The following is a 502,204-nucleotide window of genomic DNA, read 5'->3' on the forward strand; positions in this document are numbered from 1 at the left end:
GTGCGAAAGGTAAATAAAAAGCTTTTAAACTGTCGAAGTGACACACAAAGACTGGAGAGGATAGACAACGCAGACTACCACAGCGCTCGCGGCCACACACGCTTGTTTGCTTGGCCTTTAGAGATAGCAAATTGGATTACATGTTTTATTTAGACTAACACATTTGGGCATCTATTTCTTTGGATACAGTTTGGAGATTTTGTTTTGAAGCTTAGGTCGCTTATTATTAAACTCTTGCAACACCAAACAATCCTCCATATTTCTGCAACTGATTACCATCACCCTGATAACAAAGGATTGTATTTGTAAAATTTAAAAAATAAGGAAGTGATTGTTAAAAACATGAGGATTAATTTCCCACAAGGCATTTCCAGTTCAAGTTGAGGCTTAGCTTGACGATGACACAATATGACAATGCAGTGAACTGGTTGCCAGTCAGTCACCATTCACACTCACTTTCTAAAGTAGTTCAACAATTAGAATAAACTACCGTATTTTCTCGCATATAAGCCGTATTTGTAACTTAAAAAAACTATGACTGAATCAAGGATACGGATTTGTGTGCACAAGAATCTTTTTCCCCAGCAGATGTCGGCAAAGTAACATTTACAATTTGTTGGTTATTTTCTGTTTTGCAGTAAGAAAACAACCATTACTGGATGAATTACTAACTTCCTTATGATATTGACACTAATCATGTGCTTTTGATTAATACAGTATCTCAGAAATACCACGTGACTTTGATGTTTTTTCTGAAGATTTTCCCTTCGAGATAACACATTTGTACTCCCTAATAAAACCATGAATAGGGAGGTGAAATATATCAATCAGGGGACGGCTTATACGCAAGAAATTGTAAAATTCAACAATTTTAAGGGTGCGGCTTACACGCGGGGGCGGCTTATATGCGAGTAAATACGGTATATTTCGTCTGAATGAAACTCCTCTACTCACTTTAGCCAATAATTGTGTACTATATTTACATATATAGGGAAGGTTTGGCTAAGGGTGACATTTTGTTAGGATTTGGATGATCTTACCTTATAAACCTTTAAATAACATTGTTTTTTTTAAATGAAAGCTCTTTACAAACTAAAGTTTTATTTGACATTGATTTAAGAGTTCCATTCACACTGTGACTTCACTCATAACACGCAAATCTGAAATGTAATCTTTCCCCAGTGACTCCCCCTCTCCAAAAACCCAGAAAACTGTTTAGTAAGTAAACCTCCATAATAATGTACCTTGTAAAAAAAGTGTAAAAGTTGAATTCAAGCATTCGTGTAGCGATAACATTTGCGTTTAATTCAATTTTACTAGTCTGGTTCTCACAAAAAAATGCATCTGTAGACAAAATTCTCTGCGGTGGACCCAATTTCAAAAAACAGGTTTGTTCAACTTGGGGTAACACGCTAACACACAGTCACACACACACACGCATAGTAAGAATGAGTTATGTTTACTACTAAAGGATCAAGCAGGAATGTTCAAGCGGGACCAGAGCAAGTTTGTTTTCAATAAACGTCATCAAGTTCCATGTAGTTGGGTTCGGAGAGCAAAGATGACATGTGCGGGTCACTTTGGCTGCCCGTGACAGTCAACACGAATCCTCGTCAAAGAGTGGCTGGGGCGATCTAATAAAAAGTGACGAGAACGCCATTTGCTTTTACGTGCCCCGGCTTGATTGACACATTCTCGAATCAAATCAAAGAAAAAGCAGCTGGGAGTGATTTCCCACAACTATTGTGGTTTAGGCACACAGAAGGAAGGAATGGGGAAGTTCCACGGAGATGCCGGCTCTGTCTTTAATGTCACCGCAGGACCTCACTTGAAGCTTATTTGCTTCATTTGTTGATTGCTCAGGAACATCCTAAACTGGAACACATGAGCGGCACCCCGAGTGAAACGGAGGCTACACGACTTGGCCAAACAGGGAGGATTTGGAGTTCAAAAACACTGAATCTGCCGCGGAGGCGGGAGCAGGTTTGGACCCCGAAGCAAACGGTTAAAGCCGAGGAGGCCTGTTACAATACACACGCTAACCCGAAAAGGAACAAAAAGAGTCCGTGATGAAAAGGTCAGATCTAAAAAACCAAAGGCTAACTGAAGCGATGGGCGGAGTGCCGCAAGAGAAGGCTAAAAGTACAAAACAAAGCTAGCCTCGCAATACCAACACAAGGCAGTGGATACAAAACAAATAAAGCAACAACTCAACCCAAAACAAAACAAGCGAAGAAGAAGCCGACTTTCACTTCAACCAGAGAAAAGCACGCGTGTCCAAGAATCTTAATACAAACGTAAAGTTGCTTTTAACATAATTATATCCCCCGGACTCGGGGAGCCCGCAGGCACGCTAGTGGGGATGATGCGCCGGGACGTATTCCAAACGAACAAACGTTGGGTCCCAATTGAAAGAAGATGTGAGAGTGCAGTTTAAAGTTATGCTTTCAAGGCCCGTTTCGACCTTGGAGGGACCGACTGATTAGCATCCCTACCAGTCATCCGCGCACAGCGTTTCGAGCACGGCACTAGCCGGGCCGCGGTCACGGGTTCGACTCCCGCTGCGGCTTCCTCAAAAATGAATCTGCATGCTGACGTGGTGGCAAAAGAGAGCCAAGATGGAAGTGCGTAAAGATTCGTCAAAACAGAAATGAATCAAAGCCCGACAATGACGGCTACGGCTAAATGCAATCAAAGACAGCCGGTTCAGGCGGTTGGGCCCGCTTGCTTGAATTATGAAATTGAGGCTCAAGAGTTGCCCGAGCCTCCGTAGGGAATCGCCAAAGCACATTTGGATAAATGAGAGATAATTACAAGACTGGGTGACAACCGGCGGCGACAGGACATGATGGATGAGGTGGGTAAAGACAAAGAAACCGCGCTAGCGCTGTAACACAAACTGGAGACGGAGGGATGGGAGTGCAAGGCCCAACAAAAGGCCACTGGAAAGAGGAGGGGAGCGCTACCAGGGTCTTCGATTGAGTTCTGGGGGAAAAATCTATTCTCACTTCTATTTCCAATGGACGTTTTGTCGAAAGACGTTTGGTCCCCGGACGTTTGGTCGACCAGACATTTGGTCGACCGGACGTTTGGTCGACCGGACGTTTGGTAGAACGGACGTTTGGTCGCCGGGTTGTTACTGTTGAAACCAGCCCTCAAAATTATAATCATGAGAGAGAGAGTGACTTTAATATCTAAATATCTAATATCAAAATATCAACAGTAAACTCTGTCATAATTTGACAGCGAGCGAACCCGGCGACCAAACATCCGTTCTACCAAACGTCCGTTCTACCAAACGTCCGTTCTACCAAACGTCCGTTCTACCAAACGTCCGTTCTACCAAACGTCCGGTCGACCAAACGTCCGGTCGACCAAACGTCCGGGGACCAAACGCCCGGGGACCAAACGTCTTTCGATGAAACGTCCGGTCACGGTTTCTGATAATTGTACGTTGAATTGAACGGTCATTTTCAGGCTCAGAGACATTTTATAGATGCAAAGCGGCCAGCAGATGGCACCCATGTAAGTTGCTGACATAGCAAGAATGCACAAACCTCAACAATATAATGAACAAATGTAAAGCAGGTATTCTTTTTGAAAGGTTGCTTAAAGTAGGAAAATAATCCATCGGAAAGCTTCAGTCAAAAACGGTCTTAAAGTAATTGTGGGAAAATACATATTGCATCTTTGGAAATAGTGTCTGTTAATTGTTCTTACTAACGTTCCATTTCTTGTGATTTAAACAGGTGATTACAGTATTTTTCATCTGCCTCGTGCGGATTGTGCGCTTTGCCCTCGCTCCTTCTTCTTTTTCTCCCTTTTAAGGCCTTGCATCACATCATGGAAGGAGGCGGCAGGAAAAGGTGAGCGTGGAAGACGATGGGATAAAGTGGAAAGGGAGATTAGGAGCAAAAACAAAAGAGAGAGAGAGAGACGAGATGCTAGATAAGATCAAGCATTAAGTTGAAAGCGTACTTTAATGAAACTGACCACAGATGGATTCTGCGCAGGTTAGGAAAATAGATCAGCAAGGAAAATACTAGATCCTGTCTATATAGTATATAAGCTCAGCCCTATTGTGTAGAAGTGAAGTATTTTCAAATGCCTAGCGCAAATTTAAAAAAGGAAATGAACGGTTTATCCTTAGCAAATTGCTTAGATATGTATTAAGACACTGAAGTGGGAATCCATGCCAACATTTGTCCATATACTGTCAAAAGTCAAGTTCACGGGCGGGATTTTACATGAAAGGGGCAAATGCATTTCACAGAGATGATGGATACCGTTCATCGATCACATGTTAGGTTTTAAACACGAGCTGGATTTGATTAAAAGTCAACCTTAACGTGGATGCAAAGGCCTCCAGCTGTAAGCGAGAATCCACACATGGGCTGATGGATGAGGCAAACTTCGCCTGTGTTTGTGAACTCGATGTTACTTACAAATGGACCACTTGTCACCACATTGTTGCAGGACAATTATAACAGTAAAGAAAAATGGCAACCACATGTCACTTGGTACTCGCTGTGAAAACAACGTGGCACCCGAGGGCTCGCTTCCTTGAAATTCTCTACGCAAAATCAAAGTATTTATCAACAAAGAACAATGCGATAGTACTGTGAAGAAAACCAGTTGGGCTATTTTCCTTCTTTGGCTTGTATTTGTTTCATCATGTAAATGAATTTAATATGCAGTTTAAAAAGTGAGAAAATAATTGATACAATGAGGAGAGAGCCAGTGAATCCCCCAAAATAAAAATAATTTCAACTGTTTAAATTGTCTTCCATTATGATTACTTCATTTAACTTTGTATTTGTGTCAACGGTAAAACTAATGTCTTAGCCTTCTGTAAATTACATCACTATGAGTATAGGGACTATATTTTTATTCCTTTTATAACTCTACACAATTGTAAGAAAACTGTCTTATTACAACATAGAAGAAAGAAGGAAAGACACAAAGCGTATGTTATAATTTTCCGACAAAAATCTTTTGTTTCTCACGAGACTTTGTTGAAAAGACTGTTCCAAGTGGACATAAAATTTAAGACAAGAGACGAGATAGAATTTCCTGACAATCAGAAACAAAAGGAAAAGAGTGAAAAGAGACAGACTTGCTTAGTGATCAAGGACATAAAGTCTGTACTCCAAATCTTTCCATGGGGTGAACCACACTAATGAAATCTGCTCTTTTTCAACTCAAACATCTGTCATCTAAAATATACCGGCCTCAAAAATTGTATCAACTTTTTTAGTTTCTTTTGCCATTTTTGACTTCCTATTTTCCAGCCCTCTGCTGCCCCGCTGTGGCGAGAAGCAGGAAATGTCAAGAATGACTTAACAGCGAACCACCTGTGTGTATTTTCCACAATGGAAAGAATGATGATGTGTATATTTCTCTTCTGAGATAGATAATGTATGTTTGTATTTTTCAGGTACCCCGAGATTTACCCAGGGGCCTGCCAAGCCACATAACGTCCTCGCATTAATGAAAATGAAGACCACATTGGCTTTGTGTTTATGTGCACGTTGGCTGATTGGATCTCATTTAAGTAGAAACAGATCCAAGAATGATAATTGCGCCTAATAGGATGGAATTTGTGCAACTGTGTCAAACGGCAGCATGGCGGGGCTGCTGCTCAAGGGCCATTCGGGTCAATTGAAAACACACACACACTGGCTACACTAGCCAGCGGGCGTAATTGAAGAGGCCTGGAACAACCAACATTAAACCAAAAAAATGCTCTTAAATGTACTTTGAAATGACTGGAAATGTACAAAACAAGCAGGAAATTTGCAAAACCACTGCGCTCTGGTCGCCAGCCAATCGCAGAGACAAACGACTATTCCCGCACACACTATAGACAATTAGAAATGTTAGCTATATCTATATTTACCGAATGTTTCTGAATTTAAGTCGCACCGGCCAAAGAAGAAACAATGAAGAAGAAAAATTTATATATAATTCGCACGGGAGTATATGTCGCATTTTCGGTAGGGCAATTTTTTGTTTGATCAAAAAACACTTAGAATAACATTAATGATGGGGACAACAACAGGCTAAATAAGCATCATCTGATAACATAACAGTTTATCAGATAAATATAGTATGAAAAAAAAACATTTGAGTATTAGCCAAACTATTTTTTAAAAATGTGACTTATAGTCCAGAAAATAGGGTATTTTTATTATTATTTTAAACCTGGGCTCAGTAGTGGCAAAGGTGATATTAATTTACATCTCTGCAATCACACTACAACTTCAGAAAATTCAAGTCTTTTTAAAGAAACATTTTTTTGTTAAGTTTCTAGGCCCAAATGCAAGATGACCACTAATCAACGAGACAGTCGGTGGAAATACCAAGATGAGAACATTGCACATGTGACTAGAAATGGGAGAGGCTGCCACCCATGCAGAAACAGAGTTTAACATTGTACGTTAGGATGTTCGTTAGCAGCCTATCGCTTTGATTGGGACCAGAACTCCCACGCCTGACAGAGATGGACCGTGCGTCATCTTCCGATCAATTCCCACACTTCCCCAGAGGGACGGCATTGCCGCCCATCAGTCTGGACGTCCAGCCAAGGTCGACCAGAAAGCGCGGAGGCTCCGTTCAAGCCTGTCCGTTTACATGTGTAAGAATTGAATCATGAGCGTACGGAATCCTCCAACAGAGCTTGAGTCGTGCCAAAATGATTCATGAGCAAAGTCTACAAATCTCAACAACGGTTTCATCAACTGGGGACGTGCAGACTTCAATCAAGACCATGAGGTCTCTATTAGGAAGACCGTGATGAAGAATGAGGCCTGTGGCAGCATCCCAACACAGCTCAGAAGATAGATGAAGATATTTTTGCTATTTATTTCGGCTGTTAAAATGCCTTACAATTCTACCGTACACAGCAAAGCCAACCGGGATGATTAACGTTACCTTAAAATATACCTCTCATCCTGGCCGACCCGTATATCGGAACAAAACCGTAGATAATGCTAGGCCACTAACAATCTCCTCACTCTATTAGCTGCAGGATGTTTGTGATGATAGGTAGCAGCCGAACGAAGAAAAACCTCTGGGCAATACACAAGTGTTTACAATCAAGCGGTTTTTAGAGAACAAGCACACCCACTGAGATCATGCTCAGAGAAGAATGAATGAACACACACAAACACACACACACACACGCTGCAAGCAAATGAACACCATAGTATGTGTAAATTCGATAAGTGCTTTTAGGAGGAACCATTTGGGTAAACGCCCTATTCTGTGAGTTGCACAATGCAATGATGCAAGTGCAATGTGTCTCCCTCTAGTGGCAATATGGCTAAAAACCGGTTGAGTGGCAGAATGACAACTTGTGTTAACCCCCCAAAAAGAAAAGCTTAAGACAGGGAAACAAATTTGTATATAGGCTTTGTGGGTAAATAATAAAGAGAAAATCTTAAATCTCTGGCAATGCAATCCATTTAAAACAATAATGATGAAAACATTTTGTTATCAAAAATGGAAGAAAGTTCAATGCCCAGGGGTTGGGGGGAAATGTTCTATGGATTGGAACACTGTACACTTGGAAATGACACAAATCAAGAAAACACCCATGGTGACTCATTAATATTTGAGATGTACATTTAGAAAGATGCTCTTCTCTTTTTGCCTATTGCATCAAAAGGAGATCAATGAACTCACCTTTATGCCATTCTTCTCAATTCCATGTCAACTCCGTCTCATTGCTGACAATTGGTCCTTATTTTTTGAGCATCTCATGCAGCTAGACCTGGAAAACACCAACTTGATATTAGAAATATCAAGAAATTTAAGAAATTTTAGGATATTGTTCATTTATGTTGCTGTCAGTTGTTGTTGTTTTTTTTTCTACGGCCATCAAATATGCCACCACTGACCTGAAGTTAAAGACAATGTTAAGACTACACTGCACTTTTAGTATCTTTACAACAGATGGCGATAGTGATAAACAGATCAGTGCTTGTAACGTGCTCCACTCCTAAAAAGTCATCAGCATGGCTAGATCCGATAAAACAGCCGGAAAATCAGTAAATTAATAATCTATTGTCAAAGACCCATCGTTTCAATTTATTGATTTATTTTTTTATCCGAACCCTATACAAAATTCAATTGCATTCTCGGTATAAAAATAAATCCTTAAAGGTTACGATATGTAGTAACTGTTCTAATTTCCATGATTAGCGCATTAAGAATGAGGAAGACAATCCTGTCAAATGGTAGCCAAGTTGGCTCAGCAGACCACATGTGCAGCCTTGGGGGGGCTTTTCTAAAAATAGCTCAGCAATGATGGGCAGGACTTGAAGTTAAGCGAGTCTCGATTGCCTGGAGGAATAAAAAAAATCATCATTCTCAATCGGGCAAGTCTATTTAAATAATGACGACAACGAGGAAATCTTGCTAGATGAAAGTTAAATTTCACGACAGTATTTTGGGGATTTTAAGTCACACCTGAGTAGAAGTCTTATTGCACTAGGCAAAGAATGCACAATAAAAGTTGGAGGAGGGGGGGTTAAAAATTATGTGAATATGTCACACTGACTGTAGTGTAAGTTGAATTTCTTAATTTATCCGAAACCAAAAACAAGTGCAGTGGGACAGTGAGCTTGAGTTTAAACAGAGCTGACTTGCCCTGACTCAATTGGGAATTCCAGCATGCAGGTAGGGTCAAATGGGACGTTTCCAGGTGTCCACAGCTGGAGAGGGCTCAGAAAAAATTCCAACAGGATTATTCTATTAACAGTTTGGGCCCCCTGAGTTCTCATGTCCACCCAGGAACCAGAACAAAAATGACATGAGTCTAACTTGGGCAAATTGCTATAGGTTGAAAAACTGCAAAGTGGACTTTTTCCCCCAGCAAAGCCCAGCAGAGCCCAGCAGGGTGCGGCGTTCCAGGGAAGGAATTGCTAAGACCTTTGCTTGCATCTCAGCAGTCACCTCGGGACAATAATAAAGTGTGATTAGTGGAACCGGTAGGTTATGGCGGATTTTTTTAAAAACGTGACCTCTCTGACACTTGGCTGTCGTCAGATGACTTGGTAGCTTTTAAATATCATATCAAGTCTGATGACTTGGAAGCTTTTAAACATCATAGATACCAGAGAAACTTACTCACGAGAGCAGAATTACGTGGATTTTGAACCATTGAAAACGCGCCTTGGCTCTGTTGGTCGTGACGATTGATGCGAAAAGGCTTTACTCACGAGGCAAATTATTTTGGAAACAGAACGAGAGCAGAGTAACGTGGGATGGGTGAAAATGTTGCGCAACTGGCCTTCTGCAGAATTTCTGACCGAACATATTGACTTTAGTTGACTGCAGGCTGTCATGTATTTCACAATATTATTCCCACGCAAGAGCGATAATCATAGGCTACTACGTTTGGTCGCATTTGGGCTGGAACACAAAGTAACCTCTTATGGACGTGGTTTTATATATTGAGTTACGAATTGTGGGGTTCTTTTGTTTCACAATATATGCGTTTTAATGACCCAACTGGATGTTTTTGGAATGTGAAAGGAAGCTGGAATACCTGCGGGAAAATATATTACTAAATAATGTGTCCATGTGTCATTACATTTGATTCCTCTTGTATACAATTAGTTTATGTAGTACATGTTGAGATTGACTGCAATAGGCGTCCAATCCATTTGATCGGGGAAGGTCTGGCAGTGATAATAATTGAGAATAGTTCATAACTTTAGCTAACGAGTTATTACTACTGAGTTGACCTACCCTTACTGTTGCTTTGGTGGATGGTTGCATGAATGGATGCTTTTCAGCTCACTTTGCTGACATGTCCGTCTCGAGGAGTGTACAAAACAGGGAGGGAATGAAGTTGGGGGGTTGAGGAAAGGAAAAAGTGAAGCGGTGGCTGCGATGGTGACTTTTCTCCACCCCTTTAACGACGGCAAAGCCTGCGAGGGAGGGGAAAAGGCACATTAGGCAAACGAAGGGGGTGCTTGACATGAAACCAACTAGACAAAAGAAGCGTGGACTCTCTCTGGAAGTAAACCAGGAAAGCAAGCAAGCAGAGGAGGGAGAAATGTGGTGTTGAAGTCACTTTTTTCACGACCTTCTGGCATACTTGACATCTTTTTTTGTTTGTTTGTTAAATCCTAAGCAAGACAAGCTTTTAAACAACCCAACTTTTCAAATATTTTCCTCAGGGAAATTCTACACAAGTACAGTAAGTCTTTCGGTGTGGAATTACCGCCTTGAACGCAACTAAACTAACCGGCTGCGTTTAACCACACGTGGCATTCATACTACTAACTTTAATCGTAACTTAAACCCTTTTAACAGTGGACCAACACAAATAGAAGTTGAACAAAGGGGTGGTTTAACTTTAAATTCGAGCAGTGGGTGGAAAACAAAATGTATCAGGTTGCTTGTTTAACAAGAGACCATGAGGGAGGGGGAAATGTCATTTTGCCATACATATTTCATAAATATCTATTCACTCGTATTATTAACTCATAACATTATCACCAAACACTTACCCAAACGTCCCGTTTAATTGTTTAAAAGCTTAAAGATAGGGTGGTTGTGGACAAAAATGTGGCCGCGGTCGCGTCTTCTGGATGGAAAGGAAAGTTGCCTTCAATGACCCCACGTGAAGCCAAGGAAACTAGCTAAACGTGAAACGTGAAATGTGCGTAATGTTGCTTGAGAAATTCCGTTCACTGTTAAATGACTCATGGTGTTTCGTTTCAAAGTTCCAATTCAGGTCATATTTGCAGAGTTTAGTTTTTTGTTGTTGCTTGAAGTGACGGAATAGCAGAGGTTCTCGCCTGTGAGTGTATTTTGGGGGTTTTATAGGAAGTGAATTCGTCCTAAGTGCATCATTATTATTAGGGTTGCTTCTCGTGTTGCCAAAATTACGAGCCCGCGGCCTGCACCTGAATGTGGCCGCGGGAATGGTCCGGGGTCCGTTCCCCCCAACCTCGGGCACCCAGAGAGGCAGCTGTCCCAGACTTTGTACGCCTGTTGGGACGAGTTTATTTTCTTGAAAACTAGCGAGTATAAAGAGTCGTCTCTGCTGTTTTGGGTGTCCTGCAGTGGTCCACAAACTCGAGTTGTCGAGGTCACAAACCTAGGAAGACAAACACCAACAAAAGGACTTTAAAAGCAGAATTACACGTGCCATTGAACTGAAAAGTTAAATATAACAGAGTTGTACTTGGCTAGCCATTACTTCTGCACTAATGGTTACTTCTAACTGCCAGATTGGTTGTTCCACATAAGCATTACAAATATATTACACAGCCTCTACAATTGGCTGGCAACCAATTCAGGGCTTCCTTCCCCTTTTTCATTATCAAATAAAAAAACATTTATGTTCTTGTTCTTAAAACAAAATATTGAGGGTTTTGGTGGCAAAAAATACTTTTCAAGTCAACCGGATTAAACAAACAGGAACATGCCACATTTATTGGTAACTATCTTTCTTTCCCGCTTCCCAGCATGAACACAATCCATTCATTTCCATTGAGTTGTGTAATGTTGCGTCATTCAGGTGACTACAGTGCAGGTATTTCAGGAAGTAGCTTCCTTATATGGCGTCTCTTCCTCCCGCTTCCACACTTCCACAATTTTCTCCGACATATATCCGCCAAACGTGACTTTATTGACCCTGAACATGTCACGTGAAGGCCCAGACAAACCATCTCCTTGTCTTTTTCTCTTCTCTAACTCCTAATTTAATTTTGCTAATTTTCTGCCTAGATGAAAGCCTCTGAGTGCACTTGGCACGTGAACACAACATTATCTTTTGGGCAGATTGCTTCTAAAAAAAAAGGAAAAGGTCACGTTTTACGACCATAGCGAAATGTTTGATCGTGTTACTATACGATCCAAATATTACGGACAGCAACGCAAAATTAGTTTGACCAGGTGGCGCTTTCATTCAGCGGTTATTACAGTAGCACGTGCGATAAGCATGTACAACGACGTTATACATTCCTTATGTAAAACACAGCGTGTGATGATGGAATTCCCCTCGAGGGCTAGCTTTTTCTGAATATAATATCTAAACAGTACTCATCTCATCACTACACAGGTAATTTATACAAACAGGCTCTATCTGGTTTTAGCGTGACGTTCAATTACAAAAATATGGTAGCTGCCATGCATTGATGAATTGTTTGAAAAAGATGTAACAGTTTAATAAAGGTACCAACCAACAGGTTGCTACCAGTATTTTCAACTAAAGCAAAATTCTCAATAGCCATGTCATTGGTTGCCCTTGACAGCAATACACAATGAGCTAATACTTACAAATCATATTGTATTGTACTGATATTTTCTCTTCCTTATACTTAGAACTTAAGCTCTTAACTATGAGTTACAGCAGATGAATTAATCATCCGAGTATATCAATTAATCATGAGTCTACCGTCGTCCTTCAAGTAATCTGTGACAAAGTCGGTGAGGCATAGGAATAAATTTACTTTGAATCTATTCTTAAATCTCACACATATTTAGCAAAAATGATTGACACAAGCCTCTTTATTTTTACTTTTCTACTTTTCGCCATAACCCCAAGCGAATCACTCAATCATTTTCCATTCTGCTTCACCTCACAAGGGGTGCTGGAGCCTATCCCAGCCAACTACGGGCCAATCGCAGGGCACGAGGACATAAAGGACAACCAATCATAACTGGGAGAAATTTTGAGTGTTAAACCAGCCCAGCGTAGATTTTTATAGGATGAGGGAGGAAACTGAAACACCCAGAGAAAAACCACACAGGCCCGGGGAGAACATGCATACTCCACGCGGGAATTGAACTCTCAAAACCAAAACTGTGAGGCGAGCGTGCTGCTAACCACTCCTCCAGCGGTTTAATCAACTTGATGTCTTAATGTCAGATGTGCTTGTGTAAGTTAGCAAGGGGTGTCATTTACAAAACGACCCCCCTCTCTTCCCTCTTTCCAAACGGTCTTTTCAGCACAATTGTAGCCCGCTGGACTGCGAATAATCCCATTACACACTCGCCTCATGATCACATACTGGATGTGTCCCTCGAGTGGCCGGGGGTGGGGAGCCGTTGGCCCGTGACCCCTACCACGCAGACCTAAAACCCTCCCATAAAAGCTCAAAAGGTGATTTCAGCTGATAAGAAAAGGTCCTTAACTCTAGCATCACTATTCCTCCCGCCATGTCTTCCTTTTTGAATGGCAAATGCAATATGCCAATGGCTATATTAAGATGATCATGCTTCCTCTCCAAATGTTTTCCAGCCTGGTGATTATGGCAGGGTGAGAGCGAGAGAATGTGTCAGGGTGGTCATGACTCCATCTGTGTTCGAGGTTGCAATGACCTGTCCCGTCCGTCCTCTGTGCAGAAATTTGCGCGTGTTCTCGTCTGCCACCTGATATTGTTTGCTCCGTCGCGTCATGTGTCCCAGTGTCTGTTTATATTTGCGCCCGTGCCGCCGACGCCTCTCCATTCCAGTCCTTCATTCGCCGGACGGACGTCAGTCTTTTTTTCACGGAGGGGCTTTCGCATGCAAATGTTTCCATTGTTGTCTTGCTTTGAAGACAGGACGCTGCAGGAGTCCATTTAATGCCATTCGAGATCCACAATGGCTCACCGTGGGGTGCCTCGTTAGGAAAAATGGAAAAAAATGTTAATTAATTTAGTTTTTTTGCAGTTGAAATGATACAAGACGGTTTGGTATACAGTAATCCCTCGAATATCGCGGTTAATGTAGACCAGACATGGATAATCGAAAAATCGCAAAGTAGGGTCACCCCCAGTGTTCCCTCTAAGCTGCGCGCGTGCGCAATTGCGCACTACTCTCGTCTTCTCTGCGCAGCAGCAATCATATGGCGCGCAGTAAAAAAAAAAAAAAATCGGATTTTTTTTTTTTTTTTTTTTTTTTTTTTTTTTTTTTTTTTTTTTTTTTTTTTACCCCTTTCCCCATGATGGCGCCGTTTAAGCGGCAGCCAGTGGCAGTAGCTCTGTCCACTTATGTTTTTCGTGTTTTACAGCATGTTTTACATGAAAAATTAGAGGGAACATTGACATGCACCTGCTTGTGGCAGGTGTGATACTGGTGTGCCCATAGCGAGCAATGATGATGTCGTGACCGGATGATTCGCCTAAAGACGTTTCGCCGACGGACGTTTGACAGACGGACAGGTCGCCGAATGGACGTTCCGCCGAACGTTCATTCGGCGACCTGCCCGTCTGTCAAACGTCCGTCGGCGAAACGTCTTTAGGCGAATCATCCGAGTACCGATGATGTCGCTCACACTGGTACTCGGTGCGCTCAGGGAGGTTGACTTTCTGCTCAGACCAACGAAAAATTAGAGGGAACATTGGTCACCCCTATTATAACTACCTTTTTCTTTTTTTTCTTTAGTGCTGAGTCCTACGAGCTTCCGCTTACGAGTTTCAGCGCGTGGATGTTCACTTTTTTTTTTAAATTAATAGCAGAAAAATTGTGAAGAAGTGAATTCGGGATAAGTGAAGTCGCGATAATTGAGGGAAGGTTGTAGTTAGCATTTAAAGACTTGAGAAATTTGCTTTAAAAGTGTTTACATAAGGTATATCGAATTGTGGAGGTGAAATTAACATTTTAAACACCGCACATTAACATGTCCATTTAAAAATGCATCCATGTTAGAAGGGGAATTTGAACATAGTGTATCCACATTGAAGTGTGGGATTTTAACAATTAGTTTTGTAGTTGCATTTATAATTCATGAATGTGGAAGCGGTAAGATTAGGGGGACAAAATGAAGGCAAGACAAACAAATTAATAACACAAAAAGCAAAACACGGACACGAGTGGCAATGGGAAGCTGATTGGTTAATGTGTGGGAACAGTTGATAAGAACAAATGAGAATGAAATTAAATTTGGCAAAGGTTAATAAAAAACAACAGGGAGAAAAATGAACTATTAATTGGTGACACCATTCCAAACTTTCTCCTCTGTTTCCAGAGAAAGGATGGCACCCACGCTCCTCCGGGCCTACAGGAGGCGCTGGTGGATGGCGGTGACTGCGGTATTGGAGAACCTGCTTTGCTCGGCCGTCCTCTTGGGCTGGGGTTCGCTCCTCATCATGCTGAAGCGAGAGGGCTTCTACTCGCACCTCTGCTCGGGTGGGCCTCGCCGACCAATTCGCGCTCGCCATGGGGATTGGCCGACGCGATCTAAATTGCCGCCGCCCACAGAGAACGACTCGGTGGTGGTGTCGTCCTTGGTCAACTCGTCCGCCGGCGGCGAGGCGGAGGAGTGGCTTAGCTGCGTGGACCAAGAGGAGATGTTGAACCTGGGTTTTACCATCGGTTCCTTCCTGCTCAGCGCCACCACCTTGCCGCTCGGGATCCTGATGGACAAGTTCGGGCCACGCCCCATTCGCCTCACGGGCAGGTAAGCACGTGGAGCTCGCCACAAACGGGACTGGGTGGGGCATGACAATTTACTTGGGATCCTGATGGCGTTTTTGGGCGGAGGTACTCATCCATGTACATTTTATGTTTTTAATCACTTTTAATCACGTGACTTTTTAATTGGCACATTTTTTCGATCCATTACTTATTGATTGGCATGGGAAAGAGTTCGTACGACTATTTGATTCTTTTCACCTCTGACCCGAGTAGTAAAAAGTAGACCGATGGCATTCTCATAGTGGGAGGGAGTTTTTTTCTTTCTTTTGTCTTGTTCATGTGAGTCAATGAGTTCTAATGAATTAGGCGTGAGTGTGTTTGGCTTAACCCATAAATTAACAAATTCCAACACACCCACAACATTGAAGATGAATGTTCACCTAGATATGCGAAAAATAAATTGCATTAATCTTCAACGTTAGCTTTTTATTCCAATTTCATTAGCTTAATAGTAAAGATATAGTCACGGGTGTGTAGGACAGCCATCACACACACACACACACACTTATGAAACTATGTCAGTGATGATATGATGTCACCTTTTTGACATTTTTTTTTCCCTTCCAGCTCGTGTTTTGGTTTGTCCTGCATTTTGATGGCCGTCTCTGCGTACGACCCTCCGAGTGAGTCTGCAAACAAACACACAAGCTGTGATAACCTTCAGCTCACACACACTTACACACACACTTCTCAACACTTTGCCGAGATTAAAAGCGGAAGGCGATGAGTGCGAACGTTTCAAAAGGAACATGGAGCGATCCCACGCCGCTTGCCAATGCGTCCCCTTGCCAAAAAAACATGAGCTCGAGACGGGGACGCGGTCAACAACATGACGCCGCCGCGAGCCGACCATACTTTTCAAATTACTGGGCTTGGAAATACAGCATGTTCCGTCCAATCAGATACGTTCATGAAATACTGTGACAACCAACCCTGGAATGCTAACCAGGCTAACACTTTCCAATAGGTCTTAAGACAATAGAGCTCATATATTGTTATTTTTATTTGTTTATTGCCCTGGTTTGATTTGAGTGTCGTGTTACGAGGCATTTGATGGACTGCTCACGTCACAAACACAACGAAACGAGACACCGCGGCTAGCCCAGAACCAGACGACAAACATGATGACGCATTTTTTTGTGCTTTAACTCTTTCCCGACAGCCCTGTCGGCCCTGATCTTTCTGGCCCTGTCCATGAACGGCTTCGGGGGCATCTGCCTGACCTTCACTTCGCTCACGGTGAGACACGTAACCGATAAAACAACAAGTAACAAAACACACTCGTTTTGAAATGTGCGCGTCCTTATGCAAAGCCCGCGTTTGAATGCAAACTCTAAAGTTCACGGCTCCAAAGGTCGTACGAGTCGGAAAAGAATGCCTCTGAAATCAGGAAATTGAATATATTTGTTACATTTTTGGGATGACCCAAAAATGTAGCTTGCAAAAAAAGAGTTTGCAACTTTTTTGGGGATGGTCAAACTCAGTCATGCTTTCCATCAGCTGGCCAACTAGAGATTTCATGTTGAATTGACAACCAACCAATTATCAGCAAAATCGACAATTAATTTGATGACAGGTGAAATGTTTAGAAACATTATTCACCTAAAAATGGCCCCAATCGTCTTTTTTGAGCATCAGTTTTCTTGTATATTTATATTTTTTCAAATGAATATTATTATTTTTTTAACTAACAAAAGTTGACACAAATGCGCCCTTTGTTAATTCTATTTTTCAACATTTTGGCATGCAATTAAAAAAGTACATATTCTTAAATATTACAGCTTTTGAACAAATTTATGCATATACCAGCAAAAAAATTGTTTTTTTAATATTTGGAGGCGGAGTTCTTTACAAGTCCCCTCCCACTCGACCAGCATTTTGGGTGCACTGCCTCCTTCATTTACCCTTCGGAATTTATTGGAAGGGTAAATGATAAGTAATACTTTTCCAGCAAATTTATTGACCCCTTTTTATAATATATTTGCTTTAACTCCTGCTTTGCACTCCAAATATTTAGTATTAAGTCAAACCGTCGCAAGGTATGTGACAAGGAAAGCCACCGATACACAAAAATCAAATGAATACAATTTCCATTTGGTGCTAAAACATCCCTTTTGTCATCGGTTCGCGCTTCAAGCGTCCGCATTGCATAATAGATGAAAGAAATCCAACCCGGCGCTCTTTTCTCAGGAAAGTTTTGGTAGCCGGCGTGGCCGAAGCCTCTGTTTGTCTCAGCTGAGGCAACAGTGTGTCATGTTTACATTGGCGTCGGACACGTGTCCCCGCGTGTGATGTGTCAGCTGCTCCGACCAGTCGCCAAGCGCCTTTTATCGTCGCTGCCCCCCTCGCCGGGTATTTTGGTCGACGGCGTTCCCGCGGGAGCGTTGCGTACATTTCGCTCCCCCCGCCGTCCGCCAATGGCGAGCCCGCTCGGGGCGCACACCCACCCTTTGCCGGCCGGCCCGCCTGCTCTCGGCCCACTCGCCTCTATTTCAAACATTAGAAGGCCAGACTATCTCGGCTCTGTGACGGCGGCGGCGACCCTTCCCCGTTTTCTCCGGTCTGAAGTCAATCAATTTTGTCTCGATACGGGTCACGAATCCACGTGTTTGGGTACACATGCGAAATGGAACGCTGTTCAGATAGAAAGAATTCCAGCGGGATATCGCCAGATGAAATTGAACGGAGGCCAGTGTCTGTCCGTGCAGTGTGGCGACCATTCACGTGACTCTGAATGTCGTTTTTACATGGTCGCTCTTCGGTGTGTTCCTTTTAAAAGGCTCTATTAAGATGTTTGCTTTCGACATTGAGACATTATTATACGACGCATAAAGGTCGAATAGTCTTGTGCTTGAGTCTTAAAGTCTCGCTATCACGAGTTTTAAACTCAATAAACGATTGAATCTTATTCAATCATTTGAGTGCCAAATTCTTTTTGTAAAATTCCCTTGGGACAGCCATTTTCATTTTCTTTTTTTCCCCCCCAACATGAAATCTCGTCTCTTTTATCGAAGCGATGATGACCTCGTTAATTTGTCCTACGAATCAGATCAATCATTGGTTATGGAGAACACGCTTTTAGTTTCAAGTTGGCGACTACGTCAGACAGAAGTGACGCTTTCCTTCCTAATTGTTACACTTTCCTTCACGACATCGTTTGTCTTCTTCGTGTGGACGACGCTCGCTTTTGAGTTTTGGCTCCATTGCTGGAATGAAGGCACGCCGCTTCGTAAAAGCCTCGGAATTTTTATCACAAGGCGAACGGGAACATAAAATGTTCTTTCAGCGCATGACGAGGGCGAGCTGTCAATGTTCCTCGTGCTCAGCAACAGAAAAAAAAATCCCCAGCAGGACGCACGGAGGAGCCTCTGTAGTCCCTCAGGGGTCAACTCCAAAGGAAGTTTAAAAGCCCTGCTGTTGTTTTTGGAAGGGGACTTCCAATCCAGCAACCATCGTCTCCGCTTTTTCTTTTTTTGAGCAGCTGGATGGGAGTAAAGTACTAATGCGAGGGATCGTCGGCACGAATCAGCTGTGGTTTAGTGTTTCCCGCTGGGCCGCAGCTGTCAAACGAAACAATTCCCACCAGAGTGCCATCGTTACCCTTTAAAAAAAAAAAAAAACGGAAAACGGCTCAAAAATGCAATCAAAAGCACATTTTCCATATTTGGGAATGACGTTCCCTGGCTTTTAGTAGTTTTAGAAATTCAGTGGTCCAACGGAGTGGCATCTTCATTCATGGATTGGCAGCCTTAAACTAGTCTACTGCATCCAGTGAGTGATTTAGAAGCTCTGGGTTCAATTCCCACTTCTTCCCCATTTCGTTTTGCATCCTTTTTGGCAAGATTCCGTCAAATCTGCAATAGTGGGACTTTGATCTCCGCCGTCTTGTTCCAATTTCCTTTCATTTTGAATTCTTACGACTGACTCGCCCCCGCCCCATGAATCCGGGTAACCTCTTTCCATCCAGTGTTGCATAATCAAAGGCCAAATTTGCCCTGCTTTCTGGAGCCATTAGCGGTGATTAAAGTCAGCGGTGGGGTCACACGAGCCTCAGGTGAGTGAGCCCACCGGGAGCCAGACCTGAGATAATGCTACGCGACAAGGCTCCGGTCCGGGTCGGCCTCGACCCCGCTCAACTTGGCTATGTCACTTAATGCGGGAAAGAAATGTGCAGACGGACTTAATCTGGCCGTTAGCGCACGTGGTTGGAATCAGTTTGCTTTGATATTTGTAAGAGAGCCAAACTGGGGGGCCTTCGAGCCCACCTAACAGAAATCCTCAAGGTCCATAAATCCACTGCTTGCCGTCTTCGAGTACAACGTTTACAAATCCGCACCCTGTCATGGTAGTTCCCAATGTTTCAAACATGGGGGAAATATTGGTAGAAAGTTCCATTTTGGAAAGTCATCGGAATCCGTTTAAGGCAAGGGTGTCAGACTCGGGTTGGTTCACGGGCTGCTTTAACGTCAATTTGATTTCACGTGGGCCGGACCATTTTAGATAAAATATTTAGATTTTTTTTTTTATAAATGGATTAAAAGAACTGGATTAAAAGCCCTGAATATTCAGTTTTTTTATAGATCTAAAACAATGTTTATTTTAGCTTTTTTTATATATATTTAGATTTTACAAAATTATTTTTGAACTAAAAAAACAGAAAAAAATGGATTAAAAAATGACAATTATTGATTTAAAAGGGGGAAAATCAGGAAATTTAATATATATCTATACTCTTCATTTGAATTTGATCCTAAAACAGAAAGTCGGCACTCATGATTTACTTTCCCGGGCCACACAAAATGATGCGGCGGGTCAGATTTGGCCCCCAGGCCGCCACTTTGACACGTGGTCTAAGGATTCAAATGTTTTCTCATTCTGGTGCACAATCATATTTGATGTTTTTTGGTTTTGGATTGGTGGAAAAAGGTCCACCAGCTCAAAATCGATTAGAAGAAAATTCCCAATGGTTAGACTAAGGATGGAGTTGGTGCAGACGGATGAACATTTGATATAGGGGAATAAAATAAGCAATATTTTCTGGCCCAAGTGGAATTAAATAGAGACAAATGGATAACATGGCGAAAAGGGACAAGCCAGACGCTGAGGTCGTTCTTCAGGCATACCGACAATCCATTACATGTGATCTTGTAATCGTCACCGGCCCACCGAAAACTTGTCGGGTTTGCCCGCACCACAATGGAGCTTTTGTGGCGCCGTCTAAGCGGCTTATTACTGTAAATAGGTCAACCTGGTGTATGATGTCTTAGGGCAGCAAGCCGCGTTTTATCCCGCCACACTCCTGAGAATGTGTGCCAACCAGAACATGAGGACCCCACTGGCTTAGCCTCTCCAGGTTATACGGGGTCAGCGAGCAGTGGGGTCAGAAGTCGGCCAGAAAAAAAAAAGACTGGCGTACTCGCTGTGGTGGCAATGTTACTGTAAGCCGTCAAAAAAAAGGCCTGCGCTGGCTCTACCGGTCGCGCAAGGTTGGAAAGGCCTGCCCCATGCTGGTCACATTTATATAGAGTAGATGCTAAAAATTAAGAAGAACGAAAAATAAATGTAAATATGGAAGAAAGCATTGGTGAAAATCCCAGTTAAATATTTATGAACAGAATTGGAAAGCCATATAATGGAGAGAAAGATGGCCGACAAAAAGAGATGCAGTCAATTATGGCAAAATCAACAAGACAAGTCAATTCCACTGAGATGAAAGTGAAAAGATACTTAGTGAAAATTGAGTAGGGACTAGATTGAAAAGAGATGAGTCAAATAATAATAATAATAATAAGTTGCTTTGTTTTGTCTTCCCAGTTGCCCAACATGTTCGGCGCCCTGAGCTCCACCGTCATGTCTCTGATGATCGGCTCGTACGCCTCCTCCGCCGTCACCTTCCCCGGCGTCAAGGTAAAATTTTGGATGGCGACTAGAAAATACGGGAATCCTCGTCAATCTATACTGTTTTTTTCTCGGTTTTTTTCCCAAATGTGATTTTGCATTCCTCCACCGTCCGTCCAGCTCATTTACGACGCCGGCGTCTCCTTCGAGGTGATCATGTGGTCCTGGGCCGGTCTGGCCGGGTTCGTTTTTGCCAACTGCTTCGTCAATTGGCCCACCGAAGGGTTTCCTACGCCAGACGAAGTTGATTATAGGTTGGTGTTTGGGCGTTCTGTCTTTTTTTAAACTACAAATAATGGTACTATTATAATAAGCATTGTTGGTGTGTGGGTGTGTCTCCATTATAACCATTATTGTTGTGTGTGTGGGTGACAGTAAAATCCTCACACTCCAAGGAGTGCCCTCATCAGACCAGAAGATTGTGAGAGAGCAATTAACGGAGAAAAATGGCGACGTCCAACATTCCACCGAGAAACTTCCCAACGGAGGCGATGTCGGAATCAAGAAGTCCAAAACAGGTACTCGCCGTCGCAGAATGCCCATATAATCATTGGACTTTTTTAAATTATATTTATATAATATTTTTTATTATAAATTATGAATTGATCTTTTTTGAGGTTATCTCTTCAAAAAGCGACTCATTTTGGTCATCAAAAAATATTAAATATTTCATTTTATATTATTAGAAATAATTGTCCGGGTGTTGGCATCCATAGTTATTGATACCGTATTTTCCGGACTATAAGTCGCCCCCCTTTTTTTTTAGGCCTGCAACTAATATCATTTTTTTTCTTACTTACTTTTGAAATAAAGGCATCATAGGATGAATTTTAAACAGCGACTTACTTTCCTTCTCTTTGTAGAGAGCGTTCCCTTCCGCCGCTCAGTCTTCTCGCCCATCTTCCTGTGGAGTCTGGTCACCATGGGAATGTCCCAGCTGAGGATCATCTTCTTCATGGGCGCCATGAACAAGATGCTGGAGTTCATGGTGACCCACGGCAAAGAACATCGTGAGTATCGTTCGACTCCGCCTCCGTCCCCGAAGAAGTCTCTCCACCGACACCCCCCCTCTCTCTCTCTCGCGTTCCAGCTTCGGAAGAGTTGATGATCGAAAGTGTCGAAAAAGGTGGGAGGTGAACCCAAAAAGCAAAAAAAAGCCCCTTTTTTTGGAGGCCCGGTTGACCCTGGACGCATGCGCTCTCTTTCAGTCAGCTTCTACTCGTCCATCTTCGGCACCCTGCAGTTGCTGTGCCTGCTCACGTGTCCGCTGATTGGTTACATCATGGACTGGAAAATGAAGGAGTGCGAAGACGAAAAGAGCTTCGCCACAGGAAGTGAAAAGAGGTCAATTCAAGGCTAGCAACTTGAAAAGTTGATTTTCAGAATAAAAGCGCGACGTTTGTCCATCGTAAAACCGCCGCTAATCTTTTGCGGTCTTGACGCGGTTGTCTTGTGGTTCTTCAGCCCGAGCAGCGAGAACAAGCGAGACCGCAAGATTCAGAAAGTGACCAACGCCATGAGGGCCTTCATTCTCACCAACCTGCTGCTCATCGCCTTCGGTTGCTGCTCCCTCGTCGATTTCCTGCCGCTACAGGTGGCGTGCACAAAGTTTTGCTTTTTGGGGGGGGGAGTGGCCCACCGTCATTGACACGTTTTGTCATCCGTTGGCTAGATTCTGACATTCATCCTTCACACCATGGTTCGAGGCTTCATCCACTCCTGCTGCGGAGGCCTCTACGCCGCCGTGTGAGTTTTTGTTCTCCGACCGGGATCCTTTTAGAGCGGGGCTGTCCGACTCCGGTCCTAGAAGGCCCTTTTATCTGCTCCGTTTTCCACCGAGACCCAAGAATCAAATCATGGGGATACAAGCTATATTGGTGAACATTCTGGAAAGCTTGCTGATGAGTTGATTATTGGATTCAGCTGTGTGGGCGGAGTTAGACATGGGGCCCTTCAGGACCAGAATTGGACTCGTTATAGCAAAATGCATTGAAAAAAAGAGGCAAACTGCATTGACTCCAATTTCAAATCTGAAAAAAGAGGCATTTTGCAGGAAATATTTGACATTCTTGGAAGAATTAAAGGCAATCCAAGATGTTTGGCTTGTCATTTTGCCCATCTTCAATCTGTGTTCTAACGTCCTTTTTTTTTAGCTAACTCTGCGGTTTCCGACTCCTCTTAGATACCCGTCCAACCACTTTGGCACCCTGACCGGCCTCCAGTCCATGATCAGCGCCGTGGTGGCTTTGCTCCAGCAGCCGCTCTTCATCGCCATGGTCGGCCCGCTCAAAGGCGACCCCCGCTGGGTGAGCGAGCGATAAACCTCCGGTGTAAATCGTGCCCAGGCGCAATAAAAAAAAGGCGAAAACCGGATGCAACTAAACACAAAGCTTTGTATTACGCGCAGATCAACGTGGGCCTGCTGATCCTGTCGTTTGCCGGCTTCCTGTTGCCCGGCTACCTGTTCCTCCACCGTAGATCGCTGATGAGGGAAAAAGAGGCCCGGGACAAGAGGGCGGCGGGCCAGGAGATGCAAGCGCTCAACGGCGCCGAGGCCAACGGTTTCAAGCACCACGGCAACGGGCAGGCGGCCGCCCAGGCTTAAAATCCGGGATTGAAACCACCGTGGGATTTAATAGGATCAAGCAGCAATATGTCCAATGTTCATCAGCTCGGCGGAAACCAGGGGTGTCAAACGTGCGGCCCGCCGGGGGGGTGCGGGGGAGGTCCCCGCGGAACTTTCTGACTGACTGACGCCCACTTTGTAGCTCATTCGTACCCGCAGAATGAAATGCTTTTTTTTTTTTTGAACGCGGGTGCCGTCAAACTAGAATTTGGTGAGTGGTGTGACTGACTGCGCTCTCCTCGATTTCATGTTTTTACACGCCACCATCAATGGCGGCCATTGAGTTAACGGGGAATGTTCAAATACGCCAAAACTAACAGGATACTCAACGGGAAGCAACTTGGATATTCCCAAAAATAAGAAATAATGCAAAATTTAGAGGAAGCGACCTCCAAATACTGGTGCAAAATTGACTCACTGCCTGCCATTGACAACAATAGATATCCAAATGGCTGTGGATGCTCATCTCTCGGCGCCATTGACGACGCCAGACGTCCAATCTGTTTTGACGGGGAAGGACGAATTAACATTTGTTCCTGTTAAAACGGATTGGACGTCCGGCGTGGTCAATGGCGGCCAGTAAGCCAACTTTTTGGGCCAAAAAAGCAACCAACCAAAGTGAGTTTGACACCCCTGGCATAAAGACGATAGAAGTCCACCTCCCATTCACCCATATTTTTGCATCCAAAGCCACGCACACGGGTTCAAAGTGGACAACGCACACAGACACAAAACGACGCGGCCTCGCCGTCACGGTACTTGAAACACTTGAACGGAGTTTTCCTAGACGAATCATCGCAATCCTGGCTAACACCAAAGAGCAGCTTGGACGCTAGTAGAAACCTTTTTTTTCCTCAGTATTCTTTGGAGAGCGTTTTGGTGCGTTATGAATACAAAAGTTAGAAACATGATCAAATAACATTTAATTGCCGCTAGTTTTGGTTGTAGAGAGGCCATATCTACCTCCTCCATTTCAATATCTTGTACTGTCTCTTTGCAGCCGACTCCATTTTTTTTTTTCTTGGAGACGACCCCCAAAAAAACAATATTAATAATCAATTCTTTATTTTTGCTTTCATGTTGGTCAAATCAATTTTTCCCAAAGGAACCCTAGACCGACTCTTCAATTCTGACGTGCCAACGAAACACTTTGTACTGCTTTATGCACCAAAATGTGTACAAAATACACATTAAAAGTGTATTTTTGTATATGACGGCTGCAGTAGAATTGAAAAGGGAAGCGTTTGTCGGAGCAGCAAATGTTTTGTAGCGTACCGCTTTCTCGTCTGGTCGTGTTGATTGGCCAGTAACAATCCTGCCAAAAATAATGGACTCACTTTCTGTACATAGCCGCGAGGCACGTGTTGTATTTTATTATATATTGGACTTGCTTTACTCTTATTTGCCGTGTTCCGTTTGCTGCAGTGTTTCCGAAGATACTACAGTCGTATCTCTACTTACGAATTTTTGTAACCTGAAACTTTTGTAGCTAGAGGCATTCGTAAGTAGAGGTACGACTGTACTTGCCGTGTTTTGTTTTTATTTTTTCGCGATCACTTTGTAAAGGACGATTTGTGCATTTCAGGGTCTGCACAGTTTGATTGTACGGTTTCCTTTAGATGGGATGCCTTTATTTACTCTTTTGGTCCCTCTTCTCGATGTATGCAAAAAGTACATTTGTGTGCCTTTTCCTGACATTTGGCTGCACGGCCATGTTTGAAATGGAAGAACAAAAAAACAAAACAAAAAGTGTCCAGATCTCAATCCAAGGTGGAGAAGGACCGCAACAGCATTAAGGCGGAAAGAAGAACCGCTTGGATTTGGAAAACTGGACAACACAGGCGTCATATCACCCCCGCGAGTGGATCTGGTATTGTTTAATCATTCCTGCAGTCTGTGAAGCTCATTTGGAACTTTAAATTGGATATGATGTGCAGTATTCACTTTGAAAAAAATGTGCCTGTTTTTTTGGTCTATGGTTTTGCACATGAACATCTTGGACCTTTGTATATTATCAATCACACACAGTTGTCGTTTTGTTGAAATGAATTAATCCTAGAAGCATTGCTTGTGCTTTTTTTTCTTTTTTTATAAATAAATACATGAATGAAACACAATTTTGTGTCAAAGAGGTTTCATTTACAATTGCTCCAAAACACAGCAAAGTGGCTCAGTGTGAGTCTGCACAGTTAAGACCAAAGTCATTCCTACTTGGTCAAATATGTATTCCTCTTGTTTAAAAAAATGTTTTCTTAAAAAAAGGTAGGGCTTATCTGTGTGTGTGCCTGGTCAAATTGTTGACTAAGCGAGCGAACATTGAAAACGGTAACAAAAGATTGCGTTGGGACATTTTTACAAAAAAAGTCAAAGAGGGAGGAGACAGAGTTGGACAGCTTTGTCCTTCAAAAGAGTCCAGAGCGCTTGAACGCATCACAAAGTTTCTTTCCAGTCCATCTGTTCTTCCACAAAATGGTCTTGATAGGACAGGAATCTGTGCAAGACTCCTATACACATACACAAGCCTACCTGAGGCTGTTGCTATTGGTCTGCGAGCCCACCAGGCCGGTGTGATCGGGGCTGTGGCGGTTCTGGAAGAAAGGGAAGGATATCAGGAATAACATCATCCAAGAGTTCCCATTTGGTCTTGCTTCTTACCTTCTTCTTTTTCTTGTCTTTCTTTTTCTTCTTGCGATCGGGATCGTCGTCCCTCTTTTTCTTCTTCTTCTTAGGATCGGTGTCTGAAGGCGTTTCCGCTGCGTTGCAGACGTTCCCGTGAAAAAGTGGTCTTAAAAACGCGCGGGTGCGAGTGTTGGGTGAATGCGCTAGCTACCTTGTGGCAACGGGTCCTGCGGGCGATGGTGTTTGTGCTTGTGTTTGCTCTTCTTCTTTGGCGGCTGGATGTGCATCAGTCGGTACTGTTCCGGGAGCTTCAAAAGACAAAAAATAAAAGACATTATCATGTGTGTGTATGTTTACACGGTCACTAATAGCTTTCATATCATTTTACTGGACAGTGGACCCCCAGGTTGCAGTCCCCACCTCAAGTTTTTTTTACAAGAATTTCTCCCGCGCGGCCAAAAAGTTCCAAAATAAAGAGTTTTATCTTTACCGGGCCCGTGTGTAGTCTGAAGCCTGTTAGCAACGCGCCGGTGAGCGGACTGAAGGAGTTTCCGGAGACGGGTGGTTTATCGATCAGAGATCGCAATGAGCTGCCGTCTTGATTCCCGGGACAGTCAATCATGCCTTGGAAAGAAAAAGGAATATTAGACAGATTTTGGGGGGGGGGAGCGGGTTATGAAATATCATCCCACCTGGTAACTCTGGGAGAAAGTTGCTGAGTTTCTCCTTCACTTTCTTGCCACAGAATTTGTTGTAGGCATGCTCCAGGTTGTAGTGCGTGATGAGGTTGGTATTGCCGGTTAACTCATTTCCAACTAAACACAACAATGGTTACATTAACTATTTGGCTGCCAATGACGGCGACACACGTCCAATTCATTTCTACCGAGAGGTCAAAAGATCGCTGCAAGATATCTAAACGTCTATTACTGTCAAAGAACGCCAGGAAAACATTGATGTCAATATGTTTATATCGAGGTCAACATTAGAGAATGAGTTCTAATGCAGTTTGTTGTACTTTTGGATTAACCGACACTGCTAGCTTCCAACTGGATGATAAATACAGGTCGCCTGTATGAGTAAATTCATTTTTAAGGTGAAAAGTCGCAGCGTTTATGCGTCGTTTAGTTTGAAGAAGCGAGAATATGCTTAGCTAACGTTAGCTGCCTTAGCATCAACTACTTTAGATTGCGCGTCGGTTTTTGAGCTTGCCTGGATAAACTCGTAGCACATTCAAATTAAAGAAATGAAGTCAAATAACACAATACCGGGTAGTTCTCGGAGTAAGTAGAAGGGTTCATTCATGGCTCCGGACTTCCTCAGAGGAGGAGGCCCCTCATCCCCGAGCTGTGGTGGCATCTGCCCCGCCACGGAGACTTGGTTTTGCGGCAGAGGCGGGTGCGGTTTCCCGGGCCCAAATCCCAGGGACGACGAACCGGGTGGTCCCTGAGTTTCATTCGGACCAAATAAAGTGGAGAATATTTCCGTCATAACACCTACTAATATAGAATCCCCTAGATGTAAACAACGGTTTCTACAGGTTTATACTGACGAGTGTTGTTCCTCCATTGAAATGCCTCTTTGCGACGTTTTCACGTAATACCTGGAGTAAGCGGGCAAAATACCGTAATGCCTGGTCAGTCTCAGCGAGAAATAGTAATAATCACAACCCACAAAAACGCTTGGATTTTATAGGGTTTATTTTATTGAGAATAACGACAAATAAACAATTATATACAATATATGTTAATTCATGCAAATAATTACACATCTAACACATCTGCAGGGCATAATGAAGATGTCCGGCTTTCTAAATCACTGGATAATGCCTGGAAAATATACAAAAAAAGAGATACACAAAGAAGAAAAAGAGAGAAAAACACATTTATTTGTTGTATCATATGAGAGAAAAAAATATAGTTTCATGTAAGGTACAAAAACATCTAGGAATGGAATCAAAACAATGTTTTTCAATATACAACTGTTGAACGTGAAATGTGACGCTTTTTTTCTTCTCTCTCTGTCTCTTACCTCCCACTCAGCAGTTGAAAGAAGAACGGCAAGCGCCGTCGAAATCCGCCGGTCCGTCTGAGCCGTCCTCTCCCTGCCGGCTTTCACCTTTTGTGCAAGGGTGGCATTCTCAGCTTTGATTTTTTGGAGCTTCCGTCGCCAGTAGGCGTCCTGTTTTTGATAAAGCGGTATAATAGAGCTGCTCAAGTCTTCTTCTGGATCCCCCGATGGACGCCTAAAAAAACAAGTGGATCGTGTTATTCTTTTGGCAGGATTGGATAGTTTGCTTTTTAAATACAAACGCTAATCATACTACTTTGGACCAAGAAAGAACACAATGATGCAAAAACAACAAAAAGCAGGTCATGAAATACGGAATCGTTGACGTTAGGTATGAAACGTTATTGGATGTATGCCGAATTATGCAGTATAGCAAACCAATATTTTCCACAAATTGAACATGAATCCTGTCTCTCCGAGAATTCTATGTATTTTGGATCATAAATCAATATAGGAATTGTCGTGATAAGCCTAATTGCAAGGACGGGTCAAAATGCCTTGCTTGGCTCTACTTTGTGTACCAACCATGCAGGATCTGGACTGGTTTTAGCAGCAGTCTCCAGTTCGTCCAGTTTATTTAGTTTGGCCTCGATTCCAGCTTCTTTGTTCAGTAAGTCGATCCCATCCTTAATTTAATACAGACACGAGTAAACGCGAGGAAAAACAATAGACATCAGTGACGGGTGCAAACCTTAAGAGATTTCTGAAACTCTTTAACAAACTCCTTGTTGACGATTTCCATCCTCGCAGGGTTTATCTTGTAGAGCTCATGGAACATGCTGGCAAACCTGTCGGTGCTGTTTTTATTTAAAAAATAATAAAAATAAAGATGAGTTCTTTTTTTTAGTATTCCTTTAGAATACAAAGGTCACAGAAATAAAGTAGAGTCCCTCACCTGGCGAAATCCGTAAACTTTGCCAAACTTCTCTCGATAACTTTATGATAAAACTTCAACCTGCAGCCTCGAGGTTGGACACAAGCTGCTTCTGATTTGACATGCTTTGATGATGAAGCCTCCACTGAGAAGTCATCACTTGGGGGTTTCTTTGACGAGTTTTCACTTGGCGTCGTCGTTGCGGCATTTTCCTCCATTTTCTTTTGTTTATATTTTTGCAATCCGCGCCCAAACTACGGCACCCGACGAAGCCCCAAATTAATTTGCGCGCATGCGCGGCGGAAATCCGGAAGAGACCCTGCGTCACTTCCTCCAGTTGACTTTCCACCATCAGCTGGCGAGCTCCCATAGGCGAAAATGGGCTTAATCACCGGGGTCTGCGCTTTCTTGTACCACCTGCCGCAGATTTACAAATGGCTGCTGAAGCCGTATTACATCACGTCCCTTTTCATGACCGTCGCGTTCCTGGTGATTCGAAAGGCTCCCGGTTTGTGCGAGCACCTGGCCACGCAACGCGAGGACGGCAACTCGTGCGACTTCGACTGGGTGGGTGCCCATCTCACGGCTAAAAAAATATATATAAATAAATCACTTGATGGTCTCACTTTTCATTCTCGTGCCTGTTTTGACAGAGAGAAGTGGAGATTCTCATGTTTCTCAGTGCCATCGTGATGATGAAAAACAGGAGAGCAAGTGAGTGGCAACATATTGCAACTGACTGTTTAAGGTCATTTAAAAAAATAAACATTTACATTTTTAATGTAGATCCTAGGTCCTAATTGTATTATATTTGTCCATGTGTATACAGACACTTCATTTAAATGACTTGTGTATATATTACAATTTTTTAACGCATATTTAGCGTACTTATTCTTTTTTTAATCTGGTTTGGAGAGTGGTATCTTGCCTTGTCTCGTGCAAAATAAAATGAAACTAACTTTTTTCATTTTTAATCATTGAATTTTTCCACATGGCTGTTTTAAAACCGTATGAATGAATTAAAAGAACATTCATAAATAATGAAACTGAAAAAAAAAACACTTCTAGCCTAAAATAATACTCCAAAATAATGTATTTCCTTTCAACCAATTGCTTAAAAAATATAATATGCAAAGCTGCATCCTGGCAGCAAAGATGGTGACCACCGTGATTTTTTTTTTGGGGTCAATGGACAGAAAAACTGATTGAAAATGAATAAATAAAACCATCATCATTATTACCTGACATTGAGATTTAGCAATTTCCTGCCGTGATCCCCAAAATTGACCTTTCAATAGAACAATTGCATTCTACCAAGCTATCGACTTTGCTCCCAAGCAATTGCGGCGGCCATTGTAACTGTTTAACCAAATTGCAAGCGTGTGTGTGTGTGTGTGTGAGACAATTTTACGAGCCCGCCGTCAAGCACTCCACTACAAACAAACGAGCCCACTGTTGTGTAAACATTACCCTGGAATGGCTTCTTCTGACCTTGTCGCCACCGGCTTTCTTTGTTTTTGTCACCCGCAGTCACATTGGAGCAGCACATCGGTAACTTGTTCCTGTTCAGCAAGGTGGCCAACGTCATCCTCTTTTTCCGACTGGACATCCGTCTCGGCATCCTCTACCTCGCCCTGTGTGTCGGTCGGTGGTCGTCGTGAAGAGTTAAAATAAAGAAATTAGGAGATATGAAATATTAAGGTGAATTGTTTTTGGGTCAACAGCTTTTGTCATGACGTGCAAGCCTCCTCTCTACATGGGCCCCGAGTACATCAAGTATTTCAGCGACAAGACCATCGACGTGAGTGGATTGGACTGTCATTGTTGAAATTCTGCCATCAACAAATGTCTGCTTTTCATTGGTCTAAACAGGAGGAGCTGCAGAAAGACAGTCGCGTCACCTGGATCGTGGAATTTTACGCCAACTGGTCGTCCGACTGCCAGTCTTTCGCGCCGGTCTACGCTGACCTGTCGCTCAAGTAAAAGCCAATTTTTTTGGTCTCAATTAGACGGAAAAACTCAAGTTTGATTCGTACTGTGCGCTAAAGGTACAACTGTGCCGGGCTGAGGTTCGGGAAGGTGGACATTGGTCGTTATGGAGAGGTCTCGCAGAGGTACGCCGCTTTCCGCAAATATGCTTGTTCGCTCTTGATTTCAAAAAAAAAAAAAGAATAATCATCTTTGGAATAGGTACAAAGTGAGCACGTCCCCCCTGTCCAAGCAGCTTCCCTCTCTGGTGTTATTCCAAGGCGGTCAGGAAGTGATGAGACGTCCAGCGGTGGACAGCAAAGGCAGAGCTATTTCGTGGACTTTCAATGAGGTTGCTTAGCGTCGCAACAAACTTCAGAATGCTGGAATTTCCACTCATTTTTGTTCCCCCTCGTTCTCAGGAGAACATCATCAGGGAGTTCGACCTCAACGAGCGCTTCCAGAAGTCCAAGAAGCTGAACAAGAATCGCGCTTTGAAGGAAGACGACCAGCAAAACTCCCGGCAAGAGGAGGCGGAGCCAAGTTCGGAGAGCAAGAAGGAAAAGTGAAGATGGAAAATGCTCCAATTTGGTTTTTCTGACGTGAACTTGCCTTCCAGTATTTTTTTGTTTTTGTTTCCCTACAGCAAATGTCCCTTAATCACGTAGAATGTAGACCGCTTTAAGATTTTTTTTCCCCAGTGGGAATAGTGGGTCGGGTCACTGGTCTGTTGTCAACAGAAACAAAAATAGGGACGTTTTATCCACTTATTTAAATAACTTGTGTTTTGTATGTCACATTTGTTCACTGTTTAACATGTTTACTAATGTCCCATTGTTCAAAGGCAAATAAAATGCACTTGAGAGTCAACACCTTTTTTTTTTAATCCCTTTGACCTTATTTTTATTCTGAGAAGACGTCTTCCAAAAATTCATGATAAGGCCATTTTTGAAAAGTCTTAAATGTGTTACAGATATGGGTGAAGCTCGTTCCAATTCCACGTGAGCCAAATTTCATTTCACCGTCGAGTTCCGTCCACGTACTCACACGGATTGGACGTCGTCCGAGGAAAGCAAAACGCCTTTTTCCATCTCTTCGTCCGCCGCTCGTGCCGTTGTCGATGATTTTCGCTTTCGGGGACAGAAAAGTCTCAAAAAAAAGCATCGGCATGAACGACAAGTGTGCAAGGTGGCAGAAAACAAAATGTCATCAAATGGAAAGCTTTCCTCAAGGCATGCTGAATCCATTTTTTTGTTTAAAAACGTGGCTGTGGGATTTCAAAAGTCACTTGTCCAGACAACATTTGAGCGTCATCAAAAAAGCAGAATTGTATAATATCAGCAAGGTGGAGGAACAACAGAAAAAAAGCCAAAAAAAAAAGTTCTTTAAAAGGAAGAAAAATAAAGTTTCCGCAAACGTACCCAAGCTTTGAAAACAAACAACGGGTTGGGCATGTGTTACAAAAGTTCCTTTGTTTTTTTTGGTCAGGTTAAAATAAATATAATCTCATTCCGCGCTTTTCTTAATCCACGGGCCCTGATTTCATCCCACGCAGGGCTCTAAAAAATAGTGGTATGTAATGGCAGATTATGAGTAGCGATGGTGAGTTGCAAAATAGAATAAGAAATAATGAACTTTTAATGAGCTCCCTTTGCTTTTGTTAGGTTTTTTTTCCTTCTTTAATAGTACCATCACCACACACAAGCTGTCATTCCACATGATTGTTCAAATCTAAAAAGGCCCAATCGTAACGGGCTGGAAATCCAAAACGTTTCGACGAGACGGACGATGATTTTAAAGCTAGGAATCGAATTTTTGCATAACGCCTCCAGCACATAAAAATGACATTTACATTCAAGCAAAACGCATTCCACTCCAAATGTTTGTGTGTCTTACAACAAAGCTCAATCATTTTTTTGGTTGCCGCGACAATTTCATGGAGCGTTCGCTGGTGGCTGATGCAGCCGTCAATTGGAAACTGGCAACACATTTATCATTGAAAAATAAAGAATTATACACGTGATACATTTGCCACCCTCATTGATAAGTCATCTTAAACACCTGACAACAGGACCCAATAATAATCTGTAAGATCCTATACATTGTTTTTTTTATAAAATATTTAAAAACGAGGCCTTATAAAACTAAATTGATACTGTGTTTTTTTTATAGGTTGGATTTCCTTGATGCTTTTCACTCGACAGCACGTGTGGTCCAGGAATCAATCAAAGTCGTCCTTCCTCCTGATTGGTCGACACGAGTTTGTTTTAAAGTCGCCTTTTAATTGGCCGGGCCACCCTCAAGTGTCCCAAATACTGCACACGACTAACGTACTGACGTCCTTTAAAGGAACGGCCTCCAAATGATCTGTGCGTCACAAAAGGAGTAATGTGGCGTCTAAGTCGAGATGGACGAGGCAGGTCGGCAGGCGCCTTCGGCTCTGCGGCGGCCAATAAAATCCAAAGGAGAGAATTAAAAGTTACCCAGTGACTTTCCTTTCTTTCCTCTTCCTCATCCGGTCACTCAAACGGAAATCTCGTACGTGGTCCCCCCGACGCCGGTCACCTTCTTGACTCCGCCCCCTGGTTTAGATGCGCTGTGGTTGGCCAAAATTGTGCGAGAGCTCGATCTGATAAGAGAGCAATCGGAAGAAGAGAGACGATCGTGACGTCGGCCGTGAAATGACTCGAAGGCTGCGTTCGGAATCTTTCGGTTATTCCCTATTCACTCTTCAGGAATAGCCAACAAAATAGTTCATATTGTTTCAAGATGAGTCAATTAGAAAAATATTTATAAAACAAATTCTATGAACTGTTAAGTGATCGCCTTCTCTGCTAGTTTTTGCTTCCTGCGCTTGTCGAGGGCCGATTGATTGTCTCGGTTTATAGTCCGGATGATACGGTCGTCATAAAACTTTTTGGAGGATACTCTGTGCATACCTGTCAACCTCTGCCGATAACTGCCCTTATAAATGATTATGATTCCCCTTACAAACCCCCCAAAAACCTTACAAACACTGTACTCGTACGGTGTTTGTAAGGTTTTGGGGGGGTTTGTAAGGGGAATCATAATCATTTATAAGGGCAGTTATCGGCAGAGGTTGACAGGTATGTCTGTGTGTAAAAAGAAATTCAAGCGCCAAAATACTTTTGGTTTTCCTAAACGAGAGCAATGGATTTGCAGTGTTTCTAACTTTAAAAGTACATTTTGCCTTCTTGTTAAACTTTTCAAAGTAGGCACAATTTTCCTCTAATATGCAAAATGTTGCAAGTGAATCATAAAGCGACCTTCTTCCGATATTGAAGCGCAGAGCTTGCAAAAAGGAACGATGCTCACCTGGGCCTAATTATTGTAACGATGGCCAGACCGGGGGAGGGGTACCAAAAAAAAAAAAAAAAAAGAACACACTTGGAGAAGCTCTCGGAGTGGATAGGGAGGGAGGGAGCGATTCCGAACACAGGTCGAGCTTTGTCTCCTCATTCGCTAGGACACGAGGACAAACTAAAAAGGCCTAGCGGACGGAAAACGGGCGGGCGCATGCCGGCATGCTTCTGCACACTAATTTTCGCCGTGGAAACGAGTGGAGCAAAAGGAAGACTCACAACGATCAGGGAGGAAGAGGGTGGCTGACACCAGTTAGGGAGGAAGAATAGGAAGGAAGATTAGGAAGAAAAGGCAAAGCGCCACCACGACGGACGGTTACTCACTGTGGCGCCGGGTGCCCTCCTCCGGCTCCTCCCCCTCGCTTGTGCTGGGGTCCCGCCTCTCCGGCGGAAGACTGGGACTTGGCCAGGGAGAGGCCGCGGGGCGGAGGGGCCACCGGAGGGGGCTCGCTCGGGGAGGACGACGACGGGGCGTTACGGGGCGCCCTGTAGGAGTCGTGGTTTTGCTGTAGCGGGTGCGGCGCGACGGGGGGGCCGGAGGGAGGGGGCGGACTGACGGCGCGCAGGTAAGCCCTTTGCGGGGAGGAGAAAGTGGCGGCGCCCTGGAGCAGATGCCCCTCCCTCTGCTGGCTGAGCTGAGCCGAGAGGAAGGGGGACGTGTAGCCCCGCAGCGGCGACGCGCCCGGGGGGTGGCCTCTCGCCGCCGCCGTCGTCGTCATCGGGGGGAAGGGTCCGCGGGGCTTCTGCGGCGACAGCTCGTGGGCGGCCGACTCGAACTCGGGGCTGTCGGACGGCGTGAGCAGGCTGTCGTAGGACAGGCTGCCGTTCCGCGGCGTCTGGTTAGCCAGGCTCTTGTAGCTGGTGTCCGTGGTGCCTTCCGACTGGAGGGTGGCCAGAGGATTGTGCCCCCCGTGCCCCCCATGCGGCGCGTACCCCGAGCGCAGGCTGGACGAGTGGGAGCCCCCGCCGGACAGGACCAGGGACGATGGGTACGACGTGTGGGAGCGCCCGGTCAGGGAGTAGCCCGAGATTCCGCCCGCCGTTCGCCCGGGACCCTCGGCCCTCTCCCCCGCCCCCCTGAACGCGCCCGCGCCTCCCCCCGCCGCCAGCGCGGCCCCGTCCAGGCTGCTCGGTTCCGAACGGTAACTGGGACGGCGGCTGGAGTGGAGGATAGAGGGAGACGGAGAGTCGAGGCTCTCCCCGCGGATCACCTGAAGGGGTGGGGGGGCAGAAAGGAGGAGGAGCAAAGACAGACAGGAGAGGGGGGGGGGGGCAGCGTGAGGAGCAGATGAAGAAAAAGACCCAGAGCCCCGATCCCAAGGTTACCAAGGGAAGAAAAAAAATGGCCGAGGCGGCACAGAAACACAGTTGGTCCCACAGATTGCAACAGGAATAAAAAAAAAAAAAGAGTGGTCGGTCGGTGGTGGACAAACGGGGGAGGGGCGGATGCTTGATCTGTGCTCTAATCCGTCATCACACTACTGCGTTCGGAAACATTGACCGCTTTGAACAGGCAACGCGTGGCGTTCAATGTCAAAGACAGACATGGAAATACTACACGCTATGTCCACGACACATTGCAGTCAATGCACTTGAGGGGAAGGCGGGGGTGGGGGGACGTGGTGGTGGTGGGATTGGGGGGTGATATATCCACTCCAAAACACAAATTGGAAAAGGGGAACACATGACACTTGCTCAGGACTTACTGATCAACCGATGGCCACTGAACGATCAATTTTGAGTCAAAACAAAACAAACAAACAAAAGAGGGTCCTGGCGTTAACCACAATTCACATCAGAAAGGAGGGACTCATCGTATTGGGGAAAACGTCCAAAATAGAAAGTGCAGGGGGGTGCTAGGTTTTTGCCGATGAAAAAATACGCAAGTTTGGATTGAACTAGTTGGCGTTAAATCGCAAGCTGCAGTATTTCCGACTATTTTTTGAAGTGAACTAAAACTTAGAGGATTAACATGCAACAAATGAGTACCTTGCCATGCGTGTGGTTCCTCGCCGGGCTGTTGAAGGCAGGTCGATACTTGCACATGGATGGCGTGGGCACGCCTTCTGTCAACAAGCTGCTTTCTAATAGACAAGACGTGAGAGCGTCAGAAAAAGGAAAGCCACTCCACTCGGATTTGACGCAGGTCTTACCCTCCGTTTCACCACGAGAAAGCCCGGGGTAACGAAGTTCCGGCTTCGGGGGTGGTGGGGCCTCCGTGTCTGCTGATTGGCTCTCCATTTGATCCAAACTGCTCTTTGACTAAAAAAAAGACAATTGGTCGGTACTCATCAAAATTCAAATTTGATTCATTCTGTTGTTATTCACTTTATGACATATTAGGAAATCTATCTATCTGAGTAGTAGTATTGTTGTTTCATGTTTAGTTTGACCGTAAACTTCCACTAAATGTCAGGATAAATGAAGAGCTGGAGGCAGGAAGCATGAGCCAAACTGTTGCCGTGTATCCTCAGGTGAAGTATCAGTATTCATATACTTTTTTTGTATTTTTTTAAATGGCGCATTTGTTTACTACTCTTACTCTGGTACTGTGCCGATCGTTCTGGATGCCATTGTCCAGGATCTTGGCTTCTAGCTGGGCCTCGGTAAGAGGCGGTCTGAGGAAGGGAGGCTGGATTTCTACCGTCTGAGGCTTCCGGGTCCGACCCGTATATCTAAAACAAAGAACAGACCATCATGCCTTGCGTCATCCCCCAAAAAAAACAATGTCATTCATTATTGACGCCATTTAACCTCGTTACAAAATAAAAAAGGAGGTTGAAAAAAGGAAGAGGGGAGTAGTGTACATATATGGAACACATGAGTCAAAGGCCTTTTAAAAGAGAATGTATCATGGAGGACTGACCTGGGAGCCAGTGAGCTGCAGAGCACGTGTGAAATATTCCTCACGCAGCCGTTGGTGAAGGGGTTAACGCCTCCGCGGAACTTTCCGGTCACCTGAAGCGTTCCGGAAAAGGGATGAGGGAAAAAAATGCATAGGAATTATTCAAATATTCAGTGCACGGCTTCAAATAGAAACAAAACATCGCGACGTGCGTTTACCTGCTCGTTTGTGGTGCGACCTCGAGCCACCAGCACCATATGGAAGCCGGTCAGGCCAGCCACTGGAACGAAAAACAGACCGGCGACGCACATCACCGCCATACTGGTAGGACGCGGGCTAAGGAAAGACGACAAAAGGCGAACGAGAGCCGTCGATCTCGTTTGCGAAGGATACGTGACGGCGGCGTGCGGCGTGTCCAGTTCCTGGCGGTGGTGAAGCACGTAAAGGAGGCCGAAGCTAAAAACGTCCACGATGTGGGTGGTGAGCGAGACCAGGAAGAGAAAGAAGTAGCGGTAGTTCCGGCGACCGATGCAGTTGTTCACCCAGGGACAGTGGTGGTCAAAGTCCTGGAACACCACAACATTTCATCATAGTAGGAGTAGGATTCATCCACAAGTTAGCATACAAAAATAAAGGCCAATGGCGCACATACCTCCACGCAGTTGTCGCAGACTGAGCAATGCGAGCAGCGGGGGGGTCGGTAGAAACGACAGGTGGAGCACCATTTCATGCGCACCTGGATGCCTTTGATTTCCACCGTTTTGTAGAGCGGCGCGCGGAAATCGTCCTCTTTGTCCTCGTCCTCCTCGGCTGCGAGCACAAGACAAGACGTCAAAAAAAAATACGTACGGGGACATCCCGGCCGGCGGGTTTCTACCTCGAGGGAAGACTCCGGGATCCATGAATGTGGCCATGCAGAAGTTGGCCAGTGTGAAGAGGAAGATGACGGCGATATAAATAGGAATGACGGGGGAGAAATACTCGTACAGCCATGGACAGCTACGAAAAAGAGCGAGAAAAATACACGGTTACTTTGCTTTGTTGAAAAATACACGGTCACTTTGCTTTGTTTTTTTAGCATGGTTGGGACCGTGTGCGGTCATTTGGTCGCCCGGACCCAAACAACGGGCGACCAAAAGACCGGCGACAAAACAAGGTAAAACAACACGGTCTACGCATCAATAAAAGCCAACAATGGCCATGAGCAGTTTCACTGAGCCGACGTGTGAGTGTAGAAGAGTTTGTATTTACATGCGTTGTCCCTTTAAGAAGCTATGTCCGTCAGGGTCTTAACAAGTTTTCCAACAAAAAACAATAAAAGTCCGGGAAATTTGGAGCTTTTCTTTAGCCTAATAATTAATAGGGCATTAAGTATGACTAGATAATAATTTGCAGTTTGTATTTAGGGAATTTGAGCAACGATTTAAATGGTAATTATCAATAACCTTCCGGGCGACCAAACGACCGAGTACCGGTTGGGACTTACGTGAAGCAGAAGAAGAGGGTGGTGGATCCGACGAGGAAGGTGGTCGCCGCGGACACCGGGACGTATCGGCTGGGTCGGAAAGGGCGGGGAGGAGCAGAAACCTGGCCACCCACTCCTCCCCCGACTCCCCCACCGATGAAGCCCGGCATCAGAGACGGAGCAAAGACGGGAAGAACGGCGGAGAGGTAGCTGAGGACCGTCGACCCAAAAACGCCGTTTGACCACTTACGATGACCCCAGTGTTTGTTTGGGAAAGGCCATGGGACGACAATAATCAATGGTCGCAATACTTTGATAAATATTCTTTAAAATCATATAGCAATACGCGGTTCTACTTGCATGTTTCTGTTGGTGCAAATCTCAAACTTTCTATGCCGAACTGCGGCATTTAAGCATCATAAAAGCAATGTGATAGAAAAATACGTATATAGGAAATGCATAACTATTTGGTATGGCTTCAATGGTACCGCGTTTGGCGCATTATGGTGAAGTGAGACTTTTTCGGGCTGGCCGAGGGCTACGGGGCGGGACGCCTCCACGCTCTTCAACCGTCAGTTCGAGTCCACGTTGGCCTTCTCCAATAATCAACTGAAACGGTGTCTTTGGGACTCCAACCTTATGAAAGGACGTCCGAGTCCATGCCGAATGAGCCCCAATTTCGGTCTGTATGCTAATGTAGCGACGGGAGGAGGGGGCGGGGATAAAAAGGAAGAAATCAACTCATTCCAAAAAGAACCGTGCAGGTCACTGCGCTGTGGCGGTGCTTGTCCAGGCCGGGATGGAGAAATCTTTCCCACCTCCACATTCTCTGCAGATAGACCTCTTCTTCCATTGCGCAGCTTTGAAACGGGGCCATCTGCAACATGCCGCTTACATAGTCTGAACTTCGGTAGTCCTTATTTTAGTTTTTTGGGGGTCCCAGTTGATGTTATTCCTCCACGGCTTGTGATGGCTGACAGTAGAAGCCTCTATTAGGGGAAAATCAGAGGGAACATAAAGGCTGGGTTATATTTACTCTTATCGTTCCAAAAAAGGTGCTCTTTTTAAACAAAATAGACATTTAAATCCGAAATCGGAATTTAAAAGACATTTGGATACAGATACAATTATGCCTCACAGCTGAATGGAAGCATCGATTTAAATAAATCTTTGCTACTATTTACGTTTTGAAATTATCACCGTGACAACATGCTCAGAAGATCATAATGTCCCGTAACCAGTGAGCTATTTCAGGATCAGGCTGGAGGGCTATTCATGTGGTCCACGAGAGGTTCCCTGGTAACACCTAAAATTGTATAAAATGTCTGTGTATAGACCAATAGGTACTTAGGATCTATTTACATGTTGTGTGAAACTCTTCATTGCTTTGATTACAATTATAAGCCATCCAATTTACTAATAGCCATAACTATGTTCCAAAGGCACGCCATGTCATCAAATCTATGTGAAGAATTTGGATAAATCCGAGCCTTAAAACTTCTCACACCGAGTCGAAACCCAATCCACAATATAAACGGTAAGAATGTGGCTTCACTACATATCAATTCAATCAAAGTCACTCAACAGAAAGAGAACTTCGACAGAGAGAATTTCACAGGAAGATTGACTAACTTTTGAAAAGGCGTATCTGAGTCAGTATTAGTTTCGACATCATCAGCCTGAAGGCTTAATAGAACGTTAGAGTTGGTGGAAAAAATAATAACAACATTGAACACACTCTTGACACTGTCAGTATGGCGAATGGGGTCACACCCATTTTCCATTCTGTCATGAATAACTACATTTCACAACTTTTGTGTACATATTTTCAAGGGGGAAAACGGAGCACTTTAATCCGCGTTCCGAAGACATTCAGTGTAACAATTTTGCCCCAAAAAAACTTGAGCTCTTCAACGTCATTGTGCACGCAAGCGAGTTGTCGTCAAGCAGCCCACGACTGTCGCAAATTGATGCAAAAGCTAACTTGAACTTGAGAGCCATTTGGGTGCACAATACAACATTCAGATAGTTTCCCTAGAAAATGCTAGACGTGACGTGACTTCCTGCGATTCCACCCATGATTGGATAAGGGTTATGGCAACGGAAAATTGACCATGATCACTAGTCGGTGCGGTATGAAAGCCAGTGCAAACAGATCTGGAGAAAGCAGCGTAATCTGATCGTTTGGTCACGCCCCTCTCCCAAACAACCGAGTTGGGACAAACAGGAGTTATCCTACTGACACTGTCTGTTGTTAATCATCTCATCTCCCCCGCACCAAATCCCCCCTCCAACCCCTGCACTATAAAGGATGTTAATCCTAAAATCTCCGCCCGTCGCCCGTCATGTTACCGCAACAATTCACTGCTGAAGATAACGGGCACGCCAATAAGTGACCGATCGAACCCAACTCGTTGTTAGTTTATCCCCGCCTGAGGTTTTAAGTCTGATACCAACACGGGCGAGTATTTGATAGATCATAGCGCCATGTTTCAATGATCTTTGCGAAGAGAGAACTGGCGTTGACCAGGCCAGGGCAGTGTTCCACAGCAACATTAAGCAGCACAATTGAACGTATGAAATTCATAAAAGAGTCGACGATGGCGAATGTGAGCCCAAATGAGCGAAACGGCAGCTTTAACACGCAGCGATCCGCACTTCAGAATTTGCCTCGAAAGTTTTTGCCACAGCCAAGGCTAACGGGGTTAGCCGACGAGCAATGGAACCTTCAGACTCTTGGCTACGCCTCTTGGGCCGCTCCACTTTTTTAAATAAAAATCCTCAATAGCAGTCATCACAAAGAATGGTCAGAGAAAGCAACGCGTACCTAAAAAGGCAGATCGTGACAGGTGTTTCTTCTGGCGAGGAGTAGTTTTTTTGTCCAGCCACGTTAGCCGATAGCAGTCAGCATAGCTCGCCTAGGCCGACGTCGGAATCCCGGAAAAGGAGCATTGGATGGTCGTCCTCCAGGTGGGGTGAGTAGCCAATCAGAGACGAGGGGCGTGGTCTAACAAGGAATCAGGATGACGTTCGACATTTTCTACATTCTACGTACTATGTACTTTAAAATTTTACTTAAAACACTTCTTTTAAAAAAAATAAAAGATGTGCAAGGCTAAAATATAACTTCATAAGGAATAGCAACAACAACAAAAGCATAATGATATTGCTAATAAACGGTTTCTGATGAAAATAATTCCCCCTATTCAGTTTATTTATTCGGTTGTCATTTGTTTTTGTTTGTGGTCAAGATAACCAAAAATGAATAAAATATATACCAAATACATACATATTTTAGGAAAGTGAGAAAGTTGCTGCCTCATTCCAAAGCTGTGTACTTTCCCCACATTCATATCCAGGTAAACATCAATTGTAAACACTTTATTTTTTTTAATTATTAGTCATTTTTAATAATACACTCTAATGAAGCTCATTAAGGATATATGAGAAAATAGTAGAGGAAACTATTAATGTTAGTTCTGAAGTTGTGTACTCAGCTTCATCCCACATTAGTAAAACATGGCGCTAAATTGTGAATCTGCACGTCAATACTTGTGCCATGACTGACTGGAAACCAGTCAAGCGCGTTCCTCTCCTCGCGTGAAGTCGTTTGCTCAGCTTTACTCGCAACTGGGTTGATGGGTATCAATCAGTAATGTAAAAACTGCAAAGAATTTATTTGAGAAAATAGGAATGAATGGGCATTCAGAAGAATACATGTTATAGCACAGAGGTGGTCAAACTATTCCAAAAAGGGCCACAGTGGGTGCAGGTTTTCAATCCAACTCATAAAGAGGACATTTTTTCACTTAATTGGTGTCCTACAAGTGCAATCAGTGGATTGCAGTCAGGCACTGCTCGTTTCAGCCCAACCCCCGTTGGTTCAACCCCCGTTGGTTCAACTGTCCGAGTTAGATCACTTGGAACAAAAAGCGGCACCCACAGTAGCCTTCGAGGACCGCTAAGCCCCAGCCCTTTTATAGCATGAAACACAAATTCAGTTTCAGAAAATGGCTTTCCAAAAGAGATAAGGGGAAAAAAACTTGAAAAACCTGATGCGTAAAAATAGGATTCCTCAAAAGTGACAACCTGCTTCTTAAAAAAAAGGAAACAAAGTGACAAGTCATTTAACCCATGTGTTGTCATTTTTACGAGATAGTCCCACCTCACTTGGTGTCCATGAAACGTATGTCCATGATGAGAAGAGTGTGTCTGGGCAGGGGTCTCGGTGACGGGGACAAGACTTTCATCACCTGCAATTGCGTGTCCACGTGGGTCACCACGATAAAGCCGCACACCGGAGTCTCCACGATTCCCTTTCTCGTGCCCTCCTCCCCGTCCTCGGCGCTGCTGACGCTCAGCACGTGATAGGTGAGGTCTCTTCCGGGGGTCACGGGAACCATCTTGAGTTGGGTGTCGTCTTGGGACATCCCCAGCGGCAGGCAGGAGTCCGGGATGGAGGGCGCCCCGATCTTATAGATGCGCACGTCCGAGAAACGCACCTCGAACGAGAAAGGGTAGAAGGAGACTCCCCGGAAGCCGTAAAAGTATTCCCGGATCTTCTCGTCCCGGACCTCGCGTCGGCACTCCTTGGAGCGCTCCACCACTCCCCCCGACTTGGGCAGGAGAACCACGCGGACGAAGTGAGGGAGATCTCGTTTGAGTTCGTTGTACAGCCTCTCGTGGTCCAGCACGAGGACCACGTCCACCTCGAAGGCGGAGGCGCAGTGGACCAGAGCTTGATAACCCGAGCCCTTGACCCAGCCGCACGTGTTGATGATGCACCCCCCGACGCTGGCCTTCCTGTTCACCTCGCAGCGCTGGGAAAATACCTCGGCCAGGCAAGAGGTCAGCTTGAGGGATATCAAAAAGATGAGTGTGAATACCTTGGAAGTTCGGCTTTCATTTTAATACCACCGCATTTGCTAACGGCCTTACCTTGTTATAAAGTTTGATGTTGGTCCCTGGAGATGTAGAGCCAAAGTGGTAGACGAGAGGAGCCTGCACGGAGAAGCCCTCCTCCACATCGGCAGGACGCTCAATGCACAGTGCTGACACTGTTCCCGGTACCGATACCTAAAAAAGGAAAAAATATTCATTAAATATGAGCAGTAGATAAAATAGGTCTAATCGGAGAATATTGCCATTTTTTTCATTTACACTTTTGAATAGTCTCTCAGAGCTGAGATGAACCACCATTTTACCATTACCGCAGATCTTTGGATTGGATTGGATTGGATAACTTTATTTATCCCAAATTCGGGAAATTTCATTGTGACAGTAGCAAGAAAATGCATAGTTATAAGTTAGACAGTACAGTCAAAGGCCGCTACATTTTAATATTTCTTAATACGTACATTCCTTTTTACTTTACTTTGTACTTTATACTTCTTACTTTAATGTTTTTACAACTTTCCTTGTTCTGCTTCTTTCGGCTACTTCTTTTTTGGAAGCAGCAACACCTCGGTGCCGCCGGAGTTTCGGAGCTGGACATCAGTGCCGGGATAAGAGGGACTTTGATTTTATCCTCAATACATTACATATTTATTCATGCTACTTTTAGGCCAGGGGGTGTCAAACCGGTCCTCAAAGGGCCGCAGTGGGTGCAGGTTTTCATTCCAACTCAACAAGAGGATTCCTTTTGCAAGTGTAATCAGTTAATTAAAGTCAGGTGCTACTTATTTTAGAAGACACCTGATTGGTTAAAATGTCGGCACTGGCTCGGTTGGCACAAAGGCCAGGACCCACTGCGGCCCTCGACGGAACCGGTTTGACACGTGTTTTAGGCTTTAGTGTAAATGGATAAACTTATTTATGTGCTTGCATGACAGTAAAGAACGTAAAAAGCCTAACAAATGAAGGCAACTTGCCTCCAGCAAACTCTTATGCTTATTTCCGTGTTAGATACACCCAAGTCGTGCCACCCTCAAAAAGTGAGTCATCTGCCTCATCATACTGCAGTTCACTTAATTCGACACTTGGGGGGGAAAAACCTTAAAACTTTATCCAAACATCGCATTGTTGAGTTAAAGCACATCTGGCGGCAACAGTTTGAGACCCATTTTAATATACGAATATCAAGTTTGAAAAATGGCAGTAATCTGTATGCCTTTCCAGCTCACCCCACTTTGGCCAACGTCCAGTTCCACCAGCGTGGGCCTCCTGCCCACTCGCACGGCGTAGCTGAGTAACAGCCGACACACTGTCGACTTGCCCACGTCTGTAGGACCCACCACCATCACCTAGGAAGAAAAGACAGCGTTACATAAAGCAAAATAGGCTAAACATCTGATTGAAAAAGTCATATTATATACACATACTACATCAATACGCCGCTGTATTCCATATTTTGAAATATGTCAGAGCTGTGTAAAATGAGATATTAAAAGGTACCCTTGGTCCTCGCTCATTGTCCCGCTCCGCCTGTTTTCTCATTTGTTCCAGCGCGGCGTGTGTGTTCAGGTAAAGAAGCATGGGAGTTTCTTTGGACACGTAAGCCACCTGAGGGATGGAAGTGGATGACTTAGCATGACAAAAGCCTTTAAGGGTCATGACAAGTAGAGTTTTGGAGCCCGTGCTGACCTCCGGCTTCCCGTACAGGTTGACGCTGCAGCCGTGCCAGGTGAATACTGCGATCTTGGCGCCCGGGCCAAAGTTGTACTTCTTGTTCTTGTTCAGCTCGGAGCCAAACACCTCTGCCATCCCCGTGAGGAGTTCCAATTCTACTTGCTCTGCAGACTCCCCAGCCTCCACCTCAAAGCGAAGTTCTGTCTCCTTCTCCAGGTCATATCTGGTACCGACTTTCCCAGGTTGCAAAGGATCCTCACTCGTCTTTTCTACACCTTCAGTGGCCATGGTAAAGCTAACAAAACATGGTCAGATGTTAACAACAAAATCCTATTGATCTCACACGTAAATATGCCAGTTTTACGAAATGGTACAAAATAATTTCTAATGTGCTATTATAAGATAATTCACTAGATACTAATTTTATCTCAGTGAGGAGCTATGAAAAGTGAATCTAAAGTAGTTATGAAATGAAACTTAACCGTGATAGAAGCTGACGTGACATATTGCCGACTATTTCAAGTTTAAGCTTCAAATTAAGTCAATGTATTAACTTCCAGTCATAAATGAAAGCGAAACGTATTTAGAAAAAAATCTGTATCGACGAAATAATTACCAGTTTTAGCGTCAATCACTTTCGTGGGGGTTTTGAGCATTGATATCACGTATAGATGTGTGTATGCGGAGCTAGATGCCTAATGCACACTGTAAAGCACAATGGACGGGCGTTATCATATGTCAGCCATTTTGTATAAGTGCCTGTTGGGTCTTATGGCCAGTCAATGGAGCTTTTATTGTTGATAGTCTGTATTTGTTATAACCAAACCGTTTTAAAATCTGTAAGACACTACGGAGTTCAGACTAGTCACTTTACTGAGGTTCGATGGGAAGGTTACTGTTTAAATATGGCCGTTGGTTACGAATTCAGCTTTCCACCTCTAACGCTGAAGGGGTGCTATCCATATTGTGGAAAAGCTTTGCGACGGTCGCGTGTTGGTGACGTACAAAATCGAGATTGATTCGACGCAAAAGTTTGACGTTATTGCTTACGTCAAAACTGGCAAAAAATATGGGCATCTGGGAAATGTTTCTGGGCCCCCAGGCTTTTACCGTTGTTATCTAAAGTGCCACTTAATCAGGAATCATGAAATAAAAACCAAGAAAATAAATACAAATTATTGTAAATATTTTTATTCATAAGAAATGTTAAAAAAAAACTATCCAGTGTCAAACTGTGAATACACAGAACGACAACAGGGTATAACGACTAGAAACAGAAGCTGTTGTTCTAAAATTGCCCAGTATGTGTCGCCACGTGTTCACAATGAGGGTCCGAGCTGGAAGACTGTTCATCAGAAGATAGACTGCAGGACTCCAGTTTAGTCACTCTTCGTCATTCTGCTTCCACAAGTTACACCCATGAACAATATTCTGCATAACAAAAAAACAAGATTAGTCTTTTTCAGTATTTACATGATCTCACAAACGAATTTGAGAGTTTTGTGGTCAAGCCAACAACCTGAGAAAGTGTAAATGCAAATTAATTAAGTGGAAATAAAAAGCCCAATTTTGAAAAGAAAAAAATATATCACTTTGGGTCTGTTTTCGTGGAGCTGGTCAAATTTTCTGTCAACGTCGAGCGCTTATATCTTGAATTTCTGCTTGCAAGTCAAAACAAATATTAGGCTTGCCATAAAAAAAGCACACCAGGGTGACAGGGCATCATTCAAAAGGACAAACCTCAACTTTTACTGGTCACCACCAGCAGCTTCTTTAAGAGCAGAAACTACGACATCAGGTTCAGGAAACTTGAGTCTAGCAGGTGGACCCTTCTTTATTCCGGTCCAAAGCAATATCTCTGTTGAAATTAAGGTGTAATTTAACATTCCCAATAATCATTGCAGTACTCTTTTGGCTCACCTTTGCCTCCATCTATCAGAGTGATCTCAAAGCTCTTCTTGCGGGGTTTGTCGGGGTTGAGAATCACAGTCAGCTCAGGGCGTGCAGCCAACAGGGCAGATTTCACCCCTTCAGCATTACGCCCATACACTCGTCAGCTCTTACTGCCCAAAATAACAGATTAACACGAGTATGTTACTGGTGATTAGCAAATTGCGATGGGGATGAGGATGAGGTTAAATACCGATTTAGTACTATTATTCACTCCAAGTGCAAGTATTCAAATAAATTACCCACATGCCGATACAATGTACCGACACTTGATGATACTGTGATATTTTGTAGTATAGTATACATGCCAAACCCTTGCGCTCCAGTGGTATTTATTGTGACAAATAATCTTACCAGTGTTCAATAACTACTTTGGGGCCTTCCAGTAGAGGCACCTCTTCTGCTTTCGCCTCCTTAGCTGGTTTGTCCTTCTCTTCGGCCACAATTTTGCGCTTTCGTCCACCACGGGCTAGAAATGTCGGCGTATAAAAGAAAAAATAACAGTTACTAATTCGATATTTGGAACGTTCCTTTTAATTATATGAAAACGTTGACATTGACTACATTTTTGACCAACAACGTAAACCCAAGTAACCTAGCATCTAAATACAACATTTATCATGGGATAAACTACAGTGGCATTTTGAAAACTAAAACATACTAGGTGAAGGCATGACAAACCTGCTGCAGACGCCATTGTTGTTATAAAAGTTTCGCGGGTAATGGACTGCACCAATGCACTGTTGGCTAAAGGTGATTCGGATCAAACCATTACAAAATATTTTCAAATGTTAATATTAGTGTTTGTCTTAGTTATTGTTTTAAAGTCTAATCTTGTTGTGAATTTCTATGTGTATTTGTACTATAACTAAATTAAACTTTACGACAATTTGTACACCCAAATTCCATGAGAATGTTTTGTAGGCTGCTTCAATATTTATCTCATTTGTTCTATCATTTTACAATTTACCATTTAGAAACGTGCGCCTTGAAGTAGCACAATCACGCGGGAAGGTACTTTGCTGAATTCGATAGCTGGTAAGTACTTCAGTCAGCCACAACAAAATACAGCAAAAAGCCCAATAAAACAACTTTAATCCAATTTTCTGTTCGAAAAATACCATATTATTATTATTAATAATACGCCACGAACGTATGACGTTCTCGCGCATTTCGTCCTCTTCCGAATTGAATAATTCGACACATACAAAGAGGTAGCCGGCGGTAAGTAGTCTATTCTGTTGTTTTAATCCGAATATTTTCATCAAAACTGTTATGACTACGTGACGAATGTCTTGCGAACAATTAACTGGGTTGTTTCTTTTGGCTAAACTGCAATAATATACACCGGTGTTAGGTGGTTAGCATTGGGGCTAGCTGAGCTAGCAAATGAAATGGCAAATTTCTCGTTAGGTAGTTAGCATTGGGGCTAGCTGAGCTAGCAAATGACATGGCAAATTTCTCGTTAGGTGGTTAGCATTGGGGCTAGCTGAGCTAGCAAATGACATGGCAAATTTCTCTTTCAATGTCTCGCCTTTAAAACCTCTATAACATAACAGTAGTCTTCCCAAACACTTAATTTTAATATCAACACTTAAAATGTATGAGTTTAATAAACCTGTGTTCATTAGACTATGAAATCAAATCAAATATTTTGTCTCTCATTTGAATATTATAGTACTTTGTTTAAGTTCATCATTTTCCCCCCACAGCTACCCATCTGCTACTTGGAACTGAAAATCTGTGTGTCAAAACTGGAGTACTACAGATGAAAGGGTTAGTGTCCTTCTGTTACTTTTATTAATCCATAAACATCTTCCTTGCATTGAGTAGCTGAAGTCTGACATCCAAAACACGCAAAAATGCATGAGAAAGTCTGCCAAGTACCAGATGGATGTGCTCAAATCCATCAAGTCCAAAAGCAAATACCATATGGAGTTACCAAAATAATACTGGATCGACACTTCTTACCCAGGATGTGGTGTTGACATTTATAGAAAAACTGTGCAAATGTAAATGTTTGACGACATCGTAGGGCGCGACTGTGCCAACAAACAAAGGCTGTCAAATCTCCCAGAGCGAGGCGGCGTCTGACTCATCCAAGCGCACAATCTCGGTCCTTTTTATCTTCTCACCAAACAACTCGTGTTTTAATTCCATGTAGTTTTGCATCATAGCTCTTGTGCACGTGAGATTAAATTACAAAGCTCACTTTTCGTCACCTCACCATACAATTGTCTTTTCAGGCCCAATGATGTTCAGCCAACCACCGTTCATCGTTGTGCCCTTCAAAAATGAATAAAGGACTTAAAGTTTTTGCCACACATTAATGCTTGTATTGCTTCCATATTGCATTCAACACTGTTTGTTTGTTGGCAGCAGCTCACATTTCCACGGGCAGGTCAATGTGGGTTGTAGTGAAGCAATTAGGCATGCTGTGGGTCCCTAGCTACTCGGTTACATTCTATTCCAATCTTCCTCGGCTTTGGCCATCTGTGTGCTTGTATGTCATTTTTGTCCTCTCCAAATTTGACATAAACAAGAATTAACGTCATCAAAATACGTACGTCAGTGACACACCAACTCACAGATGTGCAAGAGTGAATGAGTGACAACATCAAAAGAACGCACAAAAGAGAGATACTGAGGAAAAAAAGGCCAGAAGAAGAATAGAATTTTTGGAACGCAAGAGTGGGTGCCGTGTGCGCACGTCATTGTAGTCACTTCCTCTTCGCTAATGGCCTTAATGTCCACAGTTGTGCCGGAAAGGCGCACCATCTATAGCCAATTAGTAGCATACAGGAAGCTATGCAGTGACAGAACACAAACACCTACAGTTCTCGGACATTGTGGAAAAATATATGAAGTTTTAATCACAAATTCAAAGTTTTCAACCTCCTAGCGAAAATCCCCGCTCATGTATATGATTTTAGCTAAATCATACGAAAATAGATAGATAGCAAGTCAAGTCAAAGCACATTCAGAACATTAAAAAAATCAATGTGAAAGTGGACAGAAAGCCATTGAAAGGAAACTAATATTGGTGTGATATGGTCAAATTTGCTTTATACAAGTAAGCAGATGGGCAATTGCATTGGCAGTTAAAGTACAATTTTTTTCTACAAGTTCTTTGTGGCATTCAAGTTCAGTCGTACCGCTGTGCTTGTCTTTACAGTGAGAAAGTGGTCACTTATGTACAATTGTGTGGATTTGTGAGTGTATCACTATCACATTTGAATCATCATGATCACAGTTCGGACTCTGTTGAGTAGGTGTGTAAACTCTTGGAAGATGTCATATGCCCTTTTTGGCCTTGTACTTGAATCACCCCTCATTTCCGCCCACATGCCATCACCCTTTAACGTTTTTTTTCTCCCCACAGCTTATATACTCAATATACTGTAGTTTCCATTTGTTGAATGCGAAAAGCAAATAGTTTCATTGTCAATAAACTTTTCAAGTGTCAAAACACTTTTCTAATAGGTTGATTCAGTTTATGTGTTGTTTTTTGTAAATTGTATTGTGTTGTTTTTCAGGATGTCCTCCCTTCCATAATTGGCTCTTCCAGCACCGTCCACGACCCTAGTGAGGATAAGCGGTATGTAAAAATGATTTTATAATTTTACTGTTTATGAATTTTACACTATATTTATTCTTCATGTTTTTACCAAAAGTCCAGCTCTTAATTGGTACCTTTGAGCCAGACTCAGTAAGTCAGGGCAGCAAAACAAAGAAACTCCCACTCACATATGTCTGATTTTTTATTTATTTATTATTTGTTCTTTGTAAACAAAGCAGAGCAATGTTTCAACCAACTTTCAATTGAAAAACACAATTAGGTTAGTCATCAGGTCAAATGCAACATTTAATCCATGTTTACCAATGAAATCAAACGCTTTTGGTCTTAAAAATAAATTAATAGAATTTCTAAACTCTTTGACATAAAAATGTACACTTGCTGATAATCTAAATCTGTGGTCCCCCAACCTACCTAGTGCCAGTCTGTCAGAGTAAAAAATATTATTTTTTTCAATCTCGCCCTCCTACTTGAAATGAGAAAAGTAGTTATAATAATAATAATAAATAATTGCTATTATGTTTTAGGTTGGGGACCGCTGATCTAAATAAAAAACAAACACATGCATTTATATCTTTTATAACTTTATTCATCAACTAAGAGTGGCATCCATTCCTAAATGCTACTGAATTAGAGAAAGTCAAACCAGATAACAGCAGTACGGAGAAGTGCGAGACGTGTCACGTTTGTCGTGTGATGCGTGTTTCATGTTGCATGTCCGAGTGTGGGCGGCTGTGTTGCCGCACATCTCTGGGCTCACACATGACATCGAAATCTGACAGGAAAAAATCACACTTGGCTGACAACCCTGCACTCGATCCTTCATTTTTTTTTCCCGACTCTAATTTTCAAAAACATTTTTCATTTTCAAATATTTTGATCAAATCTCACTACGACCTTCAGAAACAGTTTTGCTACTGCTACTGTAACATGAGCAATCAGCAATAAGACAGTTTTTTTTTCTTTTAAATCAATCAGGTTTCAAATTTGTCCTTACTTGGCTCTCGTTGACGTCAGCATCCGACCTCTGACAGCTTGGTCGGAAAAAGTTCCATGTTCAAAACACATCTGCAACAATCTTTAGTGCAAATATGCATACATTTATTAACCAGCATCTCTGGTTTTCTGGCTCTTTCCAAAAAATGACTTAACTCTTCCAAATAAATATAGAAACGTCATTGCATCACATCATCTAATCATTCCTTAGTGTTTTCACACACAAAAAGCAGTAAACTAGAATCTTTAATGCCCGTAAAATCTATAATGCCTGTATAGATTGCTGCTGATAATCAAAACTAAATACTTTCTTTACTGTGTGTTGCAAGTCATTTGATAAAAGTCGCTGTTTGCTATCTTTCACTGTCAACAACTATTTTTGGTAAGACACAACTGGCATCTGTTTCTGAAAAACAGATACTGGCTTCCTTGCCTGTTTACTGTCACTGCGTGCTTTTATCTCCATTAGAGATTGCAGAGGTGACTAAAAGGGATCGCGCTCCCAGGTTTTTGTTTTGAGTTGTAAAAAGCAGGACTGAGGATGGAGAGAAGAAATAAACCTTGAAGAAAGGTTGCGTTCAGCCAAAAAGGAGATGTAGGGAGAAGGTGAGTATGCAGAAAGAGAAAGGATGGAGGAGGGCCGGGTGGGTGGCAAAGGACGAGAACGACGACGCATAATATGGATTGTCGTAACCCTGTGGGCAGTCGAGTTCAAGGCAGGGGATGGTGCCGTCTTCGTTGCCGTAGTTGGTCCAGTACTCTTCCTGGTCAAGCTTAGGAAGGGCTACTTCGTCATCTGATAGTTCGTACTTGGGAGGAAACGAGTCGAATTGGCTTTTGGGGAAATATTTTGGTTTCCCTTGAGGGAATGACTTCACTGACTCTGTGGTCTTATGGTTATTGACCTTGGAGGATGACGCGGGCTTGTGCTTGGAGAACCACCAGCGGGTCTTGGTGCTGAAGGTGGTCGTGGTGCTTCCGGCCAGGGAGCCGGGGTCGGGAACGGGGCAGAGGGCAAAGTCCAGCTCCCGGAGGAATCTGAGATCTTGCCCGCGACGTTGTGATGGCGACGAGCAGATCAGCTCAGAGGAGGAAATGCGGGCTTTGCGAAACCACTCCCATAACGAACGGGCCTCGCAGCCGCAGGACCAAGGATTACCGTTGAGACGGAGGAAGTTAATACCTTGGGTGTCTCGCATAGCCTGGCCGGGCAGCTCGGCGAGGGAGTTGTTGAACAAGTAAAGGATGGAGACCCGGCCAAGGTCGCGGAAAGCGCGACGGTTGACCTGCCGGATTCGATTTTCGTGGAGAAGTAGGCGGTCCAGATTGACCAGACCTCGGAACACGTTCTCAGTGAGGGCACGGATGCGGTTGCCGTGGAGGAATAGATGGGTGAGATTGACCAGATCTGCGAACAGGTCATCCTGCAGAAAGTGCAGTTGGTTCTCCTGCGACAATGTCAAAACAGTGAGAAGAAAAGTCAATGAGTCATTAGATTGCAATATTTACCAAAGGTCCACAATGAATGAAGTATACTAAGTATCTTCAAGTCTTGACGATGTGTACAGTCGCAAGATTCACCTGCAAGTAGAGGAACTGCAGACTGTACAACTTGTGGAAGAGATCGTGGGGTAACATGGCAAGTTTGCATCGGTGCATGTGCAGACTCTGCAACTTCTCCAGCCCCCGAAAAGCTCCGCCTTCTAAGCGCCTCAGTGCGGGGTTGTCTCCCAAGTCCAACTCCTCCAGCACCCTGAGGTTACTAAAGGCCCCGGCCTCAATCCACGTGATGTTATTGCCATAAAGCCAAAGCACCTTGAAGAGCAGCAAAAAATAAAAAATGGAGGTCATCTTCTAAGCATTGGACTTCAACTGTCGCACAGTCTTACCTGCGTTTCAAAGCCAAAAGAATCCGCACGGAGTTCTGTGATGCGATTGTTCTGCAGGAACACACGTTGCGAGTCGTACGGCACGCCAGCCGGAACGATGGTCAGGTTCTGGGACTGGCAGCTGACTGTCATGGGCGTAGGGTAACACACGCAGAGCCTGGGGCATGCGGCCACACTGCTGGGTTTTACTACCACCAGCCACAGGATCAGCCACAGTGACAGTCCACCTGAGAAAGACACAATCAAATTCTAATTTGGAAAATGTGGATGATAGATTGGGATGTTTAGACAAGCGTCCATTTCAATACTTGGTGTCATCCCTTTTGTTTTCTTTGATTTCTCTTCCCTCTGTTACCTAATGTCTTCTTCATAATTAAACATGGCTTCAACCATTCATATCTACCTGATCCTTTAACGTAGGCTACAACGTCAGTTACATAACTTTAAATAGGCACTTTATAGAGTCAGGGGACCAAAGGCATTTTTTCATAAAAATATAGAATATGTAGACTAACACTAAGTGCTTTTTTTCTGCAAAATCAAAATTTGGGTTATCATGGAAGAACTATTTGATTGAAATGTTTGCTAAGCAGAAGGAACAAAGAGCAGTAATTGGACCCAGATCAATTTCGCCCCCTGCTTCAATTAGTGCCTCGTTTCTCGGCACGGCTCGGATGGCGCCGCACAAAAGCGACTCTGGTGGTAAATGTAGACTCATGAAATGATGATGAACTTCCCATTCATCCGTTGTACGCAATATTTTCCAGTGGCTCACGCTGACCTCTCAACAAGTCGAACTCTTATCTACGCTGGGGCTTCGGAAGAACACGAGACTGGGATTTCAAGCGGAATAAGACACCGAGGTGAAATCTTGCTTCGTCTTAATTACTGCAAGGTGAGTTCAGGATCGCTCGTGCTTAACATTCAGTTTATGAAGGAAAGTGGAGGAAGAATTGGAGAAAATTGTTGTTGTTTTTTTAAACTCAATGTTAAGGGAATTAGATAAATTGTACAATGTAATAGAATCAATACAATAATTATAATCGTTCATTCATTTGTCTCCCGTACCACTCATTTTGAAGAGGGTCGCGGGGGTACTGGAGCTAATTACGGGCAGGAGTCAGAGTCCACCCCGAACTGGTTTCCAGCCAATCATAGGCAATACCGATCTGTTGAAGTCAACTATATAACACTAACATTCAAAAGATACAAACTTCCGAGTATTATTACATACACCATACACTGTTTTCACATTAAACTGTCCTGGTGAACTTTTTAAGTACCAATGAAAACATTGATGATGACATTTTTGGGTGCTCCTATATTAGAGTCATTGTATCGTGCAGATGCAACATGCAAGAAATTTTGATCATGAAATTAACGTTCAAAGAACACAAGGGAAAACTCTTCTGGAACGAAACACGAAAAGTTAAGCAGGCTAATTCCTGACAATGCATGAGTGATAAATAAAAAAAAATGTTGTTAGTGAAGTGCGCGCCAACTCACTCTTAAAGTTGTGGGCTGTTCTGGATCTCCTGGAAAGGCTGCGAGTCTCCATGACGAGTAAAACCGAAAGCGAGTTAGCCTGCGCGGCCAAGATGTGCCTGCGTGCTGCTATCTCTGCTGACGTTCCGCTCCGGTGACCGACCGACCGACCTGCTTTGGCTTCACGGGGGAGTGATCGGGAGTTCCCGCGTGCTCGTTTATATTTGGCGGAGGGCTCGTCGCCCACCAGGCGGCGTGGGCAGAGGGCTGGACGCTCTCTCTCATACGTCAGCCTTTTTCCTGGCAGGGGAGGAGGGGAAGCGAGGCAGGAAGAACCAAGAAAGGGAGGCTGCAGGGAGTCTTGGCTTCTTTCACATCTCAAACGACAGCATCAGGGAGGCAGCAACAGGAAACTTAAGACACGCATAGGCTACTTTCATTGCTCCTCCGAGCCATTTATCCTCACAAGGGTCCTAGAGTCTAGCTTAGCAATAGTCAGGGTACTAAATCCTTAATTGGTTGCAAACAAGCGGAGGTCCCAAGGAGAGAAATACCTGTGTAAAAAAATGTATCAAGAAATCTCGGAATAAATATATGCATACAAGTTTTCCTATTATTGTGTGTGTGGAGATTGTGACAAGTAGGCTGTTTCAAGATTTGACACGTCTTCCTTAATCTGTTGAAAAAACCTGCCTACTGTTGAGTCTTGTGCACTGGTTCCCATGCACCCATACAGATTTTTACTGGTATTTTTTTTACCAGGTTGACAATAGTGACGAAGCCGATTGTGTTTGACTTTAGTGTTCTGTTTGTATTTTTTTGTCCAGGATTGGAAAACAGCGCAGTCTGGATGTGGGTTTCAATGACAAGGCTGGGGCTACTCCGTTATTCAATAGCTCCTCCACCACATGCGTCAAGCAAGGTGAGTGCCACCATGACACACGCCATCTGCCTTTAGGCAATCACACCATCAAAAACTGAAATTCCAAGTTGCCTCAAACTGCAAAGTTTTTGGGCTATGGTGAGTGGAGGACACACGCAGACTGCCCTCTACATCTCACCATACAAACGTTAGCACGTAGATGTCGAGGGGTTGAGGGACAGCTTTGGAAGCATGAATGTGAGATTTTTTTTTCTTTCTTTTTTTTTTTCCCAATATTCTTGGCCCCTGGGTAAATAAAGCAGACTCCACGGAGATGGAGCAAGTGTGTCAGTATACACCATATCCATGTGTAATACATAATAGCCATGACACCTACACAGGCCACACCAGCAGGCCCTCCCTTTATGATGCATCCTCTCACTCGCCTTCTCGTGTCCCAGCTATTCACAGGCACACTGGCATTTGAACTGGTGTAAACACAGCATGTTGCAAGGATCTGTCATGATTCTCATCATGTGTTCTGAGTCTATGACCAACTAGCACATGTGAAAGCTGCAATTTCACATGTGGTCAGTAAGGAGGAACAAGAAACAGAAGTTGTCATTGAAATGTATTTATACATTCAGAACGGTTATGAAATTATGTCATCAGACAGGAATCACAAAGTGCTTTTTTTTTTGTCGTCAGCATTTTCACGCAACAACGCTCACGCTAATATCAAATTTGGACTTTAATCTCCTAATTATGTAATAATACAATGGATGACTTCATCAAGCAACTGACTTTTTATCAATTGTGTTGCACTCGTCAGATAAGAAGTTTTTCCTAAGACCAACTCAACGCTAACATTTTTCTGTGATATCGATTGCGTTATTAGTGTGTTCGTATTGGATATTTCACAAGGCTCGGCAAAGTTGAAATTTTTTACAGGTAAGTCCAATCAAGACTTAGTTTGGGTGATCGCTGAGGTGCTGAAACTTGTGAGCCCTGCTTTTTGGGGGTATTTGTACAGTATGATGTCAAATGACGTTGCGTCCATTTTTGTTATTCAGATTGAGGGGTCCTGCTCACATTCTTTGCCCCCCGTCTGGCTCTAAATTGTACTATAATTATTGTTCTTCCTTTAATGTGCCAAAGTTGCTGACTAAGCTAAAACTCAATGAATTGCTCAAGTCTGAAGACTGCTTATTTACTGTAGATAGACTACTTTGAGCAGTAGGTGGCATAGCTGTGTCGTGAACAGATCTGTTGAGTCTGCAAATGTGTTTCTTCCGCTTTGAACCTTGCGTCTTATTGATTTTTACAGGCTAAAGAACTACGTCTTTGGGTAAATATCCCATAATACAACCAGGGCACCTGCATCTTAATAGTCCAGTGTGGCTTACAATATGCAAAAAATACAGTTTGGTCGTCAATGCTTAAGGTCAAGTAATTAGAACAATGTGAATCATTTAAAAAAAAATGTAAAAAATTAAAAAACAATCTGAATTGATGTAACAGTCACAGTGTCTTTGATAATATTAATACAAGGTAATCACACGTGTCTTTTTACGGCTGTCACAGTCGGCCCAAGGCTCGTTGCGACGCAAGGCCTCGACAGTGCAAATAGACGGACAGGGGGTGGACGAAGGCGAGCAGGATTATTAGCGTCAGACCGATGTTCACCTGCGGACACATGGAAATGTAGGAATTGGCCCCGGTATCTAATAGCTCATTTACTATCGTTGCCTACAAATCAAAATGGATCAGCTTTCCTGTCAGTGGCGGGCAAGATTTGGAATCATCTACTCACATATAAAGGATCTCCATCCAGAACCGATTTAACCAAAGCAAAGCAGGCATATTGCAGCAAAGACACGATTGCCGAAAGAGCCATGATCAGGCCGTACAGTTTCCCAAAGTGGCACGATGGGAAACTACAAGAACCCAAAAAAAGAGGCCAAAATAAATGTATTTCAATGGACATTTTGAAGGCAATGAAAGAGATACACAGAGTTGAGATATCCAAAATGGTGGCGGTTTACTCACGCCACGCTGAGAAATGCCGCGTTGCCGCCATACAGGAAGGAGCGATTAAGAACTTGGATGATGAAAGTGAAGTACTGAAGGTGTAGAAGGGGTGTCGCAGCACAGATTGAGAATACTAACGCCATCAGTGACGTCAGGAAGAGAGACAGAACCGAGGAGTTGAGGTCCGACTCTCGTTCACTCATACCTGCGCACAATTACGTAACAAAATTCAGAATGAGAATTTGGATTTTTTTTTAATTTCCTGTCGGTGATCCTATAGTCAAAAGTTCTTGTGCTTCTTACCTTCCACTCGGGCTTTGCGCTTGTTTCTGTCCATGATCAGGCCATTCCAGGGTGCGCACAACACCCCACAGAGTTGGGTAAAGGCAAAAGCGTTAATGTACCGGCTCACTGGCGACACAGAAAATATGAGGTATTGACATCATGGTTAGATGAGATTACCACCAACTTCATTGAGCCATCTTGTGGAATCTGTCCTCTTGTGAGAATTAGCGAGAAAGACAGCTATTTCAAATGTATGTCAGCGCCATGTTTGAGAAAGATTATGAAGTATAAACTTACCAAGAGAAGGCTCCCCGTCAGTCAACTTGACAAGTGTGGGGTTGAGGGTTCCGATAAACAGATAATGTCTCAACTGGATTACGGATAGCCAGACCACGTGCCATATGAATAATCTAGACAGGACGCACTCACGTAGGGTTTTCTCTGGGAGACAAGAAATGACGGATTTACAAACTCATCCGTAGGTCACGACGAAAGACCAATGCGTCTGTCGTTTTGGTTCGTCGGAAGTGGAATCGGACCTGGTTTTACGGGAGCTTTCTTTGCAATTTGCTCCATCTCTGCCTTTCTTTGTGAGTCCTCAGTCATGGACTCCCTGGCAGCATTTGATTTGCCGCAGGATAACCTGAGGTCACAATGTCAATTAGCGTGAGTGGACTTTTTTGCCGCTGCTAAGAATAGGTAGCCATTTTGCATACGCGTCAGGTGTAAATAAGAGCTAGTCATTCACGTTCATACCCGTATGTAAAACCATCGGGTAGCGGGTATGGGATGAATGTTCTGGGAAAGAGGAATAAAGTCCTCAACACATGGATGACGCTGCAGGCGGACAGGAACAGGAAACAGGCAAATAGAGAGATGCCAGACTCGTATACCAACTGTACTGGACAAAGAGCAAAAGAGTTTTATAGCGTCTGTTCTTTTTTTATTGTTGTCAGATGAGCAAACCTGAGCACACCTTGATGATTAAGAAGAGTGCTGAAGAAGAGTCAAAGGCCCCGTTGTAAAGAGTGATGACGGTTGAACGATGACTTCCGAAAAGGTTCCCTACCTTAAAGGCCAAGAAGGTAAATCTGTTGTTAGTTGTTGTCCGCTTTGTGATACTCCACGAATGGCACGTGTTTTTGGGAGTTTTAAGTCCCACCGTCACCTCAGGGAGTAATTTAGATAAATTGGAATTCCTTGAGGCACATTCCATAGTCCTTTAGTTAAAACAAATTTTAAAAAAGCCCAAGACTGTTTTAAGGCGATTTTGCCGTTATGTAAACAAAGGCAGGCTTGAAGAAAGGATTTTCAAAGAGATGGACGGTGTTTTGTATGCATGAGTGTACGTACAGAGAAGTTAGTATTTTTACAGGAACAGTGAAAGTGAAGGTTTCGCAGATGTCCTTTTGTTGGTTACTGACAGTTGTACTTTTTTGGCTTACTTCAAACCACTGATTCCGAACCACCATGCTGTGAGAATGCCTCAGGTGTAGTGCTAAAAATAATCCAGTTTCACTTCCTTCATCTGAGTTAAACAGTTTGTGACTAAATGAAAGTTATTTTGTTTTATTAGATATAGTTGGGGTGAGATTTTTGACCGTCAAATATGTGCCCTGGCTCAGTTAAGCTTACCAGTTCTCCTCCCAGATATGACTTGGTGGGAGTTAAAATTGCCGGTGACTTACCTGCATGTTGGTGAGGAGCAACATGATGCCGCCCACGGCTATGAAGGAAAGAGCTGGGAAAAGCAGGACGGCTAGGCCTGATGGCAAACATAAAAATGAATGACAATCATCACCCACGTGCATTTAAAGCTAAAGGACAGACAAAATAGTACTATTGTTTTTTCACCTGAATTTGAGAAGGCCACCATCAATGTGCCCAATGTGTGAAAAGCTCTGAAATAAATCAACACATAAGGTCATGTTAGTATGTCGATTGGGCTCGCGACAAATCGGAAGTTTAAATGATTCCCAATTGCGATTCTTTTAGACTGCAGAAATGCAATAGTTTAAATCAATATATCCAGGCGATTGCCATTTTTTTGTGGACTTCTCTCCTGCAAATAAGCTTAAATCAATCTTTTTTCAGTGTGTATATAAACAAGCCTCTGGGTTCAACTTTATTTGCATGCCTCTTCCATGCCCTGACAACGCCCAACGTCTTTTGTTTGGTTTTAATTTCCTTGTTTTGCACCAGAGCTGGATCCTTTCAACTCCTTTAAGCGCTGGGAAAAAAACCATTTGCATTCCTCTTCCCAGTGAGTGAAAACACATGGGAATTTCTCCTGACAATTTATTTTTCGTCCATTTGGATTATTCGGGAGGATCAGTATTGTGTTTATGTTTCTGAAATAGTTGACAGCGTACGGTCAGCCAATTCTGGATTTTTCTGACGACTACTCCTCTTATCCTTTCAAAGTATTTCTCAATTTTTTCAGGTCAGGTATTTGCTCTTTTGCTGTGATTTATGAGCAAATTTACAGTTATCATTGGCGCTAGGCCAAAAAAGAAGACGTGCAGCATTCCTTGCGAGGTGTGTACGTTGGAAGACATTTCTTGTGAAAGCCCCTCTGGCTTGTTTTGGATTTGGCTTCCTGCTTTTCTTTACATACCGCACGTTTGCACAAAACTGTATAGCCAGTTTGCAATAAGTGACTAAATACTCACGGCAGCGTAGGGCATATTTGGAAGGTGTACGTACTCACATTCCCAAGAGTCGAGCCACGGTGGTGCCAAAGTGGTCGAAAATGAAACCGCTGGCCACCGTGATGAAATTGTTCATGAAGGACGCAATGGTGAAGACCAGGGAAAACTGCTCGTCCTGTCCACTGCAATCTAAAAGAGTCCCGGTTAAAGCTGACCACGTGTTGTTGATTTTTGTCTTTTCCGATCAAAAGGACTGACCTAAGACCTGTGAACCATTGATTGATGTGGCGTTGACGCACAGATAGTTGAAGTAACCATCGTTCTTGAGGATGAAAACCAATGAGGCCCACCCAAACACGATGCCGGCAAAACACAGGCATTCCAGCAAGCCCGTAACGAAGGTGAGGCCCCGTCGCAAATTATTTTGACAGTTCATTCTCCTGGCTGCTCTGTGTCAGTCTGTGGACATACAGACCAAAATAAGCAAAAAATACTGTACTTTGCATAAGTAAATATTGTAGGTTTTGCATTTTAATGATGTGTTTACAGTATTTTTATGACATTTGAAAAATACTACTTTAGTTTTTCAACTAAGACTACACTGTGAAGTTAAAAATTGGTTGAGAAGAACTAGGAACATCAGTAATTTTTCATCTCAGCCGTTTACAAAATCCAGCTAAAGTGATGTCAAGTCCTTTTTATTTTATTTTTCTTAACTCTTTAGCATTTTTTTGGGAGGTACATTGCATCCAACTTGGAGTCCATTCAGACTGGACTGACTTGTTGCAGGCTAATCTCAGCAAAGTAACTAAATATACACTAAGTCTTTTTTTAAATCAACGCACAGATACCATTGCTGCTAAGGGAAAAACATTTTTTTTTATAATTTTCAATTTTTCTCTAACATTTTAATCCATTTCCACAAAGTTGAGCCTACAGTTTTTCCAATTAAGTTAAATAAAGAAAAGAAATTAGACCGACCTTTGACACACTCTCACTTTTGTGCCTTTTGTAGATCTCACCATTCACATCTCCCTATGCGCTTACTCATTCTGTTCCTTTTAAATAGTGGTCCAACTCCTCCTTGCTCTTGCCTCAAGGTTTCCTCCCTCTCCTCCTTTCTCAATCCAACACTTCGGTGCAAAAAAAAAACTGCACCACCACCTTAGTTGGAAAGGAACTTTTAACCAAGCCCAAAACGCTGCACGGCTCTACTGCAGCAATGTTAAAAATAGTAGAATTGCTGCAACACTTGTTCTGTTCCGTCTAAAGGTCATGTGACTAGAACGAGGGGGAGAAATGCTGAGGATTGATTACAAACAGACACCAAAGCGTTCTTAACAAATAGAAGGACTTGACTTTTAAAATTGTTTTTCTTTAGAATTAAACAACATAAAGTAAGCTTCTCTTTCCAGCTATCATTTTTAATTTCACCTCAGTCAACAATAAAAAAAAAAGATTTAGAACAGAAACAAATGCAACTCTTGATTGTGGAGAGGAAAAAAACGTACAATGATAGCAATCAAAGTAGGGAGAAAAAAAATAGCAATCAAATAAATATTAGTCTGGATAGAGAGGAAAAAAAATTGTCTGATGTCCAACTAACTGCTTTTTTGTGATTTTTTTTTTTTAAAGGGCAAGTGTGATTGTGACATAGAGGAACCCCATTGCCGACATCAGCAAACATTTGTGGTAACTTGTGATCCACTGTTATTAAAATTTGAGATTGAACCCAAAATAGAGGCGAACACGGGATTCTGTTTCCCAATTTTGACTTCCTCTCAAGTAGAATTTGGTGGTGGAAATGATGACAGTACTATTGAAGGAAAGCAATGTTGTGTAACACCTAGTGCAACCTATACACATTTTATATTAATAGCAAGTGATTTGACAATTGAGCAAGTCAAGCACCACACCTCTCTCATAAATACATTTTATACCAGTTCAATGAATGTAAATTCCATTAATTAAATAAGACAAATCCCTAACAAATATATTTATGAACTTCCTCAAAAGTGAGACATGTGACAAATTGATGGATTGATTTCCCTACAACTATTTCAGTTAACAATAATCGTTTTCATTTCTTTACCCAGCCTATATCTACAAAGTTATGGCGTAATGGCACCTCCTTGTGGTCTTTTAGGGCTATTGCCTTTTTTTCTTTTTGCTTGCTTGCTTTTCTATTTGAAAACAAAAATGCAATAGAGTATTCAACGCTTATAAATATGATTTGGTATCACAGGTCAACCCACTTTTACAATTTTAAATTTTTGTGTACATTTTTTTTGTTTGCTTGATATGAGAACAACTCATTAGCAAGGTTTTTGGTGGGGGAAAAACAAGTTTAAAGAATGCTCAAGCCATTACGGTTTCTCAAATAACTGGTAATGTCTATTACATTAAAATTGTAGGGAACCTTAGCTAGTTAGTTAGGTATATTCAAATTTATTATTAACGGTAGTATGACAGCAAATAAGTTGGGCTACGACCTGATTCATTAAAATCTTTGTACTCAATAACATGTTGGTTAGCAGATGAATGAGTTAAATGTATTTGAATACAAAAAGAGAAGAAATATAATTATTTGGGTTAAAATCAACGTGGCATTTTAGGAATATATATTTAATATCTTTAGAGAACTTGGTAAAGAAAACCTGAGAGTATTTCAAAGGTGTTAATGGAGAAGAGCAACTGGTTTGGACTCACTTCTGAGAGACTATAGCCAAAGTATATAATGGGTTACAAGTTTGTGTGTGTACTGCCACCGTTTCCACAGCAGATGCAGCTGTCTGGCCACGTTGGACTGGGCTTCTGTCACTGAGATGCTATTTTGGGACTTGTGTTGTAGGAAAGGTCACGTAAAAAAGCAAAGGCATCCTCTCAAAAGGGGGAGGGAGCGTCGGCCCAATGGAGCTGGAAGACGACGGAACGCGGAGGACGGCGCACAACTGCATTCAACGGGCTTGTCGAGAAACCCCATTGTCGGAATGGATGGAGAATCCGTTAACCGGGAGACGCCGGCGTCTTCGGAGGAGACAAATCAGTCGAGTGTCAACAAACAGGTAGATGTGTTTCTGTATCATCAATCGTGATGCATTTCAAGTGTTGTTGCCCAGCGGACGTTTGAGATTGCTTTAAAGGTTCAGGTTCAAAAAGGTGAGGTTTGGTTAGAGAAAGAAAAAAAGATTGTTTGGATATTTAATATTGCATACGCTTTTAAATCTACAGAAGTTTTCCTGATAGAAGGATTAAAAAAAAGACAACAGAGAAGAGTGTTGTTAATAAGTACACCAAATTTTAATAAACAGTGCAAAGTCGCAAAATGTATCCAGCGAGATTTCAAATATGGGAAGAGTAGAGCATCTCCCAGCTGTTTTGTTCTTTAAAAGCATCTTTAGTGGTCGTCTCCACTAATTAAAGCCACTCTAGTAATCCATTATAATTTTTAAAAAGTACATTTAGGACATAACACATAAGAAGTACAGGATACCAGTATAGTTCATATGTTCTGAAAAATGACAGATGTGATTATGCAGAGTATAAAGTGACCAGATCACGAGTAAAAAAAACACACTTGCTTTCGTCAGACAACAACAACAAAAACAATCATGTACAACTGATGCACCTATTAGATGTACATTTTTAAGTCTCAATCATTTGAATTTAAATTGTCAGCGGTTTCTTTTTTTTTTACATTTTTTTAACAGACAGCCCTCGAGCGTGAACACTGACACTCCCGATGTAAAATATCTAAATGAAGATGCTGCCCAAATCCCAAAATGGCTTTTCCTATCTCACGTTTCCATATCGCCAGAGGAGAGAGTCCTGACTAATATTAGCAACTCTTACTTCTTTGAGTAGTAGCAGTCAAATATCTTCACCACTCTGGCTCACATTGTCATGCACCCAATGAAGATCCACTGCAACTGGGGGCCAAATTTTAATCTGGCAACGTTAATGCTCCCATTGGATGTCAAATGGGGTGTGAAATATTGTCCCGCGGGTCGCATTTGGCCCCGTGTCTGAGAAGAAAATTGGAATTCAAGCGTCAATGTGGACTTTGTCCTCAAGTGAGTTTTTTGATTGCCTTACAGACAGACGAACCGGCGCTTGTGCAGAGTAACGAGCCGAGAGAGGAGGAGGCCTCGGTGGAAGTTCAGGTGCTAAGTGAGGAGACGGGGGAGGATCCACTACCGCAAGCGAGGCAGGAGGAGGCTCCTCCGACAGAAAGTGTCACCAAAGCCACTTCAGAAGAAGACGTAGAGGGTGGTGAAAAGAGAGAGGAAGCAGACCCTAAGGACGAGGTCAAAAAAGAGGAGGAGGGCCAGACCGAAAAGAAAGATGAAGCAAACGGAAGCGATGACAAGATTGTCGAAAAACAGCCAGAAACGGTAAAGGATGAAAAACAGCCAGAAACGGTAAAGGATGAAAAACAGCCAGAAACGGTAAAGGATGAAAAACAGCCAGAAACGGTAAAGGATGAAAAACAGCCAGAAACGGTAAAGGATGAAAAACAAGTCAAGGAGAAAGAAAAGCTTAAAGAGGCTGAAAAGCAAGGAAAGGCCAAAAGAAACCCAAAAGTAACACCTGCTCCATCCCGTCCGAGACCCTCGGCTCGCTCCGGTCGAGCATCCAAAAAAAGCGACATCATCGCCAAATTTCAACAGGGGGCACCAGAGTGAGTCACTTAACGCAAAGCATACACTCGTCAGTCTGTCTGTCGGCTTCTTTCAATGAGGAAATTAAGCGCTTCTTTAATCCCTTCCGTTTGTCTAGGACACCCTTACCGCGCAACTTCAAAATTCAAAAGTCGTCCACGGCTGCGGCCACGGGGGCTTCTATCAAACAGAGGATGCTGCAGTGGTGTCGCAGCAAAACCCAACACTATAAGGTACCACCTTGGAGAATTCGTCATCGAGTCGACGCAAAAACAGCAGGTCCTTCTCAATCTTTCAGGGTGTCAACATAGAAAACTTCTCTTCATCTTGGAGTGACGGGATGGCGTTCTGCGCGCTGGTCCATCGCTTCTTCCCTGACGCTTTCGACTACAGTGCCTTGAAACCTACCGAAAGGGAGAAGAACTTTACGCTGGCTTTCCAGACTGCAGAGTAGGCAACCTGGAAAACCCATTTAAGAAAAAAACCCAAAACATATAATTGGTTTCTAATTGGGATTTCTTTGCCATAACTTTTTTCTTCTTCAGTGCTGAGTCCTAGTAGTGGCGTCCGCTTATGAGTTTCAGTGTGGATTTTCACATTTTTATTAAATTAAAAATAATAATTATTTAGTGCTGAGTCCTAGTAGCAAAAGTGGCTTCCGGTTATGAGTCTCAGTGTGGATTTTTACTTTTTTATTTTTTGTAATAATTAACAGCAGAAAAATATAGTGATAATCAAGGGATAATTATATTTATGTACTCCCCAGGTCGCTGGCTGACTGCTGGCCTCTGCTGGAAGTGCCTGACATGCTCATGATGGGGAACCACCCTGATCCCATGTGCGTGTTCACCTACGTCCAAGCCCTCTGTCACAGCCTCTCCAAACTGGAGAAGGAAAAGAAAGATAAAAAGGAGAAGGAAAAGAAAGATAAAGAGGAGAAGGAGAAAGAAGAGAAAGATAAAGAGGAGAAGGAGAAAGAAGAGAAAGATAAAGAGGAGAAGGAGAAAGAAGAGAAAGATAAAGAGGAGAAGGAGAAAGAAGAGAAAGATAAAGGGGAGAAAGATAAAGAGGAGAAGGAGAAAGAAGAGAAAGATAAAGGGGAGAAAGCTAAAGCGCAGGAGGAGAAGGTGGAAGATCCTGGCGAAGAGCCGTCAGTGGACAAGGAAGAGGCTGAGCATGCTGGGAATGGCTCACTGGTGAGTGGTCAAGAGGAGAATGCCAAAGAAGAGGCAGCAAAGGGAGAAGAGTTAGCGCAACCGGAGTCCTAGGAAAGAAATGACCACCAAAAATCGATTTTTGGGAGAATTGTCTTAGTTTGTTTGGTTTAACACGCTCACTTTTGTAAGTTGTCGTGCTTTTTTTCCTCTTGTGCACATAAAGTAGACACCTTTACGTTGAGTAGTTTTGTATTGTATTTTTCCTCAGTCTTCAGTGCTGAGTCTAGTAGCCAGAGTGGCTTGTAAGAGAGTCGCGAATTTCCGGTCTTAGGCTGAGCATTACGGTAATGCGCGTCACTGATCGGAAGTGTCATTACGCCGCTACGTCACTTGGGGGGCGTCAAGCTAACTATACTAGCGTCCTGCCGCGTTACACATTTTCTCTCCACCGGCACCCCGACTAATGGCCACAAACATGCCCACAGACAGTTTCACTCTCGAGCCGCAGCTTTTATCCATCATGGGTCTGCTAGTGAAAGCGGCTGTGGTGGAAATAAAGAAGGTGTTCTCGGAGAATTCGGCCTCCCTGCGCCTCCAACTCAACCAAAGCCTGAAGGCCAACGAAAACCTGAGAATGAAGATGAAAACAATGCGGAGCGAGATCTGCTACCTCCGCCTGCAGTCGAGGAGCAACCGGCCGGGGAGCTTGGCAGCCGCCTTCAGGGCAAACGTCAGCAAAATCCGGAGCAAAACGCCGCCGGGTAAGCGCATAAAGTTTTAATTCTAACCACCGCCATCCATCTTTTCAGGGTTCTTCCTTTACTCCATGTTCAAAGTCTATGAAACTCTTTGTTAACTCTTTCAGGGAGAGTGGACACCTATTCTAAAATTGACACTTAAAATTTCAGTCATTTTATACATTAATTTTGTAGAATGATATATATAAATCTACAAATTGACTCATTTTTTTTTTAACCTTTTCAGTTCCAGGCCTCTTTTAGGTGTTTTCGTTTCTATTTCAAAGAATTGTTCACACCCACCTGGTGCCCATAATTGGCTCCAGCACCCCCTGCGAAACTTGTGAGGATAATGAATGCATTTTTGTGTCTTTGTTTCAATTCTTAGCCCACGCATTTCCACGTTCTGCATTTCCAATCGTCTTAAAGCCTCCCATAATCCAAGAATCTCCTTCAGTTCCTCTGCACCTGGCAGCTGAGACATACTCTCCTTATTCTAAAGAGGTTTTTTTTTTTTCCTTTTACACGGCAACAACAAATGGGATGTTTTATTTTTTAACACGTGCATACTTTCTTTTCAGCGTCCAGTTGGAGAGAGCCCTGGTATCATCTTGATCAAAGAGGAAGAGGATATCGGACTAAAGAGCGAGCCGAGTGAAAGTGAGTCGAGTGTACATCCATAAAAATAATTGTATAGTGAAGAAGAGAGACACTGTATTTTCCGGGCTGTCCCTAAACACAACGCATGACTGACTGGTGTAAGAGGAAAGTTACTGATTTACCTTCCAAGTAGTCATGTTCAGTGCGTTCAATTGCAAATAAACACTTGGAAATTTTGGGTTACGTCGCTAGGATAGGCGTGTGTCTCATTCACTACTTGAGATCTCCCAACGTTCCAATGAATCCATGTAGTGGTCTGTTGGGGATGCGGGAGCATGGAGAGGGACAGGAGCAGGCTGAATAAGCTGGTCAGGAGGGCCAGCTCTGTTCTGGGCTGTCCTTTGGACTCTGTGGAGCAAGTGGGAGAGCGGAGGATACCGACCAGGATGATGTCCATCATGGACAGCACCTCCCACCCCCTGCATGAGTCTGTGGAGTCCCTCCGAAGCTCTTTCAGCAATCGACTGCTGCACCCTCATTGAAGGAAGGAGCACTTCCGCAGATCCTTCTTCCCATCAGCTGTCAGGCTCTTTAACAAAACAAATGGCTGAGTGTTAAGACCTACCGTATGCATGCATGTACATCTATGTGAATGTATGTATGTATATATGTGTGTGTGTGTGTGTGTGCTTATATGTATGTGTATGTATATATGTGTATGTACACGTATGTGTGTATATATATATTTCAGCAACATGCTTATTTATTTATATATTTATTCATGTATTTATTTATTAATGTCTAAAATGCCTTTCCTATTTCTGCATCCTCACCCTCTTGCTACTGTGACAATGAAATTTCCCGAATACAGGATGAATAAAGTTATCCAATCCAATCCAATGTATCAGCGGGCTTCTGAATTTCACACTGACATTGTATTTGTGTATTTACAGGTTGTGACGCCTTCACAAATCCCCCTGAACGGATGGAGACGGTAAAGTCGGAGCCAGCTGAGTGTTCTTCTCAAACGGCAAGCAATGGGGAGCTGAAAATCGTTAACGTTCACGGGCGAGCTCACGGGCCCCTCAAGGATGAGATGCAAACTCTATTTGCCACGACGGACCAGAAACTTTTCAACTCGCAGGACGTCAACCATGACGGTTTCTCGAGCGTCCTCCCGAGTGGCGACGACAAAGCCTCGCTGAGGAGCGACCAACTGGATGGAATTCCCTCCTCCCAAAGTAACACATCCAGTCACACGGTCCAGTACCCCCGGGAGTTAAATCCCTCCTTGCCGTCTCACCCCGTCGACACGGATTCCAATTCCTGCGGCCTGTACTTCTCCAACTGCGAGGAGCCGGCGGCGCACCGCGCCAGCCACGCGGGGGAGCCGCACATTTCCTGCTCGATGTGCGGGAAATCATTCGCCAGCAAGGCCACGCGGGCCATCCACATGCGCATCCACACCGGAGTGAAGCCGTACGTGTGCTCCATTTGCGGGAAGCGCTTCACCCAGAACGGCGGCCTCAAAATCCACCTGAGGACACACTCTGGGGAGAAACCCTACACTTGCGTCTTCTGCATGGCCAGTTTTAACAACCCGAGTAACCTCCGCAGGCATATGATCACCCACAGTGCAGACGGACCGTCCTTACAAATCAATTGAATGATGCCATATAGTGCTACCGCATCATTTATGATGAAAAAAAGAAGAAAACTGCAATCGTCGTTAGATTGCTTTTTTCGGCCAGTTTCTAATACATAAATCTCTCTCTATATATATATATACAGTACTGTACATATTCTCTCCATTTTATTAAATGTTTTTTTTTCAATACAAACCAATGCGTGTTACTTATACAAGCCTTAAACATACAAATGCACTTATATAAACCTTCAATATACTTATATAGACCTTAAACATAAATTATAATACAAAATATAGCACTGAATCAACTTACAAACAAATTCAACTTATGAACAATCGCTCGGAACCTAACTCGTTCGTAAGTAGGGGAGCGTCTGTATGGGTTTTCAATCCATTCTCACTAGTTTCATTGTTTTAGTAGACTGAAATTTCGGTTTTCACCGCTAGAGGGTAGCCTTCCTGTTTTATGATCTTCTTCACAATTTGGCCCAGGGAATTCAACTTTAAAATTCACCGAGCATTAGTAATACTTGGCTTTAATTCCCCTAAAAAAAGTCAAATACATTTCATTTGCTTTATTAAATGTTTTTAGGAGAAAAAATGCCTGTAGGGCGGACCTAGAACATATTAAAAGTGATTTAAGAAGTAACAGGTTGTTTCTTTTGACCAGAGTGTAGTAGAAGGCTGTTGTATAGTGATTCAGGTTTTTTTTTGTCATAGGGCTGTGGAATGTCGTGCGTGTATTTCCACAAGTAGCGCGCTTCCTCCCGGGCTATTGTTCTTGGGCAATCCCTGAAATGACATCAGTGAGTTCATGTGAACGAGAATAGGAGGCTGGCCACTTTGTCTTTCTGCTGCAAAAGCATTTCATTCCCAGATTACTCATTCATAACCTTAGAACAAAATCACGTGATTTATAAATTGTGATATTTTGGGGGGTGGACACAAAAAGCAACTACGTAAATGTGTTTGTTGGAAAATAATTTTATATATGTTGTGCCACGAACATACATCTCGAACATCTTGTACAATTTACATCGTGGCAATACAATGTGTGTTACGTTGTATTGTTAGGATGTGAATACGTGTGTTGCATTGTATTGATATAATGCTGAGTTATTTGTACAATTTAGAATTTATTTGCTTTGCAGATGAATTCTTAGCGTGAAACTATATCAACAATATATATTTCTAGGATACGCATTTTGTTGCGTACAAAGCGGGTATTCCGGTACACAGAAACAACTCTTACGCAAATCTGTAAATTAAAATAACTGTTCAAAGTGCGCAAGCATGGCCTGCCTGATTTTGTTGAAGATTACGGTAAAAGACTAAATAGGCTCCTCCTCCCTCTTTGATAGAAAACTCTGTGATGTTGCCTGGCTGCTGAAAAGCTTTTGACCCAGACATCAGAGAAGGAGAGAAACAGAAAGAAGAAAGAAGCCACGCCAAAAGGAATAACGCGAAGGAACCCGGCAACATTCCAGCGGTAAGGTAAGCGTGTTTATGATTAATATCATGACGGTGTTTTTGTCTTGGGAATAACGGGTGCATTGCAGCGTTGGTAAAAGGAGTGGTCGTGGTCACGTCCACCGAGCGACCCCCGTTACGACTGGCGGAGTAAACTAGCCTTCCAAAGTCTGTTTTCCCCCCCTTTTGCTCTCGCTCACGCTTTCAGACAATAAATTCCACAAAACAAACCTCTCAAAACAACGACTAAGCGTTCACATGCGCCACTAGGAGAGCGAAAACGACCGTTAAATCCTAGCGGTTGCTAGGCTAAAGTTAGCTCGATTCTACGTCGTGTGTTATTGTGATGCTAACGTTGGGCGACAGCCGAACCAGGTCACACGGCCACCAAAGAGCCGAGTGGGCCTGATTTCATGTCCGTCGTTGTCATTTATCACCATTTGCGTGCACCCAGTCTTTTTTGTATAATTATTATAATTCGGGAAACGCACTGCACCTAGCTTTCGATGAAATGGGAAATTGGAATCTCACATGACTCTTAGTGTAGCAGCTCAGCTGGGTTCTCTTCTCGTTCCCTATTGTAGTGCTGCGTGCGTGCATTGACCTAGATATCTTATATCGTGTGTTTGCAACGCTTGCTTATCGTTGTTGGACGCGGGCGATCGAATCACCACGACGCCGTCGGTAAAGGAGGACCGTCCGAGGTAAACTGAAACTTCTTGTTGCCCATTTTTGGGTGGTGGTCCTCCTGCGGGTTACTTTGTCCACCTGTTGGGTGGCTCCTTTGGCAAACTTGTCTTGATGGCGATGCGCGACTGAAGAGAAGTCAGTTCGATAGTTCGAATCAAATCATGCAAATCTGATTTGAATTCTTAACCAGTCCGTTTCAAACTGCACTTTTTGGAGAAGCGAAACAATATGTTTGATCCCTCTTCAAAGAGGTGACTACTAGTTCATCTTGAGTTGATGCTCTTTCATATCAGACGGTTTGGTTTGTCTTTCTATTTGCTTTCTTTTATTATATCTCCATCTTACCATTGCAACAATATTTTTCAGTTGTCTTATTCAACAAATTTATTCCTAAAATTGGCCTTTGGCATATTGTCCGTTGGTGGGGGTCTTTTAGCCACAGTCTGTTTGTTTGGGAACCTGTTGGGTTGGTTTCGCACAAACTTGTTTTGGAAGCAATCCAGGGGAGGATAACTGTCAGCCTTGCTGCAATATAACATGATCCCTTGTTTTGCTTGCTAGAAAGCACGTGTTTAGTGCGTGTTATGGACAATAGCAATTGCCTGGCTTTTATAAGCTACTTTACTTGGAACACATTATCTTCCCAAAGGCAGTTTCTGTCTCAAATTGTTGTTGAAACCAGCTGTAACTCTTTCACTCTTTGAAAATGTGATCTCAAAAATGTCTTTTCTGTCCTTCAAATACTCCGAAAGGCTTCAATCCATTTCTTGCGTGAGCATTACGGTAAGTTGACTATTTTGAACTCAGTTTTTTGTATGTGTCAAAGTTTGTAAAGTCAATATTTGCCATATTGTAACAGCAGTCGCGCCTTTTAGCGGATATTTATTAGGTGATTAACACGTGGAGGTTGTTTGCGCCACCCTGTTAGTTACAAGGAGTCGTAATTAGTCAGTTGGCAGTAAATTTGGGAAGTTGCCTTCTTTTGATTGTTGATGTAATTCTGTGCGTGGTCTTGAGGTGTGCAGGTTAATCCCAAGCGCCCTCGTGTCTCTACGTGTACATGGACATGTATGTTGTGAGTAGCTAAGTGGATTAGTGGGTTGAAACTTCAATCCCATTACAAAACACGCTTGTCTACAATTCTCTGCGGCGGCATCCGTCTGATGAGAAATGGCATACTTTAGTTTTCGACCGTGTGGTTTCTGCGGGTCTGTTGACAAATGCCACGTTGTTGTGGGTTCACGATCGGTCACAGATGTTTGCCTATTCTGTGCGAGTCATGCTGACGTTTCAGAATCGTGTCAAAATACGGGACTCGTGATCAGATGTTCGAATAGAATGTGTGTGCGCACAAGCTATTAAAAGTCCTTTCTTTGGAAATCCAACCACTCTTCCATGTTGTTTACTTTAGTTTTTTCATTTTTGAAGACGTTTTGGAGGGCTCTTTTGACATGGGGTGTTTTTCATACTTTATGTCTGATGACATGACGATAACCGTTTTTTTCTAGGATGCTTTTTGTGTGTATATTACACATTCTTGTAAAGAACAGTATGATTCTATTCAGTTTCTTTCAATCCGAATTTAATTCTCTATACAGTGCGATCTAGTTTTGATTTTGATGTAAACCAGGGGTGTCAAATTTGAACTGATATTTACACTAAAATTACTCGCTTGGAGAAAAACGGTGCAGATTATTTGAGATTTGTACATAAACAGTTTGTCTCAACCAAATAAACAGATCATTTCAGGGAGCATTTTTCACTACAGTGCAACAACATGACAGTTGAGGGCCAATTTGGATTTTTTTTGACCTCGGTTTATCAACAGAACGGAAGACAGATGCTTTGCTTGCTAACCACGGTAGCTCTCACATCTCTTGTACTCTCTTCTGAGGCCAAACCAACAACATCCTGTTTGTCAGGAAGTGGATTGAAGGGGAAAAGAAGCAGGGGGGAGTGGATTGGCCGTGGGGCTGAGGCGATTGTTTTCATTGTTCCGCGATAGTCGCCGCTGACCTCCGATGCCAAAAGAAACAGCTTAATGGGAGAGACGAGTGGAGGACACAAGGCAGATAAGCACAAAGCATTTACACTGCTTTGCTCTCCAATGTGTTAGAGCAGGGGTGTCAATCATGCACCCCGCGGGCCGCCAGTGGACCGCCAGGGGATTCACGTTTTTGTGAGTTGCGGGCACGACCACACTTTTCACCATTTCTAATCCGGTCATTCGCCCCCTGCCGTCAAAACAGCGCCTTCGTTGGCAGCCGACCAATTCATTAGGAACCTTAAAATGCCTCAAAATCAACAGGGAGCGCCCAAAAATCAGCAGGAACCGACAAACGAACTTAAGCATCCTGGAAAATAAACCAACTTTCATTCGCCCCGCCCAGTCAAATTGGATTAGACGTCTATCGCCGTCCGTGGTTTCAAGTAAGTGGACTTTTTAGGCCAGAAATAAACCGCCGAGATCTAGTTTGACACCCCCGCGTTAGAGTTCCGCCAGACCCTCCCAAACAGACGGCTGCAAATTCCCTCTTTTGCCACTTGATAAACAACCGCCAATCCGCTTGCCAAGAAATATCAGCGTGTATAATTCGTCTTGTATGAATGACAGCTACGCTCATTACAGGAGGAGATAGCGCGTCACCAGCTAATGAAGATGACGAAGTACGTTGCGATATGGAAGGAGCCGGCCGGACCAGAGCAAGTGCTCGAGACCACAAAATAACAAAGTGTTGTGCGGTCCCACCAAGGTCATTTGGAGTGGGTGGGCTGCTGTGCTCAATTGACACAAGACAATGCTTGGAATGCAAGATTAGCTTTTATCTTCAATCCACTTTGACTTATCTTACTTAGCCCTCCTCTTTTCCTTTTCTTTTGCTCCTTCTCATGAATTTTTTTTTCCACAGCCCGTCTCGCTTCTCCTTTGATTTTTTTTTTTCCGTCTCTCTTCGGGGTATAAAACAGCCCGGGTCTGGCTTTGACCATTTATGGGCATGCCTGGTATCGGATAGTGTGCCGAGGGCGAAGGCCCCCTTCCCCCCCAAACAGGTGGGAGGTCACCGCTCCAGGGCGTTTACGTGAATGTACCCTACGTGCGAATAGCGGGTTTTTTTTTTGTTCTGACAAATTTCCTTGTAGAGTTGTGAAATTCTCTCCAGCCACGCCACGCCTTGTTTTCTCATCAGGCCATCCTGCCTTCCCGGCTCGCCAGGCACCCACCCGGCACCCCCCGAGCGAGGCTGTCTGTGTGCGTTGAGTCATTTTGTCTGACAGGAACAGACACTCAGCTGACTTCTGCTTAAATCATAAGAAGCGACGTAACGGTTATGTTATTTATTTATCGCCTCTGGCATTTTAATGTGTCACCTGCCTCTTGTCTTTGTGGTCAGTAGAGAGGCCGCTTGAAAATATTTAACCCGTAACCCCCCCTACTCTCACGCTACCTCGAACAACCGGTCAGGCAGGTGTTTGCGGAGCGGTGGTTGAGTTTATTCACCTCGCGGGGGCCATCTGACCAGGCTCCTCAGGGTGTAGCCGCTCACTGATAAGGGGATCTGAGTCGCCACTTGCCGGGCCCGTATGACAGACAAAGTGTTTGTTTCGGGCTGGGCCCGGTAGAGATAACAGCAGAGCCAGGTGGATAGGTGTTTAAAAACAATAAATAAATGACTGCAACTTTGTCTTCTGTTTCTGTCGACAGGCCTCTGTTTCTGAGCTCGGGGATTCACTGAGCTTCTCCCGATGCACAACTAGAGAGAGCTTCAATTCTGGCCTTGGCGTGATCCCTTCACCTCTTCAGTCAAGCCACTCCCACAGTTGAAGGTGTGTTTTTTTAACTTTTGCTCCCTCTTTCCCGACAGCCTAAGATGTTGCAAAGAAGGTTTTTCCAGTGTAAGACATAGAGAGAGACATCAAGTGTTTACCCAATAGCGTGCTGTTGTTGCATGCTGTTTTCACTTGAGAGCATGTGGGTTTATTTTTTCGTTTCGCTACATTGGTGTTTTAAGGTTTGGCACGAGTGTAGCTTCAATATTTTTTATTATTTAAAAAAAAGTCATTTTTGCAATGATATTTTTCAACACAGAATGTTGTTATAATGGAGGTGAAAGGAGGTTAGGGAGGTTTTACATTTCAAAATTTAAAAAAAATAAAATTCACTGACCACAATAGTACACTTGATTTACTTTTGATATCAGATAATTTTGTGTCACCTATCGCTACTTGTTTGTAGGATATTTTAATGCCTCTGCAAGTGGTCGTGGTTTAACAAATGGACAAACGCATGGACATAATTAGCATTTATCAACACGGTTACTTAAAAGCAATAACTTAACAGTTCAAGTTGTGTTTAATCAATGTCTGCCTGCCCCCTCCAGTCTATTAAAATAGAAAATCAAGCCTCGATAAAATTTTTTCCAAGACTACGTGTAACGCCCCGCCCCCTCTTTCCCATGGGGACGGTGTAGTGTGTATGGAGCAGTGCGAGAGCGCAGCAGCTCTGCTGGAGTCGGTCAGGGAGCAAGAGGTGCAGTTTGAACAGCTGACCAGGGCGTTGGAAGAGGAGCGGCGGAGAGTGGGCCTCTCCGCCACCAGCCCTTCGACGCTGGGTCGTCCCCTCCCTCACGCACAGGTAACCCCAGCAACGACAACAACAAAAAAGTCTAGTAGCCCAGAGGCTCCACGCTAATACCCTCATTCCCATCTATATCATCGCCTAAATAATGCATCAGTTCATCCTACCGACCTCAGTCCGGTAGTTTTAAATGTTTTAGCATTCATCACCTGCCATTTTGCATTTAAAATGCCGCGTTCAAGTCCCATCCTTGTTAAAATGCTACGACTAATGTTAACGCGTCATTGGTTGTCGTCATTGTCTTTGCCATCGCATGCCTTCGCTGTCACTCGCCAAAAACGCACGTTTTGTCATCGCCGTTATTTTCTCCTTCCTGTTCCAACACGTTATGGAATGCGAAAATGCGTCGCCGTCGCATGCGCTCCAATTTTTCTGTGTTTAAATCGCCTTCTCGTGCATGAATTTACTGATCAAACAAAAATGTGGAAATACTAAATTGATACTTTTTTGTGTATAGTTTGTTAGCCACCAGCATGTGGACTTTTTTGCTTAAGTGGCAGAATATGATCAACAGAACTCAGTATTATAGTTTAAAAACAAATTGTAACAGCTTTTATGGAGCCCCAGACATAACCCTAACGCGGTCACGTCGTGCTCGCTTTAGATAGGCGGTTCAAACATCTACATTGGCGAGGGGCGTAAAAAGTTCCAAATCCATTTGTAAATATTATTCTTCCTTTTGGCCTCGGTGACATTCAAATGACTGTTTTGACTGTGGGAATCCTTGGAATCACTTGATTGGAGGACAGCCCAAAGATAAGTGGCAATGGCAGTGTCGCTTCAATTCCCAAAGAGAATAACAACGCCGCTACGTATTCATAACAGCCTCCATCTTATGGGAAAGACTCGATTTGACAGAAATTGGCCACTTCCCATTTTCAAAGGAAGTGACAGCGAACTGTCTTTGAACTGTTATCTACAATGACATTACGTGCGCCTCAAAAAAGATTCAACTTGCAAATACCGTGGCTTAGTGACTTTATTGCATTCTGTCAAGTGTTTTTGTGGGGTCAGTACAGTATGTAAGCTTGTCCAGGACGACGGACATCGATTATGTAACTGATTAGAGGAGGAAGTTGGGTGTGAGGGTGAATGGCCGCAGTCCAAAATGTCCTCCCTCGTGTTCTTGGGTGACTCACGGTCTTTAAACACAGAGGTTTTGTTGAAAACATTGTTATAGGGGGGGTTTCATAAGACGCTGCCTCGGCAGGAACGCTTGACATTTGTACACTTTTTAAATGAATGTCATCGTCACATTCCAGAACGGACGTTTGGGGGATGCGGACATTGAACGACTGAAATTGACAGACTCCTACACAAACGGCACACAGGTACCACCGACGTTGTTTCGCCACCGGGTTACCCGATGTTTAGTTTAGCGTTTCGAATTAAAAAGGAGCTAATAGAGTTGGTTACAGTACAGAATGGTGGACCCGGCACACGGCGCTTTGGACGAGAGCTACGCGCCAGACGACGACTCCCACGAAGCACACTCCGTCTTTTCGGAAGAAGGCACCACGCGGCGGCTCGATAACGGGGTAGATATTTCTGAATGTTACCAAAAAAAAAAACACAAAAAAAGCATATAAATAACAGTTGTTTCCCAATTTCTGTCCCAGATGAAGAAACCCATCTCGCGCACCGTCCTCCCAAACGACTCCATGTCCATCAATGGCGGCATGTCTATGAGCGGCTACAGCGCCACGCTGGACCGCCCATACAGGCCGACGGCAGGGGACTACCCTACGGCCACAGTGCCCAGGAACTACCACTACGGGCCCGTGGGAGGTTATGACGACTACCGGGGCGGACCGCCGTCCGAGGCGTACACCAGCTTGAGCCGAGGTTCGCACATGGATGACCGTTACAGGTAAAAGGCCCCGCCTTTGTTCGTTTTGTGGAGGTTGACTTTATTCTGACACGCGCACAAACGTTTCCTGTGGGAATTTTGCGTTGTTCTGCTTTTCGGGCCGAGCGTGTCATATTTGCGTCATGATGACGCTTGGGACTGTGAGGCTTGAATTGATCACTTGGTAGTGAAACTCTGGCAAGTTTATGATTTCTCTGAAAGTTTTTCCCCACCCACGCAAAAACGAAAGTTAGGGGGAAAAAAGATACTAAGTGGTTTGATTTGAAGCCATTGCGGTTCAGTCCACCAATGGCGACCTGGTTAACCACTGTCATAGTTTGCCATTAAACCTTCAAATTGCATTTTTGAAAATCCCCTAATACATCCAAACATGTCAAAACACAGCTTTGGTTCTATTTTTTTTTTTGTTACACCTTGAACGTATGCATATCACGTTTGTACTTTTTTCCCCCCTTTGTACAGGCCGGTCGACGGCTACAGAACCCTGGACTCGGGTTACCGGGCTCCGAGCCGCCAACAGATGGACCCGTACGCGGCACAGCCCCAGGTGGGCAGGGGAATGAGGGCCATGGGCTCGGCCATGGACATGCGATACGGCCACGGACACTACGCCTTGGAAGACGACCAGCGAAGCGCGGGCTACGACGAGTACGGCATGGGTCCGCCTCCCCCCATGCACCCGGGGGGTTACGGCACCATGCCGCGGCTGGGTCCCGGCCCCATCGGCATGGACAGACGGAGACTCAGGTAAAGCCACGCACACGCACGCGTCCACATGCTTTTACCCCGATGCGATGACTCATGCCGTCGGATGTCGTCGTTCGAGCAGAAGCTGCGAAGATACTCTGGATGGCGACATGGGAGGGCTGGATCCGTACACCTGGGGGGTCCCCATGACCCTAGACCGGGGGAGCATGGCTTCGTTAGACAGCACGCTGAGGAAAGGTCCCCCCGCCTCATGGAGACAACCGGAGCTGCCAGAGGTGATCGCCATGCTCAACTATCGCCTGGATCCCGTCAAAATCAACGCAGCCGCCTTCCTCCAGCATCTCACCTTTAAAAACGACAAGGTGAAAGAGAGTCGGCAGTCCGCTACGCCCCGAATCGTCGATGACAACGTGGCAAACTTGATTGAGATTTCATTTTTTTTCTTCCCCAGGTTAAGTCGGAGGTGCGGCGTCTCAAGGGTATCCCGGCCTTGGTGTCGCTGCTGGACCACCCCAGCAAAGACGTGCACCACTCGGCCTGTGGGGCACTCAAGAATATTTCTTATGGAAGAGATTCGGACAACAAAATCGCCATCAAGAACTGTGACGGCGTGCCGGCGCTCATCCGATTATTGAGAAAGACCCACGAGCAGGATCTCACTGACACGATCACAGGTACGTGTATTATTTTAATGTAGGCTTTAATGATTAAAAAAAAAAAAAGAAACACAGGCATACTTTCCCCTTTTAGAATTCTCTCTCAGTCACGTCCCTTCCAAACAAGTGACTCTAATGGACACTAACTCAAATACAATATAAAATTAAAACTAGATACCAAAGAATGATATCACATATTTTCCTCCTTTTATAAGGCACTATTTCATAATATTTAGCTCATTGGTTGCCATTAAATGGGACACTTTAGTTCACGTAAGTGCACACAAAATGTATACCATGTCTGCATAAGCAGCGGGTATACTTCATTATTATAATTTTTTTTTACTGACCAAAAATAGTCACTTGCCTTATAAATGTTTGAAACTTGTGTGGCCTTGGCTGATCCTAAACAAGTTTGATGTTTAAAAAAAAAAAAACATCTTCCCCCCCCCAGTAGCGGCGGAATAACCTCTGATCCAAAAAAAAAAAATACTGTGTCGTCGAATTTTTCAAACATGTCGGTTTCATCTGACTGCCTCCCGGACTCCAGGCACCCTGTGGAATCTCTCGTCCCACGATTCCGTGAAGATGGAGATCGTGGACCACGCCCTGCACGCCCTGGCCGACGAGGTGATCGTGCCGCACTCGGGCTGGGAGCGAGGCGGCGGCAGCGGCAACGGCAGGGAGGACGGCTGCAAACCACGCCATCTGGAGTGGGAGACCGCCCTGACCAACACCGCCGGCTGCTTACGGTACGACGCCGCGGCCCCGGGAGCCATATTTAGACAAACCCCTCATTACGTCTGTCCTCTCTCGCCCGCCACAGAAACGTGAGCTCGGAGCGCAGCGAGGCCAGGAGGAAGCTGCGAGAGTGCTCGGGACTGGTGGATTCGCTCATGTACGTCGTGCAGTCCCAGATCAGCCGCAACGACGTGGACAATAAGGTCGGTGGCCATTTTGGAAATTCCCCCCGGCGGCTCCTGGACCCACCTCGCTGACGTACGCTCTCTGTTGAAACGCTTTCCCCGCAGTTGGTGGAGAACTGCATGTGCCTCTTGAGGAATCTGTCCTACCAGGTCCATCGCGAGGTCCCCAGCTGCGAACGCTACGCGGAGACGGCGCCCGTTAACCAAGGCCCTGCGCCCAGCGCTCACAAGGGCGGCTGTTTCGGCTCCCGAAAGGGCAAAGGTTAGTCCAGGACCGCCCGGCCAGCGCTCAGATTGCTGCCAACGAGGTGTCTTTGGCTTCTGGGTGGCGGTTTCAAACGTTGTTTTTTTTTTCTTCTCTCTTTGCGCTCTCTTGCTTTCTTCCTGTTCCGATAGATGAGTGGTTTTCTAAAGGTAAGATTTATGATCTCATCGCACGATCATAACTAACAGGATACCATTCACGGCGGCTGGATTTACGCAGCGGGTTGGTGTGGCGTTTTCATAGCGTTCACTTAAGGCGCATGTGACAAACATGAAATAATCCACATTACAGGGAAATAACTTTTCAAGCAGCGACACTCATTACTCTACTGCCCCCTCCTGGGGAACAAATATTATATCATGTGGAATTTCTTTCCTCTTTACGCTGCCATGACAAATGTCTGAATTGTGTCAGTCCAGCCTAAAAAAATAAAATAAAATAACAATAATGCAATGCAAACCCCACTGCATGCTAACTTTGCCTGTCTTACTGCTCGCATGAAAGATGAATGCACAACAATCCATTTTTAATGTATTTTACATGATGATTTCACGCTTTTCTTCCTTTTTGTTGTTGTCCTACAGGTAAAAAAGATGGAGATGATGGTAGCGCAGACCATGTTGACATTCCAAAGAGAACAGTACCCGCCAAAGGTATGTTTTTAATGGTCGAATTGAATATGGAAAGAACGCAAGCCCCGCCTTAAAACCTTGAGTCCAATCCTCTAATTTTCCATTCATGACAAATATGAAGTCTTTTATTAACTTAACTTAACCGACACAAATGTGTGCGTGTGCCAGGTTACGAGCTGTTGTTCCAACCAGAGGTGGTTCGAATTTACACGTCGCTGCTGAAAGAGAGCAAAAACCCTTCGGTGCTGGAAGCCGCCGCCGGGGCCATCCAGAACTTGTGCGCGGGCCGATGGACCGTAAGTACTGGTGTGGGTGGGCGGTTTGAACGACTCGTAGGAGTTGAGCTGTACTCACGGTCCTTCCTTCCCCGCTTTCCAAACCAGTACGGTCGTTACATCCGAGCCACGGTGCGTCTGGAGAAGGGACTCCCCATGATGGCGGAGCTGCTGGGTCACGGAAACGACCGCGTGGTGCGCGCCATGTCCGGAGCCTTGAGGAACCTCGCCATCGACAACAGGAACTGCGAACTTCTCGGTAAAGCGCGCTTTTCCGTTCACCGGCGGTCTCGACCTTCGCCCGATAGAAAGGGTTCTGAAGACCCCGCTCGTTTCTCCTGGCAGGTTTGCATGCCGTGCCCCACCTAGTGGCCAACCTGCCCGGCGGGCAGAACCAGCCAAGTCGTGCTCTGTCGGAGGAGACGGCGGTGTCCGTCCTCAGCACGCTGACCGAGGTTCTTGGCGGCAGTTTGGAGGCGGCCAAGACTCTCCGGGCATCGCAGGGCATCGAGAGGCTGGTCCTCATTAATAAAGATGGGTAAGGAGCCTTTCATTTTCGCCGCCGGGCCGGAAATTGCACCTGCCAAAAGCACGTTTCCCTCCTTTGGCGCAGCAAACGGTCCGACCGGGAGGTCCGGGGGGCCGGCCAGGTGCTCCAGCTGGTGTGGGCCCACAAGGAGCTGCGCCGGCCGCTGGAGAAAGACGGATGGAAGAAGACGGACTTCCAGGCCCACCCCAACCCCGGCGCCGCCAACGGCCCGAGCGCTCGCGCCAACGGCGTCTACGGGGACACCACCACGCCGCTGCTGGACAGAGGTGAGCCTCCGCCGACCTCGACCGATGCCGTCCCAAGTCACATTTCAAGCCAGCGCGTTTTTTTCTCCTCCCGCCGCAGGGGAGAAACGAAGCATGATTCCGCTCAACGATCTGGGCTCCGGTACGTGTCGGAGCGCTTTCTCGCAAACGTGCATTTTGGCCACGCGTCACGAGTGAAAAAAAATGTGATTGTCGCCTTCCTTTGTCAGAAGCCTACTCCACACTGGACCAGAGGGAGCGGAGACACACCCTGGACGACACTGCCGACACCCTACCGGTGGGTACTTTTGAAATGGCTGCCGCTGTCCTCGATTAACACTTTACCCCGAGCAACTTTTCTTTTCTTTTCACCCCCTCAAATTGAACACCTTTGACTCCCCTCCCACTTTTCTCTCTTTCTCTCTGGTTGTCACTCAGAGAGGGGTGTATGGGGGACGAAAGGGCTCCCTGCCTCTCTTGGACTCCTATGATGGTTAGCCCTCCCTATCTACCCCCCCTCTGCATGTAACAGCATGGTATGTCTTCCTGACTTTTAATCCTGCATGCAACTCTGATGTGTGGAGCTTTTGGCCTGTAAAAAATAATAATAATTTGTTGACGTAATAGAATCCTAGTTAAGCTCTACGTTCTGTTGTTGTGCTTTTTACGCTGGTGATCGGTCGTGCACTTTTCAGACCCAATCCTTAGTTTTTTTTGTCTTTGTGCAATTTCTAGAAACGACACTGGTAAAGTAGCAAAAATGCCACAAGATGGCAGACAAGCACCATGATGATGATGTGCTTACATTTCTTTTTTGACTCAAAAAAATTGAGTAGAAGCAAAAGTAAAGAAAGAAATACACGCATCGATCCTCGTTGTCTATTTAGCATCGTCAATCGCACGGGAAGAGTTCAATTCGTACATCTGGGGTTTAATCTCGGGATTAAAATACCTAATCCTTCCAAAACGGTAGAAGGATCACAATTAAATATAATAGGAGGCTCCATAATGGAATCCCAGTGTGGAGGTTCTTGTCTCGTGGCTGATGAATTTGATGCTCTTGGCTCTCGGTCATTGATTGACGGCTTCCCCCAATGTTTTTCTCTAATTCACCTCCCTGTTCCCACAGAAAAATTGATCGTGTGCATCACCCGGACCGGGCCGTCCCCGCCTGACCGTTGCTACTGAGGAGGCAGGGTCCACCTGCAACCGCCCTCCCTCCCCCGTCCAAGCCGCCAGGTCGGAAGACGACCGCTCGGCATCCAAAGAACGCCTCGGCGCGACGCCGATTTCCCCCAGAAACTCTCTTTCTCGACCCCTCCTCTATATCCCCCCCTATGTTACAGTTATCAGTTTCCAGTAGCAGATGAAGTGTAGTCCGTGTTAAGTTATAAATCCGTAAAGGCAATCATCCTCGTCGACAATCATTTGATCCCCGTGTCGTCCTGCTTTTTTTGTATGTTTGCCGTTAGCGATGTTGTGGTTCAAGTAATTTGGGTGGTGACGCCCCCGCGTTCTGGCAAGGGCGGGCGGGCCGCTGGCGTAGACTTCAGTGTAGGATATATACTGTACATAGAGAAAGACTGAGCACACGTCGGCTGCTTTATTTAAATGATCCTTAACGCGCCGTGTAGATGACAAACGGTTTGTGTTTATTCGGCATGTCCCCAAGGGAGAAATGCTTACGGACCTTGGTCGAATCCCCCCCTACCCCCCCTCCAATTGTTGTTGTTTTTTTGTATGACCTGACCCAGAACGATACATTTGTTCGTTTTTTGTTCTCGTGTCAGTTTTGGTATCTTGTTCTTTTCTTTCTTTGCTATCTGTTTTTTTTTTCTACATGGCTTTTCTGCCTCGTTGCTCTAATGTTCACGTTTGCTTTAAATCCCAAATCTGGCTCGATGATTGTTGGGATGTGAAGCGACAAGAGGCACCACTCGTATTTACATTTGAAGATTGAATGGCATCTTTGAACCAAATGTTTTTAGCGCCCCTCATTCCACGCAATTTTGGGAGCGTTACGTCAAAAAAATATATGCAAGGTTTATTTGCTTACGACTGTACAGTGGGAGTTCTGTATTAATTTTGGAGGCAGATAAGATGCTTTGTTTTGGTCATTCATTTGCTCCTATTTTGTATTCCACATTTTTGTGCATTTGTCATTCATCCACACTTTTTTGCAGCAGCAGTGGGTGAGTGAGATCCTTATGCAATTTATTTTCCACCCTATCATGCTTCTTTCTTCCAGTTCTACAGACATGATATATTTGACATGTTGCCTGTCCATGTAAAATTGTCACAAACCATCCATACCTGCCTTGACTCTGACAAGTTGCTTTTTTTCAATATTGTAACTGATTATACGGATTTTTTTGATAAATAAAGATTGTTTCTTAGACGACATTTTCACGTCTGGTTGCATCTTGTTCAAGTGTCCGGCAGATTGTGTTCAACATAGTGTCAAATCTTATTATATTTGTATAACATTGATATTTGGCGGGTTCATATTATTATCTTACCCCAATTTGTTAAGCAAAAAAAAATTGTCTCTATTCTCATCTCACAGCAAATGACACAGCATTTCTTTAGGATCTCCATTTTTCAAGGCTGCCATTGCTATTAATATCTTGTTGCGTTATTGTGTTTTTAGTCTTTATTTATAGCTTTACATGTACGTCAGCTGCCTCCGAGTCAGCAGATTGCCGATGTTTCCTGCCTAAGCTGGGATAAAAACATTCCCTTCCCAAAATTTGAGCTCCTGATCCCCTCACCCTTTTCGTCATGTCTATTTCAAGCTCCCCAACACTTGCTCTCACATTTATCATCATCTCGCTCTTAAGTTCAAATTCATCCCACGCAAGTGATAAGAAGGCTCCGGGGGTACACGCCCGTGGACTTTTATGTATTTTTATTTGATTTTTTTTAACCTGTCTTCCTTTGGAAAGGTCGGGATCTGGTCCCCATGGTTTCCCAGGATTCCTCCAGTCCGTCTCCCCGCGGATCAGATGACGTTTTGCTCGACGGCACGCCGGTCCCGGACTCGTCTCGGTACACGTCCCACGGGAAGAAGCAGGACGGGATGGGCGGCTTGTGCTACGGCTTGCGCGTGGCGGGGCGTCAGCTGAGGCCTTTCGTCCCGTTTGTCCTCATCTGCGTCCTGGTGTTGGCCCTCGTCTACCTGATGCAGGCCATCGTCTACGGGGGGCCGTTCAAAGACCCGCATTTCTTTGTCAAATTCAACCAGCGCTGGCCCAGGCCCACACCAAAACAACTGGATATGCTTTTCCCCAACTAGAATGAAAAACGACTGAAAGTTGATCTTCAACTCAAACGCTTCAAACGTCTTGGTAGGGGTGTCCAAACTTTTCCACAAAGGGCCGGTTTTTGTGCCATCTGATCCAGAACAGACAATTTAACCAATGAGGTTTCTCCAGAAACTAGTACTGTGGCCCTTGAGGACCGCTTTGGACACCTGTGACTTTTATTTTTGCATTTTATAGAAACATGATTAGTACATTATCTGGAGAAACTTTTTTGCTCGGATTTCACTTGTCTTTTATTGTGTTTGTATTGAACTTTAATCTGAAAAAAATATTTGCTTGAATTTTCATCTATTTCATTCATATTTGACATTTTAAATTCACTTTTGGGGCCTTTTTACTGATGCTGTTTCGTGCTAGTTGTTCAATAGTATACATTGAAACGACTGACAATAAACAAAAGGTCGTCTTCACTGTGTCAACTTTAATTTCAATTTTCTGGTTTGTTACGCTCCTGCCCCTCAGTGGTCAAGAGGAATACTACACCAATCAAGTCACTGTTATCCATGCATGACGTCATCAAAATTAGTGAGAAATGCGGAACGGGTGCGTTCGGCGTGCCTTTACAGTATATACACCTATATTGTAATATATTTTCTTATTTTAATCATTTTAATTCACGAGGATTTACACAAGTAAACGGTGAGTGCTTCGTGCTGTGTTCACATTTGTGCGATTAATGTATAGTACATACTTTACACAGTATGTCATGAAAAGGGCAGGTGAAAAAGTCAATTGATCAAAACGAGGGTCCAAGTTTTATAAAAGTGCTTTTGTTTCGGTGTTAGAACACTGGCAGGAATCACTTATTCTTCTGTAATAAGAAAGAGTAACTCGTCATTAACAAATAACAACAGCTAAATAAATGTGCGCAGTAGTAGCACGCTAGCAGCATGCTAACAACGAGTTCAACGTGGTGTTTTCCCCCCAACTAATAGTTATACGGAAACCTGCTTCTTATTTCCAGTTTAATCTTGTTAATCCTCATCCAGAATGAATATTTTGATGAGCAAAAATAAAGAAGAGAAATGTTGCTTTTGAGGCAAAATTGACTTTATTTGCTATCAAGCTGTGAGTTGACCACATCCACACAAAAAGGCCGCAGCACAACTTGGAAATTCTCCTCTGAGTGGCCTTGAAAAAAAACAGCTTAAGGCCTGTTTGTGAGATAAAAAGACACTTTACCCAGGTATGTATCATTCGTGCGTGTGCATGTGTGTGTTGTACTGGATTTCCTGTGCTTTAACGGTGCTCTATTGTCTCTTCTACTCGTTGGTGAGACGGCATGGAGTGGACTGCAGCCCCACCCAACAAGAAGGAGGAGACAGAAAGAAGGAGATGGTGGCTGAGTGGGTCCTCCTTTCAGTGCTGAATGCGTCTGATGGACTGGATCTGGGGGGTCTGGCAGTGGGAACCCCAGCTTTTACATTGCTGGTAGTCGCCACTGTGTCTCTCGCACTCCATGATGTACTGCTGACCTCGGTAGCCGGGGAACTGGTAGCACACGAAGCTGCGTGGAGGGAAGGTGGGGATCACTTCACTTTTTTTTGCTTAGGGAATCAAACTTGGAACACGAGCGGCGCCCGGCGATTTGGGGAAGAAAAGATCGTCGTCATCAACTCACGCGCCGCATTGCACACGCATGGAGCCCACTTCGGACGTCTGCCATCCCATGGCCTGCAGCGAGGGGTAGTCGTCGGAGATCTCCACGCTGCGTCCCATGAAGTTCTCCTTCTCAAAGATGGTCATGCGGCTGCTCTGGTGCGACTTGGGAAGAAGGGCGACCGGCTCGGGATGAAGGACGATGGCCCAGGACCGGGTTTTTTGGGGGGGAGTGTGGCGTACTCACGGCGCAGGCGATGGGGCGCAGGGACACCAGGCGCTCCACGTGGTAAGCCAGGGAGCCGCTGTAGGAATCCCAGTGGGGGTACTCTCCTCGTTCCAGGATCAGTTGCTGGCCTTGGAAGTCGTGATGCTCGAAACCAACCCAGCTTCAGAAAGCACCCCAAAAAAAGATAAAGGCTACAATTGGTCCTTGCTCATTTCTCCCATTATACACAATTGACATTGAACGTGTGCGCGTGGGTATATGCCATCCAAACCCATCCTTGAATCCATTTCTGTCTACAGGTGAAGCGATAGCGGGGCGACTTACGCGCCGCTCTCCACCCGGATGGAGCGGATGTTGTCCAGACCGCACTCCTGGATGTTGCAGCACTCCGAGGTGAGCTCCAAGTTCTTGCCCTGGAAATGCTCCTGCTCGAACACAGTCACCTATCGGGTACAGAGCAGATAAATTCAATGTCAGACATCCCCCCCCCCAAAAAATCATCTCCTTAATTTTACCTTGAAGCAAGGCGCCATGCCCATTCCTGAGTTAGCCAGGGGCTGCATCAGCGGGGACCTGGTAGTTCTGAACATCTCTACTCCTAATGCAAACACAAACACGCAGGTTCGTGACTATGGTCAGGGATTAAAATGAGTAAAGCAAAACTAATAAGTACATCCTCGGTAGTTAGTCCTTTATTGACTCTATTCTTTGGCCCACCGTGTTAAGACCTTACCGCTTTAATTTTTCCAAGAGCTCTGAAGTAGAAGACACCCAACGCCCGCCTCGCGCAGAATTTTGGGAGTACCTGGCGCTGGGCTTTTATATGGCCAGGCAGGCAGCCCGTTGGGGCGGGGCGGTCCTCCGCCCGTGCGTTCGCGCGGGGCTACACGCTCCCTGGTGGCGTTGGCCTTGCGTCCCCTCGGGCCGCCAGCCGTGACCAGCTCAGCACATATCATAGAGGGGAGACAAAGGCGGTCCGGTATGTTCGGACCCCGGTCAGCACTCCGACATCTATGTGTGCGCACAAAGGGTTGATAAGGGTGGAGAGTGAGCGGATTAACACTGGGGCACGGGCATCCCTAAATGTCGGGAGGCGGGACCAGACCTTTAATTATATAATGTTGGACTTGGGGACTTTAGGAACATGCTCTACATAGTATACTATATCTAAATCTAGCCATTTACGATGAATCGTGAGTGAGTGTACATTTGGTGTCTTACACTTAAGCATCTGAAGTTCCAAGAAATGAGTGTGTGATAACATACTTACAATATGATAACGATTCAATCCCTTCAGCTAAAACATGCATCTCTCAAATGACAAAATGATTTTTTCTTTCCATTTCATATTTCTCAGTGCTGCCCTTCCTGGTGTGCCCATCTCCAATAAGACAGACGCACAAACGTCCTGGGCTCAACACCTCTCACCAATTATATGAATCCTTCTTAGCAGAGGATAAAGAATATATGACTCCCAGGTCTGTATTGTCTCTTTCCGTCTGTTGCTGAAGCAATTTTGTTCAATGATTTTAATTGGTTATAGCGCGGCAAGAGATGTCATTTAGCTATTGATGTACCGCGTAACCTATTATAATTGCTACAATAATTTATATACGACTGAGATTTGGAAGTATGCTGCAGAATTCATTAATTTCAGTTCGTTTGAATGTTATACTTGCATTTTTCATACTGCTATATACGTACTGTACTATAGTACTATGTACAAGATATTAGGTAAAATATCAAGCAACTTTAACATAACGAGAACTTTTATAAAAACATTTTATTCCTATACGGGGTGAAGCCAGCTGGGTTTTTTTAAAACTCAGACTCGTCACTGGCCCGCTGCTCTGGCTCCGCCCACGCATTGTCGTCCTCCCTCTGATGAGGTGGTCTTTTCTTTTGTGTCCCGCTTCTGACCTCAGCAGGTTGGTTTCACCGGATTTAATCCCTCTCCCGTGAGCGCCAGCATATAAAAGGGAAGGGCGCAACCGGGCCGCACACACTCTCCAGTGCGCCCACGCTATACGTGACGCAGTCAGTGCCTTCTTTCTCCAGCCCAAGCAACCATGTCCAGCGACAAATCCAAGTCCTCGTCCCAGACCGACGGGAAGGCGGCCCAGAGCAAAAAGTCCGAGTTCGGACTCGCCTCCTACAAGGTGAGGGAAAGTAAAGGGTAAAAAGGAGGCGCGCCTCACCCGCCCCTTCTCCCCTCCTCCGTAGATGTCGGTGTACGACCAGGAGAACTTCCAGGGCCGCGTGATCGAGATCAGCAGCGAGGTGATGAACATCTGCGAGCTGGGCATGGAACGCGTGCGTTCGCTCCGCGTGGAGAACGGCCCGTGAGTCGCCCGGCGTCCGCTTCGGCTCGGCTCGACTCGGCTCGCCGTGACGTCAGCGTTGTTTGATTGGCAGCTTCGTGGGCTTTGAGCAGATAAACCTCTGCGGCGAGATGTACATCCTGGAGAAGGGCGAGTACCCTCGCTGGGACTCTTGGAGCAACTGTCAGAAGAACGACTACCTGCTCTCCTTCAGGCCCATCCGGATGGTAATCTCCACCCCCCACGGGAAAGGGACGCCGCCCACGTAGGGCGAGCGTCTCATCCCGGGCCGCCCTCTCTCCAACAGGACCCCGATAAGCACAAGATCTGCCTGCACGAGGTGGGGGAGTTCAAGGGGCGAAAGATGGAGATCACGGACGACGACGTCCCCAGTTTGTTCTCCTACGGGTTCACCGACAGAGTGGGCAGCATCGTGGTCACCTGCGGAACGTGAGCGCCGCTCCGACCGGTCCCGGGGTCGATCAGCCCGGCGCCCCACCTCGGCTTACCCTCTTTCTCTCTTTGCAGCTTCGTGGGATACCAGTTCCCCGGCTACCGCGGAAGCCAGTACCTGCTGGAGAAGGGCGAATACAGGCACTTCAACGAGTACGGCGCCCGCACCCCGCAGCTGCAGTCGGTGCGACGCATCCGCGACATGCAGTGGCACCAACAGGGCTGCTTCACCATGACCAGCAAGTGAGGCTCGGCCAAGGAGAGAAAGAGAAAGAGCGCCGGTGAGGGAGAGGGACGCAAGAAGAGGGGAAGGGGGAGAGACGTCTGAGACGTCCGAGGCATCCGAGGCTCCACCTCGCCACCGTTAACCATGGCCGGAAGGCAGCCAGGGGAAAGGGGGAGGAGCATCTTCTCCACCTGGTCCAACGTCTCCTGGAAAGGACCTCCGTTCTTCACTGTCCATTTTTTCTCTTTCTCCCCTGAGGGCTGAGCTTAGTTTCCCTCCTATCTCTCGCTTTTATTATCATTTTATTTTTTTTTAATCCTTCTCTTCATTCTCCCGCACTGCTCTGAAGAAGGAACAAGATATCCATTGCCGTTCTACACAAGTGTCTCGAGTCACGAGGCAAAGCATCATGGGAAACTGAGTCTTTAGCTCCTTTCGCTCACAATATCTGGTGTACAGACTCCTGGTCAAGTTTTCAATAAATGGATGTTGCTTCAGAGATGTTGTCGCGTCACTTTGTTTATATACTTCAAAATCATACCTTGGGGAGTGATCATTTGCTCATCGTTTATAGTTGTACAAAGCAATTTCACTCAAACATTTAATGTACAAAAATACTTTAGCATTGTAGTCTTGGATTGTGAACTGTAGAAAGTATCTGGACAAAAGTAGCTGAAGTTTTAGTGGTTGGTCTATAAGCACATATTCCACCGTGAGTGGAGTATAAACAGTCCAGTATTTACAACATATTTCTATCACTTTATAGTATATACATTTTACATTTACAATAGCTACAGCTAAAGGAGGTGTTCCCCGGTTTGTTTGTTAAAGTCTCCGGTCCGTGTGGTCCACATCACCTGGACATCATCCTCACAAACTCTGCAAGACATAAATGACAGGAGAAATGGGAGCATAACTCAGAATTATTTTGGATAAACAATAAATCAATGGGTTATTTCCCACTTCTCGTAGTGCTCACCCTCAAAATCCACTAAACCATCTCCGTTGAGGTCCACTTCTCGTAGAATTTCGTTCATTTCTCTGTTGGTCACTTGTTCCCCCAACAGCTTTTTCATGGCCTCCCGGAGCTCCGTTAAACTGATTTGACCGTCACCATTGGAATCAAACTGGACTCCAGGAGAGAATGACATATTGTTCATGTATCTTATCTAAATGTCAAAATACTTCAATAATCAGAGATTCCCAACCTCTTTGAACGCATCACGTAGTTCTTTCACTCCAATCATGTCGGCGGTTTCTGCTAACATTTTGGGTCCCATCAGCTCCACAAAATCCTCAAAGTCCACTTTTCCTCCACCTTGAGGATAGACACACTTGACTTAAGAGTTTTTGAAGAAGAAAACACAGTGGGGAAATAGTATTTTGCCATTTTTGATCCACTCACAAATCTGCTGACTCAATTCTATGAGCTCCATCTCAGTAGGCATGTATCCCATGGTCCTCATGCACTCTCCCAGATCTTTATGACTAATATAGCCATCCTTATTCTTATCAAACTCTAGAAAGGCCTCTCGTAATTCTGAAGACAGACATGGGGAGCTATGTTATTAAGTCTACTGAAGAAGGAAACTTGGGAGAACAAATGGATTTTCTTCTCACCATCCATCTCCTCTGGTCTCAGCTCTCGGTCCTGTTTGGAGGAAACCATGATAGATGTCAAGTTGTTCTTATTCATCAATTTCATGAGCAAACTGTTACTTAAGACCCATTTAATTGGAAAGACATCTTACATCTAGAAGACACAATGACTAATGAAGAGATGACATGGATCATGAATCAATATAGTATCTACATTTTTTGTGTGGTTCATATTTTAAATATTATAATGTAAAAACACCAGCCTCAACATTTGTGACACAGTCAAATGAAATCTAAATTTATAAAAGTAGTGCACCATTTAAGTATATAAGTATATACTACGTATTTTTATAGTACGTATATGTAAGGTCATAGTACACGGGGAAACTTTGCCCTCTAGTGGCAAAAGTGAATATCACGGGCAATCACAGATTCCACCTGTGAGCATTTTGAATGAACAGAGGAAGCGTCCGGTACGAAATGTTATACAAAAACAATATAAAACAATGAATATTTCATTTTCATTGATGTCTAACGATTTTCTCACTTGTTAGGTAAAAGAAGTGCGCTTTAGGTTGAAGCGAAGAGCTGTGGTCGTCCAGTCAAAACTTCCGGTAAGCAAACAATTTTATAGATTAAGCCTCAATGCTCAATTATCGTCGAATGTGTTATGTTGCTAAATTATGTATTGTTCAAGAATTCATAAGAACAAATTGGAGCTCTAGAAGCGATAAATATTATTGTGGGGTTTAGTAGTATATTATTGTTCTTGTGTAAATATGCTGAATAGCGATTAGACGAGGCTAGCGCTAGTCGTAATTAGCTAATTGCTACGTTAGCAGATACACATTGATTCATTTTCTGAACCACTTATCCTCATGTATGATATATAAATCAACAAAACACTATATGCAAATGCAGGATTAAATTGTATGCAGAATAATGAGGACATAAAATTGCATGTAGGGCTAACCAGATTACTTTGGCGATGTTGCTAAGGCAACACGCGAAGATTAGAAGATTTAGAGACATTCACAGCCCTTCAGATGCCCATATAGTCCAATTTTAGCTTCTTTTTCTCGACTGGAACCCCTCCATTTTTTTACACAGTTTACCGACCCCTGTATTGACATCCTAAATGAAGTAAAGTAAACTTAAGCTAAACTTTCTTTCCCACTAGTCAGGCTCCTGCCCTCACATTATCACAGAATACATTTCTGTAACTCCAAAAACAGGACAATTCTAAGACCCCAACCTGGTTAGCCTTTACTATAACTTGAATAAATTGGACTAATGTTTCAACTTCAGTCGTAACGGAGGCAGAAGTGAATAGCGTGTCAACACTTTTCCATCACAAACAGATGAATGGAGGTCAAACACAAGAACCAGTCCGAACACCACATCGCCGCAACAATTCAAAGTCAATCGCTTCGCTCAACGATCGACCCCGAAGCGGTGATGCGTTGTTGGCCGTGATGGGGAGGGGGGCACGGGGGTAGGTGAGCGGCGTCGACAGCTTTTTGTTACGTACGAGGGTCAGCAAAAAACCTCGCTTGAGGAAGATGCAAGCGGGGCCTGCGATGTTGTGCAGCATTTCGCTGTTCTTTAGCAACGTCCTGAAAGGAGCTTTGAACGGCTCTTCTTTCACGTCGTCTTCTTCCTGCAGTCGCGGGGGCCCGAGGCCCCTCACGTCACCCCCCGGGGACCCGTCTGACACGCCCTTTTGAGGCAGACCAGGCGACTTTTGTCAGCTGCGTTTGTCCATGGAACTTTTCAGTTCAAAAAAGTCTCTCTAAATCTTTCCTCTGATTTGTGGCCACCAAAACATTTGCTCTCAAACCTACTAACAATGAGAACACAGCAGTCATTTAATTAGATATATAATTTAATAATAGTGTGCCTGCTCGCCAATCAATAACGCCCCTTTCAGCGACCCATTTTTAAAAAGACCTGGGGGGCAAAGGCCGCCATTTTGAGTCATTTACACTAAAAAATAGCAACATTTTGGATACCCACCCAAAAAGTATTCATTAAAAATGATTCTCTGTCTGTATGTAAAGCGTTAACAAATATATTTCTAACATTTAAACTGTACTTCCCTCATCACTCTTTAACAATGATGCAACTGCTCATATCCATAGAATACTCTCAAATAATGTACTTTTCCAGGCTCATAATATTTAAGTCCTGACATGCGTTTTGTAAAAATTGAATCCTGCAACCTGATGTGTTAATAGTTTTTAAATCCAAATCAAATATGGGCCCCTCATTTAAAAAAAACCCTGGGTTAGATGATCCCTAAGTAAATAACCCGACATGCTCAAATCAATTGATATTGTGAATTCCTTTGAAAATAAAATACGTAACGGTCGCACTATTGCTAAAACATAAATTCTTACCTTTTTAATGTTCTTTTTCATGGATGATTTGGTGCAATTTCCCATCACCTACCCTCCCACCCTTTTTGCAATACTTTACTTTCTTCCTTTTTTGTATCCTCAGGACCCTCGCACCTTAAAAATGTAGTTCCACCATGGCGGAAAGCATCGTCCCCAAATACCCACTCGGCGACGAAGCCCACTTGTACTCTCTGACTGACTCCGCCCACTCCGCGGAGCCCCAAGTGTCATCGCCTCACACAAACCAAAGTAAGCGTCAACTGAACACATCCCCGTTTCTCTTTTCCACTGATCAACTACTCTAATCTCCCATGTCGCATCCGTACGACTTCATCCGCAGCAAGACCACTTTTAGGAGGAGAATTAAGAGGGTAAAAACAGAAGGGGATTAATCGCTGCGCATTGGGATTAAGTGAGAGGGTGTGATGATAAAAGGGAGAAAAGTCAACCCCCCAAAAAGATATTTTCATCCGTAGCGGCTTTCTTAAAAAGCGAGGGATGAACGGCGAGTTTGTTGTAAGCGCGAACATTAAAAAGAATATTCTAATGCAATTGACAACTGAAAAAAAAATGGTTTACGAAAACAAAGATGACAAATAATCTAGCGGCGCAGTGATTAATCTTTAGTTTCCTCGTTTTAATTAGAGTGCTTTTGTAATGGTCTGTTTTTAAATTGCTGTATTTAGTTTGATTGCTTTGGGGGGTACGCTGCCTTCTGGTGGCAATATCATAAATATTGTCTTGTTTGAGACTCCTCTTGTGAGCATTATGAATGAGCAGAAAAATGCAAAAATTGGTCAAAGGCGACATTCAATGCGACCGACAATTTGGACTATAAATGTTACCGCTCACATTACCACAATTGAAAACGTATGTTTGATTAAGGGAAGTGAGTAGACGGAAAATGAGAGGAAGAATTGGAAGGATATTATTATGTGCACTAGTGTTATGCTGTTGCGCACAATTGCCGCTAGAGGGCGACAGAGACCGCTCATTCATGGTCATAGAGATGGCCCACTTGTTTGTTTATCCAGAGTCCCTTTGAGAATATTACTACATTTAAAAAATATATATCAAAGATAGATTAACAGATCCTGAATCTGGTCTACGTGAGGGGTGACAAACTGCTAAATTTGACAATTTTTGATGATTTGACTCCTTTTAAAGCCTTCAAAAATGGAGGTCATTTCCCTGCATTTTACTCATACCACAGGTATAAATCTTGAATTTTCACTCTGAGTTCAGTTCGATTCCTTTGTATTTTTAACTTTAGAATTTCTGCCTTATTTGTCACTTCATGTTGGCCAGTTCTAATACACGCGTGAGTCAATCTGACACCGGCAACTAACCATTCTGACTGATTAACTAGCAGCTCAGTTGCCTCTCATCACATTACCATTCAGTGTGTAAAGTAGATTTGTTTTTTGTGTACGTTGCGTACTGATCTGGTCTCAGATGTTCGGCAACCGGTGTCCGCTAACAAGAGCTGTCAATCAGAGATAGACAGTGTAGGGAAGAAGGTATGGCGTTGTGTGTGTGTGTGTGTGTGTGTGTGTGTGTTTGGATGGGTCCCCCGTCACTTGATAATTTGATACGTTTTCAGGGGCAGTATTCAAAAGTTAGCGTTAGCTTAACGATGAGATTTATCAAATAGAATAATTGATAAACAACATTTGCAGGGTAAAATTCTAAATATGCTATCCTAATATGTAAGAGCAAAATCAGAAATATTTGACTGGTTCACAGTGAAGACTTAATATTGGATTTTTGCAGCATTTCAATTGGACATTTATGTGCGTCAATAGACTCATGCTGCTGTTGCGCGACATTTCTGTCGTCATTCGTCTGCCTTTAGTTGACCCCGGGGGGAAGTGGGCTGAGGATCCTTCAGCGCAACTTGGAAATGAGCTTTTAATTAGATGCGGTCGCTTGCTCCTTCCGTTCCTTCCCCATTGCGCTTGCGACATCTTATTTTTGGAGCCGTCGCATCCTCACCGAGCGACGTCAGCTATTTTTCTCTTTCCAGATATAATTCGCTTTACGTGAGGATGACTCACAGCGTCACCTCAAGGGCTACTTTCCTCAATTCGATAGATTGCATTTCACTGAATCACAAGCCGTGCTCCTTTCCCAAAAAAACAAAACTCTCTTCACCATTGCGTGTTTTTTTATCCGGGTACTCCAGCATCCTCCCACGTCCCACAAACATGCATGCTAAGCTAATTGTACGCTAAATTGCCCCTAGCGTAAATGGTTGCCCTTTGGCATATCGTTACATTGTTTTTATCGTGGCGATTTATTGTATGTGTATTTATGATCATGGCTCTCTCTCAGGACGTGATGCGATGCGATGGTGAGCGAGCGCACGACGGCCACGGGTTTACGGCCGTATCATCACATCTCTGGCACTATCCGTTACGGATTACACTTTCCTAATGTTTCCTAAAGTAAAGGAGCTTAAATCCTCTCCGACACACGCCAGCTCGTCCTTAACGGCGACGCGCCGGGTTAAGTGAGACGGAACGTAGTCTAAGATAATAATAATCTAAGATCTCAGATATGGTAGATTCATATTACTGCACTGGCAATTTTGGATATGAGCCAGTGAATTTGTTGAACCACCAGATAACGCTGTTGCTAGCCGTTCTTTCCAATACGGACTCTTTTCATTAAAGCTGCTATGAAATGGTGAGCATGTCAAAAAGAGAAATGATGTCACTATTATAATTTTACATATAGAGAACCAATTTGGCATTCAAATCTGCATCATTTTTTTCTATTTCATAGTTATTTTGATCCAGAACAATACATTAGGGAATGCCAGCTTTTTTCAGGCAGTGACATCACAACCAGAATGATCCATCATGTGTAGCTTTCTAGCACTGCGCTAGCTAGCACACGTTGAAAGAGTGACAGTACAGTCACGAGGCAGCAAGTTAATAGCATAGCATGCTAACAGAAATCTGCAACTCATTCTGGGTGTGACATCATCTTCTGTTTGGAGATGTTTTTGTGGGCGGGGCTATGGGGCCCGATCTATCATTTTAAAGTCCCTTGTATTTCAGAGCACCTTTAAGCTAATAAATACATGACCTTACTTAGACAACAATATCCTACATTATTATTATGCATTTTATTTGAAATTAGCAAGAAAATATTTTTTCTGTTCTGTATTTTGTGAACGATAATTGTTGTCATTATTCACGGTAAATTTCAAGTGAATTATTTTAGAAATACAATTCGTCTTATAATCCATATAATATATAAAAAAACATTTTTTTAAGATGGGCCATTCATTGATGCACCTTAAAACGCAACTTCTAATTTAGTTTGAGAATAGGTGAAGACGTGCATGACGTGACGATTGGCTACCTGTCCAAACATGGAGTCGACGATGGGCAGCAGGTCAACGGGCTCCGCCTCCTCCGTTTCCGCCTCCTCCTCCTCTTCTGGGATGTTTTCTTTCCTCCCGGTTCCCTCCATCATCTCCTCCAGCCTCTCTTCCAACGTTTGCCCGTTGTCGGAGTCCGTGTTGGGCACGCGGGCGCCTCTCCGCTGGCGCTCCAGCTGCGGCACGGACACTTGGATGTCCGCCGCCGTGCCTCCTCCTCCTCCTTGCTCGTTGGCACGCTTCCTGCGCTTCTCCACTTTCTTCTTGATGGAGGCCCGCACCTGCGGCAGCAAAGAAACTTTGGCTCTTACCCTGCTCAACGCACACCTCGTCGTTTCTCTTTCATATTCATTCATTCACTTGAAGGCCATTTCTGTATGACCCAAAAATCTGATGACTTACAATGATGCTCTCGTTTTGGTTCTGAAAATGGAGCTGTAATTCTAATCCTGTTTAGTGCACAGGTGAATTTACCTAACTCCAAACACATCGTGACATATTCACCTTTATTATAGATAATTTCCCTTCGTATTTTCCACATCATTATGCCAACATATCCAATATTTTTTGAGCCATGTCTTTATCCTCTGCAAAGAGCACCTGATGATGACTTCTTCATCAAAACTTATCATTTTAACAATATTTTCATCAGTGTTTTTGAAGATGATCGTTATGCACGTGGCAACACAGTTATGGTCAAGGTGATAGATATGAAATATTAGAAATACCTCTTGCAGTTCTACAAACACAATGTAAATATAGTTTTCATCTACTATGCATTTTCCCGTGTGCGCTAACTCAGCTATCCATTTTTTTTTAGTGCTCATCCTCTGATGCCTCGCCACGAAAAACCCGGACTGGTCGCCAACCGAACGCCAGGTACATGTCAACAAATCTATAACATGCAGCTTTAAGGAATATAGAAGGAAGTCCTTTATAATCATGATTTTTATGAAGGATTGAATTTTTCAAAATAGTACTACTATTGCATTATAATATTATGTTAGGCACTGGTTAAGCAAATTCCCGACACACTTGAAGTCAACTATTTCAGCCGAAAGCGTTGAGTAACGGTGTTTGCGGAGAATAAATAAAAGCCCACCTGTTTGGCGGTCCTCTCCTGCGGCACGCTCATGGCTGGAGCCGTCCCCCCTGCGGCCGTCGACTCTCGAATGATCATGAACATGTCGACGCGAGCGCTCCCTCCTCCCCCCTCTCTCTCTCTCTCTCTCTCCCTCTTTCCCTCTCTTTTTCTCGCTCACCCTACTCTTCCTCCCTCCCTTCTTTCAAGTAGAAAATCAGGTGCAATTTGAGTTGAGAAAAAGGTCAGCAAATACAGTTTTTTTTCCTCAAAAGTCTTCCGCTCTCAACTTCACCTCCGATTGTTTCTCCCGTATGCTTGACCCCTGTCTTTCCTTTTATTCTCCAAAAGCTATCTGGTCAGAATTTCTTTTCATCTGCCGGAGCCACCGAGGTTCTTCTGCGCCAAAATTCCTTCTGGGTGGCTTTTTATCACCAGTTTTGGTCTCGGCCCCAGGATTAAGTTGCTTAACTCACTCGATATCTCTCGGCCTTTTAGGTGACACTCTATACCTCCCGTGCTTTACATCTAGGCCAACGTGCTCCTTTAACGTCCTCCTCTTTTTCAAGGTGGCCATCTGAGGAGAACGCTCACTTTACCGCCGCAAAATTCAAATTCTGCATGCCGCGTTTTCCAGTTTTCATCTTGAGTAATCCATGGCGAGCGTTAGAAAGAGTGGACCATTTCCAATTTGGGTGATTTTTTTTTCATGAGAAATGGAACTGAATCATTCAAAATATTGGATATTGGAAACATTTCACTGGAATTGGCTGGTCATTAATTGAACGATGTCATATTCAAGCATGGATAACAAGTAGAGTCACAAACACACGAACAGAATGACTGATTATTTTTGTTTGTATTTTAACTCATTATAAAAAATATCTAAGGTCTTAGCTCCTTCCCATAACTCCAAAGTTGGCTGTGATAAGCTCCAGCACACCCCACGACCCGTTTGAGGATAAACAGCTCGGAAAATGAATGAACTCTCCAATAGAAATGTTCCAACTTTTGAAAAATGCGAACACTTTGCATTCTTACGTCTCTTTTTTTCTCTTTTATCTGCTCCCAAATCCCCCTTTTTCATATCAGAAGCCTCGGTTTGCAACATGAATTGGATTAATTTCCCATTTTCCCCAGGTCACTGACCCATTTGGTCGTACAGCACGCAGGAGGATATCTTTTCATCTATTTTTGTTTCTTTTTTTGGTGCATGCAAATTGCACCTTTTATATTCAAACGTTAGGGCTGGAAGTGGTCCCGCATGCATAACCTCATCCTGCAAGCGCCATTGAACACACACGTGTGCACACGTGTAAATAAATGTTTCATCTCTATTTTTAGATCAAAGCCCAACACATAAACATATTTTTTTGTGCTGGTCGTCGCACGCCAACGCCATTTTTTTTAGGTATACGACAAAACATTTCGCTTGTTCATTCATTTTCAGCACCGCGTTTGTCAGGGTCACGGGGTGCTGGAGTCTATCCCGGTTAACTGGAGGTGAAAGACTAGATCGTAAACTTCAGATCTAGTTGGCAAGCCAATCAGAGTGTGACGTTCCTGGCCTAGTGTTTTGATTTAGAGCAGGCAAAAAGCACCTTGGAACTAAAAAGGCTCGACGCCGATCTCGTGACCAAATCCTCCGACAATAGCCGCATCGGACGCCGATAGCGATACCGAGTCTCGGATGGGGACGTCACAAGATCTCCAGTTACCGCGTGTGAACCCGCTCGCAATAATATATCTAATTACAGATCAAGACGCTAGCCGTAACCCTGGCAGCCAAAAAAGGGAGAATGCAAACAGTCGTGAATAATTGACACATCCAGCAACATCACAAACATTGTTTTCATTATTTATTTGTTTGTATTAGATGTGAGAGATATCCAATTGGCTAAAAGCAAAGCTATATATCAACCTGGCGGTTAAAAAAAAGATCATGTTTATACACGTTGTGTCAAATGAGGTCACATCCAATCAGCTGATGAAGCTGGACATAACTTATTTAGGGTTTTAGTATAAAACAACCTGTATTAAAAATTATGATATACAAAAAAAACGTTTTTTTGCATAATAAAAACAACTCACTGCAGTAGTTTTAAAAAGTCAGTTTGTACGCCCTTTAGCGGCAACTCACTGAGCAGCACCATTTTTTTTTTAAATCAATTTGTGACCAATAAAATTGAGGCCAAAGGGACATCTTAATCTTAAAATATCTGTAATGCAACTTCTATACAACACACTTGATGAAAGTGAGAATTATTTGCTTAAGCATTTGAAAAAAAATATAAAGATAATTCACATATTGCACAAAAATGATTCCTAACATGCCAACCACTTTCTGATGTGCCTTTGTGCACTCTGGTAATGTTTTAGGATTCCATTATTTAATCTATTTTTACTCCCATCACCAAGCTGAGAAATTTGCCATCCATAAGATTAAATTCTATTCATTTTAACTCTTATCTTATCTGTCCATTGATTGAGTTTTGGGATGTATGTGTGTGCCCTTAAAATACATCAGGTGACACATAATTTAAGAATAAAATAATAGCAAAGATTAATTCCAAGAGAGAACAATTCTGTCCCTCATTTTATGATATTTGCTTTGATCATTGCATTGTCAATCTGTCCTAGTAGTGTTCATACTTTACCATATTTCTTTATAGATGCCGGAAAATAGCAGAAAATGGCAGCAAATGGCTACGAAATGAAGTCAAGCACCTCCAGAAGGTATGCCAAAATGCTGCTATTGTTTTGGTCTTATCACAAAACTGCAAAGGGTTACTTACGTTTCCCACAAAGACGCACAAATTGGCCAGCGCACATTTGCACGGCTCACTATGATGAGCGAGTTTTTAAAATGTATTTTATTTTATTTTAATGTCTTTGAAAATGAGCTATCCCCAGTGTGGCGAGACGATGGTCAGCGGCTCCCAGTTGTAGCCGTTAATAATGGGCCAGGGATTAAAGTACGGGTAGACGGGCTCGTTAAACTTGGCCCCGTAGAAGGTGAAGAGGTGGCTCATATCTCCGGCGTCGTAAAAGCCCACCTCTCCTCGCTCGTAGTCTAGATAGACCCCCACCCGCCGGGGGGCTTTAACGGGGTACAGCAAGCTGTCCTCGTCCGTGTCCGCGCAGGCTTCGTACTCGCAGGTGCCGTCTCCGTTGTCTCTGAGGACCACGGTCCAGAAACCGTCCTCGGGGCAGAGGTTGATCTCCTCCTTCCTGTTGACGGAGGCTCGGGCCACGCCCAGGCCCCACGCCGTCTTGGAGCCCACCTCCACTTCCCAGTAATGTCGGCCTTGGGAGAAGGCCTCCGTGCCCAAGACGATGTTGTAGCGGGTGAAGCGCTCCGGGTTGTTGGGCAGCTCGGGCTGGATTTTGCCCACCTGGACGCTGGTGCGGCACAAGGAAACCCACAGGCACGGGTAGGCCGTGTCCGGGTCCAGCGAGACCGCCGTCACGGCTGCCGAATGATAGCGGGTAAAAAGGTCATCGAAACGCTTAGGTCAGAGGGGGTTGTCAAATGTGCGCTCCGCGGGCTGGAAGTGGTCCGGTAGTTGGCATGAATGTGGCCCGTGACCCCAAACTTTGTTTGACACCCCCCGACTTAGATGGTGCTGTGTGGGAGTGATTTTGTTACCTGGTCGAAATATGGCGCTCATTTTTCGCCAGGTGCGGTACTGCAAGGGTCCCAAAAAGTCTCCTGACTGCAGATCCACACTGACCTCTGGGGGGCGCTCAAACAGGCTCTCAGCTCTTGAAAAGCAGAAAGAAGGAATCAGAATGCTGAGAATGCTACACAAACACTCCGTCCGCCATTTTCTAAGGTAAGGTGACATTTTGAATGCATATGTGCAATTATTTTTTAAATTTAATTTGCTATTTTTTTTAAATTTAATTTGCAATTATTATTTTTATTTCATTTGCTTTTTTTATTTAATTTGCAATTATTTGTTTTCTATGTGTAATTGTTGTTTGTAAGAGTTGTCAAGATTTGTCGTAAGATTTCCAGCTATGGGAATTATTAATCAAATTACGGTGTAAGTACGTATTCTTATGGGAACATCAAGTTTTCACTGTATTATAATATTTTGGTTTAGCTTTTACATTGTGGAGCATTTAATAATACTACGTATTGTAAATATTTGAATGAACACATGTTGCAAAGTTATTATATTCTTTGCCAGTCTGCCCTCCAGTGGTGAAGCAGCAGAAGTACAAGTCAATTTGACCGAAACATTGTTTCAACCAAATGTAAAAATATTGGCAGGGTAAAAAACACAAATATTACAGAAAAGTCCAATAAAAAAAGTCAATCGTGGTACTCACCCGCCAATAAAATCTTTAATCCCCTTGAACACAGAAAAGAAAAATAAGATACGTCAAGAAACACGTCTTCGTCGGATATTTTCCGTGCACCGGCTTGACGTTTGCGCCCGCTCACCTTTAGCTGCTCCGGGTTTTCTTCTTCGGTCAGTTTGACGTGGAGCCGGTCGGCCGTGCTTTCCAGCTGGCTGATTTGCTGCGTGGCCTCCGTCAGTGCTTCTTCCAGTTGGCCCAGTTTCTCCTCCTTTTGCTTTTGTAGCTTCTGCTTGATGCTATCCTCCTCCTCTTGGAGGAACTCCCTCAGACGGACAAACTCTGCAGTCACCATTTCTTCCAAATCCCCAGCTCGCTCCTGAGAGCAAAGCCCTTTTTTACAAGAGTGGACCAACCTCATTTTGACCTCACTTTTTCAAAAATAAATATAAAGACCTATTTCCAAACTTTGTTTTTTTTTTATTTCCAATCTTTTTCTTTTCAGGGGAAAGATTGCCAATCATTTCCAAGGTAAAACATATTTCAAAAATATGTCAACAACTAGTAAAATCATTTGCCCCTGGTCCTAAACATCGAAACAACTTACCGTTTTTTTAAATTCCAAATGACTAAAAATGATCAATTTCAACACCTAATTTACTTGAGCTAGCATTGTTATTGCTATTTGACAACCTCCACAGTGGGAAGTATCCAATTGAACTCTTTCTAAATGGTAAATCTATCATAAAGTCTGACTTTGTTGGATCTACATATTAGCATTTAGCTTGTGAAAGGTGACAAAGTGTCAAAATGATGTGTGTACGGTATTCAACGGCATATATGCTGCAATAGGCCAACAAAACGGAACATGCGTGAGCTTTAAAAGGAAACGCAGACAGGAAGAGGAGTTGGTAAACTTTCCTCTCACCTTCTTTACTTCTATCCTCTCAGGAAAGGGAAGTGAAAATGGGTGAATGTGCACTAAAACTGGGTCAGGCAGTGCTTTTACATTTTTAAATGTGCTTTAGCATCGAGCTAAGATCATGTAGGGGACTTTATCTGTTACTTTGCAAGTGGTGACATATTTACAAGAGACTCGTATCTCATCTTAACATCTGCAGGCGCAGTTCTATTTTGACTCGCGCTGGAAAACAACAACCTTTAAATGAAGTCGGTGCGGCATCCAATTCATCCAATCCTTTGATTGGATTCATTCAATCCATTCCGTTTACATGTGTGCGTGAGAAAGGCCAACGCCAGACGACGTGATTAAGCACCCCTTCCAGTGTGTCACATCTGAGTCTACGGATGCGTTTTGTAAGGGCATTCTTCTTCGAAACATTAAGTTGAGTCAATTGGAGGTACAGTCATGCCTTTAGGTACAAAAGTTTCAGGTTACGTAATTTTTTTTAAATGCAAATGAGTGACGAAAAAGATCCAAGTTATGCAATCCCCCAAAAAGTAAATGCATTTCCTTATCCATTATTTTATTTTGAATTCCCCTTAAGCAATTATAAACTGTACAACATGGGATATACAAATTAGAGAATTTACATATAAAGTACACCTCTACTTACGAAATGTTCCACTTACGAAAAAAAGTCTCGGAACTAATTAATTTTGTAAGTAGAGTTACGACTGTATTCCATGTTGCGTAATGAATGAATAGCGAAGTGAGGTAGGACAAATATTATCGTCTCCCTTTTAGCTTTGAAAAACACACACCTTGATCAGAAGGATTTTTTCATCGGTTTGTTTTTGGAAGATTGCGGCGTCCTCAGACTGCCGTTGAACGCTCTCCAGAGCCACAGACAGTTTATCCTATAAGGAGAAAGGATCAAATTCAAAATCCTGCAGAAATCAATTGGGTTAAAGCCAGCTCCGCCCCCTTTTCCTTCCTCACAAACACCCGTCGCCAATTGCACTCATATGACACAAGTCACACTCAAAAAAAGTCAACAAAAGTGCCTTTTCAGCTAGAAAAAAAGGAGACTTTTGACAAGAGGAGGAGTTGTCAGACCTCTCACCGGCTTGCAGAATTCCTGCAGCAAACTCAAGTGTTTAGACGCTGTGAACTGGCTTGTCAGCTTTTTGAAAAGAATTCAAACTGTGATGCGGTTCATTCAAAGTCCTAAAGTGTCTAGTGATTAGCAAGGAAAATAACACTTAAGTCTATTTTGTGTCTTTATCTTTGTGAGATGAGGAAATCATATTTTTGGTTCATGTTAAACAGAGCTTTTCAAACCTTAAGTTGTTTTTTTTTATTTTCTGTATGTGTATATATACATAATATGTTGTAGCATAAAGTTTTTTTTTAGACACAAAAGTACATGAGTCAGGGGTGCCATGCAGTAAAATAAATAAACCCAACTTGTGACTCACTAAATTGCGTTGCTCTACTTTAAAAGTGCATACTCAATTGGGTTTAATACGTTTGTAGTTCTGGATATTCCCCATTGTATTATTTTGGCTCTAAAGAGCATTTAGAAGAAACAAAATGAAAACTATCCATTTTTTTTTTAAACTTCAAGTAGTCCTCCATATACCGTTAACTTGCATTGAAATAACCTTGAAGAAAAACACAAGTTTGCAGCCGACTATTGTTCAACCACGACCCTAAATCTCCTACTAATATTTGTCCTATTTTTACCTTGTAGTTCTCAAAGGCCTCGTTGATGGGGATGACGTTGTGCGTCTTGTGGTCCCGTGACATGCCGCAGACCAGACATATCGGCAGCTGGTCGTCCTCGCAGTAAAGTTTCAGTTTCTCCTCATGTTCTTCGCACATGTCTCCCTCGAACGGGCGCGGCCAGTGTCCCACGGACGAGGCGACGCTACTCATGCTGGAGCCCGGCTCTCGCTCTCGCTCTCGCTCCTCAGCTTCCTCCGGCGGACCTTCGGCGGCGTCCCAGCCGGGCGGAAGCGCACCACCCTCGGCGTCCATGGACCTGCCTCGACGCACGCTCTCCACCACGTTACACAGAAGTGAGTTGGGTCGAAGTGTCCTGGCGCAGCTTTTGCGGCATTTGGGGCAAGTGGATGAGAACTCCTCCGCTTTGGCTTCCCAGCACTGAACGATGCAAAGCTGGCAAAAGTGGTGTCCGCATTCGAGAATGACGGGATCGCGGAAGATCTCCAAACACACCGGACAGGTGAGTTCCGACTGGAGTTCTTCAAGCGCCACGGTCTCCGCCATCGTCCCTCTGTGTGCACATAATCGTTTTGAGTTTTGTTCTGTGAAAAAGAATCGATTGAGAGGCAGTCAGGCGTCTGAACGAGTTGATTTGAGTGCAGGACGAAAGTGACAAAAAGGGCGTGGTCTGAGCCCTAGAATGTTTTGTTTTTTTTTGCTGTAAGACCAACCCAAGGAGTCTGGCATGTCACAACAAGCTCAGCAACTGCCCCAGTCGATGACTCACACGACCCCTAGATGACGCTATTACCAGTATAGTATCACTTTTTTAATGGTTATTCAACTTACCAAATAGTAGCATCGATTAATATTACTATATATTCAAAAATGTAATAACAAAATAAAAATAAGTTAAAAATGCCTTTCAAATGGATTGGACGTCTATTCGTGATAAACTCGTTGGTGGGAGAGTCCATCTTGGCCAAAAGAAAAACATTTTTTTTACTTCATTGGTTGGGAATGACGAAATGTATGATTATACGTTTATTTAAGTGAGTATGTTAATTTTTGTTGACCGAGTTTTGTTATTGTGGTGAAAAAAATCGTTCTCGCGATACTTGATCTAGATCTCGACCGCAAGACGTGTGCGCATGCGCGCCGCGTCATCTCGCGAGCAGGCCGAGCTTCCCGAGCTTCCCGTCCTTCCGCACTCCGCAGCGGAAACACAACAAGCGAAAAGGCGAAAGGATAAGAAGGGAAAAGAAACAAAAGAAGGGGGCAACGGCTGCCGACTCCCCGCGACCCCCAAAGTGGTTGCGTCCGCGTCCATACGCGCGGTAAGACAAACGCGCGGTGCGAAAAACGTAAGCCACTTTGATCGCCAGCTTCTCATTCCAAAGAGCCTCGGCGGCGACGTCCATTTTTTGGGACGTGAGCAAAATCGTCCAAAAGTCAGCAGAAAGGCTTGAACGTTTCTCGCTTTGAAGAAAAGTGGAGGCGAGAAAAGGACACTCATGTTCGTCACGAACTGTAGACGCAACTGAAATGCTACTGTGCGTAAGCTAGGAAGACATATTGACGAGTGTCATTGACGAACCATCGTTTGCTAAAAACAAAACGTCGGCGCGTACCACACTCAAACGTATTACTAACCTTCCTACTTTTCTATAAAAGGTTCAATATTAGTTCATAAATCAACAACGACTGCCATTGAAGGTGCTAGCGAGAGTATTAAAATGTTTTGACATTGAGCACGCAGTAACGCTGGGATATGAATGGCCATTTCAAACTCTATCCAAACAAGGAACCTTCTTTTTCGCTTAATTGCTTAAATAAATTGTCATTTTTTTTTGTTATTTAAAGCCATTTACGTCCAATCCTTTTGAACAAGGAGGGGACGGGCGGTTGTTGCCGTCAATGGCAGCCATTTCATAGGAAATATTTTCTTCATTTACATGTACATATTAAAGCTGTATTCGTTTTTTTTCTAATTTGTTAATACGTTTAATCGAATTCTGATTATTAGTGAATTATTTTTACTTTTAATTCAAAGCTAAAGTGATTTGTTATTGATCTTTAATTTATTTTAAAAATAGTTTTTTAATTGAAAACACAAAGGTCTTTAATTGACATTCAAGTTCAAATGGAATGATATTGACTTTTAATTATGAAATAAGGGCAAAAACAAGGAATATTGACTTTTGTTATGATGTATTTCTTTCATCAGTTTTGAATGAGGGAAGCATGAGGTCCCTCAGCCGGACCGGGACGCCGGTTCCGGTCATGGTCCTGCTCCTCCTCCAGGCCCGCTGGGCGCGGGCCGGGCGCTCGGACCGCGGCGTGGTCTCACCGTCGGAGGAGAACGTCAGCGCCACCGTCAACGCCAGCGTGACGGACGCGCGGGGCCACGCCGTCCACGTCATGAGCAGCGAAGATGGAACTTACGGACAGAACTCGCCCAAAGTGGACACGCGCTTGCTACTGGTGGTCACGCCCGCGCCTCGCCATGGAGGTAAGTAAGGCCCCCCCCCCCACCTCCGACGTGACGCAACGTTAACAAGCGGGCACATGTAACGAGCCGTCGCGCCAGCAAGCTAAAAAATTCCACCGTAAAGAGACAAAAAAACAATCAAAACCAGAACATCACAAACCGATTGGTAGAATAATTGTATTGCACAATAATTACATGTGCTTGACGTCAGAGAATAAAAATAATCAAGTAACCACAGTACTATTTTTTGCTTCCAAATAAGGACTTAATACTTTCTGTGAGTCCTAGTGGCCAATACTGTTCCAATTTCACCTTTAAACAAAACAAACAAAAAAAATCCCCTCTTGTAATACTAAATTAGTACATACTCGACAGTAAAATAATTGCTAGCATGGCTCGGTCATGCACGAGAAGTCCAACTCATTTGAAGTGGGAGGGCTGACAGGCGACAAACGAATTCCAGTTCAAATTTGGACTTGTATAAACTTTTGGTCGGCATTCCCGTTCAAGTCATAAAAGTATACAAAATGGCCCGGGGCGGCCATGTTAGTTGGGGCGATGTTCTCTTCAAAGTCATCCTGTGGTCATTTAAAGGAAGTCATAACAAGCTTAAACAGGTTTTTAGAAGATGATTTTTATCAAGGTCAAACAAAGCATGAAAGCACGCTAATACAAATGTGCTTGTAATAAGACGACGCAAAAACGAAGGCGTATGTGGGCAAGGTCGCTCAAGGTGGCGCCCGCCCGCCCGCCGTCCATCGCTCAGGTGTCAGATTTCGCGGCTGATGACGTAGGCGCCGCTGCGTCCTTCAAACACACGCCGACCTCCATCACACGATGTTTCTTCCGGCGAGCGCTAGCGTACCGTTGACCGTTTTGTTGAGTTGGAGTTCTCCGGTTTTCTCGTCGTTGCACTCAATGAGTTTGTTTTGGCACAATTTCAGGTTACTCCGTGGTGAGTTTGGGTCACCTTGTTCATTTGAAGGTATTTTCTTGTTTATTTGGGGTACTTAAATTAAAACCTGTTGATTTTGAATCACTTTCTATTGATTTTAGCACATTCGTGTGTCCCCTCCTGGTCATTTTCAATCACTTACTGTTAAATTTGGGCTATTTACAGCTCGTTCCTTTTACAATTTGGATCATTTCTGTTCATTTGCTAATGATTTCTGGTCTCTGAGCATTATTTGGGGCATTCAGGGCTGACTTTCTGTTGATTTTGGGATGTTTCTGGACCTCTTGCTGATCATTTTGAGTCAATTGTCCTTGATTTTGGTGTTATCTGAGGAAGGCATTTTGTTTTGGAGTCAAAATGACAACCGATGGTGTCTTTGCAAATCTATTTGCGTGCAGTGGTGGACCATCAGGGCTGCGACCCCAACACCCGCTTCGTGGCGCCTCCCCGCGGCGTCCAGTGGGTGGCGCTGCTGCAGAGGGGAAACTGCACCTTCAAGGAGAAAATCCTCAAAGCGGCCGCCTTCAACGCGTCCGCCGTGCTCATCTACAACAACTCCACCAACAAGACGGTCAAAATGGGCCACGAAGGTCAGTGCTCGCTCGCTCGAGCGCCTCGCGACGGGACCCCTCGGTGACGGTCCGGGCGCTCAGGGACGGGCGACACGGTGGCGGTGATGATCACGGAAGCCTACGGCAAGGAGATCCTGGCCCACCTGGAGCGCAACCTGAGCGTGACCGTCACCGTCCTGGTGGGACAGCGCCGGCCCGGCAAGAACGTCAACCGAGGCTCCCTGGTCTTCGTCTCCGTCTCCTTCATCGTCCTCATGATCATCTCTTCCGCCTGGCTCGTCTTCTACTTCATCCAGAAGATCCGATACGGCACCGCCGCGCACCAAGGGCACGTACGTACGACGGCGATTGACGTCAATCGAAAAGCGACAAGCGCCGCCGTCAGTGGCTTAACGCTTGTGACGTCTGCAGCGTCGTCTGGGCGACGCCGCCAAGAAAGCCATCGGCAAGTTGGGCACTCGGACGGTCAAGAAAGGTGACAAGGTAAGGTCCTTTTACTTTAGCGCTGTGCTAGTGGTCCGATTGAAGGGGGGGTCACACTATTTAACATGATCATGTAGTAGTCACGTAACCTCCGCATGTTTTGACAGGAGACGGATCCCGACTTCAACCACTGCGCCGTTTGTATCGAAGCTTACCAGCTGAACGACGTGGTCCGCGTGCTTCCCTGCAAGTAAGTGGCAAGATGGCGGATGGCGCCGCGGGCGTAGCGGGCAGGCGCTCCCGTGATGACGCGCGTTTGCGGGTGTCCAGGCACGTCTTTCACAAGGCCTGCGTGGATCCCTGGCTCAACGAGCACTGTACCTGCCCCATGTGCAAACTGGATATCCTCAAGGCTCTGGGCGTGGCGGTGAGCGACGCCCGCCTCGGGCCGCCGCTTTCCGCGCCCGGGCTCACCCGCGCGCGCCTGCCGTTTACCACGCAGAGCGGCGGAGCGTACGCCGAGGTCGCCGCCGCGGAACCCCGGCGGCCGGGAGCCGTCCGGGCCGCCTCCGGCCAGAGGCCGGCGCCGCCCGGCAGGCGCGGCGGCCGTCCCGCCGTCAGCCTGGAGCCGCTGAGCCCGCCCCGCCCGGAGGCTCCGCCCCGGAACCCCGCAGACATTGCCATCGCCGTCACCAGTAAGAGATCAATCGAAGTTTTTTTTAAAAATGTTTTGGAGGGCGGAGAACAAGTATATTGTTTTTCTTTTAGAATTGTTGTGTGGTGTTGGAAGTTTATTTTTCACTTTTGATGCTACTTTTGACATTTTTAGTGCTTTTATACTTGTAAATAACTGATATTAACTTTTGAAAATATTTTTGCTGACACTTATATAAGACAAAATGGGATGTGGAATGTTAAAATGACAAGGAAAGCTTTGTTTACGTGTGTACAGGCGGCCACTTGTTCACCTCGCCGCCGCCCCCTCCTCGCATGGAGCTGCCCGAGTTGCAGGCTCCCCTGGATCTCTACGATGACAAGTCCTGAAGGCCGTCGCCGCGGCAACTCCCCCTTTCCATCCCTCCCTCCTCCCCCCAAACACACGCAATGCGATTGACTGGGCAGGGTCGTCGAAGCGGACCCCCCGTCCCATTTTTCGGAGCCAAAGTACGCGAGAGGTGAAAAACGGATTTCCTCCAGATCGCACTTTTCCGCCACGGCGATTCCTCCGGCCCTTTGCTTCTCGGGAAAGACAATTCCCGAGTGCCCGGACGTGGGATCAGAATTGGCGGAATCCCGGAGAAGGACCCCCGCCCCCTTTCGGAGAAGACAGAAAGAGTGCCCTCTTCCGCCACTTTCCTCTCCGAAGGACTTTTGGGCTTCAAACGAAAGCCAGGCTAACGTTTCCACGTCTCTAGCACAAAGAGCACTCACGTGCTACTACTACTGGATGAAGACTGCCCTCTACTGACTAACTCATAACTTGCGTGCAACGCAGGCACCAATAAGTCCCCGTGCTGTTGGCGCATGCCCTCTACTTCCTAAATGACTACCCTACGGAAGGCTTCCCTCTACTGGAGAACCCCTTACTATACTTCCACCATTCACGAACCCCTTGATGTCTGAATTCTCATCTAATAAACAAGTGCATAAAGAGTATAGATAAAAATATCAAATACTGAAAGTATAATGTTAAAATGGAGAAATCCTAAAATATAAAACACAAATACAATTATGATTTTTTTTTAAATATATTCACCATTTTCTTTTGCTTCATTCTTAATTTTCTGTGTTTATTTTTTTTCAATTAGGGTTCTTTAAATTCCTTGTATTTTTCAAGTAAATGTTCTATATTTGTTAAATGATAATTCTGGCATCAAAAAGGTTACAGCCCTGATACAACAACAACAAAAATCAATAGGTACTTGCCCACGCTACGCAGCTACCATCAATTTGACAATGAGGACTTCTAAGTTAGCGCCCCCAAGAAAAACAACAACAAACCAAGTGGCATTTTGGAATAATAAGGGCAAGAACTTATTTTGAAGGGACCATGGACAAAAACCAAACTGAAAACTCCAAGCAGCGTTCCTGCACAGAAGCTAGCCAGCCAAATCGATGCCGACAAAAAACAACAACAGGAAAACTGATTTTCTCCATTTGGATTTGTGCATTTTCTGCACCCGGTGCAGGAATCCTGATGTTTTGTCTTAAGTCTCCGGCTGCCCTTGACGGGGGTAGACGTCCAATCCATTTGAAGATGAATGGATTTTCCATGAACTTTCAAGAGCCAGACGATTGGACGTCTATCGCCATCAATGGCAGCGTAAGAGTTCATTGGATGGCCATCCTTCCGTCTGTGTTGCTAAGCTTGCTATATCGTATAAAAATTTGTATTCTACAACGTGTAGCCACTAGAACAAAAGTTGCGAGCCAAAGCATAACAAAACACGTCAATAATAATCATAACTATGTGATGTCACATTAGCATACTTAGTGGGACCGGAACTTCCTCCATATTGGCTGTTCTTTGTGGGCGGGGCCAATCGAGAAGGCCAAAAGCGGAACCGATTCAACTTCCTTTTTGGTTGTCCTTTTGGGAAGTTGATACTTGTTTGTAGTCTGCCACTATTAAAATGACAGGTGTCAATCATCTTGCCTGCTTGACACGTCCTCGCAAGTCGCGTGATCATGTTCACTTTCTTTTCATTAGGCCTGCCTGAAAGTGTAGAATCAACGTTGGTTGCCAGTGACGCCAAAAGACGTAGAAACCGTCAATTCGATTCCGTTTTGACGTTTTCCGCGTGACGTCAGAAGACTGCTTTGATTTTCATTCCGTTATGTGGCCGATTTTAGACATCATATATATTCAATTAGATTGTTGATGTGAGCCAGTGTGGTTGATCGTCGTCACGTGCCAGACATTTTGCCTCTGGTCCGTTTTAGACTTAGGACTTTATAGTTAAATGAGGCAAAAATGCAGCAATGTATGTTTTCATCCCCAATCAGCAGTAGTACAGTTTATTATCAAGCAGTCCTATTGTATATATCTGTCAAGTAGTATCCAATTCAGTGAAATTCGTCTGTCGTAAAATGGCCGCCGACTCGTCCTTTGGTCATCTAGCCTGTTAGACACGGCACACAACTGCTGTCGAAGACGTCTGGGGGCGTGTCTTGCGCGTCAAGACCCGGAAGTGATGCGCGGTCAGCAGACTCGGAGAAAAACATCAAGGGTTCCGAGCAGGACGGCGTCTGCGTCTCGCAACTTCTCGCCAGGAGCATGTGGATCCACCCGGAGGAGGTTCTGCTGGCCGGCCCGCTTTGGGTCTCCGAGCGGGCCAATCCCTTCTTCATCCTGCAGAAGCGGCGAGGGCACGGCCGCGGAGGGGGACTGTCCGGTTCGTTCGTCGTCGTCGTCGTCCCCCCTTACCTTCTCTTTGGAAACGCCGAGCGAGAATCGACAAGTCTCGTGCGCTTTCGTCGAGTTTAGTCGAGCTGTCGCGAGAGTCATCCTTACGATGTAGCACGTGTTTTTATTTGTTTGGTGTCTATCTGCAACCATATTTTGTTAGCATCCCGTTGAACTCATTGGCTACCACCGACGGTGATAGATCTGCACTTGCACGAATATTCAATATTAAAAAGCGAGAGGAACATTTAAATGGACGTCCACTCTCTTTGAAGCTCGAGGGTCAACCAGTAGTCATTTTTCCGAGTTTACTCGATGTCACATCTGACTTGGTTTGAGGAAGAAGTTCTTAACTGGTCAGCAAGTTTAGTAGAAGCTTGAGTTCTTGACTCGAGCGCTTTTCTTGGCGTGCAGGTCTGCTGGTGGGAACTCTGGACGTGGTCCTGGACTCCAGCGCCAGGGCGGCCCCTTACCGGATCCTCCTGCAAACGGTCGATTCGCAGGTCTTCTGGAACCTGGCCTGCGGTGAGCCCCGAGCGGCGCCGGCCGGCCGAGCTCCCGCGTCTGACCCCTGTGTCGCAGGCTCCTCACGCCGGGAGATCACCGAGCACTGGGACTGGCTGGAGGCCAACCTGCTGCAGACCGTCTCCGTCTTCGACAACGACCAGGACGTCACCACCTTCGTCAGGGGGAAGATTTCCGTACGTTTTCGGCTTGGCGACCCGTCTCGCCGCCTTTCGGTGCCACCCGTGTTTTCTCACCCTCAGGGCATGATCGCGGAGGAGAAGCGCGCGGCGCCGGGCGAGGATCGGGACCAGGACGGCGGCAAGTTCCGGGAAGCCCAGCTGAAGATGAGGAAACTGTTCGGGATGCCGGAGGAGGAGAAGCTGGTCAACTATTACTCGTGCAGCTACTGGAAAGGTCGCGTGCCGCGTCAGGGTTGGCTCTACCTCTCCGTCAATCACCTCTGCTTCTACTCCTTCCTGCTGGGAAAAGAAGGTCAGCTTTTGTGCTCAAAACAATGCTTGGTGCCATTTAGTAAGCCAAAAATGGCCCAAGGTTCAAAAGTAAAGGGAGCCAAAATGAACGGAATGATCTAGAACAGGGGTGTCAAACTCTGGTTGGTTCGCGGGCCGCATTAACGTCAACTCCATTTTATGTGGGCCGGACCATTTTAGATCTAATAGCTAGATTTTTTTATTTTTTTTAATTGGATTAAAAGAAGTGGATCAAAAGCTCTAAATAGTCTGTTTTTATAGATCTAAAGCAATGTTTATGAGCTTTTTTTTCTTAGTAATGGAAAATTTATTTTAATCATGTTTTTCATTTCAAATGGAAACAAAATACATTCTTTAATTATGTTCAATATTAAAGTGGAAAACGGAAAATATCGATATTTATTTTTAGATCGTACAAAATGCGCTTTGGACTAAAAACACAAAAGAAAAAGAATTGGATTGAAAAAGTTGCAATGATTGATTTTGAAAAGGGGAAATTCAGGAAATGTAACGTACATCTATAACCATTTGAATTTGATCCTAAAACAGAAAGTCGGCACTCATGATTTACTTTCTCGGGCCGCACAAAATGAGGCGGCGGGCCAGATTTGGCCCCCGGGCCGCCACTTTGACACCTGTGATCTAGAAGTCAGAAAATGAGGCAAAATCAACAGTAAGTGAGCTGGAAACTTTGAAGTTGTTGTCGTTTGTTTCCCGCAGTGAGCCTGGTGGTCCAGTGGACGGAAGTGACCCAACTGGAAAAGAACGCCACCTTGCTGTTCCCGGAGAGCGTCCGCGTCCAGACGCGGACGGACGAGCACTTCTTCTCCGTCTTCCTGGACGTCAACGACACCTTCAAGCTGATGGAGCAGCTTGCCAACATGGCCATGCGCCAGCTGCTGGACAACGAGGCCTTTGCCGCCGACCGCTCGCTGCCCAAAGCCCGCGAGGCCCTCAAGAACGTCTCGGCGCTCAAGAGGTTCCTTCATTTTTTTTTTCCCCTCCCGTGACCATTTTGAAATGTTCCCAAAGAAAAATAGCCCAACGATTTCATTTTTTTTCTCCATCTGGCAGGGATCTGGACGCACGCGCCAAGAACGAGCGATACCGCAGCGCCTTCCGCCTGACGGAGGACGAGCGCCTGGACGGCCACACGGACTGCACGCTATGGGCGCCCTTCGCCAAAAGGCACGTGGCGGGCCAGCTCTTCATCTCCGACAACTACATCTGCTTCAGCAGCCGACGGGAAGACCTGTGCCGCCTCGTCGTGCCGCTCAGAGAGGTTGGACTTTCAGCCGGACGCAGACCTTACGTCGACAAAAGCCGAAAAACGTGGCGTCAAAGTCAATCGTGGAGCGACTCCTTTAATTCTCATCACTTGATGATGATAAATGGCGTAACGTTGGTGCAATATTTGAGGTTTTATGAAATAAGTCTTCTGACTTTTCGCAAACGTCGTAACATGACTTTTCCCGTAAGAATCCGTATTCTTAAAAATACGAGTTGGCGTGGCGCCCCCAGGTGTCGGTGGTGGAGAAGGCGGAGAGCAGTGCCGTCCTTCCGTGTCCGCTGTCCATCAGCACCAAGAACAAAAGCAACTTCCTCTTCGCCAACCTCAAAGACCGAGACTTCCTGGTCCGCCGCATCTCCGACTTCCTGCTGCGGACGCCGGACGAGTCGCGGGGGGACGCCGCGGTGCCCCGGCACGGCCCCGACGCCCCCACGGCCACTCAAGGTCTTCTGGAGCTTTACCGCAAAGGCGCCCCCGAGGAACCGGGACCCAAAGCCGTGAGTCTTTTTTTTTTAATGCCAGCCAGTTTTCCCAGAAGATTTGGACTCTTATCTGTCGAGACGTTTTACCCATTTTTTATTGTTTTTTTTTTTATCTTTTTGTCGGCTGATATTTGAGTCCGATAGATGTTGTGGAATTGTTTTTCGGAAACCAATTCGGCTGAAATCTGCTCTTTTGTTTGTGTCAGGCAAAGGAGAAAATGAAGGAGGAAGCGTGGAACATCCACTTCTCGGAGTTTGGCCGAGGGGTCTGCATGTACAGGACCCCCAGAAGCCGAGAACTGGTCCTCGACGGCATTCCCGACAAGCTCCGGGGAGAACTCTGGTTGCTCTTCTCGGGTAGGCCGGCTCGGCTCGACTCGGCTCGCTTCCCGTGGATTTGGGACCATTTCTGCCATTAAAATTTCGCCTGGGCGTGACGGGCAGGAGCGCACAACCAGATGTCCACGCATCCGGGTTACTACGGCGAGCTGGCGGAGCGGGCGGCGGGCCTGGCCTCTTTGGCCACGGAGGAGATCGAGCGGGACCTTCACCGCTCCATGCCCGAGCACCGGGCCTTCCAGAACGAGACGGGAATCGCCGCCCTGCGCCGCGTCCTCACCGCCTACGCCCACAGGAACCCGGGCATCGGCTATTGCCAGGTGGGCGTCTCCCTCCGCCGTGGGCTCGACGACGGCTCGCCCGACCCGACCCGCCTCTTGCTCGCCGTCCTCAGGCCATGAACATCGTGACGTCGGTGCTGCTGCTCTATTGCACCGAGGAGGAGGCCTTCTGGCTCTTGGTGGCGCTCTGCGAACGCATGCTGCCGGACTACTACGACGCGCGAGTCGTGGGTGGGTAGACCGACCGTACCTCCCTCCCTCCCTCCTTCTGGCCCGGCTGGCCTCTCGGAGCGCTGCGACACACTGCTGTCGTCCGCCAGGGGCGCTGGTGGACCAAGGCGTGTTCGAGGAGCTGACCAGGGCCTTCCTGCCGCTGCTCTACGAGCACATGAAGGAACTGGGCGTCATCTCCACCATCAGCCTCTCCTGGTTCCTCACCCTCTTCCTGTCCGTCATGCCCTTCGACAGCGCCGTCATCCTGGTGGACTGCTTTTTCTACGAGGGCGTCAAAGTCATCTTCCAGGTAGGCCGGCGCCCCCGGCCCGCCCACGTTCCCCGCTCACACCGCCCGCCTCCCCGCAGGTGGCGCTGGCGGTGCTCCACGACAACGCGGATGCCCTGTTGGCCTGCGTCGACGAGGGCGAGGCCATGACCGTCCTAGGGAGGTGAGAGCCACCACCACCGCCGGCGCCCCGTCCCCGTCCCCCGGGTCACGTGCCCTCCGGCGCACAGGTACCTGGACAACGTGACGAACGGTCAGATGGCCGAGCATCCCGCGCGAGACGACGTAGAGGAGCCGGAGGCGGCGCCCGAGATCGACGTCTTCCGTCTAGTCGAGTCATCCTATGAGGTGGGTGGCCCGTTTGCGCCTAAGGGGGCGGCCGTTTCGTAGTCTGACCGCCCCTCCGCCGGCAGAAGTTCGGCAGCCTCCGTGCCGACGTCATCGAGCAGATGAGGTTCAAGCAGAGGTTGAAGGTCATCCAGTCACTGGAGGACACGGCCAAACGCAGCGTGGTGAGCGCCCTTTCCCGGCCGGCGGGCGGGCGGCGCCTTTTCTGACGCCTTTGCCCGCTGCAGGTGAGAGCCGCCATGACCGAGTCGGCGTTCGACGTGGACGAGCTGGAGGATCTCTACTGTCTCTTCAAGGTAGGCGGCGTGACTTTGGCTTTGGCGGGGCGGTTCCGTTCCCTTCCCTTGACAACGGCGACCGGCTCCTCGCAGGCCCAGCACATGAGCGGCTGCTACTGGGGCGGCGGCTCGGCGGCGGCCGAGCGCCACGACCCGGGCCTGCCGTACCTGGAGCAGTACCGTATCGACGGCGGGCAGTTCTGGCGGTTGTGGCACGCCCTGTCCGCCTGGCCCTGCGCCAGCCACGCCCGCGTCCTGGCCGGCCGCCTCTTCAGGACGCTGGACCGCAACCGCGACGGCCTGGTCAACTTCAAGGAGTTTGCGGCGGCGCTCAGTGAGTGGCGGCGTCGCGCCCGACCATCCTTCCCTCCCTCCGTGCCGCCGCCGGTCGGCCGGACGTGTCTCATCCGCGGCTCGTCCGCAGGCGGGATGTACCACGGGGACGTGACCGACAAACTCAAGTTGCTCTACAAGCTCCACCTGCCCCCGGGTAAGTGGACAAAATGGGAGAAGCTAGGCTAGCTAGGCTAGCCGTGTTGAATACGGACTTGATAACACAGGCCTCATTGTTTGTTGTTGCGCTACCACCACAACTGGGTTGCGTCATTTCTTTTTTTTCTTTTCAGCCCTGTGTCCCGAGGAGGAGGAGGCGGAGTCGGCGTCCGAGGCGGCAAACTTCTTCCCCGACGCGTCCAAAGGTACCCGGCGGCGGCGGATGGGGATGGCGGGGACGGGGTTTAACGGGCTTCTTCTTTCACTGTCGTCCTCCAGGAGAGTCCGTCTCGTCCGCCGCACGACGAGGTCAGTCGAGTGGTCGTTCTCGCGACAAACGACAGATCAGCTTTTCCCATTTGCGTGCATTACTCTGCTAACCGATCCCGTCCGCCACAACCACGCCACGCAGGCGGGGAGGAGGCCCGACCCGAGTTGGTGGTCCGCAGCGTGAGCCAGGAAAAGAAAGGTAAGCGGCCGGGCGGTCGGGGCTCCCGGGGTGCCGTTGACCTTTGACCCGCCCCCACGGCAGAGGACTACAGGTCCTACCTGAGAGCGTGGGCCGAGGAGAAGGAGCCGAAGCGGGAATCCATCAAGGATCTGCCCGCCATGAATCAGGTCAGTGCAATGCCGGCTTGCCCGCTCGCTCTCTGGCCGTCACGTCACTCACTCTTTGTCTCGCTGGCCTAGGATCAGTTCATCGAGCTGTGCAAGACCTTGTACAACATGTTCAGCGAGGAGGAGCGCCACGAACAGCAGCTCTACCACGCCATCGCCACCGTGGCCAGCTTGCTTCTGCGCATCGGCGAAGCGGGTAAAAAGTTCCACAAGACGACGCCGACGGAGGACCCGGAGAAGCCCGGCCCCCCCGACGACCGCTGGGCCGTCACCTTCGAGCAGGTACTGGCGTCCGTCTTGACCGAAGCGCCGCTGGTGGAATACTTTGAGAGGAAACGAGACGTGCGGACTCGGGTCTCCGCCCTCAAAGATCGGCGGCGGAGCGCCTCCTCCCGGGACGGCCCCTGATGCCTCTTTTGATAACCGTTGCCAGTTTTTTCCATTTTGATGGGAACAAAAAATGTGCGTTCCGTTTTGGAGAGGGTGGAAAAAAACCGAAGCGAAAAAAGCTCCTTGACCCGTAAATCTGTTGGGACTGATTGGCTGCCACCGGCGTCCAATCCGTTGGAGTGGACAAACGTTCTTGATACGGATTGGACGGAACAACTCCTTTCATTTCAAGGCAGAAGCACAAAAAGACTTTTTGCGGCCCCACGGCGGCCATGTTGGTAGGGGCAACGTCCCCACCGACATCAACGCCAAGTAGCTTATTTTTCCAACCAATATTTTAAAGATTCTATTCACGTCAACGTGTCAGCTAGGTCGTCATTGGCCGCCTTTGACCATGATAGATGTTTATTTTTTTAACTCAACCACGGTGGTCGACGTCCAGTTGAAAGAACGAGACTGAAGTTGACAAAATGTACAAAATGTCAATCGACAGACACTTATTGTTAACACTTTTTTATTACTATCCTGTCTGAATAATCAATAAACAAATGTTGACTAAAACAGGCGTTTTTATATACAAATTAACCACGGGATTTAGTTGTGTAACCAAAAATTTTTTTTTTTAAATTCCCCTCCAAACATAACAGCATTGTGTAAGTGTAGAAGGCAAAGACAAAATAATAATGTATAGATGTAAGATGTTTTTCACATCTAAATAAAAATACATATGGTAAAGCTTATTCTAAATAACAACCATGTCTGAAACACAAAGTAAAACCCTTACAAAAAGCATGGTCTTTTTTTGTTCCTTACTAAACCCTTACTATACTTGGTAGTTTAAAATGCTAGTTAAAAATGTCATTTTTTAAAAGAAAAATCTCTATACATGGTCTATTTTGCACAACAATTACTTACTATACTTAGTCTTTTTTTTAGGAAAAGTCTTAGTACACGGTCTACTTTTTTTGCATGATGAATAGACTTACTCTACATGGTCTTTTGTTTGGGGAGGAAAAAGTTGCCTTACTCTACATGGTATTATTTTTTTTTTAAACCTCACTAAACATGTTTTTTTTTTTTGAAGAAAAAGCCTTCTCCACAGCATTGCTTGGCGAGCCACTCCCCTGGAAGACCCTGTGCCACTTTGTTACTAATGCTTAGCATGAGTGGAGAGAGAAAACAACGAGCGTTGGAAGAATGGGAAAGCCCCTCAGCCTTTATTTGCACGCCCAAAAAACATCTGCCATTTGGTACGTCGGAGGAGGAGGAGGAGGTGGACAAGCAAGATGGAGCGAGCGTCAGCGGCGCAGCCGGGCGTTCTTGCCGTCGTACTGGATGGCGTCCAAGGCGGCGCCGATGTCAAAATCTTTGGCCTGGAGGAGGCGGCTCAGCCAGCCGCCCTCGTCGGTGAAGCCCATGGTCAACATGTGAGTCAGAGACACCGCCAAGCGGGGGTCCACACCTAGGAGGAGGGGGGCTTAGCATGGGCGGGATGTAGCGCAGCCGTACGGGCGGGCGGGGGCTTACCTGGAGGAAGGCGGGGGTACAGGGCCGCCGGAGGAGCCCCTTTAACGGCGCCCTGATCCGCCTCGTCCGCGGGGCCCTGATCCACCTCGGTGTCGGCGCCCTGCAGCAACGACTGCATTTCGCCGCTGGATGGGTCCACCTCCTTGCCGCTCACGTGCGTCCACTCTTCGTCGTCTTTGCTCGGGGAAGCCTGCCGGCGGGAAAGGAAGATCTTAGAGGCGGAGCCCCCGACCGAAGAGAAGAAGCGAGCTCCCTGCATCCCACCTGCGCCCCCTGGTCCGCGTCTTCTTCACGCTGTGGTTCCGTCACCTTGACGGCGCGGCCGCCGTGCTCCACGTCAATGTCCACGTCGATGCCTGAGTGAGACATAAGGCGTCATTGGGAGATGGGCACCACCGCGACGGATGACTCACCTAGCGGGCTGAGCATGGCCGCTACGCTCTCGCCCACGTTCTTCAGGAAGTTGATGCCACCTTGGTCGTCAGCGGCGGGCGTGGCGGGCGCGGTGTTTCGACGAAGGCCGCGCCTGCACTGCCTCGTCTTCGTCATCAGCTTCCCGCGTGGGAACGCCCCCTGCGAGGCGCGCACGAGATGAACGCTGCGGCTTCCGACCAGGGTGTGCTCGGGGTGGATTCCTTTGGCCCAGCAAGCCGCGCAAAGGTCGTAGTCGGGGCAGACGCCGCACTTGAAGCGCACGCCCACCACCGGGCCCTCGCACCCGTCGCACGTCACGTTGATGTGCACGCCGGCCGGGGTGGCCCAAGTGGCAGGGGGTGCCGTGGCGGGGCGCGCCATGCCGGGGCGCGCTGCGGTGGACGGCTTGGCTGGCGAGTCCTGACACGGCTCCTCTTTCTCTACAAGGCAAAAATCAACTTTGACATTAATGACCACCAAGTATGTTAGCGATAAAAAATGGCAATTTAAGTAACTGCTTTTCTTTAAAGAGCAACAACATTAAGATTGAATCTCTAAAGGAAACATGAGGATATTATGTCGATCAGGGGTGGCCAACTCCAATCCTCAAGAGCCCCAATCCAGTCTTGTTTTCCATATCTCCCTCAAATGATCAACTCATCAGCAACAGCTATCCAGAAGCTTCCTACCGATCCCGATGATTTGATTCAGGTGTGTTGGGGGAGGGAGACATGGAAAACAGACTGGATAGGGGCTCTCGGGGAGCGGACTTGGCCACCCCTGATCTACATAATACGTATCGTCATTTCTGGTAATGAAACAACAATGCAATATTGCAACTTTTCGGTACTTTTGAGTAAAAATGTTAGTTACCTTTGACGAAAATGCGAAAGACGCCGTCTTTTATGCAGGTCTCGGCCAAGAAAAGCTCCTCATCGGACGAGAAGGCCACCAGTTCGCCATCGTTGTCTGCCGAATCCCCCCCAAAAAATAAGAAAAGGGAAAAAGCTTCGCCGGGCGTCGTCGTCGCTCACCTTCGTAGCTCAATTGGATGCTGCTGTTGACCCTGTTTTTGAGTGAGTTGTAGAGCTGGTTGCTTTTGCACTCCAACTGCTCGTATCTCCCGATGGTCGGGTGATCCTTCAGCACAAACTTTCGAATTTCCGCAATCGACCCTTTGCTCATCAGGTAAGCCTTGACAGTCACCGACATTTTTGCTTCAGCTCGAGTCCGCTCAGTTGTTGTTTTTCTCCTTGTCTTCGCAAGTTTATGAGGAATCTTTTAAGAGCGTCGTCTAAATGTTGTTGCGCTCGCTTCCGGTATGGGCGTGGATACGCGTTGGCTGTGTTGACATGTCTTACCATTGGTTGCGCTCCGCCCGCGGCGACCAATCGGATGTGGCGCGAGCCGAGGTTGGGCGGGGGCTTTGCCAGTCACCAGACTGGAAAAATTCGCTCCGTCATTCTTACGTCGTTATACACTTTTTTCTCCAGCTAGCACTAAATTAAAGATTTAGTTACAGATTAGCTCAAGCAGTAAGTGTCCGCTTGCCATGTAAAACAATGCCAGTTTACTTTACAAGAATATAACAACTCTTAATTTCGGATTTTTACGACTTCATCTTACTGTCCCGCGTTTCTATTCGTGTGCCCCCAATAGGACGTCATACTGTACTTGTTAGTCACCAAGGTTACTTTAGTTTACCTTGAGACAATCTTTGTAAACAGGAGCACATGACTGAGTGACTACGTGTAACCTAGAAGCTTCTGGGCGGTCGTGGGCCCGCCCGTTTCCCCGGTTTATCCTGTTCCCGCCTGGCATGTAACAGTGTGACTCACTCGGAGGCGGTCCTAGCCCAGTTTCCTTTTATATTTTTTATTTTAATTTGAAACACTAGCAGAAACAAGTCATTGCAGCAGGCCCAAAATGTATACATATTTTTAAAAAATAATTATAAGTATGGGGTACATTTTTGTTACTGTAGTCAATTTACATTGAAATTTCAAAACGTATAATTTTAAGCACATTTTGCCACTTTTTGGATGTTTGGCATGTTTCTTTCATTAATAAAATAACATGTATATAGGAAGCCTTTTTTTCTTTAAAAATTGACCATGAATAGTATAAGGCAGGGGTCGGGAACCTTTTTGACGGAGAGAGCCATAAACAATTCATATTTTCAAATGTTATTCCTTGAGAGTCATACTCAAAATTTAAAAGGAAAAATACACTAAAATGTGTGCTATTTGTAGTAATGTCACCACTTTTAAAGTACAAACGTTCTCTGAGATCTTTTGACAACATTGTCGGGCTGTTGCTAATTAATGATAATCAATGGGTGTATGCATGCAGAAGAATCTAATGGAAAAAAATGTTTAAAGCCGCACTAGAAGTATTTTGCCACTAGAGGACGCTATCTTTGTTTCTTCTTGCTATTAACTTCCTGTCTCCAATCTAAGTCCTGAGTCAGAGTTCAAGGACATTGAACTCTGACCTGGGTCATGTGACCTGCCTCTAGTTTTCAAAATGGCGGATGAGCCAAGACGGCAGTTTGCTGCAGAGCCGCTCAAAAGTTATGATTTACCGAAGAAAGACCTGATAAAGTTCTCACAGGACAATGCAGCGCTTTCGGTACGTTGTCGTTTGGGGATTTCGAAGCCCCAGTTCTCATTTTAAGATTGCTTTTTGACGGTAGCATGCTTCGATGGCGTGATGTGGCCCAACGTGGATGCAGACAGTAAAATGTTTGCAAACAAATTGGCTACATTGCGTTACCTGTAGCTCTTTATGTTTTAAAAAGAAATCATTCTATGGTGTGTTTCAGTTCATCTACGAGCGCAGACTGCTGGGAAACATCAAGAATGTGGCCAAAACGGCCAAAAAGGAGCAGATTGTCGACGCCATAACGAGCTAGCTGTCAGCAAAGTGAGTATTTTTAAAAACACGTTTTTATTTTCTCTATCCGTGTAATCATTAAATGTCAGCGTTCAGTTTTCAAGGCTTTGCTCAATTAGCTTTTTTTATTAGGATACATTCAAATTTATGATGAGAACACACTAAGTGGTGTTGATTTTTAATTGCAAGAACCTGTGTGGCTAATTCACCCAAACAAGGAAATCAGTGGAATTTTAAGGAATAAACGGTACACTTTTATAGAATATAGACATTTCCCTTCACTTTCTTAAAGGAAGACCTCAGGGCTTGGACCTTTTCATTTTTTTTATTTTAAATGCGTTTGAGACATTCAGTCAACAAAAGCACAGGGGTCATTTTTCACTCGAGTTTAAACATATGATAAAATAACAATTTTCCCTCATTATAGGTCTCCAAACTGGTCCCCGAGGGCTGCTGTGGGTGCAGGTTTTGGTTCCAACATGAACAGTTTAACCAATGTGGTTTCTGCTGAAAATAAGAATCACCTGAGTGCAATCCAGTGATTGCACTTCTAGGATACCAGATTGGTGGAAAGGCTTCCTCTTACAGTTTGGAATGAAAATCTGCACCCTCCGTGGCCCTTTCTGGAATAGTTTGGGGACCACTGGTCAAAATGGTTAAATAAGCAATTATATAATCATGCTGTGTTTTGTAGAGGTTTAAAGCCACGGACACGGTGGAAGAGGTGACAGCTGTCAAGAAGTCAAGGCAAAGGTTGTGGACCATGTAGGACCCAAGTGTTTCAGGTGATTTATTTTCTTGTAATGTGTACTAAACCTACTCATTTTGTATCTTGCTTCTCTTCAGTGTCCACCCAAGTTTACCAAATCAACACTGAAGAAAGATAACCAGACAAACTTCCCCAAAAAGGGTGACATTGGTGGACGGCACACTTTTTGACACCAACATCCCCTCAGGTACTTGTCATTATAGAGCAGGTGTCTCCAACTCTGGTCCTCCGGGTCCCTATCCAGTATGCTTTCCATATCTCCCACCACATTTGAATCAAATGATCCTGATTAAGATGTGATGGAGGACATGGAAAATAAACTGGACAGGGGCCCTCAAGGACTGCAGTTGGAGATTCCTCTTATAAAGACTTGGATCATTTTTTAGTCTCCCTGTTTCTGCAGTGGACAAAAAGTACACCAGGGGGGTGTCTAATATTTATATTTTTTTCCTCCTAGGGCTTTAATATTGTGTGCCTTCTTTTGCAGTGGGATGAAGGCCTGCTGACTGAGGAAAGGACAGATGGCACCTTGGGAAGAAGGGCCTTTCTGATGTTGGTAAAACCTAACTTTTTTTTTACTTAACTAATCCTGTCTATTTTTTTTAATGTTGGACATGGTCTATTGTGTGTTGACTCTCTTTTTTTATTTTCCAGAGTTCCATCCAGTGCCAAGAGATTGTCCATGAACAGCAACACAACCTCAAATGCTGGATGGCTAATGTGGACCTATCCTGATAACCCCTTTTTGTGGAAAAATAAAAGTTCTTGAAATGTACATGCATTTTTTTTTTTGCTGGTTATATGAAGAAGAAAAAATACAAGTAGCTTGACATTTGAAAGTTTTTATTCAAAGGTACACATTTGTCTGGCCAGTCCTCTCCACCTGTAGACAATACATATAATTAAAAGACTTAGAAAATTTTCAACAAAACACTTAGCCATTTTAGAATAAAAAAAACTTGTTTTACTCTAAAATAGCTGACTTAGTTTTTTTTAAAACAGAAAAAAGACTTAGAATATAAACACCAAAAATAAAGGAAAAAAAAAAGACCATTGAGGGTCTTGGGTCTTTTTTCTCCAAGTGTTTTAACAAAGACAATTGACACTCAAATCTCTTTTATTAACATTTCTGACTGAAAAAAAAAGTAAGATCCTTCTTACCTTAAGGATCTGGTCACCATGAGCCAGAGAACTCTGGACTTCACCTAAGAGGGGGAGTAAATTGCAACTTTAGTCAATAAAATAGATCTGGATGAATACTTGGATATTCTACAATAAATTAACCTCTCAGAAGACTGCGTTCAGAGACGAGGCATCATCTGCAAGGAAGATCACTTGGGGACCCTCCAAAGTCTGGACATGGACCTGATGTGTGCAAAAAAAAGCAAAAGTTAGCATATATAGACACTGGCGATTCAACAAATAGACTTACGTTTTTGTTGTTGTAAAATCTAGTTTTACCTTGATGAGAAGACCAAAGATGATGCTAAACGGGGAAAACTTCATTTAACAAAGCTATTTAGGAGTTGCCAAACAACTAATACAGGAAGAGAAATCTTAGAGTTCAGAGACGCCACATTATCTTCAAGTGGGCAACCTGGGAAGATCACCTGGACATGGACCTGATGTGTGCAAAAAAAAAAAAGAAGCAAAAGTTGTCATATACAGACTGGAGATTCAACAGATGGGATTAGTTTTACCTGTAACCTCAAGGGTTTGAGTGTCCTGAGGCACACGGGAAGAGCTGCATCTTGATTTAACCAAGCTATTTGGGAGTTGACAATTATTACATAAAAGAGAAATCTTACAATAAACGATCAAGATAAAGAATGAAAATAAGTTAGTGAGTGCTCCGTGCTAATTTCCCTTTTCCAGACAAGGCGATTAAATATACAGACTGAAGTTAACAGCTAGGAGAAAGTTGGCTTAACAATTTTTGATTACAATGATTTGTTTAGCACTCGCAGTGAAAACTATCAGTACATACATCATTTTTGAGTGAGCCTTTACCCAGCAAACTGTCCGTTTATATCTCGGCTTTGTTTGAATCAATTACAAGTCTTTCTACACGACTAGACAATGGAGAAAACGGACTAGATCTCTTAGGATTAACATCAAGACGACGCTTGACGTGGTCAAATGGAAAGCGTTGTCGTAACGCTAATGCTAAGATAGCTTGTCGCCGGTGGGGACAAGGCGCACAAACTTAAATTGTCGGCGGTGTGGTCAACCTGGCATTAAACTAATAGATTTGTTGGCGGTTTAGCTCAATTGATTCCTAAAAAAATCTGCCGGCAGCGTGATAAAAATGCACTTAGGCCAGTTAAGTGCTCAACGCCTTACCTCGTTGGCATGCTCGACGTCAATCAGCATGGAAATGGCCGTTGGAGAAGACGAGGCACTGCGCTTGTGCTTAATTTACACAGCTGGTTTGACGATAGGCCACGCCCACATCGTTCCGCCATATTAAAAGTGGAAAAGATGGTGGCTTGGTTACCGTGTCTATGTTTTGACGATGACGTTCCTCCCAACTCAATGTCTATGTTTTGAAGATGACGTAGAATGGTCGTGATTTTTGTGGTCTTGATCCTATAAAACAGTGTGTCTCATATCATTTTCTGTAAAGCCTACTTACTATACATGGTCTTTTTTTAAAGCCTTACTATACATGGTAATTTAAAAAAAAAGCCTTACTATACATGGTCATTTTAAAAAAAGCCTTACTATATATATACATGGTGATTTTTTTTTAAAGCCTTACTATACATGGTCGATTTTTTAAGAAAAAAAAAGCCTTACTATACATGGTCGATTTTTAAGAAAAAAAGCCTTACTATACATGGTCTTTTTTTCCCAAAAGCCTTACTATACATGGTCTTTTTTTTATTACAAAAAACACCTTACTATACATGGTTTTTTTTATTTTTATTTTTTTACAAAAAACACCTTACTATACATGGTCATTTTTAACAACCAACCTTACTTTACCTGGTCATATTTTAAAGAAAAAAAGGCCTTAATCTACATGGTCAGGTTTTTTTTTTTTAACAAAAAACTTACTATAAAAGGTCAGTTTTTTGTCCTGCCCCCCATCCAAACTGCAGCTTTCCTGTCTTCCTTCCTCCCTTTTGGCGGCTTCACGGCCTCACCTTGTTTTCCCTCTTCTTCCGGCCGAATCTTTCTTCCCCTGGCCTCCGTCGGCTCTTCGTTGGAACGCAAAAAAAAGCAGTAGAGTATCCACTCACCATGTGAAAGATAGTTGGTTCGAAACCAACGTATTGCAACTTGTCACTTTTCAAGTGAATTGGAAATGTAGTAGGCCAGTCGGTGCCAAGTAGGGAGGTGGTTTGGGCACTTAGCTCAAGCTTAGAGCATTCACTCACCATGTGAAAGATAGTTGGTTCGAAACCAATGTCTTGCAACTTGTCACTTTTCAAGTGAATTGGAAATGTAGTAGGCCAGTCGGTGCCAAGTAGGGAGGTGGGTTGAGCACTTAGCTCAAGCAGTAGAGCGTCTCCTCACCATGTGAAAGATCGTTGGTTTGAAACCAATGTCTTGCAACTTGTCACTTTTCAAGTGAATTGGAAATGTAGTAGGCCAGTCAGTACCAGGTAGGGAGGTGGGTTGGGCACTTGGCTCAAGCACTAAGTGTCCGCTTGCCATGTGTAAGGTAGTTGGTTCGAAACCAATGTCTTGCAACTTGTCACTTTTCAGGTCAAATGGAAATGTAGTAGGCCAGTCGATGCCAAGTAGGGTGGTGGATTGGGAAGTTAGCTCAAGCAGTAGAGCGTCCAATCACCAGGTGAAAGATTGTTGGTTCAAACCAATGTCTTGCAACTTGTCACTTTTCAAGTGAATTGGAAATGTAGTAGGCCAGTCGGTACCAAGTAGGGAGGTGGGTTGGGCACTAAGTGTCCGCTTGCCATGTGTAAGGTAGTTGGTTCGAAACCAATGTCTTGCAACTTGTCACTTTTCAGGTCAAATGGAAATGTAGTAGGCCAGTCGATGCCAAGTAGGGAGGTGGATTGGGAAGTTAGCTCAAGCAGTAGAGCGTCCAATCACCATGTGAAAGATTGTTGGTTCGAAACCAATGTCTTGCAACTTGTCACTTTTCAAGTGAATTGGAAATGTAGTAGGCCAGTCGGTGCCAAGAAAGCAGGTGGGTTGGGCACTTAGCTCAAGCAGCAAGTGTCCACTTGCCATGTGAAAGATAGTTGGTTCAAAACCAACGTCTTGCAACTTCTCACTTTTCAAGTGAATTGGAAATGTAGTAGGCCAGTCAATGCCAAGTAGGGAGGTGGATTGGGAACTTATCCCAAGCAGTAGAGCAACCACTCACCATGTAAAAGATAGTTGGTTCGAAACCAATGTCTTGCAACTTGTCACTTTTCCGGTAAAATGGAAATGTAGTAGGCCAGTTGATGCCAAGTAGGGAGTGGGGTGGGCACTTAGCTCAAGCAGTAAGTGTCCGGTTGCCATGTGAAAAGTAGTTGGTTTGAATCCACCAACCAACGACTGTATGGTGTCGCCAGGAACCCCCAACTTCAGCTGACCGGAACAACATTGTTTTGCTGAAAAAAAATGACCAAGTCTTTATTTTAATGAAAAAAGGTTCATCCATACACTGAACTACATAGTGTAGTGATCAGTCAAACGACAGCAGGATTCGAACCCCAGCTGCCCACACGGCAGTCAGGTGAACAAACCTCTACGCCATGAAGTGGCCACACTTTACTTTGTCATTATTGGAAAGTCTTGACTACACATGGTTGTTTCTATTTAGGTGAAATGATTCCCAACCAGGATTTGAAGCACACCTAGGTTGGAAACTCAAGCAGTAGAACACCTCCTTACCATGCGAAAAGTAGTCGGTTCGAGGCCGGCATCTTTCAACTCCCGTCTTCAGTGACTGAGTCCAAGCATACTTTAACACGCAAAATGCTTTTGAAGTGAACGGCATTACTTAACCTGAAAAGATAGAAGATATAAATGCCAAACGTTACACACAAAAACCTGACATTTCTACACAAGCTGTGAAAATTTGAAATCATTCCAACGAAAATTGTCAAAATGATTGGCCTGCAAAATGGGGTCAAACATTCTAGAACACCCTGTTTTTTCCTCAACTGATTTTATGGTCATTTTCAATTCATAAGCCACATGGTAAAAAAGTCCTAAAAGTCTTAAAACAAAAGTTCATTTGTTTCCTTTTTAAAAAGAAATGGTTCTGTAATTTCATCTAGGTCAATTAAAAGCTTTGAAAATCATTGTGCTCCATGTCTTTATATAATTTTGGTTATGAACCAACTGGCATTTTCCTTTTTATTTTATGATCCAAATAGCTGCCTTGCATGAATACATTTAATTTTATCCAGTTGCATTCCTTAAGATAATGCCAGTTTACTTTACAAGTAAGAAATCAACATAAAGATATAACAACTCTTAATTTTGTAATGTTACGACTTCATCTTACTGTCCCGCGTTTCTATTCGTGTGCCCACAATAGGACGTCATACTGTACTTGTTAGTCACCAAGGTTACTTTAGTTTCCCTTGAGACAATCTTTGTAAACAGGAGCACATGACTGAGTGACTACGTGTAACCTAGAAGCTTCTGGGCCCGTGGGCCCGCCCGCCGCGGAACTTCCCCCGGTTTATCCTGTTCCCGCCTGGCATGTAACAGGGTGACTCACTCGGAGGCGGTCTTGGCCCAGTTTCCTTTTATTCAGGGACACAAAAACACAACATAAAAAAGCAAAGAACCGCAAAGTCAAGTGTCAGATATAGAGGGGGTGGTACTGCCGAGGCGTCAGGCGTTTTCGACACGTGGGGCACGTGTGCGAACGGGAAAGGGCGTCTCGCAGGCATTGGCTGCAGAAGACGTGGCCGCATTTGGTGGACACCACCAGCCGCCCGCTCTCCACCATCTTGCAAAGACCACCCACCGCGTTAGTATTTGGGGTCCGGGGCGAGGCCGCGTCGGACCTTACCTCCGTGTACGTGTCCATGCACACCGGACAGCTGATGGTTCCCGGCGTAAACCTGAGGGCAAAGACAGGAATTGGACTTTTTAACATCGACGGCACAAAACATCCAACGAGGGTTGGCAGCCAATCGATGAACGGATGCCACTCTCTCGCGAGGACATCGATTAGTGACTATTTCTCGCATATAAGCCGTATGTGTAACAAAAAAAATGATGACTGAATCAAGGGTACGCTCACAAGAATTAGAGTTGCTACACTTTTTCGCCAGTAGATGTCGGGAAATTAACATTTACAATTTTTTGGGTTACTGTTTTGCAGTAAGAAAACAACCATTAGTGGATGAATGACTAACTTCCTTATGATTCATACAGTATCTCCGAAATAGCACGTGACTTCGATGATTTTCTTAAGATTTTCCCTTCAAAGTAACACATTTGTACTCCTCATTAAAACCATGAATATGGAGGTGAAAATTGTCAATCAGGGGGCGGCTTACACGCGAGAAATTGTCAAATTTAACAATTTTAAGGGGCGACTTATATGTGAGAAAATGCCGTAAGTTGAATTGACGGCAGAAGCATGAAGTTATCTCTACATTATTTTTGATCTCTACTAGCGATCGACTCATTTCAACGACTGGACGTCTATGGCGGTCGACTGAACGAGTTAGTTCGGCAATAGCGAGCGAGGGCTTGCGCGCTCGCCACGTGTCCATTACCTGGTGGAGCTCCCTGCCTGGAACGAGAACAAGGCGGCGGCGGCGGGGAGGGGCGAGGAGGGCTCGTCGTCGTCGCTGCTGACCACGTAGCTATCTCCCGGCGGGTTCCTCCTTCCGTCGTCGCCGCCGCCGGGATCCGAGAGGCGCCCCGTCAGCGTGCGTGCGCGAGTGCGTCCTCGTGTCCGGGCGGGCGAGCCTTCGTCCACCAGCTGGGGGGGAAAACAAGAGTTGGCAATTCAACATTTGCGTTTTGACCATATATTTTGGAGATAAATTGCTGCTTTTTTTATACATAGCTTGGCCAAGTCATGAAAAAAAGGGACATTTAAAAGGTATTCCATTAAAAGACTTTTCAACCACTGTGCAACTGCTTATGAAGTCAGATTGGTTTTTAAAACTAGATTTTTTTTCTCCAGACACATTCATATGAACTGTTATTATTATACTACAAAATGTGACTGACCATATTAGAACAAAAAAATCAAGACTGGAAAAATATTATTCAGAACTTACAAAAGACCCAACTCACGAAGTTACAAAACGCCTTTGCATAACATTTCTGTGTCTGAATATGAAAAAAAAAAGCCAGTCACTCGACAAATTTGTCTTGTCATTCTTCTAGAACAAAATGAATTCATAAGGTGAGGTCATACTGTATACAGAAAAAAAGGAAACATCAGGCATCGTGTCCCAGGAGCATGAACGCCTCCTAGTGGATAAACATTGTCCACCACCGGTTTTGCAAGTTCTCCATTGTGCGACTAATACGCCAGCCACATTTGTCCGATAAATACAGTGCATGTATCTTTTTTTTTAAACTAACCATCGGCATAATTCCCATTTCTCGCTAAGTTGTTTACAATGTGTATGCTACATTGATGAGCTATTTACAGTAATCCCTCGATTAGTGCGTCTTCACTTACCACGAATTCACTACCACGCATTTTTCCCCCCGCTATTATTTTTTTTTAAATTGCTACTAAAACTTTTGCTACTAGGACTCAGCACCATAGAAAAAAAATCTTTTTTAAGTTAATAAAAATGTGAAAATCCACACTGAAACCCGTAAGCAGAAGCTAATAATACATTTTTTTAAAGTTATAATAGGGATGACCCTACTTCACGATTTTTTGATTATCGCAGCCATGTCTGGTCTACATTAACCACGATATTTGAGGGATGACTGTATATACGTCACAGTACTAGCATTGAACAGCCTCTAATTTTCCATTCGTATGAATGAATATTCATTGTTTTAGGAGGCTCACTTTGGTTAACAGTTAAATGAATTTTTTGTGCAATATGAGCATTAGGCCCTTGAAGAAAAAAAAAAATCAAAAACCGACCAAAATAGTCACCAATCAATTCGGTCATCGATGTGTGCGCTTTACCAGCACGGAGTCGTTGTTGGTCAGATCGACGACGTGCGCCGTTTCCCACGCCTCCGACGTCAGGTCCACCACCTCGGCGGGATCTGAATGACGAAAGCCGGTTAGTCGCCTAGGCGTGTCGCGCCCACGCTCGGTCAGGGCACCCACCGTCCGAGGGGTTGTCCATCACGTCGACGGTCTCCGCCGGGGGCGGCGGGACAACTCGGGGACTGCTCCTCCTGTTAGAGGCCACGACGGCCCGACGATCGGCGCGGGCCGTTCGGCGCGCGTTTGCGCCGCCGCGGTGTTTGGCGGCGGACGCCAGCGGGCCCTCCACGTTCCGTCGTTTCCTCGGCGCCTGCAAATACAACGTGTCCGGTGTACAATTCATTCGTCTGAAATGAATCTGTAAAGTGTCCCTTAAACCGTCGTGGGCCGCGGCCGACAAACTTTTAATGATTTCTTTTAAAATGAGAAAAAATGCGTGTCGACCCACCAGTACGCCCGATGGCAAAAGTACCAACAATGCAAACTCAAATTGACATCATTTTTTGGTGAGCCCTGATCATGACTACTTAGCAATCAAATATCATATAAGGACATAACATTTCAGTTATCGATACTTCTTTATACTTTGGAGAACCCTGGTTCATTTGCTGCCAAGACCCCCAATTCAAATTGTTTGGACGTCTACAAGTGACAAACTCGTTGAATACACAGAAGTGTGATTGGACGGTAATCATCGTCAATGACACTGAAATAGTTGAGAGCGAGAAACTAGGCGAAGACTCACTGGTTCCGTTTGATTTGAGTCGGAGCTCTAATATTTTCCAAATGCAACGGACGGAGGCTTAAAATCCCCCAACCGATACTGTATGAAACAAATGCCAATGTCAAGGCTTTTTAAAACTGGCGTGGCCGCGCCTCCTCGTCGACGTCACGCGGCCGTCGCCAAAAAACGTGCTTTAATACAAAAGGTTTGGGAGTTCTATTCAAGTGTTTGGAGCGTGTTGAAACTTACAGTGTTGCTCATAGCTTGACGCCGACACCCGGGGCACACCCTGAGGACACATTCAACACGTTGTACTTCATCACCGTTCAACAAAAACACAAACTGTGCAGTCAACAGCTATCTTGCTAACCACGCCGCCAGTCTGCAATCACGAGCCAAAAAGTTGACTCGAAATGATTCCCAGTCCAGGGGGAACACATTAAGTCGGCTGGAGACGTCTTAGCTTGACACATGAACCAAAAAAAAACGTCGACTCGAAACGTTTGACAGTAAAAATGATAAAAATAATAATAAAGCCGGTGAGCTCCGAGCAGCCCGTTAGCATTGTAAGTTAGCATCCCTCACCGGCACTTATCTTCCCGCCTTCTTTCGTGCTGTATTCCCACTCGTCATCGAATGGCGTCCAATTTTACTCGAAATGTCAGAGGCAGACTTCATTCATCACGAAGACGTCAACGTTAGAGGTTCCACGTAGGAATGTTAAAGTCAGGAAATGAACATGAGGCTCTGGTTCTTAATTTCAACATGTGAAAAGAATAGCGAATCAAGTGTCTCACTTTCTTATTCCAACGCGCGAATACGCCCTCTCGTGGACCGGAGGCAGAAAGCAGAATCCCCAGACGGCGCCACATAGATATCAAATATACATAAAAAAACTTGCTAGATGTCCAATGCAAGGTGAGGGGAAGGGCTTCACTTGTCGGCCATTTTATGCCAGAGCCGCTTGATAATGATACTTCACAATTAAAGGCAAATAAAAAACATATATCTTCCACCAAAATGTTCTACCTTGTACATTCAAAGACGTAACACCATCAGCCACCTATTTTCCTAAAGAAATTCGAACTTTATACAACAAATATCAGAACAAAAGTAAAAGTATGCATAGCATTTATCCATCTACTGAGATTGAGATTTTATAAACTAAACTTAGTAAATATAATCAAGTGTATGTTGTATATATGACGTACATAGCCTAAAAAACTGTGTTTTTTTTTGTGTATCAAGAGTTGAAATTTTTAACACTGTGACAACAGCAACATCTGACAGTCATTTTATTTCACAGAAGGATGGAAAGAGCATCTTTCTCAATGGCGCAGATAGAGTTAACAGCCTGTCATTCATGCTAGTTAGCGTAACATTGGTATAGGGCATTTAACAATAATAAGAATAATTTTTCCAATCTAAGTCAACTGCAGAGCCGATGGGTCACACGTTGGAAGAACGTTTGGTCGGCGGCAGAGAAACTTCTGGCGGGGTCCTGCAGTTTGCTTGCGGACCCAACCTTCATGGACGCCGGCGACCACTCGTCCCTAGTTTTTATTTGGGAGGATGAGAGGAAGAAATGAATGGCATTTTGATCAGAATTGGACTTGCTTAATGTATTTTGCCTAGTGTCAAATGTAGTTCCGGATAGCATGGTGCTATGCTATTAAGTCGACTAGCGATAAAATCATTGAAATTAGAGCAAAATGTTGATAGGACGTCCATCGTTGTCAATGGCACTGAACAAGTTTTTGGAGCCTACTGACCTTCCTCGCGGGATTCGTTAGCTAGGAGAAGCTTGAGGAGTCCACACGCTGGTTGCCGTTGAGATGCGGGTGGAGAATTTGCAACATCTCGTGGATGTTGGGGACGTAACCAGACTGGAGCTTAGACCAGATGGGAACATCTTAAGGGGTCCAAGAGAAGGGCGACAAAGGCAAACATGTCACAGGTGAGGTCTAAATGCTTCTTGGCGGAAGCAAAATGCACACACCGTCCAGCGAGACCTCGAAGGCTCCGGTGGACAGGAAGTGCGTCTCCATCATGTTGCAGAGGAAAAAGGCCATCAAACAGGAGAAGATCTGACAAGACACAGGCATAGCCGTTCTGGGCCCCGTTTTCTCGGAAGCGGTCGCTCCAGCAACCCTCACCTTGTTCTCTTGGCTCCACGTCCAAAGCCTGGGTGTGTCTACGCCGAGCTGCGCAAACACGTTCTGACCGCTGATGATCAACAAGATGGAGGCCAGCTTTAGGAACCACACCGCGTTGCCCATCAACCTGAGGAGACGAGGGCATGGATACTGTAAATTTGTGCAAAAGTCGCTCCGGAGTATAAATCGCATAAGCTAAAAACACAGGAAAAACCACGTTAATTCTAGTCTGGGAAAAACTGGTACTTGTTGAAGGGTGTCGGGGGGTAGTTTTGTCCCTCGATGCGCATTTCAGGGTACAGCTGTTCAATGGCCCTGGAATACTCTTGAAAGACTTTGGCGTAACCTCAGGAGATGCTGCAAACAAATAATCGTACAAGAGGATAAAGACCTTCCGAAGCTGAGAACTTGCATCTACTCAAGAATTTGGGATGGGAAAATGATAGTCATGAATCACGATGTCATTATTTTTCTAAATATTTTCAACATAATTAAGCCAATGTCTAGACCTTATCCCAGTTGACAGTGAAGATAATCTTTGACCCACTGGTTGTTTTATTTAGAGTCTCATCCGGGCAGTGTTTAGCAAGTCATAGTTAGCAAATCGCATAGATGTCGACGCTAAGTGGCTTACCAGTACTGGAACCTGAGAACGGAATGCTCGGCTGCCCTGGGGGTTCCGGTTCCGACGGTGGTTCCGTGCTCAGATAAAACGTCGGCCTGTTGCGGGCTCGATCTGCCTACGTAGACGTCGCGGAGCGTCAGCGCCGTGAATAGAAGTAGAGCAGTTAGTAAACCGGCCTGGCTGTACTCCGCCATCTTGGCTGCGCTCCCTGCTTTCTTCTTCGTCTGCCTTGTTGCCTTGCCTCGTTTGGCAAACCCTCATTAACGTCACGTCACATAAAAAAAACCTGGTATTATTCAGACTACCATGAAATAAAAGTACATGAATTATTATTATTTTTTAAAACATGACAAGGGCTACAAATATACTAAAACATAGAATCGTCATGACGTCATCCCAGCGCGACAACACTTGAGCTCTGCAGTCCACCGACAACTAAAGGAGAATACGTTACGAAAAGACCCCGAGCAGGTGAACGGAAATATATATTATTGTTAGCTTTGGTTTTAGAAAGTGAAAAGACGTGCCATTTATTTGCCTTTTTAGTTTTGTAAATTAAACCTTGAATGCCATTGACGGTGTTAGACGAACAAAAGTTTATATAAATTCTCTTATTTATATTTTCTTATATGCTCCCAGTCCAATGTATTGGACGTCTGTCGCCGTCAATGGCACTGAAACGTGAGGAGTTCAATTAAAAATATGTTATCTGCAGTGAGTGGCAGTGTCCGTGTAAATTGGAGAAAAAAATGGGCGGGTGACGTCACGTAACTTACAATTGATGATTTGCGTCAGACAGGAGTGGAAGGAGGGGCGTCGCCGACATGCTGACCTTCGGGGCGACCCAGCTCCTGCGGCTTCCGTTCGGGGTCTCCCGCCTTTGCGCCTCGCCCGGCAAGGCTCTTCTTCCTCTCGCCGCCCACCGCCGCTCGTCTTCGGTGTCAGCCAATGACGGCTGGTACGCGCAGGCGGCCCACTCGGCCCCCGTGCGAATGGCCGAGGACTTCCTGACGGAGGTTCAGCAGAGCGGCGCACTCCCCTGGTGGCTCGCCATCGGCGCGACCACGCTGGGCATCAGGACGCTCGTCACGCTGCCCCTCGCCGCGTACCAGATCCGCATCTTCGCCAAGGTGGTCGCAAAAAGTCGCCGCCTCCCCGAAAGCTCCTTGTTGACATTCCACCGCGCACAGGTGGAGGCGCTGCAGCCGGAGATCGCAGGGCTGGCCCAACGGCTGAGGTACGAAGTCTCGGCGAGGGCTGCCGAGCGAGGCTGGACGGACGCGCAGTGTCGGTGAGGTCCGGTCTGGCCTGGTCTGTCTGGTTCGGACCGACGCACTTTTCAAAGCTTTCCTGGTCGTTTCAGGTTTCATTTCCGCAAGAATCTCCGGCGGTTGGTGTCGGAGCTCCACGTGAGAGACAACTGCCACCCATTCAAGGCCTCGCTGCTGCTTTGGGTGCAGCTGCCGCTTTGGATCAGCCTCTCGCTCGCCCTCAGAAACCTCAGCCAGCGTCACTCAGGCAAGGCATTCATTAGCGGAATCGGACCGCACAAAAAAGACCAGTTAAATATCAACAATGTCTCAAAATAGATGATTAATTAGCTAATCCATTGGTCAATTAATTCTGACAACCAAACATAACCATTCAAAGCCAGTGCTCTCCGTTTGAATTGGACATTTATCCTGGTCAACGCATTCATTTTAAGGGGAACAACTTTTGACTTTCAGAGCTGCAAGCCTCCTTGGTTACAGGGGGCGCTCTGTGGTTCCCCGACCTGACGACGCCTGACTCTACCTGGCTCCTGCCGCTCGCTCTGGGCCTGACCAACCTGCTCATCGTGGAGGTGCGGCACCGACGACCCGGGCGTTCGATCCCGCGACGTCACGGCGCTCCTTCTTTTTAGTTGTTCGCCCGGCAGAGGACCGACGTCACTTCCGTCCAAAAATGGGTGAGCCACGCCATGCGTGGCTTGTCCCTGCTGATGATTCCCATCGCCGCCAGCGTCCCTTCAGTGAGTTCACCCCAAACGACAACAACAAAATTAATACAGCATGAAGTAACACGGTACATTTATCCGATTAACTTTACCACACCATACTTTAGTAGTGTGTAGAAGAAATACTACTTTGGCCTGCACAAGTCTTTACATTTTTCTTCTGAATTATACATTTACTTAATTTTTTTTGCCAGAGATGGCCACTGTGGCTCTACCAGTATCACCAATGAGATAAAATAAAATTTATAAAACGACTAGATATATAAATATATATACAAGTACGTACAATAAACAACAAATCAACTATTTCTAATTTGACCCAGTTTTATAATTCATGGTAGAACAAGATTTATCCACTAGAGGGCACTCATGGTGCCGGATCAGGACGGCTGATTTTTCTCTTACCTTTACATTTTTCTTTAAATATATAAAATGGGGGAAATTTGGCCCTTGTTTTAAAACTAAGTCATCATAAGTAGTTACTTAGTACTTGAGCAGTTATTTCACCGAATACTAATTGAGTTGTACTCGAGTAAATGTTTTGGATGACTACTTTGCCTTTTTTTTTGTAATATTTTGCCGTTTTTCTCTCTCTTCGCCCAGTCAATGGCACTCTACTGGTTGTGCTCCAGCCTGGTCGGCTTGAGTCACAATCTCCTGCTTAAAACTCCCGTGGTCCGTAAGGCCCTTGGACTCCCTGCACGCCACAAAACGCCGTCGGACGTCGCCGGAAAGAAGCTCGGCGAGTGAGCGGCGCCGACGGACGTCCTGGGATCAAGTCAGTAACCCAATTAAGAGGGAGCAAAAAAAACTAAAATTATGTTTGGACTCGTCAGGAAGTCATCTTTCTATCCCGTCGGCCATGTTGAGTAAACGCGCAATGAGAATTTCAGGTCAAATGGTCTTGGAGAAAGCTTTGTTTTCCTGTTTTTCAGTGTCAATTGTGCTTTGATTTTTTTTCCTAAGAAGTAGTCAATAAAGTTAAATTAAAAAAGCAGAAAATTAGTACTTTTTGAACCTTTTTTGTAAAAAAAAAATGTTGCAAATGTTAATATTGTGGCCTGCATGAGCCAAAATGTCAGGTCTCTATGTGGATGCTATGCATTTTGGTTTTTTTTTGTTTTATTTACCAAAAAGTTACTCACCCAGTAAAGTCAAGTACATTTTTTCCAAAAAAAGGAAGCTAGAAAACACTTCATTGTACTAAAGTCTCTTTTGCATGATGTGAGAGTTACCGGACTGCTTCCTTGCCCAACCGTTTCTTTTTCAATTCCTCTTCTTTCACGTCCCAAGTTTGTCCCTTTCCATACGATTCGACACATGATATGCCCCTTTTGTTCCACGGGGCGACCGCTCAGAGGTCACCGAAGCGGCTTCATTTTCTCTTTCCTACAAGCGTCCATCCATCTTGATCCACCTGAGGAGGATCTCGATGTTGATGGCTTGTGTTGACTGACGTGTTCTCACACTCCATAGCCTAGGTGCCCGCACACCCCAAAAAACAAACCAACATGACTCACTTGGACTGGTCTTTTAGTGTCCGGTGTTGCACGTTTGCCCGACCTGCGTTTGTTCATCGTTTTCAGAGTCCGAGTCGTGGGGCGCCGTGACCTTGGCCCTGGCCGTTTGCGTGTGCGTCAGCAGACTGATGGAGTCCGACAGCTGCTGCAGCGCCCCCTGCTGCCAGTGATTGAACATCTGCATCAGTCGCACACACACCTGGACACACACACGTCGTATATTTAGAAAGCTATCAGACAAAATGCTAACATTTTAACTGCATATCTGTACTCAAAAAGTACTCAAAGAACCTTTTACATATCTCAAAAAATGTTTTACACATCATATGGCCTATCTTGGTTGAACTGTACATGATGGAAAGAAGGCCCACATCTAAATTTTGGTTTTAGCGCCATTTTGTCTAAGAATTTTGTCTTTAAAAACTAATGATAGTAACATCTGAAAATTGAGGATTTGTTAAGGAGCTACCACCAGGACTCAAAACATATTGTGAAACTAATTGTATGAGAAGACAAAAAAACGGATCCCCACGCAGCAGGCAAGAATGTGACGTTGGTGCGAGTACCTGAGGTAAACTGCCATCTTCCACCACGGTATCAAACTCCTGATTCATGAGCGTGCAGAGGAAATCTTCAACTTCATCCTGCTGCAGGTCAGCTAACGTGTCGGCAAATGTGCGGGGAGAGACGGAAACAATCATTAGCATCACGTCCCTTGGAAGTCCAGTGGCTTTAATCAGAATTTACCGTTGTCGTGGAAATACTGCTGGACCACATCCACCAGCCAATCCGCTTTCTGCTGCCCGTAAACACCTCCGAAGCCGTTATCCAGCGCAATCTGAAACAAAGAAGGAATTTCAAATAAAATGAAAAAAGTTGGATTTAAAAAAAATAGCTCTCAGTTAGTCAAAGTATTCTATTTTGAAGATAACAGCATGGTTGAGCCACTGTGGTTAGATTAGTTACTGGTTGATGATTACAGAAATATGGAATTTTCAAAGAGATGCCGGATTACAAAAAAATTATAAATTACCTGGGAGGTTGTCGTTTACATCTTATATTACTTAAATGAATCAAAGTTTCAATGGGCCAAATCTTTCACATTTCCCCCTCTGAATTCAGTTCGTTTGGATTATTTAAGTCATATGAAATGATTATTTCAGCTTGTGTATTCTTCGGGAGTGCCAAATGTTAGCAAGAAGGTTGGCTTGCATACGTGAATAAATCAATATAAAAACAGAACCGACGCTCTTTATCGACAGTTCCTACTCTTAATAATCACAATAAGCATTTGAGTATTTTCTGGCAAAATGACATTCAAGTTAACTCGCCATTATGAGGGGAAAAGAAGGGAAATGTTTGTTAGCTTAACGAGGAGCTAAAAAATGAGCTCCGTCCTCGACAGGAAAACAGAAATATCACGGCGGAATGACGCGTCATGAGTCATACGGATATATTAAAGATAAAATATATTAAAGATTAAAGGTAATCCTTCTTTTGGTACCTGCAGAACGGGCCAGGTGTGGAGAGCCGCTCGCACGCCGTCGCTGAAAAGCGTACGCGAATCCGATGCCGCCGCCGCCATCTTGAAAGTTGACAGTCATAACAGTCGATTTGGAGACGCTGATTTAACTCAGACCAAAAAAGTCGATCGACGATTGCCAAATCGCTCTTTCCCCCCTCACATTGGTATGGTAAGCTCATTGAACGCTTCAAAAATTCCAATTTGAATTTAAAATAAAATCTCGAATTTGGCCTTGTCCATCAAAACTTCCCAAAAAGTAGTGAAATAGAATGTCAAGTTTTTCTAACTTTACAAGTTTCTGTGAGGCCTTGCAGTTGGACCGAAAATCACTTTTATTTGGACGGCGGCAATTGCAAAGCTTGTTTGTTTTGCACACACAAAAGAAGATAGAAGGAAGCCATTCAAGTCTCCTCATCGTCGTCATCGTCCTGGAGGCGGCGTTGGCTCTTCTCCTCGCTCAGGCCGCTCTCGTCAATGTTCTCTAACGAATCGGCGCGTTGCGGCGACAGCTCGGCCACGCTGATGCACGGCAGCGTGTTCTGTTCCGGAAAAATCCACGGCTTCAGGTCGGGGCGGTGCTCGCGTTTCCATTCGGGGTACTTCCGGGACGCCTTGTAGATCTTCTTCATGGCCTGCACGGAGAAGAAAAGCACCTCAAGTCACTTGGCGGGCTTCCCTCGGCACCGCCTCCTCGACGTACCTTGGGAGCCACAAACTGCGAGATTCTGTCCGCCACCCACTTGGGGAAAGAACCTGCGGACGGGATGGAAAAGTTTTCCATCTGTCTGGAATTAATGCCTTTGGATACGTCATTGCTTTCAACGGCGCCAAAAAAATCTCTTTACGGGACAATTTCTGTCCTTCTGGATCTCGACGAGTATTTATCGCGGATTTTTGAAAATCTTTGGAAGGAATTCAATCATTTATTTTTCACCCCGGGCTAATTCTTTGGGCTTTGGCGGCGGCGGCGTCACCTCGCGGGTCCAGCTGGCTGAGGTAGTAGAGGGACGAGGCGTGGGCGCCGGCGGACTGGACAAAGTATCCGGTCACCAGAGAGACGGCGCGGACAAAGTCCTTCTTGGGAGGATGTTGCTGCCGACACAAAATGGCGGACAGTTGAAGCAGAGTGCTCCAAACTGCGACAAATGATACAAAGGTCTTTGAATTCTGCCCGGCAGAGAATCTTAAATCGGGCCTACATTGTTTGGAAATTCTCATCTTCAACACTAGAGGGAGCCGGGCACGTAAACAGTGCCTTTCCATTTATTTGAAGTGGGCACTATTTACCGCATGTTTGACGGAGTAGTTGATGATCAGGAAGTCGTCGCCAAGAGGAAGCCAGGACCTCAAAGTCACGAAGTCTCGATTCTTCAGCGGGCCGGGACACCTCCCTGAAACGGATAAGGCTCGGTCAGCGGGCGGCCATTTTGGACCGGCCGGCCCGCTTACGCTCACAGGAGTAGTAGCCCACGTCGGCGTTGACGGTCAGCTTCCCGATGTCGTACGCCTCGATCATGTTGCTGTCCCACTTCTTGCGATATCCGCTATCGTGGAGGACGTCATACAGCGTCTGGGCACTCACGCCCTCGCACGCCATCTTCATCTGCGGCGCAGATGGCGTAACCCGATCGTGGCCTCTTTACAGATCGAGCGCCGGTGCGTGTCCGGCGGGCGACACGTGTCCCCAATTAACGAGCACGGGCCAACGCTAGATGTCTAATCTGTTTGAAGTGGGAGGGTTGGCGACGAATTGACCAGCGCCGCAACCCCTCCCACTTGAAACAAATTGGACGTTGACACGCGACAGTTATTTCAAATGACGCTTGAAAATACCTTTCATTGACCTTGGGAAATTGGGCTTGGAGCGGCCATGTTGGTAGAGGCAACATTCCCATCAAACATTCAAATCAAGTCATAACTACGTAGCTTAATTCTTAAAGTCAAAGCATCTGCTATTTGCTAATTGGCTGACATTTATAGAACTAGACATTCATTCATTCGCTGCCAACTTTGAAATGGACGTCTACTAGCTATCAAATTGTTTTATTGGCCAGGGGAAGGACTAATATTATTTTTAACTCAATGGCTGCCATCGGTTGATGTTTAATCCATATGAAGTAAGAGAGTTGGCAGCGAGCGACGAAACCTTTCCACTTATTTCAATTCACGGCACGCCACGCCATCGCAAACAGACGACACGACCGATCACCTTGATCTTCTGGACGCCGTCGCCTTCGTCGGGGCGGCACCACACGGTGACCCCGCCCTTGTTGAAGCGCCGGTTCCAGCCTTGGCCGCTCAAGCACTGATCCTTAAAGGATGAGAAGTCCGAGTCGTCCGGGATCTGGACGGCCATCTTTGGCGCCACGAGCTAGCCGAACAGCGAGCGCCGGCGTGCCCCAACCTGGGAGAAGGTGTCGCTTTCCACTGCGTTTCAGGTGACCTGACGTCATCCCACCTGATCCTGCCACGGAGCGGCGAGAGCTCGATGACACCTGACCGCCATTTTGTCCACCGATCCGCCCAGTTCCGGTATCGGTACTTAACATGCCTGCAAAAAATTGGGAGTCGGTATCAGGACGCAAAAAGTGTTAACAATGCAACACTAAATACAGAGCATTACCGGACTGTTAACCTTATTACATAAAACAAATGATTTTGTTAACGTCTGTTTGAGGATTTTTGGGAGTTTTTTGTGTTTTCGTTCGTTTTGTAAAAATGAGGGTGGAAAAGACCCAGGTCGGGTATTTTTTAGCCCGGGCTTGGATCACAAGGGAAACTGCCCGATGGGATGAGATTGATCGCGTACGCCGGCGTGCGAGTTAGCGACTGCCGCGTAGCTAACAAATTCTTTGAGGTCAAAGGTCGTGTCGGAGACACACCTTTCGCTACACGGTGTAAAATAATTCAGTTGGTCTGCTTACTGGAAAAGCAGCGGAAAACTTCACTCAGTTGCGTCAGAGATTTGAATTGAGAATGGCCGAAGACGCAGAGGCTAGCGTGTTAGCTTTTCTAATTTAGCATTCCTATTTCAACTGCCAGTAGGGCATTTATGGGGCATTTTCTGGTGATTTTAGGGCAACTCTGCTTCACTTTCTGTTTTTGGGGCGTGTCCAATCCACTCGAAGCAAATGAACAAATACGTTTGAATGTATTTAATAGCAACATATCTATGGTTGTCAATGGAAGTGAAAAAGACAACATAAATGTAGGACATTAACAATTTTTTTTTACTTCGCATTACTATCAGGTGGAAGACGAGTTATGGCGACGTCTAGCGGCCAAGATGGGAACAACACTTTGTGTTTGATGATCTCATTTTGAGGCCGTTTTTTTAACGAGTTCTTCCTTTTGACCTCCTCGGAGCACCGGCCAGGTTTTGGTCATTTAGAATAGTATAAATGCTTATTTTTTCTATTAAAAATGCGAGTAAAGTATAGCCAGACAAAATATTTGGGAAAAAAAACACCCTGGCAGCCCAAATGAATGGGACGTCTATAGCCGTCCCTATATTGTTATGTCACCGATGGAATTTCAGGTGGAGGGGGCTAGCGTAGATGGAATTTCTACCGGGAGGGGCGAGATGGACTTTTATCGTTCTTCTCCTCCGCAGATGGCGACTCCTTCCAAATTCCTCCCAAACATCGAGTCGCCCAATCAAAAAGGAGAAAGGGGAAAAAAAACACCCAGAGGAAAAGCCCCCCACTCCAGCGGCCGGCCACGCCCACTCAGCAAAGCCCCTCTTTGGCTTCTTTTGAGCACAAGGAGCAGCTTGAGCCGGACCGGGCTTCCACAGAACCGAAGACGCAGAAGGAAGAAGACGCAAGAAGAAGAAGAAGAAGAAGAAAGAGCAACAAGTCCGCCAGAAATGACGTCGCCCGTCTTCTTGTGGTTGCTGTTTTTGACGTGCAGTCAAATCGGCGTGGGGGGCCGATCACCTTACCAGGCCGTCTTGCAGCACAGCCGCGTCCGGGGACGCCAACAAGGGTGAAGGATCCCATTTACAAACTCCAGCTCGCTCTACACTAACAACTAGTGTTGCGTCGATGCCGATACCGTGCCGCCGATACCGTGTCGATATCGCGTCGATATCGCCTGTTTTTTTTTCTTTTTTTAATGGTTTCAAGTACTGCATACTCGCTTTAATATAAAACTGCTATCATAGCTTAGGTAGTTAAACACAAAACTTTTCAAAAGACTAGAAAATATATACCTAAACTTTGTGAGTGCATTATAACTACATGATTGATTTAGCTTGGCTCATATGCTAATCACTTTTACGACACAAGTTCGCTAGCTTACTTTGAAACTTTACTTTTTTTTTAAAGTGGACATTTTTTCAGATGATTACGTCAAGAGCAGAGTTCATAAAAGTTTCAATCCTAGGCGATATTAACGTCGGGAACGTACATTTATCCACTATGTCAAATGCTAACGACAAAAATATGTTTGCTAATTGAGCAGAACATAAAAATGATTCTTGAACATCATTTTAATATCTATAATTTTACATTGTATAACAAAATATTCAATGACTTTTAGCTATTTGTTCTACCTTTAGCACGTTCTTCGGATTCATTTCTGGCAGCCATCTTGGGAAGGGCAACCAATGTTCACTGCATTATTTCTCAATACTAGCAGATAAAGAAACCTGCATTTTAGTGTCGTATCGGCACGTTAGTTACATTAATTTAAAAGAAAAAGTTGGAAGTAAAAAACATGGTATTTGGTGCCGTCTTCCACCAAGTAATGTTTTTTTCCGTCGCCCCCTGCAGGCCAAACGTGTGTGCCATGCAGCAGGTGCGAGGCAGCGACAAGAAATATTTTGCCAACTGCAAACAGTGGTACCACCGCAAGATCTGCAACCAGCCCACGTGAGTCGGCGCCGCAAACAAATCCAGCCGGGTTCTGCTGGATTTGTTGTCTTTTTGCTACTGGTTTTGCTGGTTCAGAACCCAGCGTGTGTTTGATTTGAATTTCGAAAAAAAAAAAAAACGTTCCAGTGGGGTTGTCAAAAGTATAAATACTGACATTTTCTATCCAAATTTAATTGAAAGTAGTGATACTTTGCTATTTATTTGTTTTTGCACTACTACATGTCACCAGAAATGTGTTGTCATAAAATGAATTTAAGTTTAGCACTACTATTGATATTAATGGAGGCTATTTAGGCATTTTTCTTTTTCTTTTGTTGGCTGGGAGCCCAGTCCAAATTAATTGGATATCTCGCGCTGTTGCGGGCATTGAAAATGAGTAACAAAGGCCGATTTGAGGTCATTGGGAATGCAAAATGTCCATTTTTTTCCAGTGGCAGGGCTGGCAAATGTTTTGACCCTGCCAGTTTTTAGAGTGCCATTAAATGCTTGAATGTGAGGACAGAAAACAAAGGAAGAGTTGAAAAGACTTTCACTTCCTCACAGATGAGCCAGTGTTTCCTCATCGCGCTTTCTCTAAAACCAGTCAACATCCCGAATGTTCTTTTTCTCTCAAAGTTCATTTTACTGATACTTTACCAACTTCACAGCGCACGTCCCTCGTTAGTAAATACATTTAAATAACAAAAAAAAAAACAAAGACGGGGAAAAAAACAAGACAGGTTTACTAACAACGGCGAGCGCTTTTATGAGAATTTCCGTTGGAGGCGGACCCTGACCGGGCGTGTGGCCGCCGCTCAGGGTGGTGACGTACGAGTGCTGTCCCGGTTACGAGAAGATCCCCGGCGAGAGGGGCTGCCCCGCAGGTAGGCGCTCCCCGGGAGCTCGACGAAGCCAACCGTGCCCGCCCGCCACCCCTTCCTTCAGCCCCGACCGTCTTTGCAGCGCTGCCTCTGGTCAACATCTACCAGACGGTGGGGGCGGTAGGCGCCTCCACCACCAAGATGTACGCCGACCGAGCCCGGCTCAGGGAGGAGATCGAGGGCCCCGGAAGCTTCACCTTCTTCGCTCCCAGCAACCAGGCCTGGGCCGCCTTACCCACGGTGAGTGGAAAGGCACCCCAAAAAAACACATTTTCATTTGGCGCCATGGATTGCGATCAAGCCCAAAAATGTTTCAATTCCGGTCAAAGTCGTGGCATTGACATTCAAATGAAGTCGTAACTAGTCTATTTTATTTCATCCGCGTCAAAGCTCCTCCCATCCATCCCAAGTCCACTCGGATCCAAATGCATGCTCACGAGTGACAAAGTCATTTGAATTGACGAGAGAAACAGAAAAATAGCTTCCATCCCCCCCTTCCGCCATGTTGGTAGGGGCAAAGTTCCCATCCAAGTCGATGGTTGGACATTCAAATGAAGACACAAGCGTGTCATTTGTCAACACGTTTCCAGTCTGACGTTTCTGGCCACCGCAGGAGATCCTGGACGCGCTGGTGAGCAACGTCAACATCGAGCTCCTCAACGCGCTCCACTACCACATGATCCGGCGGCGCCTGACGTCCGAAGAGCTCAAGCACGGCTCCTCCTTCACCTCCATGTACCAGGACTACAACGTGCACGTGCACCACTACTCCAACGGGGTAAATGGGCCACGTCCGACCCCGTCCGGCCCGTCGGTAGTCCTGGCGGAAACCCCCTCCCTTCCCTCTCCCTCCCCCAGATCGTGACGGTGAACTGCGCCCGTCTGATCAAGCCCGACCAGCACGCCACCAACGGCATCGTGCACGTGGTGGACCGCGTCATCACGGCCGTTTCCAACAACATCCACACGCTGATCGACGTGGACGACGACCTGGAGACGCTACGGGTGAGCGAGCGACCGGGGGACGGACGTGGACGCGGGAGATGACCGGACGGGACGCTTCCTTCCTTTCAGACGGCCATCGCCGCCGCCGGTCTGAACGAGCTCCTACAGGGCGAGGGCCAGTACACCGTCTTGGCGCCCACCGACGAAGCTTTCCGCAAAATTCCGCCGGAGACCTTGAACAGAATCCTGGGGGACCCCGTGTCTTTACGAGGTAAGACAAAACCGTACGCTCCCTCGCTTGGTCCGTCCGTCCTGACCGCCGCCGCCTTTTCCCCCCCAGACCTCCTGAACTACCACATCCTGAAGAACATGCGCTGCGCCGAGTCCATCGTGTCGGGGACGCCGATGGAGACGCTGCAGGGCACGGTTCTGGAAGTGGGATGCGACAAGGACCGGCTGACCATCAACGGAAAAGCCGTGGTGGGAAAGAAGGACCTCCTGGCCACCAATGGCGTCGTCCACTACATCGACCAGTTGCTCATCCCAGACTCTGGTAGCGCACCATTTCCTCCTAATAGCAGTGGTAGCTAATACCAGTGGTGCTTAGCGCTAACAACTGCTTGTCTAGAAACAAACTAAACCGGCCAATGTACTAGAAACGATAACATGTAGTCCAAGCTGAGCTCCATTCGGTTTTAGCAACAGATTACACTGACTAGCAAACATTAGCTAGGCGATACAGGCCCGGTTAGCATGAATTGCTATTGCTTCGATACTATATTATATATCGGCAACTGGGATGGAACACTTCATGGACCGTGGCAATGACATTAGCCGGGGAAATGAGGAAGCTAAGCTAGCTAAGTTGTGTAGTTCCTTAGTAAAAGCATGCTAAGCTAACATAGCAACTCAAGTGTTATGAGCTTTGTTATATGGAGGGAAAAAAAGGGCACAATTAGGCTAGCATACTTGTAAAGTCCCTCTAGCAAAAGTAATCAGTTGCGCTAGCATAAATGTTTTTGGTTGTTAAAAATCTTTCGCTTTGACGCAGCCAAAACTCTGCTGGAACTGGCCGAGAGCTCCGACGTGACGACGGCTGTCCGGGTGTTCGCCGAGGCCGGCTTGGCCGGCCGTCTGAAGGGTTCCGAAGCCCTGACCGCGCTGGTCCCGCTGGACGACGCCTTCGTGGGTAAGTCGCCGTCCCGGTCCGGTCCCGACTGGGCGTCGCTGACTCCGCAACCGTGGACAGGGATCTCTGCGGCCGACGGCAGGAAGGCCCTGAGCCATCACGTGGTCAAGGAGCGCCTGTCGTCCAAGTCTTTGTATCACAATCAGGAGCTGGAAACACTGTCGGGCGTCAAACTCAGAGTTTTTGTCTACAGAAACGTAAGCCGTCCGGTCGCCGCCGCCGCCGCCGTCCGCCTCCTCTTTTCTCGCGTCTCACCGGCCCGTCGGCTTGTGTCCAGAACCTGTGCGTGGAGAACGCCTGCCTGGCCGCCCACGACAAGACCGGACGCTACGGGACCATGTTCACGGTGGACAACCTGCTGACGCCCCCCACGGGGACCATCATGGACGTCTTAAAGGCGGACGACCGCTTCAGGTGAGTCGGGGTGGGCGCTGGTGGAGCCACGCCTCTCTTCACGTCTGCTGTTTTAGTATACTGGTGGGCGCCCTCCAAGTGGCCGGATTAACGGAGCTGCTCAACCAGCCGGGAGCGCTGACCTTCTTCGCTCCCACGGACGCCGCCTTCCGGGCTGTGCCGCAGGTGGACGCGCTCTTGCGTGAGTGCCGCCACGCCTCAAAAGTACCCGTGGTCGATTCAGGATTTGCGTGAAATATGCACGGGAACCACAAAGGAAACGTTGTTTTATACAAGTGACCCAGAAGTCACCAGGAGGTGACCAATGAGCACAAAGTAAACCCTTCTCAAAGACGGTACTCGGTCGTTTGGTCGCCCGGAAGGTTATTGATAATTACCATTTAAATTGTTGCTCAAATTCCCTAAATACAAACTGCGAATAATTATTTAGTCATACTTAATGGCCTATTAATTATTAGGCTAAAGAAAAGCTCCAAATTTCCCGGACTTTTATTGTGTTTTGTTGGAGAACTTGTTAAGACCCTGACTGAACTGACGTCGCTTCTTAAAGGGACAACGCATGTACATACAAACTCTTATAGACTCACACGTCGGCTCAGTGAAACTGCTCATGGCCATTGTTGGCTTTTATTGATGCGTAGACCGTGTTGTTTTACCTTGTTTTGTCGCCGGTCTTTTGGTCATCGGTCTTTTGTTCGCCCGTTGTTTGGGTCCGGGCGATTAAAAGACTGCGACCAAAAGTCTGGCAACCAAAAGACCGGCGACCAAACGACCGCGACCAAAAGTCTGGCAACCAAAAGACCGGCGACCAAACAACCATACACACTCAAAGACCTGGGTTAGCCATTGACGGTGCTAGAGGTCCAAAAAAATGGGTCTCTGGCTCGACCCGCTTTTCTTTGCCCCGAGGAATTGCTTCCCGGCGGCTCGCCGACGCCAGCGGCCCATTCCAAAGACAAACCTTTACATCGGGTCGCTTCCGAGCAGACAAATATTTATGCGGTGAAAAATGTTCCTCCAGGGAAACACCCGCAGCTGTCCGCCGTGCTCAAGTTCCACATGGCTGAGGGGACGCTGGTCAGGGGGGGAGTGGGCTCCCACACCAGAGTCAAAAATCTGCTGGGCGACAAGCTGGACCTGGGCATGGTCAGTGCACTCTCACGCCACTTTGCGCTCTTTGCGCTCTTTGCGCCACTTCCCCCCATCTCAAGGGCTCCTCTCCCGCAGAGGAACTACACGGTCTTCGTCAACCGAGTACCGGTGGCCCACGGCGACCTGATGGCCACCAACGGCGTGGTTCACGGCGTGGACCAAGTGCTCGAGGCCTCGCGTGAGTCAGATCCGCCGGCCCCGCTTCTCGGGAGCCGGCGCTAAGACCGGCACCGCCTTTGCGTTCGCAGCCCCCAGGACGGAACTAGAGCAAGCCGACGGGCCCGCGGCTTCCCTTGCCTCTTCTTCCGCTGTAAGTGACGGCTAACTCCGCCGTCGGTCGCCGTCCGCACGACTCACGCCCCGCCCTATTTAACCCCCATCCCCCCTCTCTTGCGGCCAGCGCTCCGAGTCCGGGAGCTTCCGGGACGGTGGGTACTCGGGAAGCGGCCCCACTCTCTCTCTCGCTCCCACGCCCTGACTTTTTCCTTCTTCTCTACCCAGACCGCCTCTTTCAGCAGGTCCTCCAAAGCCGCTCCAGCAGGACCGTGAGCGTGGCGGCGTAGCGAGGCCTTCGGGAGCCAAAAATGGCAAGCGGCGTCAGGCTCTCGTGCCCTGAAATGCCCCCCGAGGCAACAGGAAGTGACCTGAGAATGCCCCCGAAATCAACGGGAAGTCCCGATAGCAAAAGGAAGTGACCCCTAAAAGTTCTGAAATCAGGAAGTGACCAAAAATCACAATTGCATTTATTAACTGATATCAAAGCTCAGCTATTTAAACGGTGCGCTATTTATGATCCACAAAAGCCCTAACCTGGACAAGAAGTGACCGAAAATGCCTTCAACGCAACAGGAAGTGACAAAAAATTAACCTGTAACAGTTAGAAAGCATTCCCGAATATTTTTTCAATGACCAAAAAGAGTCACCTGTCGAAACTGGATCCAAACAAAAGGACTCTTTTCTTTCCCTAACTTATCATCGCTAACTAGCTAAAGCTCGAGCCCGTGGACTAACAAACGCAACTAAACTCCTTTTTTTCTAGCCGTTTTGTCAAATAAAGCCGCAATGTTTCCCGACAAGAAGAGACGGAGACAATCTATTCCAAGTCATTTTATCTTTCATTTTGCAAAATGAGTCACATTGCACCCGATTTCTTTTCAAAGAACGTTCGGATTTGACGCTAACGAAAAAGTGCAACGATTGTGAAAAGAGAGCGCCGGCCGTGAGACGGGACCTGGCTCGAAGGCACAAAATTCAAGTCGATAATCAAGAAAGCCATTGCCCGCCCTCGCCGACGCTCACCGTTAGCCCCTCCCCCGCCGAGGAATTTGAGCTAGCGGCGGCGACGTCGATGGCGGGTAACGAGTTAAGGACACTTGTAAGACACGCGTTGGTCTGAAGGACACTTGGAAGCCGTCAAAACGCACTTGCACGATTAAAGCCGATCAATAACGTTGGTCAACGCGCACGCACACTTCAAAGGGTTTAAAGCTAAACAATGAATTGTCGATTTGGCCCGACGATCAGTTGTCACGAGTTTTTGATCCCAAATGGGAAGAAAAAAAATGAGGGCCGATTGTCGTCGCGTTGGGTTCATCCAGTTTGTCGCTCGTGACACATTTCTTCTAATCCAGCAATTACAGCAGTGGGATAGAACATTTTTGCCTCGTTTGATTTTGTCCGGGGTTCGATTCCTTTTCCTCGGCGGCCGCACGGAGAAAGGAATTAAAAGATCGGACCCAGAGAATAAATTCGTAATATTGCCGGATTCAAATGACGAGAAAAAGTCGTGATATTAAGAGATATGAAGTCATACGAGAAAAAGACATTTGTACTACTGAGAAAATAAAGTCGTAATATTATGTATGAGATGACGAGTCATATTACGCAAAAAAGCAAGTAATGTTACAAGATTGAAGTTATATTGTTAAGTTATGAAATGATATCGGGAAAAAAGTCGGAACATTACAAAATGTCATGAAATTAAAATCGTTATCTTATGAGGAAAAAAAAACTCAAAATATGAAATGTGTCATAATAGAAGAGATGTCAGTTATACGAAAGTAAAACGTAATATTACGAGATTTAACTTGTAATACTATGTAACTTTATGAGAAAGTCAAAATATCCCGTAATTCAAATTAAGATGACGAGAAAGACGTCATTTTACGTCATTTCAGTCATTCGTCAAAATATTCGAGTTTAAAGTTCTAATATGGGGAAGTAAAATTCCAAAATAAAGGTCATAACACAACGTCATTTTACATATTACGAAAAAAAAAGATGTAAAGAAAAAAAATTACAAATCAAAGTTGTAAGACTACATGATGAGATGTTTTAACGCTGCTTAATAGAATGCGGAAAAAGCCGTCAAATATGAAAGCCGTATATTACCAATTTATTCTCCAAGCTTGATCTTCCTTTCTTTGAGCGACCCGAAAAGCGCGTTGTCATTTCCGAACGTGGATTGTTTTCTTACGCTCGTCCGGTCGATCCACCGGACGTTTGGGCCTCGGGTTGGTCGGGACGTCCCCGCCCGTCTTGGTCCCCGCTCAGGGTTTGCCGATGTCCACCGTGATCTTGGTGTAGAGCGCCAGCGTTTCCTTGGAAACCAACTTGTATGACAGAGATCTGATGCCGTCCCTGTTCATGGTCTCCCGGGTGTGAGCAATGCGGTTGAACCTAAGAACCCCAAAAAAGGACAGCTTCAAACCGGCGTCCGCCAAACGCCGAGGCGGCCCATGACGAAGCGCACCGTTGAGGGTTGGGGTCATTGCGCTCGTCCCTCTCGTGGCGAATCATCCGGCATTTTCCCACCTCGCCGCTGGGCCTGGAGATGGACATTCCTTTGGACGCCAGCCTGCGAGCAAACGCATTTTGTCTCATAATAAATCTTAATAATGACATTTGTTGTCCTTTTCAGCTGTCTCATAAACTTAAGTTGGCATCGTGAGCAAATATTTCGAGGTATGGGATTGGGACTCAAAATCAGGTGTCCAAAGTTATGTGATTGGGACATAAAAAATGACTTTAAAAAATAAATAAATAAACTTTCCATTCCATTGACGCTTATAGACGTCAAATCTCCTGCATGGTGGGTTTAAGTGACTTTGGTAGACGTCTAATTACTTGTACCGGAAGTTGGTTCATTGGCCCCCGACCTTCCGTTCTACCGACTCATTTAAATAAATAGCAGAACTGATTTTATACCGCCCCTACTAAGATGGCCGCCCGATGCAACGTTCCCATTAAAGTCAAAGCATTCTGGCGAGAGCTAGGCTTGCTCACCTGTTGAAGATGTCGTCATCCTCGCCACCCCAGCCCCAATAGTTGTTGGGGAAGCCGTTGATCTTCAGGTACTGTTCCTTGCTCATGGAAGACACGCCGCCAAAGTACTGATTGTAAGGCAACCTGGCACGCACAGTTAGGGACATATTTAGCTCTCTAAATATACAGCATTTCAGCAATCAACGGGAAGGAAATCCCCCCAAATCAACAGGAAATGTTCAAAAGTGACCTGTGCATACCCTAAAATGAACATGGAAGTGACTGCCATTGACCAGGATAGACGTCCAATTCATTGAAACTAGTAAAACTACTATTGCCCTCTTGTTTAAGGCCCTTTGACGGCGCTAGTCGGCCATTCTGACCTGAAGCCAAACTTGTCCATGCTGACGGACAGGTGTCTGGGCTGGCTGAAGCACTTGTAGACGTTGCGGTCGTCCATGGGGATCAAGTCCACATCGCTGAAGACGAAACACCCGTAGTCGTAATCCTTCAACGCCTCGGCGTAGCCGACGTTTAGCAGTTTGGCCCGGTTGAAGGTCTCGTCTCCCTCCTGCCACCCCAAAAAGGCGTCTCCAAACTCTTCTTGGCGACCCGGTCGGTACGTTTCGGCGTCGTTTGCCGGTTAGCACGCGGGACGTACCTGGTTGATGACGTAAATGCCGTAGTCCAGCTGCTGGCGCTGCAGGATGGGGTGCAGGTAGTAGAGCCAGAACTTGAGGTGCGGTTCTCGCTTGCGGAAAGGGATGATCAGGGCCACCTTCTGCAGGGCCCGGCAGTTGGCGGGCTTGTAGCGCCCGCCGGGACGGACCTGTGGGTTCTGCTCGGCCGTCAACTCCAGGCTCACCGGGATGTTGAAGTCCACTCGCAGGGGACCCACTGACAACGACAACAAACGGCGGCCATGAACTTCCTTTGAATGTCAATCGTCCACCTCGCCCCTACCAAGATGGCCGCCTGGAGGCCATATTGGAGTAGGCAACGCAAGGTCTGAAATGAGTTTATCGCTAGTTGACGGGAGGACTGGCAGTGTAAGAACGTTCATCCTACTTAAAAAATAGAGAGGACGTCAACTAGTAATGAGCTAGAAAAAAAAACGCACTGACTGCCATTGACAGCAATAAACGTCCAATCAATTTGAAGTGGGAAGGCATTTATTCGCTGCCGGGTTTTTCACTCTAGATGTATTGGACGTCTACTACCGATCAACTTGTTCCAATTCGCAGCAGAAGGATGATTTTAAGCCGTATCAATCATCGTCAATGGCACGGACAGTTATAAAACAAACTAACATTCCATTTTCTTGACGTTTAGGTAATCCTGTTTTCTTAGTCGTGAGAATAAATTGAAAGTTTTGTTTGACAACAATAGTCCTGACTGGGTTTGTTGTTTTTTTGTCCTGGTTTAACTGGTAGAGAAAAAAAACATGTCGGAGAAGAAGACATAAAAAAAAACAAGAAAAGCCAAAGGGTTGCGAGCAAGCTGGCTGTTCGTTGCGCAAGAGAAAGGAAAAAAGTCTGACCGAGCAGAGGAGAAGTTTGGGGGCAATTCTTCCAGCTTTTGGGAGTGCCGGTCCCGTTATAAAGCGCCTCGCTCCCGGTTGGGTCACCGTCGTCCCGGTTCCGCTGCTGTTGGTTGCGCACGAAGGCGGAGCGGATGTCCAGAGAGCGGACGTAGTAGAGGAGCGTGACGGAGATGTGCAGGAAGCACAGCACGACCACCAGCTTGCACAGGCGATGCAGGAAGTTGAAGTTGCGCGTCGACTGCGGGGCCGCCGAAGACGCGGACGCGGACCCGGACGCGGACCCGGACGAGGCCATGTTGACGTCAGCGGCCAAAGCCTTCCTCAACTCGAGGCGATCTCCATCCGAGCGCCGTCACCGTCGACGGCCGCTGTCTCTCGCTCCTGGCTCCCCGCTACCTTTAGCCCCACCTCGGCCTCCTCCCTCCGCGAATTCGTGCGCCGTCCAAAGGCGTCCGAATAGAACGAAAAAGTCCGAAAGACGAGCGAAAAAAAGGGTTGGACGGGAGCGGCCCCGACGACAACCGCCGACCTTTACGAACGTCCCAAAAGTCAGCAAACTTCTCTGAACTTCCCCCAAAGTTTCACGACTGTATAGCGCCCACCTTGGTGCTTCCGCAGCGCCCTTTCAAAATAAGGGTCGAATTCTTCCCACGCGTTGGACGGAGACGCGACCAGCGAGGACACGATCCAACTTGTCTCCATTTTCGGTGGAATTTCAAGTGTGACGTGTCAAGTTTGCCTCTTTTCTTTCTTTTTTTCATGACGAAATATGAACATTTCCTTCTGTGTTTTTCTTGGACTGAAATGTGCAATATTGTCTAATTCCGTATATTACTGATAAACGGAATGGGAATAGCGGGAAAGGATATTCTTGTCAGCTGACTGACTGGCTGGTGACGCCACCATTTTGCTGCATAAACACTGAAAGTCATAAACATTTCTTCAAACAATGAAGTCACGAACTACATGTTGGTTTCTTCCAATTAAAGAATTTGAATGAACTACGCCACCACTCCCTCGTCTTTGGATGATTTTAAATGAGCAATATGTCAGAATTGCACTTGAATGACTTAGCCCCAAAAAAGTCAAAGTGACTTATAAAAACATGTATTGGAAACACGTTTGTTAATGGTTAAACCGGAAATGTTAACAGGTGGTTGGCAACGTGTAGAGTTCCTGTTTTCCGTCCTTGATATTGCTATTGTTTCTTTTTAAAAATATATTTCGTTACATTTAGGACCAAGTATGGGTTGAATGTGCCGGAGGAAATCGAGTGTCGTTATTTAAGAGGCCGACGCGACGTGACGACGTCACGCCCCCGACGTGCTCGGCGCCGCTGTACAGGAATGTGCGCTAGCCGGCCAACTTTTGCCACTTTCCGCCGTCTCTCGTACTTTCTCCGGAGCCAGCAGCGGTTCGAGTGGGTGAGTTGGCCCACCTAAGCCAGAACTTTGGACCCGTCTAAACGAAGAACGGCAATAGTTTTAGTGGCGGCGCTGTCCGCCGCTGATCAGGACCACGGCTAACAGCTGCCCCCCCTCCCGCTTTGTCCGGACTTCGTCGTCACTTTTCCCGTAAACTTTGGGCTAAAGTCAAGCGGGCGCCGCCAAACGACGTGACGACGGTTCTATCCGCGGTGTCGCACTTTCGGTTCGGTCGACGTCGAACGAGTGCGGTCGAGAGGAATAAAATGTCGGCTTTTTGGCGACTTTTTTAATTTGTCGTTGGCGTGTTTTGGGCGCTGTCGAGCGTGCTGGTGCTGCTTCAAAATGGCGACCAGCAACTTTACCGAGGGGACGTGTTACAACTTAGGAAAACTTTTCGCTTTACTTCGTCTTTTCGTCCATTCGACAGCTCGACAGAAAACAAGAAGGGAAGCGAACGCCTCCCAGTTCAAGTGGAAGTCAAAAGTAGTCATACTTAAAAGTTATGATATGAATTCAGTGGTGATTTGACGCACTGCCACTTGACAGGAAATTTAACGAGACTCTTGAAAATATAAACGTGAATCGACAGGCAGTTTAAATGAATTGAACGTCTATTGTTGTCAGTAGAAGTTCATTTTGGGTCACTTCCTTGTTGACTTTGGGTTCTGAAAAATGACTTACGGTTGACTTTTGGTCATTTTGAGGGCGTTTACAGGTCATTTCCTGTTTATTTCGGGGCATTGTACAAATAATAAATAATATTCTATTTTATTTTGGGACTACTTTTTTAGGTATTTCCAGCTCACTTCCTGCTTATCAGGTTAATTGAACAATGGATTGGAATTGGACTAGGGTGGAGGATTTAAAGCCGCCATTGTTCAAAATAATATTTGTTTTTGTCACGTTTTCTGACCCGCAGGCCACACCAAGCCAGGCAAAATGTCGTCCGCGTCCCTCTTCTCCATGGAGACTTTCCCGCCGATGGACGAGGCCATCCGGGCCTCGGCGGCCCCGCAGCTGGTGATGCTGGCCAACGTGGCGGACGCGGTGGCCGAGGACAAAGAGATGGCGGAGCTCAAGACGGTGGCGTGCGGCTACTCGGACGCCGAGGACGATGTCAGGTGAGCGCCGCCGTCCGCGCGCGTGCACCCGAGCCCTTCTTGACGCCTTTCCCCGACAGCTACGACTTCGCCACCGCCGCCGACGTCGACGACGACTATCCACAGTCGGCGAGCCCGACGGAGGACGTCGACGAATCGTCGCCCCCCGACTCGGACGTCCCCGCCCTCCCGGCGCCGTCGGCCCCGGGGGAGGGCGCCAAGAAGAAAAAGCCCTTCCACTGCAAGCCGTGCCACTTTCAGGCCGACGACGAGCAGGCCTTCGTGGAGCACCTGCGCACGCACGCCGTCAGCAAGGCTGCGGTGGGCCGGCGCGTGGAGGGGCGGAGCAAAGGCCGGGTCAAGGAGCCCGCCGAGGAGGAGGCCGACGCCAAGGGCCTGATCCGCTGCCAGCGCTGCGGCTACAACACCAACCGCTACGACCATTACGTGGCGCACCTCAAGCATCACGGCAAGGAGGGCGACGACCACAGGTGGGGCCGCCGTTCCGCGCCGACCCTCCCTCTGCGTTTCGACTTGGGCCGCGGCTCACGTGCGTGTGTCGGCAGGGTCTTCAAGTGCACCTTGTGCGCGTACAGCACGGTCAGTCAGTACCATTGGAGGAAGCACCTGAGGAACCACTTTCCCAGCAAGCTGCACACGTGCAATCAGTGCTCGTACTTCTCCGACCGCAAGAGCAACTACATCCAGCACATCCGCACGCACACGGGTGAGAAAGGCTCATACGACTTGTTCAAACGGACTTTTAGAGATTTTAAAATTGCAATTTTGCGTCGCATCCGGCAGGCGTCCGGCCTTTCCGCTGCCCATACTGCGACTACTCCAGCTCCCAGAAGACCCACCTGACCCGACACATGCGCACGCACTCAGGTTAGTCGCTAGTTAATGTTTTCGGCGCTTGACAATGTTCCAGTCGATGTTTGGCGCGCTAACCGTGGTTTTGATGCCGCCTTTTTCTTTGTCCATGCAAGCACTCCAAGGGCCTGGCCACACGGTAAACGTCTCCTGTCATCTGTGTGTTTTTGTTTTTGTATATATGAGGGCAGAAGTGGAGAAAAATAGGCTCGGTTTGCAGACGTTAGTTTTCTGGAAAGTCATCTAGAACAAACGGAACGCTTTCCGGTCACAGTAACTCTGCCCCTACCAATATGGCCGCCCCAGCTTCCCCCCTCCAACAGATTGGGCGTCATTCATTTCAAGGGGTGTGTCATCCCTGGCCTGTATTGACATCCACGTGTTTTTGCGCGCAGGCGAGCGACCTTTCAAGTGCGAGAGCTGCAACTACCTGGCCGCCAACCAGCACGAGGTGACCCGCCACGCCCGGCAGGTCCACAACGGTCCCAAACCGCTGGCCTGCCCGTACTGCGAGTACAAGACGGCCGACCGCAGCAATTTCAAGAAGCACGTGGAGCTGCACCTCAACCCTCGCCAGTTTCTCTGCCCGCTCTGCAAATACGCCGCCTCCAAAAAGTGCAACCTGCAGTACCACATCAAATCACGACACTCTGGCTGCAATGTCACCGTTGACGTCTCCAAGGTCAAGCTGAGGGTCAAAAAACCCGAGGGCCCACCCACCGAGGAGCCAGCCGCCGAGGAGGAGGAGGAGCAGCAGCAGCCGCCGCCGCCGCTTCTTCCTTCCCCCGAAGGACGGTCCGGTGCCGTCGATCTTTCCGTCGGAAAGAAAGGGGAGCCCGATCCGGAGGAGGCGCCGCCGCGCATAACCAAACAGGAGAAAAGCGGCACCACCTCCAGACAAAAGGACACGTGCGCCGCTGTCTCTGAAGCCAAGAAAAGAGTCAAGAAAAGCGGGACGGATGGAGTTCGCCTTCCAGAACCCGCAGAAGACCAGACGGCGAAGTCGCCGCTCGGAGGCGCAGCGTCCCGCAGAGCCGGTACCCGGGCCGTTGACCCCGCCCCCGCCGAGTCGGAATCGGAAGAACCCGCTCGGCGGAAGGACGGCAAATTCAGGAAGAGGAAGGCGCCGCTTTCTCCGGAAGCCGGCGGGGTTAGAGAGGGGCGGTCCCGCCCGGAGCCACTTCCCACCCCCGAGGCGGTGGAAGAAGGCCCGCCCTCGGCCAAAGCCCGGGCCGTGGAGCCGGAGGACGACGAGGGCGTGCACAGCGGCCACGAGGGTGGGCACGAAGGCGGGGATGAAGGCGGAGATGTGAGCGACAACAGCGACGGAGCTTCCGAAGGCAGTGACGACTCGGGGCTCAACGGGAAAATGGCCACCGAGCCCGGGACTCCAGAGACGCCCGAGACGCCCGGGACGGAAACGGCCGTGGCCACGGAGCTGAAAAGTCACACCTGCATTTTCTGCGATCGCCACTTTCCACTGGAGTCCCAATACCGTCGCCACCTCAAGCGCCATCTTGTCAACGTGTATTATATGGACACGCCGGCGGCCCACTGACACTTTTTTTTGTTGAGGATGTCGCAAGGTTGTTTTTTTTGTTTTGTTTTGCATTTGACAATCTTAAAGCAAACTCCACTTTTCACACGTCAACGGTTTAATGTAACAAATCTTTGAACAATCTATTAGGGTGAGGTTACTTTTCCATCAGGTTGTGAAATGGACTTCAGCTTTTTGAGGAAACCTCTTCTAGTTTATCACATTATTAGGGTTGCACAGATATAGATTCCAATGCACAGTGGTGTGGTATCAGGTGATGTTCTTCTATACCAGTCTTTTTTTCTTGCAAAATATACAATATAGTTGTTTAAAGTTGTTGTAGTCGTGTTCAAAGTTCGCTAGCCTTTTACGTTGCCACACTTAACAAATTGATCCACATTACTACGTTAGCTTCGCTCATTTGCGAGTCGTTTTAGCTAGACGACACAAGTTTGCTTGCCACCTACAAACAGAGCTAACATTATTAGTTGCTGTAGCTTAACTTGCTAGCTAGCTTAACCTCCATTTTACCACCAATCAAAGCGAATACCAAATTAGTATCTATGTTAGCTTAGATCATGTGCTCAATTTGACAAGTTTGTTAGGCTACTTTTCTCTGTTCTACCACCTAACAAAGCTCACAGCTTTCTAGATTTTTATACTCCACAAAAAGTTGGATAAAATGTGTGATTGACATGTCCATTTCTCCATGTATAGGCTCGCACATGGAAAATAAGACTCCTAAATGAGCAAATTAAAAAGTTCACGCAACAGCAGCTGCATTGATTAATAAACATTTTCTTTATTGGATGAAATGTTTGCAGTTTCTATCGGCGACTCGTCCTCCCGTCGGCGCGCCCTTTTTAAGACCGCCAGGCCAGGGAGCAGCGGCGGCGTCCGCAGGCCGAAAGTAACGCCGGCTGGCCCGTGAACCCTCAGGAGCGGCCGCTGCCCCTCCCTCGCCGTCACCGCCACCCAACCTACGAGCGGGCGACATTTCCGTCAACCGCGGGCGCGTCCCCTCGGCGGTCCCGGCGGGCGTACCTGCGGAAGACAGTAAGATGTCGGCGGCCGCCTCCTGGCGACCTCGACCCTCCAGCTGAAAATCTCGGGGCACCAATGGTGGAAAATTCTTCATGCGTTCGGCTCCCCCAGAAGGCACCTGAAGCCAAAAAAAAATGGCGTCCACACGCTGGGAATGAATTCGCCGGCGGCGGCAAGCGCTCACCCCCAGCAGCTTCCGTCCAGCGTGCTTCTGATAAACGGCGTCGGCTTTTTCCACGGGGCAAACGTGAAGCGGGATTTGATGGTTGGCGATGACTGAGAACCAGCAGGAACTTTTCCCCTGCGCCATAACATGATGCAACGTTCAACTCAACCAATGGAAGCCGTCCCGATCCGAACGGAGAACGAGAACAGTGATCACGTTTGAAATATGGAACTATTTGACATTTACGGCGACTGACCTCCAGGTAGTCGATCCTGGCCAGAGCGCCCACGTACAGACACATTCCGACCTTGAGCGTCAGCGTGCGGGGAACCAGCGCCCCCCGGGGTACCACGGCTTTCACTTCCCGTTCGTTCAGCAGGTCCAAGATCTACACGAACGCCGGTCCGGTTAATCGAGCGGTCGGTCACCGAGCGAGCGAGCGCCGACCCGGCCGACTCACGTCGTGTTCCTTGGCGATTCCAGGCGTGTCAAATAGCCACCGCGCATATTTCAACTCTTTGTATGTCAATTGGCTGCTGGCTTTTCCTGCTTAAAACAGTACGATACGCCACACGAATTCATAAGCTAAGTTAGCGTAGCTTTTAATGTGGAATTGGCTTGGTTGGAAGGAGGGGAAAATGGTAGCTCATTTGTATAGGCTCTGAGCAAAAGTGATTCGTGCTTGAGCTAAGCTAAAGCGGCTAGCTATTAATATGGTAAAACTTTTGTCAGATTGAGGGGAAAGTAGGCTAGCAAACTGGCGAAATCTGCTAGAAAAAGGGGTTAGCACTTGCGATGAGCTAACATACCTACTCATAGTATGGATTAGCTTTGTTAGGAGGGGAAATAGTGCAGGCAAATTGGGCTAGCAAATCTGTAAAGGTTTGAAGCAATGTCTGACCAAGCCTTAAATGCAATTATTACTAAAATGGGATCCACTTTTCTCACCTGTTGCACTTCTTTTACCGTCGTCGTTGTCGTCCTCCCCGAAGGACAAAGCGCCTGGATCAAAGGTGATGGTTTTTCGTCCGACTCTGGGTAGGAAAGTTCGACCCACGTGACCTAAACACAAAGATTAGATGGGACCACTAGCACCGATGTGATTCGCCGTGCCTCTAGCTCGTACCTTGTAAGTAGCCCCGGCGACGGATATCGGCGGGATCCTCGGCTCGGCCGGGGGACGCGCCGTCGTCCGCCCGAGCGAGACGCCGGTCTCGTCGGAGCATCCGGTAGCCCGTGGGGTTGATGATCGGGAACTTGAGAAGGTTCAGAGTGGTCCCTGGAACAAACAAAAAAGGTAAATTAACAACACTCTGGACACCCCTGAGAAATTCAACATTTGTGGGAGGAGCCGAAATTTCGGTTCAATTCATCCTCACCAGGAAATGGCGAAACAGTGGCCTCGCCAAACACGTCGACGGCTTTGGCCTTGCAGTAATCGGAGCGCAGCAGCGCGTTGAAGAGCGTGGACTTGCCCGCATTGGCGGCGCCCACCAGGTAGACGTCGCCTTTGTACCTCCACGTCCTCTGCAAGACGGAAATCAGAGCTTCCAGGCCGTAGCCGCTCTTGGCGCTAACCAGGCGGACGTCCGTCACCCGGGCTCCGTAGCCGGCCTCCTCGCAGTAGCCGGCCAGCCGGCGGCGGATGCGCTTCAAGTAGTCGGGCGAGTCGGCGGGGATGGCGTCGATTTTGTTTCCCAGCACCACCACGTTTTTGTCCGAGCCCACTAAGTCCGGGAGGTCCGGTATGAGCGAGTCGGGTAGGTCCAGGAGGTCCGCCACCAGGAGCACCAGACCCCTTTGCTGGCGGACTTGCCGCAACGTGTCGCGGAACTCCTCCTTGGTCACGGACAGGTCCACGGCCTTCTGATGGTGGCGCAGCAAGTGACAACGCTGGCAGGTGGCGCTCTCCAGACCACCCTCCAGGAGCAGGGACTTGTACTTCTCGCCGGGCAGGTAACCTGGGACGGCGGCGTCGGTGCAGTGTAGGACGGCGCCGCAGCCCGAGCAGTGGCTGTTGCAGACGGGTTCCTCCGGATCCGCCGTCCCGGCAATCTTGTGCACGGCCTTCTTTTTACGGTCGTCGAGAGATTTCGCTCCGGCGCGGGGGCGTCGCCAAGACCCCGTGGTGACCGTGGGGGGAGGCGGGTCGGCTCCCTTGGGTTCCTCTCCCGCATCTGAAAGGACACCGGGTAAGTACATATATGTTAAAAATGGTTACATGGTTATTGAAAATTTGAAAAACTATGGAACACTTTTAGTCGTTTGTGGTGGACAAATATGATTCACATGTTGGTTCATTACTTTTCTGCTATCATCTTTAAAGCTTATGTACAGAAGTGGCTGTTGTCATAATATAATATAATAATGACTATTGATACTTTTGCAATCAAATGTGGAATAGAGATAGAACATTTCACGACAGATAGTATGTACTTTGGAACTTTTGACAACTAAACGCAGGTGCGCATGCGTAGTAGGGGCTGACCTGTATAGTCCGCAAACAGGAAGGTTTCTTCTCGGTTGGGCTCCACCGTGCAGCTCGGTCCGAGTTCACGCCGGCCGCCACCCCTGGCACGTCCCAGGGCGGCCTTCGTACCCACAAACGAGACGCCACATCGGGGTGAACGCTGGATCGCACGCCCCAAGCTCGCGGTCACGCGGAGCATCATCAACATGCTTCCGTCGTCGACGGCGGGGTCACCAACTTGCGTGGTCAACACATAGTCAGCGGACGATATGTACTCACGGTAAAAATAGAGCCACTGCCAAATATTAGAAAGTATTTAAACGAAAATGAAAAATAGTTGTAGAAAAAGACGAGCAAAGGAAACACTTGAGCGACACGGTGGGGAAGACTTCTATGGTGACGTCAATTAGACGAGACGCCTTATGCTGCCTTCACGTGCTGTAGTAATTATAGGAAAATTCGTTCCTCCAGTCAAAAAAATCGAGTGAGACACTCCTCAAATGATGAGAATGCTCTTGAATTATCTTTAACTATCTTGTCACTTGTTTGGTAGTCTGAGAGGAACATTCATTAAAATGTTCTTGTTTGGACTATATCCCATTGACAGCAAGTTCTGCCTTGGTAAAAAAATAAAAATAAAAAAGTACTCGTAACAAATATCATCTTTCCGGCAGTCTTTGAAGGCAGCATTGCTCTGGCTCTTTGAATACTTTGGATCTTTGGATGCTCCCTGCCTCGCTCGGCTTGAACTTTTCCAATTCTGGACTTTTTTTCTTGTCATTTTTTATCTTTGGAAATGATCCGCTTGTTAGGCTGCACGCGCCTGTCCGGGCGCTTCCAATCTCGTCCGCTGCTGCCGGACGCGCGTCCAACTCACGTGAGTCCACTCGAACTCAACCGAAGCAGACCGGTGACGTCAAATTTTGCCGTCAAATGTCCGGATATACAAAATAATACATAAATGAATCAAGTCAATGTAACCCCACATGACGCTTTAATCAATTTGCAGCCTTTTGTTGTCACGTTTGTCAACATCAAGCAGGTGTGCTCTTTGGACCAAGTGCAGTCAAAAGTTGAAAATTAACCACAAGAAGCGTTAGGGCCAAAAATGAGAAAGAAAAAATAAGTTTACGAGAATAAAGTCGTGACATTACAAGATTAAGAGGGGTATATTACAAGAAAAAAAGAATGAGATTAAAGTAATAATATTACTAGAAAGAAATCATGAAAAAAGGTCATAATATTACGAAGAAAAAGTCATACCACAAGCAAAAAGTGGTTATATTACGAGATTCAAGTCATAATAGGAAAAAAGTTGTAATGTTTGGATTTTAAAGTCGCAATATTAAAAGATTTAAGTTGGGATATGAGAAAAACATAATATTAGGAGTTTACTTGTAATATGAGATTCAAGTCACGATAGGAGGAAAATGTCTTTATATAATGAGTTTAAAATGGTGAATTACAAATAATATAATATTGCGAATTTAAAGTCATAATATTACAACTTCAATCTTGTAACATTACGAGATTTAATATTGTGAGACTAAATTTGTGACATGAGGGGAAAAAGTCATATTACGAGATTTAAGTCATTTTATTACGAGAGAAAAATAGTGGTAATATGACAAAAAAACATTTGAAGCGTTCAGAGCCTTCTGTACCAAAACAATTACCAACCATGAAGCTATCTTTGCTAGCCCGCAGCCGACCTTTCGACCCGACATCATCCAGAAGGAGGCGGAGCCCACTACTGTTGTGGGTGAGGGGTTTTGCTCCAAGCGAGCCGGCACGGACGCTATCCGGCACGGACACTTTCACCAAGGGGGGTTGGGCTGCAACGAGAAGCACCTGATTGCAATCCACTAATTAGATTTGTAGGAGAAAACGTGTCTTTAGTATGGGATTCAACAAAAACCCACAGCCACTACAATGCTTTGTGGAATATATTTGATTTTTTTCAAGAAGCGTTAGGGCCAAAAATGAGAAAGAAAAAATAAGTTTATGAGAATGAAGCCGTTATATTACAAGATTAAGAGTGGTGATATTACAAAAAAACCCAATGAGATTAAAGTAATAATATTACTAAAAAGAAATCATGAGAAAAGGTCATAATATTAGGAAGAAAAAGTCATACCACAAGCAAAAAGTGGTTATATTACGAGATTCAAGTCATAATAGGAAAAAAAGTTGTAATTTTTGGATTTTAAAGTCGCAATATTAAAAGATTTAAATTGGCATATGAGAAAAACATTATTAGGGTTTTAGTACTTGTAATATGAGATTCAAGTCATGATAGGAGGAAAATGTCTTAATATAATGAGTTTCAAATCATAAATTACAAATAATATAATATTGCGAATTTAAAGACATAATATTTCAACTTCAATCTTGTAATATTATGAGATTTAATATTGTGAGATTACATTAGTGATATGAGGGGAAAAAATCATTATATTACGAGATTTAAGTCATTTTATTACGAGAGAAAAATAGTGGTAATATGACAAAAAAAAAACATTTGAAGCGTTCGGAGCCTTCTGTACCAAAACAATTATACCAACCATGAAGCTATCTTTGCTAGCCCGCAGCCGACCTTTCGATCCGACATCCCCCAGAAGGAGGCGGAGCCCACTACTGTTGTGGGTGAGGGGTTTTACTCCAAGCGAGCCGGCACGGACACTTTCACCAAGGGGGGTTGGGCTGCAACGAGAAGCACCTGATTGCAATCCACTAATTGGATTTGTAGGAGAAAACATGTCTTTAGTATGGGATTCAACAAAAACCCACAGCCACTACAATGCTTTGTGGAATATAGTTAGATTTTTGTCAAGAAGCGTTAGGGCCAAAAATGAGAAAGAAAAAATAAGTTTACGAGAATGAAGTCGTGATATTACAAGATTAAGAGTGGAAATATTACAAAAAATAACAATGAGATTTAAGTAATAATATTACTAGAAAGAAATCATGAGAAAAGGTCATAATATTAGGAAGAAAAAGTCATACCACAAGAAATAGTGATTATATTATGAGATTCAAGTCATGATAGGAGGAAAATGTCTTCATATAATGAGTTTAAAATCGTAATATTACAAATAATATAATATTGCGAATTTAAAGTCATAATATTATAACTTCAATCTTGTAATATTACGAGATTTAATATTGTGAGACTAAATTTGTGATATGAGGGGAAAAAAGTAATAGCATTACGAGATTTAAGTCATTTTATTTAAACATTCGAAGCGTTTGGTCTTTGGAACCTTCTGTACCCAAACAATTACCAACCATTTAGCTATGTTGCTAGCCCGCAGCCGACCTTTCGACCCGACATCAGCCAGAAGGAGACGGCGCCCTGTATGAGTTCCGCACCTACCAAATCCATCCGGACCGAAACTCCGCCTTCTTGAATCTGACCAACGAGAAGATTCACCTAAGGACCGCCCACTCGGAACTGATCGGCTACTGGAGCGTGGAGTACGGCGCTCTCAATCAGGTCTTCCATATTTGGAAGTACGGTGAGGATTCCGTCTCCCTCGCCCAGTGATCCCTAATTTCCCATACCTCTACAAAAGCTCCGCCCTCTCTTCCCCGCAGAGTCGTACGCCCAGCGTGCGGCGGTGCGCTCGGCGCTCGCTCAGGATGAGCGCTGGATCAACGAATACATCCTCCACGCCATACCCATGCTCACGCAACAGGATAATTGCGTCGTTACTCTGCTCCCGTGGAGCCGCGTCGGCGCCCCCCCGAAGCCCGGAGGTCGGAACGACGCGCCCCTAACGTCGGCCATTTTTAATTTAACCTCGAACTCTCTCGCCCGACACCGCAGGCGTCTTTGAGCTGACGTCCTTCAGGACGCGCCCGGGGGCGGGCGGAACGTGGGCCTCGTGTCTCCAGGACGACGAAGCGGCCGGACGCCCTGGCTTATTGGCGGCGTTCCTCGGCGACGTGGGCCATCCGGACACGGGTCGGCGCCGCCGGCCTTCGCCTTTTCTACGTATGACGATTGCGCGACCTTGACGAAATTGTCCTCATCAGTTTACGCCCTGCGCTGGTTCGAGAGTGCTGACGAGCGAGGCCGAACGCCGTGCGACGGCGCCGCTTTGGGCCCGGTGGAATCTCGCCGCAACAAACTGATGTTCCCGTGTCCCTTCTCGCCGCTCAAGTGATGCAATTTCTGGTAAAATGAGCGTGAGGGTTCTTTATTGTCTCTCCTGTGACACTCAAATTTTGCTTCATTTTCTATTCTTTATGGCAGATCTTCAAGTCCCTTCCTTGTTACCGCATTGGCTGCCAGTCGTCCAATCCGTTGAGACCAGGGGCGGGCACACTGGTGTTCAAGGGCTGCTGTGGGTGAAGGGTTTTGTTCCAAGCGAGCCGACACGGACACTTTCACCAGCGGGGGTTGGGCTGCAACGAGAAGCACCTGATTGCAATCCACTAATTGGATTTGTAGGAAAAAACGTGTCTTTAGTATGGGATTCAACAAAAAACCCACAGCCGCTACAAAGCTTTGTGGAATTACATACCTGTCAACCTCTGCCGATAACTGCCCTTATAAATGATTATGATTCCCCTTACAAACCCCCCAAAAACCTTACAGTCGTACGGTGTTTGTAAGGTTTTTGGGGGGTTTGTAAGGGGAATCATAATCATTTATAAGGGCAGTTATCGGCAGAGGTTGACAGGTATGCATTGAGTATGCACTTATTTAGTATTAAAAGGGAACAAATATTTTTATTCCGACAAAAAACAAATAACACAGCTGGAGTCGGAATCGATATCGGGAGCCAAAATGTGGCATCTTGTGAAATATAAACACTTGTTAGCGTTTTGTGTCTTTCTTTGATTTCAATGTTTTCGGTAACAGCTTGGTGTCACATTGGAAGAGATTTAAAAAAATAAAATTAAATCAGTGAGGTATTTTCACATAGTTTATGTTCCTCCCAAAATCATCAACACTTTGATTGGCAGTAGAACAAACATAAATAAAAATCAAAGTACGATGATTTGAAATGATTTGGAATCTTGGTGGACGGGGAAAGAAAAATGGCGGTCGGCCAGGCCGGCGCCGCTTCAAGTTCTTTGTCTTCCGCCGTTCGCGGGCGTCACACGGCGCTCTCGTTGGAGCCGTTTTCCTGAGAAACGGCGGGCACGGCCTTCCCTCGCCGCTTCCTGAAAGAAGAGGCCGCGTCTTTGGAGTGATAGTCGTCGCTTTGGTCCTTGGCGAAGTTGACAAACACCTGCAAAGCAAGCAGACGTCAACGCCGATATATGGACTTTTTTTTCTAATTGACTGATATTCCCCCCCCAAAAAAACAGAAATATACTAGGATAGCGTTCACTTGTGTGACAATCTTAGTGACTCGCGCTTTAGCACCACCCAGTGGCTTACAGGAAGTGGTTGTCGCAAAAGAAGGAAATGAACCGGAAGTGGACGAGCTTCCTCGAAGCGATTAATAAGTGAACATGAATATTTCAGTAATATATTCATAAGATAATGTTGTTTATGTAAATACTAATGGTTAGCGCTAGGCTAACGTGGACGCTAGTTTTCTTACCCTGCCTCATCAATACAAAACTGTAAGTAAAGAATACGACCAATGTTTCTGTTAGCTAGCTAACGTGAGCTAATGTAAGCGGTACCGTCAACCTATGTTATTGATAGTGCTACGTAGATGCTAACGGCTACAGCTACGCTAACGTGGTCGCTATTAAGACAAGTCCAAGTAAAATGTTTCTGTTATTTGTGTAATATCATGTAATTCGTGTCTTCTAACTAGAATGTGATTGTTTATGCTATGTATAAGCTACAAGTATACTTAAAGTTCAAAAAATGTTTGGCGTTCTATTGCTGTTATTTCATATTTGATGCGTACATTAGTATAGTGTGTTACAATTGCCGTTTATAATCCATATGCTTTGAAAAAAAAAGTATATTGGCCTAAAATATCGGCTTTATTAAATCGGCTGAATTAAAAACAAATGAATTGGTATCAGTTTTGGATAATCCCACGTCAGTCGAACTCTATATGATTGCCGGCGAGGAATGTACCTGGTCCAACGTGGTCTGCGTGACGGAGTAGTCCTCAATCTTGAGGGCTTTCTTGTTCTTGGCCAGCGTGGAGAAAATGTGCGTAAGTGAAGAGCGTGATGAAGACAGCTGGTACTGAAGCATGTTGCGATGTTTCTCTTTCAGCGTGCTGCCGCTGAGCTCGCGCTCGATGAAGCGGCTTACAGCCTCCAGGTCCGGATCGGGACCCGCCACACGCAGGACCACGGTGTAGCCGTCGCCGAACCTGCCGCCCAAGTGCAAGGTCAGCACGCATTTTCACATCCCGATCTTACGGGTGAAACGTAGCAAATTTGCAATAGCTCCACCTTTAAAATGTTGTCACACAAAATCTGGCATGGAAGGGGTTAAGATGTTAGTGTATGTGTGTTATTTATACCTGTTCTTCAAATGTTGGACACTGCCGATACATTTGAACCTGCCGTTGACCATGATGGCCATCCGGGTGCACAAGGCCTCACACTCTTCCATGCTGTTGTACGTAAACACAAACGCAGATTAATACTGAAACGAACGTTTTTAAAGCGGATCAAAATCCAATCTTTGAAACGTCAATTCAAATGCGAATAGTTTTGCTCCGATGCTCTGATTGTCATTAAAAAAAAAATTATAACATCCTGTACATCTTTTAGAATACCGTATTTGTTCGAGTATAACGCGCAAAATTTTGTACCCCCCAAAAAATGAAGTTTGGGTGTGGGTTATTCATGAGGTCTTTGCTTTTATGACCAAATCCTGGTGAAATGCCCTCCTCAGCCTTTATAAAGGGAGACGTAAAAACCCGTTTTTGTCCACCAGATGGCGAGCGAGAGCCCGTCCTATAAGAATGGAATCAATTGTTTGGTGAATCTGATGATGATGAATCAGACTTTGAACATTTTTAAATATTATGATGATGAATTAGACTAATGATTTCAAATTGTAAATTCCATTTGAGAATTGAGTTCATACTGGTACTAGTTTGTTTTACCAGGATTCCGTACCATATGTTGTCATGGCGACGTGTTCAGCATTTGCCAGTTACCAGTACCGGTGCAATCCTTCGTCACAAATTATGAGTGCGCGTTATATCGAATAAATACGGTAATCTTATTCATCCCGTACTCAGGGAAATTGACTTTGTTGTAGTTGACTTTGGCTCCCTTCCTCTCAATTTCCTGGGTAACCCCAGTTCAATTTGGGGCCTCTATGGGTTGCTTCCTGTTGTTGATTTTGGGTCACTTCCTATTAATACCCGATCAGTTCATATTGATTCTGGGTCAAGTCCTATTGATGTGAGATGACTTCCAATTGATCGAAGGATCATTTCTGGGTCACTCGCCGTTGATCTCGGGTCATTTCCTGTTGATTTTGGGTCCATTTTTTTGGCACGCACATTTGGACAATCCACTAAAAAGACATTTAGTTCCCTTTTGGTGACCAGGTGAGAAGGAAAGGCCAAAAAGTAGAAGACGATGAGAGGAACCTGTGCGAGGTGAGCACGACGGAGCGTCCCTCCTTGATGACGGACAGGATGCAATTCCAGAGCGCTCGCCTGGCTTTGGGGTCCATGCCCGTGGTGGGCTCGTCCTGTAACCGGGGCGACGGCAGAGGTTAGCTCCGCCCACAAGCAGTGCGAAACGAGAGAAAACGTCTCTCTGGCTTAACCCGTAACGGGGCAACTCACCAGGAAGACGACGGGCGGCGCTCCGATCAGCGCCATGGCGGTGGACAGCTTGCGCAAATTCCCGCCGCTGTAACTTCCTGCCGCTTTGTCGGCATACTTGAGCAGACCCAACTTCCGGACGCCCCACTCGGCCACCTGTCCGTCACGCCGCGACGGTCACGGCGAGGGGATACGTCTCGGGCGAGAAAACGGGCGGCCGCTCACGTCGCAGACTTCCTCCCCGGGAACTCCCCTGAGGATGGCGTAGAGTTCCAGATGCTCCCGTCCCGTCAAAAGCTCGTTGATGGCGTCGAACTGAGGGCAGTAGCCCATGTTCTGGTGGACCTGCTCCAACTCTCGCAGGATACTGCAGAAGGAGCGCAGTTAGCGTAGCGCCTTAGCGCCCGATCGGTGGGCTTCGAGCCGACCTTTTGCCGGCCAGGAAGGCCTCCCCGCCGGTCACCGTCGTGTCACCCGTCAGCATTTTGAAGGTGGTGGTCTTCCCTGCGCCGTTCACGCCCAGGAGCCCGAAACACTGCCACACCCACACAAAGTTACACGCAAAAGTCACGCGCGAGCGGCTAGCCCACACCCACGCGGTTGTAACCGACCTCCCCGGGGGGGATCCCCACGCAGAGACGGTCCACCGCCGGTCTCTGATTCCTTTTGAACACCTGCGGCGGCGGAAGACCGCGGGACTCCTTAACACCCGAGGGCTGGCGGGCGCTCCGACGGACGCCACTTGACGACAATCACCTTGGTGAGTTGTCGGAGCTCTAGGATGTGCCCGCGTCCGAGTCCGTGGACGATCCGGTGCCTCTCGCGAGCGACGTCCTCGTCCTCGTCTTCCGGAAGTTCCGCCCGGCTCACCTTATTGGGCGCCCTGTGCGGGTAAACCATAGAATCCATTTGGAGTCCTTCCCGAGAAGCCAAAAATCCTGTGAGGGGGTGCTGAGATCACCTGGGTTTGATGCAAAATCTGTACTGTATAAGGACGGTGATGATGAAGAAGACCACGCCTTCCAACGCCATGGCGAACAAGTTCTTTCCCACCATGTCCCACTCCAGAGGGGAACGAAGCCTGGTCTCACCTGAGGCGCACACGCGACACGTCACGTGCGACAACCTCGGGGCAGTGCCAGGGCGGGCGGGGCGGGGCCTTACCAAATCTCTGCAGCGCGTCGGCCATGGCTTGGTTCTTGACCATGTCAATGAGGCCCCGTCCCAAGCAAAAATGAGGGAAGATGAGAAGGACGTTCTTCAGTATGTCGTTGATGCCGCCGATTTCCTAAAAGCGCCTCGACGGGTTAGCCAAAAGGTGGGTGGGGCGAGGGACGCCGAGGTGGGCACTCACGTGATCTCCAAAGAGCTCCATGACGAAGGTGGAGATGCTCCCGTTGATCCCGATCAGGATGTTGACGCTGGTGAGGACCACGTAGGCCGTGCTGGGGACGGTGAAGACGAAGGACGCCGGGTACATCAGCGGCGTGATGGACCACCTGCGACGGGAGGAAGCCGCGTCAGCGCGCCCTCCGGACCTTGGGGGGCCCGAGGACCGGTGCCTACCCGTAGAGCAGGAGCAACAGCGCCAGCACCGGCAGGTTGGTGGAGGAGACGTAAGCTTTTTGTTGAAAGGCCACGAAAATGAGGATGACCAGCGTCGCCGGGACCACGTAGTTGCACTGCCGAGACACAAGGGAGGTCATCCGGCGGCGTCCCTTCCCCCACGGGGCGGGCTCACCTACCATGTCCCAGATGAAGTTGGCGCTCCAGTAGAGGAGCGGGTGCACGCCACTTATGAAGTGCATGTGTTTGGTCTTGGTGACGCGCTCGTGAATGAGGAAAACCACAAAGCTGGCCGGGACGAAGGACATGGCGAAGATCACGCAGATGGACACCAGCACGTCCACGGAGGTGGTGACCCTGAGGGGGAAGGGAGGTCCAGCTCAGGCTAACAGGACGTGCCCCCTGGCGGACGCGCGCACTCACAGCGCCACCTGGGACAGTTGCTCCTTGGTCAAGTTGAGCGGGTGGTTGAAGGCTCGGATTCCGTAGCGCGCCGCGTCTTCCCCGGGGGGCAAGTTGGCTCTCAGGATGGCGTTGCTCATCACGTTGATGAAGGAGCCCATGCTGTGCCAGCCTTTATTGTTGAACCAGATCTGAGCGCCCCACCCCGCGCTCGCTTAGTCAGTCCGTCTGCTAATATATCGGCGGCGTGCCGCTCACCTTCACGTTGTTTTTGGTGTCCAGTCCGTGGATGAAAGCCGACAAGTTGTCAAGAAATCGATCCGCCGCCGCTCCCTGTACCAGACGCCACATCCATTGATTGGAGAAGACGTGAAAGCAAAGCCCTCTTACGATTTCCACCCACCTTGGTCAGTTCAAAGATTTTGCGAACGCGCTCGATGGCGTCGTCGATCTCGTCGGCCGGCGGGAGGACCTGAGTGCTCCTGGCGCCCAAGGAGAAGCCTCCGTACCTGCCGGTGGCGGGACCGCTTTGCATTGGTTTGTCCACAGGAGGCGGGATCCGGCAGACTCACCGGAATTCGTTGACCCAAACTTTGTTCTTCAAACTGAGGAGAACGGAATCGTCTTTTAGTGCCGGCGGCGCCGCGCGTGGAGCACTTCCTACCTTTTGCCGATGATCTGAGCGTAGGTTTTGACCAGGTAGTCGGAGATGTTCCTTCCCGTCAGGTTCTGCAGGACGTCCGTGGAACTCAAATTGATCTGAAGTCAAAACGCAGGTCAGCCACTCCGCGGCAAAGTGACCACCGCGTCATCGTCCTCACCTGGGGAGGGGGCATCCCCCCGGCTCCGGCGGGGCATTCTGGCAGCATCTTCTTCCTACCGTCGCAACTGCAGGAGCAGGCGGGAGAGGGCTCCTCCATGGTCCAGTTCCCGGAAAGGAAGAGCAGCCGGACGTCGTCCGGGACCTCCGGGACGCTCCAGTCCTCGTCGCCCATGGTGCACGGCGCGTCCCTGCGGACCGGCGACCGCCGTGAAAAAACAACCGTATGGACGAGAGGTGCCAGAGCGCCCTCGGCGAGGCGGGAGGGAAACCCGAGTCGCCAGAAGTGAAATGAGAGGAAAATGAAAAGAGGAAACAAGAAGATCCACACTGGCTGCAAGAGCACTGATTTGAAGCATATAGTCATTGTGGCCCACATTTGAAGTGTCCAGGATCAATGTACCACTTAACAAGCCATTGTTGTTATCCAGAGCCCGATGCGCACGTGAAGAGCCACAATACGCGCGTTCAAAAACATGGACCAAAGTTGTCCCAAGTGGAGAAAAGACAGGAGAGAAAAGAGCTTCGACGAGACCGGAAATCGGAAACCAGAGAATGAAAAAGTCCCTCAAGCTAAAGAGATAAAGTCCAAGCAAGATCCCCGTGGCAGACAACCCAGCAAAGTGGGCCAAAAGCGGCAGAGGCGACTGGTGGCATCTTACGGAAGATCCAGTCCTGGCATGCAACGGGTGCCCAGTCCCGGGGGGTCCAAAAGAGAAGCCAGCAACTTCTGCATGGTGGCGTCTCCCGGCGCGTCGTCACTACGTCCAAACGCATCTTATATTTTTAGGATGCGTTTCCACCAAGACTGGAGACAGGGAGGGAGTACCTGACGAAGGTGACCTGCTCTTCGTACATCCAGGGTTGCAGCTCCAAACTGGGATATTTTCCGAAAGGAGGCACGATGAGACCGAAGACCAGCGCGAGGCAGACAAAGACTGCCGGAAGGACGATCTGTGGGACGTGGCCAGGTGAACGCCAGATCCCAAAAGCGACGGACGCCAGCGAACGCACCTGAGCGAAGAAGCCTTTACGGGAGCGCCGGGCGTAGAGGAACCTTTTCCACATGAGGGCCACAAATTGCTGCTTTCGCAGATTCCAGCCGCTGACTTTTTCCGATCCCGTCCCGCCCATGCCGTTCAGGCGCTCCGTCTCCCGACCCTCTGGAACGCCGCGTCTTGTTTTTGAGGACCGCCCGAGGACCTCACCGGGATCTCACCGGACCACCTACCGAGATCGTCGTCGGAGGCGCCGTCGTGCTCGTCCGTCAGCGGTCTCAAGCAGCTCTGAGGATCGCCTCCTCCGAAAGCGTGAGTCCTTCGTCGTCGTCGGACCGGAAGCGTGCCGTCTGCGTGCCGCTTCACGGTTAAGGTTTTCGCGACACGAGTCGTCGGAGGCTCGGCCGGACGTTACCTGAGGGCACGTCTGTGTCCACGCCGTTGTCTTCGGCCACTTTTAGAAATATCTGACGAGACAAAAAGGGAGACTGAAGCAAACCGCTCACTGGAGAAGAAAATTTCCAATGTTAACCTCTTCCAAGGTGGTGTCGGAGACGCCGTAACTGGAGATGTTGAGCTCGCTCAGCTTCTCGTCCATCTCTCGGAAAAGCTCCACGAAGGCGCCGTCTTTTGCCGCCGAGTACGGGAGGACGAAAATCAGCTCGTGCCCGAGGTCCGCCACCACGCGGGCGGCCGGGACGTGGCGCAGGATCAGGCCCGACACCCGCGAGGTGTCCACCGGGGGTGCCTCGCACACCGAAGCCGGGCGCCCGTTTTCTAAAAGGTGGACGGCAAAGCGGTTCAGGGTTGCCAGATGCAGAAGAAACCCGGGGCCGATCTGGCAAGTGGAGCCGGTGGAGCCGGTCGCTCACCGATGGTGATGGCGTCGCTTTCCTGCTCGCTGCCGAGTCCGGCGTCGCTGCTGCTTACGGAACCGGTCTCGTCCTGCGACAGAAGCGGCCGGCGTTAATGCTTTCCCGTCTGGGACACCCCCCGCACGCACGCTGACCTTCTTGGCGAAGGAGACGGTGCTGGACGAGTTCCTGTAAGAGCTGAGCGAGGGTTCGGGGTCCTTCTTGACCAGGGTCAGGTAGTAGCCCGTCCCCAGCTGGTTTTTCAGGAAGAGCGAGGAGCCCACGCAGCACAATTTCCCGTGCGAGATGATGGCGATGCGGTCGCCCAGGATGTCGGCCTCGTCCATGTGGTGCGTGGACAGGATAATGGTGCGTCCTGCCAATGGCGACGGACGGCGCTGAGTGTGGGCGGGTTCGCTGGCGCCGGCCCCAACTCACCCTGCCGGTACTTGAGCAGCAGGTCCCAGATTCCCCTGCGAGCGTAGGGGTCCACTCCGGCCGTGGGCTCGTCCAGGATCACCACCTTGGAACCCCCGACGAAGGCCAGGGCCACGGACAGCTTCCTCTGCATGCCGCCGGACAGCGTGCTGGTCTTGGAGCGCCGTTTGTGCGGCAGGCCCGTGTCGCGCAGGATCTGCTCCATCTCGCCTTTCACGCCCTCCTCCGACAAGCCTTTGAGTCGGGCGTAGAACCACACGTGCTCCTCCACCGTCAACCTGGTGGAGATGCTCCCGCGTCAGTGGCCAATAGGAGGAGGATGGGCACAAAGAAGGCGGGACTAACATTGTGGTTTGGCGAGAACACGAGGAAGGAAAAACGCTTACATGCTGAAGAGGACGTTGTGTTGAGGACACACCCCCAAGCTCTGACGGATGGCGGTCAGCTCCGTCCGGATGTCTCGACCCAGGATGTAGGCGGTGCCGGAGGTGGGCGGGAACAGACCGGTGAGGACCGACCTATCGCCACGTAGACGGTTCAAGCCTGGCCGGGCCGCCGACGGAGGGCGAGATCACTCACATGGTGGTGGTCTTTCCCGCGCCGTTGTGTCCCAGGAAAGACGTGATCTGTCCTTCGTAGAAGCCCAAGGTCAGGCCGTCCACCGCCACCTTGTGCCCGTGCCGGTACACCTTGACCAGATTTTTGATGTAGACGCCGGGCTGGAGGTGGTTCGGTTCTTCTTCCATGCACGCCGCTACACCAAAGCAGATATAAAAACAAATCCCGTCTTACGTTTTCGCCGCCTCACCTTGCTTTCTTTTGCACTCCAGTGGAACCTTGTCGGACGCGTTCCCCTCTTCTCCAAACCAGTAGGACTTGGTGAAGGGGAAGAACCACGGCCGAGGAATCCCGTATTGACCTGCCGGATGGAAAGGGATCAAAAACCATTTGCCGCGCTTTGCTCTCGTGTCAGACGATGTAGTGCGAATGGGCAGAGCTTCCTTGGTCTCCGAGACAACTGCTGAGATTCTTACAGTATGTCTGGGAGAAAGGAGAGCTGGAGATTGGCCAGAGCTGTGCCTTGGCTCAGGCTCTTTGCCCAACAAAGATTGTGTTCACTCGCACTAGCGAACGAAAGCGCGAAAAGGGGCCGGCCCACACACTCTAGGCTTTCACGCTACCTGGAAAAACGGCTTCGATGTACCAGGTGAGGAGTCCGTAGAGGAAGGAGTCAAAGTACATGATGATCATGGCGGTCCGGAGGCTGAAGTCGTCCTCCTCCAAGGGACTGGCCAGCAGGTTATCCCACTGGATGCCCACGCCTTGCTCCTCGAACAGGGCAAAGTACTCGCAGCCGAAGCCGAAGGCCACCGGCGAGAGGAGGCTCTGCGGGCAACGGGGACTGCGTTCGGGTCGGAAGGAATGGTCCCCACCGCCAAGACTCGCCCGTTCTTACCGCGAAGACTTTGGCCGTGAAGCCGATGTGGTCCTGCCAGGCCACGCACAGGACATAGGGCAAGTACAGCGTGAAGTAGATGATTCCTCCGCAGGCCGCGGCCAAGTTGGCGCGAGCGAAGGCCGTGCTGATGAGGAAGCACTGCATGATGGTGACCACGGCGAAGGAAGCCAGGAAGAGGAAGACCACGCCCGAGTCGCTGTAAGGCAGCAAGTTTCCTTTCTGGGGGAGGAGGAGAATCCGGGGGGTGACGGTCCGAGTCCACGCGTGGCGCCCGCCCGGCGCCCACTCACCTTGAGCAAGAGGACCAGGAGTCCGGCGCTGATGAGCAGAGGAATCAGCGAGCTGATGAACCAGCTGAACCACAGGATGCCGTTGTCCAATCCCATGATCCTCATGGTCTCCTTCAGACGCGCCTCCTTCTCGTACACCACGCTCTTCAGGATGATGGAGACGGAGAACATCCAGGCCAGCGTCATGAAGAGCGGCATGGAGCGACTCATCACCCGCAGGAAGCTGAGGGCAGCGAAGACGAGGGTGAGCCGGACGCCGCCGGACGCCGCCCGACGCCGCCGCCACCACCTACATGTCGTCCACGTAGCACGGGTACGGCATTTGCTGGATGTAGACGCCCGTCTTGTCTTTGGTGCCGGTCAGCGTCCGCACCAGGGCCTGCTCGATCACGTCCTGGAGGTAGGAGAAGCCCCCCCAGAGGTAGCGCATGTCCTCAAAGGGGTCGGCGCGAGGACCCGGGTCCCAGTACCTGAGGAAAAGCCAGGTTTAGGGCCTCGCCCCCCCCACTTTGGAACCGCCGTCCTTACGCGTCTTTGATCTTATTGGTCCGCTCTACGTTGTCGATGTCCATCCGGATCTTGTAGCTGATGTTGGGCGGAAGCTCGGTGGCGTTGGCGGCCACGTCCGGGAAGACGATCCCCGCCCAGAAGCGCTTGTCCTCCAGCAGAAGCATGGACTCGTTGATCATGTGTTCTTCGGTGGACACGGGCTCCAGCTTGTCCAGGTTGACGCACTGAAACCAGGCGGCTTTTACCCATCGTATCTTCTCGGCCGGGGAACGGTCGCCACCTTCCTACCTCCATGAAGCGGGAAATGCCGCCCACGGCCTGGTCGGTCTCGTTGAAGACGTCCCTCCAGGTGAGGGCGCCCGGCCGCCGTCCCCGCTCGTCGGCGTGCCTGGACAGGAAGTGGGAGACGTCGGCCACGGTCCAATCGGTGTCGGCCAGTTGCGCGTGAAAGTAGAAGGCGGTGACGTTGTTTTTCAGCAGGGACTGGAAGGCACGCACAAACGGGCGCTTCCTGTTTTCCGGCGCCTCGGCCAACGGACGGAAGACGGACGCGCCGAGGCTTACCCGTAGCAGGTTCATCTGTTCGCTGTTCTCCAGGAAGTTCCACACTTTGGGTTTCACCTCGTCCCACATTCCTTCCAAATCCCGGAAGACGCCCAGCTCCTGGAAGGTGCGGTTGACCTGCGGGGACCATAGACGGGGGGCGTCAAGCGGACGGCGAGGCGGGAATCGGGTCGCTCACCTCGTGGATGACCCGCCGGGTGGCGGGCGTGTCGGGCGTGTAGAGGATTTTCCCCAGCAGCAGCGGCTTGACGGCTTCCCAGATCATCTTAGACATGGGGTTAGAATCCAAGCTGCTCACCAGACTGTTGCAGAAAGGAGCTGCGCACAAACGGCAAATGTTCGGGTGACTTTTGCACCTAACGCCCTCCCTCCCTCGCACCCGATGCCTCTTGGCCTTGGGAGAAAGCCTTGCCATGTTTTCATTTGCATCCACTTTAGCATAGCGTTAGCATTTTCTACTTATCCCACTGGCTGGGTAAGCACAGCTGTGGGGATTGCAGCGTGTCAACGTGGACAAACAAAAATCCTCAGCTGAACGTATAGAAGGTATTAAATATCCGGGGGTGGGGGGGTCTCACACTGAAAGAGCAAGGGTGCTAGTTTTGACCAAGGGAGAAAGGTCTTGGAAACCAGACCAGGATTTTAGGAGCAATTGTTGGAGTTGACGTTTTTGAGACTTATTCAGTCGAGATCTACTATGGCGGAAAAATTGCTACCCGGTTTGGCTGTCCCCACCCTCTCGCCACCCCATAAATATTTCCTTAGACCCGCCCCCGCACGAGTGCCATCGCAGGCTCAAGTCGGTTGTCTGAGAAACCGATTCGCACAGTGGGGGTCTGACCCAAATGGCCGTATCTTCCGGACTATAGTCTTTCACTTTTCCCATACTACGACTTTCCACCGGTTCGCCTGACCTACCGGAGGCGTTGTCGTAGTGCTGCGCGGCCGTGGCGTCCTCGCTGCTGTTGTGGCTGCCGAAAAGCGCCTTGAAGTTGCTGTCCTCGTACCAGTTGAGAGACTTGATCTGCAAGCCGCCGCCCTCCGGGTGCCCGCAGGCGATTCGCGACACGGCCTGGTACAAGGCGCTGGGCGAGGACGTGGCGTTGCGCCGGAGGAAGATGATTTCTTTCCTCAAGTCGATCCAGCTCTTCATCCCTGCCAGCTGCGGAAGGCCAAAATTCCAAAGTTGTCGCGTTGCCGGATATCCGGAAACGGATATCGAGACGGGACGCGAGCGTGGAAGGGTAAAAAAATGCCGCACGGCGTCTACGTCGCCACCCGCTACGCCGGTCAACGGGGACGAGGCAGCTGGCGGAGTGCGGTTTGTTTGTTGCTTCTAATTCTTTGTGCAGCTGCGACTTTGGGTGTCCTGACCGCCCAGCAACTCGCGTGCTGAGCCCGTGTCATTATACTTGTATAATGACCATAAAAGCAATGTAAACGCTAGCTTAGCGTCAAATTGGAAATAGGTGAGGAACTCGACAGCATTTTTATTCGATGCCAATGAGAGCTCATCACAATCCTTGATTTCATCCAAAATGAATGAATGAAATAGCCTTCTCCACACGTGCGAAACACTGCCCCCTACAGGCCACGCGGCGCAATCTTTTCAAATCCCCGTGACCCCGCCGATGGCCTACCTCCACGGCCAAGGAGCCCAGACTGTCCAGCAGCTTGTTGGCGGCCGCGGAAACCTCTCGTACAGCCTGGGGGTTCGATCTGGCGTCCACCTGAGAGACGAGCGCGCCGACGGGTGGCGCTCCAGATCAAACATTCCCAAGTCCCGCACCTGCGACGCAGGCGAGAAAAAGGACGCCTTACCAGGAATGGTTTGAGGAAGTCGACGTTCTCCAGAAAGTTGCGTTCGGCGAGGTCCAGCCACACCGGCGGGGCGCGGCACACCAATTCCTGCACGACCACGGCGACGGCGGGCTCCGTGATGTTGATGAACTCCCCCACGCCGCGGCCTCCCGGCCGGCGGGGGCATGCGTCCCGCAGGCGAACCCCGAAACCTCTCAAAAGGACCTGAACGCAAACACGCTCCCGTCCAGTGAGCCGTCGACGGGGCGGGCGACGGACGGAGCGCGGCGGGCGGGCGGACCTTCTCCAAGTCCACGTCGGCGTCCAGGATGTGCGAAACCAGCGCCGGCGGGAGGGTCACGTTGAGCGACAGGAAGTGGGAGAAAGTCTCCCCGTCTCGCAGGAAGTGCTTCAACTTGAAGCCTGAAAGGAAAAGTCAACATTGGTTCTTTTCTACTCTCCGGCTTGGCACGTGTCAAAACAGGCCCGAGCGGGAAACTTTTTGACGGGTCGAGCCGCCGTGACGCCATCGCTCAAATGAGCCGGCGTGGCTTCAAGCCGAGATGGCCGTCGGCTCGAGTCCGTCAACCCGGCCCGGGTTGGCGAGGGTTTGGCTCGCCGGGGTCGCTCCCCCGAGCGGGCTCCTCCTTCGCTCTCTCCCCGCCACAATAAAAGCAGGTCAGAGCAGGTCGGAAACTCGACACGCCGTCATTAAAACACAAAGAAGTGGCAAATTCCTTTTGTTCAGCCAGCAAGAAAAGCGCGGAACAAAAGAAAAATGGCACCGGAAATTTTAAGGGGCGGAGGATTTTCGGCCGTTTGCTCCGGATTGGAATCGAGCTCGGAATTGAAGGTGTTGAGATGGAGTATTGAAAGTGGAACCTTGGATTACGCGTTCTTACGCTGGTCTTTTGCTAACGATCTAGATGGCTAGCTAAGGTGCGCTTCTCGTGGTTGGCTACCGTTAGCTAGCGTTGGCTACTGACCACTTCTGCTGCTTTGGAGCTTCTTGAGGGCGCTGGCCAGCTCCTTGAAGCCCTCCAAGTTTTTGTCGTTCTGACTGTACAGGAGAATCTTCTTAGCGTCGGAGAAGAGACGGGAAATTCTGCCAGAAAAAAAGAAAAAGAAAGTGGGTAAACGGGCTCGAGACGCCAGGCCAAGGCGGACGCCGGCTCACATGGAGTCGTTGAAGTTGCCCACCACGCCGGGCGACTCTCCGGGCGTGGGGCTGCGGAAGCACGGGTTGTTGGCGTTGCAGAGGATGCCCTGGATCCAGGGCAAGGTGCCCGCCGAGGGCATGGCTTTGTTGGGGAAGTGACCTGACAAAACAGAGATGTCAGACAGCCCCCGTTAGAGCCTGACATTTTGCCTCGTCTGGATTTTCAAATGCCAATACCAGCTCCAAAAAAATGGCAGTTTGCGACGGCTAAACCCCGTTTTGTAAACTGGGACTTGAAAGGCTCGCTTCTTATAGTTCAAAACAGTTTTTTCTTACTTCCATTTATAACACTGGCCACCAGGAACGTCACCCAAACGGCGAAGCAACCATTTTCTATCACCCAAAAAGTCAACTTTCCATTTATGCTATCATAGCATCTAATAGTATGGATCTGTCTTGAAAAAAAAAGCGATTTAAACCAATATATATTTTTCTATATCAGACAAATATCGGTCAACCTTCATGAACAAAAGATCAGGTAACATAACAATTATGCTAATATATATGGGCCGCCATGTCCACATACGATACGGTGGCGCCATTTCCAAGCCAACGCGCTTCTCCGTGCAAGCGGGCCTGAGTCCAATCCAATTTTTGGACTCGATTGAGCTCGACGGTGACAAGTTAGGACAGGTCGCCGCTCCATGACAGAGGCAACATTCCTCAAACGACTACAACCCACGCACACGCTGCACGCTTTCCCTCCTTCCACCGCCTCAGTTTCACCCATGGTGGGCTTTTTTTTTATAACCCCCCTTTTTCTTTAAAAAAAAAAAAAAAAAAATCCCCTTGCTTCCGCTCGGCACGGGCGGCGCTGGTTTTCGGCGCCCCGCGAGCACGACCTTGAGCATCTGACGTCGTCCGATTATGACGTCCATAAAGAAAGATAAAATTGGAAAAAGAGATAAAAAGATAAATGGACACGAGGAGGACAAAGGGGGACCGAAGACTTATCAAATTAGGTCGATCTCATTCATTAAATCTAATCCGAGTCTGGAATGCCCCAAATTAGCCGTAGACTACGCTAGCAGCGTGGTTAGCCGTTTAGCTCGCTTCGCTAGCGCCGAAGGGTTCGGGTTCGAATCCCACTTGAGTTTAGCTTTACGTCACTTCGCCCGACCCGCCCATTGGACGGAAGGATTGGCCAACGTGGCCAACTCACATTCGTGCTGTTCGTACGGCGGGTAGCCGATGCGCACGGCGATGAGGATGAAGAAGATGAAGAGCGGCCACACGATTTCCACCAGCAGTTGGAGCTGAAAAAGCAACAATTCTCAGCGGGGTCCCAGATTTTTTTCCCCGGATCCCCCCCAAAATGGCCGTAAAGTTTGTCATCTTACCTTCTGCCGCCGCCTGTAGGTCAAGTTCTTCCACAGCAGCAGACCCAGCTGCGTCCGCTGGGACATGGCCGATCCTGGGCGGACCCCGGGCCCGGTAGCCCGTCCGACCCTCGGCGACGCGCGTCTCCAAGGGTAAAGGTCAAGATGTCTTCAGATAGCGGCGATCACGTGGCCCTCACGCACGCTCGCTATCATCTGCGGAGTCGCCGGCTTTATTAGGAAGAGCTGATAATCTCCCGCTGATTGCTAATCAATAACCAACGTTGACCTAACGAATCTTCAAAATACTTTTTTGCCTTTGCTAGCCAAACGCCAGGCAGCCGAACTTCAACGGCAAAGTTCATCTCAGTTGAGAACGTGCCTCGTGGTAGTTAGCAAAAACAAAAAAAAGACAACGGCTTTTCAAATAGAAATATCGATCGGCTTTTTCTTTGGGCTAGCCAGACATATTACTGTGTTATTGCAAACAAGAAAATGATATATGAATAATAATGACAACATTCTTAAACGTTTAAATGGCATTGATAGAAATGAGTGTCCCACGGCACAATATTTAGGACATAATCCAACTTCTTCCAACCCCTCCCAGGTGAGATGTAGTGGCCGTCTATGGCCGTCAATGGCTGTTTTCACTAGGTATCATATCATTTAGACAATTGAGGCTTTTGAATAGTTAGAGTAAACGCTCTCCCTGAAAGGGTTGATGAATATGCAAAATAGAGCCGTTTTTGGAAATGACAGCCAACAGGTCGATCAATTGACCAACTCGATCAATCCAATCAATCACTGACAGAATTCTTGGCCAATATTCCGAGTCATCCATTTTAGGCAGAGCAGCCAACTTGTCTTTCTTTTGCCGTTTGTCAACTCGGATGAACTTTAGTCCGACACATTTCAACACTCGCCAGCAGTGGACCCTCTTACCTTCTTCTTCCTAGTGCTTCCTTTTTCTTCTCCTTCTGAACCTCCTCCTCCTTCTTCTTCTCCTTCTTTTTCTTCTCCTTCTTTTTCTTCTCCTTCTTGTCCTTCTTCTTCTGCTTGAACGTCGCTCGCGGACTGCCGACTGACGAAGTGCGTTTTGTCAAGTCAACTCCGATTTTGCAAAATCTCGCTCTCGTCCCGGCCGGCGTCTGTCAGTTTGCAGTGATAATCGCATGCTGCGTTTCCGGTCGCTACTTCAAAATAAAAGGGAAACGCCCATCCGTCAATGTGAATTTTGTCTAGGAAAGCGGGGCATTATTTTGGAAGACGCATCTCGTGGGTGCCACTTCCGGACTGGCGTAACTTTTCTTTTCTTGAATTGAACTTTTCCAAAAGACAATGTTTATTTCAATAGACACTGAAATAAACGTTATAAGAATAAATGTTCTTTCGAGTGACCTCAAAAAGATGATCAAAATAAACTTGGAAAGGTGTTTATGAATATTATTTAAAACCGGAGTCACAAAAGCCAGAGTTGACATCGATATCTAGTTTGAATTGGACAAAGAAGGACGATCTCACGACGATAAATCCTTCAAAATAAATAAATAAAACATACAATGACAACAAAGGGAGCCCTCTAGATTATGGGTGTCCAATCTGTGGCCCCTGGCCCAGTTTTTGTTTGAACACTTTAGACTCTAAAGTTTAGAGTCTAAATTTGTCTCACTGTGCTCTACAATGGGTTGACAATTATTTTTGCAACACTTGTGAGGAGAAGTGGAAAGGAAAAGGGAATGAATGAAACTCCTGAGCACACATTTTAGCTTTGCAACTTTGTATTTTTCAATGTTGAAATCCTTCAAATCAGCATCAGCATGAAAATTCCTTGGTAGTAAAAAAAAGCAGTAGTCATCATTGTTTTTTTTTTTTTTTTTTTAGGTTTCACGCGATGTGGCTCCGCCCCCCAAGCAGCGTGGTCAGCTGGACGTCGCGTCAAAGTGAACGCACGGCCGCTAGGGGTCGCTCACCTCTCCAGCGATTGATCATTCTGCTGTGAAAGAAATCGCCAAACGATCGTCACGATTGGTAATCGAGCGAACGACTCGCCTTCCAATGACATCGAGTGCGTGCTCCCCAAATCGATGAATGCGCTCTTTGTCCCCCCCCCATCACCCCCGCGCACGCGCGCACGCACACAGCCTGGTACAAGAGTCAACAAAAGGACAAAAGGTCCTTTCTGCGCGCGAGGCGAGCGGCACATGAGTGCAGATGTCACTTTCGCACGAGCGACCGAGGACGGACGGACGGACGCGGCCTCGACGCTCGCCGGCCTAACTTGCGAGTCCTTCGGCCCCCCGCCGCCAAGATGGAGCCCAGCCGTTCGGAGCAGCAACTTCACTTCCGCCCCAAGGTAGGGAAACGTCCCCCTCAGCGGACGCTTGACAAAAATGTTGCCGGAATTGTCCGTGTCGCCGTGGCGACCTCGGAGGAAAGTTCCCCAAAAGATGGGTTTGACGTCATCCGAGAGGACAAAACATACGCGACGACGTCGCTGGGGATTGGTCGTAAAATCCATTGAGGCTTTTCCATCTCGGTCTAGGAAGTAAGAACTTTTCATCACTCGATTGATTTAAAAAACTCGGGGGAAGTGGCTAATGGGGTGCTTGTGTTCACTTGTGCACCAGATGAGATCCAACGCATTCAATCAAATCAAAAGCCTTTATTGTCATCATACACAGCTGCGTATAACGAAATTGGTGCATTAATATCACTTTTCAAGAGCTTCTATTCATTTTTCCGTCGCCCAAAAACCTACAATTTGCCTGCAAAAAAAGAATGTGCCACTAACTGTTGAGCCCGGATGCTTCTGTCGGCCTTTCAAAATAAACGATGTCGCCCGAGGATGCAGGATCGGCTAGAAAGAGCTCGCGCACGCAGGCACGCGCTCAAACTGGGCTTGGCGGGGGGGAGGCGCCGCCCAGCGGCGGCGGCGAGCGACGCGACGCGACGCTCGGCCTCGCGTGGCGGTGAGCCGGCGCATGCGCAGTGACACCAATGGCCGCTGCTGCGCGCTGCCAGCCCACTGGGTAGCGAGGAAGCGGGCGGGCGAGCGAACGAGCCAGGGAGCGAGCGAGGAAGGAAGGGAGGGAGGGAGCGACCTTCTCGTCTTGTCTTGCGACGTTCGGACGACAAGAGAAGGAAGGAAGGAAGAAAGAAGGACCGCTGGCGTCAGTCGTCGCTTCCGCTTCCGGCTTGGGCCTTTCATGCGGGCCGTCTTGGCGGCCGCGCCTTCCCACCGCCGCCCCCCGAATCCCCCGGCCCTAGCAACCCGTCGCTCGGCTCGAGCTCCGTCGTCGCGGAGGAGATGGGATGCTGCGGGAGTGCGGAGGTGAGCCCCCCCCACACACACCCAGCGCGTCGTTCGCTCGCGGTTAGGTGACATCTTTCCGGCCCGTAATCCGAGAGCGCCTGTCTCGCTCACTCCTTCGCACCTCATCCTATTAGCCGCCGTCGCGTCGCCGTCGGCCTGCTAACACTTTCTTTCCCGTCCCCCGCAGAGGACAAAGCGCGAATGGAGACCGCTGGAGGAGCGAAGCTGTACTGACCTGCCCTGGTTCCTGCTCTTCCTCATCTTCTGCGTCGGCATGGTAACGCACCCCCCCACCCCCGTGCTCTCGCCCTCTCGCCCCATCACCTCATTTGTTGTGCTCCCTCGCGCAGGGCAGCGTGTGCGCCTTCACCGTGGCGTCGGGAGGTGCGGCCCGCCTCCTCTCGGGTTACGACAGCTTCGGCAACACGTGCGGACGACGCAACCCGCCGCTGGACGGCATCCGGCTCAGCGGCCTGGACCACACCGAGAGGAAGTGGGTGCCCGGTCGGGCGCGGGACGGCGGCCGGCCATCGCCCTGACGTGTCGTCGTCCCCGCAGGTTCGTCTTCTACTTGGACCCGTGCGATGTGGACATCGTTCAACGGAAGATCAAGTCGGTGGCCCTGTGCGTGGCCCTCTGCCCCCCGCGTGCCCTCCGCACCTTCCATGACCTCCAGAACTTCGCCGAGGTCAACGGTGAGGCCCGCGCCGACGAGCGAAAGATTCATGGCAGGAGCACGAAAAGACCTTCCTCTGCCCCCGACAAAATGGCCGCTCCGAAGCGACGTTCTCATACGATCCCCTTAAAAATGGACGAACGTTTGCCGATGTGTTCCAGGTTCCGAATTGTGTTCGTACGAGTTAGCGGCTCACAAGTACGCCAGCGCTCCCGAGAGGTCGGCCAAGTGTCCCAAGCTTCCCGTCCCGCCAAGGTAAGGGAGCCTTCGTTTTTATTGGATCCCGCCCTAAGCGCCCGCCGCCCCGGTCCGTCCGCAGCAAGCCGTTGCCGCTGTTCAATCGCTGCGCTCCCACGGACGTCTCCTGTTACTCCAAGTTCGCCGAGGCGGTCGCCACGTTCGTCGGCGACCGCTCGCTCTTGCGTCGGGCGGTGGCCGGCGTGGCGGCCAGCAAGGAGATCATCGCCGGACTTTGCGTACTGGCGCTCGGTAAGTCCTTCCTGGCCGCGTGAGAGGCGGCCCCGTTCCCACCTGACCCACGTCCGCGTCCGCCAGCGCTTTCCATGTTGCTGACGGTGATCATCCGCTACATCTCGGCCGTCCTGGTGTGGATCCTCACCTCGTTGGTGGTGCTGGGGTCCCTAGGTGAGCTCTCATCCCCTTTCAAAATAAGAGCGCGGGCCTGACCGACGTGCCGTCTCAGCGGGAACCGGCGTGCTGTGGTGGTTCTACGTGGACCGCCGTCTCCAGGGAAACCAGACCGAGGCGGCCCCGGAGGAGGCGTCGGGCGGCGACGGGGAGGCGGCGTCGCCGATCTACGCCGCGTCCGCCTCCGTCTTCACGGTAAGCCCGAGCCGCACGGAGGGCGCCCGGTTGGACTGGCTCGCCGGACGCAATTTCCTGTCGCTCAGGCCGTGCTGCTGCTGCTCATGCTGTTCATGAGGAAGCGCGTGGCGTTGGCCATCGCGCTGTTCCACGTGGCCGGTAAAGTTTTCGTCCACTTGCCGCTGCTGACGCTGCAGCCCTTCATCACGTTCCTGGTGCTGCTCATCTTCTGGATCTACTGGGTGCTGGTCCTGCTCTTCCTGGGAACCAGCGGTAGGACTCCGTCAAAAAAAGAAAAAGTAGCAATGATGGACATTCCATCGTTGAATGAGTTTATCACAAGGAGACGGACAACCAATCACTCGTAACTAGGGGCAATTTAGAGTGTCCAATCAGCCTACCGGGCATGTTTTTGGAATGTGGGAGGAAAACGGAGTACCCGGAGAAAACCCACGCAGGCCCAGGTAGATTCCACACAGGTGGACCAACTTGGACTTGAACCCAGGAGTGGCGACACCAGGCCGCCCAGTAATTTAATTTTAAAATTATATATATATTTGTATATATTTTAATATATTAAAAAAAACAATATTTTGATTTTTTTATAGCACCTTGATTTCGACACAATTAAAACACTCATTATTTAAATGTATATATTAGAAGTATTCTTTTCTTCTATGACTTCCTTTTGTAACACTGTGAACACTGAAGAAAAATCATAACCCGAACAATGACCCCAAACCGTTAATCCTTCCCCGTTGATTGATTTGGGCCGACTCGGCCTCGGCAGGGGAGGCGGTGCTGAACGAGGAGGACGGGCTTACCGAGTTCCGCCTGAGCGGCCGCCTGGAGTACCTGGCGTGGTTCCACGGCGTGGGCCTGCTGTGGATCACCGAGTTCATCCTGGCCTGCCAGCAGATGACGGTGGCGGGCGCCGTGGTCACCTACTACTTCACCAGGTGGGGCGTGGCCGACGCAGACGCTCTCAAACCTCCTCCTTGATCCGCCGCCAATCGCCGCTAAATCCTCTCATTTTATTCTGTCATTTCTTTGCGAAGCGTCCAACCTTGTTTTTTTTTTCTTCCGGGCGCGTTCGGCAGGGACAAGAAGCGACTTCCGGCGTGGCCCATTGTGCGCGCTGCCTTGCGGCTGCTCAGGTATCACGTGGGCACGGTGGCCAAAGGCTCCTTCATCATAACGCTGGTCAAGATCCCCAGACTCCTCCTCATCTACGTCCACAGGCAGCTGAAAGGAAAGGTACGGACCGCGTTGCCAGATAAAATCGGGCTCCAGCCAGCCTGGACATTTGCAGGCTACTTTCTGTTGGTTTTCGACCATTTTAAGCTTCCCTATTAAGCGGGAATCTGGCAACGTTGACGTTCTGACACCAGCGTCTTTGCTTTCCAGGAAAACGCGTGCGCTCGCTGTGCGCTCAAGTCTTGCATCTGCTGCTTGTGGTGTTTAGAGAAGTGCCTGAATTATCTCAACCAGGTGAGGCCTTCTTTCCGGCGGGCCGCCGCCACCTCGCTAACCTAAACCCCGCCCTCCCTCGCCAGAACGCGTACGCCGCCACGGCCATCAACGGCACGGGCTTCTGCGCGTCGGCGCGAGACGCCTTCGTCCTGCTGGTGGAGAACGCCCTGCGGGTGGCCACCGTCAACGCCGTGGGAGACTTTGTGCTCTTCCTGGGGAAGGTGAGCCAAAGGGGCGGCGCCGACCGGCCGCTCCCCCAACGGCGCTGACGCCGGCGCCCCCATCGGCAGATCCTGGTCGTCGCCAGCACGGCCTTCGCCGGCGTGCTGCTGCTGAACGCGCGCGGAGATTACGCCGAGTGGCTGCCGCCGCTGCTGCTGGTGTGCGCGTTCGCCTTCCTGGTGGCGCACTGCTTCCTGTCTGTCTTCGAGATGGTAGTGGACGTGCTCTTCCTTTGCTTCGCCGTCGACACCAAGTACAACGACGGCACGCCGGGAAAGGAGTTCTTCATGGACAAAACTCTAATGGCGAGTCCCACCCTTTTATTTATTGCTTTATCGGCAGATTTTGAGATGTTTTTACCCTTGAAAATGGCCGTGACCGTGGCCGCCATCTTAAACTTTGGGGCTAAAATGGAAAGCGGGTTGCATTTTGGGAGTTTTGGTGGGAACGGCGCTTTGTCCGAGGACCGAGAGCGGCCTCCCTCGGCCAAAATGGCCGATCCGAGAAAGACCCCTGTTCTTTGCGTGCTTTTCGCTCAGCGGCGCTCTCTCTTGACTTTTAGGAGCTGGCGGAGCGTAGCCGACGCTCGGAACGGGCGGCGGGCCGAGGGCGGCCCCGCGTGGAGGAGGCGTCGTCGTCGGAGGGCGCCCGGACCAAAGCCATGGTGAGTGGAGGAGGCGGGGCCTGGGAAAGCGCAGAATGGGAGGAGTTCCAGGTCTACTACCTCCTGACGGGCGTCTTCCTGGACTGCGCGTTGACGCCGCGCGCCGACTCGCTCTTGTGCCTCAGCCACGACGTCTTCCTCTTTTTGGCCGTCTACCTGCCCGCCTCGGGCGTCTTCCTCTTCCTGCGCCCGCCGCCGGGCGAGGCCGAGCCGGCGGGCTGACTGCGCGCCGCGGCTCGCCTCGTCCGAGCGCTTTCTGGCGCCGAGTATCCGTACCGTCCCTCCCGGAAAGGCGGAACAACCACGCCAAATTCATTCCCGGGATTTTTTTTCCACACGTACGCCCCAATTTTTTTATTTTAGTGCCATCCGGACGTATTTTTGGGGGGGTAGGGACAAAAGTCGCTGGGAGCGGAAACCTCCTGTCCGGATCCTGCGACGATGCAGCGGTCAGCCCAAAAATCCGCCATGCTCCAAGCGAGTACTGTCCAAGCGATAACTGGAAATTAGCCACGGATGGCCGGCATGGGCTTTGGCCCATGCCTTCCTCCCCTCTTCCCTCTTCATCTTCACCATCATCCTCACTTTGTTTTGTTCATCCATCATACTCATCCTCATCACCACGCCTTACGGTACGCCGCCGTTTAGCCCCTAGCCTTTGGGCAGGGTTGCCAGATCTGAACCATGATTAACAAGCAGTCCAAATGACAACTGAATATTGATGGGTTCTATATTTTGTTATTATAATCTGCTGTTTTGTACATCCTTTTGGTTCCATTTAGCACTAATTCACTAGAAAATGCCATTTTTTTCATAAATTACTTGGCGATGGGTGGCTCTTTCTCCCATCATTTTAATTTTGGGGGCTAATTTCTTGTAGTTTTTCCACTTATTTTCTATTCATTTAGATCAAACGTAGACCAAATTTTCTCATTCTGGCAACCCTGGCCACTGAAGGTATCCGCCACGCAGCAGGACGCCGTCTAACTATCCGTCTTGTCCCGTTTCAGGCTCCCGGGACCAGCTCGGCATGAGCGGAATCAGCCGGCAGACGGGACTTGAAAGAAGAGATTTATTTTTTAGCAACGTGTAACTTGTTTACCGTCTTTTCACTCCAGGACACCAAACGATATTTTAATAACAATAAGATGACGTAACAAGCACTTTATATGCAAGCATCGCTCGTTGTTTTGATTTTCGACTGACTTGACTTTTTTTTTTTTTGACGACCCGTCTCGGAAAGGCGGGACCACGCACTCGTCGGGATCGGTCCATCCGTGCGACCGATCGGCGAGAGAGGTCAGGGTTGGTCCGAAAAGTCACGTGACTCGGGGCGGCCTTTTTGCCGGCTCGACAACTTTTTCTTCTGTTCCTGGAGCTTCTTTTATATTTATGCTTTCTTATTATAAATGTTTGTTTTGTAAGAAAAATAGTCCAATAAAAATCATTACCTGTTCTTTCGCAGGCTTTAACTAGCGTGGCATCGATACTAGTATCAAAAAACGTGACCTCACAGGACAATATTTTGTCGCTACCATTTATTTGACATCCAATACTTTTTGCCCGCATGCATTTTGCAATGGACAATTTAAAAAAAATTAAATAGTAAACTGAATCATCTGTTTGCCCAAAAAATAAAAATATTTACATAGTAATAAAAAACAATTAAAAACCCATTACCAATAATAATTAAACAAATGGTAATTTCCCAAAAATATTCAACTTAAAAAAATATAAAATAATCATAACATGAATTCAAATAAATGTGGACTGTGTGTAGTTTCATTTTTTGTTTTTATCACCAGACCTAGCTTGATAAATTGTCTACTATATTTTTCTTTGAATGTGGCCAGGCCACATTCAAACATTGTTTACTTTTTTTTACTGTACTGTGTCTTTAAAAAAAGACTCATTTTTGGGCGGGCTGAGGAATTTCTTGTTTGACGTCCCTGGACACCTTAGCAACGTCACTACTTCCACTCAATTAAGCTCAGCTGGCCTCTTTCTTCCGGCGTCGTTAGCACTGCAATTAGCAACTCGACGCACTCCATCACGTATTGTTAACCTGCCAATGGGGAGTTCCAGCAGCCCGCTGGCGGTCGCTATGAAGAGGCTAGCTGTTCACCAAGCCTTGTTTTAAGAGTACCACTACTTATGTACTCCACAAAAGTAATGAGTCGTTCCCGTGGGACACCGCAACATATCTAACGCCATCAAAACACCGGTGCTCGGTGCCTATAGCTCCTACCTAGCGTGTTAGCATTAGCCGACGGGAGTGGTTGGACACAACCGGGGGAAAAGTTACAATAATACGCAAGTTGTTAAGAAAAGTAAGTATTCGCCACTGTTGGTAGCAATTAGTTCCAGTTTACAGTGACAGCGGAAAATACCATGAACCAAAGGGTCCCTTGTTGAACACTAGAAATGCTAATTAGCTATCAACTATAAATGCTAATGATCTAGCTGGGCGATAATATATATTATGGAGCTGGTTGTACTGTCAATTACGCCCCAGCGCACTCATTTGTGTTACATTTGTATCCCCCTCTATGGTTGAACATGGCAAATTGTTGCATTAATAATATAAATAAGGGATGTCCCTATCGCATATTTTTAAATGGGATCCGAGTCGCTCCTTAATGTGGCTCTGCCTATACAGAGTTCCAATCTGATACCTAAAAACGTATTAAAGAGAACATCAAAATGCCCCCCCAGCACCCAATTTGAACAGAGCCATCTAAAATTGCGAATTAAAACATTCACTTAAATTTGTCAGAATGATTTAATAACATAGATGAGGTGGTTAACTGTGCATGTTTTACCTTGTAGGTCACTATTTTTGGCAGACCTGTTTTTGAACCAAGGCTTTGGACTTTTTTGAACCTAGTTTTGGATTTCATTTTTACATTTACATTGAACTCAACGCCCATGATGAGCTGGAACGTCAAACCGGTAGGACAAAACACTATTTGCACCCACTGGACCAAGTTTTTTTTTCCTGCCCCCATTGATAGCAAAAATGTGGATATAGGAATTAATATAGCTTGGGGAAAGAAACATTCCTTTAGGTTATGATGTGCTTTGTATATATGTTTATGATTGTGGGCGTGGCAATATATAAATAGTGATGTAGTATGGCAATTTTTTTGTCTCACAAAAGGTGATCCATTTGATCCTGACAAAAATATATAAATCCTTTAAAAAAACCTCACAAACATTTCTGAATTTATCACATCCTACTTTTTAATTCACTTCATCTAATCGAACTCCCCCCTTCCAAAACCAGAAGACTAATTAGGATTTAATTTCATTATTAAGGCTTTTTTGGTCACTTTTCTGCTGGGTTTATGTCCAAAGTATGGTTTGGTATCATTTTCGCGCAACTATGTCAATAGCACTGAATTGAAACTGAAATTTGACAATAAGACTAAACTGTACTGCAAACTTGCCGCCAGCAGAGGGCAGCAGAGCCCTCAAACATAAGCGTACGAGCGCCGCTTTTTGGCCAATGTCTGAAAGTAGTGCAGGTGTCGTGAAAATGTTGGGACGGTTTGTTTATGATTGTGATGTCACTGTTTCACGTCGAATTATGATGATGCTATAACGAAGTTTTATAAAATGTCCTCTGTCGTTTTCTCGTGGAATGATGCGGTAACGAGGTTTTATAAATTGGCCTCCGTCGATTTGACATGGTCACTTTTGTCCAAGTTGCGGAGGCCTAAAGAAGAAGACCATCCGTCCTTCCCTACGCCGGCCGGCCGGCCGGCCCTCCCTCCCGAGCACGGCGCACACTGGCCTGCCCCGAGCTTTCAGATGCAAACTAAGCAGACATATGGAGAGGAGGTGTGACGGGCTCCTAAAGATTGGGATTGTATGACAAATCACGTCCGAGGACGCTGGCCCCGACCCCCGCCCTCTTCCTCCGCCCCCCCATCTCCAGACAACAGCTTCATTAGGCTGAAAGAAAGTTTTCGCAGCTTTGTCGAGTCAAGACTTTGCAGCTCGTCCTCTCTTCTCCAACACTCTTTTGTTGCTCCAATTCAAGTTATTGCTCTCCAAAACAGAAGCACCCCCCCAGCCCCCTCCCCAGGCGCCCACCCACCCGTAACACGGGCGTGCCGCGCTGCATTGTGGGTGTCGTGAATGCCGACGGCAACAGTTGGTGGCAAGTGCGCGTCAGTAAAAAGTGCATCCTTCCAGTAGAAATATTTTAGTCGATGTTTTTAGGGTACAAAACGGTGCAAGATTCATTTTTAAAATTGTTTTTAAGTCTTTCAAAAAGCTTCACCAACAATTAAGACAATCCATCCGCCAGTTAGAAGGAACATACTCAATAGGGGCGTGACAATATATGGATATGGTGATATATCGCGATTCTGGGACCGCCTTTGTCACCCAGGGAAGGTTTTAATGTAATGGTGGGCGTCGTCAATCACCGGCATGAATGCGTCTCCGCCTCGCGCCGTCCGTCGCGTCCCGGGACGGTTTTCCTTTTCAGCCGTCGCCCGCTGTTTGCTCGCCGGATAATTTAGCTCCTCCGAGCGGCGCCGTGGAAACGAGGCGTCGGGAAATGGACGCTGGGGCGAGACGCCCGGGGCCTCGCCCGGCGGATTTTTGGGAGAGGTCGCTCCAAGGTGACTGGAGTTATTTGTCAGAAATTCTGACAAGTGAATCTTATGCAAATGCATGATTGTTCGATGGAGTACAATTAGGGCCAATTAAATAAAATGTAACATTTTTTTGTTATGCTGTAATATGTACAGTTAAGTAACAATGGTTTTAAACACACCATTATGTAAAACTACAATCTTTTTTCTCGAAGTTTGTCAAATGATCACAATTGGAATTTAATGTTCCATATAGTTAGATAATATTCCAACTTTTTTGTAATATGTAAGATAGTAACCCATAGTACAGATTACCCCTTTAGTCATGTAATACAAAGTTAAATAACATTACGACTTTAAACTCTAGATCAAGGGTGTCAAAGGTCGGGTTGGTTTGCGGGCCGCATTAACGTCAACTCGATGTCACGTGGGCGAGACCATTTGAGATATAATTAGTTTTTTTTTTAAATCGGATTAAAATAACTGGATCAAAAGCCATAAATATTCAGGTTTTTAATAGATCTAAAACAATGTTTATTTGATCTTTTTTCTTATAATATAATATACATCTGTAATCGTCATTTGAATTTGATCCTAAAACAGAAAGTCTGCACTCGTGATTCACTTTCTCAGGCCGCACAAAATGATGCGGTGGGCCAGATTTGGCCCCCAGGCTGCCTCTTTGACACCTGTGCTCTAGATGATTCCTAATGTTACAAATTTTGTATTATTATATACACATATATCACAACTTTAATTTCTTAGTTTCATACATTAGGTTACATCGACTTTACTTATTCCACCTTTTTTCTAGTAATACTTCCATCTTATCATATGACATCAGCTCATAACACGACGTAATCCTTTTCCCATTTTCAATGTCTTTCACCTGTTTTAATATACATATTTATTTATTTTTATTTGTCTTTGCTAAAAGTACTTATTAAACAAAGATTGACTATTCCAATTAGGGTCAAATTTACCCCCTCGACTCAAATGGTGGGACCACAGTGGTGCTTTTTTTTCTTGCAGGTCCCACAAACGTGACTTGTGTTTCCACTTGTGTGTGGCGATGGGGACGCTGGAGGGGGTGGGGGGTGGGGGGTGGGGGAGGTGTTTTTTTGGAGGGGGGGCTTGGTCTCGGGGGTCCGTGTCTGGTGTCTTAATCCTGTCAGAGCTGCTCTCCGCACAGACCTCTCACTCCAGCGCTTTTCTCTTTCACTTGTTTTCTTTGGGCCTTTTCTTTGGCTCCCCTCATGGGGCGGCCTTCCAAAAAAGGGGGGTCCGGGGGTGGGGTCATCAAGGGTGCAAAAAGTACACAAAGCAAATCAAATGAACACGTTCCCATGAAAGGAGAAAAAAACTCGTTGCATATCCGAGCGCATTCGCAAACAAAAAGTTTTGGACACATTTGGATGCTAGCTAACGCTAAAAGGCGAAAGCTCGCAATTTGGGTCGTTTCCTTGTTAAGTCATCGGCCTCCATTGAATGCGATACACGTCCAATCCAATGGTGTGTGAATCACTTGTTTCTTGTTTATTTTAAAGCATTTTCAGGTCACCCGCTATCGATTTTGGGGATTTCCTGGGTCAGTTCCTGTAATCATTTGCGACTGATTTTAGGGCATTTCTGGGTCACTTTCTGCAGATTTGGGGTCTTTTTTTACCCAACTGAAAAGCCTTATTTCCTGAATTTTTGGACGTGTTGACGGCATGGAGTGAACCAAAAAAAAGAGGATCATAATAATTGGGAGCATCTCAGGTCTCAGGCACTTTGTTTTGATTGACAGCAGCCTCTTCGGCGTCCACTTGACGGAACGTCACGTGAGCGCGTGCAGGACGCTCACTTGTCTCGGCAGCCCCGCCCCTCCCCGGCTCGGGAGCCCCGCCCAGCGATCGGCGGCGGCACGCTCCCCGCCGATACGCAAATGAGCACCTCCCGCGGCACGGGGCCATTGACAGGCCCCCGCCATTGTACGCGTGCGCTATAAATGCCGGGCTGAGGTCGGTCGTGTGCCACCACGCTCGCCGGCACACATGGACGCGCGCCACCTCCCGTTCCCGTCGTCGAGCGACGAAGACGACGATGACGACTCCCGCTCCAACACCAGCACCAGCACGCGCTCGCGCTCGCATTCACGTTCGAGCTCCGGCTCCGTCTGCGGCTCGTCGCGCTCGGCCTCCCCCGGGCCGCCCAAGAAGACTCCAAGGCGGCGTCGTCGGGGGCGGACCCCGGCTCCGGCCGCGGGACCGCGCGTGGTGCGCAAGAGTCGCCGCCTGAAGGCTAACGATCGCGAGCGAAACCGGATGCAGAATCTGAACGGCGCACTGGACCAACTCCGCCGCGTCCTGCCGGCCCTCCCAGACGAGAGCAAGTTGACCAAGATCGAGACGCTGCGTCTGGCCCACAACTACATCTGGGCCTTGGCCGAGACCCTGCGCATGGCCGACCTCCTGCCGGGCGCACCGTTCCCCGAGCAGCACCAGCAGCAGCAGCGAGCCACCGAAGAACGTTGGTCGTCTTCCTCCTCCTCGTCCTCGTCTCCGTCGCCGTCTTCACCCGACAGCGGGGGCGCTCTCCGGCACGAGGACGCGCTGTGGGGGGCCGCGCGAGCCGGCCTCTTGCACGGGCGACCCCCGCTCACCGCTTAGCTGCGCGGGACGGACTTTTTTTTTATTGAATTTTTTATTTTTGTTGTTGTCTTTTTTTTTTGCTTTATTTATTGCTGCGAGCTTTTTTTGTACAGAAAACGAGATTTTATTCTATTGACTCACTGACACTTTGGGGCGCAATAAAGTTTTCAGCCTTTTGATACACACGCACGAACTGTTCTTGGGAACTCATTTCTTACGCACACGCGAGTCCATTTGTCTTGACTGGAAATGTCATTTGTGACGTTTGTTATTCTCGTTTTTGGGAAGTTGTGCAAAAAACAGATGGGATGAAAATGTCACTTAACAAACACCATTTTCCCCCCTATGGAGTTTGGGGTGCCAAAATAAAATGAATAAATGCACAATTGAATCTTTAAAATGCTGATTCCAATATTGATTTTAATTCATTCATTCCCATTTTAAGCATATTGATTTATTTCTTTAGTTGTGTATTTAAATTTCAAATTTGCACTCCTGCTCCTCCATATTATTCATAGCAGAAAGAATCTAGTTTCATGAAAAAAAAATCTAATAGTGAGCAGGGAACACCATGTCAATGTAATCATTAGACCTTTTGACTAAAATAGACGATCAGAATATAAATAAATAAAATATCAGTGACTTCAATTTCATTTTTATCATGTTTCATAATGAAGAAAAACATTTCCAGTGCATGGCTATCCTAAGCAATGGCAAACATTGTTGCACTGTTTTAGCCAATCAAATGCCATTAGTAGATTTAGATCCTCGTTACATAAGTCACATTTGTTGAATGAATATCCTTTTTTTCATGTCACATGGTTGTTCCCAATCCTTTTAGCTGACGTCATGTTGACATTTTGATTTGTTTATTCAACACAACAATTTGGCTTAAAAAAATATGGACCGCTTGACGTCAGAAAATGGCATATAATTTCATTTTTTAGTGTACACTTTATTTTTTATTTTTTTAAAGGCTAAAGGTTTATGTCCAGATGGGATGTTGGGCCAAAGTCATTTGTTGGGAAGGGTCGCTGATAAATGAGATGCAAGGTCTTGAGTTTGGAACATCAACACATGAGAAGCACCTGCCATTTTTTTGGGGGGGGGGGAAACCAATCCATTATTTCCTTCTCTTTTATGAATCGTAAATTTGAAATATCCTCTAAAGACCCTGGACTCGCATTCAAAGGACAAATGGGAGGCCGCTAGTAACCAGTGGAATACGGATTGACCATTAAAAGAAATGTCTTCAGAAAGGAAAAAGTCAAAAGCCCGCTGAAGCTCAAACGTACAAAGACAAGAACACACACACACGCACACACACACACGCACGCACACACACACACACACACACACACACACACACACACACACACGCTGCCTGGGGCATTGGGGCCCGCCCCCTAAGTGACAGGAAAGTGTCAATCAAGAGAGCAGCCATGCAATATGAACACACACATTGCTTTTGCCAACATTGGAGAAGTTCACGCTGATAGCATCCAAGCAAGTCAAGCAGATGGACCAAGACCCCATCCCACCCCACCCATTCCTCCAGATAACCTCCGACTCCTCCCCCAAGACCCCCGCGCCGCACCTCGTCTCCCGGATCGCACCTGTAAAGCCCCGAGGCGCACTCTGCGACTCATTTGTTCGACGAGAGGCCCGGCGCCGACGTACCGCCACGGTCAGCTCTCATTTGTCCACTTGACAAAAAATGTTTCATCAAGCCCGTTCCCATCAAGATTTTATTAACCATTTCCAAGCCGCAGTTACATTCGCCCTCTGCCATCAAAACAGTGCCTTCAACGGCAGCCAATGAGTTCATAGCAAACCTTGAAATGCCCCAAAAGTGCCAGGAAGTCACCCGGAAATGCCCTAAAATCAGCAGGAACCGACAAGGAAAGGAGAAGCATCCCGGAAATACAGTGGTCTGGTCCACAAGAGATCTTAGGAAGAATGCAACAATCGAAAGGAGTCCAAAAAGCTTCCCTTGCCTCTTCCAAAAGTGCCACGCCACGACGGCGTCGACCCGGCGAGCGGACGGATCGGACTCGGACGGGCGCTCGGCAATTAGCATGAAATTCTTAACGAGCGGCACAAAAGTCATCCGGAGGGCGAGGGGCTCCTGGCTGTGAGCCCCCCACCCCGTCTCGCCCTCCCCGTCGAACTCTGACCTCCGCAAAGACTTGGGCAATTTCCACAGCAATAAAGCGTCTCCATGGCGACTGGACAGCGACAGATTGGGCGAGTTGCTGTCCAATTTGGGATATTATTTTCAAAGACATGGAAAAAAATTCTTAGGTGTTTCCAAATGCTGCAGCCATCGGGACATGACTCGTATTAAATACCCCAGAATTAACGAGAAAGTGACCCACAGTCATAAGGAAATGACCTGAAATGCCCCAAAATTGGGTAAATTGATCGACAGGAAATGACCCATCTTGACTAGGAGGTTGTAATCCTGGGTGTTTTTTTTTATTGAACTGAATGGCAAAAGATTTCGGACAAGAAGGATAGACGGTCCGGTTCGACGGGGGGTGGGCGGGGCCAGTCCCAAGCGCCTAATGAGGCCCTCCTTGCGTGTCTTTGCCAGCAACTCAAAAAGCTTGCAATGCCATGTGAAGGAACGGATAAATCAGGTGTTGAGCACAATGATGGCGGCGAGGGCGAGGTGTGTGTCGGAGGAGGGTGTGTATGTGTGTGTGTGTGTGTGTGGGAGGGGGGGGGGCGTAGGGCCAGAGGGACGGGCGGGCTTGATGTTGGGGAGCCGAGGAGCGCCGTGATGTAAAATAGTTAAAAGCTTATTAGAAGCTCTTTCAGGCTTTTGCTGCTGGGGACTTTGTTTGGGGGACACCCTGAGCTCCTTTCAAGTGATTGTCAAGGGGCCCATTGAGAGGAGGGGCCGGCCTTCTCAAAGCCCCTTTACAATCCCACCCAACTCCCCACAGGCGCATGGCCTTTAGCTCCGTTACTGATTCACCCCGAACCCAGGCCGCCTTCTGCCGCTTTTGTCCGACCGGGAGCCAGAGCGGGCACCGGGGGGGATTTTGGGGGGGGGGAGCTGGACCGGAGCGTCCGCCGTGGCGAGGAAAAAGAGAAAAAAAACCAAAAAAAACTAGTGACGGACCGCGCTCCGTGCGTGTGTCGGGCGGGGGGGGTCTTTGGCGGCGTGCGGGTCTGTTAAACACGGCCGGCCTGAATGGGGCGGGTCCGCCGATAGAAAAGGTGGAGGCCTGATCCCTTCTCTCTTTTCTCTCTCTTTCTTTGGGGACCCCCCCCTCGCCGCCCCCACCCTCCATTCACATAAAAGAGAAGAACAAAATTCCAAGTGGGCCTATTGGTGCCGTACTTAGATTAATTAGAGGCTCCTTTAGAGGCCATTCAGACCCCCTCTCAAACGGGGGTCCCGCTCAAAAGTTCTCACATCCATTTGCATTTGTTTGTGTGGCAGGGGGGCTCTTCGCGCCGGTGGAAGGGGGGGTCAGGCGAAATATTCTTTTAATGGCTTTTTCACGACGTTACGCTTTTTACGCCGGTCAACGAGGGCGTCGGCCCAGGAAAGGCCGACGGAGACGTTTGTTTGTGCGCGCGCTGGCGGAAACCAACAAAGTTGAGGACATTGATCGGCCGGCTCGCACAAAAGCAGGTGGCGCACGCTTTTATCAGAAGGCAAACTGACCCCGCGGCAGTTTGGTGGCGCTCTTCCTGGAGCACCTGTGCGTACGGCAAAGCAATTCAAAGCAAACTTTGGTGGAATCGGGTTTTTTAATGATTTGTGAATTCAATTGAGTACAGACACTCCTCAACTTACGAACGCAATTGGTTCCGAGCGATTGTTCATAAGTTGAATTTGTTTGTAAGTTGATTTAGTGCTATATTTTGTATTATAATTTATGTTTAAGGCCTATATAAGTATATTGAAGGTTTATATAAGTGCATTTGTATGTTTAAGGCTTGTATAAGTAACACGCATTGGTTTGTACTGAAAAAAAAAACATTTAATAAAATGGAGAGAATATGTACAGTACTGTAGAGAGAGAGAGAGATTTATGTATTAGAAACTGGCCAAAAGAAGCGACCTAATGACGATTGCACAGTTTTCTTCTTTTTTTCATCATAAATGATGCAGTAGCACTGTATGGCATCATTCAATTGATTTGCAAACTTTGTGCAACGTTCAATATTTGGGTCCTGCTGCTCGATCTTTCTGTTTATAAATGGTACTGAATGTGCAACGCTCACCACTTTCTGACGCGCATCAAGCTTCGTTATTATTGCCACTCGTTTCAAATGAAATGGCTTGCCTCTTCCTTGCAACTCCCTCAATAGAAGCCTTTAGCTTTTTACCAACCATATTCAATATTGGATGCATGAGATATTTAATGATACAAATGAAAAAGGTTCTTTGCACACTGGAGATACATTCACGCACTTCCGCATTGCAACGAAGAAGGTAGATGCTGGGTGAGCTGAGCTCTCACAGCGCCAGGCGTCGGTATTAGCGGCGGAAAGAAGTACTACTCCGAAAAAGACGCGAAATACAAAATTGGACTTGCGAACATTTTTGGACTTAAACGCAATTTGCAGACATGTTCGTATGTACCGTTGTTCGTAAGTTGAATGTTCGTAAGTAGGGGAGCGTCTGTATCTGGGTTAGAAGAAAGCTTTCAATCAAAATTTGCTGCTTGGATGATTCGTTTGGTGAGAGTGGCGTTGTGATGCTTTCTTTTGAAAGTGCTGCATTAAGTTTTGAACTCATTAACGATTAGCACAAGGCTAGCGCTAGTCACGAGTGGCTCATCGCTGCACTTGCAGTAATATGTACACTTGCGTGAATGCTAAATGTGCTGCTAGTTATGGAATGTACTTTTGATTCATTTTCTGTGTGTAGAACGCTTGTGATTTTCATATTTGTCAGTGAGAATAGGTATAAAAATGTAATTAGTTGAGTGTTTAATGCGCATTGAATTGCACGTTAAAAAAGACAAATGGGGTCAAAGGGAATTTGCGTCAACGCCAACGTGTTCAATTGAGCACGCTCTATATTTTGAATTTGAAATCCTCCAAAATGTTTGACAAGATGAGATTTTGTGGCAATTTTTCATCTTTTCTTTTAAGGCCGGTTGGGTGTCCTGTCTGTCGATAGGTCAAATGTCAGGCCAACAACAGGCAACGGTCACGCCGCTTTCACCTTTGACCTCTTGTGAAGATCAACTTTCTTCCTTCTTGTTCTCCGCTCGCTGGACGACGAAATCGGATGTTAGACCAAATTTCCTAACGCAAATACCTTAAATCCACTTACAGACATCACCAAATGCTTTTCTGTCGTAGTCTCCACTCCACTTGGGTACAAAAATCACAGTTGTAAATCACAAATGTTGACTCTTTTGATACAAAAAAAAATGCTAATATTATGAGACAAGAAAAAAGTGAGTAAAGTACAGCTAATGTAGCTAAATGACCTGTCAAATATACTTTACGTAGCTAGGCGCTAATACGCTTGTACGTAGCAACTAATTAGCTCAATTGCATCCATACATTTTCCAAAAAGGTACTTGATTTACCCATTTAATATTATGACTTTTCTTCTCGTATCATGACTTTTAACTCAAAATATTTGATAAGTCATGAGTTGAAACATGAATTATTCTGACTTTTAGCTTTTAACATTACAGGACAGTACTTTATAAGTCCGTGTCGCTTTCTTGCAGGTGGTTTAGTTCACTCGCTAACAGTCACCGTTTTGTTTCCTGCTTTTTTTCCCACCTAAAATTTCTTCTTAGCGCGAGCCAAACGTCGCGTGCGGGTCCGAAGCCTTAATTGTCGGACCCTCGGGGCTTTGAGTAAGTCTTGGACTTTACAGGCATGACAAATGGCAACTAAAAGAGCGTCTTACTTTACTACCGTTGGCCGGCACGCCTCCAGCGGCTGTCGACGGACGGCGGCGGGCTAGCCAAGCTAGCGCCAGCGCTATTAAACTCCTTTTTGGATTTCTCGTTAAACTTACCAGAGGATGAATCGACAACAAATAACCTGGTGGATATTTTAGCCCGCTCAAAACGGCACAAATGGAGAATGACAGTTGAATTCTAAAATATCAGCTAGCATTCTTCTGAAAATGGCTACCGTATTTTGGGGAGTAGAAGTCGCAATTGACAAAGAATCTAAAATCAGATGGAAAAAATGTATAGGGATCATACTGGAGTATAAGTTAATTTTTTTTGGTGGGCACTTTATTAGAAACCAAGAATAATTATATGTTCAATTAAGAGTGTCATTGGGAACAACAGACACAATAAGCATCTCTTAATGTAACATTTTTTCGATAACTTTAACCTTAAAATACAAGCTATTGGCGGTCCAAGTGCAAAATAGACATACGTCACAGGCCCAGCTCAACTACAAAAAAGTGCGACTTATAGTCCGGAAAATACGGGATGTGTATATTTCTGGGAAGAAAAATATGAATATTTCGATTTGTCACGTCCAGGTGGAAATGACGTGATACCGTTACACCCCAAGTATTTTCTGCTCAGTCCCTCGGAAGTTTCTCTAATTGGACTGGTGAGAAAGGGGGCGTGGTCCAGGCCCACAACGGCAACCCGATCCACCGGGCGCCGCCTTTCCCAGACTTTTGTTTTGTTTTTTGAAAGGCGGCCGTGCGGGCGGGGCATGCGCCCGGGTCGCCAGGGCGACCCGCACGCGACTGACGTCCGGCGCGGCGTGAGGAGAAATCCTCGCAAAATGCCCCGACGCCGGCGGACGCGTCCGTGCGTGTCGCTCAACCGACAATACGCACGAGAGGTGACGAATGGCCCCGCCCCCTCACCGTCATTTCATTCCAAAATAAGATATTGACAGACGGGCCGCCGTCGGTCTCGCCCTCTCCAACTCTTTTGGGGGATCAGCGCGGATTTGGCTTGACACCGCGGTCGCGTGACGCCATCTTGGCTCAAAGTAGATCCTGGAAATACAACAAACGGGAAATATTTGGCCCCCCAAGGACTTTTTTGCTCTCATTTCCTGTAGACCTCAGGTCACTAAATCCATTGTGGGTCAACTCTTGGTTTACTCATTGACACCGCTCGATGTTCAATCCCCTAAGAAACGTTTAGTCGCCCCTCCCCGTCCAATGAGTGCAGAATGAGGACGTGTTTTGCGTTTTTTCCACTTTTGCTCATTTTTGCGTTTAGAGTTGTTATTGGGGCTTTGATATCATTATTTAAGACAAGATTCAGACAGCAGAAATGATAGCGCGGGGCGTCGTTAAGTCGAAACGTCGTAGGTTGAGGACATCGTAACCCGACTATTCTTTGGATCCGATTGACCAAAACCCCGACAGTCGGAAAAGGACGGCCGAAGACGAGCTCAGGCGGAGAAAAGCGATCCCGTATCATCGTCCCCGAGCCATCTGTCACAGCGTCTTTTCCAAGCTTCTTCATTCGGGCCGCCGACGGGACCCCGCGGCCCCCAAACGGCGAGCTGGTGGCGGTGGCGGCGGCGAGGGGGGCGTCACCACCCCCCCGGCCCCCCAATTGTGTCTGAGTGCGGCCAAGAAAAGCAAAGCACTCTTCTATAGCTTTTTGATTGCCTTTCAATCCTCTGACACCCACTCCGTTCTGCATGGCGAACCCGTGTGTGCGTGCCTGTGGCTTAGCGAGGAGATTTAGTGAGGTGGGGACCGGCGGGGGACGTGAGGGGTGCTGGGGGGCTCCTCCGTACAGAGGTGATTTTTCAGGGGGAAGTAAAACGGGGCCAGATGGGGCCGATTGTTGCTTTCTACGCAAATTCAAGAGAGAGACATCTGCACGGAGACGGACCAGACAAGCAATTAACACGCGCACACGCACGATATTAACAAGTGTGTGTGTGACAGACTTGAGCTTGCAGACATCTAGCCAGCCCCGCCCCACAAAGACGTGTGTGTGTGTGTGCGGGTGTGTGCGGGTGTGATGACACGTTTGGCAAAGTGAAGTCAAAGTTGAAGAAGAAAAAGGAAAAGAGGACAATCCACGGCCTCGGCAGAGGTCAGAGGTCGGGCTATAGAAGAGCACAATGAAGGATTTCATGTGAGGGGAACCCCACCACCACCCCCACAACACCGCCAGCCCACCCCAAAAGACCTCGTGTGAGAAAGCAAGGTCCACAATCCGGATTTCTTTTCTTCAATGGACTGGATTTGTACTGTACGGGCGAACGGGGGTCGATAAATTGAGTCCAAAGGCATAAAGTGTGTCCATGTCGGTTTGAAAAAGGAGGCCTGTGAAATACAAGGGGAGCCCCAAAAAGGCAAAGGAAATTTTTCCAAGTGTGTATTGGCAGACATGAGCAAGTGACAGCAAGAAGGCGACCTTGACAAAGTAGACGTTTGAATAAGCGTGCTGAATTCAGGATGGCATTGGTGGCGTCCCAGTTTTAGTTATGCCTTCATTTGAAACCAATCAAAAATGACACTTTCTTAAATGCAATGTTTCTAAACCTTTTATTCACTATGAACAAAATACTTTTGGTGTCACCCTGATTTTAAAATGATTGCAGACCATGATTTCACCCAAAAAGCCTTAATAATGAACCTGATAGAACGTATTACGATCTATCTACTTTTAGTAGATCTTAATTATTCTTCCTTTCTCAGCTTTATTAACCTGCCCACTAAAAAAAACTGCAAAAAGTCTTTTTTTTAACTTGTAAAAGTATACCCGTACAGTAATTTCCATTTTTAGACATGCTCACCATTTTTTAAGAATTTGACTGTAGAGAACTGTACTTGGTGTTCTGGCAATTTTGAAAAGGTCAACAACATTTCGAGAGTTTTCCTTTTGTCAATATGAGAGGACTCAGCATCATGTTTTCTTGAGTCAACTCCGTCCCGGTCCCGCGCTGCCCCCAGGCGGCAGCACACGGAATTGCTTGCCTCCAATTTTGACCACCTCACTGAAGAATCGAACAGAAATTCCCGCATCTTGGCGGCGTACGTGACTTCCCGCCCCGTCCGCAGTCAAGGTCACCCCGCGGAAGCGGGTCACTTGCTCGGACACCTGGCCGCAGATGATACCTCTGACCCGGCGTGACCCCGGGCCCCCCCTGGCGCAGACGAGGAAACTGAAACCACTCCAGTCTGTCCCTAAGTGGCTAAACGCCCTCAGGCGATGTCCACACGGGCACAAGCTACTATGCGTAGTCCAATTGAATTGCAATAACTTAAATGGCTTATCATTGGGTGGAATGTCCGTTTCATATTTTTCAAAAAGTGAGACCAAAAGACTTGGATTTTGCTTTTTTTAAAAAGTTATAGTAAGAGTAGCGAGCGGATAGCGCATCGGCCTCACAGCCCTGGGGTCCTGGGTTCAAATCCAGGTCGGAGTTTGCATGTTCTGCGTGGGTTTTCTCTGGGTACATTCCAAAAACATGCACGGTAGGCCGATTGGACACTCTAAATTGCCTCTAGTGTGAATGGTTCTCCGTCTCCTCGTGCCTTGCGATTGGCTGGCCGCGGCCCAAAGTCAGCTGGGATAGGCTCCAGCACCCCCCATTTGAATGGTGAAATCATTTCCACGATACAAAAGGGTGAAAACACTTCCACATTCCAAACATTTAATGTATTCAAAGCAGAAGTCGCTTGGAGTGGATTCCACCGAGGCCACGCCTCCAAAAGTTCCCCAATGGCAGATTCAAAGTCCATCAAAGGAGCGAAATGCCCTCCGCTTCCTCCAATTGGGCCTTGCCCCCGAAGGCGCTGGACATTTCCCGCAGGAGGAGCTCCTGCGCCGGAGTGCAGGCGGCCTGCGGGCGAGGGTCCGCTTCCGGTTCCGGGTCGGAGCGCGCGACGGGAAGCGGCGGATCCGGGAGCTCTCGCGTCTCGTTGCCGCACAGGAAGCTGGTCTCCAGGGATTTGAGCACCTGCAAGCCAAAGTCGCCCACCTCCTCGTAGAGCGGTTCCGGAGACTGCCGACCCTCCTCCGCGCTGTCCTGCTGCACCTTCATCGGCTGCGAGGGAAGGGGGAGGAGAAAAGAAATAGCGGTGGGACCAATGGAAACGCTCGGGAGCGTGAAGACATTGGGGGAACTCACGAAGAACATGGACAGCGTCCTGCGGTCGTGAAGCTTCCTCTGCGGACGGGAAAGACGCCGCGTCATCGTGCCGGCTCTTTTTCGGCCCGTTTTGAAAAGGCGGCCGTTACCAGCGTCTGATTGGCCGACAGCATGCCGCGGTTGCTCTCGTCCCCTCGGATGGGCACCAGCGGCATGGTGCCGAACTTCTGCTTGGCGATGTCGGACGAAGAGTGGCGTCGCAGGACGGGGGGCCCCGGCTCCTTGTTCTGTTGACGCGAGAGCGAGGCCGTGGGGCGGAGCGACGTCTCGGCGGAGCGTCGTCCCGCCGCCGCCGCGAAGCCCGCACACTCACCTGGGCTCGGAGGAAACTGCTCACCCAGTCCCACAAGTCGGCTTCGCTCGGACAACACAGGAACCTGCCCACAGGCGTCGGCGTGAGCGGCGCGCCGCTAACGAGCAACCGGCCTTCGACGCACTTACAGCTGATGCTTGGGTGACATCAAGGTGAAGCCCCACCTACGAGCGCAAGGCGTCGTTAGCCTAGCCTAGCCTAGCGCCCACGCTCGCGCGTTGCGTGCGAGGCGACGGCGGCGACGACCTCGTCGGAGCTTTGAGTTTCCTGCGCACCCCCATGTAGACCTTCATGTTCTTGAGTGGCCACTCCTTCTCCGCTTTCAAGCTCTGGAGGACAAAACGTGGACTCGGGTCGTCCCCGAGCCGAGACTCTCTAGCGTAGCGCCCCCGTTCGTCACCTTCTTGTCCTTGAGCAGAAGCAGTTTGTTCTTCTTGATCTGGAAGCTCCTCTCCTGGAACTTGTTTCCCTGTAGCAGCTTAGGCGGCTCCTCGCGACACCTCAGCACCCCGACCTTCATCAGGTCGCTCTTGTAGGCTGAAGGCGAGTTAGCAAGCAGAGCCGATTAGCGTTGCGCTACGTTACAATCGTAATGTGATGAAAAAATGCAGACAAGTTGTTGAGCGAGACTTGTGAATTTCCGACCGCTCCACCTACATGTGAAGATGTCGATGCCGTTTCCTTTGGGGACCCTCTTCACCAGCAGGTAGGCGGAGCTCGGGTCGGCCATCTTGCACCACTGCAGCGCTTGTTCCAGGACCTTCTCTTTGGGGTGCAACGGACGTTCTGTGGGCGCGCAGTACACGCTACTCGTACGCCGTCTGGGTGAGCACGCGTGGCGAGGGACGGGACGCACCCAGCTGGCCGTCCTCGATGACCTCAAAGGTCATCCAGACGTCCCTGTCTCCGGCGGGGACGTTTCTCATGTAGAGAACCTGATTGGTCAGCTCCTCGGCGCACATGTTGGGCGACACCTGGGAATTTAAATGATGGGTGGTCTAAAGGGCGTCGTCGCGCTAACGACAGCACGCGGCGGGCGCGTATTACTTTTAGCGTAATGCAGCTGTCGGGCGTCTTGGTCTCCAGGTAGACCTCGATGATCAGATCTCCCGCCTGAGATAACTGAGTACGGGCGAGCGTGGCGCTGACTCTCGGCGCTAACTCTCGGCGCTCAGATCCCGCCCGTGATGGCCGCCACTTACTTGTGTGTCCTTCCAGGAGGTGATGAGGCTGATCTCCAACTCCATCTGGTTCTGGTGCTCCTCGTCGATCTGACCCGGAGAGAGACAGACGCGTGGGCGAGGGCTCCCCAAACGGACTCTGGGGGCGCCGTTGGAACTCACGTCGAAGATGCACAGGTAGTTGTCGATCAGATCTTCCACAATCTTCACCTCGTGTTCCCCTTTGCCGTCCGTCTGGAAGAGGCTGGGCGCGAAGAGCAGCGACAGGTTCTTGGTGCACATCTGGTTCAGGTTGGCGCATTTCTGCACTCTAAAAGGAGAAACGGGTGAAGATGGCGTCACGCCGCCGGCCGGTCAGACCGGCGACCCACCTGTAGAGGTGGCTGACCAGCGACGCCAGAGTCATCCTGTTGACCCGCGGAAGCGTCCGGATGATCTCCTTGTAGCGGTCTAACCTGGAACCTTTCAGCTTGATCTCTGAGGGAAAAACAGATCGGGGGGCGTTTCTGGGAGAACCCGGCCAATGGCGCCCAGAGCCCACCGACCGAGCGAGCCACTCACTCGCCGCCTCCTGCCACAGCGGATGGAGATCGGCCACGAAGACGGGGTCGTCGATTTCCCGGAAGAAGCGCTTGAGGACGTCCGTGACGTCCTCGATGAAGTGGTCTCCGATGCGCAGTTTGACTCGCCGGGCGTCTCGCCGGAACTCCTCCATGAGCAGTTTGATTCGGGACTTGGCTCCGTTCTTGCGGTAAATCCCCTCGTGGCCCAGACCTGCGGGTGGCCGCGCCACGGCTAAGAAGGTCCCGGGACCCGGACCCTGCCCCCGGACCCCGCCCCCTCCTTAACTCACCGTACTGCGTGATGAAGGCTATGCAGCTGTCCACGATGATGGGGATGTCGTTCCTGCTCAGCTGCTGCTCGCGCAGCGCGTCGCCTTTCCCGCCTCCGGCCCGTTGGATGTCGGCGTACCACAACCCGAAGTCGGCGCGGCCGACGCCCCGCAGGTGGAACGTCCTGACACCACGTCGCGGCAAAGTCAGAACGCGGCGAGGAGACGGAAAGAAGCGCTCGAAGCCGCTCACCGTCCCTTCTCCACCAAAACCAGGACGTCTTTCTTCTCGTGGTCCAGGTTTTCCGAAGTCACGCCTTGGAGACAAACGGTAAGCCGGGCGGGAACCCGAAACCCCCGAAAGACCCGCCTCGGACGGACACCGACTGAGCTCCTGCAGGCGCTTCAGGTTGACGATGTCTTCGGCGGCGCCGTCGTTTCGGGGGCAGATGAAGAGGTTGGACTTTTGCAGGACAAAGTGCGCCTCCTTCCACTGCCGAGGGTCCAACATGGCCCGGTAGCGCAGGCGTCCGACGCGCTCAAACTCCCGAGCGAGCAGGCAATGGCAGCTCAGCGGCGTGGCGGCCTGCAGAGCAAGGAAACCGGCGGTTCTCTCCCGGGTTCCCAGAGCCAGATCGAGTGTGGCCGACCTTCCCGATGGAACTGGTCCAGGTGTGCAGAGCCTCGGCCGTCTCCACGCCAAACTGATAGACTTTGTCCGATGTCAAATACAACTCAAAGGTGTAGCGGAACCTGCAGCCAAAAGCAGCCGGTGGATGGCGGCCCCGCCTCCAGCCTCCCGACGACCCGAGGCCCAGACCTCCTCACCTGTCTACGAAACCGTCGGGCGAGTCGGGTCGGCCGACTCCCAAACACAGCACGTCCTTCAGGCCGATCTCCATGCACGATTCCGCCGATCCTTCCGACGGGTAGAAAAGAAGCGATCGATCCACGGTGCACCAGAACTTCTGGAAGTCTGCGGCGGCTCCAAAAAGAGGAAGTCATAACCAATAATCAAATACTCCGCCGGACTGCGACGCCATGAGTCCCACCTTCTCCAGATCTGCGGGAAAGCGTCCCCTTGCTGGCGCAATTGGCCTTGAAGAGGAAACCCGAGTGCAGGACCGTCTTCATGATCTCGTCATAGACGGCGGGATCTGCCAGGAAGCGTGGCGGAGACGGCTTTCGGTCGTATTACGCTCACGACCACAAGACATCGGTTCTCACCGGAGGCCGGGTACGGATCCAGCGGGTCTGGGGTCGCTCCTTTCCCCCGAGAGTCGGCGGTCAGCCGATACTCTATGGCCTCGGAGAAGATGTGCGTGACGGTTTTGAGGAGCGTGTGTTCCGAGACTGCCGAACACAAAACCTGTGGGTAGATGCACAGATAGCAATTTTAAAAAAAAATACCCACAAAGGAACAGCGGAAACATTTTGGAAATCCCTACCTTGAGAAGCTGTTCCTGGCTGGCGAAAGCCGGGTGGTCCAGTCGGAAGCGCCCTTCTCGGTACTTCAGTCCGATGAAGTCTCGTCTCTGGCCCGGCGTGGCGTCGCAGTCCAGCTCTTCCGACGGGGGCAAGCGGGCCGCCCAGAACTCGTTAGCGCGGTCGTTCCCCAACATGATGAAGAGCTGCGGAGTCGACGGGAGCGCCGCCTGAGACCCGTGGAAGAGCCCTTCCTTCTCGGACCCCCGTCCGGACCCCTTCTCACCTGAACGATCTGATTGCTCCACACGCTGGTGTCCAGTTTCAGACTCTGAACTTTTGAAACCATGGTCCCCAGACCCCTGTGTTGGCCTGCCAACGCATGGTTAGCAAAGTCCGCCGGAGTTCTCGATAACGCAAAACCGTTTGTGCGGCCAATCCATTTCCTACCGGCGCAGTTCTTGCAGATGACCACGCACAAGTTGATGGAGGCCCAGTCGGGGTTGACGGCCCGGCAGTCGGCGCACGTGCGGTTGGAGCGGTTGGACCAGATCTTCTCCGCCACCTCGTAGTCGGACAGGGTCTCGGCGATGGCGTCCCGGAGAGCCTCCGTCCAGTCGCGCTTCTCCCGATCCGAGTCGGCCGTCAAGCTGGGTGGGCAGAGCGCACGGGATGGTCGCCCGGGGTGCTCCGGACGACGGACCCGTCCGGGTGACGCACCTGAAGGTTCTGTAGGGCGTGATGAGGTCAAAACTTCTGTGCTTGCCGTCCCGAATGGTGGCGCCGCGGGCCTCGATGGCGGCGATGCCGATCCCCGCGCGAAAGCACTGTCCGCCGAGAAGACACGGGCTTTGAAATGCTGCCACTTTTGGGGGTCCCGTTGACCTCACCTGTTGGCTCTTGTATAGCCAAATCTGCTCCGTGTTGATGGCCACGTAAACTTTGGACTTGGTTCCTTTCAGCTCCAGAAAGCCGTGCTTCTGACAGTGAGGGCCGGGGCCCAACCAGCCTCTGCCGAACACCAGCTGGTCTCGAACGTGGTCCTGCAGCGTGGACATCCAACGCCGCCTCAGCGCTGACGCGGTAAGTCCAAAGACAGCCAGTCGGTTACGCGTCACCCGGCGCTTCTCCCACGCGCACCCACGCCTACCCTCGTTATCGGCCTTAAATACAAAGATGCGCCGACTGGTCACTATTTCAAATTTGTTGTCTTTAGAAGGACGGGCCATTTGGATGGCGGCCAACGGGACCACTCCTTTTGGGTACGCGTCCTGAAGGAGACACGGATGACGGCTCGAAGATAGAGACGGACGTCCCGGACCGGGATCGGAAGCTCACCTTCTCGTTTCCAAAGTAAGTGAGATTTTTTCCATCAAACTTGACAAAGCGCTTCTGGAAAACGTAGTTCCTGAAATTGAGGCGTAGTCAGCTTAGCGGCAGAACTGATTCTCATTGGTTGTGGCCCAGTTGCGTTCAAAAAGCGGGGCCAGGGTCAGCGTAAATAAAAGCCATCCCAGTTTGCGCATAAAACTCTCTAAAACGCACCCCTGCGGCGAGAGTTTGTCCAGCCAACCGCTGATAATGGGCGTGGCCCTGTCGCCCACAGAGGCGTAGCTGGCGTACGGCGAGATGGTCTGGTCCTCGTCGCCATCCGGGGGCGGCCCGCTGCCGGAGCTGTGCGCGGGAAACAAAAAAAAGCTCGTAGGCACGGGCTTCCCCGCGGCAAAAAGTCACTCGTTACCCGCCGTCCTCGACTCCGATTCTTTGAAAGGGGCTTTCGCAGTAGGGGCCGATGACGTCGTCCGACTCGGCGGGCTCGTCTGCTTGCGCAAAGGCGTAGATGTTTTCTTGCCGCGTCACCTCCCTGGCGCGGCCGTACTCACCTCTGGCCGATCCCGAGGAGTGGCGGCTCAAAGCCCCTCCGCTGCCGACGGGATTCGGGGCTCAGACGGATAGGCGTCATCCGGCGAGCGATTCGGCGGACGCACCTGTCTCTCCCGTTCCCTTCGCCGGGCGCGGGAGGGGCCGAGGCCGCGGCGCCCCAGTAGATATCGTCGCCGGTCGTCTCCATCTCGGCGGACGAAGTCGACGTCGTGAGCGTGGCGGAAAACGACGGCTCGTGGTGCGCCCCCCCGGGAGAAGGAGGCCCCTCGGGGGTCGGGACCTTCCGGGCCAGCCTCGGCGGAACGGGCGGCAGAGAGACGCCCGACGCATTCGAGGGCGCCGCCTCCTCCCGCCGACGGGGACTCCATGGAGGCGAGTTTACGCCGTCTAAGATGGGGAAGTGGCCCGACTCCCGGGAGAGCCTCCGTTCCGGGGACGGGCCAGCGTCCGCGGCGCCGGGGCGAAAGTCGACCGGCGCCGTGCGACGCCGGTTGAAAACGGTTCTGGGTTTGGGCACCGGCTTGGGCGTGGAGGCCGCCTCGGGGGACCGGCCTTCCTCGGGCCACGCTGCGCGATCGTCCGTCCGGGCGTCCCGTCTCTGGACGCGCGACAGGAGTCCCAGGATCCGTTTGCGATGTCCGGTGGCCGTGATCCCCAGGCTTACCAGGGCGTCGTGATCCAAGTGGACCGCGTCAGCGGCCGACAGGAGGCCGGCTCTCTGGAAGGAGGCCCGGTACCTGCGGGCGACGGGATGGCCGCCGTTTTGTATTCTTGCCAAATCGGGACGTCGCCCCCGATTACGGCGACCTTCACCTCTCCAGGTGGATGGCGGCCAGAAGCGTTTCCACCGCCGTGTTAGCGTCCAGCGTCGACGCGACGACCATGGCCGGAGCGTCACCGGACGCGGCGATCCATCGCCTGTGAGCGCAAAAGAAAAATCTGAAGAAACGTAGGAAAAATAATAATAATTTCACGACATTGATGCCAGGTCCGCGCGCCGTCCAATTTTTAGGAAGCGTAAAAGTTGTGCGTTTAGTCGGGGAACTCGCTTCCCATTTGACCGTTGGCGCTCGGCCCAAAAAGTGGATTCCGCCGGCACCCTCGTATCGGATTGCCCCGGTTACGTTGGGATGCCGGCCTTCCCTCGATGGCGCGCCGGCCGCCGCCGACACAAGAAGGCTATTGTCAGTACAAGCCCGGTGTTGTCAGCCGACGTGGGCGACACAAAAGAAGTTTTTGTCGCACCCGCCCGCTCCGTCACGTGACCCCGAGCGTCCTCTCTCCGTTTCCATGTCATCCGGACGCGTTACCGTAGCGACGTCTGACAAAGTGCCGGGATTTTCAGTCAATATTCACAAGTGTGTAGGGAATGTATGCGCTTATATTTGTTTCTTGAAAGAAAGGCTGGAGCGTTGCACCTTTGAGATCACGCGTGTCCGTCAAAGGGAAACAGGAAGTGGCGGGCTGGCGGGTGGCTATGACGTCGTCAGGAAGTTTTGGACAGGAAAACTGCGCCTTCCGACATCCTCTTACTGTGTGCACGCCGGTCAAGGAAAAGAAGGTCTCGGCTTCCTTCCCGCTCTTCTTTTAGAACTCGCTTACTTTTTTTTCCAAAGTATATCAAAATATAGAGCATTTTTTTTATTTCAATTGCAGACTTATTGGTGCCTGGGTTGCCACTACGTTACGATTTACCCAATATAGAGGGCAGGAAGGAAGGAACTACATAAGATATGAATTGCAGCGTTTTGCATGTTAGCCAGCAGGGGGCAGCTTTCAGCCTGTAATAGCACACTAGTGTAGCCTCCAGCCTGTAATAATACACAAGTGCTTTTTTTTCCAAGACAAAGAGGAAACAATAGATTATCTTTGCCACAATTGGCCCAACCAATGACTGGATCACATGGCGTTTGGTAAAAAAATGGTCCTTTGAATGTTGTTATGGAATAAAAGGATCATTTTCAGGAAGGGAACTTCAAATGAAAAATTTAAAAAGTCTATTGAGTTCAGTCCTGAAACCGCTACAATGCGCGTGCGCCCCCTAGTCGTCGTAGTAAGTAAAACTCTGGTCGGCTGTTTTGTTTTGATCACATTTGAATGGTTCGGGGATGCTACTGGAGTAAAATACACAAGAAATGCGTAGAATACAACAGAATACAACAAGAAGTCCATCAGTCAGGAAAGACCTGCGACCCGGTCCAAGCGCACCCAAACTGGACCGGACCGGACCACAAAACCTGCACGGGAATTTTAACGAGTCACCAACATGACTCGAGTCAATAAAACGAGTGGAAGCAGAAGTCAGTGTGAGCATGAAAAGCCAAAAGTGAAGCTGTCATCACAAGAAAAACAAGTGGAAGGTGCCCGCTTTTTATCCCCAAGGTAAACCAGAACCGAATCGGATGCGGAAGATACGTTCACACTTACTTGAGGTCTCGTCTCGTCAGCCTCGGCTTGGAAATTCCGACAGTTGTGGCGAACTTGTCAGTCCGTTCTTTTGCTGGGTCGGGTCGAGACCTCCCTCCCCTCCCCTCCGTCCGTCTATTCGGGTGCGCCGATGTCAAGCGGCGCTATTAGCCAGGCGCGCTGCTTCCGGTTCTTTCAAAAGAAAACAGGCAAATGGGAGGAAAACAAGACAGATCCCTCTATACTGGTGGCAACACTTGAGCGCACTTCAGACTAGATTGGAAGATGCAATTTCTTTAAAACTTACAGGGGGTGCTCTGATTTCTCCCATGCGTCACTTCCTGTAAATTTGCACTCATTTCCTGTTTCTTGTGGGGCATTTCAGGTCACCTTGTTAACTCATAGACTACTTATGAATAAGCAAGATGCTCCTATGGGCCCTATTTTGGGGTAAATAAGTTAACCCACTGACTGCCATTGACAGTTTCAAACGTCCAATCGTTTTTGACTTTGACGTCTAGTGTTGACGAACGCCAGGTGATGCCTTCATTTGCATTCAAAACAAGACTTTTTCACACTCGCTCTTTTGCTAACCCGGCGAGAGAGCGGAGCCAGTTAACGGCGTGCGAGCGAGCGCCTCGGGCGTTTCCTTCCCTTTCCTCCTAAGACAATGGCGAGGCGTTTGGGCAGGAAAAAGGAAGTGTCTGGGAAAATACCGTATCGCACATCAAAACAAAATGAGGAAGTCGCTCTCGAACGGGACACGACGAGTTCCCCTTAGGCTCCGCTAATACTCATCGTACCTGGGCCAATTAGCATCGTTAGCTCCCGTGCACGCGGCAAAAAAATGGTTTTTGCAAATGAAAATGCACAAATAAGTAAAAAGGATGTATAGGGAAATGAAATGTTGGCAGACAATAGAAATATATCAAATTTGGGCAGAAAATAATCCTAATGTCAAATTAAATAAAGTTACACTGTTCAAATTAATTTCATTCGTCACAAAATCAGTGGGATCCAATCACAGGTTGCTACGGTAGAAGGGGTGGAGTCTGACAAGAGGGCTTTTGCTAAACATCCTTTATTTCGTTTTGATACAATTCCTCACATTTCAATTCTTTCTTGGTTGGTTGAGGAAAAAAGAGCAGAAAAAACGGGCATTCTTCTTTGAAGGTACGCTGTGAAAAATGGACAAACGCCTGCGGGAGCGAATACAATGAAAAAAAAAACATGCCATGTCATCAGCAGGGGCCGTCCTTCACGATCACAATGTCCAACTTCTTCTCTCTGCACGCACACAAACACACAAACACACACACACACACACACACAAGGTCAGATGACAGGAGTATGTCTGTGTGGGGTGCTGTAAAAAATGACAACAATCATTTAAAGCAGTCCCAAATGAAATACCCATGGAAAAAACAGGAAGATGTAACAATGTAACAAGAGGCCAGAAATTGCAAAAGCGACATCTAAAGTATGTCAATAAAATGGCCTTTCGGCATTCCGCATTATTTTGCCAACAAAGTCCACCTCCATTCAGCAACATAAAAATGTACGTACTTTGTAGCGCTAATCATTCACGCTCCAATCACTTTCTTTGATCCAAATGAGACTAATTCAAGTAGTAAAGCAACAAAATGAATCCGAGCCCTCAACAAATAGACGACTTTCTATTTGTTTGTCCTAGCATCGGGTTCTACATCAGTGCTGACCCTCAGCTTAGGCGAATCAGGCGGTTGTCAAAGGCCCCACCTACTGAAAGGGGCGCCAAATTTATTTAGTGAAAAAAAAAAAATCGGAAGGCCTTTCTTATTATCTCACTGCACTATCACTGTTGATTATTCTGAATGCTTTGCTTATGTTCCCGTCAGTGAGACGACATTTTAACCGTGCCGACGGCCAACTCACTCCAGTCTGCGGACGCACAGAGCGCATTCGTTGGGGTACGTGACGCCGTCGCTCCCGCACACGGGCGAGTAGTCCAGCGGGCACGCTCGGGACGAGGTGGTGTCGCTGCAATGAGGCTGCCGACAGAAGACAGACAAACCAGACAAACGTTAATGAAGATGGGAATGGCCTGGCGAGCTCCCTAAACTTGGACGTTTCTCACCCTTCTGAAGAAGGCGGATTTGTCATCAGCATCTGAAAAGCGGAAGGACGGTTGAAACGTTTGGCCCGTCGGATTCCTCCTGACGTTTGACGAAAACTCACCTGTGCGGAGGGCGACCGCCGCGGCGCAGACGGAGAGCAGGAGCGCGCGCCACATGGCGACGGGTTGATGAGAGCGAGCGAGCTGGGAGCGCCGAGCGGCCCGCGTATAACACTTCATATACCCGAGCGCCCGCCATGTTGCGACGACTTTTTTGTGCGCGTCTAATCTGGGGATCAACGCCGTCCGCTGAGCCAGCGCGAAAACGCCACCACAACAACGCGCTCAGACAAAACACGTGACGCGACAACAACTTTGCTGCGTTCGTGTCTGTCCGTTGGCCGGCCAGCCGGCGTGGGAATCGGGCGTCTGGCGACCACGTGAGCTTCATCGCCATTCGACTTTACGGAGGCCTCGGTCTTGAAATTCGCCGTGGACCGCCAAAAATAGCGTCTCTGTGCCACGTAGCGGAACGTGACGGGGCGAAAAAAGGGGAACAAAAGAGCCAAGAAAGATCAAAACAGGATTAAGCTTTGCAGTGGACATCTATTCAAAGTTTAACTCATTCACTACCAGCCCAGGTTACAGAGTATGTGTTGTGGTAGTTAGTAAAAGAAGGAAATTCATATTGAATACACCTGTTGATGGCCGTAAATTTACAATTCATTTCTACTCGGAAATGTAATAAGATGTATAGTACTTAAATAATTTGCCAATTTTTACATGAATATAATAAATAAAGAAGTCAGCTTTTCCTAAAATAAAGATGCGCCTACAATGAAAGGATAGTGAAAATGGTCGAATCAAAATTCTGAGTGTTAATTATTCTTTTCAATCAAATAAAATAGTACCAGAATAATCAGTACGTATTATGTCACGTTTTTTGGCTTTGTTTTTAAAATGTCCTGCCTTTCTGACACTCCCTTCCGATAGATGGCGCTAATGCACCTTTTTTTTGTTTTGCCACAGCTCACCAGATCAAGAAAAAGAAGGAGCGCGCAGTGGCGGCGTCTGCTCCGACAAATCTCCTTTTGTGTATTGTGTTTTGCCTGTCTTTTTGACTGAGGGGGTCTTCAAATGTACGACCAGGACGAAGGTGAGCTGCTCAACTAGGTTTTTTTCTTACATTGACGAGAAAGAACCAGCGCCCCTTTAATTCATTAACACGATAGCTAGCCGCTAAGCTAACCTTCTCTTAGCATTGTCTCAACAAACGCTAGCAAAGCTAAAGATAGCACCGAACAACGCGTTGTAAAGTGAAGTGGACGCCGTTATCTTTATCTTTTTTCCCTAATGTGCATCGTCTGGAAAGCAGCAATTTGTCCGATTTAGTCGAGGTACCAAAAGCAGGACGTTCTGCCAAAAGTCTTCCCAAAGGGCAATTTGACAGCCCAAGTATTACCGAGTACTTTCAGCTTGTTTTGTTTAGATTCATATATGAAGAAAGTACTAAAATCCATTAAGACGACACTTCACCGCAGTAATATCAAACTAGGGTGGTCCACAGATCAACAAACACGCGAAAACTACAACAACAAGAAAAACGGAATGCTTAAAAGTTATGACTGGGAAACCCACAAGTATTCTGAACCAATAATACGGTAAAATTAGACTCAATAAAATCGAAAATATTAAGCAGCTGGCCGCTTTTAACAAATTTGTTCCGTCCGTAAACTACGACACACTTTGGCTCCAACCTACAAGTTTAGCAATCAAGTTGATAGGACCAAACGACTTCAACTTCTGTTATTCACAATATAGTGAAACAAATACATGAACACGTGTCACCAAATGTCACAAACTGGCGTGCAATGTGTGTGTGTTCAGATAACCAGTACGATGAGGACGACGACGAGATCACGCCCGATCTGTGGCAGGAAGCCTGCTGGATCGTCATCAGGTGAACCAAAGATCCGCGCGCAACCCATCCGACGGGGTGCTTAACGTTTGTCCCCGCAACGCTTTGCAGCTCCTATTTTGACGAGAAAGGTTTGGTGCGGCAGCAGCTGGATTCCTTCGACGAGTTCATCCAAATGTCGGTCCAGAGGATTGTGGAGGACGCGCCGCCCATCGACCTGCAGGCTGAAGCCCAGCACACATCGGGGGAGGTGGAAGAACCGGTAAGGGGGGCTCTTCCGCTAGCCACGGTCAAGACCTATAAGACCACCTCAATGCCAACTAGATCTCACCAGTTTTTTTGGCCCAAAAAGTTGACTTACCATTGCTAGACGTCCTATTTTGGTGCGCTAACAAGCGAACCCTATGCGGCAGCCTCGTTACCTGCTGAAGTTCGAGCAGATCTACTTGTCCAAGCCCACGCACTGGGAACGAGACGGCGCCCCGTCTCCCATGATGCCCAACGAGGCCCGACTGCGAAACCTCACGTAGGTCCGCCCGCCCGTCTGTCCTCTTCTTCGCCGGTCTGGAGTTACGCCCCTCCCTCGCCCCCAGGTACTCGGCCCCCTTGTACGTGGACATCACCAAGACCATCATCAAGGAGGGAGAAGACCAGCTGCAGACGCAGCACCAGAAGACCTTCATCGGCAAGATTCCCATCATGCTGCGCTCCACCTACTGCCTGCTCAGCGGCTTGACCGACCGTGATCTGTGCGAGCTCAACGAGTGCCCGCTGGACCCGGGGGGCTATTTTATCATCAACGGCTCCGAGAAGGTACGACGCATGTGGGATTTTCTCCATTTTGAAGTGCCGTCCGGGGAATTTTCCCCATTTTGGAACGCCGTCCGAGCCTCTTGCGCCAACGTGCAGGTGCTGATCGCTCAGGAGAAGATGGCCACCAACACGGTGTACGTGTTCGCCAAGAAGGACTCCAAGTACGCCTTCACAGGCGAGTGCCGTTCCTGCTTGGAGAACTCGTCGCGGCCCACCAGCACCATCTGGGTCAGCATGATGGCGCGTGGAGGCCAGGTAGGTCGACGTGAACTTTTCAAGCCAGTTTCGGGGGATTGACTTGTCTTTCGCCGCGTTTGATCTCGCAGGGCGTGAAGAAGAGCGCCATCGGCCAGAGGATCGTCTCCACGCTGCCGTACATCCGACAGGAAATCCCCATCATCATCGTCTTCCGAGCGCTGGGCTTCGTCTCAGACCGAGACATCCTGGAGCACATCATCTACGACTTTGACGACCCGGAGATGATGGAGATGGTGAAGCCGTCGCTGGACGAAGCCTTCGTCATCCAGGAGCAGAACGTGGCCTTGAACTTCATCGGCTCGAGAGGAGCCAAGCCGGGGGTGACCAAAGAGCGCAGGATCAAGTACGCCAAAGAAGTGCTGCAGAAAGAAATGCTGCCGCACGTCGGCGTCAGCGACTTCTGCGAGACCAAGAAGGCCTACTTCCTGGGGTCAGCCAGACCGTAGTTGCGGCCCCGCCTTTCACGATCCCGGCTAGTGCCAAAACGGATCCCTTGCGTCCTCAGGTACATGGTCCACAGACTGCTGCTGGCCGCTTTGGGCAGGCGCGAGCTGGATGACAGAGATCACTACGGCAACAAGAGACTGGACTTGGCCGGGCCGCTCCTGGCCTTCCTCTTCAGAGGGTGGGCGTCCTCGCCTTCCCGCCCCGCTCGGCGCCACGTCCGCCCCGCGCTCAAACTTCCCGTCCCCCGTTAGGATGTTCAAGAACCTGTTGAAGGAGATCCGCATCTACGCGCAGAAGTTCATCGACCGGGGGAAAGACTTCAACCTGGAGCTGGCCGTCAAGACCCGGATCATCTCGGACGGACTCAAGTACTCGCTGGCCACGGGCAACTGGGGCGACGTCAAGAAGGCCCACCAGGCTCGGGCGGGCGTCTCCCAGGTGGGTCCGTCGTCACCTGCCCCTGCCCCGGCGCTCCGTTTGCGAAGGCCCGTTTTGTCCGAACGCAGGTGCTGAACCGTCTCACCTTCGCGTCCACCTTGTCCCACCTGCGGCGCGTCAACTCTCCCATCGGACGCGACGGGAAGTTGGCCAAGCCCAGGCAGCTGCACAACACCCTGTGGGGGATGGTGTGCCCCGCGGAGACCCCCGAGGTTGGCGACGACGCGCCCCACCGCCACAAACGCTCCCGTGGATCTTGACTCTGTGTGCGTGTTTCCCCAAGGGTCACGCCGTGGGTCTGGTCAAGAACCTGGCCCTGATGGCTTACATCTCCGTGGGCTCTCAGCCTTCTCCCATCCTGGAGTTCTTGGAAGAGTGGAGCATGGAGAACCTGGAGGAGATCTCGCCCGCCGCCATCGCCGAGTCAGTCACACGCGAACGGGCGCGCTTGTTACGGGCATGACGGTTGACTGCGTTTGTCGTCCGACGTCGCACGGCAGCGCCACCAAGATCTTCGTCAACGGCTGCTGGGTGGGAATCCACAAGGATCCCGAGCAGCTGATGAACACGCTGAGGAAGCTTCGCCGCCAGATGGACATCATCGTGTCCGAGGTGGGTGGAATTGGGCCGTGGCCTCCTCTCCTCCTCCCGGTCCCGGTCGCGGTCGCTCACCCACCGGCTCTTTTTCAGGTGTCCATGATTCGAGACATCCGGGAGCGCGAGATCCGGATCTATACGGACGCCGGACGCATCTGCAGACCGCTGCTCATCGTGGAGAAGCAGAAGCTCTTGCTCAAGAGAAGACACATCGACCAGCTCAAGGAGAGAGAGTACAACAACTACAGGTGACGTGGAAGTTTATTGCTTAACATTTTTGGGCATGAACAAACACATGAGCTGCCATTGATGGCGAGAAAGGTCGAATCTGTTTTGACCGGGAGCCGGCACGAGCACTCGTAACAAAATGATCCATATGTTTAATGCAACATTTTATAGATCCTACACCGCCATATTTGATCATATTTCTCACAATTGAAACAAATGACAACTAAAATGACATGACCGTGACGTCTGTTGTCCTCGCGCAGTTGGCAAGACCTGGTGGCGAGCGGCGTGGTGGAGTACATCGACACGCTGGAGGAGGAGACGGTGATGCTGGCCATGACCCCCGACGACCTTCAGGAGAAGGGCGTGGCGTACTGTTCCACCTACACCCACTGCGAGATCCACCCGTCCATGATCCTGGGGGTGTGCGCCTCCATCATCCCCTTTCCCGATCACAACCAGGTGGGGCCCGCGTCCGCTCGCCGCCGCCGTTTGATGGGTCGGCGTTTGTCAACGAAAGCCACTCTCCCCGCCACAGTCTCCCAGGAACACCTACCAGTCGGCTATGGGCAAGCAGGCCATGGGCGTCTACATCACCAATTTCCACGTCCGCATGGACACGCTGGCGCACGTCCTGTATTACCCTCAGAAGCCGCTGGTCACCACGCGCTCCATGGAGTACCTTCGCTTCAGGGAACTCCCGGCAGGTACGGGCGTCCGATCGACGGGCCCAGCGCCCTCTCGCTAACGTTAGCCGCCGGGCCGGACCGCACAGGCATCAACTCCATCGTGGCCATCGCCTCCTACACGGGCTACAACCAGGAAGACTCGGTCATCATGAACCGCTCGGCCGTGGACCGCGGATTCTTCCGCTCGGTCTTCTATCGCTCCTACAAGGAACAGGAGTCCAAGAAGGGCTTCGAGCAGGAGGAGATCTTCGAGAAGCCCACCAAAGAAACGTGTCAGGGTGAGCCGTCCCGGGGCCGGCGGCGTATGGTATGATGCTAGCTTAGCTTATCTTAGCTCACCTTGCTTACTTCCAGGGATGAGGCACGCCATCTACGACAAACTGGACGACGACGGTCTCATCGCCCCGGGCGTGCGCGTGTCCGGCGAGGACGTGATCATCGGCAAGACGGTGACGCTGCCCGACAACGACGACGAGCTGGACTGCAGCAACCGACGCTACACCAAGAGGGACTGCAGCACCTTCCTGCGGACCAGCGAGACGGGCATCGTGGACCAGGTCATGGTCACTCTCAACCAGGAGGGCTACAAGTTCTGCAAAATCAGGGTAATGCCGACGGCCGCCGACGACCGCCCTCACCTCAGCTGACGCCCACCGCCTCTCGGCCCAGGTGCGCTCGGTCCGAATCCCTCAGATCGGGGACAAGTTCGCCAGCAGGCACGGCCAGAAAGGAACCTGCGGGATCCAGTACAGACAGGAGGTAAACGACAAAGGGGAGGGCCGGCGACGGGAGGGATCGGACACCGTCACCACTCCCTCGCATTGCAGGACATGCCCTTCACGTGCGAGGGCATCACGCCGGACATCATCATCAACCCTCACGCCATCCCGTCTCGAATGACCGTTGGGCATCTTATCGAGTGCCTGCAGGGGAAGGTGAGCCCCGCCTGCCCTCCTACCTTTGCTCCGAGCCAGGTGCGAAATGATCACGGCTGGCTTCTCCTTTCAGGTTTCTGCCAACAAAGGCGAGATCGGCGACGCCACGCCCTTCAACGACGCCGTCAACGTGCAGAAGGTCTCCAATCTGCTCTCGGAGTACGGCTACCACCTCCGGGGAAACGAGGTCGTTAGCGCTCGCCGTTGCCGTGGGGCTCCTGCTTTTTTTTTACCCCCGTTGACTGACCCCGCTTTTTTTCCCACCCCCTTCCAGGTTCTGTACAACGGCTTCACGGGCCGTAAGCTGACGTCGCAGATCTTCATCGGCCCCACCTACTACCAACGCCTCAAGCACATGGTGGACGACAAAATCCACTCCAGGGCTCGCGGGCCTGTACAGATCCTCAACCGGCAGCCCATGGAAGGACGCTCGCGGTAAGACGGGCGGAAATGAGTTTTCCGTGGCCCAAAATGATTTCTTTTTGCCTGACTATTTTTTTCTATTTTCAGGGACGGCGGCTTGCGTTTCGGCGAGATGGAGCGCGACTGTCAGATCGCTCACGGCGCCGCGCAGTTCCTGCGCGAGCGTCTCTTCGAGGCTTCCGATCCCTACCAGGTGCACGTGTGCAACCTGTGCGGACTCATGGCCATCGCCAACACGCGCACTCACACGTACGAGTGTCGCGGGTGCCGCAACAAGACGCAGGTAAGACACTTGCCAGCGTGAAACATTTGGTCGTCGGCACCCACGTCTCTCACCTTTCTCTTTTTCACACGGGTTTTGTCTTCATTTCAGATCTCGCTGGTGCGCTTGCCCTACGCGTGCAAACTTCTCTTCCAGGAGCTGATGTCCATGAGCATCGCTCCTCGCATGATGACATCATAGCGCACTCGAATGTTGTCTGTCTGTCCTTCCCGCCCGCCGCACATGTCTTTTTGATGCCATTTGATTTTGTAAGAAACAATAAAAGTGATTTAATCACACAAAGATGAGTCTTCTGTGCACACCCTTTTTTTCGTTTTTTAAAGTTATCCTTACGAAACAACTTTAAAAATGTTTCAAAGAAAAAAAGCCTTAAGATTTTAGCTCTTGGACGCCACACATTAGTCATAAAGTATTATTTCTGTACGTATATATGTACTTAACTGCGTAGTAGCCAAACCCAACGGGAGATGGAAAATGACTACTATATATATGGTTAAAAAATAGATATAATTCGTAAGAAGGCTAGTTTAATTTTTTTAGTAATGTTGTGCTTTGTTCTTCCGACCTACTAATGTACCAACTATTTACTCACTCATTAAACCTAACCTATATACAAAATAGCTCTGGTCTATCTTATGGTACCAATATAATGCAATTTTTAAGAATAAACCATTCATTGATTCAATAATGTTCTGTACTGCTGTTCCTCGGAAGGCCTGTAGGGGTGCTGGACCCTATCCCAGACAACTTTGGGTTGCCAGCCAATCGCAGGGCACAGAGACAACCACGGGGCCGCTCATTAAGTTAACTGACTTCAGGTGCTAGACGCACTCTACCTCACATCGATTGTCCGTCGGTAAGGATAATCAATAATTATAACATCTATTTTGTCATCTTACGAGTTGCTTACTTGTTATAATGAACAAGTGTGCGTTTATTTTGATGTCTTACGAGTTGCTTACTTGTTATAGTGAACAAGTGTGCGTTTATTTTGAGGTGAAGATCGCCATGTTGAGCTCCGGTAAGCAAGCCTGGGTTAAGGTTAAACCTCAATGTTAAATTCTAATGTTATTTTACTAAATTATGGTTTGTTCAAGGATTCATGAGAACAAATCGGCGTTCTTAACGCGATGGTTATTGTTACGGGATTCAAACTGTCTTTCTTGTTGAAATATCACGCTAATTAGTGATTAGCACGATGCTAGCGCTAGCCGCGAGTGGCTAATCGCTACCCTAGCAGAGAGTTCACGTAGTGTTGCTAACTGTAGTTATACTTTATTGTGGATGCTAAATGGGCGTTAGTTAAGGTAATGTTCTTACTCCCATCATTTTGTTTGTATAAAACACTTATTTGTCGGCGCGAATGGGCTAAACGCCATGTCAAGTGTTTTGCTTAATTATGTTAAATGGGATTTTTATTGATTCACACGTTCATTGTACTGGTTGTAGTGTACGTACATGATGGAAATAAGGCTATAAATGTTTGTTTAGAAAGCAGACCTAACTCTGTCCCTATGTGGCTTTTCAGCTGTGGCCCAAAAGTTGACGGACATCTTCTTCCTGGTGGACAGCGGCTTGAGTTCTAACAGGCCTGGGGCCACCTGGTCTGACTGCACCACGCCGGCCTGGCTAAGTACCTCCGGGACACTAAAGTGGAGTTCAACCTGGACGGCATGGATGGACGGACGGACGGACGGACGGCACGGCACGGACGGCACGGACGGCACGGACGGCACGGACGGCACGGACGGACGGCACGGACGGACGGCACGGACGGACGGACGGACGGCACGGACGGACGGACGGCACGGACGGACGGACGGCACGGACGGACGGACGGCACGGACGGACGGACGGCACGGACGGACGGACGGACGGCAGGGACGGACGGACGGCAGGGACTTTTCTCCCCAGTGGAGTTTTTTGGACACTTTTCTCCCCAGTGGAGTTTTTTGGACACTTTTCTCCCCAGTGGAGTTTTGGACACTTTTTGGACACTTTTCTCCCCAGTGGAGTTTTGGACACTTTTTGGACACTTTTCGCCCCAGTGGAGTTTTGGACACTTTTTGGACACTTTTCTCCCCAGTGGAGTTTTGGACACTTTTTGGACACTTTTCTCCCCAGTGGAGTTTTGGACACTTTTTGGACACTTTTCTCCCCAGTGGAGTTTTGGACCCTTTTTTTCCCTTGGACGTTTGGACACTTTTTTACCCGTGGATTTATGGACACTTTTTTTTACCGGTGGACTTTTGGACACTTTTTTACCGGTGCAGGTAAGTATTTTGGTCTTTGAGTTTTGATTTGTGGACACTTTTCTCCCCAGTGGAGTTTTGGACACTTTTCTCCCCAGTGGAGTTTTGGACACTTTTTGGACACTTTTCTCCCCAGTGGAGTTTTGGACACTTTTTGGACACTTTTCTCCCCAGTGGAGTTTTTTGGACACTTTTCTCCCCAGTGGAGTTTTTTGGACACTTTTCTCCCCAGTGGAGTTTTGGACACTTTTTGGACACTTTTCTCCCCAGTGGAGTTTTGGACACTTTTTGGACACTTTTCGCCCCAGTGGAGTTTTGGACACTTTTTTACATGTGGATTTTTGGACACTTTTCTCCCCCAGTGGAGTTTTGGACACTTTTTGGACACTTTTCTCCCTAGTGGAGTTTTGGACACTTTTTTTACCTGTGGATTTTTGGACACTTTTCTCCCCCAGTGGAGTTTTGGACACTTTTTGGACACTTTTCTCCCCAGTGGAGTTTTGGACACTTTTTGGACACTTTTCTCCCCAGTGGAGTTTTGGACACTTTTTTACCCGTGGACGTTTGGACACTTTTTTTCCCTTGGACGTTTGGACACTTTTTTGCCCGTGGATTTATGGACACTTTTTTACCGGTGGACTTTTGGACACTTTTTTACCGGTGCAGGTAAGTATTTTGGTCTTTGAGTTTTGATTTGTGGACACTTTTCTCCCTAGTGGAGTTTTGGACACTTTTCTCCCCAGTGGAGTTTTGGACACTTTTCTCCCCAGTGGAGTTTTGGACACTTTTTGGACACTTTTCTCCCCAGTGGAGTTTTGGACACTTTTTGGACACTTTTCTCCCTAGTGGAGTTTTGGACACTTTTTTTACCTGTGGATTTTTGGACACTTTTCTCCCCCAGTGGAGTTTTGGACACTTTTTTTACCTGTGGATTTTTGGACACTTTTCTCCCCCAGTGGAGTTTTGGACACTTTTCTCCCCCAGTGGAGTTTTGGACACTTTTTTTACCTGTGGATTTTTGGACACTTTTCTCCCCCAGTGGAGTTTTGGACACTTTTTGGACACTTTTCTCCCTAGTGGAGTTTTGGACACTTTTTGGACACTTTTCTCCCTAGTGGAGTTTTGGACACTTTTTTACCTGTGGATTTTTGGACACTTTTCTCCCCCAGTGGAGTTTTGGACACTTTTTGGACACTTTTCTCCCCAGTGGAGTTTTGGACACTTTTTGGACACTTTTATCCCCAGTGGAGTTTTGGACACTTTTTGGACACTTTTCTCCCCAGTGGAGTTTTGGACACTTTTTTACCCGTGGACGTTTGGACACTTTTTTCCCTTGGACGTTTGGACACTTTTTTACCAGTGGATTTATGGACACTTTTTTACCCATGGATTTATGGACACTTTTTTACCGGTGGACTTTTGGTCATGGACGGACGGACGGACGGACGGACGGGCGGACGGACGGACGGGCGGACGGACGGACGGACGGGCGGACGGACGGACGGGCGGACGGACGGCATGGACGGGCGGACGGCAGGGACGGACAGAGGGATCAAGGTGAGTGCAAAGTTCGTCATACTTTGCTAAAAAACGTAAATAATTTATTGGAAAATGTTCAAAGAAAAACATCTGCACATTTTTAACTGTAGCTTTTTTATTTTGCAATCAAAATACAAATCAACCATTATACCATTTGGAGTTAAACACAATGGGAAAAAAAATCAATTCATTTCTAGCATTTTGAGTTGAATCATTGAAAGTGGCAGAAGCAGACTTGAAAGAAAATGGCCCATTTCTAATCATCCTAATCGGACAGCGCTTTGTCTGTCCCGCAGGAGTGACGGAGCTGCTCACGTTCATCCGAGACAACTGCGGTGAGTCGGCCACGCCGGCCCGTGTCGTCGTCCAATCGCAACCCCGTGTTTGCTCTCTTTCAGCGTGCTCCACGGTTACGTGTAAACTAGGAGTCTTGAGGCTCTGTCGTTGGTGTAAGTGACTGGCGGCCATCTTACGACAGGCACTCTGAATTGACTCCATTCTTAAAAGCTTTGAAAGCTTTGAAGGAGGTAAGTGATCCAAGATGGCGGCGCGCAGGGGTGCAGCTGGCTCTTGCTCTCCAGTTTGGTGTTTTGTTTCCGCAGTCTTGTCGTTGTTTGCTAACATCTGCCCGGCAAACTTTTTCTACAGTCGCCAGGATTTGGTCGCTCTCGGGAGGAGGTGCCATATATCCATCACAGCAGATTGCCAACGAACCTGCAATGTCCCCGAGGACATCTCGAGACCACCGGGATCTCCGTGGATGGTAATAATATCTTAGATGAGGCCATTTTTTTAGTATTTACCTTAACAGGATGTGATTCTTATATTTTTAGATGACGTATTTTTGGTCTTTTGCCGGGAAGGCACACTTTGTGGAGTAGCACCATCAATTTCGTCCTACGCTGCTGTGTATGATGACAATCAAGGCTTTTGATGATTCCATGATGATGATCAAGCCTGTGTCTGAACAGCCATCTTTTGGCAGGGAGACTGAATTGACTCAATTCGTCAAACATTTTGGTTTAGAACAAACTTTATCGACCCCCCCTATTTTCTGTTGCTTTGGGGATATTTTTGCGCCACTTCCTCTTGATTTTGAGGGAATTTATCGCGTCACTCACCAAAAAAAAGAGGGTTGTTGGAAAAAATACTATAGAAAAGAATTGAAATTCATAAGACAGCTCAACAAGACGTGGAAGAGGTGCTGGCGGCTGTCATGGAGTTCCGTGCGCAGGACGCGGTGCCCATCGTGATCTCACCGAGGGACGTCCTCGCCATCGGCCGTCCCATGCAGGCTAGCCCCGCCCCCCCGTTGCGATTGCATTTGGCCGTCCGCCCGCTTAAACGGGTCTTTGCTTTCAGCTGAACAAGAGCGGGAAGTCGGTCTTCACCGTTCTGTGGAGGGACGTGGCCGCCGAATTGAGGAAGGTGAAGAACTGCGTCATCTGTTACGGTGAGTAGCCACGATAGTATGGTAAGGCTTTTTTTCTTAAAAAACGACATAGTATAGTAAGGCTTTTTTTTCTGAAAAAAAACGACATAGTATAGTAAGGCTTTTTTCTTTTAAAAAACGACATGGTATAGTAAGGCTTTTTCCCTAAAAAAAACACAGTATAGTAAGGCTTTTTTCCAAAACCCCCCGAAATAGTATAGTAAGGCTTTTGTCTTAAAAATCGACATAGTATAGTAAGGCTTTTTTTTCTTAAAAAACGACAGTATAGTAAGGCTTTTTTCTTTAAAAAAAACGACATGTATAGTAAGGCTTTTTCCCTAAAAACGACATAGTATAGTAAGGCTTTTTCCCTAAAAAAACCACAGTATAGTAAGGCTTTTTTCCAAAACAACCCGAAATAGTATAGTAAGGCTTTTGTCTTAAAAATCGACATAGTATAGTAAGGCTTTTTTTCTTAAAAAACGACAGTATAGTAAGGCTTTTTTCCAAAACAACCCGAAATAGTATAGTAAGGCTTTTTCCCTAAAAAACGACATAGTATAGTAAGGCTTTTTCCCTAAAAAAAACACAGTATAGTAAGGCTTTTTTCCCCCCCAAAAAACGAAATAGGGCTTTTGTCTTAAAAATCGACATAGTATAGTAAGGCTTTTTTTCCCAAAAAAACCCGAAATAGTATAGTAAGGCTTTTTTTTCTTAAAAAATGACATAGTATAGTAAGGCTTTGTTCTTAAAAAAAACGACATAGTAAAGTAAGGCTTTTTTTCTTTAAAAAAACGAAATAGTATAGTAAGGCTTTTTTCTTGAAAAAATGATATAGTATAGTAAGGCTTTTTTTCTTAAAAAACGACATAGTATCGTAAGCCTTTTTTAATTAAAAAAACGACATAGTATAGTAAGGCATTATTATTTTAAAAACGACGTAGTATAGTAAGGCTTTTTTTTCTCGTAGAAAACGACGTAGTATAGTAAGGTTTTTTTCTTAAAAAAACGACACAGTATAGTAAGGCTTTTCCCTAAAAAAACGACATGGTATATTAAGGCTTTTTTCTAAAAAAAAACGACATAGTATAGTAAGGCTTTTTTCTTAAAAAACGACATAGTATAGTAAGGCGTTTTTTTCTCTCTTAAAAAAACGACATAGTAAGGCTTTTTTCTAAAAAACGACATAGTATAGTAAGGCTTTAAAAAAAAAAAACGACATAGTATAGTAAGGCTTTTTTCTTAAAAAACGACATAGTATAGTAGGGTTTTTTTTTTCAGAAAAAAACCACATAGTATAGTAAGGCTTTTTTTCTTTAAAAAAAAACGACATAGTATAGTAAGGCTTTTTTAAAAAATACGACATAGTATAGTAAGGCATATTTTATTAAAAAATGACCATGTATAGTATGGCTTTTTTTCTTAAAAAACAACATAGTATAGTAGGGCTTTTTTCCGTAAAAAAACGAAATAGTATAGTAAGGCTTTTTTCTTTTAAAAAATGACATAGTATAGTAAGGCTTTTTTCTAAAAGAAACGACATAGTATAGTAAGGCTTTTTTCTTAAAAAACAACATAGTATAGTAGGGCTTTTTTCTTTAAAAAACGACACAGTATAGTAAGGCTTTTTTTCTTAAAAACGACATAGTATAGTAAGGCTTTTCTCTTAAAAAACGACAGTATAGTAAGGCTTTTTTTGTAAAAAAAAAAAAAACGACATAGTATAGTAAGGCTTTTTTTCTTTAAAAAAAAAAACGACATAGTATAGTAAGGCTTTTTCCCTAAAAAAACGACATAGTATATATAGTAAGTATAGTATATATTTAGTGTATATAGTATATATTTTTCCTAAAAAAATTACATAGAATAGTAAGGCTTTTGTCTTTAAAAAACGACATAGTATAGTAAGGCTTTTTAAATTAAAAAAACGACATAGTATAGTAAGGCATTATTATTTTAAAAACGACATAGTATAGTAAGGCTTTAAAAAAAAAAAAAAAACGACAGTATAGTAAGGCGTTTTTTCTCTCTTAAAAAAACGACATAGTAAGGCTTTTTTCTAAAAAACGACATAGTATAGTAAGGCTTTTGTCTTAAAAAAACGACATAGTATAGTAAGGCGTTTTTTCTCTTAAAAAAACGACATAGTATAGTAAGGCTTTTTTCTAAAAAAAAACGACATAGTATAATGCGTTTTTTCTCTCTTAAAAAAATGACATAGTAAGGCTTTTTTCTAAAAAACGACATAGTATAGTAAGGCTTTTGTGTTAAAAAAACGACATAGTATAGTAAGGCTTTTTTTCTCTTAAAAAACGACATAGTATAGTAGGGCTTTTTTCCGTAAAAAAACGACATAGTATAGTAAGGCTTTTTTTCTTAAAAAAACAAAATAGTATAGTAAGGCTTTTTTCTTTTAAAAAATGACATAGTATAGTAAGGCTTTTTTCTAAAAGAAACGACATAGTATAATAAGGCTTTTTTCTTAAAAAACGACATAGTATAGTAGGGCTTTTTTCCGTAAAAAACAACATAGTATAGTAAGGCTTTTTTTCTTTTAAAAATGACAGTATAGTAAGGCTTTTTTCTTAAAAAACGACACAGTTTAGTAAGGCTTTTTTCTTTAAAAAACGACACAGTATAGTAAGGCTTTTTTTGTAAAAAAAAACGACATAGTAAAGTAAGGCTTTTTTTCTTTAAAAAACGATATAGTATAGTAAGGCTTTTTTACTTTTAAAAAAACAACATAGTATAGTAAGGCTTTTTCCCTAAAAAAACGACATAGTATATATAGTAAGGCTTTTTTCCTAAAAAATTACATAGAATAGTAAGGCTTTTGTCTTTAAAAAACGACATAGTATAGTAGGGCTTTTTTTTCTCTCTTAAAAAAATGACATAGTATAGTAAGGCTTTTTTCTAAAAAAAACGACAGTATAGTAAGGCTTTTGTCTTAAAAAAACGACATAGTATAGTAAGGCGTTTTTTCTCTTTAAAAAAACGACATAGTATAGTAAGGCTTTTTTTAAAAAAAAAACGACATAGTATAGTAAGGCTTTTTTCTTAAAAAACGACATAGTATAGTAAGGCATATTTTATTACAAAATGACCATGTATAATATGCCTTTTTTTCTTAAAAAACAACATAGTATAGTAGGGCTTTTTTCCGTAAAAAAACGAAATACTATAGTAAGGCTTTTTTCTTTTAAAAAATGACATAGTATAATAAGGCTTTTTTCTAAAAGAAACGACATAGTATAGTAAGGCTTTTTTTGTTAAAAAAAAAAAACGACATAGTAAAGTAAGGCTTTTTTTCTTTAAAAAACGACATAGTATAGTAGGGCTTTTTCCCTAAAAAAACGACATAGTATATATAGTAAGGCTTTTTTCCTAAAAAATTACATAGAATAGTAAGGCTTTTGTCTTTAAAAAACGACATAGTATAGTAAGGCTTTTTTAATAAAAAAAAAACGACATAGTATAGTAAGGCGTTTTTTCTCTCTTAAAAAAACGACATAGTAAGGCTTTTTTCCTAAAAAAATTACATAGAATAGTAAGGCTTTTGTCTTTAAAAAACGACATAGTATAGTAAGGCTTTTTTAATTAAAAAAAAAACGACATAGTATAGTAAGGCGTTTTTTCTCTCTTAAAAAAACGACATAGTATAGTAAGGCGTTTTTTCTCTCTTAAAAAAACGACATAGTAAGGCTTTTTTCTAAAAAACGACATAGTATAGTAAGGCTTTTGTCTTAAAAAAACGACATAGTATAGTAGGGCTTTTTCCCTAAAAAAACGACATAGTATATATAGTAAGGCTTTTTTCCTAAAAAATTACATAGAATAGTAAGGCTTTTGTCTTTAAAAAACGACATAGTATAGCAAGGCTTTTTTAATTAAAAAAAACGACATAGTATAGTAAGGCGTTTTTTCTCTCTTAAAAAAACGACATAGTAAGGCTTTTTTCTAAAAAACGACATAGTATAGTAAGGCTTTTGTCTTAAAAAAACGACATAGTATAGTAAGGCGTTTTTTCTCTTAAAAAAACGACATAGTATAGTAAGGCTTTTTTCTAAAAAACGACATAGGGACGTAAGGCTTTTGTCTTAAAAAAACGACATAGTATAGTAGGGCTTTTTCCCTAAAAAAACGACATAGTATATATAGTAAGGCTTTTTTCCTAAAAAATTACATAGAATAGTAAGGCTTTTGTCTTTAAAAAACGACATAGTATAGTAAGGCTTTTTTAATTAAAAAAAACGACATAGTATAGTAAGGCGTTTTTTCTCTCTTAAAAAAACGACATAGTAAGGCTTTTTTCTAAAAAACGACATAGTATAGTAAGGCTTTTGTCTTAAAAAAACGACATAGTATAGTAAGGCTTTTTTATTAAAAAAATGACATAGTATAGTAAGGCTTTTTTTCCCGTAAAAAACGACATAGTATAGTAAGGCTTTTTTTTCCGTAAAAAACGACATCGTATAGTAAAGCTTTTTTTTATTAAAAAAACGACATAGTATAGTAAGGCTTTTTTATTTTAAAAAAAGACATAGTACAGTAAGGCTTTTTATTTAAAAAAACGACATAGTATAGTAAGGCTTTTTTTCGTAAAAAACGACATAGTATAGTAAGGCTTTTTATTAAAAAAAACGACATAGTATAGTAAGGCTTTTTATTAAAAAAAACAACATAGTATAGTAAGGCTTTTTTTCGTAAAAAAACGACATAGTATAGTAAGGCTTTTTTCGTCAAAAACGACATAGTATAGTAAGGCTTTTTTAATTTAAAAAAAACGACATAGTATAGTAAGGCTTTTTATTAAAAAAAAACGACATAGTATAGTAAGGCTTTTTTCTCTCGTAAAAAACGACATAGTATAGTAAGGCTTTTTATTAAAAAAAACGACATAGTATAGTAAGGCTTTTTATTAAAAAAAACAACATAGTATAGTAATGCTTTTTTTCCTAAAAAACGACATAGTATAATAAGGCTTTTTTCTTAAAAAAATGACATAGTATAGTAAGGCTTTTTTTTTCGTAAAAAACGACATAGTATAGTAAGGCTTTTTTTATTTAAAAAAACGACATAGTATAGTAAGGCTTTTTTATTAAAAAAAATGACATAGAAGGCTTTTTTTCCGTAAAAAACGACATCGTATAGTAAAGCTTTTTTTTTATTAAAAAAACGACATAGTATAGTAAGGCTTTTTCCTTAAAAAAACGACATAGTATAATAAGGCTTTTTTTCTTTAAAAAGTGACATAGTGTAATAAGGCTTTTTTCGTAAAAAACAACATAGTATAGTAAGGCTTTTTATTTTTAAAAAAACATAGTATAGTAAGGCTTTTTTATTAAAAAAAACGACATAGTATAGTAAGGCTTTTTTTTCGTAAAAAACGACATAGTATAGTAAGGCTTTTTATTAAAAAAACGACATAGTATAGTAAGGCTTTTTATTAAAAAAAACTACATAGTATAGTAAGGCTTTTTTTCTTAAAAAACAACATAGTATAGTAAGGCTTTTTTTCTTAAAAAACGACATAATATAGTAAGGTTTTTCTTCTTAAAAAACGACATAGTATTGTAAGGCTTTTTTCCCTAAAAAAACGACATAGTATAGTAAGGCTTTTTTTCTTAAAAAACGACATAGTATAGTAAGGCTTTTTTTCTTAAAAAACAACATAATATAGTAAGGTTTTTTTTCTTCTTAAAAAACGACATAGTATAGTAAGGCTTTTTTCCCTAAAAAAAACGACATAGTATAGTAAGGCTTTTAAAAAAAATGACCATGTATAGTAAGCCTCATCTCATTTTCTGAACTGCTTTATCCTCATTAGGGTAGCGGGGGATGCTGGAGCCAATCCCATTTGTCTCCACGCCAGAGGCGGGGGACATCCTGAATCGGTGGCCAGACGATCTTAGGGTACAAGGAGATGGACAACCACACACACTGTATAGTAAGTCTTTTTTCCTTAAAAACAACATAGTATAGTAAGGCTTTTTTTCTTTAAAAAACGACATAGTATAGTAAGGCTTTTTTTCTTTAAAAAACGACATAGTATAGTAAGGGTTTTTTTTCTCAATATACGACATAGTATCCAAAGGGTTTTTTCCCTAAAAAACGACATGGTATAGTAAGCCTTTTTTTCCTTAAAAAAAAAAAAACAGCATAGTATAGTAAGGTTTTTTCCCTAAAAAACGACATAGTATAGTAAGGCTTTTTCCCCCTAAAAAACGACATAGTATAGTAAGGCTTTTTTCCCTAAAAACGACATAGTATAGTAAGGTTTTTTTTTCTTAAACGACATAGTATAGAAAGGATTTTTTCCCTAAAAAACGACATAGTATAGTAAGGCTTTTTTCCCTAAAAAACGACATAGTATAGTAAGGCTTTTTTTCCTAAAAAAAACGACATAGTATAGTAAGGCTTTAAAAAAAAAAAGACCATGTATAGTAAGCCTCATCTCATTTTCCGAACTGCTTTATCCTCATTAGGGTAGCGGGGGATGCTGGAGCCAATCCCATTTGTCTCCACGCCAGAGGCGGGGGACATCCTGAATCGGTGGCCAGACGATCTTGGGGTACAAGGAGACGGACAACCATGCACTGTATAGTAAGTCTTTTTTCCTTAAAAACGACATGGTATACTAAGGCTTTTTTCTTAAAAAACGACTTAGTTTAGTAAGGCTTTTTTTTTCTTAAAAAACGACATAGTATAGTAAGGCTTTTTTCGTAAAAAACATGACACAATGTATAACAAAGCTTTATTCATTAAAAACGACATAGAATAATAAGCCTTTTTTCTAAAAAAAAAACGACCATGTATAGTAAGGCTTTATTTCTTAAAAAAAACGACATAGTATAGAAAGGCATATGTAAGCTACAGCATGGAGGAAATGTTCCCCGCAAGTTACCTAACGCCTTGCCTTGTTTGTTGACAGACTTGTACCGGCGCCCCACGGATTGCGCCTGCATCCAGGAGTCTCCGGCGCCCCAGTGAGCGGAGGCTGACACGGTCATGCAGTTGGGACAGATGCACATCGCCACCGCCTTCGTCATGCCAGGTAGAAAACCGTGTCGCGACCGTAAAGATATTAGCACCGTAGGACAAAAATGTTGTCATCTTAGGCAGTGTTGAGAAATAATTGTCTTTGTGTCATGACAGATGCATTGGACAACGTGGAAGAGGAGTGGGAGGAGAAGAACGGGTGCAGCCGACCGATCGACAAGTCAAGTCCTGCTTGCCTCACCCCGTGACAGCCGTGGGTTTGAGGTGTGTCCCCGTCATTCGGCATACGTGGATGTGGACGAGGGCGACTGGCAGAACAACGCCACCATGCGGTTCTTCGACAGCCGGCGGTTGTGGTGGGAATGCCAACCAATAAAAGTTTGGGTGGCTTATTTGAAATCCTAGCTAATAGCCAGTATCTTTTGTTTTTTTTAGGCCAATTCTTTTAACTAATTTTTATGTAATGTTTAAATGGAAAATTTAATTTTTAAAGTTTTTCTTAGTAAAAGGTAATGAGTCTTTTGTCGCAGGCACCAAGAGTACATCTGCGGGACGCGAACCGGCTTCCATTCGACGGTAGGCATATGCTCTACTGTGTGTGCTAAAGGTAATGAGTCTTTTGTCGCAGGCACCAAGAGTACATCTGCGGGACGCGAACCGGCTTCCATTCGACGGTAGGCATATGCTCTACTGTGTGTGCTAAAGGGCCCTCCCACCTTCCCACTAAACTTCAACCGGCTGAGTATTTTCGGTAAGAGGGCGCTGGAGTGATTTTGGCTAAGTGTGTAAGCCGCCTCCCTACTCAGCATGGTCCTGTCCAATAAAAGTTTTCTTGTCTTTTGTTTTTGTAGGCCAATTCTTTTAACTAATTTTGACGCAATGTTTAAATGTAAAATTTAATTTTTGAAAGTTTATTTTAGTAAAAGGTAATTTGTCTTATGTCGCAGGTGTCTCTCCCCGCCGAAGGCGGGGAGAGGCACCAAGAGTACGTCTGCGGGACGCGAACCAGCTTCCACTCGGTGGTAGGCGCATACTCTACTGTGTGCGCCAAGGGGCCCACCCACACACCCACTAAACTTGGACCGGCCAAGTATTTTCGGTAGGATGGCACTCGACTCAATTGACTAAGTGTATAAGCCACCTCGCTAAAAAGTATGGTCCTGCCCACTCGGTTTTTGTTTGACCTGAAAAGTGAGAAGTTGGAGAAGGCGGGGAATCCAACCGATTACCTTGTGTATGGTAAGTTGCTCTACTATTGAGACCAAGTACCCGTTTGAGCTGAAGAGTGAGAACTTGAAGGATGTGGGAATCAATCCAAGCAACATTTGTATGGCAAGTGGGCACTATACCACATTTTTGGCTAAAAATGAAGAAATGCTGCAGTGGAAACAGGAGCCAGTTTGATAGAGACCAAGAATATATCTGCCTGAATTTGGGAAAAAAAGGTTTAATCCAAAAAGTGGCAATTCCGTGCAAATAAAAAGGCTTGTCTGAAATGTTTTGGCCGACATTTAGTGAAAGAAGCCTTTTTGGACTGCATTAAGGTCCAGTGTCCAGCAAGACATGGTCCAAAATCTCATAAAATGGTCAAGAATGTGTGACTGTACCAAAGTCTGGTTTTCCACAATATAGCAGAGCTGCCAAAAGTAAAATAAAATATTTGGTATAGAGAATGTTCAGATTTTATCACCCCCTTTTTTCCAGTGGGAGTGATGACTTCAACATTTTGACAAAGTGCAAAATGCCAAACTGCCTTCGAATGTGACATTAAGTTAAAATGTCCAACCGAAAACATTTTCCTTTTTCTCCATGTCAATTGCTGAAGAAAAAGAAAAACGTGGCTGGCTCGCTTAAATACAAAATGCGTATGGAGTAGCTTGCTAAAGACTGGTGTGGTGAACGACCGAAAATTGGTCGAATTTGGCAGCCGCGCTATACCAAGGAATGGCGGGTCCATCCAAATTCCACATGCCCACCGTTCCAAACCCATTTTCGCCTTCCAGTCGTCTCACACGATATCGGTGGTCCCGCGGGGAGGCACGTAGACGGTGTGGACGCACTTGGAACTCAGGCCGTTGGAGCCCAGCGTCTGGACGCCGATTTCCACCGGGCCACTCAGGTCCACGTTTTCCACCACGCACTGCAAAAAACGGGTGGCCCATGATTAAGCGACAAAGACCAGCGTTTTAAAAGGAGCTCTTCTAGAGCTAGGCATGTCGCCGATCACAAATCGGATCGGAATCTAGTGGAAATGACCGAGGATTGGAATCAAATTTTGGTTTTCAGCAAAATATGATGACTAGCAAGTCAAAATACGCTTTATAAACAAACCTTGGTGCACGCAGAGCTCATGGCAGATTTGTAGAATTGGCCGTCCCAAAACACCTGAAAGAAGGAAAAGCACTCGGTCATGTGACGAAAAGTGATTTGGATTTCTTTGCAAGAATGACCTCTGGAAAGCATTAAAAAAAGGAGCTTTATATTTGCCAAATGGTGAAAATTCTCCGGACCCAGGATTTCTCACCCTGTAACCGTAGACAAAGGTGCCATTGCTACGGCCCAACTCATCCAGCGTGGGCCTCTCCCAGCCAATCAGGAGGCTCCTCCGACCCACCCGCTTGATGACCTCCACCTCGTGCACCTGCGCTGGAGCACCTGCAAAAGGTCCAGACGTTACCAAACGGATGGGTCGGTACCGCGTGGGAGGGCGCTCTCCAATCACCTGCTCGGGGTCTCGCCGCTGAGATTTTCTCCGGAGAAAGGTCGGACCATTCGTCAGCGGAAGCGGACTCCGTCCCAGAGAATTCCGGGAAAGGGCCGCCAGGCGGACGCCGAACCCGAGCCCGTCCTCGTTGCTTTTTGCCAGAAGACGAATCCGGGGACGCCGTTTCTTCTCTGCTGACCTCCGCCTTGAAAGAAGCCCAAAAAGTGTGTTTTTTGGGAAGGCCACCACGTGGGCAAGGGCTCGACCGTCCGTCGACCTACTCGGCAGCCAATCAGCAAAGTCCGTTGCAACTCCTCTCGGAGGTTGACGATCTTCTCCGGACTGCGCAGTCTTGCGAAGGAACCGTTGGCATTGGTGTTGAAAACGTGGGGTTTTATCGGGCAGCCGTTGCCAGTTTCCTCTGGCGTCTGTGTTGGGAAGGACAAAGAAAAATAGTTTCAGCACAAGGACATTTCAAAATCTGTTTTTTCTAACGCAACTAAAATATTTGACTTCAATTATGGCAATACAACATTTTATGGAACAAATCTGAAAGCGGAACACAAAAATCAACATTTGTTTGTTGTTTTTGTTTTGTAAATAAAAATAAAAGGAGAAAAGAAATGCTATTTTTTCTTTTAAGCCAAAAAAAGAAGGACATATACTTTTGGCACTTTTCCACATCAATATTTGTTTTGCCAAAATGCAACTAAAATTATTATTTTTTTCCTCCTCATGGAAGACCATGTCCCAGAAAATGTCTCCAAAAACCTGCACAAATTCTGTAACACTCTTAGCCACTTTTAACGAATAACTTTTTGAAGTGAAATATGGTAGAATCATTGGAAAAAAATAAATGATATCACGACAAAATGTTTTTCAAACCCTCAAACGTTTCCGCCCCGCTCGCGATAAATATTAGCAAAGGTGAGGACTTACAGTGGTTTGTTGGGGATCGGCGACATCGTTCCCGGGTTCCGATGACGGCGGCGAGGGCGACGACCGGTGATCCTCCGCGGCGCTCCCGGGCACAAATGGCGCCGCGTCTCGGAGCAGTCGGTCGGCTCGACGCGTCAGAGCGGAATCCGCCAGGCCGTGCTGGTGGAGGACATTCAGCATGTGGGCCAAAAGGTGATTCCGCTCTTGACACTTTGCCGCCAGACTGGAAAGCTTGGCCTGCCATTGGACGACAACGTGCCTCATCATCATCATTATTATCATGGCATATTGACGCCAACTATTTCCTCACCTTTAAAGGAAGTACAACATCGTCAGTCTCGGTTCTGGCTTGCTGGAGTTCCTCATACTTGGAGCAAAAAACAAAGGGACATTCATTTGATTTCATGGGTGACGTACCACATTGTCGCACTTTTTGTTCACACTTTGGCTGCGACTTATTCTCAAGTGGGTAACGTTTGCGGAAGAATGAAAAAAAATTCATTTTTAAATTGTTTTTTTGAATGATTCGGCTTAACGGGGCATCAAGTTGACTCTATTGATGAATCAAATGGCTTTTGGCTTACCCGCACGACGAGGCATTGATTTTCCTGGCGGATTTCCTCCGCCCGATGGGCCAAATCTCTCAGTTGGATGACTTCCTGGCCGGCTTGGAATGATTTCTTCTCTGCGTTTTCCCTGGCGGCTTCAGCCCGACTCAGCCGCTGACGTAAGATTGCCATCTGTACAAACGGAAAGTACAGTCATCCTTTGTATATTGCGGTTAATGTAGACCAGTCACGATAAGTAGGGTCATCACTATTATAACTTTTTTTTTTAGCAAGAGTGGCTTCCGCTGACGAGTTCCAGCGTGAATTTTCACATTATGAACTCTAAAAATATCTATATTTTTTAAAATGGCGATAACCGAGGGATTACTGTAGAGCAAAAGTCAATATTCAATGGGAAAACCAGACCAGACCTCTGCGCGTCTCCTGTCCAGTTCTTCTTGAGATTCCTTCAGTTGTCTTTGCGTGGCGTCCAGCGCCCTCCCCCCGTCGCTCTCTTCCTGTTCTCCGTCAAGGTGGGCACCCAAAAAGTCATGGTTTGAATCCTGAAATGACACCAAAGTCCCGTGGGATTTCCTACCTGTCCGGTGGAGCTTCCTGTCGTATTTTGTGCGTTTCCTCCGGTCGTCTTTGTCTCCATCAAATTGGTCTCCGCCGTCGATGGACTGCGATTTTTTTCCGTCACGTCGTCTCCGTCCGCTTTCAAACCGAAAGCCTCCTCGTCTTTTTCCGTGGGCGCCACTTCCTCGTCACCGGTCCGGGGCGACCGGGGCGGTTGGACCTCCTCTCCTCTTTGCGGGGCCGAAAGACGCCGGGTCGAGGTCTCTTTCTGCTCTTTGAGACGGCTGACGGACTCGGACAGGCGAACTTGAACCGCTTTCAGGCCGGCGAGGACCCGGACCACTTGCTCCCTCTCACGCTTGAGAGCGTCCAGCGATCGCGAAATGCCGTCCCTCTCGTCTTTGAGAGCCCAAATGGTCCGGGTCAAGTGGCGTTTCTCCTCGTCCTGGGCCCGGATCCACGGATCCCTTGGGAGCGGGACCGAGCGGCCCAGAGTGAAACTTTTTAGAGCCGGCGTCGTGTCGTCGGTCGGCGAGGGAGGGCGGTGCTCCGGGTTCTGCGGGCTCTCCCGTAACTTTTGCCGCAGCTCCATAATGCTATTGAGATCGTCTTCGGTCTTTGTGGTCAGCTGTCCGATGAGTCCCAGGTGCTCTCGCTTCTCTCGCTCCAGCCGGGCGTTGTCTCCCCCCAGGCGCCAGACGGCCTCCCTCAGCCCGGCGCGCTCGCCGGCCATTTCTCGCAGGTGAGCCAGCGACTCCTCCAGCCGCAGAGCCAAGGTGCCGTTCTCCTGATTGAGGGCCCGGAGAAGGCCGCCGCCATCGTCGGGACCCGTGGCGTCCTCTTCCGTCGGCGTTGCTCTAAACTAAAAAAGCAACAAAATCAAAACCGTGTTTGCCTTTCTTCCTTAATTTGGGACGACAGACGGCGATACCTGATGCGACTTAGACAAAGACGGATGCTTCTCCTCCCCTTGGTCGCCCAGCTGTGGTTTGAGTTGCGTCTTCTCCTCCAGGTCCTCACCCAAAGCCAAGCTCCCGCAGGCCTCCCTCAGACCTTGGGATTCTGCCCCCTGAGGGTCCTCCTCTGCGTGAAAGCCCCCCGATGCCAAGGAAAGGCTTTGGAGACTCATGCTTGGGCCGTCTTTTGTAGAACAAGGCCGAGGTCCATGTTGGGAAGCGCGGGTGGCAGCAATGGGGCTCCCTGGCGGCGCCCGGTGGCGGACGCTGGTAACTGCGTCCTGCTCATCTGATACCTTGTCACACAAAAAAAGCTTCAAAAGTACATGTGGAAATGTCCATCTCTCTCCAATTGGTAGCGTGGTGCGTTTAAGGACAGCGTGTAAAACAACAATTGAATTGAATTTGTTTCTCTACCAAAGGATTTTTTTGTGGTCAATAAAAAATATTAAACACATGAATTCCAATTCAACTTTTTCACTATATTAATAAGTGTGCTACAATCACATTCAATATTGAGTTCAAATTTAATTTTAAAACAAAAAAGTCACACTCATACTCAAATGCGTAAAGTCTTTGTTTAGGAATTTTGCAACGTTTCAAAACTTGCATATATTATTCAATAATATTACCAAATTACCTTTTTTTCATTGCATGCAAAATGTTGTAAGACTATTTACCATCTGTATGTACATTATAGTGTCTGTTGATTCCTGATTGAATAAAGATATAATACTGTAGGGAAAAAAAAACAATGACTCACCATGGTTGTAAGCTCCTATTTTAGCAGCTGCGGGGAAGACGATTCTGGCTGGGAGTCGTAGAGCAGCTCTTTGAGCGAGCCATCGCCACGCCCGGGAAAAGTCACCGCCTGTCATCCGACCCCCGATGGGCACAAAAACGGCGCAAATGGCTCAAATGGCTCCTGTGAACGAGACCCAACGATGAAGTCGGCACGCCAAAATGTAAATCCTCCAAAGAATGCCCTCACCTGTCACTCGGGGTTGGCAAACAAGAGCGTCTCGCACACAACATCAAGCCCACCGGTTCTGAGTGGCGTCCAGCCGTAACCACGGTAACCCAAGTGTTTTCACCTCTCCTGAGCCATCTGCCCGTCACGTGACTTTTTTGGCCTGCCCGCTGACTTTTAACCTATCACGGGAAAAACAATGTTATTATTATCTTGGCCTTTGAATAGGAATGGAGACATTTGTGAAACTTTGAATATGGATAACATTCATCCATTATTAATATTAGGAACAGCTTGGAGAGAGAGGACATTCCTCAAATTACCCTCTTTTTTCTGTCAACATGAATTCAATTATAGGAATAAAGACGTTAAAAATAAGGAGGTGGCAAATATTCTGGGTGAAAAGAATCACCTTTTGGCTGACGTTTTTTTTTTCCTTTTTCAGAGTTACGGGTGTTCATCTCGGCGACTTGGCCTGGCCCCGCCGTTTCCGTGGAAACGCCAGCGTTGACTTGTCTTGCTCTGCACTTTAAAAAACCCTAAAGCATTTTTTTTCTCTTATACCAAATGGGGTATGTCAAACGGCTAAACTTAAGCTTTTCTTCCGGGTTCAAATATCAGCGTAGAAGTCGTTGAGTCATACTTTATAAATAAATCTTGCATCTGGTGAGAATAAAAAAATGTTTGCAGGCCATTTCTTCTGCAAGAAAAGTGCAGGTAAAAAAAAAAGCCCATTGGGTTTTTCATGAGCTGTTTCAAAATAAAAATGCGTTACAAAAAGATGTGGTTTTGGCCTCTCTTGCCGCAACTTAACACCTGGAAAAAAAATAAATACAGATTCTTTTTTAATTTGCAATGATATAAGATGTTTTTTTTGTTACCTGATGTGGTTGCGCAGTCGTGTCCATTAAGGCCAAAGAATAAAGGCTAAAGAGAAAAACAAAAAGAGGAATAGAAACTAGAAGAAGAAAAAGAGTCCAATGAATGTGCAACGGGAAAAGAGAAGAAAAAAAAGTGTCATTAGTGACAAATGTGGAATTAATGATCCATTTTTTTTTCTGACTAATAGATCAATGAGTACCTTTTCTTCTATTTCCTTTATTTGTCTCTTTTGCAAGTCGATCCTGTCCTCCAACTCTCGAATTCTCTGCATGGCAAAAAACACGATGATCCAAAGAAAATTAAATCATGAAATAAGCCATTTTTAAACTTTACTTAAGTCCTTAACTTTTAGGATTCATTTCAGTTGCATCAAAAATAAATCTGTGACATAAATTTAAAAAAATAAGTTTTCAAATCAATCAGCAATTTTTACAATAGGTTTTCCTCATCTGGATTGTGCTGCGTTCAGACAGCCTGCGTTTATTTTATTTTATTTTTTTAAATTTGAAACGACTGCCATTTCGCGCTGCAGAAAAGATGGCCAATTTCAGTTGTCAAAGTTTGACTCAACTCATGACCAAACAAATAAAAAAGGGCTAATGACTCAAAATATGACTAGAATAAAGTGGCAGTATTACGAGAATAACGTCATACATTGTAATATGACAAGAGAAAAGCTGTGATATTAAAAGAATGACAAAGTCATACCTTGTAATATTTTAGGATTTCAACAGTGAGTCTTTCCCCCCCCCCCCCCTTATTTTTACATTATGTGAACCAAAATGAGTTTGGCTTCCCAGGGTGAGACTTTTGTGCAACAACAAAAAACTCATTTAGACTTAACATTAGGAGGAGAAAATGTGGTCAAACCACAAGATCAATTATACGGCTTTTTTTTTTAAATATATCAGCGAGTAACCGGACTTTTGTCAACGCGTGGGGGATACTGCATCTTTTGTCGGAGGTGGATTGACCTGGGTCGGGGTCGACGTTTCTCACCTGCTGGGCCTGCTGAAGGAGCTCCATGCGCTCCCGCAAGACCTGCGTGTCGTAGTGGCGGCTCTGGCGGAGAATCTGCCGGCGCAGCTTGTCCACGGCCAGCCTCAGCTCCTCCTTCTGCCGCTCGCTCAGCGACTCGGACAGCGCCCGGCACGACGGCTGCTCCTGCTGCAGCGCGTTGTACAGCGTGGCCTCCAGCTCCTCGATCCTCTACAACAAAACAAGCCATCCCTCCATTTGCCGTACAATTAGTCTCTTTTTGGGGACGTGGGAGGAAACCAGGGTACCCGGAGAAATCCCACGTGAGCCCGGGGAGAAGACGCCAACTCCAAACAGTGTGGATTGACCTGGGATCAAACCCTCGAGCCCAGAACTGCAAGGCCCGACGCACTAACCACTCATTCATCATGCCACAATTAATATTAAAAAATAAAAATAATAATCTGCTACTACGCATCAGCAATTTATAACTGAGTGGTCAAAGATGCAGTATCCCGACGCCATGTGACAAATCTGACTTATAAGGAAAGTGTCTGATGCTGAAATGAAATTGGCGCATCCCTAGATGCGCGAGTGGAAATACTATTATTATTATTATTTCTTCTTTTCCAAAACAATGTTGAAAATGTTGTAGAGGTACATTTGCGGTGTGGCGCCGTACCATGTAGGCCTGGTCCAAGTTCTGCTTGCGGTAGTCCAACTCCTCCTCGAGGAAACCCTTCTGCTTGCTAAACAGCTCCTGAGGTAAGAAATGTCATGACACATTACATTGATTTCACTGATTTAGTTCCAAAAAAAACCTACAAATTGGAAAATAGGATACAACCAACTAAGGCAATGAATACTAGATTGTTTAATCAATTATTATTATTTTTCTGCTCTGGCAAGTTTCATTTTGAATTTGTAACCAAGAAATCTTGTTTACACAATAGCAAAATGGAGGACAACGGGCTAAATAGGCATCTGTTGACATAAGTTTTTTCAGATATGTAGTATTTAAAACAACAACAACGTAACAGACTGTCGGTGGTCAGAGAGAAAAAAAATACTTGGTAATATTAATCGCAGGCCCAGTCAAACTATGAAAAAAGTGGGACTTATAGTCCAGAAAATACGTTATATTAAAAAAAAAAAAAATTTAAATGTATAATCCTAATGTTAATTTTTTTGCAGAATTTACATTGGCAATTACAACCAAAACATGAAAATAGCTGGTCATGTAGGGTCGATGTGGATTAAAATCTAAACATTTGAATCAAGATTTTTTTTTTAAATAAAAACATCCTAATAATCATGTCAAAGAGAGTGGTTTTTCACCTTGTCGTTTTCCAAGTCAATCATTTTCTGCGTCAGAGCGGCCTCCGTGTTGTCCACCTGTTTTAACCACTGCAAAACCGACAACGTTAGACGCCTTGGAATTGGACGGCGTCCCCCCCGCAAAGCTGACCTTTTCACACAACGCGATGACCGTGCCCGCCTGGATGACCGCCACCTGCTCCTCATTTCGCAGATTCTGCTCAGGCGGAGAATGGAAAAGGATGACTGATGACAAGCCCCGCCATGAACCCCATATCAAACTCGCCCCACACACACCCCGTTATCTCCCAGGATGTCCAATTTCTTCATTAGTTCGGGAATGACCACATCCTGTGCAGATTCACCCGGTTAGTGGCCATTATCAAATGTTAAAAAACAATTATTCTAAAAAGGATGCCGTTACCTTGACTCCCTCCTGGCGGCAGTAGAGCTGGAGGGCGCCGTGACTGTTCTCGGGGAACGCCGACATGTGAAGATTGAGGGCCGGAGACCTTCGCTCTCTCTCCTGTGGAGACGACAAAATGGACATGAACTCTGGCGTGGTCAAAAAACAACAACAATTTTGTCAACCATTCTTGAAGTGGCCAAGAAGGAATGACGGCTTTACTTACGATACCGTTACATGATCTAGAGCGGCCAACATGAAGGAGGTGGAACAAAACCAAAAAAAAAAACATGTCAACCCAACAAGGAGTCTATAAAATGCATGCTGAAACTGAAAAGTGACAATGACATCAGCTCCTTTGCCTGGGGTGAGAAAGCCCTGGAACATAAATAGATGCACGCTTAACAAGCAGGTGATACGCGGGTTATCACTCGGGACGGTGATGGAACACCCACGCAATCCACGGTTCACGAAACGTGTAAAAGAAAAAATTGAGGACGCACATGCGCAAACGGGAGCAAACAGAAAAAACAACCGAGATGTTGTTTGTTTGGATGGTACATTTAAAAAAACATTTTATTCAGGCCAAACGATATTGGGGCGAAAACAAATCATTTGTTGAGCATTGCACAAAAGGGGAATGCAAAACATGGAGACACTGGTGTGTACTGGGACAAAAACACGCTGGGTGGATTTAGCTTTTAGTCATTGTATGTAGGCGTGTACGCATCTGGGGCTGAGATTGTTTTTGTCGCCTCCTGGTGTCAGTTTGACGAGGCTGCACTCTCTTACTTCCAATTCCAGCACGCGGAATTCCAGCAGCTCATTTTGGTCTCGGGCGTCCTGAAGTTCGGCCTGCAGCCGCGACTCCGCCTGCTGAAGGTGGCACACCTGCGCACATGGGACAGTTATTCGTATCGTATCAAGGTTAAGCGAGGTTTCCCATCCAATAGGAACTGCTATGATGTCATTAAAAAGCAACTATGACTGCTACGCTTATTGTTCAGGGAAATTATTCCTTCATTGAATCATTTATAACTATTCAGAGGCGGGCCGTGCTACTTTTGCAGCCTGGGCGGACAGGCCTCTTGCCCCGCCGACATCCAAACATATTTATGTTTATCCTATGAACACGTACTTGCAAATGTACCTCTTATTCCATTTTATATCATTTAGCAAACAAACTCATTTTGCCCCAATAGAAGTGTGCAAACATGGCAACATGACACAAATGTAAAATGCACAAAAATATCGGATTCCCGTGCGCCCCCAAATAGATGGCGCCTTGGGCGGTCGTCCACATTGCCTATAGCAAAAAACAGCCCTTATTGTAGTACTAAAAGGATATTTTTTCCAACAAGACTGATTTTTAGGTAATATAAGCACCAATTTATCCGTGAAACTGATGAGTATAAGAGGTATAGAAACATTTTTTGCAGTAAATTCCATTTTTAATCAGTTTATGGCGTGACAAGCGTCGAGACATTAAGCGTAGAAAAGTAGGTACGCAACAATAAATGAAAAAGTACCTTCTCATGAAGTTCCTGGCTGGTCCTGAGCAAGTGCTGCTTCTCTTCCACCCACTTGGAGTCCTGTTACAGCAATCAGACACAAGGTCAGAAAAACAAATGGCTCTCACGGGTGGAGGCCGTCGGCGCAAGTGCGGAAAGACAGAGAGAATCAGAAGAGAAAAAAAAAGCCTCCAATTCCAAATATCACATGCAAAGGAAACAAAGATACACACAAACAACAAAAAAACAGAATCTGTCATAGCAAAAAGTTTATTAGTCCTGGGAAAGGAAGCCCTCTTCTGAGTTTGAAGCATGCTGATAAAGCCCCACTCGGAAAGATAGAAAGAAGAAAAAAAAGGATAATGTAAATAAAGAACATTACAAGACAGAACTGGTACATGCAGAAACAACAACAACAACAAAAAGGTGATACTAACATTGCATCATCAAAACGTGCAATCATGCTAATGCTGTAAAGGCATTAATAACACATTTTGCATGGCAATGTTAAGTAAAATAGCCAAGATATGACGAAAATAGAGCCAAGGAAAAACATGCCAGGCTTCAATTTCAGCAAATATTACACCCACGTTTAGGCTAAGAAAAATACTAAGTGGACGACTCTAAAGGATCGTAATTTCGTGGCTACGTGCCGTCGTCAGTCGGGCCACAGGAACCTGCGGCAGACCCGGTCGGCGTAGCGCCAGCCCAGGAGCACGGCGGCCAGACAAACATGCAGGAGGGCCAGCGAGAGGAGGAGGAGCCGAGAGCCGCGCTCGCCCCCCCCGCGCGCCTGGGTTACCTGCCCCCGCTCCACCAGAGCCTTCTCCAAGTCGGCGATCTTGGCCTGGCAGCCGCCCAGATCCGCCTGCAGCTGTTCGCGCGTCTGAAGGAAGACGGGGAGATTTTTACGCGTGTACAAAAATATGTTGAAAGTTTTCGTTTTTGACTGGCCGTTTGAACTGACCGTGACAATTCAATTCGGGGCAAAAAAAAATAACGCCACGCCACATTCTGAATAGGTTTCGCATTTTGGACCTAGTCAAAATGTCGAATTAGTATTTTGAAAGTAGCGTGCCTTTTCAACGTTAGCTAAAACTAATAGTCTTTGTACGTTTTATTTCTTTGCAAGAATGAACCATGCAAGCTTTTTTAGCATTAGAAATTTTAATCATATTGAGCTCCATTTTCACTAGAAACATCTGAAAATTCTTTTTACCTACTATGAAATAGGATTTTTGACATTATGCAGCTCGGTCATACGCGTAAACCTGTCTGTTAAGTACAGTCAAATTCATCTTTTAAATCTGAATTTTTCACCACAACTCTTATTTGCCATTTATGGGGAGTCCCAGGGTTGCCAGGTTGTCCTAAACCAAGGACGTCCCGACTTCATTACGCCTCATACGTATGCACACTATTACGTCCCGAGCGCACTTGTGCCGGTATACTTTGTATATATTAGACTACAGATAATAAAGTTTGTACTTTTGAGAAGAAATAATGGAAGATAGACGCACCATGGCTTCCTTCTCGGCATCCAGAGAGCCTCCCGTCTGCTCCTGTAGGAGGGCGTAGGCCCGCTGGAGCGCCTGGTACTCTCGGGTCAGCTGACGAAAGCGAAGCTCCGACTCCTCGCGAGAGACGCTCTGAGGGAAAAAAAAGAGAAAGCGTGAGCTTCGCAGCGGCAATGTGGACGCCTCCTCGCACGCCATCTCGCTTCCTCGCCTCCTCCAGTTCCTCCTCCGGAGTAGCCGGCGTCCTATCCGTGAGGTCGGTGTTGAAGGAGGTCAAGGAGGAGGTTTCCGATTCCACGGATTCCTCGTCAAATCCAAAATATGTCTCCACAACATGCCTCTGTGGGGAGGGAAAAAGGTGACGGATTGGAGTTAAAAGAAATAAGTTTCCTGCCCTGTCTGGAAAAAAAATAAAAAATCAAAGTGACATCACTCCCTGCAAGCATGCCATCTTTTGTAAGGCCTATAATACTCACCGTCGTGTTTATAAGTCATCTCCTGGCAACCGGAAAAGTAAAGGCAGACCAGAGCGCACAGGCAAATGAAGGCGGAGAAGTAAAGGATGAGAAGAAAGTATTCCGTCATGTCGCCTCTCTAGGAAATCTCTCCAGCCAAAAAAAGCTGCTAACGATCGCACCCAAAAAATCTTTCCAGAAGAGCGAGTCACTCTGGTAGATGTAATGTGGTATCCACCTTTCCAAGGCAACAACTACTCCCATCCGGCACGGGTGCGACCGTGACGACGAGCGACTCCGCCTCCTAGCAACGTCCGCGCAGGCTCGATCGCAGCAACGCTTAGGCATCATCTAAAATGTCTTCAAAGCGTACACGCCCAATTGTGAAAGCGCACACAATGTTTTGGATTTAGTTTTTCTCCACATTTAAGAAGAGGCCAAAAATAAATACCATTAAAAAAAGGGAATGACTATCTATAAAGTTCCCCCAGATTGTTGTGAGGAACAATATTTAAGACTGGTGGCACAAAAATAGTAAAGTAGTACGACACGGGTTGCCAGATAAGCAGTTCGCCACGCTTATCATTGCGAAGCTGCATTTCAGAGACTAACAAACTACAGGTCAACATTAGTAGTCGTGTTAAAAATGTATCACTTTTGTGAGCAATGAATGAACTTGACTATTCAGACTCAAAATTAAGTTTTCGTGAATCTGTTTGATCAAATTTAAAAAATCAAAGGCGAAATTTTTCTCAAACAATAGGCCACTAAAATGATGATTATGAACGTTGCTCTGTCCAAGTTTTTCAATTTTTGCAATTGCAAAATTTCCCTGGAGATTGTGGAGGCTCGTCATCCATTGTTTAGGTGGAATCAAAAAAATAACTAAAACGGGCTGAGTAGCGACTTTTAAAATGGTCCCAAAAATAAATAAATAAAAATCATACATTACAAGTATTTCCAAAAGGGGCCTTTTTTTCTTACGGGCCATTCAATGAATAATTGAAGGGCAAATCTTGCATAATGCTCCTGAAACATGAGCGGCACATGCGTTGTTCTCACGCCGTCCCTCCCTTGAGCCCAATTAAGTTTATTGGCCGCAACACGGCGTACTTACTTTGGTTAATTTGAGAGGTTTTCGCCGCGCTTTTTTGCCCATCGCCAAACGCTCACGTTCCTAAAAAACAAAATAAAACAACACTTAGTTTCGTTTGACGACGGGTTGGTCAAGCCAGTGTCGAACCAAGAAAATAAAGGCAACCTGCGTGAGTTCGTCGATGACGCCACGTTGCTCCGCGAGCTGGAGCTTGAGGAACTCCACTTCCTGCTCTTCGTGGGCGTGGCTTAAGTCGGTAAGGGAGGTGGGACGTTTGAGCTGACCGTGATGGCTTTGGTGCGCCAATGCAGGACGGGAAGCGTTTTCTTTCTAAGCGAGGGAAGAGACGCCGCCCGGTCAGATGAGACGGTTCCTCGAGTGGCCGCTAGGGGCTCTCCGCCAGGGTAACGGTGCATAACAATCATCTGGACGGCGCCAAAACCTCGTTTCTCTTTTCAGTCAAATGAAACCGAGTGGCTTTCTCACCATCTCGGCGTTCTCCCGGCTCAGGTTTTTAAGTTTCTCCTCCATTCGCTGCAGCGTTTGCAGGATGTCGTCGTTCTTCTTGGAGAGGCGCTTGTTCTTCTCGAACATGGGCTTCATCTGGCTCTCGGCCTCTCGAACTCTCTTCAGCTGGAAAGGCAACAAAGACGGGAAGCGCTTTCACGGTGGCTCCGACGCCACTTCAAACAGGTAGCGCGTGCTAATTAGCCCGCGAATTGCTATGTTTTATCTGGAGTGGAGGCCGCCGTCCACCATTAACGCTAAGGGCGACACCTGGTCCTCACCAGTTCGTTCCTCTCGTCGGCCAGCAGCGCGTTTCTGTCCTCCAGCTTCCGGATGACGGAGTGCAGCTCGGCGATCTTGAGCTGGAACCTCCTGGTGTCGCGCTCCTCCACCTCCTGGGGAGCAGGGTGGAGAGGGGAGCTAGAGTAGACAAACTGAAAAAAGGAGGAGAGCATGCAGGTGGAGGTTGACGGGCGGGAAGGAGGACGAGGCCAAATAGAGGATGATGAACGTGCCGCCCAGACTTGAGAAAAGCATTTTAGGCCTGGGCGCTATGACCAAAAATGGTTCAAAATGATCACAATAACCATTGCATCATTTTCTTTCAAATATGAAACTTGTGTAAATAAATGACTTTTCTCGTTATTCAATCGGGAAACTAACTAACTTAAAAGAAAAGAGAATATAAATTATGAGGATTTTTAAAAAGTATTTTTGTTGTCGTGTTGTGTCTGGGTGGTGTAATTGCAGTTTAAATCTATCGAATTTATTATCGTTGACTAACATTATTTGACGATCATTTATCGTTATTGTTATCGCCCAGGTCTACCTGCAGTGATATAAGTGTGGTGTCAAAAGCTGAAAAAATAAAATAAAAATAACTAAATAAAAAATAATAATAATAAATAAAATAACTAAATAAATAAATTAAAAAATCAATAAAAAAGATTGCACAAATCAAGGAGATGTATGAACCTGGTTCCCGAGCAGCTCCGAATTGTCCCCCAGGCCCGGGACCACCTCCCTCCTGGGGCTGCCGTGATTGTGCTTTTCGGCCTCTCGCACGTGAACCAGCTGCTCGTCCAGTGCTTCTTTCTGCAGCTGGAGCTTCTGGGTGTAGCCCGCCTGCATCCCCAGCTCTCTCTCCAAGGCGCACGCCACCCGGTCCTTGGCCTTCAGCTCATCCATCTACGGGAGAAGGCCAGAGGAATAAACTGGACAAAATAGCTTTCCTCTAGAACCTGGATCAAAATTTGCACCTCAAGAAAAAAAAGCCACATTTTCGACAAAGGCGTGGTGTTAACAAGCGTCCACAGCAAGTCGGGTAGCTACGTATACTTAGCCCGGAAGCTTGCGTTGAAACGGCGCCCTTACCAGTCGGCGGATGTCTCTCTCGCAATCGCGTTTTATCCGGTGCACTTCGTCCTGGTGCTGCTGGTAAGCCGTCCTCAGATCAGCCGCTTTGGCTTTGTCGGCTTGCAGAACGTTGGCCAGAGTCTCGTCGGCTTGCTTCTTGGACGCCTTAAGTTCTTGGATCTAAAACAAAGGTCGCCGTTCACCACGGCGGACAAACGACAAAAAAAATCGAGGGATTTTGTAGTGAGGAAAAGACAATTTTCAGATTTTGTGCCATTGAGCAGACACGCATGCCAAAATAGAGTTAAATATGATCTCCTTTCCTAATGCTTTTCAATGACTTTACATGGTTAATTCTTGCTGACAAATAAAAAAAACACAAACAGCCAATCAACTAGGGCTGGCGTTTTGCATTTAGCTAACGCACGTCTATGCTGCTTGAAACAACTGAAAAGGACGAGAGTGCGATACTTTCAAAATAATGGAACGTTTTGATAAGGTGCAAAATGCAAAACTTGTTTAGAACATGACGTGGCAAACTTTCAATATTTCCATTTTTTCATGTAAATTGCTAAAAAAAAGTGTGGCGTTGGTACTGTGGCGCCGACACTACCTCTAGCGCCCCTTTAATCATTTGTTTTTTCATTGTCGAAAGAATGTTTTTGTACTTTAAATGTATTGAAATGACCAAAAATGCACACATTTTCATGCATTTTTACTTTTAGATTCTGAGTATTGAGTCTCTCAAGGGGCGGTCGAGGGTTCGATCCCAAGTCGGTCCTCACCGTGAGAAGTTAGCATGCTCTCCCCGGGCTTGCGTGGGTTTTCTGCAGGTACAAACATGCTAAGGTAATCGTATGCTAAATTGCCCCGAGCTATGAATTTGATTGGTCGTTTGTCTCCTTGCGCCCCGTGATTGGCTGGCCACCAATTCAAGGTGTTGCCGGCCTGGTGCCCGTAGTCAGCTGGGCTAGTCTCCAGCACCCCCTGAAGGGGTTCAGAAAATGAAGGAATGAGCATCTCGTGGGATAAGATTAAAAAATGTGAAACGCTTAGTAGCTATAAAAAAACACTTCCTAGCCTAAATGCAGCTCTGAAATTTGTAAACGCCACTTTTAACCCCTCGGCAAGGTCTTGAGATCAATGCGTGGTTTCTCTAGGAAAGCGGCGAACAATAGCCCGGCTTGGCGCCGCTTCCTGTTTTTCCCTCAGCCCCGGATCCCCGGTCAGGAAAACGTTTGCGTGCTTGAGCCGTACCTCTTGCTGCAGCTTCAGCCTCTCGCCGTCGAAAGCTCTCCTGGCCTCTTCCCGCGCCTCTCCCAGGAGAGCATTCTTCAGCTTGTCGGCGGCGCCGTCCCTCAGGGCGTGCACCAATCCCTGGAGCCGCTGGACTTCGGCGTCGCGGATCTTGATGGTCCTGGCCAGCTCGGCCTCGTGCTGCCGGGCCAGGGCTTCGCGCGCCGCCGCCGTCTCGCGGAGCTTCTCCTCGTGGAGTTTGGCGCGCAAGTCGGTCAGCGCCACGGCGTGCTTGTGTTGCTCCAGCTCCCGAGCTTGACGCTGCTCTTGCAGTCGTTCGCGCAGTTTACACGCCTGAAGAACACCGCTTCTGTCAGCGCCGGGGAAAATCTACCCACCCGTACTAAGTCGTTTGCACGTTAGTATCACATCATACCAATTTCGTCATACGCAGTTTCTGGGTGTGATGACAATTAGGCTTTTTGTCGAGTCAATGATGATAACAAAGCCTATGTCCGATTATATTATTATTATCATCTGGGCAATGAGTTTTGGAGGTCTAACAGAGTTCTGGTCCCACGCTGGGATTTCCGTGCAAGTCCAGTTCGGCTGTTAAACTCGAAATTTGCGTGAAAATACGAGAGATAAAAAGGAAAATATCTGAAAATTACAAAAAATAAGCTGCTGTGCCTACTATTATGGCTAAGAGGTGGGTTAGAGAGAGTTAGCTTATTTGATAGCGAAAGCACACAACGCGACTACTGTAGGCTGACGCTAGCTAGCAAAAGGCTACGTGGTGTGTCGAACTACAGTCCAGAAAAAAACTGCATTTTTTTATGTTGCGTGACTTTGACCGTCAGCGACGTAAGGTCTTAAGCGTTTTGGCAAAACGGTTTAACTTTGATCTGAATGTAGCATCTCATTACCTTTTGGCGTTTAGCTTGGTTTCCATGGCAATTGTTATTCTTTTGGCTGAACCTCAGGTTTTCTGTATTGCCTAATTGTCAAATTAGATTTTTCATGGTGGTGGCCATAGTCTTTTTTTTTTTACTTGATTTTGTATTGAAATATTTCCAACATCCTTCCATGTTGCCAGCTGTCCGGTTGCCAGAAATGTGAGTATTCCCGGAAGACGGTGGCGGCTTCCCTACCTTGCCCCGCTCCTGCTGCAGCTCGATCTGGACATCCATCATTTTGCTCCTAAGCTCCTCGTTGGCAGCCTGAACCGGGTCGACCATGGCCTCCGATTTGTCCACCTTCCTTCCCTTCCTATGGGACGGGACCGCAGTGGGCGTGGCTGACGACATGGCACTCCCGACCGATCGGGACAGACATCAAGATGCGGGTGTGTTGTACCGAGGAGGAGAGAATCAATGGCCGCCTCTCTTTGGCAAGTATCTCACTTCACACGGCATCCAATCTACATCATTGCGGGTTGATTTTTGAGGAAACACATCTATTGGAGATAGAGTAAAAAAACAGACTTGTATAATGACAATAAAGACATCATTTCAATTCAATAAAAAAAATCTGTATAAACAGTAACAAAGGAGCAACCAAAGTAATTAACCATGATTGATTTAAAAGGGGTAAAACAGGAAATATTCCCTATAAATCTATAATTTGAATTTGATCCCATAACAAAAAAAAATACTTTTTCGGGCCGCACAAAATGATGCGGCGGGCCAGATTTGCCCCACCCGGGCCGCCACTTTGACACCTGTGGTCTACCAGATCCAAGATGCAACCGGATTTGCCTAATCCTTTCCTAATACAAATAAAAACGAAGCTACAACCACATGCGGGGCCATTTTAAGCTAAGATGGCATGAACTGACATTGATACAATCCAACAGTTGCTACGGAAACCTTTCCTCCCACTTTTGCATGGTGGGATTCTCAAACAGGAAAAGTTGAACATTCAAACACCGTGTTTTGATCGTGATCTCTTGGACAAGGTTGAGCGGGAGGCAAAAAAATGAGGTGATGCTAGAAGGAATCACACACTCGCTCGCGCACACACACGCATGACAATGGCGGTCAAACCTTGGCAAAGCAAGAGGAGACGGAAGCAGGACAGACTTAGATTACGTCTTGTATGAATAATCGAGGGCCCGCGGGGAAGCGTTTTTTTTTCCAACTCCCGCAAGTTTAGGATCTCGCCGTGCCGGTCCCCAAAGACGTCGATAGTTCATTCGGCAACAACCTTGGCTCATTCTTTTCGATCTTAACGTGGAATGGTCAAAACGACTGGCGTCGTAGAAGCAGCCCTGCGCGCTAATCCTCATTAAAAGTACTTAGTGATTCATTAGAAGTGACTTTACAAGCAAACGCGTGGAGAAAAAGGGGGGGCTACGCTAGTTGAAATGACTGCCAGATGGTAGCACTGATGACTTCTAAATAGGGGGGGCGGTTAAATCAATTTTCCACAAGACTGAAATAAATAGTATACATTTGACATTTTTTTCTGGGGTTGGAAAATGCTCATGTAAACAACACGCTGTTGAGATGATGTTGAGGTTTTAGAAAATTCATGGAATTTGATGAGGCAAAATGGAACATTTTAGAAGTCCAGTTCACTTCGACTGGCTGCGGACGCTTGTTTTTCAAGGCGTCCAATCTATTAGGACTGGGAGGGGTAGATGAAAGATGTCAATGGGGGCAAGGAAGTCAACTTTTTGGGGCAAAAAATAAAGTGACACCATCTAATGTGGCCCCCCCAACCAAACTGAGTTTGACATCCCTAGGATATTGCATAAATGCTTTGATGGCTCGCGACCTATATATGGCTCTAAGCTAAAATTTTACTTTTAAATTCTGAGTATCTCAAGGGGCAGTCGAGGGTTCGATTTCAGTTCGGTCCTTATCGTGAGAAGTTGGCATGCTCTCCCCGGGCTTGCGTGGGTTTTCTCCAGGTGCTCTGGTTTCCTCCCACATCCCCCAAAACATGCATGCTAAGCTAATCGTATGCTAAATTGCCCCGAGCTATGAAATTGATTGGTCATTTTTTCCTTGTGCCCCGCGATTGGCTGGCCACCGATTCAAGGTGTCACCGGCCTGGTGCCCGTAGTCAGCTGGGCTAGTCTCCAGCACCCCCTGAAGCGGTTCGGAGATGAATGAATGAGTATCTCGAGGGATAAGATTTAAAAATGTGAAACGCTGATGGTTCTCTGTGTGAAAAAGCTTTCCGAGGCCTGGTGGAGCGAGAAGATGCTGAAAAAGTGTCTGTGTGTGGGGGGGGCTTCAAGTATGCCCCCAACCACGCCCCACGGAGACAGATGCATGAGTCTGCAGCATCTCGCAGGGTTCGAGGACACAGGTCGGATGATGTCCTCGAACCCTGCGAGTTGTCCCCTCAAGGCGAATGCAAATCATCGACGTGAACCTTGTAAATAGCGGCCTGGCCACGCGTGAGGGTGTCTGTGGGTTTCTGTGGGTGACATGACTGCATAGGAAGTAGAAGCGAAGAGAGTAATAGACAGGCAGGATGTTGAAAATGGAGCCTTCCCATCAAAAAAACGGCTACTCCGCTGCAGGGCGTGTTTGCTTCATGAACCGCGTCAAGCACACTCGTCGACGGCTACCGTATACATACAGCATCGCATCGGACGGTTTTACTAGCAGCTAAAACACGGCACAAAATTAATCCAAGTTGTCCGGCGTTCATTATACTCACCTCCATTAGACGTCCGGCGACGTACGTGCCTGTCATTCGCCACCTTTCTAATCCACACGGTGAGGGATTTCTAACGGCGTTCGTCTCGACTCCACTCCACGCGGCCGCTCAGCTCATTAAGAGCCGGTGCGCTTTTCTTCGACGCTACTTTTCCGCCAGGGGGAAAGCACGACGCCGGCGGGTGGGCCCCGACGTCTTTCCGAGTCCACCCGTGGGTGGGCGAATGCAGTTTTGAAAAAGTGTCTCGACGGGGAAAGGATGCATCGGTAGGTCGGGCGGTAGCGATACCGGTACCGGCACCGACAGCGGCAGCGGCAGCGACAGCGAGATAAAAGCGCGACACCTGACTGCGTATTCAGGAATGACACCACGGCGACGGCGGGTGACGTCATCACGTTTTCCGCAATAACGATTGGTTCCCCCGCCCTATTAGTATATACAATGTAATTAGTATGCCTGCCATTTCCACCAAGTTCTTTTTTTCTTATTATTATTGTTATTATTTATTCTGTATAGAGCCAGGGGATTTTAAAGACAGGGGGGCTTCGTCCCCCAAAAGATGCAGCAAACATTGCACAAACAATTAATTAAGACTGAGATTATTACCGACATTGTTAATGTTATTGTTCATTCTGTTTTTTAATACAGTAAAGCAAGTTTGTGGAGTTACTTTGTTTACAGATTTAAAGGTGAAAACTATATAATCAAATGTATATTACATTACAGCATTCTGCTCCAGTGCCAATTTTAGAGAAAACCATTTTGATACCAAATCGCCTTTTTAAAGAGTGACATAAAGTAATGTGTAATAAAATTCCATCATAATCGCTGTGCATATGCGATGCCTACATTAAGATATAGTATAATGGAATCCATAATGCAGAATTAATGCCTCAAAGATAATATCTTATCAGCACTTTGTACTATTTTGTGTCCCATCCTTTTTTTTTAATTAACAATCATTGTAGCCTTTTTTAAACTTATTCTATGGGTCAATTTCCATGCAAGCAACCTTTTTATAGCCCAAGCCAACATTTATGTTGCCATTAGACATGATGACCATCAGCAAAACATTGCAATGATGAAATCCAGCAGGCACTGACCAAACCACGCATCAAATCTAAAAGTAATTGAAACATAAAAGTGCACGCAAAAGCCTGACCCAGATTCCGGGGGTGCATTACTTCCGCCTGGCTGCCTTGTGTTTCTCCCTCTGCAAGTGTGCCAATCGCCAACATCTGCGGGGCAACACAGGCAAGTGAAAAAGCCCATTTTGGTAAAATATTCTGTCTACGTTTCCCATTCTGATTGCACAACTTGAAAAATGACCCCTGCTGTGTAATGGCAAAATGTTGCAACCCTTCACATTTGCATTGATAGCGAACTCAAGCCACGTGGAAATCATTGCAGTGGATGCTTTGTTTTGGCAAAGTATTGACTCACTGTGTCAGAGCGCTAATGAGTATGTACCTCGCTTGATTGTTTTTGCCCCAGGTATTTTTAGGCTTTTTGCAGATTTACCATGGGTGTCAAAACTACGGCTGGCGGGGTTATCGTTGCAGCTATAATTCGTAGAAGTTTTATTTTGAAAAGGACTTCATAAAATCCAAAAATGGGATATAATAGAAGCAGAAATGACTTTGACAAATTTTGTCAGAGTCCTAAAATACAGAGTGACAAAATATACAGCAAAATCTAATTGATTAACCCGAACAAACACGCCATCAACAGAAACAAAATAAATATCCTTGCTATGGTAATATGCCAGTAAGCCTATTTTCCAGGGCCTTGGAATGCCTTTCCATTAAAGCTGACCCTAATAAGCTTAACATATTCATGACGTCTGATAGATTTAAGGTAGCCTAATGACATTTGGAATTCAGAGAGGAGTATGAAATTAGATGACGATGCCTGCATTAAGATATAGTATATTGGAATCCATAATGCAGAGTGGAATAAAACACACATAATTAAATATACATAAGAGAACTCTTGGACTAAAACAATCCATCTAAGGCTCATTTATTTGTTGTATAAGAGCGTGTTCTTATTGAATGAACTGTGTGATCATGACTCACCGCTGTAAGACTATGAAAGTCCAAAACATTGAGGAGTCTGTTCCATGTTCCTGAAAAACAAAAGACAAACAAAGGTGCATGACAACCGGGTTTAACAGGAAAAAAAGGTACAGAGTTGTCAAACTCAGTTTGCTTGGCTGAGCTATAATATGAATATACTAGAAGCTTTAGAGCAGGGGTCTCGAACTCAATTTACCTGGGGGCCGCTAGAGGCCGAGTCTGGGTGAGACTGGGCCGCATCAGGATTTCCACAAGAAAAGCACTGATAAAACTTTCCAACGTTATCAAATATCTTTATTTTTTAACAAAAAATAATGAATTCAATAAATTAACTTAAAGATGAATAAAAAATAAATCAATCAGTAATATAAAACCAAATAATACTAATGAGCATACAGTAGATATACACTGGCTGGCTAAGTAGAGAAAATGAATTATTTTTATTCCGTTTCAAATGTCTGTATTAACAGCTCTTTAACCTTTAACTTTCTGAACTTGAATGGAACATTGAACATGAAATATTCTGAACACGGCTTCTTTTGCCTACTCCTTGCTGCTAGAGACCTGGCAGCGCTTCTTCTCACATAGTCACATTTGGCTTGAGGGAGGAAGCAGTGGAGACCCTCAGTAGAGCTTGAAGATGCTCATCAGTAAGTCTGGACCTGTACTTGGACTTATTGAAGTTCAAGGTGGAGAAGAGCTTCTCACACAAGTATGTGCACCCAAAAAGGCACATGGTCCGCTTGAACCTTCGGGAAAGTTCAGGGAAGCTGGGGGTCAACTCTCTCAAAAATTGCCCAAGCTTGTCTGCTTCTCCACTCACCTCCCTGAACTTGGCTTTGAGTGCAGAGTTGCACTGCAGGTCAATGAGCTCCATTTGAAGCTCAGGAGGGGCATCTTGCACATCAAAGGAGAAGGGGTCCGCAAAAATTTGAAATGTGGCTTTGTGTGTCTTGAAGTCTGCAAATCTGTGATCAAATTCCTCCTGTAGCTTCGAAATGGCCTCAACATACTTCTCACCACTGAATGGTGTGCCTGCATCCACGAGAGCCTTGCATGCTGGGAAATGGCAAAGGTTTGTCTGAGAGAGCTGGGCTTTCCATAACACAAGTTTAGTGCAGAATGCTCTCACGTTGTCATAGGCAGCACTGACAAGTTGCCCCTGGCCTTGTAGCTTCTTGTTCAGTACATTAAGCTCATGTGTGATATCAACAAGAAAAGCCAAGTCCATGAGCCATTTGGGATCACTTAGCACAGGATCAATCAACTCACAAACGGCGTAGCTAGCTTTGACTGCTGCATTACTGTCTTTGGTAGCCTTCTTGAAGAGATCCTGTTGCCTCAGAAGACGTGTTTTAAGACTGGCAACCTGGTTGGCTCTCTCATCTCCCTGGTATTTTTCGTACTCCTCAGCATGTCTCATAGTACAATTACGTTTCAAATTGTATTCCTTGTGCACCGCAACTTTTTCAGTGTAAATGAGACACGTCGGGGTGCCCCTGTGTTCAACAAAGAAATATTGCACTCCCCACTTTTCTTGAAACTGTCTGTGCTCATCACCGACCTTTCTCTTCACGGCAGGCTTTGAAAGAGACATCTCTGGGGCTCTGTAATATGGTTTTCCACTTGGAATGAGTCTCGGGTTGATCTTTCACATTCAGTCGCGCGGGTTTGTGGCGCATGTGCACTTTCGCTCTCCGTTTCAATCGCGGAGATGGCTACAGACACTGACACAGGCTGGATCACGGATCATAGCGCCTCATTCAGTTCTATGCTGAGAGCAGTGGAGGAGTGTGCGCGCCGAGCGGAGTGATCGGCCTCACGGCTTCTCCTCCGCCCAGCTGATTGGAGGAATGAATGAGTGAGTGAGCGAGGCACTGGACAGCCCGGCCGATGTCCCGCCCTCCAGAGCCGTATACCTCACCGTGATTGGTTCATTCAGCTCCGAACCAAAGTTCCCTCTAATTTTTTGTTGGTCTGAGCAGAAAGACAACCTCCCTGAGCGCACTGAGTACCAGTGTGAGCGACATCATCGGTACTCGGATGATTCGCTTAAAGACGTTTCGCCGACGGACGTTTGACAGACGGGCAGGTCGCCGAATGGACGTTCCACCGAACGTTCATTCGGCCGAACGGAGGTTTCGCCGAAACGGGATTCGAACGCTCGCCCCGCCGGATCGTGTGTGTACAAGTTTTTCAACCTCGGCCCGCGGGCCATATACGGCCCGTTAGGATTTTTAATCCGGCCCGCCGCCGGTGTTTTCCAAATTATAGTAAAAATCAATGTTCGTCTACCATCAATGGCAGTCCGGGAATAAGCACTCTTGGGCAGGCAGATGTAGCAGAACCGAGCCGTAAAATGACAGCAATCGGGTCAAATCCATCCTAAAACAGCATTTAATGATTAAATACAAATACTGGATGATATCGCGATGGAGGCAAAAAAACGTCTATAGACGTCCATTCGCCAAACGGCTCAAAATGCTCTCAAATTCGGTCAAATCCAGCTGAAAACAGCGTTTAATGATTAAATACAAATACTAGTATTTGTATTTAATCATTAAACTAACAAATACTAGTACGAGTCCGTCTGTCAAACGTCCGTCGGCGAAACGTCTTTAGGCGAATCATCCGGTCACGACATCATCATTGCTCGCTATCGGCACACCAGTATCCCACCTGCCACAAGCAGGTGCATGTCAATGTTCCCTCTAATTTTTCATGTAAAACAAGAAAAACATGAGTGGACAGAGCTACTGCCACTGGCTGCCACTTAAACGGCGCCATCATGGGGAAAGGGGTAAAAAAAAAAAAAAAATTAAAAAAAATAAATAAATAAATTTTTTTTAAAAAAAATCGATATTTCATATTAAGACGGGGGCCGCAAATTATCGTCCCGCGGGCCGCAGTTGGCCCGCGGGCCGCAAGTTTGAGACCCCTGCTTTAGAGAAATGGTTGCAGCACCTTGAAATGTACAAAAGGGCCTCTTTATCCTCTCAATTGGATCGAGGTAATCTACTAATCAAGAAACATTTACATAACTGCCTCATAGCAGTGGCAGTTAAGCCTGCCCCCAATTCATTTTTATGTCTGCCATCTACAATCAAGTCTAGGAAATGTTAATTGAAGTCTTTCCTCAGTTTGTTTATCACCATCAGTTGCATGCAAGGACTTAAAAATACTGTGATTTTTCCAGTGTTACAGTAGTTTTCTTATTTATTCATAAATCTGGCTTTTATTAAGATTGTATTAATTTATAAATGTATTTGAAATGGCATAAACTTTTTAAAAAAATGTAATAATTAAGCAAAATATTTCATCGTCATCCGCAGTCCTTGAGAAGTGGTGCAGAAAAGGAATGAATGTATTTAATGCTAGATGCTAATATTTTTAAAAGATAATGATCTAAAATGGTCACTATAAGGGTTAAAATTCACAAGTGTTGAATCTAGTGAACACAGCACCTAAAAAATGTTAATTGGTAAAAACGCTTGTTTAATTTTTAAATGAAAGGAATGCTGCCATCTCCTGGCTAATCAGAGTATATACACTAGATTCATGTGTTTGGTAATACATATACTACTAACATAACAAAAAAATGCTCTATTCCAATGTTTTTCCAACATACATAAATAATATATATTAAACATAATAATGTAAGACTAATAAGCTAAGTAAAGCAAAGCGTTCTACATTGCGAGCAAATATATAATAATGTAAGACTAATAACCCTAACAATAATAATTGGAATGAAATATAAGAAAGCAGTGATGGTCAACAAATATAATATGAAATACGATCAATAGTTTTTGTCTGACGAGCCAACTACAAGTTTCCTGCTTTGGTAACCAATCAAAACCCGTGAAAGAATTCTTCTGACCAATCATAGCGGTGGAAGCCGGAACCAGCTGTTATGTCTCTGTAGCATGTCGTCAAACTGGACTGAAACAACCGATCGTAACAACACAGCTATAAAGCGACGCTTTGTGACTTAACTGAAGGATAAAATGAAACGGGACATATGGTCACCCTGAGGAATAGTTCTTCTCAAAGGTCGTCTTTCTCCAAACGGATCTAGACGGACGTCTTTGTCAACCTCATAAAGGTAAGCCGAATATCCAATACTACTAGTAATATAGACAAAAGAAACTGACTTAGCAGTAAAAGCACTCCACCAAATCTTTCATAACAACTGTGCCGAGAAATCCAGCAAATTCTACCCAAAACACAACAAATCCGACAGAACTTGCTGGTCTTGTTGTGTTCTAGTACTGGTCTTGCTGGTACAGAAATCGGCATACGATGGGATTTCTTAGCAGGGAATAGGATCATCTACTACGTATGTATGTTTGATTTGTACCGAATTCTATTTTGATCAAAGGTGGCTTTGGGATAGATAGAGGTCATCGGCTAGCTTTCAAATCCATCTGTTGGGTTTGCTTAGTGGGGCTTTCCAAAAGGACAAAGCAGGTTTCCACTTTGGGAACTGGGAGGGATGTCACCTTCTCCATTTAGCAGTCCAGTGGAAGAGAAGAATGCACCCTGGTCTGATAAACCACACCACAGTATTTCGTCCAACTTAGCCTGGAGTGGCACTTTAAGAACTGAAGAAATACTGCCATGTGGTTGTAAATCAGGATTTTGAAATAGCGACGAATTGGAAGAACTCCCCCCACAAATGTCGTATTCAGCATCATCTGACCTCTTCTATGCAGGGATCGACCCTCTCTCCGCAAGAAGTCACCATGCGGACCCCTCTGCCGGTGCCCCCCTCCCAGCATATCTATCTGCGCTCATCTTCGCTCCCCACGCCGACCGCTTCGCCGGTGGGCTCCCCGACCAGAAGCCCCTCTCAGCTGGGGAGGGCGCAGCTCAACGCGGCTTCCTCGCCCGGCGTTGGAACGTCCACCGCGGCTCCGACCGTGCCCGCCGCGGGTGAGTTTTTTTTTTAGATTAAAAAATGAAATTATTGCTTCGATGTGTCAGGATACCATGTCCTTGACTTACAACTGTTACATCCCCTCCACTATAGTTCCTGGTAAGCTAGCGCCTAGTTCTTGTCTGCATTTGTGCGGGTTATCCGGGAGTATCGCTGTCTTTTTTTAGATGATGGCCCCAAAGAAAAAAATGTTGGGTCTTCTAGGATCCACCCAAAAAATTGCATTTCTTGTAGAAATCGGTAAAGACGTACTTACCGCCATGTGCGGTCGATTGGTCGCCGGTCGACGTGTGAGTGTAGAAGAGTTTGTATGTACATGCGTTGTCCCTTTAAGAAGCGACGTCAGTCAGGGTCTTAACAAGTTGTCCAACAAAAAACAATAAAAGTCCGGGAAATTTGGAGCTTTTCTTTAGCCTAATAATTACTAGGGCATTAAGTATGACTAAATAGTAATTCACAGTTTGTATTTAGGGAATTTGAGCAACGGTTTAAATGCTAATTATCACTTACCTTCCGGGCAACCAAAAGACCGGCGACCAATCGACCGTGTACCCTTACCGCGGCTCCATTTTGTGCTCATCCAGACCTTAAGTCGCCAATGGTTGAAGTCAAACAACTTCAGTTCACGTCACCTACAAATAAGAATTTTTAAAAATGATCTTTAATCATAAATGAATATCAATCCTTTCAGAGGAGCCAGAAGAGGAGACCAACCTGGAGGAAATGGCTGAACGAGCCAAGTTAGGCGACGCTCGAGCGCAGACCAAGGTCAGTGTCGAGCAGATGGCATGTTCTTATCTTGACGAGGACGGCGCTAAAGCGTCGTCGCGTCCCTCCAGATGGGACGCTTCTTCCTGGCTCTGGCCCAAGATCGAGACGAGGAGCTGAACCACTGCACGGCCGTCGGCTGGCTGCTCCGGGCTGCCAAACAGGGCCGCAAGGACGCCCTGAGACTGCTGCAACAGTGCCTGAGCTCCAGGCAAGGTAGCGAGGAGCGCCCCCCCCCCTGTGGCGCCGGTTTCGGCATCACGCCGACCGCCGTCCTGTCCTCCAGGCATCACCCTGGAGAACTTTGAGGAGGTGAAAAAGCTGTGCACGGAAAGCCGTTTCGAGAGGGGCGTTCGCAAAGCGGCTCTGCTCGTCTTCTGGAAGTTGAACCCGGAGAGGAAGAGGTCGGTGGCGGTTTCGGAGATGCTGGAAAACCTGGACCGGGTCCACGAGGTTCAAGGTCCGAAAATGATACGGCGCCTAATGAAAGAAGACTTTATAAACAAATCACTTTTTAAATTTTTTTTTTAGACAAAGCTGTCTTTCCGGGCCCGCTCAACAGCTCGACTAAAAAACAGAGGAGAGTCCTGGAAACGATGGTGACCAGCGAGCGTAAGTGGGAGGGGCCATTCAGCCAATGGACCAATCAGCCAATGGGAGGCCCTCAATCCGTGCTCTTTGCAGCCACCTCCCACTTGGGAATGGACCAATTTGTGGAGATGACCAAGAGGTACGCCCAAGGAATGACGCCGCCTCTGGCCACGTCGACCGGGTCCGCCAGCGACGATGACGACGATGACGAGGTGGCGGCGGCGAGGAACCCGGACGAGCTGCCGCTCCACCAGAAGGTACGGCAAGGAAGGTCGGCAGTGCCTTTTTTTTTAAAACGTGATGGCTTTCTGACGGCAGCTCCTCAAGTTCCCCCTTCACGCCCTACTGGAGATCAAGGAGCTCCTCATCGACTGGGCGTCGCGGGCAGGCATGCAGTGGCTGGGCGCCCTGATGCCCACACAGCACGTCAATGCGCTGGTCTTCTTTTTCATCATCTCCAACCTGACCGTGGACTTCTTTGTCTTCCTCATCCCTTTGCTGTTCTTCTACTTGTCCTTCTTCTCCATGGTCATTTGCACGCTGCGGGTATTCCAGGTCAGATTGCCTTCTTTCCCACGTTCCTCGTTGTCGTCGTCCTTTCCGGGGGTAACCGAAGACACATTTTTCCTGGGCAGAATTCCAAAGCTTGGGAGGACTTCCGGGCCCTGAGCCATTTGTTGGCTCGCTTTGAGCCCACCCTGGATTTGGACCAAGCCGAGACCAACTTCGGATGGACGCACCTGGAGCCCTATCTGTAAGGTGCCACCTTTTTTTTCGTAGCGAAATGCCGGACTCGGTCGCTCGTGCAAAGCGTAGAAGGCGTCTTCGGTTCGTGGGGGGTGCAGGCTTGTTCAAACTTTTTTTCTCTGTTGAAAAAAAACTGAGGATGCAAAGGCCGACTTGAAATCCTTTGAGTAGATGATTGGAATCAGATTTTAAAAATGGGTTTTTAAAATGTATTGTTGCTATTAATTTTCTTTTAATTATATATTTATTTTAAAGTTCAGAAAAATGTGAAAATCCACGCTGAAGAACAAAAAAAAAGGTTGCTATTATTGCGGCCACGTCTGGTCTACATTAGTAACGGCAATATTGACCGTCCTATGAAAAAAAAGGGGGCGGGGACTCGTAGTTGATATCAAAGTGAGACGTTACCATTGGTTGGCACTGAGAAGAACGTCTGGTACTTCAGGTACTTCTTGCTCTCGGCGCTCTCGGTGGTCTTCTCCTTCCCCGTGGCCGACGAGTCGTGGATCCCGTGCTCGGAGCTGGCGGCCGTGGCGCTCTTCTTCGCCGTGGCCGCCTCCCTGGGCCGGCGCGCCTCGGCCACGCCCTCGGCCCGCCGGGCCCTGCTGACCCAGGCGCTGTCGGGGGCCTGCTCGCTGGCCGGCCTGCTGCCGGACTCCCCGCCGGCGCTGCGGTGGTGCGGGCGCACCTGGCTGTCGCTGCCCCTGGGCGGGGCGCTGGCGATCAACGTGGGCGTGCCCTGCGCCCTCCGCGCTTACCTGCTCTACCTCCTGTTCCGCATGGCCCGGCGGAGGGCCCTCAAGGGGACCTACCTGTGCCTGCTGCCCCACTCGGTCTGCTTCACCTGGCTGGAGCTCTGCCTGGTCTTCCTGAGGAACGCCTCGGCCTTGGGCCTGGCGCGCACCTGCGCCGGCTACTTCCTCTTCCTCTTCGCCCTGCCCACGCTGTCCCTGGGCGTGGCGGCGGCGCTGGCCGTTCAGCTCCTGCGCGCCTTCCTGGCCCTGGAGCTCACCAAGATGGCGGCGGCGGCGGCCGCGCTGAGCGTCTGCTCGGCGCCGCTGCTCCTGAGGCCGTGGACGCGCTCGGGCGTGAAGCCGGCGGCGGCGGTGCTGCTGCGCTCGCTGTCCGGCAGCGGCGTGCTGAAGATGGTGGCGGTGTGGCTGAGCGCCGTGCTGCTCTTCTGCTGGATGTACGTGTACAGGGCGGACGGCATGAAGGTGTACAACTCCACCCTCACCTGGCCGGAGTACAGCAACCTGTGCGGTCCGTCGGCGTGGAGGGAGTCCAACATGGCGCAGACGCAGATCCTCTGCTCGCACCTGGAAGGACACCGGGTCACCTGGACAGGGCGCTTCAAGTACGTGCGGGTGACGCACATTGAAAACGGAGCGCAGTCGGTCATCGACCTGCTCCCGGTTTTGCTGGGCGACTGGATGCGTTGCCTGTACGGTCAGCCCTACCCGGCCTGCGAGGGTGGGGTCGACTCCAGAAGGGGGCCCTCCCAATGGGGGCCCTCCCAACGGGACCCCTCCCACCGGGACCCCCTGTGCAAACTCAAGGGCCTGGCCAAGCACGAGTGCCACGTCAAACGCTTCGACCGCTACAAGTTCGAAGTGACGGTGGGCATGCCGCAGGAGAGGAGGGGCAAGAACGGCACGTTGGTGGCGGCGGAGGACGAGGACGCCACCAAGGACGTCGTCTTGCGCGCCAGCAACGAGTTCAAGTCGGCGCTGCTGCACCTGAAGACGGGCAGCCTGGCCGAGTTCAGCACCGTCCTGGAGGGACGCCTGGGCTCCAAGTGGCCCGTTTTCGAGCTCAAGGCCATTCACTGCCTGTCGTGCGGCGACGAAGGCGGCCAAGGCGGGGACACCGACGATGACGACGCCCGCCGGCCCACCCGTAGGCACTACAAAATCGAGCGCGACTGGCGCCGTGCGGTCCGTGGTGCCCTGCAGTTCGCTTTCGACTTCTTCTTTAACCCCTTCCTGACTGCGCAGTTCTCGGACGCCGACGCTGTGACGGAAGACAATAGTTTGTAGTTATTATTTCAGATAATACGGTCAGCTTTTGGCGGGGAATTTCCAAATGGCTTCCTTTGGAAAAGCAGTCGTCATGGTCATTTGGCGTTGCCTTTTGACCTCCCAAAGGTCAACAGAACTTTTTGAACAAGCAAACTGGACTGAAAAAAAATAGTTAGTTGTTATCACGGTGCAATTCTTTATAATTTTATATGTCCATTTGGGGGAAAATCTGTCTGGTGGTGATATAGTATTGGCTTTCACACAATGCACCGGAGTTTTCGGTCCACTCGTTCATCCTGAAAACAAGACACCAATCAAACTTTCTTTGGTGAACGTAAACGACACTACATATATTCAGTTGCTGTTTTATAATAATTTAAAATCTTGTTTGCATTGTTGTGCACAAAAAAAGACATGCCAAGAATAGAGTAACGTTGATTAGAATTTGATACTCAATAAAAACGTCAGGAGAACTGTTGTTGTTTTTGTTTTGTTTTAAAGAATAGTGCGATACTACAACAACGACACTGGGTGGCGTCCTAGAACTCAAACGATGGATTTCAAAACCACAGATGGAATCGTTTAATTTTTTTATTCCAAAGAAAAAACTAATAGATAACAGCATTGATTATAAGTGCCCGTTTAACAGCTTCGTCGGAGCACAAAAATATGCAAAAAATGGACATTAGTTTGGTCAGCATGTGGAGAAAAGTGGATTTTTTTTCTTTTTATTCAAAAAAGTGAAAGAAGAGAATAATTTGTTCTCCAAAAATAAACAATTCTGCACAATAGCAAAGTAATTGGTGAGAAAGGCCGAGGAGATGAAAACTCGCATCTCTACGGTGTCGCTTTGGACGCAATCATTCTTGCTGGATTAAAAATTGGTACATACAGACATTATTCAGGCCCTTTTTTATTTAATTAAAAAAATCATTTCCCATTTGTATTGATTCTAAAATGGGCTACTTCCTGTCCAGCAAGCGTATGAAGCGATCACCAGTAAACATGCGTTGGCGTTTTTTAAAAACGCAAAAAACGGAAAGAAATTTCTTTCTTCGTGCTGTAAGCGTTTTTTTTTTGTACAGCCGGCTCTAAATATTAAAAAAGGCAGCCAAGTCAAGTCGAGTAGGTTAAATTTGTTGGACATGCAGCACACGTCTTGCTTCATTGCTGAATTTCTAAAGAAAACTAACTTTTTTTGGCTTCCCAAAAATGCCGCTGCAAGACCAGAAGCAAAATCTGGGAGAGGATTTGCAAACATGTCAAGGGGAAAAACACATTCGGCTTCTGGACCAGACGGTCGGTCGTCATCGTTATCAAACCAAATTGAAAGTAAAAATGGACCAAAGGGCCCATTTGTGGTCTAGGGTGCTGGTAGACGTGGTTTGGATGAAAAATGAAGGACATGTAAACATCTTTTCAGTCGGGCTGGATGTAGCATCGCTACGGTGACAACCTCCATCCCCATCGTATCATATTTTGAGGAACTTTTGCTGATCATGATAGCAATTCACCTTCCTTTGGTCATATTTTGGGAGACACCAATTGAAGTTTTCATATAGCCAAAGATCATTCCCTCTTGAATAAACTGGGGACGTCTCCCCCAAATGGGGGGGGGGGGGGGCGACCATTCTCCACGGAACAGCTTGAACAACACGGACCCATTGGAAATGGTCGTGAAGGGATGAAAGTGAAAGTCCAGAATTCTGGGTAAGCTACAAGCTAGGAGACCGATTTCTTCAAATGGACATGGCTTGGGAAGTGAAAGCAAAAATGGAAACTCCTGAAATATCGTGATAGCAGTCCAAGCTATTATTGATCCAATTTCAGTCAAATTTGCCCTGTAATGAGGCTATCTTGGCACAAAGATGCATTTAATCCTTCATTTTTTGGGGGTTTCGGGGGGACTTTTCCTGTTGAAAATGGAGTTGGCTTCGTCGTCTGACAGCAAAAGCTTCGTCCGAGGGAAAAAAATTCAGTCAGAGGTCAAAAATCAATGGTCGCTCACCTACAAATCGGTCCCACGATGGCGTCCATTCAGTCTGCCGGCACGCTCAGGAGTGCATCTCCGAGTTGAGTTTGTCCTGGAAGATGTACAAGTTGTTGGTGGCGGCGATGGCGATGATGTTCTCGTTGGGGTGCCAGGCCGTGTGCAGGATCTTCTTGGCAAAGTCCAGGCTGTCCACGCCGATGTCGTCCTTGCGCCGCTTGCCCCCGGTGCCGCACACTCGCCGGGGCTTGAGCACGGCCCGCGGCTTGCTGCTCTCCCGGGACGCTTCCAAGGTCACGTCGCGCTTGGTGTTGCGGTCGAACATGCGAAAGAAGTTGTTGTAGGCTCCCGTCATGATCACGCTACACGTGGCAGAGGAGCGCAACCATTAGCATCTTGCGCTCGAGTGTGGATGGGTGATGATGGAAATGAAATTGAAATTCACGTGGGTGGCGTGGCGTGATCACCCCACTAATCGGAAGCTAATGGCTTCCATTTCATTCGTCAATGATTTGTAGGTGAGCGATCATCTGGAAATGATCCAATTTCACGCCACTCGCGATCCTTTGGGGTTTTGAAACGATTATTATTTCCATTTAAACACGTTCCCCAGCCGAAGACGCCCTCTACTGGCTAACCTAATCTCATAAATTAGCCCTGAAACGTATAATAATATATAATATAATAATATCCGTCCCAAACCAAATTTGTTTGTGATCTGTCCGGATCGGCTTTCTTAATGTCCTCCCCGCGAACTACCAAGTGAGTGAGACCTGGTGCCCTCCCACTCGGCGGTCTAAAAAGGTTGCCATGTTCTGATAAACCCACCATGTTAGCATTCTAGCTACATTTGTCAGCAAGGCAACACTAATAAGACATTTACTACAGTACGCATTTGCCCCAAGTTCTTTTTTTTTTTAAATGAAGAATGGAAATGAGGTCATGGTTGACTGCCAGCTTTTCCCAGTCCAAATGAATTGGTCACACTGACTTACTATCAATCACCACACACAAAGTTTAAAGGCTGTCAATGGCCTTGTCAGAGTTAAGAAAAATGAAAAACCGACCTGTCGGAGCCATTCCAGGCGCACTCGAACTTGTCGAAGATGCAGTCGTTTTCATAGAGGGAGCACAGCTTGCTGCGGAGGTAATCGTGAACCTTCAGAAGAAGAAGAAAAAGAAAGATTGGAAATGAAGCCGCTTGACTAAAAAGTACAGTACAGATTTAAGTCATATTTGGACTAAAGTCCGAAAATCATGAGATGAAGAACATTTCATTGCTTATTTTTCCATCACTCGAACTGCCTGTGTGAAAAATGTGATCATTTTGGAGGTTTATGTGATTCCTACTAATACAATTTTGATGAGAATGACTATTATGAATATAGGTGTCATAGTTTTAAATGAAAAGATTTTCAGATGCTGGTGTCCCCTAAGATTTTTTCACTGCAAAAAGTGTGCCGCAGCTGAAAAAAGGTCGGGAAACACTATCTTATTCGAAGCTACTTGACCGGACTGCAAGGAGACAAGCGCATCCTCGAGGAGCCCCGTTTTGTTTACTTCCAATTTTGCCGTCCCATCCTAACCTCTTATTCCTCCCTCCCTTCCTTCGCTCTGCTGCATTGCAGATCTAGGTGACAGGCAGTGTGTGAAGTATCCCTTCTTGCCTTCCTTCTATCATCCCCACAAGGCTGAGAATAGCGCCCGGAGTCCTCGGGTGCCCCCGCGCACTCGGAAACGGACGGACTGAATTTTCGGACGGCACTTTAGTTCACCTTGTCCTGACTCGAATCAAATTGAATTGAATGCTTTTATTGTCATGGTACAAGTGTGATGAGCTTTCAATCTTTGGCCACATTGTCAGACAGACTAAGAAATAATCCTAGATAGACGCTGGATTGGAGCCAAGCGTAGGGAGAAATAATAGTGACTCACTTGGTAGGTCTCCAGGGGTTTGCTCTCCATGTTGAGGTCCCAGACTTTGGCAGTCAGGTAGTCTCTGGTCAGCAAGTAGCGGCCGCTGTGGCTGAACTTGACGTCGGAGACCGAGGAGATGATCTCGGAGAAGAAGGAGCGAGCGCTGGGGTCCTCGGGCTCCTCAAACACTGAGGCGCAGAGGCAAACGTCAACTCGACTAAGTCAGATCAATTTGATGGATTGAATTGCAACTTCTTGACAGGTGCTTTTGTCAATATCACTTAATGAATTCAAGTGCTCCAAAAACTTACAAGAGCAGCTCTCTAGTAAATTCCGCAAATGAAATGCTTCAATTGGCACTTTTTTGTGTGTGTGGACAAACTCGATATCATTTTCTTACATCATTGCACCATGTTAAAGCTTTGTGAGTCAAATAACCACACTTTTTTGAGAATCCCAACTAAAACTTTTCTTTTCTACTAGTCAAATAAAAGCTAGCGTTTAGAATATAATGCTTTACCGCGATGTTTATTGCTAGTAATGTTATGAAAAAACATGGGTATAAAGGTATATTTTAAGTGATAATGGCTCAATGTTATGTGTATGTATATGTATGCAGGCGTATATATATATATATATATATATATATATATATATATATATATATATATATATATATAGTATATATGTGTATGTATAATGTAAAAAAAATATTTATATACTGTATTTTCATGACTATAAGGCGCACTGCATTATAAGGCGCACCCTCAATGAATGACACATTTTAATTTTTTTTCCATATATAAAGCACACTGGATTATAAGGCGCCCTGTCTATTTTGGAGAAAATTTAAGACTTTTAAGTGCGTCTTATAGTCGTGAAAATACGGTATATAAATATATATATATATATATACATACACATACATATATATATATACATTGTATATATATATATATATATGTATGTGTATGTATATAAATATATATATATGTATATATATAAATATATATATTTTTTTTTTCAGCAACACAATTTATTTATTTACCTATATATTTATTTATGTATTTATTTATTTACTAACTTGCTTATTATCTATTTATTTATGTCTAAAATGTATTTTTCTGTGTCTGTATTCTCACCCTCTTGCTACTGTGACAATGAAATTTCCCGAATACGGGATGAATAAAGTGATCCAATCCGATCCAATCTAAAGAACAAGACAGTATGCTGACAGTTGACGGAACCACTTGTTATTTTGGACTCTTTTCGAGAGCTCAATGGCTTTAGTTACCTTTTGGGGGGCGGATGTACTCACATTTGGAGTGTCGGTCGCACAGCGCCGCCTCCCTCATGTCGCACAAGCGCAGGGTGCCCTTGCTACTGCTGTACACAAAAAGGTTACAGTGATGGGGGTGAAACTCCGCCGCCGTGATCACCTCGGTCAGGTCCTCCATGTTGGCGGGCTTAATGTCCACAATGTCTGAGAGAGGAAAAAAGCGGCCTCGCTCAGGGAAACAGCGGACGGACAGGATTTTTGCCACAGCTTAAATGAGTCCCTGGGAAACTCATTAGAAATCCACACGAGGCGGTGTCAGAATTATGGAAATGAAAACGCCAGCAACTCCACGATCATTACGAGAGAGGGGAATAAATCAATAGGAAATATAGAAGGGGCGAAAATGCATTTGACAGTTGGATTTTAATCGAATAAATCCCCGGTAAGGGGGACATCCTGTAACCTCTCGAGCTGCCATAATGCTTAAAGAATCTGTAATATTTATGAAGCCTGTGAATTATTCATTGAGGTATATTTTCCCTCCCCAAGACAAATAATAATCCCTTCCCCCAATAATGTTTCTTTGTGTAGCAAAGTGCTGCTACATTTGTAGTAAACCGAACATTTAGGCAACTCACTGGATGCCATTGACGGCACCAGATGGTATTTTTCCATGGCTTCTCCGTCCCCTCGTTTGCGACCCGGCGAGCGCCCCCGCGAACGAAAGCCCCGACTCGGCAAAGGATACTGAAGCTGCGGTCGGTGATGTCCAGGTGCCAGAGGTTAATCCTGAGGTCGTCGGCCGACATGTACGTTTCGTGGTCGGAGTTGACCGAGATGGAGTTGACGTGATAGGTGTGGGCGTTGGCGAACACTCGCCGCGGGCTCACCTCCACCATCAAGTCCATGGGCTTCAAAACAGGCACCTAGAAAAGACGGCGAGATCTTATGCTGCTACAAGCGACGGACGGCAGAGGTGAAGACAGATGATTCCTACAAGTGAGGAGCTATATTTGGAACGCACCTGCAGGGAAGTAACAGTGGAAATGTCCTTGATGCGACCCTCTTCATCTTTCAGGTTGTATCCTTCTGGACGTTTGTCTCGTTCGCTCACCTTCCACAGCTTGATGGTTTTATCTGGTCAATGAGAGAGAAATAAATTAGTCCATTTGCACTCAGCGGCTATTCATTCAAATGGATGTAAACTGCCAACATTCATTTTTACTGTATTTGTGGATTGACGTCTGCTTAATCTTTGATTATATTTGGAATATTTTTTGGAAAATTCTGCGCGGCCCAAATATATTGATTTCTACCGAAACCGATTGTGACCAACTATGAAAATAGCGATGTGCTGGTCCTATTTTCTGTACTAAAGTTTGAGGCGAGTTACTTGATTTTAATAATCTGCTGATACAGACTTAAATCCAATCCAATCCAGTCAGCGCCGGATTCAGCTCATCTCATTTCCTGCCCGCAAAATAATTGACGCCAGTTATTGTTCTGCTGTATTGAAAGATAAGATGGCCATTTGCTGACCTGTCACTCTTTCAGTTACTACCGTCTTTTGTCTCCATCTTTGCATCCTTTCTTTGTGGGAGCCTTCAGATTGTTGCCAATGTCAGAGAAAGGGAGCAAAATGGTGGCCATTATTGACAAAAGCACCTTACCTCCCTTATTTCCGATGACCGAATTTTCTCGCATATAAGCCGACTCCGCGTATAAACCGCACCCTTAAAATTGCTGAATTGTACAATTTTGCCTGTAAAATGTTCACCTCCATATTCATGGTTTTAATAGGGAATACAAATGTGTTACTTTGAAGGGAAAATCTTTACAAAAATCATCGCACTGAGATTCTGTATGAATCGAAAGGATGGTCTGCTGGATTGCACGTCGATAAATTCAAAAAGGAAGTCATGTGAGCAGTACAACCAGGAAGTTTGTCCATAGCGGTCTAGTTTGTAAGATGGCGGCGCCCTGAGCGCGCAATGGCAGGCATAAATAAGTTAGTTTTTTAGCCTTTTACGCAAGATACAGTATTTTTTTTCTTTGAATTTTATTCATAGAAATCAACATAAATTTTGGTTAGCAGTTTATCTGTTTATCTTTTCTCTTTTTTGAAATAAATGACTGTATCGGCCACATTGTCTTGCGTTATGCCGTTTCCTGCGAGTCAAGTCAAAATTGTGCGCATATTAGCCGTACCCTTCATGCATTCATGTTTTTTTAGCGGCAATTATGGCATATATGCGAGAAAATACGGTATGCCCTAAAATGGGGACAACTGTATCTAAAATAAAAAGAGGTCAGTGGAAATTTCTGGTAAATCTTTGATTATTGTTTCCCTAATACCCTTTAATACAACAAAATAAATAAATAAATAAATAGGAGAAAAAAAACACTTCCTACTCAGTTCAAAAATGACACGCAGAAAATCCCCTTGCACAACGTAAACCTAATAAATCTCTTTATCTAATGGAAAAGCTACTTAGGTTTTGTAACTGTGATTTAAAGGCCTTAATGCAATTTATTCCTCTAATACTCTTCACTTTGTCGCATGACTGTCAAAAGGCCGACCCCGCGTATCGCCCACTTGACGTCTCGGACTTGACGTCATCGTTTAAACCGGCGCGAGGCAACGGCGAGAGATTTAAAAAGCGCTTTTTTTCTAGCGCCGACACTCACCGTTGGTAGAGAGGAGAAAGTGTGCCGCGTTCTGCTGAGGCAGCCATCGAATCTTATTGATCTTCTCCTCGATCTCCAGACTCTTAAGGTAGTCGAACTCGGGTTCGTGGCTCTGGAAAGTGCTGTAGACGTTGTATTCTCCTTGGCAGAACAGCTCGTTTTTGCTCTGTGGGCAGAGGAAAAAAAGGTGTAAAAACAAAGTAAGGAGCTTGACTTTTTGCCGCATCTACCTCAGGTTCTCGCTGAAAGATGACCACGCGTCCTCCCTTATCCCCGGTGGCCAGCAGCTCTCCCGTGTGGTTGAACTCGACAGTGGAGATGATGTCGGCTGCGTGGGGACAAAAAAAAAAGAAACAATGACGGAAGGGCAAGGTCATTCATTGGAGGTGTTGCGTCAGGCCAAGAAAATCAGAAATGACTCATAATTAATTGCGCTAGGGGAAAAAAAAGTCAAGAGCACACAAAGAAAAAAAAAACAAGTGTCACGTTTGTGTCATTATGATTCATTCATTGTAACACTACAGCCGACAAGAGTCCTGCCGTGTCACTTCAGTCATCAAAAGCGTATTATTCTTTTTTTTTTTAACAAACCATTCTCTCTTTGCCACAACAATGTGGAATAGTTAGATTTATTTGTCTCCATATTTATGGATACACACCATATTGATTGTTCTGTATATACTCGCTACGAATGGGAGGAACCTTCCAAAAAAAGATACAGGTGCTGATCGGACAATGGTTCTTCTTGCGACCAATCTAAGTGAAGTGAGCGGACGCCTGATGTTGTCAAGACGGTACTCAATAATGAATGAATGGATGGATGAATCTGGCGGGAGCGTCTGGCTAGCCGGGCTACGGAGTACCTGTAGCTAATATTTCAAATTCAACTAAAAACAGCTACAAATGAGGAAAAACCCTTCAACAACATTCCAACTTTCAAAAGGGAACGAACTCATTCCACTGACGTCAAGTAAGCGATCATCGTTTCGGTTCACTGCCAGCCCTCGGAGTCCAAATGGATTGGACAGCGCTTTGCGAATCAGTTGAATTGGCCCAAAAAAAAGGGTCCTCAAAAGCCATGGGTGGAATAAAAGCAGCGTGGACGGGGGACATTTATTCAGTGTTGAAATTGAAAGCTGAAGCTCTGCCAATTTGGTGGCAGCCTTGACTGAGAGACTGAATTTATGATGAGGACAAGCAACCCTTTTTCTGCCCTCGCTATCCCCCCATTTGGTTTCCAGACACAAGCACAACACCACTTCATTTCTAACACGCTGACTCAAAAAAAATACCCGGGGTTATCACTTGTTCTTCCACGTTAGACATTGGATAGATTGTGTTTGGAGCGCATTGCACTTTTTTTCTCCCCCCTCATCTTTGTGGTTGTCTCTCCACATTGGAGCCCGCCTGACTCATCCCTCCCCCACAGTGCTCCACAGCCCGCTAGTCCACTCACTGGTGGTGATGCTGGCGGTGGTGAAATGGGAAAAATGGAGAGAGAAGAAGGGAGGTGTGCAGGGAGGGGGTGTCCTCCAATAAGCTGGGTTTCCTTGGTAACAGGCTGAGCCCGAGAGTGGCGACGGCGCTCCTCTCGGTTCGCCGTAATGTGGCGTTCGGGCGAGGAGAGGGAAGTGGGATTTCATCAATCCGGGAAGAGCCAAGGCGGATAAATAGTTGGCCTACTTGAGTTCCGCCCATTAATGAATTCCAACAGGTAGACAACATTATTACAGCTCATCATTAGAGTGCAGGCTAGGCTGCTAATTGCTACGCTAGACGGAGGAGTCAACGTATGTCTGTCTGTGTGGGAGAGGGAGACAATAGTGTCGTTGCCGTCTGGAAGAAAATGTTAAGCTAAGCAAAAAAAAAAACAACAACGACAGAGCAACACCATTGGAGCGGCATGAAATACGCGGTGTGGATTGGTCTCGTATTTCCCTGAGTGTATCTCTCACTAACATACCTGTCAACCTCTGCCGATAACTGCCCTTATAAATGATTATGATTCCCCTTACAAACCCCCCAAAAACCTTACAAACACCGTACGAGTCGTACGGTGTTTGTAAGTTTTTTGGGGGGTTTGTAAGGGGAATCATAATCATTTATAAGGGCAGTTATCGGCAGAGGTTGACAGGTATGCACTAACTTTTCAATGGAAGGAGAGAAAAGACAAGTGTTATGTTGTGGTGTATGCTTATCTACAAGGTTATCAGTACTGTGGATGTGTGTGTGTGTGTGTGTGTGTGTGTGCGCGGCAAGCCAACTGTTTTGGCCTCCCACCGACAGTTGATTTGCATCAGCAGGGCCTTCTGACTCACTGCAACACTGCTGCGTTCTCACGTGCAACATAACGCAGCAAATAAATTCAGCTAAAACCATGGAAACACATCCGTTACAAAACCCCTATTGCAAATTGGCAATGTTTGTTTTGTAGCCACCGAGGAAAAGTGGGCGTTCCCTCAGGCATTTCTGGGTAGACTAACTAGAGAATGGTAAAAATAAAGTTTTTAAAGAATAAATATCTGGCATTTTCACAAGGGGTCGTCAACTTTGTTTTAGGATGTGTGTTTATATTACAACTTATTATTAAATTAACGCTCAATGGCAGAAATCTGCGGTTTACGGCTTTTTACCATTGAATTCAATAAGTGTTCAGTATTGAGAAAAATAGGAGGGCAAGAACATTCTTGAAATCGGGGGTGGGGAAACGGGTCGTGGAGGGCCGCTGTAGGTGCAGCTTTTTGGTCCAAGCGATTCGGCTCAGACAGTTGAAGCAACGGGGGATGGGCGGAAACGACAAGCACCTGACGGCAATCCATTGATTGCACTTGTAGGACACCAAATGTCCTCTTTATGGCTTGGATTGAAAACCTGCACCCTGTGGAATATTTTCACCACCCCTGCAGACTAAATAAACAACACACCAGAACCAGCTAAAATTGCGAGTACGTCAAACTCTCATTCAAACTGCTTGGGCCTTCAAAAACGCCAACGGTTTTAAAGAATACATATCTGGCATTTTCACAAGGGGTCGTCAACTTTGTTTTAGGATGTGTGTTTATATTACAACTTATTATTAAATTACCGCTCGATGGCAGAAATCTGCGGTTTACGGCTTTTTACCATTGACGTCAATAAGTGTTCAGTATTGAGAAAAATAGGAGGGCAAGAACATTCTTGAAATCGGGGGTGGGGAAATGGGTCGTGGAGGGCCGCTGTAGGTGCAGCTTTTTGGTCCAAGCGATTCGGCTCAGACAGTTGAAGCAACGGGGGATGGGCGGAAACGACAAGCACCTGACGGCAATCCATTGATTGCACTTGTAGGACACCAAATGTCCTCTTTATGGCTTGGATTGAAAACCTGCACCCTGTGGAATATTTTCACCACCGCTGCAGACTAAATAAACAACACACCAGAACCAGCTAAAATTGCGAGTACGTCAAACTCTCATTCAAACTGCTTGGGCCTTCAAAAACGCCAACGGTTTTAAAGAATAAATATCTGGCATTTTCACAAGGGGTCGTCGACTTTGTTTTAGGATGTGTGTTTATATTACAACTTATTATTAAATTACCGCTCGATGGCAGAAATCTGCGGTTTACGGCTTTTTACCATTGACGTCAATAAGTGTTCAGTATTGAGAAAAATAGGAGGGCAAGAACATTCTTGAAATCGGGGGTCGGGAAACGGGTCGTGGAGGGCCGCTGTGGGTGCAGCTTTTTGGTCCAAGCGATTCGGCTCAGACAGTTGAAGCAACGGGGGATGGGCGGAAACGACAAGCACCTGACGGCAATCCATTGATTGCACTTGTAGGACACCAAATGTCCTCTTTATGGCATGGATTGAAAACCTGCACCCTGTGGAATATTTTCACCACCGCTGCAGACTAAATAAACAACACAGCAGAACCAGCTAAAATTGCGAGTACGTCAAACTCTCATTCAAACTACTTGGGCCTTCAAAAACGCCATCTTACAAGATTTTCCATCTCGTGGAATGCCGTTGGTTGTTGACAACACAATCGCTGACACTTCCCTCTAGACGTAAAAAAAAAAAAAAAGTGAAGACCTAACTGAAAGCGTGGGACTCAGAGCTGGAAGAAGGCGGAATTCTTTTCCATTTTTGTTTCATACCAAGAGCCACAATGGGTATGAGAAGGTGGGAGGGGGAGGGGCGAGTAGCTTCCCCACTGTCCCAATTACAGATATGTCAGCTTTGGGGAAAACATCCACCATTAAAGCCTGGCCAGAAACACACACTCCTCAAAAGGGAGGGGCGAGACCACGCTCAGCGGGATGTGTTTGCGGACGTTGGCTAGTCTGCGTGCGCGCCGTGTATCTTCCCGTCTACGTGTGCACGAGTGTGTGTACTCAATTACCCGGTAGAGAGATAAAGGGCTTGAGGACAGGAGGGGAACGAGCGTCTGGGGTTCAATTGATCCCTGCCCTGCAGTTTAGGAGTTATCTGTGAAAAATAACTGGCATGTTTTGGTCTGAAAATGTAATGGCATGGCATGGGGTGTCGGACACGAGGAAGCTGGTGCAAGCCTAATGCTCATTGACACAAACAATTAGAAGCAGCATGCCGGAAAAAACACCTCGACGCAGATAAGTAACGCACATTGATCCGTGCTGAAATGAATCAAGTTCGACTATAGCGTGACAAAAGATTGGGGGATTTGTGCACGGGGTGTTGAAAAGTGTGACGAGTGTATGAATACACAAATGTTATCTTCGACTTGGGGAGCCGGAGCATGGTCTGATGGATCTATTTAAGGAAATCAATGGCACAGACGGGCGCAGTCTGAGATAAAAATAAAGCGGCGGGTGCGGAAATAGCGACGCGCCAGAGGAATGACACGGGCTGACAAAATGAGCTATGAAGTATTTGTCACGCTGAATTATTCCTCCTGGCGTGTGTGTGTGACCTTTGAGGTGAGAGGAGGATAGAGCGCACACACCTTCGGTGTAAGAGGCAAACGGCTCGGGCTCCAGAGAAAGGGTAGTGATGTCGGAGCACAGCACCTGGATGGGGCTCAACATCCTGGGGGAGCGAGTCTCCGGGGTGGAGAGGGGTGGAGGACGGGAAGGGCCGAGCGCTTCAGGCTAGAGCCGGGAGCAGCCCTGCAACAGGAGCAAGGAGGGAGGTCAGGTCAGGTCAGGGAGGTGGCAAAGGGGTTCAAAGGAGGGCTCGGGGTTACTACATCACCACATTTTTCGCCAAATAAGGTACTCGTTCGTCTTTATACGACATCTACTGCTAAATATTAGAAGCTTTCAGGGGAAAGAGATCATCATGCAGGAAGAACAAAATGAACATCAGTCAAGTTCATTTGTCAGGGTAATCCCTTTGTAGTACATCTCTCAAAGACGTGAAAGAAAAATGTTCCAGCGCATTTCTCGAAATAGTGACGAGCAAACAATTAGAAATGTTGGCACACTTCCGCTCAAATAAGTGATTTTTTTTCCCTCCTGAGTAAAAATATCAGAATAAAAATAACAGTGTGCGGTAAAATGTAGTGTATCCGTCTTATATTGCAAGATGAATTGCCAGAGGGCAGAAATGTTCATTTTTGGGGGAGCTATACGGTATTGAGTATTCTCCACAAAAAAGGCTCACAATCAAAAGCCTGAAAAAAACAACCACACATGAATAAGTTATTCCCAAAAGTCTGGGGGGGGAGCAGAAGGCAAGGCCCAATATTTGGTTGACTAATATTTCATGAGTCTTAAAAAGCCTCCCAGGAGAAAAATTCGACTGCAGTCGGAGCTCTGGGAAACAAAGACGCAAAGAGAAGAAAAGAGATGGAGAGAAATGGGGAGGGCTTTGCGTGGAGGAAGCTTCGGCACCCCTCCTTCTTAGGTTTGAAGGCCAGAGGACTCCCCGTGGAAAGGTCTTGGGATCTACTTTTATGCATGCGCGCACACACACACAATAATATAATGTGAGTGAACAAAGACTCACGGCAGACAAAGTGAATGACATTGAATATGTGGAAGCTACATTGCACGCGCACAAAAAAAATACATTTTAAGGGCCACTCACACACCTTTCATGAAGGCAATGTTGGCTCATTTTTTTAGCAGAGTTCGGCAATGATGCGAAATGCTTCGGAGAATGCCGGGAAATGGAGATGGGGGGGATGCCCTCGTCATTTTATTCGCCACGGGTCCTCTGGTATTGATTTACTGAATGTGCTTCCACGATCTTGTCAGCAAACACTTGGCAATGTGTTGCACGTCCCGTGCCCGAGTCCAATTTGCGCCCGTTGAGAGGTCGGCGGTAATTCCGCCTGAATAATGCTCGTCCGAGGGTTTAGGGAATCGTTATTCCGGCTATTATTGGTGGGCGGGGACGAGCTGTCAGTCATACCGGCCAAGCGTGAAAGGCGGTATGTTTTTATCACCGGCTGTTGCTATGGCGATAATGGGTGATCGCTGGTGACCGGTGTTACCAAAGACTTCCTGTCGCGCTGTGGATTTTTTTTGGGACAATGCTAGTATTTACTGAACAAGTGTGGATGAAAAAAGGTCAGAGCGGCAAAAAAAAAATCAAAATCTTTCGGAACGTGGCGAGAAAGTCGCACAGTCGCACGTGCAAAATGTGTCGCTTATCAATAGGGTCTCTTCCGGGCAAAAATGTTCGACTACAATTGAAAAAAAAATGGTGGCATGTGCCGATGTACTGGTTGCAATATTTTAATTGAGAAAGAAAAGACTATTCAATTAGGTAAAGTGGACGTTCCTGGTTTTTGGTGCTCAGTCAGCACTTTTTTTAATCCATCGTAAATTTTTCTAAAACCATTACAGCTAGTCCTGACATTTATTTTGACATTTTGTCCAGATTGGAGTTTGGTTCGCGTGTCACGTGCGCTTGCCGGTCCGCTTACCTTCAGTCACATAGTTGTGGTCGGGGAGGAAGCCGCGGTGGTCGAGCGTCGGGGTGGCGTCAGTGTCTTCGCCCATCGGCGGGGCTGAGGGGAGCGCCCGTCCCGGGGGGGCGGCGTGGCGAAGCGCTATCCGAGGGGGTGGCGGGGAATCCGGCCGGTGCAGCGCCCATTACTGCTGCTCGCCGACGCCTCGTCAGCACCGAGCTGCAGTCATCCTACAGCTGATGAGGGGGAGGCGGGGTGGCTTGGGTGGGGTGGGGGAGCCAGTCCCGAGGCTTGAGCGAGGGTCCTGAAGCTGGCGCGTGTGGGCCAGATGGAAACCTGCAAGGAGGGAGGTTGCGCCACTTTTTTAAAGATAACTTCATCGAGCTGGCCGATACATCAAAGCGAAATGATGGACTATAGTATTCGGGTAATCCGGGAGAAGAGAGGGAGTGGGGGGAGGGGATCGAGCGGGGTTTGCTGTCTCCGCAGAGACGAGATGCTTCTGCAGTAAACTCGCACATCCATCACCAGAAATTCACTAACCTGCGCTTCTCTTCTGCGGGATCTCGAAAGTCTTTAAAAATCCTCTGGGGGGGGCCGGACCAAAAAAAATTACTTTTTTCCCATTGGCTGCTTACTGATCCTCGGCGGTCCGCTCTTCCAGGGTGAGGAAAGCCCGTGGTCCTGCTGCAGTCTGCGCTCTGCTATGCAAAAGACGGCGTAAAAGGTAGAGTGAGGGGGAGGCAGCGAGGGAGGGAGGGAAAGTGACTGCCATATAGTGAGCGTGTGATGCATGAGAGCAAGCCACGCCCACTACGGCACACGCCCAATCGGGTCTCCGACGGAGCCTTGCCTGCTCGCAGGTTATTAAAGAGCTGAAGTAGGTGACAGCAGTGGCAGGGTGTCGTTAGAGGGAATTAACAAGAGATAAGACGGATAAACGGCTGTCGCGCTTGTCACCGCGCCGACGAGAAATCAACCTGGACACATGAGAATGGAGATGATGAAGCAAAAAAACTGATGGAACCAATGTAGAAAAATCTAACGATAATATGTTATCAAATTTTCTCAAAGGATCTGAAACATATCATTTTGCAAAAAGGTGTCCAATTGAATGACATTTTGTTTGTGAAATATACAAGAAAAAAAGCAGTCATTTTATTTTTAAACCACTGCTCTTCAACCTTTACAATTGATGAAAAAAGGAAAACTATGGAGGTGGAATCATGCCAAAACTAGAGAAAAATGTGTCTTTTGCTAAAGAATGTCTTTCAAAAGAGAAAAAAACATGGCTTTTTTTCTCTTGCGGATCGAATTGTTTCCTTTTTTTTTAGATCAAAGTGCTTTTTCTTGTGGATGGAAGCAAAGTACAAGACTACCTTAAGTCACATGACAGGCAAATAATACCCCCACCAAGCTGTCAAACAACACTAAATGCAAATGGTGACATATTCATCCCTTTAAAACAAGATGGAATGGGAAAAAAATCATTTGAATAGATCTTTGAAATGCAAATGACTCTTCAAATGAACCCATAATTTGACTGTGAATAACCATTAGCGACCACAAGATGAGGCATTTCTTTCAAAGTGGCAAAGAAAATCCCTCATTAATTTCCCCACCACGGTCAAGCAAAACACGGACAGAGCGAAAGCCCTTCAAATGAAAGCGAAGACGCGCTCGGATGCTTGAGCAAGGCTGCCAGTAACAGTTGGCGCTGGCCGAGTGCCACTGGGCAATAAACATGGCCACCGCCCACACTAAACAGCAGTATAGAGTCGAACTGTTTATCTGGCTTTCCCGGCATGCCGAGGTTGCCCTTCCCCATCAATTTAGAACCCACCCGCGGTTCAAATAGAGTGCCTGGCTTGTGCGGGTTGACACGCCACAACGTCAATTGGCTCCTCAGCCAAACAAAGCCAGGTGCCTACATTCACCCAGCACAAAGAAAAGGATCACACTATCAAGATGAGCACTGACGCCATTCCACGAAACAGGTTTATAACAGTAGTTTGTCCTTGTTGACCCCTCATACGTGACCTGGCCTGTCGCCTGTGGCAACCGAGCTATTAAGGCTTGAACCTGTGCTGTTGCCTTGGCAAAAGAGCACTGCAGGCCAGCCATCGCTAACGTTAATTGGACACGGATGTGAACATTGCGCGCTAGCTAGCGTTATTTGCCAGCAAATGTGGAGACAGTTACAGTCGTTTTCGGGGGACAAAATCATTGCCTCTATGTTGTTTAGTTTAAAGGCCCCATATTATGATTTTTTTCACCTTGTTCACTTTCAATCTCGCCCTCCTACTTGAAATGAGAAAGGGTATTATAATAATAATAATAAATAATTGCTATTATGCTTGGGACTTGTTTTTTGCCATTTTAGAGGACCAAAAAAAAAGAATGTCTCCTGTTATTTGAGGTAAATTAATGTTTCATTCTGTAAAATTGGCCAACATTTATTTTTTTAAAGACTATTCCATTTGAATTTGTAGCAAAAATGGATACATTTGCACAAGGTAAGCACATTAATCAATTTTCATGTTAATAGGTGTATTAAAAAATAATTCAAATGAAGTGCATTTAAAACAAAGCATGATTACTTAAGTCAACTAAAGAGTATTCCAATTTAAAAAAAAAATCTTAATATAGAGATACACAGAGTACATATACATGCACTCAGAGAACGGCTATACACTCACTTTTTATATATAAAGTATGTAAGCAGCATCCTCACACAAGTTTTATGATATTAGCACATTAAACGAGCACTTAAATATGATCAGCAAACATTGGATCCAAGCAGTGCCCCGAGCAGGGCTGTTGTAATCCCTTAAAAGAGCAGTTTCCCTTCCCAGTAATGGCGAGCCACATGAAACAAAAATCCCAGGGGACAGCGAGACCAGAGATTACGATTAGAAGCCTCGGCACATAAAAAGCACCAGAGGGAGAAGCATGTTAAATGTTAAACCCGACACAGAAAAATAGAGATCACATGAGCGGGATGGGATATTAGCGAGTGCCTCCTGTAGAGCACTACTAAATATTTCCTCCCATTTGACATCAACTTGACATATTTTGAGAGAGTGGAGCAATAACTGGGGTGTCTGGAGGATCATTTTACTCCTGGGGGGATTATGGGATATCGTGATGGACTGACACTTAGGGCCAAATGCATGTTATTTTGTTTTAGTTCATTGGTGAATTAAAGCAGCTGCCCGTAGGCAGGAGAAATAAAGTGAAACATGGCCACATAAAGCGTAAAGAGCACATTAGAGCCTAGCAATATATTGTCATTGTGACATATCCATTGTCAGAATGAACATTAAAAACACATTTATACTAAATAAACCTACAGTGCAGGAGTGACCCATGAAATCATTACATATTGTTCGTGTTTACTCAATATCTGAGGCAGAAATGGACAAAAAAAATAAAAATACTATCCCCATGTATTTATAATATACCTGAATGATGGACATCCATGTGCTTGATTTTTTTTTCTTCCCCCCCTCAACTCGGTGGTCCAAGGTCAGCTGTTCATTTGTTGCCTTTCCAGCTGGTCTAAAGCTGCTTAGAGCAGAAAGGAGATTACAACATGTTTAAAAGAAAAAAATGCATAAACAGAAAACACTAAACAAGCACCATGACCTCTTTGGAAACACACGCACTCACACAAGGTTTGCCGAAAACTCAATTGGGTTTTGATCTGGGATTTAAATGTCACAGAATGTACAATTGTTACTTTATAATAACAAGAAACTCGATTTACACCGTATGTAGACAAATGCTCATTATAAAAACATAACATTAATTTAAATGTTACTCACTTTAAAGTCAGTCATAGTCCGTTTCCAGTCATCTTAGTAGAACCGCTTTCGATAAGTCTTCGCACACTGAGGAAGAAAGTTTGTCATATCGGCAATCTTCTGATTTAAAGAGACTGGTAATGCTGACAATGGGCAAAATATGTGCAAAAAACAGAGGAAACTGTCAGAAAATGTGGGGCATATATAAAACATGCTGATGTCAATATCTGGATTTGGAATAATCCTGCCACCCAGTGGTGAAGGAAGGTATTAAGTCAAATATCAAGAGATGCTTTTAATTTACCAGGCTGGGAAATAAAATCCTATATTTAACTTGCAAATCACTAATTACCCAAGTTATTTTAACAAATATTTTGATTACATTTTCGTGCCGTTTGTCTAAGCTTAGCAACTGTATTTCCTTAAAAAAAAATAAAAATAATTGTTATGAAGTGCGGTGTCTCTAGAACAAGGTGATACAAGTTGAAAATGGGAGGATCTAATAATACGACTATTATAATGCTCCAGCATATCAGTTTCCCATTTAATAAAATACAAATTAATATTTCCTTTTTTTCAACAGTTCATTCAGGCAAAGAAAACAACTATTAGTACTCACATTTTGGCTTTAGCTAACACGTCTCTACACTGCTGGAAACATCTGATGAGAAAGCACACGTGTCGTTGAAAAGGAAGTGAGCAGCATACTTTCAAAATAATGGAACATTTAACAATGTGCATTTTAATAACGTGCAAAATGCAAAACATTTAGAACGTGACGTTCCATTCCAAATGAATCGTCACGCTAAGTTAAATTAGCCAGCTAAAAAACAAAAAATGTAAATTGCTGAGGAAAAAAAACGTTATTTTTCATGGTTTTGATACAAGATTCGTATTATTTGGCAGCTCCCGGTGAACTGATGCATTTTGGTGATGAACTGGGAGCCAAGCATGAATTTTAACTGGGATTATGAGCCATGTCTGGTTGCTCCACGTAGGAAGGATCCCCATGATGCACTCTGTGGTTGTGCACTCTCAGGTTCCCTCTGTGGGCAAACCTCTTTCCGCACTCAGCGCAAGCGAAGGGCCTCTTTCGCATGTGAACGTCCCGTTGATGCGCTCGCAAGTTCCCGCTGCGGGCGAAACGCTTGCCGCACTGCAAGCAAGTAAAAGGCCGCTCGCCGGTGTGCGTGCGGGTGTGGACGGTGAGCTCGGAGGCCGTCAGGAAGCTCTTGTCGCAGAACTGGCAGGGATGCAGACGGATCCCCGTGTGGCGCAACAAATGCCGCCGTTGGTGGGATGGGTAGCTGAAGCTTTTGCTACAGTACGGGCAGGCGTACGGGCGAGCGCCGCCTCCGCCGGGGGCGCCGTCGAGGCTCGGTGGGTGCACTTTGAGAGACTGCGAATTGGATTGCAGGCGTACGGGGTCTCTGTCGGCGAAGACGTTTCGCCTAATGCGATTCAAGGACGCGTCGTCGCCGCGTCCGCACGGTGAGACGGATGGCGGTCGATGTTGCCGAGCCTCGCTTTGCGCAGGTTTTTGATTTCCGTGTTCGGATGTCTGGTTGTAGTTGTGCTTCTCTTGTTTTTCAGCCAAGAATACTAAAGAATCGTGCTCCTCTTTGCTGGTTTCGGCTTGGAAGTAGGCGCTGGTACCACGGATCATACCTCGAGTGTTGTCCAAAACTGAAGACCATTGCTCAGGTGGTGTTGTCTTGGGGGAGCAACGTCCGCTCGGAGAATTTCTTTCTTGTTGTGATCGGTGTTCTTCCGCAGGGGTCGCCTCGTGCCAATGACAAACTATAGAAAACGTGAAGGAAAGGGGGAGAAAATATCAAATGATGGCCACATTTTAGAAGTGGACTGTCATTTCTCACCCTTGACTTGGACGTGGGGGTCATTCAGAGGACGTGTCCTCTGGTCTGGAATGTCAATGCTTTCCTCTGGGATTTGAACGAGGAGAGACCCCAATTGAGGCTGAGATCCATCACGTAGGGATGACTTTAAAAGTAGAAGGAGTGTCGTTATGGCTACAACGAAAGTACTTTTTCAGAATTTATGCATCAAAAACATTGCTAACTACTAGTGTAGTATTTTGGGCTTCTGCCGGATTTAAGTAACTTTTATGCGTAGGCAGTGTGTCCGTATGATTTGAACCCATAAAGAAATGAATATCATGTTTTCTCCCAAATAACCTGAAGATTAGAGTATGGCAATGATTTAGCATTTGCAACTGTGCATAAAGAGGATAAGCTCAAACCTCATATTTTATCGAAGTTATAGACTCTGTGACCATCTTCTGCTCACTTGAGGAGTTTTCCCTATCCGGGTCCTTTCCTGTGTAAAATATCGCACAACTTCCTATAATTTACAAGAGAACAACACGTTTAGGGGCAAATCTATGGCATCTATTTAGTGTGGTATTACAATACTACCTGCTTCCGTGAGGGGGTTGGAGCTCAAGCGCTCGTCGCCCTGTGCAGCCATGCCATCTTCCTGGTTTTTGGTCCTCGGTCTCCTCTCCACTTGCTCCAGCTCGGCGAGGAGTCTGGCGATTTCGGCCTGCTGCCCACACATGCTGCTCTCGAAGATCTTGGCTATTTCGCACACGGCAGCCGCTAGCAAAGAGTCCATGACAGCGGCTAATTGCGCGTGGAAGGCGTTGCGCACGTTGTCCATCGTAGTTGACAGTTCGCTTCAATTGCACTTTCACTAATTAAATTGGCTTCTTCCCAACGTTTTTTTTAAACGTTTCGAGCCTCACTCCCGCTTTGGAACAGTTTAAACGCGAAGCTACCGATTTAAACGTGCACATTTGGTGACATGGTGCACGCTAGCTAATTTAGCTAATACGTGAAAAGCAAGTGTTTGCTCGACATGACGTGAAATATTCCTGTGTGTAGTAATTCTAAATGAAACCTGACGAGGTACTGGTGGATTTTTACCATATTCCGTGTTTGTTTAAATCCAGAGTGACATACGGCCGGTTTATTTACTAACTCGGCTGTCATGTATGCGGTTGCAAGCAAGCAGCCACGAGATGTCAGTCATGCTAGGAGGCGGAAGTCTCGACAAATCTCGCGAGACGATAGCTAACCCGGCACATTAAAAAAAAAAATACAAAATAAAAATATAGCAACAATCCTGTCCGTCCAGTTTACAAACGTATCCGGAGAGGTCACATATTTTTTTTATGGACACTATCACCATAAAAGGAAAAGAAATAGGAAAACGTAACCAGAAATTACTACGTCCTAGTAGCAGTCTAATACACAAGCGACATCAATAAAATTATTTCGTCATACTTACTCTAGCAGAGAAAATGTACAATTGTGTAGCCAATAAAGTGATTTATGATGTAGTCGGCGCTCTGAAGTACTTTTTATAGCATTTTTGGCTATTATAAATCCATGTTTTCAGATTTAAGGCGAAAAAAAAAAACACCAAAATACAGTAGCTACAGATCATTTGCCAGAAACAGCAGAACTGTGGTTGGAAGACTTTTTTGCTTTTTTCGTCAAGACTGAAGTTGTTAGAATTACCTCAGGAATGATGTAAATTCAAAAAAGGTAGTACTTAATTTGAAGAGAGCGCACTGTACTTGATTAGATATTTGGCAGTTTAACCGTTTTGAAATTGTTTTATTCATGTTACAATAATACACGCAGCATGAAATGAAAACAAACATTAATTTGTTCAATTGACATACTATTTTGCTTTTGTTGGCACTTGAATGTGAGAATTTAGTTATTAGCCAATATGGAAATCCATTGAAGATGGTAAAAATTCAAAGTGAACGGAACCCAGGGGATAATATTGCATGGTTTATTAGCAAATATCAAATATATGGGAATTTATCTAAGCATTTTGCCTCTTTGACTTGTGTCAATATCTTGTTGTTGTCTGTGCTTTTGCTTCCCAATTAAAAAAGCTCAAACAAGTTTTTCTGGCAACACCTAAAAGGCTAACTGGCTTTCATACGAATGTTTACATAATGAAATTTTTCACCACTTATGCTCTCTAGCATTGCATTGCAAATAAGTGAGACAATTCACGAGAACACATGTATTTCACGATCAACTTTATTGCAGAGATGAAACACCAATGCAAACATTACATGAAATAAGTCATCATGTGGTTTTCTTACTTGGTTATTTTTAAATAGGTCAATGAGGTCAACTATGTTGTATTTTAGGAGGTCAAGCTTCAGCTCGGGTAGAAGTGGTGTTGTTCCAGGCCACGTTGCGAGCATCCATGTCCACAAAATTAATAATAATCCTGAAAGAACGTGGAGACAAAGAGAGAATTTTGCATTTCAGAAGAACACACACAAAATGAACATTCGTGTTACCTGTCAGGAGATATGCCCAATTGTTTGTTGAGCAGTCCACTGAGTTTTTTCGAGCATTCCTTGATTTGATCAGAGTTGAGCTTTTCAATGCTCTCGAAATAGCAGATGGCACACAGGTCTGAATTTCCACCAATCATAATAATTTGATCGGCGTGGAAATGTACAGCAATGAACTGATGAATGGAAGAGAATAAAATATGAGATCATGCTCATCAACAGTGATCAATTGACGTCTGGACATACCTGTGCAGGCTTGCTCATTAAATGAGTCAGTTCTTCGGTGGCTTCTGATAGTAAAGCCTCCGTCAATTTGTCTTTGGAGGCGTTGGTGTTGACGACGAAAATGGACATGTTTCCAGGTGTCTTTGGGTTTTCTCCGAAAAAGGTTCGACTGATGTTTCAGAAGTCGCGAGGAGGATTAAAACATAAGGCGGAGCGAACCTTTTTAGCGTCGTGTTTCTTGGCAGGTGGAGAACAAAGTCAATTTTAATGTCGTTAATTAATATTACATTAGAATCCCTCAACAGAAAAATTAACTCAAACGCTGCTCTGTATTCCTGCCTGGGAGTGAGTGTAATTCCAATGGATTGGACATTTATGATATTGTCTTGATTGCGTGACTGGTCATTAGCAGTCAAAATGGATTGGATGTCAATCACCATCAATGGCAGTGAATTATTGTTTTTTTAAAAGATTTTTTTATTTGAGGGGAAAACGTTGGCATCGTTACGACATTTTAACACATTCATTATGGCAGCAATGTTTCTGTATGATTTTTCATCAATGAAAAGTTAAAGTAAGACTGAAAAAACACATTTATGTACAACCAGATGGGCTTTATTGATGAAAGAAACAATCCGTGCTAAGCTATTTTGAATATATGCTAGTGAATGAATAACAAGCTATCATCTTTAATACCGTTGGAATGAAGTTTCATTTGAGGATGAAAACCACCTTAGCCAAAAGTAGAGTTGTTCCAGGCCACATTGCAACCATCCATATCCACGAAATTAATATAAATCCTAAAGGAGAGATCACAAAAGAAATTGTGGCTTGGAGCGGCCAAGGAGAGAAGACTGTTTGTATGCATTTCCTTCATGATTTAATTCATAATCTTAGCATACCTGTCCGCTGAAACGCCCAGGTGTTTGTTGAGAAGTCCACAAAGTAGTTTCGAGTACTGCTTGTTTTGGGAAGAACTGATCTTCCCAATGCTATGAAGGGAGCAGAGTGCACACGGGTCTCCCTTGCCTCCAAACACCATCATTTTGTCTGGGTTGATTTGCACCGCAATATACTGCAGAAAGTACACATATTTGGTAGAAAATATATCGTTACGTTACGAGACCACGCACGAGATTATCCATTTGGGAAACATGATATGCAAAAATGAGTGAAACAAGCCGGGAGTCGTTGTCGGGTGATGCAAATGACTGAGCAAAACCGTGTCATGATGTAGAATTAGAATCTTACTTGTGCAGGCTTCCCCGTAGCTTTGGCTAGCTCCTCGGTAGCTTCTGACAGCAGAGCCGTCGGCACGTCGCTTTTAGCCACGTTGGTGTTAACGACGAACATCGGCATGATTTCAACGTTAAGTGTTTGGATGTTCTTTCAAAACAGGCTTCTCTCGACGGTCTGAGCGGTTCCGGACACTCAGCGCTACCTAGCCATACATTATACACAAGTAGACCTTTCTGCTAGTACAAATACGTCAGCACATCCGCCATGTTTGATGTGGCATGGCTGTTTATAGAGAACGTTAATAGTGACCATGCGCAGGCTTTGCTTTTTACTCTGCTTGCGTGCACTATATATGTTAAGTCTTCTATTTGCGTAATTCAGGAAATTCTGTGTAATTTTAGCTAGTCGTTCGTTTGAGGTCACTAGCTTTTCACAGCGCCACCACCCGTCCAAAAGTGATTATAATTTCGTGCCTATTGGACGAGGACATTACTGAGCATGCGCAGAGCCCCCAGGCTCGATTGGCAGGCAAGCGAGGGGGAAAGCACTGACAGTCGCGGTGGGAAACAGCGGAGAAGTTAGATGGCGCTTTCCTTTGTCGCCTTCTACCTTTGCTTTCCAATCGGACCGAACCTCCGTCCAGACCGTTGAACCAAGCTTCTTTTCCGTGATATCAAGATTTGCCAAGGCATCAAAGCGTACGGTGCGTGTTTTTTTTTTTCTTAAAGGCAAAGTAGCCTTAGCTCAATAGCTAATAATGCAACCCCTCTGTTGTTGCAGATTTCTGTTTACACTTTATCCAAATTCTCCTCCATTTACTATTTTTAACGACTGTTTTGACATTCAGCTGTCGTTTAGTTGCCCCAAATAGCCGAGAATGGAGCATTTAAGTTGATCAAATGAATAATGTAATGTATGGATCATGATGCTTTAGCATCTTTGTAGGGAGAGAAAGCATTTTTAGCCTTCCAGTTAAAGAGTCAAATAATCTGTTCATTTTTAATATAAGTTTAACGTTACTAGAAGAGAGAAATGATATGCCTGTCTTTTGGGACTATAGTTTGTGTTGTAATTATTGACAAATTAAACCAAATCAAACTTTCTCCACCTTCTTACGTCATTGCACTAACCTCAGGTAAGTTTTATTAGGGGCGTGGCCTAGCTTTGAACGGAGGTTTGGAGTCCTTTTATTTTAATTTGTTGGTCCGCCTTAACGCTCTCACATACCTATCGTCTCCAGCTTCCGTTCGAACCCGTCGGCGTGACGATGGAGGAATCGGTCACCACCTTCGAGACTCATCTGACGGCCGTCATGGACGGCCTCATCCGCTCGTCCGTGTGCGAGATCACCAAACTGTTCCAGGAGACGGTGGCCAACTACCTGGTGGAGTTGTCCCTCAACCGCAAGGAGAACGACGCTCTCAAGCTCCGCCTCAAGCTCACCGAGAACAAGCTGAGGACGGAACGCGTGTACGGCGCCGGCTGGGCCGCCAGTCGGCGAAACGCCGTCGGCGAGGAGGGAGGACATCACAAACGGAAAATGGAGACGGACCGTAAGCGGGCGCCGTTCCTTCACCTTCGCCGTCCTGCTATTTGATAACGGGGCAAATGATAGAATGGGGATTATATTTTTGAATCGCAAAGCTTGAAGCCCAACACTTGTTTTGTTGCAAACCATCTGGCTGATTACTCCCTCCTCTTCCTCCCCTTTTTTTTTTCTTTTTCCTGTGCGTTGACAACCCCCCTTTCAGTCTTCTACCACCTCCTCCTTTTCTTCTGTGTATTGACACGCTGTTCCTTCCTCCTTCCTCCTCCTCCTCCTCCTCCCCTGGTCTCTGGGCTTGAGCACTTTTTCTTCCTCCCTCCCTGTCGTCCTTTATCCACCCCCTCCTCCTCCTCCTTCTCCTTCTTCCCTTCCTTCCTTATCCTCCGCCTTTTCCTCCATCTGCCCTCGACACCCTCCTCCTCCTCTTTCTCTAGACACCCCCCCCCCCCCCCACCTCCTCATTCTTTGAAGCTTCCTCCCCCACCTCCTCCGCTACGCCGCCCCCGCCTCCTCTTCCTTCTCCCGTGCTTTCCCTCCCTCGCGCCTCTCTCCCACTCTCCTCTCCTCCTCCTCCTCCGGCCCAATTAAGCATTCTCTCTCCACTTCTCCTCCGCGCTTGCCTTCCTCCTTCAACCTCACCTCCGCCCCCACCTTTTTTCCCCTCCTCCAATCATCACTCCCTCCTCCTCCTCCTGCCATTCCTCCTCTTCACGCCGTACCGTCATTCCTTCCTTCCCGTCCTCACGTTTTCTTTTCTACTCAGCAGGCAAGGCGAAAAAGGGCCCCGCAGCAGCCTATCGCAGAGGCTGGCCCGGAGGCTCGTGGGAGGAGGGCGGAGAAGGCGGAGCCGGAGCGGCGGCGGCGACGGCGGCGGGGCACGGAGGGAACGATTCCAGGCTGATGTACCTCGTCCAGCTCCCCAGGGGGGATGAGGACGAGGACGGTGTGGTGCGGGATGGGGAAGACGAAGGCGAAGGGGAGCACAGCCTCACTGATGAGGGGGAAGAGACCACCGGCATCAAAGAGGAGGTGAATAAGAAAGCTACAAAATATGGGGCGATAACCATTCCAAATGATCCGAGAAATTCCATAGGGCTCAAGGCCACGTTTACGCGACAACCACGCAAAAGTGATTTGGTCTAATTATTTTACAAAACTTAATAACAGATTTTTACATGACTTTGATAAATCAAGGTGACCTAAAATGAACACAGTTTCAGCTAAACAAAGGGCATAAACACTGCATTTTTTTACTGTCAAGTCATTTTATTCGATCATATTGTATAGCAAGGTTGACCAACTCTGGTCTTGGAGGGCACATATCCACTCTGGTTTCTGCCTTTCCCCTCCCCCGCACACACCTGAAGGAAACAATCAGGATCGTTATCAGGGTGCTGATGAGTTGATCATTTGTATCACAAGTATGTTCAAGGTGGGAGACTTTCAAAACAGAGATTGAAGAAGCAGGCTTGGTAACGGCCAATGACTTAACAAGAAAGCTTTAAAATGTCCCCCAAATCAGCAGAAACCCACAAATTAATCACGAGAATCCCCAAATTACCCCCAAACCAAGAAGAAATGTTCCAAAATGTACATGAAGTGAATTCTAAGTACCCTAAAATGACAAGGAAGTAATGCAAAATGAACTCGCTGCCTGCCATTGACAACAATAGATGTCCAATTCACTCAAAGTGGCCGTGTTTGGCCATTTTCAAAACTGCATTGCAGAGCACCTACTGCTTCCTGGGTATACCATTAATGAGTTTTTGTATCTGGTGGTGTGCCGCCATGGAAATCGTGACAGCATGTTCTTCCCTTTTTGTCCACGCAGTTTCCCGAAATCGATGGATATCAACCCACTTCTTTCAAGTTGCTCAAAGAGGCTCTGAAACTGGACTCGTCAAGTCACAACTTCCCCGAAGGTTCCAGAACACAAATTGAAGGTGCGCCGACAACCCAAACTGCAAATTGATTGGCATGTTGGGATTTTGGGTGGAATTTCTGGATGGTTAGAAAATCTTGCTCATTGATTTGATCTTTACATCCATTTCCAAGAGTTGTCAAATACTGCAAATCTTCTGTAGTTTACTACGCCACTTTTTACCAAACTACGAATTACGCACAGTGCATCAAAAACAAAAAGAAAAAAAAATCTCAGAAAAATGACTTGACAAAAAAGGTTGAAATTTTTCATTGAACTTTAACAATTCATTTGAAAACACAACGTCATTTTCTAAATAAGATGTGCATTTTGCGCGTTGTCAAAACGTCCATTATTTTGAAAGTCGTGTGCTCACTTCCTTTTCAACGGCATGTGCGCATTCTCATCTGTTGTTTCAAGCGTGTCGGCGTGTGTTGGCTAAAACCAAAACGTGAGTAGTCGTTGATTTTCTGTTTGTTTTTTATTTCTTTGCAACTATTGAAAAAGGAAACAGTTTTAGAAAACAACTTTATTTTTGTACATGTCGCTGGTAAACAGCACTAGAAAAAAGGGTAAACGGCCGATTTCTGACGTTTGGCACGTCTCATTTCCCTTTTTTTCACTCCCAGGGGACCCTTCGGATCGTCCCCTGAGCCTGGCCTCGGCCAAGAAAGGGGACGACGACTGGGACGTGGTCTCCGGGGACAAATCGGAATCCGGCATGACGGCGGACGAGCTGAGGGGCTTGGAGTCGGCGCTGAGGGCAGAGAGAGGCCGCCAACAGGCCGTCACGGCGGCTTCCCGGCCCGCCCAGCCCGCTCAGCCCGCCGCCGAGATGAAAGCGTCGCCTCCCAAGTACATCGGATTGGACGGCTTGGAGCAGGACGGCGACGCGGAGCGACGGACGCCCGCGCGGCAGCTCGAGAGAAGCCAGGCGAAGGCCGGGGAGGCCGAGCACGCCCACATCCCGTCCGCGACGGGAAGCGCGGGCGAGAGCGGCGGCGAAGACGAGGCCACCGCCGACCTGCTCCACTTCTGCCCACAGTGTGGGGGAGGTTTCCCCACCGAGGGCGAGGTGGAGGAACACCCCTGCCCGCTAGGGGGCGCACATTTAGCCAACGCCGGCGGCGAGGAGAGCCTCTTTCCCTGCGCCCATTGCGGAAACACCTTCAGCCACGCCTGGGCGCTGAAAAACCACGAGTGCGCCTGCGCCGCCGAGAGACCGCACTGCTGCGAGATTTGCGGCAAGCGCTTCACGCACTCGCGTTCGCTGGAGCGCCACCACCTGGTCCACACGGGCGAGCGGCCGCACCGCTGCCCGTTGTGTGGGCGGAGCTTCAGCCGACTGGGGAACCTGGAGCGACATCAGAGGATTCACACGGGCGAGCGGCCGTACGGCTGCGAGGCGTGCGGGAAGCGCTTTAGTCGAGTGGAGTACTTGAAGAGGCATCAGCTGATTCACAACGGCGAGAAGGCGGCGGTGGCGGCGGCGGCGCAGTGCACCGCTTGCGGGCTCAACGTCCGTGATGCCGAGCAGCTAAAAAGCCATCGGTGTTGTTGAAAAAATGGCTGGACTCGTCCTTAAACTCAACATGATCTTTTACTGCCGGAATGGAAACAATGTCTTTTCAACTAATGCTAATCTGATTTGTAACTATTTATAAAGATAAATATATTTTTATGTTTGTATCGATGCTTGGCTCCCTTGCAAACAGTGGCATTTTATTCCCCGTTAAAGTGACTGTATTTTGTACATTTGTCTAAGGTCTGTATCAAAAAATAAACCTTTTGGTTCATCAGAACTCATCAAAAATGTCTTATTTTTATCATTTACATATAGTAGTAGCTGGTACTTCTACATAAAAAAATTGGTCTCTGGATATGACAGAAGTTGCAGTTACGCCAAAATGTAACCATCCCCGAAATATATAAATACCCTTGTAGCATCCTGTGCTTTTCATAGCATAATGTGGTGCATACCATATAGATACAGTGTAAAATGGGGGTGTCACTCAATGTGCTGAAAATCAAGAGACTCCCCGCATCACTTCGACGCCCTTTGTTGGTATTGCGACACGTCTCGGCTGACCTCAGTGCCTTAATAAAATACATAGAAATCAGTGGTGGCCCGTGCATTTTCTCGTAGCGCCTTCAATGGGTAAAATCCACTTCCTAGCAGCCTTTAATGATTAAATACAAATACTGGATCTTTTCGGACATTACAACCGGGCCGGGGTGTGATTTTCCCGGGAAAAGACAGCGATGGACGTCAATGGCAAAATGCCAAAAATTGCGCTAAAATGGGGTGAAATCCACTTCCTAGCAGCATTTAGTGATTAAATACAAACACTGGAGCTTTTCAGATATCAGAACCGGGCCCACAATTGAAATAGTTTAGGAATATAGCCCTATTTTACTCACCAAAAATCCTTTTTAACTGTACACAATATCCATCCTCCTTTCTTTCTTCCTTCTTTTCTATCGCCATCGAAGCCAATGCTGAAAGTCGAGCCTGTCCTGTCGTACGTATTTCTGTCATAGTCCGTATTGAAAATGGCTTTAAATCAACACAACAGTATATTTGCTTGTGCAGCTAGCTCCAGATACAGTTTGGTAGCTAATCATAGTTGGTGAAAGCGATGACGTATCCCTACGCCTGCGACAATACATTGTGGTGGTGCCAACTCGAAATCTGATCGGTTAGAGCAACAGTCTTTTTGACGCTTGTTTAATGCAGCAGAGCCTGCAGAACTGATTGTGAAGGCCTTGAGGCAAATTTCTGACCCTGGCAACAAATCATGGCTGAAATGTGATTGGTTAAATGCTTCAATATGAAAACACACATCTGGAAGCAGTGCAACCAGGGGGAAAAGCAATGAAAGGAAGCTAACAGACAATTTGGAATTATTTAATAAGTATTGATGGACAAAATATAATATATGATTCAGATATTTCTTAGGCCAGCAGAGAAGGCCTTGAAGGCCCTGACGGCCCGCCACTGATAGAAATAGAGCACACAAATGAAATGAACCTTTTGCGGAAGAATTATGGTGTATTGCGAGATCCAAAGTATAACAAGGTTACGTTTGCTAATAGTTAGCGACACCGTCCTTCAAACAAGCGAATTGGCATGCGCAGCCTTTGCGCCAGGAAGTCCTCCAGGGCCTCCAGCGCCATCGTCCTCACATCGTAGCCCCGGAAGGAGCTCTTCGCGTGGGGATTCACCGGGACGATCTCCTCGCCGCTATCCCGGTCGTTTCTCCCCACGGCGGCGTACGTGGGAAAGACCGGCCGCACGTCCCGGGGCAATTTGGCCTTATAGACCGGGCAGCAATACGCGGACCACATGTACTCGGGGACGGACACCCTGTCGTTGATCCGACGAGTTCCGTTGGCGTATGGTGCGGCTCCCGTGATGACGTACATGGGTCCTTCGCAGAAGGTTTTGAACTTGTTCCGCACCGCTTTCTCCAGGGAATTCCAGGGGCCCGAGTTGGAGCCCGCCCGCTGAGGGACCACGTTGGTCAGGGTGAACGTGGCCCTCCGGTCCTCGCTCGGCTTCTGGTGCATGCTGGGATTGAGGTGGCCCCGGGTGTAGTTGGAATTCTTGTAATCCTCCAGAAGCGCTTGACTCTCTCGCACGTTCTGATCCGGATGCGTGCCGAATGCTTTCATTTCGGGGCTGGCGAGGGAGAACGCCAACTGGACAAACGCCGGGCTTTATCGTCAGACATTTCGATGAAAAATGCTTGTATCGTCAAGTGTGACTTTTCTCACCTGTGGCTCGTACATCCAGGCGGAATCGGGCCGTTTCCCATCCGTTGCGTTCATTACGTACGCCGAATACAAAGGTATGCGATGCTCTCGGTGGTAGGCGGTGGCGAAGCGGTATTGGTTTTTAAAGCGCTGGCATATGGGTTGGTATCCCGCCGCATTGACACCTGTGGGTGGCGTTCTCCCATGAAAGAAATGCAGACACTTGGAGAAGTCTTGGTGGACCTCTCCGAGGACCCCAAGGTCGAAGCGGCTCAGGAATAGGAGAGTTCCAATGGCGGCGCAAAGCCGCTGCGAAGGTGACATCTTGGACAAATGTCTACTGGACAGACACTGGGAGCTCATCTGGTTTCCCTTTTTATACGAGGAGCAAGAATCCTGCGGGTGGCAGTTTCAAGACGGACAACTTCCCCTCTTGATCAGCTGTTTTTTTGTTTTCTGGGAACTAGATGATCCCAAACGCGTGAATAGGCTCGGAAATTTGAGTCAAGGTGAATTGCAAAATGTTGAACGTCTAACAATTGCCAGGGAAAATCCCAACGTCACCCACAAAATTGATCAAATGTTGGTGATCGGAAATGCTTAAATGAATGATTAGACACAAATTTTGGAGTTTGCAGTCAAGTTGTTCAGAATGAGGCCCTTTTTGGTGGAGTTTAGGCTGAGAAGAGACTTTTTGTTTCCTTTCTGAGACGTTCCATTATTAAACATTTCCTTGAACACACTGTCAGTTTCCCACTGTGATATGCAGGGGAAATCCTCTCGACAAAACAGTCCACCCACGTTTTACGGTATGGATGTGTTGAGTATTTGAATGACGTGAGGCAACCATGCGGGAAATTACATTGAAAACAAAGGCTAGAATGCCCAGGATGTGCCACTCAAGTAGTAAAATAAACAAGACGTGGTGTTCTAAAGTTACATTTCTCTGCTTAAATTCTTTATTTCGTGTTTTCCTAAGAAATATTCATTTCACATTTACTGTTTTTTTCACTCTTTCGTCTGTCTGCATTTGTGGCTTGATGGTTTATGATTATGAATGCAGAAAAAAACATATTTTGGTATTTCAAGGTGCATATGTAACATGGGAAAAACAGAGATTTCTCATTTTTGATGGCTTTCCAAACATAAAATAGTGAGTAAGAAGTTTGGACAGGGAAGTGTCAATCAGCTCTGTGGTTTGAATGTCTGAGTCAGAGTTTTTCGTTTAGATTCTCCATCTGAATAAATAGTAGTTTCACATTGATGCGCTTTTGGAGCTGTCAAATTTTTGAGCAGAAAATGAGAAAAAAAATGAAAAAGGTGACGGGAATGGGCCTTCAATAAATGTGATGTTTTTAGTATTACTACGTATTGATGAATGCAGACGGTAAGTTATGCCTCCATAGAAATAGGGAGGAAACAGCGCCTTTATCTGGCCGGCGTGCGCGGTACAATTAGAGTCCCCACTCGAAAAGCAAATTGACTACTATTTGTCAAAACTTTCTTCCTCTACTTAGTCCATTTTAACTTTTATAAAACGATCAATGCAAATAGTGGCGACTGTAATTTGCGTTATATATGTGTTTCTTAAATGTCTGTTTGAATGTGGTTCGCGTGGTTCTATCTTGTGCGGTGATTACGGTAAAACTTGCAGGCGCGAGAGAGCGCATGCGCCGCCGCCTTCGCGGAAACTACAATATTTCTCATCTTTCAAACTTGAGGTTTCTCATTGTGCAAGAAAAGTCCTTATCCGTGGATTTAAGTTCCACCTGAATCCAAGCACACCGATTTTCTTTTCATTTCTGTCATTTTTGATCCTTTAGAGAGCCTCGGGGTGTCGTAAATATCTTTTGAAAGTTGCAGCCGCGGCGTCCCCAAACGCACCAGCCAATCACGCCGGACGCCCCTCAGCTGGCCGCCTCAACTTTCTTCTGTCTCTTTTGAAAGTCTCCCGAGGAGGAAGCGTCTAAAGCGAGGCCCTCCTTCGGAAAACGGACGCCATGGGCTGCCGTCACAGCAAGGTGAGTCCCCCACGCGACCCCACTTTGAAAGTCGAACATTTTGTGAACGGTGAAGCGTTGGTCACGTGCCGAAGGACTCCTAAACGCGGCCGGACTTGAATTCGCGCGGTCCACATGTGTTTACGATTTGGCTGTCGACCAAACATTCTTCGACACCCAACAATGAGGTCATTCTCGCTTGAGTTTTAGACTCAAATAGATTCACTACCCTTGACTGCAATGTAAAAAAAACCCCGCCTGTGTTAGTTTTTGACAACCACAGATGTCAAATGGCGAGATTTAGCTTTGAATGCTAATCGTTCAAAAAGCCATTGACGGCATTCAATCATTTGGAAATGACCTTTGACCTCACAACACCATTTTGATTGTGACCAATGCCACCAATGTTTTTAATCACTCCTTTTTTCATATTACCAATATAACTGCTTTTATCGGCCTTTGACCTTTGATCCCATGACCTCAAAATGTAATCACTGCTCCTTTTTAATATTACAAACAACCAGTCAGACAATAGTTCCTTTTATGTTCTCATGAAATTCCCTTTGTCACCTCAGTGACCCCAGAACTTTTGGTAGAATAATTGCATACAAACATACCTTATTTTTCGCAGTCAAAGTCGCACAAGCCCAAAAAGCAACTTTAGCTTGACCAGTTTGAATGTTTTTTGCCAAATAAAAATGTGTGGCTCTGTTTTGGCGCAGCACAAGAAAAGCAAGAAAGACGAGAAGGACGTTGGCCGGCAAGATGGAGGTTATTTGCTCTTTTTTTCCCCTAAATGTCAACATGGTATATTTATTATCTCTTTATAGAATAGGTATAATGTACTGTTCATCTCAGAGTAATTATAGGCAATAATGTTTTTTTAAATTAAAGTTACAAAAAAGTAAATCAGAATAGTTTCTATTTTCTTTGGCTTTCAGTCAAAGGATTTTATAAAACATGTAAATGAAACATGACATTTTGTTACAAAACATCCATACATATGTAGAAGTCGTCCACAGATTGGGCGTCAATGGCGGCCATTTTGTATAAATTTATCCCCGACATCCCTAAGCCAAGCGCGTGCGACGCGTCAGCTCGACGGCGGCGACGGTGGCGGAAAAGCGCCTGGCCAGCTTGGAAGGGCAGCTGAAGATCCTGAAGGAAACGCTCTTGGCCGGCGACGAGAGGGCGGAGCTCCTCAAGGAGCACGCCCACGAGGAAGCCTGCGCGCTGGTGCTGGCCATCGTCGACCAGGTCGGAGGTGGCGTCGCCGTCGGCCGGACCGACGGACCGCTAATGTCGGCGCTCTTTGCCGTTTGCCAACAGGTCAAGATGGAGACCAGCGCTCGCCTGGATGCCGTTCATCAACAGCAGCGACAGCAAACTGAGCTGCGGCACCAGCAACACCTGCACGGTATTTGCTCGGGTTGTCAAAAAAAATGAAAATGTATCCAAGTTGGGGTTGCAAAGTCATTTTGGTTGGCTTGCCACATTCATGCCAACTAGAACTTACAACTTTATTTATGGCCCAAAAAGTTGATTTTAGGGCATTTCTGATTTTGAGTTACTTTCTGTAAATTCTGTTCTGTGGATTTTTTTTTGGGGGGGGGGGCAAAAATAATGACCACCAATGGAGATTTTTGGGCAGGTTTGCTATGGCAAATTAATAGGAGTGAATGGAAAAGTTGTTTAATGGGAGTTGAATGATTGGCAATCATAATAATTAACGGTACGTCTACGTCTTCCTCAGAGGTGGAGCGAGATCACAAGGAGGTCAAAGTTCAGCTGACAGAGTCGTTTCGGACGAGGGAGAACGCATTGAAGGTGAGCGCCATGTATATACTTTTTTAATTATAAAAAAATCTTTTTAATGACAAAAGAGAAGATTAAGCACAAAAATACATATATTGAATGTATAACTGCTTGTTTTATTTAAAAAAAAAAGTAAATAAAAATTACAAGAGTATATTTGCCATTAAGAAGGGCCAAAAAATGATTTGGTCCAATTTTACCGTCTATAAATGATCTATATCCATGATCAGAAAAGCCATCGTTTAATGATTTTTTTTTGTGTGTGGCTGCCCTTGCTTGAAGGCGGAGCTTGAGCATTACGACCACCTCAAGAGGCGTGTCCAAGAGTCCACCTTCAAGTGCGATCTCCTCCGCAACATTCAGGTAAGCGCCTCTCCGGCCGCCTTTGACCACGCTAGACGTCCAATCCGTTTGAAGCGGGAGGCCGGCGGCGACTGAACGTCCCTTGGATTCAGGCGCACGGCAGCCCGGGTGCATTCTGGGAGTCGGAGCAGGAGTCCTTGCTATTCGTTATCGAGATGAAGAGCGAACGCCTCCGAGAGTTGAACGAGCGCTTGGGACGCATGGGAGAGCTGGTGAGGAGCGCGTCGCACCGCGCCGTCGTTCCGTCGTGCGTGCCCGCGCCGTCCCAAAACGCTTCCGTGGCTTTCAGGCGGAGGAGAAATCGTGCGCGGAGGCCCGACTGCTGCAAAACGTGCGGGAGAACGAAGACTTGAAAGTACGGCTGGACAAAAATCAAAGCTTCCTGAAGTAAGTGAGCCGCGCACGCACGTGAGTGCTGACGCCAATTCTCGCTAGTTTACTACCAACGCAGTTTACTACGACCCCAATTTTGAACTCCCAAAAATACAGTTTTCCATACATCAACAACCAAACGTTATTTTATGACTAACCTTTTCACTGTTAGGGTAATTATTTTGACCAAACAAAAATATCCTCATTGTCCAAAAATAACCATTTTGTACGAGAAGTTACCTGCAATTTCCGCCAAGTGATCATCACAAAGTGACCCAAAATCTATAGGGCAAGGGTGTCAGACTCGGGTTGGTTCGCGGACCGCATTAACGTCAACTCGATTTTGTGTGGGCCGGACCATTTTAGGTAAAATTTTGATATTTTTTAAATAAATAGATTAAAAGCCCTGAATATTCAGTTTTTTACAGATCTAAAACAATGTTTATTTGAGCTTTTTTGAAATATTTTTAGATTTTACGAAATGATTTTTGAACTAAAAACACAGAGAAATGGATTAAAAAATTACAATTATTGATTTAAAAGGGGAAAAAATCAGGAAATTTAATATACATCTATACTCGGGAAAATCAACATAGGGAAAATCTCTTTTAATCATTATGCTCCATATTAAAGCGGAAAACAGAAAATATTTTTAGATTTTACAAAATGATTTTTAAAACTAAAAACACAAAGAAAAAAATGGATTAAAAATTGAAATTATTGATTTAAAAGGGGGAAAATCAGGAAATATCATATACATCTATAATCTTCATTTTAATTTGATCCTAAAACAGAAAGTCGGCACTCATGATTTACTTTTCCGGGCCACACAAAATGATGCGGTGGACCAGATTTGGCCCCCGGGACGCCACTTTGACACCTGTGCTATAGGGAATAACCAATAAACAGAGAGTGATTCGCGAATGCCCTAAAATCAACAGGAAGTGACGCAAGTTACCTGGAATTTCCCCAAACTGATCAGAAAGTAACCCAAAGTCAATAGGAAGTGACACAGAAATGCCCCACAATCAACAGGAAGTGACCTGGGAATGCTGCCAGAAATACCTCAAAACCAACAGGAAGTAGCACGAAACCAACAGGAACTGACCTGAAACCAACAGAAAGCGATGGAGAAATGCCGAGAAATTGACAAAGTTATCCAAAATGTACAAGGAAGCGACCCCCGGTGTCCCCCAAAATGAACGCGTAGACCGCCACGGACAACGGCGGATCCCCGATTCCTTCAAACCGGGAGGAGCGAGTGGGAATGGTCATCTTTTTGTCGGCGTCCAATTCCTTTTGACTGTCGCCGCCGAAAAGAATCGAAGCCATGAACTGACGGCTGCCTTTGCGGTTTAGGCGGGCGTGTGCGGAGCGCGAGGAGGCGCGCACCTCCCGCGAGCGTCTGCGTTTGCTCAACGAGGCCTTGACCAGGGAGAAAGAGCAGCTGCTCTTCAAATTCCGCCACGGTGATGCCGGCCAGGCCCCTCCCCCGACCACGCCGGACCCCGAGGAGTCACGTGGCATGGCTCAGCTTGTGGGCGTGTCTAAATGAGTCATTGTGAGTTTACTGACACCCTTCGTGTTAGCGTGTAGCTTCCGTTGAAGCTTCTAGTCGAGTTTCTTTTTTCGCTTTACAGAGAGAATTTCCTGTTAATGTTGAGCTTTTGTTTTCGTGTTTTATTATTTTCTTGATCGACATGTTTTTTTCAGGTCATTTTAGATGGAGGTCCAGGTGTGCCAAAATTAAATCAATAAAAATTCCAGGAAATCAGGAAATTAGGAGAAATTGAAACCACTTTGAATATATTGATGGAGGTAAATATACATTGGAAAAGATAAGCTACATCTAAAATATGTATTAACATATCTAAATTGCAAATTGTTCTGTTTAAAAATGTAAAGATTGACATGAATCAAGAAAAATTTCAAAGGAAATTCAAATTAATCAAATTAATCCAATTTTAAATGACTGTAAAAAAAAAAAAGGTTAAAAACAAATTCTAATGCATCAATGAAAAGTGGATAAGATTTCACAATGTATTTTTGTATTTATTTAGTTTTGACACACTTGATCCTGCCTTCATCATTTTCTTTACCAAAGATGTGTTTTTGACAAATGTTGTCACGCACTCGCACTTTTTGTTTTCTCACACGTGTCAACTTTTTGGGAGGGTTTCTACCAACTAAACTTTGCCAGATTTGGACTTTGTTTTGAGTTTGTCTTTTCTTTTATCTTTTTTCCCCTTTACTTAAAACCACGGTAGAACAATGAATAGTATTATTTAAAAGAGCTTTTTTACGGTACATGCGTGTTTATTACAATTTTAAATCCGTTTCAAATGCAACCCCAGTAATGAAAATAAAGTAAATTCTAAATTAAATTAAATAGATTCTAAATAGTAATCTTGTTAGCGTTTGGAATTTAATTTAACTCTAATCTGAGGGCATTTTACGCAACATTTGGATATAAGAGTGTTCCTCCTCCTTTTGCCCGCAGAGGGAGCCAGCGTAGCAGGAAATCCCCTTTTTTGAACAGCTCATCGCTCGAAAACTTCTTGCCAAATAGAGCACCTTTTAAAATAACTCGAATAAATAAATTAGCTCCCTCTAAGAATTCATCCAAAACGTTTTATTTCTCAAGAATTGGGAAAGGGAAAATAAATCAGCCCAAAAAGGAGTCAACAGCATTTTAGATTTTTTTTAAATTAAAGAAGAAAATTTGATTGGTATTTTTGTATTAATTGCAGTATTCATAGAAAGCTATTTAAATGAGGAGTTTTTTTTATAATGAATTTTTCATTTGTTTGCGAGTGAAAAAGAGTGACGGAAAGAAATACGAACACCAAAGTCAAATGTTCAGATTAAAACATGAAAGAAGGAATTTGAAATTAGAGCTGGGTTTAGACCGCATATTTCCACCTAAGCCACCAAAGTCAAAGCATCGCCATATTTGGTAGAGTGGGGACTAGTTGGCGCAAAAATTCTTTTGAATTCTGACATAATGACCCCAAATCTTCCTGTTGATTTTAGGACATGTTTTGGTCACTTCTTATTTTTATTTTTTAAACCCCTGTTAATTTTTGGGCAATTTGAAGAGGTTTTTTTGTCAAATGCCTGTTAGAAATGAATGACGTGTTGTAAATTCTTGAGGGAGTTCTTTGGGCCATTTTGTCAGAATCGTACGTCGTTACTAAATGATTTTGAAATAGCGTGTTAACAGGATGGGACATTTTTGTGAGTGTTTTCTGCAATGACAATTGAAATAAATGCGCAAAAATGCAAAGGAATGGATTGGATGTCAATAAGCTCTAAAATGTCTGTTGACAATGAAAGCTTGGAAAATGTCATCTGATTTTTTCTTTTTTCTTTTTCTCGCACACAGGCACGCCGGCTGGAGCGGATGACGTCGCCGGATCGGGCGGCCAATGGGAGCGCGGCGACCGGCCGGCCACGCCCCCCGGGGGTCCCGCGGGAGATCCGAAGGAAGGAGGAGAAGGGGCCCTCCTGCGGGACGCCGTCAAGAGCGCGGCCGTTCTTTTGGCGAGCCAGCGAGCGAGTGAGCGACCTTCCGCGCCGCCTCCCGGTCTCCCTCGTACGGCGAGCTCCTTTTGAAGGCGAGCGGCGTTTTCATCAAAGGCGTTTTCCGCGTCCTGACGGACTTTTTGGCTCGCCGGCTCCTCTGTCCCGTCCGGTCCCGCCCCCCCGGGACGCCCTAGCCGCCCCGCCCAGGTCCTCCGAGTTCTTTCCACGCACTCGACTCCGAGGGGAGGTCCGGCGGGGGGTCCGCGGAAGAGGGTGGGGGCGGAAGAAGGATCTCGCCTTCAGGACCCCGGGCCGGCCGGGTCCCGCTCCGGATTAACGCGTGATGTTCTCCATCCAGGATGGGCTCCCGCGGGGGGGTCTGAGCGTGAGCATGAAAGAGGAGCCGCTCCCCACCGGCATGACCCCCGTGCGCTCCTGGATGGCCAGCCAGGGGATCTTGGACGCCAACGCCGCCGCGCAAAGGTGGGTGGCTCCTTCCTTGTCTTTTGCCACAATTACAAAGCGCCCACTTTTTCGGGCGTGGGATCCCAAAGGGAAATCCAAGCAAAAAACCTGACAACGTAGTTCAAAAATGGCTTGGCTTTTTCGCTGGCACGGAAACCGGCGTAATCCGCCTTTTGCCCGTCGCCTCCACTTTTAGCATTTTCATACTAATAACTCAGTCGTTGATCCTAATTCACTCCATGCTAAAATTGGATTTTTGTTTGCTTCTGTTAAAAACAACATTTTTTGGATTGATTGTACTTTAAAAAATGAAAAGGATGATTAACAAAAGTCTAAAGGAAGTATATGAAGAAGTACAAAAACATAGTATGTCGTCGTAAGCCATATTAACGCAAGTAGGTTATTTGTATTCAATGTATTTTAAAATAATCAGTACAATAGCTGTATCAATATTAAAAACTAACATTTTAATGTTCATGTAATGCATGAGATTTCCCTCTCTCTCAAACAAAAATAGCCTAACAACAGTACAATGAAAATATGATTATATCACTATAATGGACAAAAACACTAAACATGTGGTCTCAGTTAAAATGATTATCTTCAATCTCCAGTTGTTATGAAATAAAATTGTACATTTGTTAAATGTTATTTAAAACAGAATTAGTACAACTCCAACAGTGGAAAAAACAAAACACACTGATGATAACACTTTAATCTTGATTAAAACATGCTGTTTAACCAATAATTAGTTACTAATTGTTTGACACTTTGTAAGCTATAAAAAAATCCCAGATATCAGTTTGTACTAAATTGTATCTACTACTCTCCCATATTACTTCAACTATTAGATTATTCATACTTGAAAACTCATCCAAACGAAAAACAAACTCCCATAATGTCTCAATTATGTTTATTGTAAGTCATTAGCATAAATCTTTTATTGTACAAATAAAACTCAAAATTTAATGAAATACTAATAAAGCCAAATGAAAATGACTCCACACAGAAATGCTCTCTGTTTACGGCCCCCCAATAACACGTTTGAGATGATGATAATTTTTTTTTTAATTGCAATTGATGTTGTCATTTGATAGCATGGAACTAATTGCCTGCCGTTGACAACAATAGACGTCCATTTCGTCTAAACTGCCAGGACTGGCTGTGCTGTTTGGACTGGGAGGGGCTAATGAGCCCACCTCCATTGGGCCCCGTCCCAGTCCAAATTGGATTGGACGTCGAGCGCCGTCCGTAATTTAAAAGTGGCGACAAATTAAATTTCTTTTTGCACCGCTTAAAGTCATGACAATTGAGAAATAATTGGTCAATCAATTGTGACAAATGTCGACGTGGAGCGCTTTGAAGCGCATCGTGTCGCCGTGCAAGTGCGGACACGCGGGCAATTGACGCGGTGCCCAAGTGGAGCGCTCTGCTGTTGTCACATTTGCCTCCAACCCCCCAAAAAATGTCACTTTCAAAACAACAAAAGCTGGCTAATCATATCCACTAGAAAATGAATCGATAAATTGTTTCCTAGTCGTTCCAACAGGAAATCCTCGTTTATTTCTTCAAAATAAGACAGTTGGTGGCATCTAATGTTATTTAGAAATAAACAAAAAATATCAAATTTAAACTCCTACAATGGCACAGCGTCGTTGTGTTTTTCAAAATAAGACATTTGAAATTTAGGTCAATGATAAAAAGAATAAACCAAAAATTCAAACCTTCATAATTTCATACTGTCAGCAGGAAATGCTTGTTTTTCAAAATAATAGAAAATAATTGGATTTTTTTTCACACTTTCAATTTCAACAAAATTTGACATTTTCATGCACTTGCTTTTGTTCTGGAAGCAAACAGAAAACGCTTGTTTGATTAAGACTCAATATTGTTTTTTTATTTTAAAGAATTGATGATGAAACATCAAAACGTCGCAATTTTACACTAAGAAGAAATTTAGGTACTTTTTAAAAATAAGACATTTTGTAACGTGCAATTATTTGGAAACAGAAAAAAAACTCTGTTTCACACAGCCAGTAGATTGTTATTTTTTCCAAAATAAGACATTTCATTGTTGGTTGTAAAGGAGCTTAAAAAAAAATTAATAGAGCAATACTAAAATGAAAAAACAATAGTACGTACAAAATTGTAATCCTCGCTTTTTATCACTATCATCAGTCGTATAAATAATAAAATTGGAATGCCTGCCCTCCCACTTCAAATGGATTGGACGTTTAGCGCCTTCAGTGGCAGCCAAAGAGTTAATGGGGCATGTGATTCCTAATTAGGCCACGCCCCTCGCTAGAGTGGCCACGGTCATGCCGCAATTAACAACTAATGACTCTGGACCACACTCCATTTTATATGCACTCACACACACACACACGCACACAACTCATACGTTTGTGAGAGATTTCTATCTTTGTTTATTTTAGTCATTTGTTGTTGATTTGTGTGTGTGTGTGGCGTGTATTGTTAAATTCATTCACAGAGCACATTCACATTTTATTATAAGTGTTTTATTTGCAATTTTCAAATTGGAAAAAAGGAAGGCAATACACAGTTATGACTGAATATTATTTTGTTTATAAATGTAAATGTTTTTGGGCTATTTCACTCAGGCCTACTTAGGCGTGCATAGGGGTGTGTACGCGCACTATTGTCAAAAAACATACTAAAATTTTCAACGGGTTATTTGTGCTAAATACTATATTTGATACTACAAGCTATTTGTTTGCTTTGCGATGGTCGCACGTGATTTGTCAGTGGAGTTTGACGCTCGTATTTGTGCTTCAGCGGTGTGGCCCTGGCTCGCGCCCACTTTGAGAAGCAGCCGCCGTCCAACCTGAGGAAGTCCAACTTCTTCCATTTCGTCCTGGCGCTTTACGACCGCCAAGGGCAGCCGGTGGAGATTGAGAGGACATCCTATATGGACTTTGTGGAAAAAGACAAGGTGGGTCAGCGTCGTCCTCTCTTTTCATTTTCCCTCCGGGTTACTACCAGTGTTGCGCCGATAGGTCAATAAAATGACCTCATCGATTGTACTTGCTAAGAAAAACAAATGAGCTGGTGCTGCGCAACTTGTACTTTTAACCCAACATGGCTGCCATGAAAGAAGGAGCCCCCGCTTGTCACCCTTCCCAAGGTGATGATGATGTTCGTCCAATTATTTGCATTTTTTTTTTAATCATTGGTAGACATCTGATTTGCTGTCAGGCAAAACTTCACGTTGATCTTGATAGAAAATCTTTTTAAAATATGTTGAAAAATAAGGTGGTTATGATCGCATTTTAATGTCATGGCATTCATTGACTTTAATGGGAACGTTGACCGTACCAACATGGCCGCCTTGAGGCCGTTTTGGCGGTGGCCTTTTTAATTCTTGACGCGGGTGTCCTTTTGCTCCCCAGGAGTACAACGGCGAGAAGACCAACAACGGAATCCATTACAGGTTACAACTCCTCTACAGTAACGGTGAGGGCGAGCGTCCCTAGAGGGATCTTCGGCGCGTCCGCTCGACGCCGTCCCGTTTCTCACGCTTTTTTCGTCGCAGGCATCAGGACGGAACAGGACCTTTACGTCCGCCTCATTGACTCCATGACCAAGCAGGTGAGACTGGCGCGCCGTGATGATGTCATCGCCTGTTCAAGCGTGCACTCACCTGGCATGCTGTGATGACATCATCACTTGTTCAAGCACAGTCTTTTTTTTTCATTTCTTTCCAATCCCGTCAATGTTTTCGTTTTTTTTTTTTAACTTGAACGCCTGCACAAATTTATGTGCCATTTATTCTACTATTTATTTTAGCCGATTCCCTTCACCCTTATCCTCTTTTTTTTGTTGCAACCCCCTCAAATTTTTGCCCAAGCTTCAAATGGATTGGACGTTTCTAGTGATAAACACATTGACAGCGCAATGATTGGACGTTTTCCAAAAATACCGAGCGGTCGCCAATATCCGAATAAATCCCAAACTTTCCTCGGCTCAGTGCCGCCACCCGGCTGGCCACGGCGGTACTACAGTGACGAAACGCTAAAATTGAAGGGAAAAAAAGCCGGCACATACATGGACGGGTGCGCCCCCCGCGGCGCTGTCGGCGTGTCGGTCATCGATCGCGGGCATGGAGGTGCAGCGCGGCCGCCGGCGCTCGATAATCTTCGCGCGGCGACACGACGGCGTTGTGCTCGTGGCGCTGACAGACAGACAGGTCGGCTGGAGTCGCCGCCGATCGATGAAAGCCCCTCACGAGCCCCCCCCGGTGAATCGGCTTCATTGACTGGCGGTTAAACAAGCTCACACTGAGTGCGTCTACGCTTGTCTGCCTCCTCACACACACGCACACACTTGATTGAGAAATTGTCGGCACACACGACATGCTAACGAGCCAACGACCAGTTCATACTAGATGGACTAGCGAGGCGTCCAATCCTTTTGGATTCATCTTGATTTTAGGGCTTTTCTGGCTCACTTTCTATGGATATTAGCTCATTTTAAGTAGACATTCTTTTAATTTTTTGGTCACTTCATTTGTGTTGATATTGAGTCATTTCAATTGGACTTTCTCGGTTTATTCCTGTTGTTTTTGGGTCGTTTCTGGGTCACCTCCTGCTCATTTTGGGGTCATTCCCAGTTGGTATTGAGCCATTTATAGAAAAGCTCCTGTCTATTTTAGTCTCAACTTTTTGTTGATTATGGGTCATTTCTGCCTGAATACCTGTTCATTTTCGCAAACATTTGGGTCCAGGGAATTATTTTGTGGTCGGCGGACGTTTGGTCGCCCGGACGTTTGATCGCCCGGGTGAATATAATTTTTGAGAGCTGGTTTCAACAGTAGATATTTAGATATTAAACTCTCTCTGTCATGAATATAATTTTGAGAGCTGGTTTCAACAGTAAACTCTCATGTTGTCAAACGTCCGGCCGACCAAACGTCTGGGCGACCAAACGTCCGGGCGACCAAACGTCCGGGCGACCAAACGTCCGGGCGACCAAACGTCCGGGCGACCAAACGTCCGGGCGACCAAACGTCCGGGCGACCAAACGTCCGGGCGACCAAACGTCCGAGTACCTTATTTTGTCACTTCGGTTTGTTATTTGGGTCATTTCAGGGGACTGTGTTTATTTTGGAACATTTTTGGCTCCCCTCCGAATTCCTTATTGATATTTTGTAATTTTTTTGCAACGTCGTGTTTAATTAGGTAATTTCCTGTTGAATTTGGATCATTTTTGGGTCACTTTGGGTCAATTCCCATTGATACGATTATAAGGCCATTTCTTTTTGATCTCGGATCATTTCCTCCTAAGTTTGGAGCATTTCCGCTCATTTCTTGTTGATTTTTGGAGAATTTCACACCAGCTTTTTTTGTCTTTTTCTTTTTTTAATTCTTAATATTTCACCAAGAGCCCTAGAAAGGGTTAAATGATTTTTTTTACCTCCGCCCTATCTGCCATTTATTTTGTCCTCAGGGATGCTTGACATTTTAGCTTCCCCATAACGAGCCAACCGCCCAGTTAGCCCTTAATGCTATTCGCTAGCCAAACCCTGACGCTAACGGCGAGCGCAATTATTTGCATTGAATCGGGTGACGTTGAGGCAAACTATTGCTCTTTTGCTTGACTTTTTGTCTCTTTTTCTCCTCTTTTTTTGCCACAGGCCATTCTCTACGAAGGACAAGACAAGAACCCGGAAATGTGCCGCGTTCTGCTCACGCACGAGATCATGTGCAGGTACCGACCCAGACACGTATTAGCATCTACCGGAGTGTTCATTTTTAATCAGGCGCGCGACAACTCCTCAGCCAATCGGGTCGCGCGCCCCGAAACCGTTTGTGTACCTACGCCAGCCCGGCCGATGGGGGAGACTCATTAGCCGACAAGCGCGTTTGTTTTGGTCTTCCGGGAGAGGGGGTCCCGGGGGCGGGGGGTGGCACTGCTAATTGGTCTCCTGGAACTTTGGCTAATGGCGACGGCGAGGCGCGAAGCGCGCACGCTTTGACCGCATTCATGTTGCATGAGGACAGCGTGAGGCCCCTCAACAATTATTTTCTCAATTAGGCCAAGATGCTACGCTAACAGGCCCCCTTGGCAGCCGGGCAGGAAAAAAAGGGCGGCACCCTCGTCCCAAGACAAAAAGAAGGACAGAACGGCTCGTGATTCGTTTTGGTGGAATTGCAATTATTTTTGGAATGGACCCACTTATTCACAACTATCAATTATCAAATAAATCCACAAAAACTGATTTCTGTCCTCCAAAAGTTGATTAACAGAAATGAGATGGTCTTTGTTGAACTGCTTGTCAGTAAACATTGTACTATAAGTAATCATTTTTTAAATTTTGTTCTTTTTTTTTTCAGAGCTAAAAAAAATAAACAGCTACTTTTCTTTAAATTGTATACTCCATTCTCTAATCTATTTGTTTTTATTTTTTTAAATGTCCTTTATGTGCTGAAAAAAAGTAAGACAGATTATATTAATGGATTGGCATAATAGCCAATAAATATTGTTAAATATGCTTTACAGTCAGTTTTGTTTACAGATAAAATAGTGCGACTGAATGTGCATAATAATGTGCATGTTGTTGTCTCCCCAGTCGCTGTTGTGACAAAAAAAGCTGCGGAAATCGAAACGAGACCCCTTCTGACCCCGTCATCATCGACAGGTAGGCCACTCCCACTCTCACCTTTTCGACCGGGTGTCCAATCGCTGTTCAAGATTCCTTATGGCGCCCCCTAGCTGTCCGTTACCTTAACTCGTTGGCGTTTCAAGTGGGAGAGTTGGCAGCAAAATGAAGGAAGGAACATTTGAGGCAGTAAACGGGCCACTTCCTGTACATTTAAATTCACCTGCTGTTGCTTTTGGGGCGCTCCCTGGCCACTTCCTATTGATTTGGCGCCATTTCTGGGTCAGTTGTTGCTGATTTTAGGCAATTTATGCATCACGTACAGGTTATTTTAGCTCACTTTCTAATGCTGTTTGGGGCTTCCTGTTGGTTTTGATATGAAAATATGTGCCGTATTGAAAGATGGAAATGATTTAGCCAATGGAAGAAAAAAAATGATTCTGACCACACCCCCCAAAAACGTGTTTTTGGTGCCACCGTTAACGTTAGCCTTGAATTCCGAAGAGAGCCGGCGTCTAGCCATAACAATTTAGCCAAGTCGGCTAGCGCCGGTCGGCACGCACGCCGTCGGGGTGCCGTGCGGCTGATTTACGGCCACTGGTTGTTTCTCTGCATTTTAGTGGCTGTTAAAGATAGAAGGATTTACGGCCGGCACGCGCTCGCGTTTAGCCAGCTATCATGCAAATGATATTGTCCGAGCTACAGTAAAGACATTTTGAGTAAATCAATCTGACACGCGCTCGCTGGCGCCAGACAGGAAGTCAAAGGTTCAGCCCGAAAAGCGCCTCGGACGTGCGTGCGTGCGTGCCATGCCTGGCTTTTATTGCCGCAAAGATTAGCAATTAGCGGAGCGCGGGACATCCATTGAAGTCAAGTGTCGGGTGTCGGGGCTCCTCGGAGCCCGGGTGACGTCTGACCTTTGACCTCTGCTCACACTACTACTAAAATGTGTTCAACGACACGGACACTGATTTCATCTGGTTTTTTTTGTATACAACATAAAAAAATATATAAGAACCCAATGTTTTTTATGCATTTTTTTTGTATTTGCGGTTCAATTGGCACTGAATCCGTTTGAATGCTTTACCTTTTTTTTTTTTTTTATCGTCCCCGAATCGGACCGTAGAGTGTGATTCGTACCGCTACTGATTAAATATGCTGTGTATGAAATTGACTTTTTAGCATTTGCTACCATTTTGAAAACAAAATTGAAAATCCAAGCATTTTTAAAGGCTTTGGAGGCATGTTTGTGTTTTCTTTTCGTGTCTGTGTGTGTGTGCGCGTGTGAAATAGGAATCAGGCATGCGAAGGCAGGCGGCAGCCAGCGAATATCCCGTGATGTGATACGATATGATGGGGGCGGATACCAGACAGTTGCGGGGTGATGAAAATGATAAAGAGAAAGAGGAGGCATGCGCACATGATGCCATTATTGATTTTGACATATACATGGCGGCCAGTGAGACGCGGTTTATAAAGGAGAGACGGAGGGCGCGAGACTTTTGGGGGCTGGCTTTAGCAGTGGGCAGCTATTTTTGTCACACACCTCAAATATTTTCCGTTCCAAAATTTTTCACGTGCCTATTTTAGTTTAAATGCGTAATGTGGTGAACGTAATGTAATTTTGGTCCCAAAAATCACAGGAATTGAGCGAATATCGACAGGTTGTGGTCCATAAATGCCCCCAAATTAACAGGAAGTGAGCCAATATCAACAGGAAGTGATCTAGAAATGCCCCAAGATCAACAGCAGGCAGGTGACTGGATATCGATGAGAGGTGACTGCCTATAAATGCCTCAGAATGGCTAAGAAGTGGCTTGGAAGTGAGTCCATATTGACAGTAAGTCATGTAAAAATGCCCTAAGTTGACTTCCAGCTAAATTTGGGGCATTCCCAAGTGCATACCTGTTTTGTAGGTGACTTTCTGTGGATTTGGAGGCATAAATATGCCATTGACAAATTCCTAGCTTGCTTCCGTGTCTATTTCTCAGGCGAGTTGGCGTTCTCTTTTGGGCCAGCGACCGGTCCGCCTTCGTTTAATAGCCTTGCGCGCGTGGCTGTCACGTTGTTATAGCCAGTCCAAGTAAAAAAGTGGATTTTGTGGGAATGTATTTTCAGTTTTTTTTTCATTGGTAATTGGAGTTTTCAAGGTGAACGTCTTATTCCTGCAGAAGCTTGACAAATTAATTCGAGTGGGGGTCTATTGGAGAATAGGTGGCCTTTTTTCTTCTTCTTTTGGTCGTTGCAACGGCAAGCGACCTGTCACTTTGAGGAATGAGACCGGGCCAAAATTCCAGCTGACGTCACTCGGTCGCTTCGGTCGGCCAATCGCGTCTCGGGAACACCGAAAGCGTTATTTGGTTAGTCGCATCGTTACAGAAACTAGAGACTTTTTACTCTTTATGTCCCATTGCATTGAATTTGATGAGAATGTTGCCCCTACCAACATGGCCGCCCCGCCCTGAAGCCATTTTGGGTCACTTCCTGATGATTTGAGGGCATTTCTGGGACACTTCCTGTTTTGTGACTCAATTCCTGTTGATTTTTAGCCATTATTTGTTAAATTCCTTTGCATGTCGCCCACTTCCTGCGAGACAATTAGCCCGTTTTGTCGCAATTAGCCACGGCGAGGCGAGACGGCCGCCGACGTCGGCGACGCCGCGCTTTGAAGGTCAGTGTGACTTCGGGCCGTTAAAGTGGCTGGAAGCGGGGGCGGGGCGACACCCACCGGACTCGCAAACGGGGTTGGGGGGCGGAGTTTGGCAGCGCGGCGTCTCCGCTCGCTCGCACGGATGGCGGCGGCGGCCCAAAGCGCACCCGGGGGCGACATTACCCGCTAGGCCTTAAAAGAACACCTGCTAACTCGTGGATGGCGTTTCTGGGGAAGATTTGCATCCCCCCCCCCCCCTCACTTCCTGTAACTTTTGGCTATTTTTGGGACACTTGACTTGATTGTTAACTCTCTGGCCGCCATTGACGGCGCCGGACGTCCAGGCCAACGTAACTGACGGGGGGCCGCGTCAATGGAGGCGAATGAGGATTCCAAAGGCGCACGCTAATTTCCGTGGGAAAGTGCCATCACGTATGCAAATGGTTGCGCGTCACCTTTATTTTTAACTTGTCGCCATATGCGTGGTGGTGGTTGACAGCGTGCTAGCGTTTTGCTCGACACAGTTTTTTTTTGTTTTTTTAGTTGCCGCGCTGTCAGCGTCCACGCCGAAGCGGAGGTGGCACCGTCGCTGTCGCACCTCCGCGTCAGCGCGGACGCTAACGGGTCGGGCGGGACGCCAGAGACGACGCTCGGCGCCGTCCAGCTGCGAGCTGGCCCTCCTTTTCGACACTTCTTTTTAACATCCGCTGGCGCTCGGATGGACTGGCGGTAATTTTGCCCGAAATGGCGTCCAAAGCGATGTTGTCGCTACAAATCTCCACTTTTGTGAAAATGCCTCAAATAAACAAAATCAATAGGAAACATGTCAAGCTAACAGGAAGTAACCAATAAATGCCCCAACACGAACAAGTACCTCAATCTGAAAATGAACATGAGGTGGGCCGTAAAATCGACAGCAAATATTTTCTTCAGTACTGCAGTTCAAGAGCATCTCATTGAATTGTTTTACATTTTAAAAAATGAATTTATATTGATTTTGAGCGTGTTGAGCCGCCGAGTTGAACTGAACATTTTGTGACACCTGACCCTGAATTTTTGCGAGCGGACCCGGAGCGCCAGTGTTTTTGGAACGCTGTCCAAGGTCGGGCCAGATGGCGGCGGCGGCAGCGGCCGGCCGGCGTCAACCTTGACGCTGACCGCCGCTCCGTCGGCGCCAGCGCGGCGGCAAACAGATGGAGGGAAGCAGAGAGCGTTAAAATGGCCTGCTAAAAAACACGCACGCTGCAAAAAATGCTCGCGTGCCAACTCGCTAAGTTTGCTGTGTGTGTGTACGTATGTGCTGATGCGACTTCAAAGGAGAGAGTCAATTACATTGACTATGTAATCTTTGCATCATGATTCCTTCTCTTTATCAACAAGCAATCCAGCGTTTTTGCGTGAAAATGCGCCGTTTAATGATGAAATGTTGGTGGAAGGAAGGAAGGAAGTGGATTTAAGGGCAACCAAGGAATGGGCATCCCTTTTGAAGAATCCACAACCAAACAAAACGCAGCCCTTTTTGGGTTTGACACCTTTGTAGTATCCTTGTTTGAGCGCCAAAAGAAGCCATACTCATTATTATTTTCACTTTTGTCTCGCGCTCCTCGTTTACGGTGCCTCGACTGCGACCAATCGCTTGTGTGTGTCTCTCGCAAAGGTGGAAAAATTACCAAGGGGTTTATTTTAACCAAAAATTCTTTACGGTTATTGATTTTGCTCTAAAAAAACGCAACTCCATGTGCGTGTCATCATCTGAATCCAAGCTCATTGTTTCCCATCATGCCGTGGGTGTGCCGGGGGTGACATCACCCTTTTTGGAATGCTCGCAAAAATCCAACTTGTGCCCCCTTCTGGCCCCGAACGCTTAAATGACATTTTTATGAGCATAAGCTCCTCAGCCAATCACTTTTTGCACTTGTCCTTATTGAGCCGAGATGTTTGTGTGTGTGTGTGGCAGGTTCTTCCTCAAGTTCTTCCTCAAGTGCAACCAGAACTGTTTGAAGAACGCCGGAAACCCCCGAGACATGAGGCGCTTTCAGGTGAGCCCCGCCCACCGCGCCACCATGGCGTCTGCCGACAATTGACCCACTTTTTTTTTTGTGGACAGGTGGTGGTGTCCACCACGGTCAATGTGGACGGTCACGTGCTGTCCGTCTCCGACAATATGTTTGTCCACAACAACTCCAAGCACGGACGCCGCGCGCGGCGCCTGGACCCCTCCGAAGGTAAGAATGTGGGCGGTGCCAACTAATTTGGACGTCAATCGCTGTCAGTCTTTTTTTTTTTTTTTTGAATGTAGTAACTAGCGGAAGACAGGGTTCAAATCTTAAGTCTCTTCTTCTTTAAGACAACCCGAAAGTTTTTCTCGTGCCACCACATTAATATTATTGGATGCCGTTGAGGGCACTAGACGTCCAATCTTTATCCTTTTGTGAATCTTCGTAATGGGTTCATCACTGGTAGACGTCCAATGTGTTTGAAGTGGGAAGGGCGGCGGCGAATGAACATTTTCCCTATTTTTGACGACTAGCAAGAAGGTGTGTGAGCGCCGTGTTCCCGTCAGAACGGGATCGGCGAGCACTCGTCGCCGCCAGACGGGCCGACAAAAGTCTGATAAAAGACAGCGACAGATGTTGGTCCATTTTTTGGGGGCGAGGGGAAAGCAGATGAAAGGACACGGACGGCGTCAAGGTGGTCCCGGGAAGAATCGCCGGCTGACAGATTGGCGTCGAGGCGCCCGGCCGCCTTTTGTTAAAGGCGCTACTTTCGTGGCGGGACGCTCGAAGGACTTTGATGAGCTGGCTTCGAGACGAGAGGGAGGGCAAAAGTGGGGCTCCAAATGTCTCGCTGATGATCAGAGAGTCTTGAAGTGCCTGTTCCGTTTTATTTTGGGGCGCCTCTATAGACAACAAACACTGCGAGTGGTCCAAAGTAGCCAAAAGTAGTGACAAATATATATTTGATGGCAAAAGTCATTGACGTCCAATTTATTTCAACTTGGGAGAGACTGGCAGCGATTGAGCAAAAACTGAGGATACTTTGTGGAAAAAAACACTGGCTGGCAAATGGATTAAATTGGAATGGGCATGTGTCTTTTTGTGTGTTTTTTGTATGTCCAACCTGAACCTGACCCGACCTGACTTGAACCAAAGCAGCCACGCCGTGCATCAAAGCCATCAGCCCCAGCGAAGGTTGGACCACGGGGGGCGCCACCGTCATCCTCATCGGGGACAACTTCTTCGACGGCCTGCAGGTGGTCTTCGGGACCATGCTGGTGTGGAGCGAGGTGAGACACTTCTCAGAGTCCAAACAGCAAAAACAAAAGTTAGTACCCACAATCAACATAAGGAACGCCCCCCAAATGGAACAGAAAGTGTCCCAAAATCATTTGTAAGTTAGCTAGCTGAAAATAGCCCAAAATGAACAGAGTGACCCGTTAATGGTCGCCAATCTACATAGAGTGACCAAAAGTCGAAATTCAGTAACCCCAAAACTTGCAGTGATTGTGAGTAGGAATGACGTCTGTCTTTGGTTTTGTGAGCGCCCCTCGCCGTTAACGCCTGGTCTCTTTTTCCCGCAGCTGATCACGCCGCACGCCATCCGCGTCCAGACGCCCCCTCGCCACATTCCCGGCGTGGTGGAGGTCACGCTGTCCTACAAGTCCAAACAGTTCTGCAAAGGAGCGCCGGGCCGCTTCGTCTACACGGGTGAGACTTTTTTTTTTTTACCGACAATCGCATCAATGTCCTCGAACGTGGCGCAAAGCCCCTTAAGTAAATGTCAGCACACGCCGTAAGAACGGGCCTCCGATAGAGCCGCCATTTTTGCCGGCGCCAACGGGGCCAACGTAAAGCGGGGGCGACTTTCTTTGAAGCGGGCTTTTGATCGACAGCCCGACGGGACCTCCCCTCTGCGGGGACGCGCCGCCTCGCGGTCCTCGGGAGCTAACGCCGGCTAATTAGCGCCTTCCGCGAGAGCGTTTTAGGCTGCCGACCGAAGGACGCCAACTAATTAACGTTCGTCTTTCGCACCTTTCCACGTCGACGGCGACGTCTGACAAATCCAGTGACAGAAATATCCAGTCGGGAGGGAATTGACTTGAACTTAGCCAAATTCGATCGCTAGTAACACGCCATCGACAAGTGAGCCGATATCAACAGGAAGTGCTCCCAAATACATTTGAATTCAACAGGAAGTAAGGTGGAACTGCACCAAAGCAACGGAGCTAAAAACCAACAGGAAGTGACCTGGAAATGCCCCCAAATCAGCAAGAAGATCCAAAATACCGAAATAAAAAGGAAATGACCTGCAAAATGAACAGGAATGGACCCAGCGTGGCCTAAACATTGACCTGGAATTCCCCCCAAATCCACAGGAAGAGGGCGAATTTCATTTCAAAGGCTGACCTCCATCTCCAGGAAGTTATCCAAAATCAATATCTCACGGGAACGTGGCCCAGACGGGAAGCCGATAAACATCGATTCGTGCGCCGACGACTTCATAGAAAAATCAAAGACACATCGGGAACGGAGCCGAGGTGCCAAACGGACGCCGCCTTACCGGCCAATCGGCGAGACGGAGCGGCGAAGGGCCCAAACGGCATTCGACGCCGTTCGCCAAATGTGCTCCGGAGGCCGGCCCGCGTCGTCAGGAAACAGCAAATTGGTGCGCCGGGGAGGATCGTGACCGCGCCGCCGTCAAGGTGCTTTATGGGCGCTATGCTGGGGACGAACGACTTAACCAAGTGGACGAAACGTCCGCCCGCGAGAAGCGCCGCGAGGGACGGCCACAGCGAATCCCGACGCCGCGACCAATTACTCGCCGGCCGATTGGCCGCCGAGCGGAAAGAGGCCGAGAAATGCATGGTGGGCCGCCCATTCTCTGGCACTTCATTTCCGTGGCGTACGATAGACCAGGTTTTTGATGGCCGCCGGCTCCAATTGGCCGTCCGAGGGCGGTCCCCATAATTTAAGCCCGCGTTTCAGATGGGGTCACCTTGCCGGCTGCGGGGGCGAGCCGACAGGAAATGCATTTTGGGAAGGGGCTTGATTGTTTTGCGCAAAAAGTCCCGGAGGGATCACGCCGTCGACGGGTGGCGCGTCGGCATCCGAGGCGGCGTTGTCAGCCCGGTCGTCTTTTCGCCGTTTTTATTCCTTTATTTCTTTATTTTTGCTCCCCGTTTTGCCGCCTCTCGTCTCCGCCTGCGACAAATTAGATTTAGCGTCTTCGGGCCCCAGGCAAACAAATATTGTTCTAATGCTAATAGCCGGCCGCTCGCTCGCTATTCATGAAGGCCGCCCGGCGCCCGCCGCCCAATGCGCCGGCTGTCAATCACGGTTAGCGGCTACAAGCGCTAACGCCGACAAAGACCCTCTGACAAATTGTCCCCAAAGTCAAATTTGACAGCGTTATATGATTAATGGAGTGGGAGCGCTCCTTTTTTTTCCCCGCCGAAGATCCGAATTAGCGGGGAGTCATTTGGCCGTGCGTCTCCGTTAATGCTTCCGTCTGTCTGTGCGGCAGCTTTGAACGAGCCCACCATCGACTACGGCTTCCAGAGGTTACAGAAGGTCATCCCGCGCCACCCCGGCGACCCCGAGAGGTTACCAAAGGTCAGTCAAATTCGACTAATGCCACTGAAAAATGCTTCCCTTGAATGTCACTTGCTGTGGATTTTGGCTCACTTCCTGTACATTTTGCCACATTTCAGGGCATTTATGGTTCAGCATATTGAAAAACACTTTAATTTAAAAATTAATTTCTTATTTTTTAAATCCATAATTAGGTGCGAAACATACTTGATTAAATTCTATGTTAACGTACTATTATTCAGCCAATTTTAGATATTTTATTAAAATGTAGGTTTAATACAAAATGTTTGTTTTTTTTATTTTAAAAAATTATAATTTTGCTAAAAATCAGTTAATATGCATGGATTTTTGGAGAAATTTGACATCAATTTCATTCAGTCATTCATTTCCCTTGTGAGGTTCGCGGGGGTGCCGCAGCCTATCCCAGCCAACAACAGACAGAAGGTGGGGTAGAACACCCCCCCCCCCCCCCCCCCCGCAGATCCATTTGATTTGATCATTTTATATTAAATGAGGCGGTGGGCCGGACGAATCTCGGCGGCAGTTTGACGCGCCTCGTCTAAGCATTGCCGTTTAAAAGGAGGCGGCGTGGGGTGAGAGTTGACGGCGAGCGCTATTGCGGAGGCGGGCGGCAGATTGCCTTTGTCGGCGACGAGGGCGGACGCGCAGCGACGGTGGACGCGGCCGCCAAATTGAAGTCATTCATCAAACGGCGACACGCCGCCAAAGCGCTTTCTTTGGAAATTGATGCTAATCGCCCAACGACCGAGCGACCGGTCGCCGTCTCCTCGTCAGCCATGAATATTTATGCCTTCGTCTTCATCTCACGTGCCGACGGGTGGGGAAACGTTTTGTCGCCCGGGTAGACGCTTCCCGTTTGCCTCGCCAAAATCTACAAAGTCAACAGGAAGTGACCTGACAATGACCATAAATGTACAGGAATGAATAGGAAGTGACCGAATATGCTCCAAAATGAATAGGAAGTGTCCAAAAATGATCCAAAATGAACAGGAAGTGACCAAAACATGCCAAGGTGGAAGTTTGGGAAGCAAAAGAGCATTAAATGCCCACACGAATTCTTTAGGAATTTAAGATGCATTGTGGGATACGTTAAGCGAGGAAGCGCTGGGAAATTGCCGGGGGGATTCCCAACACAGCCATAAACAAAGCACACCCTGTAGGCTCCTCCTTCTCTTTTTCCTTGTGCGGAGGTCTTAATGAGGTGGGGGATAGGAACGATCAGGGCGAGGAGGAGTCATCAGACAGCTCTTAACTAAGATAAATCACCAGCCGCCGACGTCCAATCCTTTTCAACTGAGAGACGATGGGAAGGGAAGGGAAAGGAGAGGAAGGGGAGAAGAAGCCTGGCGCTCGCTCACCATCTATTTACACATGTTCAAAGGGCATCAAACGACTACCTTTTGCGTGGTAAGCATGTGCGCTACTGTTTTAGCTAAATGCCCAACCCAACTCCCTACTATAGCACGGACTGGCCCACTACATTTCTATTTGAAAAGTGAGAAGTTGCAAGATAAGTGACCAACTTTCCAATAATGACAAAGTAAAGTGTGGCCATTTCATGATGTAGACTCTACATGTTCACCTCTACATTGTAGAGGTTCAGTCGCCTGACTGCCATGTGGGCAGGTGTGGTTCCAAACCTGGTTGGGAATCATTTTCCCCCTTAAATAGAAACAACCATGTGTAGTCAAGACTTTCCAATGATGACAAAGTTAAGTGTGGCCTTCATGGCGTAGAGGTTTGTTCACCTGACTGCCGTGTGGGCAGCTGGGGTTCGAATCCCGCTCTCGTTTGACCGATCACTACACAATGTAGTTCAGTATATGGATCAACCTTTTTTCATTAAAATAAAGACTTAGTCATTTTTTTCAGCAAAACAATATTTCCGGTCAGCCTTCGGCTGACCGGAAGACAGTTGGGAGGGGGGGTTCCTGGTGGCGTTCGACAGTCGGCCTTCGGCCGACTGCCGACACCATACAGTCGTTGACTGGCGACACCGGGACGTGAACCCTCGACACCCACGTCGCAGGCAGGTGACTTACCCACTACACCACGAGGCTGCCCGCCTATACATGGTTGGAAGTTATATTTATCCTTTTCATTACCTAAATAAACAATTTGAGAATTGCAAAGAGTGGAATTGAACTCATTCCGGATTTGAACTTGAGTCCACCTGAAGTTCTGACCCATTGTCTTTGCCACCGGACCACAGTGACTTCTGAAATGAAGTGATTGGAAGTTATATCTATCCTTTTCATTACCTCAATAAACAATTTGAGAATTGCAAAGAGTGACACAATACAGTCGTTGGTTGCTGGATTCGAACCAACTACCTTACACATGCCAAGCGGACACTAACTGCTTGAGCTAAGTGCCCAACACACTTCTCTACTTGGCACCGGCTGGCCTACTACATTTCTAATTTACTTGAAAAGTGACAAGTTGCAAGACATCGGTTTCGAACCAACGATCTTTCACATGGTGAGTGGATGCTCTACTGCTTGAGCTAAGTTCTCAACCTACCTCCATACTTGGGATCGACTGGCCTACTATATTTCCAATTGACCTGAAAAGTGAGAAGTTGCAAGATGTTGGTTTCGAACCAACTACTTTTCACATGGCAAGCGGACACTTACTGCTTGAGCTAAGTGCCCAACCCACTTCTCTACTTGGCACCGGCTGGCCTACTACATTTCCAATTCACTTGAAAAGTGAGAAGTTGCAAGACGTCGGTTTCGAACCAACTACTTTTCACATGGCAAGCAGACACTTACTGCTTGAGCTAAGTGCCCAACCCACTTCTCTACTTGGCACCGGCTGGCCTACTACATTTCTAATTTACTTGAAAAGTGACAAGTTGCAAGACATCGGTTTCGATCCAACGATCTTTCACATGGTGAGTGGATGCTCTACTGCTTGAGCTAAGTTCTCAACCCACCTCCATACTTGGGATCGACTGGCCTACTATATTTCCAATTGACCTGAAAAGTGAGAAGTTGCAAGATGTCGGTTTCGAACCAACTACTTTTCACATGGCAAGCGGACACTTACTGCTTGAGCTAAGTGCCCAACCCACTTCTCTACTTGGCATCGGCTGGCCTACTACATTTCTAATTTACTTGAAAAGTGACAAGTTGCAAGACATCGGTTTCGATCTAACGATCTTTCACATGGTGAGTGGATGCTCTACTGCTTGAGCTAAGTTCTCAACCCACCTCCATACTTGGGATCAACTGGCCTACTATATTTCCAATTGACCTAAAAAGTGAGAAGTTGCAAGATGTTGGTTTCGAACCAACTACTTTTCACATGGCAAGCGGACACTTACTGCTTGAGCTAAGTGCCCAACCCACTTCTCTACTTGGCACCGGCTGGCCTACTACATTTCCAATTCACTTGAAAAGTGAGAAGTTGCAAGACGTTGGTTTCGAACCAACTACTTTTCACATGGCAAGCGGACACTTACTGCTTGAGCTAAGTGCCCAACCCACTTCTCTACTTGGTACCGGCTGGCCTACTACATTTCTAATTTACTTGAAAAGTGACAAGTTGCAAGACATCGGTTTTGATCCAACGATCTTTCACATGGTGAGTGGATGCTCTACTGCTTGAGCTAAGTTCTCAACCCACCTCCATACTTGGGATCGACTGGCCTACTACATTTCCAATTCACTTGAAAAGTGAGAAGTTGCAAGATGTTGGTTTCGAACCAACTACTTTTCACATGGCAAGCGGACACTTACTGCTTGAGCTAAGTGCCCAACCCACTTCTCTACTTGGCACCGGCTGGCCTACTACATTTCCAATTCACTTGAAAAGTGAGAAGTTGCAAGACGTCGGTTTCGAACCAACTACTTTTCACATGGCAAGCGGACACTTACTGCTTGAGCTAAGTGCCCAACCACCCCCTTACTTGGCACCGGCTGGCCTACTACATTTCCAATTCACTTGAAAAGTGAGAAGTTACAAGACATCGGTTTCGAACCAACTACTTTTCACATGGCAAGCGGACACTTACTGCTTGAGCTAAGTGCCCAACCCACCTCCCTACTTGGGACCGGCTGGCCTACTACATTTCCAATTCACTTGAAAAGTGAGAAGTTGCAAAACGTCGGTTTCGAACCAACTACTTTTCACATGGCAAGCGGACACTTACTGCTTGAGCTAAGTGCCCAACCCACCTCTCTACTTGGCACCGGCTGGCCTACTACATTTCTAATTTACTTGAAAAGTGACAAGTTGCAAGACATCGGTTTCGAACCAACAATCTTTCACATGGTGAGGGGATGCTCTACTGCTTGAGCTAAGTTCTCAACCCACCTCCATACTTGGGATCGACTGGCCTACTATATTTCCAATTGACCTGAAAAGTGAGAAGTTGCAAGATTTTGGTTTCGAACCAACTACTTTTCACATGGCAAGCGGACACTTACTGCTTGAGCTAAGTACCCAACCCACTTCTCTACTTGGCACCGGCTGGCCTACTACATTTCCAATTCACTTGAAAAGTGAGAAGTTGCAAGATGTCGGTTTCGAACCAACTACTTTTCACATGGCAAGCGGACACTTACTGCTTGAGCTAAGTACCCAACCCACTTCTCTACTTGGCACCGGCTGGCCTACTACATTTCCAATTCACTTGAAAAGTGAGAAGTTGCAAGACGTCGGTTTCGAACCAACTACTTTTCACATGGCAAGCGGACACTTACTGCTTGAGCTAAGTACTCAACCCACCTCTCTACTTGGCACCGGCTGGCCTACTACATTTCCAATTCACTTGAAAAGTGAGAAGTGAGAAGTTGCAAGACGTCGGTTTCGAACCAACTACTTTTCACATGGCAAGCGGACACTTACTGCTTGAGCTAAGTGCCAAACCCACCTCCCTATCTGGGACCGGCTGGCCTAATACATTTCCAATTCACTTGAAAAGTGAGAAGTTGCAAGACGTCGGTTTCGAACCAACTACTTTTCACATGGCAAGCGGACACTTACTGCTTGAGCTAAGTGCCCAACCCACCTCTCTACTTGGCACCGGCTGGCCTACTACATTAACAATTCACTTGAAAAGTGAGAAGTTGCAAGACGTCGGTTTCGAACCAACTGCTTTTCACAGGGCAAACGGACACTTACTGCTTGAGCTAAGTGCCCAACCCACCTCTCTACTTGGCACCGGCTGGCCTACTACATTAACAATTCACTTGAAAAGTGAGAAGTTGCAAAACGTCGGTTTCGAACCAACTACTTTTCACATGGCAAGCGGACACTTACTGCTTGAGCTAAGTGCCCAACCCACTTCTCTACTTGGCACCGGCATGCCTACTACATTTCTAATTTACTCGAAAAGTGACAAGTTGCAAGACATCGGTTTCGAACCAACGATCTTTCACATGGTGAGTGGATGCTCTACTGCTTGAGCTAAGTTCTCAACCCACCTCCATACTTGGGATCGACTGGCCTACTATATTTCCAATTGACCTGAAAAGTGAGAAGTTGCAAGATTTTGGTTTCGAACCAACTACTTTTCACATGGCAAGCGGACACTTACTGCTTGAGCTAAGTACCCAACCCACTTCTCTACTTGGCACCGGCTGGCCTACTACATTTCCAATTCACTTGAAAAGTGAGAAGTTGCAAGACGTCGGTTTCGAACCAACTACTTTTCACATGGCAAGCGGACACTTACTGCTTGAGCTAAGTACCTAACCCACTTCTCTACTTGGCACCGGCTGGCCTACTACATTTCCAATTCACTTGAAAAGTGAGAAGTTGCAAGACGTCGGTTTCGAACCAACTACTTTTCACATGGCAAGCGGACACTTACTGCTTGAGCTAAGTGCCCAACCACCCCCTTACTTGGCACCGGCTGGCCTACTACATTTCCAATTCACTTGAAAAGTGAGAAGTTACAAGACATCGGTTTCAAACCAACTACTTTTCACATGGCAAGCGGACACTTACTGCTTGAGCTAAGTGCCCAACCCACCTCCCTACTTGGGACCGGCTGGCCTACTACATTTCCAATTCACTTGAAAAGTGAGAAGTGAGAAGTTGCAAGACATCGGTTTCGAACCAACTACTTTTCACATGGCAAGCGGACACTTACTGCTTGAGCTAAGTGACCAACCCACCTCCCTACTTGGGACCGGCTGGCCTACTACATTTCCAATTCACTTGAAAAGTGAGAAGTTGCAAGACGTCGGTTTCGAACCAACTACTTTTCACATGGCAAGCGGACACTTACTGCTTGAGCTAAGTCACCAACCCACCTCCCTACTTGGCACCGGCTGGCCTACTACATTTCCAATTCACTTGAAAAGTGAGAAGTTGCAAGATGTTGGTTTCGAACCAACTACTTTTCACATGGCAAGCGGACACTTACTGCTTGAGCTAAGTGCCCAACCCACTTCTCTACTTGGCACCGGCTGGCCTAATACATTTCTAATTTACTTGAAAAGTGACAAGTTGCAAGACATCGGTTTCGAACCAACGATCTTTCACATGGTGAGTGGATGCTCTACTGCTTGAGCTAAGTTCTCAACCCACCTCCATACTTGGGATCGACTGGACTACTATATTTCCAATTGACCTGAAAAGTGAGAAGTTGCAAGATGTTGGTTTCGAACCAACTACTTTTCACATGGCAAGCAGACACTTACTGCTTGAGCTAAGTGCCCAACACACTTCTCTACTTGGCACCGGCTGGCCTACTACATTTCCAATTCACTTGAAAAGTGAGAAGTTACAAGACATCGGTTTCGAACCAACTACTTTTCACATGGCAAGCGGACACTTACTGCTTGAGCTAAGTGCCCAACCCACCTACCTACTTGGGACCGGCTGGCCTACTAAATTTCCAATTCACTTGAAAAGTGAGAAGTTGCATGACGTCGGTTTCGAACCAACTACTTTTCACATGGCAAGCGGACACTTACTGCTTGAGCTAAGTGCCCAACCCACCTCTCTACTTGGCACCGGCTGGCCTACTACATTTCCAATTCACTTGAAAAGTGAGAAGTTGCAAGACGTCGGTTTCGAACCAACTACTTTTCACATGGCAAGCGGACACTTACTGCTTGAGCTAAGTGCCCAACCCACCTCTCTACTTGGCACCGGCTGGCCTACTACATTAACTATTCACTTGAAAAGTGAGAAGTTGCAAGACGTCGGTTTCGAACCAACTACTTTTCACATGGCAAGCGGACACTTACTGCTTGAGCTAAGTGCCCAACCCACCTCTCTACTTGGCACCGGCTGGCCTACTACATTTCCAATTCACTTGAAAAGTGAGAAGTTGCAAGACGTCGGTTTCGAACCAACTACTTTTCACATGGCAAGCGGACACTTACTGCTTGAGCTAAGTGCCCAACCCACCTCTCTACTTGGCACCGGCTGGCCTACTACATTTCCAATTCACTTGAAAAGTGAGAAGTTGCAAGACGTCGGTTTCGAACCAACTACTTTTCACATGGCAAGCGGACACTTACTGCTTGAGCTAAGTGCCCAACCCACCTCTCTACTTGGCACCGGCTGGCCTACTACATTAACTATTCACTTGAAAAGTGAGAAGTTGCAAGACGTCGGTTTCGAACCAACTACTTTTCACATGGCAAGCGGACACTTACTGCTTGAGCTAAGTGCCCAACCCACCTCTCTACTTGGCACCGGCTGGCCTACTACATTAACAATTCACTTGAAAAGTGAGAAGTTGCAAGACGTCGGTTTCGAACCAACTACTTTTCACATGGCAAGCGGACACTTACTGCTTGAGCTAAGTGCCCAACCCACCTCTCTACTTGGCACCGGCTGGCCTACTACATTTCCAATTCACTTGAAAAGTGAGAAGTTGCAAGACGTCGGTTTCGAACCAACTACTTTTCACATGGCAAGCGGACACTTACTGCTTGAGTTAAGTGCCCAACCCACCTCCCTACTTGGCACCGGCTGGCCTACTACTACATTTCCAATTCACTTGAAAAGTGAGAAGTTGCAAGATGAACCAACTTCTTTTCACATTGCAAGCGGACACTTACTGCTTGAGCTAAGTGACCAACCCACCTCCCTACTTGGCACCAACTGGCCTACTACAGACCGGAATAGTGACAAGTTGCAAAACGTCAGCATCAAAGCGACTACTTTTGGCAGGTGCTCTATTGTTTGAGCTATGTTACACCCTTTCTCTTGCTTTTAGCACTTTTGATTTGAATCGAATGGGGAGTAAGTGTAAAGTTTGCTGCTATTTCAATGGTGGCTCACAAAGGCCAGACGGCCACGTGGAAAAAGCGGCCGGCCGGCACCGCTTTGGACGGGAGCGCCAGCTAATCCAGTCAGTCTGCTCAGCACTCTGAAGAGGGGCTGCAATACCCAAGGGAAGGCCAGCAGAGGCCTCCACCTTCCCGCTTCTTTTCCTCCGGGACTTGGCATTATTATTATTTTTATTTCATCCGTGTGGCCAAGTGCCAAATGACGGACAGCACAGCGATCATTTTTGAAGTACGTATGCGCAGCAGTGGGAAAAAAAGGCCTCCAGTACACCATAGTTTGGAGACGAACGCTCCCCCGGCATGTTTCCGACACGCCAGATCGACGGTGAGCCAAATGAGTCACGCACATCTTCACTTTTTTTTTCTCCTACCCATTTCCCCGACAGGAAGTCCTGCTGAAGCGAGCGGCCGACCTGGTGGAGGCGCTCTACGGCATGCCGCACAATAACCAGGTGAGTGAGGCCGCGGGGTGGAACCATTGGCCACTCGGGCGGCCTTTGACTGACCTCTGACCCCGGCCGGCACCAGGATATGATTCTGAAGCGAGCGGCCGACCTGACGGAGGCGCTGTACAGCGGCGTCCCTCGCGGCCACGGTCATCTACCGGCGCATTCGGGAATGATGGGGGTCAACTCCTTCGGCAACATCTCCGAGGCGTCCCAGGCCGACCAGGGTGAGGACGCTGACCGACCGATACGGATTGAACATTTCAAACCAACCTTGCCCTTTTGTAGCTCCGTGGGCATGGCCAAAAGTATTTTTCTGTGTTCCATTAAACGCAACATATTTTGGATTGTGGGGGCTTTAGGTCAAAGGCCACACGGGCCGGGGAAGCCATTTTGTGAACGCTGGCTTGGTTGTTGTCAGGTTACTCCCGGAGCTCCAGCAGCGTTTCGCCTCGCGGTTACGCACCCAGTTCCACGCCGCAGCAGTCCAACTACAACAGCATCACGTCGTCAATCAACGGCTACGCCACCGCCATGAGCAACCTGACCGTGCCCGCCTCGCCCGGCTTCATCAACGGCGGCGGCGCCGCCAACTCGGCTTACGCCGGTAAGAGGCCGATCGCTTTGTTTTGGTTAGCGCCAGATCTCAGCAAACGTTGGCCACCTTGGGGTGTCATTCTACTAAATTCCCTGAAATTGACAGGACGCTGATTTGGACCACGCGAGCTAGCGGCCATGTTGGGTAGGGCAACCGTGAAGAGTACCTATTGCGCATACCTCCAACACCGATGAAGGCAATTTAACGTATTGGCCCCGAGCGACACTAATATTGCTTTGGTCAAGTTATGGATCAACTTTGCCCCAAACGAGGGGTCCCGCGGGCCCTTTGCCGTCCCGTCCCAGCGCGCTTCCGCCTTCCTGACCCGTGGTCTTCCTCTGCTTTTCCGCTCTCGTAGGCGTGCATTCTTTCTCTCCCGCCACTAAACAGAAGAGCGCCTTCGCCCCCGTGGTGCGGCCGCAGAGTTCCCCGCCCCCCGCCCGGGGGTCCGGCAATGGCAGCGGCCTCCAGGGTGAGCATTTGCCCCCACCCCCACCACGCCGGCTTTCAGAGTCGAGAGTTGATCCATAACTTGGGCAGGGTCTTAAGCGACAGGCGAAATGCTTCTTTCACCTGCGCTGTAGTACAAATGTCGATTTTGGCAAAAAAATATTTTGCCCCCCCAATTGATAGCAGACGCATGAAAAGACCTTTCTTTACCTAATTCCAATTAGGCGGCCATGTTGGTAGGGGCAACGTCCCCATCAAAGTCAATGCATTGACATTGAAACTGGCTTATTCGATCAATGTCAAAGCATTTGCTGTTGAATGGCAGCCAATCAACAAACAAACCTGTCAGTATGGAATACTTTTCAGGAAACAGACTTGAAATTTGACATCATGGCAACAGCGATGGGTCCAGCAAGCTCATTTTATTTGTTTTCTCTCTCCTGGCAGCGATGGCCGGTCTCATCGTCCCGCCCATGTGAAATCCCGGCCCCGCCCCTCACTCGACGATCCTTGGCGGCGTCACCCGACGGACTTTTCCCGATGACAACGGAACGGGGTCGGCCGATTGGGAACTGGAGCGCTTCTGTGTGTTTGCATGACGCTTGTCGGAGTTCAGGCCGTCCAGACGGGAAAGGCGGGGGGAAATCTTCAATTCAGCCATCATTCCTCGCTCTCCGGCAAGTTTTTTTTCCCCAACGGGAGCGTCACGCCGGCCACCAATCAACGTCTTCCAACGTGGAAGAAACTATCTGGCAAAAATCATTCCCTTTTCTTCTTCTTCTTCTTCTTGCGCTTACCGTGCTTCTTTTTCAGTATAAGCTTCATTTTCTGTGGGTAATCTCCGTCCAAACTTGTCTTTTAGATATTCTAAAAAAAAGATTTTGTACAAAAAAAAGTATGTCACTTCATTGTTCTAAACTTGTTGTCCACTTTTTGTAAACAATTTTTGTGTCGCACACGCGCACCAGCTAAGCTAAACAAAAAAAGAGAAAAGATGTTTTAATTGTGGCGTCTCCGCCGACCATTTTGTCTGCCACTTTTCAATCAGGGAATCTGATTTAAAACTACAAACATTTGTTTGAAATTGCAAAGCTTGATGAGAAGACTTTAGTTTGATGTTGCGTGCTAACATGCTAAGTGTAGCGTTGATCATACGTCTGTTTGTCTGTCTGTCCGTCTGTCGCGGGTTAACGAGGTTCAACCTCCTATCAAATGAGTGCAATGCTACTTTTATATACTTAAGTCACCAGGATTTGATTAAACTTGGATTTATCTGTCAATACTTTGAATTTGGGTGACCAATCGCACCCCCCAACAAATGACAAATGTCTCACAACTAGATGGATTGTGGGGGAAAAATAAAGAAACATTCTACAATGCAATGACCAGCTTGGCCCCAAATTTTTATGCTACAATTAATGCTTGGGCTAAGTGTCCAGAACACATTTATGAGCATAGCCCACATTTTCTACAACGCAATAATGAGCTAATCCTAAATCTTCTGTAATGCAATGATGACTTTAGCCCATTTTTCCTAGAACAACAATTATGAGCTTAATTCTAATTTCTATTTTACAATTATGATCTTAATTCTAATTTATATTCTACAATTAGGAATTTAGTTCTACTATTTCACTTTGTGTGAATTTTTCAAGTATCAGGAAACCATTGCAGAGAACTAAGTGTAACATTTCAATTGGCAAAATGTTGTTGTGACACTCCTATTTTTGGCCTATTATCGATACTCCAAAAACAATTGAAACTACATGAATAAAAAAAATGGAAACCTTACTTTTGTCAACTCTTTCGTCGAGGTTCAATCACGTGGCGTCCACTCATTCTTGTGCGGTGAAATCAAATGAGTTTGTCGCCAGTAGACTCCCACTTCCAACGGATGGGACATTTATCGTCGTCAATGGCGGCCAACCATTCGGTCCTAGATGGCGAAAAAAAGAGTATTATTGTATAATCAATGAACCAACATTTAATAATTGAACATGGATGGATACAACACTAGGAAAAAATATAAAAATCTCAAATCAAAATTGGAGCTAATCTGAAAATGGTATTAGGTCACACTTTTTTGTTTTGGTCATGAATAATACCACCAATGAGGGAACATGAATAAAACAAAAATACAATTTCATTCAGAGGATCATTATTCATTTGAAAACTTTAGTATTAAAGTGATAAGATAGCAAACACGGGGGCCAAATAATGAGCCATAATGGCGGTCGTGGGTAACACCCGCCGCGTCCCCCCGCCCGTCCACCGGGAGTCGTGGAGTGCGGGAGCTCTTATTAAAACAATGAAGGCGCTAATAATGGGGCGCGCCGGCCGCCCGCCCGCTAATGAGGCCGCGGCCGTCATAAAGAAGACATTAGACGGCACTAAAGAGGCCGCTAATGGCCGCCCGCGCCTTTGCAACAACAGACGACGAGACGCAACGGCGGCGCTCTCCAGGCGACCCTTGCTTGCCTTTTGTTTACACTCCTCCTTGTCACAATATCAACACTCAACTCTGTACCCACCCACACCAAAAATCAAAAGTCATAACAAAATCATACATACATCACGGCAAACTCCATTTAAAGTTATTTTTCAATCAACTCAGTGTTTCCTTAATTATTTCTGACCACCCAAAATGCGAAAATTGACCCAAAATGAACAGGAAGTAACCCAGAACGTACATGAAGTGACCTGGGAATAGCCAAAAACAACAGAAGGTGACGCCAAATCAACAACAAAGTGATCTATGGTGACGCAAAATGAATACAAAGTGAGCCCGAAATGGCACAAAATGGATAGGAAGTGACCTAAAATCCTGTTCTTTGCACTTCCTTTTGTCCTTCTATCTTTTCGCAGGGCCGTCGCTGGCCGAAGGGGAAGTTCGCCTCCATGGCACCCCCCCCCGTCAGGCTCGGTTTGCCCCCCACCCCGATCCCCCGGCGAGACGCCGTCGTGGCTTTTTTTTTTTTTTACGGGCCCGCCTGGAAGGAAGCGAACGGAAGGAGGACGCGGAGACTTTTATTGTTCTTTTTTTACACGTTTGACCGCCGCCGCCGCCGCCGTCCTTGCGGCGTTAATGACAGACGGAGACGGGGCCCGTCACAGGGAGCGCTCCGATTGCCGCCATAACTCGCGCGCTAATTAGCGGGCGCCGTAAAATAAGTCAAAGTGGTCAAGCTAATGAGTCCACCAGAGGGCCCTTGGCGTGCCACATTAAAACAATAAAAGTACAAGTGCCAATTTTCAGTCGTATTATTCCGATGATTTCCTTCTTCTCTTTCAACTTTGGACACGGTCTCGGCCACCCTCGTTAATCGGGTGGCCCGTCCGAAAGTACAGGTACGACTACCACGGTAATATTACCACTTCCCTTATGGCAAATTCACTATTTAGCGATTTTTTTCAGCTATTACTTATTAAAAACTTTTTTTTGAACTTCAGTGCCGAGTCCTAGTAGCAATAGTGGCTTCCGCTTACGAGTTTCAGCGTGGATTTTCATATTTTTATAAACTTTTTGGTGACCCTACGTAGCGATTATTGCGGCCACGTCTAGTCTACATGAACCGCGTTATTCAAGGGATTACTGTATACCATTTTATATTTGACTGAACGAAAATAAATGCTGTGGATACATTTAGAAAAAGCATTGGTTTTGGCACTGCCGACCCTCCCAAGTCAAAGCCATTCAGCAATAGCGAATGAGTTAAGCTCACCTATTTTGCTTTGAATGGATGTATTCAGCCTTTGACTGCATTGTGACTCATGGAAGCTGTCCATTCATTCCCACTTTGACCCTGACGTTCCCTAATCGCACCCTTCGCCCAATTGATGACATCCATTTAATAGGAAGCAGATTAGATTTCTTTGTATTTACTGTCATCCCCTCCCCCCAACCTCACTCCCCACCGAATATGATGGACGTTGAATATGTGGCATCGCTCCGTGTGTGCGTGCAAGTGTGTACGTGTGTGTGTGTGTGTGACAGCTGACCTTTATTCACATTCATGTTTTTCCCTCCACGGAGCAAGGAGGAGGAAGGAGCTCCTCTTCTTCTTCATCCTCCTGTGAAGCGTCACAGCGGGGTTAATGTAAGTCATGTATCTCATTACGCTCGCACACACACAAGCTAGCGCACGCGCACGCGCGCCCGTCCCAGCACGCACGCACGCTTCCGCCCGGGTTCCCTCCCAGGGGATTCCGCCTTGGCCACGGGAAAAAGAAAAAAAAACACGCAAAGTTCTATTGTGCTGTGGCTAGCGCGCTAGCAAACGTCGGGAAGTAGTGGCTCGCATTTGCCAATTTTTGGTTCGTTCAATGAGGAAATTTTAGTTGGTTTTTTTATACCACCAATAAAATAACATTAAAATGAAATAAATGTACATAAGCATAGCAAACATTATATAGCATTTAATTTTTTATTTTTTTTAATGTAGCATTAAGTTGTGTTTTTGTCGTACGCAAAGGATCCAATTAGAAAGAAGGAGCGAGCTTGTGGTTCGGAGGCAACGGCGGACGTGATTGACCCGCAGCCACGCGTTGGAAATCCCTGGGCCTAATTAAGAGATCCCTCCCTCCGCATTCCCGCCAAAGAAGGCTCCCGGCCCCCCGAAAACATCTGACGTGAAATCGATGCAACAATCGGGCCGTGTGGGGGGTACAGGTGCGGCGACGGTGGACGGACCCAAAGGAGCCGGGCCCGCTAACGGCTAATAGGCTCCGCTGCGATTCGCTTAAATCAGGCTGCGGGCTCCGCCCACTCCGGACGGACGCATAAATAAGTGATTCCGTGCATTTTGCCTCGATTACAAGCCGAGGGAGGAAAAAAAATGGCCGCATTCCGTCTGCATTGGCTATCCGCCAGCACTGAAATATTTATATCCGACCTCGGCCGGAGACGGCGCAAAGTTCTACAAGCCATAAGAAGCGTTTTTGACTTCATTGGTTGCCATTGACGACACCAGACGTCCAATCCGTATGGATGGAGAATCTACTACGAATAAACTTTACATCAAAAAGGATGATTGGACATGTATCGTTGTCTTGGGACAAGTGGCGGCCATCTTAGGTAAGGCAATGGTTGGAAATTAAATCTTTGTTTAAAAAAAGATAGAATGGGAGGAGTAAAAAAAGGAAACTACATCCGATGACGTCGTTTTTTGTATCAAAACCAAGAGCGATCCGGCATGGACCGGACTCTTTGTCCCGCTGACGCCGTTCCCCACGGCATCCAACTATTTCCTGCCCCCCGAGCTCACAAATGTCAACCCTCAATCACACCTAATGGAATTTGGAGTGGCCAAAGCGGCTTTTACTTGCATTCCGGCTCCAAACACACGCACACACGCACACACGCACACGGGCTTCAAGAACACACTGGGCTGATGTACAACAATTTCCAAAGCTCACAGCAGGCGCGCATGACAAAATGTAGGAGCGCCGCAAACTTTTCGAAAGCAAATACCCTCTCCTAGCAATCTCAAAACGGAACCATAAATTAGCAATTCCTCAACGTCATTAATCAACAATCAAAAACTGGTCCCACCCTCCTGCTAGTCAGTCACACGGTGCGTTTAGGGCCAGTGTGTAAAACACAACAATCCACACATCAACAATGTCTCCAAATGCAAGAGTTACAACGGTATGAATTTGTAGCTTTTTTTTGGTAGTAAATAGAGAAGATTACATTTTAAAATCCAATGAACATGAGTTTATTTCACAAAGGCTGAGCGGCTGGGGAAAAGAAGGGATGAATCTTACTAACACTGAACGTGGCAATCACATTCAACATGGTGATAAAATGCCTTTTTTTCAAATGACAAACGGTAAAACCAACTGCGGTTAATATGTATTACGCACACGCACAGTTGAATTTCAGACGTGCAAGGCTTTTGTTTTAGTATTGAGGTCATTAGCCGTGTTTGATAAGGGAAACCTTGGGTCGAGGTTGACGGGTGGCCATTAGTATGGAGCCGTAGCTTTTGTCCACTTTTGCAACTTGGCTAGCGTACTACGTTACGTGTCCGTTTCACTAGCCCACAAAGGCAACGCTGCTTTCATACCAAAATGAATCCATGGAAAAACAAAAACATGCCGAACTTATTTAATGCAAACAAGTTTGAGTTCATAAAGCGTGGGAATAAGTCCCCCTTTCGTCTCCGAATATTACGGCCATTTTGTAAAGAAAAAGGATTTTCCTCTGGCTATCTGACGGACAACGAGGTAGGAATTTTTTTCTTGACGTCTCGCCGCTGGCGACTACTTTTTCATCAACTTGGAAGCCCGTATTTTAGCGGGCGCTCGATGATGACGACATGGGCCGAGCGAGGAGGACCAAGATGGTGCCCGTCCACGGCAATTAAAGGCGTGGAGTCGTAAAAAGGGATGATAAAAAGTGGTGGCTGCGCTTTATCTTCTCTGATAATAGATCTTATTTATGAGGCCGCGCCTCTAATGGGCGGGATCTCTCCGGGGAGCGGCGAGGGGGGCCGTAAAGCCTTCGGACCGAGAACCGGCTACCAGGCCATCTCCGCCATTGACGTCGGTGGCGGCCGAGAAAGGGGAGGAATATTTATATAGAAACATATATGCTTCCATGGTATTCTTTTACTTCCAAACTACAAATGTACTATAAAGCATTTGAGCACTTTTACTGCAAGTTATGACCCTCGACTTGACTCTATATGAGAATGATATTGTATTTCTTTCGCTTCAAGTCCATAGCGGACGGTAGCGGCGAGGTTACCGAGGAGACGATATAACGTTAGATTGCACGGCAATGTACGGCTGGTGCAATGGGGTGGGCGGGGTCAGAAGCAGCAGGACGGTTACCATGGCGACGCTCCCACCGTAACACCCGTCGTAAAAGCAAAAGCTGCATTTTAGCTCTCCGGGGCCATCCGACGGGAAGCCGATTCGGCTCCGACTCGTCCAGATGTTCCTTCCGCTGCCGCCGCCGCCGACCTTCCCTAAATCAAGCCTCGCCTCGCCTGGCCGGGGAGTTGGCCCGCGAGCCGCAACTCTTCCGTCGACGAGCAAACGATTGTCTTGAGTGGAGCCACGCAAGTGCTGGCCGGACGTGCGAGCGAGCATCGGTGTTGACGCAACGCTACATCTGTCCTCGCGTCCAGGACGAATATTTGGGGGGGGATTAGCCCCACACGTGTGCGGTCGTTTGGTCGCTGTCTTTTGGTTGCCGGACTTTTGGTCGCCCGGACCCAAACAACGGGCGACCAAAAGACCGGCGGCGACAAAACAAGGTAAAACAACACAGTCTATGCATCAATAAAAGCCAACAATGGCCCTGAGCAGTTTCACTGAGCCGACGTATAAGAGTTTGTATGTACATGCGTTGTCCCTTTAAGAAGCTACGTCCGTCAGGGTCTTAACAAGTTCTCCAACAAAAAACAATAAGTTTTGGAGCTTTTCTTTAGTCTAATAATTAAGGCATGAAGTATGACTAAATAATAATTCACGGTTTGTATTTAGGGAATTTGAGCAACGATTTAAATGGTAATTATCAATAACCTTCCGGGCGACCAAAAGACCGAGTACCGACCGGCCCCACAAATCTTGCTCCACAGGTGGATCTGGACTCTTTCGGAGTCACTCGCCATTCAATGGGGCCATCGGCCCGTCGCTAGTGACAATTTACAGCATTCAACCAGCTAGCCTGTTTTTTGGAACGTGGGAGGAGTATCCAGAGAAAACCACACACAACGTCCACAAACAAACAATCCGACGGGCAGTCCAACTAACGGCCGGCATATGATTGGATGTCCTTAAAGTTGAAAGTGAGTTCCTCGACCGTGTTTGGCGTCTCCAGCGACGAGGCGACGCGACAGAAAAGCCGCCAAAGACAAAAAAACTCAGTAAAAGAACAGGTCTTTTCTTGGGCATTAGGCCCCCTAATGCCCCCCCCGGGCGGGGGCGCGCCGCTCGTCCGACCTGCCGATTAAGAGTGCGCCTAATGAACTGCAGGATTAGCGAGGCGCTAATGGCGGGCGCAGTCTTAAGTGGCGCTTTGTGTCCAGCGGTGGCTACAAAAAGGCCTTCTGTCCACAACAAGACGTAAAAGAGGCGCTTTGCTTCCGCTTGATCGTTGTTTTCCTCATCAACCCTTTTGCTACTTTAAAAGGCTTCAAATTATAGATTAATAACGAACGCAATTTCCGTGATTCATGCTAGTCGGTCGCCATTTTGACGTCAACTTCTATTGATATTGGGTCATGTCCTTAACATTTTGGCTTCTCATTAATTTGAGGACATTTTTTGTAACTGTTTGGCTTCCCACAAATTTGTGTTTTATACGTTCAGTAGCTATATTGGCCATTATCTTATGAACTTTTGATTTTGTAGCCCTGAAACTCCCAGCCGAGCGCTGCCATGGTGAGGATAACGTGACTGTGTGTGTGTGTGTGTGTGTGTGTGTTATTTACATCGATCTGCAGAGCTGCCAGTCAGAGGTCGGGAGCGTCCGTTGCGCCACCGCCGCCGCTGGCGACTGAGCGTTGGCATTTTCCTCCCTTGGTCAGCTTTTCCCCAGACGCACGTCACGTGACGGGTCACGCGTGCCGCTGACGTGTCTACGAAAAGCCACATTTGTCAGCGACAGAAGCCTTTTTTTATTCAACCAATGAGCCGAGGTCAGATTCTGCCTTACTTGAATGATTGCCTATTGATTTCAACTCCTTGTCCAAGTCCACTCTTCCCACGGCAGGATGACTGGACGTCTGTCATTGTCAATGGCACTAAAAGACACAAAAAAAACAAAATCAATCAAAAGTTCATTCATTCCCTCCCACCATTCACGGCACAATAGCGACAAGACAAATGGGGTCCACGTCGAGTCCCATTTCGGACACCGACTACCGTTAAAGACAGTTTTTTTCTGCCCCACGAAGTCGCCGCGCGCGATAAACACGCGCGTGAGCGCGCGCCGGGAGAGCCGGCGCGTCCCGGGAGGACGTCGGCGAAGTCCGGGCCGGGCCGGGCGTCCCCCGGCGCGCCGGTTCACCAGGTGTTGTCTGCAACAGGCAATTAGCCGAGGAGGCGTAGCTGTCAATCACCGGGCGGGAGAGATTAGCCGCTCGGCCGTAATTAGCGAGCCGGAGGCTGGCGGGCCCCCAGGATAAAGGCTTTGCCAATAATGGACCCTCGGGTATTAATTACTGAAGGTCGGAGGCGGAGGAAAGGCCGGGATCTTAGCAGCCGAGCGCGTAAGATGATTGTTTAAATTTCAAAAATAATACTGCGCTGACAGTTGTTGGCCTCCCGCCGGGACGCCGCTACAAGGTAGCTGGCGTAATTAGCTTGAAGAGGAAAGGCCACCGCCGGCACCGCCGGCGCGCGCCAGCGACAAGCGCGCACGCCTGTTTATCTGCGCCGCGTGCACGTGCAGAAAAACGCTAATGCGTCGGCCGTCGGGAAAAGCGAACGGCGGGCGAGAACAAGGGTCACTTTTCCATGATTTGAGGTGATTTACAGGCTACTTTGTGTTGATTTGGGGTCAAATCCTCTCCATTTTAGGGCCAACACAGGTGACTTTTTTGATTTGAGGTCTCTCCCTCTTCATTTTATAGCATTTCCAAATCACTCTGTGATTTAAAACGTACACGGCATGACCCAAATCCACAGGAAGTGACCCGTGTGAGCGGACAGACCCAGATAACATTCTCGTGCACCTGAGCTATTTCTCGTGGGAAAAACATTCGACGCCGAACATAAAGCCGTCATCGCCTAACGCTCTTGGACTCTTTCGCACGACGGCCGCCGTCTGGTGGAAAACTAGCGCCCCCCCCCTCCGCTTTTTGGGCAACGGCGCCTAGCAACGCGGCGGTCGGCTAATGCTGGGAGCCCGGGCTAACGCCGCTAACCCCTCGTAAAAGCTGTGCGCTAACGTAGCCTGTAAATGGAGTCGGTGCACCTGCACGCGGCCCCCTCGGCGACCCCTCGCCGATGACCGCCATAAACATGTCAGCGCGCTCAACTTCTCGCCAGATGCCGTAAATAAAAAGTGGATACAACATGTGTGCGCGCCTGGGATTGCGTGGGAGTCTTTCGTGTTTATGCTTGGGAGGGTTTGCAGATTGAACCTTGGAGGCTCAGATTTTTGGGTCCCATTGACGGTGATAGACGTCACTGAATATCCATTCCATTTTGATCCCAAAGTTCATTCATGAAACAAAAAAAATCCTGAAAAAATTGCTTGGCTCTGCTTCTGGGTGCTAAACTCCCATGCATCACTTCCTGTAGATTTTGGGTCACTTCCCATTCATTTTAAGGCATTTCTTTTGAATTTAGGGGGCCATTTGGGTTACTTTTTGTTGATTTTAGGGCATTCCCAGGTCACTACCTGTTAATTTGGGGGATTTGGGGATCACTTCCTGTAGATTTTGGGTCACTACCCATTCATTTTGAGGCATTTCTTTTGAATTTGGGGGCCATTCGGGTTACTTTTTGTTGATTTTAGGGCATTTCCCGGGTCATTACCTGTAAATTTGGGGGATTTATGGGTCACTTCCTGTGGATTTTGGGGCCCTAGTGTTGATTTTGTGTCTTTTCCAGGTCTTCATTTACCCGACCAAAGGCGCACGGACCCCCAAGTATGGAAACAACCCCCCTCCAAAATGGTGATACTTGTAGAAGTGACTCCAGGTGACTCGCGGATGGCGCCAGTTACGAAACGGCAGTCAAAAGTCACTAAGCAGGAAGTACGGGACACACACACACACATTGTAAGTGGGCGTCCAGATGGGCGGAGACGTGGCGCGTCTCTGCGGCGTCTCTCCGCATCTGCCGTTGCAGATGTTTGATGAATCGTCAAGCAGCCGCGCTGTCGCCTCATTAAAGTTGCACTCGCGTGGGGAAAAGCCCCCGCCTCGCTCACCGTGGCGCTAGGCTAGCGCAATAGCGCAGTAGCGTAGCGCCACGCAGCGTCCTTGGAGTGACGTGGCCGCAAGATACAAGAAGACAGACGCCTTGGCGCTTTGTGGCATGACGCCATCTTTTGTTAAATCTTTTTTTTAATTTTTAAATATATATAATGTCGATATATAAGAATTAATTTTGGGATGTCGACTGAACTAGCGATTGATTCACGGATGACTCCTGAAACTACGTAGCTAGATGGTAAAAGCCGTTTTATTATGGGATCTATCGCAGTCAATGGTGGCCCAAAAATTTCAAGATGGAGGACGGTCGCGTCCAATTTGTTCAATTGGAGGGGGCCGAGGGGCTCTTTTAGTGGCAGCATATGGCGCGCATTTATCACCATTTGCCGCCATCTCGCTAAACGACGTGATCAACTCATTTGTTACCGTCCTCTTTTTTAATCAAACACATGCTGCGCTCTAATGTTGGCCACGGCTCCCCTCCCGCGCAAAATCGGGGGTCCCTTAACGCCCCCGACTAGTTTTTTTTGTTGCCGGCGTGTGGGAGGCGGGTTCTGACATTCTGTTCATCTTGGGTCACTTCCTGGTCGCGTTTGGGCATTTACGGGTCACTGTGGTGGTAGTGAATCACTTCCTGTTTATTTTGGAGCATTTACAGGTCCCTTACTGTCCATTTTGCATCATTTTTCAGCATTCCTGCATCACACAAAGAATGTCCAAATGAAGGGGAGGGATTAGCAGCCAATGAATGTTCATCGATTGGATAAATAACAGTGCGCTAAAATGAACAGGGAGTGACCAGGAATGTCCTAAAAATGACATTAAAAAAGTGATTTGAAATGAACACAATGGCGGAAAGTAAACAGAAGTGCCCTAAATTAAACTGCCATGGATGGCGTGAGCCGTCCAATCCATTCAAAGCGGGAGAGATGGCAGCGGACGAAAGTATTCATTCCGGAATAGTGATGAACTCGTTGAAATAGTTTTCAATTTTAAGCTACGTGATTGGACGTCTTGCATCGTCAAGGTTCTTCAAAAAATATCTCTCCAAACTGCGCAAACGACACCACCACCACCACCACCAACAACGCCACCACCATCAAAGAGAGCCCAAAACAAAGTCGGCGTCTCCTTGACCCAAGCGTGGCGGACGGGCCCGTCCCCCGCGGAGCCAGGCTCTGTCCTGAGGGGAGGGGTGGGCGTTTGGACCTTGACGGGCAAATGGACCAGAGCCGCCCGCGCCAAAGCCGCTTCATCCGATGCTAAAGTGAACACAAAGAGGGCTCCGTGCCAACACGCTCAGAGACGTTGGGGAAATTAACATTAAGATGGAGGGGGGGTCGTCAAAAGGCTTGCCAAGCCATCTGAGATCTTCTTCCTCCTCCTCATCGCCATCCGTGGCGTTCGCGGCCGCCGGCGAGTCCCAGGCCGCGCGTTTTTTTTGTTTTTTTTGGGGGGCTCGTCGTCAAACGGCGTCTCGTCGCAACAACGCTCAAAGACGCCGTGGAGGACGAGGAGGAGGAGGAGGAGGCCGCCCCCCGTCGGGGATTTTTCAAATAAATCCCCACCGCCGGTCGACGAGGCTGCCAGCTTCCCGCATAAACAGGGAGCCGCCACCGCCGCATAAATCGCGGCCCGTCGACGGCGCTCGTTTGGCGGCGTGCGCTGGGGCGCCCGGCCGGTTGCGGGCCTTCGCCGTGCCTGAGCGGGAATATATTTGACAGTTGGCGGCGTATCCGCTGGGGGGTCTTAGGGGGGACTGAGTGCGGAGGCTGACATTGCTCAAATTGACAATAGCGTTGCCCTGATACATTCCTCGGCTCTCAATGGGCGACCAATCTTCCCTAGTTTACCCCGCCATTTTTTTTGTGTGCCATTGACGTCTAATGCATTTTGAGTGCGAGGGGCTAAATGAATGAGACGCTGTGCGTGAACCAGGAAAATGCCAAAATTCACCAATTTACATGAACAAAAATGAAAACGTTTTAGGCCAGCCATTTTAACTTAGCGTGACGATCCATTTGGAGAGAAACATCACGTTGTAAAAAAGTTTTGCATTTTGCACGTCATTGGATTGGATAACTTTATTCATCCCGTATTCGGGAAATTTCATTGTGACAGTAGCAAGAAAAGGCATAGTTATAAGTTAGACAGTACAGTCGCAAAGGCCGCAGAACAACAAAGCAAAAGCACAAAGTACAAAGCAAATCAAAGTCAATGGGATCATTGAGAATCACCAAATCAAATCATTAAGACAGAAAAGCAGTAAAAACACAAAACGAGCAAGAGTGGACGGAGCTACCGCGACCGGCTGCCACGTTCCATTATTTTGAAAGTCGTGTGCTCACTTCCTTGTCAATAGCAACGTCGCTAAAAGCAAAACAAAAATGGTCTTTTGCCACTACGAAATACAATTTCTTTCTTTCCCGTCGGTTCCACATTCTCGCTCCTCTTTTGTTTGTTTCCATCTTGTTGGCGGTGGCTGGAGCCCACCCAGCAGAGGAAAAGTTCCCCAACAAAGCTCCCCATTTCCCATCCAAGTGGGCCCCCCCAAAGGCCCGCCGCACTCAGCATCTGCTCAGTGGATGAATAAATGAAGCGCTGGCGGCGCTGGTTCGCCCGCGCGGACCGACTGACTGACAGCGCGGCGGGCGTCTTAATTGCGGCTGAAAGCTGGCGAGCGAGCGAGCGAACGGCGCTTTCCCGGACCCTCCCGCCCGCCTTTCCTTTGCGCTGCCTTTTTCCCGCCGCTAATTAGCACATTGTGTCCTTAAATGATTCACAAAGCCTGCGCCGCGCCCGCCGCCCGCCATCACTTATTCACGCGCCAAGCGCCGCTTTGCGCCAACATGGCCACCCCGGCTAAATTAATATAGTCCAATTAGCAGACGCTGTCACAAGGCATCAGCGTCCGCCGTTCGCGTGGCCCGCAAACTCGCGCCGACGTTTCCCGCCCGACGCTTTTCCGTTTGCAAAAGCGCCGCCATCGAGGCACGTATCGGACTCTCCCGCGAGCGCGCTCGTATCTCGGGGCGCGTTGGCCTGCTGACGGGAAGGGAAATGAGTGTTCTCCCCGAGCTTGCGTGGGTTTTCGCCAGGTATTCCGGTTTCCTCCCCAAAACATGCACGCCGAGCTTATTGTACGCTAAATTTCACCTAGCGCAAGGGTGTCAGACTCGGGTTTGTTTCGCGGGCCGCTTTAACGTCAGCTTGATTTCACGTGGGCCGGACCATTTTAGATATAATATATTTTTTTTATATACATGGATTTAAAGAACTGGATTAAAATACCTGAATATTCAGTTTTTTATAGATCTAAAACAATGTTTATTTGAGCTTTTTTAAATATATTTTTAGATTTTACAAAATAATTTTTGAACTAAAAACACAGAAAAAATGGATTAAAAAATTACAATTATTGATTTAAAAGGGGGGAAAATCAGGAAATTTAATATACATCTATACTCTTCATTTTAATTTGATCCTAAAACAGAAAGTCGGCACTCATGATTTACTTTCCCGGACCACACTAAATGATGCAGCGGGCCAGATTTGGCCCCCGGGCCGCCACTTTGACACGTGACCTAGCGTAAACAGTTGTGCGATTGGGTGGCCACCAATTCAGGATGACCCCCCCCTCACCGGGATAGGCTCCAGCACCCCCATTGGCTCACAAAATGAACCAAGGAGTCCAGATCAAGATTTCTGGGAGTGGAAAGGGAAATATTCGCACGTTGCGGGAAACGAGAGAGCTTCGCATCGTGGTCCGGGACTTTTTCTTTTGGGAAAAGAAGAAAAAGACGGAGGAGGATGAGGAAGAGGAGGTCTTCGTCATCGCGGGAGCCGTTTGTCTTTTTCCTAATCTGACGTTTATCTGGGAGTGCGGCCCAACAGAGGAGGAACAAAAGGCTTTGGTTGTGAGCGTCTCACAGGAAAGTTCCCAGATGTTCCCGCTTTTCCACCAAAACTTGTTTTTACATAAGGACAACAACAAAAGATGCCTCAAAGCAACCCCGCCAAACATTTCTCTCTGGCTCTTCCCTCACTCACCATTCGCTTACACTTTTAACGCATATTTCATACACAATGAGTGTACTTTTATTTTTTAAAGAGTTTAGGGGGTCGTATTGGGGGCCTTGGAACCCATCGATAACTACTTACGGAAAAAACCCCATCTCAAATCCAAATTATTTCGCAATAAATGACTGTATCCATCAAATATTATATCCAAATATGATATTTCCATATTGATAGCTAAAAAGGTAATCAAAAAATGTTGTATGTTTAGCCATTGAATGAAGTTGAAATAAATTAAATCTATAATTACATATTTTTTTCCCTTTAAAAACAACTTTTTTGGTTTCCCCTGATTTACGTTCCCTACTTTTGATAAATCTAGCTACTGGCAACCTTTAAAATCATTCCTGTTTCCCTTATAATTCCTGTCCACGTCTACTTTTAGTGGCTTGGCAGGGGCAAAAATAAATAAATAAATTTTCAAAAAAAGAACTAAGTGGTGCATGAGTGAGCGTGACTGACGTGAATCATTCATTGCGCTGGAAAAATCCGACGTTTGTCTAAGCTGGCAAAGACAAAATGCACGATGAATATTTCAATCAGCCACTCGCATATAAACAAGCGCGACAAAACAGCCATGAAAGATTTACGCTGATGGACGTGCTCCTCGCCGACGCCAAATGAGGCGCGAAGAGCAAAGTGCTTCCGCCGCCCGCAACACGCGCCGCCGACGTGTCTTTGATAGGCTCGTCCAAAGTATGGAAAAAGTATTGATAGAAAAATGTTGTTACATCAATCAATTGCAAAAGTACCCAGGAAATTTGTGGTAGTATTAGATGAATGTGGGCATTTTCCTTGTTCACGCACGCCGTCTAATTCATTTAGCCCCTCCCAGTCAAAATGCAATAGACGTCCAGTGCTGTCAATGGCACGCAAACCTGAGACACCCCACCTGGTTTAAATGAATTGATCGTCTATGATTGACAGTAGTCAAAAATTCACATCCCACGCTGCGTATTATGAATGACGTAAAACCTTTTAACACTTATAAAATGCTTTTAAATCAACCTCAAAGACAAACATTGAAATCACAAGTGTCAATACAAAGAAAATGAATTATCTTAACTATCACCGTATTTATTACTTAACTATTACCTTAACTAAGTGCACATTAAAGATTCACACTGTACTTGCAGTAATTAGTACCAAGTTCAAGTGTATCTGCTAGCATGCTACTAGCAACTAGCGAGGCTAACGCTAGCTGCAAGTGGATATTAGTCGCTAATTAGCAGTGTAATTGCACAAAAACGATAGCGTAACCCAACTACACAACTCCCAATTAGTCGTTATGCATTATTTCAGAGGACACAGTTTAGCAAATTATAACATATTCGAGCACAATTTAGCATTAAGTCTACATGTATAACGTGACTAGCTTACCTGATTTCAATAGTAGATCGGACGATCACAGCTCTTCGCGTAAACATAAACGCACACTTCTTTGTCCTGACAAAGGAAAAACTGGTTAGAAATATATACAAATTAGATCATCATTACGTTGCATGATTTTTGCTCACGTTGGTAAAGCGCGCCCGTTTCGGAGTTCTGAGATCGAGGGTTCAATTCCGTTTTTTGGGTAGTTATTGAGTCGAAAATTTGAGTGTGACATAAACTGTTGTTTTTAACTCACTCCATCGGTGTCATCGATGTCAATGAAATGGGGACGATGTTAGTTTAAAGAAGTTTGCCATTTGTCCTTCAACTTGTCCCACGGCAACATGGAGGACGGACTCTGCTCAACAACGGAACGAACGAATGGACGGACGGACAAAGCGTGAAAGACAAACAAATCCATCCGTAAGCTCTGCCCCCAGGTGACCAATCTTAAAGCAAAGACAAACAGGACAAATGTGTGGGCTGCTCTTCAAAATTAAATCAAATAAGATTAAAAATCTCCATGTGTTTTGCTTGTAAGAGGCATTTCCCCGAACCCTGACCGCACGTGTGGGTCATTAAAAAAACGAGCGAGCAAGAGAATAGGCATCTTAGCAAACGACGTCCACTCGCTGTCTTAAGGCCGTGAGCGCCCCCTGTCGGCTAACATTAGTACCAACTGCAGTGTCAGACTGGGGCTTTCGTCGTCAGGGCATTATGTCCTTCAACGCATGCATGAACGTTTGTTCATGCGTCCCTTCCAAGGTCGAATCGATCGGACGTCCAGCGACGTCAACGGCACTGTAACTAAGCGTGCTCGTTCGTACTCCTGGCCTGTTGAGGGCGCTAAGTACTCACCAAAGACGCAGCTCAGGGACCTCGACAGGAAGAAGAGCTGGCAGTCCTAGATATTGCATAAGGCTAGATGTCTAAATGCGGCAACTTAAGTGACTGGCTGACATTTTGCGTCGGGGAACGTGCGAGCCAAATGTATTTCAATCACAAGGAGTTATTTTCACGACCCTTTGAGTCGGAGGTTGAATATCCAGAATACTCATTTATACCCCATTAGAAACAGTTTTTTATTTCTCTTTTTAGTACCATTGACATCCAATCATGTGGTGAGTACAAAACGTCCAGTCTCCCATTTGAGCTTAGAGGTTATGTTGCCGTCCCTCCCACTTCAAATGGAATGGACTACAAGCCATTTGTTCTTCCTCTGGCTCTGTGGAGATGTACCGTCCCACCGACTAGTTGATCACCAAGACGTCTAAGTCATTTCAATTGGTCTCGTGCTGTCAATAACATTCAAGAGCAGTGCAAAGTGAAAATGAAATAAAACCAAAACATAGCGACCGAAACAACAACAACAACAAAATCTTATTTCTGGTGACCTGTGGTCATGTAAAACAAAAGAACTGACGTAATAATTTGCCATCAAATATGGTATCTTGACACAGTGTTTCAGGGGATGCTAGTAGGAACCCAATGATGTGGTCTGACGCTCACTTTTCCAACGCGATGTTTCCGTATGGCTCGATGCTTCCATACTCTTGACAACCTTACTTGAAGTTTGTAAAACATTTATTTGTTAAAAGGAGAAGCATGCTGACGCGTCCACACAAACCGCGGAAATGAACAGGATGAGAGAGTGGCTAACCCAAGAAGCTCTCATCATAAAGATCAGCATCTACTGAAGGACGAACAAAAAAAACGATTTGGTGGGAATTCAGAGACTTGTCTTTTTGGCTCGCTTTTTCTCCACATTGCTCTCTTCCTTCTCCAGATGTTTCTGAAACAATAAATGCGGCGGCGGTGATGGCGGTGACAAAGGCTCAGCCAAAGGTTGACAGTACTCACCTGGAGTTTGTCGTAATGCGACTGGCTGCTACAGTGCGTCTTCTTGGCCATGTCTTCATTGGAGTAAAAGAGGAGACAGACGCGACAGTAGAAACCCATTTTGATGTGCTCCACACCTACAGGGGGGGCAGAATAAGCTTCAGTTGGGGGTGGCTCATTCCACCTCGCTCGCTTGCTCACCGATGGGCGCGTCGGGTTGGAAGGGCGGCAGCGGCAGAGACGCCGTGCTGCTTTTGCTTTCCAAGGAGCTTAAGTTGGCGGGGGGCAACGTCTCTGCCGGGAGCTCCGGCTCCTCCTTCTCCGGCTGCTCCTCTTCCTCCTTGTCCTTGTCCTCCTCCTCCAGCTCCATATCCTCCAACTCCTCTTCCTCGTCTGTCCGCTGCACGGCGACAAAAGTCCGTGAGACACCCGGCCAGACACTGCCACAACAAACCGAGAAGAAAACTCACGTTCAGGCCGGCGGCGTTCTGCTCCGTTTCCCGATCGGCGAGACTCTCCCCCGGAGTTTCCGCAAACGTCTTTTGACCCTCGCCCGGCGGTTCGTCCTCTTCCTCCGGACTTTCCGTCAACTCCTCTTTCTCTTGGGGTTTATTTTCTTCCTCTTCCTCCTCCTCTTGAAGCATCTCATCCTCCTCAGCTTCCTCCTCTTGCTTGACACCTTTGGGCTCTATTTCTTGCTCTTCCTCCTGACGGTTCTCCTCTTCTTCCTCCCGGGGCTCCGCCTCTTCCGCTTCTTTTTGCTTTTCCTCCTTGATTTTCTTGGCCGGGGGTTCTTCTGCGGGCTTGGAGGACTTTGAAGGCGAACTGCTGGTTGAACCCTTCTTGGTCGTGTTGGGGCATCTGTGGCTGAAGATCGAGAACGACGTTGGGGTTCATTAGGCCAAGGAGTAATGCCAAACGTTACTTTATCAATCCCCGTGGAAAGTATTTTAGCGTGGATTTTCACATTTTTCTCAACTTAATTTTTTTTTAAAATAATTAATAGCGGGGGGAAATCGCAAAGTAGTGATTTTGCAATAATCGAGGGATTACTGTATTGCTATTCCCATCACTCAATTGTATTTTCGATACGCCATGATTGGAAAAACAAAAAACTAATATTTGTTATTAACTCTTTCGGCACTTTCATTCGTGGTCATCAATTTTTGACGAAAAAAAGCACCCAAAGGTGTTGAATTGGCGTCAGGACCTACCCGTACTTGAGCTGCGTGTACTTCCTGCTGACGTAGATGAGAAGACGTCGATTGTTGAGTCTGGCTTGGTTGGCTTTGTAAGATTGAGCCATTTCTTCCGCCGCATCCGCCTTCTCCATCTCCAGGAAACACTGCGGGCGCAAAAGAGAGCGTGCCAGCGAGCGACGCGGTGGGCAGCCGGGCCTCCGACGCGGCGCCTACCTCTCGCTTGAGGCGGTTCAGGAAGTACTTTTTGACTTTGCCGAAGGGCTCGGCCAGTTTGAGGATGTCCTGGTCTTCGTATTTGTTGGGCAGCTGCCCCACGTACACCACCTTGCTGGAACCGGACTACGACGACAGAAAGCCGGCCGCGTGGTCAGCGTGACCGTGGATGTTACATGCACGTAGAACTAGATGTAAAAAGTCGGAGTCCAAGGCGAACCTAAGGCAAATCTTGATTTTCAAACAGTACGTCAGCAACTCTGATATGAATGAAAAATCAAAATTGATTAACCTATAGCTATTTCTAATGATATGCTATTGATCATAAATGGCACTGATGCCAAATGGCAGAAAAGTCGTTGACAGATTGGTTCAGCATTGAGTTCTATATGTCCTATCTATGTTTATATTGGGGGCTATAAGCATAGCTTTTTCATCATGAAAATGCCCAAAAATAAACCAGTGACCCAAAATGACCAAGAAGTCACCCATCTACGCAACAGGAGATGAAGCAAAATCAATACGCCTCCCGAAAAACCATTTTCCTCGAATGGCACTGACGTAAAATGGCCGACAAGTGAGAATGACCGCCTCGACGAGGAGGCTTTTTCGCAAGCGCAACACCGGTGGAGGGCAGTCTCACCTGGATGATGGGGTAGGTCAGCGAGTGGGTGACCCTGACCGGGCGCCCGCATACGGAGGCCACCACGTTGCCGTTGTAGAACTTGGCCATGGCCCGAGCTTCCTCTTCGGTGGAGAACTGAAAGAAGGCCTGGCGGGAAACGAGCGGGTGCATCAGCGCGAGTGTCGTCGCCGCGGGAGCTCGCCGCGTGCCGTCGATGACGCTACCTCGGGCCTCCAGTCTAGGATCAGGTGCTTGACCAGCTTGCCGAAGGGCGTGGCTAGCCCCAGAAGCTCGTCCATATATTTGTAGCCTCGTCTGAAGCCCAGGATATTCACCACGCGCAGCCCCTGATGGGAAGAAAGGCCGGCAATGACTTCCGTCCGGCGGGTTCCGGTAGACGTTACCCGCCGCGCGCGACGCCGAGGCGTACCCCCTTCCTGGACGGGTCTGCAGAGGAGAAGAGAGAGTGAGAAGGGGGGGGGGGCGACGGCACAGCGGGACGGAGGCGAACTCGGCGGCTTACCGATCTTGTCGGAGCGTCCTTGCTCTTCCGCTTCTTTCTCCTCGTCGGCCAGTTCGTCCAGCGTCACAAAGTCCTCCATGTTCTCCAGAAAGTCTTGATCCTGATCACGACGGAAGACTTAGCGCACGCACTGTGGCCCACCTGCCCTTCCGGTCAAAAGAACTCTACCTCCTCGGCGCCGTCAGCCGCTTCCAACTCGTCGGGGGCCGTTTGGTCCTTGGCCTCGTCGTCATCGGGAGCCTGTGAAGAAGTGAAGTAAGATTTCTTCCCCCGAACAAAAAGAAAAAGTCCAGCGAGGGAAACAACGCAAGATGGTTCAATTTATTACGCGGAACTATTTTTCACTCAAAACGAAGCCATTTTTTGCCACCCCTTGAAGAAACAACGCTACAAAAAGCAGGCGGACACATCACCTTCTTCAGAACGACATCCTCGTCCTCTTCCTGTCCTTCCGTCTCCTCTATCTCCGTCGGTGCGTGGCTGGGATGTTCTTCTCCGTCCGCCTCGGCTTCAGCCATTGGCTCCTCCTCCTCCTCCGCTTCCTCCTCCTCCCGTTCCTCTTGCTCCTCTTCCACCACGCCGGCTACTTCCTCGCCATTCTCCGACCCCGATTTGAGGGCACTCTCGTCTCGGCTCCCGGAGCGAGAGCGCCTCCTTTTTTCTCCGGTCTTTCGTGCGCTACCTCCGCCCGCTTCCTTCTGCTTGAGGTCGATGCTGAGCGGGCGGCAAAGCCAGAAGGGCAGGTGAGACTCCGCCCCGAGGCCACGAGGCGCGGCGTGGACTCACTAGAGCGTCTTGTACTTGAGGCTGATGTTGAGGCGGATGCTCCGACCCCTGATCGTGAGCGGGTTGGCCATGTAGTACTTGACCATCATCTCGGCATCCTCGCAGGTTCCCATTTGAATGAAAGCCTGGAAGAAGAGCGTAGGTCAAGTGGCGAAAGCAATCTGCGAGGAGACGCTCCGAAACATTATGTAGCCTGCATGGAGTTTGGCCACAAATGACATTTTCGCATTACCATTTTTTTATGTATCCATGAAAATTTAAAAAATTGCCAGCAGTACACGTCCAATCACTACAAAAATCCTTTCAATTCACAGCTAAGGGAATCCATGCGACTGGACGTCCATTAATGTCAATAGCACGGACTACGGGGATAGCGGCTATTTAACCAACGGCTTCACCTGATCGGTCAAGAAGAGGTGTTTCTCCACCGTGCCGAAGCGTTCGGCGATACTCAGCAGCTCCTTCTTGTTGTTGACCTCTCTGGGGAGGTTGGAGAAGAAAACCACCTTGCTTTTGCGAGCCTGGTTTTTGCCATCCCAGGAATTACGATCCGTTGTCCTTTCGTCTTTCTGCGGGGCCAGAGACGGACGGTCGGACTTGGGCGTCGGGTGCCGGCGGGCCGGCCGGCGACGACTTTACCTGGATGACCATGAGCCCCTCGGACAGGTAGAAGGTGATGAACTTCCCGTAGAGCATAGCTGGATTCTGCTGGTAGTAGTTGACCATGTCCAAGGCCTCTTCGTGCGTCTGCATCTCCAGAAAAGCCTGCGAGCAAGACGCCACGTTCAAGTGAGGCTGGCCTAGGTACGCAAATTCCTTTAGGCCACCCCCGTGTGTAACACTATTATTGCAGGAATTCTAAAACGCTCATGTAAAAGTGCGCCACGAATGTGTCCAACATCTTGCACATGGTAATACCTTTTTTTATTGTTTTGGGGGGGAAATTCAACCAGGCAAGTTTTGGCGCACCCGCAGTTTGTGTAGCTACATCGGCTAGACAAAGTACCTTGTGCTTGAGGACCAGATGCTCCTGCAGACGGCCGAAAGGTTCAGTAAAGGCAAACAAAGTCTTGTTGCTGAGCGGCTTTCTGTCGTATTTGACCACCACCACTCTGCTTCTTAGCTGTGGAAAATGGATTGGATTCGATTGGATAACTTTATTCCTCCCGTATTAGGGAAAATTCATTGTCACAGTAAATCATAAATTGATAGGTAATAAGTTAATAAATATATACATGAATAAATATATAAATAAGTGTGTTGCTGAAATATATATATATATATATATATACACACAGATGTACATGCATGCATACGGTAGGTCTTAACACTCAGCCATTTTTTTCATTAAAGAGCCTGACAGCTGATGGGAGGAAGGATCTGCGGAAGCACTCCTTCCTGCAATGAGGGTGCCGCAGTCTATTGCTAAAAGAGCTTCGGGGGGACTCCACAGACTCATGCAGGGGGTGGGAGGGGCTGTCCATGATGGACATCATCCTGGTCAGCATCCTCCGCTCTCCCACTTCCTCCACAGAGTCCAAAGGACAGCCCAGAACAGAGCTGGCCCTCCTGACCAGCTTATTCAGCCTGTTCCTGTCCCCCTCCGTGCTCCCGCATCCCCAACAGACCACTGCATAAAACACTGTAGATGCCACCACAGTGTCGTAAAAAGTCCTCAGCAGTGTCCTGCACACTCCAAAAGGTCCTCAAGCTCCTCCAGACCTCTTTGGTGTTGCCTCTCTGGAGTTTGTTCTCTAGCTTCCTCCTGTAGATGGTCTTTCTCTTCCTTATCTCTCTCTTCAGCTCCTTCTGGACCATTTTCAGACTCTGTCTCCCCAGACCTAAAAGCCCTCTTCTTCTTGTTCAGGAGATCCCTGGTGACCCACGGCTTACCGTTGGAGAAACAACTGACCTTCTTGGAGGGTACAATGTTCTCAACACAGAAGTTAATATAATCTGTGATGCAGTGGGTCAAGCTGTCAATGTCTTTCCCATGTGAATTGCACAGCACCTCCCAGTCAGGGGTCTCAAAACAGTCCCTCAGTACCATGCTGGACTCCTCGGTCCATCTTTGTATGATCCTCGTGGTAGGTTTTATTTTCCTCACCATAGGGATGTAGGTGGGGATCAGATGGACCAGGTTGTGGTCTGAGCGGCCCAGTGGGGGCAGGGGGACTGAGCTCTATGCCTCCTTTGTGTCCCTGGTGTGGCACTTCACATACTGAGTGAAGGTGGGGAGACTAGAAGCCAGGGGAGCATGGTTAAAATCACCAGAGATAAGAAGGAGAGACTGGGGATGTGACGTCTGCAGCCGGGACACAGTAGCGTGAAGCAGCTCGCGAGCGACTGCCGCATCAGCCGAAGGAGGTATATACGCAGTTATTACGATAACATGCGAGAACTCCCGGGGGATTTAAAACGGCCTGATGCTAACAGCTACTAGCTCGATATCTCGAGTGCAAAGTTGCTCCTTCACAGTAATATGCCCGGGGCTGCACCATCTACTAATAATAAAAACCGCCAGTCCCCCACCTTTCTCTCCTGACATTTTCGTCCAGCTCTGCATCCTCTTGTCTTCCTCTTTAACTCCGCGGGGAGGTCCGGGTCCGGGGGAATCCAGGTGTTGGGTAGCGCTAACAGCGGATCCTTTGTGTAAAACAGCGGAGGCATGGCTGAGTGGGTCAAAAATATAATGTCCAGAATTTGCAAAGATAAACTAAACTAATAGATCAAAGACTGCCTCTCGCACAACTTGAGTCTTGGAGTAGAGTCTTGAAAGTAAAGTTTTAAAACATTAAAGTATGGAATATAATATATAAAGTAGAGTAACAAGTAAAATCTTAAAGAGACAATAAAATGTAAAAATAAAGGATAAAAAAGCTGTACAAACACAGAATGCGAGGGAGGGTTTAGGGAGCTACTGCAACAAGCAGCCGCTTTGAACGGCCCCTATGATATAGTCATCATTGTCAACTTCAAATTCACTAGAGCAATCAGTGCAAAAGGAGGGTTTAGCAAATCCTCCTCGAAGATCTTCCTTGTCCTCATTTTTTGAAACTCGGGACTGGTTAACTTAATGGAAGGCTTAATGGTGCCTGACAGTGCATACAGCCTTTAGCCTGTGGTGCACAGTAGCATAATCATGCGGGTCCTTTTCTTTCCATTTAAACATTGTTAAAAAATGGCAGTTCCAGGAAATTCAAAAGAGGGACCATAAACAAATGCAAAGACTTGAAATAAAAATGAATAAAAAGACTGACCATGCTTGGTCCCGAGCGGTTCTGTCCCGACATGCCAAGACCCATTCCTGATCCCGAAGGTCCTGTTGAACAATCGTCACACACATCACACGGGCACGTGTTAATCCAATCAAACAACAATTAAAGCGATTTCCAATAAAGCTCACCAAGCCTTGCCAAAAATACAATGTACTTTGTTCACATAAACCATCAGATGTTGCCAATGCGTTTTCTAATGTATAAGCAGACGTGATTCAAATCTGTAAAAGATTTATAATTTTTCTTAAAGATATGTTGTAGCCTGAAAAAGGGGTCGGGACAAGAAGTGCCCGCCGGGCCGCCAGGCCTATAAACCCCATGGGCTAACTCTTAGGTACAAGTTAAACTTGTTTTGAGCTTACGCTGACTTTTGTTCTAATTGTCTCATAAAAAAGGAAAAAAAATGTTGAGTGAAAAACCCCAACACTCACATTTTTTTTCTTCGGTCACAAAATCAGGGGGAAAAAAGTTGTATGGATTTTGAAGGAAAATTACTTACGTTTGTAAGGGAGCTGACGAGAGTCCATCTCACCCCAAGCGGACGGCCTCCTGGAGGAAGGGCCGAGACCTTGGGGGGCGGGTCCCAGCAGCCCCGCCGACATGTTGGTGGACTCCATGATTCCGCTAGAGCGGAGGCCAGGTCAGAAGGTGCCGACGTCGTGGAAAGGTGCCCGGCGCTAACCTACCTTCTGCTGGGAACCCCACTCGGATCCCATTCTGGGTACCTACCAAAGGGGCAGCGCACGTAAAAAACAAAAAAAAACAAAAACAGGCATAGCATTCGCTTGTCCGTGCTCGCTACTCACATGTTGAGCAGCACGCGTCTGTTCTCGGCATGTCGGAGTCCGTTCGTGTGTTGGGTCCACTCCTATATACACGCACGCAAAAAAATAAGCAACAAAGTCGCCACGGCAACCGCGCGACAATGCTCCCTGCCGTGCGAGAGCGGCACTCGGGCGAGTAAGAGCTGGCCTTTACGGTTACGTGCTCCAAAGAAAATCAAGGAGAACGAGCTGAGCACAAGACAAAATGGAGAGCTCCCGCACGACTGAAGCGGCGGCGGGAGGCGTGGCTTACTCACCATGATGGAATGCACATCAAAGTCACAAAGAGAGCACACGTGCGGGAACCTGGGGGGCGGGGCACCCAAGAAGTCTTGGACTTTTCCTTGCGACGGGGAGCCCTTCCGGCGCGTCGAGAAGGTGGACAACGGACCGCCGTAGGAATCGCGCTGCGAAAGTTCAGCCACTGCCATTTCTCGGTTGCCCACGTCGGCGGCAAAATTCAAGCCCATCCCACGGCCCATTTGGGAGTCCCGCATGGAGCCCAAGCCAAAGTCCGACTGGCCGAAAGAGGAGCTGCCGCCCATGGGCCCCCCGTCGTCCCAGCTGCCGCCCCTGTAGGAGCGGTCGGAGGCTGCGGTGGAGACGGGCCCTCGCCCCGCCTTGTGGTTCTTCAGCTGCATGAGGATCTGCGGGAGCGTCTCCACGCTGATGTCTTCTTCGGGGATCTGAGCCAGAGCATCGAGATCGGAAGGTGACAGTCCCAAGCTGGCGAAAAGCTTCATGGTGCTGCCCAGATGACCGGAACCTCCGCGGGGCGCGCGAGAGCCGCTATCCTGGTCGTCGATGCCGCCCGAAAGCCCGCCCCCCATCTGCCGCATGGGCCGCTGGTCTTTCATGTTGAAGTTCAAGGTCTCGGCGGCGGCCAGGAGACCCCGTCCCGGCGCGAAGCCCTTGGAAGTGCCGTCCATCGCGGGTCAAAAAGGACGAGAACAAGTTCAAGAGGCAAAATGGAGCCTGCAGCAAAGAGGCAAGCCCAGTCCTGAAAGACAGTCAATGACAAGCACAAAAAGCAGACATTGTGGTCTTCGTCTCCACCCAAACCGGGTTGACAGTAGCTACAAAAGCAATGAGGAGGAGGAGGAGTAGGAGGAGAAGAGACACAGGAATAACAACGTCCACTGCCGACGCAAAGCAGGGAGCTCGAAATGGAAAGGGAGTCACGTGTTCAGAGACCCAGCAAGAATGTCTTCTGCGTCAATAATCAACTGATGGAAAAGGAGCAATTACTCCAACCACGCTGAATCCACTTCAAGTCAACGCACAGTAGCTTCGAGTCCAACGACATGTTGGCTGGAATATGCGAGAGCAGACGCGCTAGCAGCCGGGCTGCTAGGCTAATATTAAGCAGACGTGCTCATAAAACGTCGCCGAACAAACACACTAATGGTGCATTTTACCCGTCTTCGTTTAAAGGGGGAAAGTAGTCACTAATGGGTCCAAATGATCGACTAGGAAGAAACAAATGCATTGATAGTGACCGTCGACGGGGCTAAAGTTAGCTTTAGCTCGTCGGAAAACGCGTTGGCCACAAAAACTACCGTGGACGGATAGTGGCGTCAACGTACTCGAATAAACATAATGCGAACAGATAAGTGACGCTGGATAATATAAAGCGGATGAAGTTGGAGAGGTTAACGTTCATTTTGCCTACCTGCCTTTTGTCTCGCTTGTCTTGCTTGTCTCGCTTGTTCAAGAACTACGAACGAATTAGCCGATGGCGACTACGCAAGTCTCGCGAGAGAGCTTTCATGGAGAATCCCACTAGTTTTCTCGGCAACAATGGCCATGCTGCATTATGATTGGCCCTCTTTACGTCGAGGCGGGAAACGAAGGTGGACGGCGTCGAATGAGGTGCGTTTGGGGGTGGGCTCTTGTTTTTATTTGCTAGTACGGAAATGGGATATAGTTAGCTAATAATTATCATACTAAATAATAAAGCTGCTACTGTACATAGTATGAATAGTAAAATGTCGTTGTATATTTCAATATCTCGAGCAATCGAATTTTATGTGAAATTTAAGTCCCTTATGTGATAAGTATTTATCCCACGTGTAGTAGTATTGTTGTTTTTTAAATTGATCTATATAAATAAGTTGCATATTTCAAATTGTTATATTTGTATATTCTTTTGTATGGTTCTTGGAACTGTAATGTGGAGTAGTGTATTTCTATGCTCTCTTTTTAGCATTGAATGTTTGTGATTGTTTGGATACACGCTCCATTGATTTATCGAATGGCACCGACACATGATGGCAGACAAGTGGTGACAGTTGTCGCGCTTAGCTCACAGAGCTTGTTTAACATCTAGCCCCCTCTCGCTTTCTCTATGTAGAAATGGTAAGTACGTATAAGTAATATTATGTGGACTTAGCAGCTGTAGCTAACCTGCTCGAGGTCATTCATGCATGTATCTTTTCGCGTTCATCCTGAATGTCTTTAACCTACTTTAATGCCCCCACTTTCGTGCGCAGTTGTTTTGATAAACAACCTGCCTCTGCTCTCGTTCTGATTGGCCGTTCGTTCGCCCCCGCCTCCCTTTTTTGCCATTTAAACCAATCCCAAACGGGCTCGGCGTTACGTCGTCAAGTAAACAAATAGGAGTTGGAAGCCATTACAGTCAGAGGCTGACAGCACAAGAATAAAGACAGAAACCTCGTTGAAGTCGTTTCTAGGTAAGCGCGTGGCACCGACGTTAAATGTTCGCGTTTTTTGATCGATGTGAATCATTTTAATATTGGCGCGATGAATTTACACGCCGACGACTATTGCGCTGCTAACAATTAGCAATTAGCCCTTCTTTGCTTCTCACCATTGTGACACCGCTGGAAAGAAATACAAATATTACACTAGTTTAGTCAATGTCCCCCCCCCCCCCATGTGTTTCGACATGTTTTTAGGGACTTTTTGTTCTTGCCAGCTTCCCTGGTAAACGTATTTCTTGACCTACTTCCGCAGATGACGACACGACGCTTACAAAGGACAATAATGGGCAGCAGAAGTCAGCTCTGAAGATATTTATAAATATTCCCCTTCATTTGCTATTCGATAAAGGGGCTTTGAAATCTTTAGAAACGGATGAAAATGAAAGGGGAAATGTTTAGTACATGACACTAGGAATCTCTCGATCACATTTTTACATGAGTCCAAGTCACCTGATTTTTAAGATTTGCCGATTACACCATTAAAAAAGTCACTTGTATTATTTAGAAGCACTCCCGACTGCAAAGCCAAATGTCTTTTTTTTCCCCCAATTAGAACAAATCTACCCAAACCTGTTTTTTTCTATTTGTGCAGTGATACTTAAAACAAAAAAAACATTTTTTTAAATTACAGCACTTTGTCATTTTGTCTACTCAAGTGCAGGGGTGTGTACATTTACAGCATCATGAAAGACCCCAGGCCAAGTCACGTGATCCTCACCGAAGACGCGAGTCCGAGCGGCCCGTCGGAGTCCGACCCGTTCGCGGAGTACTTGTGGATGGAGCACGAGGAGGAGTTCAATCTGCAGGTGCGAGCGGCGGCGCGGGGCTCACCCAAATGGTGCCATGTGCTGACGTTCTATGGCCGCAGGTGGTGGAGGAGCTGTGGGAGGAGTACTTCATGGAGCGCTGCTTCCAGGAGATGTTGGAAGAGGAGGAACAGGAATGGTTCATTCCATCCAGAGACCTGCCGGATGGCCACGCCCTCCAGATCAATCTGCGAGCTGTGGTAAGTGCGAAGCAAAATACTTCAAGCTTTCTCTGATGGATTTCCAAGGAAAGAATGATTAACTTTTTTTAGTACTTAATAGGTATTTAAATTCTTAATAATCATTAAATGTATGTACAATTTATGTATTAATGACTGTCTAGCATCATCTAGTAGTGGAAGCCACCCTGATTTTTCTTCTAAGCACAAAACTACCTCTGGCCTCCATAAATTAGTGTGCAACTTTGCCTCCCACCCAACAAAGGGCGACACTTAACCCTGCTTTTCCTTGTTTTCTTTTCTACGTGCAGACAAACATGATGAGTGCCCTGAACCCCAACGCTAAAGAATTCACGCCCGGCATCCAAAAGCACATTATGTGACCAGAGGGCCTAGACAAAATGGCCGCAGCTCTGGCGTGCTTGATTGTAATTGCGCGTTCTGATTTGCTCACGTTGTCATGTGTGATGTGGCGTTAAGCTGTCGTGGCTTTGGGTAGGTGCTGTTACCCAAAATGCTTTGCTGCTGTCTTTTTACAGAAGGCACTCAACTACTGTAGCACTAAGACAAAATGTTGTAAAGAACAAAAAAAAGTATATTTTTCTTAAAACTGTTTGAAAATAAATGTTGCTGGAAAAATTCACAGTTGAAGTGTGTCAATTTAACCCAATGGATGTCCAAGTCTTACCAATATGAACATGACAATGTTTTTAATCTCAGTTCAAACACAATGGATTATTAAATGAATAAAAACATTTTCTGGCCCACTTATCCTCACAAGCGTCACGGGGTGCCTGCGCCTACACCAGCCAATCGCAGGGCACAAAGATGAACCATTCATACATGCCTTGGGACAATTTAGGGTTCAGCCAAAAGTTGCTTTTTATTTAACCAAAAAACGTTTAAAAATATATTTAATAATAATCCTTTCAAGTTATCTTCCATCTGCTGTCAGCCTCCCCACCATACCTAGAAACGTCCTTGTGCCATCTTGGCCAAAAGTTGGCGCCTCTGCACGGTCGTCATGTTCTCGCAGCTCTCTAGCAGGTTGGCGAGGATCAGCGTCCGCTGAACGCTGGAGGACTTGACCCACAGGCGACCGTTCATCCCCACCACCATCTCGCAGGGGAAGAGCTGTTCCAGCTCTGCCCGTAAATCACTCTGGGGAGCCAACAACCTGCAAGTGGAGCAGAACCCCTTGGTGAAAACAAAGTGAGAAGACCTGGAGCCGTTGCCCACGTACCGCCTAACCAGGCCCAGCGATACCCTGAAGAGAAGACCGCCAGTTCCAAACACTCCCATCCCGTTGGCTCGTCCAGCGCTGTCCACGCACACCAGCTCCGCCTCCATGTCCTTATTGGCCACGAGCAATTGTGCGAAGAGCAGGTCGCCCACCTGTATGGTGTAATAAGAGCTCAGACGGGTGTACGGGCCAGGCCAGCGCTGCAAAGGACTCACTTGCACGTTGGGTCGGTTCCTCTTGGTGGCGCCTTCGAAGGCCAGATAGGACAAAGATGCCAGTTCGCTGCCGCCCATGTCCACCTTGAACACGTCGCCGGACCTGGACGTCACGATGCCGATAACCGTTTCTCCTTTAGCGGCCACGTACTAAAAAAAGGCAGGTTCAAACGAATAGGGTGTCTCTCCGTCAATGGCAGCCAAGCAGTTATAAAATAAAATTGTGTTCTTCCACTAGCCAAGATACGCGCTATACAAGATACTAGAAATTCATTTAAAAACAAAACTACTCTGACGCATATTGATGACATCACTATACAACAGCGTGGTCAACTCTAACATTTCCTTACAGGGGCGGGGGTTAAAAAATGTAAACTTGTCACCCTTTTCTGATGGGCGTCGATCCAGAACATGTTAGGCTCTTTGTGCCTCAGAAGTCCACCTCTGTAGACCAGCAGGCGGTCGCCGCTACGTCGTAGACCGGGTCCGCAAACCATCTTGTTGGGCTTCGAAGGAGCCGAGAGGGAGATGGTGTCGCCGGTTGACAGGGAGTCCATTGCAAACTCATCTCCCGGCAACAGAACCGAGCCAACTTTCCCTTTTAATTGAGACAACATGCCGGCTTTTCTTTCCGTTAGCTGGCATGTGCTAGTGGCTCCTAGCTAGCGGCTTCTTAAGAGTTGCGGTTCATAGATATCCGCAACTAAGCTAGATGTCGTGACGCGCCATGCGAGTCAACGGGGTCGGTTGTTGTCACTTGTCGGCCATTTTGCCTCGGTGGCGTACCTACGTCATAGTGAGCAAATTGCATTCTTGAAAATATGTATAGTTTACATTCAATATAATTTGCCACGTAGAAAACCATTTAACTATTTTTTCTTGAATAAATCTGGCGAGAATACAAATCACGAGTAATTTAGGGGAGAACATAGCTCACCTCACGTCCACCGACGCAAAATGGCTCTCAGTTACTTGCAATAACTTCACGGTTTTAGCAAATTACCACAAAGTATATATATACATTTTTTTAAATCACACCATCGACCCGATCTCACCTAGGTAGCCAAGAATTGTTGTGTTTTACGGATTGCATTAGTGAAATTGATCACACTTTTTACATTTGTGATTTTTTTTTTGTCAAATATTTCCTGTGTCCCTTAAGGTTATTAGGGGCCTGGTTAAAATTGTAAAATATATAGTGGGACATGTGTTTACAATTTCTTCTAACCTTGTATATATAATGCGCTATATATATATATATATATATATATATATATATATATATATATATATATATATATATATATATATATATATATATATATATATATAATGCGCAGTATACATATATACATACATATACAGGAAATATCAGGCCGTCAGAGGTTGTTTTTCCATTTCCTCCTGTAATTTATTGTAAAGTATATGTTGACGTGAATTTATCAATGCAAAGCGACATTAACGCGAGTATTGAATTGTGGCTGTTTTGTAATGTCGTTCATTTCTAAATTAAAAGAAAGCACTAAACTACTGACTCAGACTTAGTTTCCCTGTTTTTTAGAATTTCCAAAACAGCTTGTTAAAAAGGAATGTACATACAGCTACTTAATTACACATCTCAGGCACGTGTAAGCATTTTTTTAATCTTAAACTGATCACATACTCTTGACATATGCAATATTACACTTGGGAATAGCTTTGTGAAATATGGGGGAAAAAGGCCTAACAACATGTGCAGTTTTATTTTATAATCAATATGCAGTGATGTAATATCAACTGACCTCCCATAAATGTTAAATGTGACAATTAGTGCTGCAACTTCAAAACTATCCAGTGTAATTGTATCTAATCTATCTAATGCTTTTGATTTTTAATGGGTGTCTATTTTCAATTGTCTTGCATGCATTACTCACTCACGGTAAACAAATTGGCTAACGAAGGACGTCTTGAGTCCGATTAGTCGTACTAATACGACATAATGCAAGAATTAACAAATGATGTAGGAAGCAAGAGCCAATTTGGCCTCTCCCAAAAGGATATCCCTAGTTGTACGAAGCAAGGGTCGTTTTGGCCGACCCCGGAAAAATACAAGAGAGGGGCCAAAAGGGCCTAAGTGCGTTTTAATTAACACCTCAGACAAGTCAGAACTGTGTCTGAAAGGCCTCCCACAAAGCCAGAGAAGAGGGGGGAAGTCGAGGGGGCAGGAAATGGCGGCAATATTTATATAGGGGACCCCTCCAGGCTGATTACTGAACTACCCCCCAATTTTTCTGCCAAGGTGTTCCGATCTTTCAGGTCTTCCAAGCCATTCACCTGCCACTCGTGCTTGATACCTGACGGACACAGAAAAAAAGACAACATTGTAATATTGATAATTTCGACCACCCTATTTGGAACACACACAAGGCAATGTGGTTGTGTTGAAATAAAAAAAACAGGAACCAAAGACGTCTGATAGGACAGCTGGCCAACATTCTACGTCTCACGTTCCAAAGTGGATGCCGGTGAGGTGACCCACCTTGGAACTTTTTCTTGATGGCATCTTTTGAGCTGGCGTAGATCATCTTGCTCTTGAGGGGGGCGCTGTCGGGAGCCCTGTCGGAACGCGAGGTTAAACACGGTTAGAGAGGGAACGGTCGCGCCGTGCGCCCGCCACGTTACCGACCAGAAGATGAAGACCAGGTCCTCCTTCTTGGTCTCTTTGGTCTCGTAGGTGGCGTCGTAGAGGGCGTAGCGGCAATCGTCGCTAGGCAGCATGCTGACAAAGTGCTGGAAGGGGTCGTGCACGGTTTCGCCCAGATCGCCCAGCAGGATCTCCTTGCCGTCGTCCAGAACGATGTTCTTCAGGTCCTTGCTCAGGCAGAAGAGGATGGCCTTCTTCCTCCGGCGCTTCTCGCCCTCGTTGGCCTGCGCCTTGCGCACCTTCATGTCGTTGAACACTGCGATCACTTCATCTGTCACTTTCACGCCCGAGGCCTGACAAGAACGGAGGGAGATAGACAGTATTTTGGGGGTTTATTTATTTTTTTTTATAAATAAAGCTGAGTAATTTTCATTGATTTTGTGCTAAGACTTTTACCCCATATCGCACAGCAATAAATTATGTGGCTGTGATGTATAGTATCTTTTCCTACATGTCCTACAAGATGTGCAATGAGGACCCAGACGCAGCGGTAGCTTCCAAAATTCACTTTGAAATTGTAACAGCTACCGGGGAGAACGTCTTCAAATTCAGGTTTAGCTGGCAAGTTAAATGGCGATTTGTTGCCACACCACTCCAGCATGACTGCTCTTTTGCACCAAATACAGGGTGGGGCCCTGAATGCAGCACACGTGAGTAACAACGGACATCCGTCACAAAAAGAGAAGTAGCGTCTATTTACAAACAAAATGAATGGGAGACTCACATTCCTCCGGAATTCTTTATATTATTTTATTAGGAGGTCGCGACTTGTGAGAAGTTCGAGTTGGCGTCAAACAAGTGATTAAGCAGGGAAAAGTGGGGGGGGAAAAATCACCACTCGCCCACCCGTAAAGATGTCACGGCGTTAGCTTAGCACGCTAACAATACCGTTAGCTTGCTCTGCACCTGCCAAGCCGTCACGAAAGCGAGTAGACGCCGAGCCCCGCGGCTAAAATAACACAAAGAGGCAGCACAGCCATGACAACCATGAACAGGATGCTTCAATTCCCGCAGACGCCGACGAGGCGACGAGGAACTCCGTGCGCGTAGACCCACAAAAAATGGCTTTTATGTGGGAAGAATGACGGGAATGGACGAAATTGCGCCACTCACGTCGGACTGTGAAGCTTTCAACAAAGTCCCCAAATGAAAGTCTTTCATTTCCACGTCAAAGACGAAAGAAATGTGGAGAATTAAGACGATTTAAAACACACGGTTTTTTTTTCTCACAACGACTCAGCATTCAGTTGGCTATTGTGGCTACTAATGGGACCGGCTACATTTGCTATGCCAAAAACGACATCTTTGATCTTTCTTTTCAAAACGTGGCGGTGAATGGAACGGAACCCCAGCAAAATGTTGTTTAGTTATAAAGCTATGAGACAAAATATGTTAAATGTGGTGAAATGCGTCGTTAAACTTACCATTGCTATAGTTCGGAGATGGTCTGCGTTCGGTAGAAATTGAATGGAGCACTGATGGGTGTTGACGATGACGATGATGATGAAGAAGGAGCCTTGCTGTCGCGACGCGGCGTGAGCGCGTCGACGTGCGCGTCCCCGAAAGCGTGACTGACGGGCACGAGCGCGTAAACCCCCAAATAATTGAACAGGTTTTATTAAAAAAATGTTGTGTGACTGACAATATTTGCTCGTAAAATTTACATTTTTATGACCGATGTGGTTTTTGTATATGTAAAAAGTAATAACATTGTGTCAGGCACTGTGATTTTTTAGGGCCGAATCATATTTTATGATGTAATGCTGTTTAGTCATTAAAAAAATGATGGCTTGTTTTTTGTTAGATTAAATTAAATCAAATTTAAAAAAAAACATAGAACTGCATCATGTCTTTTTTTACATTGTTGTCAGATGCAAACTGCTTGCCCCTTGCAAGATGGCCGCCGTTTAACGATGACTTTCCCCCTTTAACGTGATTGTTTTGTCTTTTTCCCCCCACTTTAACAAGTCAGGCGCTGTATATTAACCCCGGCTAAACGCCAGGAGGTGTTTCGAAAAGGGCGAGGGCGTTCGTTTGGCCATTTTCCAGCCCTGTTCTCTCTTTGTCTGCCCCCTCGTGTCCCCTTCCTCTTTGCGAGTTTTAGTTGAACTCACTTCCAAATAAGGAAGTAAACGTCGCTCCTTAATGTGCCCGCCTAGGGGGCGTGGCCCCGCGACCCTCATCGCCATATAAGGAAACAAGGAACGCCAAAAAATCGCCATGGTAAACGTTTGTGAAGCACAAACACAAACGCAGTGAACAGAGGCCGCCTTTTCCCCCATTTAAAAGGGGTGATGACTGAAATAATTTGAAATAGTAGGCTACTGTTGAGAAAAGGATCGCATATGCACCAGTCATCATGATTTTCTAGTTCGTTTTGTTGTTTCAAAGGCTTAGACAACACACTCTTTGTTCTCTTCATGGTTCATAGAAAATTGGGTGGAAGTCACAAGGAATAAATCATTGTCAACTCCGCTTATCCCAATCACAGGGTGCTTGAGCTTATCAAATCTGACCAGGCAAAAGGCGGACTACACCCAAGACTGGTCGCCAATCCATATTTTTCTTTTTTTTTGGGGCTTAACATTTATTGCAATGTCTGACATGACGACATTCTAAAATAATAACCATCTAAATATTCCGTAACACTGTTCTCTATGTAAAGAGCTGTAATTGTCATATTGCTGAAGATGCAAAACACTCAAAACAAATATCTTTAAAATAAAGCAGTTATGGGTGGACAATGAGGTGAAAATATACAAAACTATGGTGTAAAAAATAACATACATTCTTAATACAGTACATCGCTGCCCAAGAGTAGATCCGTTGTTCCATATTTCCACTCAGTCCAGAGAGGATTATTTGTCAGGCAACCAAGCGGACAACAAGCTTGAGGTGGTTTACGGCTGCTCTATATTCAATAATCTTGCATATAATGCAAACTACAGGGTAAATAAAGTATAAGAAGAGGTAGGTCTAATGACATTCGATAGGGTCGTAAGAGTGCTATCTTCATTTTAGCCAAAAGTGGGCCTAGCAATGAAACAATGGCGTTACTACAATGGCCGAAGGTGTTCTGTCCCTTTAAGAGAGCAGACGACGCACTAACTACACTAATGACGTCACGCATACACGAGGCCAACATGGCGGGGACGCTGGGCCGAAGTTTCATTGAAATCTGCGCTTTCGAGCGGGATGGCGTCCGGAGGGTCCGCGAAGTTCAAATTAACATTGGTAAATGCAGAAGGTGCACTCGTTGCAACGACTGTTCTGCCTGCGAATGCATTTTTTACGCAGCGCGGATGCTAAACGCGCCTAGCTAGTGGTGTTAGCATCATAGCCGTGGCGGGCAATCGGGAGTTTCAAATGCGGCGCTCATCTGTTTATGTCAAGCCCCTTTAGGACTTTGCGACAAATTCGTGTTATGCAGAACAAAAAAATAAATACATTATCCAGTCTTGATCATCACTAAAGTCATGACTTTGCCAAATAAGAAGACGATCTGACTCTTCAAAATAGCACCTGCGGTAGCGCTTGTTGCTGAATCAAAACCATCAATTACAATGTAACCCCCCCAAAATACTTTTTGGAATTGCCGTTGAATAACGTCGAAATATATCAAATATGTAATTACGCACAATACTTCTCCTTTAAAATGCAGAGAACGTATATTTCATATGCGCTTGACCGATCCGATGTACTAATAATATATTCTAACAGGAAATATTAACATTTTAATAACACCTCAAGAAATTCTTGGATTAAAATGATCGTTACTATTAAAGGGTGCCATTTTACTGTGAATATAATCCACGAAAAATGATTTGGCACAGAGGTACTTGCATACATGTGTAATCTAAATAGCTTTACTGTCCGAAACTTTCAAATTTTCTGCTGTATCGATTGAAAAAATAATAATAATAATTGTTTGCAGCTTCATCGGCCACTCCAGGGGCTGTCAAATTCGCCGACGCCGCCGGAGCCTTCCAGTACGACAACGGGGAAGCGCATTCGCTGGCTTCCGACAGATTCATTTCATGGTCAGTTCATCGTGAGGACGTCTAAATGGATTGTCCCATTTTGTTTTTCTGATTTAGTAGCCATTTCTAAATTTCCACGCCACTTTTTTTTCTGCCGCCAGGAGCACGTCAGGCGACACGGTGCAGCTGGCCGAGCACTCGCTGGACGGCGACCTGCTCAACAATGCGCTGCGCCTGCGCTTCGCTCACTGCCAGGTGCTCCCGGGGGGCGTGGCCATCACCGAGACCCCCGACGAGGTGGTGTTGCTGATTGCCACCAATCGGAGCGTTCACAGGGTGCCGCTGCCGCACCCCAAGCGCACGTACCGCGGCGTAAGTACGGCTACGTGCTAGCTAGCTAGCTAGCGAGCGAGCTCCATTTAATTTTTGGGTCTTTTAGGACCTGGCAACTGAACTTCACGCTCAGTCGGTCTTGACGGACGTGAGCAAGCTTCACTTGGAGGATGCACGTCACGCCGCCGCCGCCCCGCTGGCGCTGCTGCCCTTGGGCGGGGCCGCGGGGGTCGCCAACGCGTGGCTGACCCGGCGCGGAGATGCCAACTTCGCCTTGGCAGCAGCCAGCGGGGGCGTCATCGTACTCACGTTGCCTGCGCAAGGTGAGCGCCAAAAAACAATGTATTGAGTAGCGCCGCAACGTAAAACTATCCAGTGTAAACAGAAACGGCACAGTATAGTGTAGATCACATGTCAAAGTGGCGGCCCAGGGGCCAAATCTGGCCCGCCGCATCATTTTGTGTGGCCCGGGAAAGTAAATCATGAGTGCCGACTTTCGAGTATAGATGTATATTAAATTTCCTGATGTTCCCCCTTTTAAATCAATAATTGTCATTTTTTAATCCATTTTTTCTGTGTTTTTAGTTCAAAAATCATTTTGTAAAATCTAAAAATATATTTTAAAAAGCTAAAATAAACATTGTTTTAGATCTATAAAAAACTGAATATTCAGGGCTTTTAATCCAGTTCTTTTAATCCATTTATAAAAAAAAAAAATCTAAATATTATATCTAAAATGGTCCGGCCCACATAAAATCAAGTTGACGTTAAAGCGGCCTGTGAATCAACTCGGGTTTGACACCCTTAGTGTAGATGGTTTTGTGCAAATGTCAAGTGTACTTGCCTGAGGGCTGGCTCTCTGTTTCGGAGGCGACTTGTACGTGTCGGAGCTGCGGAGGAGTTCGGTCATGCAGCGGCTGTCGGGTTGGATCCCGAGCGCCATGCGCGGCGATCAGAGTCCGCCGGACCGCGCGGCCAGCGTGGCGGCGCTGGAGCTGGAAGACGACTCGCTGGTGATGGCCGTGTGTCACGACCACAAACTGCGAGCCTGGTCTCTGAGGGTAAGAAAGAAAAAAATATTCATAACAATGGTATGCAGGCAAAAATGGGAAAATCCTGAGTTTTTAAATGCCATGTGGTTGTGTTTTGAGAATTACCTTTTTTTTAATTTATTTTTGCGCTCGTAGGACCAAGCATGCATGCTGGAGGCAGACGTGCGCGACTACGTGCCCACGCCCCCCGGCGTCAAGTGGGGGGCGGGCGGAGGCCACCGCCTGCGCCTGACCCCCCGCTCCGCGTCCGGTCTTCGGCTGGCCGTCTACGTGGCTTCGCCCCGCGGGGGGCAGTTGGTCTTCCTGCGGCTGGTGCCGGCGGGCGAGCGCTTCGACCTGCGCCGTGTCTCCTCGCTCTTCTGCCATCAGGTGCGGCCCGCCGTCTCCGCTCGCCAGTTTCTCGCCCGCTCTTTTGTTCACGCCGCGATTTGGCGCAGGAAACGCCGCTGGACTTTGCGCTCACCGCCACTGACGTTTGGGCCCTGTGGCAGGACGACGCCCACGGCAGCGTGCTCAAACACGCCCACTTTGAAGGGTGAGAGAAAGGCCAGCCATTGGCAAAACAAGGGACTTTTAATTTGGGTGACATTTTGTTCACTCCATGAAAATTGTTTTTGCCGGTGTGGATCAGGAAAGGATCGGTTCAGTGGAATCAGGTGTTCGCTCAACATTCTCCTCCAGAAGAGGTCTACGTCGGTCTGGATCAGGACCCCCGGGTAAGTAACCCCTCCCTCCGGCCAGTCAATCCCCGCTTAACCCTCTTTAATTGCCATGCACGCAACAGGAGACCTACTTGGACGCCATCTTTTCTCCGCCCGGCTTTTCCACGGCGGCCATCGTCAAAGCTCTCCAAGTGAGCCGGCGTTACCGCGGCGACCGTTCCCGGCCGGGGCTAACGCTCTCTCCTCTGTTCGGCTCAGATCTTCCGGCGAGGCCCCGACTTCCTCGCCGACGTCTCCTTGGACGCGCTGAAGAAGGAAGTGGCGTTGGCTGTGGAGAACCAGGTGAGGAACACCATTAGGCCTGGCTGATAAATCCATTTTTTTTTACTGTGGATCAATTGAAAATAGTCAAAAGTCCAAATAATTTAGTAGATAATTCCATGAGGAAGAGTTGAATTAATTAAGTTATCACTTTGTGTTTTGGGGCCAACAGCACAAATAGGGGGATAAATATTGCACCTTAGTTGTGACTTTTTTTTCTCTAACATTTAACTTGTTACTACATTCTCTCTATTTTTGAGTCTGAGGAGAAGAAGAAATGGGGGAAAAAGAAATAACTACTCACGTCTGCGTTTCAGCTCCAGAACAGCGTGACGGAATTTGAGTTCACCCAGGAGGAATTTCGGCATCTTCAGGTGGAGTTCTGGTCCAAGTTGTATGCCTGTTGCCTTCAGTACCAGGAAGTTCTGTCGGCGCCGCTCGCCGTGGCCGTCAGTCCGCACACCCACATGGCGTGCCTCCTCAAAAAAGTGCGCCTCGCCGCCCTCTCCCGACCGGCGCTCTCGTCCGGCGGACGCCATCAACTTTTCCTTCCTTTAGGGTTCCCTTTCCTTCCTGCTGCCTTGTTTTGCCGTGGACCAGCTCTACCTGTCCCCGGACGGCAAAGTCCCGTGCGAAGACGACGCGCCGCTCGCCGAGGGTGAATGTCGAGCCGTCCGGCGAGCTAACGAGCGAGCGTGTCCTGACGTCTCGCTCGCGTTCAGAATGGTCGGCGGCGGCCGCGCTGATGTCGTGCCTGCGCCTGCTGAGGGACGCGCTTCCCCCGGAGATGCCCGCCGAGGTGGAGAAAGCGCTGGGGCGAGCCGACTCCCCCGATAGGATCGCCGACACGGTCCTGGACGGAATGCTGGCGGGGGATAAGTCAGTGGCACGCACGGGGACGCGCGGATTCGGGCGTGCGGTGGTCACGCGGCGCTCTCATGTCTGCGCAGTAAGACGGCGATGCAGGACATCCAGAGCAAACTGCGGGACGTTCGCAACCTGACGGCGGCCCTCTCGCTCCTGCTCAGGGAATTGGACCTGGAGATGGACTGGGACTTGGGGGAAGCGCCGTTCTTGGCAGGTACGAGCCGCACAATCCATCGAATGCTGAAGAAAAGAGAACACCTTATTTTTCTTCGTCATGAATGTCTTTTGTCATCCATGTTTTTGCCATTGGAAATGAATGGAAGACTAATGTTATATTAACAAAACAAAATTTAGGGCTAACGTCTCTCAGCCAATCACGTGTGTGTTTGCGTTTAGATGAAAGCGGCACACGCCCGACCACGTCTCCCATGTACTCTGGCGCCGGCGCCGTGCGCGCGCTGTGCGGAGCGGTGGGCCGCGTCAGCGCCGTTCGGGTGCGCCTCTGCGGGGACCTGCTCCTCCTTCTCAAGCTCTGTCTGCGCCTGGGCGACCACGTAAGCGAGCGCTTTTGGCCACGTCGTCCGACGCCGGGCTAACGGCGTGGCCGCCCCGCGTCAGGTGCTGCCGGACGGTGGCGCTCAGCTCATGCAGATCCAACAGGAACTGGTCCCGCGCACAGCTCAGCTCTTGTCGTCCTACTTCCTGCTCAAGCGCGCGGGAGAGAGCGTCTGCGTCCGAGACAGCGGCGGAGGGTGAGTGGACATGCCCCTCTCGTGACTTGACCTCTTTTGACCTCGCCTGTGTTCCCTCCCCACAGAGATGCCAACCTGCCACACCTGGACGCCTTGCGCCTCAGCGACGCTCCCCTGATGGTTAACATCGGCACAGGTTACAAAATAATCCAATTAACTTTTTCAGCGCCGTTGACAACAGCCAATTATCACTTTGATGAATTTAAAACTATTAGATGGCCTGTCCGTTTGCTGCCAACTACAAATCGATTAAGCTTCTCGTGCCGTGTAAGATAAAATTGTATTTTTGATTTTTTAAAAATCAGTCGATGAAGCTAGTTATGACTTCATTTGAATGTCACCGCATTGACTTTGATGGGAACGTTGCCACTCCCAACATGGCTGCCCTGATGGAATAGGCAACACATTTTTTTCATTTTTTATGTTTCTGCCGAATTGAAATGAGTTCATTAGCATACGTCCAATCCATTCAAAGGAAGAGGGTGGCAGCGAATGAACGCTTGTTTGCTTGTTGCCGACCTTCTTACTTCAAATGGATGGGACGTCCATTATTGTAAACGTCCCGTGTGTTTTAGGGTCGGCGGTGGAGCTGTTTTACCGGAGTTTTGCCCGCCAGCTGATCCTGCGCAACGTCTTCTGGCACAACGCGGCCTCGGGCGCCGTCAGTTGGAGCGAGGCGGCCACCGACGTGGTTCGGCTGCTGGCTCACTTGCTGTATCCTTTTCTTTCACGTTGATGCGGGCGTAGGCTGAAAGAGGGAATATAAATTCCACAGTAAAAATGATGCCGAAATATGAAAAATATACAACAAAATCTTACAGCTGCGTTATTTTTTTATCAATCTAGCGGGTCGCTAGCAACAAAAATTCAAGCCGCAAAGAATTTCCCCCTTAACCGGTGTTTTTGCCAGCTGGCCGGCCAATCCCAGCTTTCGCTTCCCAGAGTGGCTCCTGGCCAACCGCCAATACGCGCAGTTACAGGTGAGCGTGCCACGCCGCCCTCGCCTCAAAATGGCTTCCTTACAGGCGGCTTCCTCTTTCTCACGCAGGACTACGCGCGCTTGACGGGTCGCTGGTGTCAAGTCAACATGGGCTCGTGCCGTTTCATGTTAGCTCAATGCTACCTGGCCAACGGCGAGGGTCACAAGGTGAGGCGCGCCCTCCGCCGTCGGGGACGTCACCTTTGACCTCCGCCCCTTGGCTTCAGGCCTCCCGGTGCTTCCGGGAAGCGGCCGCTGTGGCGGAGAAAGAAGACTTCCTGCTGAGGTTGAGCGGAGGCGGCGCCGGCCCGCCCAAGCTCTGCTACTACAACAAGGTGCGCGGTGGCGAGCGAGGCGCGATCCGTCACGACGTCGGCGCTAACGGTGCCGTTTTCAGGTGCTGCGACTGCTAGAGGACACCGGTCACTCCATGGTGGTGATCGGACTGGCCGCGGCGGCGCTGGCCGAGGCCGCCGATGACGTCGGTGCTCAGGTGACTCGCGAGCTTGCGTTGGAAGGGTGGCGAAAAAATCTTATTTTTGACGTCCAAGCCATTTGAAGTAGAACGAGCGTTCGGTCACTCCCACTTCAAATGGATCGAACATTTACTAGTGAAAATCTAATTTCATTGCCCCGCGGCAGCCATGTCGGTAGGGTCAACCTTCCCAACCGCATCAATGCATTGACATGAAAACCAAGTCGGATCAATGTCAAAGTATTTTTCTATTTTCTTTACACGCAGGCGGCTTTGTGGACTTGCATCTTCAAGCACCATTTGGACTTGGCACACAACGCCGACGCCTACGAGGCCTTGATCCAGAACCCGGACGCCGGCATGTGCGTAAAACAAGGTCGCCGCGGCACCCCACGCGCGCTGAGCCTGTCTATAACACCCCCCTCCTCCCCCGTAGGCAGCTGGATTGTCTCCGCCAGCTCGTGGTGGTTCTGTGCGAACGGGGCCAGATGGACGACCTGGTCCGTTTCCCCTACGTGGACCTTCACGACGAGGTGGTCTCTATCATCGAGTCGCGGGCGCGAGGCATGGACCTCCTGGCGCACAACTACTACGAACTCCTCTACGCCTTCCACGTCAACAGACACAACTACCGCAAAGGTACGCGCCGCCGCGAGGTTAGCGCGCACGCGACGCTAAAAGGGGCCGGCGTGTGAGTTTAGCGGGCGCCGCCATGTTGGAGCTGGGGGTCCGTCTGGGCCGCGAGGTGGGCTCCGTGCGCTGCTTGAAGAAGCAAGTCAATTGTTACCTGGCCGCCATCAACTGTCTGCGCCTGGTCCGCCCGGAGTACGCCTGGATGGTTCTGCCCGTCCCCGAGGTACCCTAGCGTAGTGTCTTCCAATCTGCCTGCCAAGAAACCATATGTTGGAATATTATTTCCCAGAGAAAATTTGAAACATGACCGTGAGTCCATATTTTAATAAGACAAGAATAAGGTTGTTGTTGTTTTTTGTCATGCAGCAGTGCGAGCGCCCGGGAGCGTCTCCTAAAAGGAACTCGGACGGAGACTTTGTAGCCCCGCCAGGTAGGAAAATATTAAAAGTGAAAGCTGGACGCAATGTATGGATACTGTAATATCTGCCAAATTATTGGTTTTGGGTAAAAAAAGAGACTTAAGTGAAAATGTGGGCAATGGTCACTTGCTGTGTTTCAGTCAAGCGTCAGGTGGACATTTTGGAGCTGCGTGACCTAGAGAAGGAACTGGCCCTGGCCACGTGTCGCCTCTCACTGGCGGAGCATCAGCCGCGAGCCGTCACTGTGGCGGGTACGTGCTCGCCACCCCCCGTTTCAAGTGGATCTGACAAAGCGATAAACTCAGAGCACTCACTTAGTGGCTGGCATTGACGGCAACGTGGTGTTTTCTTTTCAGGCAGTGCCGGTCCGCACCAGCTCTTGCACTTGCTGCTGGACGCCGGCCTGTTCACTTGCGCGCTGCGTCTGTGCGGCGTCTTCGGCATCCCGCCGGACGCCCTCTTGGACGCCCTGACCTTCAGGTGCGTCAAGCTCCAGATGGGCGGCGAGGAGGCCCAGAACGAGGCCTGGTCGTGGCTGGCGGCCAATCGCCTGCCGTCCACCGTCAACACCAAGGAGTCCAGGTGAGGCCTCCTCTGTCGCGGGACCGCCGCCCAGCAGCCGCCCTAACGGCGCGGTGCCCTCATCCTCCCGTTTAGCGCGACAGACGAGGCGTGGCGGCTCCTCTCCTGGTTCCTTTCCCGCTTCCCGTCGGCCAATGGCGTCCACCTGCGGCGAGTCCTGCTCAAGCTGCTGTCGCACGGCGTGCCGCCGCCCGATTGGCTGCTCAAGTCCTACAAGGTAAAGGCCTAGCAAATGGAAATAGCCGGACACATGTCATTTTACATGCAAAAATGAATTTGGCTTTCAAATGTTTCACCATTTCCCACGCAAAACTCTGCTTTCCTAGCGGTTTGATTTATAGCAGGATGCTACTAAAAACATTGGCAAATCATTAACTGACCATTTCTACCTTTCTACACTATGCTAGCTAGTACATGTTACGTGGCAACAACAGCTTTTGCTAGCAGAACGTGTTTAAATGAATGACGGCGACTGTCCCGCAGGAAGTGGATACACCGGCTTTGCTTCGCCTCTACTTGAACTTTGACCTGCTGGACGAGGCCGGCGAGCTGGTGAGGGAGTATTTGGACGCGCTTTTAGGACATGGCCACCAATACTTTGGGATCAAGGTACGTTAAAGGAAGACCATGAGTGATGTGCTCGTGTCCATTTTAAATGCTTTAAACCTATTTTGCATATTTGAGACCTATATACTTTTTTAAATCACATTCCCGATATAAGGAATTAGAAATACTTGTTATACGTATAAAGAGCAAGCTTTTCTTCTACTTCCTCCTGCAAGACTGGCCACTAGGTGGTACAAAGCTACAATTAACAAAAATCAGCACCCAAACAGTGAACATAATTTATGACAGGCGATATAAGTTAATTTGAGTAATTTTCAGGCACCGCTGTCGGCGCGCAGTCCAGGCGTGTGGCTGCCGTACACTTCCGTCGACCAGCTGATGGCGACGTTGGAGGACGCGCAAAGCCACCGAGACGTGAGTGCCCCGCTTTCTTTCACGGTTCTGCCCGCGCCGTTGACGGCCATTAACGCCTGTTTTTCCGGGCGTTTCAGGTGTACTGCAAACTCCGAGACAAACTGGGCGAATACCACAAGATGGTGGAGCACGCCACTGCCGTCAAACTAGCCACGCACACGGGTTTCCAAATGTAAATACGTGTTTTTGTTACGAAATAAATTGGTTTATGGAACTATGGCGCTTTTTTTTCACCTTGAGTTACAGTTTCCATTTAGACTAGGCTAAGCTTTAGCATCTGGCAGAGGTGAAATTTGTGGAATGTGTCAAGAAAAGTGCCAAAATTAAAGAAATTGGGTTGATTGAAAGGTTATGTACATTTAAAATAACTGAATATTTGAAGATAATCCAAATTAAAATGTCAAACAAACCCTGGAATAATGCCACCAGATTTATTTTTGCTTGAACTGGCACCTGTCGGATGTCGTGTGCGCCATCTCAGATGGGCCCGACGCACCGTCGCCAAAAGGACGCCAGGATGCCCACGCAGGAGAAGAAAATCAGGAGCCAGAGAAGGCCGGCACTCACGTAGAGAGGCTGCAAACTAGAATAAAAAAAAGAAAGACCACATTGTGTCATGATGACGACATCCCCAAAAGATGGTCGCAATCATCATGTAAATACTGGCGGGGTTCACTACTACTTAGCCACGATAACGTTTTTAACTTTGACGAAAAAACAAAACCTTCAACGAAAAAACAAAACCTTCAACTTGGAAAAACAAAGTGAACCAAAATCAATAGAGAATGACCTGATTACATTTATAGCAAGTGACCTGTGAATACTCAAAAATGAACAAGTGAAGAAATGAGCGAATGACTGACCGTTGTTGCGCCGACTGCGCGTAACCGTGAAAGTAGCGCAGACGCGCGCACAGGTAGAGCGCCCCGCACGCGCACGACGCACCTGAATGATAAACAGGCATTTTAGGTCAGAGCGCGTCGAGCACGGGCGACACGCACCGTCGTCACCTTGGTGAAAGAACATTCCGGACGTCCACAAGATGGCGACAAAGAGGGGGAAGTATTCCGAGCAGTTGGCCCTGCGAATTGAAAAGGGAAAACGGGATGACCTCGGCTTTGGTTAGAGACACCGTCGTCGTCGCCACTTACTGAGCCCGCAAGACTCTGTCAAAGTCGGGGGGTCCACTTGTGCAAGGGGGTGAAACGCAAAACTTTCTCCGGGCACCAATCACCTGCAGGGAGAAGTAGGCTACGCAAGCACACGCCACCTTGGATTAATAGCTTTGCACTTCGTATTCATACGATTCATGTTGCTTTTTTCAGTTTGTTTTAGCATCATAACTCGAGACTGTGGTTTTGCAAAAATCACACACCCTCTCCCACAGATTGGACCTTCAGCGCGCTCAAAGGCAGCCAATGAGTTCAAAGATAATTCTTCCTGTGGCCAAACTGCACCCTCCCACACCAAAGTTAGTAGATGTCCAATCTGTGAGAAGTGGGAAGCTGGCAGCCGTCGCGTTAAGGACGAGAAAAATTAAACGGGCGGTTCACCTTGCTGGAGGACGGCCCCGACGGTGACGGCGGCCAGGCCGAGCGCTTGCAATTCCATGTCTTCCGTTCCGGCGTCTGGCGAGCAGAGACCGGAGGATGGACGGAGATGGACGGGGACGGAGGGACGGACGCGGCATGCAAATCAGGAGGCGTGTTTGTGGAGTAGACGTGTATTTACAGCACATAACCCTCTGCTTTTACACAAACATATCAAAAGTAGAAAATACTTACAAAAATGGTCTGCCATATATAAAAATAACATCTATGTGCAGATGAAGACACCACGTAGGAAAAAATAGATTTGGAAAGACGGGAGGGAACTTCTTGGACGCTTTCGGAGTTTGGACAGGAATTTGGTCGAGTGCTAAATTCGGTGGCTACAGTCGAACCAATCGCTCACCTAAAAAAAAAGCTATTCAGCTGCCAAACAATTGAGTTGAGACATTCGGGTTAACAGAACTAACCGTTTGCTACTGAACTTCTTTGCCTTTTAACTTTTGGGGAAGGGCTTAACAGAACTAAATGTATGCCACTGAACTTGGGGCAATACGATTTACAACAGCCCCCCCATTTAAATTCTTACAACTACGTTTGCTTACGACTATATTTTTGCTGATGAATTTTTTCGTGCGGCCAAAATGTTGACATTTCTTTTCCGCTAGATGTTGCCAAAATGCAGTGGTAGAATTTTGACGGCAGATTTTCTTCCGCCGGAGGCCAGATCCGGCCGGTGGATCCGAGACGTGCCTGGGAAAGGAAGGGAAGGGGGTAAAAGGTCTCTCCCGAGCCACGGAAAAGGGGCTCCTGACCGGCGTGTCCCGTCTACTGGTGCGAGGCCAGCAGCTCGTCCAGATCGGCCATCCACTCGTGCGCGCTCTGGCCCTTGAGCAGCGACTCCACCAGCTCGCTCTCGGCGGCGAAACTTCCCGCCGCGGGGTTGTAGCCGAAGGACAGCTGTTGCCGCTGTTGTTGCTGCTGCTGCTGCTGCTGCTGTTGTTGTTGCTGCTGCTGCTGTTGTTGTTGTTGTTGTTGCTGCTGTTGTTGTTGTTGTTGTTGTTGTTGCTGCTGCTGGCGAACGGCCGTCCCGCCCACCCGGTATACGCGCTCGCAGGCCGAGGCCTGAGCGGGGACCGAGGATGGTCCACGCCGGCCGGCAAACGCCACCAGCTCGGGAAGGTTGGGCGCGGCCCGCTGCTGCGGTGGGGGTACCGGCCGCCTCTGCCCGTCGTTCGGCATTGTGGGTCGCCCGGGCTGCTGCTGCATGCGGAAGGCGTTGGCGAAGGCGTCGGCGGGGGGCAGCGCCAGTCCGCCGGCGCCCGGGTTTGGCGGCGGCGGCGGCTGCTGCCAAACGGCATTTTGGGCGGCTTGCATGTTGCCGGGCACGCGGGCCATCTGCTGCTGCTGCTGCTGGGCCAGCAGGTTGTGGCGGTTGTAGGGCGGCCGGCGCTGGTTCATGCTGTTATAGAGTGCCTGCCGCGCGTCCCCGCATGGCGCCGTGCCACCGCCGTTCACGCCCATCGCGGTCCGCGGCGGAGGGAAGACACGCTGGCCGGCTGCAGCAGGGCCTCCCGCCGAAGGCTGCGATGGCGCTGTGGGGCACAAACGGTCACTGGTTACTCGTTATAAAAAAATAAACAACTATTAACTTTTTAACTATTTGATAAAAATCCAATCATGGCTCCTAAAGAATAAGTACCACGTCCAATCCTGGTGTCAAAATCGGGAGCCCTAAAATCGTACCGCGCACGATTCACTTAATATATTAATGATAACGTTTTTTTTTTTGGCCTCAATTTTCTCATACTTGGTTTTCCGCAAATTATTTTCATTTGGGCGCCCACCTAATATACAATAAATGTTATTTGCGCTTTCCTTTACGGATGTCTGACACGTAATGACTGTTTACTTTGCCTGAATATAAATGAATAGAAAAAAGGAGAAGTGATGTTGGGGTCAGTGAGGACGCAAATGAGTGACCTCATTTATAAGGGATCATGGAGCGAGCGCCCTCTACTGGCAGAAACCTGAGCAACTAGAGCAGTTGGACTAGTTCTCGGCGTAGAAAAAGCCAAAGAGAAACAGGAAATTGGCATTGGCCACTCCCGTTCGCATCGGGATGGTAAAAACAGGAAAAGGTGATTTTCTGACCTGCAAACTGGCCGAGCGGCGTCGGGGGGAAAGCGTTCTGAGCGCCGGCCTGCCCGGGCTGGTCCTGGTACTGAGGCGGCGGTCGCGTCAGGTGCCTCTGGAGCTGCTGGTCCTGCTGACGTTGTTTCTCCTGCGCCAAAGACCAATCCAATCAAGAAAACAAGTCCATTTAAAATAATTATTTGCAGGCAAATGACCTGTTCCGCCATCATTTGCTGTCGCTGCAGGAACTGCTGCTTCTGCTGCTCAATCATCTGCTGCTGTTTGAGCGCGGCCGCCGCCTGGCTGCTTAGGTAGGCGGCGCTGGCGTGATTGGGCGCCGCCGTCATTCCGCCGTTGCCCGGCGCTGACGTCAAGGCGTTGGGGGGAGCCGGGCCGTGTGGCGGGGCAGGGTACGCGTTCTGGTCCTGAGGGAAGATGCCGGCTGCGTCAATGGATGCTCATCAAATGGCACCCATCAGGCACCATATTTCATTCAAACTGTAGCGATCTGCACTTTGAAATTGGATTTTGCATGACTCTTCGTGGTCCTTTTTGGCCATTCTTAACTCGCCGACATACAATTCAGTTGGACTGGGAGGGACGAATGACAACCTTAGTTTGCCCCCCCCCCAATCCAAATGAATTGGGAGGTAAACATTTTTTTTAATTAAAAAAATAAAATTTATGTAGCATTGAAAATGGTATTGGGTATTTTTGGAAGTATTGCATTTGATTTCTGTCAAGTATATTTTAGCTTCTAATTATTTAGATGCAATTCAACATGCCAATTTGTTTATTTTTATGTATGCATTTCAATTTGTATATTGCAGCTTTACTAATGAGCTACTTTTTACTTTGTTGAATAAAATGTCATCCATGCATGTAACAGTTTTTTATATTTTGGTACTTTTTCCAGCCCTTCCCAAATGGAAAGCGTACCTAAATTGGAGGTCTTACCTGCGAGTGGCTGAGATGTTGGCGAAAGTTCATGTTGGTCTTCTGCTTCATTTGCTGCTGCTGCTGTTGCTGCTGCCTGAGCAGGTTGAGGTGGGTGGCCTTGTTCTGGTTCTGATCCTCAGGGGGCCTAGGCCCAACCTCAAAGTGGCACAGCGGTTTGGTGTTGTTGTAGTTGAGCATGGCCGCGGGAGATGGGCGGCCAAGCACGTTGGGGTGGGCGCCCGCGCCGTAGCTGTTGGCCCCCGCCTTCGGGGAGCCCTTGGGGAGCCCGCCGGACATCAGCCGTTGTTGCTGCTGCTGTTGCTGCTTCTGCGCGTTGGAATTAAATTCCTGCGGGTAAAGCGAGGGCCCGGCCGGCTCGTCCGGTCCCAACTGCGAGGGGGCGGACGTCTGCGTCCAGGGGGGCGGGTGAGCGTGAAACTTGGCCCCGGCCGGCACCGACTGCAGCTGGCCGTGGAGGTGTTGCGCCTGGGCTCGCTGCTGCTGGGCGGCCAGCTGCTGAAGCTGCTGGGCGGGGGACAGGTCTTTGACCAGGAGGTGGTTGGGGGCCGCCGGGTGCTGTCTGGCCGGGGGGACGGCCGGGGAGGGCGCGGCGGGGGAGCCGGTGGGCCGGAGCGCCCCCGAAGACGGAGCCGGCCTGACGCGGGGCGACGGCGGCGCGCGCGAGTCCCGCTCGAAGGGGGCCGGGGAGAACTCGGTTTTGACGTTTCCCAAATCCAAAGGGAGCAGACCCTGGGAGGAGGGCGCGCCGTTGGGCGTCATCTCCAGCGGGTCTTTGCGTTCCTCGAAGCCGTCATTGAGGATGTCCTGGATATCCTCGTAAGCCACTGTGCGGTTCAGCTCCTCCATCAGCTCCGTCCATTCCTGCTCGTTGAAGTTGAGGTCCGGGAAAAGGCTGTTGTTATTGTTGTTGTTGCCTCCCGCCGAAGGAGGCATGATGGGCAGGATGTCGTCGGGCTCCTGCTTCATCTCCTTGCGCTGGAAGTCGGACGCCGCCTCCTTGGCGCCGTCTGCCGCCAGCTCCGTCGCTTCGCTCGGACCCAGCTTGATGTCAGCGGGGGAGCCGTTGGCCCCGGTGCACACTTTTTTGCCGGGCGGGAAGCCATTGATCTGGTCTCGGCCCAACGGCGAACTGGCACTCTCTAGCTTCCTCTTCACCGTCTCCTGCAACTGCGAGGCAAAGAACAAGCCGTCAACACCCGATGGACACTTCTTGCGCTAACCAAAAACGGAGACATACAGAATCTGCCCATACCGATTCCCGAAAATTTACAGGGCACTCTTAAATTCATTGGCTGCCCTTGATGGTGCTAAACACGATACATTTTGAGTGGGAGGGGCAAATGAGTTCACAAGGACGTGACAAAAAACAAAAATGAATAGGAATGGCCCAAAAATCAACGGGAAGTGAACTGAAACGTCAAAATTGTGGCTAATAAAAAGGGGAACTGGTCGTGCTATGAATGTATTGTACTAAACAATTGTCTGCATTTAAATACTACTTTGTTTGTACCCATGATTCAACTCCAAACTACTCAAATGCCCTGTACCAACACGTCAAAGAGTTCAACGCTATGAGTAGCGGCGATCTGAGTGGCAGTGACTCACAGCGATGAGCGTGCTGTTCCGACTCTGCTCGGCGCTTCCGCCGGTCCCGCCGGAGTCTCCCAGGTCCGCGCCGGTCGCCGTTCCTCCTCCGCCGGAGCCCGCCGCCCTCTGACCGGCCTGCTCGCCGGTGGCCGAGGGCTGTCGGTGCTTGCTGGACCTCTTGGCCTTGGCTTGCAGACAGCGCTGGTGCAGGGCGAAGGTCTGCTGCCTCTCCAGCTCCAGGGTCTCCAGCGCGGCGGCTTCGTAGCGGCGCTCGCAGGTGTTGTGGTGCTGCCGGAAGAGCTCGATCCTCCGCCGGAGCCGCTCCATCACCGCGCTGTGTCGCAGTGTAACAAAATCTGCCATCGTCAATATATTAAAAAAAAAAAAGTTGCGGGCTCAGGACTGGTCCATAAAACGCTGACTTTGCTTCTTTTTTGTTGTTTGTAGCTGCGGGCGTCAGTCTGTCCACCCCCTCCGTCCCTCCCTTAAAAAGCCTGCCGTGCCGCTGGCTCCATTGGAGACGCGTCTTTGTCTTGTTAATGGCCTTCAGTCACCCCCCCGGCCGGGTGGCCGGGAAGGAGAGCGGGACGCGAAGCCCAAGTGCGGGCAAAATCAGCAGCCAGAAGGCGCAGAAAGAGTTGCTTCCAACGGCTAACTATCTAGCTAGCGCATTAGCACCGGAGCCCCGTTTCTGCGTGTGTGCTGGCACGCGCCGTGTTTACACGCACCGTCCATTAAGCACATTCCTCCACTCGCTAAAGTTGGACGCCCGAAAGAAAGTCGTCAGCCGAGACAATGTTCAGGGGGGCCCCAATTTCACGTCAACTCGAAGCCAACTCGGTGTTAGCTGGCTCTGCGCTAAAGCGAGCTCACCCAGTTGGTGGGAGTCTTCGGAGCGGACTTCCTTGCTCCCAAACTTTCCGGGTAAACTAAAGCACAAAATGCTACTACGACGTTCCCCCCGGACACTACGACACCATTGTCCGCCGTGTGTGTGGAAAGGACTTACTGTGAACGTGTGGCCGAGCGCTCGTTCTACGGCATCTGTTGCGGCGACAGCTGATTCTCCGCCCGCCTGTCTGCTCGCCCGCCCGCCCGCCTGCCTGCCTAACTCCTCCGGCCTGTCCGCCTCCCTCCCTCCGTGTAGCCGTTAGCTTCGGCTAGCAGCTCGGCGAGCTCTGTTCACGGAGGGGGCTTGTCTGGCTGGCTAAATCAACTAGCTCCTCAACAAATCATACTCGGAGCGAGATGAATGTGAATTGTCCCCGCAGGACGGCGGTCCTTTTATCCGGGAGGGCTGTTAGTGGCTCCGCAGGTAGTCGCCTATTGTTTTCCAGCGGACGGGCAGGTTGACGCCGCCATTTTGGTAACTTTCTCTTTTTTCTTCTTTTTGGAGCGGAATGTCAACGCCCCGCACGGTCACTGGAGATAGACAGCGCGAGCGGCCAATAGGCATCTGGTAACGACCGAAGCGCTGTGCGCATGCGTTAGTGGGGCAGCTCCTTTGGAAATGTTTTTGTCCAGAATATAGTTTGTCTGTTTTAAAATGTTTTATTTCCTATTGATTTCTCAATTTTTTACACATATACATGATTGAACACATTTTTGTCATATATTTTTTTCTTATAATAGCCCCCCCTGCACTAAAAACACTAGGTTCTTTTTATACCTCACAACAAATTCCATTTTTTGGGTGGGGGGATAGTTTATGTAATTTTCAAATAAAAAAAGTATTTTTTTTTACCCCCCAATCGTTTTTAATTCCCACATGTATGCACACAAAAAAGCAATGCTTCGTGTTCCATTTGTCCTTTTTATTCATCAAAACAGCATCTGTCACAGTATTTCTAAAGTTGGACCTTTCCGACAGCGTCCCGCTCACTCACTTGCTCGCCGAGCCACACATAAGACAGGCAGAGGCGGGGCTGACATTTTAGTTTCAACACGAAAAGCTAAAACAAAATCAAATATCATAATAATAAAAAAAAGCAGCAGTTAGCGAGTGGATCTGATTACAGTGTTAGCAGAAAGACTTTTCGGGGAAAACGGAAAAATTGTAGCATAGAAATGGTAGTCATGATGACATCACTCCTGAACAAATGGATTTTATTATAATGGACCTCAATAGTCTACTCTTGACAAATATGTTTGTCCATTTCATTGCTAACAGACAGAATTAAAAAGGAGGGACATAAACTGAGTTAACGCCAAGGACAGTGATGCCCCAAAATGGGGTGAAATGGGCGGGGAGCGTTCTGGGAATGGTACATGTTTTATAGCTAACCTTAATTATGACCCTAAACTCACCCATGCTGCAGTCTCAGCGGGTAACCAAGATAGTTGGCCAATAATTTTGGCAGCCCTGACAGCTGAATTTAGATTGAACTCTTTCAGTGCCATTGGCGATGGACAATCATCTTTAACGAGTTTATTAGTAGCAGACGTGTAATCCAAATTGAATTAGGGGGCTGACAACAAATGAACGAATGGTTATTTGTTGTCAACCTTCCCACTTCCAATGAGATGGGCGTCTAGTGACATCAATGGCAATTTAGGAATTAACAAATATGTATAAAGCATTGGAAGAAAGCATAAGCACTTTAAAATAGTATTAATTCTTAAAAAAAGGTACTCCAAAGATCATTAAATGAAAATAATGCAGCCAAAACTAGGAAAAAATCCTAAACTTAATTATATAAATACCAGTAAAAACAGAAAACAAAAGACTAATAAATTAATAAGTAAATAATTTGTTCCCTACAAGTCTTGTTTATAGATTTTCTGCTTTGATTTTAAATATTTTATTTTCATTTTGCAAACTAAATTATTTTTTCTATTTCATTTCATCTCAATTTTAATAGGCTTATTTTTAGCTACAATTTTCAAATTTTGAGATGAATTTTCTATATTAATTGTCTTGCTTCCAGACACCCCCCAGGAGAAAACCGTTGCCCAAAAAAGGATTTGCCGCTCACTCCATGATCAGTGCAGAGCTAGGTTAACTCATCTTCTGCCAACGTTAACTGTCCAATCCATTTGAAGCGGGAGGACGGCCATTATTCGTTCGCTGCCATTCTTCCACTTCCAACGGATTGGGACGAACTTATATCTATTGCCAGTACAAGCATTATCGTTAAAGTTAATAGCTCTCATTTCTCAAGCTAAACGTTTTTTTCATCAATGTCAGAAGAAATAGTTTTTACTGATCATCTGCCATTGACAGCGCTAGATGTCCAATCTGTTGGAAGTGGGAAGGTTTGCCATGTCCCACGATAAATGTCCACCACTGATAAACTTAGTCTGAATTTAGTTTTAAGAGCTTCACGAGTGGACTTGTAGCATATGAGTGATGTCATCAATTGCTCTTGGACTAGATGGCTGAAGGTCCAATTAACCTGTGGAAACGAGTCGGAATTCGCTAGGGAATGATGCAGGAAGCTGACAAAAGGAATCCATGATATCCCAGTCTGTCGGCGCTGGAATCGACCACGCTTTTGTTCTTCACCTGCTGACGATTTTGAGGAAAGGTGGAGGTCGAGGGAACTTGAAAAGAACTTGGGAAGGGGCTGTGGATATTCTTCGTTCAGTCCTTTCTGACCTTCCTGTTCCTGGGTGACCGCCGCAGGATGTCGTCCTCCAACTTCTGGCAAAAGGAACAAATGCGAGTCAAGTTTTGCAAGGACTTTTCCTATCTCTTTCCATTAATCCTTTTGATAAAACCCTCCCTCTAGTTTCATTTTGATCCCTTACACATTACTCATTTATCTCATTGCCCTCCATTTACCATTCCCAGAAAAATTGAATTTTTTCTTTAAATTTAGGTAATATTCAAAATAGCATTGATTATCGATAGAGTTGAAAATGAAAGGTTGTTGCCGTCGACCTCTTCAGCAGCTGCTGCCGCGTCTGAATCCTTGTCTTCCTTCTCTTCATTCTCTTCTTTGTCATCCTTGTCTTCCTTCTCATCCTTGTCATCTTCCTCCGCCTCCTCGCCGCCATCCCCTTTGTCCTGTCGATCCTCGTCGTCCTCTTGCTGCGGCTCCTCACCTGCTAAAGCGGGAAGCGCGCGTTGAAGGGAGAGACGGCAGAAAAAGAATAGCCAAATTTTCGCCGCACTCCCACCTTGATCTTCCGCCTTCTCGTCGTCCTCCTTGACGTCAGGTTGAGCCTCGTCCGTTTTCTTGTACTCTGCCGCCGGGGTCTCGCTCTTCTTCTGCACACAGACCGCCATTAAAAAAAATGCGTTAATTGGGACCGACCAATCATCTCCCGTCATTTTTGCCATGTAGTAATCATGTTTGTGTTTTTCAAAAAACAAGCAAACATTTTTTTTACTCATAATTAGACCGTAAATATTTACCACCAGTTTTTCCTCTTATTAAAAAACAGATGAAACAAAAGGGAATGTTTACCGTTTATTTAAAAAAATTTTTTTTTAAAGATTTTAAAGACAATACTGACCATTTTAACCTTTTTGTTTACATTAAAAATATGTTAACTGTTTTTTTTAATCAACACTTCATTTTGATTCCTTTTCCAATTTTGCTTTTGTAATTTATTTTTTAAATAAAATACAAATATAAATGAAACGTGTTACCTCTTTAAAAAAAAAAAAAAATTAAACAACATAGTTTGATAACAGATTCGTCAATAGAAGGTCTGACTGATAATCCGCATTACCTTGCCAGTGCAGCAGAAAATGACGATGAGGACGAGCGGCAGGGCCACGGTCAGCACGTAGACCACCCAAAGCCAAGGGCGCTCCTCCGCCGCATTCATCATCTGAGTTGCCAAGCCAGGCTAGGGGGGGTGGGGGGCAAACATTGGCCGTCGGGAGAGAGAACGACAAAAAGGCGAAAAAAGAAAAGACGGGTGGCGGCATACCTCGGCGGCGCCCTCGGCGGCCTTCTTCAGACCCCATCCGTCGTTGGCCCAACGCTCGGCCACGTTGCGGTCGTTGGTGACCAGGAAGTTGTCGAAGAAGATCTCGGATGTCATGGACCACAGCTCCAGCCCAACGGCGCTAAAGGCGCTCATCCTGAACGGATTCAGGTCCTCGAAGAAGTCCGGGTTGGGGATCTTTCGGGGCTTCCACACGCCCTGCCAACCGTGCGAAGGCAATGTTAACCGGCCGCACGACTGGCCGTTCAAATGCTACCACCGGCAAAATAACTTGTGGATGCAATTTTTTTATTTTTCCAAAAAGTGTGGTATCCATAGCGTGTAGGCATTAGCCAAAACCACACAACTGGGTGTTGGAATTGTATCGAGTAAAAAAAAAAAATGTGTTGACGCAACACTAGTAACTCCCCTAGCCGCTTCGCACTTGTCACCTGGTAGTCGGGGTTGTCTATCATGGGCGCCTTCCACTTGCCCTTGTATTCGGGGTTGTCCACCATGGGGCGCTTCCACTCCCCACAGCCGGGTGCGGCCTCGCAGGCCGGGTTGGCGACCTGAGGCGCCTCCCACTCGCCGTCCATGTCATCGTCCCTGAGTTGGGAACACGCGCCAGTTTATACCCTCTCAATTCAAAAGAATCAGATGTCCACAAGTGATAAACTCATTTCAATCCAGCGATCATACCAGTCCTCGGGCTTGACGGCGTCGGGGTCTCCCACGTACTCTGGCTCGTCATCCAGCCAGCCCTCTGGTTTGACCGCGTCGTCGTCAGGAACCTGAGCGGGCGCATCCTCGTCCCTGCAAAGCATAAAAGCAAACTTGATGTCAAAAAGTACATATTTCAAAGCATGGGCAATGGCTTCACTAACCAGTCTTCTGGTTTAGAGGCATCCGGGTCTGCGATCTTGGGCCTCTCGTCCCATTGTTCGGGCTTGTGGTCATCCTGGTCCTCGATCTCGGCGGGTGGGTTGACTGGCGGGGTCATGTCTGTCATCAGGCTACCGCTGTTGACCACCGTCTGGTCCACCAACATCTCAAAGGTGTTGTCGGGGTTCACCACTAGGGAGAGTACCAGTCAGTCATGGGCCCTGTGTGAGTGCATGTGTGTGTTGGTGACTAACCGAGCGTGTAGAGGTGCGTCTTTTTGTCAGTGTAGTACGTGCGCAAATCAGCGTCAGGCTTCTTGGCGTGTTTCTCTTCATATTGGCCCGTCTTGGGATTCTTGTGTCTGAAGATGAAGTGCAGCTTGTAGTCCTCACCACACTTGTCCGGTCCAAACATGATGGTGTACCCCGTCTTGTCCACAAATTGGTCCTGCATTTCGGACACACGCAATGTGTATTAGGGTCCGTGAAATGGGACAGAATGTGATGGAGACCCACCAGGTCGAGTTCTGGCGTCTGCGTGAGCAACTTGACGTAAGCGCCGCCGCAGTCGATGCCGGCCTGGAAGTTCACTTCGTACCTGAAAGGACACAATATTGACATAATCCTTTGTGGCAGCCCACTTGGGAGCTTCATCCAAATTTCAGATGAAGAAAAGCATGGTACTGCTATCTTGTTTGTCGACTTACTGAACAATGAGCGGCAGGGTGTCAAAGGCGAACGGTCGCAGCAGCGGCGCAGAGATGGCGTGATGCTTGGCTCGAGACTTCAGGACCAAGCCTTTGTCTCCGGGAAGCTTGCTGTCTTTCATCTCCTCAACCTCCCACTTGCCTAATCATCATGATCAAATGTTAAGTGTGTGTGTGGCTGTGTGTGTGCAAGCATTGGGAGGGGGACAAACACCCACCATCATACTTGGCAATGTCCTCATCGGTGTCGTCTTTTTTGGCGTTGGACAGCACCCAGCTGGAAAAACAAAATAGCCACTTTTAGACATGCTGTGTAGGTATTATTACAGCACTAAAATGATATGATTGGTACATGGACCGCCAGCTAAAAGTCCAGCTGTTGTGTAGCGACGAGAGGAATAGCGAGGGCACACCTGTCCAGCGTTCCGCGGTCAAAGGATTCGGCAAAGAAGTGTTCTCCCATGGGCTCCGGTGCCTTGTAAGTCACCTGCACCGCAACCGCCACATCATTAAACAACCCCCAACTCCGACAGCGGGCGGGCATCTTACTTTGGGGACCGCCGGGGTCGGGGGAGGCGCCGCGTCGCCGTCATCTTGCTCCGTTTCCTCGTGGACCGCGTCCAGGTCCAAGTCGTCCTCCACGTCCAGATCCTCTTCGTGGTCATGCGCCCGGCACGGCGTCGCCAGGCAGAGCGCGGCCGTCGCCACGATAACACACAACCACACCCTGCGATCCATCGTCTGCAAACAGCGCAAGTGGCCAAGTGAGCTCGCCGTGCGTTAAGCTTACTGGCGCCTGGCTGGGTGTCATGGGAACACAGCGTCACCCGCGGGACGCTGGTCTCGGCTTGAGACACCATTGGAGGCTGACTTCCAGCAAACAAAGAGGCCATTGACACAATTTATACCTGTCTTATTTCTCAATCCATGTTTCAAGATTTTATCCACCTTTGCCCTTTAAGCAGTAGCTGCTATTGACAGCAACAGATGTCGGATTCATTTGAAAATCACAATAAACCGCTCATGGTGACCCATTTGGCCAGAATTTCTTCTGTAACCTCAACCTGAACCTTACAAAAGATGAAGAGCAGAGACAAAGTCTCCAATTTCTTTGAGCAAACGGCATTAAGATTAGCTTTTTAGCTCGCATTCACTAATCGGGCTAATGTGATTAACACGACTGGTATCTTAGCATGGCTGCCATCTGGTGTGCAGTGCACATTCATAATTATACCTTAATCAGGGGCATCAAACCATCATGTCAGGCAACCCCGAAAAATATATGTATAATCATTATATTCATTTGGTTAATAATGAAATATCAAAACCATTTGGTCTGGGAGGGGCAAATGAACATCCAATGAGTTAATAGGGAGGCAACCTTAAAAGGCCCCCAAAATTAAAAGTGACATATAGAAAGTGTTCTGGAAATGACCCAAAAATCAACAAGAATTGATAAGAATCCAAAAAATTAAATAATTAATTTGAAGTGTAAAATAAAAACTTTTTACAGTTACATTTTAGCACGTGGTTTACTTTCCGTGGCCACACAGAATGAGGAGGAGGATCAGCTCTGGCCCCCAAAGCCCTAGTTGGACACCAATTGGATCAATCATTTAATCAAGTGTCCGGGCCGCATCAACACACAAGCACATATACACACACACACAATGACCAGGAAGAACTGGATCGACCAGACAGGCCGGATCCGCCAGCATGAAGGGGCCCTGGTCTCCTAGCAACAGGATGACACATTTAACTCATTTACTGCCACTCTAAATTCATGTAGTATGCTATCAATAAATACCCAAAATTATAATCTCATCTCATTTTCTGAACCGCTTTATTCTCACTAGGGTCACTTTAATTGAGTTTTTCATGAAGAGCAAGCCAATCCAATTGAAGTGGGAGGGCGTTGTCAATGGCAACCAATGCAATAACAAAAAATGACATTTCTGGTGACTTGCATTCATGCAAAAACAATTTACTTTTGTAAGAAATAATCTCTGAATACATTACTTCCAAATTGACACTTTTGATAAGACTAGATTTGATGGAGGCCATCGTCCAATCACTGCCAACCCTCGCTCAAAATGGAGTGGAACATGGTCAAAGGCAGTGAATGAGATGAAAAAGATCAATTGATGATGTACAGCCGATTCATCTGAACTGGAATGATTTACCAATCCTCCCAGTCCCAATCGATTTGACGCCACGAACAAGTGATGGAATGAAGGCCACTTGGTTCTCATTGGTACCGACTGATTTAACTTTCCAAATTGTCAATAACAACCCTTTGTCTGGTAAATGGAGGAAAAAAAATCATCAAAGAAATCAAGCTCCTTCGCATATTGAGTCAGGTTCATCATAAAACAAATGCAAATGACCCTTCAAAAATAAAAACTAGAGTGAACATCAAGGAAGCCGATATAATTAATTAGCGACCATTTCAACTTGACCCTAAACATAAACACGTTTTTCCATTGACAAGAAAACGATACTTAATGAACAAAAAATTAAAAATCTTAAAAACAACAAAATCATCTAGCCGCTCCAGGGCGAAGACGGATCGTTGCCTACTTAGCTTAGCCTAGCATAACCTAGTACACTGCTCTTTGACACCGTCATTCTGCTTACCTAACGAACATTTTGACAAAGTTAAAATCTTACTTTTAGCTAGAGTTGACATAACTTAATTCAAAAACAGCAAACACGTAGCATTCAAATTTGACAACGTGAGCGGCTAGCTAGCTAAATTAGCACACCAACATTAGCGGGCCAGCCCGGGCTAAACTAACGACCGCTCCACGAGAAAACACCGCAGCTAAAGTTCGTTCACCCACCAAAGAAAAGGCACAAGGGCAACGAAATTACAAAGCGAGCAAAGCAACCTCCAACGTGTGAGGGAACCGACATGTGCACACTCACCTCGCCTCGGTATGGCCGCTTAGCTGGGAAGGAAGTGACAGGAAAAACTGGCGCTATCACGTGGGGATATCCGACTACGGGAACGACCGCCCCCACCCGCTGCCTATTGGCTAACAAAGAAGCCACTGACGCGTTTCCTGTCAATTGTCAGCGGCCGATTGGTCGCCCTGGGACCTGCAACTCGTGGACGGCGGTAATTGGTCAAACTACCAACGGATGTCTCCATTCTATTGGTTCTTTGGCTGGGTCGTGGCTCAAAAGGTTTCGCTATGATGAAGCCATCTATCACAGTTCAGTTGAAATATTATTGAAGCAGAAAAATAAACATAATTAAAACTTTTAAATTGAATCATGAAAGACACGTAAAGAAAAAAACGATCATTTGAGGGAGTAAAGTAACTATATATTTTATATAAAAATATAAATAATAAAGATAGAGTTTTTCCTTTGTATTTATTTTGAAACTAAACATATTTCAGTGTTATTTTTTTCTTTAACAAAGCTCAATAACAAAAACGGGTTGCGTTGAAGATAGACCTAGGATGTGAAGGAATGAAAGAAATCAATGACTGATATTGTTGAATACTCATCTCATTTTCTGACCCGCTTTATCCTCACTAGGGCCACAGGGGGTGCTTGAGCCTATCCCAGCTGACTTCTTGCCAGAGGCGGGGGACACCCTGAATTGGTGCCCAGCCAATCACAGGGCACAAGGAGACAAACAACCATTCACGCTCACACTCATACCTAGGGGCAATTTAGAGTGTCCAATCAGCCTACCATGAATGTCTTTGGAATGTGGGAATACCCGGAGCAAACCCACACAGGCCCAGGGAGAACATGCAAACTGGTGGACTGACCTGGATTTGAACCGATGTCCCCCACTGAGAGGCCGACGCGCTAACCACTCATCCACCGGGCCGGCCTTGTTGTATACTTTTTAAAATAATTGATCATTTTCATCCGGAGTTGATATGACAAGAAACTAGATGTCACATACGCATAAAAAAAGTGTCCAGTACACAAAACGTACCTCTCTAAAGTGGAGTCATTTTTATAAAGTAATATTCAGAAGATGTTGAGGTACAAAGTACAAGTACATCAATGTGTTCATATTGAGCGGGCATCCAAATGACGTCCTTTTGCCGTCACCCAATTGGAGTCGGCTGAGTATTTCCTAAACTGAGTCTTGTACCAGCAAAAATAGGTACCAAAACACAACAAATCCAGAAAAACCTCGCTAGATCTGTTGTGTTTCAGGAGCTCGGTCGATTCAAATTGTCTGTGGCGCCGTCCATCCTGCCGGAGCGGTCGCTCAGTTGTACATTTGTCAGTCCTCGAGTCGGTAAACAGCCTCGCCAAGGCACACAGGAAGTGACGCAACACCAACACGGAGCCGTAGCCTTTAGTCAGTACTCTCAGAGCAGGGTTGCGGTTATAGATGAGGCGTCTCTCGCTTTCGCCGCGGTCGCCACTCCGGCGTTCCTATCACGTGACCTCGTGTCACGCGTGTCTTTCTACCCGCAGCGGCCGGAAGACACCAGAGGACGGCGCTCCGGCACCCCAAAAGTGGCGAGGGTTCACTCATGGGCTCGCTTGTTCGCTCAATCCATTTTCTTGATGAAAATCTGAAGGACGAATATGATATCTGGATTACCCGTACTGGATTATTGCAAAGGAGAGTATTTAACAAAAAAACAATCGGGATGGTATTGGTGGCAGCTAAATGGTTCATTTTTTGCATTTTTCTTATTGGTCAGTGCTAGTCAATGAGTTCAGTTCACTTGAACTCATTTTGAGGAGTCTGACCTCACTGAGAATGATCCAAACCGGAGAGTCACTGATGACGGTCAGTCGGATGGCTTCCAAGGGTCCGAAGTCTGGATCCACCTCTCCTTCTGCGATGCCCTTCTGGAACATTCCTAAGAGACGCATCCAATTTGATCATTTTTTTTAATGATAAGGCGCCCATCCATGTGATTCCTTTGCTGTTATTTAATTTTTACACTTGTAAACAGATTGGACTGACCAATGGGAATGAATCCATCTTGTGTGCGATGGTATTTGCGGCTCAAGTCCTTCCTGTCCGCCAAAGCTTCTCTCTCAGCCTGAATGTTCTGGAAAATACCAAACTTAGGTCACGTGACATCTCGGTTCCCTCCGTTAAATGCGGCAAACGGAGCGAAAGGCCTCACGTCAAACGGAAGAACCTCCACCGACGCGTTGACCAGTTTGTCCCCCGGATGCTCCGCGTTGCCACTTCGGAAGAAATACCTGAAATTTGGACCACCATTAAAAAGAGCTTTCTCCCCCCCCAAAAAAAAATCGGGATCCAAGGACTGATAAATAATGACCAATGCTACGTGGATAGCTAGTTTCAAGACCATCAGTTCACCATTGACAAAGGAGTAAGGTTCAAAGTTAGCGCCCACAAGAAGAAAAAAAACCCTGAGTAGCGATATACTTGACAGGCAGGCTATTTTGGAAGTTCAGTTTGGACTTGACCAACCTCTCGATGCGCACGGGCGTGAAGAAGCGAATGCGGATGAAGTCGCCCGCCGCAGGGGTGAAGGCCCAGAAGAAGTCCTCACCCAGGTAGGCCTTCTCCAGGGTGAAACGCTGGTACGTCTTGAGACTGGTGCTGACCTCGGCCGGCGGGTTGGCGTGACCCTTTCGGAGCGTCTGCTTGCCAAAGTCTTTGTCCTGTGGGCGACAGGCAACCCACGGCGAGCGTTTGCTAACGTCGCCGTCGGCACGGCGCCGGTCACCTTAAGTTTCTGTATCTTCCCGGCCAGCGAGGAGTGCGTTCCCACGTGCTGGAAGAGCGACGGCTTGAAGCGAATCCTCAGGTTGGCCTTTTGCCGGTCGCAGTGTTTCTGGAAAAAGCGCGACTGGTTGATTTTGTCATCTCGCGTAGAACTAAGTCGAGGTGACAGTGACAAAGTCAACTGACCGCGTCCTTTTCCGGGTTGCAGACCTTGACCCACATGATGTGATCCAGTAGCCAGTCGATGGGTTTGTCCTTGTAGAACATCAACATGAACTCCACAATCAGAGACAAGTCGGAAGACTTGAACATCTTGCCTGTGTGCCAACAAACATAAACAGAGATTAAAACAGAAATTCTCACGGAAAAGCAACAATTGTCGTGAAAAATTCTCTCTCCCAAAAGTTAGCGTTAGCTCACCCACCGATAAAACCCAGCTGAGAGAATTCCAGAATCATCCATTCCTCCGAAGGCTGTTGCAGAGCAAAGTTCTTCATGGTGCTCAAGTAGGCGGGTCGCGCCACGATGTCGTCCTCTAGCTGACACGTACGGAAAGTTGAGCGACCAATCGAGCGACAGCACAGGCCCACGCCGGCGTACCTGCACGTAGTAGGTCCCCTTGGCTCGTGCGTACATCATCAGGAAACAGTAGTCCAGGTTTTGCTTGGTGCGCCACCTGAGAAGGAAGATGACGTTAGTCTTTGGTTTACTTTTCTATGTAGGTATTTCTTTTTAGGAATACATATTTTCATACTTTTGTATTCCTCAAGAAAGAAAGGGAGTGCACCTGACTCTCTCTTTGGGGTCCCCGAAGGACTCGCGGAGGTGCGAAAAGTCCGGGTAGAAGTGGAGCGATGGCGAGACCACCTCCAACAGGCCCGACTCGATCTCTGAGGGAAAACTGATAAACGGACCCCCACCCGAGTGAGCCACTCGCCGGCCACCGCCAAAAACAAACGTGTGTTTAGCGATAGCGTCACTCTTGTCACATTGCCAATGATGCTACGAGGCTAGCAATCGCAAAATGCCCCCCCCCCCCCCCCCCCCCCCCACGGTGCACTCACAGGAGCTGGAGGTTTTGGGTCACGCTCAGGGCGTACTGATGGTCCGCCTGCGCAAAAACACAATTCTGACACATCAACAAGGGCTGGCTCTAGAGGTGACTGCGTAGTTCCCTTCGCCCCGCCCTCTTTTTTTCCGGCGAAAGATTCAGCGGCGACCTGCGCACCCACCTCGGCGATCAAGACCACGATGACGCAGTCGTCCTTCTCGGCGGCGCTCAGCTGCGACATCAGGGATTGGAGCGTGTCCGTCAAGTAGGAGTGCACCTCCCTCTTCACGCTGGGCACGCCCATCACAATGGAAACTAAAGGTACCGGCGAGGGAAAAGGTGACGGCGTGCTCGGGGAGAGCGAGAGGCGGGGCGGCGGGCGGCGGACCTCCGCTGCGTCTTTGGCCCACGTGGATGGAGGGCTGGAGGCTGTCTTCTCGGTTGATCAGGTGAGGAAGATGGTGGAGGACGGAGGGGAGCTGGAGGAAATTCTTGCTGGAGCTCACGTTCCACAACTTCATCCTGGTCTCCTCTGGCAAACAAAAAAATTAAAATTAAAATCGATGAATATGCGGATAATGGTATTTAGTATTAAGTATGTTATTTTTTGGAGTATGTAGACTAGTATGGAGTTGCAAATGTCAATACGGTGACTAGCGGAGTACCAGAGAGGCTGGTCCAGGTCCTGTTGAGGTCCCGCAGCGCCTGTTTCTCGGCGATGGTGCGCTTGATTTCGTCCAGGACCAGGTTGAGTTCTTTGGAGCGCCGCAGGTTTTCTCGTTCGGCCGAGCGCAGGCGTTCCCTCAAGGCCAGGAACTCCCGCTGGTAGATGTCCACCGCATCTCCTACATGAATTTAATATTCTTTTTTAGTTGTTTTTAAAACTATATTTGTTTATTGCTCATCTTGTAAATTTTATTCCATTTTACAATAACAAGAGGGTGGATAAAGTGCATTTTTAGGGGGTTCATCTCTATTTTTGAATTTTTAAAAAGGAGAATATCAGTACATTTTCCTCAAATGTTAATGTGCTTCATTATAAAGAGAAAAGCAGATTTTGTAAGTTGAGTAGTCGTTGATTTTTCATCGATGATTCCCGAAATATTCATTCCTAGTTATTGAATTTGAGTGAAAAAAAAAACAATGTTGCAAATGCGCCTTGAATTGGACACCTGTGGTCTAATGCACGTATAGTCGATGTGGCCTGACTTCAATTTGCGGTACATGACATCATCCTAAGTAGACGAGTGCTCTATAAGCAGCTTTCCTGTCGTTACGTGGCGAGAAAGTCGCACTAAAAGCTTTTTTTTTCACGGCGCTTCCAAAAAAGTCTGGCATGTTCTAATCAAACAGAAATAAGGTCACCGCTCCCGTCAAAAGAGTCAGCCAACGACGAAGGCCATATTGGAAAAGTATCGAAACCCAACAAAGACGATCGTCTCAAGACGGCTTGAAGCGACCTTGAGTCTGATTGGTCGGCTACTCGTTGCGTTGCCTAGGCGACCGCATCTCTGTCTCGCACATTGTGCTCCACATCCTTTAAGAATATCTCGCTTTTAGGAGGGACGAACATCAAAACCGATCGGCGATGACTTGTTTAAAGGCGTCTTTGACCTAAAAAGAGGCCAAATACTATACAATAATTGTCTTAGGCCATGTGAGAGGCCACACCTTTGTAGTATCTGCGCGTACATCTTAGGTCGACTGAGGGAACGATATTGATACTTCCTGTAAACTGAACCTTCTTTTCTCAGGGCAAGGCCATGTCCTCTATTTTGTGCTTTGCAATATCTACTCTGAGCAAATCGCGAGTTATTTTTTACACTGTAAATTCTGTAATATAGGATTGTACTTGAAAAAAAAGCATAAAATCAGAAATTTCCTTAATATGATTGAGTACCAGTAGGTCTAATCACACCTGCTGAATTTATTTCTATAAAATGTGACGTTGTACTATTAGAGCTTGGTTAATACAATCAGTGAAACACTACTCTTTCTTTCCAAAGTAAAGTTTGCTTATCAATGAAACCCAACTCTTTAAGGAGTAAAGCTTACATCATCAACCCAACCCTACACATTATGAAGTACAGCCTACTTTAAATAATATATGATTACAGTAATCCCTCGAATATCGCGGGTTCACTACATCGCAGATTTTTTTTCTGGGGGACATTTTTATTTTTAATTAATTTTTTTGTAAGTTCATAAAAATGTTAAAATCCAGGCTGAAACGAGCAAAAGCCACTCCCCTTTAAAAAAAATATATATCGCGGCCATCTCTGGTCTACATTAACCGCGATAATCGAGGGATTACTGTATCCTAAATGTGTCTTTGAATAATAGGAAACCAAAAAAGCTTCCTTTAAACCTAAACAATGACAAAAAAACTTAGCTTGCTAATGAAGTGAAAATTTCTACTACAAATTGACATGCTTTAAACCTTCTCATCAAATGACAGAGCGAATGTAAACACCCCTTTTATCCATTATCGGACCCCGCCCGCCCGCCACGCTCCCTATTGACCGAGTAAAGCACTTACAGAAATGATTTAAGTAGTTGTTACTTGAGTCCAACTATCATGTTACTCTCCAAAGTAAAATAATTGACACTTGAGCATATCCCGTAAAACTCCGATCATTGTTACTTTTTCCAATTGAAGAGTAAATAGGTTAACACAACACTGGGGGGAAATTGAACTAAAATGCCATTGAATTATTTAAGAAAGCTAGCTCTTAAGATTTACAGTGTTTATTTCATGATCTCGGCGACTCTTGAACACACTACGTTTCATCATTATTATCATTATGTCGAGACATAAAATAAAATATACTCTTACTGTACTTACAGTGATATACAGAAAACACCCTGAGTTATGATTTTACTATATAATTCAACAGTGCAAGGCAAATTTCTACAGGAGCGACGAGTAAAATAAGATCTGATGAATGGAGTACGCTAGAAAGAAATAGATGTTTGTCCAGCCCCTGACAATGATTGGATTTTGGCGTGTGCGCCCCCAGCTCGTGTCCATTTGTGGAAGGAAGGAAGGGGCGGCGTGACACAGAGCCGGCCTTGTGCGGCTGCATGCCGAACTGGTTGGAGCCAGACGTGGAACAGAACGTTGCCCTTTCTCAACTGACGCCGCCGAGCTTGTGCTCGCGCCGAGACAAAAACAACTACTGTTACTTGACATGCTAGGCCGGGCCGGGCTGGCCTCGGCTCGGCTCGGCGACTAGACGTGTTCATCAGATCCCACTGCTACTTTTGTTTAATTAACCCAATGTACATGTGTAGTAGAGTTCCTTATTTTTGCACCCGAGTTCGAGCCTGTGTCAACTGAGTTTGAGGATCTGCTGTTTCGGTACCTGCGAAATAAATTAATCACAAGGACATACATCTTTGACAATATTCCTGTTCGTTTTGATTATTTTGTTGACCGGTAACAATTTAAAAAAATATAAAAAATCATTTTCTGCCTGATTTCGATCTTCTAAAAATATTGCATGCTTTTATTTCTTGGCAATTTCCGTTATTTTGTTGTATCGTAGGCCTTAAATAAAAAAAACAACAACTTTTTCACCTGATTCCAATCTCGTAAAAATGACATGCTGGGATTTCCGATAGGGGGACATGCCTAATTGTGACCCCGATCTTTTTCACCCGATTCTGATCTTTGAATGACACGATCGTCCCGATTTCCGATCTTGCGATCTGATTGCGGACAACCCTAATATAAGCAATATTAATGCTACTCCATACAACATGCTCAGAAAGTGCTTCGGTCATTGTCAGCGGGTCGATTCAGATGCAGATAATCGGCGACGAATGGACCCGGAATAGACGCGGTACTAGATTCTTAGCGTGGAGGACAAAGCGTGCACTCCGGTAGTCAAGGGGTCCCCCAAAACACGGCAAGCGACACCCTGATGACGCAGGCGCCCCCTGCCTCGTCATCACCATCTTCATCATGGCTGTTTTTTCTTCCCGCCACCTCGAGAAGGCGCGTGCGCGTGTCAGGTTCCACCTTACTTACCTCTGGAGCCGCTGAAGGCCGTGTACCAAGACAGCGAGACCAGCCCGCACAGTCCCAATAAAACCAGCGTCAAGAAGGACAAGGACACATGTCGGAACCTCATCTCATCTCCCCCCTCACCAGCAGGAGCATGTCCGCAATCGGAGGGGGAGGCCAAAGGACAGGTTGGGGGAGGGGAGGAGAAGGCAAGGGGGAGCGGGAGGATGGGGGGGAGGCGTGCTATGTGAGCAGCAGCTGAGAGCTAAAATGACGACAAGAGAGAGTGAGAGAGAGAGAGCGAGAGAGCAGGGAGGAGGAGCCTAAGTCCGAAAAGCAGGTAGACTGACGTCCATTGGCTGCCACATTTCCCATTTCTTCGCTCCCGATTCCAACATCAGTTGTTGCCGATGCTGTTCCTATACATTTTTATTTTGCGTATCGCTTATCCTCACATGGGTCTCATTAGTGCTGGACCTTATCCCACCCAATTACGGGCAACGGGCAGGGGACACACCCTGAATTGGGGGCTGTGGTAGGAAACCGGAGTACCCGGATTTTGTCTGGGTACTCACATACAGGCACAGGGAAGGTCAGCACCCACTAGGAATTGAACCCTCGATTACAGAACTGTGAGGCGGACGTGGTAACCACTCGTCGTGTCACCATACATTCACTTGAATGTAAAGTAATTTTGATCATGGTTTGGTCAGATGTCACATTGGCTGCCATTGATCCATCCAATCCATTTAAAGCAGGAGGATGGCAGCCATGGGGGGTGCTCACTTTTCCACTTGATACATAGTAAACGTATTTTGTTAGACATTTCTGCAATATCATCCTATTAAAAATTCAAAATAAACAAACAAAAAATAGAATATGAACCCATGACGTCTGTTCGTGCATGCCCTCTACTGGCTAACTCAGAACCTACAGGCAGTTTTTTCTATTAGTAAAATAGATTTCTAATACTCTTGATATTTTTTGCATTTCCCTTCTAATAATATTGACTGCCGTTGACAGCACCTTAAGTCTAGTCCATTCAACACATTTTTCAATAGTTTTCATTTCGTGTTTAAGAGCCAAATGACGATTGTAGAAATAACAACAAATTATGGGGTTTAAAAACTGGCATGAATATTTTTGAGTCTCGACATCGAGGTGAAAATTCTAGCAACTTGTGACAAGAGACACGTACAATATGGTTGCGATATCGTTTACTATGACGTCAGGCTTCCCGAACGACCCCGACGTAAAATGGCCGACAAGTGACGACGCTGGCTCAAAGCGCGCATCACACATCCGGCATATATAGGGGCGGGACCCCGGTTCGAGACATCTGGTCACGTCGCCCGAGCCGCGAGTTGTTTTGTTTTTGCTTCGATTCGCTCCCAAAGGATCCATGGCCGATGCCGTGCCGGAAGTCACCGGGACACGCGAGCGCAACCCTTCGTCTTTGGGTCACAGCTTGAAGAGGGTGACGCTGACCAAGCCCACCTACTGCCACCACTGCAGCGACTTCCTGTGGGGGCTGATCGGCTTCCTGTGCGAAGGTAGGCTAAGGAAAACATCAGGAACAGCAGCAGGTGGGGTTCAAATGTTCTCGTTGTGTGGCTTGTGTGGACTCGTGTGTCTCGAAATTAAATGTCCACACTGCGTGTCCACAGTAAACGTACGTCCCCTACAAATGTTTCAGTCCGTAAAATACAGTAGCGCAGCGGCAAGCTCACTAGGCTTTTGAGGCTAGCTAGCTAGCAGCTGGCTAGCCTACAATTAACTCGAACTAGAATGTTCTATTCTCAACTAATTCGCTGTCTTCGAAGAAAAATGTGAAAAAGTTGGTTATGGCAGCTATTTTGCTTTTCTCCAGTGGATTTTAAAATGTTACCTTTCAATTAGGACTGCCAATGCCAATTGTTATCTACTTACAAGTGAATCAACAACTGTTTTGGTGTTTTTAGGTAAAAAAAAAAAATGAGCACCACAGGAAAAATATTGAAAAAGTCAATAACAAAATATCCAATTTGGAGATTTTATTCACGCAATATTGAAAATAGTATTGAGTACTTTTTCAAATATCAACATTGAGTTGAAGATTTGAACAGGAAATGATTAGTCCATTAACTCCTTGAAAACATCTTTCTGTGCACAAAAACAAATATATAACCGAGTACTGATACTTTGACAATCAAATATGGTATCCGCACGTAACATTTCAACATCAATGCTTTTCAATCTTTTTGACTTTTTGGTATTCTCCCCCCAGCATGTAACCTGACATGCCACGAGAAATGTCTTAAGACGCTGCACTCGCTGTGCACCGGCATGGCGCCCTCTGCCGTACAGGTGAGTTTCACGCGCCGGGGCGGAGACAAGGCCACCCCTTGACGGCACCGTTTTGCACTGCCCCCTACAGACACCTGTGGCTCACTGCTTCGGTCCGGACCCTCGCAAAAAGCGTGTGTGCTTCGTGTGCAGGAAGCAGACGGAGGGAAAGGGCGCTCTCCGTTGCCAAGGTCAGCCCATCTTCTTGTCGTGAGATGCTAACGCCCGCGCTAACCGGCGGCCGCTGACACTTGATTTTCAGTGTGCGAGCTGCACGTGCACGCCGAGTGCGTCTCCTTCACATGCGCCGACTGTCGCTCGTGTCACACGGACGGAACTCAGAATCAGGTCGGTGGCCGACGCCTCGGCTTCGGGAATGTGTCCGAGGACCTACTCCCTCTGTCTGCCCCTCAGGATACCTTTGGCCACCACTGGCGGGAGGGTAACCTTCCGGCGGGCGCCCGCTGCTGTGCGTGCCGGCGCTCCTGCGGCTCGTCCGACGTCCTGGCGGGGTTGAGATGCGAGTGGTGCAACATCACGGTAAGAGCGCTTCCATGCGGTCACTTACAAGTCCTGCCATGTGTCAAAAATTTTTGACCACGCGGCTCGTTGAGGACATGGGTGGTTTCCTGTGGATTTTCCCCCATCTTCTATGAATTTTGTGGCACTTCAGTGTCACGCGGCGTGCTACCCGAACGTGGCGTCAGAGTGCACCACGGGGCGTCTGCGGAGGATGATGCTGCACCCCGCCTGTGTGCGCCTCCAATCCAGACACTTCAGCAAGCGGCACTGCTTCAGGATCGCCGAGTGCGGCGGCGGACACCAGCTCGGTACGTACGCAAAATTTTGAGACACGATCTCATCCTTCTGCCGATTGTCTCAATCGACTCCTTGGCTGCCGCAGGCGAGGGCAACTACGTTGAGGTGTGCAACGACAGCCCGTCGGCGGCTGCAGTGCCCGAACATGGTCTGTGGCGGACTCTGAGACTTTTTAGACACAGGCGCACATTAACATGGGCTTTGTCGTGCAGGCAAAGACTTCCTCAAAGTCTACGACGGCGACGACGCGCTCAGACGCGGTGACTTCCGCCCGCTGTTTATGGTCAAGCCCGGCAGCAGCCGGGAAGTTTTGGTAGGAAGGACACACACGCCTTATCATTTTCATAGCTCCAAATGTCCTCCACTAAGTTTTTCCATCTAAATTTCACATGACACATTCATTGCTCACTCGATTCGCAAAAATCTTCATCCACTCTAAAATGTTTTGTTTCATAGTATTTGACTATTTTTTTTTTGGTAGGACTAGCTGTGAATTATATTGTGTCCGCCAGAGGACGCTAGACCGATTAATTAATTGAACGTCTAGCGCAGTGGTGCCCATTATATAGATCTGCCAATTTCCTTAGCTGGACTCTTATGAATTTGACATGTCCGCAGTAAGCTTGAGCGTGAATCCACAGTGGATTTTCACCCCCGTCCCCTGCCGCTCCCATACATGTTGCAATTTTGAGGTACTAATGATTACATGATTGCTGAGCTTTGTCAGTGGCCTGTAAAAAAGTTAGATGGTGGAAGGTTAACTCCTGAAAAAGTAGATCTTGCTGCAAAAAAAATCTGAACCCCCCGCAGTAAGTCATGCGTGATATACTGTGGTATGTTACAAGTGCAATCAACGGATTAGAGTCAGGTGGTGCTCGTTTCAGCCCAACCCCCGTTGGTTCAACTCTGTGTCTATGGAACGAAAAGCTGCACCCATCCGCAGTGGCCCTTCAGGACAGCTTTGCAACCCCACCCCGAATTGTAACCCTAACAACGAAGTAGATCGCGGGAGGTTGGCTTATTGAAAATAGATCTTTGAGCAAAAAAAGTATGAGCTCCCCTGGTCTAGCTAGCGCCTTCAATGACAGCATTCGAATTTCCTAAAACGGGTTAAAGTCACTTTTTGGGTGGCGTTGCTGTGCAGGAGGTGGCGTTGCGGACCTTCTACCTGCCAGGTCACCCCCAGAAATTTCGGCTGGAGGAGGTGGGCAGAGTCCGACGTCTCTGCGGCAAGCAGGAGCCGCCGACCCGGGACGGCGGCGACGCCTGGACTCTGAGGGCCCGAGACTCAGACGCCGAGGTCATCAGAGTCTACGGAGGCCCGGACAGGTCACGCTGATTTTTCCTCTCTTTATCCGCTGCGCTGTGCCGCACGCCCAAGCGCTCTTCGCTCCACGTCGGCGTGTGCTTTTCAGGTCTGACTGGGATTACGTCAGCGTATCGGTGTCCAAGGACAGCACGGCGGCGTCCGTCCTCGCCGAGGTCCTCAACCGGCCGGAGCTTCTGGTAAGCCCGCGGTACCTTTGCTCAAACCTTTTGCAAAAAAAACGGCACTCCCGCCCAAACGGATTGGGCGTCTCTTGCCATCAGTGGCAGTGAAGAAGGGGGGTGTGTGCAAAAAATATTTTCATTTATTTTTGAATTTTTTAAAAGGGACAAAAAATGTCTCCAAACTTTTGACTGAGGTAACACTGAACTTTTTCTATGACCTCCAGAATGATGACGCAACTGGATTTGATCTGCGGGAAGTTCTCATGAACGGGAGACAAGGTCGGTGAACCCTGACCCTCCGGCTCAAGGCTACGAGGCACGCTGAAGGTCACGACCCCTGCGATGTGTGTGCGTCCCTAGTGCAAAGCCAAACACTGACGCCGCAGCAGAACATTCTGGAGAAACTGCGGGACCTCAGGAAGGTCAGTTTCTTGGTGTTAGAGCATTTATGGTTCACTTTCTCTACATTTTGGGACCTTTTAGTTCATAACAATGACAACTAATGGAGGGACCCTAATAAAAATGATCACCAATAGAGAAACACCATTTAATGAAAAAAAATGCATGTGCTATCAAAAAATGGAATCGAGTATTTTCTGGTGGCATTCCGTGCCCCAGGTGTCTTTACGGCAGATGAACCAGACTCGTTTCTACGTGGCGGAGAGGCGGAGCCAAGAGGTGCGGATCAGCCTGCTGATTGGAGGGCTGCCCACCCAGCTGTCCAAAGAGCATTACTGGCAGCTCTTGCAGGAAGAGCTGAGCATCAAGAGTGAGCGCTCCGTCGCACCGTCGGCGCGGCAGCGTCACTCGGCTCCCTTTGCTTCATCTCGCCCGCCTTCTCTTCAGGTCACCTGGTGGAGATCAGCCACGTGTACGGCACCCAAGGTAAGACGCTCTCGGGGGACTTCAGCCAGGCGCTTCTTACCTGCCCCGTCCGTGCGTTCAGGCGCGCTGGCGTTGCGGGTGACGTGTTTCTCCGAAGCCGAGCGCCTCTTCATGTTGGCCAAAGACACCCGCGTGGAGGACAAGCCCCTCTTCTCGCTCGTCGTCCCGGGCATCCAGGTAGGCGGAGCTAGGCCTCCAATTCATTTTGACTTGGAGGGGGCGAATATAATAGTGAGAAATGAGTTGGTGGCCCTGTGTGTTGTGGCAGGTCAGCCTTGTGGACATGGATGTGCGCCCCCTGCTGGTGTTCGTCAACACCAAGAGCGGCGGCCTGAAGGGCAAAGAGCTCCTCTACGCCTTCCGCAAGATTCTCAATCCCCACCAAGTCTTTGACCTGTCTCTGGGAGGGCCGCTGCCGGGGTGACTTTACATTTTTCAAATGATCGCATACCGTATCCGAATATCGATACTTGGATACATTTCCGTACTCTAGGCCGGCCTATATGATGTACTCCATGTGTGCAGCCTACACACGTTCAGGGCCCTTCCCAGGTTCCGCGTGTTGGTCTGCGGGGGCGATGGTACAGTGGGCTGGGTGCTGAGCGCGTTGGAGGACCTGCGCCACCGGCTCGTCTGCCAGGACCCTCCTGTCGCCATCGTGCCGCTCGGAACAGGTGACCCGGAGCGCGCCACCTCGCCACGCTCGGGCTTAACGCCGGCCGTCCCCGATCCCAAGGTAACGACCTGTCTCGCGTGCTGCGCTGGGGGGCGGGTTACGGCGGCGAGGACCCCAGCCGGGTCCTGCACTGCGTGGACCAGGCGGAGGAGGTGCTGATGGATCGCTGGACTGTCTTGCTGGACGCGCAGGACCACACGAGCAATGGGAGCGAGGACTTCCTGGAAGCGCCAAAGGTGAAAAATGGCGTGTAAAAACAACAAACACAAAACATCAGCTGACGCCATTGTTTGTTTTTCCAGATCGTCCATATGAACAACTACTTGGGCGTGGGCATTGACGCCGAGCTCAGCCTGGACTTCCACCAGGCCCGCCTGGACCATCCCAATAAGTTTAGCAGCAGGTATGCCCCCTCACCTGACCCACTGGGAAAAATCCATAGAGGAACGAACGAACCTTGCTGCTCCAAACGAATTGGACGTCCAGTGCAAAGGTATTGGCGACCACTTTTTTTGCCTTTCACCAGGTTTCATAACAAGGGTGTGTACGTAAAAGTGGGCCTGCAGAAGATTAGCGCCACCAGGAGTCTGCATAGGGAACTGCAGCTGCGCGTGGACGACCGTGACGTCCCGCTGCCCAACATCGAGGGCCTAATCTTCCTCAACATTCCCAGGTGAGGACCAGCCCCCTCGTGGGAAATCCCTCCTCACTTCAACCCGAGTTTGTCCCCAGTTGGGGGTCTGGCGCCGACCTGTGGGGTTCTGAGGCGGACGCTCACTACGCCAAACCCAGTTTGGCCGACGGTCTGCTGGAGGTGGTGGGCGTGACCGGCGTTGTCCACATGGTGAGTTCTCCCATTCGGTTCCTCGGCCGCCGTTTGAGCGCTCCATCCTCTCGGCAGGGTCAGGTGCAGAGTGGCCTGCGTTCCGGAATTCGTATCGCCCAAGGGAGTTACATGCGCGTGACGCTAAAGAAAGCTTTCCCGGTCCAAGTGGACGGAGAACCCTGGCTGCAAGCTCCGGGACACATCATCGTCTCCGCGGCGGGAACCAAGGTCCACAAACTCTTAGCTTTATTAGCTAGCTTTGCTTTGATGATGATTCTGCTATAACAACGACTTAACTTTTTTTTTTGCACCACAGGTGCGTATGCTGAAGAAGTCCAATTCCAAGCACAAGTCGTCCAGTGGGACTGGGGACGGGCGCTCGGAAAGCTCCGCCTCCTCTGATGATGTGGGGTGCTGAGGTCATCAGGCGTTAATGTTATAAAAAAAGCAAAAATGCGAAACGCTGAGTCGTCATCTTGTTGTTGTGACCGCGTGCTAGCTTGTTTCGTCCGTGCTAATGCCAGAAATTTGTGCCTGTTTTTATTGTTTGTATTTATTTGAGGACGTCTGAGTTGACCGAGATGGATTTTTTAACGCAGCTCTGTTCATGTTTTAACCCTTTGTAGGGCAGGTGATTGTTTTCAGTCATTTAAAAGCGACTCACCATATAGACCAGCTGTCGTCACATTTGTTGTATCACGGGACCATAAAAATAACTCAAATGACCTGAAAACTATTTTTTTCAACATTATGCTACCTGGGTTTCACTTGTCAGTTTCCACTATGGGGAACAGTGAAAAATTTTACTTGCTCTTTAAAGGGTTGTGTCTGTATATAATGTGTGTGAACTTAATGTTGTGGTGGAGGTCTTAACTTGTTTCCTAGCAGAAATGTCCAAGACGACCCTCATCCAATAACAAACCAACTTGAACCTGATGCTGAATGTAACCAGGGTTGCCAGGTTGGAATGGCAATCCGAAAACCCGCCTAAGTCATTAAAATCACCCTAAATGACAACATCCTGTGTAAGATAAACTGTGCCCCTAATACAACTCTGTATATTTTCAAATAACCAGGAAGAAAATGAATAAAAACAAATTGTGGTGGAATCGTTGTTGCACTGAGTATGTATATAATGGGTGATGTATTTCGTCTTAGAAAAGTCTAAAACTTGTATTATATTTCAATAAACACATTTTATAATGTCTAAAAAGTATGAACCACTTACTAAGTACGTACTACCAGGGTGGGCCAACTACTGAAATCAAGACGTAGACGTCCAAGTTGAATTGCTCAAGCTGATCAAAACTGCGAATTGAACCTGGCAACCATGCACGCGGGGCATTCTGGAGCTTTTCCGGGTGTGACGTCACACCCGGGTGAGGTTGAATTTGATTAGCCGCCTCGGCCCATCCTCGCTCCTGATAGGCGGCGCCTTTTGCGGGGCTAAGGAGCGCCACTTGCTGCTCCGGGACTTGGTGTGGCGCAGAGAGAAAGCGTAAGCCTAACCGCGCCGCCGAGACCCACCTGGAAGTCGGAGAGGGCGGATGATGTGAGGCTCTCAGGCCGGCTGCAGTCTAACACTTGCGGACGGCCTCTTCCAAAGACGCTCCGTCACTGCGGGGAGTGCGAGAAGACGCTCCCGTCGGTTAAGGCTCAGCTAAGGGGTGAGTAAATAAAATGTTTGGCCGAGGATGTGCACCGACAAGGCGGTGTAGCAGGGCAGGCGTCAATGGATGGATGGATGGATAGATGAATGGATGCATGGGCCGGATTTGGGAAGATGTACAACGTTGCGTTCTTGACTGTATTTCGATTTCAAGGCATGACGAGATAAGGTTTTTTAAAGAAATGATTTAGCATTCGCTATGGGAGTCGGTTCAGGGGTGGCGACGTGAGGCATTGAAAACACTCCACCTATGACATCATTGACTTGGCCAAGTTGATTTTTTTCCCAATCTCATCTGTTGCATTCCGACCGGTGGTCGTGACTTTTTAAATGGACGAATATAAAAGCACAGGTGTCAATATTTGTGGTGATTGATGGTCAGAGTTTGCACTTTCAAGCCCTAGCCGTGTATTAAATCATCCCAAAAATAGGGAACACCATTACTTACAACTCATTGCAATTAGGAACTTAATGTACATTTTTTATGAGACAGTTTTTCTATATGTATCGACTTGGGCCGTCAATGGCACTCAAACATGAGCACTTCCTGCCTGGAACTTTCCGGTCACTTGATGTGAATTGATTGGGCATTTTTGCCATCACTTCCTGTACCCAGAATTGTCTACAAATTTAAATGTCCTGTATTTTGTAGAAAAACACTGATATGCAATGAATTACTAAAAAAATAAATGAAAGGTACATTTTGAAATTTGAAACATTTCTGCCATTCAAAACAGCAAATACCAAAACCCACAATTTAATTTTGACCACAACGTTAATGTTGGCCTACGACATCATTTTCGGAATGTCATATTACGGATCCAAATGTATTTAAGCCTTGAATACATTACATTTTAAGGTATTACAGGCTTGAAAAGGAGGCAACATCATACATTGCAAAATAAAAAAATAAAAAGGAAACGGTGCAGTCGAATAAGGCTTTTACGGCAATATTGTACTACTTGTTGCTCGCATCCTGTATGTATGGTCTTTCTCTCTGGGGGAATAATCGGGGGAAGTAAACGAGTAACGGCTTCCCGGCAAAGTGCCTTGTCATGCGCCGCCTGCCAGCCTGCTGCCTTCTAATAATTACTGTAAACACTATCCCTCTCCATATTGTTGGAATTAATGAAGCCACGGGTCATTAACCAGAAAGGACGACATATATTCTCACTCCTGACATGGCGTTGCAATTACTGTTAGTTATGTTGGTGTTAAGATGTGTTGGTGCACAAACTTCAGGTTCAAGGAAGAATATGATTACAAAGTAATCTTACCAAAATAAAACTGGGAAAAATGAACAAAGATACAAAGTTCACCGGGGAGGACGAAAACACTGACGCTGGGTTCGAATACACCGACGGGGGTGCAGACGGGGGATGGTTAACGAGACAATCGCAAACACCTGGAAAAGGGACACTCAAGAAATGCACTCAACCACCAAAACTCCAACAAAACTTTACACTGTTACACTGATACCATTTTTTTGGCTCTTGGTCGTGTGGTTTCGGAGATATTATACCAAAACCATGTTTTTAAAAACAAGCAAACAAAATAACTATACAAATATTTATATTATTATTTTATACTTGTATTTCTATAATTCTACGTAGCCATTCGAATGCACAGTAATTCTATCGTGGATCGGCAAATCTCCGTTTTTTTTGTTTATTGTCAAATGAGCAGAGCACCTGATGCTTGGATACTACTGGATTTTTCACTGGCAGGTATGCCATGTGCTTCTGAGTCAGCACAAACCCAGTGTTGTTGTTCAAATTCCAGCCGAGACAGCGAGACGAGGGTCCCGCATGGACAAAGTGCTAAGTTTAGGGATTCTCGGCTCTCGTTTGATTCCCAAGATCTTGTCGGGCTTTCAAATCTGCCGCCTACGTTGTTTCCACGCTTGGAAAATGTCCCCAATGATATTTGCGCTGTCGTTTTGCAGTGACCAAAACAGGGGTAAATATTAAGGCTAATGCAGTGGTAATGAAATACGTTTCATTTATATTCATTTTTAGTTCATTGAAACACTCTATATAAATGTCCTAATTGAATTTAACCCCTCCTCTGCCAACAGGTGATCGTTGGCGTCCAATCGCTCAGCCATGATGTCGGTCCAGACCCCCCCGCTCTCCCGCTCCGGTTCGTCCCCCTCCAACGTGGGCGTGCCCGCCCGCGGCGGCGGGCCCTCGGCCACGCCCCCGACCTCTCTCACCCTACGCTCCTCTTACAACCAACTGCTCGGGCGCGACGCCGCCAAGGAGTCGGAGCGCTTCGCCGTGTCCACTTTGCCCAACAGCCGCCCGAGACACGGCGTGACCGGCGTGCGCGGCGGCGCCGCCGCCATTGGCGAGCACCCGTCCTCCAAGAATCCCGCCCCCGTCCGGGGCCGAGGCCTCCCCACCAAGTCCTCGTCCAGTTCGGCCCTGTGCTCCTCTTCCTCCTCCCTCTTCCCCACGAGCAACCCCAAACTGGCCAAGAACGGCGCCAACATGCAGAGGCGCGCCGAGAGCCAGCAGCTGGTGACGGACGGCAAAATCCAGCGGCGGCTCGCCCACGACTGGCCCGAGTCGGAGAAGGACAACTCCCGTCCGCCGCCTTTCCGCCGACGCACCAAGAGCTTCTTGGAGTACCGCGACCCGGGATGGGGGAACAAGGAGAATGAGGAGGAGGAGGAGAAGCAGCAGCTGGCTTTCCCGGAGAAGGAGCGGGACAGTCCCGTCAAGGAGAGGGAGAGCCAGAAGGAGGAAAAACCTTTGGTTGTGGAGGAGGAAGAGGAAGATGAGGAGAAAGTGGAGGACAAAGTGGAGGAGGAAGATGAGGAGAAAGAGCAGGGGAAAGTTGAGGAGGAAGTGGAGGAGAAAGTGGAGGAGGAAGAGAAAGAGGAAGAGGAAGAGGAGGCGGAAGAGGAAGAGCACCCGACAACCCCCAGGCAGCCTCCACCACCGGTGGTGGTGGAAGCCCCCCTTTGCTCATCCTCCTCTTCTTCGTCTCCCGACAGCCCGGAGTGGATGGCGGAAAGAGAATTGGTGGTCCGGGGCAGTCCCGCCAAGCCTCCTCGGAGCGCTCAACCTCGAGTGATCAAGGTGGAGCTGCACCCCAACGACGAAAACCAGTTTCTGCAACAGTGCTCGCCCAAGCAGAGCAGAAGGAACACGCCCACCATAAACCGGGCGCCACCCGCCGCGCCCGAGGTGGGCTTCCCCAAAGTTAATTTAAGGATGGACATGACGCCGGACTCTCCGTCGGAAGACGAGGACTCCAGCTGGACGACGCTGTCCCAGGAAACGCCCTCTCCTCAGAGTCCACGGGAGACAGGTTTGACCACGATGCCATGATGCACCTCCTGACCACGCCACATACTGAATACCTTTACATAGTAGCGCCTCGTTCATTGATCTTTGCTCTCGCTATCGCGTCCAAATGGATCGTTCTGGAAACGGACCAAAAGCCCCACCTTAGGCGAGACCGCGGCCACGCTGTGCCACCTTATGGCGCATCGGAGGGTTGGCATCAAGGTCCAGAAGGCTGTCGCGAATAAAGGAATAAAACATTTGAAAGCAGGGATGAAATATAAACTTGATAGGCCAAAAAGTATTTTGGAAAGGAACCAATATAACTGAAGCAATTTCGGCACTGCTTGAGGAAATGTGGAAAGGGTTGCTATGGAAACCTCTTGATGCCTCAAATGACATAGAAAAATCTACATTAAAAAAGCATTGCAGGAATGCATGAGTAGGTAAAAATGATAAGAATAATAAAAGATTGAATAAGGAATACATCTCAATCGGGTAAAATGCAAAACTAAAAATGCATATGTTTACAAGAATGTAAGCATATTTTATTTTAATATTTCATATTTTAATATTTAATAATAATATATTTTAAACACACAGTAATCCCTTTGTTATCGCGTCTTCACTTATCGCAAATTCGCTATTTAGCATTTTTTTCCTGCTATTAATTATTCTTTTTTTTTAAGTTCATAAAAATGTGAATTTTTTTTTATTTCATGAAAGAAAGGATTCATGTATGCCACAAAGCTAATATTCCAAATGTCTGTTTTTCTCGGCCCTTTAGCCGCCCTCTGGGCCGAGGGGGACCTGCCCCCTGGCTGGAGGGAGATCTCGGACTCGTCGCAGGTGTATTTCTGGCACGTCCCCAGCGGTACCACTCAGTACCACCGACCCGTCGCCCCCAGCGAGACGGAGAACAAACCGCAAGAGGAGACGCAAGTAGCATCAAACCCACCCGACCAGGTCAGGCCGATCTCACGATTAGCACAAAACAAGAAGTCAGCGCACGAGTCATACTTTGGTGGGCCGCTTAAAGTGACGCGGCTGGCCGGATGTGGCCCCCGGGCCGCCACTTTGACACCGACTCGTTACATTCTAACGGTATCGAGCAGCAAGAAACTGTCATTTTTTTGCCGTGCTATTTGGCAAAGGAACGAATGGCGACGACAGCGGTTTTTTGACAACACCATTTTTTTTCTCCTCTTGTGCGCTACAGCGCCCCAGCAGCCTGATCTCAGACAGTTCCGTGGAGGCTGTCCCCTCCCCCTCTGGCTCCTCCCCAACATCCCTCTCCAATGATGTCATCCCTTCTGCAGAGAATCTCAATAGCGCCACCTGCACACTCAACGTAAGTCTTTTTTTAACTTGCGCTGTTCTCGTTGCATGACATCCAAATCCTTTTTTTAAATAGTTTTTTTTTTTTACCTCTCATTTAAACTAAAGTTTATATATATATATATATATATGGCTGCTATAAAATACCACGACTAAAGAAGCTAAACTTTAGCTTTCTTTTTTCTTTTCCCTGCGTTGTTAATGTTGTTTTTTTCTACTGTAATGCCAGATACATATCATGTGATCAAATACATTATTGCCATGCTAGTAGTTTTGCACCGATACTGATTGGCTATTAAAATGACGTCATCAGTATCGACAGGAAAGGGAAATAATGCGTGTGCACATTGAACAAATATTGCACTTTTTTGGGATGTAAACAGACAAGCGTCTAAATTCTAAAACAACTCGCCACATCTTTGTGTGTGTCTGTGTGTCCATCCAGGGGCTAAAAGACTACCCGATCTATCCCGATCCCAGTCTGAAGGCATTTGAAGGCGCTACGCTCCGCTATGCTTCGCTCAAACTCAAGTAAAACTTCACGGAATACTCCTCGTGAAAGTAAAAAAATACCGCCAAAGGTGTATACTGTAGCTAGTGCTGGGCGATATGCCAATAAATCTAGTACATGAGTATATCATATGGTCATGAATTATGAATTCCACAAATGGTTTCATTTTGAACGAATACTCACTTTAGGTCAACTTTTTGCAGCCTGGCGGCTCCTCTGGAAACCGTGGACCTGAACAGTACCTTCCCGGATCCCGAAGCCATGGTAATACTCCATTACAGTCTTCCCTCGATTATCGCACTTTTTTTTCTGCTATTATTTATTTAAAAAAATATATATATACAGTGGTACCTCTACATACGATCTTAATTCGTTCCGGGACTGAGCTCGTATGTCGATCTTCTCGTAACTTGAGCAAACGTTTGCCATTGAAATGAACTAAAAACAAATTAATACGTTCCAACCCTCTGAAAAAACACCAAAAACAGGATATTGGATTGGAAAAAATGTTTTATTTCTTCTAATTCGCCATTTATTAACAAAGTAACACATAACTAGTGGTTTAATATTACTAAAATGTGTTTAATATAACTAAAATTAGACGCATTTCGCAGAGGGTAGAGACAGCGACATACACGGAGGCGGGGACTTTATCCACGACAACGCACTCGTAACCGAACAAACAAATTTAAATTAACTTGGATTAATATATACAGACACACTCAAACATACGTTTAATGTAACTTTACACAAAACTGAAATCTAATTTTGTTGTAATCTTTTGTTACCGTCGTTTTCCGGGTTGGCGGTTTGCCACGCCTCCACCCTCACGTTCGCTATCGATGGGCTGTTTGCTTTGTATTCCCTTCAAAATATTCCGAAAAGGATGCACACAAATGTCCTCACAATGGGACACACTGAAAAATGCAAGTAATAATGATAAACAGCCTCTCATGTCTTGGCCACCTGGCTTTCTCGCATCTGGAAATTTTTCTCGTATCTAGAGATAATTATTTGCTCGAAATTTTCCTCGTATCTCGAAATGCTTGTATGTAGAGGTCCCACTGTAAATAGATAGATCTAAAGCAGTCATCGTGGGCTGCTGTGGGTGGGGAGGGGGGAGCTTTTCTGTTCCAAGCCATCCAGCACTGACCGAGCTGGCAAACTTGAACCAGCGGGGGTTGTGCTGTGAGAAGCACCTGACAGCAATCCACTGATTGCACTTGTAGGACACTAGTATTGTGGAAAGGTTTAAAAACCTTACAAACACCATACGAGTCGTACGGTGTTTGTAAGGTTTTTGGGGGTTTTGTAAGGGGAAATCATAATTATTTATAAGGGCAGTTATCGGCAGAGGTTGACAGGTATGATTTAGTTGCATTAGAGTCAAAACAATTAAGGTTATCTATTCAAAACAATTGCCTAAGAGGTAACCCGAACAACACAATTAAGGTTGAAAATCAAAAACAACTGCAACAACAATTGCATATCAGGTAAACCGAGCAACACTATTTTAAAACAATTGTGAGTATTTTCGGATTCGATATCGCCATCTGCTGCGGGATCCAAGTCAAAACAATTAAGAGTCCTTCCCGGATCTTCATTGTGAACTTGCGACTGGGTGAGGAGTCGAGGTTTAATCCAAGTCAAACAATCAACAGTCCTCGGATCCATGTGAGAGGCCAGGGTTAAAGAAAAAAACAGTCCTCGGAGCCAGCTGCAATGGGGAGTGACCTTCGAGTTTGTTTCGGTAACAATTAATACATATAATGATTAATATTCCACACACATATAATGATTAATATTTCTTCGTTGTACGCACATATATAATAGTACCCAAAATAACTCCAACACACACGCTCGCTCATCAATGGTCAAAAGTTTGCGCTTTGATGGCCCATGTTTGAAATAGGTAAAAAAAAAAGTCTTGAACTGGCTGCTCTGTGTTTTCCAAGCCATTCAGCAAAGACATAGCTGGCAACGTTTAATCAACGGGGGTTGGGTCGGTGTCGGTGGGGGCAGCTTTTGGCTCAAACCATCCAGCACCGAGCGAGCTGACTGGCAAACTTGAACCAGCGGGGGTTGTGCTGTGAGAAGCACCTGACTCCAATCCACTAATTGCACTTGTAACATACAGGAGTTGCAGAAAGTTTTCTCTTTAGAGGTTGAAACCAAAGCACCCCCACACTCACTCTGGCCCTTATTTTGCCCAGCACTATTGAATATTATGGGATGCTACGTTTTCCTTCATATGTCCAATGCTTTAATGTAACTTGCACAAAACCGAATTCTAATTTTGTTTTACATTTTTATACCTTCACCTGGTTGGCTGTTTGCCACGCCTCCACCCTCACGTTTGCTAACCAAAGCACTCACTTTTGGCCTTTTTTGAGTCTGCCCAGCCCTGTTAAATAAATGCCTAGTCTTATGGGATGCTACCAATGTTCCGTCAAAGCTGCGTGCGTGCGCAATTGCGCACTACTCTCGTCTTCTCCGCGCACAGTAAATCATATGGAGCACACAAAATAAAATCCAACTTTTTTATTTTTATTTTTTATTTTTTTGGGGGGGGGGGGGGTTGTGTGCGTGCGTGCGTGTGTGTCTAGTATGTGTGATCGTTTGTCTTCAACCTACACAATGGACTATAGTAAATGGAAATTAGCCCTCGGCTACAATCTTACATATATATGTTCATTAACATGAATATAAATATTCAACTTTAATGTAACTTAACTTAAATTTTCCTCGGCCTATCTGGTAGGTAGACCTGCTTGTATGTAGAGGTACCACTGTATGTATTTTTAAAAGTTCCTAAAAATGTGAAAATCCACGCTGAAACTCGCAAGCGGAAGCCACTGTTGCTACCAGGACTCAGCACTGAAGAAAAATAACTAAATAAAAAGGTAGTTCGCGGCCACGTCTGGTCTACATTAACCGCAATATTCGAGGGATTACTGTAATCACGGATCATAATTGAAAAAATATTGAAAATATAAATATATATATATAAAAATTGAACAGAGAACAAGGCTTGACATTTTCCCCACACCACACAAATATTCAGCGTTTCTGGGGATTACATTTGTGGTTTATTGCTGCCGTCTTTGTGGGAAAATGCTTTTGAAGTAAACCTAGACGTTTTCCTTCCAGTCATTCCCAGTGCGATCTTTGGGCTGGGTGGAGATGGCGGAACAAGATCTGTGCCAGGGCAGAAGCAGCGTGGCCGTCCACCACTGCATCAGACAGCTGTCCTACTGCAGGAGGGACATCCGAGACTCGGCCGGCGTCTGGGGAGAGGTCGCTTACTTTTATCCGACACTAAATGCATCACGAATGACATGTGCGATGGAAGGATGGATTTTAACAAAAACATCTGTGCTTGGACTAAAAAGTTGTTGGTTGTGATTTTGAAAGGGTAAAGGCATGCTGCTGGTACTTCAAGACCGCATGTTGACTCTGGTTGACCCGGATGATCAAAGCCTCCTCCATTCCCAGCCAATCAGCAGCATTCGCGTGTGGGGCGTCGGACGTGACCACGACAGGTAGGACAAAAACATAATTCTATTCAATGTAATTTGGAGAGAACGTTCATCTACGTATTTGCTAGTGAATTGATGCCAAAGCAAATGCAAGCGAAGATTACACTGTAGGAAAAATTAATGTGTTTTACTGTTGAATTATCACTAGAGGACGCTGGTGTCAAAGCCTGTGATTCAGAAAAGATTGGCGAATATTCAAAGAAATGCTTGTTTTGAGGACACTTGCTTTTCTTCCTTTCCTCGTCTCGTTTTCTTCTGTCTGCTGACTTTTCTTTGTCTGAAGTTAATAATGTGAAAAGCTCAAACGGTTTGAATTTGAACGTCTGAGTCCAATGGTTTTGTGCTCTTTTCTGATCCTCCGTTTTAGCTTATCCATGAGCCACAATATTGTATCAAAAATGGTATTTAGTTGTTCTGACAGATGTCCCTTTGGAAAGTTTGGCCACCAAGCAGCTCGGTTTTATCTCCCCAGGTATTGTTTATGTGTGATCTCTGCTTCTCTTTGTGTTGCGTAACGCAGAAATGGAACAGATGAATTTTGGGAAGTTGATGAGATAGCGCTTATGACTTATACTCAACTGAGACTTGTATATCGTCTGTACCGACACGGGTTTCGGGGGGTGCCGGAGCCTATCCCAGCCAATTATGAGCTACCCGAACCGGTGGCCAGCCAATCGCAGGGCACATTAAAATTCATGATATGTGTGTGTGTGTGTGTGTATGTGTGTATGTGTGTATGTGTGTATGTGTGTATGTGTGTATGTGTGTATGTGTGTATGTGTGTATGTGTGTATGTGTGTATGTGTGTATGTGTGTATGTGTGTATGTGTGTATGTGTGTATGTGTGTATGTGTGTATGTGTGTATGTGTGTATGTGTGTATGTGTGTGTGTATGTATATGTATATGTGTGTATGTGTGTATGTATATGTGTGTGTATATGTGTGTGTGTGTATGTATATGTGTGTGTATGTATGTGTGTGTGTGTATGTATGTGTGTATGTATATGTGTGTATGTATATGTGTGTATGTATATGTGTGTATGTATATGTGTGTATGTATATGTGTGTATGTATATATGTATATAAAATAAATAAAATATATAAAAGTCACTTCCAAGTGTAAAATGCATGCCTGTCAACCTCGGCCAATTCCCCTTTTTAAGCGAAAAAAAAAAAACCCTTACAAATGCAATATATTTACTCAAATAGGGCACATTTAAAAGTCTAACATTTTCTCCATAGTGGGCGGGGTGCCCAATCAGTATGCACAAAATTCGATATTATGTCGCTGTGTGACGCTGACAGCTTGACTGTATGGGTACATTGCTTCCTGACGTACTATATTTATATAGTGAAAAGGGTGGAAATGACTGACACGTGTGCGCATATCATGCTTAAAGCATGACAATATTAGCAGTCGACGATGACGTTTTCGTCTGCTACCAGTGACAGAGACGATCCGAAATGGGTAAAACCACATGGGTTTTACAAAAAAACGTAGTTTAAAAAACTCCCGTTGTTATACGGCATGCACAATTTGAAGTGTATAAAATACGGGCAAAACGTATACGTTAACGGCTATAAAAATGCGTCAAAGTGGAAGCAAGCAATTGCTTTGGTTTCCCACGCGGCTTTTTCTCCCAAGATTGAAGATGTCGCCTTCTTGCTTTAGCTTGATTCAAAATGAATTACCGACCCCCCCCTCCAACTCAATCTCAAGTGGGGCGTGGCGTGCTGGCTCCCTTGATGAAGTCATGTGGCTACATCCCAAGCACTCCGCGAGTCTGAGGACGTGCACGCCCTTTTGTTGCGTGCGTGCACTTGGCTCGTACGTGGTGAATGAAGTGGCTGGTCTAAATCTGGAGCACTCTTTTTTGTGGGGGTGGGATGACTTTTTTCCCCCACCTACTTTCTCCCCGTGGCTTTTTTGGGGCTCAGTCTTTGTCTCCCAGCCCTCTTTTCTGCCGCGCAGCCTCCCTCTCGCGTCATTGGCTGCTCCAGCTCAGCTCAGCATCTTCCTCCCGCCGATGCGCGAGCCGCCCCGTTTTTTTTTTTAGTCAGTCACTTTCCGTAGGACGGGCAAACGGGAAAGGTAGCGTCTCGTCGAGGTAGGACGGCGTGCGAGGAGGGAGGAAGGAACCAGGGGGAGCGCCGGCGTGGAGGTGGGAGTTGGCGGGATGGCGATGCCACGGAGTTCGTGAGCCCGGGAAGTAGTTGGCGACATGGACGGAGTGTTTGAGCGCGTGAGTACCGCCGTAGCGCACGTCCTTTCTTCGTGGCTGTGCCGTTTATTTGTCCGCCGCTCCGCCCGCCTCGCCGCCGCCGCGTTGGCTTTGGCTTCGCACGCAGCCCACGATGTATCGGGCAGGTGCGAGGAGGAGGCAGGAGGCTGAGCAGATGTTTGGGGGGTGAAGATAAGATGCCAAAAAAGAGAGAGGGAGCAATCAAGTCAGCAAAAGAGGGATTTGGGTTGGGGGGGTGCATGCGTGCGGAAAACAGGATTAACATGTGGGTGTGCCGCATTGGGCTGTTAGGTGCACATGCTCAAATGTGCAATTTTGATGACTGAGTTGGCTTTTTTTAAGGTACATGCAAACTTTTTTCTCTGAGGGTTATTTTGGAAAAATTAAAAGCTGCAAAGGCTCTCGCAGGATTGGAATCGGCTATTCATGTATTTTCAAGTTTTAACTCGTTGGCTTTTCTTGGTGATGGTGATTTACGTCCAATTTATTCTAATTGGCAGGGTTGGAGTTGACGTATATGGCCACCAATGGCAGCGAATAAAACGTACTTTGAGCAACCAAATAATCTAGAGGTTTATGAGAATATATGAAATAATCCCCGATTTTAGCGTGTCAATTTTTTAGCCCTAAACTGAAAGAGAGGTGCTTTTTACGTGAATAGAGCTACCTAGTGTTGACGTGGAGAAGCGTAACAGAATTAAGGCTGAACTCACTTCTCAACTTTCTTAAAAAAACGACATAGTATAGTAAGGCTTTTTTTTTTTCTCGTAAAAAACGACATAGTATAGTTAGGCTTTAAAAAAAAAAAAAAAACGACATAGTATAGTAAAGCTTTTTTCTTTAAAATAGACACATAGTATAGTAAAAAAAATCCTAAAAAACGACATTGTATAGTAAGGCTTTTTTTTCCTAAAAAAACGACATCGTATAGCAAGGCTTTTTTCTCAGAAAACAATATAGTATAGTAAGGCTTTTTTCTTTAAAAAACACATAGTATAGTAAGATTTTTTCCCTAAAAAACGACATAGTATAGTAAGGCTTCTTTTCCAAAAAAAGACATAGTATAGTAAGGCTTTCCCCCCCAAAAAAACAACATAGTATAGTAAGGCTTCCCCCCCCCCAAAAAAATAATGACATAGTATAGTAAGGCTTTTTTTCCTAAAAAAAATGACATAGTATAGTAAGGCTTTTTTCCTAAAAAAAGACATAGTATAGTAAGGCTTTTTATTTAAAAAAACGACATGGTATAGTAAGGCTTTTTTCTCCCGTAAAAAACGACATAGTATAGTAAGGCTTTTTTATTAAAAAAACGACATAGTATAGTAAGGTTTTTTTTCCTAAAAAACAACATAGTATTTATAGTAAGGCTTTTTTTCCCAAAAAAAACTACATAGTATGTATAGTAAGGCTTCCCCCCCCAAAAAAACCCGACATAGTATAGTAAGGCTTTTGTCCTAAAAAACGACATAGTATAGTAAGGCTTTTTTCCCCTAAAAAACAACATAGTATAGTAAGGCTTTTTTCCTAAAAAACGACATAGTAAAGTAAGGCTTTTTCCCCCCAAAAAAACGACATAGTATAGTAAGGCTTTTTCCTAAAAAAAAAAACGACAGTATAGCAGGCTTTTTTTCCTAAAAAAACGACATAGTATAGTAAGGCTTTTTTTCCTAAAAAACACGACATAGTATAGTAAGGCTTTTTTTCCTAAAAAAAACGACATAGTATAGTAAGGCTTTTTTTCCTAAAAAATAATAAGGCTTTTTTCCCCCAAAAAATAGTAAGGCTTTCTTCCCCAAAAACGACATTGTATAGTAAGGCTTTTTTTCCCCCTAAAAAACGACATATTCAATTTTCATCATTTTCCATCAAAACTGTGCAGCGATCCATAGACAAAACGAGCGTGTCTTTCTCAACTCAAAAGTATTATTTTTAGACTTTTATAAAAGAATGAAAGCCAGTCATACCTCCGTGTAGTTTGCAAACTTTCAAACAAACTGAATGACGCATTTAAAACAGCAAAGTTCGATGTAAGAACCCTTTTAAGTAATGAGTATTTTAACACAAATATGCCAAAAAAAATCTATAGAGGTCGTTATCCTCTTTAAAAATGACAAATGTTATTGCATAATGATGGCTCCCCATACCAATTCCAAAACACAGCTGTATGGCATCGGGAAATTGATTGCACACCTATGAAAAATATTTTTTATTGCAATACTAAAATGACGCGTATTGATTGGAATGGAAATTAATTCTAGCATGGATCACTCAGACATTCTTATAATAATAATCGGACATAGGCCCTGTCGTCATTATCACAACACAAAAGCCTACTTGTCATCACACGCAGAAACTCTTAACTCATTACCTGCCGCCCTCCCCGTTCAAATGGATTGGACAAGCCAAAAACTCAATACAAATTTTCTCAACTCATCGGCTGCCGTTGACAGCGCCACGCGTCGAAACCATTTGCTCCGCTGTCTGGAAAATTGGCGAATTGCGAGAGGATCGTTAGCGTGAGTTATGGTCGTATGGCAAAGCGTTCCCACGCCTGGCTGGAAAACACATTCTATTCATGACCCTCTGTCCAATTTGACCTTTTGCGCCCAGAATGAGATCGAGGAAAGAGAGCGTCCTGAATAATTTAAAGATCAACAAAATCTCGCTATCAGCCATTGATCGAGATTTGGAAAGCGCGACTTCCCTGTTATTTGCTTATGTCGTGGCCCCTTTTAGCCTGAATGAATTAATATGTGAGGAGCCACTGGGACACCCCCCTGTTCACCCGCATTGAATAAACGCCACGGTGATTGATGGCGTGCCCCCCAATCCACCCCTCCCTCCCTTTCGTCATCACTTCTCCAGCCTTCCATCCATCCATCGTAGCCACTTGTCGGGACGCAACGAGTGGGGTGGGAGAAATCAAATCTCATTATGGGTAGTGAATTTCCAGATTTGGCATTGGCCGACGATGCATCCAAAAATCAAGCTTAATGTGATTTTCATTTTCTAATGCTTTTAAAAAAATACTTTCCATTTTTAATAGGTCTTTCATGCAACAAAAAAATCACAAAGCTGTCAACTTGTTCTCGTATTTGATACGTTTTTGATCATTTCAAATTATGCCCGGCGTAAAACAACTTTTGAATGGAATTTTTTTTGTAAAACCTCTAATCCGGATCGTCTCGGATGGTCACGAATAGCCGACGAAAACATCATCGTTGACAGCTAATAGTATTGTCATCCTTAATGCATGATATGCGCGTGGACGTCATTCACTCCTGCCCTTTTCACATGGCATAAATATAGCGTGTCAGCAAGCAATGTACCCAGACAGTCAAGCTGTTAGCGTCATACAGCGACATCTACAGAATCTTGAATTTAGTACATACTGATTGGGCACCCCGTTCACTTTGGGGAAATTTTTTAGACTTTTAAGAGTGCCCTATGTGAGTAAATATGTGTATATGTATGCTTATTAAGGGGAATTGCAATCATTGATAAGGAGAGCAATTGGCCAAGGTTGACTGGTATGCAATCAACTATGACGGAATCAAACAAAACATTGCTTGATTTTTTTTTTTGTCTTTGTCGTTTTGACAGAAAATGCTTAATTTGTAATTTGCTAAAGACTGGCATGGTAAACTATGCAAATATGGCGAGATCCGACCACATTGTCACAAGACGCAAATTGTACACATTGTAGCTAATGAGGCCACTCAGCGTGCTTTGAATAATCTTTTGCAATGACGAATGCATGATCTCTCTCATCACGAAAACCCGTGAATAGAAAGCGTTTACAGAAGTGACATTCTACTCATCCCGTGCACACACACACACGTACACACGCGTACACACCAATTCCAAAGCAGTGTGATGTGAAACGATCCAGAGCGTCAAGAACAGCAGGACATTATCTTACTGGCTCTGTCATGCCTCTCTTCTTCTCTTGCCTTTACTCCGGCGCGCTAAAATATGCAAGAGAATACACGGGTGGGGCGCGTGTTACCCCTCCCTTTCCAACCCCCACGCGTGTACTCTTTTATTCGCCTGGAATCAGGTCAGAAGGTGTATGCGGTATCACTTAAGCCTGCAAAAAATGAATGGTTTGTCATATTTTTATGTGGGGAGCTATAATTTGCTAAGCATTTTCACAATATGATTCTTTCTTAGTGCTTATTTGTTTGGACTTTGTTTAGTCTCATCATTGTTGGCGTCTGCACTTGGCTATAAAATGTGCTACATGAAAGAATTTGCATGGAGATTGGGCCGATTTAAATGAAAATGCGTCGTCAAATCCATTTTTTTCTTCCGCTAAATAAAGTGGTCACTTTCTGTATCGTCTGCACCAGTTGATCTCTTGCATTTTATTAGAACTTTTAGCACCTTGTTTTACATTCCATTTAAGCAAACTGCGATTACCGGCACTTTTGTTATGTGCCTTTATCGGTACCGGGGGGGTGGGGGTCCGATTTTGTAAAATGTTTTATTCATAGTTGGATATTCACATTTTTTTTATTGGCAATAGTAAAAATGTGATGAATGCCGTTGAAGGTTAGGTTGCATCAGCACAAGTTAATTCATAAAAATCTAGAAATTTCACCAGAAAGGCCATTTTCTACTTTCACATGTGTTTACAATCTTGACTGAAGATAGTAATGTTCTTTCTTACCCTTTTGTGGCTCTTTTTGTGTTTTGGTGCCGGACTGTCATTGATTGTATTCTTGGTCATCCCTCCTCCAAAACTTTTTGTCCTCCCCTTCCTTCTGCTTTCCGGGAGCCAGAGAAAGGTAATTGGAACTTTTCGCCGCGTCGTCCTCACGTATGAATGTGGTTCTCCATTTGTGTTGCGATTGTCGTGAAAAATAAATGTGTTGATTTGATAATTTTGCGTGAGTGTGGGAGGATGTGATAGCAGTTTTTGTTGTTTTACTCCTAACAACTCATTTGTAGGTGTGAAATTCAACTTTTACCCCAATTTTCATTATGTCAAGTTTTTGGACAATAGGATCTCCGTTTTAAAAAAAAATACAGTATTTTCTCGCATATAAGCCACATTTGCAACTAAAAAAATGATGACTGAATCAAAAGTACGGCTTATATGTGCACAAGACTTAGTGTTGCTATAGTCTTTTTCACCAGTAGATGTCATTTACTATTTGTGGCTTATGCCTTTATGATTTTGACCCTAATAATGTACTTTTGATTCATACAGTATCTCAGAAATAGCATGTGACTGATGATTTTTCCCTTCACAGTAACACATTTGACATCCAGTTAATGAATAAAATCTGGATGTCAATGTGTTGACTTCGATGGAACTTTGCTCCTAGCAACATGGCTGCCCGGAAGAAGCCATCTTGGTAGTGGGCATGAAAAGTCTTTTCACACTTTTGTTGTGAATTGAAATGACTTATCACTAGTAGTTCCCAAAGCGCCCCCCGACATCTCGCGCACGCCGCATGGCATTTCCCGCACGCTCACAAGCGAGCAGCTTTATCGACCTCGTAGGCTCGAGCGCAATTAAGCGCCACCGCAGCCCGGATAATGGACTCGTAAACACAAAGAGGCCGTCGGAACCAACGGCGGCCTCGGAAGCGTCCGTCTTTCCTTCCTCTCGCTCGTTAGAGAAGAAAATGGGACTTTTTTTTTCTTGTGTTTGTGTGCATGTCATTCCTCATCACCCCTAGATTAGATTATATTAGATCATTTTATTAGGTGAGAATACAGACACAGTAAAAGACATTTTAGACATAAATAAAAAAGTATATTCTTAGCATGGATCCCTGTCAAGAAACCCTGCAAGTATTTTCCCTAAAAGTTTGATATTGTCGTGTCAAAGTGGCGGCCCGGGGGCCAAATCTGGCCCGCCGCATCATTTTGTGCGGCCCGAGAAAGTCAATCATGAGTGCCGACTTTCTGTTTTAGGATCAAATTCAAATGAAGGTTATAGATGTATATTATATTCCCTGGTTCCCGATCCTCACCGGGCGGGAACGGCGATCGGTATGGAAGACGCGGGCCGAAAAAGTCCACAAACGCTTGAAGAAATGCGGAATATAAATTGGCTGTTAATCCACATATTGGCATAAAGCTAAAGGGCCTCTAGGACGAGCGTTTCATCTCAATGTGCATTCACGTCCTCAAGCGGCTCGACGGGAAGTCATATCTGCGGGCTAAGAAATGGCGCTGCTGTTCCAATGAGATACAAGAAGATAGATATACATTCTTTCTTTTTGGATTTTCATCTCTTTTTAATTCTACGCACGCTAACGTTTGGTGTTCTTCCGTTTTTCAGGGACTTTGCCTACGTGGCGAGGGACAAGAACACCCGGGTGCTCAAGTGCCACGTGTTCCGCTGTGACACGCCCGCCGCCGTCATCGCTACAAGTCTTCATGAAATCTGCTCCGAGGTGGGTGTCGCTCGCTCATTCGCTGCCCACTCTCCCGCTTCCAATGGATTGGACGACCATTCATGTCAAAAGCAGCCCATGCGTCAAAGGCGTGTGTGACCAAGCTATGCTAACAATTCATTTCCATTCAATTTGCCATCAACCCGTGTTTGTTTTTCCTCTCATTTGTGTCCCATTTTGTTTTGCTCCACTTCCTCTCAAATGTAATTCCGTCCCCCCTTCTCTATTGTCCAGATTATGGCGGAAAGGAAAAGTGCCAAAGCTGCAGCTGGCAGCTCTTCCCAGACTGGTGCTGACGTGCCCCTACAAGGTATACACACACACACTGCCATTTTTATTGGAGTTATTTTGCATCTCCCCTGCAAGAAGACGAATTAGTCAACCGCGTTATCTCGTCAGCATCCCTCCAAACCACAGCACGCATCATAGATATACGTTTGTTGATACGCATTGATAACTGGGAAGAAAGCCCACTCACTGATTTCCATCTTACTCAACGTCCCGTGGGTTTGTGGGATGTCGTAATTACATGGGATGAAAGAAAACCACCCTCTGAATTTCATCAGCATCCCTAATAAGGAAAGAACTATACTATACATTCATACATAGTATAGTAGTATCCTTTCCATCAAAAACAAGATCTATAGTAGGGGTTAGCTCTCGATACTATTGGCGATAGAACAAGTATGGAGTCGGTCAAAATTAATTGGACGTGGAGCACTCTCAATTGAATTGAATGTGTTTTATTGTCATTATGCAAGTATAATGAGAATTAAAGCTTCACCACCAAGTGCATAAATAACAAGACAAACAAATAAATTAACTAAAAATAAGTAGTCACAAAAGTCATCAAAAACATAAATAAGGGAAGAGAACAAATGTACAAAAAATAAATAATAAAAAACTATATACGATTTCAACATAATAAATGAGTAGTAGTCAACAATATAAATAAGTGGGGAAGAGCACAAATAACAACAAACATGAACAAAAAATAAATGAATAATAATAAGAAATAAAAAAACAATAAATATGTTCTCAACATAATAAAAAAGTAGGTACAAAACAAAAGTGTCTAGAGTGGTTAGCAGCCAATGGCGTTTTAGTGCAGTAGAAGATAAGTCTTGTTTAGGTCCTCATAGGTGCTGCCAAACATGAGCTTTCTTTCCCTAAAGTTGAAACCTTGGTTCCTCTATGTTCTCCTCGTCTCCATCCTGCATTCAACTGTAAAAAAAAAAAGAATAAGAATCATCCTCCATTCATTTTATGTAAAGTGCTGATGGAAAGGATAGGAGTGCACTCTGATGAGGTGAATCCAGGTAAAAGTCATTATCCCCGATTGATTTGCCATCACGAAGATGAGCGCATGATGAATGGCGATGCCCTGAAAATCCCTAATTAAGATGCTGATGGTGCAAAGTGGGCCAAATTCATGATGCGGATCGTCGACGCGAGCGGCTTTATTCCGTCTGTGTAAAACATCTGCCTCCTGTTTTATGGGGGCATCACATATACCGCCGTAGAAAAGGAATGATGGAAGCCTCTTTTTGGGGTGATGGTGTGCACTTTAGCAATCCTAACGTATCTTTGAAAAAGATGTCTATTTTTTTGTGTGCAGAATTTCCCATACCAAAGACCGAGCTGGTGCAAAAGTTCCACGTCTTCTACCTGGGGACGACCTCGGTGACTCGGCCCATAGGTACAAATAAATCTGCTCTTGTAAAAATCTCCCGCCTGGCCGTAAATCCTCGCCGCCGCATTCCTTGTCCGAATCTGCGCTCTTTTTCTCCAGGTATGGACATCATAAATGGAGCCATCGACAGCCTGGTGTCCTCCACGGGGAAGGAGGATTGGACGCCAGTTATTTTGAGCATTGCCGATACTACCCTGGCTGTTATCAAAGAAAAGGCAAGTTCATAAATTGGGATGTTGTATTTCTAATGGACTTAAATGGCTTTCCGCGGAGCCATTATTTATTATTTAGACGGGCTTTTTTGTACTAGATTATTTCATAATCCCTAACTTTGCAGTTTCGTGTCCTCCTGGGGTTTATTTCTATGAGCCTATTTACCTTTAGTGTTCCGCCTAGAAATCTAATGTATTGTTATGATAATCTACAGGGTGTTCCAAAATGATTAACCCCATTTCGTAGGCTTTTAAGGTTAAGAAATGGCGTTCACCTTAAAACAAAAGTCCTTTTGCGTGTTAGAGTATGCTCGGATTCAGGTTTGAGGTCAAATACAAATGTAGTGGACCAGTTAATGCCAAGTAGGGAGGTGGGTTGGGCACTTAGCTCAAACAGTAGAGTGTCAGTTTACCATGTGAAAAGTAGTCGGTTCGAATCTTGCATCTTGCAACTTCTCACTTTTCAGGTCAATTGGAAATATAGTAGTCCAGTCGATCCCAAGTATGGAGGTGGGTTGAGAACTTAGCTCAAGCAGTAGAGCATCCACTCACCATGTGAAAGATCGTTGGTTCGAAACCGATGTCTTGCAACTTGTCACTTTTCAAGTAAATTAGAAATGTAGTAGGCCAGCCGGTGCCAAGTAGAGATGTGGGTTGGGCACTTAGCTCAAGCAGTAAGTGTCCGCTTGCCATGTGAAAAGTAGTTGGTTCGAATCTTGCATCTTGCAACTTCTCACTTTTCAGGTCAATTGGAAATATAGTAGTCCAGTCGATCCCAAGTATGGAGGTGGGTTGAGAACTTAGCTCAAGCAGTAGAGCATCCACTCACCATGTGAAAGATCGTTGGTTCGAAACCGATGTCTTGCAACTTGTCACTTTTCAAGTAAATTGGAAATGTAGTAGGCCAGCCGGTGCCAAGTAGAAAAGTGGGTTGGGCACTTAGCTCAAGCAGTAAGTGTCTGCTTGGCATGTGTAAGGTAGTTGGTTCGAATCCAGCAACCAACGACTGTATGGTGTCACTCTTTGCAATTCTCAAATTGTTTATTGAGGTAATGAAAAGGATAGATATAACTTCCAATACCTTCATTTCAGAAGTCACTGTGGTCCAGTGGCAAAGACAATGGGTCAGAACTTCAGGTGGACTCAAGTTCAAATCAGGAATGAGTTCAATTCCACTCTTTGCAATTCTCAAATTGTTTATTTAGGTAATGAAAAGGATAAATATAACTTCCAACCATGTATAGGCGGGCAGCCTCGTGGTGTAGTGGGTAAGTCACCTGCCTGCGACGTGGGTGTCGAGGGTTCACGTCCCGGTGTCGCCAGTCAACGACTGTATGGTGTCGGCAGTCGGCCGAAGGCCGACTGTCGAACGCCACCAGGAACCCCCCCCCTCCCAACTGTCTTCCGGTCAGCCGAAGGCTGACCGGAACAATTGTTTTGCTGAAAAAAATGACTAAGTCTTTATTTTAATGAAAAAAGGTTGATCCATATACTGAACTACATTGTGTAGTGATCAGTCAAACGAGAGCGGGATTCGAACCCCAGCTGCCCACACGGCAGTCAGGTGAACAAACCTCTACGCCATGAAGGCCACACTTAACTTTGTCATTATTGGAAAGTCTTGACTACACATGGTTGTTTCTATTTAAGGGGGAAAATGATTCCCAACCAGGTTTGGAACCATACCTGCCCACATGGCAGTCAGGCGACTGAACCTCTACACCATGAAATGGCCACACTTTACTTTGTCATTATTGGAAAGTTGGTCACTTAACTCAAGCAGTAAGCATCCACTTACCATGTGAAAAGTAGTCAATTCAAATCCTGCATCTTGCAACTTGTCACTTTTCAGGTCAATTGGTAATGTAGTAGCATACTCTAACACGGCATTTCTTAACCTGAAAAGATAGAAATGCCAAACGTTACACACAAAAACTTGAAACCTTTGTACTACTCAAGCTGTGAAAAATCGAGGTCAATACAAGGAAAATTCTCAAAATGATTGGCTTACAAAATGGAGTCACACATTTTAGAAGTTATTTAAATACTTTGAAATCATAGGTAAACCTGTTGTTAGGGGTCATAATTAAGGGCGTGACGATGTATTGATTGCAGATGAACGATATATTTATTTAAAATTGTATTTCTTCATAAAGTATAAAAATATAGTCATAAATAAATATATACATTGATTGATATTGTGGCAAAATCATTGGGTTTTTTCTCTCCAAAAAGTACTTTGGACTAAAAGGCGGTCTGGATTATAAGCCACACCCACTTTGACACAAATTTGACTCCCTGACAAAACACGATAAGTTAAAGTCTCTTTACGTAGGAGGAAGAAGAAGAAGCGCTGGTGGAGTGCCGGGTCCGATTTTTGTCCTTCATGGGAGTGGGGCGAAACGCCCACACGTTTGCCTTCATCATGGACACGGGAAACCAGCACTTCCAGTGCCACGTCTTCTGGTGTGACCCCAACGCCGGATGCGTGTCGGAAGCCGTGCAAGCGGCGTGCGTGGTAAGGTCCCATTTTTAATCGCAGGTTAGAAAACTTAAGAAAACTTATTTCACCCAAGTTCGGCTGTTTGCAGAAAGCTACTTTTGCTACAAAAAAGGGAATTATTTGAAGACTATAATAATAGTGGTTAGCACGTCTGCCTCACAGTTCTGGTGTCAAGGGTTTGATCCCAAGGTCGGTGATAGGTTCACCAATAGATACGCTTTAAGATAAGGAAGACATCGGCGGCATATTCTGCTTTATCTTGCAAGAGAGAATCGATCCTGACTTTCCTTCACCCCAGATCATTCTAAAGAATCGAATCCTCTCCTGCCCATTTAATTGCATTAGTGTCAAAACAATTAAGGTTATCTATTCAAAATACTTACGGTCGGGAATCAAAACAATTGCGAGTTTTTTTGAAGGGTGAACGGTATCGCCACCTGGCCCGGAATCCAAGTCAAAACAATTAAGAGTCCTTACCGGATCTTCATTGTGAACTTGCGACTGTGTGAGAAGTCGAGGTTTCAAAACAATTTTGATAAGTCCAACTTGATAGAGACCTTTCCCTTTGTTTATCAGGGTTGCAAGCATATGTACTAAAGTGACCCTTTTTAGTGTCAATAAGCTAAGTTAAACAAAGCATTTCCAATATATAATAATGTATAACCCTAAAGAAAGCGATGCGGATATATAATAAACCCAACGGTCGGTCCTCACTGTGTGGAGTTTGCGTGGGTTTACTCCGTGTACGTTCCCGCGTGACCCTTGTGAGGATAAGCGGTTCAGAAAAGGAATGAAAGAATTTGGACGTTAATGTATTTGATAAAAACCGTACCTCCATGCTGCCATTTTAACCACGGTGCCGTCTTCTTCTCGTCTTTCAGCTGCGCTATCAAAAGTGTCTGGTGGCACGACCACCGTCGCAACGCGCCGGGTCTTCATCCTCGCCCGCCGCCGACACGGTGAGCCGCAGAGTGAGCACCAGCGTCAAGCGTGGCGTCCAGTCCCTCATAGACACTCTGAAAACCAAGAAAGCATCATCAGAACTCCCCCAGCAATGACCCCTGCCAGTCGGCACAGCGCGCCACCCCCCACCCACAAAACCCCCCCTCTAACACCACGGTAGCTAGTGTTGCATCGATACGTGATATGACATTAATAAAATACTCTTTCAAAAATGGCTTGAGAAATAAACCAGCTCGAACTTTATTGGAATATCAATGCCTTGACTTCGATGGGAACATCGCCTCAAGGCAGCCATGTTGGGTGGGGCAACAAGGATTGGACCCCTCTTACTGTCAGTGGTAGCCAATGTGTCAAATTTTGTCAGACCAAACCATGCATTTAATTTACATTAGAGTATACAGTAATTTAGTATTAATAGAAGATGATATTTTCCTTCAAAAATGTGGTATTAGTACCATAACATTGGCCCAAAAAATAGTATCGTTGCAACACTAATGGTTACCAGCCATGTATATACAGCAGCTAATGGCAGAAAAGTGCTCCATCACCCCGACGCTGCCTGGATTTTCGTTCAAACACTTTATATTCACGTGGAATCAGCATCCGACGGCAAGGCGGGCGGCCTCATCTCACGCTGAAAATCAAATGGACCAACGGGGGCGGCCCGCTAAATGACATTCGACTGCTCCGTGGGAGGCGATGCTGAAAAAAGCCAGACTAATCTGGCAGATGATTGTGTGAAGTGATTGTAATCAGTAAAGAATTGCAAATGAATGTGTGTCGGGAAAGTACGAGTGTTTCAGGCACAAAACGTGTGGGGCGACCATCCTTTTTTTTGACCGTGCATGTTACGTTGACGGGCGACATTGAGCACAAGTCATCCCAAACTGGCAAAAAATGGATGAACACAGGCACAAGAAAATTAACTCCTCACCGTAACGATCATTGAACCTGTTATATAATTATATTGTCATTTCTGGACTATAAGGTGCTTTTCCCCCTCACTTTGTTTTTAGTCCTTTGTGGCTTATGTCATTTTTTTACAGGCCCGTTAGCTGTTTGTCTTCATTAGGGTCGTCAAGAGTATACCGGAATGTATCCAGATATGATATTTGATGGCAAAAGTAGCGATATTTAAGTGTTTTTGCACGGTCACCGTTCACTAGAAATGTGTTGTCGTTGGGTACATTTAATTTCGCGATCCTTTTGATAGTAATGGATGTTTTTGCAATTTCCTTGTTAAAGGCTGCCATTGACGGTAAAAGATTTCCAGTCCATTTGACGACTCATTCACCCTTGAACGGATGTGTTCAAATGGATTGAATGCGAACTACGGAATACATCTTGGCCAGAGGAATTTTATTTTTTAACTCATTCGCTGCCATTGACCTCACTGGGTGTCCAATCTATTTGAAGAGGGAAAGCCAGCAGAGAATGAGCTAGCCTCCCGCTTCAAATAGATTGGACGTCTACTAGCGATAAGCCTATTCTTGAGTTACTTTGTTTAACTCCTTTATCCGTTCCTTGCAGTCCAAATTGTTACGTGGCAACTTTTAAAGGGCCAGCGTGCCAGCACCTTCCACACAAACGAATGCAGTCCAAACGTACACAAAACAAAAACCAAGAGAAAGAGACGATGCAGTAATTGATAGGAATCGATTCCAGATTCAGTCACGGCACATCAACACGCTGTAAATGTTATCTATTGTGACAATAAAAATGCATTAACAAAAGAAAGTAGCGGCCGCCTCTTCAATTTGTTTGTCATCCGTGGACGTCCAATCCCACTTGAAATGGATTGGACAGCTATCCAATAAATTCTGCAATATTCAGTACTTTATTATTTACTTCATATTCCAAATGACCATGTATACGGAGGCTATTTTTAATTTAAAAAAAATTACCATGTATAGTAAGGCTATTTTTTCATTAAAAAAATTACCATGTATAGTTAGGCTGTCATTTGAGATTTGGGATGTTTTTATCAAATTTTGGTGCAAGTGTACATTTTTTGCACAGGCTAAAACTTTTGCTTTCCTGGATTTTTGAATGTAAACAAATAATGTCAATTGGATCGTGACAGTAGTTCGTTTTTGGGGCCAAAAGCTCTGCAATTGTCAAGGTTAGGCTACAGAGCGTCCCTGCAGTTAGCACCTTTCTGTTATAGAAAACATTAAAAAATGTATCCTGAAAGAGTTTCACTTGGCATTTCAAGCTGAAAACGAGAAGAATGAGCACAGCCATCACTCTGCAGCCGAGAAACGTAAAAAAAAGTCACGGTAAGTGCCACGCCACGACCTTGCCGCACGTCCGCAGGGTCACATCGGCAGCCCACAACACTTGAATTATTCACCACGCGCACCACAGAGACTTGCTGCTTTTTGTTTCCAAACGCTTGAGCTAACACGCAAACGCCAAATAGCCTCCCTGCCAATATGTCGTAAACGCTGACGCAGACGGGTAGCAGGTTTTTCCTTGACGACACGTGCCAACGTCTTAACACGCCAAGATGCCGCGTGGGGTTCACAGGTTTTGAGGTACGGCTGCATTTGGCGCCCTCAACTTGGGTGATGCTAACTCCTTCAGACAGGGGACATTGAATTATTCAACAGACACGCTTCTTACTTTTATTCTCCCGCCTCAAGCCCATAAATATCTCCAGCCCACCCCCGGCAAATCCCATGCTTCCTCTGAACAACCTGAGCTCACCCCGAATGTGGAAATTTACTCTCGGATTTAATAGTGGCAACTTCCCAAAATGATACCAAGTTTCACGATAACCATTTTCCTCACAATACGACAACAATGATTAAAGCAGCGGTCACGACAACAATCCATAATTTTCTCTGACCAATCCAATTCCATAATGGAGAAATAAGCCATGTTTAATTTTTGCAGTTGCGGACAATTTGTGAAAAACATTTTGCCGCATTGCCTGCCATTGACAATGACAGACGTCCAATTTATTTCAACTTCATATTCCTCTTAGAGTGGCATTGACGGTGCTAGATGTCTGTTGGGATTATTCTGGGATATTATTATATATCATTTTATTAAATCATTATATGTATATGAGCTTTATTTCAATTTGGGACCAAGCAAGCTCGAGGTCACTCTCCATGGCAGCTGGCTCTGAGGACATTTAATTGTTTTTAGGACTATTGACCTGACAGATCATCAAGTTCCGGGTCAAGGACTGTTGATCTGAGTTCGCAATGAAGATCTGTGAAGGACTCTTAAATTGCTTTGACTTGGATTCCGGCAGATGGCGATAATCGAATCAACTTCCGAAAATACTTGCATAATGTTTCAAAATGCTGCCGCTCGGTTCACCTTGTATGAAAATTATTATGCTTACTTGTGCAAATTCTTACGCAGTGGTTTTTGGTTTCCAACCTGATATGCAATTGTTGTGGCAGTTGTATTTTGACCTTAATTGTGTTATTCGCTTATGCAATTGGATTGAATAGATAACCTTGTAATTGTTTTGATTCGATGTCTTAAATTGGCAGGAGATGAATTCGGTCCTTTAGAATGTCACGGTGGCGAGGACGAGCCAGGACGATTCTCACTTGCAAGTTTTAACGCCAGAGATTTGCCCGATGCCTACCTTGTATTGTTTATATTATATTAAAGTACACCTATTAATAAACCTATCAATGTCCAATTCATTCAAATGGTGGAGTGGAAAATTTTGCTTAGGATCTTTTTAAAAAGATATATATGGCTTAAAATGCGGAATCCCCAACGTTTCCCCCACGGTGGTCCAATAACGAATACGAACGGCCACATCCGGCAAACACTTTGATAATTGCTGTTTTTACTGCACTTTTCTGAGGACCACAATAACTTTTGATTAGCTGAGTTTATTGCATGTTGCCAGAGGAGGGGGAGGAGGGGGTGGTCTTTGTTTGAGGCGCCGCTACGACGCTTTGATTATCTTTTCATGCCTATCTGCGGAGGAATAAAACATGATGGACGGCCCAGGTGGAGATAACGTGCCGGCGCCACAGAGCGCCGTCCCTCCCATCTCGCGGTGCTAAAGCGGCGTAAGTCAGAGGTACTGAAAACAAAATGCCAGACATTTGCCAATGAGATGGAAAAGTTCCAGAAATGTGTGCACTCTCACAATTTCATTGTTTCCGTCTGTACAAGCATGTAACGATTAGAAGGGGTGATGCTATACTACAACTATATTTTTCACTCTAATTCATCTACAGAAAAGGCTGAATATAATGAAATTGGATCCTAATGAGTTATCCTTTTTGGCCCCGCCCACTAAAAAAACATCCAAAGATGATGTCACGCCCATATTCCGTAATTGTGACGTCGCAACTGCACTTGCTTCAAAATTGGGTGTTACTTGGTGCATTTTTTTGGAAATAAATAACTATGAAATGTTAAAAGATAGCCAAATGTGTGCTGAATTCATTTTCTACATGTAAAATGACTGTAGTAGGGTCATATTCATTTTTAACATGCTAATAGTACCTTTAATTTCTTCCGTGACCACGCTTGCAACTTAATACAACGTGTCTGAGATCATATTTCCAAATTTGCCTCTTTTGTGGTTCATTTTTGGCCAATGAAAACGGCTAAAATTCATGTTCTTAAGCACAATCATCATATATTATTGCCCTGATACACGGCTCACATGAACGCTTATTTCATAATAAGGCGATAAAAGCATTATGGATATATAGGAGAAATTGAAATAACTAAAATGACACATTTACAGCTGGCTGTGAATGACTTTTAATTATTGTTCATTTTGGTTCACATTAGGAAAAAAAATATATATATATTTTTTTATTAAGCGTTCCCTACTTTGAGCCCAATTGTTTTCTTGCTAACTGCATGCAGCAGAATCATCCAATAGGACCAAGAGGACTCATTAGAAAAATGGAGTGAAAATCAATACGCAAATCAGTACACATCTATCATCTAGCGTCCACTCCTAAGAGCATGACTTTGGAGCCTCGATGCGTGCATGAGTCCAGTATTGACATAAGATCTGGATTGGATTAAGGGGCGTGACCTGATGGCCTCCTGGGAATGGCTAACGCTAAACAAATTTGCTGGACGTACATGTAGGTGACTAAAAAAACACCTTACCTTTACATTTGCCTCCCAGATGAAGACAGCCAGAAAGCAACCATTATTCGTATCCGATTGTTCCACTCTCAAGACGTTTTCATCCGGTCTTTCATCATAATTTGGAGAAGCGTACAAATGTTGGCTTTGTCTTGAAGAAAACACAAAGGTAAAAACGTTGGTTAAAAGCAGAAAATGGAAAACGACACTAAGTATTTGAATTAACTCATTGGCTGCCTTTGATGGCGATACATTGAATTGAATTAAATTCTGTTATTGTCGTGATGCACGTTACTGTAGCGATGTCATGTTTTTTTGGGGTAAAAAAACCCGTTATGAAATCAATTAAATTCCCAGCAGAAGTATGATTGGACGCTATACATTTGGGCATCTCTATCGATGGCGTCAATTTGGTCCTGTATCGTTATCAACCCCGACGCGAGTATTGGTGCAGCACTAATTGAAATAAAATAACGACATAAAGAGAAGCCACCTTTGCGGGAGTTCAAGGACATAAAATGGAACAAGGTATGAGATTAATGTTCCACAGAGTGTGGGGCTATTCCTGCTTTGTCCCCGGATTCTCGCCATTGTCCTTCAGGCTCTTTTAATTCTCCTCGGGATTTAGGGTTAATTTTCTCACTTGGCTGTAATCAAAAATGCCAGGGGCTCTTTCACAACCCCAAACTCCATCTCTATGGCCTTTATTCTCCACTGCCCAAGCTATATGTGTGAATTTAACCCGGCAGTCGGATTTCAGCGCCTCCATCAAGGTCGAACTTTATAGACGGCGGCAGTGTAAAAGAAGCTAGGCGCGATTTCCAAAGCGTGTCTCATTGTGTCTGAGCTTTACTGTCTTGCTTGAAGGATGCTCAGTAACGGCCTGCGCCGCAATACACGTCACGGGAGAGCGATACACAAGATGCGTGTTTGGTTGTAGAGAATATATCTGGGGATTACGGTGCACAATATGAGCAAAAGTTTTGGCTGATATTTGTGCCGTCAGGAACTGAAAATGAATGAATGCTTCCCAATGTCTATTTTGTATGTAAGCTGTTCAAAAACAATTAAAGGAACAAGTGTCCTCGTTATTTTTTTTAACAGCGTTTAGATCATGCCCTTTACCTAAAATATTAAAATTTAAACACTATTTAAAAACATATAGTTCAGATAGATGTATGGGGTTAACAAAGTTATAATGTATTGCAATTAGGGGAGTAAAAAATAGTGATATATTGCCATACTTAAGACATGAACCTATAATTGGATTGGACTTCTATCCTTGCCAATAGTGGGCACTCAGTTATGAGAGACAGCATCTTTGCATTTAGTTTGAACATAATGTATTAACAAAACAAATTTATGAACGTGAGAACACTGCCACCGTGTGGACAAAATGAGACAGTGCACGATAGACAGCTAAATTTATATATACTTCAAATACATACCTGCAGAAGATATAGTGTCAGATGTCTTCGACATTTCATTGTCCTGCATCTCTGTTTCCTAAACGAGCACAATAACCTTATTGAATACACCAAGTGATTGTTTTCTTATCGTTGATCACTAAATAAACTACTACACGCGTAAAACAGCGACTATGAAAAATCCTTATAAATTAAATTGCGATGTATTTATAATAAAAAAACAACAACAGCTGCATTGCCACAATTAACATACAATTGAAGCTGGAAAGCAATATAAAATCACCGTACCGAGAAAACAAGAAACATGTGGCAAATATAGAAGTGGTACGCATTGACCTCACCGGAAGCAGAAGATACAGGTTCACAGGAAGTGACAAAATAAAAAATAAAGATATAATTTATCTGAATAAAATCCCAAATATACAAAAAAAATTAACCGTACACTTTTGACATAACTGTAAACATTATTAGTGTGCTTTAATTTCGTGACTTTTTAGGTGTAAATTATGTTCAAACGTTCTAAAATTTGTATTGTTCTTGCTCGGATAATAAAATTTTCTTTGCCACAAAATTGAAAGTCTACATGGTGTGAATTTTTGGGGGACGGGGTGCGCTTTTTTGACAGCGAACCATAAACAATTATATTTTCTAATGTTATTTCTTGAGAACCATTCCCAGAATTGAAAAGTAAAAATACATGATAATGTGTGATTTTTTGGGGTCATTTCACCACAGTACAAAAAGTCTCTGAATTCTTTTGACAGCATTGTTATGCTGTTGCTAACAAATCAGTAATGAATGGAAAGAGCCACATATGGCTCCCGAGCCATAGGTATACTACCTCTGCTTTGGGAACTCCTAAACAACTCGTCCAATCTTTAGCCCGTCCGCTTCCTCCCCACCTGCGCAGTGCGCATGCGCCGCGCTGCTCTGGGAGCGCTGTGCTTCGGCCTGTTCCGCGGCCGCTCGGTCATTTTCGCCTCTTTGTTGTAGTGCGAGTGCATTTAACTCGGAAGCGATCCACTAAGCGGCCGACTCCGACGCTCCTCGAACAGGTCAGTCGGCGCTCGGGGATTCCGTCGTCGCCACCGCCGGCCCCGGTGACACTTACCCCGGCGTCGGTGGCCGGTTTCGGGTGCCGGTTTCAAACCCCCCACCATCGCTCTCCTTCCTCCACCACCTCCTCGTTTTTTTTAGCATGGCTTTCTTGCTTGCTTGCCTGCTACCTACCAGGCGTGCTATCCAGACGTTGTTGTGAGAGAAGGAATTGCGCGTGTGACTGGGAATGTTTATGCGAACGCTAGGTGTAGGTAGCGAAGCTAAGGGAAATCGGGCAGACAGGCTCGGAGCTCGGCCGGGATGCACGCGGTGGTCCTCCCCGGGACTCGGGCTCCTATAGCCGGCGTGTCTCTTCTTGTTCTTTCGCTCCTCTGCACCCCTGGTAGGCCCATCGCAGAACTTCTTGTGTGGAGCTTCTACATAAGGTTCGGATTAAATACGAAGAGGGGGGTCGTTGGGTTTTAAACCCCCTATCTAAACTCAGATTTGGGGGGGGGGGGGGGGGCGCTGCTGTTGTGAAGACATTGTGCGGGGTTGGGGTGGTGTTGATGATGGTGGTGGTGGTGGGGGGGACTTGGCCATATTCACCGGAGCCAACAAGTCTACAGTTTGGGGTGTTCATGTCGCCTTTGAAGCCTTTGTGGCGATAACCGTGCAAACTTGACGTGATCCGACACAAAGAGGTTGCGGCACAAGTTGATGAGTTGTCGGAGAACTGACACGTTGAAGCGGCACGCTTCCAAAAGGAAATTGGTTCACACAAACTCTCCAACTTCCCCTTTTAAGTCCTCTTTTAAGGATCCGAGGAATTTTTCACCGGGCATTTAGCTTTTTACTTTGAAAGTGCGATGGCAGAGAAAATAAGTGTGCTTGTTCGTGTTAGCGTTGTTTTTAGCATTAGCCTTGACTCGTTTTGACCCTTGGCCACATTTCTCCAATGAGGGGCGGGGCGATATAGCGATATATCGCAATAATTTGCATGCCTATAGGCCATGGGTATGTTCCTGCCATCAAGGGATGTTATTGATTGAAAAATATGCCATTGTCAAGAATATCCAAAATGGAAAATTTGAATTTGGGGGATTGTTGCAAGCGCTATTAAAAACTTATCATATTTAAGCAGTGACAAAGAGCGATCGCTTGTTTGTGACGACTACTTGTGTGCTCTTGGACTATTTCAATTATTCTGACCTCTAGTGACCCCACCTGACACCCCTTTGTCACCGCCACGGGTGTCACTTGCCAGGGGATCAGCAGGTCAGCCCGTCGGGTGGACTCCAGCCGTTTAGCGGGGCAACAGTTGGAAAATTGACAGCTTGTCGGAATACAAACCACCAACTTATTATTTGGAACATTGGCTGCGTGAATCAAATGGTGTTTTCTTGGTGGCTCCACTAACAGACTTTAGAAATGTTTCCATTGTGGCTCCTGAGTCACCCACGCTTCTAGCATGAGCGCTATCAATCGTAGCATGAGGAGAGATGCTTTTTACAAGAATATCAATGATCAGTTTGCTTTTCAGAACTGAAAAAAACATGGAATATTGACTAGCGGTGAAAGGATCTGGGAAGGCCAATGCCGATGCGTAAAGCCAAATTTTAATGGCCGATATATACCGGAGTGCCTTTTTAAAAGTTGTTCATAATGAAAAGCAAGTGAAATACTCATTCTATAAATATATAAATTAAAATAAAAGTCTCCTACTTTCTTTTGTAACACTGGCCGCTAGGGGCCGCAACATCACAATTACCAAAAATCATCACCCAAAGAGTAAACATGAATACATATATCCTTATTATATCGGTCAATTTTGAAAATAGTCCTTTTTGTGGTCTGATCTATTGGTCGACCTTTAGAAAACTATCATCACCCAAACTGAACATAAAAATTAATAATAATAATCGGACATAGGCCCTGTCGTCATCATCAACAACAACAAAAAGCCTACTTGTCATCACACCCAGAAACTGCGTATGACGAAATTGGTGAACATTAGTTAACATTATATCGGATGACATTGGGGGGAAAACCTAAGTATATGTAAAAAAAAGACAGGCGACTTATCTTTCACCATCACGAATGAAGGTATAGTGAGACGTTGGGGAATGTGGGAGTATCTGAAGCCAAGCCAAAGCTTTCCCACAAGAAGAAGAAGAAGAAGAAGGTTTCTTGCTACTCCCGCCTGAGGACAAGCATACAACAAGCCTTCTTCAGTTTGTGCGTGCTTCTCCAGCTGGATGTCAAAGTAAAGCAAAGCCAAACACTTCATTAGCCACAGGCAGACCAAAAGGAGCTCTTTGTCACTCCAATCTGTGTTTTCTCTGTCTAGTTTTGCTTTAGTTTGGCTCTTGTTGTTTATATCTGGTATTCGTGGCAGCTCTTATCTACATTAAACTAGGTCATGTAATAATTTGCCAATGAGTTAATACATTTTAAAACACCAACCCATTTCCAATCATCTGAAAATGATATGGAAAAATCCCGGTTCTCACCCCGGTTTGCATCATTTGCGCTTTGCCACACAAAAATCATTTCATCTAATATTTTGTTTTGTTTTGCTGCTCAGGATCGGATGAGAAGATCTCCATGATGTGGAGCTAACGCCACCGGCTGCTCAACCCAGCAGAAATCGACGTGGACGCTGAGACATCCACAGCCAACGCATGGCGGTATTAGGGGTACCTTGATTACATATTTTACCAAAGACTCTTTCGTGTGTGATTTTCAAACTGGTTGGCACCGGTTTGTATTCATACTAGCCCAAAAATTGCACAATGGGAATTTTGGGTGAATTTGGCCTTAGTTCTAGTCAGGTTTGGCAACTTCTTCCTCAAGATGGCAGTATTACTGCATGATCATCAATGCAGCGAGCGTCTGGATGCTGTTACCATGACGACAGTTTTGGTTTTCCCCTCATCTCTCTCTTTTTTTTTTTTTTTGTCTCCATCGCAGAACCCCGACATGCTGACGAGGAAGATCAAGCTCTGTCACATCAACGCCCACATCACGTGTCGGCTGTGCGACGGCTACCTGATCGACGCCACCACCGTCACGGAGTGTTTGCACACGTGTACGTACACGCACGCGTCCGCACTCCCACTCGTGTACGTTCCCCTTACGTTCGCTAGAGGGCGCCCGATTCCTTCGCTAAGATTCGCTCAGAGTCTTAGAAAAGAGAGATTCAGGTCACGTCGGCCCACTGCAGCTGTCTGACTGCAATGGAGCTCTCATTTCAAGCACTGTGTACGTACCTCATGGAACACTGCTCAAGTGTGGGGAGGTTTGTTGGAAGATCATCACCATGCTGTTCAAATGTGTTGCCATGGGAAAGAAGTGTTGAACAGGGGAGAAGTTAGATAATTGTGTGGTTTCGCTACATTTGCAGTCTTCCCTCGATTAACGCGACTTCACTTATTGCAAATTAACTTTTCCACGTTTTTTTTCTGCTATTGATTAATCAACTTTTTTTTTTTAAAAAGTTCATAATGTCAAAATCCATGCTGAAACTCATAAGCGGAAGCCACTTATGCTACTACGACTCAGCACTGAAGAAAAAAAAAGTTATAATAGGGGTGACTCTACTTTGCGATTTTTAGATTATCGCGGCATTGTCTGGTCTACATTAACCGCGATATTCGAGGGATTACTGTACAATGTTTGACAAACATACGGTTCGACACAAATTTGACAAAAGCGTCTCCATTTAATTACCTTGAAAAAAGCCCCAAAAGGCCAAATCTACAGGAAGGAGGTGACCCTGAAATGTCCTAAAAATGTAAAAATTCTTGAAAATGGAAAAGACAGTCAAGTCAGACAAGCAATAAAAATGTGGAAAAACACATTAAAATGTAAAAAAAACCTGCAAAGAATACAACCCCCCCCAAAAAAAACCCAAGAGAAACCTACATGACAAAAAGTATAGGATGATGAGCGCCGCTGGGAATTCCCTGAAACTAATAAAATGTCACTCAAAATCAGCAGGAAATGACGAGAGAATAAAGCCTCCACACAAAAATTGCATTTTGTAATGATGGATCGCACTCTGAGGTTGATATTTTGAAATTATTTAAGTCATTAAGTTGCAGAGCTATTTAAAGTATGACCTAGTTATAGATCAATAAACACACATTAGTGCTGTGCCAGATAACGATAAATATTGTCATGCTTAAATGAAAGTGGAAGGATTTCAAGCTGTGTTCAACGACTTTGCATTTCTAATTTTGTCAAGTTTTTGGACAAACAATTGTTTATACTGAAACCATAATGAGCATAAAGTCAAAGCATTTTTTCATCTTCACATCTATGTGCAGTCTGTCGAAGCTGCCTTGTGAAGTACCTCGAAGAGAACAACACATGTCCCACATGCAGGATTGTTATTCATCAGAGCCATCCACTGCAGTACATTGGGTGAGTGACACACAAAGGAAAAATATCATCTACACTCTATAGAAAAATGTTTGTCTGTTCTAAAATATTACAATTAAAAAAACATTACGACCTAATGTAAATATATTTTAAGATATTTCAAATGTGCATAATGCTTTCTCGTTACATTTTAAAAAAGCTTAGCGACTTACTCATTACAAATTTGATTGAAACATTTATAGGATGAGATATTTTTTTAAATGGTAGCATTTTTTGCCATAGGGAATGAATGGGCCTTTTCTTGTAAAAAAAAATCCTGCATTTTTGCCAAATTTGTAAACGTTTGGAGAAATTGAAAGAAAGCCATTGAAGCGACGCCCCGAAAAAGACGACAATTGTTATATAGTGTATATTTTTAGCTGTATTGCTAAAGAAACAAACTGAATATATATTTTTTTCTTGGCAGCCATGACAGAACAATGCAAGACATTGTTTACAAGTTGGTCCCTGGACTTCAAGAGGGTATGTATGGTCTTTTTAAAAGTCAAAATACACAAATTAATGGGTAGACGGGTGAAAAGAATGTTTTCTGTTGTCAACCCTGAAGCCGAGATAAAGAAGCAGCGGGACTTCTACCAGAAGTTAGGCATGGAGGTCCCTGGGGACATTAAAGGGGAGCTCTGCAACATGAAGACGCATCTGGACCAGCGAAACGGTACACTCTTAACATTTATCTTCTTTATGAATTTTAAATTCTCTCTTGAAAACTTGGTTCAGCATTAACTAGCATTTTCAAATAGTCTGCCCACCAAAAATCCATTGGATGCTACCAAAATAATTTTACCCTGGATATTTTCTGTTCGCCCATTGGCTGCATTTTGGATCTTTTCTACCTATTTTCGGTTTATTTGTCTACGACAGGGCACGACAACACTGCAGATGTTTTCACGAAAGTCGTAGGATGTGATTCGCTAGAATTGACTTATTTACAGTTATTTTTTTTCCCTTATCCGAAGAAGCGGTGGCTTTTTTTTCGAGAGCGGTCACGCTTGAGGGACCTAATCGCTCACTTAATCCCTCGCTCTGATTCGGCTAATTAAGCCATGCGGGGAAGAGGGGTGCCAATCTTTTGCAGTGTTTCACAAACACACATTGTGGGAGAACCATATTTATTTTTAGTTTAGCTTTCTTTACAACAGTCACAATGAGTATCTACTGCTGGATTTTATTTACCGCTGCGGCTAAAAGATAAGCATTTATTTGCATTTCAGATCGATAAAAAACAACTGATTTAATGCGTAGACAACCTTAGACACTTTGAACGCAACAAACAAATTGCAATTTTGTCTGCGGGAATAGCAGTAGCGCAAAGTATAGGTGGTCTGAATTTATCTCAGGGTTAATAAATCTGTCAGTTCCCGTTTCCGCCTCTTCGATTTCAGCTCCAGATGCTAAAATAAGAGCAATCCGCTCTCATTTTCAGCAGAGGCGTGACAATTAGTCTTGTTGCTATTTTCTGACTCCTGATACGAAGGCTGTTTTATCAGCCAATGCCGATACGCTAACACTATCACTTTTAACTAATTTACTTGAATTGAAGTCATTGTTTGCATGGCTTGGAAAGACACTGCTCAAATCATTGCCTCCCATTTACTTCACTACACGTCCAATCCATTTAAATATGTGCGGTTGATTGGTCGCCGGTCTTTTGGTCGCCCCGACCGCGACAACAGGTGACCAAAAGACCGGCGACCAAAAGACCGATGACCAAAAGACCGGCGACAAAACAAGGTAAAACAACACGGTCTACGCATCAATAAAAGCCAACAATGGCCATGAGCAGTTTCACTGAGCCGACGTGTGAGTGTAGAAGAGTTTCTATGTACATGTGTTGTCCCTTTAAGAAGGTATGTCAGTCAGGGTCTTAAGTTCTCCAACAAAAAACAATAAAAGTCCGGGAAATTTGGAGCTTTTCTTTAGCCTAATAATTACTAGGGCATTAAGTATGACTAAATAGAAATTCGCAGTTTGTATTTAGGGAATTTGAGCAACGATTTAAATGGTAATTATCACTTACCTTCCGGGCGACCAAAAAAAACGGCGACCAATCGACCGTGTACCCCATTTAAAGTGGGAGGACTGTTCATTCGTTGCCCGACAATTCATGGCAGAAGCTTAAAATGATATCAAATAACTCCTTTTTTTAATGGCAGCCATCTTGGGAAGGGGGGCTGGTGTTCGGAAACAAGAGCATCATTGGCACCTTAGTTCTTAGTATTCTTCAATACCGGTGACGTCATTTTAGTGCCTGTCGCATCGGCGCAACAATAGTGACAATTTATCGATGTGACGATATACTGTTTTAAAATGAGACGGCTATTTAGTAAAGGGACCTTACTAATTTTGTTCCCACTAGAATCACGTATGTTAACTGACTATTTCCCATTGACGGGCTCTTGGTTAACGACATCAAAGTCGGGTCTGCTCCGGCGAGCCTGGCTGTTTTGGAACAGGTTTTCCCGCTTTATGGAGCTTCCCCTGTTTCCAATGTGAATGTCTCACGCGGGAAAATAGCACGCTCCTCATTAGCTCTTATTTGAGGATGGGCCTGCAAAGAGAACGCTCGCTAAAGCAGAGATCACACCAGGCTAACTGCAGGCGACAGCCCAGCAGAGCAGCACGCCACTTAATTAAAGACCCCTTCCAGCACGCTTCCATCCACCGCCACCGCCGCCTCCACCACCACTATCACCTCCAGCCCTGAGAACTAGTATGGAAAACTTCCTCTGGGCTTCCACAAGAGCAGCTGTTGAAAAGGATTGTAATTCAACTACTGCTCAGTGAGCCGCACTCGCCACATCCTTGGAGAGTCACTTTGAGCAAAGTGGGAAAACAGAAGGGGAGTCACATGAGTGACTTGCTTCAGAGGGCCGTTTGGAATCAACACGCTCACTTTCAACACCACCATCCTTTATTTTTGCTACGGCAGAGGTTGCTGTGATCACAAAAGATGCCCTAGTCTTGTTTTCACTGCATCGATGGAAGAATTGGGACCGGTTTTTCAGTCCGTCGCTAAACGCTTCACATTATTTCCATTTTGTAGACAAGAGGAGTGTCTCCGATGGTACTCGGTCGTTTGGTCGCCCGGAAGGTTATTGATAATTACCATTTAAATCGTTGCTCAAATTTCCTAAATACAAACTGCAAATTATCATTTAGTCATACTTAATGCCCTAGTAATTATTGGGCTAAAGAAAAGCTCCAAAGTTCCCGTACTTTTATTGTGTTTTGTTGGAGAACTTGTTAAGACCCTGACTGACGTAGCTTCTTAAAGGGACAACTCATGTACATACAAACTCTTATACACTCACACGTCGGCTCAGTGAAACTGCTCATGGCCATTGTTGGCTTTTATTGATGCGTACACCGTGTTGTTTTACCTTGTTTTGTCGCCGGTCTTTTGGTCGCCCCGACCGCGACAACAGGCGACTAAAAGACAGGCGACCAAACGATCGCACACGGTCTCCGATACCATTGACATGATCGGAAATCAAGTCATTTTTAAATTGTATCGCTTTATTTTATCAGCACAAAAGGTGCCAGTGACATTTTTGATTGGCCATCCAATCAAATTGCTTTAGCTTTGCTCAAATAGAAAACAGAATTTGGATGGCCCCGCCTCCCCATAGGATATTTCCGAAATACGGAGTATCGGCGGATATGCAAAATCAGGTGGACTGGGGACTCAGGTGCAACCACAGGTGATGGGGACATCCCTAGAATAGGCAATCTGACGGCGCCGCTAAAAATTGGGGCCGCTGAGGTCGTGCGAAGGTGATTTCAGCACTGAAAGCGTGACAAGAGCGGGAGCCTCTTGATTTGCAATCAAGCAGGTTGACTCTGGAGGCGGTCGCCGTGGAGACGGCACAGTGCACACGCTCACACACAGTTAGGGCAATTCTCTCGGGGATCGCTGACAGTTTGCCCCAAATGGCCCGTAGATTGGGAAATGCAAACCCATCCACTCACATGAAAACACACAGTCTCTCTCACACACAATGCTATTACTTGGAGCGAATTGAGAGCCAGCCGGGCGGAATTCTTTATGTTTTAAGGGTCGTGTGGAAGAAATACGCCTCAATTCCGTTGGTACCAAAAAGTGCATCCCATATCCAAACATTGTAAACAACAAAGAAATGTCTCACTTGTGAGCCTCTGCTCTGCTGTCTAAGTCTTTTTCATTACGTGCACTAAAAACCAGAAAGACGAGACAACCTATCTAAACAGATTTCCCATTGGAGGTTCAAAAGTATTTGTTTTTGTACTCGTGTCTCTAAGCGCATAGATTAGGAAGTAATATAGCGATTTCATCTTGCCAAGTGAAATTGGCCACTTTTTTTTTCTGTCCCAAGACTTTTATTGCGTCTTTAATCATTTTTGGCATGTCTATTAAGTTGTGTTGCTAAAAGCTGGCCGCAACGAGGTTTCGACAAAATATCATGTCGCGCAGGAAGGTCGGAACCTACCGGGGATTAAACCCTTGACTTCAGGACTGCGAGACAGATGTGCTAACCACTAGGGCTCCGAATCGCCACAACGATAGCTGTCCAATTAATTTAAACTAGCAAGACTGACTTTGTATTAGCGCTGTTGACGACGCTAGACGTCCAATTCTTTTTGACTGCATGAGGCTAAATGTCCTAGTCAAATGCAGCCAATGAATGAACAGACTACACTAGTGAAAAAGTTCGATAGGCTATTGTGGTAATGATATGTTGAATATATGCAAATAGGCAAAATTCTGAGGGGCACAAAAGACGTAGTTTTACAAGAATGAGAACAAAAGTAAACTATTCTTTTGCTTTTTTTGGTCCACGCAGGAGACAGCAAACCCGAGGACACAGCCAATAAGGAAGGAGAAGAGAAAGCAGAGGAAGACAATGACTATCACCGTAGCGACGAGCAGGTACACATTTCAAGTCAGCCGCATATCAACTATTTCAATTACTGGAAGTTTCAGACTCGCGCCAAATATGCTCCTGAAATTATTCTAAGATTGGATTTTTTGGGGAATCATATTGTATGTGTTTTCTGTTGTTTTGGGGATTCTTAGTTTACGTAAATCATTGACTTCAATTCATTTTGAATTGGAGGGGGCGAATAAACCAACATTTTTGAATTTGCTCCCCAATAGTCAAAATGAATTGGACATAATTTGGTGTGAAGGGTATCGATGAGATTTTTTTTGTGTCCATGTCAGGTGAGCATTTGCCTGGAGTGCAACAGCAGCAAACTCCGAGGGCTAAAGCGCAAGTGGATCCGCTGCTCGGCGCAGGCCACCGTCCTCCACCTCAAGAAATTCATAGCCAAAAAACTCAACCTGACCTCCTTTAATGAGGTAAAAACAACTGTCGACAACATGCTTTGTAGCCCTACAAACCTGATTTTGATTAAAAAAAAATCAATTCATTCAATTTTGGCTGCATGAATGCATGATTCAATTCCAATCTTTTGTCATGAAAATGTTTGTTTCTACGTTTTTGTTCAGTAATGAGCATAAACAGCACATTTTGGGTATTGGAGTTCCAATGAAAACCTCAAAATAAGCCTCATTATCATGAATAATCAATGAACAAAAATTTTAATATAATATATTTTTTTGTAATTGTATACATTTCTGATTTTAGTTGGACATTTTATGCAATGAGGAAATCCTGGGCAAGGATCACACTTTGAAATTTGTTGTTGTGACAAGATGGAGATTTAAGGTAACAAATACAGTGCTCACTATTCTACTTTAGATCTTTTTTTAAATGTTTATTAATTTGATTTTTGCTTGTTTAATATGAAACTGTATTGTTTCCAGAAATCTCCCCTCCTGCTCCACTACAGACCCAAAATGGATCTGCTGTAGCTCAAAAACGGACACACCAGACTTTTGTTTTTCGTATTTTGGGGGTTTTTGTTGAATTTTTGGGGGATTTTGTAGTTGTCGCTGTTCCTGTCCCGGCGTGCTGTTTTCAACCAACTTATGCAAAGACGATCAACCAGCAGCGAGCAAGCGCCACAACAACAAAATCACTCGGACACAAGAAGCCAGCAGCTGGGCGAGGTACCGCAAACACTGGCCTTCTTCCCTTTCCTCCTATTTTTTATTTTCTGTACGCTACGTCCGAGATATGTGAAAAAGAAGAACGGAAAAAGACAAAAAAGAAATGGAGATAAAAGCATATATTTATACTTTTGTACAGTTTAAGAAGAGACACAAACCTAAAAAAAAGACACTACACTGGTGCTCTGTTTACATGCAAACGAGATGTCGGGGGCGGGCCGGCGGGGGGAGTCACGTGATCATTTTTCAGTTTTTCAGCCAATGGCAGCAGAGGATGAAACGTTTTCTACCGGCTTGCTTTTTTTGTTTTTTTTTTAGCGACGGGCATTTTGTACGCGTCCCCATGGAAAGGCCGCCGTGGAGTAAAACGTCTCTGAATGTGTCTTTTTGGCCCCGCCCCTTTTGCCCTCATCTAATTTGCTCTTGATGATTGTCCATTGTGAATAGGCTTTGTGTAGTAATTTATGTTCTATATATTGTACATACAATGTGCTTATAGAGAGCCGACGGCGCGAAGGAAGAGAGACTTTTAGACTGTTAAAAACAGCGCGTCCAGAAGTGCTATCTATATCCCAAATATATCTTTTTTTTGGACATTTTTGGATTGTTTTTATCATTTTTTAATTTTTTTTTTGGAAGCTGCCAGCCGGCCTTTGTCCTTTTTGTTCTACATCATTTAACTCTCTTGATGCCTGGATTTACCTTTAACAAATATACATCAAAAAGCATTGGAAGAATACAGAAGTACTATTAAATAATATATGGAAAATTAAACGAGGGGACACGGGTGCTGAAGCCTATCATAGCTAATTATGGGATGTAGGGCACGAAAACTAATAAAATAAAAAATGTAAGTCAGTTTGAATAACCCCACATAAAACATTTTAAAATTGAAGTCAACATTTTTGGAAAATATTAAAATATATATTTGCTTGCTAGGGGGTAGTACAGTGTATTTTTTAAATACTTTTTTTTCTATATTTACTTTTATTGATGATTTTTACATTTTTTAAGATGGATACCTCAATTGATTTTTTAAATATTTTTGTTCCCCCTACTGTTTTTTTGATGTATGCTTGTTAAATGTAAATTTCAGGCCTCAACGACACTTCGACCTCTAAACGCCAATGTTGAATTTAGATTAAAGCTAATTTGCCTTTAAAAAAAACTCTGTTTGAATGATTGGTTGGGCTCAAAATGCAGTATTTATTTGGGTTTGAACCCACGGTGATATTCAGTGTGTCAGCCAAGCAAGCGCAGGGCTTGGATTTGACAACAAGGTGCTCGCTCTGTATTCAATCGTATGAAAAAATGCCGACTTGTTTGGATCGTCGACATTACAGCACATGCTATTTTTGGGTTTTTGTCGAAAAACAAAATTCACGACGCATTGGTGTCAGTAAGTGACATTTTGGTGCTTTCTCTGGTGCTAAACCTCAAAACCGAGTGACTGCATATGCTGTTCTACTACAACCCCCCCTGCTATATTTTGAAAAATCAAGTAAAGCTGCAGGACACAACTTTTTAGCCCACCATCTTGCTTTTTCCCCCCCAGGGTATTTTTTTTTTTTTGCATTCTGGATTCCTGATGTTAACATCAGTCTCAAACGCGCCAAAAAAAGGCAGTGTGCTTTTTTTCAGGTTCTGTGAACAAAGGACAAATGTGCAATATGGCTTTTCATGTGTGTTTCCAGTCAAGTCCTCAGGTCACAAAATGCCTTTCTCAGCGTTCACCCTCCTCGTACCCCCAAAACAAAAAGACCACCACCCCACCGCGCCCCGCTCTCCCCTTCGTGCTGCCCTTTGCCTACTTTTTGTATTATTTATTGCGGCTGTGTCATGAAGTGCTTTTTTCCATGACGACTTTTTGGGGGGGCGCGCGTTCAACACCGGGCCCCGAGTTTCCTAATGTTATTTTCCAAACAAAACAAAAAAAACACAGAAGCTTTTGTCCAAACTTAACTGTGTATTTAATCAATAAATGCCTCTTAAAAGTCATTTTCTACTCTTGTCATTTTTCACACAAAACACAGTGAAGGCCAGAACTTTTAATGACTTAAGCCGGTCCACGAAGCTCCGCCTACTGCTATTTTTGTCCGTGTTTTAAGCGTGGGTGCGCGGCGCATTGTTTTCCCGCCTCAGAGGTGAAGCGACCTCCCGCGAGCTAATGAGTCCTAACGTTGTGCGAACTAATGAGCGCTTCTAATTCGGCCACGAGCGAGCCGCGAGACTCGCCGGCGCTCGGTCACGGGGAAGCCGGATTGATGTCCTCGGGTGGGGGTTTCTCTCTCCCGAGACACCTGCAGATCCCGTTAACCGAGGAGGCTAATTAGTCACCGGCCGGCACCGCGGAGGCCAACCCGCCCCGGTGAGCTTCCCGCTTTAAAGAGCGGGCAATTAGTATCTGGCATCCCGGACAACACAAGTGCCGGAAACTGAAACACAAGTGGTTTTCAGAAAGAAAAATTCCTCAAGAAATTATGCGGGTCTATGTGGCAACCGCACATTTTTGGCAAAACATCCGCGAGCCTTGATTTGACAGGAATTTGTGGGTAGAGTAGCTCCAAATTTCTCTCAAATAAGAATCGCTTTTCTGCAAAGTAATATTACTCATGTAAAAGTACAAATTAGAATATATGAGAATGCCACTGCGGGCATTTCTGGCCAAAATAAAATGTAATATGCAGAATGAAGAAGAAAAAAATGGAACGACTCTAGAGTAGCCCAAAGAAGCGTTGTGTTTCTTTTTTGCAAATCTACTCAAGTAAAATGTATAGCCTCGTAAAAATACAAAGGGTAAATTATGTGAAAATTGACAAGAAGTGACCCAATGGAGAACAAAGTTGCCCCATGCAATTTCTGCAGTAATGGCTTTTTTCTGCTTCAAATATCGGTTAAAAAACAAACAAACCCTACTATCAATGTGAACTGCAACCTAGAACAAACATATTCGCAATATAATCTGGCAACCCTGAAGCCAACCATGGCATAAAGACTGTTGCTCTTACTGTTCTCCTTGGAGACCGTACTAGGATGTGGGCCAATAAGGTGGGCTCTGAGTTGATCCCCCCTTCTCCACTCCCTCTTTCTGGATCCATTACACGGCAGACGGACGACTAACGTCAGTGTTGAGAAAATCGATAACCTTCTGACACCTTGGGTGGTCATTTGCACTCATGACTTCGGCCTATTTCATCCCTGATCATACATACTTATTTCCAATCATGAATCTCGTCTCCGGCCAACAGATTAATTTCTCCACATTTCCCGAAAAAAAGCACTACGAAGACACTGTTCCTCCCCAAAAACTTTGGATCTCAATAACTGTATTTTCGTATTTAGAAACAATGACTCTTTGCCATCTACAGCAAGGGTGTCGGACTCGGGTTGGTTCGCGGGCCGCTTTAACGTCAACTTGATTTCACGTGGGCCGGACCATTTTAGATATAATATTTAGATTTTTTTGTTACAAATGGATTAAAAGAACTGGATTAAAACCCCTGAATATTCAGTTTTTTATAAATCTAAAACAATGTTTATTTTAGCTTTTTTGAATATATTTTTAGATTTTACAAAATGATTTTTGAACTAAAAACACAGAAAATATTAAAAAATTACAATTATTGATTTAAAAGGGGGAAAATCAGGAAATTTAATATACATCTATACTCTTCATTTTAATTTGATCCTAAAACAGAAAGTCGGCACTCATTATTTACTTTCCCGGGCCACACAAAATGATGCGGCGGGCCAGATTTGGCCCCCGAGCCGCCACTTTGACACGTGATCTACAGTAATTAAAAAAAATGTAAGCACATTTTTTGCTGACATTTTCTCCGACGGGTTTCCCAGTGTTAAACGCAATAGTAAAACGTATTCTTCGATCTCAATGAATTCCACGTCATTCCAAATGGATCATTTTGCTCTCCAATATGGCGAAACATGCTGGAAAAGTGACCTTTTGCCGGAGTTTTTCCTTTTCAGATCCCGCGGGTTCGCCGTGGGAGGCTAATGCGCCGCTAATGTGTTTAGCGATTGTTTTTTTTAAAAGGTCAGCTGACGTGCGCTGGCGAAGGATCATATGTCGCCCGCCGCCTCCCGTCATAACATCAGCATGAGGCCTCCCTCATCAGGGTTCGCACGCTCGTTAGCGCAGGGAAATCCAGTCAAACTGTCATTCCTTAATTTTGCTTTCCAATCAGCATACTGGATCAGCCTATCAAAACACACATTCTGCACCACTAATCCTCAAAAATTGGACATGTAACGCTGTCAATGCCATTCAAACATGAGCATCCAAAGTAGGATTTAATATCCTTTTTAAAACAAAAAAAAGAAATTTGAAAGGGCTATCTTGCACCCCCAAATAGACAGCGCCTTGGGCAGTCGCCCACATTGCCCAGAGTAAAAAAAACTGGTCCAAACTATATAACGAACGTAGCGAAGGGAAAAGGGCGGTAGCAAAAAAAGTGATAGAGATGCTCATTAGAAAGAAGATAAGGGAGCAAAATGTGAAAGAACATCGGATTAGGAAGGAGTTTTTTCGCCTACAATGAGTCTTTTGATACGCTCGCTGGCTGGAAAGCGAAAGGAGGGGTGGGGGACTGGTTGGGGGGCTACAAAGTGCTGATACGGGCGCTGGAAACAGTGAGCTTTTCACTTTCACTTCTCTATCCACTCAGGCAAACGGAACCATCAGGTGCTTTGAAAAAAAATATTTAAAAAAAACAGAGCCCTGCTTTTAGCATCATACATCCACGCAAAGGTTACACCACCGCCTATAGAAATAATCCAGTAAGCAGGAAAAGCGCTCTCTGGGTAACAATGATACATCCATTGAATGAATGAATTTCAATCATTCCTTATTTATATTGTTGCCAGACATGCTTATAGTCTGAGGTTAAATAAAAGACATTAGAAGTCAAATTCTGTAGATTTTCCATTCATTTGGAGGCCTTTGCGGGTCACTTTGTGGCTAAAGTAAACGCGTCGGACGTCTAGTGCCGTGGATGGCAGCCAATCAGTGCCTTAGAAAGACGAAAATGAACATTTTTGTTTTTTATGCCGCTTGCAGTTTTAAACTATCCTCTGTACCCAAAGATCCAGAAAAAAGTCTGAAAAAGTATGAGCTGAAAGTCAGCCGGCCATTTGGTTTGGGAGCAACCATTTGGGTGTCCTTCATTTTCCCGTGTTTCTCTTTATAAGAGCAAGCCGAAATGAGGCTATTATGCAAAACATAGAGTAGAAAAGCATGAAAGCCATTTGCAGCTCATTAACACCGTCGGATTGTTGGGACACGATACGAACCTTTTCTTTACTGTCCACCACATTTTGTGAGCGGACCTAATTGATTCTCTGAGGATGGCTTATTGGTAAGCCTGATAATAAGTAAATCCATCATCTGTTAACTTTCTGCGGTAAATATGCAGCCTTAATATCATTTTGTCTGTTACCACATTAGCATCTTTTGTTGTTCTTTTGTGCTACAATTACAATCAGGCAAAATCTTTACGAGTACGTACTTTGCCGGTCAAAACAGATTGGATCTCTAGCGCCATCAACGGTAGCCAATGAGTGCCCTTTAAAAGGCTAAAAAAAAAGTTTAAGGTTTGATTTTTGGGGGGATTCTCACAGCGAAATGTGGAACTTATAAATCTTCCCACCTCTTCATTATCTTTTTATGATTTCTATGAATAATTGAGAATTTAATAATGCCACTGTCACCGGGAACATAATCACTTTACGACATTTTCATTCCAGGTCATTATTTATAGCATTCATATGGTTTCTTGTCTGTTTATAGGCTGGGGTTGAGCAACATTTATCATTTTTCATTTTTTTTTTGGCAGGGGGGAAGCAAAGCTCCTCACATATAATATTTATATTGTCTGGATGAAAAGGTACAATATCCATAGGAAGAAATTTGGTATTCGTGTCTAGACGGAGCAGACCCAAAGTCACGGCCGTAACAAAAAGGCACAGCAAGTCAGCCATTTTTTTGGTCATTTTGTGTCGTTCCAAGTCATTTTGTCCATTTGCGACCAAATGTGAACTTTGCAAACTGAACAGATGGGAAACTAAAGAGTGATAGTAAACAACATCCATCAGGACGATGGTGTACACCCACTGGTTGATGCAGGCTCAAACCAAAAAAAGATTTTCTCGTTTAGACACGCACACACACACAAACATGCCCTTTCAAGCACTCCAATCCGTAGCTAAATAATTGATTGAGCGCTTTTTCCTGCAGGAGGCAAAGTAGGCCAACATGTCTGCCGGTGCGTTCAAAGACCTCCTCCTATCCGTCTGCCGACACATTAGATATGTTGCTCCTTTTTATCCACTTTTAAATACTAAAACAAAACTTGGGATGTAACCAATAAATCAATATGGTGATCATTTGTATCTCAATAGGTTATCAATATGCTCTGGCGAAGAATCAATTCATTGTTTTAAAAGGATGTCACTGTTTGTTAGACACTTTTGTATTGGAGAATGTAGGTAGCAACCTGTTGGTTTCTTTTTTTAAACAGTAACACCTTTTTAAAACCATGTATGGATTCTTGGGAGCATATCAATATCCCACACAAAGTACAGTAATCCCTCGAATATCACGGCTTCAACTATCGTGGCTTCACTACATCGCGTTTTTTTTTCCTGGGGGAATTTTCTTTTTGGTAATCACATTTTTTTGTAAGTTCATAAAAATGTGAAAATCCACGCTGAAATTTGCAAGCAGAACTATATATATACATATTTTTTTCTTGTAATTGGGGAGATCCTAGTTCGCAGTTTTCGTTTATCGCGGCCATGTCTGGTCTACATTAACCGCGATAATCGAGGGATAACTGTAGCGCTATAGCTCACAATATGGATTTGTCGTCACACCCTGAGCAACTGTCAGCTGACTGTCATCATCACAAGTGAAAAGACCTTCACACCGCATAATATATTCCTGATTCATGTATATGAATAACGCAATGGAGCAGGGCAAGTATGAATTGATAATGTTCCTGGGTGAAGATCTCACACACACACATACACATACACACGAGTCAGGGGGGGATGTTTTGCTTGGCTATAAATACTCACTTTCCTTGGGGGAGGTACCCAGACGTGCATTCATCCCACAAGCTAACAGTTTTTCGAAATGGAACAACAACAACAACAACAACAACAACAACAACAACTCAAAAGCCACCATTTTGATCTCACAAAGACGGGAAAAAGGGCAAAATGGTGGCTGGATAAAAGTACGGCTGTTGAAAGCGAACTGCAAATCAATTAAAAACACAAAAGGTTAAATTTGCAAAGTAGCAGAATGTTCTTTTAAAGTCGCAGTACTTTTGGTGTATGTAAACATTTGTCATCAAAGTCAATAATATCAAATTATCTCAGAAAACATCTTTCCTATCATTGAGGCATTGTATTGCTACACAAAGAAGAGGAATGCAGAGTATTATTTATGCGAGGCTGAACTCAAGCTTGGTGTGTGGCCAATATTCAATTCTATTTTCATCATTTCCTGCAGGCTAATAAAAACAGACTCAGGGACTCTTCTTGAACACAATAAGGACTCTTCTAAGTAAAAGACATTATTCATAGTTAAATGCTGCTCATAAGACGGTAATGAAGATAATGAGCGCACACATGTAATGCAAGTCACATGTTCGTTATGGTCCAATTGTCTGGCTGCCAATCTAATTGCGGTGTGGTTTATACTCCAGTCCCTTGGTGAAGACGATAATCTATCATCTCGCTCATTTAATCCCCATTACGTATCTTCCGCGATCGAGTCTAATCTTAGGCCATATCAATATTCATCGGTGCCATGATTAAAATCAAATGATCACCGCCTGGTAATAAAAAAACGATCCAGATTTATATTAATTGCCACCCTGTTTTTTTCTAATTTGCAAACTGGTCGATATCCTAAATCACCAATAATGAGCCTGTAAAAAAATGCTCTCTACGTGGACTTTTTCAAAACATATCTAATCCACTTCTTATTCATGCATAAAAAGAATTTAGGAAGTCAAGGCGCACAAAATTTGACCAAAAACATCCCTATTGGTTTCCAATGGCGTTTTCAATGGGGAAAAAATGACTTGATATCAACAACCTGCAAGAGCTGCAAAAAAACTGATGCTGAAGTCACCTAGAAATGCTTTAAAATGAACAGGAAATGATCCAAAGTTCCTAAAAACGTCACCACATTTTCCAAAACAGCCTGTGCAAAAAGACAGACAATACAAAAGTTTGTATGAAATCACTTTATTCTCAGCGTGTGCTGTGATTCCACATTTTTCATATCATTTTTTTTGTTTTTTCCGCATAAAGTTATGCAGACTAAAATATCCTGCTTCGGAGGGCATGCAAGTGAGGCTAACACGGTGACGCTTTTGGGGGGACGGGTAAAAGACACACGAGAGGACACGTGGAAAACGCTTTATAATCGCACCATCGCACACCACGGAGCATGCATACATACGTACAGGAAGAAGAAGGATGGTCAGGAGACTTTGCTGTAGAAAAGACTTAAATATGCACTTGGATATACATAGATATATACTGTAATTTTGGGACTATAAAGCGCACCGGACTATAAGCCGCACACATCACATTTGACAGTATTTTGTCATATATAAGACGCGGAAATGTTCACATGGAAAGACCACTGTTGTCACAATACTAAAAAAATGCAACTCCATATTGATACTCGAAAATATATATATTTTTGATACTATGTACGTTAAAAAAACAACTTCATGAACTCTTTAAATGGCATTGACAATGACAAATGTCTCAACATGTGCCTCTCAAAATTTATCTTAAAACCTATTTACCGCTAGTTTATCACTAATAGACGACCAATCCATTTTACCTGGGAGAATGTGAGCAAATGAACAAATGTCAGCCTCCCATCTCAAATGGATTGGACGTATTTGAGTTAAAAAATGTAAATACATTTGTTCTTTCTCTGGCCACCAATGATCTTATAACCAGTAGATGGCCAATCCATTTGAAGCGGGAGGGTGGCAGCGAATGAACCCATTGTCTGCCCACTCTCCCACCTCGAATGGATTGGGCATCTCGGGCCGTAAATTGCAGCCAATGAGTGAACAAGAAAACTCTATTAACTGCAAAATCAAATTTACCACATGACGACAAACTTCTAATGCAAAAAACAAATAACCGAGTATCAATAGTTTTCCAATCTGGACACTACAACATTTCTTTCTCGCTACTTTTGACATTGGCCTGTAATTACCCACATATAAGCCGCAGGGCTAAAAGTGGAGGAAAAAAAGCAGCGGCTTAAAGTCCGACAAATTACGGTATATTAATAAAAGGGAAATTGAAACAATCACCAGCTACCAAGAGGACAGGAACGGGACCAGCTAGCGACGACACACGAGCATCCACAAGTACAAATGACAAACACCGGACTATTACGTTCAAGTCACATCAAAGTGTAGTTTTAGTATCAAGTGGCTCGGTTTTCTATTATTTGAATGCGCCTCACTCGCCGCCATTGGCTTTTATTGCCGACTATGGCAAGCAACGCGTTATTAGGATGATTAATGAGCAGGAAAAACAAAAAAAGGCTTTAGTGGAGCAACCGTGGTCCAATTTGAACAAACAACAGTAGATGAAGAGAGCGCAGTAACTGGATAATTAGTACAAATTGGCCAGGGGGGCAGTCATCGTAGCTTGCTGGAATTCGTTCGGGGGGTGTGAACGGCAATTGTGCGGGTTTCAAGGCTCTTGGAGATGTTAGCGAGCTAGGCTAATGAAGCTAGTAGAAAACTAGCCAAGGTACGAGCGACAACACCTGAGATATGCAGAAAAAAAAGGAATGCCGTCCACGAGTGTCGTTCTTTGGTTTGATTGGATTATGTTTTTTTGGGGGGATGTCGGTAATTGGCTGCTAGCACTCGAATAGAAGGCTAGAAAGGGCAGTTGTATTAGCATAGGGAAATCACTCAACGAACGCAAAAGCTTATATTTCACGTTTCTTTTTGGCCAACTGCCGGAAATTTATGACATTCAGGATACATGAAAAATACTGCTTCTAGTGTCTATGATTTGTCACACACAGGCTAAGATTGTGGGTACAATTCATTTAAAAAAAAGCACAAATTCACAGTCAAATTCTGGAAATGCTCCGGTACGAATGGCAGCGTAACTTTTGGCTAACAACAAGGCTAAGTTAGCGGAATGTTAAAAACATTTGGAATGTTTCGAGAAGACGTGGTGGAGTGTCGGAGATAACGAAATATGTCCACATCTGGCAACCCTCCCTCAATGCCTACAGAAAGAAAAATGGCTGACATTCGATATTCACACGACACGAACCGAGGAACTAACTTTGACGATATTGTCTTGAGTATTTTGGAATTACATTGTGAGATGGACATGTGAAAAACAAGACATTATCTAACTGCTTGAAACAATTCACATGGATACATTTTTTATACAAAGAAATAGACGAACCAGCGTCTCCAAAACAAACATACTAACATCGACATTACTATCCGAAGACTGTATGACGCAAAACTGATGCTGGATGAGATGCTAAAGTAGATCTCCAATCAGATATTTAAATACAACACAAAAAAAGAGATAAAACCCTCAAATTTGAGGTCCCATTGTTAATTTCTAATGAACAATAATGTTATTTAACGCAATTTTTGGCGGATCCCGCAGTAGCGGCGTACGTCGAAACAGAATTGCCAACTGTTCTTGCCCATTTTGATGACAAAGGCATTGAATGAATACATGAATGTGTACTCTTTTTCATGATCTAAACCAGCTTTACAACAACTTAGGACGTTAACGTTTTATATGACTGAAACAGAGAGACCTCCATCTTCTCCCAAACGTAAAAGCCAAGATTGTCTATCACTGCCAATCACGTTAACTGGTCAAAATGGACTTTTGACCGGTAAATTTGAAGAATATTTCTTTGATTTTTTTTTTTTTACAATCATACAACATAAGCAAAATGTAGCAAAAACTCACGAGCCACGACAGTGACAATCATTTACTGTTCGAAGACAACTTAGTGTCATTTGGAGGATTTTTTTTCTATTTTTTTTAGCCCCACTCACCATGACGTGGAAGAACATTTATAAATCGGGTTATCAAAACAAACAACAACAAAAAACCCAATTATTGCCTCAGATGTTTCGCTTTATGGTGACAAATGACCACGTCTCACTGCATGCCTTTGAATAAAAATATGAAAAAACCTATCATTTATGATCAGTTTTTTTTTCCCATTCATACATCAGATATTATCAACAATGTAAAAGAAAAAAAAGATTTAGATATCGTCTTCAAAGTTAAAAATATGGCTTGTACTCATCTACCCATCTTTCTAAATGTCATATATATTATTTATGTATATAGAATGACTGTATTTTTCGGACTATAAATCGCACAAGTCTAAAACTGCATAACAGGAAAAACATGTCACACTGGACTATGAATCACATTATGGTAAAACCTATTTCATAAAATCAAACCCAAAGAACAGATATCTAATTTTGCGGCAGCTTAATGCAAAGTGACGTGGGGGGCCGGGTTGGGGGGGTTCAGGTAAACTTATGGCGATACTGGCCGTTATGCTAAACGTAACAAACTGGCAGGTCATCGCTGAATAATACCACTGGCAGTAACGGTGCCCTAACAAATGACAAAATCAACATTTTTGGGCAAAAGAGATCCAATAAGAACACAAGACTGTTTTTGTCTATATGCTATTGTTTCATTTTTTGCCAGTTATATGATTTCGTTTGTTATGTGATCTTTTCAGTTTTGTTATGACAGACTGTGCATGACATTTGAGTTAATGAGCTGCCATGTTTGTTTGTTCACGTGAATCTAAGCCTCTTTGTCCGCTTACAATAATAAAGTGCAAATTGTCCCTCATTGTCTCACCAGTGGCGCAATATTGAACTGAGATATCAATTTAGTTGGGACGTCCTCTCTAATAAGTTACTAAATTGCAACCCTGGCGATGAAAACAAATCTGCGACTTATAGTCAGTAAAATACGGTATATATTATTCATCTATATATTGAATTGTTTGTCATGTAACGCCAAGCTATTTACAAACCAAAGTGGGCACGATGGGGGAATATAAGTATGATCATTTCTCATGAATAAGCGGCAGACAGGACATTAAATTAGCCATTTTGCGACCAACGTAATGTCACATCGCGGCAGTCGAAGAGGAAGAAGAAGAAGAGCAGAGTTTGAAGAAGAGGAGGAGGAGGAGAAGAAGGGAGGAAGGACGGAGGTGTGGTTACTTCTTGTTGAACATATCCATGAGCGGTGCCGGGATGAACTTCATCACCGTGTCCACGATGCTCTCCTCCTCTTCCTCGTCGCCACAGCCGGTGGGAACCGCCTTCTTGGGGCGTGTCAGGCTGCCCTCCGAAGCCTGCTCCATGGCGGCCGCCGCCTCCGCCTCCTTTTCCTCCTTCTTCTTGATGCCGTACTGCGCGGGAACACAACGACGCGTCAAGTGAGAGTCGTCGAGCGTTTTGCTCTCGACAAAATCATTCCACTTTAATGCTGGCGGAGACGATTTACAAAAAAGTAGCAATTTAGCTTCACCATCTGTCTGATAGCTCCTTTCTGACCCAGCCAATCAGCAATTACTTCCCAGTCAAGCAACTGTAGAGTCATTTAGTATGAAAAAAAGGGTTGGGTACCCGGACATTTCGCTGACGGACACTTCGTCCCCGGATGTCTCGTCGCCTGACAGTTCGCCGAACAGACACATCGAGACTATTAGTATATTAATTGTAATTTCTTGTAAACTGTGTGTGTGTATATGTGACATGCTAAAGTGTTTAATTTGGGACAATAATAGTATAAAATGTGGGATGGGCACAGGCAAGGCAAGTTTGTCTATACACACACGAGAACAGGACGAATTGAAAACATGTACACAGACGCCAATAAAACGCAAGTTATTGATAATTTTGATATTAGATATTTAGATATTAATGCTCTGACATTGTTAATGCAATGACAAACTCTCTCTCTCTCATGATTATAATTTTGAGCGCGAGCGAATCCGGCGACGAATTGTCCTTCGACGAAATGTCCGGCGATAAATTGTCCGTCGACGAAATGTCCGGAGACGAAATGTCTGTTCGACGAACTGTCCGGCGACGAAACGTCCGTGCCACGAAACGTCCGGGGATGAAGTGTCCGTCAACGTCCGGTCACGATCAATTGATACCACACAAGTATTATAATTGGTATTAGGATCCCAAAAAATTGTATTGGAGTAGTAACTAATAAAGAAGCTATTTCTCAATGGAAAAATAAACAAATACTTTTTTTTGCCCCAAATTTTGTTTCCAACCATTACCTGATTGTCTTCAGGGGCCCACAAAACTGTGGAGGGACTCGTTGAAAGATCTCTACCAGCACCACGCTCCCTACCCCCGTTCGATGGTCCGCTGGAGGGGCCCGGTAATACTTGCTGCCCCCAAGCAGCGTTCCCGTTTGTTCCGCCACTGCTTTAAATGATCATGTTGCATTGCTATTGAGGACTATCGTCAACTATCGTCCATTTTGACTAGGATGCGCAAGGTAACATTTGCTACAATGACCTTTAAATAGCAAAAACTGTCATAAAAGAGCACTTGCAAAAACCTAACAAGGTCCAGAAGGTTTTGATGTCATAAAATAAAATAACCAGTTAGGGAGGTCATATCATAAAACACAAACACAGCGACTAGGGAGGTTGTTTGTTCACTAACGTATTAGTGTTGTTATTCAACCTCCATCTAAAAAAGGGCTTTAAAAAGTATTTTCTTACACCGTGTTGCGGTGAGATCGCTTTGGGTTCCTTCGGGGGGTTCTAATGAATCGCAAGAAAAGCTGACGAGCCATTTTCTACGGGAGATATTGTAGCCTAAGCGATCCCCGGACGACCCCTCGCCCCGTTTGTAAAAACATATACGAAACGCGCCTCGGTGGTAGAACGCCGCACCGCCGGCCTGCCTCCCGGATATTTACTGGCCCAGGAATCCCATTACGGGAAAGCGGAAACCAGGTCACGGGGGAGTACATCTCATTTTCCGCATCTCTGCCTGGAGATCAACCGTCGTGCCGCCCGTTGACCCTCTGTAAGGTGTTCCGCGATGGCCTGCTGCATTCATTATTCATGTACCAAAATTGGGAAAAAACACCAAAAGTGCCACGGTATGGGTGGAAAAGCACTCATAACATGGAGAATTATTGGAGACAAAATTAGCATTTGGTTAAATGCTACCAACACGAGTGTTATAATATTTTTTTCTTTCTTTCTGATGACCACAGTGGACAGCTATTCAAAAGCCAATTGGTGGCAGGGTGCATCTTGGCCAGAGGAAGACCACAATTCATTTTTTTAACTTATTTATGTATTCATTCATTTTACTGTGTTATCATTGGCCGCCCGTGACAGTGCCGAACATTTTTCTTTTTGTCGGGTGGTGTAATTGGGTACCTTATCCCTGATGCCCTGTCGGAGGTTTTCCCTGTCGGCCTCCATTCTGGCATACTTGGCCTTCCTCTCCTCTTCTTGTTGCCTCAGCGCTTCTTGCCTCTCCTCCTCCTTCTTCTGGGCGTCGGGGTCTTTTTCCTCCTCGCCACCGAGCATCTTGCCCATGTCTTTGGTGGCCCCTGGAGAATGAGCGAAAGAGACAACGTGTGTTCATTTATATCATCAAGCTTATCTTAGCCCTGAGGCTTTGCGCCATTTTCCCCGAGATCTCTTCCGAAAGGTGTGTGGTATTGACCAATGCCGATGCCGTACTAAAACCATGTTTTTGACAAGTTTTCACTTAATACTAAATTATGATAAAATTATATATTCAAATGTAAAGGCAAATTGCATGTGTATGTATGTATATATGTGCTTATATATGTGTGTATGTATATATATATATATATATATATGTACACGTATGTGTATATGTACACGTATGTGTATATGTATGTATGTATGTATGTATGCATGTATGTGTGTGTGTGTATGTATGTGTGTGTGTGTATGTATGTATGTATGTGTGTGTGTGTATGTGTGTGTGTGTGTATGTGTGTATGTGTGTATGTGTGTATGTGTGTATGTGTGTATGTGTGTATGTGTGTATGTGTGTATGTGTGTATGTATGTATGTATGTATGTATGTATGTATGTATGTATGTATGTGTGTGTGTGTGTATGTATGTGTGTGTGTATGTATGTGTGTGTGTGTATGTATGTGTGTGTATGTATGTATGTATGTATGTGTGTATGTGTGTATGTGTGTATGTGTGTATGTGTGTATGTGTGTATGTGTGTATGTGTGTATGTGTGTATGTGTGTATGTGTGTATGTGTGTATGTGTGTATGTGTGTATGTGTGTATGTGTGTATGTGTGTATGTGTGTATGTGTGTATGTGTGTATGTGTGTATGTGTGTATGTGTGTATGTGTGTATGTGTGTATGTGTGTATGTGTGTATGTGTGTATGTGTGTATGTGTGTATGTGTGTATGTGTGTATGTGTGTATGTGTGTATGTATGTATGTATGTATGTATGTATGTATGTATGTATGTATGTGTATGTGTATGTATGTATGTATGTATGTATATATATATTTCAGCAACACACTTATTTATTTATATATTAATTCATGTATTCATTTATTAACTTACTCATTACCTATCTATTTATGTCTAAAATGCCTTTCCTATTTCTGCATCCTCACCCTCTTGCTACTGTGACAACGAAATTTCACGAATACGGGATGAATAAAGTTATCCAATCCAATCCAATCCAAAATGGATTGGTCAGACACTGCTTAACTGCCATTGACGGCGCTAGATGTCCGATCCATTTGAAGTGGGATGGATAGCTCATTCATTCATTCATTCATTCATTCACTGGTGCCTTCCCACTTCAAATGGATTGGAAATGGACTCGTGATAAATTCATTTCAATTGATGGTAGAAGCATAAAAAAAATATTTTACTGCCCCTACCAACATGGTCTGTGGGCAGCCATGTTAGTAGGGGCCAATAGCATCCAAAACACTGCGTTGACATTAAAATGAAGTCAGAATGAGCTGATTTCTTTAAAAATAATGAAATTGCGGTGTGGCGGCAAATGAACCAACAACTACGAGTGAAATACTAATATTAAAATTCACAGCAGAGTAAAGATTGTAGGATCCACAATTGAACGTGTTAATTTTACCAACATGGACGTTGATATTCAAAATACCCAACATAATCATGATCAAGCAAAAATGATTTAAAAGTCATAATTGATATATTTAAAGTGCTCCCAGCCTTGGGAAGTTTCATTACATTCACAGTTTGTGAAAAGCCACGCAAGGTGAAGACAAATTGATTCCAGATGGCAAATGGTCCCTTAAAGTCACACATTAAAAGTCGTCACTTGAAACCAAAGCAAAGTGGCCGCCCGACATGAGAGGTGAGTGCTTGGGATGAAAGCCACAGCGCTAAATTATTACTCATTCTCTTGATGGTCTTTGTGTCTCCCAGAGGGGATTAGCATGTCCTCATGCAAAATGTCCACTCAGGTTAGAACCCCACGACAAAGAGGCTAAAAGAGACTCTGATAATTAGGGACCATCAGATGCTCCTTTTCTAGTCTCATCTTCAGTCTTGGCATTTCACTTTAGGACTGTGACAATAAATGAAAAATGATTTATCGCATGACTTGCTATCCCACAACAGCTTCTCCATCCACTCCCACCAACAATTGTTATCTCATTTCTAAAAGACAAACTATTTAATAAGGGAATCCGACAGAAATTTTTCACTGGACCAAAAATTGCGGCTGGAATAGTGTTTATGTTAACTCATAAATTTCCAATGACGGTGATAGGTTTATTAATAGATATACTTTTAAAAAAGGAGAGACATCGGAGACATAATCAAAACACTTAAGGTCATCTTATTCAAACAATTGCATAAGCTAACTGAATAACACAATTAAGGTCAAAAAACAACTGCAACAACAATTGCCTATCAGGTCGGAAACCAAAAACAACTGCGTAAGTATTTGCACAAGTAAGCATAACATTTTCCATAAAAGGTGAAACGAGCGACACTATTTTAAAAACAATATGCGAGTATTTTCGGAAGTTGATTCGATTATCGCCATCTGCCGGAATCCAAGTCAAAGCAATTTAAGAGTCCTTCACAGATCTTCATTGCGAACTCAGATCAACAGTCCTCGGCCCATGACTGGGTGATCTGTCAGGTCAATAGTCCTCAAAACAATTAAATGTCCTCGGGGCCAGCTGCAGGGGAAAGTGTCCTTGGTAACCGATATACTGAGCTTTCGTCTACATATAATGATTAATATTCCACACATACATATAATGATTAATATTCCACACATACATATAATGATTAATACGCACATATATAATAATATCCCAGAATAATCCCAACAGACGGCATTGGTCGTCCACTTCAATTGCCCCTTCCAAAGGATTTTTTTGCTATTTTTTGTGGCTTTGACATTGTTGTTGAAGGGAACATTGCATCTCATCTCAAAGGAGAACCCCCCCACCAATTCCCCCCAAAATAAACACAATAAAACGGGAAATCTCTCATAGTTGCCAACGTCGCCGTCTACTCGAGGCAGGAAAATTGATGAGACAGTGGTGACCCGGAGCTTTGGAAGGTGCGGTGTTGACAGGCCAAGACATGCGCCCGTCTGTTAATATACAGGCCGGGCGACTGCTAATTAATGAACTCCAAGACACGCGGTGTCAACTGGGGGGGGATATGATATACATAGACGAGAAGTTTATGAATGAAATGCCGGAAGCAACACAGAGTAGAAACAGGAACCTCCTCAATTTGATCAGAAATCGAGCTCGATTTTCGTCATTTTCCCTGGATTCTTTGTAAAAAGAAAGAAAAACTTTTCCAAACACTATATTATTACGCTTAAGGCAATTCCCCAACATCCCTCCTCTGCAAAGATTGTCTCACCCCATGGAAGAGTGGTTCTAACAAGATGTTTTGCTGCAAGGCGGCTGATTTGGTATGCGTTTCATTAACCACCACCACCACAACAACAACAACGTGTTGTGGACCACCCCATGGGGACACATAAAAAACTAAGATTATAACAATTAGACCTGAAGAAGCCATTAGACTGCGCGGAGTTAAAAAAAAAAGAAAAAAGCTCTTCCTCTTACCAAGATGCGCACTCTGACTAAACGGTTTATAAATTATTATTTAATTGGATTTTTGATGGTAGAGCTCCAAATGTGAGAGTGGACATCCAGTGCTGTCAATGAATTCAGAAGTTAAGACGAGAGAGTTGAGAGGGAAAATGCAAAAAATATATTCTATGGCTATCAACAAATTTCTGGTGATTGATAGTTTTGTAATCCAATATCGTATCAGGATACAACATTTCATTATGGATACTTTACCTAACCTTACTAAAGCCATACAGCTCAGTGAAAAAAAAAAAACTAATTTTCGGGGTATATCGCTACAGCAAAACTACAGTTAAACGATATGTTTTTTTTTCTTCCCATTTTTACATGTTTTATGATCAAACTGGCCCTATAGGCAATTCCAATGGTAACTCCTGTTGTTGTCATGGTAACCTGCACATCACATATGCAGGGTCCTAATAACCTTGATCTGTGCCACATGAAGGAACAACATCAAACAATCCCAGAATCCTTGGAGAATTATCCTTAACCCTACTTATCATTCCACGAGCCCCACCACCAAGATCTGGTCCCTGCAGACCTAAAAAGACCTAAAGAAGACCTTCAGCCTGATCCTATTTCACACAGAGACGCCGTGAAATCCCCTCATGATGGGGCAGAAGCCTGTCCCTTTTATAGCCCCAACCTAAGCATTGAACACCGTAACCTTTATATTATATTATATTATTTGGCTCATTTGAAGCTAGTGCCGCAATATTTCAGTTCCCTTTTGAAAAAAAATAATTTGGAAATTATAGGGTTAAAGTGCATTAGCGTTGGAATGAATGAGAGCATACAAAGTGATATTGAAAAAAAGTGATGCACTCAAAGACTAATTGGGGCGGCAAAACGTTCCGATTTTTTCTCCCTCCATTAGCATATGCGCAGAAATGCCCCCTCATTATTCGGAAAATGGCGTTTTTGCTGCCACACTGGCGTTAAATGGCATCTTACAGTGATTGGCGGCGCTAATTAGTTGATGAGAAAATGTCACCACGACAGGATTAAAGCCGCGTCTTGAAATGGGAAGGGAAAGTTTGTCTGTCAAGACGTAGATAAAGTTTTAAAAAATGATTATTTCTAATCTAATCTAATCTAATCTAACCTGGTCTAAAATAAATCTAATCTAAGATACATCTAATCTAAAATACATCTAATCTAAAATAAATCTAATCTAAAATAATTCTAATCTAAGATAAATCTAATCTAAGATAAATCTAATCTAAAATAAATCTAATCTAAAATAAATCTAATCTAAAATAAATCTAATCTAAAATAAATCTAATCTAAAATAAATCTAATCTAAAATAAATCTAATCTAATCTAATCTAAAAATATGGAGGGTGCATCTGTTACCATTACAATAAAACATTTTTGGGACAATTTTAACCTAAAAAAAATGAGAATAATCTCACGACTGTGAGAGTGAAAACAAGGCCCAACAAAAATATGAGTTATAGCAGACAAAATATGGTCATTTATGTAGCATAGAAAATGGTATTGAGCACTTTTCCAATTTGAATATATACATTTGAACCATCTTTAGGTGTAAATATCCCAACGACTGTTTTCTTGTCAAACTTAATAGGTGCGCTATATGGTCAAGTGCAGTCAGAAAAATGACAATATTTGATTTCTCCTGCTGTAGTAGTATTTTAGCATTCTCTTTTCTAGTTCCTCACTTTTTTTCTTTCCTTTTATGACAGTTTGCTTTGTTGCACTGGGAACAGTTGCAGAACTTTCCCCGTTTCTCCCAAGCTAAAAGACGAAAAGGCTCTGGAAAGTCTCCTAATAAGACGGACAATTAAATTCCCCGATCCTCGGCTCTCGCAGTACGGCTGCCGCGAAATGAGCGTCGGCCCAAACAGCTTTGAGCGGAGTTTCGCCGCCCGACTGGGGACTCGTTTGACCCTGAAGCGGGCCATTGCTTTCCCTCGCTCAGTGGGAAGCACAGCTGGGTAGGTCGAGCGCCCACCAACGAGCGCAAATGGTCACCAACGGTCGCCCGTTTCCGTCCCATTAGTCTCTACGCGAGAGACGGGCGGCGAGAATGTAGCGTACGTACGCCGACGTGGCCAAATAAGAACAAAATGTACGCGTTTTTATCGGGATGGTGGCACGCGTGGCGGTTTCCCGGGTGAGCGACCACGTGAGGACGTCTCTAAAGAAGAGCCTTGGACGGCGAAGAATGAAAGGAGGAAAGCGACGGGGGGGGGGGGGACTTTGTGGGCTTCAATTAGTACGACAAAAGGGAAAATAAAAGGAAGATGTTCTGCTGGCAGACATTCTCGATAATGGGTGGGAAATTCCCGGGTGCGGGACGATAAAAGGGGATTTTTAAGTACCAGACTCGTGATTAGAATTTCTCAGAACATGTACATTAATGCGGTTAAAAGATGCAGTCATGGGAACTTTATCATACTAAGGTGGTTTTAAAGATTGATGTTTATTGGTGTTAATATCAGAAAAGAAAAATAAACTTTTGAGCAGCTCTATTGGAATATTTAGAATATGTCGGAGCTAAATTTCTGGAAATAGATAAAGCAACAGGGCAATTGTACAAATGAGTGTCTTTTTTAAATCATTGTCAGGTATCGACAACAATAGATGTCCAATTCATTTAAATGGGGAGGAGTGGCTGAGAAGGCTCATCTTTTCGTGCACCGGGCTCAAAGTGGCGGCCCGGGGGGTCAAATCTGGCCCGCCGCATCATTTTATGCGGCCCGAGAAAGTAAATTATGAGTGACGACTTTCTGTTTTAGGATCAAATTCAAATGATGATAGATGTACATTACAATTCCTGATTTTCCCCTTTTTAAAATCAATCATTGCAATTTTTTAATCCAATTTTTTATTTTGTGTTTTTAGTTCAAAAAGCATTTTGTAAAATCTAAAAATAAATATACAAATATTTTCCGTTTTCCACTTATGAAAAACATGATTAAAAGACATTTCCATTACTAAGAAAAAAAAGCTCAAATAAACATTGTTTTAGATCTATAAAAAGGGACTATTTGGGGCTTTTGATCCAGGTCTTTTAATCCAATTTAGAAAAATAAAAAAAATCTAGATATTAGATCTAAAATGGTCCGGCCCATATGAAATGGCATTGACGTTAATGTGGCCCGCGAACCAACCCGAGTTTGACACCCTTGTTTTAGTGCAGTTATAAAGTGTTGCACTGATACCATTTTTTTGGTGCTAAAGATACAATTCCTGTAGTGATTAAAAATAAATAAATACTGCATACTCATTTGAATGTAAAAAAATGCTATTGTGTGTAGTTCAAATTTCCCATAATTTCTTGCAATTTTTTTGGATGTTTTCATGTTTTTGGGGAAGAAAAATTCTGGATTTTGAGTTTTTACGCAACAATTTACCGTCTTTTACTAACTACCACAACACCTACTCTGACCAGGGCTTGAGAGGGAATGAGTTAAGCTAATAATTAGTTTGAATGAGATATCCACTGTGGTCGTTATAGTCCCTGAAAACGATAAAGTCGGACAGGGGCCGCATGTGGGTTTTTTAGTGCTGTTCAAAGACTTGCGCGGGTGCCATGAAACGCCCACGCTGGCTTTTGGTGAATGTCAGACCTTAAAAGATAGGCAGAAGGAAAAAAAATGAAAAAAAGATCATGGGAAATGAAGGACTGTTTCCATGCTGAGCTCTCTGTGCACAAGGCTTTTCGGAATTCAATCTTCCTCACAGCCAGCTAATCGCTAGCAAGTCTTCAAGTCAAATAGGCCAAAGTTTGCTGGGCTAATGAGCGCATACCATCTTTGTAGTTGATTTTTTTTTCTTTTTAAATTGACATCTGCCAAAGTCCTTCTAAGGACGTTTGCCCACTTTGCATTGTAATTGTCACTCTGGTGTTTATTTAATCTTTTCTGCAAGATGACTATACTGCTCAAAAATTCATTTTACTGTGTAGTATATTTTCTTACTCAAAATATTTTTCCTTGGTTTGAACAGCATAAAGATGAACTCTGTTGAGATCCTTTTTTTTTTTTTTTTTTTTGACAAGGTACATTTTCAATTCATTGTCTGCCATTGACATCACCAAAGTGGTCGGGATGGTAGCCAATGAACAAAGGTTTTACTTCCGCTGTGTGTTATTAAACAGCGGTCCCGGCTCTTTTGAAAGAATGCAGTATCGATTTTTGGGAGGGAGTATATTGATGGCTATCTAGAATGGAAAGTATTGCGATATACTCTCACGTATAGATTTATGGTCACGCCCCGAGGAAGCAGCGTTATCAAATAGCAGTTGGACAAAAGACAGAGGAGATAAACAAGGCATGAAGCTGACCTGAAAACAATCTCAGGGGTACTGCACCACACCCACAGAGCGGACAGGCTGCATTTATCACCACGGAGGACGCGTCAAGGACAAGGCTGACCACACACAAACACGGCATGCCAGCCACGGAAAAATTTCATGCCAACTAGAAAGAAAAAATGCTTTCAAAGTCAATCACCCAAAATCTGTCAGATTAAAAGTATTTCACGTAGAAAGACGTGCTAGCAAGGAATTCGTCAACCATGAATTGGGAGAGCCAAGGCAAGAAAAATACTCCTAACGTTGTATTTCAATATATTTTTTCCTTTTTTTTTAGTAGCAAAGGTTTGCTCTTTGGATGTTTATTATTATTTTTTTACAGGTGGCAACCTTTTTAATTTGGGTAAAAATGGAATAATCCATTGAAATGCTGGACAACCAATAATTTTTTTTTTTCGAAACGTGTTGCTCTTACATTTGACCTCATTACATTGGCCAATATTGTACGAGTTAAGTGTGACAAGTCGTGCTGGAGCGTGCTCTGAACATCCCGCCAGCTATTTTATTTTTCATTTATTCACGCTACTTCTCCGTCAAAGGTACGCGGTAGCTGCCAGCTTGGGGGTTTCCCTGCCTGGTTCTTCAGATTCACTTGCGCAAACAGTGGGCAAATGGGAATTGTCAAAATAAGAGTTTGAACAAGCAACTAGCCGACGCCGGTCGGAACTCAAACGGCCTGTCATTTGCTCTCGCCTCCGATCACGGCGCATCGGGCCGCGGCAAAAAAAAAAAAATCGCGCCACGGCCGACGAGCAATTACCTAAAGAGGAAGGGGAAGAAAGTGGAACGGCTGAAGGAGCACACCGTTAACATGCCAGCTGCCACCCGATCTTAATGGACTGCTACGAGTACCGACGACTATGCACGGCTGCTTTTATTTCCATTTTAAGAGTGGAAGGTGCTAAAATAGAACCCCCCAAAAAACAAAAATGTATTGATGCTATCTTCACAGACTCTCACACAGTTGGACTTTCTAACGAAGGGGATATGAATATTTTTCACAGATATCTATGAGCACTGAACGATTTATTCAGACGAGTTTCGACCAGGAAACGCATAACGCGCATGCGCGGGCAAAAAGAGGGCTTTCTGGGTAATCAAGTATATACTCGTGCACACAACACCAATAGCCAATGGCACCTTCTCAGAATAATACTTCATTACCCACAATCAGTACGTGGGATGCTCAGCTATTGCATTTCCTGATCGTTCATTTAAGCCTATTTCTCGTTGGCAAGTGGTCGTGCGTTATCCTATTGTGGGGACATTTGTGTGCATCATTTTCGGTATATTTTGAAGGAAATACAACAACAAACAGCCCATCGATAGCGAACGTGAGGGTGGAGGCGTGGCAAACCGCTAACCCGGAAAACGAAGGTAACAAAAGATTAAGACAAAACTAGAATTCAGTTTTGTGTAATGTTACATTAAACGTATGTTTGAGTGTGTCTGTATATATTAATCCAAGTTAATTTAAATTTGTTTGTTCAGTTACGAGTGCGTTGCCGTGGATAAAGTCCCCGCCTCCGTGTGTGTCGTTGTCTCTCCCCTCCGCGAAATGCGTCTAATTTTACATCTATTAAACACATTTTATTACTATTAAACCACTAGTTATTTATTCCTTTGTCAATATATGGTGAATTAGAAGAAATAAAACATTTTTTCCAATCCAATATCCTGTTTTTGGTGTTTTTTCTGAGGGTTGGAACGAACTAATTTGTTTTCAATTCATTTCAATGGGAAACGTTTGCTCGAGTTACGAAAAGCTCGACATACTATTTCAGTCTCGGAATGGATTGCGTATGTCGAGGTACCACTGTAGTTGAAGAAAGTTTCTGTTCCACAAGTAACAACGCAACAATAGCACAAAAGAATCCACTTGAGTCTGAAAAAGAAGCCAAAATGGATTCCTAACACCCAAAGACAAGCGCCGCCGTCCATTTTTCTCCCCACGCAGTTATGCCTTTGACTCCAATTTCCTCGGTGGCCTTTCTATGCTAATGCCAGCGGCTTCCGTTCAATCCTTCTCTGGAGAGGGTCGGCCGACAAACGAGCCCGAAGGGATGCGTGGCGAAAAGTCACGCGTAATCGCCCGGGCTCCATCCCCGCCTTCCAGTCCCCTCTCTCGGGGTCGCCAATCCATCGCGTGGGCTCCGTGTGATTTCAACGATAACCGGCGACACGTTAATCAAACCGGAGGCTGGCGGCGGAATGCAAACATGTGTGGCCGTGATTACATTTGGAGGGTTTCCACTAGGGTACTCACATGCGTTGCATCGGTACCGATACTGCGGTAAAATGACATCATCCATATCGGGTTGTGGTAAAAAAATAATGCGCAATGTTTACTTTTGAGATCTACTTTCCAACTATCGGTCGCCCTTCCACAGATGATGTTAGAAAATCAAAATCTGTGGTGTCCAATCGTCCTTTTTTCACTAGAAGATGTCCGATCCATTATAAGTTTTAAATACAGTGGTACTTCGAGATACGAGCTTAATTCGGGCTCGTATGTCGATTTTCTCGTAACTCAAATGAACGTATCCCATAGAAATGAACTAAAAACAAATTAATTCGTTCCAACCCTCTGAAAAAAACACCCAAAACAGGATATTGGATTGGAACAACATTTTTATTTGTTCTAATTCGCCATCTATTAACAAAGTAACAAATAACTAGTGATTTAATCGTACTATAATGTGTTTAATAGTACTAAAATTAGACGGATTTCGCGGAGGGGAGGGGGGGCAGAGAGAGTTTTGTCTCGTATCTCCAGATAAATATTTGCTCGAAATTTTAATCGTATCTCAAATTGCTCGTATGTCGGGGCACTCGTATGTCGAGGTACCACTGTACTGCAACGGAAGTACAAAATAAAATTAAAAATGTTAGTTTTCAATACAATGCATTTCATGTTTTAGCCCAGCCAATTCAAACGGGTTAAACAGTTATTATACCGAATTATGAGATTAATTGCCACTAATAACATTCCGTATAATAACGTATTGGAAAAGTAGCAATCAGCACACTTATTTTAAATGTGTCGTCATATTGAAAAATTATAAATCAACGTACATTGAGTCACAGTGAAAAAAAGTCATCCGATTTACCCGAGGAACTGTTCTAATACTGCTTAATTCACAATACTAGTTTTTAACAGAGTACAAGTGAAGTGTACAATACCGAGTGGTGCTTTTTAATCATTTGACCCTCTCGCGTTGCTACGGTAACCACCAAATGTCTCCCCGTTTGTGGGCGTACCTAATGTTGTGAATTATGAAAGCGATGTGAACGACGCCGTAGAAGGGAGGCAAATATTTACACGCTGGCGTCCTTGTAATAAAAAATGGCGATGAAAGAAGCCTGAGAGCGTCGCCGTGTCGCTTCTGCACGCTCAGCCGTGATTTATTTCAACTTGCAAGCGGCGTGACAGTTATTAGGAAGAATAACTCTTTTCTCCGGCCTCCATTAGAATGATGTAACAGCACGTAATAAAATCGGGAGATCGACCGCTTTCTTTCGCATTGTAAAAAAAAAATGCAACGGCACTGTTGATTCTTGACTTGTTTTTCTTCATCGCGCGCATCACTTGCCCTTAATCACCATTCTTTGTCTGGCCTTTTGCGCTAAACTTTGACCTTATCTCCTTTCAGACTATTCATTTCATGATTTGATGTCAAGTCCAGATAGTATAAACATGGCGGACACCAGTGGCGGAACAAATGTGATCGGGGCTCGGGTGCGAAGATTATCCGTGGCCCCCCGGAGTGGACCTTCTGACCTGAAATTTTCTCCACTTGAACACACTTTTTGACACCCTAACCTCGCCCAAAAACTGCAGATCCTTTTGCAATAATTAGATCATTATGACTCATGCAAACATAGCTCCTTATAAATATGTAATCTAGACAACTGTGATCATACTGAAAAAAGTGTTTCTTTCTTTACACGGGCAAAGTTTGTCCCGACGCGACCTCGCCGTGTTATTAGACCGGCGCTTTTCAATCCAGCCAACCTGGCGAGCGCGCACATCCGAGGAGACGCCGGGCGACTATTAAGAAAGGCTGTCAAGGCGAGGTCAGCCAGAATGCCGCCAGGTATTATTAGACTCTGCTGCCCGCGCTAACTCTTTAATGATGGGAAGCCAGGTCCTCGCAGGAGCCATGTTAATGGAAATGTACATAAAACATTAGCCTCGATGTACAAGCACATTAAAGGGAGGAATTACTCCTGCGAAAACTAACGTTTGTTATTAGCGAGGACGACGTTCCAAGAAGGAAAGGCTTTGAGAATAACTATAAGCTCCAGTTGACTCCCCATGCAATCCAATTTGAGATTTAAAACAGGCCCCGATAACGATTATATCACCGTATGGAAATAATAATTACACGAGTCAGGAAATCAATGCATGATACAACTAGTATTTAAGAGAAAAAAGCTAAATGGAATACTAAGCGGTTTTGTTTTTTTTGCACTTCAGCCAAATAGACCAAATAATTACAGAAACACTATTATTGCAACAAACAAATCCTTTTTAAAGACCGAAAAAAAGTTTTTCCTTATAAAGGGTTACGGGTCTTAAAAGGCAATTCCTGATTAAACAAACAAAAAGTCACTTGTTCTATGAAAAGCTAAATCACATTCATTTGCCTTTCCCATTCAAACAAGATTGCACTCAAAAATTCCCCTAAATTAATGACAAAGGATCACGATTCTAAAGAAAGTGAGAGCAAAGCATTCCTGAAATGGCATCTTTCGCTTTCGAACAGATTTTTTCGAGCAATTGTCCCATTGCGCGAATAACCGGATCATCCTTATCCCGAATAACCGTGTGGCACTCATATTGTCCCATCAATTCGATCACTGCGTCTGTCATTTATGGACTACAACTGTGCAGTACACAGTACAGATAGACTATGAGTGGAAAGAATTTCTATTTTCAACACTCAGGTAGAGTAACAATGACAAAAGAGCTTATTCTTATCCGCAACGAGGGCGGCCCGCTCGGTTATCACGTCCACCATGGGCATCAGTGGCACTTTTTTGTCGGTCCGGACAAACAAAACGAGGAGAGGCGTCTTATCTCAACACAAAGGCGGCGAAGGAGCTGAAAAGACGGCCATTTAACACAGCTGACTTAAATGGATGTCAAGTCGCGAGACAGCGCTCTTAAATCCCGAAGAGCCGTAAATCGCTGGTTCCGTTGCATTGGATTCATGTTATCAGGCGCTATTCAAACTGTGAGAAAAAGGAATTGGTTCATGCTCTCTCCGGTGGGTCACTTCCGGGTTATAAATGATAAGATATACAGAGAGCTGACAAATTCTACGAATCTTCCGGCATATATTACGTCAAAACAAGCAATGTTTTTTTTCCAGCAATTTACATGGATAAAACTTTTGTACACGTCTCTGGTAATGCTCTAGGGAAAAGGGTCACAAAATTTTGGACGTATGGCAGCTGTGTATATATAAAAAAATATATATGTGTGTATATGTGTATATATGCAGGGATATATGTATATAGTATGTGTATATGTATATATGTGTATATAGTATGTGTATATGTATATATGTGTATATATGTATATATATATATATATATGTGTATATGTGTATATGTGTATATGTATATTTGTGTATATGTATATATGTGTATATGTGTATATGTGTATATGTGTATATGTGTATATGTGTATATGTGTATATGTGTATATGTGTATATGTATATATATATGTATATATGTGTATATGTATGTATATGTGCATGTGTATATCTGTATATGTATGTGTATATGTGTATATGTATATATGTGTATATGTGTATGAATTTGTGTATATGTGCACCTGTATGTGCGTGTATATATGCATATGTATGTGTATATGTGCATATGTGCATATGTATACATGTATAAATATATATATGTATAAATATATATACATATATATATATATATACACATACATACACACATATAATAGATGTGTGTATGTATATATGTGTATATGTGCATGTGTATATATGCATCTGTATGTGTATATGTGCAAGTGTATATGTGTATATGTGTATATGTGTATGTGTATGTATATGTGTATATGTGCACGGGTATATGGGCATATGTGCATATGTATATATATACATATATATACACACATGTGTGTATGTATATATGTGTATATGTGCCTGTGTATATATGTGTATATGTATGTGTATATATGTATGTATAAATATATATACACATATATACATATATACACATACATGTATACATACACACATATATAGATGTGTGTATGTATATGTATATATATTTTCACAACCTCAAGGGTGTACCTGTGTCAATGTCTATGTTTCACCTGAAAGGAGTGATTAAAGTTTAGAGCTCTGCAAAGAACTCCCCCAGGTAGGTTGTATATTATGTGTATTCTTCCACAAATAAACTCAAGGTAAACTGAGAGAATATTAGTACTATATGCCTGAAAAATATGTGATACGCTCTCTTAAAAAAAAAAAAATAATACAGAGAATAAGCATGGAACCATCTTGGCACAATTTGGAGTTGCCACTTTGTCAAAAAGTGTGACGGAGCTGACGAAACTCATTAAAATTCAGCGACAATGTCATGGTAATAGTTCTGCTGTTCAAGTGTTGATTAGTCATTTTCTCGCAAGAGTCAATAGGGCCGCCCAAAAAAAAGAAGCGAACAAGAACGCCAGCTTTTGAGCATTTTTTTTCTTTGTTTGGACTTGTTCCAGCTAATCATTTAGGAAACACCTGCGAAAAAGCCGCCTCGAGGATGACGTGCCCAGGCCCGTCGCAACGCCTCATTTTCAGACCAGTCACGAGCGTTATGTCAGGGCATCTCGCACGTGGGGAGAGCTGCGTCGGCGTGAACGCATCGGCGGGCCCCTGAACGCCGTCGTGGGCAACGTGAGCGAGCAGCCGGAGGTAGGCGAGAACGCACAGTGTTAGAAAGCACACGTCTTGTCGGTTCAACGCCGACCAAGAATAGCGTCTACTCTGTTAACTCATTGGCTGCTATTGACGGCTTTTTGACGAGTTGGGCTACTATCTCTTGCCGATAGCGGTCAAAATCGAGCGCATTATTATTAACATTCCCTATACATATTTATTTAATGTTCCAATTTTGTGCATACGCAATCGCTTGCATCGATTAGTGGTAAAAGGCACTATGAAATCGGGGAGTTTTTTGCTATGACCAATGTGGGCAAAGTATTTGGGGGCACATAAGACTATATTTTTCCCCCTATTATTACCGATTATTATAAATGGTACTCGGACGTTTGGTCGACCGGACGTTTGGTCGAACGGACGTTTGGTCGAACGGACGTTTGGTCGAACGGACGTTTGGTCACCGGGTTGTTACTGTTGAAACCACCTCTCAAAATTATAATAATAAGAGAGAGAGAGAGAGAGAGAGATTAATATCTAAATATCTAATATCAAAATATCAACAGTAAACCGGGCGACCAAACGTCCGTTCGACCAAACGTCCGGTTGACCAAACGTCCGGTCGACCAAACGTCTTTTGACGAAACGTTTGGTCACGATTATAATTAGAAGCTTACTTCGAACTCATGATTAAAGGGCTAAACGTCCAATCCATTTGCCGTTCAGCTTCATGTCGCTAACGGCCATTAATGGCTTCCCATTGGCCCAATTTAAGCCTGGCGGGGGGACCCTGTACGCCAAGGTCCCAGGTCAGTCATTCTAACCGTCTTGTGGTCCGAGGCTAAGACGTCAACAAGGCCTGATCGAGCTATTCTTCCCGCTTCTAAATCCTCTGCACGTCCCACTGCTCGTCATCTGTCGAGTGTCCCGAAGGCACCATAGAGTGCGGCTTTCCGCCAAATCATGCCGAAACGGCCCTCGCGCGATACTCAGCGTCGAACCGATCTGTTTTTTTGGAGGCTGCGCACGGTTGAGCCATGTGTCAGAGGGAGGTGGTCAAAGCGGGAGGGTCCGGGGACCAATGAGGCTATCGGCGACCATCTGTCTTGTGAAAAATGACACCCCTGTGATGCTTTGGTTACTTAAAAATCCAACTGCAGCCACTGGTGATAAATATCTACATTTATTTGTTTTTGTTGACCAAGAAAAGTCATTTCAATGCCAAGCGACATTTCTGTCAACACGCGGCCGGTTTCAACAGATGTTCACTGTGTAGTGTGACACAGTTTGATAGTTTCCGCGGCCTAAATCTTGGTTGCCATGGTAGTCACTCCCTTGAAGCTGGCTTCTGCCGCTAATCAAAGTTCTGCTTGGCTCTCAGGAGGAAACACAGGCTTGTTTTACCCGCTGAGCGCTTCTCATTTTCATTTTAGCAGGGCATTTATTATTCTGGGCCGGAGCTTGCCCGTCTGTCTCCCCCGCCGGTAAGCGTCCGAGTTCAGGTGACGGCTCTGGGGAAATGAGTCACTCAGCCCCGAGGCCAATTCCAAGCGTTCAAAGGCTCAAATGTTCTGTCCGTTCCCGGCTCCAGTCTGGGCTTTTTTTCTCGCTTGTGTTGTGCTTTCTAAGAGTTGTATTTGTAAAGCCGAGTGACCAAAACATCAGTAGGAAGGCCAAATAATAAGGAAAAAAAAAACAGTGTTTGTTTGTTCCTCTTCGTAGCTACTTATTCACAAAATCCGCTTTAATGTGTGCACTGCAATCAGGCACAATGGTAGTGCCGAGAAACAAAACAAGTCTGATTAAAAGGCAAAAAGCAGCATGCAATCTCCACGACAGCAACATTTTCAAACAGCTATTCCTGCTAAGCAACTTAAATGTGGCCTTTTATCATCCCTGGATCAGAATGAATAAAATCCATCCATTTTTCCTACTGATCTGAGCTCGGGTGGCGAGGGCAGCTACTTGAACAGGGTAACCCAGACTTCGCTCCCCTTGAGCCACTTCATCCAGCTTTTCAGGGAGGATCCCAGGGCATTCCCAGGACAGCTGGAAGAGTCTCTCCAGTGTGTCATGGGTAAGCCTCACAGCCTAAGGAACACTTCAGTTGGAAGCAACCAAATCAGATGCCCGAGCCACTTCATCTGTCTCGTTGCGGAAGATTTTACTTTGGCCACAGTCCACAGCTCATGCTTTTGACTCAACTCCTTCTTTACCAGGATTAACCGATCCAAAGTCTGCACCAGTGCAGATGTTCCACCAGCAATCATAAACAAAACCTTCATCCCTTGGCATTCCACCTGAGGACCACCATCTCAGATTGGGAAGTACCGATTACAATCCAGATTGCATCACAATCTCCAGCGAGAGTTGAAGACCATGGCTAGATAAAGCCAGTTAATCGACATCTACAAAATCCAAAGATGCAAATACAGAGACCACTAAACTGGATATCCTAGATATTCGGTCCATAGAAATTAGTGACAGAATCGGTGACAAAGGGCAGCCTTGCTGTCCAACCCTCACTAAAAACGAATCCAACATGCGATGTCTGCTTATCTGTGATAATATACACACAATTGTAAAAATCTCATTTTAAAGGGAGATTGTAACGTGGCTTGGTTTTTATTGGTCTGTGTGGGCCGAAGACCATCTTTTCAATCTGGCTTCCAAGTAGGCAAACAAAGGGCTTTGCAGGGGAGCGAATGTTGGCTTTCTAGTCCATATCATATAACGGACACTTTGTGCTTACCGTAATCGCACACCGGAACAAAGAGTGACAATGCTAAGCAGAAGCTCAACTGCCAAGGTCCAGCTCAGAGGACGCAGCGTCCTTCGCTAGGTGCCAGGCCGAGCGACTCCGACGCAGGATAAAGGTTGCCAGTCGACACAATGGTGCTCTAATTAGTTGAGTGAAGCCAATGGCAAAGGCCTGGATTTTGCGCGGGTGGCACGGCTAAATGCGTCTGTGGCAAATTCGCCACGCGCTAGCGAGAGGATTAAAAATAAAGCATCCTTCTCACTTGTGCAAACACCTCAACAATGGCAGCAACATCTCATCAGCACATCAGAGGGAATTCGCAATGAGGCCGGGCGCATTAAAGCCAGCGAGAAAGAGGAAGGAAGAAAGTTTGGCTTCACAGGTGACGAATCCCAGGCTTCATTTGGTATCCAACATTCTGTTTGATCAACTTCTAATTGCAAAAGTGAATTGCTAGATTACTGCCGGCCACCGGGGAACCACCACACGCTTCATCAGGAAGGAAATAAAGATTCAAATTAAAAACATTGAAATGACTTTCCCAGGCCCAATCCATAACTAAGACGGTCAATAGAGGGCACTTCATAACGCAAGGAAGGAAAATGGATAGAAAAACATTTTAATCAATGTGCGTATTAGGGATAGAAAACCTGAGTGATATGATTTACGATCCAAGGCTCACGATAGCGAATGATTCGGCGTATGGCAATACATGGGTCGGAAAAAAAAAAAATTATAATCGACTATGAAAAACGAGCTATTTCTAAACCGTAAAATAAGCCATGTTTTATTATTATTGCAGTCAATCTGTCTTGGATGATTTCTTTTTCGCAAAACAAAATACATTGATTTCAACCTTATGTCAGATCCGGACCACCAAGCTCATCCAGATACACTGTTTTGAGAAAGACATACTTTTTTTTAGTGTTAAGCTAGAGTTTCGCCTACGTGAAAGCTTCTTGCAAGTTGCCATATTCCATGATATTTGCAGAGGGTCGCATTGGGACACCCACGATCCAAGGCATGGCGTCAGTTTGAAATTTCTTTGACTGGGGTATCGCCACTAAAGCTCCAAGAATGACGCAGTGCGGTTGCACGCTGCTTCATGCGAGATGAATATCTCTCCGTATGCAAGTGATGAATATCTTGGTGGAGGCTCCACGTCACGTCAGCGGCGTGGTAAATGTTTGCGTTATCAGTCACAGTCCAGAGAGCATCTCTTTGGAAGGACGACTTTGGGCCGGGCCGGTGATAAAACCGGGATCACGACGGCTCGGCTTCGGCTTGAGCGATGGCCGAGATGAAAGCGCCGGGGGCCATCAACCCTCTCAAGAGCCACAAACAAGATACCACGGGCGAGGGAGGAGACGGTCGGGATCGTTTGTTTCTCAGCGACGGAGAGGGAGACACGAGGAATGGTCGGGAACGCATTTTGGCTGGAGCTACGGAACACGCGGTTGGGCTCGGCTGCCGGCTTTGAGCCCTCGCCAGGGAAAAGACATCCGGTTCTGGACGTGTTGCCAAGCCGAGGGACGCTGGCCACGTCACCGCCGGTTATTTTGGGGAACAGTGCTTCCATCTCGAAAATGCCTCAAAATTATGAGGAAGCAACCCACGAAAGAGCAAAGCATCAACATGCAATTGCTTCTTCTAGTCGTTATTACTATCGTGCAAAATGTTTGTTCTTGGTCTCCGATAGACTAAAATTCCCCTAAAAAATGTGGTTTAAGGTTAGGGTCTACAACACGTGTCAAAGTGGCGGTCCGGGGGCCAAATCTGGCCCGCCACATCATTTTGCGTGGCCCGAGAAGGTAAATCATGAGTGCCGACTTTCTGTTTTAGAATCAAATTAAAATGAAGAGTATAGATGTATATTAAATTTCCTGATTTCCCCCCTTTTAAATCAATAATTGAACATTTTTAATCCATTTTTTCTGTGTTCTTAGTTCAAAAATCATTTTGTAAAATCTAAAAATATATAAAAAAAGCTAAAATAAACATTGTTTTAGATCTATAAAAAACTGAATATTCAGGTCCTTTAATCCAGTTCATTTAATCCATTTATTAAAAAGAATCTAAATATTATATCTAAAATGGTCCGGCCCACATGTTGACGTTAAAGCGGCGCGCAAACCAACCCAAGTCTGACACCCTTGGTCTACAATGTAACTCGTTTTCCTCTTCATTACACATTTGTTGACTGGTGCGACTAGTAGTCCCCCTCAAAAAATACAGAAATTGCCATCAACTGAACAACGAAATCTAACTAAGGAAACGTAGGAGTTTACAGTCCATGACATCCAAATGAATGATTACAAATGTCCTTTTCAGAGTCAAAACCAAAGTGGAGGCAAACATGTTGAGTTCTGGGCCACGGGTTCTTTTTTTTTTTTTTTTTAAATGATCCCCACTAAATCTCTGGACGCGGGCAGATAATGCAGGTGCAAATATTCGGCGCAAACACAATGACTCATCTCGGCAGCGGCGCCGCAGAGGTGGCGGGGAGCTCCGTCTGTGCCGAGACCAATGAGCGTCTGTCAATCTGTGCAGCCGTCGTCACCACCACCGCCGCGCTTTATTTGTCACCGGTGTGTTCGTCTCTCGCCCAAATACTCCTTTGATTGACGTTCAGGTATTGAGCTCCCTTATTTTCAAGGAAATGAAACCATGACCTCCAACAGTGGTTGCATTTATTGTGGTGGCTTTTTTTCTCGCAAAGGAAAGCTCCCCACAAATGAGATTTCTATTTTTCTACCCGTACATTTTCCCAAATAGTTCACATATTTTGACAAGGTCTCACTGTTCCAAATTGGATTTTAACATCTACAGTTGAATAAAAAATAAATCCAATGACAAAAACATTAAATGGATCTTGTCATTGGGTTTTCTCTGGGTACTCTACTTTCCTCCCACGTTCCCAAAACATGCATGCTAGGCTAATTTTATGCTATATAGTGTGAATGGTTGTTTTGTTGCGTCCTACGATTGGTTGGCAAACAAATCAGAATGTCCCCTTCTTTCTTACCAAAGTTGGCTGAGACAGGCTCTAGCACCCCCGCAACAGTGCCGCTCACTGACGTGATAAGGTGGGCGTGTGAAGACGCTCGGAAGGATGCCGGCTGTTGTTGTGCGAAAATCGAATCCGTTTTGTGCTTGTATATGTGTAAAGGGAAGTCATATTTTTTTCACTTTATGCTGGAGGGGAGATTTAAAAAAAAAAACTCAAGCAGAGTGCTTTTACTTAGATTGTCAGCACAGCAAATTATCTCATGAGGAATTGAAAGAATACACGCGCTAAGGACATTGTGAAGGCGGATTCTTTTATGTTTCTATTCGGCACAATGTTATTCGCGATAACCAGCCAACTGGCTGACTCCAACCAATCACAGTGAGTGAATCCCAATGGATTTGCATCATCTAACACGACATGATGTCAATCATGATGGTATCATAAAGTCTCCATTACATATCAGCAACATGCGATAGTGCCATAACGATTTATCATAAAAAGTTTAAAGGTCAAATCAAAGTTCACCCCACTTACTATACATGGCCATTTAAAAAAAAGCCTTACTATACATGGTCATTTAAAAAAAAAAGCCTTACTATACATCAGGGGTAGGGAACCTATGGCTCGGGAACCACATATGGCTCTTTTGATGGGTGCATATGGCTCTCCACTAATCTGTGAGGTAAACTATGGAAACTGCTGGTGAGAAAGCGAAGGAATATGAGCGTTACGTTGGTATTATGACATTGACACTACCCCAGCACCTTATAATAATTTTTTTTCATTACACTCTTTTGCATGGATTTTCTCATTGATACTCATTGATTAGCAACGAGGTAACAATGTTGTCAAAAGAATTCAAAGACTTTTTGTACTTTAAAAGTGGTGAAATTACTAAAAAAGGCACACATTTTCATGTATGTTGACTTTTAAATTCGGAGCATGGCTCTCAAGGATTAACATTTAAAAAATATGAATTGACTATGGCTCTTTCCATCAAAAAGGTTCCCGACCCCTGCTATACATGGTCATTTAAAAAAAAGCCTTATTATACATGGTCATTTAAAAAAAAGCCTTACTATACATGGTCATTTTTTTTAAGTCTTACTATACATGGTCATTTTTTTTAAAGCCTTACTATACATGGTCATTTTTTTTAAAGCCTTACTATACATGGTCATTTTTTTTAAAGCCTTACTATACATGGTCTTTTTTTAAAGCCTTACTATACATGGTCATTTAAAAAAAGCCTTACTATACATGGTCATTTAAAAAAAAGCCTTACTATACAAGTTCATTTAAAAAAAAAAAAAAGCCTTACTATACATAGTCATTTTTTAAAAAAAACCTTACTATACATGGTCATTTAAAAAAAAAGCCTTACTATACATAGTCATTAAAAAAAAAAAAACTTACTATACATGGTCTTTTTTTAAAGCCCAATTCTTCACAATTTGACACCATCCTACCAGTCCCGGAAAAGTCCAGGAAATTTTGGACGCGTTAGGAGACAAGTAGGAACCGGGGACAAGTTCCAAAGCGACTAAGTGACGATGTAACCTTAATTAAATTGCAATTAATCTATTGGAAGGCTCCTAATTCCTCCCCCAGAGTTCGTATTTCCACCTCAGCGGCCAAACGCGAAAAGGATAGCGCTTTGCTTTTTGGCGTCAGGTGGCGCGGTGGGCGTCCGATATCATTAGAATGTATCAATTGGGCAGGATTAGATGGCCTCCCTTCCTCTGAAGTGGATTAAAAGCGGGAGCGCCCCCCGTGCTGGCGGGCGCAAACGTGATTCTCGCGAGCTGGCAAAGTGTGAAAAATCTCATTTGAATTTGTCGGCCAAAGTCTCGCTCGATGAAAGGCGGCAGAAAGCGTGTGTTATTTGAAGCCCGTGTCATGTTATCTCGACGCCGAAGGTACGGGCGCCTTCCCGGGCGCCGCTCGAGCGAGACGGCGGAAAATTGTTTGGGAGCGTGAGAGCACGTGCCAAAGGGGATAAATAAGACTCGGGGTGCTTCGCTCGCCACCCTGCACGCAAATCTCACGTTGCGATGAACACAAGAAGAAACCATTCTTGTTGACTCAACTGACTATGCTCGGATGAATGTAGTTTTTGACTGATGCCACTTTTTGCTTGTGTGGATTCGGGTTTAAAAAAAAATGTATTCGATCAAACTTCGGTAAACATCCGATCCATTTTGCCTGTAAGGATTGATTTAAAAACTGCTTAACAAATTCTCCAACTGTGTAAAATTGAAAAAGCTACAACAGCCACAAAAAGTACATCCAATAAAAGTGAAAACTACGCAAACCTACAGAATACAAATATCGCTAAAAGAATACTGAATATTCTTTTAATATATGGCGCTAGAAGTCCAATGTATTTTAATGGATTAAACATTAAGCGCTGTCAATGGCAACAAGTGACTGAAAATGCCCCAAAATTTATAGGGAGAATTTCCCCAGAAATTGCATCTTCTAGTTGAAAAAACAATTTAAATGTATTTTAATGGATTAAACATTAAGCGCTGTCAATGGCAACAAGTGACTGAAAATGCCCCAAAATTAATAGGGAGAATTTAATTGTCTTTGACAAACGACGATGTACATTAAATGACCAAATGGCGTGTTGATAGCAAACAGCGGCTGACTGCACAACAAAAGACATGCGGGAAAACTCCAAGAAAATCTGTGAGTCAATGTTTACTTGTTTGAGCAGGCTGTTGCCGCTGAGGTCCGCCCGCATCTCACAGCACGCCACTGCTGTTGATGACCGCGCCGCGAGTGCGTTTGTGTGCTTTTTTGGGGAAACCGTTGGCTGCCAAAGTTCTATGAAACAAAGTTTTCAAGACTGGCAAATCACCAGAAAGAACAGCCGAGTAGGTGTCTTAAATGTCATTTCGGGTCCGGCGTGCAACAATACCATTAAAAACAACAAGTGGAAATGCTATTCAGCAATTCCAGCCCTTCATAATAAAGGGGAAAAGAAGAAGAAAGGTAAATAATAGTATTTTTGGAACAAAGGGCCAAACAACCAAACTGCTGGATTACTACTTGGTGTTTTTTAGCTTCTATACACTGTCATATATTTAGATTTAATGACATGAAAAACCATACGGCGACTTTAATGAGAATCCAAAACAGCTGGCGTTCACTGTGTGTGCTGTCAATCATATTTTGTCGTGGGTAAAGAGAATTTTCAGATTTTGCGACCATTTTTCCTAGTGGCACAAATAAAGTGCCATACATGATCTCATTTTATATATTTATATATATGTGTATATATATATATATGTATATATACATATATATACATATGTATATATATACGTATGTATATATATATATATGTATATATATATATATATATATATATATATATATATATATATATATATATATATATATATATATAAAATCATGAGTAATCAACTCTTATTCACGTTTTGATTTGAGCTAACACGTCTACTCTGCTAGAAATAACCGATGTCGTTGAAAAGGAAGTGAACACAGTACTTTCAAAATAGTGGAACATTTTGACAAATGTAAAATGCCAAACTAATTTAAAACACGATGCATTGTGTTTCCAAATGAATCATCAAGTCAAGTTAAAAACAGCCAGCCTCGAATGAAAACTTAAAATATTTCATTTTTCTTCATGTAAATTGCTGAATAAAAAAACATTGCTTGATTTTTTCGTCGTTTTGTAAAGACCGGCGTAGTAAACTACGGAATAGTCATAGTATTTGGCAACTCTGCAACTGTCTATTTTGATGTACTCTCCCTTTTCCTTACATGCTCGGACACACATCATTTTCCCGAGTGCCTGCCTGATTGAAGTTTCCTCGACTCGCCCTTCACATTTGTACAGTAATGGCGGCCGTGGGAGGCTGCAGGCCTTGAGAGATGCAGGGTAGGGCAAAAGCGGCGAGATGGATGGATGGATGGACGATGGAGCATGTGATGAATAAAAGGCGAATGGAAAAGGAAGTCAGAAGAGACAAAAGATCCTGCGTTAAGAGCTTCTAAAAGGAGCAATTTGTCCCGTTTCATCTTCCTCCTGGCCAGAGGACGGCGAGCGAGGGAGAGGCGGGGTTACGGGCTTTACAGATGCAGGCGGCTTTTTACCAGCACTTTTGATGTCACAGGTGATAAATCCTCCCCGGCGCGGACGTCACGGGAGCCGTGAGGCCCTCTCACGGGCGCAAACTAACACGCGCACTCCACCCTATGCGCACATCACTCTTCCTGACTTGCAGATTGAATCAATTTGTCATTTGGCTGCTTTTCTCACAACCAGCTACCGCTTCGGCCCCAGGCGCTACAAGTGCCAGTCTAAGAGGGGGTCTGCCACCTAAGCCAAATACTGGTCCGATCCACGGTCGTGTTTTATGGAGACATCGTGGTTTACCGGACCCGCCTTCATTAACATCTGCGTTATCATGATACCTGCTAGCAAATGCCGTGGCTGCGCTACTATGAGGTGGGACCAAGGATCAATTACTTTATAGTCAAGTGAGTATGTTGCATTTATGAGAAACTACAAGCCTTGATCCACGCATCTTTACATAAATCAACACTACAGGAGTAAAAATAAAATAAAAACATCCTGACATTTTATTCCAGCGCAGGGTGTTGCAGCATTGCAGCCGTCAACAACAACAACAACAACAACAACAACCTGCTGTCCCTTCACGTGCACGTACGGACTCCTAACGCTCAAGCCGACGTACCCCCCCGCATCGCCCTTGCGGGGACTCTCGGAGGCCGGAGATGACCTTGGCCAGAATTGAAGTGTCGTGCCCGAATGTGAGCAGATGGAGTGTGACCGTGCAAATAATTAATTATGCGCCCCATGCTCCATCCAAAGTGGTTCATTAGAGCAAAGACGAGTCAACTTTTCGGAAAAATGTCAGCGTCGACGTCCAATTTTCGATACACAAACCCACAGAGTGCGAAAGGGCTTCTTAAGAAGATAGACTCCCATTTCGACCATTTCAGACCACGAAATTCTCATTTAAGTCATCTATGAAATACATAGCTTTTACAAATCATCTCAAGTTAACTAACTACTCCAATACATGGCTGAAAAATATGCAATACACCCACCGCCAAAAACTTTTAACATTGACTTAATGCAACCCCATTTACAACCACATGACCACTACTTATTGTAAAATATCATAGATTGATTTCCTGCCCCACGCAATGATAATTGTTGTATCTCTACACTGTGACATAATTGAGCTTTATAAAGCAGAATCCGCGCACTGCTATTAAACATTAAAGCATATTTGAAGGGAAAAAAAGTTACGAAACTACGACACAAGCACAAAAACGCGTTGAAGATAATCCTATTCATCTTTTGCCAAAAGGCTTACCTTTAATTGTGTCCCATTTCCACGGAAAAGACTCTCAGTCAACCCCGAGGAGGCTCCGCGCTGAAACGCTCACTACCCAAGGCACTTTGGCATATCCATATTCATACGTGATATTTCTACACGATCGCTACTTGTCTGCCGTATGATAATGCGCCATCCGGGGAGCAATTGCCTTACGTGTCGGAAAATAAGAAGATGGCTGATTAGGAGACGTCTTTATTAGAGCCTTCCTGACATTGACTGCTTTCCCTGCTTGTTATTATTCATAGGATAAATAAATTGCCTTTTTGGTGGCGTTTCCATTCTCCAAAGTCAACACGTCTATCCTCATTTATTCCGTGCGTGTCAAACTTCTGCCTTTAAGCCTGTTACATTTAGCAACATAAAATACACCAGGCACGTATCTTACATCCGGGGGGACCCACCAAATAATTCTCACACATCCTTGCCTGATAAAACGCTGCTATTTTTGCGGGATAAGCGCCATTTATGTAGGTGCCCTAGTGCAGGAGATTTAAATTAGCCAATGAGTTCACAATGCAAAAATGTCCTCCATTATCATCAAGTGTAGTGCAAGATAAAATGTATCCCAAGAAAAACTACATTTCTGGGGAGCTGTGGTCATGCAAAAACAAAGTATTGATACATTTTGTAATACCATATCGTATACGGATACATTTCAAACAGCTGAGTGGCCTTTTAAAGTCCATATTTAAGTTGTGGGGTTAAAAGGGAGGAAACTAATGACAGAATTACAGTCATTTATTCACTGCCACTTACGGCAATTCATTTCAAGTGGGAGAGAGGAGCTAAACTCAACTTGGCTTGATCTTAAACCCTCAACAGGATAAAGTCATTGCAAATGCATGATTGTCAAGAGCGCAGAAAATAGCAAAGACTGACATTTGCAGACTCGTGCTGCGTATCGGCCAAAAGGTTCATTAAAGAGAAAAAAAAAAACAAAGTCCTACCTCCCAACGCTTGTTTCATCACAAAATTCATGCTGATGGCTTGTTATTCCCTGCCCAGTAGAAACGATGTCACATTCAAAAGGTGACCGATGAGTAGAAATCCCGAGACCTGGAGAAAGAAAAAAAAGATGCGTGAGATTGCTTTGTGACGATCACAATGCTGCGACACAATTGAAGAAAACTGAGGTCAACGGTTCACGCGACAACGACGCACCATTTGAACACACACCGACACGCGTTCTGAGCACAATCTGTATTCAACATGTGCACACGACCAGAACAAACCAGTACGCTTCCTGACACAGCCTGCATACAGCATCGCACATTCTGCCCACCCTGGCCTATCTGCAATGAGTTTTGCATTTGAAACACAACTTTGACACACATTTAACACAAAATGAGACTTTTAAGCTGTAAATAATTTGCATACCGCACAATCAAACAACTCACTAGCACCCAATTTACAAAGAAAAAGGCACAACCTACGATGAACACAACCCCCGGACCCCCGCTCATAAAACACACAACACCCACAATTCTTTCAACTCATTGGCTTCCGTTGTCCGTGTTAAGCGTCCAATCTATTTTGCCTCATCTGCTGCCAACATCCCATTTTAAAAGGATTGGTTGGTGCATCTTGGCCACAGTAAAAAACAATGGACTTATTTCCAATTACAGGGAATAATAAGAAAATAATGATGAATATTCATTTTCTGTACAATGGTCGCAGGGGTTGCTAGAGCCTATTGCAGCCAACCAGTTTAAATCTATTAAAATGTAATCAGTTCATAATTGGAAAAAAAAAACAATCAATGAATGAATGATGAATAACAACTTGCTCTTTTAACGATTCATTCTTTGATTGGCATTGTTTGAAATACAGCCTTTTCTTTTACTATCAGAACACTGTGTGCGAATATTATACATACACCAAGGTCTGCAGTGAAGGAGTTAAAAAAGGGAAAACCCAGACTGAGCCGCAACACATGCAATCAGTGCCCAACCAGCACCCTTTCCACACAGCACTGCAGTGTGAGTACACAATTTGCACACCATGTGCACACATCACTGAAAGATAAATAATGTTCTACTGAGACGGCACTAAAATGACATCATCGGTATCGGGGAGTACTAAAAAAATAGCATAACGACTGCGCATATATATATGTATATAATGCGCAAAATGTACTTTTCCCGAAGTAGTCGCCTTACCCAAGATGGCTACCAATTACGCATATATTTCGATAGTTACGGCATTCCAAAATAATGATAAACATCCAATAAATCTTCTCCTGTGAATTTCTATGAGTTTATGACTCGTAGAAGTGCAATACATTTGAAGTGGGAGGTTGTCAGCCTTCAAATTTATTGAACGTCCAGCAATGTCAATGGTAGCCAATGAGCAAAGCAGACTGTGACCAACCCATGACAGCAATTACTTTACAACCAAGTGAGTATACAGTCACCGAGCATTAAAATCTGTGTGTCCGAATTGGTATCATCAGCCCCCCTAAAAAAAAAAGATAAAAGTAACAAATAAAGGGACAACCATATAATTTAGCAACAAATAAAGCTGTATTATAACTATAAAACGTTCACACTACTTGCACTCAGAGGTTTTATACTTCCCGGCAAATGAGAATGAACAATGTTTTCCGCTTGAAATGGTGCGACTCCACTTGCGTGCGCGTGCACAGGTGACCTGGACGCGAAGAGGTTAGGGGAAGGTCAAACTTTGCATCCCACCCTGCGTCGGCTTCTCCACCTTTCGCGAAAGGCACACGGTGGCCGAACGTGCTCGTGCACGCGTAAAAAACACCGGCGCGAGCGTGCACGTCCTCGGTCTGGAAGGCGCTTTCAGCACCGCCGCCGGTGGACAGCTCCGCCAGACGTTGGCATCGAACGGCGATTATTTACCTTCGATCCGCACGCAGAGGGAAAAGAGGAAGAAGTTGTCCTAGCGGCTGCTCCCTCGCATCGTCTGCAGCAGGAAAAAAAGAAGAAGGGAGAGGAAGAGTAGGAAGAAGATGAGGAGGAGGAGGAGGAGGAGGAGGAGGAGGAAGAGGAGGCGGAGGAGGAAGAAGAGGAGGACGTCCTTGCTAACGCCTGCACGAGCGGGGAGCGAGGATGAGGAGGAGGTGGTGGAAGATGAAGCTCACGCCGTGACAGGATGGAGAGAGTCAAGCAGAGGGGGAGAAACGTCCCACTAACGACACCTCCAAGCCCCCCACCCCCTTTCTGTGCACCCCCCATTCTCAACATGGCCGGGCTGAGCTATCAATCAAAAGGGTTTGATCAGAAGGGTTCGTTTGTTTCTTGAATAGGCTTATAATGTTGCCGCAGGAGCGTGCAAACGACAGGGATGCGCGAGGGGTGCCGTGACATAAGGCACCAGTAAATATCTACATTGGAAATTGATATTAAACGGATTAGACATCTATTGCCGTCAAAGGAATGCCATAGTTAAGCTATTGTGAGGTTGCAAAACAATTCCTAGAACAAATATGAATGTCACACTTATTTAAAAGGTATGTCATTATTATTGTTTTGTTCATTACGTTGTAAAGTTGAAACTATAATTATAAAATAAGCTATTTGGGAAAATGTTATTTAACAGTTTGACTGGTTGATTACAGAGTGATTTATTCAGTTATGTTTTTGTTTTTTGACAGTCAGATGTGTGGTTGTTAATTATCGTACATGTCAGACTATAATCCGCTACTTTGAACCATGCATTTTATAGTCCAGTCCGTCTTATATGTGCATATTTACAGGCCGGTAAACTCTATGTCTTCAGTAGGGTTCTCAAAAGTATCAATACTGAAATGTTCACGGATACGCGTGTGCCACGAGCTCAGGCGGCCACGGCACCCCCATTGGCCGCCCTAATAACAGTACAGCTGCTCGAAACAGGAAGCGCCAATTACCTCATTATATGGCACGAAGAAAATAATCGCATGGCTTTTGTAACGGCAAAGAACCCGTTAGCGCGCTATTGTTCAGCAAGTCACAACGCTCATATCGTGCTGCTGTGACTTTTTTTTTTTAGTTCTAGCAGACGGCACATCAACTTTAGCTTTTCTTCTTTTCAGACGTCGATTGCCGAGGGTCGCTACTCAATACTAATTCACAATAAGTGTTCTCAGAGACCTTCCGAGCACAATGTGCCATGTCTGACAATCAATTGTATCGATTAACAGCTTTCCACAGCGGGAGGGTCAAAAAAAAAAAAAATCAACCGAGTTGGCCCCCTAAGACTTTTTGGGTTCAAGACTTTACCAGAGTTATAAAAAAATAAAATATGTATTCCAATTTTTTTTTCTCCCAGTTGGAAGGCAAAGAGACAAACCACCATTGTTGTTTTTTCAGAGCATTTTTAAACTCATTGGATGTACAACCCTTTTAAAACGGGAGTTTTAAGAGATTATCAATGTCAACAGGAGTGAAAGCTCGGAATTTTTTTTTTTTTTTAACAACAGTCATCTTTAGGGTTAAATAACCTTACCGCTTATGGACCAGTACAGTACAGCTTATACGCAGATACGGATTTCTTGTCGAATTTGATCTGTGCGAATTAAAGTCAGGTGTGCCTTCTAATAAAAAAATTCCAAATGAAATCAGCATGCCGTGGTTCACCAGACACAGCTTGTTGTCCGGGCTGCAGATTAAACAAATCATCCTCAGGGAAATTTGAGGGCTAAGCAGACATCACAAAAGCCACAAAGGATCACCATAACAATGATGTTCTCCTCACACCAAATAAACACATTTACCAACACTTTTGCATTCACACCTGTTTACAAACATCACACACAACAGGCTTCTTCTATTACTATTTCTGGTATATTTGGCCATCTGTGCATGTTAAATTAATTTCTCACCCACAAAGTGTGAGTGTCCATTAAAAAAAAAAGTGCGTCCGATCATAATCCCAAACCAAATCCTGAAGACATTTTGTCCAAGAAAACATCACCAACAACAGCGAAGAGAAAGAAGACCCACTGCGCAAAATGACCAATGACGTGGTTTTTAATCGACGAGCATTCAGTCGTCAGGTCTCAAAGTGGCGCTTTGGGGCTCATAAAGACCACCGGGGCATGTCGCCGAGCTGGCAGCCCCGCGGACATAAAACACACATACACACAAAGGATTTGTTTGCTCAACCAAAAACAGGCTATTAACGTCACGTCCCGGGAGCAGAGTAGGAAGCAGGTGGGAACTAAAAACATTTCATTTTGCCAAAGTACTAAACGCGAACAAGACTCAGAAACGAGGTGTCAAAACGCAGATGAAACACGGTTTGCCAAGCGTGAACTTACGAGAAGCAAGCAGGAAGGAGTGCAGGGATCAACATGACATAAACGTTGATGCAAGGCGAGCGAGCAGAGCCGAGGAGTCAAACTACACAAACGAGGAGTAACTAGACGAGATACAGCTGGTGAGCACAAAAGGTCAAGGGAGATCCGATTGGCCAGACACAAGGAAGCGACAAAAACAGTTAACAAATCGGTGATGGCATGCTGAGGCAAAAACCAGAATACCAAAACAACAGCTTCTTGCCACTGAGCCAACACCAAAATCAGACAAATGAATCACTACACCATCAGCTGGCCTTTTTTTTTCATAAATGGATATAGGTCAAAGGTCAATCCACATCTTTTCCTGTCTTTTCTTCCAAAATGGAAGTTTTACAACCACGGAAAAGTTGAGATTATTCGGGAAAATGGTTCAAAGTACTCGTACGTTACAGCACATGCTCCAACTCTTATTAAATTATTTTAAAGAATATTTTTGTTTGTCAACACGCCCCATGGTGCGAAACGACAAGTCGGTTCATGAGTGATTCATGCAGGCCGTTTGTCCCCAAGCCAGTTTAATTAAAACGATCAATCTGGAACACGGCGGCCGAGTATTCTACGAGCGGGCCCTCATTTCGTATTAATAGAGCGCTTGAATGCATCCTGTGTGGCTTTTA

General features: G+C 46.0%; 60 protein-coding genes and 3 long non-coding RNA genes across 161 annotated transcripts; 27 read left to right on the plus strand and 36 right to left on the minus strand.

Annotated features, from left to right (window-relative positions):
• Positions 1-9,975: 9,975 nt before the first annotated feature.
• On the plus strand, positions 9,976-26,064 carry slc43a1a (solute carrier family 43 member 1a). Of its 2 annotated transcripts, XM_077608868.1 has the most exons (15): positions 9,979-10,210; positions 14,975-15,135; positions 15,208-15,406; positions 15,991-16,046; positions 16,586-16,662; positions 21,238-21,330; positions 21,442-21,575; positions 21,697-21,839; positions 22,185-22,331; positions 22,412-22,447; positions 22,530-22,665; positions 22,786-22,915; positions 22,994-23,067; positions 23,504-23,627; positions 23,729-26,064. In XM_077608868.1, the coding sequence occupies exons 2-15, from the start codon at positions 14,982-14,984 to the stop codon at positions 23,924-23,926; spliced, it is 1,701 nt and encodes a 566-aa protein (XP_077464994.1). In that variant the 5' UTR covers positions 9,979-10,210; positions 14,975-14,981; the 3' UTR covers positions 23,927-26,064. The 2 variants fall into 2 exon arrangements, with proteins under 2 accessions (XP_077464993.1, XP_077464994.1); XM_077608867.1 differs by having other exon boundaries at positions 9,976-10,210; positions 14,975-15,406.
• Positions 25,953-28,175, minus strand: med19a (mediator complex subunit 19a). Its single transcript, XM_077608870.1, has 6 exons — positions 27,835-28,175; positions 27,259-27,381; positions 27,057-27,190; positions 26,778-26,874; positions 26,603-26,700; positions 25,953-26,535 (listed from the first exon to the last, which is right to left on the minus strand). The coding sequence occupies exons 1-6, from the start codon at positions 28,055-28,057 to the stop codon at positions 26,470-26,472; spliced, it is 741 nt and encodes a 246-aa protein (XP_077464996.1). The 5' UTR covers positions 28,058-28,175; the 3' UTR covers positions 25,953-26,469.
• A 73-nt stretch (positions 28,176-28,248) lies between these two features.
• Positions 28,249-30,052, minus strand: pmf1 (polyamine modulated factor 1). The gene is made up of 5 exons (XM_077609033.1): positions 29,532-30,052; positions 29,328-29,433; positions 29,162-29,262; positions 28,598-28,811; positions 28,249-28,395 (listed from the first exon to the last, which is right to left on the minus strand). Exons 1-5 carry the CDS (start codon positions 29,726-29,728, stop codon positions 28,330-28,332), a joined length of 684 nt encoding a protein of 227 aa, XP_077465159.1. The 5' UTR covers positions 29,729-30,052; the 3' UTR covers positions 28,249-28,329.
• tmx2a (thioredoxin-related transmembrane protein 2a) lies at positions 29,813-32,348 on the plus strand. Its single transcript, XM_077609032.1, has 8 exons — positions 29,813-30,077; positions 30,164-30,224; positions 31,041-31,154; positions 31,235-31,311; positions 31,383-31,489; positions 31,559-31,624; positions 31,701-31,830; positions 31,901-32,348. Exons 1-8 carry the CDS (start codon positions 29,889-29,891, stop codon positions 32,045-32,047), a joined length of 891 nt encoding a protein of 296 aa, XP_077465158.1. The 5' UTR covers positions 29,813-29,888; the 3' UTR covers positions 32,048-32,348.
• A 3-nt stretch (positions 32,349-32,351) lies between these two features.
• LOC144082140 (palmitoyltransferase ZDHHC5-B-like) lies at positions 32,352-42,142 on the minus strand. Of its 3 annotated transcripts, XM_077609030.1 has the most exons (13): positions 41,999-42,142; positions 39,990-40,160; positions 39,193-39,862; positions 38,584-38,705; positions 38,359-38,516; positions 38,100-38,272; positions 37,925-38,027; positions 37,728-37,819; positions 37,404-37,536; positions 37,015-37,123; positions 36,851-36,945; positions 35,186-36,072; positions 32,352-34,107 (listed from the first exon to the last, which is right to left on the minus strand). In XM_077609030.1, exons 3-13 carry the CDS (start codon positions 39,339-39,341, stop codon positions 34,002-34,004), a joined length of 2,127 nt encoding a protein of 708 aa, XP_077465156.1. In that variant the 5' UTR covers positions 39,342-39,862; positions 39,990-40,160; positions 41,999-42,142; the 3' UTR covers positions 32,352-34,001. The 3 variants fall into 3 exon arrangements, 2 of the variants coding, with proteins under 2 accessions (XP_077465156.1, XP_077465155.1); XR_013303157.1 differs by having other exon boundaries at positions 35,081-36,072; positions 39,193-40,160; XM_077609029.1 differs by having other exon boundaries at positions 39,193-40,160.
• Positions 42,143-42,827: 685 nt separating this feature from the next.
• clp1 (cleavage factor polyribonucleotide kinase subunit 1) lies at positions 42,828-46,473 on the minus strand. The gene is made up of 6 exons (XM_077610504.1): positions 46,355-46,473; positions 45,754-46,033; positions 45,565-45,672; positions 45,294-45,413; positions 44,110-44,247; positions 42,828-44,024 (listed from the first exon to the last, which is right to left on the minus strand). Exons 2-6 carry the CDS (start codon positions 46,024-46,026, stop codon positions 43,338-43,340), a joined length of 1,326 nt encoding a protein of 441 aa, XP_077466630.1. The 5' UTR covers positions 46,027-46,033; positions 46,355-46,473; the 3' UTR covers positions 42,828-43,337.
• Positions 46,474-46,913: 440 nt separating this feature from the next.
• Positions 46,914-48,523, minus strand: selenoh (selenoprotein H). Its single transcript, XM_077609806.1, has 5 exons — positions 48,370-48,523; positions 48,043-48,157; positions 47,659-47,801; positions 47,479-47,596; positions 46,914-47,169 (listed from the first exon to the last, which is right to left on the minus strand). Exons 1-4 carry the CDS (start codon positions 48,383-48,385, stop codon positions 47,487-47,489), a joined length of 384 nt encoding a protein of 127 aa, XP_077465932.1. The 5' UTR covers positions 48,386-48,523; the 3' UTR covers positions 46,914-47,169; positions 47,479-47,486.
• A 118-nt stretch (positions 48,524-48,641) lies between these two features.
• Positions 48,642-67,523, plus strand: smtnl1 (smoothelin-like 1). 5 transcript variants are annotated; one of them, XM_077608558.1, is made up of 13 exons: positions 48,676-48,726; positions 49,401-49,464; positions 51,225-51,286; positions 54,918-55,045; positions 56,463-56,557; positions 61,716-61,865; positions 63,100-63,156; positions 64,316-64,529; positions 65,562-65,837; positions 65,892-66,145; positions 66,244-66,358; positions 66,424-66,575; positions 66,892-67,523. In XM_077608558.1, the coding sequence occupies exons 8-13, from the start codon at positions 64,455-64,457 to the stop codon at positions 67,391-67,393; spliced, it is 1,374 nt and encodes a 457-aa protein (XP_077464684.1). In that variant the 5' UTR covers positions 48,676-48,726; positions 49,401-49,464; positions 51,225-51,286; positions 54,918-55,045; positions 56,463-56,557; positions 61,716-61,865; positions 63,100-63,156; positions 64,316-64,454; the 3' UTR covers positions 67,394-67,523. The 5 variants fall into 5 exon arrangements, with proteins under 5 accessions (XP_077464680.1, XP_077464681.1, XP_077464684.1 ...); XM_077608554.1 differs by having other exon boundaries at positions 48,642-48,726; positions 65,562-66,145; XM_077608555.1 differs by lacking the exon at positions 63,100-63,156 and having other exon boundaries at positions 48,642-48,726; positions 65,562-66,145.
• LOC144081957 (reticulon-4 receptor-like 2) lies at positions 51,463-55,811 on the minus strand. Its single transcript, XM_077608559.1, has 4 exons — positions 55,657-55,811; positions 54,151-54,377; positions 53,843-54,076; positions 51,463-53,709 (listed from the first exon to the last, which is right to left on the minus strand). The coding sequence occupies exons 1-4, from the start codon at positions 55,706-55,708 to the stop codon at positions 52,840-52,842; spliced, it is 1,383 nt and encodes a 460-aa protein (XP_077464685.1). The 5' UTR covers positions 55,709-55,811; the 3' UTR covers positions 51,463-52,839.
• Positions 57,116-62,689, minus strand: slc43a3b (solute carrier family 43 member 3b). Its single transcript, XM_077608553.1, has 13 exons — positions 62,446-62,689; positions 61,723-61,923; positions 61,524-61,653; positions 60,668-60,714; positions 60,502-60,578; positions 59,790-59,882; positions 59,570-59,709; positions 59,353-59,456; positions 59,111-59,254; positions 58,832-58,939; positions 58,547-58,733; positions 58,311-58,434; positions 57,116-58,183 (listed from the first exon to the last, which is right to left on the minus strand). The coding sequence occupies exons 2-13, from the start codon at positions 61,898-61,900 to the stop codon at positions 58,076-58,078; spliced, it is 1,440 nt and encodes a 479-aa protein (XP_077464679.1). The 5' UTR covers positions 61,901-61,923; positions 62,446-62,689; the 3' UTR covers positions 57,116-58,075.
• A 71-nt stretch (positions 67,524-67,594) lies between the features above and the next one.
• Positions 67,595-71,510, plus strand: LOC144081958 (uncharacterized). The gene is made up of 4 exons (XM_077608560.1): positions 67,595-68,043; positions 68,408-68,523; positions 68,601-68,679; positions 69,573-71,510. Exons 1-4 carry the CDS (start codon positions 67,746-67,748, stop codon positions 70,283-70,285), a joined length of 1,206 nt encoding a protein of 401 aa, XP_077464686.1. The 5' UTR covers positions 67,595-67,745; the 3' UTR covers positions 70,286-71,510.
• A 101-nt stretch (positions 71,511-71,611) lies between these two features.
• LOC144081954 (catenin delta-1-like) lies at positions 71,612-85,593 on the plus strand. 10 transcript variants are annotated; one of them, XM_077608546.1, is made up of 22 exons: positions 71,612-71,761; positions 76,131-76,252; positions 76,897-77,060; positions 78,326-78,394; positions 78,482-78,601; positions 78,683-78,933; positions 79,396-79,680; positions 79,763-80,003; positions 80,093-80,315; positions 80,848-81,049; positions 81,124-81,241; positions 81,329-81,485; positions 81,620-81,637; positions 82,073-82,141; positions 82,289-82,416; positions 82,504-82,654; positions 82,741-82,933; positions 83,009-83,211; positions 83,291-83,332; positions 83,421-83,488; positions 83,629-83,726; positions 84,320-85,593. In XM_077608546.1, exons 3-21 carry the CDS (start codon positions 76,902-76,904, stop codon positions 83,686-83,688), a joined length of 2,757 nt encoding a protein of 918 aa, XP_077464672.1. In that variant the 5' UTR covers positions 71,612-71,761; positions 76,131-76,252; positions 76,897-76,901; the 3' UTR covers positions 83,689-83,726; positions 84,320-85,593. The 10 variants fall into 10 exon arrangements, with proteins under 10 accessions (XP_077464672.1, XP_077464668.1, XP_077464673.1 ...); XM_077608542.1 differs by having other exon boundaries at positions 83,629-83,683; XM_077608547.1 differs by having other exon boundaries at positions 83,424-83,488.
• Positions 85,594-87,058: 1,465 nt separating this feature from the next.
• Positions 87,059-91,840, plus strand: crybb1l1 (crystallin, beta B1, like 1). Of its 2 annotated transcripts, XM_077609298.1 has the most exons (10): positions 87,059-87,152; positions 87,580-87,944; positions 88,066-88,401; positions 88,641-88,734; positions 89,699-89,819; positions 90,267-90,500; positions 90,565-90,683; positions 90,757-90,889; positions 90,970-91,112; positions 91,191-91,840. In XM_077609298.1, the coding sequence occupies exons 6-10, from the start codon at positions 90,411-90,413 to the stop codon at positions 91,360-91,362; spliced, it is 657 nt and encodes a 218-aa protein (XP_077465424.1). In that variant the 5' UTR covers positions 87,059-87,152; positions 87,580-87,944; positions 88,066-88,401; positions 88,641-88,734; positions 89,699-89,819; positions 90,267-90,410; the 3' UTR covers positions 91,363-91,840. The 2 variants fall into 2 exon arrangements, with proteins under 2 accessions (XP_077465424.1, XP_077465425.1); XM_077609299.1 differs by lacking the exon at positions 87,059-87,152 and having other exon boundaries at positions 87,511-87,944; positions 90,270-90,500.
• cryba1l1 (crystallin, beta A1, like 1) lies at positions 87,542-89,324 on the minus strand. Its single transcript, XM_077609300.1, has 6 exons — positions 89,075-89,324; positions 88,857-88,939; positions 88,666-88,784; positions 88,360-88,501; positions 88,135-88,277; positions 87,542-88,020 (listed from the first exon to the last, which is right to left on the minus strand). The coding sequence occupies exons 2-6, from the start codon at positions 88,929-88,931 to the stop codon at positions 87,873-87,875; spliced, it is 627 nt and encodes a 208-aa protein (XP_077465426.1). The 5' UTR covers positions 88,932-88,939; positions 89,075-89,324; the 3' UTR covers positions 87,542-87,872.
• On the minus strand, positions 91,831-99,934 carry cabp2b (calcium binding protein 2b). Of its 3 annotated transcripts, none has more exons than XM_077609283.1 (7): positions 99,833-99,934; positions 98,712-99,011; positions 92,962-92,992; positions 92,747-92,881; positions 92,550-92,659; positions 92,321-92,468; positions 91,831-92,220 (listed from the first exon to the last, which is right to left on the minus strand). In XM_077609283.1, exons 1-7 carry the CDS (start codon positions 99,914-99,916, stop codon positions 92,195-92,197), a joined length of 834 nt encoding a protein of 277 aa, XP_077465409.1. In that variant the 5' UTR covers positions 99,917-99,934; the 3' UTR covers positions 91,831-92,194. The 3 variants fall into 3 exon arrangements, with proteins under 3 accessions (XP_077465409.1, XP_077465410.1, XP_077465411.1); XM_077609284.1 differs by lacking the exons at positions 98,712-99,011; positions 99,833-99,934 and adding exons at positions 94,472-94,660; positions 95,340-96,141 and having other exon boundaries at positions 91,833-92,220; XM_077609285.1 differs by lacking the exons at positions 98,712-99,011; positions 99,833-99,934 and adding an exon at positions 95,340-96,135 and having other exon boundaries at positions 91,837-92,220.
• On the plus strand, positions 93,348-103,642 carry LOC144082268 (uncharacterized). The gene is made up of 6 exons (XR_013303216.1): positions 93,348-93,413; positions 93,495-93,554; positions 95,443-95,588; positions 99,551-99,609; positions 102,484-102,547; positions 103,493-103,642. It is a non-coding gene; the product is annotated as an uncharacterized LOC144082268 (long non-coding RNA).
• Positions 103,643-106,805: 3,163 nt separating this feature from the next.
• Positions 106,806-113,869, plus strand: rnf130 (ring finger protein 130). Of its 5 annotated transcripts, XM_077609278.1 has the most exons (10): positions 106,812-107,104; positions 107,188-107,271; positions 108,979-109,263; positions 110,596-110,787; positions 110,851-111,101; positions 111,181-111,252; positions 111,360-111,442; positions 111,523-111,619; positions 111,695-111,887; positions 112,145-113,869. In XM_077609278.1, the coding sequence occupies exons 1-10, from the start codon at positions 106,906-106,908 to the stop codon at positions 112,234-112,236; spliced, it is 1,548 nt and encodes a 515-aa protein (XP_077465404.1). In that variant the 5' UTR covers positions 106,812-106,905; the 3' UTR covers positions 112,237-113,869. The 5 variants fall into 5 exon arrangements, with proteins under 5 accessions (XP_077465402.1, XP_077465404.1, XP_077465406.1 ...); XM_077609276.1 differs by having other exon boundaries at positions 106,806-107,104; positions 111,523-111,887; XM_077609280.1 differs by lacking the exons at positions 106,812-107,104; positions 107,188-107,271 and adding an exon at positions 107,919-108,115 and having other exon boundaries at positions 111,523-111,887.
• A 490-nt stretch (positions 113,870-114,359) lies between these two features.
• Positions 114,360-120,227, plus strand: LOC144082260 (TBC1 domain family member 9B-like). 2 transcript variants are annotated; one of them, XM_077609275.1, is made up of 20 exons: positions 114,361-114,587; positions 115,013-115,123; positions 115,181-115,299; positions 115,366-115,597; positions 116,317-116,575; positions 116,671-116,878; positions 117,118-117,384; positions 117,576-117,726; positions 117,814-118,028; positions 118,103-118,220; positions 118,310-118,512; positions 118,572-118,654; positions 118,722-118,839; positions 118,905-119,003; positions 119,067-119,135; positions 119,211-119,451; positions 119,542-119,607; positions 119,744-119,815; positions 119,889-120,078; positions 120,142-120,227. In XM_077609275.1, the coding sequence occupies exons 1-19, from the start codon at positions 114,470-114,472 to the stop codon at positions 119,987-119,989; spliced, it is 2,850 nt and encodes a 949-aa protein (XP_077465401.1). In that variant the 5' UTR covers positions 114,361-114,469; the 3' UTR covers positions 119,990-120,078; positions 120,142-120,227. The 2 variants fall into 2 exon arrangements, with proteins under 2 accessions (XP_077465400.1, XP_077465401.1); XM_077609274.1 differs by having other exon boundaries at positions 114,360-114,587; positions 115,013-115,299.
• A 1,579-nt stretch (positions 120,228-121,806) lies between these two features.
• Positions 121,807-123,886, minus strand: sqstm1 (sequestosome 1). Its single transcript, XM_077609282.1, has 6 exons — positions 123,593-123,886; positions 123,432-123,527; positions 122,558-122,998; positions 122,409-122,500; positions 122,145-122,334; positions 121,807-122,079 (listed from the first exon to the last, which is right to left on the minus strand). The coding sequence occupies exons 1-6, from the start codon at positions 123,768-123,770 to the stop codon at positions 121,916-121,918; spliced, it is 1,161 nt and encodes a 386-aa protein (XP_077465408.1). The 5' UTR covers positions 123,771-123,886; the 3' UTR covers positions 121,807-121,915.
• LOC144082267 (uncharacterized) lies at positions 123,224-126,997 on the plus strand. Of its 4 annotated transcripts, none has more exons than XR_013303214.1 (5): positions 123,224-125,189; positions 125,383-125,483; positions 125,881-126,409; positions 126,710-126,774; positions 126,877-126,997. It is a non-coding gene; the product is annotated as an uncharacterized LOC144082267 (long non-coding RNA). The 4 variants fall into 4 exon arrangements; XR_013303215.1 differs by having other exon boundaries at positions 123,230-125,189; positions 126,148-126,409; positions 126,680-126,778; XR_013303213.1 differs by having other exon boundaries at positions 123,401-125,189; positions 126,148-126,409; positions 126,710-126,778.
• A 51-nt stretch (positions 126,998-127,048) lies between these two features.
• On the minus strand, positions 127,049-135,896 carry LOC144082264 (E3 ubiquitin-protein ligase RNF4-like). 10 transcript variants are annotated; one of them, XM_077609290.1, is made up of 13 exons: positions 135,654-135,893; positions 135,318-135,357; positions 134,465-134,654; positions 134,318-134,400; positions 132,927-133,135; positions 132,212-132,263; positions 131,826-132,148; positions 131,077-131,190; positions 129,283-130,793; positions 127,923-128,811; positions 127,507-127,844; positions 127,384-127,427; positions 127,049-127,105 (listed from the first exon to the last, which is right to left on the minus strand). In XM_077609290.1, exons 2-7 carry the CDS (start codon positions 135,327-135,329, stop codon positions 131,999-132,001), a joined length of 696 nt encoding a protein of 231 aa, XP_077465416.1. In that variant the 5' UTR covers positions 135,330-135,357; positions 135,654-135,893; the 3' UTR covers positions 127,049-127,105; positions 127,384-127,427; positions 127,507-127,844; positions 127,923-128,811; positions 129,283-130,793; positions 131,077-131,190; positions 131,826-131,998. The 10 variants fall into 10 exon arrangements, with proteins under 10 accessions (XP_077465416.1, XP_077465418.1, XP_077465415.1 ...); XM_077609292.1 differs by having other exon boundaries at positions 127,923-127,987; positions 128,720-128,811; positions 131,077-132,148; XM_077609289.1 differs by having other exon boundaries at positions 127,923-127,987; positions 128,566-128,811; positions 131,077-132,148.
• Positions 135,897-136,346: 450 nt separating this feature from the next.
• Positions 136,347-138,093, minus strand: selenot2 (selenoprotein T, 2). Its single transcript, XM_077610442.1, has 6 exons — positions 137,859-138,093; positions 137,471-137,581; positions 137,225-137,351; positions 137,068-137,155; positions 136,841-136,980; positions 136,347-136,621 (listed from the first exon to the last, which is right to left on the minus strand). The coding sequence occupies exons 1-5, from the start codon at positions 138,041-138,043 to the stop codon at positions 136,862-136,864; spliced, it is 630 nt and encodes a 209-aa protein (XP_077466568.1). The 5' UTR covers positions 138,044-138,093; the 3' UTR covers positions 136,347-136,621; positions 136,841-136,861.
• A 115-nt stretch (positions 138,094-138,208) lies between these two features.
• Positions 138,209-140,853, plus strand: cox18 (cytochrome c oxidase assembly factor COX18). 2 transcript variants are annotated; one of them, XM_077610438.1, is made up of 7 exons: positions 138,209-138,320; positions 138,645-138,979; positions 139,040-139,140; positions 139,213-139,367; positions 139,577-139,692; positions 139,753-139,860; positions 140,449-140,852. In XM_077610438.1, the coding sequence occupies exons 2-7, from the start codon at positions 138,674-138,676 to the stop codon at positions 140,593-140,595; spliced, it is 933 nt and encodes a 310-aa protein (XP_077466564.1). In that variant the 5' UTR covers positions 138,209-138,320; positions 138,645-138,673; the 3' UTR covers positions 140,596-140,852. The 2 variants fall into 2 exon arrangements, with proteins under 2 accessions (XP_077466564.1, XP_077466565.1); XM_077610439.1 differs by having other exon boundaries at positions 138,230-138,320; positions 138,649-138,979; positions 140,449-140,853.
• Positions 140,854-140,949: 96 nt separating this feature from the next.
• Positions 140,950-142,996, minus strand: tsr2 (TSR2 ribosome maturation factor). Its single transcript, XM_077610443.1, has 5 exons — positions 142,870-142,996; positions 142,113-142,203; positions 141,932-142,023; positions 141,409-141,564; positions 140,950-141,322 (listed from the first exon to the last, which is right to left on the minus strand). Exons 1-5 carry the CDS (start codon positions 142,948-142,950, stop codon positions 141,221-141,223), a joined length of 522 nt encoding a protein of 173 aa, XP_077466569.1. The 5' UTR covers positions 142,951-142,996; the 3' UTR covers positions 140,950-141,220.
• Positions 142,997-143,215: 219 nt separating this feature from the next.
• Positions 143,216-145,387, minus strand: stard15 (StAR-related lipid transfer (START) domain containing 15). The gene is made up of 6 exons (XM_077610440.1): positions 145,100-145,387; positions 144,346-144,493; positions 144,178-144,281; positions 143,865-143,982; positions 143,591-143,643; positions 143,216-143,522 (listed from the first exon to the last, which is right to left on the minus strand). Exons 1-6 carry the CDS (start codon positions 145,244-145,246, stop codon positions 143,292-143,294), a joined length of 801 nt encoding a protein of 266 aa, XP_077466566.1. The 5' UTR covers positions 145,247-145,387; the 3' UTR covers positions 143,216-143,291.
• On the plus strand, positions 144,864-153,423 carry tgfbi (transforming growth factor, beta-induced). Of its 2 annotated transcripts, XM_077610431.1 has the most exons (17): positions 144,864-145,422; positions 146,504-146,877; positions 147,666-147,764; positions 148,566-148,630; positions 148,710-148,867; positions 149,241-149,405; positions 149,486-149,632; positions 149,702-149,843; positions 149,913-150,125; positions 150,624-150,958; positions 151,039-151,175; positions 151,232-151,356; positions 152,197-152,321; positions 152,403-152,505; positions 152,576-152,622; positions 152,728-152,755; positions 152,829-153,423. In XM_077610431.1, exons 2-17 carry the CDS (start codon positions 146,504-146,506, stop codon positions 152,888-152,890), a joined length of 2,325 nt encoding a protein of 774 aa, XP_077466557.1. In that variant the 5' UTR covers positions 144,864-145,422; the 3' UTR covers positions 152,891-153,423. The 2 variants fall into 2 exon arrangements, with proteins under 2 accessions (XP_077466557.1, XP_077466556.1); XM_077610430.1 differs by lacking the exons at positions 152,576-152,622; positions 152,728-152,755; positions 152,829-153,423 and having other exon boundaries at positions 144,872-145,422; positions 150,624-150,761; positions 150,822-150,958; positions 152,403-152,572.
• b4galt1l (DP-Gal:betaGlcNAc beta 1,4- galactosyltransferase, polypeptide 1, like) lies at positions 153,422-157,808 on the minus strand. Its single transcript, XM_077610437.1, has 6 exons — positions 157,132-157,808; positions 156,253-156,488; positions 155,975-156,162; positions 155,613-155,735; positions 155,080-155,184; positions 153,422-155,006 (listed from the first exon to the last, which is right to left on the minus strand). The coding sequence occupies exons 1-6, from the start codon at positions 157,427-157,429 to the stop codon at positions 154,877-154,879; spliced, it is 1,080 nt and encodes a 359-aa protein (XP_077466563.1). The 5' UTR covers positions 157,430-157,808; the 3' UTR covers positions 153,422-154,876.
• A 562-nt stretch (positions 157,809-158,370) lies between these two features.
• On the plus strand, positions 158,371-162,847 carry rest (RE1-silencing transcription factor). Of its 2 annotated transcripts, none has more exons than XM_077610432.1 (6): positions 158,371-158,558; positions 159,481-159,682; positions 159,742-160,152; positions 160,228-160,388; positions 160,466-160,549; positions 160,930-162,847. In XM_077610432.1, exons 2-6 carry the CDS (start codon positions 159,501-159,503, stop codon positions 162,090-162,092), a joined length of 2,001 nt encoding a protein of 666 aa, XP_077466558.1. In that variant the 5' UTR covers positions 158,371-158,558; positions 159,481-159,500; the 3' UTR covers positions 162,093-162,847. The 2 variants fall into 2 exon arrangements, with proteins under 2 accessions (XP_077466558.1, XP_077466559.1); XM_077610433.1 differs by lacking the exon at positions 158,371-158,558 and adding an exon at positions 158,917-159,381.
• A 2-nt stretch (positions 162,848-162,849) lies between these two features.
• On the minus strand, positions 162,850-167,554 carry noa1 (nitric oxide associated 1). Of its 3 annotated transcripts, XM_077610435.1 has the most exons (10): positions 167,432-167,554; positions 165,770-165,988; positions 164,661-165,458; positions 164,408-164,560; positions 164,230-164,343; positions 163,742-163,830; positions 163,538-163,669; positions 163,300-163,416; positions 163,116-163,233; positions 162,850-163,051 (listed from the first exon to the last, which is right to left on the minus strand). In XM_077610435.1, exons 2-10 carry the CDS (start codon positions 165,957-165,959, stop codon positions 162,858-162,860), a joined length of 1,905 nt encoding a protein of 634 aa, XP_077466561.1. In that variant the 5' UTR covers positions 165,960-165,988; positions 167,432-167,554; the 3' UTR covers positions 162,850-162,857. The 3 variants fall into 3 exon arrangements, with proteins under 3 accessions (XP_077466561.1, XP_077466562.1, XP_077466560.1); XM_077610436.1 differs by lacking the exon at positions 167,432-167,554 and having other exon boundaries at positions 163,742-163,827; positions 165,770-166,392; XM_077610434.1 differs by lacking the exon at positions 167,432-167,554 and having other exon boundaries at positions 165,770-166,392.
• nipsnap3a (nipsnap homolog 3A (C. elegans)) lies at positions 166,244-170,338 on the plus strand. Its single transcript, XM_077610441.1, has 6 exons — positions 166,244-166,628; positions 169,059-169,269; positions 169,349-169,510; positions 169,581-169,718; positions 169,790-169,931; positions 170,010-170,338. Exons 1-5 carry the CDS (start codon positions 166,548-166,550, stop codon positions 169,918-169,920), a joined length of 723 nt encoding a protein of 240 aa, XP_077466567.1. The 5' UTR covers positions 166,244-166,547; the 3' UTR covers positions 169,921-169,931; positions 170,010-170,338.
• Positions 170,339-170,670: 332 nt separating this feature from the next.
• LOC144081967 (phospholipid-transporting ATPase ABCA1-like) lies at positions 170,671-186,810 on the minus strand. Its single transcript, XM_077608584.1, has 49 exons — positions 186,654-186,810; positions 185,730-185,924; positions 185,552-185,645; positions 184,348-184,489; positions 184,157-184,275; positions 183,472-183,593; positions 183,192-183,395; positions 183,011-183,100; positions 182,289-182,532; positions 181,549-181,688; positions 181,371-181,487; positions 181,095-181,289; positions 180,825-181,030; positions 180,590-180,766; positions 180,297-180,519; positions 180,004-180,225; positions 179,729-179,933; positions 179,356-179,466; positions 179,127-179,301; positions 178,934-179,065; positions 178,548-178,825; positions 178,265-178,485; positions 178,128-178,200; positions 177,788-178,032; positions 177,671-177,722; positions 177,489-177,605; positions 177,272-177,420; positions 177,087-177,211; positions 176,920-177,018; positions 176,259-176,448; positions 176,102-176,196; positions 176,010-176,042; positions 175,841-175,946; positions 175,696-175,770; positions 175,459-175,628; positions 175,215-175,392; positions 175,036-175,151; positions 174,824-174,968; positions 174,634-174,757; positions 174,431-174,560; positions 174,226-174,352; positions 174,081-174,143; positions 173,898-174,004; positions 173,695-173,836; positions 173,491-173,625; positions 173,290-173,393; positions 172,204-172,296; positions 171,807-172,050; positions 170,671-170,994 (listed from the first exon to the last, which is right to left on the minus strand). The coding sequence occupies exons 2-49, from the start codon at positions 185,793-185,795 to the stop codon at positions 170,860-170,862; spliced, it is 6,855 nt and encodes a 2,284-aa protein (XP_077464710.1). The 5' UTR covers positions 185,796-185,924; positions 186,654-186,810; the 3' UTR covers positions 170,671-170,859.
• slc44a1b (solute carrier family 44 member 1b) lies at positions 171,165-194,340 on the plus strand. 4 transcript variants are annotated; one of them, XM_077608585.1, is made up of 19 exons: positions 171,165-171,334; positions 171,951-172,068; positions 187,593-187,739; positions 187,853-188,064; positions 189,212-189,301; positions 189,375-189,517; positions 189,583-189,719; positions 189,862-189,955; positions 190,020-190,189; positions 190,256-190,345; positions 190,404-190,543; positions 190,612-190,798; positions 191,316-191,484; positions 191,626-191,782; positions 191,933-192,016; positions 192,082-192,219; positions 192,289-192,525; positions 192,783-193,516; positions 193,895-194,340. In XM_077608585.1, the coding sequence occupies exons 4-18, from the start codon at positions 188,020-188,022 to the stop codon at positions 193,104-193,106; spliced, it is 2,205 nt and encodes a 734-aa protein (XP_077464711.1). In that variant the 5' UTR covers positions 171,165-171,334; positions 171,951-172,068; positions 187,593-187,739; positions 187,853-188,019; the 3' UTR covers positions 193,107-193,516; positions 193,895-194,340. The 4 variants fall into 4 exon arrangements, with proteins under 4 accessions (XP_077464711.1, XP_077464713.1, XP_077464714.1 ...); XM_077608587.1 differs by having other exon boundaries at positions 192,783-192,884; XM_077608588.1 differs by lacking the exons at positions 171,165-171,334; positions 171,951-172,068; positions 187,593-187,739 and having other exon boundaries at positions 187,833-188,064.
• Positions 194,341-199,262: 4,922 nt separating this feature from the next.
• Positions 199,263-200,649, plus strand: neurog1 (neurogenin 1). Its single transcript, XM_077609934.1, has one exon. The coding sequence runs from the start codon at positions 199,528-199,530 to the stop codon at positions 200,140-200,142; it is 615 nt and encodes a 204-aa protein (XP_077466060.1). The 5' UTR covers positions 199,263-199,527; the 3' UTR covers positions 200,143-200,649.
• Positions 200,650-209,704: 9,055 nt separating this feature from the next.
• On the minus strand, positions 209,705-218,443 carry arap3 (ArfGAP with RhoGAP domain, ankyrin repeat and PH domain 3). Of its 3 annotated transcripts, none has more exons than XM_077608961.1 (33): positions 218,282-218,443; positions 216,668-216,772; positions 215,959-216,591; positions 215,854-215,894; positions 215,712-215,790; positions 215,516-215,644; positions 215,309-215,378; positions 215,121-215,241; positions 214,861-215,045; positions 214,691-214,797; positions 214,421-214,620; positions 214,257-214,342; positions 213,994-214,176; positions 213,773-213,914; positions 213,598-213,702; positions 213,374-213,521; positions 213,196-213,298; positions 212,933-213,131; positions 212,799-212,862; positions 212,567-212,730; positions 212,085-212,487; positions 211,876-212,023; positions 211,735-211,803; positions 211,580-211,654; positions 211,389-211,506; positions 211,190-211,318; positions 210,933-211,069; positions 210,779-210,861; positions 210,661-210,696; positions 210,533-210,596; positions 210,309-210,446; positions 210,199-210,237; positions 209,705-210,114 (listed from the first exon to the last, which is right to left on the minus strand). In XM_077608961.1, exons 2-33 carry the CDS (start codon positions 216,736-216,738, stop codon positions 209,809-209,811), a joined length of 4,575 nt encoding a protein of 1,524 aa, XP_077465087.1. In that variant the 5' UTR covers positions 216,739-216,772; positions 218,282-218,443; the 3' UTR covers positions 209,705-209,808. The 3 variants fall into 3 exon arrangements, with proteins under 3 accessions (XP_077465087.1, XP_077465088.1, XP_077465086.1); XM_077608962.1 differs by having other exon boundaries at positions 212,085-212,190; positions 212,275-212,487; positions 215,712-215,894; XM_077608960.1 differs by having other exon boundaries at positions 215,712-215,894.
• Positions 211,780-227,666, plus strand: polr2b (RNA polymerase II subunit B). Of its 2 annotated transcripts, XM_077608964.1 has the most exons (26): positions 211,780-211,890; positions 214,933-215,053; positions 215,187-215,323; positions 221,385-221,511; positions 222,243-222,315; positions 222,385-222,535; positions 222,687-222,799; positions 222,867-223,086; positions 223,183-223,341; positions 223,413-223,774; positions 223,850-223,969; positions 224,043-224,229; positions 224,298-224,441; positions 224,513-224,652; positions 224,730-224,841; positions 224,920-225,074; positions 225,318-225,516; positions 225,593-225,761; positions 225,830-226,021; positions 226,098-226,348; positions 226,413-226,502; positions 226,571-226,678; positions 226,752-226,865; positions 226,953-227,113; positions 227,189-227,384; positions 227,475-227,666. In XM_077608964.1, exons 4-26 carry the CDS (start codon positions 221,493-221,495, stop codon positions 227,562-227,564), a joined length of 3,525 nt encoding a protein of 1,174 aa, XP_077465090.1. In that variant the 5' UTR covers positions 211,780-211,890; positions 214,933-215,053; positions 215,187-215,323; positions 221,385-221,492; the 3' UTR covers positions 227,565-227,666. The 2 variants fall into 2 exon arrangements, with proteins under 2 accessions (XP_077465090.1, XP_077465089.1); XM_077608963.1 differs by lacking the exons at positions 211,780-211,890; positions 214,933-215,053; positions 215,187-215,323 and adding an exon at positions 220,738-221,004.
• LOC144082109 (putative pancreatic secretory proteinase inhibitor) lies at positions 219,326-220,643 on the minus strand. The gene is made up of 4 exons (XM_077608965.1): positions 220,478-220,643; positions 220,377-220,408; positions 220,175-220,290; positions 219,326-219,547 (listed from the first exon to the last, which is right to left on the minus strand). The coding sequence occupies exons 1-4, from the start codon at positions 220,593-220,595 to the stop codon at positions 219,502-219,504; spliced, it is 312 nt and encodes a 103-aa protein (XP_077465091.1). The 5' UTR covers positions 220,596-220,643; the 3' UTR covers positions 219,326-219,501.
• A 512-nt stretch (positions 227,667-228,178) lies between the features above and the next one.
• Positions 228,179-240,837, plus strand: LOC144082247 (uncharacterized). Of its 17 annotated transcripts, XR_013303200.1 has the most exons (15): positions 228,212-228,240; positions 228,356-228,405; positions 228,913-231,193; positions 231,472-231,510; positions 231,574-231,702; positions 231,824-231,938; positions 232,009-232,469; positions 232,538-232,628; positions 238,435-238,554; positions 239,093-239,210; positions 239,539-239,661; positions 239,763-240,115; positions 240,214-240,357; positions 240,554-240,705; positions 240,799-240,837. XR_013303200.1 is itself a non-coding variant. In XM_077609252.1 (12 exons), the coding sequence occupies exons 8-12, from the start codon at positions 239,199-239,201 to the stop codon at positions 240,630-240,632; spliced, it is 537 nt and encodes a 178-aa protein (XP_077465378.1). In that variant the 5' UTR covers positions 228,879-231,193; positions 231,472-231,510; positions 231,574-231,702; positions 231,824-231,938; positions 232,009-232,469; positions 232,538-232,628; positions 238,435-238,554; positions 239,093-239,198; the 3' UTR covers positions 240,633-240,715. The 17 variants fall into 17 exon arrangements, 2 of the variants coding, with proteins under 2 accessions (XP_077465378.1, XP_077465379.1); XR_013303199.1 differs by lacking the exon at positions 228,356-228,405 and having other exon boundaries at positions 228,179-228,240; XR_013303201.1 differs by lacking the exons at positions 228,212-228,240; positions 228,356-228,405 and having other exon boundaries at positions 228,872-229,838; positions 229,999-231,193.
• A 203-nt stretch (positions 240,838-241,040) lies between these two features.
• On the minus strand, positions 241,041-245,234 carry LOC144082246 (uncharacterized). Its single transcript, XM_077609251.1, has 10 exons — positions 244,396-245,234; positions 244,229-244,315; positions 243,834-243,989; positions 243,560-243,616; positions 243,250-243,486; positions 242,592-242,738; positions 242,329-242,515; positions 242,131-242,261; positions 241,938-241,991; positions 241,041-241,746 (listed from the first exon to the last, which is right to left on the minus strand). Exons 1-10 carry the CDS (start codon positions 245,107-245,109, stop codon positions 241,615-241,617), a joined length of 1,902 nt encoding a protein of 633 aa, XP_077465377.1. The 5' UTR covers positions 245,110-245,234; the 3' UTR covers positions 241,041-241,614.
• Positions 245,235-246,291: 1,057 nt separating this feature from the next.
• jakmip1 (janus kinase and microtubule interacting protein 1) lies at positions 246,292-263,472 on the minus strand. Of its 9 annotated transcripts, none has more exons than XM_077609626.1 (25): positions 263,317-263,472; positions 258,920-259,019; positions 258,715-258,832; positions 257,585-257,917; positions 256,346-256,507; positions 255,947-256,159; positions 255,253-255,405; positions 254,951-255,097; positions 254,630-254,794; positions 254,486-254,545; positions 253,125-253,253; positions 252,917-253,045; positions 252,199-252,282; positions 251,415-251,477; positions 250,678-250,776; positions 249,904-250,005; positions 249,777-249,830; positions 249,631-249,696; positions 249,501-249,569; positions 248,845-248,922; positions 248,184-248,393; positions 247,384-247,449; positions 247,184-247,260; positions 246,715-247,118; positions 246,292-246,484 (listed from the first exon to the last, which is right to left on the minus strand). In XM_077609626.1, the coding sequence occupies exons 3-23, from the start codon at positions 258,799-258,801 to the stop codon at positions 247,210-247,212; spliced, it is 2,520 nt and encodes an 839-aa protein (XP_077465752.1). In that variant the 5' UTR covers positions 258,802-258,832; positions 258,920-259,019; positions 263,317-263,472; the 3' UTR covers positions 246,292-246,484; positions 246,715-247,118; positions 247,184-247,209. The 9 variants fall into 9 exon arrangements, with proteins under 9 accessions (XP_077465752.1, XP_077465751.1, XP_077465753.1 ...); XM_077609625.1 differs by lacking the exon at positions 263,317-263,472 and adding an exon at positions 261,239-261,595; XM_077609627.1 differs by lacking the exon at positions 263,317-263,472 and adding an exon at positions 259,609-259,813.
• Positions 253,270-253,935, minus strand: LOC144082449 (uncharacterized). The gene has a single exon (XM_077609630.1). It carries the CDS (start codon positions 253,496-253,498, stop codon positions 253,343-253,345), a length of 156 nt encoding a protein of 51 aa, XP_077465756.1. The 5' UTR covers positions 253,499-253,935; the 3' UTR covers positions 253,270-253,342.
• A 3,747-nt stretch (positions 263,473-267,219) lies between the features above and the next one.
• Positions 267,220-272,855, plus strand: wfs1b (Wolfram syndrome 1b (wolframin)). The gene is made up of 10 exons (XM_077610353.1): positions 267,220-267,421; positions 268,032-268,251; positions 268,947-269,023; positions 269,095-269,239; positions 269,310-269,483; positions 269,555-269,635; positions 269,708-269,871; positions 269,933-270,169; positions 270,250-270,368; positions 270,807-272,855. Exons 2-10 carry the CDS (start codon positions 268,062-268,064, stop codon positions 272,398-272,400), a joined length of 2,781 nt encoding a protein of 926 aa, XP_077466479.1. The 5' UTR covers positions 267,220-267,421; positions 268,032-268,061; the 3' UTR covers positions 272,401-272,855.
• Positions 272,856-274,277: 1,422 nt separating this feature from the next.
• On the minus strand, positions 274,278-291,281 carry LOC144082621 (serine/threonine-protein phosphatase 2A 55 kDa regulatory subunit B gamma isoform). Of its 4 annotated transcripts, none has more exons than XM_077609891.1 (14): positions 290,959-291,281; positions 290,596-290,698; positions 287,985-288,111; positions 287,675-287,832; positions 287,147-287,467; positions 285,218-285,380; positions 280,487-280,584; positions 280,257-280,422; positions 278,593-278,705; positions 278,317-278,494; positions 277,608-277,772; positions 276,308-276,477; positions 275,440-275,531; positions 274,278-274,734 (listed from the first exon to the last, which is right to left on the minus strand). In XM_077609891.1, exons 6-14 carry the CDS (start codon positions 285,297-285,299, stop codon positions 274,437-274,439), a joined length of 1,362 nt encoding a protein of 453 aa, XP_077466017.1. In that variant the 5' UTR covers positions 285,300-285,380; positions 287,147-287,467; positions 287,675-287,832; positions 287,985-288,111; positions 290,596-290,698; positions 290,959-291,281; the 3' UTR covers positions 274,278-274,436. The 4 variants fall into 4 exon arrangements, with proteins under 4 accessions (XP_077466017.1, XP_077466018.1, XP_077466020.1 ...); XM_077609892.1 differs by having other exon boundaries at positions 290,596-290,701; XM_077609894.1 differs by lacking the exon at positions 285,218-285,380.
• A 124-nt stretch (positions 291,282-291,405) lies between these two features.
• LOC144082352 (uncharacterized) lies at positions 291,406-293,997 on the minus strand. 4 transcript variants are annotated; one of them, XM_077609467.1, is made up of 4 exons: positions 293,373-293,997; positions 293,198-293,274; positions 292,815-292,914; positions 291,406-292,737 (listed from the first exon to the last, which is right to left on the minus strand). In XM_077609467.1, exons 1-4 carry the CDS (start codon positions 293,614-293,616, stop codon positions 291,896-291,898), a joined length of 1,263 nt encoding a protein of 420 aa, XP_077465593.1. In that variant the 5' UTR covers positions 293,617-293,997; the 3' UTR covers positions 291,406-291,895. The 4 variants fall into 4 exon arrangements, with proteins under 4 accessions (XP_077465593.1, XP_077465592.1, XP_077465591.1 ...); XM_077609466.1 differs by having other exon boundaries at positions 292,815-292,938; XM_077609465.1 differs by having other exon boundaries at positions 293,198-293,298.
• A 1,076-nt stretch (positions 293,998-295,073) lies between these two features.
• Positions 295,074-295,962, minus strand: LOC144082590 (macrophage migration inhibitory factor-like). Its single transcript, XM_077609849.1, has 3 exons — positions 295,532-295,962; positions 295,289-295,461; positions 295,074-295,215 (listed from the first exon to the last, which is right to left on the minus strand). Exons 1-3 carry the CDS (start codon positions 295,637-295,639, stop codon positions 295,137-295,139), a joined length of 360 nt encoding a protein of 119 aa, XP_077465975.1. The 5' UTR covers positions 295,640-295,962; the 3' UTR covers positions 295,074-295,136.
• A 141-nt stretch (positions 295,963-296,103) lies between these two features.
• On the minus strand, positions 296,104-297,059 carry LOC144082591 (macrophage migration inhibitory factor-like). The gene is made up of 3 exons (XM_077609851.1): positions 296,762-297,059; positions 296,413-296,585; positions 296,104-296,310 (listed from the first exon to the last, which is right to left on the minus strand). The coding sequence occupies exons 1-3, from the start codon at positions 296,867-296,869 to the stop codon at positions 296,244-296,246; spliced, it is 348 nt and encodes a 115-aa protein (XP_077465977.1). The 5' UTR covers positions 296,870-297,059; the 3' UTR covers positions 296,104-296,243.
• A 175-nt stretch (positions 297,060-297,234) lies between these two features.
• LOC144082589 (uncharacterized) lies at positions 297,235-302,023 on the plus strand. Of its 2 annotated transcripts, none has more exons than XM_077609847.1 (5): positions 297,235-297,452; positions 297,990-298,302; positions 299,059-299,324; positions 300,127-300,238; positions 300,846-302,023. In XM_077609847.1, the coding sequence occupies exons 2-5, from the start codon at positions 298,017-298,019 to the stop codon at positions 301,775-301,777; spliced, it is 1,596 nt and encodes a 531-aa protein (XP_077465973.1). In that variant the 5' UTR covers positions 297,235-297,452; positions 297,990-298,016; the 3' UTR covers positions 301,778-302,023. The 2 variants fall into 2 exon arrangements, with proteins under 2 accessions (XP_077465973.1, XP_077465974.1); XM_077609848.1 differs by having other exon boundaries at positions 299,062-299,324.
• Positions 302,024-303,312: 1,289 nt separating this feature from the next.
• LOC144082835 (endonuclease domain-containing 1 protein-like) lies at positions 303,313-304,297 on the minus strand. Its single transcript, XM_077610274.1, has 2 exons — positions 303,994-304,297; positions 303,313-303,918 (listed from the first exon to the last, which is right to left on the minus strand). Exons 1-2 carry the CDS (start codon positions 304,294-304,296, stop codon positions 303,313-303,315), a joined length of 909 nt encoding a protein of 302 aa, XP_077466400.1. The 5' UTR covers position 304,297.
• Positions 304,298-305,687: 1,390 nt separating this feature from the next.
• ccdc69 (coiled-coil domain containing 69) lies at positions 305,688-310,460 on the plus strand. Its single transcript, XM_077609268.1, has 9 exons — positions 305,688-305,993; positions 306,695-306,743; positions 307,048-307,229; positions 307,302-307,389; positions 307,726-307,799; positions 308,070-308,150; positions 308,243-308,362; positions 308,440-308,537; positions 309,882-310,460. The coding sequence occupies exons 1-9, from the start codon at positions 305,973-305,975 to the stop codon at positions 310,075-310,077; spliced, it is 909 nt and encodes a 302-aa protein (XP_077465394.1). The 5' UTR covers positions 305,688-305,972; the 3' UTR covers positions 310,078-310,460.
• Positions 309,963-338,939, plus strand: LOC144082252 (transcription factor COE3). Of its 8 annotated transcripts, none has more exons than XM_077609259.1 (18): positions 309,963-310,083; positions 311,908-312,081; positions 312,406-312,530; positions 315,309-315,465; positions 315,923-315,986; positions 316,066-316,121; positions 318,166-318,239; positions 319,102-319,170; positions 323,739-323,820; positions 323,889-324,006; positions 324,934-325,067; positions 325,362-325,488; positions 327,305-327,393; positions 336,041-336,106; positions 336,183-336,327; positions 336,522-336,707; positions 337,057-337,170; positions 337,596-338,939. In XM_077609259.1, exons 2-18 carry the CDS (start codon positions 311,926-311,928, stop codon positions 337,625-337,627), a joined length of 1,794 nt encoding a protein of 597 aa, XP_077465385.1. In that variant the 5' UTR covers positions 309,963-310,083; positions 311,908-311,925; the 3' UTR covers positions 337,628-338,939. The 8 variants fall into 8 exon arrangements, with proteins under 8 accessions (XP_077465385.1, XP_077465386.1, XP_077465388.1 ...); XM_077609266.1 differs by lacking the exon at positions 309,963-310,083 and adding an exon at positions 312,162-312,254 and having other exon boundaries at positions 312,064-312,081; XM_077609260.1 differs by lacking the exon at positions 337,057-337,170.
• On the minus strand, positions 337,585-354,139 carry LOC144082255 (uncharacterized). The gene is made up of 7 exons (XR_013303211.1): positions 353,641-354,139; positions 353,504-353,569; positions 345,817-345,904; positions 345,593-345,739; positions 341,148-341,219; positions 338,941-339,084; positions 337,585-338,015 (listed from the first exon to the last, which is right to left on the minus strand). It is a non-coding gene; the product is annotated as an uncharacterized LOC144082255 (long non-coding RNA).
• Positions 354,140-355,063: 924 nt separating this feature from the next.
• matr3l1.2 (matrin 3-like 1.2) lies at positions 355,064-364,556 on the minus strand. Of its 3 annotated transcripts, none has more exons than XM_077609461.1 (23): positions 364,460-364,556; positions 363,045-363,787; positions 362,770-362,831; positions 362,650-362,688; positions 362,463-362,587; positions 361,946-362,007; positions 361,218-361,331; positions 359,692-359,808; positions 359,325-359,450; positions 359,084-359,254; positions 358,686-358,810; positions 358,313-358,613; positions 358,068-358,139; positions 357,900-357,999; positions 357,807-357,823; positions 357,601-357,723; positions 357,395-357,523; positions 356,752-356,877; positions 356,551-356,681; positions 355,807-356,203; positions 355,538-355,736; positions 355,358-355,473; positions 355,064-355,289 (listed from the first exon to the last, which is right to left on the minus strand). In XM_077609461.1, exons 2-23 carry the CDS (start codon positions 363,714-363,716, stop codon positions 355,227-355,229), a joined length of 3,387 nt encoding a protein of 1,128 aa, XP_077465587.1. In that variant the 5' UTR covers positions 363,717-363,787; positions 364,460-364,556; the 3' UTR covers positions 355,064-355,226. The 3 variants fall into 3 exon arrangements, with proteins under 3 accessions (XP_077465587.1, XP_077465588.1, XP_077465589.1); XM_077609462.1 differs by having other exon boundaries at positions 364,464-364,527; XM_077609463.1 differs by lacking the exon at positions 361,218-361,331 and having other exon boundaries at positions 364,460-364,555.
• A 769-nt stretch (positions 364,557-365,325) lies between these two features.
• LOC144082856 (polyadenylate-binding protein-interacting protein 2-like) lies at positions 365,326-367,138 on the plus strand. 3 transcript variants are annotated; one of them, XM_077610309.1, is made up of 4 exons: positions 365,326-365,480; positions 366,167-366,316; positions 366,379-366,516; positions 366,807-367,138. In XM_077610309.1, the coding sequence occupies exons 2-4, from the start codon at positions 366,194-366,196 to the stop codon at positions 366,876-366,878; spliced, it is 333 nt and encodes a 110-aa protein (XP_077466435.1). In that variant the 5' UTR covers positions 365,326-365,480; positions 366,167-366,193; the 3' UTR covers positions 366,879-367,138. The 3 variants fall into 3 exon arrangements, with proteins under 3 accessions (XP_077466435.1, XP_077466437.1, XP_077466436.1); XM_077610311.1 differs by having other exon boundaries at positions 365,370-365,480; positions 366,190-366,316; XM_077610310.1 differs by having other exon boundaries at positions 365,383-365,480; positions 366,172-366,316.
• A 214-nt stretch (positions 367,139-367,352) lies between these two features.
• exosc3 (exosome component 3) lies at positions 367,353-368,671 on the minus strand. The gene is made up of 4 exons (XM_077610308.1): positions 368,337-368,671; positions 367,954-368,103; positions 367,739-367,890; positions 367,353-367,672 (listed from the first exon to the last, which is right to left on the minus strand). Exons 1-4 carry the CDS (start codon positions 368,568-368,570, stop codon positions 367,465-367,467), a joined length of 744 nt encoding a protein of 247 aa, XP_077466434.1. The 5' UTR covers positions 368,571-368,671; the 3' UTR covers positions 367,353-367,464.
• Positions 368,672-370,053: 1,382 nt separating this feature from the next.
• LOC144082841 (cofilin-2-like) lies at positions 370,054-372,229 on the minus strand. Its single transcript, XM_077610286.1, has 4 exons — positions 372,061-372,229; positions 370,619-370,929; positions 370,472-370,548; positions 370,054-370,286 (listed from the first exon to the last, which is right to left on the minus strand). Exons 1-4 carry the CDS (start codon positions 372,061-372,063, stop codon positions 370,174-370,176), a joined length of 504 nt encoding a protein of 167 aa, XP_077466412.1. The 5' UTR covers positions 372,064-372,229; the 3' UTR covers positions 370,054-370,173.
• A 1,498-nt stretch (positions 372,230-373,727) lies between these two features.
• Positions 373,728-382,886, plus strand: nup160 (nucleoporin 160). 2 transcript variants are annotated; one of them, XM_077610278.1, is made up of 32 exons: positions 373,728-373,870; positions 374,571-374,676; positions 374,778-374,988; positions 375,056-375,272; positions 375,820-376,010; positions 376,137-376,370; positions 376,439-376,536; positions 376,633-376,717; positions 376,786-376,854; positions 376,922-377,005; positions 377,302-377,472; positions 377,543-377,642; positions 377,707-377,863; positions 377,935-378,065; positions 378,248-378,405; positions 378,470-378,603; positions 378,669-378,739; positions 379,179-379,317; positions 379,514-379,583; positions 379,652-379,750; positions 379,810-379,917; positions 379,980-380,075; positions 380,325-380,419; positions 380,494-380,696; positions 380,759-380,913; positions 381,057-381,120; positions 381,250-381,360; positions 381,466-381,691; positions 381,767-381,908; positions 382,175-382,300; positions 382,577-382,672; positions 382,750-382,886. In XM_077610278.1, the coding sequence occupies exons 1-32, from the start codon at positions 373,753-373,755 to the stop codon at positions 382,846-382,848; spliced, it is 4,164 nt and encodes a 1,387-aa protein (XP_077466404.1). In that variant the 5' UTR covers positions 373,728-373,752; the 3' UTR covers positions 382,849-382,886. The 2 variants fall into 2 exon arrangements, with proteins under 2 accessions (XP_077466404.1, XP_077466403.1); XM_077610277.1 differs by lacking the exons at positions 381,250-381,360; positions 381,466-381,691; positions 381,767-381,908; ... (1 more) ...; positions 382,577-382,672; positions 382,750-382,886 and having other exon boundaries at positions 373,729-373,870; positions 381,060-381,207.
• Positions 376,122-384,294, minus strand: ltc4s (leukotriene C4 synthase). Its single transcript, XM_077610288.1, has 10 exons — positions 384,226-384,294; positions 383,824-383,923; positions 383,683-383,753; positions 383,536-383,617; positions 383,126-383,255; positions 381,424-381,916; positions 380,845-380,942; positions 379,202-379,351; positions 377,289-378,091; positions 376,122-376,991 (listed from the first exon to the last, which is right to left on the minus strand). The coding sequence occupies exons 1-5, from the start codon at positions 384,281-384,283 to the stop codon at positions 383,150-383,152; spliced, it is 417 nt and encodes a 138-aa protein (XP_077466414.1). The 5' UTR covers positions 384,284-384,294; the 3' UTR covers positions 376,122-376,991; positions 377,289-378,091; positions 379,202-379,351; positions 380,845-380,942; positions 381,424-381,916; positions 383,126-383,149.
• Positions 384,295-384,379: 85 nt separating this feature from the next.
• maml1 (mastermind-like transcriptional coactivator 1) lies at positions 384,380-390,298 on the minus strand. 4 transcript variants are annotated; one of them, XM_077610283.1, is made up of 6 exons: positions 389,912-390,298; positions 388,921-389,236; positions 387,313-388,482; positions 386,571-386,780; positions 386,374-386,503; positions 384,380-385,814 (listed from the first exon to the last, which is right to left on the minus strand). In XM_077610283.1, exons 2-6 carry the CDS (start codon positions 389,227-389,229, stop codon positions 385,048-385,050), a joined length of 2,586 nt encoding a protein of 861 aa, XP_077466409.1. In that variant the 5' UTR covers positions 389,230-389,236; positions 389,912-390,298; the 3' UTR covers positions 384,380-385,047. The 4 variants fall into 4 exon arrangements, with proteins under 4 accessions (XP_077466409.1, XP_077466407.1, XP_077466406.1 ...); XM_077610281.1 differs by having other exon boundaries at positions 388,921-389,258; XM_077610280.1 differs by having other exon boundaries at positions 384,380-384,972; positions 385,035-385,814; positions 388,921-390,298.
• Positions 390,299-391,698: 1,400 nt separating this feature from the next.
• Positions 391,699-398,259, minus strand: canx (calnexin). 2 transcript variants are annotated; one of them, XM_077610284.1, is made up of 15 exons: positions 398,140-398,259; positions 395,924-396,115; positions 395,788-395,861; positions 395,593-395,651; positions 395,375-395,516; positions 395,184-395,265; positions 394,923-395,115; positions 394,671-394,860; positions 394,486-394,599; positions 394,236-394,392; positions 393,787-394,002; positions 393,583-393,702; positions 393,025-393,115; positions 392,786-392,952; positions 391,699-392,545 (listed from the first exon to the last, which is right to left on the minus strand). In XM_077610284.1, exons 1-15 carry the CDS (start codon positions 398,143-398,145, stop codon positions 392,486-392,488), a joined length of 1,863 nt encoding a protein of 620 aa, XP_077466410.1. In that variant the 5' UTR covers positions 398,146-398,259; the 3' UTR covers positions 391,699-392,485. The 2 variants fall into 2 exon arrangements, with proteins under 2 accessions (XP_077466410.1, XP_077466411.1); XM_077610285.1 differs by having other exon boundaries at positions 392,786-392,949; positions 398,140-398,162.
• A 1,073-nt stretch (positions 398,260-399,332) lies between these two features.
• mgat4b (alpha-1,3-mannosyl-glycoprotein 4-beta-N-acetylglucosaminyltransferase B) lies at positions 399,333-406,366 on the minus strand. The gene is made up of 15 exons (XM_077610462.1): positions 406,154-406,366; positions 402,786-402,965; positions 402,509-402,652; positions 402,302-402,435; positions 402,134-402,180; positions 401,857-401,970; positions 401,670-401,745; positions 401,494-401,608; positions 401,256-401,386; positions 401,071-401,178; positions 400,812-401,005; positions 400,498-400,576; positions 400,332-400,419; positions 400,112-400,224; positions 399,333-399,930 (listed from the first exon to the last, which is right to left on the minus strand). Exons 1-15 carry the CDS (start codon positions 406,254-406,256, stop codon positions 399,907-399,909), a joined length of 1,650 nt encoding a protein of 549 aa, XP_077466588.1. The 5' UTR covers positions 406,257-406,366; the 3' UTR covers positions 399,333-399,906.
• A 1,082-nt stretch (positions 406,367-407,448) lies between these two features.
• dgkq (diacylglycerol kinase theta) lies at positions 407,449-414,260 on the plus strand. Its single transcript, XM_077609903.1, has 23 exons — positions 407,449-407,682; positions 408,396-408,475; positions 408,546-408,645; positions 408,717-408,802; positions 408,869-408,994; positions 409,128-409,284; positions 409,359-409,442; positions 409,486-409,586; positions 410,418-410,602; positions 410,689-410,779; positions 410,989-411,043; positions 411,125-411,186; positions 411,383-411,533; positions 411,611-411,649; positions 411,711-411,826; positions 411,918-412,069; positions 412,175-412,323; positions 412,386-412,561; positions 412,628-412,728; positions 412,852-412,998; positions 413,058-413,169; positions 413,227-413,379; positions 413,468-414,260. The coding sequence occupies exons 1-23, from the start codon at positions 407,532-407,534 to the stop codon at positions 413,567-413,569; spliced, it is 2,676 nt and encodes an 891-aa protein (XP_077466029.1). The 5' UTR covers positions 407,449-407,531; the 3' UTR covers positions 413,570-414,260.
• A 293-nt stretch (positions 414,261-414,553) lies between these two features.
• Positions 414,554-437,949, plus strand: LOC144082901 (amyloid beta precursor protein binding family B member 2-like). The gene is made up of 14 exons (XM_077610379.1): positions 414,554-414,818; positions 416,898-418,138; positions 418,901-419,079; positions 419,333-419,464; positions 419,897-419,982; positions 420,166-420,226; positions 423,113-423,259; positions 423,377-423,504; positions 432,043-432,157; positions 432,392-432,467; positions 433,776-433,856; positions 433,950-434,065; positions 436,398-436,580; positions 437,447-437,949. Exons 2-14 carry the CDS (start codon positions 416,926-416,928, stop codon positions 437,621-437,623), a joined length of 2,694 nt encoding a protein of 897 aa, XP_077466505.1. The 5' UTR covers positions 414,554-414,818; positions 416,898-416,925; the 3' UTR covers positions 437,624-437,949.
• Positions 432,885-501,713, minus strand: LOC144082903 (complexin-2-like). Of its 4 annotated transcripts, none has more exons than XM_077610384.1 (11): positions 501,549-501,713; positions 497,230-497,338; positions 470,104-470,279; positions 467,903-468,093; positions 448,820-448,875; positions 448,360-448,412; positions 444,071-447,290; positions 442,644-442,773; positions 437,398-437,581; positions 435,861-435,960; positions 432,885-433,381 (listed from the first exon to the last, which is right to left on the minus strand). In XM_077610384.1, the coding sequence occupies exons 2-6, from the start codon at positions 497,258-497,260 to the stop codon at positions 448,405-448,407; spliced, it is 462 nt and encodes a 153-aa protein (XP_077466510.1). In that variant the 5' UTR covers positions 497,261-497,338; positions 501,549-501,713; the 3' UTR covers positions 432,885-433,381; positions 435,861-435,960; positions 437,398-437,581; positions 442,644-442,773; positions 444,071-447,290; positions 448,360-448,404. The 4 variants fall into 4 exon arrangements, with proteins under 4 accessions (XP_077466510.1, XP_077466509.1, XP_077466511.1 ...); XM_077610383.1 differs by lacking the exon at positions 501,549-501,713 and adding an exon at positions 499,147-499,395; XM_077610385.1 differs by lacking the exon at positions 501,549-501,713 and adding an exon at positions 499,147-499,394 and having other exon boundaries at positions 448,820-448,892.
• On the plus strand, positions 444,777-457,583 carry pcgf3 (polycomb group ring finger 3). Of its 2 annotated transcripts, none has more exons than XM_077610382.1 (10): positions 444,777-445,104; positions 447,675-447,777; positions 448,061-448,178; positions 449,419-449,515; positions 449,940-449,995; positions 450,081-450,188; positions 454,354-454,439; positions 454,734-454,871; positions 455,161-455,241; positions 455,340-457,583. In XM_077610382.1, exons 2-10 carry the CDS (start codon positions 447,772-447,774, stop codon positions 455,385-455,387), a joined length of 738 nt encoding a protein of 245 aa, XP_077466508.1. In that variant the 5' UTR covers positions 444,777-445,104; positions 447,675-447,771; the 3' UTR covers positions 455,388-457,583. The 2 variants fall into 2 exon arrangements, with proteins under 2 accessions (XP_077466508.1, XP_077466507.1); XM_077610381.1 differs by having other exon boundaries at positions 444,779-445,104; positions 447,675-447,786.
• Positions 501,714-502,204: the final 491 nt, after the last annotated feature.

Source organism: Stigmatopora argus, chromosome 9, assembly GCF_051989625.1.
Source record: "Stigmatopora argus isolate UIUO_Sarg chromosome 9, RoL_Sarg_1.0, whole genome shotgun sequence".
Taxonomy (NCBI): Eukaryota; Metazoa; Chordata; class Actinopteri; order Syngnathiformes; family Syngnathidae; genus Stigmatopora; species Stigmatopora argus.

Bases quoted from the DNA above. Each gene is read 5' to 3' on its own strand.
- slc43a1a (XM_077608867.1), top strand. From the start codon at position 14,982: ATGGCACCCACGCTCCTCCGGGCCTACAGGAGGCGCTGGTGGATGGCG. The intron at 16,663-21,237 runs GTGAGACACGTA...TTGTCTTCCCAG, and splicing joins TGACCTTCACTTCGCTCACG to TTGCCCAACATGTTCGGCGC. The intron at 22,332-22,411 runs GTGAGTATCGTT...CTCGCGTTCCAG, and splicing joins GACCCACGGCAAAGAACATC to CTTCGGAAGAGTTGATGATC.
- med19a (XM_077608870.1), bottom strand. From the start codon at position 28,057: ATGACGGAAATATTCTCCACTTTATTTGGTCCGAATGAAACTCAGGGA. The intron at 27,191-27,258 runs GTGGGATGATAT...TTTCTTTCCAAG, and splicing joins CTTTCTCCCAGAGTTACCAG to GCATGATTGACTGTCCCGGG. The intron at 26,701-26,777 runs GTAGCTAGCGCA...TCTGCAACGCAG, and splicing joins GCAGGACCCGTTGCCACAAG to CGGAAACGCCTTCAGACACC.
- pmf1 (XM_077609033.1), bottom strand. From the start codon at position 29,728: ATGGAGGAAAATGCCGCAACGACGACGCCAAGTGAAAACTCGTCAAAG. The intron at 28,812-29,161 runs GTTGGTACACAA...TTGTTTTTTTAG, and splicing joins ACCAGTCCAGATCCTGCATG to GCGTCCATCGGGGGATCCAG. The intron at 28,396-28,597 runs GTAAGAGACAGA...TATATTTTCCAG, and splicing joins TTTCAACTGCTGAGTGGGAG to GCATTATCCAGTGATTTAGA.
- tmx2a (XM_077609032.1), top strand. From the start codon at position 29,889: ATGGGCTTAATCACCGGGGTCTGCGCTTTCTTGTACCACCTGCCGCAG. The intron at 30,225-31,040 runs GTGAGTGGCAAC...TGTCACCCGCAG, and splicing joins GATGAAAAACAGGAGAGCAA to TCACATTGGAGCAGCACATC. The intron at 31,155-31,234 runs GTCGGTGGTCGT...TTGGGTCAACAG, and splicing joins CTACCTCGCCCTGTGTGTCG to CTTTTGTCATGACGTGCAAG.
- LOC144082140 (XM_077609030.1), bottom strand. From the start codon at position 39,341: ATGCCGGGCTTCATCGGTGGGGGAGTCGGGGGAGGAGTGGGTGGCCAG. The intron at 38,517-38,583 runs GTAGAAACCCGC...TTGTGCTCGCAG, and splicing joins TCCCGGAGTCTTCCCTCGAG to CCGAGGAGGACGAGGACAAA. The intron at 36,946-37,014 runs GTAAGACCTGCG...CTTGTCTATTAG, and splicing joins TTCTCGTGGTGAAACGGAGG to AAAGCAGCTTGTTGACAGAA.
- clp1 (XM_077610504.1), bottom strand. From the start codon at position 46,026: ATGGCCACTGAAGGTGTAGAAAAGACGAGTGAGGATCCTTTGCAACCT. The intron at 45,414-45,564 runs GTACCTTTTAAT...TTTTCTTCCTAG, and splicing joins ACAATGAGCGAGGACCAAGG to GTGATGGTGGTGGGTCCTAC. The intron at 44,248-45,293 runs GTGAGCTGGAAA...TTCCTTTTTTAG, and splicing joins TGGACGTTGGCCAAAGTGGG to GTATCGGTACCGGGAACAGT.
- LOC144081957 (XM_077608559.1), bottom strand. From the start codon at position 55,708: ATGGAGACTCGCAGCCTTTCCAGGAGATCCAGAACAGCCCACAACTTT. The intron at 54,378-55,656 runs GTGAGTTGGCGC...TGTCTTTCTCAG, and splicing joins AACAGCCCACAACTTTAAGA to GTGGACTGTCACTGTGGCTG. The intron at 54,077-54,150 runs GTAAGACTGTGC...CTGCTCTTCAAG, and splicing joins CTTTTGGCTTTGAAACGCAG to GTGCTTTGGCTTTATGGCAA.
- slc43a3b (XM_077608553.1), bottom strand. From the start codon at position 61,900: ATGAACTGTCAAAATAATTTGCGACGGGGCCTCACCTTCGTTACGGGC. The intron at 60,579-60,667 runs GTGAAAAAACAA...GTTTGCCATCAG, and splicing joins GGTGGCCTTCTCAAATTCAG to GCCTAGCCGTCCTGCTTTTC. The intron at 59,255-59,352 runs GTCCGATTCCAC...CTTGTCTCCCAG, and splicing joins GAAAGCTCCCGTAAAACCAG to AGAAAACCCTACGTGAGTGC.
- smtnl1 (XM_077608554.1), top strand. From the start codon at position 64,455: ATGGATGGAGAATCCGTTAACCGGGAGACGCCGGCGTCTTCGGAGGAG. The intron at 66,146-66,243 runs GTGAGTCACTTA...CCGTTTGTCTAG, and splicing joins TTTCAACAGGGGGCACCAGA to GACACCCTTACCGCGCAACT. The intron at 66,359-66,423 runs GTACCACCTTGG...TCAATCTTTCAG, and splicing joins GCAAAACCCAACACTATAAG to GGTGTCAACATAGAAAACTT.
- LOC144081958 (XM_077608560.1), top strand. From the start codon at position 67,746: ATGGCCACAAACATGCCCACAGACAGTTTCACTCTCGAGCCGCAGCTT. The intron at 68,044-68,407 runs GTAAGCGCATAA...TTCAATTCTTAG, and splicing joins CCGGAGCAAAACGCCGCCGG to CCCACGCATTTCCACGTTCT. The intron at 68,680-69,572 runs GTGAGTCGAGTG...GTGTATTTACAG, and splicing joins AAAGAGCGAGCCGAGTGAAA to GTTGTGACGCCTTCACAAAT.
- LOC144081954 (XM_077608542.1), top strand. From the start codon at position 76,902: ATGGAGCAGTGCGAGAGCGCAGCAGCTCTGCTGGAGTCGGTCAGGGAG. The intron at 81,050-81,123 runs GTACGACGCCGC...CGCCCGCCACAG, and splicing joins AACACCGCCGGCTGCTTACG to AAACGTGAGCTCGGAGCGCA. The intron at 82,934-83,008 runs GTAAGGAGCCTT...CCTTTGGCGCAG, and splicing joins GTCCTCATTAATAAAGATGG to CAAACGGTCCGACCGGGAGG.
- cryba1l1 (XM_077609300.1), bottom strand. From the start codon at position 88,931: ATGTTCAGAACTACCAGGTCCCCGCTGATGCAGCCCCTGGCTAACTCA. The intron at 88,278-88,359 runs GTGAGTACGCCA...CTTCTTCCCAAG, and splicing joins TGCGCCCCATCGCCTGCGCC to TCGCACCAGAGCAGCCGCAT. The intron at 88,021-88,134 runs GTGAGTTGATGA...CCCTCCACGCAG, and splicing joins ATGCGTGTGCAATGCGGCGC to CTTCGTGTGCTACCAGTTCC.
- crybb1l1 (XM_077609298.1), top strand. From the start codon at position 90,411: ATGTCCAGCGACAAATCCAAGTCCTCGTCCCAGACCGACGGGAAGGCG. The intron at 90,501-90,564 runs GTGAGGGAAAGT...CCTCCTCCGTAG, and splicing joins TCGGACTCGCCTCCTACAAG to ATGTCGGTGTACGACCAGGA. The intron at 90,684-90,756 runs GTGAGTCGCCCG...TTTGATTGGCAG, and splicing joins CTCCGCGTGGAGAACGGCCC to CTTCGTGGGCTTTGAGCAGA.
- cabp2b (XM_077609283.1), bottom strand. From the start codon at position 99,916: ATGTTCATGATCATTCGAGAGTCGACGGCCGCAGGGGGGACGGCTCCA. The intron at 92,660-92,746 runs GTGAGTGGATCA...TCTATCCTCAAG, and splicing joins AGAATTGAGTCAGCAGATTT to GTGGAGGAAAAGTGGACTTT. The intron at 92,469-92,549 runs GTTGGGAATCTC...CCTGGAGTCCAG, and splicing joins TACGTGATGCGTTCAAAGAG to TTTGATTCCAATGGTGACGG.
- rnf130 (XM_077609276.1), top strand. From the start codon at position 106,906: ATGTCTCCCTCGAACGGGCGCGGCCAGTGTCCCACGGACGAGGCGACG. The intron at 107,105-107,187 runs GTGAGTTGGGTC...TTGGCTTCCCAG, and splicing joins CTCCACCACGTTACACAGAA to CACTGAACGATGCAAAGCTG. The intron at 111,443-111,522 runs GTAAGTGGCAAG...GCGGGTGTCCAG, and splicing joins GTCCGCGTGCTTCCCTGCAA to GCACGTCTTTCACAAGGCCT.
- LOC144082260 (XM_077609274.1), top strand. From the start codon at position 114,470: ATGTGGATCCACCCGGAGGAGGTTCTGCTGGCCGGCCCGCTTTGGGTC. The intron at 118,840-118,904 runs GTGGGTGGCCCG...CTCCGCCGGCAG, and splicing joins TAGTCGAGTCATCCTATGAG to AAGTTCGGCAGCCTCCGTGC. The intron at 119,452-119,541 runs GTGAGTGGCGGC...GCTCGTCCGCAG, and splicing joins GGAGTTTGCGGCGGCGCTCA to GCGGGATGTACCACGGGGAC.
- sqstm1 (XM_077609282.1), bottom strand. From the start codon at position 123,770: ATGTCGGTGACTGTCAAGGCTTACCTGATGAGCAAAGGGTCGATTGCG. The intron at 123,528-123,592 runs GTGAGCGACGAC...GGGATTCGGCAG, and splicing joins CATCCAATTGAGCTACGAAG to ACAACGATGGCGAACTGGTG. The intron at 122,999-123,431 runs GTAACTAACATT...TTTGCCTTGTAG, and splicing joins CTTTCGCATTTTCGTCAAAG to AGAAAGAGGAGCCGTGTCAG.
- LOC144082264 (XM_077609293.1), bottom strand. The intron at 134,401-134,464 runs GTGGGTGCCCTG...TTCGTCATTCAG, and splicing joins GATGGACAACCCCTCGGACG to ATCCCGCCGAGGTGGTGGAC. The intron at 132,149-132,211 runs GTAAGGTCCGAC...GGTCTTTGCAAG, and splicing joins GCATGGACACGTACACGGAG to ATGGTGGAGAGCGGGCGGCT.
- cox18 (XM_077610438.1), top strand. From the start codon at position 138,674: ATGCTGACCTTCGGGGCGACCCAGCTCCTGCGGCTTCCGTTCGGGGTC. The intron at 138,980-139,039 runs GTGGTCGCAAAA...CACCGCGCACAG, and splicing joins AGATCCGCATCTTCGCCAAG to GTGGAGGCGCTGCAGCCGGA. The intron at 139,368-139,576 runs GCAAGGCATTCA...TTTGACTTTCAG, and splicing joins CCTCAGCCAGCGTCACTCAG to AGCTGCAAGCCTCCTTGGTT.
- tsr2 (XM_077610443.1), bottom strand. From the start codon at position 142,950: ATGGCGGCGGCGGCATCGGATTCGCGTACGCTTTTCAGCGACGGCGTG. The intron at 142,204-142,869 runs GTACCAAAAGAA...TCTTTGTTTCAG, and splicing joins ACACCTGGCCCGTTCTGCAG to ATTGCGCTGGATAACGGCTT. The intron at 142,024-142,112 runs GTAAATTCTGAT...CCGACACGTTAG, and splicing joins GCAGTATTTCCACGACAACG to CTGACCTGCAGCAGGATGAA.
- stard15 (XM_077610440.1), bottom strand. From the start codon at position 145,246: ATGGCCGTCCAGATCCCGGACGACTCGGACTTCTCATCCTTTAAGGAT. The intron at 143,644-143,864 runs GTGACGCCGCCG...TCCCGTCCGCAG, and splicing joins CAGCCAGCTGGACCCGCGAG to GTTCTTTCCCCAAGTGGGTG. The intron at 143,523-143,590 runs GTACGTCGAGGA...TTCTCCGTGCAG, and splicing joins CGCAGTTTGTGGCTCCCAAG to GCCATGAAGAAGATCTACAA.
- tgfbi (XM_077610431.1), top strand. From the start codon at position 146,504: ATGGCGACTCCTTCCAAATTCCTCCCAAACATCGAGTCGCCCAATCAA. The intron at 149,406-149,485 runs GTAAATGGGCCA...TCCCTCCCCCAG, and splicing joins TGCACCACTACTCCAACGGG to ATCGTGACGGTGAACTGCGC. The intron at 152,506-152,575 runs GTGAGTCAGATC...TTGCGTTCGCAG, and splicing joins CCAAGTGCTCGAGGCCTCGC to CCCCCAGGACGGAACTAGAG.
- b4galt1l (XM_077610437.1), bottom strand. From the start codon at position 157,429: ATGGCCTCGTCCGGGTCCGCGTCCGGGTCCGCGTCCGCGTCTTCGGCG. The intron at 155,736-155,974 runs GTCAGAATGGCC...TGTGCGTGCCAG, and splicing joins ATGGACAAGTTTGGCTTCAG to GTTGCCTTACAATCAGTACT. The intron at 155,007-155,079 runs GTGCGCTTCGTC...TGGGGTTCTTAG, and splicing joins AATGACCCCAACCCTCAACG to GTTCAACCGCATTGCTCACA.
- rest (XM_077610432.1), top strand. From the start codon at position 159,501: ATGTCGTCCGCGTCCCTCTTCTCCATGGAGACTTTCCCGCCGATGGAC. The intron at 160,153-160,227 runs GTGGGGCCGCCG...GTGTGTCGGCAG, and splicing joins AAGGAGGGCGACGACCACAG to GGTCTTCAAGTGCACCTTGT. The intron at 160,550-160,929 runs GTTAGTCGCTAG...TTTTGCGCGCAG, and splicing joins ACACATGCGCACGCACTCAG to GCGAGCGACCTTTCAAGTGC.
- noa1 (XM_077610435.1), bottom strand. From the start codon at position 165,959: ATGTTGATGATGCTCCGCGTGACCGCGAGCTTGGGGCGTGCGATCCAG. The intron at 164,344-164,407 runs GTACGAGCTAGA...CTTTGTGTTTAG, and splicing joins TCGCCGGGGCTACTTACAAG to GTCACGTGGGTCGAACTTTC. The intron at 163,417-163,537 runs GTCAGTCGCCGT...GTTATGGCGCAG, and splicing joins CCAGGATCGACTACCTGGAG to GGGAAAAGTTCCTGCTGGTT.
- nipsnap3a (XM_077610441.1), top strand. From the start codon at position 166,548: ATGATCCGCTTGTTAGGCTGCACGCGCCTGTCCGGGCGCTTCCAATCT. The intron at 169,270-169,348 runs GTGAGGATTCCG...TCTTCCCCGCAG, and splicing joins CTTCCATATTTGGAAGTACG to AGTCGTACGCCCAGCGTGCG. The intron at 169,719-169,789 runs GTCGGCGCCGCC...TGTCCTCATCAG, and splicing joins CGTGGGCCATCCGGACACGG to TTTACGCCCTGCGCTGGTTC.
- LOC144081967 (XM_077608584.1), bottom strand. From the start codon at position 185,795: ATGTCCCAGCGGACGCAGCTGGGTCTGCTGCTGTGGAAGAACTTGACC. The intron at 185,646-185,729 runs GTAAGATGACAA...TTGCTTTTTCAG, and splicing joins CCTACAGGCGGCGGCAGAAG to CTCCAACTGCTGGTGGAAAT. The intron at 184,276-184,347 runs GTGAGCCGGCGT...TTTTTCTGGCAG, and splicing joins GGCAACTTCAACGACTCCAT to AATTTCCCGTCTCTTCTCCG.
- slc44a1b (XM_077608585.1), top strand. From the start codon at position 188,020: ATGGAGCCCAGCCGTTCGGAGCAGCAACTTCACTTCCGCCCCAAG. The intron at 188,065-189,211 runs GTAGGGAAACGT...CGTCCCCCGCAG, and splicing joins AACTTCACTTCCGCCCCAAG to AGGACAAAGCGCGAATGGAG. The intron at 192,017-192,081 runs GTGAGGCCTTCT...CTCCCTCGCCAG, and splicing joins GCCTGAATTATCTCAACCAG to AACGCGTACGCCGCCACGGC.
- neurog1 (XM_077609934.1), top strand. From the start codon at position 199,528: ATGGACGCGCGCCACCTCCCGTTCCCGTCGTCGAGCGACGAAGACGAC.
- arap3 (XM_077608960.1), bottom strand. From the start codon at position 216,738: ATGGTCGTCGCGTCGACGCTGGACGCTAACACGGCGGTGGAAACGCTT. The intron at 212,488-212,566 runs GTGAGTTAAGGA...GGCCACCCGCAG, and splicing joins AGCCTTCATCACGCAGTACG to GTCTGGGCCACGAGGGGATT. The intron at 210,597-210,660 runs GTAAGTGCGTCG...GCCTGTGGGCAG, and splicing joins ATGTCACCCAAGCATCAGCT to GTTCCTGTGTTGTCCGAGCG.
- LOC144082109 (XM_077608965.1), bottom strand. From the start codon at position 220,595: ATGAAGTGTTATACGCGGGCCGCTCGGCGCTCCCAGCTCGCTCGCTCT. The intron at 220,291-220,376 runs GTGAGAAACGTC...TTCTGTCGGCAG, and splicing joins AATCCGCCTTCTTCAGAAGG to CCTCATTGCAGCGACACCAC. The intron at 219,548-220,174 runs GTGAGTTGGCCG...GTGTGCGTGCAG, and splicing joins CTGTGCGTCCGCAGACTGGA to AGAGAAGAAGTTGGACATTG.
- polr2b (XM_077608964.1), top strand. The intron at 222,316-222,384 runs GTGAACCAAAGA...AACGCTTTGCAG, and splicing joins GCCTGCTGGATCGTCATCAG to CTCCTATTTTGACGAGAAAG. The intron at 227,385-227,474 runs GTAAGACACTTG...TCTTCATTTCAG, and splicing joins GGTGCCGCAACAAGACGCAG to ATCTCGCTGGTGCGCTTGCC.
- LOC144082247 (XM_077609252.1), top strand. The intron at 239,662-239,762 runs GTAGAAAACCGT...GTGTCATGACAG, and splicing joins CACCGCCTTCGTCATGCCAG to ATGCATTGGACAACGTGGAA. The intron at 239,963-240,234 runs GTGGGAATGCCA...CTTTTGTCGCAG, and splicing joins TTCGACAGCCGGCGGTTGTG to GCACCAAGAGTACATCTGCG.
- LOC144082246 (XM_077609251.1), bottom strand. From the start codon at position 245,109: ATGGCCGGCGAGCGCGCCGGGCTGAGGGAGGCCGTCTGGCGCCTGGGG. The intron at 241,992-242,130 runs GTGAGAAATCCT...TCCTTCTTTCAG, and splicing joins CCTTTGTCTACGGTTACAGG to GTGTTTTGGGACGGCCAATT. The intron at 241,747-241,937 runs GTTTGTTTATAA...CGTTTTTTGCAG, and splicing joins TGAGCTCTGCGTGCACCAAG to TGCGTGGTGGAAAACGTGGA.
- LOC144082449 (XM_077609630.1), bottom strand. From the start codon at position 253,498: ATGACGGAATACTTTCTTCTCATCCTTTACTTCTCCGCCTTCATTTGC.
- jakmip1 (XM_077609623.1), bottom strand. From the start codon at position 258,870: ATGTCGTCAGCCACGCCCACTGCGGTCCCGTCCCATAGGAAGGGAAGG. The intron at 255,098-255,252 runs GTGAGGACCAGG...TTGCCTTTCCAG, and splicing joins CCGACGAGAGGAACGAACTG to CTGAAGAGAGTTCGAGAGGC. The intron at 247,450-248,183 runs GTGAGAAACGTC...TTTGCCATGCAG, and splicing joins TCCTTCAGCAGGCCCAGCAG to AGAATTCGAGAGTTGGAGGA.
- wfs1b (XM_077610353.1), top strand. From the start codon at position 268,062: ATGCGGACCCCTCTGCCGGTGCCCCCCTCCCAGCATATCTATCTGCGC. The intron at 269,636-269,707 runs GTAAGTGGGAGG...TGCTCTTTGCAG, and splicing joins AACGATGGTGACCAGCGAGC to CCACCTCCCACTTGGGAATG. The intron at 269,872-269,932 runs GTACGGCAAGGA...TTCTGACGGCAG, and splicing joins AGCTGCCGCTCCACCAGAAG to CTCCTCAAGTTCCCCCTTCA.
- LOC144082621 (XM_077609891.1), bottom strand. From the start codon at position 285,299: ATGTTGAGCCCCATCCAGGTGCTGTGCTCCGACATCACTACCCTTTCT. The intron at 277,773-278,316 runs GTATCCTTTGCC...TTCCTCTCTCAG, and splicing joins CATCACCGACCGCAGCTTCA to ACATTGTGGACATTAAGCCC. The intron at 276,478-277,607 runs GTGAGTACATCC...TCTGCGCCTCAG, and splicing joins GTGCGACCGACACTCCAAAT to TGTTTGAGGAGCCCGAGGAC.
- LOC144082352 (XM_077609464.1), bottom strand. From the start codon at position 293,616: ATGGACAACGTGCGCAACGCCTTCCACGCGCAATTAGCCGCTGTCATG. The intron at 293,299-293,372 runs GTAGTATTGTAA...TGTAAATTATAG, and splicing joins CAACCCCCTCACGGAAGCAG to GAAGTTGTGCGATATTTTAC. The intron at 292,939-293,197 runs GTTTGAGCTTAT...CTACTTTTAAAG, and splicing joins TAACTTCGATAAAATATGAG to TCATCCCTACGTGATGGATC.
- LOC144082590 (XM_077609849.1), bottom strand. From the start codon at position 295,639: ATGTCCATTTTCGTCGTCAACACCAACGCCTCCAAAGACAAATTGACG. The intron at 295,462-295,531 runs GTATGTCCAGAC...TCCATTCATCAG, and splicing joins TAATGAGCAAGCCTGCACAG to TTCATTGCTGTACATTTCCA. The intron at 295,216-295,288 runs GTAACACGAATG...ACGTTCTTTCAG, and splicing joins TTGGGCATATCTCCTGACAG to GATTATTATTAATTTTGTGG.
- LOC144082591 (XM_077609851.1), bottom strand. From the start codon at position 296,869: ATGCCGATGTTCGTCGTTAACACCAACGTGGCTAAAAGCGACGTGCCG. The intron at 296,586-296,761 runs GTAAGATTCTAA...TACTTTCTGCAG, and splicing joins CTACGGGGAAGCCTGCACAA to TATATTGCGGTGCAAATCAA. The intron at 296,311-296,412 runs GTATGCTAAGAT...TCTCTCCTTTAG, and splicing joins CTGGGCGTTTCAGCGGACAG to GATTTATATTAATTTCGTGG.
- LOC144082589 (XM_077609847.1), top strand. From the start codon at position 298,017: ATGGAGGAATCGGTCACCACCTTCGAGACTCATCTGACGGCCGTCATG. The intron at 298,303-299,058 runs GTAAGCGGGCGC...TTTTCTACTCAG, and splicing joins ACGGAAAATGGAGACGGACC to CAGGCAAGGCGAAAAAGGGC. The intron at 299,325-300,126 runs GTGAATAAGAAA...TTGTCCACGCAG, and splicing joins CCACCGGCATCAAAGAGGAG to TTTCCCGAAATCGATGGATA.
- LOC144082835 (XM_077610274.1), bottom strand. From the start codon at position 304,296: ATGTCACCTTCGCAGCGGCTTTGCGCCGCCATTGGAACTCTCCTATTC. The intron at 303,919-303,993 runs GTGAGAAAAGTC...GCGTTTGTCCAG, and splicing joins CCTGGATGTACGAGCCACAG to TTGGCGTTCTCCCTCGCCAG.
- ccdc69 (XM_077609268.1), top strand. From the start codon at position 305,973: ATGGGCTGCCGTCACAGCAAG. The intron at 306,744-307,047 runs GTTATTTGCTCT...GACATCCCTAAG, and splicing joins CGTTGGCCGGCAAGATGGAG to CCAAGCGCGTGCGACGCGTC. The intron at 308,363-308,439 runs GTGAGGAGCGCG...CGTGGCTTTCAG, and splicing joins TGGGACGCATGGGAGAGCTG to GCGGAGGAGAAATCGTGCGC.
- LOC144082252 (XM_077609259.1), top strand. From the start codon at position 311,926: ATGACGTCGCCGGATCGGGCGGCCAATGGGAGCGCGGCGACCGGCCGG. The intron at 312,082-312,405 runs GTGAGCGACCTT...TTCTCCATCCAG, and splicing joins TTTGGCGAGCCAGCGAGCGA to GATGGGCTCCCGCGGGGGGG. The intron at 323,821-323,888 runs GTGAGCCCCGCC...TTTTGTGGACAG, and splicing joins GAGACATGAGGCGCTTTCAG to GTGGTGGTGTCCACCACGGT.
- matr3l1.2 (XM_077609461.1), bottom strand. From the start codon at position 363,716: ATGGACGGCACTTCCAAGGGCTTCGCGCCGGGACGGGGTCTCCTGGCC. The intron at 358,140-358,312 runs GTGATGTGTCCG...ACTTCTTCACAG, and splicing joins AGGATGTCGTTCTGAAGAAG to GCTCCCGATGACGACGAGGC. The intron at 356,204-356,550 runs GTAGGTCCTGAC...CTCGATCTTCAG, and splicing joins TACACGCAGCTCAAGTACGG to CCACAGATGCCCCAACACGA.
- LOC144082856 (XM_077610309.1), top strand. From the start codon at position 366,194: ATGAAAGACCCCAGGCCAAGTCACGTGATCCTCACCGAAGACGCGAGT. The intron at 366,317-366,378 runs GTGCGAGCGGCG...CTATGGCCGCAG, and splicing joins AGGAGGAGTTCAATCTGCAG to GTGGTGGAGGAGCTGTGGGA. The intron at 366,517-366,806 runs GTAAGTGCGAAG...TTCTACGTGCAG, and splicing joins AGATCAATCTGCGAGCTGTG to ACAAACATGATGAGTGCCCT.
- exosc3 (XM_077610308.1), bottom strand. From the start codon at position 368,570: ATGTTGTCTCAATTAAAAGGGAAAGTTGGCTCGGTTCTGTTGCCGGGA. The intron at 368,104-368,336 runs GTGACAAGTTTA...GCCTTTTTTTAG, and splicing joins TCGACGCCCATCAGAAAAGG to TACGTGGCCGCTAAAGGAGA. The intron at 367,673-367,738 runs GTACGTGGGCAA...CTCCACTTGCAG, and splicing joins TCGCTGGGCCTGGTTAGGCG to GTTGTTGGCTCCCCAGAGTG.
- LOC144082841 (XM_077610286.1), bottom strand. The intron at 370,549-370,618 runs GTCGGTAACGTG...GCGTTCCGACAG, and splicing joins GACCTGGTCTTCATCTTCTG to GGCTCCCGACAGCGCCCCCC. The intron at 370,287-370,471 runs GTGGGTCACCTC...TGTGTCCGTCAG, and splicing joins CATCAAGAAAAAGTTCCAAG to GTATCAAGCACGAGTGGCAG.
- nup160 (XM_077610278.1), top strand. From the start codon at position 373,753: ATGACGTCACGCATACACGAGGCCAACATGGCGGGGACGCTGGGCCGA. The intron at 377,643-377,706 runs GTGAATGTCGAG...GCTCGCGTTCAG, and splicing joins CGACGCGCCGCTCGCCGAGG to AATGGTCGGCGGCGGCCGCG. The intron at 382,673-382,749 runs GTGAGTGCCCCG...CGGGCGTTTCAG, and splicing joins ACGCGCAAAGCCACCGAGAC to GTGTACTGCAAACTCCGAGA.
- ltc4s (XM_077610288.1), bottom strand. From the start codon at position 384,283: ATGGAATTGCAAGCGCTCGGCCTGGCCGCCGTCACCGTCGGGGCCGTC. The intron at 383,924-384,225 runs GTGAACCGCCCG...GTGCTTGCGTAG, and splicing joins CGGGGCCGTCCTCCAGCAAG to CCTACTTCTCCCTGCAGGTG. The intron at 383,754-383,823 runs GTAAGTGGCGAC...TTCAATTCGCAG, and splicing joins GACAGAGTCTTGCGGGCTCA to GGCCAACTGCTCGGAATACT.
- maml1 (XM_077610280.1), bottom strand. From the start codon at position 389,265: ATGGCAGATTTTGTTACACTGCGACACAGCGCGGTGATGGAGCGGCTC. The intron at 388,483-388,920 runs GTGAGTCACTGC...TTTGCCTCGCAG, and splicing joins GGAACAGCACGCTCATCGCT to TTGCAGGAGACGGTGAAGAG. The intron at 386,504-386,570 runs GTCATTTGCCTG...TCTTTGGCGCAG, and splicing joins AGCAAATGATGGCGGAACAG to GAGAAACAACGTCAGCAGGA.
- canx (XM_077610284.1), bottom strand. The intron at 395,652-395,787 runs GTGTGCCCTCGC...TTGTTTTTCCAG, and splicing joins GACCGCGGAACGCTGGACAG to CTGGGTGCTGTCCAACGCCA. The intron at 392,953-393,024 runs GTGGGAGTGCGG...TTCCCGCTTTAG, and splicing joins CGAGAAGGCGGAAGATCAAG to CAGGTGAGGAGCCGCAGCAA.
- mgat4b (XM_077610462.1), bottom strand. From the start codon at position 406,256: ATGAGGTTCCGACATGTGTCCTTGTCCTTCTTGACGCTGGTTTTATTG. The intron at 402,966-406,153 runs GTAAGTAAGGTG...AAATTCATGTAG, and splicing joins GGCCTTCAGCGGCTCCAGAG to GAGATGCGGTGGACATCTAC. The intron at 401,746-401,856 runs GTGCACTCCCTT...CTTCCTTCTCAG, and splicing joins GACCCCAAAGAGAGAGTCAG to GTGGCGCACCAAGCAAAACC.
- dgkq (XM_077609903.1), top strand. From the start codon at position 407,532: ATGGCCGATGCCGTGCCGGAAGTCACCGGGACACGCGAGCGCAACCCT. The intron at 410,780-410,988 runs GTAAGCCCGCGG...TATGACCTCCAG, and splicing joins TCAACCGGCCGGAGCTTCTG to AATGATGACGCAACTGGATT. The intron at 411,044-411,124 runs GTCGGTGAACCC...GTGCGTCCCTAG, and splicing joins TCTCATGAACGGGAGACAAG to TGCAAAGCCAAACACTGACG.
- LOC144082901 (XM_077610379.1), top strand. From the start codon at position 416,926: ATGATGTCGGTCCAGACCCCCCCGCTCTCCCGCTCCGGTTCGTCCCCC. The intron at 418,139-418,900 runs GTTTGACCACGA...TCGGCCCTTTAG, and splicing joins TCAGAGTCCACGGGAGACAG to CCGCCCTCTGGGCCGAGGGG. The intron at 419,983-420,165 runs GTAAAACTTCAC...AACTTTTTGCAG, and splicing joins TATGCTTCGCTCAAACTCAA to CCTGGCGGCTCCTCTGGAAA.
- pcgf3 (XM_077610381.1), top strand. The intron at 450,189-454,353 runs GTACACTCTTAA...TGGTCCACGCAG, and splicing joins GCATCTGGACCAGCGAAACG to GAGACAGCAAACCCGAGGAC. The intron at 454,872-455,160 runs GTAAAAACAACT...TTCTGATTTTAG, and splicing joins ACCTGACCTCCTTTAATGAG to TTGGACATTTTATGCAATGA.
- LOC144082903 (XM_077610384.1), bottom strand. From the start codon at position 497,260: ATGAATTTTGTGATGAAACAAGCGTTGGGAG. The intron at 470,280-497,229 runs GTAGGACTTTGT...CTCATTCTCCAG, and splicing joins GATGAAACAAGCGTTGGGAG to GGGCCACCAAAGACATGGGC. The intron at 468,094-470,103 runs GTACCCAATTAC...GTTCCCGCGCAG, and splicing joins GACAGGGCATCAGGGATAAG to TACGGCATCAAGAAGAAGGA.